The 568,845-nt window shown below is 41.9% G+C and overlaps 4 protein-coding genes, 3 long non-coding RNA genes and 5 pseudogenes across 17 annotated transcripts, besides 35 other annotated features; 6 read left to right on the top strand and 6 right to left on the bottom strand.

Annotated features, from left to right (window-relative positions):
* Window positions 5,201-7,438, top strand: NHLRC1 (NHL repeat containing E3 ubiquitin protein ligase 1). Its single transcript, NM_198586.3, has one exon. The coding sequence runs from the start codon at window positions 5,272-5,274 to the stop codon at window positions 6,457-6,459; it is 1,188 nt and encodes a 395-aa protein (NP_940988.2). The 5' UTR covers window positions 5,201-5,271; the 3' UTR covers window positions 6,460-7,438.
* Window positions 38,023-38,740: an enhancer, noted in NCBI's record as "H3K27ac hESC enhancer chr6:18089369-18090086 (GRCh37/hg19 assembly coordinates)". NCBI's record gives its function as "activates a minimal SCP1, AML or CMV promoter by ChIP-STARR-seq in naive H9 embryonic stem cells {active_cell/tissue: H9 hESC(naive)}" and the evidence as "EXISTENCE:reporter gene assay evidence [ECO:0000049][PMID:30033119]".
* Window positions 104,665-105,618: an enhancer, noted in NCBI's record as "OCT4-NANOG-H3K27ac hESC enhancer chr6:18022491-18023444 (GRCh37/hg19 assembly coordinates)". NCBI's record gives its function as "activates a minimal SCP1, AML or CMV promoter by ChIP-STARR-seq in primed H9 embryonic stem cells {active_cell/tissue: H9 hESC(primed)}" and the evidence as "EXISTENCE:reporter gene assay evidence [ECO:0000049][PMID:30033119]".
* Window positions 134,293-134,342: an enhancer, noted in NCBI's record as "active region_24116". NCBI's record gives its function as "activates an Ori minimal core promoter by ATAC-STARR-seq in GM12878 lymphoblastoid cells {active_cell/tissue: GM12878}" and the evidence as "EXISTENCE:reporter gene assay evidence [ECO:0000049][PMID:35858748]".
* Window positions 139,668-140,167: a silencer, noted in NCBI's record as "silent region_16968". NCBI's record gives its function as "represses an Ori minimal core promoter by ATAC-STARR-seq in GM12878 lymphoblastoid cells {active_cell/tissue: GM12878}" and the evidence as "EXISTENCE:reporter gene assay evidence [ECO:0000049][PMID:35858748]".
* KIF13A (kinesin family member 13A) lies at window positions 140,243-368,752 on the top strand. 5 transcript variants are annotated; one of them, NM_022113.6, is made up of 39 exons: window positions 140,243-140,469; window positions 140,734-140,824; window positions 229,698-229,710; window positions 254,441-254,501; window positions 271,756-271,848; window positions 272,261-272,441; window positions 275,836-275,923; window positions 277,421-277,555; window positions 278,389-278,501; window positions 290,295-290,406; window positions 290,788-291,000; window positions 293,807-293,917; window positions 296,643-296,777; window positions 299,508-299,638; window positions 301,754-301,840; window positions 301,944-302,110; window positions 310,645-310,858; window positions 318,948-319,110; window positions 322,263-322,403; window positions 323,368-323,517; window positions 327,765-327,926; window positions 328,439-328,612; window positions 331,058-331,209; window positions 333,174-333,306; window positions 333,483-333,629; window positions 337,968-338,006; window positions 340,003-340,102; window positions 342,237-342,363; window positions 344,177-344,232; window positions 346,577-346,701; window positions 346,972-347,148; window positions 348,194-348,286; window positions 348,779-348,931; window positions 350,524-350,601; window positions 352,816-352,863; window positions 354,295-354,400; window positions 355,819-355,970; window positions 356,660-356,764; window positions 362,932-364,185. In NM_022113.6, exons 1-39 carry the CDS (start codon window positions 140,415-140,417, stop codon window positions 363,766-363,768), a joined length of 5,418 nt encoding a protein of 1,805 aa, NP_071396.4. In that variant the 5' UTR covers window positions 140,243-140,414; the 3' UTR covers window positions 363,769-364,185. The 5 variants fall into 5 exon arrangements, with proteins under 5 accessions (NP_071396.4, NP_001099038.1, NP_001099036.1 ...); NM_001105568.4 differs by lacking the exons at window positions 337,968-338,006; window positions 356,660-356,764 and adding an exon at window positions 367,001-368,752 and having other exon boundaries at window positions 362,932-363,723; NM_001105566.3 differs by lacking the exon at window positions 356,660-356,764.
* Window positions 140,538-140,657: a silencer, noted in NCBI's record as "silent region_16967". NCBI's record gives its function as "represses an Ori minimal core promoter by ATAC-STARR-seq in GM12878 lymphoblastoid cells {active_cell/tissue: GM12878}" and the evidence as "EXISTENCE:reporter gene assay evidence [ECO:0000049][PMID:35858748]".
* Window positions 150,918-151,478: an enhancer, noted in NCBI's record as "H3K27ac-H3K4me1 hESC enhancer chr6:17976631-17977191 (GRCh37/hg19 assembly coordinates)". NCBI's record gives its function as "activates a minimal SCP1, AML or CMV promoter by ChIP-STARR-seq in naive H9 embryonic stem cells {active_cell/tissue: H9 hESC(naive)}" and the evidence as "EXISTENCE:reporter gene assay evidence [ECO:0000049][PMID:30033119]".
* Window positions 173,936-174,309, bottom strand: RPS12P12 (ribosomal protein S12 pseudogene 12; annotated as a pseudogene).
* Window positions 187,441-187,940: an enhancer, noted in NCBI's record as "H3K4me1 hESC enhancer chr6:17940169-17940668 (GRCh37/hg19 assembly coordinates)". NCBI's record gives its function as "activates a minimal SCP1, AML or CMV promoter by ChIP-STARR-seq in primed H9 embryonic stem cells {active_cell/tissue: H9 hESC(primed)}" and the evidence as "EXISTENCE:reporter gene assay evidence [ECO:0000049][PMID:30033119]".
* Window positions 193,523-193,707: a silencer, noted in NCBI's record as "fragment chr6:17934402-17934586 (GRCh37/hg19 assembly coordinates)". NCBI's record gives its function as "represses an EF-1alpha promoter that drives an FKBP-Casp9 reporter gene in an ReSE screen in K562 erythroleukemia cells {active_cell/tissue: K562}" and the evidence as "EXISTENCE:reporter gene assay evidence [ECO:0000049][PMID:32094911]".
* Window positions 242,966-243,260: a silencer, noted in NCBI's record as "tiled region #4275; HepG2 Repressive non-DNase unmatched - State 7:EnhWF". NCBI's record gives its function as "represses a minimal TATA promoter and a strong SV40 promoter by Sharpr-MPRA in HepG2 cells {active_cell/tissue: HepG2}" and the evidence as "EXISTENCE:reporter gene assay evidence [ECO:0000049][PMID:27701403]".
* LOC105374953 (uncharacterized) lies at window positions 274,339-277,444 on the bottom strand. Its single transcript, XR_001744007.2, has 3 exons — window positions 277,357-277,444; window positions 276,814-276,903; window positions 274,339-274,847 (listed from the first exon to the last, which is right to left on the bottom strand). It is a non-coding gene; the product is annotated as an uncharacterized LOC105374953 (long non-coding RNA).
* Window positions 312,206-312,500: an enhancer, noted in NCBI's record as "tiled region #4440; K562 Activating DNase matched - State 5:Enh". NCBI's record gives its function as "activates a minimal TATA promoter and a strong SV40 promoter by Sharpr-MPRA in K562 cells {active_cell/tissue: K562}" and the evidence as "EXISTENCE:reporter gene assay evidence [ECO:0000049][PMID:27701403]".
* Window positions 371,274-371,476: a silencer, noted in NCBI's record as "fragment chr6:17756633-17756835 (GRCh37/hg19 assembly coordinates)". NCBI's record gives its function as "represses an EF-1alpha promoter that drives an FKBP-Casp9 reporter gene in an ReSE screen in HepG2 liver carcinoma cells {active_cell/tissue: HepG2}" and the evidence as "EXISTENCE:reporter gene assay evidence [ECO:0000049][PMID:32094911]".
* Window positions 381,826-382,326: an enhancer, noted in NCBI's record as "H3K27ac hESC enhancer chr6:17745783-17746283 (GRCh37/hg19 assembly coordinates)". NCBI's record gives its function as "activates a minimal SCP1, AML or CMV promoter by ChIP-STARR-seq in primed H9 embryonic stem cells {active_cell/tissue: H9 hESC(primed)}" and the evidence as "EXISTENCE:reporter gene assay evidence [ECO:0000049][PMID:30033119]".
* Window positions 383,674-383,874: a silencer, noted in NCBI's record as "peak5708 fragment used in MPRA reporter construct". NCBI's record gives its function as "represses an SCP1 promoter by STARR-seq MPRAs in K562 erythroleukemia cells {active_cell/tissue: K562}" and the evidence as "EXISTENCE:reporter gene assay evidence [ECO:0000049][PMID:32103011]".
* Window positions 384,896-385,127: a silencer, noted in NCBI's record as "fragment chr6:17742982-17743213 (GRCh37/hg19 assembly coordinates)". NCBI's record gives its function as "represses an EF-1alpha promoter that drives an FKBP-Casp9 reporter gene in an ReSE screen in K562 erythroleukemia cells {active_cell/tissue: K562}" and the evidence as "EXISTENCE:reporter gene assay evidence [ECO:0000049][PMID:32094911]".
* Window positions 385,745-386,304: an enhancer, noted in NCBI's record as "H3K27ac-H3K4me1 hESC enhancer chr6:17741805-17742364 (GRCh37/hg19 assembly coordinates)". NCBI's record gives its function as "activates a minimal SCP1, AML or CMV promoter by ChIP-STARR-seq in primed H9 embryonic stem cells {active_cell/tissue: H9 hESC(primed)}" and the evidence as "EXISTENCE:reporter gene assay evidence [ECO:0000049][PMID:30033119]".
* On the top strand, window positions 396,956-397,039 carry LOC124901554 (uncharacterized; annotated as a pseudogene).
* Window positions 402,406-402,700: an enhancer, noted in NCBI's record as "tiled region #4388; HepG2 Activating DNase unmatched - State 4:PromP". NCBI's record gives its function as "activates a minimal TATA promoter and a strong SV40 promoter by Sharpr-MPRA in HepG2 cells {active_cell/tissue: HepG2}" and the evidence as "EXISTENCE:reporter gene assay evidence [ECO:0000049][PMID:27701403]".
* Window positions 402,406-402,700: a silencer, noted in NCBI's record as "tiled region #4388; K562 Repressive DNase matched - State 5:Enh". NCBI's record gives its function as "represses a minimal TATA promoter and a strong SV40 promoter by Sharpr-MPRA in K562 cells {active_cell/tissue: K562}" and the evidence as "EXISTENCE:reporter gene assay evidence [ECO:0000049][PMID:27701403]".
* Window positions 402,406-403,042: a biological region, named in NCBI's record as "Sharpr-MPRA regulatory region 4388".
* Window positions 402,541-403,042: an enhancer, noted in NCBI's record as "H3K4me1 hESC enhancer chr6:17725067-17725568 (GRCh37/hg19 assembly coordinates)". NCBI's record gives its function as "activates a minimal SCP1, AML or CMV promoter by ChIP-STARR-seq in naive H9 embryonic stem cells {active_cell/tissue: H9 hESC(naive)}" and the evidence as "EXISTENCE:reporter gene assay evidence [ECO:0000049][PMID:30033119]".
* Window positions 405,975-406,092, top strand: RNA5SP204 (RNA, 5S ribosomal pseudogene 204; annotated as a pseudogene).
* Window positions 416,851-421,748, bottom strand: NUP153-AS1 (NUP153 antisense RNA 1). 2 transcript variants are annotated; one of them, NR_134618.1, is made up of 3 exons: window positions 420,750-420,835; window positions 420,252-420,484; window positions 416,851-417,089 (listed from the first exon to the last, which is right to left on the bottom strand). It is a non-coding gene; the product is annotated as an NUP153 antisense RNA 1 (long non-coding RNA). The 2 variants fall into 2 exon arrangements; NR_134616.1 differs by lacking the exons at window positions 416,851-417,089; window positions 420,252-420,484 and having other exon boundaries at window positions 420,534-421,748.
* Window positions 420,762-421,031: an enhancer, noted in NCBI's record as "active region_24115". NCBI's record gives its function as "activates an Ori minimal core promoter by ATAC-STARR-seq in GM12878 lymphoblastoid cells {active_cell/tissue: GM12878}" and the evidence as "EXISTENCE:reporter gene assay evidence [ECO:0000049][PMID:35858748]".
* Window positions 420,762-421,631: a biological region, named in NCBI's record as "NANOG-H3K27ac-H3K4me1 hESC enhancer GRCh37_chr6:17706574-17707268".
* Window positions 420,841-421,535: an enhancer, noted in NCBI's record as "NANOG-H3K27ac-H3K4me1 hESC enhancer chr6:17706574-17707268 (GRCh37/hg19 assembly coordinates)". NCBI's record gives its function as "activates a minimal SCP1, AML or CMV promoter by ChIP-STARR-seq in primed H9 embryonic stem cells {active_cell/tissue: H9 hESC(primed)}" and the evidence as "EXISTENCE:reporter gene assay evidence [ECO:0000049][PMID:30033119]".
* NUP153 (nucleoporin 153) lies at window positions 420,953-512,841 on the top strand. Of its 3 annotated transcripts, NM_001278209.2 has the most exons (23): window positions 420,953-421,601; window positions 439,260-439,482; window positions 452,108-452,356; window positions 452,510-452,649; window positions 452,845-452,973; window positions 458,332-458,448; window positions 458,541-458,585; window positions 458,850-458,903; window positions 462,493-462,639; window positions 465,808-465,860; window positions 466,099-466,225; window positions 475,952-476,044; window positions 478,578-478,715; window positions 479,973-480,071; window positions 481,724-481,811; window positions 487,814-487,939; window positions 490,108-490,725; window positions 495,034-495,228; window positions 498,339-499,223; window positions 501,714-502,070; window positions 503,045-503,317; window positions 511,183-511,351; window positions 511,697-512,841. In NM_001278209.2, the coding sequence occupies exons 1-23, from the start codon at window positions 421,491-421,493 to the stop codon at window positions 511,779-511,781; spliced, it is 4,521 nt and encodes a 1,506-aa protein (NP_001265138.1). In that variant the 5' UTR covers window positions 420,953-421,490; the 3' UTR covers window positions 511,782-512,841. The 3 variants fall into 3 exon arrangements, with proteins under 3 accessions (NP_001265138.1, NP_005115.2, NP_001265139.1); NM_005124.4 differs by lacking the exon at window positions 475,952-476,044; NM_001278210.2 differs by lacking the exons at window positions 475,952-476,044; window positions 487,814-487,939.
* Window positions 421,122-421,631: a silencer, noted in NCBI's record as "silent region_16966". NCBI's record gives its function as "represses an Ori minimal core promoter by ATAC-STARR-seq in GM12878 lymphoblastoid cells {active_cell/tissue: GM12878}" and the evidence as "EXISTENCE:reporter gene assay evidence [ECO:0000049][PMID:35858748]".
* Window positions 422,963-423,122: a silencer, noted in NCBI's record as "silent region_16965". NCBI's record gives its function as "represses an Ori minimal core promoter by ATAC-STARR-seq in GM12878 lymphoblastoid cells {active_cell/tissue: GM12878}" and the evidence as "EXISTENCE:reporter gene assay evidence [ECO:0000049][PMID:35858748]".
* Window positions 423,639-423,808: a silencer, noted in NCBI's record as "fragment chr6:17704301-17704470 (GRCh37/hg19 assembly coordinates)". NCBI's record gives its function as "represses an EF-1alpha promoter that drives an FKBP-Casp9 reporter gene in an ReSE screen in K562 erythroleukemia cells {active_cell/tissue: K562}" and the evidence as "EXISTENCE:reporter gene assay evidence [ECO:0000049][PMID:32094911]".
* Window positions 426,003-426,122: an enhancer, noted in NCBI's record as "active region_24114". NCBI's record gives its function as "activates an Ori minimal core promoter by ATAC-STARR-seq in GM12878 lymphoblastoid cells {active_cell/tissue: GM12878}" and the evidence as "EXISTENCE:reporter gene assay evidence [ECO:0000049][PMID:35858748]".
* Window positions 441,903-442,402: an enhancer, noted in NCBI's record as "H3K4me1 hESC enhancer chr6:17685707-17686206 (GRCh37/hg19 assembly coordinates)". NCBI's record gives its function as "activates a minimal SCP1, AML or CMV promoter by ChIP-STARR-seq in primed H9 embryonic stem cells {active_cell/tissue: H9 hESC(primed)}" and the evidence as "EXISTENCE:reporter gene assay evidence [ECO:0000049][PMID:30033119]".
* Window positions 462,446-462,740: a silencer, noted in NCBI's record as "tiled region #5716; HepG2 Repressive non-DNase unmatched - State 15:Elon". NCBI's record gives its function as "represses a minimal TATA promoter and a strong SV40 promoter by Sharpr-MPRA in HepG2 cells {active_cell/tissue: HepG2}" and the evidence as "EXISTENCE:reporter gene assay evidence [ECO:0000049][PMID:27701403]".
* Window positions 488,934-489,134: a silencer, noted in NCBI's record as "peak5706 fragment used in MPRA reporter construct". NCBI's record gives its function as "represses an SCP1 promoter by STARR-seq MPRAs in K562 erythroleukemia cells {active_cell/tissue: K562}" and the evidence as "EXISTENCE:reporter gene assay evidence [ECO:0000049][PMID:32103011]".
* Window positions 494,294-494,494: a silencer, noted in NCBI's record as "peak5705 fragment used in MPRA reporter construct". NCBI's record gives its function as "represses an SCP1 promoter by STARR-seq MPRAs in K562 erythroleukemia cells {active_cell/tissue: K562}" and the evidence as "EXISTENCE:reporter gene assay evidence [ECO:0000049][PMID:32103011]".
* RNU6-190P (RNA, U6 small nuclear 190, pseudogene) lies at window positions 508,244-508,345 on the bottom strand (annotated as a pseudogene).
* Window positions 515,694-515,894: a silencer, noted in NCBI's record as "peak5703 fragment used in MPRA reporter construct". NCBI's record gives its function as "represses an SCP1 promoter by STARR-seq MPRAs in K562 erythroleukemia cells {active_cell/tissue: K562}" and the evidence as "EXISTENCE:reporter gene assay evidence [ECO:0000049][PMID:32103011]".
* On the bottom strand, window positions 516,163-527,576 carry FAM8A1 (family with sequence similarity 8 member A1). The gene is made up of 5 exons (NM_016255.3): window positions 526,757-527,576; window positions 525,168-525,288; window positions 522,849-522,972; window positions 521,865-522,004; window positions 516,163-519,683 (listed from the first exon to the last, which is right to left on the bottom strand). The coding sequence occupies exons 1-5, from the start codon at window positions 527,466-527,468 to the stop codon at window positions 519,539-519,541; spliced, it is 1,242 nt and encodes a 413-aa protein (NP_057339.1). The 5' UTR covers window positions 527,469-527,576; the 3' UTR covers window positions 516,163-519,538.
* Window positions 517,054-517,254: a silencer, noted in NCBI's record as "peak5701 fragment used in MPRA reporter construct". NCBI's record gives its function as "represses an SCP1 promoter by STARR-seq MPRAs in K562 erythroleukemia cells {active_cell/tissue: K562}" and the evidence as "EXISTENCE:reporter gene assay evidence [ECO:0000049][PMID:32103011]".
* Window positions 525,170-525,670: an enhancer, noted in NCBI's record as "H3K4me1 hESC enhancer chr6:17602439-17602939 (GRCh37/hg19 assembly coordinates)". NCBI's record gives its function as "activates a minimal SCP1, AML or CMV promoter by ChIP-STARR-seq in naive H9 embryonic stem cells {active_cell/tissue: H9 hESC(naive)}" and the evidence as "EXISTENCE:reporter gene assay evidence [ECO:0000049][PMID:30033119]".
* Window positions 525,671-526,171: an enhancer, noted in NCBI's record as "H3K4me1 hESC enhancer chr6:17601938-17602438 (GRCh37/hg19 assembly coordinates)". NCBI's record gives its function as "activates a minimal SCP1, AML or CMV promoter by ChIP-STARR-seq in naive H9 embryonic stem cells {active_cell/tissue: H9 hESC(naive)}" and the evidence as "EXISTENCE:reporter gene assay evidence [ECO:0000049][PMID:30033119]".
* Window positions 527,238-527,717: a silencer, noted in NCBI's record as "silent region_16964". NCBI's record gives its function as "represses an Ori minimal core promoter by ATAC-STARR-seq in GM12878 lymphoblastoid cells {active_cell/tissue: GM12878}" and the evidence as "EXISTENCE:reporter gene assay evidence [ECO:0000049][PMID:35858748]".
* LOC102724591 (uncharacterized) lies at window positions 528,902-542,087 on the top strand. 4 transcript variants are annotated; one of them, XR_007059482.1, is made up of 6 exons: window positions 528,902-529,125; window positions 535,828-535,945; window positions 536,620-536,687; window positions 537,923-538,074; window positions 539,828-540,202; window positions 541,991-542,087. It is a non-coding gene; the product is annotated as an uncharacterized LOC102724591 (long non-coding RNA). The 4 variants fall into 4 exon arrangements; XR_007059483.1 differs by lacking the exon at window positions 535,828-535,945 and adding an exon at window positions 531,902-532,007; XR_007059484.1 differs by lacking the exon at window positions 535,828-535,945 and having other exon boundaries at window positions 536,653-536,687.
* Window positions 545,573-545,844, bottom strand: SUMO2P13 (SUMO2 pseudogene 13; annotated as a pseudogene).

The following is a 568,845-nucleotide window of genomic DNA, read 5'->3' as shown; positions in this document are numbered from 1 at the left end:
TTATTTTAATACAAGGGAGCAATTTCAATGTGTGTTTGTGTATACATGTATATGTTTATGTCGCACCTACTCCTTATTTTTTTTTTTTATTTTGAGACAGGGTCTCACTCTGTCGCCCAGGCTGGAGTACGGTGGTGTGATTATAGCTCACTGCGGCCTCAATTTCCTAGGCTTAAGCAATCCTTCTGCCTCAGCCTCCTGAGTAGACAGGACTGCAGGTGTGTGCCACCACACCCAGCTAATTTTTTTTTTTATTTTTAGTAGAGACAAGGTCTCACTATGTTGCCCAGCACGATCTCAAACTCCTGGCCTCAAGTGATCCCCCCACCTCAGCCTCCCAAAGAGCTGCTCAGCCTACACCTACTCTTTCTGAAAGGTGTTTCAGAGAAAGATTTCTACTGAGTGCTTTTTAAAAAATCAGTTATTGGCCGGGCACAGTGGCTCATGCCTGTAACCCCAGCACTCTGGGAGGCCGAGGTGGGCGGATCACCTGAGGTCGGGCATTCGAGACCAGCCTGGCCAACACGGTGAAACCCTGTCTTTACTAAAAATACAAAAAATTAGCCGGGCATGGTTGGCACATGTCTGTAATCCCAGCTACTCGGGAGGCTGAGTCAGGAGAATTGCTTGAACCCAGGAGGTGGAGGTTGTGGTGAGCCGAGATCAAGCCATTGCACTCCAGCCTGGGCAACGAGCAAAACTGTCTCAAAACAAAAACAACAACAACAAAATTAAAATTAAAAATTATCATCTTTAATCCCTACAGCTCTGACTTTCCAATCACTTCTTATGTGATGTGCTTTTTGCCTTATAAAACATTATATGACAAATTCACCAGTGGCTGGTGGGAATTGGACAGAATTCTATTTATGTGCCTTAAGCATAGTCATTCCGATTTGCAGAAAATAGTCATGTCCCAGATTTATTACTTATGTGTAGCTGTAATTTGTGAGCTGAAAATATGCTTGAAAATCTGTGATTCCTGAACAGTGGGTATTAATAGAAATTTATTTCACTATTGGTGTTAACTTTCGACAACAGGAGGATAATCGAGGCAGATATTTAGAAATGAAATATATCATAAAATATTAAGTTATTTATATTTAAATATGACAAATAATCCTTTATGCATTGAAAATTTGGGAAGTCTAAAAAGAAAAAGAAAAGCAATCAAGTCCTATCACTGGAGATAATTACTGCTATGATGGTGATGTATTTTCTTCTCATCTTTTTTGTCTGCTCATACATGTGAATGTTTTCACAAGGTTGTTGTGATCACATTACGATACAGTATTGTATCTCCACTATCTTTCTTTCTATTTCATTCACCCTTCCTGGAGTTGAGGCAGGAGAATAGGGTCTTGAGGCAGGGAACCTAAGGCTGATTCATGCTGACTTCCTAGAACTAAATTGAAAGGAAAACCTCAACTTTCCATGCCTAAGTAACAAAAGGACCAGAGGCTACTCCCTTTGTAACCTCCACCACCCCACCGCCCCTAGCCTTTTCTGCGTGGCAGAAACATCTGCAACCAATCAAACGTTTGCATAGGAGTGTAACTTTTGTAACTTCACTTCGGCCTCTCATTGGTTGCAGCAAGCAAAAGCAACCAATCAGACTGATTGCGGGCCACTACTTTATTTGCATGGGATGAATACCAAGTGGCCAGTGGGAAACCTCTAGGCAGTATTTGGACCCCAGAAGATTCTGTAACCAGGGCCCTTGAGCCACTGCTCAGCCAGGTCCCACCCTGTGGAGCACTTTCATTTTCAATAAATCTCTGCTTTTGTTACTTCATTCTTTCTCTGCTTTGCTGTGCATTTTGTCCAATTCTTTGTTCAAAAAGCCAAGAACCTGGACAACTTGTAGTCAAACCTTCTACTGGTAACAGTGTCACTAAATATTTTTCAAAAGCAAGATTTTTAAATAGCTGTATAATGTTGTAATGTGGCAGTACAATTATTATTTAGTCTTTCTCCTGCTATTAGAGTCAGCATTCATTCAGCAATTTAAGTACTATTGGGTGTGCTAGCAGATAAAGGTTTATTGATTATTGAAGATAATCCTTTTCTCAGGCATCACAGGTTGTAGGGGTAGGGACTGAACATTGAACTTCATATGGTATGGCTGTCTTAGGGGTACAGGCAGGGAGCTGTCAGCTTATAACTGGTCATTTAAACCACGAGGAAGTGAAGATGGCATTGCTCAGGGAAACAGGTAGGAAGCTAAGAGAAAAAGACTGAAGGTGGCACCCTGAGGAACACTCAATTGCATTGAACTTGAGATGCACTCAAATCTCTAGATCCCCATTTCCAAACATACATCTCCACTCATTTTTGTATGGACTTACTCAAAAAATTCAAAAACAGCCATTCTTCCTCTTGCCACCACATCCCTCACCCCTGAGATGCCAAGAACATGGAGCTTAAAAATTAGAGTGGTGGTCAGAGACGCCCCTGGGAGGAGGGCAAGGCTGGAAGCAAAGCCCATTCTGTGTGGCTTGTTCATCTTCCTTTCCCTTACATCATTGTCAGGTAGTCTGAGTTGTAATTGGATCATTAAACTTGTTCTGGGATTCCTTCTAAACTGCATGTGTCTGGCACATTTGCCCCACCTGCACAACCAGGAGCCCACCTGTCTAAGCACTGACTCCCCCTAACTCATGCTCCCCCTGTGCTCTCTTCTCTGCTGGAACCATCCTGAGCTGGGTCCCCACTCTCCTTCCACTATAGTATGGTACTTTTTCATAGGGCAGCCATTGACCACTTTGGAAACTAGACGTTCTGCTCTTCAAGCCCTTTGCCCCCACAACTCTCAGGGCTTGTTCTAGGTGGAAGCAGGAAAAGATGGGCATGCTAGTCCAGGACCCTCTATAGAAGGAATATCGGAGGGAAGCACAGGGTAAATCCATGGAGGCCCAGCCATGGAGGAGGAAATGATAGTCATAGGAAATGCCAAATGTCAGAGTGAGATTCAAGACATATTTGTTATTAATCAATTATGCAATGGTGTGATTGCATAAATAATGTGATTTTAGTTGGTTGTTTATTTGGGATGGAAATGTAGTCAGAAATTATTAAGTTGGTTATTGTGTCCCAGTACGCAATCTTTGAGTCAAATGACATTTGATTAGAAAATGTTCTTTCTTGTCTTACATTAAAGCTCTTTCCAGGGGCCTCAACAGGGGATAAAATATTGTGTTTTCTCAGAAATCTAGCAAATCAGAAGGTGAATGTTCATGATTATGATCTCTAAAGGAAAAGAAATTCTCTAATACAAGGTTTTGTTAAGCACAATGTTCACATAAGACATTTGAGGGAGAACCCCTTAAAAATAAGAGTTTAGGGCCAGGCACGGTGGCTCATGCCTGTAATCCTAGCACTTTGGGAGGCTGACGCGAAAGGTCAGAAGTTTGAGACCAGCCTGGCCAACATGGTGAAACCTCATCTCTACTAAAAATACAAAACTTAGCCAGGCATGGTCACGGGTGCCTGTAATCCCAGCTACTCAGGAGGCTGAGGTGGGAGAACCGCCTGAACCCAGGAGGTGGAGGCTGCAGTGAGCCGAGATCGCGCCACTGCACTCCAGCCTGGTGACAGAGCAAGACTCTGTCTCAAAAAGAAAAAAAAAAAAAAGAAAGAAAAAGAAAAATGAGAGATTATAATACCACAATGGATTCTTCACACAGATTATGCTATCCCTTGTTTGAAGATTTTCCAACATATGGCAAATTCTCTTTGTTTTTGGTCTTAACTGAGATTGGAAAAACTGAACTTAGTGTCATTTGAGGGAATTATTATAATGCAGTGTTTCTCAAACTTGGCTGTACATTATAATCACCTGGGGAGCTTTTATAAATCCCAGCTGTCCAGACCACACCATGGGCCAATTAAACTTTTCGGGTGCGACCCAGGTGTTTACCATGTGCAAAGAAGTTTGAAAATGACTAAAATAGGTAACTCTGAAGTCAAACTGCCTGGCTTCAAATTCCAGGCCAGCCACTTCCTAGCCATGTGACCCTGGGCAAGATATTTGATTTCTATGAATTCTATCAGAAAAAAAGACAATAAAAATAACATATTTTTGTAGGATTGCTATGAGGTTTAAACAAGATAATCTATGTAAATTATTTATTAATTTGCTGCAAAAGTAATCACGGTTTTGCCATTAAAAGTGATGGCAAACACTGCGAATCCTTTTCACCAACCTAACACAATGGGGCAGGCATATGTGAATTCCATAGGCTGGGCACAGTGGCTCACACCAGCACTTTGGGAGGCCAAGGGGTGGGGAGGAATGTGAACAATTTTCACAAGTTCAAGACCAGCCTAGGCAACATAGTGAGACCTCCTCTCTACAAAAAAATTAAAAAATTAGCCTAGTGTGATGGTGCATGCCTGTAGTCCCAGCTACTGAAGTGGGAGGATTGCTTGAGCCTGGGAGATGGAGGCTGCAGTGAGCTGTGATCGTGCCCCTGCACTCCAGCCTGGGTGACAGAGTGAGACTTTGTCTTAAAAAACAAAAAAATGAAGTTCTATGGTAATTATTATTAACTAACAGCTTTCTTATTTCATATTAATTACTCTGCAAGACACTTCCAGCATGGTTGCCCCATCTGACACTCATTCACCTCGTTGATTTTTTTTTGTTGTTGTTGTTGTTCTATAACATTCATTCATGCACAAATTCATTTTACAAGTATGTATTCATCTAACATTGACTTAACTATGAGTATGACAGAAGACACAAAAGAAATGTACACATCTGCCTCACCTCCCTTGGAGTTTATCTTCTCTAGTGTGTTCGTGTTTTCCGGTTCAGATCATAAGCATCATGAGCTAAGGGACCATGTTTTATGCCCGGACAGCCGTAGCACCCGGCGCTGCGGATTGGAGACACTGCTAGGCACCCGGGCTGGAAGATTGGGTTCTAGTTCTTGTTTTGCCGCTTACAGGCTGGGTGACAGGGAGCAATCCTGTTGTCCTCAATAGGTGTGTTTCCTCATCTGAAAGTGTACACAATCCATCCATGACTGCTGTGACGATTACAGGTCTACACAACGCGCATGTGGATTTGTCTTGCAAACGTCCACCATCAGGCCCTCAGGAAACAGTGCCGCGCGTGCCCACCAAGGGGCAGCAGATCGCAGTGCAGAGGCCCGCGGCGCTCGACGTCAGGGCGCACGTCCCACCCCGTGACCATGACTGTGACCGTGACCGAGAGCGTCGCTGGGGCACGGCCAGGCGGCGCGGCGGGAGTGCACAGGACGCGCCATGGCGGCCGAAGCCTCGGAGAGCGGGCCAGCGCTGCATGAGCTCATGCGCGAGGCGGAGATCAGCCTGCTCGAGTGCAAGGTGTGCTTTGAGAAGTTTGGCCACCGGCAGCAGCGGCGCCCGCGCAACCTGTCCTGCGGCCACGTGGTCTGCCTGGCCTGCGTGGCCGCCCTGGCGCACCCGCGCACTCTGGCCCTCGAGTGCCCATTCTGCAGGCGAGCTTGCCGGGGCTGCGACACCAGCGACTGCCTGCCGGTGCTGCACCTCATAGAGCTCCTGGGCTCAGCGCTTCGCCAGTCCCCGGCCGCCCATCGCGCCGCCCCCAGCGCCCCCGGAGCCCTCACCTGCCACCACACCTTCGGCGGCTGGGGGACCCTGGTCAACCCCACCGGACTGGCGCTTTGTCCCAAGACGGGGCGTGTCGTGGTGGTGCACGACGGCAGGAGGCGTGTCAAGATTTTTGACTCAGGGGGAGGATGCGCGCATCAGTTTGGAGAGAAGGGGGACGCTGCCCAAGACATTAGGTACCCTGTGGATGTCACCATCACCAACGACTGCCATGTGGTTGTCACTGACGCCGGCGATCGCTCCATCAAAGTGTTTGATTTTTTTGGCCAGATCAAGCTTGTCATTGGAGGCCAATTCTCCTTACCTTGGGGTGTGGAGACCACCCCTCAGAATGGGATTGTGGTAACTGATGCGGAGGCAGGGTCCCTGCACCTCCTGGACGTCGACTTCGCGGAAGGGGTCCTTCGGAGAACTGAAAGGTTGCAAGCTCATCTGTGCAATCCCCGAGGGGTGGCAGTGTCTTGGCTCACCGGGGCCATTGCGGTCCTGGAGCACCCCCTGGCCCTGGGGACTGGGGTTTGCAGCACCAGGGTGAAAGTGTTTAGCTCAAGTATGCAGCTTGTCGGCCAAGTGGATACCTTTGGGCTGAGCCTCTACTTTCCCTCCAAAATAACTGCCTCCGCTGTGACCTTTGATCACCAGGGAAATGTGATTGTTGCAGATACATCTGGTCCAGCTATCCTTTGCTTAGGAAAACCTGAGGAGTTTCCAGTACCGAAGCCCATGGTCACTCATGGTCTTTCGCATCCTGTGGCTCTTACCTTCACCAAGGAGAATTCTCTTCTTGTGCTGGACACAGCATCTCATTCTATAAAAGTCTATAAAGTTGACTGGGGGTGATGGGCTGGGGTGGGTCCCTGGAATCAGAAGCACTAGTGCTGCCATTAATGAATTGTTTAACCCTGGATAAGTCACTTAAACTCATCTATCCAGGCAGGGATAATTAAAACCATCTGGCAGACTTACAAAGCTTGGGACAGTTATTGGAGATTAATCTACCATTTATTGAATGCATACTCTGTGCAAGGAAATTTGCAAATATTAGCTTATTTAATCTGTACTATCCAGTGAGGTAATTTCTTCCCCCCCAAGATAGAGTCAAGCTCTGTCACCCAGGCTGGAGTGCAGAAGCATGATCACAGCTCACTACAGTTTCAACGTCCCCCGCTCAGGTGGTCCTTCCACCTCAGCCTCCCAAGTAGCTGGGACCACAAGTGTGCATTACCACACTCAGCTAATTTTTGTATTTTGGCAGAGATGGGGTTTCACCATGTTGCCCAGGCTGGTCTCAAACTCCTGAGTTCAAGCAATCCACCTTCCTCGGCCTCCCAAAGTACTAGGAGTACAGGCATAGCCACTTGCTCAGCCATAATTTTTATTATTAATCTCATTGTACAAGTGAGAAAACTGAGACCCAGAGAGCTTAAGTGACTTCCTCGAGGTCATAGTTACTTACTGCCTTAGTCCCAATTTGAATTCAATTCTGATTCCAAATAAGTTGCGCTTAAATAAGACAACAGATGTGGGAAAAATATGTGAATGTGTAGTGTTGCTATGTGTACTGTCTTTACAAGTAGCTAATTATTTTAGCACAAAGATGTGCAAAGAAAGGAGACTTTATGGAGAGTTCAGGAGAAAAAGGATTTTGTGGTGGCCATCACTTTCATTCAATTTGCGACTGCTCTGATGGCACATTAGATGAAGTTACTGTTGATCCTGAGTTACGTGAATAAGAAAAACAATTGAACTGCTTATTAAAAAAGTAAACATGTCTTTTAACGCCTATATCTTCTCCACTATACAAACTCAGAAAATACCACTTGGTTGTTTGAGAAAGGCCTATATTTGTGTAAGTTCTAAACTATTGCAGAACACACTACATACTAGCGTCAAAGGGCTGATGACGCTCCTGTTACATGTTTATGGGGTTTTTTCGTTTGTTTGTTTGCTTTTAGACATGGTCTTGCTCTGTTGCCCAGGCTGGAGTGCAGTGGATTGATCACTGCTCACTGCAGCCTCGACTCCCTGGGCTCAAGCGATCCTCCTGCGTCAGCATCCTGAGTAGCTGGGACTACAGGTGTGTCACCATGCCCAGCTAATTTTTAAATTTTTCGTAGGGATGGGATCTTGTTTTTGTTGCCCAAACTGGTTTCAAGCTCCTGGGCTCAAGAGAGCCTCCTGCCTTGGCCTCCCAAAGCATTGGGACTATAGGTATGAGCCACTGTGCCTCGCCCACGTAAAGTAAAAGCGAGAGCCTAACTCCCATGCCAGTCCACAAAAACCCATTTTCTTGTCAATGCTCTCATCATATAGCACTAATAGTAAGATTTGGGGCACCCTAGACCACGATTTATAAATGCATTTTAAAAAGAAGTTCTATGGACAAACCTCTTCTCCCCACATGCACACACTCCACCCTTAAAGTCACCCCTAGGCTGGTAACTTCACGGGTATTCTGAAAACATAACAAGAAACGTTGTTGCAGGTGGAGATACGAATTCAGACTTATTTGGTCATTTGTGAGTACAGCAACTGAGGATAGATCTTAGACCATTTTCCTTAGGAACAATGACATTTTAATGATTTTAGAATTAGTAGAGCCAATTCAAAAGATTTTTCTCTTTGGAATTATTAATGGCATCATCTCTGACTATAAAGCTGGACATGTGTCCTTTACAGACAGCAGTCATGATAGAGGTGTGGAATATGCAACACAGGGAGGTATGTGAGCAAGGTAGTATTGCTGGTCATCGTGTGGATTACCCAACGTCAAGAATCAGGTGCGCATCTGTGAGATGATGAGGGAGTGTATCAGACCTGTGATAACAAGCCACCTTAGTAACTGCTATCTTTCCGTGGTAGATTATCAGGCTTGGGACTGGGGTGGGGCTGGATACACAACATAAAAAGAACTGTATAAAGCAGCTCTTCCCAGGAATGTCATAAGACAGGAGCAGAGTTTCCTTGAGGAAGACATGAAGCTTGCTGTTCTTGATTCTCAAGCACACATGCGCTGAGGGAATAGTTTCAATGACCTGTAAGGCAGATGCAAAATTCATCTTCCGGACTGTGTTCTTTTTTTTTTTTTTTTTTTTTTTTTTTTTGAGACCGAGTCTGGCTCTGTTGCTCAGGTTGCAGTACAATGGTGTGATCTCAGCTCACTGCAACCTCCACCTCCCGGGTTCAAGCTATTCTCCTGCTTCAGCCTCCGCATTAGCTGGGATTACAGGCGCCCACCACCACGCCCAGCTAATTTTTGTATTTTTAGTAGAGACGAAGTTTCACCATGTTGGCCAGACTGGTCTCGAACTCCTGACCTCAAGTGATCCACCTACATCGGCCTCCCAAAGTATTGGGATTACAGACATGAGCCACTGTGCCCAGACAGACTGTTCTTTAAAGCAAGCTGGTTAAAAGGCTTGAGATATGTCATGCTGAACTCCAGGTTATTAAAGAAATTGGAGAATTCTGAGACAGGCAGGAAAAAATAACCCCAGCAGAAAGTAAAAGCTTCCAAGTTGATGAAGAAGGGTTGGAATGACTCTCAGAGGTTGAAACAAAAGAACCTGCCCAGGAGTAAAGGGAGAAGGAGAAGGAAATAGGCTCTTCCAGAATATCCCCCATGCCCTGCCTGGTGAGTCCATAAAAGCAAACACAGACACTTTGGCTCCTGTGTCAGCAGTTCTCACGTCACCCTCCATCTGTTCCAATTTTGCCCAATTCCCGATCCTTGGACTGTCTCCTGCTTTTGACCTTGTTCTGCCTTCTGGACTTGCCGCCTGGACTTGGCTTTCTCAATCTCTTTCCTTGGCATTTTGTAAAAAACTTGGTTCACACTCATAAATCTCCCCTCTACCAAATCTAGCTCTGGACCCCAGGACCCAAACCATCACCATTTTGCTAGTGCTTTATGCAGAAGATATCTTCCCTGGCCCCCGACTAAGTGGGGTGCAGACCCCACCTGAAGTGAATTATGAACCTTCTGAGGAAGAAGCATTAACCTGTGCACCTCAGAAAAATGAGGAAGAACCACTGATGATAGCAAATTTAATAATCCTTACACCTGCCTTATTAAGAAGAAATATATACTGGCGTTAGTGTTCCACTATAGAGATATGCTATGGTGGTGTATCATGGCTAGTCAGGAGATGAACTGTTTTCTTGGAGAATGTGTAGCAAATATGATAGGGTGGCCAGAGACTCACCACAACTACTGTACTGAATAACCATGGTGTCTTCTGTGCCCACAGCCACTTCTAAGAAAAACTGTCCCATCATAAGCCAGCCGTCAGCAGCCAGGTTTTCTATTACATGATCCCCTCGGACCATAGCTACTTAGATAGGGGTGCACACCTAACAGAAGGACACTCAATCAACCAATGATGCTCCACCAGATGTATTAATTAGACCAGGAAACTGGCTTCCTTTCAAGGAGCACAGAGATCCAATTACATTCTGGTCCTTGATTTTTTTTTTTTTTTTTAGATGGAGTTTTGCTCTTGTTGCCCAGGCTGGAGTACAATGGCGTGATCTCGGCTCACTGCAACCTCCGCCTCCCAGGTTCAAGTGATTCTCCTGCCTTAGCCTCTGAGTAGCTGGGATTACAGGGCATGTACCACCACGCCTGGCTAATTTTGTATTTTTAGTAGAGACAAGTTTTCTCCATGTTGATCAGGCTGGTCTTGAACTCCCGATCTCAGGTGATCTGCCCGCCTCGGCCCCCCAAAATGATGGGATTACAACCATGAGCCACCGCGCCCAGCCATCCTTGATATTTTGAATTGAGAAATACGGAGCATGTTAAGCTGATGGCAGCCTGGGGAATGCCAGAAATATGCTCAGTTACAGGGTTGCAGAGAGTCCTTGTGGGCAAGCCACATCACGAATGACAAGCTATGAGGCAAAGGGAACACAAAACTCACGGGAATCCAGGTAAGAATGAGAGGAAGAAATGCATCCAGAAAAGCAGTGGCTTGGAGCCATGTTACCTCCAGGGCACCAGCATGATGATCCCTACTGCAAGATCCCTGGAGCTGCCCTGACTCCACTTTGCCTCTCTGCAAGGCCCAGCTGCCTATGGTTTCTATTCTTGGAGTCCTAACAACTCTCTCCTATCCCATGAGAATTCTTATACTAAATGTTCCACTGCTTCAGCTAACCTGCACAAATCTCTGTGGTTTTTTTTGTTTCTTTTTTTGCAACAGAAAGTTTGGTCAGGCATGGTGGCTCACACCTGTAATCCCAGCACTCTGGGAGGCTGAGGTGGGTGGATCACCTGAGGTCAGGAGTTCGAGACCAGCCTGACCTACATGGTGAAACCCCGTCTCTACTAAAAATAAAAAAAATTAGCATGGTAGCAGGCACCTGTAATCTCAGCTACTCGGGAGGCTGAGGCAGGAGAATCGCTTGAACCTGGGAGGTGAAGTTTGCAGTGAGCCGAGATGGCGCCACTGCACTCCAGCCTGGGTGACACAGCGAGACTCCATCTCAAAAAAAAAGAGTCGTAATATTTTGATGATTGGTTTGGAGAAAATTGGTCTTAAATATACGGATTTTGATGCCATGAGTAGGAAACAAATTCTGTGGGGAGGAACACTCTCCCATTAACTCATCAATCCCTAATACCGGTAGGGTATGAGACCAAAGAACAAGTAGAGGCTTACATACCACAGGTCTAAATATTTAAGACTTATAAATCAAGCCAACAAACTTAAATAAAATACATTTGATCCTCCTACCTTGACAAAGGTAAATGTAAATATTAAAAATATACCCTTTTTTTTGGCCAAGATTGGTGGTACACGCCTGTAATCCCAGCACTTTGGGAAGCCGAGGCAGGAGGATTGCTTGAGCTCAGGAGTTCCAGACCAGCCTGGGCAACATGGTGAAATCCCATCTCTATTTAAATATTTATAAAAAATTATATATAGATAGATATTTTTTAAGAGGCAAGGTTTCACTCTGTCACCCAGGCTGGAGTGCATGGTGTGATCATAACTCACTGCAGCCTCGACCCCTGGGCTCAAGCCATCCTCCCTCCTCAGCCTCCCAGTAGCTAGGGCTGTAAGTACATACCACCACACTGGGCAAATTTTTAATTTTTTTTTATGGAGTCTCACTATGTTTCCCAGGCTGGTCTCAAACTCCTGGGCTCAAGTGGTCCTCCATCCTTGGCCTCCCAAAATAAGCTACCATGCTCACCCTACAAATATACTTTCATTATGATCTGGAAGGCCAGGTTTCAGTTTAGAATAGTTGAATGGAATTTTTGCTCGATTTTGGGATGCGACATTTTAAGAAAGATCATGACGACCTGGAGCATGTTTAAAAGATATGAAGAAGAATCAAAAGCAAAAGCATCGGGGTTTTTTGTTTTTGTTTTTGTTTTGCTTTGTTTTTGTCAGCTTCTAGCTATCTAGAATGTAAACTCCATGAAAGATGTTTGTGTTGTTCCTAAGTGTATCCCTAGTGTCTAGAGCGGTGTTTGACACATTGTAGGCGTTCAAAAATATTTGCTGAATTAACGTGTTTTTCCCAAGGAATTTTTCTAGACTATGTATTTCTTTCATTGATAAAAGGGAAGTGGTATAGGTAGCTGGGTAGCTTGGAGAAGCTGGTCTAGAATTAAAGTGGTTTGTGGTGGGTTTGTGGAGTGACTCAAAGAGTTACAAAGGATTATGGTGACTTTGTGGTAGTCTGGGTTGAAATTGCATGAAAAACTTCATGTTCTCAACCACCACATTTTCCATTTTCACCTAAGTACATGGGACTTTGCGGTATTAAGGTTGCCTGGTCTTCATGAGTCACATCCTTTGTCAAATGATGAAGAGTGGAGAAAACACTGATCTGCAAGCTCTCCAATATCAGGTGATATCAGTGATGCCAACTCCATCTGGAGGGAAGAGAATGAACTAAAAGTGTTCCTGGATCACTCACCTGATGGTGTGCTTGGAGTGTTGTCAAACTCATCTTTGGGTTAAATCTGGTCAATAATGGGTGCATAAAGAAGCTTCTGCCTTTCCCAGGAGCCATCTATACAGCATGCACAGCCCAACCACAGACATTTGTTCACTAATAGGCTGCAAATTATAATATACAGTATACCCATTATGGAAATTAAAAAGCAGTTCATATTTTTTCTGCAAAAATAATGATATTATTTATAGGAGCTTAATTTCCTGACAAAGGACTTTGGTCAAATCAATCACTGGCTTCACTAACAATGTCATAAAAGTACCTACACTGCAAATCTGAAATTACTTATAAAATGATCAGATAAAATTGTGTGTCAAGCCGTAGAGTTTTAGGACTGAAAAGAAACTTAGACATATTTTTATTATGATGCCCTCAAATGACAACCGAAGCCTACGTATGTAAAAAGACTAGTCTAGGTCACACAGGTAGTTAAGAGCAGAACCAGGACTAGAAAAATGGACCTTTCCATATTCCAAATTAACCTCTCTAGTGGGAAAAGATCTAAAAGCCAGAGGCTTGGAATAAACACACATACACACACACAGACACACACACACACACACACACACACGCTGACGCTTGATATTTTACTTGCCCCCCACATCCCAACTAGTCCCCCCTACTACCCTTCCCAGCCTCTTATGACCATCTTTCTGTTCTCTATCTTCATGAGTTCAATTTTTAAAGTTTTTAGCTCCCACAGGTACGTGAGAATATGCAATGTTTGACTTTTGTGCCTAGCTTATTTCAGTTAACATAGTGATCTCCAGTTCCATCCATGTTATTGCAAATGACAGGATCTCATTCTTTTTTATGGCTGAATGGTACTCCATTGTGAATATGTACCACATTGTCTTTATCCATTCATCTGTAGACAGACACTTAGGTTCCTTCCAAATTTTAGCTATTATGTATAGTGCTGCAATAGACACGAGAGTGCAGATATCTCTTTGATATACTGATTTCCGTTTTGGGGTGTATATACCTAGGAGTGGGATTGCTGGATGGTATGGTAGCTCTATTTTTAGTTTTCTTATTTATTATTATTTTTTGAGATGGAGTCTGGCTCTGTTGCCCAGGCTGGAATGCCGTGGTGCGATCTCAGCTTATCGCAACCTCTGCCTCCCAGGTTCAAGCAATTCTTCTACCTCAGCCTCCCTAGTATCTGGGATTACAGGCATGCACCAGCGTGCCTGGCTAATTTTTGTATTTTTAGTAGAGATGGGGTTTCACCATATTGATCAGGCTGGTCTCAAACTCCTGACCTCGTGATCTGCCTGCCTCAGCCTCCCAAAGTGTTGGAATTACAGGCGTGAGCCACTGCACCCGGGCCCTTTCTTTAGTTTTCTAAGGAAGCTCCAAACTGTTCTCCATAGCAGTTGCACTAATTTACCTTCCCACCAACACTGCATGAGGGTTCCTTTTTCTCTACATCCTCTCCAGCCGTTTTAACTGGGGCGAGATGATCTCTTATTGTAGTTTTGATTTGCATTTCTCTGATGATCAATGATATTGAGCACCTTTTCACATACCTGTTTGCCATTTGTATATCTTCTTTTGAGAAATCAGATCTTCTGCCTATTTTCAGATCTTTTGCCCATTTTTAGATCAGATTATTAGATTGTTTTTCCTGTGGAGTTGTTTGAGCTCCTTATATATTCTGGTTGTTAATCCTTTGTCAGATGAGAAGTTTGCAAATATTTTCCTTCATTCTGTGGGTCGTCTCTTCACTTCGTTGATTGTTTCCTTTGCTGGGCAAAAGCTTTCTAACTTGATGTGATCCCATTTGTCCATTTTTGCTTTGGTTGCTGGTGCCTGTGGGGTATTACTCAAGAAGTCTTTGCCCAGTCCAACAACCTGGAGAGTTTTCTCAATGTTTTCTTATAGCAGCTTCCTAGTTTGAAGTCTTAGATTTAAGTCTTTAATCCATTTTGATTTGATTTTTGTATATGGTGAGAGATAGGGGTCTAGTTTCATTCTTCTGCATATGGATATCCAGTTTTCCTGGCATCATTTATTGAAGAGACTGTTCTTTCCCCAATGTATGTTCTTGGAACCTTTGTTGGAAATGAGTTCACTGTAGGTGTATGTATTTATTTTTGGGTTCTCTATTACGTTCCACTGGTCTGTGGATCTGTTTTTATGCCAGTACCATGCTGTTTTGGTTACTATAGCTCTGTAGTATAAATTGAAGTCAGGTAATGTGATTCCTCCAGTTTTGTTCTTTTTGGCTGGGATACTTTTGGCTATTCTGAGTCTTTTGTGGTTCCATATATACATCTTAGTGTTTCTTTTCCAGATGGCATCCAGGTTTGTATGCATGCGGGCCCAAGAGAACACTAGTATTTCCAAGTTAACCAATAAGACCATAATCATGAGGCCAGAGTTTTTACTTATTGCATAAATAGGGCCTAATCAGTCCAACATCCTAAGGCTCAGCCCCTACAGGGGTCAGATAACTTCATTCATGGCCATCAAATGTATTCCAGCAGTGCCTGTCCTTGTAATAGAAAGAGGCCTTTGGTTACAAGGAGTGTGGTTAAAGAATTTAAACATAATTAACATTTTTGTAATACTCATACATTGTTTCACAAAGCCGTTAATTTATTTGATCCTCACATTTCTTGAAGTAGACAGGGCAGGTTTTATTAAGCTGACTTTACAGGAGAAGAAGCTGAGATCCACAGGGATGGAGTGACTTGCCCAAGGTTACCCAACAAATGCCTGGTGCTTTAGGTTGGAGGAGGGCAGCTATTTTTAAAAATCTCTCCCAAGTAAATCTATTTTACAGCCAGGGTTCGGTAGCACTGCTCTAGAGAATAAACAAATATGTCAACTATCCCTTCGCGGGATTTATAGTTATCATTTGTATCAATCCCTAGGTAATGTTCTTTGGGAAGAAATATTGACATCCTTCTTATTTCAGAACTTCAACTCATAAAGTAGGCTGAATCCTGTCAATATCTGAGTGTCACAGGATCCACACAATGGTCCCTACTTAGAGGTACTGTGGAGAGATAACTATTTACATGACAAGAGCAAGGGTCTCAGGGGAAGACTTGGCGATGGGGGTCAGGTTCTGCTATTTCCCTTAAACCAAACGTCTTTGTTGTTTTTTTTTTAATGAAATATTCTTATTTTCATAAATCTGTGAATGTAATTCTTTGGCTCTCTGGCACACAGTGCTCTGCAGCTCTCTGATCTGATGCCAGTGTTGTGTAGGGCTTAACCCACAAGGTGAGGAGGAACTTTAAGAGCCATGTGCCCACCAGGCATAGAGGCTCACGCCTGTAATCCTAGCACTTTGGGAGGCCAAGGCAGGCAGATTGCTTGAGCTCAGAAGTTTGAGACCAACCTGGCCAACATGGTGAAACCTTGTCTCTACTAAAAATACAAAAATTAGAGGAGCGTGGTGGCAGACACCTGTAATCCCAGCTACTCTGGAGGCTGAGGCAGGAGAATTGCTTGAACCTGGGAGACAGAAGTTGCAGTGAGCTGAGATCGCGCCACTGTACTCCAGCCTGGGCAACAGAGTGAGACTCCGTCTCAAAAAAAAAAAAAAAAAAAAGCCATGTGCTAAATGGCAGAAGCCTAGCCTGTAAGAGGACATTCTTTCCAAACACTGTAACCCCAGAGTTTTCTTCCATTTTTCTCTCTTATGTGCCTTTGACTTGGGAGTCATTTCTTTGGAATTTTCCTCCTGAATTATCCCCCTGAAGAGAAGTAACACCTGCTCTTTGTGGAATTGGAAAATGCAGATAAGCATGCAGACATTTAATCACTTTTAATTAGACAAAACTGTTACCATTTTTGAAGTGAGTTCTCTCATCACTATGAAATTCGTATTCCTGAAAATCATTTCACATATACAGATTTTGTAAAACAGAGCATGTATCACATAAACCGCAAACTTTTCTGCCAAAAAGTAAATTTTAGTGGCATTTAATTGAAGTTCAATTTTGGAAATTCCAAAACATGGGATACGGAACTCTCTCTCTCTCGAGAGAGAGAGAGAGAGAGATTGATTTACCAAATATTCCATTTGCCTTCCACAGTTCCTAGCTCCTTGCAGTTTAACTGCAAGGGGCGATGTGATCAGCTCTTGCTGTGAACTCAATTTTTGTGAAGTGATGAGAAGAAGAAGAAAGTGATGAAGATACAAATAAAATTTGAGGTTAAGCAGAAGTCTCAAGTTTCATAAGGAAAGTGTCATAATCTACAGAGAGAAAATTCTGTATATAAGTTTTATACAAGTAAAATTTACATGGACTTTACTTAACTCCTAGTATTTTTTTTTTTTTTTTTTTGAGATGGAGTTTTGCTCTTGTCACCCAGGCTGGGTACAATGGCGTGATCTCGGCTCACTGCAACCTCTGCCTCCTGGGTTCAAGCAATTCTCCTGCCTCAGCCTCCAGAGTAGCTGGGATTATAGGCATGCACCACCATGCCTGGCTAATTTTTGTATTTTTAGTAGAGATGGAGTTTCACCATGTTGGCGAGGCTGGTCTCAAACTCCTGACCTCCGGTGATCTGCCCACCTCGGCCTCCCAAAGTGCTGGGATTATAGGTGTGGGCCACCACACCTGGCCAAGAAAAATTACTTTCTTTATCACTTTTAATGCTTTTTGTCTTGAATTTAACTTTGATATTAATATAACAGCTTTCAGTCTTTTCAATCATATCAAAGTTTACATGATAACCAGGAAAATTCAATTTAGTGTATGTACTCAAGATATTTTTTTCACCATTCATGGGGGTCATTTGTTATTGCTGCTGGACAAAGGGTGGAGAGCTCTATAAATATGTGAACTCAAACATTAGCAGCAGAGCTGTGAGCTGCATGGGGCCCTGTGTGACTGCATGGTGACTTGTGCAGTAGGATCAAAGCAGCCTCCTGCTCCAATTTCCTCCCATCAGCCATTTATGCCCTCTACCCAGCTTGCTTTCTGATGAGCAAGGTGTTCCAAAATAAACCTCAGCAGAATGACTTTTCTTCCTAGATATACAACTGTGTGTAGTCTATTTCTGTTTTCAAACCACTGAATGATATGCCTGGAGTGACTGTGAAATTAGTGATACAGGAGGCCAATTCCATCACATTTTGGAGTGAATTTCCTCAAGGCCATACCAGTTCTCCCTGGTGGACACTAAAATATAAATTGTAAAATTATTACTTCCTCTATTCTAATGAATAAATAAATGCTTTACATGTACTCGTTAAATTTGCTAGAACTATCTGCACAACAGATGAGACAGATGAGGATATCCAAATGCATTTCTTTAATTATCTATGTTTATCAATTTACATTTTTTGAAGCGGAGGGTAATAATCTTCTTCAGGTTTTGGCATTAGGGTTATATGCTGGCTTTACAAAATAAGTTAGGAAGTTCTCCCTCCTTTATTTTCTGATAGAATTTGTGTATCATTAATATAACTTCTTAAACATTTGATAGAATTCACTAGTGAAATGTTGTGGCCAAGACTTTTCTTGGTTAAAAGGTTTCTAATTTTTTTTATTTTATTTTTTTGAGAAAGGGTCTCACTCTGTCACGCAACTGGAGTGCAGTGGTGTGATCTCAGCTCTCTGCAACCTCCAACTCCCAGGCTAAAGCAATCCTCCCACCTCAACCCCTCGAGTAGCTTGGACTCCAGGCACGTGCCACCATGCCTGGTGAATGTTTTGTATTTTTTGTAGAGACGGGGTTTTGCCGTATTGCCCAGGCTGGTCTCAAACTCCTGGGCTCAGGTGCTCAAGTGATCCTCCTGCCTCAGTCACCCAAGGTGCTGGGATTTACAGGTGTGCACCACTGCACCCAGCCACAGTTTTTTAATTATTAATTTAATTTCTTATATATATGGCAATTCGGATTTTTTGCTTCATGTCGTGTCAGTTTTGCAGCTAGTATTTTTCAAGGAATTTGTCCATTTAATTTGTTGACAATTACATTAAAATATGCCCCATTGTATCCTTTAAATGTCTATAGGCTCTATAGTGGTAACTATTTGCTCATTCTCGATGTTGGTAATACATATTTTCTCTCTTTCTGTTTTTGTTTTGTTTTGTTTTGTTTTTAGATGGCGTCTCGCTCTGTCCCCCAGGCTAGAGTGCAGTGACACAATCTCAGCTCACTGCAACCTCCACCTCCCGGATTCAGGCAATTCTCCTGCCTCAGCCTCCCAAGTAGCTGGGATTACAGGCGCCCGCCACCATGCCCAGCTAATGTTTTGTTTTAGTAGAAAGGATTTCACCATGTTGTCCGGGCTGGTTTTGAACTCTTGGCCTGAAGTAATCCACCCGCCATGGCCTCCCAAAGTGCTGAGATTACAGGTGTGAGCCACCGTGCCCAGCCATCCCTCTTTATTTTCCTTGATCTGACTAGCTAGGGGTTTACTGATATTCCTCACAATTTCAAAGAACCAGCTTTTGGCCTTACTGTGTTTCTCGATTATTTGTCTGCCTTTCTATTTCGTTGATTCCTGTTCTTCTTCTTATGTTTTTGTTTTTTGTTGGTTTTTTTTCTATTTACTTTGGATTAATTGTAGTTTTTCTAGCTTTTTAAGGTAGAAATGTAGGATATTGATTTTAGACCTTTATTCTTTTCTAATATAAGCACTAAAAGCTAGGAATTTCCCTCAGTGCAGATTTAGCAACATCCCAGATATTTTGATATGTGTATTTTTATTACCATTTGGTTCAAACATTTTTTAGTTTCTTTTTTCATTTCTTCATTGACTCATGAATTATTTCAAAATATGGTATTTAATTTCTAAACATTCGGCATTTTTCTATTTATTTTAGTTTATTTTTTTGAGACACAGTTTTGCTCTTGTTGCCCAGGCTGGAGTGCAATGTCACAACCTCAGCTCACTGCAACCTCCACCTCACAGGTTCAAGCAATTCTCCTGCCTTAGCCTCCAGAGTAGCTGGGATTACAGGCACCCACCACCATGCCCAGGTAATTTTTTGTATTTTTAGTAGAGACGAGGTTTCACCATGTTGGCCAGGTTAGTCTCAAACTCCTGACCTCAGGTGATCCACCCACCTCGGCCTCCCAAAGTGCTGGGATTACAGATGTGAGCCACTACGTCCGGCCACATTTGGTATTTTTCTAGATTTCATATTTATTTTATGGTCTGGCAGATGGTCTATTTTGGTCAACTTAATATGTGCACTTGAAAGAATGTATATTATGTAGGAAATAGTGTTCTATAAATAGTAATTTAGGCCAATGTGGTTAATAGTATTGTTCATTTCACCTGTGTCTTTACTAATTCTTTTGTCTAGCTGTTCTATCATTTGCTAAGAAGAGATGTTAAAATCTGTAGTAATGATTATGGAATGTCTGTTACTCCCTTTAAATTCTGTCAATTTTTGCCATATATATTTTGAAGCTCTATTTTTAGGCACATACACAATTATGTGCACAATTGCAATTATGATTGCAATGGCTTCCTGATAAATTGATATTTTATATCATGTTTATGTTTATTTTTATTTAAAAATTGAGACAGGGTCTTGCTCTGTCTCCCAGGCTAAAGTGCAGTGGTATGTTCATGGCTCACTGCAGCCATGACCTCCTGGGCTCAAGTGATCCTCCCACTTCAACCTCCTGAATAGCTGGGATTGCAGACACGCACCACCATACCTGGCTAATTTTTAAATTTTTTTTGTAGAAATGAGGACTTGCTGTGTTTCCCAGGCTTATCTCAAACTCCTGGATTCAAATGATCCATCTGCCTCTGCCTCCCAAAGTGGTGGGATTACAGGCCTGAGGCAGCAGGTCCAGCCAACTCTTTTATGAACTATCCCCCTTTATCTCTGATGATATTCTTTGCCGTGAAGTTTATTATCTGATATTAATATGGCCACTCTCCTTGCATGGTAGATGTATATTTTTCATCAATTTACTTTCAATCTGTCTATGTCTTTATTTTTAAATTGCATTTCTTGTAGAAAGCATACAATGGGGTTATGCTTCTTAAAAGCCCATTCTGACAGTCTCTGTCTTTTAATTGTATTATTTCATCCATTAATATTTAATGTAATTCTTGATAGGGTTGGATTTCAAGTTACCATTTTATTATTTGTTTTCTGTTTATCCCCTCTACTTTTTTCCTCTGTTCTTTCTTCTCTGTCTTCTTGTGGATTAGTTGGATATATTTCAGAATTCTGTTTTAATTCATCTATAGCATTTTTAGTCATATTTTTCTGCATTATTTTCAGTGGTTGGTCTAGAAAATTTAATATATATTCTTAAACAGTCTACTTGGAATATTACCAATTCATGTTTTTTGTTTTTGTTTTGTTTTGTTTTTTGTTGTTTTTTTTTGAGATGGAATTTCACTCTTGTTGCCCAGGATGGAGTGCAATAGCGTGATCTCAGCTAACCACAACTTCTGCCTCCTGGGTTCAAATGATTCTCCTGCCTCAGCCTCCCAAGCAGCTGGGATTACAGGCATGCGCCACCACACCCGGCTAATTTTGTATTTTTAGTAGAGAAGGGGTTTCTCCATGTTGGTCAGGTTGGTCTTGAACTCCTGACCTCAGGTGATCCACTCACCTCAGCTGCCCAAAGTGCTGGGATTACAGGCATGAGCCACCGCGTCTGGCACCACTTCATGTTAAATGCAAAAAACTTGTAATCATACAGGTCTTTTTATGCCCAATTTTTACACTTTGACACCTGTTTTACATATAAACCTTCCAAGACAATGTTACAATTTTTACTTTAAAGACTCATATGTGTGTAGTTCTTCTCAATTAGAGGAAAAGAGTCTTTTATATTTATTCAGACATTCATCATTTCTGGGGCTTTTCATTCATTCCTGAAGACCTGAGTTTCCAACTGGTATCATTTTCCTTCAGCCTGAAGAATTTTCTTAAACATTTTTTCTAGTGTAAATCTGTTAATAACAAATCCTTTTGATTTTCTTTTATTTGGAAATGTCCTTATTTTGCCTTCTTCCTTGAAAAAAAATTTGTGGACATAGAATTCTGGCAATCCATTTTATCTTTGAGCACTTTGAAGATGTTCCACTACCTTCTAGCCTCCATTGTGTCTAATAAGCAGTTATTGCAATTTGAATAATTGTTTTCCTTCTTGTAATGTGTCTTCATCTTGCCTGTTTTCAGAATTTTTTCTTGATGTTTAAATTTTAGCAGTTTTACTATGATGTGTTTGATGTGGTTTTCCTTATATTTATCCTGTTTGAGATTTCACTGATTTCCTCTAAACTGTAAATTTATGTCTTTCATGAAATATGGGAAGTTTTGGGCCATTGTTTCTTCAAATATGTTTTCTGCCCCATTCTCTCTCACTTTTTCTTCTGGGTCTCTAACCATACATACATTAGATCTTTTGATATTATCCCACAGGTCCTTGATTCTGTTCTCTCTCTTTTTTTTTAATCTATTTTCTCTCTCTTGTTCCAAGTGGATAGTCTCATTTATCCATCCTCAAGTTCATCGACTTTTACTTTGTTGTCTCCTGTCTGCTGATAAGCCTGTGCAGTTAATTTCTATCTTTGATGTTATAATTTTATTTTTAGAATTTTTATTTTGTTCTTATTTCTATTTTGCTACTTAAATTTCCATCTGTGCATTCATTATAAGCATATTTTCTTTTATGTCATAGCATAGTTAAAATAACTGCTTTAAATTTCTTGTTTGATAATTCCAACATCTGGATTACTCAGGGTTGATCTCAGCTGATAATCTTGTCTCTTGAGAATGGATCACATTTTTCTGTTTTTTTCATATTTTGATAGATTTTGAATTATATTCTGGATACTGCGAATGCTGTGTTGTAGAGAATCTTAATTATGATATATTACTTCTAAGATTGTCAAACTTTTTGTTTGTCTGTTTGTTGTAACAGACAATTAACCTGATTGGACTCAAACTACAAATTATGTTTTTTAATCATTGGCTTAAGTTTCCGTTCAATTCTTTTCTACTTAGGTAGGTTGCTTACATTTTGCCTGGTAAACACATGGTTTAGGGACCAACCAGAGATTTGGGCAGGGTTTATGTATGCACAAAATTTGGGGCATACTCTCTGACTCTTTCCTCTTCAGAACCTCTCTTTCACTTTCTGGCAGTTCTCTGATTAACAGACCAAATGACTAAAGGTTTTCCATTGAAGTTTTAGCCACACTGCATGACACAGACTGGGACAAGTCCCAAAGGTAGAAGCCATGAAAATGGGAAAACTTTTTTGATTTCACTCGGATGTTTGTCCCCACCAAATTTCATGTTGAAACGTAATCCCCCATGTTGGAGGTGGGGCTTAGTGAGGGGTGTTGGATCATAGGGGCAGATTCCCTCATGAATAGCTTAGCACCATTCTCACAGTAATGAGTGAGATTTCACTCTGAGTTCATGCAAGATCTGGTTATTTAAAATTTAAAAGTGTGGCGCCTCCTCCCTCTCCTTCCTGCTCCTGCTCTTCTCGTGCAATGCACTTGCTCCTTCTTCACCTTCCACCATGGTTGGAAGCTTCCTGAGGTTCTCAGCAGAAGCTGAGCAGATGCCAGAGCCATGCTTCCATGCTTCCTGTAGAGCCTGCAGAACTGTGAGCTGATTAAATCTCCTTTCTTTATAAATAACCCAGAAGTTCTGTTGTTGTTGTTGTTTAGACTCCAGCCCTGTTGCCCAGGCTGGAGTGCAGTGGCGTGATCTCAGCTCACTGCAACCTCCACCTCCCAGGTTCAAGTGATTCTCATGCCTCAGCCTCCTGAGTAGCTGGGATTATGGGTGCCCACCATAATGCCCAGCTAATTTTTGTATTTTTAGTAGAGATGGGGTTTCACCATCTTGGCCAGGCTGGTCTTGAAGTCCTGCCCTCAAGTGATCCACCCACCTTCACCTCCCAAATTGGTGGGATTACAGGGATGAACCACACCACCTCATCACAGAGGTATTTTTCTTTCTTTTCTTTTCTTTCTTTTTTTTTTTTTTTAAGACAGATTCTCGCTCTGTCACCCGAGCTGGAGTGCAGTGGCGCGATCTTGGCTCACTGCAACCTCTGCCGCCCAGGTTCAAGTGAATTCTCCAGCCTCAGCCTCCCAAGTAGCTGGGATTACAGTTACCTGCTACTGTGCCTGGCTAATTTTTTTGTAGTTTTTAGTAGAGACGGGGTTTCACCATCTTGGCCAGGCTGGTCTTGAACTCCTGACCTCATGATCCACCCGCCTTGGCCTCCCAAAGTTCTGGGATTACAGGTGTGAGCCACCGCGCCTGGCCAAAGTATTTCTTTATAGCAATGCAGAGACGAACTAACACATTCACCCAGTGCCATTTTTTATTTTTCCCAAGGATCAAATCCTCTCTAAAATCTGCTTGCCTTTGGTTGCTCTCCAATATCTTGTTACTCTCTAGGAAATTGTGTGTGTGTGTGTGTGTTTCTGTAGTTGTTTTCTGTAGGCAGATCAGCCAGTTGGAGCTTCTTCAACCATACTGGAAAGGAAGTTTATCCATTTAAAATTTTTTTAATGTATTTATTTATTTTTTGGCAAGCATTTATTCAGTAAATCTGTCCTATGTGCTCACTGTATGTTAAGCAATGTGCTAGGCAGTGGGATATAAGGATGTCCTCAAGGGACTAATGGCCTGGCATGGGGATGAGCAAGATAACCAGAAGATGGTACAGAATGGGGAGTGCTATGTAAAGACATGCTCAAGTCACTGTGAAGGGGGAGAGATAACCCCAAAATGGCTACTGCAGAAAAGGCACATATTGGAACAGGCGTATATGCAACTCTAGAATTTCAGACTGATTAATGTCATAAATTCTAGATGATTCATCTAAAATGAAGTACAAATTCTAGAAGTAAATAATTGTATTTAAGCATGCATAATTTCTTTGTGTTACCAATACCAAGATCTTTTTTTTCTGTAGCTGTAGCCAGTCAGGGTTCTGGGGTTATATAAAGAAGACAAGATGACAGCTGTGTTTCAGGGCATCTGAGGATAGGACATGTTGGCATTAAGCTAAACACCACAGTAGTAAATCTATTAATATCTGCCTAGGTCAAGAGTGCCCATTTTGAACAAACTTATGTATGTTACGATAAAATATTTCCCATAGTGTTTTGTAACTTCCTCTCATGTTTAGTCCTTTCTCATTATGACAACTAAAGATTTTATGAGAGGAGGAGTCAAACTGACATTAGAAATATTTCCCTAGTTCAGAGATGTTTAACACTGAAGATTTCCTTCTGCCTTCTCCTTCTGTGCTCTTGGCATCTTGTGATGCTTGGCACCTGCCAACAAGCACTGAGGGATCAGTACTAGACACTTTGGCGCTGAGAGTATCGCCTGAGTCCTCCCCTTGTCCACCTGCAGTAAATCAGGTGGCATAGCTCCTACACACTTACCGAGGGACCAAGTGGACGCAAAATATTCAAGCTAAAGATACCACAAGCTTTCACTTGGTCGCTCTGCTTAATAGATTGGGAACTGCATGTTAAAAGAGGTCAGAGCAGTGAGTAATTTTGAAGAACAGCGTAGGAGAAATATGCAGCCTCAGAAAAGTTTTGACTCCAGGCTGGGTGCCGTGGCTCACACCTGTAATCCCAGCACTTTGGGAGGCTGAGGCGGGTGGATCACCTGAGGTCAGAAGTTTGAGACCAGCCTGGCCAACATGGTGAAACCCCATCTCTCCTAAAAATACAAAAATTAGCCAGGCATGTTGGCGTGTGCCCATAGTCCCAGCTACTCTGGAGGCTGAGGCAGGAGAATTCCTTGAACTCAAAAGGCAGAAGTTGCAGGGAGCTGAGATCATGCCACTGCACTCCAGCCTGGGTGACAGAGCAAGAATTTGTCTCAAAAATAAACAAATGAACAACAAAAACAAACAAACAAAAAAACAGAAAAGTTTTGACTCCAGGCATCTATCGCTTGGTCAGGAAATTCTAGAATAGCTGCTCCAGTTCTAATGGAAACCACACTCAGGTTGATTTGATGGGCTATTTCTCAATTGAATTAAGTATTTTCTGCTAGGGCGTGTGTTAAATTTTCTGTAAGATCCTATCTTTGTTGTGAAACTTGCCAAATAATTTATGAATACTATTTAGCACCATCTCTTCATGCAATCACCATCAATAAAAGGCTTCCCGTCAGCATATGACCTTCACTTGTGTCCCATACTCTCTCTTCCAGCCAAGTTAACGCATTACCATCTTCCTCATGGGGAGAATGGCTACCACCTGCAGCTTTCCTGCTGGCACACTCTGAAGCTGGCTTCTGCCCCAGCAGGAGAAGTATAAGAGGCCTCTTATACAGGTTTTCCTGCCTGATGTCTGGGGTTGGCCATCCAGTGCACAGGTCTCCTTACTGCCTAACATCTAGGCTAGATTGACAGCCTTGACCTTGTTCTTACTTTCAGCTCCTCTTCTGAATGTACATACTACATCTCGGTCTCAGCTTTGCCCTAGCTTTGCTGCTTTGGGCTTCCTTCCCTGTATCCAGATACAGCTGTAATCCATTGTGTCCCTTTCTATCACATCTAATGCTACTAAAGACCACGGAATTTATTATTATTATTATTTTTGAGACCAGGTCTCCCTCTGTCACCCAGGCTGGAGAGCAGTAGCACCATCTCCTCTCACTGCAACCTCTGCCTCCTGGGCTCAAACAATCCTCCCACCTCAGCCTCCCAAATAGCTGGAGCTACAGGTGCATGCCACCACGCCCAGCTAATTTTTGTATTTTTTGTAGAGATGAGGTTTCACCATTTTGCCCAGGCTGCTCTTAAACTCCTGGGCTCAAGCAATCCACCCACCTCATCCTCCCAGTGTTGGGATTACAGGCATGACTCACTGCACCCAGCCAGACCATGGAATTTATAAAGTTGAATTTTCCTGAACCATTAAAGGGAAAGATGCAGGAAATAAGAGAATGGCAAGTGGAAATGGTACCAAGAATTATTGGCTTCTTGTTTCATGCAGTGATTCTATGTTGGATACTCTCCTTTGGTTCTTACATATACTTACTGAAATGGTTTGGCTCTGTGTCCCCACCCAAATCTCATCTTGTAGCTCCCATAATTCCCACATGTTGTGGGAGGGACCCAGTGGGAGATGATTAAATCATGGGGTCAGATCTTTCCCGTGCTGTTCTCCTGATAGTGAATGGGTCTCACAAGATCTGATGGTTTTAAAAACGGGAGTTTCTCTGCACAAGTTCTCTCTTTGCCTGCTGCCATCCACCTAAGACGTAACTTGCTCCTCCTTGCCTTCTGCCATGATTGTGAGGCCTCCGCAGCCACATGGAATTGAGTCCAATTGAACCTCTTTTTTTTTTTTTTTTTTTTGTAGATTGCCCAGTCTCGGGTATGTCTTTATCAGTAGCATGAAAACGGACTAATACACTTACCTAACTCTCAAAACAGCCTACTAAATTGTTGCTATTGGCATTTTTCAGATGAGGAAACTGAGGCACAGAGAGATTAATTTGCCCAAGATCACTTGTACGGAAAGTAAACACACCATTTAGACTCTCTGAGCCTTAGTTCTTTGTCTATAGCATGGAAATGTAATAGTACCTGCTGTCTAGAGTTGTGGTGAGGCCTATGTAAGTTCATACATGTGCATTAGGACAGTGCCTGGCATGTTGTGAGTGCTCAGTAATTCTTAGCAATTAATATCTTGCTTCAAGTATTTGGAGTAAAGTGCTCTTTTTTTTCAAGCGTGGCAGTTAAGGACCATGAAGCCTAGAGCTGCAGAAAGCGCTCTTTGTTACCATGTACAGTGAGCCTGCCTGACAATGAGGCCCATTGAAAAGAAAGCAGAGCTGAGAGATTGAGGAAGACAACATCCATGTAACATTATTTGGGCCCTCAAATCTTTCTGTTCTCAAAGCTAGATGCAACCCCAAATGAGCCAATATAAATTCTCTGTTTTTAAACAAGCTTCAGTTGGGTACCTATGACCTTTGTCTAGAAGAACCTTAAGAGAGTCCCGGGCAGACACTTCTAGAAAACAATATGCATTTCCAGAATTTGCCTTAGCCTTGTGTCAAGGCAGCTAATGAAGCTGGTTTTCAATTGTGCTCAGAGTTCCACAATAGAAGAAAGTAATTTGGTTCCCTTGAGTGTTGAATGGGAAGTCAAGCTACTTATAAGTTGTTGGAACTTTTTTTTTTTTCTTGACTAGTGGGAGGAGGGCTGCATGGTACCAACTGAAAGGATTTTTTGGATTATTAGAGCTCTTTTGACACATAGGTTTTACAGTTTGGCAGGCTCATAAGATCCCGAGGTCTAACTTGCCCACTTTACAAATGAGTAAATTGCAGCCTGGAAAGATTAAGTAACTTGGACAAGCTGATTAGTCTACGTAGGAGAATAACCAGGTTCTAAACCTTGCTGTCATTTGAATTCTCTCTGATTTTGGATTTTCAGCAATATAAGCTGCACATAGGTTTTTTTGGACATAGACATGCAGAATTAGAGTCAGCAAGCTTATATCAGCTCACCCGACTCCTAACCTAGCTTGGTGTTTCTCTCATTGTATCATGCTTCTTCCTATCATTAAACACTTTTCCTGTGGCCACAATGTTTACTTAATACAGTAGTCTCCACCCCCCTATCCACAGTTTCACCTCCACAGTTTCAGTTACCTGTGGTCAACCACAGTCTGAAAATGGATAAGTAGAGTACAATAAGATATTTGAGAAAGAGAGGGATCACATTTGCATAACTTTTATTGCAGCGTGTGTTGTTATTTTATTATTGTTGTTCTTAGCCTATTACTGTGCCTAATTTATAAATTAAACTTTATCATAGGTATGTATGTATAGGAAAAAAAATAGTGTATATATGCTTTGGTACTATCTGCAGTGTCAGGCATCCACGGGGGGTCTTGGCACTTACCGTCGTGGATAAGGAGAGACTACACAGTACACAGCAAGTAACAAATGCGTAGTGTAGAACTCTAGCCCTACAGAATGTTTCTAGAATGCGGTAATGCAGAAAAAGAAGTTCTGTATTTAAATAAATTAATGAGTTAATTACTGGTGGTATGTGCCTGTATTCCCAGCTACTTGGGAGGCTGAGACGGGAGGACTGCTTGAGCCCAGGAGTTTGAGGTTACTGTGAGCTATGATAGCACCACTGCACTCCAGCCTGGGTGATAGAGCAAAACCCAATCTCAAAATAAATAAATAAATAAATACATAAATAAATAAAATGTATGAGTTGGTTGGGCATGGTGGCTCACATCTGTAATCGCAGCACCTTGAGAGGCTGAGGTGGGCAGATCACTTGAGGCCCGGAGTTCGAGACCAGCCTGGCCAACATGGTGACACCCCGTCTCTACAAAAAAAAATATAAAAATTAGCCAAGTGTGGTGGCAGGCGCCTGTATTCCCAGCTACTCAGGAGGCTGAGGCAGGAGAATCACTTGAACCCGGGAGGCGGAGGTTGCAGTGAGCCAAGACTGCGCCACTACACTCCAGCCTGGGTGACAGAGCAAGACTCCATCTTGGAAAAAAAAAGTGTGGCTTAAATTGGTTTCTTTACTGCAGTATTTCTCAGAGCCTTTAATAAGCTGTTTTGCATTATAAATGGGGCAGGGTGGGGTTAGACATAGGATACAGTGTTTTCAAACTCATCTTACCACAGATCTAGTGTTCTGGGAAATGCAGCATTAGAGGCATGAATCTTCACATTGTTTTCCAGGGTTGAACAATCATCTTATCCCTTGATTCAGTTCTACCCTCTTCTTTGGTGTTCTTTCTGGATATCCTTTTAATTTTTATGTTATTTATTTATTTTAATTTTAATTTTTTAATTTTAATTTTTTTGAAACAGGGTCTGACTCTGTCACCCAGGCTGGAGTGCAGTGGCACAATCCCAGCTCACCGCAACTGCTGCCTCCTGGGCTCAAGCCATCCTCCCACCTCAGCTTCCGGAGTAGCCAGGACTACAGGCATGAGCCACCACGCCTGGCTAATTTTTGTATTTTTTGTAGAGATGGCGTTTCGCCATGTTGCCCAGGCTGGTCTCAAACTCCTGGGGTCAAGCGATCTGCCCACCTTGGCCTCCCAAAGTGCTGGGATTACAGGCGTGAGCCATTGCGCCTGGCCCAGTTCTCCATTTTAAATTATCACCTTCAATTTTCATACTCCCTCCTGTTTCTCCAAGTTTCTGTATTTGGTTGCTTCTCTGGCTGTGGTTCCTTTTCTCAGTCTCTTTGTGTGTGGCCTTTACTTGCAGGGTGAAGCGTTCTGATGAGACAATGTCTCTGGCGAGTTCTGTCTAATGAAGAATGATCAGCTTGAACACTCTCCGAAGGGCAAGATCAGCCCTGACTTATAATAATTATATCTCAATACTCTCACACCCCAAGGTGGGCTTGTGGGAGGGAGCCGTACATAAAGATGCTTTCAACAGATTGCCCAGAAGTGCCAAGAAAGCCACTGTCCCCCTTGTTGAGTCCTACTCATCTTCCCAGGCCCAAGCCCAGTGGCAGAACATCTCCACGAAGTTCCCAAACATCGGAAGCCCCTCTCCTGACTTCCAGCATCTCACAAGAAAGTCAGCTCCAGCTTAGCACTTAGCCTCTTCTCCCCTGACAAGCTGACAAGCTGACCGTCTGTCTAGGACGACATTTGTGTTTTGACTAAAAGAATCAGCCTCCCTGATTAACATTTGCCACAGTCGTCACCAAGTATGGTGCTGTCTTTTATTGTCCTAAAAAGTATTCTGTGCCTTCTACATTACGCTTGTGTCCTTAAAATTCTAGCAGAAATTTTTAGTATAGTTTGCACACTGGGTAGAATTTATCTTCATTGATAGTTTCCACACTCAACATTCCCTATTTGTTTTATTTATTTATTTATTTATTTATTTATTTATTTATTTATTTATTTTGAGACGGAGTCTTGCTCTGTCACCCAGGCTGGAGTGCAGCGGCGCAGTCTCGGCTCACTGCAACCTCCACCTCCCAGGTTCAAGCGATTCTCCTGCCTCAGCCTCCCAAGTAGCTGGGATTGCAGGAGTGCACCACCATGCCGGGCTAATATTTTCGTATTTTTAGTAGAGATGGGGTTTCACCACGTTGGCCAGGCTAGTCTCAAACTCCTGACCTCAAGTGATCTGCCCGCCTCAGCCTCCCAAAGTACTGGGATTACAGGCGTGAGCCACCACGCTCAGCCCCTCAAAAGTCCTTTATTTTCAAGGGTCTTCACAGACCGAATGACAGCCTTGCGGGCATCACTGTGGTGCCTCCATGCAAACAACACAGCGTTGGAACCAACATTAGTGCTGATCCAATTAAATGAATGCCATAGGCTTTTTCTCTTGCTTGCACTTTTTTTCCCCAACATTTTCACATTCATTCTAAAACTGAGATGCATTTTATGTAAGTCTCTATTTTAAGGAGTTTCAGGAAGACTAATGCAGGCCTTTGGCTTCATGATAGAGACTACACAGCCAAACAAGCAATTTCAAAGGCTAGGTGTAAGTTATTGACAGGTGGAGATCTGAATAAACTTATAAATACTTATCAGCATTCACTTCAAATTTTAGTACTCTGTACAAGAATAGATTAGAAAATAGCTTCTGAAAGGTCGACAGAAAGTGTGCTTTCAGTATCTTCCACTTCAATGGCTTTCCTAGACACATACATGCCCTTTTCACTACTTTATATTGAACCAAAACTTTATTGTCACACAGTGCGGTTAGCTAAGCAGCTGATTGGTTGTTTTTTTTTGTTTGTTTTGTTTTTTAACATTTTGGTGTATCTTGGGATTTGTCAGTCCTGAATGTACGCTCTAATTAACACATCAACAGAGAACTGTGGCCAGCCAACAGAATATCTCATGTGCTTCCTCACTTGGCCTTACTTTTGGGACTCACTAAATGGTGAATTCACTACCTACTCAGAAGCCACCCTCACAGGTATAATTGAAGGAAACTGTAGTAGATGTGAGGCCTGATCTGATAACACCTAGGTCTCTTCCAGGGAAGAAGAGGCTAGAGAAGATTACTCTTGCTATAAACCTGAGAATCATGTAACATGATAAGTACTACCTGGCTGGCCATTAGTTTAAATAAGTTACTTGCTTGGGCTCACATATCACACCAAGGTGTTAAATTTAATCTCTAAAGACTTACGTGGTTTGGACTCAGAATGTTCTCGTTGAACACACTTCTTTCCCTTGTCATGTTGCATCCAAGCCCTGTAACTGACCCAGATTTAAGGACTTGGCCAGCCTGGACCACCAGGTAAGCTGTAGAAGAGACAGCATTTAAGTTGAGAATGCTTCCAGCTCTACATTTAAGTTTGGGATATCTCCAGTTCAGATCTGTCGGCTGATTATACAGCCCGTCCAACTTTCCTGGTTTCCTGTCTCACCTGCTTCTAAGTGAAGCCTAAAAACCTTGGACAGTAGAGCTTCAGACTTTCAACATGAGGATTCAGGGGTTAAGTCTATTTAAGACAATGCCTTGGTTCCTTTTTTCTATCATAACAGATAAGAATAGTCCTGTACCTTCCTGAAATCCCTAGTACATAGTAAGTGTACAATTGAGATACTTTCAGCAGAAAACCCAACTCAAAACAGCTTAAATAGGCCATTTATTTTATTTTATTTTATTTTTTAAGAGACAGAGTCTCACTCTGTCACCAGGCTGGAGTGCAGTTGCATGATCATGGCTCATTGCAGACTCAACTCCCTGAGCTCAGGTGATTATCACACCTCAGTCTCCTGAGTAGCTGGGACTGTGGGTGTGCGCCACCATGCCTGGCTAATTTTCAAAAAAAAAAGCTGTAGAGATGGAGTCTCCCTGTGTTGCCCAGGCTGGTCTCTAACTCCTGGGCTCAAGAGATCCACCCACCTCAGCCTCCCAAAGTGCTAGGATTACAGGCATGAGCCACTGTGCCTGGACTATGGCAGCACATTTGAATATCTGGGGCTTAGCTGGAAATTTCTAAAAACACCAATGCCCAGGAATACCTCTGGACATTCTAATTTCATTGGTCTGGGAAGGAGGCCTGAACCTGGGTTTTTTTGTTTCTTTTTTTTTTTTGTCCCCAAGACGGAGTCTCACTGTTGCCCAGGCTGAAGTACAGTGGTGTGATCTCAGCTCACTGAAACCTCTGCCTCCTGGGTTCAAGTGATTCTCCTGCCTCAGCCTCCTGAGTAGCTGGGATTACAGGTGTCTCCCACCATGCCTGGCTAAATTTTTTTTTTTTTTTTTGTAGATGGGGTTTCACCATGTTGGCCAGGCTGGTCTCAAACCCCTGATCTCAAGTGGATTCACTTGCCTCGGCCTTCCAAAGAGCTGGGATTACAGGCATGAACCACTGCACCTGGCCCTAACCTGGGTATTTTTTAAAGCTTCCCTTGGTGACTCTAATGTGCAGCCAGGATTGAGAACCACTGACTTAGACTAATCAGGAATTACCCCTGAATCATGTCAAGGAGAGATAAAATTCAACCCCAGTCAGGAAGATGAGAGGAAATGTCTATTGGATATGCAACCCACAGATGATCAAAAAATACTTCTTTAATTTCTCCAAAGAAGATACACAAATGCCAAACAAGCACATGAAAAGATGCTCAAAATCTCTAATCATTAGAGAAATGCAAATCAAAACCACCATGAAGTGCCACCTCACACTCATTAGGATGGCTACTATCAAAACAGAAAATACCAAGTGTTGGCAAGAACGTGGGGTGATTGGAACGCTTGTGCTCTGCTGATAGGAACGCATAATGGTGCCACTGCTATGGAAAACAGTATAATTGTTTCTCAAAAAAATTTTTTTAAATTACCATATGATTCAGCTATTCCACTTCTAGGAATACACTTCAAATAATTGACAGCACGGTCTCAAAGAGATATCTGTACATCCATGTTCATAGCTGCATTATTCACAATAGCCCAGAAAGCAACTTAAGTGTCCTTTGATGAATGAATGAATAAGTAAAATGTGTGGTACAATGGGGTATTTTTTAGCTTCAAGGGGAAGGAAATTCTGACACATGCTATAACAGGGATGAATATTGAAAACATTATGCTAAGTGAAATAAGCCAGTCACAAAAAGACAAATAAATACTGTATGATTCCACTTACAAGAGACACACAAAGCCATCAAATTCATAGAGAAAGTAGAATGGTGGTTCCAGAAGCTGGGGGAAGAGAGGACTGGGAAGTTATTGTTTAATAGGTATGGAGTTTCAGTGTTGCAGATGAAAGAGTTCTCTGGCTGGATTGTGATAATGATGATAGTAGTGCAACAAAATGAATGTACTTCATGGCACTGAACTATACACTTAAAAATGGTTTAGGTGGGCTGGGTACAGTGTTTCATGCCTGTAATCCCAACACTTTGGAAGACCGAGGCGGGTGGATCACCAGGTCAGGAGTTTGACCAGCCTGTAAGACCAGGCTGTAAGACCAGCCTGCCCAAGATGGTGAAACCCTGTCTCTACTAAAAATTCAAAAAATTAGCTGGGCATGGTGGCAGTTGCCTGTAATCCCAGCTACTCAAGAGGCTGAGGCAGAGAATTGCTTGAACCCAGGAGGCGGAGGTTGCAGTGAGCCAAGATCGCGCCACTGCCCTCCAGCCTGGGAGACAGAGCAAGATTCCATCTCAAAAAAAAAAAAGATTAAGGTGGTACATTTTGCTATGTAGATTTTACTATGATTTTAAAGATAATGTTTGTTGAACAGATGCAGAGCTGAGAATCTGCTCCACTTGCCTTCTATACTAGTGGCTAGCTGGCATCAGGGCAAAAATGGGGAAGCTGCACGGGGCAGGAGCACTCTGAAAACAGCAGATTGTATTCTTTAGAGAGCAATAATTATGAATTCCAATGATAATTAAGAGGGACGAGGGTGGAAAATAAGAATTGGGAGGGAAGGCTGGGCATGGTGGCTCATGCCTGTAATTCCAGCACTTTGGGAGGCCGAGGCAAGTGGATCACCTGAGGTCAAGTGTTAGAGACCAGCCTGGCCAACATGGTGAAACCCCATCTCTACTAAAAATACAAAAATTAGCCAGGCGTGGTGGTGTGCACCTGTAATCCCCTACTCGGGAGGCTGAGACAGGAGAATCGCTTGAACCCGGGAGGTGGAGATTACATCGCACCACTGCGCTCCAGCCTGGATGACAGAGCAAGACTCCATTTCAAAAAAAAAAAAGAATTAGGAGGGACATTCCAGAAATAGCCCACGCCTAGTTGGTTACCACCTTTTTGAGAGCCCCTCCCAGGTGTTCTTTAGCAAAATGCCCTGCTGAGAGTCGGGAAAGGTGAGACAGCATGAGGTCCCATCCACTGCAGGCCTCAGTGCGGCTTTTGCAAGAGTCAGGTTGGCCAGATGTCTACTCGCCTCTCAATTTCCCATTCTAATTAAAGCCACTGGGACTGGGCAATTTAAAACTACTGATAATAGCAACATCACTTATATGTGGCTTAGGGAAACGTATTAAGATTGATGCTAAATTTGAATGGTTCTGACATAGAGGATATCTACGGTTCTTAAAGTAAGATAATAAAGCTGTACTTGCAAGTGCTGACTTACTATAAGCTGGAAGCTTTCCAGCCCCATCAGTCCCCCATTCTGCAGCCCCACTTCCAATATAGGCCATCTCCTCCATTCCTCCATTTCTCCATTTCTCCCTGTACTTCACTTCCCAGGGGGTATGGTGCTCTGAAGGCCAGTGAAAAATGCCAACATTCCCCATCCTCCACCACCATCTCTACCACCATCTCCACCACCATCTCTACCACCATCTCTACTTTCTCAGTTTACTGAGTTTTTTTCTCACCACGTCCCAGACACACTATACGATCAAATCTTCTAACTTAAAAAGGGCTTTTCCTTGGGCTATCACTAATGAAAGGAAAATAGTGTTCATACCAACCTGAAGAAAGACTTTGAAATTTTAAAGTCATGTTTCCAGAAATGTGGACAACAGCTCACTTGACTCAGAATTACCTGGAACAGGGTTGAGGGCAGTGGCTGTCACCTATAATCCCAGTACTTTGGCAGGCTGAGGCAGGTGGATCACTTGAGGTCAGGAGTTCGAGATCAGCCTGGCCAACATGGTGAAACCCTGTCTGTACTAAAAATACAAAAATTAGCCAAGTGTGGTGGCACTCACCTGTAGTCCCAGCTACTCGAGAGGCTGAGGCAGGAGGATTGCTTGAGCCTGGGATGCAGAGGTTGCAGTGAGCCAAGATCACGCCATTGCACTCCAGCCTGGGTGACACAGTGAGACTCCACCTCAAAAAAAAAAAAAAAAAAGAATTACCTGGGACAGTAAAAAGGAAACCCCCTGGGCTATACCCAGACCCACTGCACCAGAATCTCTGGGAACAGGGTCAGGTAGCTGCACTTTAACAAGGATCCTAGGTGATTCTTAAACTGATGAGGCTTGAGAACTAGTCTTTAGAGGAAGGTCGCCAGAGGTGAACTGCAAGTGAATGCCCTTGAGCTAAAAAAGTATGGAAGTAAATGAGGGAAGTAAATGAGCCAAGTGGCTGTCTCATACAGTATTATCTTCAGGCCTTGTATTCATTTATGCCCATTGTACCAAGTGATCTATAATGAAAACCATTTCTTCATAACAGGCCCAGAGACTCTCAGGGCACCTACTTCTTGCATCATTCAAACTATTAGCAAATAACAACACCTTCTCGAGGGGTGTGACAACTGACAAAAGAGCAACACACCTTCAAATAAGGAAGAACTAGCCTAGTCCAGGGGTGTGGTCTGATTTTCAATGTTCCCTTTCAGATGACACTTGGGCTCTGACCAGCTGTTATTTTCATCCACCAGGAAGAGTTCTACTTTCTGAGCTCTTTGTGCAGCCAATTCTTCCTTTACATCCTTCACCTAGGAGAGGCTCAGGTGGTCAAGGTTCTTGGAAAAGGAGATCCTTTATTCTACCAGGCAGTGAACCAGTCATTCTGCAAGGGTTAGTAAGCTGTAACTATGTGCAAGGGTTCAAGATGGATAAGGCATCACAAGAAGCTTACAAACCAGTGAGGGAAGCAGATCACTAGACAGCCCGTTCCAATAGTGATAGATACATGCACGACACTTCTGGGGTGAACTATGGAGTAATGCGTAACCGTAGTAATCCAACCCAGGACTGGATAGTGGGAGAGGGCAGGGAAGGCTTCCTCAAGGAAATTCTCAGAGGCTTAAAAGGGTGAATAGGAGTGAACAGATGAAGGATCTGGCAGAGGAGACAGTGTGAGCAATGGCAAGGAGGGAGGAAATCACATAACGTTCAGACCAAAAGAAAAAAGCTGCGTCTACCACAGAGAGCCCATTGACCACTTCCATTTGGCCAAATCAGCAGGCTATTTTTCAGCAGTTTTTTCTAAATAAATTATTTCCCCAAATGTCTTTTGGCTGTCACTGTTTGTACTTTTTCTGACCAGTGTATGAATTCTAAAATTAGTTAGAAGCTTAAGGAAGGCCCAATAGAAATTAGACTGGAGTCCTAAGAAATCAGGCTGTGGGAAGATGATTATAATAAGGCTTTTAAGTAACATCTCAGACATTGAAATGATCTCTACAAGCAAGTAGTACAACCTAGTGCTGAAAGACAAGAAAGAAGGAAATCAGTCAGGCAGGCAGTTAGGGTGGGTCCTCGGTTGAATTCTTTCAAAGAAAAGAACAGCCTGAAAAATCAAGCTGCAGGCACAGATAAGAGAACTTGCCCTGGGGGAGAGGGGTGGGGGCAGGGCTTGCCTAAGACATGCCCACAGTCTCTAAGATAAGAAAGTCTACACAGGTGACTTGCCTAGACATGCCCACCCTGCAAAATTCTGTCCCCTGACACATATGCAGTAAGGGGAACAAAACAATATGGAGTAACTCAAGCTAAGGGCCCATGTGTACATTAGGAGGACTGGCTGGAGCTACCAGAAATTCATGCCTTATGCAAATGAGACACCCAGCCCTCATCAGTTTCTTATAAAAGCTTTAACATTCAACTGTAAAAACACCAACCCTCTTTCAGGTCCCCTCTCCATGGCAGAGAGTTTTCTTCTTTTGCTCATTAAACTCATGCTCCAACTTCACCCTTGGTGTCTGCGCTCCTTAATTTTCTTGGTCGTGGTGTATCCGGAATTTATTCCTTGCAGTGGGTTCTTGGTCTCACCAGCTTCAAGAATGAAGCCGTGGACCTTCGCAGAGAGTGTTACAGCTCTTAAAGATGGTGTGTCCAGAGTTTCTTCCTTCCAGTGGGTTGGTGGTCTCGCTGACTTCAAGAATGAAGCCGTGGACCTTCGCGGCAAGTGTTAACAGCTCTTAAAGGTAGTGCAGACCCAAAGAGTGAGCAGCAGCAAGATTTATTGTGAAGAGCAGAAAAACAAAGCTTCCACAGCATAGAAGGGTACCCGAGTAGGTTGCCGTGGCTGGCTGGAGTGGCCAGCTTTTAGTCCCTTATTTGGTCCCACCCATGTCCTGCTTATTGGTCCATTTTACAGAGTGCTGATTGGTCCATTTTACAGAGTGCAGACTGGTCCATTTTACAGAGTGCTGATTGGTGCGTTTACAATCCTTTAGCTACACACAGAGCACTGACTGGTGTGTTTTTACAGAGTGCTGATTGGTGCGTTTACAATCCTTTAGCTAGACACAGAGCACTGATTGGTGTGTTTTTACAGAGTGCTGATTGGTGCATTTACAATCCTTTAGCTAGACAGAAAAGTTCTCCAAGTCCCCACTCGACCCAGGAAATCTAGCTGGCTTCACCTCTCAGTGGGACAAAGAACTTTGGGTATACCTCAGACAATGAGAGTCTGATACACTGTGATGCTCTGGTGAGACTGGAACAGTGCATATGAGAATAGGCAGCTGGATCTAGACATCCACTCAGTGTGTGCCTTCTCGTGAGTTATTTAAGTCTCCTAAGCCTCACTTTCCTTGTCTGTAGTGTGGAAGCATTAATACCTATTTTTAATTACTGAGAGAATGCTTGTGGCAGATGACTGGCACATATTAATCACTCAATAAATAGTAATTATTATTTTTATAACTACCCACACTCATTTTCATTAAACATACATTACATAACAAAGGTCGAGTGTGAATAAAATGGGATTCATTTATCACAACAATTGATTTACTGCATAGAACAAACACTGGAATCCCAGAGTCAGAAGGGTGAACAGCCATGAGGACCACAGGGCAGGGCACCAAAATCACCTGCTACAGCCACCACTGCAGGGTACACAGAGAGATCTAAAAACTGGTATTAGTCCACCCCCCGGGTACAAAAGAGTTATGGTAGAAGAGGCTGGGGGAAGTGACATACCTTGGAGAAATTTTCAATGTATAGTAAATTTCCAATACCCTCTCCAGAGGAGAAGGCAAAGAGGGTTTTCTTCTTTATCTGAAGCTGAGTAGAATTGGCAGTCAAGAGGAGCACTCAAATAACTCGACAACCTTCCCTGGAGTTAGAGATCACGGGGAATGGTTTCAGAAATACACCTGAGAACACTAAAGGCTGTAGTCACTGATGCTGACAGAAGCAGGAGGAGGGCATTGCACGGGGAGTGAAGTGCACTTCCAACCACTCCAGAGCATTCCTAGGAACAAACTAAAGTGTCCTGTAGCAAAACAAGCTGCAGGAAATGAACAATTATTATAGAAGCATGACCAATATACCTTAGCATGCTGAGGCTCTGATAAGTCCTGCAGGAAAGACAACTGTTTAGTTTTATTTAACAGCATTTTTCAAACTTAATTTTTTTTTTCTTTTAAAGAGACAAGGTCTAACTATGTTGCCCAGGCTGGTCTTGAACTCCTTAGCTCAACTGATCCTCCCATGTTGCCTTCCTAAAGTGCTAGGATTACAGGCATGAACCATCACTCCCAGCCCACATTGTTCAAACTTTTAAACCATGGAACCCTGTTTTCCTTGGTAATGCCTATTCATAATCTGTGGGTGTCATGCTTTGTGGAAACACTTTTGAAAACACTGATGTGGGCTTTAGACTTAAAAGGCTCTGGACAACCTGGAAAGAGGCCCAGCTCACCTGAAAACTGGAATCCTTCTCATTACTCAAGGAGATAAACTATTGTTCCCACTGTTCTCTGGTGGGCCTGAACCTTGGGGTCAGTATCATTTCTAGTCAAGGGAAACATTTCCAAAGCTCTTCACTGGGAAAACCCTTATCTTTAGTGATCGCTATCCTCTGTGGCTAGAGGCGGGTTCCTGGCAGGAGGACCTCTCCCTTTCTTCTTTCCATAAATGCTTACAATCATTTCATTGAATGAGCTGGACTTAGCTGGGCTTATAAGCATAAAATAACTTTATTTTTTTTCTTCCATGGCCTCTTCAAATCACTCCATGGTCTAATTCTTCCTTGCCCCAGGATAGGATCATGAGCACATTCCATGGCTTTTCCAGTCATCCCTGGAAAATAAATGAAAAGCCCCTTGTTTGGGTATTAACAAATAAAGTCTGTTTCATAATCATATAATTCCAATCCAGTCCAGGATAAAAATCAGAACTCCAATTAACTCCAAATCTTTATCCAATTAAGATTTCTTCCCTTCTCCACTTTGGACCTGGCCACACTGGCAGGCAGAATTGAGAGTATCATCAGTTTCTTTTCTCTTTTCCCAATCCTCTTGCTTCCCACTTTATAGCTGCTGTTTGTAACCCCTGCAGGGTTGGGTCCTGGGAAGAGGGGATTCAGGGAAAGGGCACAGCTTGACTCAGCTGGATGGCTGGGGTCCTGCTGCTTGTACCCTCCGGATGGCAGATGCCTGCTCTCTTGGTGAGCTTTCTCAGGCTTTCCAGAGAGTTGCCCACTTACTCTTTGATGGAGAAATTATGCCTTTCCTGATTTCTCTTGACCCCTTGGCTTCCTGTGTCCACCCGTCTGCCTGGGCGGCACTGTCCCTCGAGGCAGGTGTCTTGGGAAAAGTCATGTTTAAGCAAATTCCAGGCCAGCTGCCTTCATATCCAGGTCCTAGTAAAATGCAGTGGAAATGCAACGGGCCTTTGAGGCATTCTGTCTTCACTGCGAGGCAGAAGCAGTCCCAGCCACCTCTCACTTGGCAAGAGTGGGACACCAGTCCCCACAAGTGGTTCTCTAGAAACTTCCTTTGAAGTGCATCCTTTTCCCACCTGTGGGAGTGGGATACCCAGCACACTGAAAATTCTCACAAAGATCCTCCCTCTACTACTGATTATCAAAATTCCATCTTGAAAAAGTAGGTGTCTGTGATAGGCTAATGTAGGCATGACTGGTTTCTGATTCTCTCTCACTCTCTCTCTCTTTCTTTCTTTTTTCATTTTGAGATAGGGTCTCGCTCTTTCACTCAGGCTGGAGTGCAGTGGTGTGATATTGGCTCACTGCAGCCTCAACCTCCTAGACTCAGGTAATCCTCCTGCCTCAGTCTCCCATGTAGCTGGGACCACAGGCGCATGCCACCACACTCAGCTAATTTTTGTTTATTTTTTGTAGAGACAGGGTCTCACCATGTTTTCCAGGCTGGTCTCGAACTCCTGGGCTCAAGGGATCCACCCACTTTGGGCTCTCAAAGGGTTGGGATTACAGGTGTGAACCACTGCGCCCAGCCAATTTTTTTTAATAAAAAAATTTTTTTGATGCTAGGTCTTGCTCTGTTGCTTTGTCTGCTGGAGTGCAGTGGTATGATCTTGGCTCACTGCAGCCTCAACCCCCTGACCCTTGCCTCCAACACTGGGCTTAAGTCATTCTCCTACCTCAGCCTCCCAAGTAGCTGGAACCACAGCACGCACCATCATGCCTAGTTAATTGTTTTATTATTTGTAAAGATGGTGTTTCACTATGTTGCCCAGGCTGGACTTGAACTCCTGAGCTCATGCTATCCTCCCACCTCAGCCTCTTAAAGTGCTGGTATTACAGCCATGAGTCACCATACCGGTCTTTTTTTTTTTCCTCTTAACGTGCCCTGCATGGCTAGACCAGCATCTGCCTGTATCATCTGAGAGATACTTGGTACTACTGCATTGTTCTCAGCTTTAGGGAGCTTGCTTGAAATCAAGCCATAGAGAATTTCATTTTAATATCCTGTTATTTACAGCTTTCTTTCTCTGAAAGTTTTGATCTGAAGTTGGAAAGCTGGCAATATTGCTGCAGTTGGATATAGGCATAACAATTTGGCAATATGCCAGATACGATATAGACAACAGCATCCCTAATTTTAATGGAAGTTCCTAAAGTTATAATCTCAGAGATCTCATATTTCTCAATTTAAAATGTCTTTAAGGCTGGCACAGTGGCTCAAACCTATAATCCCAGCACTTTGGGAGGCCGAGGCGGGTGGATCACCTGCGGTCTGGAGTTCAAGACCAACCTGGGCAACATGGTGAAACCCTGTTTCTAATAAAAAAAAGAAAATTAGCCCGGCATGGTGGTGCACACCTATGGTCCCATCTACTCGGGAGGCTGAGGCAAGTGAATCACGTGAACCCGGGAGGCAGAGGTTGCAGTGAGCCAAGATCTTGCCATTGCACTCCATCCTGGGTGACAAGAGTGAAACTCTGTCTCCTAAAAAATAAAAAGTAAAATGTCTTTAATTTTCTCCCTTTTCATTTGATTGTCCTGAACTACTTGATATTAGTAAACCTTTGTTGTTGTTAGTGATGATAACATTTCTTTTTAAACATGTATCTTTACATATTGATGTATGAAACGTAAACAGGGCTTTAGTATGAGTTATCTATTGCTGTATAAAATATTACCCCAAAACCTAGTGGCTTAAAACAACAAACGTGTATTACTTCATAATTTCTGTGGATTAGGAATTCAGGAGCAGCTTAGTTGAGTGCCTCTGGCTTAAGATCTCTCATGAGGTTGCAGTTAAGCTATCAGATCATCATGGGGTCTCATCTGAAGTCTCAACTGGAGCGGGGATGGGATGGTGGTAGTGAGGATGGCTGCTTCCAGGCTCCCTCGTGTGTTTATTAGCTGACCAGAATCTCCCACCAGATGGGCCTCTCCATACAGAGACCTCACAACATGGCACCCAGCTTCCTTCAGGATTAGAAATCTGAGAGAGGTCAAGAGAGAGTGTGGCAAAGAAGGAAGCCATAGTCTTTTTATAACATAATCGCACAGTGACATCCTATCACTTCTGCTGTATTTTATTCCTTAGAGGTGAGTCAATAAGCCCAGCCCACACACAAGAGGAGGGAATTATACCAGGATATGAACGAGGAGGTGGAGGGCATTGGGGGGCATCTTAGAGGCTTCTTACCACAACTTCATAACGGTTAGTTAATAAGATTGGAAGAAACGAATATTATTGTTTCAGAATCTTCCAGTCTTATCTACTTATCTTATCTACTACTGACTTTAGAGAAAAATTCCAACTAGTCCAAGATTACATATAATCTTCCAAGTTGAAAACTCACATAGCACTACTTTATTAAAGAATAAGCCAGGCCTGGTGGCTCACGCCTGTAATCCCTGCACTTTGGGAGGCTGAGGCAGGTGGATCACCTGAGGTCAGGAGTTCGAGACCAGCCTTGCCAACATGGTAAAACCCTATCTCTACTAACAATACAAAAATTAGCCAGGTGTGGTGGCAGGCATCTGTAATCCCAGATACTTAGGAGACTGAGGCATGAGAATCGCTTGAAACCAGGAGACAGAGGTTTCAGTGAGCCAAGATTGTGCCACTGCACTCCAGCCTAGGGGACAGAGAGAGACCCTGACTCCAAAAAAAAAAAAAAAAAAAGAATAAAATATGGCAACTGTATTCTACGTAAACCCAGGTGAGCTGAGCAAACTATAATTACAATTATGAGCTCCTTCAAAAGCTTTAGTAATATAGGATACACAATTTGTCAAACTTCAATGAAAATATCTTTATGACTATGACCTATTGCCATCTGTCAAAAAAAAAAAAATTCAGCAAAGCCAGGTGCAGTGGCTCACACCTGTAATCCCAGCACTTTGGGAGGCCGAGGCAGGCAGATCACCTGAGGTCAGGAGTTCTAGACTAGCCTGGCCAACATGGAGAAATCCTGTTTCTACTAAAAATACAAAAATTAGCAGGGCGTGGTGGTGCATGCCTGTAATCCAAACTACTAGGGAGACTGAGGCGGGAGAATTGCTTGAACCCAGACAGAAGTTGCAGTGATCTGAGATCATGCCACTGCACTCCAGCCTGGGTGACAGAGCAAGACCCCATCTCAAAAAAAAAAAAAAAAAAAAATCAGCAAAATACTTGCCTATAAGATGAACTGAGAATTTTGGTACCTTATATATCTTATTATTCCATATTTTATTATAAACCAACACTATAGATTATCTCCTTTTGTTAAATAATTGTATACTAGTCTTTCTTAAGCTATGTACAGGCAGTATTTATGTATTATTTGTATCCTACCTATTTTCAAACAGAATTTGTGGGCATTAGAATTTGGCAAATTTAGGCTTTATAGTACTTCTTCATATTTTATATCATTTCGTTCTTCAAAATGATTCTAAATTTATTTTTCTCCCCTGATCTTTATAAGTCTATGATATACTTGGGATAGGTGGCTACTTTTTTTTTTTTTTTTTTTTTTGAGACAGGGTCTCACTCTGTCACTCAGGCTGGAGTGCAGTGGCACAATCTTGGTTCACTGGACTCTCCGCCTCCCAGGCTTAAGCAATCCTCCCATTTCAGCCTCTTGAGTAGCTGGGTCCACAGGTGCACATTACCCCCATCTGGCTAAATTTTTTTTGTATTTTTGGTGGAGATGGGGTTCGCCACATTAACCAGGCTGGTCTTGAACTCCTGCACTCAAGTGATCTGCCCGCCTCAGCATTCCAAAGTGCTGCGGTTATAGATGTGAGCCACTGCACCCAGCCTTATTTCTACTTTAGAAGACAACAGGTTTGGAGTTTCCCAAAATCATAAAACCTATAAAAACAAAATCAAAACATAAACCCAACTCTCGTGCATTTCCCAGTATGCCTGAGCTCCATTCATTCTAAGCATTTGAGCGTGTTCATTACAGAGCCACCCACCAGCTAGAGACACACTATTTGTCTCTGTTTAAACCATCCCCTACAACAAAATCAGTTTACCACATAAAATAAATGCTTATCAGAAACAATCCTCTATGAACCTGTTTAAACAAGCTTTTGGTTTCTTTCTTTTTAAAAAAAAGCAAGGAGAGGCAAATTTCCCCTAATATTAAAAAACACCACTTGGCTTTTTTCCTGAAACCAGACAGCTTCTGTGTAAACACTCTCCTTCTTTGAAACCAGAAGGCTCCCACGTGGAAATTATTTCAATAGTTCCTGACAAAAATGCTCCTAGGCCTCTAAGAAAGTAACACATGCCTGGAGAAAAAGAAGGAAAAAGGCCAGGCATGGTGGCTCACGCCTGTAATCCCAGCACTTTGGGAGGCTGGGGCAGGCGGATCACTTGAGGTCAGGAGTTCGAGACCAGCCTGGCTAACATGGTGAAACCCTGTCTCTACTAAAAATACAAAAAACTTTAGCTGGTGTGGTGGTCCACATCTGTAGTCCCAGCTACTCAGGAGGCTGAGGCACAAGAGTCGCTTGAACCCGGGAGGTGGAGGCTGCAGTGAGCCAAGATCACGCCAGTGCAATCCAGCCTGGGCAACACGGCGAGACTCTATCTCCAAAACAAAAAAAAAAGGAAAAATTAAAAGGCATTAAAATGCCTACATCCATGGAATAAGTATTCATTTTAAGAAGGAAAGGAATCCAAATAGTTTCACTGTGACTTGAAAAGCAATGAAGTTTAAAAATTGAAAAGACTGGTAGGGCATGGTGTCTCACGCCTGTAATCCCAGCACTTTGGGAGGCCAAGGCGGGTGGATCACCTGAGGTCAGTAGTGAGTTTGAGACCAGCCTGGCCAACATGTCGAAACCCTGTCTCTACTAAAAATACAAAAATTAGCCAGGCATGGTGGCGGGTGCCTGTAATCCCAGCTACTGGGGAGGCTGAGGCAGGAGAATCACTTGAACCTGGGAGGCGGAGGTTGCAGTGAGCCGAGATCGTGCCACTGCACTCCAGCCTGGGAGACAGAACGAGACTCCCGTCTCAAAGAAAAAATTGAAAAGACTAAGGAACTTAACAGCATGATTCAAAAATATTCAGGGAATTTCATTCCATTGGCATTTTTTGAGCTATATGATTTGTGAGACACCACGTTAAGAGCCAAAGGAAATACAAGTATGAGAAAGTCCATTTCTATCACCAAGTAAATTATTTCATGGTGGGAAATACCGCAAGGTAGATATTTTCATATGCCCCATTTTACAAGTGACAAAACTGAGGTTCAAAGAGATCCAGTTACTTGCTCAAGACTGGAAAAAGTGATATTCACCCAAATTCTGTGACTTTGAGCAAGTTACTGAACCTCTTTGGGCCTCAGAATTTGACTAATCAGTAAAAAAGGGAGGGACATTCCAGAAACAGTGACCAGCCTGAGCAAAAAACAGATGGCAAAGTCAGTGCCATGTAAATAAAAGATATGGGCTATGGGGCAATGTAATAGGAAATAGTTTTGGAAGGGTGTTTTGTGGGGTCATATCTTGGAAGATTTTGATTACCTGGCTGACGATCTGATTTGAAATATGAAAATAGGAACCCATTAAATACTTTTGGCAAGGAGGTGGCCTGCTGGGATTGCGGCATTCTGAAATTTATCATAATTCCAGCATCTCTAGAGACTCGGTGGATAGGCGCCAGCATTAAAATGTTTGCCATTCCATGGCTCGTCTTGTCTGTGATGATTCTGCTCTATTCTGGGCTGAAAGACTGGCGTAACATGATGAAGAAGGAGGTATTCTGGACCATGTAAAGGACAGCGGATTGCTAAGGTCAACATTTAATGAGTCAGAAAGTCAATAAGAGATGAGTTTGGAATAGTAGGGTCTGGAGATGACGGAAGAGCTGGAATGAATGTTAAACTCAAAAGTGTCAACTCCCATAGGCAGTGGGCACCCATGGAGAGTTTAAGTAAGGTAACGACAAGATAATCAAGTTATAAGTAGAGAAATCAGATGTGCTCCTTTTAAACTAGATTTTGTTTGTGTCTGCCTACAAGCCACCTCATCATTCACCATTTGTCATTCAAAAAGCAAAGATCATCCCACTCGTTGTGAGTGCCCTTTGTATTACAGATGCTGATTTTTAAAATATCTTTTTATTAGAATCTATATTGGTTTTCTATTGCCGCATAATAGATTACCGTAAATTTATCAGCTGAAAGTAACATTCATTCATTCATTCATTCATTCATTCATTATCTCATGGTTCTGTAGGTCCAAAGTCCAAGTACAACATGCTTGAGTTGAGCTGAGCTGCATTCTGGTCTGGAGACTTGACTAAGGAAGAATCCACTTCTAAAGTCATGCAGGTTGCTGGCAGAATTCAGTTCCTTGTGGTGGAAGGACTGAGGTCCCTGTCTTGGTGGCTGTTAATTAGGGTTGCTGTCAGCTCCTAGAGGCTGTTTGCAGGTCCTTATCCTGTGGAGACAGCCATCTTCAGAGCCAGCAGTGTAGAAACTCCCTGGCATCACATTCCTGTCCTGCTTCAAATGTCTTCCTTAGGACAAGGCTCATCTCTTATACGGGCTCACCTGATTAGGTCGGGCTCACCCAGGTTGTCTCCTTTCTTTCTTTCTTTCTTTCTTTTTTTTTTTTTTTCTTACTCTGTCGCCCAGGCTGAAGTGCAGTGGTGTGATTTCAGCTCACAGCAACCTCCACCTCTCGGGTTCAAGTGATTCTCCTGTCTCAGCCTTCTGAATAGCTGGGATTACAGGTGCATGCCACAACGCCCGGCTAATTTTTGTATTTTTAGTGGAGATGCGATTTCACCATGTTGGCCAGGCTTGTCTCCAATTCCTGACCTCATGATCCACCCACCTCGGCCTCCCAAAGTGCTAGGATTACAGGCGTGAGCCACCATGCCTGGCCCAGGGAGTCTCCTTTCTTAGAGCCAGCTGTGCGGTGGAACATCGCCTCATCACAGAAGTGATTATTGCTTCATATGCAAAGTCTTAGGGATTATGCAGGGCAGGTACACCAAGGGACAGGAATCTTAGGGATCACCTTAGAATTCTGCCTCCCACAGATTCTAAGTCTCTTGTGGGCTGGAAATATACAGAGGATGCTTTAGAACCCAGGACAGTGCTTTGCCCGTACAGACAATTCAACAAATACTATTGAGATAAAGAAGTACATCACTATCATTCCATTTAAAACAGACTTTCCCTCTGCCTCTCAGTTTCCCCTGACCTTCTTTATCTTCTTAGCACATATCACAACCTGACATTTTATATATATATATCTGTGTGTGTGTACATGTGTGTGTGTTTATATTTACTGTTCATTGCCTGTCCTCCCACCACTCGAATGAAAGCCTCCTTAGGCCAGGCATGGTGGCTCACGCCTGTAATCCCAGCACTCTGGGAGGCAGAGGTGGGCGGATCACCTGAGATCAGGAGTTCGAGACCAGCCTGGCCAACATGGTGAAACACAGTCTCTACTAAAAATACAAAAATTTGCTGGATGTGGTGGTGCATGCCTGTAATCCCAGCTACTCAGGAGGCTGAGGCATGAGAATCGCTTGAACCTGGGAGGCAGAGGTTGCAGTGAGCCAAGACTGTGCCATTGCACTCCAGCCTGGGCGACAGAGTGAGACTCCATCTCAAAAAAAAAAAAAAAGAAGACCTCCTTCAGGTATGAATCTTTTCTAGCCTATTCACTCACCACTTTGTCCCCAGTGCTTAAAACACTACTTGGCACATTTTAGATACGCAATAATAAATATTTAGTAAATGAATGGATGGCTGAATGTTCTCAACTTGTCCAGGCATTAAAGAAGATGGCGTCCCAGGGCTACAGAGTTATGTGGGGAAATATTCCAAATTTAAATTCAAGGATACATTTGAATTGCATTTCAACTGAATGAATGCATTTGTAATACACAAACATTCACTGATACATTATGTGTCCAGCATGGTGCTAAGTATTTTATCTCATGCAATCAACTGAACAGCTGGAGAAAAAGTTAAGACTAAATTTATGTCCCTCCTCTATTCAAAGCCTCCAATGGCTTACATCTCCCTCTGGAAAATAGTGAAGGTCATCATAATGGTTTCTACGTCCCTATGCCTCATCTCCCACTTCTCTCTTCCTCTACCCTCCAGCCTCCCTGGCCCTCTGTGGTTATCACGCCAGCCCTGCTCCCAGCTCAGGGCCTTTGCCCTTTCAGTTCCTTCTACCCAGCCTGCTCATTACCCCAGATGCTGGCATGACTTGCTCCATCATCTCTTTCCATTGGTTCCTCACTTTGCACCTTCTAAGTGAAGCCTTCCATGACCGTTGTGTTTAAAATCACAGCCATTGCTCATCCTCCCTCACTCAGAACTTCCCATCCTCCTTCCTGTTTCTGTTTTCTCCATAACACTCCTCACCATATATCACTTATATCTCATTTATATATTTTCTTCATTGTGTGTCTTCTCCCACTAGGATGAAAGAAGACTGGGGATTTTTGTGTTTTGTTCACTGCTAGAACACAAAAATCTAGGTATTCCAGCACCTAGAACAGTGCCTGGCACAAAGTAGGCCCTCAGTAAATATTTACTGTGTCTTACAGAGCTAACAACAATACAACAATAACTCAAATACATTTGGGCTCAGTATTTTCCCCATGAATTTCAAGCCAAATTTCCAGGCTCTCTGTCCCTCACCACAGCTGAAAATATGACCCCATTTCCCACCCTTTAAACAGTATAAAAAACCCCAGGAGAAGAGGTTTTTGGTGTATTCTAAGAAACCTGGTGTTCTTATTCTTTTGTATAGGAAAATGCCCAGTAACTTCTAGTAACATCTGAGCCTTGAATTGCCTTTGTAGAGGGCAGAAAGAAGTAGGTTAAAGTAACTGAGCTTTTTATCTGAGCTAATGAAAGCACTTTGAGTCACTGTTAGCCATGGGTTGGCCCTCCTTAAAAGAATGGTTGAGAAAAAATACAAATAAGTTGTCTTGGGAATTCAAAGGGACTGTCAAAAAAAGGCTACCAGGGGAAGGTGGAGTGTAGAAAACTGTAGTTATTACAGGGCCTGGGCGATCCTTCAGAAGGTTTAGGTTTGGATGTGGAGCTGTGTTCCAATCGCAATATTGGAAATTTGTGATTGGCTCCCATCCTCCACCAGCCTCATTTTATTCACCTTGCAATAATGCAACCTCGCATTTCACACAACTTTTTGATCCTCTCTCACAATATGCCTTTATTCTTTTTTTTTTTTTTTTTTTCAGACAGGATCCCACTCTGTCTCCCAGGCTGGATCTCGGCTCACTGCAACCTCCCCCGCCTGGGTTCAAGCGATTCTCCCACCTCAACCTCCCGAGTAGCTGGGATTACAGGTGCATGCCACCATGACTTGCTAATTTTTGTATTTTTAGTAGAGACAGGGTTTAATCATTTGGCCAGGCTGATCTCCAACTCCTGGCCTCAAGTGATCCACCCGCCTCGGCCTCCTAGAGTCCTGGGATTACAGGCGTGAGCCACCACGCCGGGCCACAATATGCCTTAATTCTAATAAGCTAACAACACATAGCAGATTCTAATGGATTCTGAAGAGTAGCTGAACAATGTCTCTAATTTTTTATTTTCAACAAAGTGAAAAAACCCCATAACAGTTCCTCAGTTCTACTAAGTCTCTCTCTGCAATAGATTTGTCCAAGAGAAGCTCAGCACACACTCACAAGCCTTATCTATTTGCAGGAATACTCACAGATATTGGCGTTTTCTCCAGAATGGGAGCTGATTATAATCCTGAAAGACACAATCCTGAAAGCCATCATCCCAAATGTTGAAATCCTGTAAGATCAAAATTCTGAAAATATAATTCTGGAAAAAATAATTTTAAAATTATTTTTTAAAGTTTTATTTACTGGCTGGTGCTGTGGCACAGACCTGTAATCCCAGCATTTTGGGAGGCCAAGGCGGGCAGATCATTTGAAGCCAGGAGTTTGAGACCAGCCTGGCCAACATGGTGAAACCCCGCCTCTACTAAAAATGCAAAAATTAGCCAGGTGTGCTGGCGCATGCCTGTGATCTTACCTACTTGGGAGGCTGAGGTACGAGAATGGCTTGAGCCCGGGAAGCAGAGCTTGCAGTGAGCCGAGGTCGTGCCACTGCACTCCAGCCTGGGTGACAGAGCGAATCTCTGTCTCAAAAAAAAAAAAAAAAAAAAAAAAAAAAAGAATGGTTCAGCACCATCTCCTTGGTAGTAAGTGAGTTCTTACTCAGTTCATGTGAGAAAATCTTGGACCTTCTCCACCCTTGCTCCCTCTCTCACCGTGTGATACACCAGCTCCCCTTTTGCCCTCTGCCATGATTGTAAACTCCCTGTGGCCCTCAATGGAAGCATATACTGTTACAACGCCTCCTGTACTGCCTGCAGAACTATGAGCCAATTAGACCTCCTTTCTTTATAAATTACCCAGCCTCAGATATTCATTTGTAGCAACACAAAATGGTCTAACACAATGTTCACATTCATTTTCTGTTTGGTGCTGCTCTTTTTAAAAATTCTTCTTATTCCATATACACTGATATGAGCATTCTCTATGAAATTTTGTCACTTCTGTGCCATGCTTCTTTGTTGTTTTGAGTACACAGAGATCCATTCTGCATGCACTCATATACAGACCACAAATTTGGTGGAAACAATCCTGTTGATCAAACAGCAACGCCATCTTATCCTAAGTGTTGCATAAGAGTCTTCTTACCCTACCATGCACATAATTATTTTCAAACTAGTCTGTAACTTCACTGGCTTTTTCAGGCAAATGTGGCTTTAATTAACTAGAAGCTCCTGGAATGTCATCAACTGGAAGGAATGCCAATGTGGGCAAATTACGAATTTTTAAACTGAAGTTTTCATCATTGCCGTATCTTGCGGCCAATCCATTCATCTGAACTTCCCACTAATGCATTGGGCTGAATGGAAAAAACAAATTGTATTGGTAACACATTGAAATTCATTTTTAGAAGACTTGATTGCCCCAAATTCCAAATCTGTCATTATGGTTTGGGGATTCCATTGAAATCTATTTTCTTCTACATAAAGACAATAACAAGGCAATAGTTCCACCTAACATGATGCAACTAGCCTGTGATTGTGCTTTTCAGGATTTTATATGTTAGGGATCTTAGGCTTTAGTGATTTTGATCTTTTTGAGATTTCAACTTTTGAGATTATGGCATTAGGATTGTGTTTTGGGGGATTATGACCTAAACCCCTCCAGAACTAAGCCAATCAGAGTCTGCTCTGGCTAGCCTGGCTCATGGCATCTTCTGACCTAAAGGTGAACCAAGATTTTGTCATTTGTTAACTAGTTGATGATCTAAAAGGTGAGGTTACTTGGACAGGCCAGGATCTAGACAAACAAAAATATATGAGTGTTTTGTGTTCTGGGTAAGAGAGAGAAAAAAGGAATGAAAAGGAGATGGTGTGTTGTTTGTAACTGCATTTTACGTAAATGTAAGGACCTGCTTATCTGATGGGTTGATAGGGTTTGACTGTGTCCCCACCCAAATCTCATCTTGTTGTGTGTAACTGCATTTTATATAAATGTAAGGACCTGCTTATCTGATGGGTTGATGTGGTTTGTCTGTGTCCCCACCCAAATCTCATCTTGAACTGTAGCTCCCATAATCCCCACGTGTCATGGGAGGGACCCAGTGGGAGGTAATTGAATCATGAGTGCCATTTCCCCCATGCTATTCTCGTGATAGTGAGTAAGTACTCACGAGATCTGATGGTTTTATAGGGGGCTTCCCCCTTCCCTTGGTACTCATTTTTCTCCTTCCTGCTGCCATGTGAAGAAGGGCATGTGTGCTTCCCCTCTCGCCATGATTATAAGTTTCCTGAGGCCTCCCCAGCCATGCTGAACTGTGAGTCAATTAAACCTCTTTCCTTTATAAATTAGCCAGTCTCAGGTATGTCTTTATTAGCAGCATGAGAAAGGATTAATACACAAGTATAGAAAAAGCAAAGCTATAAAGACAGAGAACATATCAGAAGTTGCCTGGGGTTGGGGAGGTGAGAATAGATATTGACCACAGATAGACACAAGGGAAACCTGATGCAAGTGCTCTAAAACTAGATTGTGTGGAAGGTTGCACAACAGTATGAATTTACTAAAAGTCATCAACCGTTACATTTAAAGAGATGGATTTTAATAATTCCACTTACATTAGCATCAGAAAGAATAAAATAGTTAGGAATAAATTTAACCAAGGATGTACAAGACTTGTACCTGAAAACTACAAAACATTACTAAATGAAATGAAAGAACACCTAAATAAATGGAAAGACATGTATGTTCACGGATTAGAAGGCTTGATATTGTTAAGATGTCAATATTCAAATCTGAGACTCCATGCAGTCCTCATCAAAATGCCAATGATCTTTTTATGGACATCGAAAAACCAAAAACCAATGCTCAAATTCATATGGAAGTGTAAGGGGCCCCAAACAGCCAAAACAATGTCGAAAAAGAACACACAGGGCCAGGCACGGTGGCTCATGCCTGTAATCCCAGCACTTTGGGAGGCCAAGGTGGGGGGATCACGAGGTCAGGAGATCGAGGCCGTCCTGGCTAACATGGTGAAACCCCGTCTCTACTAAAAATACAAAAAATTAGCCAGGCACGGTGGAGGGCACCTGTAGTCCCAGCTACTCAAGAGGCTGAGGCAGGAGAATGGCGTGAACCCAGGAGGCGGAGCCTGCAGTGAGCCACGATCACGCCACTGCACTCCAGCCTGGGCGACAGACGGAGACTCTGTCTCAAAAAATAAAAAAGAACACGCAGTTGGAGGACTCATACTTGCTGATTTCAAAAGTCACTACAAAGATACAGTATTCAGAGCAGTGTGGTATTGGTAGAATAAAAGGCATGTATACCGGTGGAATAAATTTGAGACTCCAGAAAGAATTCCATAAATTGATGGCCAATTAATTTTTCACGAAGATGCCAGGACCATTCAATGGGGGAAAGAATCTTCCTCTCAAAAACTAGTACTGAGATAACTGGATATCCATAAGCCAAGGAATGGAGTTAAGATTCCTACTTCACACCATACACAAAAATTAACTCAAATGGATGAACAACCTAAATATAAGAGCTAAAAATATTAAATTTTTAGAATAAGACATAAGAGTAAATCTTCGTAATCTCAGGTTTATGCAATGGATCAGCAAAGATTTTTTTTTTTTTTTTGAGACAAGATCTCTCTTTGTTGCCCAGGCTGGAGCACAGTGGCATGATCACAGCTCTCTGCAGCCTCTACCACTCAGGCTCAGGCGATCCTCCTGCTTCAGCCTCCTGAGTAGCTGGAACCACAGGTGCATGCCCCCTCACTAGCTAATTTTTTTGTATTTTTTGTAGAGACAAGGTTTCACCATTCTGCCCAGGCTGGTCTTGAACGCCTGGGCTTAAATAATCTGCCCACCTCAGCCCCTGAAAGTGCTGGGATTACAGGCATGAGCCACTGCACTGGGCCAGCAGTGGATTTTTAGATATGGCGACATCTCTAGGAAAAACTAGATAAATTAGACTTCATCAAAATTTAAAACTTTAAAGGACATTATTGGAAACTTGAAAAGAAAACATAGAATAGAAGAAATTATTTGCTAATCATATATCTGGTGTCTAGGATCCAGACTATATAAAGAATTCTTACAACTCAACAACAAAAAACCACTCAATTAGAAAATTGGGCAAAGAACTTGACTAGACATTTTCCCAAAGATAAATAAGTGGCTAACAAGCATGTGAAAAGATGCTTAATAAAACTAGCCATTAAGGGAAATGTGAATCAAAACAGTGAGATACCACTTCACACCTACTAGATGGCTATAAAACAAAACAAAAACAGAAAATAACAAGTGCTGGTGAGGATGCATAGAAATTGGGACGCTTATACATTGTTGATGAAAATGCTAAGTGGTGCAGCTGCCGTGGAAAACAGTTTGGTGGTTCCTCAAAAAGCTAAACATAGTACTACTATATGCCCTAGCAATTTCACTTTTAGGTGTATATCCAAAAGAATTGAAAACAGGGACTCAAACAGATACTCATCTGCCAATATTCATTGCAGCATTATTCACAAGAGCCAAAAAGTATAAACAACTCAAATCAACAGATCTGTTGATCTGTCCATCAACAGATGAATGGATAAACAAAATGTGGTATATACATCCAAAGGAATATTATTCAGCCATGAAAAATGAAGTTCTGATACATGCTACAATACAGATGAACTTTTAAAACATTAGGGCAAGTGAAATAAGCCAGACACAGAAGGACAAATAGTGTATGATTCCACTTTATATGAAATATCCAGACTAGGCAAATGTGTAGAGATAGAAAATAGATGAGAGCTCACCAGCAGCTGGGAGAAGTGGAGAATAGAGAGTTTAAAGTTTAAAGGTTACAGTGTTTCTGTTTGGGGTGATAAAAAGTTTTGTAAATTGATGGTGTTGTTGGTTGCACAACATTGTGAACGTAATTAATGCTTCAGAACTATACGCTTAAACATGGATAAGATGAAAAATTTTATGTTATAGTATATACTCTGCCACACACACATATGAACACAAACAGATCACCCTAGTGAAGTTAGAAGATTCTGATTTCAATAAATAAAATAAAACCACATTCTGTGTACAAAGACTATCTCTATTTTTTATCACTCAAGCAAACCCAATCCTGTTCAGTAAGGAATTTTACATACAGTAGGCTCCCATATTGACTAATGCTTAAGAAAATGGGTGACAGGAAAAACAAATATCTATTCTGAGTGGGATAGCCCAAAACTCGAAGGATCTTATCAGTATTTTCCTGGTTGTGTTAATGAAGAGCAATCTCCCAAGCAATAAAATGTGTTTTGAGAGAGGCGATTCCTCTCTATTGAAACAGTTGCTGGTCTGGTACTCTGCCAAACCCCCAGAAATTATGAAGACGGAAGACATTGGAATTTTCCATGGATATGAAAGACGAAAATTATAAACAAAGGGCACTAATTAAAACATTTTTCCTACTCATTGAAGCAAAATATGCCTAAGAAACTGACAATAATATTAAAATGTCAGCCAACAAATGACAGAATTACCAAATCTCTGCTAGAGTTTATTTTTTACTCGCATGCCAACCCAACCTTTTTAAAGTCTGCATTGGCCACCTTGGCTGTAGAGGACTGTTCCTGTGCTGGTGATGGGATCCAGTGTCAGGCTCAAAGGCACAGATCTGAGGCTTGCCTTGTGTCTGCCACACTTGAAGTACCACTGACTTGAGGGTCATCTGCCCCACTGAGAGGAACCACTGATAGGAAGTGTCTTTTTTGTTTCTGTCACTTACAGTTTTCTGTGTTATAATAATCCCTATTACAAATTGCCAAGGGATTAGGGATTACCTCCAAAAAACTGGAGATTTATTTCATATTTGAAACATGTTTTTTCCATGTTTTGTCTATTCATTATTACTTTTGTAATTGGATTTATAGAAGCAGACTGGGGTGGGAAGAGATGAGTCACTGGTCATTTGGCACACCAATGCTTTACCTGGTTATACTCCTAGATTAACCTGGCATCCGAAAAGCAGATGCCAAGACAGAATTCGATGAGTGTTATAGGCTGAATTATGTTGCCAGAATGTTCATATGTTGAAGTCCTAATGCCCAGTACCTCAGGATGTGACTGTATTTACGAATGTGCATGGAGTTAGGATCTTTAAAGATGTAATTAAGTTAAAATGAGATCATTAGAGCAGACCCTAATCCAATAAGATTGATGTCTTTATAAGAAGAGGATATTATGGGGCTGGGCACGGTGGCTCAACCCGTAATCCCAGCACTTTGGGAGGCCGAGGCGGGCTGATCATGAGGTCAGGAGTTCGAGACCAGTCTAATCAACATGGTGAAACCCCATCTCTACTAAAAAAAAAAAAAAAAAAAAAAATACAAAAATTAGCCGGGCATGGAGGCACGCGCCTGTAATCCCAGCTACTCAGGAGGCTGAAGCAGGAGAATCGTTTGAACCTGGGAGGCAGGGGTTGCAATGAGCCAAGATCACACCATTGCACTCCAGCCTGGGTGACAGAGCAAGACTCCATCTCAAAAAAAAAAAAGACACAGACACACAGAAGGAAGATGGTGTGAAGACACAGGGAAAATGGCCATTTTATTAAATCTCTTTTGCATTGCTATTAAGGAATACCCGAGACTGGGTGACTTATAAAGAAAAGAGGTTTGTCCCTTTCCCATTTAGAAAAAAAAAGTGCAGCTGGCTGCCAGTGCTCATTTAATTTTTACATAAACATGCTCTTTGGGGCTGAAGCAAATCTGACTGATTTTCAATGTGAAAATAAAATTTAAACACTGTTCTTGTGGTTATTTCTAAACAGAACTAACATCTGAATCATCAGAATTGTCTATTTCAGAAAAATCATATTCATCAAGTGAATCTTCGGCCAAAAACTGTTCGGGAACGATGTTAACATCACATGTAGGAATGCTACGTTTTCTAGGATTTGACATTTTCAGCGACCGAGAATTACTATGTTTTGTAAATGAAAATACCACTACTAAAAACAGAATGCTATATAGAGAATGATGTCTTTTGTTTCCAAAGTTGATATACTAAGTGATGTGGAAATAATAAAAGCGAGATATTTCACGGTAAAGTTATCTCAGGGTAAACACTGCAGCCGCAAGTGTTGCCAGCAAGTATTCTCTGGGCAAATGGGAAAAAGGTGAATTGACTCACAGTTCTGCAGGCTGTACAAGCATGGCACCAGCATCTGCTTGGATTCTGGTGGGGCCTCAGGAAGCTTTCAATCAGGGCAGAAGATCGAAGGGAGCTCAGGCATGTCACATGGCCAGAATGGAAGCCAGAGAAATGGGGAGGTGCCAGTGTCTTTTAAACTACCAGATCTTGCATGAACTAACACTCATTACTGAGAGGAGGACACCAAGCCATTCACAAGGCAGCCACCCCCATGACCCAAACACCTCCCACTAGGTCCACCTCCAATGTTGGGGGTCGCATTTCAACATGAGATTTGGAGGGGACAAACATCCAAACCATCTACAAGTCAAGGAGAGAGATCGCCAAAGGAACCCACTCTGCCAACACGTTGATCGTGGACTTCTACCCAGTAATAAATTGGCTTAATTTTTGTTAAGCCACCCAGTCTGTGGTACTTTATCGGCAGCCAGAGCAGACTAATAAAACGAGCAAGAGTTTATGAGGGAAGTTCCTGTGAGGGAAAAAAGGGAGAGGAAATAAGAGAAAGTAGAGTCTCAGACTGCAATGAGGTGTGACATCTGTGGAGTGAGAAAAGACAGGAAGGTGGGGAAGAGCTGAGCTCAGGCTCAGCTCCAACTGTCTGGAGAATCCAAGTTCTTCAGCATCTGGCCTAGCACCCCTGCAAGCTCAGTCATTGGTTGGGAGCAGCTCAGGGGATGTGTTCCAGGCATGAACACTGCAACACACCCGAGGGCTGGGGGCTGTCAGTCACCTGCCCTCCCCACAACCTGTTCTCCTGAAGCGAGACCTGGGTAGCATACCTCCATGCTGCCTCGCTGGGTGACAGATTGCAGGCCTGTCCCTGCCCTTCCCCTTCCCAAATACCCTCCTCTTCCTTGCCTTCCCTTAGCACTTCCGTAGGAGCTCATGACAAATAGCAGAAAACCAGAGGTGAGTGGAGGTTATAGGCTAAACAATGGGAGAAATGCCAATCTATTGGAAAATGAGGCAGGGAAAATTCCAATTTACTCTAGTTTCAAAGAGTCTTTGGGAGGCTGAGGCAGGAGGATCACTTGAGCCCAGGAGCTCAAGACCAGCCTGAGCAACATAGTGAGATTCCAACTCCACCAAAAATACAAAAATTAGCCAGGCATGGTGATGTGCCTATAGTCCCAGCTACTCAGCAGGCTGGGGAAGGAGGATCGCTTGAGCCTAGAAGTTCAATGTTGCAGTGAGCTATGATTGCACCACTGCACTCCAGCCTGGATGACCGAGTAAGACCCTATCTCAAAAAAAAAAAAAAAAAAAAAAAAAAGTCAAAACCACAATTCAGTTCAGGCCAGGTGCAGTGGCTCATGCCTGTAATCCCAGAATTTTGGGAGGCCAAGGTGAGTGGATCACCTGAGGTCAGGAGTTTGAGACCAGCCTGACCAACAAAGTGAAACCCTGTCTCTACTAAAAACACAAAAATCAGCTGGGTGTGGTGGTGCATGCCTGTAATCCCAGCTACTCGGGAGGCTGAGGCAGGAGAATTGCTTGAACCCAGGAGGCAGAGGTTGCAGTGAGCTGAGATCATGCCACTGCACTCCAGCCTGGGTACAAGACTCTGTCTCAAAAAAAAAAAAAAATAGATCAGCTACGTCACAATCACTTGGGACACCTAATAAATATAGGCTGTCCTGTGGTGGGACTGGAGCTGAGAAAGTTGAATTTGTGCATGAGTGTGTGTGTGTACATGAATGTGTAAATGCACAGCCAGTCTGAAGATCACACTGCCCATAGTTTCTCACCATGACCCATATTTGCAACACAAATGGTTGAGGATTATAGTTTGTCACTGTGAGAAGGAACAAAAAATTAATTGGCTTCATGAGCTCCTCCTTGTATCAACTGAAGGCCCTGCATGCTCTTTGAGGGACAGCTGAAATTCGGAACAAAGAGGCTCCCTCAAAGAGTGGAAATGAAAGGAGTAATATATGGTTCTTCTCAATCACATTGCCATGTGGAGACTCGGTGCTCTAGGAATTTTTATTATTAGCAACAGAAGGATCCACATGCCCACCTCTGTCACTTCCCACCCACTCCACATACACTGCTTCTTTGTTGGCAGAATATTACTCTAAGTGTGTTTTTACCCTTAGAATACAGCTCTAATTTCTGTTATTTTTCAGTTTTCATAACAATTTTTGAGCATATTGCTCATTCCAGTTTGAATAAACAGAAATTTGGGCTTAGATGTTATTTCATGTCAATCAGAGCCTTAAAAGAAGCTTAGCTCGGCCAGGTGGGGTGGCTCACGTCTGTAAGCCCAGCACTTTGGGAGGCCGAGGTGGGCGGATCACTTAAGGTCAGGAGTTCGAGACCAGCCTGGCCAACGTGGTAAAACCCCGTCTCCACTAAAAATACAAAATCAGCCAGACTCGGTGCTGTGCGCCTGTAATCCCAGCTACTCAGGAGGCTGAAGCACAAGACTCGATTGAACCCAGGAGGCGGAGGTTGCAGTGAGCTCAGCCGAGATTGTGCCACTGCACCCCTGCCTGGGTGACAGAGCGAGATTCCGTCTCAAAAAAAAAAAAAAAAAAAAAAAAAAAGCTTAGCTCTTATGTTAATATCTTTTCTGTTTTATTTTTCTTTATGATATCATTGTGTTCTCTACTATAAATTTCAGTTAATGTATTCTTTTTTTTTTTTTTTTTTTTTTTTTTTTTTTTTTTTTTTTTTTGAGACGGAGTGTCTCACTGTATCGCCCAGGCTGGAGTGCAGTGGCGCGATCTCAGCTCACTGCAAACTCCGCCTCCCGGGTTCACGCCATTCTCCTGCCTCAGCCTCCTGAGTAGCTGGGACTACAGGCGCCCGCCACCGCGCCCAGCTAATTTTTTGTATTTTTAGTAGAGACGGGGTTTCACCGTGTTAGCCAGGATGGTCTCAATCTCCTGACCTTGTGATCCGCCCGCCTCAGCCTCCCAAAGTGCTGGGATTACAGGCGTGAGCCACTGCGCCCGGCCAATGTATTCTTGAGATTATTAGAGAAGTGCAGATACACTACGTGTGCTCTCACACCACAAAAATCAACACTGAAGATGTCTGTGACCAAATGTGTGGGGATTTTTTCCCCACTAACAGGAAGCAATCAGTTCTGCCGCAGACACTAGCTGGGTGTTCTCCAATTCAATTCTGACGCTATCCACCTGGAGATAGTGTCAGATCCCACAGACTGAGGGCTCAGTCCCACAAGATCGCCTTTCCTTTAGACGCCAGTTGCAAGCCCAAGCCTGTTGAACTTCTGACCAATCCACTTCAAGTTGGGTGACCACCACTTTATGCGCGATTAATTTGCTAAAAGTGGCTCACAAAACTCAGGGAAACACTTAGGTTTACTGATTTATTTTAAAGGCTATTTTAAAAGATACAAATAAATAGCCAGATGAAGAGATACATAGGGTGAGGTCTGAAAGGGTCCTGACTGCAGGAGCCTCAGTTCCCGTGGAGAGGGATGCGCCACCCTCCCGGCAGGCGGATGAATTCTTGTTCATTTTCTTGCAAGCCTCCAGAACTTCAGCTGTGCAAAAGTTTCCCATACCTTATCCTCTTGGGCCTTTTATGGAGATTTTATTGGATAGGTATGATTGACAACCAAGGAGAACTGTGATTGGACAAAAAGAGTATGATCTAATGCTTATAGATTGAGTGGGGAAACCCGGTAAGGCCGAGATTCTTCCTGGCCTGTCTATGCAGCGTTCCTTCTTCCCGAGTATGGGACAGGACCCCTTCGGACTGGGGGTCTTACAACCTAAAATCAGACAAGGAAGGCAGTTCAGAGAATTTCAAGTCAGAAGATTAGAATATATTTTTAGTTTCTGTAGCCTGCATGGAGGAGAAAAAGAAGATAAAAGGGGGGCAGGAGGTCAGAGAGTGAGATTCTGTTTTCTAAGGCCTAAAATGCCCCAATATTATAACAAAAGATTGTCTCACCTTTATTGCTCTGGAGCCATTCGGAAGCTGCTTCAGGAATCAAGGACAAAAGATATGTTAAGGAACAATATGTTAAGGAACAATATGTTAAGGAAAGATATGCTTACTATTTTAGTCACTTAGGAAATTAACAAGGGCTATGGGAGTTATGAGCCAGGAATTGTGGACAAAAACCAACATACATATAATATCATACCACCCCAGTAATAATTTTCTCCCCTTTCCACTAGTTAAGTTATATTAACTAAAATATTATTAAGTAAAGTAGAAACAACCTCAATGTCCATCAACAGATTAGTGAATAAACAAAATGTGACATATTCATAAAATAGAATGTTATTTGGCATAAAAAGGAATGAAGCACTGGCCCGGTGCAGTGGCTCACACCTGTAATCTCAGCACTTTGGGAGGCCGAGGCAGGTGGATCACCTGAAGTCAGGAGTTCAAGACCAGCCTGACCAACACAGTGAAACCCTGCCTCTACTAAAAATACAAAAATTATCCAGGCCTGGTGGCACGTGCCTGTAATCCCAGCTACTCAGGAGGCTGAGGCACAAGAATCTCTTGAACCCAGGAAGTGAAGGCTGCAGTGAGCCAAGATCGCACCACTGCACTCCAGCCTGAGTGACACAGTGAGACTGTTTTGTGTTTGTTTTATGAAACAAACAAAAGAATAAAGTACTGACACAGGCTAAAACATGAATGAGCCTTGAAAATATTGTTGTGCTAAGTGAAAGAAGCCAGACACAGAAGGCCACCTACCGTGTGATTCTGTTTATACAAAATGTCCAGAACAGGCAAATCCATAGAGACACAAAGTAGTTTAGCACAGTGGTCCCCAACCTTTTTGGCACCAGGGACCGGTTTTGTGGAAGACAATTTTTCCATGGACCCGTTGGGAGGTAGCGGGGAGCGGTGAGGGGATGGTTTCAGGATGAAACTGTTTTACTTTAGATCATCAGGCATCAGATTTTCATAAGGAGCACGCAACCTAGATGCCTGCATGCACAGTTCACAATAGGGTTCCGGCTCCTATGAGAATCTAATGCCTCCACTGATCTGACAGGAGGCGGAGCTCAGGCGGTAATGCTCGCTGACCCACCACTCACCTCCTGCTGTGTGGCCCAGTTCCTAACAGGCCACCAACTGGTACTGGTCCACGGCCCCAGGGTTGGGGACCCCTGGTTTAGCAGTGGTTCCCAAGGGCTGGGTGGGGGAGGGGAATGGGGAGTGACTGATAATGGGAGTGGAATTTCTTTTTGGTTTTTTTTTTTTGAGACAGAGTCTCACTCTGTTGCCCAGGCTGGAGTGCAGTGGTGTGATCTTGTCTCACTGCAGTCTCGAACTCCCAGGCTCAAGTGATCCTCCCACTTCAGCTTCTGATATGGTTTGGCTGTGTCCCCACCCAAATCTCAGCTTGAATTGTATCTCCCAGAATTCCCACGTGTTGTGGGAGGGACCCAGGGAGAGGTAATTGAATCATGGGGGCCAGTCTTTCCTGTGCTATTCTCATGATAGTGAATAAGTCTCATGAGATCTGATGGGTTTATCAGGAGTTTCTGCTTTTGCTTCTTCCTCATTTTCTCTTGCCACCGCCATGTGAGAAGTGCCTTCGCCCCCTGCCATGATTCTGAGACCTCCCAAGCCATGTGAAACTGTAAGTCCAATTAAACTTCTTTTTCTTCCCAGTCTCAGGTATGTTTTTATCAGCAGCATGAAAAGAGACTATTACAGCCTCCCAAGAGGCTGGGACTACAGAAGCCCACTACCACACCAGGCTATTTTTTTGGTATTTTTTTGTAGAGTCAGGATTTCATGATATTGCCCAGGCTGGTCTTGAATTCCTGGGTTCAAGCGATCCTCCTGCCTCAGCATCCCAAAGGGCTGAGATTATAGGCATGAGCCACTAGGCCTGGTGTGGATGGGATTTCTTTTTGTGGTGATGAAAATGTTTTGGAATTAGATAGTGTTGATAGTTGCATAAACACCAAATTTAAAAGGGTGAATTTTATGTTACATGAAGTATATCTCAAAAAGAAAATTAGAAATACATAAAATAATGGAGGCAAACATGCCACAGTCTTTAAAAGATTTGCATCATCTGCAAACACACACACATGCAAACACACACACACACACACACACACATCCCACAAATGTCTGTATCTCTCACAACAGCCATCTTTATTTAAACTTGCTCAATTTCATTTGGATAGGACTGAAAGAATTATATAATTAAAATTGGATGACTTTGTTAAAAACAAGCTAACTTTACTAATAAAATGGAAGATGTATAGGCCAATCTATAGAGACAGAAGGTAGATTAGTGGTTGCCTGGGGCTGGGGCTTGGACCAAGGACTGAGTGTAAATGGGCATGAAGTTTCTTTTTGACAAGATGGAAATGTTCTAAAGTTGGATTATGGTGACAGTTGTACAACTCTGTACATTTACTAAAAATTACTGAATTGTACACAATATTACTGTATGCAAATTATACTTCAATATGTAAATTATACTGTTAAAACAAAATGCAAAGTAAATTAATAAAGGTCTACAGGCCGCACGTGGTGGCTCATGCCTGTAATCCCAGCACTTTAGGAGGCCAAGGGGTGGGGGGGGGGGTGCGGATCACCTGAGGTCGGGAGTTCAAGACCAGCCTGACCAACATGGAGAAACCCCGTCTCTACTAAAAATACAAAATTAGCTGGGCATGGTGGCACATGCCTGTAATCCCAGCTACTTGGGAAGCTGAGTAGGAGAATTGCTTGAACCTGGGAGGTTGAGGTTGCGGTGAGCCGAGATTGTGCCACTGCACTCCAGCCTGGGCAACATGAGCAAAACTCCGTCTCAAAAAATAAAAATAAAAAAATAAAAAACATAAAGGCCTATGAGTTAGTCCTGGAAACAAAAGCATTGCACATACACAGGAGAAACACTGAAAGGAACTATACCAAAATTTTCCTGATGCTGTTTTTGCATGGTGGAAAATATGTTTATTTGTTATTTTCTTCTTTTTTTTTTGGTTTTTCTAAGTTATCTATAGTGAGCAAATATTTATAAGGTATGTTATCATTAAAATGTCTTTATATTTCATGTATTTAGGCAAAAACTAAAACCTACATGTTTTTATTTAAATAGTGAACAAAAATGATTGTTATTTAACTCTAGAGCAATCTGTATACCTGATTTCTTTTGGGAGATGTTATTAGCTGAAGGACTGTCAAAATGGAGTTAAACTCACTCAATTACATGCAAACATAGCAAACTTACACTCTGGCTATAACAGAGTACCTTGGATCCCTAATACCATCACAATAGGAATAAATATCAAAGCTGTATAAAAATGCAAAACAATAATATCAACATGCAAAACAACAAAAACAGCTTCTTTAAGGCATCGGAAATCAACAAAATCAGCCAGGACTTAAGGAGCCAAGATCCTGGATAGGTGACACCAACATAAATTATTACTTTGCCCACTTAAAGCATGTGCTAATTCCTAAACTGCAAAGTAGGGCAAGAGACTGAAAAAGCAAGCAGAAAGCAGCTGCTGAAAGACTATAAAGGTAAACAAAGGTTTTGGCAGTCTCATAATACTGGGAGAAAAACTGGAGCTCAAGGCCTGCCAAAGATGAGAAGCCGTGATAAATACTGTAGCTTTCCATTGAGAATCTTAAAGGACTAAGCCCTAGAGCAAGGTTTCTTAATCTTGGTACTATTAACATTTTGGACTAGATAATTCTTTTTTATTGGGGGGCTCTCCTACATATTGTAGGATGTTTAACAGCATATCTGGCCTCTACCACTTCCAACTTGTGTCAGACATCAGAAGCACACAGCCCCAGTTTGTGGCAATCAAAAATGTCCCCAGATATTGCCAAATGTTCCCTGGAGATTAAAATCACCCTCGGTTTAGAACTATTGTGCTAAGACTAAGGGACTCCAGAAATAAGCCCTCTCAAAGCTTGAAATTTAGCTTTTACTCATCTCAATCTCTGATTTGACGAACTTGCTTGGCTCTTACTAACTGCATGCTAAAAAAAAAAAAATGAAATTAATCTTCTCTGAAGGAAGATAATATCATCTAGATCTCTTATAACTTTTCCACAGTGTCTGGAATTCAATCAGTATTTAGTAGATATGTTAGAAAGGAGTAATAAATGACCAAAAACTGAGAGAAAAAATAGACAATAGAGACTCACAGGTGACCAGATATTGGAGTTACCAGAACAAAACTTTAAAGTAACCATGATTAGTGTGTTCGAGAAATCAGTTAGAAAATGGAGAATTTCATCAGAAGAATGGGATTTATATAAAAAAGAATCAAGTGGAAATTATAAAACTAAAAAAAAAAAAAAGTTAAATTAAGCAGATAAGCACAGTCCCAAAAGAGAAGAATTGAGCCAGGTGTGGTGGCTCACACCTGTAATCCCAGCACTTTCGGAGGCTGAGGCAGGCAGGTCACTTGATCCCAGGAGTTCAAGACCAGCCTGGGCAACATGGCAAAACCCCGTCTCAACAACAACAACAACAACAACAATTTAGCTGATTGTGGTGGCATGTGCCTGTAGTCCCAGCTACTTAGGAAGCTGAGGTAGGAGGATTGTTTGAACCTAGAGATCGAGGCTGCAGTGAACCATGAACATGCTACTTCATCCCAGCCTGGGCAACAGAGTGAGACTCTGTCTCAAAAAAATAAAAGAAAGAGGCCAGGCGTGGTGGCTCACGCCTGTAATCTCAGCACTTTGGGAGGCCGAGGCGGGCGGATCACGAGGTCAGGAGATCGAGACCATCTTGGCTAACATGGTGAAACCCCGTCTCTACTAAAAATACAAAAAAAAAAAAATTAGCCGGGCATGGTGGCGGGCGCCTGTAGTCCCAGCTACTCGGGAGGCTGAGGCAGGAGAATGGCGTGAACCTGGGAGGCGGAGCTTAGAGCGAGCCGAGACCGTGCCAGGCAACAGAGCAAGACTCCATCTCCAAAATAAATGAATAAATAATGAGAGGAATCATGAACCAGAAGATACATCAGCATAAAATATTCAAATTTAAGCATAACAAGAAAAAGTATGAATGGAAAACACAGAAAAGAGCATAAGAGATACATGAAATTTGTAGACTAATGTGTATTTAATCAGAGGTCCAAAAGGAGAAGAAAAAGAGATTAGCCACAAACCATATTTAAAGTAATAATAACTGAGAATTTAAATAAACTGATTAAAGGCATCAAAAAGCTCCATACACCCCACACTCTGAACTCCTATATGTCAGAAATTATATAAAATGTAAATCGACTAAATACTTCAATTAAAGAACAAAGATTGGCTGGGCGTGGTGGCTCATGCCTGTAATCCCAGCACTTTGGGAGGCCAAGGGGGCGGATCACGAGGTTAGGAGTTCAAGAACAGCCTGACCACCGTGGCAAAACCCCGTCTCTACTAAAAATACAAAAATTAGCCAGGCATGGTGGTGCACATCTGTAATCCCAGCTACTCAGGAGGCTGAGGCACAAGAATCAATTGAACCCGGTAGGCGGAGGTTGCAGTCAGCTGAGATCGGACCACTGCACTCCACTCTGGGCGACAGAGTGAGACTCCATCTCAAAATAATAATAATAATAATAATAAAATAAAGAACAAAGATTTCAGGTCGGGCACAGTGGCTCACGCTTGTAATCCCAGCATTTTGGGAGGCCGAGGCTGGTGGATCACTTGAGGTCAGGAGTTTTAGACCAGCTTGGCCAACATGGTGAAACTCCATCTCTACTAAAAATACAAAGAATTAGCTGGGCGTCATGGTGCACCCCTGTAATCCTAGCTACTTGGGAGGCTGAAGCACGAGAATTGCTTGAACCTGGGAGGTGGAGGTTGCAGTGAGTCGAGATAGCACCACTGCACTCCAGCCTGGATGACAGAGTGAGACTCCATCAAAAAAAAAAAAAAAAAAAAAAAAGGAACAAAGATTGAAGTCTGGAATAAAAGAAAACAACAAGTATATGCTGCTCAAAAAAAGATGGATTTTAATTATAAAGACATAGAAAGACTGAAATAAAGTGATGAAAAAAAGATATGTATACATTAACCAAAATACACTAACCCAAGTAAATCTAGGGTAGTTCTACTAATATCAGATAAAGCAGACTTTACAGGAAGATTTATTTGTCAAGCTCTAGAGGGGCATTACATGCATCAAAGGACAGCCAACAGAGTGAAAAGACAAACTACAGAATGGGAGAAAACATTTGCAAATCATATATCTAATAAGGAGTTAATAACCAGAATATATAAAGAACTCCCACAACTCAACAATTTTTTAAAATGCCAGTTAAAAAATGGGCAAAGGACTTGAATAGACATTTTTCCAAAGATGATATACAAATAGCCAACAAGCATATGAAAAGAGGCTTAACATAATAAATCATTAGAGAAATGCAAATCAAACCACATTGAGATATAACCTCACACCATTAGGGTGGCTACTTTAAATTTATTTTTAATTTAAAAAAATTTTTTAATAGAGACAGAGGTCTCACTATGTTGCCCAGGTGGGTCTTGAGCTCTTGGGCTCCAGCAATCCTCCTGCCTCAGCCTCCCAAAGTGCTGGGATTACAGGAGTGAGCACCACAGCCTGCCAGGATGGCTACTTTTTTAAGAAAGCCGAACAAATAGAAAATAACAAATGTTGGCCAGGCACAGTGGCTCACGCCTGTGATGCCAGCACTTTGGGAGGCCGAGGCAGACGATCGCGAGGTCAGGAAATCAAGACCATCCTGGCTAACATGGTGAAACCCCGTCTCTACTAAAAATACAAACAAATTAGCCAGGCATGGTGGCGGGCGCCTATAGTCCCTGCTACTCAGGAGGCTGAGGCAGGAGAATGGCATGAACCCGGGAGGCGGAGCTTGCAGCGAGCGGAGATCACGCTACTGCACTCCAGCCTGGGCGACAGAGCGAGACTCCGTCTCAAAAGAAAAAAAAAGAAAATAACAAATGTTGGCAAGCATGAAGAGCAATTGGAACACTTGTGCACTGTTGATGGGATTGTAAAATGGTGCAGTGACTATGAAAAACAATTGGTGGCTCCTCCAAAAGTTAAAAATGTAATTCCCGCAAGATTCAGCGATTCCATTTCTGGGTATATTCCAAAAGAATTAAAGCAGAATCTCAAAGATGAGTAAATAAACAAAATGTGGTACATACTTCAATGAAATGTTATTCAGCCTTAAAACGGAAGGAGATCCTGTCACATGCTACAACATAGATAAATCTTGAGGACACCATCCCCTTAGCGTCCCTACAACCTAACAGAGATACTTGATCAGTGTTTGATGTTGATGGAAAGAGGATGAGCAAGAGGAGGAAGGAAAGGAGGCAGGCAGAAAGGGAGGAAGAAAGAGGCACACATAACTTGATTGGGACCAGATTATGAAATTTGCACCTGAAATGCAGGGCATGGTGTGGGGGATGAATAGGAAGCAGGAATCGCTCCCTGCTGCAATAAGAATTAAAGCCAAACTCTCTACAATAAAGGATGGCTCTGCACTGGCTCCTGCCCTCTTCTCTGGCGTCACTTTCTCCCACTGTCCTGCACCCACACTGGCTTTCTGCCCCTCTGTATTTCTTCACCTTCTCAGAGAGGCTTTTCCTAACCTCGAATTTTAAAGTAAGTCATTTGGTCTCAATAGTCTGTTTTACAGTCTCCTTAGCATTCTTCACTCTCTGAAATTCTTTTTTTTTTTTTTTTCTTTCTGAGACAGGATCTCACTCTGTCACCCAGGCTGGAGTGCAGTGGTACGATCATGGCTCACTGCAGCCTTGACCTGTCGGGTTCAACGTGATCCTCCCACCTCAGCCTCTCAAGTAGCCAGATAGCTGGAACCACAGACGCATGCCACCATGCCTAGATAATTTGTTTGTTTTGTTTGCTTGTTTGTTTGTTTTAAATAGAAACAGGGTTTCAACATTTTGCCCAGGCTGGTCTCCAACTCCTGAGCTCAAAGCGATCCTCCTGGCCCCAACCCTAAAGTGCTGGGTTTACAGGCATGAGCCACCATGCCCAGCCTGAAATTATTTCTATTTGTGTGTGTTTACTGTAAGTTTCTCCTATAGAATGAAGGTTCCAAGAGAACTGAGCTTTGCCTTGCCTCACCACTACTTCCCCAGCATCCAGAACAGGATCTACAATGCTTGATGCACAGAAGAGGCTGGATAACTATTTGCTGTGAGGGATGTGCTCTTCCATACTCCACTTTAAAGATGAGAAAACAAGGCTCACAAAGGAAAAGTAACTTAGCTGAATCCATATAGCTTGGTGGAGCTGAGATTCCATCCCAGATCTATTTAGTTCCAGAGCCTGAACTTCTTAACCACATCACTAAAACTGTACTGCACCAGTTAATGTTGACAAATAAGTTGGCATGTGTGTGATGGAGGAAGGCTCCTGGGTACAGCTGTATCATTAGGGTCTCCCTTTGGTAACGCACCGGAGGAGACCTCTAACTTCAATGGTGCGAGTGGATCTCCATGGAAACAGGTAGACTGAGTCACATAGGTTTATTTAAAATGGTGCTTCTCAAACTTGAACTAGCTTCAGAATCACTGGAGAATTTGTCAGAAATACAGATTGTGAGGCTGGGCTCAGTGGCTCACGCCTGTACTCCCAGCATTTTGGGAGGCCAAGGCAGGTGGATCACTTGAGGTCAGGAGTTCGAGACCAGCCTGGCCAACATGATGAAACCCCCCTCTCTACTAAAAATACAAAAATTAGCTGGGCATGGTGGCGCACACCTGTAATCCCAGCTACTTGGGAGGCTGAGGCAGAAGAATTGCTTGAACCTGTGAGGCGGAGGTTGCAGTGAGCCAAGACTGCACCATAGCTCTCCAGCTTGGGTGACAGAGCAAGATGCTGTCTCAAAAACAAAACAAAACAACAACAACAACAAAAACAAAAACACAGATTGTGGTTGTTCTTCCCTACCCCAGCCCCAACCACCTTGAGACCTCCCTCCCAGTTTTGGATACAGTAGGCCTAGGTTGGGATTCAAGAATTTGCATTTCTAACCCCAAATCACACTTGAGGGAAAATAAAATACTTAATTAGAATGGATGAGTGGATAACTTTTTAAAAGTGGCTTAATTGGGGATTGATAGTTAAGTGTTAAAGCAAGTGTGTTAAATGTAAATAGTAGAATCAAAAGGACAGGAGTGTGGAGATTCACTGTAAAATCTTCCAACTTGCCTATGTTTGAAATTTTTTACAAGAAAATGCGGCAGGAACAGCAGGAGGGGGATGGGGGGACTTAATAAAAGATTAAGAACCATAATGGAATATAGGCAGCAAATTAGCAGGGACTGTGTTACTACAGAATTAAAGCAACCTGCAAAGTAATGTTAAAATTAATTACATGTATAGACTAATAAGCTGTTTACACGTCACCATCATCTAAAGACTTAATTGAGTGCTTATCTAACATGACCTTTGCTTCAGTTTGTGACAGGAAATGATTAAACAGTGTGCCAACAGAAAAACATCAATCAATTGCTGTTAGTACAGGTTAAATCCTGTGCAGTGAAGACAGAGCAGAGCTTGTATTGCAAAATGTGCTCACTTTTTTTTCCAAGCCCGGGATGAGCACTCACAGAAAAAATACTTTGATAACAATCAGAAATTATTCAATAATCTTATACTGCAAATGCTTTCTATAGCCGTTCATTCATTCATTCAATTAATTGGACAACTATTTATTAAAAGTCTACTATGTGCCAGCACTGCAGGAGACTGAAGATTCTTTTTTCTTTTTCTTTTCTTTTTTTTTTTTTTTGAGACAGAGTGTCACTTTGTCACCCAGGCTGGAGTGCAATGGTACGATCTCGGCTCACTGCAACCTCCGCCTTCCAGTGACCAGTTCAAGCGATGGTCCTGCCTCAGCCTCCCAAATAGCTGGGATTACAGGCGCCTGCCACCGCATCCAGCTAATTTTTGTATTTTTAGTAGAGATGGGGTTTCACCATGTTGACCAGGCTGGTCTTGAACTCCTGACCTGAGATGATCCATCCGCCTCGGTCTCCCATAGTGCTGGGATTATAGGCTTGAGCCACCTTGCCTGGCCAAGATTTTTTTTTAATCGATGAGTAATGTAAAAGAACACCAGCCCTCATGGAGCTTACATTCCACTGAAGAGACAAAGATCAAATAAATAAAATACAAGCCACCTGGTGTAAATGCAATGGAGAAAAATGAAGATGGGAAACAGGGTAGGGAGTGCTGGATGGGAAATGGGACTGGGTTGTAGTTCTAAATAGGATGTTTAGGAAAGGGTGTTTCCAGAAGGTAACTTTTGAGTAAGACCTGAGGAAGGTAGAGGAGTGAGTCATGTAGAAATCTGAGAGAGGAACCCTTCAGGGAGAGAAATCAGCCTGTGTAAAGGCCAGAAAGTGAGAATACACCCAGGGAATCCAGCAAACAGCAAAGAAGCCGCAGAAGTTGGAGGGGATGGAGCAAGGGGACAGTGGTAGGAGCCAAGAACGGAGAAGTAGAGGTGACAGTTGGGGGGAAACTATGTCATCCTTTGAAGCCCTTGTATAAGTCACTGTGACCGCTGGAGGATTAGTGACATGATTTGCCTGACATCAAATATTTGTTATTACCAGTGCCGTGAAGATGCTGAATGAATATGGTGCTAACTCTGCCTGCAGGGAGCTGACCTGTTCCTAAGAGATATATTCACAAACACTTAGAACACAGTGATGAATTGCAAAATATAAACCCAGTGAAGGGGAGCTGTTTACCTCTGAGGTGATCAGGGAAGGCTTCCCAGGACATGTGGACGGACGCAGAGGAGTGGATGAGATTTTGGCTGGAAAAAAAAAATCATGGAGATGAGAGTGCAGAAGGGTACAGGGACTATAGAAGCTAGAGCTTGTAAGAGGTGGTGGAAGGTAAGACTCAGAGGCTGGGTCATTGAGGCCACCTCCAAGAAGCCCTTGAATGTTGTAAGGAGTTTGGACCTTACAGGAATGGGAAACCACCAGAATCTTTGAACATAGAAATTCATCATTAACTATAAGGTTAATCTGGGCAGTGAGGTTTCATTTAGGTTTTTCTTTTCCTCTTTGTTCTTTTTTTTTTCAATTTTTAAAATAATTTTTAAATTTTAAATGGTGATAAAAATAACATGCAATTTACAATGTCAATCATTTTTAATTAAGTTTCAGTAGCTTCTGTGGTGTTAAGTATTATTACATTGTGGTACAACAGGTCTCCAGAACTTTTTCATCTTGCAGAAATGAAACTGTGCCCATTGAACAGAAATTGCCCATTTTCTCCTCCCCCAAGTCCCTGGCAACCATCATTCTACTTTCTGTCTCTATGTATTTGAATGCTCTAGGTACCTCCTATAAGTGGATCCATACAATATTTGTCATTTGTGACTAGCTTATTTCACTGAGAATAATGTCCTCAAGGTTTATTTATTTATTTATTTATTTATTTACTTTTTGAAACCGAGTCTCACTCTGTTGCCCAGGCTGGAGTTCAGTGGCGCGATCTCGGCTCACTGCAACCTCTGTCTCCCAGGTTCAAGTGATTCTGCCTCCTCAGCCTCCTGAGTAGCTGGGATTACAGATGTGTAGCACCATGCCTGACTAATTTTTATATTTTTAGTAGAGACGGGGTTTCACCATGTTGACCAGGCTGGTCTTGAGCTCCTGACCTCAGGTGATCCACCTGCCTCGGCCTCCCAAAGTGCTGGGATTATAGGCGTGAGCCACTGCACCTGGCCTTGATGTCCTTCCTTTTTAAGGCTGAATAATATTCCACTGGATGTATAGACCACATTTTGTTTATCCGTCCATCCACAAATGCATACTTGAATTGCTTCCATCTTCTGGCTATTGTGAATAATGCTGCGATGAACATGGGTATGCAAATGCTTCTTTGAGATCTTGCTTCCCATTCTTTTGGATGCCCAGAAGTGGAATTGCTAGATCATATGGTAATTCTGGTTTTAATTTTTTGAGAAGCCACTATACTATTTCCATAGCAGCTGCACCAGTTTACATTCACAGCAACAGTGCACAGAGTTCCAATTTCTCCACATGCTTACTGACTCTTGTTATTTTCTGTGTTTTTGATAGTAGACACCTACAGTGGGTGTGAGATTTCCTTTGTTGGTGGTGGCTTTTTGTTTTGTTTTGTTTTTTGAGTTAGGGTCTTGCTTTGTCACCCAGACTGGAGGGCTGTGTTGTGATCACAGCTCACTGCACCCTCGAACTCCTGGGCTCAGGCCATCCTCCCACCTCATGCTCCCAAAGTGCTAGGAACATAGATGTGAGCCACCATGGCTGGCCTCTGTTGTTTTTAATTGAAGTAGTTAGTACCCTCCAATTCCCTTCACCCCTTCTCATTGTCACCATCCTGATCTCCACACCAAGCGGACTTGCACTAACCGCTCCTATTTCTAGTTTTCTAGAATCAGCCATAACACATAGGCGTCCAAGCTGGAGAAACTTGGATTATCTGAGGCCCTTCCTTCCCAACATGTCACTGCACTTTCTTTTACTTAACATTTCATAGCATAAAGTTTGCTTCTTTGCTAGGTTCTGTGAACATAATGTGTATTTTAACCAGATTTAACAGAAAAAATTTCAAAATCCAGGAGAGAAAGGCATTTTATTTGCAGTTCCCTTAAAAGTGAAAGTGGAGCTCAGTGCCCTCTGGGCAGGATGATTGCAGCCTGAACAACAGGTTGTTTTTGGCCTCTAACGATCCAGACTTAAAGTGCATCCCATTTTTATTGTTTGACTGTTAAGATGTGTGACTCTAGTTGATTAGATAAGGAATTCTAAGCAAGGCAGTGCAAGGGTGGAGGAGGAAGATGATAACATTAAAGGCTTTTCTCTTTCAGTTCCTCATCTCAGAAGGTCTCCATCATCCTCTGAATTTCCGTCATAAAGATCCACTTAAAAACCATGTCCTTGGCAAGTGTTGATTCTTGTTTTAAAGTTTTCTGTTTTGAGTAAAAAGTCTTTAATTTTTTTCATCTGCCTTAAAAAAAACTGCGGTAAAAGTGCCCTGGGCCAAATTCTGCCCTTAGTTACTATTTCTAGAATCTTCTGATCCGTAGTCAGACGCGTTATCCATTGCGCCACTGGCCCTCGGTTCTTAGTTACTATTTCTATGGCATTTGTATTGTACACATAAGCAAAGTCTGAGGTTGATTCTGGCACGAACTTTTAACAATAACAACTTCCATCTGTATGTCATTTGATATTGTGAAAGTGATTACCTGTACAGTTGCTCATTTGATCCACACATACACAAAAACTGTGCAATACATAAGCCAGAAATATTTTACAGGTGAAGTAACTGAAACTCAAGGGAGGTTAAGTGGCTGACGGAGGGCCACACAAGCACAAGTGGGTCTCAAGCCCAGATTTCCTGATTCTTAAACCTATGCCAAGGAGGGTGTGGTTTTGGCGATTATGAAATTACCAATACATACACAAAGATTATTATATTCTTCTCATAACACATGTGGTGCTTCCAAGATATATGAAAAGTGGGAAAGAAAACATAATTAAGTGACATAAACCAAATTTGTGAAATACAGGACACGGGTAAGTACTTTGCAAGAACTATTGGGAAGGAATACAATAAATTGCAAACTACTAGAGGGCAGTGGCTGAGGTTAATTTGTCTTTGTATTTTAGATCATCCTCAAGTGCACATCTTGCACTTAGTTGAGTACTGACTGAATGAAGGAATCAGTGAACACAGCTACCTGGAGTCCTAGAGGAACAGGCTTTGATGTGGCTGGGAGAACTTTCAAGTTCTCCCAAGAATAAAAGCCCCAACTGGTTAACCGGAGCCTGATTGTGCACAGCCAGAGAGCAGGAAGAGAGGAAGAAAGGGATAAAGAGATGGCCTTGGCTGGGCTTGGTGGCTCACGCCTGTAATCCCAGTACTTCGGGAGGCTGAGGCGGGCAGATCACGAGGTCAGGAGATCAAGACCATCTTGGCTAACACGGTGAAACCCCGTCTCCACTAAAAATACAAAAAATTAGCCGGGCATGGTGGCGGGCGCCTGTAGTCCCAGCTGCTCGGGAGGCTGAGGCAGGAGAATGGCGTGAACCCGGGAGGCGGAGCTTGCAGTGAGCCAAGATCGTGCCACTGCACTCCAGCCTGGGCAACAGAGCGAGACTCCATCTCAAAAAAAAAGAGATGGCCTTGATTTGCAGTGACTCTCATTTCATCTCCCATGAGAATCATTTGGTTGATAACATATGCAACATGGGGCAGAAAACTTGTGCCGAGAACTTCCAATATTTCTAATCTATTATCATTTTTGATGCACACAGTGATGTTAATGACCTGCCAATTGATCTGAATAGCTTGTGGTCATCTGAGGTGGTGCCTGGCCCATAGCAGATGCTCAGGAAATGTTATTGACAGAACGAATGAATGTGAGGAGTTAACAAGGAGCAGACAATAATTTTCTAGGCAAGGAGGTGGCTGGCCCTGCAGAAGGAGCTGTCTTATATACTCTTTTCCCTAACTGTCATTGAAAAGTGGGACCTTTGGTGTGGAGGAATGGCACTCCTTCACTCTCCGCTTCGGACTTAGGAAAAAAATCACAGATTACAAGACAAGCCCCCTGGCAAGAGTTCTATAGGGGATTGTTTGCTGATCTCATCACAAGTAACAGCCACTGGCAATTCTGGAGTTCACTTTTCCAAATATTTACAGAGGTTTATGATGATCCATATCACAACTCAGTTTCTGATTAGGTAAGCCGTAAACTTCTAAATGAATTCATAATTTAAATGGTTAAGGAAAACTTTTAAAGGTCTTAGGTAGGCCGGGCGTGGTGGCTCATGCCTGTAATCCCAGCACTTGGGGAGGCCAGGGCGGGCAGATCACTTGAGGCCAGGAGTTTGAGACCAGCCTGGCCAACATGGCAAAACCCTGTCTCTACTAAAACTGCAAAAATTAGCCATGCATGGTGGCGTGTGCCTGTCGTGCCAGCTATTCGGGTGGCTGAGGCAGGAGAGTCACTTGAGCCTGGGAGGCAGAGGTTGCAGTGAGCCGAGATCTCATGACTGCATTCCAGCCTGGGTGACAGAGCAAGACTCCGTCTCAACAACAACGACAAAAAAAAAAAAAGAAAGAAAGAAAGAAAAAAAAAGAAAAGAAGAAGAAGAAGAAAAGTCAGGTAAAATAAGAATAGAATATATTTTAAATTCTTTCATATAATGAAACATCACACCTAAATTTATTGGTTTCCTAAGGAGGTATTTTAGTATTTCCAATTTTGTTTAAAGTAAGGCTAACCTATATCTTGTAAGTGGTAATTAAGTCTGTTCATTGATGGTGCTGTTGAGTTCAACTATGTCCTTACTGATGCTTACTGATTTTCTGCTGTCAGGATCTTTTTTTTTTTTTGACAGAGTTTTGCTCTTGTTGCCCAGGCTGGAGTGCAACAAGTTGTCTCCACTCACTGCAACCTCCGCCTCCTGGGTTCAAGCGATTCTCCTGCCTCAGCCTCCCGAGTAGCTGGGATTACAGGCATGCGCCACCACCCCGGCTAATTTTGTATTTTTAGTAGAGACGGGGTTTCTCCGTGTTGGTCAGGCTGGTCTTGAACTCCCGACCTCAGGTGATCCACCCGCCTCGGCCTCCCAAAGTGCTGGGATTACAGGCGTGAGCCACTGCACCCGGCCGCTGTCAGGATCTATTAATTACTAATAGAGCTGTGTTGAAGTCTTCAAGGATAATAGTGAATTAATCTGTTTCTCTTTGCAGTTCTATCAGTTTTTGCCTCACATATTTTGATACTCTATTCTTCGGCATATACACATTAAGGACTGTTATGCCTCTTAAATAAGTGACCTCCTTTTTATTGTGTAGTGCCCCTCTTTATCCATAATTTTCCTTTTTCTGAAATTAATATAGTTGCTCCAGCATTCTTTTGGACAGTGTTAGCATGGTATGTCTTTCATCTCTTTACTTTTAACCTCTGTCTTCATACTTATTTGTTTTTTAAAATTTTGGGGGGGATTGGGGTCTCACTGTGTCACCCTGGCTGGAGTGTATTGGTGGGATTGTAGCTCACTGTAACCCTGGAACTCCAGAGCTCAAACCATCCTCCCACCATAGCTTCCCAAGTAGCTGGGACTGCAGGCATGCGTCACCACACCCTGCAAAGTTTTAAAAATTTTTATTAGAAACAGGGGTCTCACTATCTTGGCCAGGCTGGTCTTGAACTCCTGGGCTCAAGCAATCCTCCCACCTCAGACTCTTAAAGTGTTTGGGTTACAGGTGTAACCTGGCCTCTGTCTTTATACTTCTTCACTTTTTAAGGATAATCCCACTGGATATAGAATTCTAGGTTAGTGGGGTCTTTCAACTCTTTAAATATTTCAGTCCATGTAATCCCAGCACTTGAGGAGGCCAAGGCAAAAGGACCACTTGAGCCCAGGAGTTTGAGACCAGCCTGGGCAACATACTGAGACCCTGTCTCTACTATTAAAAAAGGAAAGGAAACAAAACAAATATTTCAGTCTGCTTTCTTCTTGCTGGTGTGGTTGTTTTTATTTATTTGTTTGTTTGTTTGTTTTAGATGGAATCTTTCTATGTTGCCCAGTCTTGTCTGGAACTCCTGGGCTCAAGTGATCCTCCCACCTCAGCCTCCCACATAACTGAGATTACAGGCACACACACTGCTCCCAGCTCATGGCTTCTTCTTTTTTTTTTTTTTTTTTTTAAGACAACATCTCACTCTGTTGCCCAGGCTGGAGTGCAGTGGTGTGATCTCAGCTCACTGCAAACTTCGCCTCCTAGGTTCAAGCAATTCTGTCTCAGCCTCCTGAGTAGCTGGGACTACAGGCACACGCCACCATGCCTGGCTAATTTTTGTATTTTTAGTAGAGATAGGGTTTCACCATATTGGTCAGGCTGGTCTCAAACTTCTGACCTTAGGAGATCCTGCCTCGGCCTCCCAAAGTGCTGGGATTACAGGAATGAGCCACCTCGCCCAGCTCTAACATGGTTTCTTATAAGCTTCTCTGAGCTCCCTGGATCTGTGGTTTGGTGTCTGTCATTAATTTTGCAAAAAAATCAGCCATTATTATTTCTTACTTTAATTATTTCTCTGCCTCTTTCTCTATTCTTCTTCTGGTATCCCAATTATATATATTTGCAACTTTTGTAATTTTCCCATAGTTATTGCATACACTATTCTGTTTTTTTGGGTTTTTTTAAATCCTTTTTTCTCTTTTCATTTCAGTATAGGAAGTTTTTACTGACATATCTTCAAGTTCACTGATCCTTTTCTTCGTCATTTCCAGTCCACAGATGAGCCCATTAAGAGGTTTTAAAATTTCTGTTAGTGCTTTCACTTTCTAGCATTGCCTTTTGTTTTTTTTCTTAGAACTTTCATTTTTCTGTTCACATTAACCATCTATTCTTGCATGTTTTCTACTTTTTAAAATTAGACTTGTTAACATATTAATTTTAGCTGTTTTAAATGCCTTATCTCATTATTCCAAAATCTGTGTCATATCTGAGTCCGATTCTGATGCTTAGTTTGTCTCTTCAGACTGTGTTTTGTTTTTAGTATGTCTTGCCCTTTTTTGCTAAAAGTGGGAATTTGATGTTTTGAACAATAATTGTAGTAAATAGGCCTCAGTTGAGGTTTTATGCTAATCTGGCTGAGAACTGGGCTGTGTTTAGCGTTTTATGTGCCTGTAGGTGCCAGAGACTTCAGTTTCCTTTGGTGTCCTTGTATTTTTTTTCACCCTGTTTGCTTTGGATTTCCCTAAGAACTCTTTCTTAAATAGAGTCCGTGTCTTGAAGCTCTTTTAGTTACAATCTACTGTTATTATGCTGGAACCTAGTTGGTTTGATGGTAAGGTGTGGGGAAGAGAAAGTGCTCAATAACCTTATCATTAAATCTCAGTCTTTTAGTGGGCCTGGATCCCTGGGACATGACCTTGAGAAGTGTTTCTTATCCTGTTTTTCCCTCCATTTAGGGGAAATATTAATAGAAGGCAAAAGGAGACTGGAATTGACTAACTGCCCTTCCCTCAGGTAGATAACACTCTGGTAAAGTTGTTAGTCTTGGAGAGCAGGCCTTTGTTATGGGAAACACTCTGGGTGAAATCCAAAACAGTTACTTCCCTTGCCCACCCCTGCCAGAAATATGTGGGGGCTTTTCTCAGATCTTCATCTGAGAACCAAGTGGGATTCCTGGAGGTAAAACCCACAAAGTATGGGGCACCTCTAAACTGGGCCTCCAGGAGTTACTCTAGCAATTTGTCAGAATTGCCATTGAAGTGCTCCTATCAATGTGTGGCTCCAGTGGCTTCTGCTTCAGGTAAGCTGACCTCAGTTATTATTCTCTATATTCACCTGTCTCTCCAGATTTCAGGGTGGGGGTTTGCTCTATGACTTTATTTCTCCAGTAGGTCTTTAAAAAGTCATTAATTTTCCATTTGTTCAGCTTTTTTCTTGTTATAAGGGTAAAAGTGATGACTTCCAAGCACTTCTAAATGTCAGAGCTGAAACCAGACCTATCCTTTATTTTGAGAGACCCAATCATTCTTCCTCTCTTCTAGCTGAGTGCTGAGAAAATTAAGACAATAAGTTATCAAGGAAGGTGGTAGATGTTGGAATTCAAACGCATTATTCTTACTTCCCAACTCTTAATGCTATAAACTGTGTGCTAATCAGTTACATTCCTCCTTCGCTTTGACTGGATTATGATAGAAGAAAATATTACCAGGAAAAGAGACTGGGAACAAGCTTGTCTACTCTGCCAAGGGTTTCATTTAAGCATGAACAAACAAGTTCATGGGCACAAATCAAGGGCTTCAAAGTCTACAGGAAGGAGAGGTAGCTTCCTTGTTGAAAGAGAACCATTCATGAAATATATGATATATAAAGAGAGACAAGGGAGGCAGAGTCACTTGGCTAGATCTCAAGATCTGACTAAGCCCACTTCAAATGATGTAGTTCCACTGCTTACAGACAGAAAAGCTCAGCATTCAGCAATTGTCCCAGTGCCCAAGTCAGCCCTGAGCCTAGGGACGCAAGGGTTTGAAGGAGGAACAATGGGAAAGGAGGCTGGAGGGTTTTATCCTTGGTACCTTCACACTTCTTCGTTATTCAGGCTGCCTTTCTTCCATCATGATGGCACTACCTCGTCTGTCTCCCCAAAATATTCATTCCCCAGTTTTACACATCTAGCTCTCAGCTCATGGTCAGCCACCGAAGCCTCGACGCTCATGTTCACAACACCAACATTTTTCAGCACATGCAAAGGCACACTCTTTCTAAAGAGTATTAAATTTTGACAAAGCATGCCTTAGAACAAAGAAGCTTCTAAGGTAATAACCTAGGAGACAGGCAGTGTAATTTTCAGGCAAAGGATTCGACCTGTACCACTCACACCATGTCACCTAAAGAGATGCCAGTACACCCTTTTTATAACATGTATCAATGATTTTCCTTTCACTCCTTTTACTAGGGATGAGGGACATGATCAATAGTAACGTCCTTAAAAGAGAAAAGCAATTTGGGGAACACAGGTAAAGTGCCAAAAGGCTATATGCCTCTATAACAGAAAGCACTGAAATACAGTTCATTGGGCACCATATATCTCTTTGAAAGGACTGTCAAACACAATTATTCAGAGCATAACATTTGGCACTTTTAAAATGTTAAGAGAAATTTCTCCGTCGGGTGCAGTGGCACACACCTGTAATCCCATGACTTTGGGAGGCAAAGGCGGGTGGATCACCTGAGGTCAGGAGTTGGAGACCAGCCTGGCCAACATGGCGAAACCCTGTCTCCACTAAAAATACAAAAATTAGCCGGGCGTGGTGGTGGGTACCTGTAATCCCACCTCCTTGGGAGGCTGAGGCAAAAGAATACCTTGAACCTGGGAGGTGGAGGTTGCAGTGAGCCAAGATCATGCCACCAATGCACTCCACCCTGGGCCACAGAGCAAAACTCTGTCTCAAAAAAAAAAAAAAAGAAATTTCTCACAGAAAGGAGAAACTTGTGATAGAATCACTTAAAAGCCAACTTAGAATAACTTCCTGGTTTTCACCTTTTTTTGGTATTTCATTTTTCACAGCTAAATTCTTATAAATTTGGGGCAAAAATATTAGAATCCAGTTTGCTTTTCTGTTCTGTGACTTTATTTTCACCCACCTCCCAAATGACTTTGAAGTGGGACTTCTGAATGTCAATCCTAGACAAAAGCTAATGTTGTAAAGGAAAAAGTAAATCTTTATTTTTAGCTAGAGAAAGAATTCCAAAAATTTTTCACCATTAGTGAGGAAGAACATTGAGATACTTGCCATCCATACACATAGAAGCCCAAACCTGTAATGGTGCATTTAATCCTAGGCAGTTCCTTTCTAGAAAGATAGCTCAAAAATATAGGAAAATTCAAAGAGGAGTGAAAATCTAGTAAGATTCAGAGATAGTGTTAAAGAGAAATATTAAAAGATATTTTAGATACCAGATACTTATTTTTAGTTAGTTAATTAGTTGGTTGTTATAATGGCATTGGGGTTACATTTTTAAATGCTTGTAAATTCTGAGATATATGTAGATGTATATAGGAGTTAAATTATATAATACTAGGAATTTGCTTTAAAACACTTCATTAAGAAAGGGAAGGAAGGGAGGGGGGAAGGGAGGGAGGGAGGGAGGAAGGAAGGAAGGAAGGAAGGAAGGAAAAAAGGAAGGGAAGAAGGGAGGGAGGGAGGGAAGGAGGGAGTGAGGGAGGGAGACAGAAGTAAAGCAAATGTGGCAAAATAGTGAATTTGAATCTAGGTGATGATGTATTCATTTCCTGAGGCTGCTGTAACAAATTACCTCAAATTGGGGGGCTTACAACAACAGAAACTTATTGTCTCACAGTTCTGGAAGCCAGAGGTCTGAAATCAAAACAGGGTCTTGCTCCCTCTGAAGGCTCTAAGGGAGAATCCTTCCTGCCTCTTCCAGCTTCTGGTGGCCTCAAGGGTTCTTGGCCATGGGCTCGGGCTCATAACTCCAATCCATTTCTCGTGATCACATGGCCTTCTCTTCTGTGTCTGTGTCTTCTCTGCTTCTGTCTCTTATAAGAATGCTTATCATTGAATTTAGAGCCCACTAGATAATTCAGGATGATCTCATTGTCAGATCTTTAATTATATCTGCAAAGACCTTCATTCCAAATAAAGTCACATTCATAAATTTTCAGCATCAGGACATGGGCATAACATTTTCAACCCACTACTGGACGTATGATATTATTATACTATTCTATTTTCTCTCTTTTTTAAGTAGTATTGAGTACTTTTTAAGATTTTATACTAAAAAAGTTTTTTACATTTTCGCTAAGCATTGAATTAGCAGAATTCAAAGAATTTTGTATTGTATTTTGCTAAGCATTGAATATGGCAGAATTCAAAGCAGAGAACTTTATAGCTGAGGCAGAAAGTACTGGGAATGTTCAGGGAACAGAGACATGTGAACTGATAAGGAATAATAGGGAGAAGCAACTTCCTTCCTTGTTGTCAACCAAACAGACACAGATACTGTACATAAAATAGTGCAAAGGAAGCATAGAATTCTTTCCAGGCTAACCTGATTCCATTTCCACTAGCATTCCCATCAACCTTTGCCTTTCTCTTTTCTAAAGGAACTGACGATGCTGGAGAGGAGGGATACGAGAGCCTCAGGCCTTTTTGTAAAACAACATTTTAGCTTCCAAATTAGGTCATGTCTATCCTGGGCCACACTGATTCAGGCTGCTTGTCCTCACATTAATGGTAATGTGATTGTTCCTATGTCAGGGCTGGCAGGGCTAAAAGCATGTCAGGTATGTTATCCACATATCTTCCACTTTGCTTTTTAGCACCTTCATCACCTCTAGGAAGATAACTTTCCCAGATACTAAAGTCAAGAAGCCACTCGAGCGCACTTCCTTAATTCACTTCCAAAAACGAAACGTTTTTTACTCTAGGCCCAGGACACACTCACAGCACAGAGAGCATGCAATGGGCCACGTGGTGCATGTAAGGGAGAAGGACCTTTCAATGGGAGGAACGAGGAGAAGGATGAGACTTCTTTTTTGCTTATGTTCTCTCTTCCATGTGGCTGGAAAAGTAGGAATGGCCTGGGGGATAAAAGTAAGGCTAGGGTATAGATGCTAATGTGAAAAGGGACGGCCTGGAGTTGCGCAAGTCACAACCTACACAGCTATATGTGGTGGCCCAGCTGGCCCCCACCTTATCACAGTAAGGAATACCAGATGAGGATTTAAGGTCATAGCAATATTAAAGAATGTTCATTTTGGCTGGGAGCGGTGGCTCCCACCTGTAGTCCCAACACTTGGGGAGGCCGAGGCAGGCAGATCACTTGAGGTCAGGAGTTCGAGACCAGCCTGGCGAACATGGTGAAAACCCCCTCTCTACTAAAAATAAAAAAAATTAGCCAGGCGCGGTGACAGACACCTGTAGTCCCAGCTACTCGGGAGGCTGAGGCAGAAGAATAGCTTGAACCTGGGAGGCAGAGGTTGCAGTGAGCCTAGACCACGCCATTGCACTCCAGCCTGGGCAACAGAGCAAGACTCCGTCTCAAAAAAAAAAAAAAAAAAGAAGAAGAAGAATGCTCATTTAATTTCTTGCCATGCTAGCTACCCCTCAGAAAAGTGTCAGTTTCCTCAGGCTAACCAACTAACATTGCCAGGCGTGGTGGCTCATGCTTATAATCCCAGAACTTTGAGAGGCCGAGTCAGGTGGATCATCTGAGGTCAGGAGTTCGAGACCAGCCTGACCAACAAGGCGAAACCCCGTCTCTACTAAAAATACAAAAAATTAGCTGGGTGTGGTGGCAGGCTCCTGTAGTCCCAGCTACTCAGGAGGCTGAGACAGGAGAATTGCTTGAACCCAGGAGACGGAGGTTGCAGTGAGCCAAGATCGAGTCATTACACTCCAGCCTGGGTGACATAGTAAGATTCCATCTCAAAAAAAAAAAAAAAGAAAGAAAGAAACTAACACTGAAGCAAATAGAAGCTTTTTGGCCATTTCCAGTGTGAGATTCCCACAGCATGACTCACCCTGCCACGGAGCTCTGGAGGGGAGCACTGGTAAAGCAGCTAAAGCCTTGACTGCTGCAGTCAGCATGGCCTCCAGGAACAACAGTGCTCTGCTGAGCAGGCTCCATGGGCCCTGCCCACTGACATCCACTTGTCAAAGTGGTGGGGTTAGGCAGCATGTTTTCCACCAGCCTCTTATGGATGTGGGACCGGATGGAGCCTCTGACCTAGGCAGGTATGAGCTGACTGTGACTTCTAGCCTGAACATGGCCAGACAGCTTCTTTCTGCCAGCAGCTTGAATGGAAAAGTAACAAGAAAAGGGGTCACTTAGCAGGAGAAAGAACAGAAAACAAAAGGATGCAGACACTGATGTCCAAGTGTTACAGGATCTCTGGGGTGTCAATTTTTCTGGTGGGAAACCTCTGCGGCCGAAGCACCTTTGCCCGAGTTCTCACCCTGCATCTAGGAAGAATGAGGTACACAGACAAGCGCAGGGTGGAGAAGAAGAGTTTTATTTAGTGTTAGAACAGCTCAGAGGAGTGGGTGGCTCAGGGCAGCGGAGGGGGTCCTTCCTGGGGCTGCTGAGGGTGCAGGCTGCAGAGACACCTGGCTCCCGCATCTAGGAGGGTGGCTGCAGCCACACCCTCACCCAGAAAGGCAGATCCTGCCTGCTGCCAGCCCTCCCCCAAGAGCACAGGGAGGCTCAGATGAATCCACAGCTACAGTTTGGGTTCCTGTAGCCCCACCCAGGAGAGTGGGGTTCCTGCCTGCTCTGTAGAGCAGGAGGCCTGGGTCTGCAGCTGCATTGGGCGGCTATAGCAGCACCCGGGGAGCTCCTGTCCCAACTCAGAAGGGGTGGGGCTCTCACCAGCTCCATGGAGTGTGCTGCCATCACAACTAGGTTTGTGTCCAGGATGGCCAAGCCAAGGAAAAGAAGGAGCAGAAACTATGAATATGCAGAAGAAACTCCCCTTGGGGAGAGGAGAGGATATAAGAAGAGAAGCAGGGGACCTAGCGTGTCCTAAGAGACCACAGGGAAAATGACAAAGGAAGAGAAGTGCTCTCTTTGTTGCAGGACTGGAGAGGCAGAGGTGGAGTGTCATTCAAAAAGCCATGTTAAATATCCTAACACAAACTTCTACTGGAAAATTTTAAAGTAATACAAAGTGCCAAATGTGAAGTTTCATGAATCTTGGCTGGCAGCAAACCACTGAGGATGATATGACCCTGGAAATCTATGTCAGAATCTCAGCTGGGTGAGGATGGAGCATGTGTGAAGTTGAAGTGCAGTTTTATCTAAGAGGGCAAAGGTTTAAAAAGATTGAGAAACTGGCCAGGCACGGTGGCTCACGCCTGTAATCTCAACACTTTGGGAGGCTGAGGCAGGTGGATCACCTGAGGTCAGGAGTTCAAGACCAGCCTGGCCAACATGGTGAAACTCCATCGCTACTAAAAATACAAAAAATTAGCCAGACGTGGTGGCACGTGCCTGTAATCCCAGCTACTTGGGAGGCTGAGGCAGGAATCACTTGAACCAGGAAGCGGAGGTTGCAGTGAGCTGAGATTGCGCCATTGCACTCCAGCCTGGGCAACAAGAGCGAAACTCCATCTCAAAAAAAAAAAAAAAAAAAAAAAAAAAAGATTGAGAAACTCTTCCCTTATACTTTCCTCACTTTTTCAATTCTCTGAATTCTCACTCTAATTTCCCTCTTGAAGATGCCCTTCTTTGATACCTGGGGAGCAGAGTAGAGCCTCTATAAGAGCTCTTTCTTCTATTTTAATGACATTGGTTTGCCTAAGAATGAAATATTAGTCCAAAAGTGAATGTGGACATTAATAATAGAGGCCAGTTATACCAAGCCAAGAAAAGCACTTAAAAAAAAAAACCAGCATTCAGAGGGAACAAATAATTTTAGCTGTCAAATCCAAAAATTGTGTATCTAACCCACTGAACTGTGGAATTTATTTTCTTACATAGCAAAAGATTCCTCAACTTAGTCAACAATCAGGCTACAAATTTCCGCATATCCATCTTTTTTTTTAAAGCAAAAAGTGTACATCAGTGTATTTAAAAAAATTTTTTTTATCTTCTGTAAATGTTATATTCTTAAATGTAAATTCTTAATGTAATGCACATCTTCAGGCCTATTAGAGAGAACACAAGGAACAAATTGCTCAGTGAAAAGCACATGAACTTCCATATTAGAAAGGAGTCCCAACTCTGACATCCCCCTCCTTTCTAGCTGTTTGATTTGGGAAGAAATTGGTTTAACGGTTTAACAACTGTCTTTTGGGTTTTTTTTTTGGTGGGAGGGACAGAGTCTAGCTCTGTAGCCCAGGCTGGAGGGCAGTGGTGCGATCTCAGCTCACTGTAACCTCTGCCTCCCAGGTTCAAACAATTCTTCTCCTCAGCCTGCTGAGTAGCTGGGACTACAGGTATACGCCACCACACCTGGCTAAGTTTTGTTGTTGTTGTTGTTGTGTTTTTGGGTTTTTTTTTTTTTTTTTTTGAGACAGAGTCTCACTCTGTCGCCCAGGCTGGAGTGCAGTGGTGCGATCTTGGCTCACTGCAAGCTCAGCCTCTTGGGTTCATGCCATTCTCCTACCTCAGCTTCTCAATAGCTGGGACTACAGGCGCCTGCCACCACGCCTGGCTAATTTTTTTGTATTTTTTTAGTAGAGATGGGGTTTCACTGTGTTAGCCAAGATGGTCTTGATCTCCTGACCTCATGATCTGCCTGCCTCGGCCTCCCAAAGTGCTGGGATTACAGGTGTGAGCCACTGCGCCCAGCCCATTTTTTGTATTTTAGTAGAAATGGAGTTTCACCATGTTGCCCAGGCTGGTGTCGAACTCCTGAGCTCAGGCAATCCACCCGCCTTAGCCTCCCAAAGTGCTAGGATTACAGGCATGAGCCACCGCACCTGGCTAACAAGTTTTTAATCTTCGATTTCTTGATCTATTGAATGTTTAGAGTATGACTTATTCATAGGGCTTTGGAGAAACAAAAATGAACTTTTTCAAAGGGTGAATATCACTCTCCATTTAGTTGTCCAAGTTAGAAACTTATGAATCATTCCTAATACCTCCTAGTCTCTCACTCTCCACGTGTAATCCAAAAGTAATCCAGTAGGTTCACCCTTCAAAATATATCTCAATTATTCCCCCTTGTCTCCATCACCACCACTGTTATTAGTCTTAGACGTCATGGTTTTTCACATTCACTGCTGCTCCCATCTCCAGACTGGTGTCTCCACTTGCTTTTCCCTCGGTCCCCAGTCTACCCCATATAGCAGCTCGTTTTTTAAAAGCATAAATCATACCATTCTTCTGCTTAATTCTGATGATGTCCCACTATAGATAGATAGATAATTTTTTTTTTCTTTGAGACAGAGTCTCACTCTCTCCCTCAGGCTGGAGTGCAGTGGTGTGATCTCAGCTCACTGCAACCTCTGCCTCTCAGGTTCAAGCGATTCTCATGCCTCAGCCTCCCAAATAGCTGGGATTACAGGCGCGTGCCACTACACCTGGCTAATTTGTGTATTTTCAGTAGAGATGGGGTTTCACCATGTTGGCCAGGCTGGTCTCAAACTCCTGACCTCAGGTGATCTGCCTGCCTCGGCCTCCCACCACTATAATTTTTAAATGACATCTTCACTGAGATATAATTCACATACCATAAAACTCGCCCTCTTACAGTATACAAATTAAAATACACAATGTGGTTTTAGTGTTTTCACAATGTTCAATCATAACCACTATCTAATTCCAGAACACTTTCATCACCCCAGAAAGAAACCCAATACTCATAAGTAGTTACTACTATTCCCACCCCTTCCAGCCCCTAACAAACACTAATCGATTTTCTCTCTCTATGGATTTGTCTGTTCTGGACATTTCATATAAATGGAATATTATAATACATGACTTTTGAGGTCTGGCTTCTTTCACTTAACATAATGCTTTCAAGATTGATCTGTGTGTCAGCATGTATTAGTACTTCATTTATTTTAATTGCCAAGTAATATTCCATTGTGTGGATATACCATATTTTGTTTATTCACTCATGAACATTTGGTTATTTTCACTTTTTGACTATTACAAATAATGCTATGAACATTCATGTGCACATTTTTGTGAGGACATGTATTTTCAATTATCTTGGGTATATTCATAAGAATAAAAATGCTGAGTCATATGGTAACTTTATGCTTAACTGTTTAAGCAACTGCCAAATAATTTTCCAAAGTAGCTGTACTATTTACAATCCCCCTAGCACTGAATGAGGGCTCCAATTTCTTCACATCCTCACAAACACTTGTTACCTGTCTTTTTGATTATAATAATTCATGCAGTAGTTTCTCACTGGGGTTTTGATTTGCATTTCCCTAATGACTAATGATGTTGAGCATTTTTTCATTGCTTATTAGTCATTTGTATATTTCTTTTTTTTCTCTCTCTTGAGACAGAGTCTCGCTCTGTCGCCCAGGCTAAAGTGCAATGGCATGATCTCAGGTCACTGCAGCCTCTGCCTCCTGGGTTCAAGCAATTCTCCTGCCTCAGCCTCCCAAGTAGCTGGGATTAGAGGTGTGCACCACTATGCCTGGCTAATTTTTTGTATTTTTAGTAGAGACAGGGTTTCACCATGTTGGCCAGGCTGGTCTCAAACCCCTTACCTCAAGTGATCCACTGCTTCGGCCTCCCAAAGTGCTGGGATTACAGGCGTGAGCCCCGTGCCCAACCTACATATTTATTTGAAGAAAATTCTATTCAAATATTTTGCTCATTTAAGAAACTGGGCTGGGCATAGTGGCTTACACCTGTAAACTCATCACTATGGGAGTCTGAGGCTGGATGATGGCTTGAGGCAAGGAGTTCAAGATCAGCTTGGGCAACATAGTGAGACCCTGTCTCTACAAAAAAAAAAAAAAAATTGCTGGGCATGATGGCATGTACCTGTAGCCCTAGCTATTCAAGAGGCTGAAACAGGAGGATCACTTGAGCCCAGGAGTTCAAGGTTACAGTGAACTATGATTGCATCACTGCACTCCAGCCTGGGCAACAGTGAGACCCTGTCTCAAAAATAAAAAGGGTTGTCTTTTTATTAAGTTGTAAGAGTTCTTTATATATTAGATATAATTTACTTAACACATATATTGTAAGCAAATATTTTCTTCCACTGTGTATCTTTTCACTTTCTTAACGATGGAGGTAGTTTTTACTTTTTCTTGCTTAATTTTTCTATGACCTTCAGCACAATGTTAAATGAAGTGGTAACAGTTTTAGCCATGTGTGGTGGTACACACCTGTAATCCCAGCTACTCAGGAGGCTGAGGTGGAAGGATTGCTTGAGTAGCAATTTGAGGCTGCAGTAAGCCATGATTGTGCCACTGCAGTTCATTCTGGGTGACAGAGCAAGACTCTGTCTCTAATTTTTAAAAGGTGGTTAAGAGTGAACGTCCCTGTCTTGTTCTTAATCTTAGAGGAAAAGCATTCAGTCTGTCATCATTAAGTCTGATGTTAGCTGTGGATTTTTTTTTTAATAGCTAAGCTTTATTATGTTGAGGAAATTCTCTTCTGCTTCTAGTTTGTTGAGAAATTTTATCTTAAAAGGGTGGTGAATTTTGTCAGTGCTTTTTCTGTTACCTATTAATGTGACCACATGGTTTTTGTCCTTTATCCTATTAATATGTTACATTAAATCAACTGAGTTTCGTATGTTAAATCAACCTTACATGTCTGGCACAAATTCCACTTGGTTATAGTGTGTAACTTTTTTAATCCATCATGGTATTCAGTTTGCTAGTGTTTTGTTGAGGATTTTTGCAACTATAATTGATAAGGGATATTGATCTGTAGTTTTCTAGTCATGCCATTGTCTAGTTTCGGTATCAGGGTAATACTGGTCTCATAGAATCATTTGGGAACTATTCCCTCGACTGTTTTTTGGAAGAGTTTGTGAAGGATCAATGTTAATGCCTCTTTAAATGTTTGGTAGAATTCACTAGTAAAGCCATTTGGGCCTAATGTTTTCTTCATGGGAAGTGTTTTTCTTGTTTTTATTACTAATTCCAATCTCTTTACCTGTTAAAGATCTGTTCAGTTTTTCCATGTCTTCTTGATTCCATTTTGGTAGCTTGTGTCTTTCTAGGAATCTGTCCATTTCACCTAGGTTATCTAATTTGTTGACATACAATTGCTAATAGTATTCCCTTATAATCCTTTCTACTTCTGTAAGTTTGGTAGTGATATCCCCTCTCGTTTCTGATTGTAGAATTTGATTCTTCTTTTATTCTTGGTCAGTCTAGCTAATTGTCAATTTTGTTGATCTTTTTCCCACTGCATTTTGAATAGAACCCAAACTCCTCATCTTAGCCTGTTAGGTCCCATGTGAAGAACCCTTTCTACACTCCAAACTCCACTCGCCCTCTCTCACCCGTCAGTCTGCTGCAGCCACACTGGTCTTTTATCAGCTCCTGAATGCACCAGTCCCTTTGCCAGCTCAAGGCTATCACAAGTACTGGTTTCCTCTGCTGGGAAGGCCTCTTCCCCTAGGTTTTGTCCGACTGGCTCTTTCCCACCCTGCGGAGCTCAAGTGTAGTAAGCTGCCTTTCTAACTTGGAGTGTGTACATATTACCTTCCTTATCTTACCTTCCATATATATACCTGCCAATAGCCTAATTTGTAGCATTTGCCAATTTCCATGGTGTAAATACTGCCACCACCATGGCTGATTTCAAGCTGCCAATTTGTGTCACTGAGCACAAAGTAAGGAAAAGAGTCTATTACTTTCCTTATATACTCATCTTATATTTTCTTTACTACTGTATATCCAGCATTTAATTTTTTTTAAAGGTGGTAAGAGAGAACGTCCTTGTCTTGTTCTTAATCTTAGAGGGAAACCATTCAGTCTTTCATCATTAAGTCTGAGGTTAGCTGTGGGTTTTTTTTTAATAGATAGGCTTTATTAGGTTGAGGAAATTCTCTTCTGCTTCTAGTTTGTTGAGAGTTTTTATCTTAAAAGGATGGTGAATTTAACATAATGCCTGGCTCATGATAGTAGTTCAATAGTTTTAAAAGTGAGAGTTTGAAAGCAGCCAGGCCAACATGGTGAAACGCCATCTCTACTAAAAAAAAAAAATACAAAAATTTAGCCGGGCATGGTGGCACACACCTGTAATTCCAGCTACTCAGGAGGCTGAAGCAGGAGAATCGCTTGAACCCAGCAGGTGGAGGTTGCAGTGAGCTGAGATCACGCCACTGCACTCCAGCCTGGGCAACAGAGTGAGTACCCTGTCTCAAAAAAATAAATAAAAATAAATAAATTTAAAGGTGGAAAAAAATTAGAACTACAAAATTTACAAAATACTATAGCAATATAACGTGATTGTTATTAATTGCACAATATTACTTACAAGTTTGATTATTAGACATCAGGACCTGTCACTATTTCCAAAACATGGGCTATCTTTATTTAATGTGGGTGAAATGATAACACTAGATAGATGCCCTTAGGCAAAAGTGGGTTTTGTCTAACACATAACATTTTTATTTGACTATTGTTTAATTTTTAAATATCTTGGAGGATGTTCACATTTCAAAGGAATCATTTCTTATAAAGTACTTAGCCTTGACATAGTGCTTTGTACACAAAGTCCGCTCATGAAATAAGTAAACGTTTATTTGTTCATTCACATATTACTTGAGATTTATCGAGTACCTGGTATGTACTCGACATTCACTAAGGCCTTAGGATTCAGAGTCAACTACAAAAGCTCTTAAGAGACGACAGAACGTACCAGTGTTCTCCACGGAGAGTGGTGAGGACAGGGACAGCGTCTGTGGGTGGTGGCAGGGGAGGAGCAGCAGGACAGATGGGATGACAATGGTATAAACCAGGAGTCACAAACAAATGCCCCAGGAACCACGTGGGCTTGGTGTGGGACATGGTAAGTGGCAGAGTCTGTGGCTGGGGGAAACAGCACGTTTTTTTTTTTTGTTTTGTTTTTGTTTTTTGAAACAGTTTCACTCCCGTTGCCCAGCCTGGAGAACAATGGCACAGTCTCGGCTCACTGCAATCTCCTCCTCCCGGGTTCAAGCAGTTCTCCTGCCTCAGCCTCCCTAGTAGCTGAGATTACAGGCGCCGGCCACCATGCCTGGCTAATTTTTGTATTTTTAGTAGAGACAGGGTTTCACCATGTGGGCCAGGCTAGTCTCGAACTCCTGACCTCAGGTGACCCACCCACCTCGGCCTCCCAAAATGCTGGGATTACAGGCATGAGCCACTGCACCTGACCTGGAAACAGCACATTCTATTTGAAAACATTTATATCTAAATTTAAAACAAAAATAATGTGGCAGTCAGACAAAATACTTCTTCAGGCGGGATACAGCTCACTGGCCAACAGTATTGGCCTAAGCAAAGCAAATAGCAGAGAGAAAGTAGAAGAACCCAAACCACTGCTGCTTTGCGGGAGCTGGCTAGTTCCAGCTCCAGAGAGCGGGGTTTGTACTTTGTGCTCAATGACGTCATGTTGCAGCTGGCAATGAGCCATGGTGGTGGCAGCATTTACACCAGGGAAATCAGCAAATTCTTCACATCAAGCTATTGGTAGTCAATGCTGAACGCATTATTTAAATGTTAAAACAAAAAAAAAAAAACAGAGATCTGCTCCTATTTGAAGAAAGAAAAATCTTTTCACTTAGGTTTCAGAAACTTCTCACTTCTTCCTTTAAAAATATTGTAAGCAATTTTTACTTGTACTCAGGATTAATACATAGTTAAATGTATGTTGTCTTACCAAAAATAAGTAAATAACTAAGCAAACAAATAAAATGAGTTCAAGAGAAGGCTTGTATTTTTATTTCTTCATGTATATTTTTAGATGATAAACTCATCTGAGAATATGGTTGTGAAAATGATAGGAACTAAGGAGTTATCTTAATTACAGGGAATCAACTGTCATTTTCATCATTTAGTATTGATTACTATTTACAGTCTATGAGAAATTCCTTTCATTAAAATCAAATCCCCCAAATAAAGAATAAGGAATAAGTTCACATTATAGTACTACTTACAGGTCCTAATTTAATATAGTTTTTCTAATTCCACTTCCCATTTGAAGAATGTGTAATTTATTATTTAATTTTTTTTTTTTTTTTTTTTTTGAGACAAGGTCTGGCTCTATACCCCAGGCTGGAGTGCAGTGGTGCAATCTTTTTTTTTTTTTTTTTTTTTTTTGAGATGGAGTTTCGCTCTTGTTGCCCAGGCTGGAGTGCAATGGGGCGATCTTGGCTCACCACAACCTCCGCCTCCCGGGTTCAAGTGATTCTCCTACCTCAGCCTCCTGAGTAGCTGGGATTACAGGCATCAGTGGTGCAATCTCCACCTCCCAGGCTCAAGCAATCCTCCTCCTACCTCAGTCTCCTGGGTATCTGGGACTACAGGTGTGCACCACCATGCCCGGCTAATTTTTGTATTTTTTGTAGAAACAGGGTTTTGCCATGTTGCCCAGGTTGGTCTCTAATTCGTGAGCTCAAGCAATTCGCCCCCCTTGACCTCCCAAAATGCTGGGCTTACAGGTGTGGGCCACTGCACCTGCCCATTATTATGTAATTTATAAAAATACTTTTAGAACTGGGAATAACCTTGGAGATTATTGTGTCCAGGGCAAGCATATAGATTTCAACTCTTCCAATCATTGGTGGTGGCTGCCTGGAGTCCTGTCCCAGCTCGGCAAGGAAAAAGACCATGTTCAACATCAACATCTGCCTTTGATATAGGAGAAGGTGACACCATGAATCTAGTCCTAATCTAGTCCAGTTTATTTATTTTACAGGTTAGAAACTGAAGTCGTAATAGGTTAAGAGACTTGTCAAAAGTCATACAATTAAGTCAATGGCATAGCCAGGATTGTAAATTCAGCAGAAGTTGTTACTGAATAAAATTTCTCCCTTTCACCTTCAGGGCCCAATTGTCCCCAAATACCTCCCAAATACATTTCCTCCACCCCAATTCCATTAATCCTGTCTATTATCAGGAGTCCCTTATTTTTTCTACCTGTCCCTAATATCTCTCAATATTTCCACATACAATCCATCCTCCTTGGCCCAGAACACTTCCAGAGAAGAATTTTAAGCACAAATATTATAATGTCACTGTAATGCTTACACACTTCCATGATCCCAGCACCTTGTAACACTGTGCTTCCACGCCTTTGCTTATTCCCTGTGGTTCCCCTCTGCCTAGCAAACCCTACTCTTCCTTTAGACCAGTGAAAACATCTCTTCTGTGAAGCTTTCCTTAGTTCTTCCCTACTCCCTCAACAATCCATTTATAAAAGCAGGAACGATGCTATCCTCATCTCAGTCTGTCTTCTGTCTTGTACTGCCTCCAGAGTTCTGCAGAGGAGAATGTCCATTCACATTTATTAATAATAAGTCAGTCTGGAACTACATGCACCTCCACATCAGGATGCCAGGGCACTATGCCACTAGGCAGAGATTCAAGATGTTAGTTTTTAGTTTTTGCTGCTCCACTCCCCCCAACTTTTTTTTTTTTTTTTAAGATAGGGCCTGACTGTTGCCAGGCTGGAGTACAGTGGCACAATCACAGCTCACTGCAGCCTCAAACTCCCCGGTCCAAGTGATCCTCCCACCTTAGCCTCCCAAGTAGTTGGGACTACAGGCATGTGCCACCATGTCTGCCTGGCTATTTTTTTCTTTTTGTAGATACAGGGTCTCACTTTGTTGCCCACGCTGGTCTCAAACTCCAGGGCTCAAGTGATCTGCTGCCTCAGCCTCCTGAGCAGCTGGGACTACAGGCATGCACCACCACACCTGGCTAAGAAGTTTTTAATGTCATGAGAAAGTGTTATAAGGGGGAAAAGCAAAATAAAATATATATGTGTGATAATATTTTATCCACATAAATATACACTGAAATAAGACTGGGGGAGTGTTAATTGATGACTGGATTATCAGCAATTGTTTTCAGACTTTCAATTTTTACGTTATGATTATTTATTCATTTATCACTACTTTATTGAAGTATAATTTATGTATTGAAGTATAATTTATAGTAAAATGCATATATCTTAAAATGAATTTTGACATTAAAAAATGTTTGTATATATACACCTCTATATAATCATCTTCTACATAAAGATACAGCATTTTCATTACCCCCAAAACTCCCTTTCTGCCTCCAGTTAATACTCACCCACCTGCATTCTGACTTTTAAAGCAATAGTTTTTTGTTCTTAAATTTTATATAAATGGGATCATACAGTATATATTTTTAATGGTATCTGACTTCTTTCATTCAAACTAATGTTTTTGAACACCTTCCATGCTGTTGCCTGTATCAATTTGTTCCTTTTCTCTGCTGAGTAGTATTTCATTGTATTATTATACCACAATTTGTTTATCCACTTTCCTATTGATGGACACTTTGGTTGTTTCCACCTTGGGGCTATTATGAATAAGGCTGCTAAAAACATTCACAAACAAATCTTTTTATGCACATATACACTTATTTATGGGTATATATGCAGAAGTGGAATTGCTGAGTCATTCAGGTAGATATACATTTAACTTTGTTAGAAATTGCCAAACTGGCCAGGCATGGCGGCTCACGCCTGTAATCCCAGCACTTTAGGAGGCTGAGGAGGGCAGATCACCTAAGGTCAGGAGTTTGAGACCAGTCTGGCTAACAAGGTGAAACCCTGTCTCTACTAAAAATACAAAAATCAGCCAGGTGTGGTGGCAGATGCCTGTAATCCCAGCTACTAAGGAGGCTGAGGCAGGAGAATCACTTGATTCCAGTCAGGAGGCAGAGGTTACAATGAGCCGAGATCATACCACTGCACTCCAGCCTGGGCAACAAGAACAAAACTCCATCTCACAAAAAAAAAAAAAAAAAAAAAAAGAAATTGCCAAACCACTTGCCATAGCGGTTCACCATTGTATGCTCCCACCAGCAATGTATGAGTGTTCCAGCTCCTCCACATCCTAACTATCACGTAATTGCCAGTCCTTTTAATTTTATTGATTCTGCCTTGTCTGTAGTAGTATCTCATTGTGGTTTGAATTTCCATTTCTCTGATGAATAATTATGTTGAGGACCTTTTCATAGACTTTATAGCCTTTCAGTTATCTTCTCTTGCAACATGCCAATTCAAATCTTTTGCTCATTTTTAAGGAGACTTGCTTGTCTTTTTATTATTGGTGTATAGGAGTTTTTAAAATAGATGTCTTTATATCCTTTCTGGTTATAAAAGTCCTTTGTCAAACGTCTATATTCTTTTTAGATAACAATATCTAAATATAATTAGAGAAAACAAAATATTTTCTCTAAGTTTATACCTTTTCACTTTTTTTTTGAGATGGAGTTTCACTCTTGTTGCCCAGGCTGGAGTGCAATGGCACGATCTGCCGCAACCTCTGCATCCCGGGTTCAAGCGATTCTCCTGCCTCAGCCTCCCGAGTAGCTGGGATTACAGGCATGCACCACCACAGCTGGCTAATTTTTGTATTTTCAGTAGAGATGGGGTTTCTCCATGTTAGACTGGTCTCGAACTCCCGACCTCAGGCGATCCACCCGCCTCAGCCTCCCAAAGTGCTGGGATTACAGGTGTGAGCCACTGCGCCCAGGCTCCTTTTCACTTTCTTAATGGTGTCTTTTGATGGGCAGAGGTTTTTAATTTTAGTGAAGTTTAATTTTCAATTTTTTCTCCTATGCCTTTTGTGACTTGTCTTAGAAATGTTTTCCTACCCTGGCCGGGCCCGGTAGCTCACGCCTGTAATCTCAGCACTTTGGGAGGCTGATGCGGGCTGATCAGCTGAGGTCAGGGGTTCAAGACCAGCCTGGCCAACATGGTAAAACCCTGTCTCTACTAAAAATACAAAAAAAAAACTTAGCCGGGTATGGTGGCGGGAGTCTGTAATCCCAGCTACTTGGGAGCCTGAGGCAGGAGAATCACTTAAACCCGGGAGGCGGAGGTTGCAGTGAGCTGATACCACGCCGTTACACTCCAGCTTGAGCAACAGGAGTGGAACTCCATCTCAAAAAAAAAAAAAAAAAAAAAATGTTTTCCTACCCTAAAGTCATAAAAATATTTTTCTATGATTTCTCCCAGAAGGTTTGCAGGTTTAGCTTCATATTTAGATGTATGATCATTGCTGTTCTTTAATCATAAGGGGGAAAGGGACTTAATCTCAAGCAAATAAGTATAAATGGCAGGCTGCTATTGAGGCCATCCATTATTTAGGTTGGGAAAGTTGAAGTTTTGGCATAAACACCGTATCGTGTCACCTTGGTGGAAGAACAAGTATAACTGTTGTCCTGGCTCAGCAGAACATTCTGATCCCAACTCTGGCTCCATAGATAAGCTGTACCTGGGCTTTCTTACAGTTAAAGGGTTGGGAGAAGATTTAAGGGATTTGGGAGGAGATTGGGAATACACAGAATTATAGAGAAGCCCTGAACATCAAATGACCGCCTATGCAGGATTCAGATTCACATTCGTTCTCGGCTGCTTCTACAGTTAGTGAAGACTCCAGTGAAAGCTGGGGCCCTGATACCCTCCAACATGGACACCTTCAGAGCTAGGAGTCATGGGGGAGAGGGAAGGTGGGGTAAGCCAAGAATTATATTGTTAGTTGTAATGAGCTAGCATTAAATAGATGTTAGTCATGTCTCCAATGTGGATGTTGAGAAAGATGACCAGAATTTGGAGTCCCAAATTCCTAAATCCTCTCCAGTTGCTGATGAAGCTACTGTCACCCCATGTGAGTTTGCCAAGGAAGGTATATGCACAGTAGACAAGGCCAGGTGCAAGGACACTTTATGACAACAAGGACTTTTGGTCCTGATCTCAGTATTGTCTTCTAGTGAGCTAGACTGAACTTTGTGTGTTTCACGGTCTTATCTTGCTGCCATGGCCTAAGGCTCACACTTAAAAGCAGGGGAGCAATTTCTTTGGCCTTCTCCCACAGGCCAGAAGTGACCAATATCTGGCACATGCATAGCCACTCCTACTTCTGTGGCTATAGTGAATACTGTGGTATGCTACCCAGATCTCTCTTTTAGGACCTAGGCATTCATTCCCCCCAGCTACCAGGAGTGTTGGCCACCGATGGCTCGTAATTGCATCCTTCTCCAGGAATGGCCTTGGTCAAAGGAAGCTGCCTTGCCCAAGCACACAGACCTCCATGGTCAACGTTGGAGAGAGTGATGGCAAGGGGTCAGTACTAAAGCCTGGAACTTTTGACACATTTAGGACAACTCAGCTCCAGAGATCCCCATGAGGTTGGCTAAGGCCTTTGTTGCAACTACAATGTGTCATCTTTCTTCCCTCCTTTCCTTACAAGCTTTATTTATTTTTAAGATGGAGTCTTGCTCTGTCACCCAGCTGGAGTACAGTGGTGCAATCGCAGCTCACTGCAACCTCCATCTCCCAGGTTTCAGCGATTCTCCTGCCTCAGCCTCCTGAGTAGCTGGGATTACAGGCATGCGTCACCAAGCCCAACTAATTTTTGTGTTTTTAGTAGAGACGGGGTTTCACTATGTTGGCCAGACTGGTCTCAAACTCCTGACCTCAGGTGATCCGCCCACCTTGGCCTCCCAAAGTGCGGGAATTACAGGCATGAGCCACCTTATAAGTTTTGTTCTCAAGTTTACTCCCTAATAAACATCCTGCAAACAATTCTCTGAGTCTTAGAATCTGTTTCTGTGAAAACTATCTAAAACAGTGGCCATGTCACAATACATTACCAATTAATCATATTACTTGCTTTATCATGCTGAGCCTGGAAAAATATTAAGGTTCCTTCTGAAAACAGCCTTTAAGTAACTATAAAAAAAAAAACCAGGTGGAGTGATAAACAAGTTGAAACCCATTTATCATCCCTGCTTCAAGCCCATATTTTATTATCAGTCCTCTAAATCTTAGTATTCTTGTGGCAAGAAGAGACAAGGAGAGACATGTCTGAGGAAAAGTACACGGAGGAAAGAAGAGAGATACTTGAATCCAAGTTCTCAAGCAAAGCCAGTCCAAACTGTTTACCCTAACTATCTAAAGAGTCTCCCAGATGGGAGACAGCCCCGGACTGTGAGTTATATAGGGAAAACCAATATAAAAAAGTCAACTTAAGAAAAGGACCTGCCGGGTGCAGTGGCTCACGCCTGTAATCCCAGCATTTTGGGAGGCTGAGATGGGCGGATCACGAGGTCAGACTGAGACCATCCTGGACAATACGGTGAAACCCCGTCTCTACTAAAAATACAAAAAAATTAGCCGGGAGTAGTAGCAGGTGCCTGTAGTCCCAGCTACTCGGGAGGCTGAGGCAGGAAAATGGTGTGAACCCAGGAGGCGGAGCTTGCAGTGAGCCGAGATCGCGTTACTGCACTCCAGCCTGGGCGACAGAGTGAGACTCTGTCTCCAAAAAAAAAAAAGGAAAAGAAAAGGAGCTGCCACTTACCCTCAACAGCCTATCTGTCATGCCAAATTTCCACTCCCTCACACCAGAGTCACAGGACATCCTGGACCATGACCATTCATACCAGTACCCTCCAACTCTCCCTGGAAACCAACAAGGACTGGAAATTGGGTGATGTGTGGTCTATTCTAAACGCTTCCACAAAAAGCTGCCCATCTTGGGGTAAGAGACACTAGGCACTAATTTGATCATTTATAAAATAAATTTGTAAGATTTCTAAGACTCATTCTTGGTCTACTATATAATTCTGTGCATAGGAACCATGCTGAATGTAGGAAAATTTGCTGTTGGTGGTAGTGGCATTGTTCTAATATTAGAGTTGGCTTCTGCCTCGCTCTGTGGCCTACGCAGATGCAGAGCAAAACATAACAGATTGGAAGATGAGGGGGGAAATGGAGGCAAGATGGTGACACTATTGTGGCCAAGTGACAAGTGCAAGGATGGTGAACAGGGCAGGCAAGTCTTCCCACAGTTGTTTTTTTGTTTGAAACAGGGTCTTGCTCTGTCACCCAGGCTGGACTATAGTGGCATGATGTTGGCTCACTATAACCTCCACCTCCTGGGCTCAAACGATCTTCCCACCTCAGCCTTCCAGGTAGCTGGGACTACAGACACAAGCCAGCACATCTGTTTTTTTTTTTTGTTTTTTTGTTTTTTGGTAGAGACGGGTTTTGCCATGTTGCCTAGGCTGGTCTCACTTGAGCTCAAGCAATCTGCCTGCCTTGGCCTCCCAAAGTGCTGGGATTACAGGCGTAAGCCACCATGCCCAGGCTTCTTCTCAGTTTTTCTGTGTCAGACATTTCTGGCTCTTGGTTAGACAATAGGAACCCAAATACCTGCCTCATTGTAAGTCCTTGGTCAAATCCTTCATTATCTCTGATCATTGTTTCTGAATCTATAAAATGGGACGTATTATCAGAATGCTTTGGTTGACATCAAAAACACGACAGAAAATAACGTATACAGCCACCTCAGGTTCATATCTATTTTAACTACTCCAGTGCAAAACAATCCTCTCTCCAGGAGAGACTCTTAGTAGTGCAAATGAACTCAGATGTTGCTATGGTTTGGATATGGTTTAGCCCTGCGAAGTCCCATGTTGTGATTTGATCCCCAGTGTTGGGGTTGGGGCCTGGTAGGTGGTGTTCTGGTCATGGGGTGGATCCCTCGTGAATGGCTTAGCACCATCCCCTTGGTGATGAGTGACTTCTTGCTCTTAATTCACTCAAGAGTTTAAAAGAGCATGGTGGCCGGGTGCGGTGGCTCACGCCTGTAATCCCAGCACTTTGGGAGGCCGAGGTGGGTGGATCATGAGGTCAGGAGATCGAGACCATCCTGGCTAACACGGTGAAACCGTCTCTACTAAAAATATAAAAAATTAGCCGGGCATGGTGGTGGGCACCTGTAGTCCCAGCTACTCGGGAGGCTGAGGCAGGAGAATTGCGTGAACCCGGGAGGAGGAACTTGCAGTGAGCCAAGATCGTGCCACTGCACTCCAGCCTGGGTGACAGAGTGAGACTATCTCAAAATAAATACAAATAAAAGATCATGGCATCTCTCTTGCTCCCTCTCTCACCATGTGACACGCTGGCTCTCCTTCTCTTCTGTCATAACTAAAAGCTTCCTAGGGCCTCACCAGAACCCAAGGAGATGCAAGTGTCATGCTTATACAGCCTATGGAACCATGAGCCAAACAAACTTTTCTTATAGATTACCAGGCCTCATGTATTCCTTTATAGAAACACAAATGGACTAAGATGCATGTCCATTCCTGAGACAATCAGTGTGGCTGGTGGGCATCCATCCACATTTATAGTCAGACAGGAGGGGACACCACTATTGATGTCCCCACTGGCACTACAGAGTAGAATGGCTTTCAAGAAAGGATGCTAGCGAATAAAAACATATGTATCTGCCAGGTGCAGTGGCTCACGCCTGTAACCCCAACACTTTGGGAGGCTGAGGTGGGCGGATCACAAGGTCAGGAGTTCGAGACCAGCGTGGCCAACATACTGAAACCCCATCTCCACTAATGATACAAAAAATTAGCCGGGCGTGGTGGCAGGCACCTGTAATCCCAGCTACAGAGGCAGAAGAATAGCTTGAACCCAGGAGGCAGAGGTTGCACTAAGCTGAGATCGCATCATTGCACACCAGCCAGGGCAACAGTGTGACTCAGTCTCAAAAAAAAAAAAAAAAAAAAAACATATGTACCATATAATCTATTTCCTCTACCTTTGAAACCTCACTGTATCTGCTGTCTATTGCTGCCTAACAAATTATCAGTGATTTAATGACTTAAATGAAGACTAACTGATCTCAGTTTGTGTCAGGAGTGTAGGTACAGGTTGAGTCCTCTACTCAGGGTGTCACTAGGCTGAAATATGGTGTGGCTGGGGCTGTGATTTCATCTGAAGCTCATGGTCCTCTTGCCATGGTCATTCAGGTTGTGAGCAGAATTCAGTTCCCTGGAGTTATAGAGATGAAGTCCCCACTTTCTTACTGGCTACTAGCCAGGGACCACTCTCAGTTCCAAGAACCACTCTCATGTTAACCATGAGCCCCTTCCATAGCAGTTCACAACACGGCTGTTTCTTTCTTCCAGGCCAGGCCCGTTGGAAGGTCTCTGTGATGCTTCACCATCTTGTAAAAGGTCCAGCTAATTAGGGCAGGCTCACCCAGAACAATCTCCCTTTCGATTAACTGAAAGTCAAGTATTCTGTAGCCCAATTACGGCAGTGATATCCCATCATAGTCACGAATCCTACCCACACTCCAGTGGAGGGAATTATATAAAGCATGTTCACCAGTGGGTGGGAATCTTGAGTGTCTTTTTAAAATTCTGACTTCCACAACCACTGATGGAAGTAACCGAAAAGAGGCGGCAAATCCTCAGAAGAGACAACAGTGGATGAGAGGTGTCAACATATCTGTATGCCTGCCAAAAATGAGTGCTGAGAACCACAGACAATCTCAGGGTGTAAAGAAGCAAGGTATTGCTGAAGGCAGGGCTGTAAAAGGGCTCAAAATTGGCATAATCATTGAAAATCTATTTAAAAGGCAATGAGACCCTCCCCGGGTCCCCTTGCTCACCCCTGGAAGGTAGGCAAGTCGTCTTCTCCTCACTGTCCCCAGAAATTTATTCTCTAAAGAAATCTGGCCAGGGGCAGTGGCTCACACCTGTAATCCCAGAACTTTGGGAGGCTGAGGCAGGCAGATCACGAGGTCAGGAGATCGAGACCATCCTGGTTAATATGGTGAAACCCCGTCTCTACTAAAAATACAAAAAATTAGCTGGGCGTGGTGGCATGTGCCTGTAGTCCCAGCTACTTGGGAGGCTGAGACAGAATTGCTTGAACCCGGGAGGTAGAGGTTGCAGTAAGCTGAGATCACGCCACTGCACTCTAGCCTAGGCAACAGAGCGAGACTGTCTCAAAAAAAAAAAAAAAATCTGACCAGAACTTCTCTAGGTAAGAACATTGGTACATTCCAAGGGAGATACTGTTAAGTGAATATCTACACGCAGCATCGTGAGACCCTGCATAAATCTCTTTCCTTGTCTTTCTGCCAGAAAGTTGGCAGTCAGGCTCCTATTCTTTAGGAAGAAAATTGGAGAGATCTTCTCTATAGAAAATAATCCCAGAAAATAAAATTTCTACAAGCTGACATTTGTGTGTCATTCTGGTGTGAAAACCCTTGGCACATGATCACCCTGTTCTGAGGGCCACAGGTTGAAAAGCAGCACACACACACACCCCACCACTTCCAATCAGCCCTTCACCGCTCTACCTGCCATCAAGTGAAAATGATGTAGTCAAGACTGGCCTTGAGCGGTCATAAAAGCAGCTATAATTTGCATGACTTCCACACCACCTACTCCTGCTGCATGGCTGCCTTTCCTCAACCGATACCTATGGCCTCCAGCGTTCCTAATAGGTAATGGACTGGGGAAAAATAATTCAAGTATAGTTTTATTTTCTCTGGGTTATTTTGTTTGTTCCCTTCCCCACTCTCTTCTATGACCACTCCTGAGTGGTACCCAAAATGTTGCAGCTATTCAGCTGGTGCCAGCAAATCAGCATATTGTATAAAGGAATTTGCAAACCATACTTGAATTATTTTTCCTCAATCCTTAGGAGGCCGAGGAGGGCGGATCACTTGAAGTCAGGAGTTCAAAACCAGCCTGGCTACGTGGTGAAACCATCTCTACTGAAAACACAAAAATTAGCCAGGCTTGATGGGGTGCACCTGTAGTCCCAGCTATTCTGAGGGAAGAGGATCGCTTGAGCCCAGAAGGTGGAGGCTTCAGTGAACTGAGACTGCGCCACTGCACTTCAGACTGGCTAACAGCACGAGACCCTGTCTCAAAAAATAAAGCTGTTATTTTCCTTCCTTTTGCCTTTTGAATTCTGCTCACCATAAAATTAAGCCAAATACTTTTTTGAGGGGGCAGCAAAAACTTGTCAGATTTACGAAATTCATTAACAGCAGCATTCTCAAAGGAAAGGTTTGGAGGCCTGCCATACCTTAGGCTTGATCAAAGCAGATGAAAACCTCAGCCCAGTAATGTTCTTAAATTCATAGCTCAATTGGATTATACATAAAGGTGTCATTCTTCGGAAAGGCTATTTTTCAAACCCTCTAATGAAAAAGCTAGGGAATATTGCTATCAATTCATCCTTTCCTCTTCAAGCAAAGAGCATTCCTCTGCTTTAAACAGATGGGGCTCTGTGTGACAAACAGCAGTGTTCCAGGGAGCAGCGATGGCACTGACATCTTGTACCCAGTGTTTATAAGCTGGGTTGTCCCTCTGTTTTCATTTCCTTTGACTAGACTAGAGCAGTGTTTAAGATTCAGACAATGGAACGGCAGGGTGAGTCCCAGTCATCCTCACATTCCAGCCATTCTTTATGATAATGAGCAGGGTGAGCGCCTTCGAGGAAGGATTCCAGAGAAGGTAGGAGGAGCGGAGGAGGAAAGAACAGCAAAACCTTTCTAGCCCAGCAATGTCTTCGTGCTCACTGTATTACTAGCTCAGGCACTGAAGCTGCAGTTAATTGCTATTCCCAGGGGATTCAGCTGGTTTTTTTGTTTTGTTTTGTTTTTTTGTTTTTTTTCCCTCCATTTACAGAGGCAGCTATAACAAAGACCATGTGAGTGCATGCGCACACACACACCACTGTTCCTGTGTTCCCAACTGATTGCTGACCGGCTTTCGTGAAGCCCTCACCTTCCCCATCATTATCACAAAAAATACCAGTTATCACCGAATGAAAATCATCTGTCTCTTAAGGAACAGACAGGGTGTTTGCTGTTCTAATGACTTCACCTGCACTGTATGGAGCTTGGAATATGATTAATGTTGCATCAGTGTCCCCTTTGGCAAGCTCTTGCAGACAAGGGCAAACTGCCACAGCTGTCTTCCAAAGATGGTCTCTACTAGATGACAGTAAGTGGGAAAAAGCAAATTCATTTTAGAGCAAAGGGAAAAGTTTACACTTCTAAACCTGCAATTTGTTCCTATGATGTTGAAAACTCTTCGTAGGTATTGTGGGTGGATTCGAAACCAATCACATTTGCATATTTCTGCATGTAAACATCTTTGAGTGCGTTTTTCCTTTCTGCCTGACACCTTATACAAAAAAATGCCACTTAATAATGACTATTTTCCAGATCCTTATTAAATGTACATGATCTTCAAGCACTCAGTCCTCAACAAACGTTTATTAAACTCCTATCACTTGTCAGCCAGGTTCTGAATGCTGGGCTTGGGGGACTCTTGCCCTCACGGAGCTTCCAGTCTGGTTACTTACCACGCCCAATTAGTACGGGATCCAAATTGCATGAGGTCTGGAGTTTATACACTCGGGGTGCTCATTAAGAAACTTAAGTTTACTGTGCCAAGTATTACTTAGCGTACAGAATTTGCAAAAAGCTATAAAAAAGGCACATCTAAATGAAGGACCTGAGGCTTAAGCTTCAAATGTTTCACAGTAATTCCTTTGATAGCAACGTAGGTAAGATTTTATCTCAGTTCTACAATTAAACACTGGGGCTGGGTGTGGTACCTTACGCCTGTAATCCCAGCACGTTGGGAGATGGAGACAGGTGGATTACTTGAGACCAGGTGTTTGACACCAGCCTGGGCAACACGGCAAAACCTCATCTCTACAAAAAATACAAAAAAAGTTAGCCAGCCAGGGTGGTGCACACCTGTAGTCCCAGTTACTCAGGAGGCTGGGATGCTAGGCTTATGAGTTCAGTAGGCGAAGATTGCAGTGAGTCATAATTATGCTATTCTACTCCAGCCTAGGCAAGAATAAGGGCCTGTCTCAAAAAGAAAAACTGATGTTGCCAAACGTGTGGTAGCACACACTTGCAGTCTCAGCCATTCAGGAAACTGAGAAATGACAGTGCGCTAACAACCCTCAGCCCTCTCACTCACTCACGGGGCCTTCTAGGCCTCGGCACCCACCCTGGCCCTCCTTGAGTCGCTTTTCAGCTCGCTGCTGCACGGTGGGAGCTCTTCTGGAATAACTGAGGCCCAAGCCGACTCCCTCAGCTTGCAGGCACGTATGGAGAGGCGCAGGCAAGAATCAGGCCTGCAGCAGCCCTTGCAAACCAGCTCGAGTTCCGGGTGTGCAGGCCTGGGCTCTGCCACCCCGCACTCCCGGAGAGTTAACAAACACTGCTGGCCCTCAACAGAAAATTTACACTCACACCAGTAGCTACAAAGGACGCAGAGTTCCCCAACGGCCACAATCAGGTTTTTGGTCTGACTTACAAAAATGAAACTGCAGACCCTCACAGTGAGCATTACAGTTGTAGAAAGTAGTGTCTCTGAAGTTTTTTCTTTCTGGCGGGTTTACTATCTTGCTGGCTCAGGAGAGAAATTACAGACCTTAGCAGTGAATATTACAGCTCTCAAACCAACACATCAGCACTTACTTATTTCTCTTGGCGGATTCACACTTTTATCACTAACTAAAAACATTAAAGCTACAGATCTTCGTGGCATTACAATCCATAAAACCACAGCAAACAAAACTCAAACATCCAAAGCACTTAATCCTACACATACCAAGATACTAAACGTTTTCATTATTTACTACTACTAGTTCTAGCAGCCTGCTTTTATTCTCTTACCTGGCCCCACCCACATCCTGCTGATTGGTCCATTTTACAGAGCGCCAATTGGTCTGTTTTACAGAGAGCTGATTGGTCCGTTTTGACAGGGTGCTGATTGGTGTGTTTACAATTCCTGAGCTAGACACAAAAGTTTTCCACATCCCCACTAGATTAGCTAGATACAGAGTGTCCATTGGTGTATTTACAAACCCTGAGCTAGACACAGGGTGCTGATTGGTGTGTTTACAAACCTTGCGCTAGACACAGAATGCTGATTGGTGTATTTACAATCCCTTAGCTAGACATAAAGGTTTTTTCTAAGCCCCCACTAGACTCAGTGAGCCCAGCTAGTCTCACCTAGTGGATCTCTTATCAGGGCTGCAGGTGGAGCTGCCTGTCAACCCCGCGCCGGACGCCTACACTTCTCAGTGTTTGGGCGTTTGATGGGACTGGGCGCCGTGAAGCATAGGGGCGGCGCCCGTCGGAGAAGCTTAGGCCGCGCAGGAGCCCACCGCCAGGGGTGGACTATATGGCGGGCTGCAGGTCCCGAGCACTGTCCTGCGGCGAGGCAGCTAACGCTTGGCAAAAAATCGAGCGCAGCACTAGTGGGCCAGCACTGCTGGGGGACCCGGCGCACACTCCGCAGCTGTTGGTCCGGGTGCTAAGCCCCTCTGCCCGGGGCCGGCAGAGCCGGCCAGGCCGCTCCAACTGCGGGGCCTGCCAAACCCACGCGGAACTCTAGTTGGCCCGCAAGCGCCGCGCGCAGCCCTGGTTCCCGCCCATGCGTCCCCCTCTACACCTCCTTTGAAGCCAAGGGAGCCGGCTCCCGCCTCGGCCAGCCCAGAGAAGGGCTTCTCCAGCGCTACCAGAATGGCGCTGAGGCAGAGGAGGCACGGAGAGCAAGGGCTGAGAAAGCTGCCAGCACGCTGTCACCGCTCAGCAGTGCCGGCCCGCCGGCGCTGCCTCGAATTTTGGCCGGGCCTCAACCGCCTCCCTGCGGGGCAGGGCTCGGGACCTGCAGCCTGCCATGTCCGAGCCTCCCCCCCGCCGCCGTGGGCTCCTGCGCCTTCGATCCTCCCCGACAATCGCCGCCCTCTGCTCCATAGCGCCCGGTCCTATCGACCGCCCAAGGGCTGAGGAGTGTGGGCACACTGCGCGGGACTGCCGGGCAGCTGCACCTGCGGCCCCGGTGCGGGATCCAGTAGTTGAAGCCAGCTGGGGTCCTGAGGCTGGTGGGGAGTTGGAGAATCTTTGTCTAGCTAAGGGATTGTAAATACACTAATTAGCATTCTGTATCTAGCTCAATGTTTGTAAACACACCAATCAGCACTCTGTATCTAGCTCAAGGTTTGTAAACACACCAATCGGCACCCTGTGTCTAGCTCAAGGTTTGTAAATGCACCAATCAGTGCTCTGTGGGGACTTGGAGAATTTTTGTGTCTAGCTCAGAGATTGTAAACACACTAATCAGCACCCTGTCAAAACGGGCTAATCAGCGCTCTGTAAAACAGACCAATCAGCTCTCTATAAAGTGGACCAATCAGCAGAATGTGGGTGGGGCCAGATAAGAGAATAAAAGCAGGCTGCCCAAACTAGCTGTGGTAACTTGTCGAGGTTTGTTCTCCCTTGTGGGTGTTTTTTAAATTTTTTTTTTTTTTTTGGTTCTTTATAGTAAGTCTTGCTGCTGTTCATTGTTTGGGTCAGCCTTGTGTGTATGGGTTGTAATACTCGCCGTGAAGGTCTGCATTTTCACTCCTGAGCTGGTGAAACTGGGAACCCACTAATAGAAAACAATTCTGAACACGTGATGAACATCAGAAAAAAATAAAGGAACGCCCAGACATACTGCTTTTAGTGAACCGTAACACTCACTGTGAGGGTCTGTGGCTTCATTCTTTAAGTCAGACCAAGAACCCACCAATTCTGGATGTAGAAGGATCTACTGGATTCCAGGAGTGCAAATCTAGTTTGAGCAATACAGCAAGGTTGTGTGTCTGAAATAAACGAATAAATAAATGGGTGTTTAAAAACCTGATGTTTTCTTAGCAAATGGCTGATTAGCGGCCAATAAGACTGAAGTAAGCATTCTTTTGTTTGTCAAACCAAAGAAGTGTAAATGATGACCAGAGGGCGTCCAGTTGGAAATAGCTTTTTCTCTAACCAGGAGACAGCTCAGATAATGTTGAAAAACAGCAGGCTGCTCAGATCTCTGTTTCCATCTAAACCAGGTGACAATTTGCCCCTCGAAGCATTTACTATAATTTTAGGCCTTGTTTTTCTTGGGGTTTAAGGTCATTGCAATTTGTATATTTCTGAGTTTCACTGTAGTTAGGTCGGGTTTAAAATTCCTATTTTGCTTTTTTTTTTTGGTGACTCACCAGCCAAATAAGGAGAGTGCATGGAGCAGGTTACCATTTCCCAAACTGTTCTGCATAGCATTAGTTCTAAAGGATGTGCACCACTGTTACACAAAGATATATGTGGACATACTGCATAGGAAATGTTGGATGAATGAAAGTTTAAACTTTCAGGCTTGGCGCCAAGGCTTACACCTGTAATCCCAACACTCTTGAGAGGCCCAGGCAGGCAGATCGCCTGAGGTCAGGAGTTCGAGACCAGCCTGGCTAACATGGTGAAACTGTCTCTACATAAAATACAAAAATTAGCCAGGCACGGTGGCAGGGGCCTCTAATCCCAACTACTAGGAAGGCTGAGGCATGAGAATTGCTTGAACCAGGGAGGCGGAAGGTGCAATGAGCAAAGATCATGCCACTGCACTCAAGCTTGGGTGACAGAGAATCTGTCTCAAAAAACAAAAGAAAAAAAAAACCAAAAAACTTTCTTGGCTGGGTGCAGCGGCTCATGCCTGTAATCCCAGCACTTTGGGAGGCCAAGGCGGGTGGATCACCTGAGGTCAGGAGCTGAAGATCAGCCTGACCAATATGATGAAATCCTGTCTCTACCAAAAATACAGAAATTAGCTGGGTGTGGTGGTGGGCGCCTGTAATTCCAGCCACTCAGGAGGCTGAGACAGGAGAATTGCTTGAACCTGGGAGGCGGAGGTTGTAGTGAGCCGAGATCCTGCCATTGCTCTCCAGCCTGGGCAACAAGAGCAAAACTCCGTCTCAAAAAAAAAACCAAAACTTTACTACTGGTCTGTTACAGGACACAATTTGCTAATGTGCATTGTTGCTCTTCAAGAGGAAAATATGGTATGCAGCTTTTCCCAAACGCATTCTATTTATTTAAAAATTATTTATGGAGGCGGGGTGCCATGGCTCACACCTGCAATCCCAGCACTTTGGGAGGCTGAGATGGGAGGATCGTTTGAAGCCAGGAGTTTGAGACCAGCCTGTGCAACATAGGGAGGCTAGGGGTTTAAGACCACCCTGGCAAACATGGTGAAATTCCGTCGCTACTAAAACTACACAAAATTAGCCAGATGTGGTGGCACACGTCTGTAATCCCAGCTACTTGGGAGGCTGAGGCAGGAGAATTGCTTGAACCTGGGAGGCAGAAGTTGCAGTGAGCCGAGATCGTGCCATTACACTCCAGTCTGGACAAGAGCGAAACTCCGTCTCAATAAATAAATAAATAAATAAATAAAGGTAGAGCTGCACATTATTTCAGCTGACATACCAAACTCAGATGGTCTATGAACGGATAGGAGCCTTTGAGCCAAGCCTAATAAAAGTTAGTGAGGTAGATTCAGCCTCTCCCTAAAAAAATTATAGAGATTGTACAATTTTCTCCTCCCTAAATTCTTGTTCAGATCAACTCCACCCATATGTTGCTCACATACATCCTCCTCTGTTCAGTGAAAGAAGCAGAAATATTTAATGATGAGAGATGAAATGTCTATAGCTGACACATAAGGATCCAAATACTCAGTGTTAATCACAGCTGTTAAGTAAAGCATTTAAAAATTCTTTTTTACACAGACACCTAATCAACAATGAAATGGACATGACTGTTCTAGCCCCAAAGACATTCAGAGGAAAGACTCACCTGAAGAAGTCATCTCAGAGACATTCCAAAACTTTTATACATCGTACACGCCACGACGTGAAAGAATTTGGTCAGACTGGAAGTCAACAGCTCTCTTGAGAAGCATCACGTGCTTGAAAGCTAATAACATTATCCAGAAACTCTGAGAAAGGGTTAATAACTGAGCTTTGACACTCAGATAACACTGGTTTCTCCAGAATATCAGAAGCCCTAAGATGCAGAGAGGAAGAATGTTTACCCTTAAATCATAGCTTTGGAAACACTGAACTTCTTGAGTAAAGGCAGGAAGGGTGCATATTTAACTAAATTCAAGGGTGTGTCTGCTCATCATTCAGCAGGGTGATGCATTAATCCTGCTTCACCTACAAACAAAAGTGTGATCTCAGCCTCCAGGAACAGTTCTGTTCTTTGGGTACACCCTCTATGAAACTCAGATTGAAATTACCTCTTTGTGTTATTCATCAGGCACCAATTGTTCTTAAGATGAATATTCCATTCATTCCTGGTATGTGACCACTGAAGTCTCAGAGTCCTAACTTACTGCCATACAGATGTAATGATCTGTGACTGCATCTCTATGGGTAAGAGGCAGGGTACTATACTGAATTGAGCAAAAGAGCTATTCCTAACACACAGTTGGAAAGTAAAGCAAAGATCCAACATACAACTGCTTGTGATGGGTGTGTAGGAAACTACCAAACAATACATTTAATGGCTGTAAGAATGGGAAGCTCGCATTAATTCAGCTCCTCCAAGAATCAGATGTCAAATCAGGGTTATGTGCAGGAACTTTATTAGGGGAAGTGCCTGTGTGAGAAAAAATGGGAGAAAGCTGGGTAAGACTGGGAGAAACATCAAACCACCATGCAAACCGGACCCTAAGTGAAGGAGGAGAGGAAGCTGGGCAGAAGTGTCCTCAACTACTCTGCAGTCAAAAGAAGGCTCAACAAGGCCACTAGGTAGTCCTGAAGCCCAAGGCAGCTATGACAGGCATTCCCTGTCTTCCAGACCTGCCTTAACATCCCTGCTGTCCTCAGTCACGGGCTGGGAGTAGCAACTTTTGAGAGGCCTCACCTCAGCACAAACACTTCAGTAAATTTTAGAGCACAGCCTGCTCCTCGGTCAATTACATGCCCCAAAGTTGGCGGTCCACAAGGCATAGTCCTGGAGCTCTCTCAAAGCTGCCTACAAATCAAAATGCCTCTAGTATCGAGAAGAGGGTGGTTTGAGGTTAGGATATCAATTAAATGTATGTAGGTTGTTGATTGAAACAAAACAAAACCAGAACCATGCTTTGGGAGAAGGTAAGAAGGTGAACAGAGAAATGGTAGGATCTGTTTGTTACCCTAACCATAAGCGCAGTTCACCAACATACTAATTTGACCCATAAAAACAATCAAAACTGACACTCGGGGGGCTAGGTGCTGTGGCTCATGCCTGCAATCCCAGCACTTTGGGAGGCAAAGGTGGGTGGATCACCCGAGGTCTGGAGTTTGAGACCAGCCTGGCCAAAATGGCAAAACCCCATCTCTACTAAAAAAAATACAAAAATTAGCCAGCACGGTGGTACGTGCCTGTAATCACAGCTACTTGGGAGGCTGAGGCACGAGAATCTTTTGAACCCAGGAGGTGGAGGTGGCAGTGAGCCGAGATTGCGCCACTGCACTTCAGCCTGGGCAACTGAGTGAGACTCCATCTCAAAAAATAAAACAAAAAACAAAACAAAGCAAAAAAACCTGACACTCAACACTATTTCACTCTGAAATCAAGATTCATTGACCAATACTGACAATAGTTATGGTTTGGAGATCAGCCTCAACATATGAAGAAGACTGGATTTTAGCAGATGTGGGATTTTTAAATATTTCCCCCAGAGAACAATTCATCCATTGCATATATTGCTCTGAATGGAGTTTGAATAGATTTGTGCCAGAGTCTTGGATATATGCCTTTTTTTTTTTTTTAATAATACCAGACTAATAAAATACAGGCCAAAGTATCTGGCTGAGGCAGATTAGGAGAATCACCTAAAACCTAGAGAAAAAGACCCAAGTCCAAATGGAAATTTACTACCTGATAAAGGTGGCATTCCTAATTAGTAGGAAAAAGACTGTTTAATAAATTGTGTTGGGACAATTGGTAGCCATCTAGAAAACAATGTTGGATTCTTACCTCATATACTAGAATAAATTCAGAAAGGATTAAGGGTTTAAATGTTAAAATAAAATAAAAGTGCTAATGGGAGAATTTCAAAATCCTTTCTGCATGGTAACGGACTTTCAAAATGTTAAACACACTTTGGGAGGCGAAGATGGGCAGATCATTTGAGCTCAGGAGTTTGAGACCAGTCTGGGCAACATGGCAAAACCCCGTCTCTAACAAAAAATACAAAAATTAGCCAGGCATGGTGATGGTGCACGCCAGTAATCTCAGCAACTTGACTGAGGCGGGAGGATGGATTGAGCCTGAGAGTTCAATGGAGTGAACCATGATTGCACCACTCAACGCCAGCCTGGGCAATAGAATGAGACACTGTCGTTCACTTTGGCATTGTTTGTAATAGTAAAATATTGTTAACAATCTAAATGTACATTCAATAAGGAACTAATTAAATAAATCCTAAAATATTATGCAGCCTGGCTGGGCATGGTGGCTCACACCTGTAATCCCAGCACTTGGGGAGGCCAAGACCAGTGGATTGTTTAAGCCCAGGAATTTGAGACCACCCTGGGCAGCATAGTGAGACCCCCATCTCTACTAAAAATACAAAAAATTAGCCAGGTGTGGTAGCACACTCCTGTAGTACCAGCTACTCTGGAGGCTGAGGTAGGAGAATCCGCTGAGCCTGGAAAGTCGAGGCTGCAGTGATCACGCCATTGTACTCCAGCATGGGTGACGGGAGTGAGACCTTGTCTAAAAAAACAAAAACTTACGCAGCTGTAAACAAAGAATAAAGAAGCTCTTCATGTACTAATACAAAACAATCTTTAAGGTTGAATGCAGTGGCTCACGCCTGTAATCCGAAGGCTATGAGTGGACAAGACAGGAGGATCCCTTAAGGTCAGAAGTTTGAGACCAGTCTGGGCAACATAGCATGATCCCATCTTTACAAAAAATTTAAGAATTAGCCAGTTGTGGTGGCATACACCTGTAGTCCTAGCTACTTATGAAGCTGAGGCAGAAGGATTGCTTGAGCCCAGGAGTTTGAGGCTGCAGTGAGCTATGATCGTGCCACTGCACTCCTGCCTGGGTGACAGAACAAGACTCTGTCTCTTTAAAAACAAACAAACAAACAAAAACTTTAAGATATCTTATTAAGTGACGAAGCAAGGTGAAGAACAGTACAAGTAATATGCTAAAATTTAGGTTAAAATAGTGTAAAGGGGGATATAAAGGTACAAATTTGTTTATATATGTAGAGAATATCTCTCAAAGGGAACATAAGAAACGCAGTATTTCTTGTCCACATTTTTCATTGAATATCACTTCTTCCTTTTGAATTTTGAATCATGTGAATTCAAAAAATAAAAATCTAAAAAGAGTTGACGAGTCTTTCTGACTTGGTGCATGCTACTGCTAACCTGAATAAGAAAAAAGTGGATAGTGCCCACCTAGGGAATATTTACTCAACATAAATTATCTTGGGTTGGCTTCCCAGCTACTGACACAGACACTCTTCCCTCACAAAGTCTAAATATTTAAAATTTATAAATAAAGAAAACTGTCAGCTATGTTGTATCTATCATCCTTGACAAACATACCTTCATAGTGATTTGCAATGCTCATTTATTTTTTACTTATTATTATTATTTTTGAGACAGAGTCTTGCTCTGCCACCCAGGCTGGAGTGCAATGGTGTGATCTTGGCTCACTGCAACCTGCACCTCCCAGGTTCAAGCAATTCTCCTGCTTCAGTCTCCTGAGTAGCTGGGATTACAGGCATCTGCCACCATGCCCAGCTAATTTGTGTATTTTTAGTAGAAACAGAGTTTCGCCATGTTGGCCTGGCTGGTCTCGAACTCCTGACCTCAGGTGATCCACCCGCCTCGGCCTCCCAAAGTGCTGGGATTACAGGCGTCAGCCACCGCGCCCAGCTTTATTTTATTTTTTTAAAGACAGGGTCTTGTTCCGTTGCCCAGGCAGGACTCCAATGGCATGATCATAGTTCACCACAGCCTCAAACTCTTGGACTAAAGCAGCCCCGCAACCTCAGCCTCCAGAGTAGTTGGGACCACAGGTGTGCACAACCACGTCTGTTAATTAAAAAAAAGTATTTTAGGTCGGGCGCGGTGGTTTATGCCTATAATCTCAGCACTTCGGAAGGCCGATGCGGGCAGGTCACCTGAGGTCAGGAGTTGGAGACCAGCCTGGCAAATATGGTGAAACCCCGGCTCTACTAAAAGTACAAAAATTAGCCGGGTGTGGTGTCATGCACCTGTAATCTAGCTACTGGGGAGGCTGAGGCAGGAGAATCGCTTGAACCCAGGAGGTGGAGGTTGCAGTGAGCTGAGATTGCGCCACTGCACCCCGGCCTGGGTGACAGAGTGAAACTCCATCTCAAAAATAAATACATAAATAAAATTTTTAAAGTAGAGAAGGTCAGTGGGGAGTGGGGGGAGCTGGGGAGGTCTGTTTCCCAGTCTAATCTCAAACTCCTGGCCTCAAGCATTCCTCCCACCTCAGCCTTCCAAAGTGCTGGAATTACAGGCTTTTTATTTTTACTTTTTGGAGACAGTCTTGCTCTGTCATTCAGGCTAGAGTGCAATGGCGCAACCTCGGCTCACTGCAACCTCCGCCTCCCGGGTTCAAGCGATTCTCCCACCTTAGCCTCCCGAGTAGCTGGGACAACAGGCATGTGGCACCACCCCCGGTTAATTTTTGTATTTTTGGTAGAGACGGGTTTTCGCCATATTGGCTAGGCTGGTCTCAAACTCCTGGCCTCAGGTGATCTACCCGCCTCCACCTCCCAAAGTGCTGTGATTACAGCCATGAGCAACTGCTTCCTGGCCAGGAGTTTTAATTTTAAAAGTAAACATAAATTAGCTGCACGTGGTGGTAGGATTGAGAGGAGACAGCATGCTGGCAACCCTCACAGCTCTCGCTCGTTCTGGGCGCCTCCTCAGCCTTAGCACCCACTCTGGCCGCGTTTGAGGAGCTTTTCAGCCCGCCGCTGCACTGTGGGAGCCCCTTTCTGGACTGGTCAAAGCTGGAGCCAGCTCCCTCAGCTTGCAGGGAAGTGTGGAGGGAGAGGCGCGGTCGGGAACCGGGACTGCGCGCCGCGCTAGCCAGCCCAAGTTCTGGGTGGCCGTGAGCTCAGCGAGCCCCGCACTCGGAGCGGCCGGCCGACTCGCAAGGTCCGGGCAGTGAGGAACTTAGCACCTGGGCCAGCAGCTGCTGTGCTCAATTTCTCGCCGCGCCTTAGCTACCTCCCCGCGGGGTAGGGCTCAGGACCTGCAGCCTGTCATGCCTTGAACCTCCCCCAACTCTGTGGGCTCCTGTGCCGCCGGAGCCTCCCCAACGGGCGCCGCTCTCTTCTCCACAGCACCCAGTCCCATCAACCACTTAAGGGCTGAGAAGTGCGGATACAGAGCACGAGACTAGCAAGCAGCTCTACCTGTGGCCGCCATACCGGATCCATTCGGTGAAGCTAACTAGGCTTCTAAGTCTGGTGGGGACTTGGAGAATCTTTATGTCTAGCTAAGGGATTGTAAATACACCAATCGGCACGCTATCTAGGTCAAGGTTTGTAAACACACCAATCAGCACCCTGTGTCTAGCTCAGGGTTTGTGAATGCACCAATCGACACTCTGTATTTAGCTACTCTGATGGGGACTTGGAGAACTTTTATATCTAGCTAAGGGATTGTAAATACACCAATCGGCACTCTGTATCTAGCTCAAGGTTTGTAAACACACCAATCAGCACCCTGTGTCTAGCTCAGGGTTTGTGAATGCACCAATGGACACTGTGTCTAGCTAATCTAGTGGAGACATGGAGAACTTTTGTGTCTAGCTCAGGGATTGTAAATGCACCAATCAGCATCCTGTCAAATCGGACCAATCAGCTCTCTGTAAAATGGGCCAATTGGCTCTCTGTAAATGGACCAATCAGTGCGATGTGGGTGGGGCCAGATAAGAGAATAAATGCAGGCTGCCCAAGCTAGTACTGGTAACTTGTTAAAAATTTGTTTTCATAGTATAGGTGCATTGTTGTTTTACCTTTGATTTATTGTGCTGTGTTTGTGAGTTATAAGACTTGCCGAAAAGGTCTGCTGTTTCAGTTTTTCAGCCAGTAAGACCACGAACTTGGTGGAAATAACACAGAACTTCAGTCACGCTGCTTTAAGAGTTAATGACATTCACTGTGAAGGTTTGCAGTCTCACTTCTGAGCCAATAAGATCACGAACCCACCAGCAGAAAGCGTCGACTCACAGCACATCAGAAAAGAGCAGACTCTGGATTTGCTGTTTTTAAGAACTAATACTTAACTAGGAAAGTCTGGTTTTTTTTTTTTTTTTTTTTTTTTTTTTTTTTTGAGAGGGAGTCTTGCTTTGTCGCCCAGGCCAGACTGCGGATTGCAGTGGCGCAATCTCGGCTCACTGCAAGCTCCGCTTCCCAGGTTCACGCCATTCTCCTGCCTCAGCCTCCCGAGTAGCTGGGACTACAAGCGCCCGCCACCGCGCCCGCCTAATTTTTTGTATTTTTAGTAGAGGCAGGGTTTCACCTTGTTAGCCAGGATGGTCTCGATCTCCTGACTTCATGATCCACCCGCCTCGGCCTCCCAAAGTGCTCGGATTACAGGCGTGAGCCACCGCGCCCGGCCCATTCTTGAAGTTAGTGTGAAGCAAGAACCTACTCAATATTGGACGCAGTAGGTATCTACAGTCCAAGATACTTGCGAGCCTGAGGTCGTGGGGGGATTGCTTGAACCTAAGAATTTACCAAAGGATTACTTTAGCTCAGGAGTTAAGTGTTCTAATAAGTTTACACCACTGCGTTCAAATCTGGGTGCCTATAAGATCCTATCTCAAGAAAAGGAAACCAGAAAGATCAGTCCAGATTCTGGAGGTAGTGTTGAGCCTGTTTCGGAATTTGAGTATCGAGTATTTAAACAGTCATGCAGAGGGCTGTGGAGTTTTTAATGTGTCAAGGTGGCTAGGACTGATTTCCCAGAACTCCTTTTCTAAATCTTCCTGTGAGAGATTTGGCAGCAGAAAGGAAGCAGTAGCTGTTTTTTCATTTGTTTTTTGAGAGTGGCTCTGACACCGGGTTGGAGTGCAGTGGTGTGATCTCGACTCACTGCAATCTCTGCCTCCTGGGTTCAGGGGATTCTCCTGCCTCAGGCTCTTGAGTAAGTGGGATTACTGGTATGCGCCACCGAGCCTGGCTAATTTTGTATTTTTAGTAGAAATGGGGTTTCTCCATGTTAGGCTGGTCTTGAACTCCCAACCTGAGATGGTTTTCCCACCTCGGCCTCCGAAAGTGGTGGGATTACAGGTGTGAGCCACTACGCCCGGTGATAGCAGTTTTTAAAGTCACATGTATGGTTGCTAGTCTGCGGGCTGTCATGGCCAGGAGGCAGCAGCCTGCAACTGCTCCCCTTTCAGCTTCTTTGCCTCCTAGGCCAGGTGTGTGTTTAGCTCTGGGCAAGAGGCCCTGACTTCCGCAGGATACCCACACCAGTAAGGTCAGAGTTAAGAAAAATGGACATGGATTTTAGTTTCTCATGGGGCTCCAACTCATGCCAGTGGGTCCCAGCCGGCTCTTGCTCCCCAACACTACACATCCATCTTTCCCAGCTCTTCACTCCCTGGGCGTCAAGTTCTAGCATCACACACAAAGACAAGTCTTACAGAGCCTGCTTAATCACTTCCACAACTGTGGGAGGTCAAATCCCTGCAAAAAATCTGTGTCTGTCTCTTTCACACACAGACACACACACAGGCATATACAGAGTATAGCAAAAATCTCCCCTGGCTTTAACTGTCCCTGAGGTTCCCTGTCTACCCACCTTTGTAAAACGTCCCCAAACTTTCCTCAAGTTATCCTGACTTTAGGGGATCCTTGGTTTCATCTTTGAGATCCCCTGACTGATTAGAAAATTAGAGCAAAACCCACTCTATTCTATTCAGAATCCTCACCGTCTTCCAATGATCAAGTCTTTATGTCTGGTCTCTTCTATCCTTAGAGTGAGTTCTGGCCCAGGAGGCTCTTGAGCTTCACTTTCAAATACATGTTTTTAAGACTGGTTCTAATAGACCGTCAGAAAACATTTTAGATGTGCCTGTACTCCAATGGTGGCCAGAGTAATGCTGTGACTAAACTCAAATCTGCACTATAGTTAAATCTATGCAAAGTGCCTGCTGTTGAAGTCGGTCATGAGAAAGCATTCTTCTGTTAGCATCCTCAGAGACAACATGACCTGAGACACATCGAAACCCAAATAGTAACACACAGCTCTGTATGGGATCCTGTCATTACTATGACAGCCACAAATGAAGCAATCTCGATCCTGATTTGTAGGAATCATGCAATTCCTACAATTTATAGGAATTATTCCTTCATATAAATAATTTGTAAATTTAACTCATTTTTTAATCAACTAGTATTCAGATTATAGTTCATTTAAATGGATAAGATCAATTTTTATTACAATTTTTAAAAAACTAAAACTTTTTCAAAATCTAAAAGTACATTTTGAGATTAAGTGCATTTTAAATCTAAAAGTACATTTTGAGATTAAGAATAAATGTAAGTAAAACATTTTGTGTTTTAACTTGATTTCTTTATCATGCTCATGCTCATGTTAAATACCAACATTGTGTCTGATTATGAATTATTGTCAACATTCATTGAAAAAATTTGCTTTTCACTAGGCTTACAAACAATCTACTTCAGCTTCATTGAGTATTATTTTCACTTGCAACATGCATCTGTTTCTTTTGTGAGAAATTACTTATTGGTATACAGCATTAGAGTTTCTCTTCAAAAAATTTTAAATTTGTCCAGACTGGAGTGTAGTGGTATGATCACGCTCACTGCAGCCTCAACCTCCTGGGCTCAAGCAATCCTCCAACTTCAGCCTCCTGAGTAGCTGGAAATATAGGCATGCACCACCACACCTGGCTAATGTTTTAATTTTTTTGTAGAGACAAGGTGTCTCTGTGTTGCCCAGGATGGTCTCAAACTCCTGGGCTTGAGCACTCCCCCCGGCTTTGGCCTCCCAAAGTGCTGGGATTACAGGTGTGAGCCACCATGCCCAGCCTTAAAATTTGTATTTGTACTTATTTTTATTTTATTTTATTTTTTGAGACAGAGTCTTGCTCTGTCACCCAGGCTGGAGTGCCCTGGCACGATCTCGGCTCACTGCAAGCTCTGCTTCCCGGGTTCACGCCATTCCCCTGCTTCAGCCTCCCAGGTAGCTGGGACTACAGGCGCCCGCCACTAGCCTGGCTAATTTTTTGTATTTTTAGTAGAGATGGGTTTTCACCATGTTAACCAGGATGGTCTCGATCTCCTGACCTCGTGATCCACCTGCCTCAGCCTCCTAAAGTGCTGGGATTACAGGCGTGAGCCACCGCGCCAAGCCTATTTTTATTTTTTTAGAACTATATGATAAAATATTTTTAAACATTTATAAATCAAAACAATATTATAGGGCCGGGTGTGGTGGCTCGCGTCTGTAATCCCAGCACTTTGGGAGGCCGAGGCAGGCGGATCACTTGAGGTCAAGAGTTTGAGACCAGCCTGGCCAACATGGTGAAACCCTGTCTCTACTAAAAATGCAAAAAATTAGCCAGGCATGGTGCTGCATGCCTGTAATCCCAGCTATTCCGGAGGCTGAGGCAGGAGAATCACTTGATCCCGGGAGGCGGAGGTTGCAGTGAGCCGAGGTCATGCCACTGCACTCCAGTCTGGGCAGCAGAGGAAAACTCTGTCTCAAAAAAAAAAAAAAGAAAAAATTATAATAAACTCCAAAATAACAATCACTTACATTAATAATTGACATTTAGCTGCTTTTACATAATTACATAATTTTACAACATTATGTAAAATGCTTTTACATAATTACAGGGCGCCTGTAATTCCAGCTAACTGGGAGGCTGAGGCAGTACAATCACTTGAACCCGGGAGGCAGAGGTTGCAGTGAGCTGAGATCGTGCCACTGCACTCCAGCCTGGGTGACAGAGTGAAACTGTGTCTCAATCTGTCAAACTGTGTCATAATCTTTTTTTTTTTTTTTTTTTTTTGAAACAGAGTTTCACTCTTTCGCCCAGGTTGGAGTGAAGTGGCTCGATCTCCGCTCACTGCAACCTCCACCCCCCGGGTTCAGGTGATTCTCCTGCCTCAGCCTCCTGAGCAGCTGGGATTGCAGGCGCCACCACCACGCCTGGCTAATTTTTGTACTTTTAGTAGAGACAGGGTTTCACCATGTTGGCCAGCCTGGTCTCAAACTCCTGACCTCAGGTGATCCGCCTGCCTCGGTAAGCCACCATGCCCAGCAAGTTTTTATTAAAAGCTCTTCCAGGGCCAGGCATGGTGGCCCATGCCTGTAATCCCAGTACTTTGGGAGGCCCAGGCAGGAGGATCCCTTGAGCTCAGAAGTTCGAGACCAGCCCAGGCAAGATAGTGAGACCTTGTCTCTATTAAAAATATATATATATTTAAATATTAAAATAACATCTTTAAAAAGCTCTTACAGGAAAATTTGCTGTCATTGCACGGACTGTGGAGGATAAACACACACACACACACACACACACACACACACACACACACACACACAGCTAAGGCTTTTTTTTTTTTTTTTTTTGAGACGGAGTCTTGCTCTGTCGCCCAGGCTGGAGTGCAGTGGTGCGATCTCGGCTCACTGCAACCTCCGCCTCCCGGGTTCACACCATTCTCCTGCCTAGCTAAGGCTTTTTTAAGGTCACTTAAGTGGCTGAACTTTTTTTTAGGTTTTTTTGAGAAAGCATTCACGTAACAACCAAGGTTCTCAATAGCCTTATAAGCGCTGCCTTACAATCTATTTTTGGAAACACATCTGTTTGCTGCCATTACAGAACATTCCTCCCTTTACAAAAATGTAGGATTTCCTTGTTCAAAACGGAACAGTCATTTTTAGAGGCATATTTCTTCCACTCGTCTCAGAATTTTGCCAAGGTCTTCAAGAAATGCTTTTTAAAATTATAAAGTGATACCTGCAGTGCTACCTGGAAAGCAGAGCCAGTGAGCAGGGAAATTAACTGTCCATCAGCAAGCGCTTCATGTGGAAACTGGAACTCCTCCTAGCTCACATGAAGGCGCTTTCCCTGGAGAAAGATTTTGCAGGTTATTGTTTTCCTTTCATCTTGAAGACTTTCTGGAAGACAACTATACTCCGTGCAGGCAAAGATCTGCAGAAGTGTTTAATGAGGGCCTAGGAGGTTAGGAATCATAGTTCAAAAGAGCGGACTCACATCCTGAACCTTGAATCATGAATTTTGAATCCTGAATCCTGAAGCAAAGAAGGCCTTTTCATTTTCAGGAATTAATGCATTAATTAGTCACAGCTGCCTTAAATTCCAAACAAGATTAGTTTGTTATTTTCCCTAGTTATCTGTCCTCATATTAACATGACTAAAAGAAAAACATTTTTTTTTCACCCAGGCGCAGTGGCTCACACTGCTCCCAACACTTTGGGAGGCTGAGGTGGGGGGGATCACTTAAGGTCAGGAGTTTGAGACCAGCCTGGCCAACATGGCAAAACCCCATCTCTAATTCAACTACAAAAATTAGCTGGGCATGGTGGTGGGCGCCTGTAATTCCAGCTAACTGGGAGGCTGAGGCAGGACAATCACTTGAACCCGGGAGGCAGAGGTTGCAGTGAGCTGAGATTGTGCCACTGCACTCCAGCGTGGGTGACAGAGTGAAACTGTGTCTCAAAAAAGAAAAAGAAAAGAAGACCATTTTTTAAAAACCCAAATGTATCAGTATTCCTTTACTGACAAGAGCATTGCCCCGCCCGCACATCCCCAGTGAGGCTGGAGGGAGCCAGGAGTCGGGGGTGAGCAGGGTGCACTGATATCTTCAATGGCATGGAGCAAAGACACACTAGAGTATGACAGATTGGGAATTAAAGGAAGAACCCACTGGGTCCTTTCTCCACCAGGTTCCACAAGAGAATTAAGCCCTGATGCCCCATGGCATCCACTGTTCTAATGAATTAACTTCTCTACTGTGCATTCAGAGTGGTGCTCATTATGTACCAACCTTAGAAAAAATGAAAAGATTCACTCACATCATTTTCAGTGTTCTGGAATTTAGAAAAGGAGCCTGAGCTGCGCAAGTCTTCAGAGCATCACGTTGGAAGCGGTGGGTAGAAAGCCTGGCAGAGACTCAGAAGCAAAATGTTGAGAGCTGATGTTGAGTCAGATTGCTTCAGTTCTCTAGGTCTGCAACCTCTTGGGAAAGGAGTCTTTAAAAAAAACACCTCGACATCCATGAGCCCATTGCCCACAACCCCTCCATCTCGGTCACCCTGACCTCTGGCTCTGAGCCCTATTCTGACCAAATCAAGCCCAGCTATTTTTTTTTTTTTTTTTTTTTTTTTTTGTAGAGACGAGGTTTCGGTGTGTTGCCCAAGCTGGTCTCAAACTCCTGAGCTCAAGCCATCTGCCCACTGAAGCCTCCCAAAGTGTGGGGATTACAGGCCTGAGCCACCTTCCCCGGCCACCATGATGAATATTTGGGGGTGGATGGGGAGGGAGGGGAGTGAGAGGGGATAGAACCAACTTTTTCTGTGTTTTTTTTTGTTTTTGTTTTTGTTTGTTTTTTTTGAGATGGAGTCTCACTCTGTAGTGGCACGATATTGGCTCACTGCAACCTCCACCTCACAGGTTCAAGCCATTCTCCTGCCTCAGCCTCCTGAGTAGCTAGGACTATAGGTGTGTGTCACCACACCCTGCTAATTTTTATATTTTTATTTTTTTTATTCTATTTTTTTGAGACGGAGTTTCGCTCTCGTCACCTAGGTTGGAGTGCAGTGGCACGATCTCGGCTCACTGCAACCCCCACCTCCCGGGTTCAAGCAATTCTTCTGCCTCAGCCTCCCAAGCAGCTGGGATTAGAGGTGCCCACCACCACACCCAGCTAATTTTTGTATTTTTAGTAGAGACGGGGTCTCACCGTGTTGGCCAGGCTGGCCTCAAACTCCAGACCTCAGGTGATCCACCCTCCTTGGCCTCCCAAAGTGCTGGGATTATAGGCGTGAGCCACTGGGCCCAGCCTCTATTTTTAATAGAGACGGGGTTTCACCATGTTAGCCAGGCTGGGCTCAAACTGGTGACCTCAGGTGATCCGCCCACCTGGGCCTCCCAAAGTGCTGGGATTATAGGTGTGAGCCACTGGGCCCAGCCTCTATTTTTAGTAGGGACGGGGTTTCACCGTGTTAGCCAGGCTGTTCTCAAACTGGTGACCTCAGTGGATGCACCCACCTGGGCCTCCCAAAGTGCTGGGATTACAGGCATAAGTCACTGCGCCTGGCCTGTATTTTGTATTGTATGTTTTCTTCAATGTGGAACCAATCAGTATCTTGTCAATATAGTCAGCTGATTGACTGACAAAAAAAGAAAGTAAAAGAAAAAAGAAAAAAACTTGTGACCATGGCAGGGAGCTGGTGAAGCCTGTTTGGATACTCTCCTTCAAAGCAGCCATCTTGGGAGGCAACTCACATAGCAGTGATGGCATCTCCGCACTGGGTAGTGGGGGCTCTTCTTTCAGATCACCTTCACCGCCCTGAGAGCAGGGCAGTCTGGTTTGTTTTCACGCACACCTTGATTTTGGACCAACCCATATTTCCCAGCTGATTCACTCATGTTACTGCCAGACTTAACTGCAAATGACTTTAAATTACTTATGCAGGCCAGGCCTGGTGGCTTATGCCTATAATTCCAGCACTTTGGGAGGCTGAGGCAGGTGGATCACTTGAGGCCAGGAGTTCGAGACCAGCCTGGTCAACATGGTGAAACCTTGTCTCTACTAACAGTACAAAAATTAGCCAGGCATGGTGGTGCACCCTGTAATCCCAGCTGAGGCTGAGGCAGGAGAACCTCTTGAACCTGGGAAGCGGAGGTTGCAGTGAGCCAAGATCGAACCACTGCACTCCAGCCTGGGTGACAGAGTGACAAAGCGAGACTCTCACTCAAAAAAAAAAAAAAAAAAATCACTTATGCTATGAAGCCAGTCTTTCTTGATTTGTTACTGACCAACTATGTGACCTTAGTGATGTCTTAGATTTATCTGTCTAAGGCAACACGATTGGATTAAATAATCTCTAAGTTTCCCTCCAGCTTGAAAATACCAGGATTAGGTGATGGATGAAGACCTGCCAGTGCTGAGAATGCTTACCAGAATGTGTCACAGGCTCTGAAGGAAAAAAAATTGGGAACATCACAGTAATCCGTGCATATACTTTGCTGCTGAGTATTTTGATAAGAACAGAGACCCAATTATTCAATTAATTCATTCCGTGAAACTTCCATTGAGATGGTACTAGGTGTCAAGTTCTGTGCCATGGATTGGAGATATTCAGATGAGCAGAGGAAGTTTCCTACCATCTTCAACAACAGTAATAATAAAATGAGTACTTTTTACTTGGTTCCTTCCATGTGCCTGCCACTTTACACACTTGAATTCTTTTTCTCCCAGCTTTACTGAGGTATAATTCACAAATTAAAATTCAAGGTGTATCGTACACATTGTGTAATGATTACCATAAACAGATTAATTAACACATCCATTACCACACATAATTACCATTGTGTGTGAGTGTATGTGTGTGTGGTGAGTACACTTTAAGATCTGCTCTCTTAGAAAATTTCAGGTAAACACTACAGCATTATTAACCACAGCAACCATGCTATTCATCGGACCCTCAGAACTTATTCATCTTTATAAATGGAGTTTGTACCCTTTGACCGAATATGGAAACCTAAATGTCCATCGATGGATGAATGGATCCATCTATTTCCTCTATCCCCAGACCCTTAGCAACCACCATTTGACTCTGCTTTTATTAGTTTAACTTTTTAATTTTTTAATTTTTATTTATGTATTTTTTGAGACAGGGTCTGGCTCTGTTGCCCAGGATGGAGTGCAGTGACTTAATCATGGCTCACTGAAAGCTCCACCTCCTGGGCTCAAGTCATCCTCCCACCTCAGCCTCCCAAGTAGCTAGGACTACAGGCACATGCCACCACACCCGGCTAGTTTTTGTATTTTTTTTCTATTTTTGGGGGTTTCACCCTGTTGCCCAGGCTAGTCTCGAACTTCTGAGCTCAAGTGATCCACTCACCTTGGCCTCCCAAATTGCTGAGATTATAGGCATAAGCTACCATGCCTGACAGAGTTCAACTTTTTTAGATTCCACATATAAGACAATATTTCTTTCTGTGTCTAGCTTATTTCACTTAGCACATAACGTCCTCCAGGTTCATCCATGTTGTCACAAATGGCAGGATTTTCTTCTTTGTTATGGCTGAATGTGATTCAACTGTGTGTGTGTGTGTGTGTGTGTGTGTGTGTGTGTGTATCTATTCAGCCATCAATGGACACTTACATTTCCACATTTTGGTTACTGTGAACAACGCCGTAATGAACATGGGAGTGCAGATATCTCTTCAACATACTGATTTTATTTTATTTTATTTTATTTTATTTTATTTTATTTTAATTTTTTTGAGACAGAGTCTAGCTCTGTCACCCAGGCTGGAATGCAGTGGTGCGATCTCGGCTCACTCTCACTGCAGCCTCTGCCTCCTGGGTTCAAGCGATTCTCATGCCTCAGCCTCCAGAATAGCTGGGATTATAGGTGTGCGCCACCACACCCGGCTAATGTTTGTATTTTTTGTAGAGACAGGGTTTCGCCATGTTGCCCAGGCTGGTCTCAAACTCCTGGCCTCAAGTGATCTGCCCAAAGTGACCTCCCAAAGTGCTGGGATTACAGGGAGGAGACACTGTGCCTGACCAACATACTGATTTTATTTTCTTTGGATATATACCCAAAAGTGAGATTGCTGGATCATATGGTAGTTCCACTGTTAATTTTCTGAGAAGCCTTCCTACTACTGTTTTCCATAATGGCTATGCCAATCTACCTTCCCACCAACAGTATACAAGGGTTTCCTTTTCTTTACATCCTCACCAACACTTATATCTTTTCTTTTTGATAACAACTGTCCTAACAAGTGTGAGGTGATATGTCACTGTGGCTGTGATTTGCATTTCCCTGATGATTAGTAATGTTGAACACCTTTTCATTTTCATACACCTAGTCCTCTGTATGTCTTTTTTGGGAAAGTGTCTATTCATATTCAGGTCCTTTGCCCTCGCCTTTTTTTTTTAGATGGGGTCTCTGTCACACAGCAAGCTGGAGCACAGTAGTGTGATCATTAACTCACTGCAGCCTCAAATTCCTGGGCTTAAGGGATCCTCCTGCCTCAGCCCTCCCAAGTAGCTGGGACTACAAGTGCATATCACCGTGCCTGGCTAATCTTTGTCCATTTTTAATCAGGTTATTTTGTTCTATGCTATTGAATTGTGTCATTGGCTAATTCCTTAAGAAACAGTCCAATGGGGGAACAAACAAACTAATGGATTAAAACACACTGTGATAATGAAAGCTAACATTAATGCTTACTGTGTGAAGGCACAATGCTAGTCACTCTACATGGTGTGATGGTGATCATTAATTTTATGTGTCAACTTGACTGTGTCATGAGGTGCCAAATATTTGGTTAAACATGATTTCTGAGTGTGTCTGTGAGCGTGTGTTTGGATGAGATTAGCATTTGGTAGACTGAGTAACACAGATGGACCTCACCAAAGTGTGTGGGCACTACCCAATCTGTTCAGGGTCTCAATAGAACAAAAAAAGGCAGAGGAAGGCTGAATCCACTCTCTGCCTGGCTGCTTGAGCTGAGACATCAGTCTTCTCCTGCCCTCGGACTGGGACTCACGTCATTAGTGCTACTGGTTCTCAGAACTTCAGACTTGGTCTGTAATTAAACCACCAGCTTTCCAGGTTCTCCAGCTTGCAGATGGCAGATAGTGGCATTTCTCAGCCTCCATATTTGTGTGAACCAATTCCTTATAATAAATCTCTTTATATCCTATTGTTTTTGTTTCTCGGGAAAATGCTGACTAGGAGATTATCTCATTTCATAAATGAGATAATAGTAATAAAACTGCAAAGGAGTCGTATTATTAGTGACATTTTGTGGATGAGGAATCTGAGGTATAGAGAACGTGTGTAACTTGCCCAGTGTCGTGCACAGAGCAGGTACGTAAGGTTAAAAGTGGTTGCTCCAGACCAGGCACGGTGGCTCATGCCTGTAATCTCAACCCTTAGGGAGGACTGCTTGAAGCTAGAACTTAAGAGACCCTCCTGGGCAACATAGCAAGAGTTCATTTCTTTTTTTTTTTTTTTTTTTTTTTTGAGACGGAGTCTCGCTCTGTCGCCCAGGCTGGAGTGCAGTGGCAGGATCTCGGCTCACTGCAAGCTCCGCTTCCCGGGTTCACGCCATTCTCCTGCCTCAGCCTCCCGAGTAGCTGGGACTACAGGCGCCCGCCACTACGCCCGGCTAATTTTTTGTATTTTTAGTAGAGACGGGGTTTCACCGTTTTAGCCGGGATGGTCTTGATCTCCTGACCTCGTGATCCGCCCGCCTCGGCCTCCCAAAGTGCTGGGATTACAGGCGTGAGCCACCGCGCCCGGCCTGCAAGAGTTCAGTTCTAAAATAAATAAATAAAGTTAAATAAACTTTTTTAAAAAGTGCTTGCTCCGGAGGGCTAGGACAGGAGGGAGAAAAGGATGGGCAGTGGCTGATAATTTTACAAATCTTTCTACACTATTTGATATTTGAACTGTGTGAGGGTGTTATGGTATATGTTATTCACAAGTCTAGAAGCAGACAAGAGTCCCTGAAGAAGGAAGAGACAGGGCAGCAGGGTGTCCAAAGTGGCCTGGGAACAGCATCAAAGACAGGCTTTTCCAGCCCAAGACTTTCCCTGGGGTCATTTGTCCTTTCCTTCCATTTCATTCAGGTGCTGCAACCTTCTACGGTCTGGGGACAGGACATTTTGTTTATGACTCATAGGTGACAAGATAGTTCAAAAGAATCTCCATTCCTTGCCCCCATGTTTTCCACATCATGCCTTTATGTGTCATTGACTGTGCTTACTCTACACAGTCTCAGAGTTGTGTAAACCAGTTTGGTGGGAAGTGGCAATTCCCATCCTGAGAGAGACTTCACATTGGAGAGGACATTTGAGCTGGATCCAAAAAGTTCACAGGGTAGTTTGCCAAGCAGGGAAAGAGAATGCCTTAATCAGGAATCACTGGGTTGCAAGAAATGGAGATGAATTCAAACTAGCCAAAGAGAAAAGAAGGCAGGAAAAGAAGACAGTAACTTGAATTCCCAACTTTCCAGACCCAGGCTACAGCCCTGCAGCAACCAACACTGACAAAGTGTTCTGAAGGTGTGGAACAGCAGCCTAGTCTTTGCCTTCTCCACACTGGACCCACAAGCTCCTGCTTCCTCTTTTGGCCACTTCCTATGGTTGATTAGACATGGTTCTCCTCTGGAGGGAAACAGAAGGTAGGATCATAGGAGCAGGAGTCTGAATGATCTCATGCTTGGAGGTCGTGTGGAGATGCAGTCCGTATCTATTTTTTTGCCAAATGAAAGAAAATATCCTTTCTGAATGAACCACAGCAGCGGAGAAAGTGTGGTGGGTCTGAGGAAGTTAACTATCAACTCCCACCACACACAGGACCTGAAAATACCAAATTCCCTCCTTCTTTTCTCAGTGTCCCACCACCCGTGACTCTCTCCCTCCTCTCCCTCCTCCACTCTGCTGATCACTGTCTCTCCCCTGTATGCTCATCCCATGTGCTCAGTTGACCCAGCATTTTCTTCAGTCTGTCAACACTTTTTTTTTTTTTTTTGAGACAGAGTCTTGCTCTGTCACCCAGGTTGGAGTGTGATGGCTTGAGCTCAGCTCACTGCAACCTCTGCCCTCTGGGTTCAAGCAATTCTCTTGCCTCAGCCTCCGAGTAGCTGGGATTACTAGAGCCCACCACCATGCCTGGCTAATTATTTGTATTTTTAGTAGAGACGGGGTTTCACCATGTTGGCCAGGCTGGTCTCGAACACCTGACCTCAGGTGATCCATCCACCTCTGCCTCCCAAAGTGCTGGGATTGCAGGTGTGAGCCACTGCACCTGGCCAGACTGTCAAAACTTTTGATTCTTCTGTTTCTTCCCTCTTTATCAGGAACCCCTCCTGCACCCCCAACAAGTTCTGACTTTAATGGAACCTGTGTTCACTTAGAAGACAAGACAATGATAGCTAACCTCTGCTTGGTTGGCTATCATTGGGACATGGAACAAGGACATAAGCAAAGGGGTCTGAGGTGGTAATTTTTCATTATGTGTACAGAGAAAGACAACAAAACTCGTGTAGAGAGAGAGAAGAAGAAGAAATTAAACACAGAGAATGGGATGAAAGACCACAGAGCTGAAAAAAAAAGAAGGTAGTAACTTAAATTCCCAACTTTCTAGACCCTGGCTACAGCCCTTCATGAGATGTGGTAACTTCTCAAGGATGTGTTCTTCCAATGTACTTCTCTTTTCGCTTCAGCTAGTTTGAGTTCGTCTGTGTCTTCCAACTCAGTGATACGTGATTAAGGCATTCTCTTTCTCTGCTTGGCAAACTACCCGCTGAACCTTTAAGATCCAGCTCGAATGACCTCTCCAATGTGAAGTCTCCCTCAAGATGGGAATTGTCACTTCCCACCAACCTGGTTCACACAACTGCCAGAGTGTGTCCCACTTTAGATTGCATCTGGCTGTCCTCCCTTGCCTGGAAACCCCTTGAGGGCGGAGAAAGTGCTGTTTCTGAATTCCCAGCAACTCTCACAGTACCTCAGATGCTGCCACTCAGTACACATTTGATAAATGAATGGATTCACTGGCAGATGGATACAAGGAGCTTTTCTACTTTCTACCCATGTTGTCTGTAGAATAAAAGCTAAAGTTGACTTGGTCCCCTGCACTCCTTAGGAGCAGCTGAGTTCTTACAATTTCCAATCTGAAGTCTTCACATATGGATAAATCCCTCAGGAAAGGCCTATGTTTCGTTTTGGCCTTCTTCTTTCTTCTCACTTTGTTTTAGTTTTGGCTAGTTCCAAATGATTCCAAGGTTATACAACAGCCAGGGACAATCCCTCTCTCATCACAATGTGGGCTGGAGCCTAGTCAAGCTATTCCTAAATGCCAGTCCAGGCATGGGCTACTTCAGAATCAGGCCAGCCCAGACCTCCTAAACCTCTGCCTGAGGGAAGATTCTGGAATCTGTGCTTTAGCTGGTTCCAAAGGATGGTCAGCCAGGTGTGGGATCCTGGGGAGGTTATCGTGCTTATGAGGCTGGCTTATGGGTCTGTGCATTGTTAGAGACCACAGACCCTATTCTGATCAGTTGCTTGTCTTGCTCAGAAGAGGGCAAGGGAAGAGGGCTCTGCCAACCTGGGGCACAGATGGATATCTCCATCAAGAGATGTGTCCTGAACCTTCTCTTCCTCACTATTGTCCCTGCTGTTCCCCCGCTTCTGACCCTCCTCACTGCTAGCTTGGACAGTCCATTCCCAAATAATTTTCAGTGTCTGATTTCTCTGGGTTCAACTCTTTTGTATCCAATACTTGATTAGATTCCTAAAGCACAGCATTTCATTGTTTTCCTGCCCACGTGCTTAGTTCCTGCTAGTCTCTGCTCTTCCACAGCTATTCATATTGAAATTCTATTGCCTGTAATCCCAGCACTTTGGGAGGCCAACGCTGGCAGATCACTTGAGGTTGGGAGTTCGAGAATAGCCTGGCCAACATGGTGAAACCCTGTCTCTACTAAAAATACAAAAATTAGCCAGGCGTGGTGGTGTGCGCCTGTAGTCCCAGCTACTTGGGAGGCTGAGGCAGAAGAATCGCTTGAACTCGGGAGGTGGAGGTTGCAGTGACACAAGATCACACCACTACACTCCAGCCTCGGTGACAGAGTGAGACTCCATCTAAAAAAAAAAAGAAAAAAAAGAAAAAAATTCTATCCTTTCCTCTATAACAAGTGCTACAACGGTAAGAATAACAACTACCACTTGTTGAATGTCTGTTACCTATGTGCCAGCCACCACACCAGGCATTCTACATACATTATCTCATTTAACCCTCACAAGAACCCTGTAAAATGGGCATTATTATACCCACCTGACATACAAGAGACCCAAGGCTTGCATGTCCAAGGTAAACACAGAAAGTAACTAACAGAGGCTGAGCTGAGTGCCATGGCTCATGTCTGTAATCCCAGCACTTTGGAAGGGTGAGGTGGGTGGATGACTTGAGTTCAGGAGTTCAAGACCAGCCAACATGGCAAAACTCTGTCTCTACAAAAAAATACAAAAATTAGCTGTGTGTACTGGCATGCACCTGTAGTCTCAGGTACTCGGGAGGCTGAAGTGGGAGGATCACTTGAGCCTGGGAGGTCGAGGTTGCGGTGAGCTGAGATTGTGCCACGGTATTCCAGCCTAGGCAACAGAGTAAGACCCTTCAAAAAAAAAAAGAGTTACAGAGGCTGGAAAACAAACCACAGTGGGTCTGACATCAAAGTCTGCTTTTCCTACTCTGCTACTCTGAGCCCAATTTCCTTTACCCCTTACTTTTTTTTTTTTTTTTTTGGAGACGGAGTCTTGCTCTGTCACCCAGGCTTGAATGCAGCGGTATGATCTCAGCTCACTGAAACCTCTGCCTCCTGGGTTCAAGCAATTCTCCTGCCTCAGCCTCCTGAGTAGCTGAGACTACAGGTGTGTACCACCACGCCCAGCTAATTTTTGTATTTTTAGTAGAGACAGAGTTTCACCATGTTGGCCAGGCTGGTCTTGAACTCCTGACCTCAGGTGATCCACCCGCCTCAAACTCCCAACGTGCTGGGATTATAGGCATGAGCCACTGTGTGTGGCCTACCCCTTACTTCTGTCAAAAGGATTATCATCTTTTCTATCTCCCATAAATTTTGTAACTCTTTTGTGGAGACTACATATTGCATTGAACTGTAAAGCATAATATTTAGTGTTGTTTATATTGCTTATATTTTTTGTGCCAGAAAAATAGAGACGAGTCAAGGCAAATCCATTATCACCCTTAGAAAAACCACTCACGTGCACATTCCAATTATGTAGGTCGGCAGCTTTATTTCGGAAAACACATCTGAAGCAGTCACAGTGTGGAAGTGAGAGCTGTGGTTTTTGAAGACCTGCATTTAAATCCCAAGGCCATCACTTCCCAGGTATGTGACCTTGGGCAAGCTGCTTAAATTGTCTCTTTACTTTTTACCGGTTAGTTATAATGAAGGATGACAATAATAGTTTGTGCCTCATAGGGTTATTGAGAGGATTAAATAATGAAACTATGCTTGGTAAGTAGTCAGTGTTTAATAAATGTTATCTACTGTTAACTGTTGTGAAATATAAATGTTCTTGTAATAAATGGTTTGGAGTCCCTCCCTGGGGGAGAATTCTTTTTCCCTTTTCCATTGATGCTTGGCTTGACCGTGTGACTTCCTTTGTCCAATGAAAATTGAGAAGGGATGGGTACCATTCCTTTCTTTTTCTTTTTTCTTTTTCTCTTTTTTTTGAGACAGAGTCCTGCTCTGTTGTCCAAGCTGGAATGCAGTGGCATGGGCTTGGCTTGCTGCAACACCCACCTCCTGGGTTCAAGCGATTGTCCTGCCTCAGCCTCCCAAATACTGGGATTACAGGCGCTGCCACCACGCTTGGCTAATTTTTTGTATTTTTAGTAGAGACGAGGTTTCTCCATGTTAGCCAGGTTGGTCTAAACTCCTGACCTCGTGATCTGTCCGCCTCGGCCTCCCAAAGTGCTGGGATTACAGGCGTGAGCCACCGTGCCCAGCCAATGTGTACCATTTCTGAGCAAAACTTGAGGAGCTATTGTGTGGTCTGCCACCTTCTCCTTTCCTTCTGTTACAAAACCAGCGTTGACTCAGCTAGGGGCTGTTTCGTCAGCCTAGGACTCAGAAAGAAAATGATAGAAGCAAAACCACAAGCAGGCTGTGATGGACAAGTCATGCGTGTAGGGCATAAAGCTTTTTGTAAGCCACTGAGATTCAAGCGTTGTTGGTCACCATGTCATAACTTAGCCTAGGCTGACTCATGGTTGTTAAACTAGTTTATAGAAAGCCTCTTATTTAAAAGTATTTGACTGTTCTATGATTATTCTTTGATTCTCTGCAGACTTAAGACATTAGCAATTTTTAGATCAGCCTGGCAGCCTGATCTGCTACTTCTGACTGAAATAACTTTGGAACTTAGTCTTACATCTGAAATGGGATGATTCCAGAGTCCTTGGGATGTTTGTTATCTATCAGTTGTCTGCCAGTTCCTCAGAACCCATGGTGTTTCCAGTTTCTAAAGTAAAGCTATGCTAACAAGCTCTTCCTGACAAAGGAGCATAGACCAGGGCCCTCTTAGTGACTAGTACGCATGGCTGTATTCGTTGGCATATGGTGATCTGTGGGCATTGTAAGGCTGGCTGATGGCTGGGCCAGAGTGTTCTGTCAAGCAAGCCTCACCGGTCTTTCCATACCTCAGCCCCAGTCCAGGGCCTCTAGCCAGGCTGGGCCAGCTCTCTGATGGGCCTTTACCTGTATGCAGTGGGCCCACACTCTGAGCTTCTTCTCCTCGCTGACTCCAGAATGGGATACTGTCCAGCATCCCAAACTCTCCTGTTGTCATGATAGAAAAGTCCTTGCATCCCTCCTGAGTAGCTGGGACTACAGGCACACACCACCAGATTGTTGTTGTTTTAAGACACTAAATTTTGGTGGGATTTACTACAACAGTAACCAGAACAGCATGTTCTAGGGGAATGGAAGTCTTCAGAAGGACATGAAAGCCAGCCTCAAGTATCTGAGGGGCTTCAGGTATAGCAGGAGTTAGATTTGGAGGCTGGGCATGGTGGCTCATGCCTGTAATCCCAGCGCTTTGGGAGGCTGAGGCAGGTAGATCACTTGAGGTCAGGAGTCTGAGACCAGCGTGGCCAACATGGCGAAACCCCTTCTCTACTAAAAATACAAAAAATTAACCATGTGTGGTGGTGTGTGCCTGTAATCCCAGCTACTCGGGAGGCTGAGGCAGGAGAATCACTTGAACCTGGGAGGCGGAGGTTGCAGTGAGCCGAGGTTGCGCCACTGCACTCCAGCCTGGGTGATACAGCCAAGACCCCATCTCAAAAAAAAAAAAAAAAAAAAAAAAAAAGGGAGTTAGATTTGGCATGGGAAGCAGGAGAAGGCAGCACTTCTGTCACTAGGTGGAATGCCCAGGGATGCAAATCTGATTCTTCATGGAGGCCTTTCCTAGGCGAAGAACTTGAGGAGTCCCCTGACTGAGTTCAGCTTCTCTTCCAATTTGAGAACTCTGTCAGCGGAATCCAAGCACGGAATGGGTGGCCGTTTTGGGGGCTGTTGTAAAAAGGTCCACAGGACTCCCAAAGGCCCTTCAAACGCTAAAAAGACATAATTCCTAATGATGTAAGGCTAAACTGTTTTGAAAAAGAAATGTTTAGTAAACTTTTATTTATTTATTTATTTATTTATTTTTGAGACAGAGTCTTACTCTGTCACCCAGGCTGGAGTACAGTGGCATGATCTTGACTCACTGCAACCTCTTTTCTCCCCGGTTCAAACAATTCTTATGCCTCAGCTTCCCAAGTAGCTGGGATTACAGGCATGTGCCACCATGCCCAGATAATTTTTTTGTATTTTTAGTAGAGACAGAGATTCACTGGGTTGGCCAGGCTGGTCTTGAACTCCTGGACTCAAGTGATCCGCCCACCTCAGTCTCCCAAAATGCTGGGATTATAGGTATGAGCCACCATGCCCAGACTAGTAAACTCTTCATAGAAGAGGTGAGGACTAATCTGGTCTTTAAAGTTGGAAAGGGTCAGGAAAGCAGAAAGAAGAGTCACTCTGCAAAGAACCAATGGGAACTGTTTTTCTAACCTGTAACACCAAATGAATCATGCCCCTCTCACCTTAAGACCTATTCTTCTTCTCAACTATTCGTGGTGTTATGGGCCATCATCCTCCCAATCCCTTTCTCAGTCACTTGCAATCCTTTGCCTCCCTCAATCTTCACATCCCATTGGTTGCTAAATTGTTCCACTTTTCTCGCAGTAAGTTCTGCGTCTGTTCCTTCTGCTCCATTTGTGCTATCATTGGCTTTGTTCATGCTATCATCACCTCTGGATGATGATATCATCACCTCATCTGGATGACTACAATAGTCCTCTGGATGGATACAGTGTTGCCAAATTAATTACCCTGAATCAATGCTCTGAATATGTCAATCCCTGGCTCCAAATCCAAATGCTTCATTCAGTTCCTATTGCCTTTACAATAAACATGAAATTTCTTAGGCACTCAAGGCTTTCATGATCTGGCAGAGAATGAGGGAGAAGGAGAAAATGAGACAGAGAAGGGATTGATTAAATTTTGTATATCCTCCCTTCCTTTCTTCCTTCCTTCCTTTTCTTTCATCCTTCCTCTCTTTCTTTATTTTTTTGAGACTGAGTCTCACCCTGTTGCCCAGGCTGGAGTGCAGTGGTACAATCATGGCTCACTGCAGCCTTGACCTAGGCTTTCTAGCAATCCCCCCTGCTTCAGCCTCCCAAGTAGCTGGGATCACAGGCACACGCCATCACGCCTGGCTAATTTTTTATTTTTTGTAGAGACAGAGTCTCCCTATGTTGCCCAGGCTGGTCTCAAACTCCTGGGCTCAAGTGATCCTCCCACCTTTGCCTCCCAAAGTGCTGAGATTTCAGGCATAAGCCACTGCGCCTGGCCTCTGTATTAGTTTCTTAAGACTACTGTAACAAATGACCATGAAATGGGTGGCATAAGACAACAGAAATTTAGTGTCTCAGAGTTCTGGTGGCTAGAAGTCCCAAATCAAGGTGTCAGCAGAGCCGTGTTTCCTCCGGAGGCTTCCTTTCCTCCTCCTAGCTTCTGGTGGCTCCTGGCAAACCTCGGTGTTCCTTGGCTTGTGGCTGCATCACTCCAATCTCTGCCTCTGTCTTCACATGGTCTTCCTCCCTGTGTATCCAAATCCCCCTCTCCTTTCTCTAATAAAGACACTAGTCAGGCCAGGTGCGGTGGCTCACACCTGTAATCCCAACACTTTGGGAGGCCGAGGTGGGCAGATCACCTGAGGTCAGAAGTTCGAGAGCAGCCTGGGCAACACAGCAAAACCCCATCTCTACTAAAAATACAAACATTAGCTGGGCATGACGGCACATGCCTGTAGTCCCAGCTACTTGGGAGGCTGAGGCAGGAGAATCGCTTGAACCTGGAAGTGGAGGTTGCAGTAAGTTGAGATCGTGCCACTGCACTCCAGCCTGGGCAACAGAGCGAGACTCTGTCTCAAAAAAAAAAAAAAAAAAAAAGACACTAGTCATTAGATTTAGGGACCATCCTAACCCAGTATGGCCTCATCCTAATTTTATTTCTGCCAAGACCCTGTTTCCAAATAAGGTCACATTCACAGGTACTGGAGGTTATGGCTTGTACATACCTTTTTGGGAGTTACAAATTCAACCCTCTACAATTCCCACTGATAGAAACTACCAGAGCAATGGCTTAGCATAGGGATGGTATCTTGCTTGTGAAAAGGTCCTGGATAAAGAATTTCAGGAATGGTGGGAGGTAATATTAAACAGAGAGGTTTTTTGTTTGTTTGCTTGTTTTTGAGGTGGAGTTTGGCTCTTGTTGCCCAGGCTGTAGTGCAACGGTGCGATCTTGGCTCACCGCAACCTCCGCCTCCCAGGTTCAAGCGATTCTCCTGCCTCAGCCTCCCAAGTAGCTGGGATTACAGGCATGTGCCATCACGCCTGGCTAATTTTGTATTTTTAGTGGAGACGGGGTTTCTCCATGTTGGTCAGGCTGGTCTCGGACTCCCGACCTCAGGTGATCTGCCAGCCTCGGCCTCCCAAAGTGCTGGGATTACAGGCGTGAGCCACCGTGCCCAGCCTGAGAGTTTTTTGAACAATAGAATACCATGCACGATTAAAGGATAAAATTTTAATTTTGTGAAAAATCAGTCTGGAAGCTGGATTTAGGAGTGATTAGAGGAGGCAAAGCTAGGAGGGTTAACAGGATGTCTCAGCAGCCCAAAAGTGAAGAGGTAAGCACAGACCTAGATTCTTAGCCTCAGAGGGCTGGAAATTTCACCTCTTTCTGAGCAGCAGCTGAGAGCCTGTAGCCTAAAGCCTACAACAGTGTTTGTAACATAGTAGGGCGCTCAGAACACATTTGTTGAACAAGTGAATGGACAGGTAAAGTGAGATTGCAGCAGCAGGAATGGAGAGGAGGAAAGATGCAACAGGCCCTTCAGAGGTAGACTGAGATAGCTGGCTCTACAATAAGGTGGGGCTGAAGTATTTGTCCTTCAGTGTACACAGGGGACTGGTTCCAGGAACATCCAAAACCATGCATACTCAAGTCCCACAGTCAGCTCTGCAGAACCCACAAATAGGAAAAGTTGGATCTCTCAGTTTTGAACCTGCCAAATACTGTCTTTTCTTTTTTCTCCCTTTTTTTTTTTGAGACAGGGTCTTGCTTTGTTGCCTAGGCTGGAGTGCAGTGGTGCGAACATGGCTCACTGCAGCCTCAACCTTCCAGGCTCAAGTGATCCTCCCACCTCAGCCTCTCCAGTAACTAAGACTACAGGCACCTGCCACCATGCCCGGCTATTTTTTAAATTTTTATGTTTGGCAAGATGGGGTTTCTTTACATTGCCCAGGCTGGTCTCGAACTCCTGGCCTCAAGTGATCCTCCCGCCTCGGCCTCCCAAAGTGTTGGGATTACAGGCGTAAGGCACTGTGCCAGAGCACGAATACTGTATTTTCAATCAGATTTTGGTTGAAAAAAAGCCACGTGTAAGTGGACTCGTGCAGTTCAAACCCGTGTTGTTCGAGGGTCAAGCGTAGCATCACCTCGGTTGGAGGCGGACGGACCCCTCTCCTAGCACCTGCCGTACACTGTCTAGCATAATAAGTCTCCACGCCCTCTCTTCCACCTTAGCGTGTGCCTCTGCATCATGCTATTCATGTTTCTGTGTGTCCTCAACAGCACCCTGCACACAGTAAAACCTCAATGCATCTTCCAATAAGTGGATTTCTAGATTTAAGCAAAATCGAAAGATTCCTGGATCTAAACTCTGGATTTTTGACTTCTGTACGCTTCAAAATGCCTGGCACTCGGTGAGCGCCCCTTAAGCACTTGTTGAACCAAACAGAATAAATCGGATTCGCCCAGTTCCGCCCTGGCAGCGAGGTCTGCATTTGGCAGGATGACAGAATCCATTGCTATTAAATTCTTATGTAAGAGTTAATGGCCCTCCCAGCCCACTTGACATCCCTCCCGAGACAAGAGAGGCCGGGAAAGGAAGGGAGAGCACTATTTACAAACATACACTGTTTCGGTGGTGGATTCACAGATTCATTTCTAGTCTCGGTTCACCACAGAGATCTTAAAATACCGCTGCAGGCTCCGTGTGGGACAGAGGGGGCGGCGTGCCGGGACTCGGAGGGGAAGGCCTGCGCACCCAGCGCGGCGAGCCGTGGTCCTTGCTGCCGTCCCGGGGCTCCGGGTGGCAGCGGCCCCAGAAGGCGGCTCGAGCTCACGGCGGTGTCCGGGGGGGGGCCCCGCGGGCGCCGGTGCAGGCTTGGCCTGGGAGGTCCCCTGGGGAAACAATGCGTCCCGCCCCGGACTCCAGCCTCCCCTAAGCGCCGCGCTGCTCGCCGCTCCTCTCACTGCCGTCCCGCCGCTCCAGGGGGCGCCGCGCGTGGCCGTGTCCGGCCTCTCCCGAGCCCCGGCGGGTGACGGGCGCGGAACATGGCGGCGCGGGGCCCCGGGCAGCCGCGAGGGGCCGCGGCGCTGCGGTCTCGGCTGGGGCGGCGCGGCTAGAGCTGCGCCTGGGCCCGCCGGCGAGGCCTCCTCCCCGCCCGCCGCCGCCGCCGCCGCCGCCGCGCCCCGCCCCGCGCGCCCGCCCCTCCCCGGGCCGCGGCCGTGCCCCGCGTCGCGCTCCCCCGGGATGGCCCGCGCGCCTCGGCGCTGCCTCTCGGAGCTCACGGCGGAGCGGCGGCGGCCGCGCTCGAGGGGCGCGCGGCTGCAGCGGCGGCGGCGCCGCGCGTGAGGGGCCGCCTAAGGCCGAGCGGGCGCGGCGAGCGGCCGGGCGAGCGCAGCCAACATGTCGGATACCAAGGTAAAAGTTGCCGTCCGGGTCCGGCCCATGAACCGACGAGGTGAGGAGCTTTCCGCTCTTTTTTATTTCTGCTCGGGCTGAGGGCGGGGGCAACTTTAGAAACTGCGGGGCCGGGACGGCGAGAGCGCGGCCGGGGCCGGGGGGCCGGGGCGGAGGCGGCGTCCGCGCTGGCCGTGGTGCCCGGGGCGCCGTCTCCAGGCTCGGCCGCCTCCAGGGACGGAGCCCCGCTCGGCGCGGCTGGCGGGCGGGCGGGCTGGAGGCGCGGATGCTGGACTTTGCAACGTCCCTTTCTCTCTGCTTTCAGAACTGGAACTGAACACCAAGTGCGTGGTGGAGATGGAAGGGAATCAAACGGTCCTGCACCCTCCTCCTTCTAACACCAAACAGGGAGAAAGGTAAAGCGGGTTCCGAGAGGGCGGCTGGGAGGATCCAGCCTCGCGGGGTCCCGCAAGTTTGAGCCAGGAAAATGGGAGTGCTCTTTCCTATTGTTAGGAGGACGGCTTCAAGTTTGTCGCCGGCTCCTGTTTGAAGCTGTTGCAAGTCCAAGTTCCTCTCCTCCCTCGCCCCCCTTCTCCTCCATCTAGAGCGGCGGCAGGCAGGGCACCCTGGCCACAGCACCAGTCAGCTGAGCCCGGGCGGGCTGCGAGGCACCCGGGAGGGAGAGGGCCGGATGGGACCCCATAGGTGATTCGTCCAGCGGCCACATTTTACAGACAGGAAAACTGAGGCCCGAGGCGGGCAGGTGACCAGCCCACGACCTTATTGTTCGTGGAACCCAGTGTCCGTGATTCTTTTCATCACTGCAGGGTTTGTTTCCTTTGGCAGAATTGTTTAGGGACAGTGTGTCTAAAATGGGAGGAAAAAATAAAGCAAAAGTCTTGTACGATGTAGACTCAGGCTGGACTAGTTAGTATCTATTTTAGTTGTTGTTGCTGAGTTGAGATAATGCCTCAATGTAATGCGCGAATTTTGATTTTCAAAGAAACAAAAGTAGGGCCCTGAACTGTATAGACACTGAGGGATGTTTAAAAAGGGGCTGTATTTACTAGATGGCAACATATTTGCATTTGAAAAGTGGTAACTGTTGGATCCTTATTAATTCCGTTCTGTTCCATGCAACAGTATGGGTTAACGCCCCAAAATAATTTGAATATTTGGCATTTTTCTAGTAAGCCTCTGAGAAGAAATCGGTTGGAATTCATTCAATATAATAATGCAGTAGCTTGTAAATATATATATGTGAAAAAACGGGAGAGTTTACAATATTAATTTTCATTGGAAATGAATATGAGTTTGTGTTTCCACGAATCACCTGTTGATCGATGGAATACAATTTAGTGAATTTCCTTCTTCAGAGATTTTCACTGAAGAGAGACTCTGAAGCAGGGTTTGTGACATTATTGCTTAGAGAAGCAATGCCTCCATTCTATAATGTGTGGTGTTCAAGCTCAGTTTTGCCAAATTTGGGGAAAGAAATCATGAGGCGATAAGATTGGGGATTCTTTGCTTTTCGTGTTGAGCATAGCAGTTTTTATCCAGTTTGCAAACATTCTGCTACCTTTAGCAGATTCTGGTGGTGATATTAAATAGCTAAGCTATATGTAAAATGTTGTGTTTAACACTGAATGTAGTGTTTATTGTACATTGTACTGAATGTTGTCTAGTAATGGATGTATTTTTAGATGCATTTATAGCAGTGTAGATAGTATAGCATATTTCATGGTGATAGTAAGTAAACTCATTGAGTACATTAAATATTTACAGATTAAATTAGATGCCCATATCACCAACGAATGTCCCCTCCCCCCACCCCCCCGCAAACTGCATATTGTTTCGGGAAAAAATTCTGTTGGGTCAGATTCTTGAAAGCAGTCTGGGGGAACAGGTAGAATACTTTTTAGCTCCTGTTGTGTAGCCGTTACTTGTTTTCCTTGCTGGCTTGGCACCTGCTCCTTGTCACTCTTAACCATAAGCAGTGCGACTGTTAGCTACTGTTTAATGACATGAAGTGTTGTCATTTGTGAAGAGAAACAGATTTGATTTTGTGGGATTTGGTACAATCTATAACTGTGGACAGTTGGTTCCAAATGCTAAGTAATCAGTTGATCATTTTTCGGGCTGAACCACGTTAGTTACTAATCAGGATCTTTTAGGTAAAGATTTGAAGGGTGATTTTGGGATCTATTCATCTGCTTACTTACGATAGTCCCTTATCTGGAGTTATAAAAATAGCATTGAAATATGGGTACTCTCGTGTTTTGTCCTTCTGACGGATCTAATTCTTTGAATAGCAGATGAGCTTTCTGTGGGATTCTGTCTTGAGTACCGGTCATTTCATTTACAGACAAACTGAGTAGTCAACAAAACAGTGCTCCTTGTACATTAGGATTACTGTCTTTGCACAGATGAAGACACCAAATGCATTTTTATTTTCATTATGCAGCTTGGTTTCATATTTCTCCACAGACTTTTCCCTTAAAGTAACAGTGCATTTAAAAATAGAAACAATTCCTCCCTTGGGCTCTGGGTTGATTAATTGCAGCAGTGCTTCATGCTATGTTTGCAATTCATTTCTGTCATTGGTTTTTAGATAGTGCTCAGGGCAGGGCAAAGGTGAAGAGTAGAATACTGAGAATGTTATTATTTTTCATATCTGCAAGTCCAAGGTTTGAAGTGTAAGAGGTCTTTAAATGCATATTGGCAAACCTGTGTCAAATTGAGAATTACTGTTTTTCTGAAAGTTGCAAGAAATTACCAATGAATTAGCCATGGATAGAAATTGAAGGTTAGTGGGTGAAAGTTTTCAGTCTTACCAGTAAAAACAAGTGAGAATGCATTGACGTCCAGGGAAAAAAAAAAAAAACAGATGGGGTCAGCTTTCATTGTTTCCCCATTTTACAAAACCAAAGCCAAGACTGTGTAGCTAGGACTAAAAGATCAGAGGATCTCTGAGGTTAAAGATGTTTGTTTTGTTGCTGAAATTCTAGTATTGTAATACATTGCATAGGTCCAGGTTAGTAGTTGATATGTATACTGATCACCATTCTGAAACATTAAGACACATGGATTTGTTTCTTAAAATACCATTGCATTGCTCTCCAGGAGACATTTATGAAGTTCAGATCATTTCAGTACCATGCTCAGCATAGGGGATTCAAAGATACTTGTGGATCCAGTACCTACACCAGAGTCACTCACCTTGGAGAGAAGGAGGAGAGAGAGGAAAAAGTAGTTAAAATACAACGTGGTAAATTACGCTGGTGTATACTTTTGCCATTTCATGAACCACATAATTTCAAAATTCTCTGTTTCCTCTTTCTCTCCCTGGAGGCTGTGAACTGCTTGAAGGCAGGTAGGTACCTTATCCTACTTCTCTTTGTACCTCATGCTCCTGCATACTGGCACTTAGCAAGGGCTTAGCAAATGTGATGGGAGCATTGAGGAGGGGCTGTGGATGCTACCCAAGGTCCTGTCAACTTGCCAAGACAGGTGGTGTTTGTGTGGTCTTATGGATGCTGAGAGCATAGGTTCACTTTTGCAAGACGAGGAGAGAGTCCTTTGCCAATGAAAGTGAAAGCATACCTGCAACACATTGCTTCTGGGTGCTTGTATGTGTGTGAGGTGAGGGGGTGGAGTACCATTCAGAAGCAAGGTAGTTCTGGGCTGGGTGAGGTAGCTCACACCTGTAATCCCAGCACTTTGGGAGGCTAGGGTGGGCGGATCTCTTGAGGCCAGGAGTTTGAGACCACCCTGGCCAACACGATGAAACCCTGTCTCTCCTAAAAATATAAAAATTAGCCGAGTGGTACATACCTATAATCCCAGTTGCCTAGGAGCCTAAGGCAGGAGAATCGCCTGAGCCTTGGCGATGGAGGTTGCCGTGAGCTGAGATCGTGCTACTGCACTCTCGCCTGGGCAACGGAGTGAGACTGCATCTCAAAAAAAAAAAAAAAAGCAGCAGCAGCAAGACAGTTTTGGGGGTGGGGTGGGTGTGGGTGAAGGGATGGAGTGGGGTGAAGGGAGCAATGGAATGAGAATCCCTAACTTGCTAAAAAGGGTGACATACACAGTGAAATGTCTTCCTCTTCACCCCTGCTGTCATCCCTACTTTGCCCATCTCTTCACCTCTCGGAAAATGGGTAGCCACTGTCATTTAGTTCTCATGCCTTTTTTTCCAGATATATATGTGCATTTTTAATACAACTATATACACAAATAAGTATTTATATATTTTTTAAGAAATATCTTTGGTAGCTTTCTTTTTTTTTTTTTTTTTGAGATGGAGTCTCGCACTGTCACCTGGGCTGGAGTGCAGTGGCGTGATCTCGGCTCACTGCAACCTCCGCCTCCTGGGTTCAAGCGATTCTCCTGCCTCAGCCTCCCGAGTAGCTGGGATTACAGGCGGCCACCACCACGCCCAGCTAATTTTTTTGTGTATTTTTAGTAGAGACGGGGTTTCACTATGTTGGCCAGGCTGGTCTCAAACTCCTGACCTTGTAATCCGCCTGCCTCGGCCTCCCAAAGTGCTGGGATTACAGGCGTGAGCCACCACGCCTGGCCCCCTTTGGTATCTTTCAATATCAGCATATTAAGACTTACTCATTCTTTTTTACATTCAGTGTGAATGGTAGTGGTGGTTTTTAAAATATAGGTGGTTGGCTTACGGGTCTGATCCCCGTGACTTTTAGGAAGTGATGCTGTGCTGTGAAAAGAATATAGTGGAACTTGCTTTCTACAGAAGTTTTTGTTCTTAATTATTTTATGTAAGTGAATTGTAAGGTAAGACTCCAAAATAAAGTGCATATCTAACCTACTGTGTAAAAATAAAATGTTGGGCTAAATATGGGCTCTCGGTAGAAGAGCATGAAAGTTTTTAGCTTCCTGTTCATTTTTTCCATATGGCAGGATGAACAATACACCTTGCAAATCGTGTGAGGGAGGGTCAGTTGAAGAAAGCTTCCTCTTACTAAACTTTGTATGTATTTTTTAGTTTATTCACCAGCGGTATCCCTGTCTGAACATCTGAAATCTAAAATGCTCCAAATCCTGGGGGCCAGACACAGTGGCTCACATCTGTAATCCCAGCACTTTGGGAGGCCAAGGCAGGCAGATCACCTGAGGTCAGGAGTTCGAGACCAGCCTGGCCAACATGGTGAAACCCTGTCTCCACTAAAAAAATACAAAAGTTAGCCGAGTGTGGTGGTGCACACCTATAATCCCAGCTACTTAGGAGGCAGAGGCAGGAGAATCACTTGAACCCAGGAGGCCGAGGTTGCGGTGAGCTGAGATCGAGCCATTGCACTCTAGCCTGAGCAACAAGAGTGAAACTCTGTCTCAAAAAAAAAAAAGAATGCTCAGTTGGTAAGTATATAATGCATATATTCCAAATTCAAGAAAAATTCAAAATCCAAAACACTTCTGGTCCCAAGCATTTTAGATAAGGGCTATTCAGTCTGTAAATATTGCAAGTTTTTATTTCTAAGCTGGCTTCCTCCGCCATTCTGAAGGCTTCTAGGATGGTTCCTTGGCTCCTGTGTCTCTGTAGACCAGAAATTTAAATATTAGTGAAAGTCATACATAATTAGAAAGATAAGTCACCTAAGAAGCAGTAATACTCCACATTATAAAATCACCTGTGGGACTTTGAATTCTCTTTTCTGTGTTGTTATTCTTCTCTCTGCCCATATTACAGAGTTAATTGTAAGAAAGCAAAGAATAAGGCCGGACACAGTGACTCAGTGACTCACACCTGTAATCCCAGCACTTTGGGAGCCTGAGGCAGGCAGATCACGAGGTCAGGAGATCGATATCATCCTGGCCAACATTGTGAAACCCCATATCTACTAAAATACAAAAAATTAGCCTGGCGTGGTGGTGTGTGACTATAGTCCCAGCTACTCGGGAGGCTGAGGCAGGGGAATGCTTGAACCCGGGAGGCGTAGGTGGCAGTGAGCCGAGATCATGTCACTGCACTCCAGCCTGGCGACAGAGCGAGACTCTGTCTCAAAAAAAAAAAAAAAAAGAAAAAAGAAAAACAAAACTAAAAGTAATTATAATGCATTGTAGTTTAGAGTGGTTATATTATTTTGTTGACAGTCAACAGTTAAAAATACATTTTACATTATGAACCTGTTTATGTGGATATGTATATTTCAAAGGTTATGAAAAAATACTCTTAACTGTATGCAATGTCTTTTATTTTCTATCCCCTTCTGTTAGAATTCATTAAAAAAATAATGGCTATGTCTTACCGAATTATTTCTCAACCCACTAATGAGTCATAAACTTATATTTTGAAAAACATAGGTTTAGTTAGTAAGAGCTTGGGCTCTGGGTTTTTGTTTTTTTCTTAACCTGTATACACAGTTTAAATTGTGAAGTGGTCATATAATTTATAAAGGCTGTGTTTAAAAAAAAAAAAAAAGTCCCCCTCTTCATTTCTTTCCCCAGAGGCAACCACTTTTAGTGGTTTTAATTCATTCTTTTGGAATTTCCCACCGTATTTCTGAATAACATGCTGGTAATGCTTGGTTTTTATTTGCTCTCTTTGTTCTCTTTCTCTGCTTTATTCTCACCTCACCCCCAAATTCTTCCCACCTGCTCCCTATTTTCCCAATATAGTAATTTTGGTTGGATCAATATTTAGTGTTGACATTATTTATATGACTCTACCGAACATTGTTGACATTGAGCTATGAATTGTTCAATGAATTCTTGTCATACAAAACTTTTTGTTTTGCCTGGCGTTAATGATTGTTGCTTTTTTCCCTCATTTTTCTTTATTTTGCTTTTTTTTCTGTGTACTTAATTACTTTAGCATCCAAACTCTCTGCCACTTCCCGAAATCTTTTTTCAAGACTTTCAAACATATCAGGTGCTCTCTAGAGTTCCTCTTCTTAGAGACATTTCTCCTTGGCCCTTCTTACGTGTTCTGTTGTGATCTGGTAGCCCTCTTGGCTTGGAGCGGTTGCCTCCCAGGGGTTTCCCACACCATCATTCAGGGGATTCCCTTGACCTGTCTTCTGTGTGGAATCTCCTATTTTTCTATTTTCCTTCCCTTCTTCTTGGTTTCCTGCCTCCATTTTGTAGAGCACATCCTTCAGTAGTTTCCTAAGAAAGCATGATTGGAAGGTGAAGTTTTTTGAAACTATGAAAAGTATCTTAATTCTACCTACTCACCTTATTGATAGTGTGGCTGTGTATCATATTCTACTTTAAAGACATTATTCCACTGTCTTTTATCTTTCAGTGCTTCTGTTGAGAAGTTATTTGGGTTTCTAATCCTTTGGACGTGACCTAGTTTATTCCCCTCTGGAATCTGTTAGAAGTTTTTTCCCTATTTTTGTTAAATCACAACAGTGGGCCTTTTTGACCTGGAAACTCCTGTCTTTCAGTTCTGAAAAAAAAATTATTGAATTAGTTCATTAATAAGACCTTTCTCTTTGTTCTCTGTTTTTTTCTGGAACACCTCTTAGGACATGGGGTTTCCTGAACTGGTCTTCTGATGGTTTTATTTTTTCTTTTTACTTTTCACTTCTTGTCTTTTTGTCCTACCTTTTGACAGATTTCCTCCACTACATCTTACAAGCCTTATGTTTAATCCTTATGTTTAATTTTTTGTTTCTGCTATCACATTTTTAATTTTCAAGAACTCTTTTTTTAGTCTCTCTTTTTTTTTTTTCAAACCATCTTATTCTTGTTTCTTGGTTGTGGTATCTTCTCTGAGGACATTAATGATAATTTTCTCCATATAGTCTGCTTTTTGTTTTCTCCCTAAAGCACATTGTTTTGTTTGTTTGTTTTGGTATATTTTATGTTAAGGACATCTCTCAGATATAACTGTATCTCACCTAAACTCTGAGGTTTCTCCAGGGCAAGGACTATACATGATTTATCTTTGTGTTCTCAGTGCTTAGATTCAAGAATGCCCCACACACCAAAAGCATTTTGTAAATTCTCTTTGCAGTTACTATTATTATTAAAAGCTTTTGTCAAATCCCTTTTCTATTGAACTTCCAACAATAAAAGCAATAATTTTCTTTTTCTTAAGAACATCGATGAATGCTAGAATTGAAGGTAGTAGCTACTGTAGACAACTCAGTTACCCACATTCATAAGGATAGTTTGTTAATACAAAAAGCTGGAAATTTTTTTTTTAGATGGAGTCTCGTTCTGTCGCCTAGGCTGGAGTGCAGTGGCACAATCTGGACTCACTGCAACCTCTGCCTCCCAGGTTCAATCGATTCTTGTGCCTCAGCCTTCCAAGTAGCTGGGACTACAGGTGTGCACCACCACGCCTGGCTAATTTTTGTATTTTTAGTAGGCATGGGGTTTCGCTGCATTGGTCAGGCTGTTCTCAAACTTCCGGCCTCAAGTGGCCTCCAGGTGCACCCTCCTTGGCCTCCCAAAGTGCTGGGATTACAGGCGTGAGCCACCATACCCAGCTGGAAAATTTTTTAAAATCATACTTTTTGCATCACTGTTAAAGTTATTTGGTGTAACATTTAAAAAGGTGTATGCCATATTATTATATCTTTTGTATCACATATTTTCAGAATAGTACCAAAATAGCTAGTTTATCATCCCTCTACTTAACTCAGCTTCCGGTGGTGAAATCCAGCTAGAAATAGTGGAAAACTTGAATTGTCTTCCATTTTCAATAAAATTGCACATGCCATATACTCATATTTTTAAGAAAATTTACAGGAACAAGTTTCCCTCAAATAGTAAACATTCTGCAGATATCAGTTTATTGGACTAATCCAACTAAAGTTACCCTTTCTCAAATCTTCCCTGGAAGAAGAGCAGAGAAGATGTTTATATGTTTAAAATTTAAAGAAATTTTCTGAATATTACCTGCAAAGGAAACAGAATAGCAGAGAAATAAACAAGACATTCCGAAACACTTGGTGAGATTACTTTGTACCTTGGCATATAAGAAATTCAGTTTATTAATGTCAGAGCTATCAACAAAGGATGTAATGGAAATGCTAAAATTTAGATGAAAACAGGTATTAAAACAAGAGTTGATTTATGTGAGATCCAGGAGTTATCTTTTCAAAAAAGACCACTCTACAAAATATTTCTGGATATTTAGACATGCAAATGTTAAGAAGAAATTCCTCCTTGGAAATTAGTTTATTTGGTGTTTTACCACTCAACAACTAGGTGAAAACTAAATAAAAACAAAATAAAGTTTTCACATCTCTTTGTAAAATTTTATTTGTGAAAAATGTATAATTCTTGTATTCGATTGTAGACCTAAGATTAAAAAGGAAAAGTAGAGAGGAGAATCCTCCTAGACTCACAGGACTAGAAAGACCTGATATTTCACCAGTCCAAGCCCCCTCATTTGATTGAATCCAGTGTTAATTTCATGTTACTGTGAGATTAACAATTCGGTGAGTCATTGATCAAGTAGGACTATTTTATCAAATTATGCTTGCAGTGTACTTTTCATGTCAAAGCGCAATCGTATCTTTTTTAAAAGTTGCATTGTTAGACACTCTAAAATGTTTTTGCACAGGTAACTTTGTAAGAAACGTGACAGAAACAAAAAAGAATCATTGTCCTACCAAGCTTAACAAATCAGTTATTCTGGGAGGGAAAGCATTAGGAAATATACCTAATGTAAATGACGAGTTAATGGGTGCAGCACACCAACATGGCACATGTATACAATATGTAACAAATCTGCACGTTGTGCACATGTATCCTAGAACTTAAAGTATAATTTAAAAAAATTAAAAACAAATAAAAACAAATCAGTTATTCTTATTTTTCCTCTACCTTTATTTTGTCCTTGCCCATGTAATACAAATATTTGCTGTTGCAATTGTGTTTTGCTTTTCTCCCACTTACATTTCGTTATGCTACAAATAGTCATAGTCATAGTTTTCACATTTATAATTTTAAAAATTGAATAGTCTCTTGAATTTTTAATCATTTCTATATTTTTGGGCCTTACAGTTGTTTCTCTTAGAGATTACAAATAAGAGCATCTTCATGAAACATTTTAGTGCCCTTGGCTTACTAGTTGAAAGGCATTTCTTCTCATGATTGCCAGCACAAAAATACATCTTTGCAATTGTATGACAACGTGAACTATTCTCTTACATTATAGTGAAGATAAAAGTTGATAATTTCCATATTTAAGTATGAGAGACGACATGGTAAAAATGATTTTGTATGGGCAGTAGTAACAAGATGGGTGGTATTCAAACTTGAATGTGCATCAGAATCACCTGGAGGGCCCCACCCTGACATGTTCTGATTTGGTAGGTCTAGGGTGGAGCCTGGGAATGTGCATTTCTTTTTTTTTTTTTTTTTTTTTTGTTGTTGTTTTTTGAGACGGAGTCTCGCTCTGTTTCCCAGGCTGGAGTGCAGTGGCGCAGTCTCGGCTCACTGCAAGCTCTGCTTCCCGGGTTCACGCCATTCTCCTGCCTCAGCCTCCCGAGTAGCTGGTACTACAGGCGCCCGCCACCACACCCAGCTAATTTTTTTATATTTTTAGTAGAGACAGGGTTTCACCATGTTAGCCAAGATGGTCTCGATCTCCTGACCTCGTGATCCACCCACCTTGGCCTCCCAAAGTGCTGGGATTACAGGTGAGCCACCACACCCAGCCTCTTTTTTTTTTTTTTTTTTGAGATGGAGTCTTGCTCTGTTGCCCAGGATAGAGTGCGGTGGCGTGATTTTGAGAGGTGACAGCGTGCTGGCAGTCCTCAGAGCCCTCGCTCGCTCTCGGCGCCTCCTCTGCCTGAGCTCCCACTTTGGCGGCACTTGAGAAGCCCTTCAGCCCACCGCTGCACTGTGGGATCCCCTTTCTGGGCTAGCCGAGGCCAGAGCCGGCTCCCTCAGCTTGCAGGGAGGTGTGGAGGGAGAGGCGCGAGCGGGAACCGGGGCTGCGCGCCGCGCTTGCGGGCCAGCTGGAGTTCTGGGTGGGCGTGGGCTTGGCGGGCCCCGCATTCGGAGCAGCCAGCCGGCCTTGCCGGCCCCGGGCAATGAAGGGCTTAGCACCCGGGCCAGCGGCTGCGGAGGGTGTACTGGGTCCCCCAGCAGTGCCGGCCCACCGGCGCTGCGCTCGATTTCTCGCCGGGCCTTAGCTGCCTTACAGCGGGGCAGGGCTCGCGACCTGCAGCCCGCCATGCCTGAGCCTCCCACCCGCTCCGTGGGCTCCTGTGCAGCCCGAGCCTCCCTGACGAGCGCCGGCCCCTTCTCCACCGCGCCCAGTCCCATCGACCACCCAAGGGCTGAGGAGTGCCGGCGTGAGAGTGGCAGGTAGCTCCACCTGCAGCCCCGGTGCGGGATCCACTGGGTGAAGCCAGCTGGGCTCCTGAGTCTAGTGAGGATGTGGAGAAGCTTTATGTCTAGCTCAGGGACTGTAAATACACCAATCGGCATTCTGTATCTAGCTCAAGGTTTGTAAACATACCAATCAGCACCCTGTGTCTAGCTCAGGGTTTGTGAATGCACCAATCGACACTGTATCTAGCTACTCTGGTGGGGCCTTGGAGAACCTTTATGTCTAGCTCAAGGATTGTAAATACACCAATCGGCACTCTGTATCTAGCCCAAGGTTTGTAAACACCAATTAGCACCCTATGTCTAGCTCAGGGTTCGTGAATGCACCAATTGACACTCTGTATCTAGCTACTCTGGTGGGGCCTTGGAGAACGTTTGTGTGGACTCTGTATCTAGCTAATCTAATGAGGACGTGGAGAACCTTTGTGTCTAGCTCAGGGATTGTAAACGCACCAATCAGCGCCCTGTCAAAACAGACCTCTGGGCTCTACCAATCAGCAGGATGCGGGTGGGGCCAGATAAGAGAATAAAAGCAGGCTGCCCGAACTAGCGGCAGTAACTTGTTCGCGTTTTGTTCTGTACTGGAAGCTTTTTTTTCTTTTGGTCTTTGCAATGAATTATGTTGCTGCTCCCTTTTTGGGCCTACATTGTCTTTATAAGCTGTAACGCTCACCGCTGAAGGTCTGTAGCTTCACTTTTGTAAGCTAGCGAGATCACGAACCCACCAAAAGGAAAAAACTCCAGACGCGCCAACTTAAGATTTGTAATATTCATTGTGAGGGTCCGCAGCTTCATTCTTGAAGTTAGTGAGACCAAGAACCTACTAATTCGGAACACAGTCTCAGCTCATTGCAACCTTCACCTCCCAGATTCAAACAATTCTCCTGCCTGAGCCTTCCGAGTAGCTGGGATTACAGAAACCTGCCACCCCGCCTGCTAGTTTTTTTTTATTTTTTTATTTTTAGTAGAGATAGGGTTTCACTATGTTGGCCAGGCTGGCCTTAAACTGCTGACCTCAAATGATCTGCCCTCCTCTTTCTCTCAAAGTTCTGGGATTACAGGTGTGAACCACTGCGCCCAGCTGGGAATGTGCATTTCTAACAAGTTCCCAGGTGATGGCTGATGCTGGTAGCTTGGGACCAAGCTTTGAGAACTAGTCTAGACCAGCACTGTCCAATAGAACTTCCTGAGATGATGGAAATATGCTATATCTTCACTGTCCAATGTGGTAGCCAGTAGCCCTATGTGATCATTGAATACTTGACATGTGGTTATGATCAAGGAATTTAACTTTTATTTTCATTGATTTAAACAGCTATATGTGGCCAGTGCATTAAGCAACATGGATGTGGACTTTGGTTCTCAACCTTAGCTGCACCACAGAATTTCCTGGGATGCTTTAAAAATAGATGGTTGGGTCCCAGACCCAGAGATTCTCACTTAATTGGGCTGTAGTGCACCTTGGACACTAGGATTTTTTTTAAAAAAGCTTCCCAGGTGTCCCAGTTACTATTGTTGCTTAACTACTCTAAAACTTAGTGGTCTAAAAAAAACTCCATTTTACTAATACCCATGAATTCTGTAGGTTAGGAATCTGAACAGGGCAAAGTACATATGACGTGTCTTTGCTCCACAGTGTCTGGGGGTATAGCCATCCAAAGGTTTGACCAGGTTGAATGCCCAAGACTTAACGCACATGGTTGGCTGTTGATTCTCATGTGTGGCCAAGGTTGAAAACCGTCGGTCTAGTATAGTAAACGAGGTTCCCGCCGGGCGCAGTGGCTCAAGCCTGTAATCCTAGCACTTTGGGAGGCCGAGGTGGGCAGATCATGAGGTCAGGAGTTCCAGACCAGCCTGGCCAACATGGTGACACCCCATCTCTACTAAAAATACAAAAAAGCCGGGCATGTTGGCGTGTGCCTGTAATCCCAGCTACTCAGGAGGCTGAGGTAGGAGAATCGCTTGAACCCGGGAGGTGGAGGTTGCAGTGAGCTGAGATCACGCCATTGCACTCCAGCTTGGGTGACAGAGCAAGACTCCGTCTCAAAAAAATAAAAATAAAAAACCAGGTTCCTAACATAAGGACTCTCTAAACAGATGTATTTAATTAAAGTGCATCTTGCTATTTGTTTTTACTTGAATTACATTAGAGGGGAAAGAATTACCTAACTTATCTAAATGCAAAGTACTTGCCTATCCTTCACCTGATACCAACTTGTTAGAAGGCACAGGTTCTTTCTAAGCTTTCTGGTTTGAGAGTTGTGGGCTCCAGTTCCCTGTTTCCAGTCCTGTAATGATGTGACAATTCTAGCAAAGCCATGGGGACCACATCCATGCAGAGGCTCCGATCTGGGCTATGGAGCAGCAGCATGGCACAGTGAACTGTGAGACGTCTGGGTGCCATCTGATTCTGCCACTGACTTGGTCTGCTTCTTTGAGATAGCTGTTGATCCTTTTGCAGCTAGGTTTCTTCATCTGTAAAATTGAGGGCTGGACTAGATAGTCTGTAAGGGTTTTTTTTTTCTTTAAGTTGTAATGTTCAGATTTATCCCAACGGTACTTTGAGAGTTGAGTTAAATAGAGTAAGTAGGTAACATTTATAGGAGCTGAAATACATTGCATTTTAATTTACTTCTTGGCCAGGGTGTTAGGTGAACTGAAGAGGACAGGGTCACCATTCTTGGGAGGTTTGGTTTGCACGCAGTAGCTGATACGAGAATGGAAGGTGTCAAATGAAATAAAGCAGCAGCATGAAGTCGTTATCAGCTAGCTGAGAATCCTGGATTCCTTACAGACATTCTACATACCTCCTTTGCCTGTGTCTGCAGAACATTATAACAAAATCATCTGATTTGAATCTTTTAATTAGTAGTCATCTTATATAGTTGTGTTCTTTGTGGGATCCAGTGATTTTTAAGCTGTTCTTAAAGGTATACAGCTGTTTTATGCAACAAGTGTATATATGTGTGGGAGTGGAGAAATGACATTTATTGTTGGTTTAGAACTTCCTTGGGCATCGTGTTTTGTTTCTGAGGATTCTGCTGCAACCCTACCAAACTCCAGTTCATCTCCAATATTTCCTATCTTCCACTGTGGGATGAACTCAGGTTAGTGTGTCTGTGTCTCTGGTTTATGCCCTCTTCCCCTTTCTTTCAAAAGCAAAGTGGTTATTGATTCCATGGGGCTCTTCAGGGTCTGGTCTGTGGGCTTGATGAACTGGCTGCTGTTAGAAGAGGCTTGAGGGAAACCTCTGTTTGTAGTTCCCTTAGGGGAAAAAGTTTGGAGCCTTGTTTTTTTTTTTTTTTTTTTTTCTCACTCTCTCTCAAAGACAAGGAACAGGAAGGAAGCCTTTGAGGAAAGGGAAGCTTTGCTCTTTACTGTTGGCCCTTTGTATTGTCTTGGGGAGACACTCCCTAGACTGCACACCCACCACAAATGACCATAAATATTTCTGTATCTCAAGCTGGAGCCTCAGGAAAACCAGAAAGCGCAAAACGACGAACTGCATAGGCATCTGTTGCGAGTGTTGAAAAGATCTGTCCCGGATTTTGGAAGGGCCACATTCAATAAATCCACATGTAGTTTGTTGAACAGATTAACAAGCCTTTAAACATACTTACATTCTGTTCTAGGGTTTAATAAAACAAGTCCTCAGAATTGATGCCTTTGGCGCCCACCTATTTTCCCAGCTAAAGAGAGAATGTGTAAAGATTTATAGCTGAGCTTGCAGTTGTAATTGGACCTTTGTAAGGTTTTTAAATGAAATACTGTTTTTGGTTTTGTTTTGCCTTTTTGCTCTCTACTTCTATTCATACAGTTAATTAAAGTTTAGTATTCACTATGCAAATTGTAACAGGGAATGGTTACATTATGACATTGAGAAAGATCCTTAAAATTACTTGTTTCAAGGATAATGTTTTGAATAAAGAGGAAGGAGGATAGTAGTGGGGAAGGTTTATCAAGATAACGGTGTTAAATTTGAGCAGCCTTATCCACTTTTAAGCATCTCCTTTTGAATCTAGACTTACAAAGAGTTACAGTACAAATAGGTAACATTAGCATGGTAATATCGCTTTAAGTTTTTTGAAGCCTTGAAGTATTGTTGGCTTTGATGGAATAGTATTCTTCTTTCTAGGATTACAGCCTAGTCTACATTTTTATGATGAATTATGCATTGGAAATAGTGTTCAAAAATTGCTGGTCTACTGTAATCCTAGGGACATTTTTTTTAAGCTCTCTAGCTAGATTATTATTTAACTAGTTTTGGTTTTTTTCCCTCCAAGAGTGACTGTTAGCTGCCCTTGCTCATTGGTTCTCAGACTTAAGGATTTTTAAAAAACAGTAGAAATAAAAATTTGGATAAACAGAGAGTTCCCAGCCTCTTTTAAATATGCCGAGTAATCACACTAAAACAAGAGCAAGCCGGACGTGGTGACTCACTCCTGTAATCCCAATTCTTTGGGAGGCAGAGGTGGGAGGATCGCTTGGGCCCAGGAGCTTGAGACCAGCCTGGGCAACATGACAAAACCCCATCTCTACAAAAAATAGAAAAATTAGCTGGGTGTGGTAGTAGTGCTCACTTGTAGTCCCAGCTACTTGCAGGGCTGAAATGGGAGGATCACTTGAATGCAGAAGGTCTAGGCTGCAGTGAGCCATGATTACACCACTGCACTCCAGCCTGGGCGACAGAGTGAGACCCTGTGTCAAAAAAAAAGGAAAAAAACAAACCGCTACTAAATTTTAATATTTTATTATAAAATAGAGGTCAGCTTAACACCAGAATAGGAGAAAGGACATAATCTCAGAATTTAAAACTTGGATACATTTAATTTTGTGAAGTGATCACATTAATTATCTCTTTTCCTGGAAATTGATGGAAATACCACCATAGCTATGTGAACTCTGAACTGTGAAGTACAGTTAGGTGTCCCTGGTGTGTGCGATGTCTAATAGTACATCAGCTATTGGAGTTCTGAGGATCTTGGGTCCTTCAGGCCAGATCATACTAAGAATCATTAAAGGATATTTTCCCTTAAAAATTGACCAGTCTCTGTTATTTGTATGTAGACTGAATTTTTTGAGTGGTAGCCTACATCTTTGTTTTTGTATTTTGATGTATTGAAATAACCTCACCAATCTTTTTAAAAGCCGAAATAAAATTGAAATTTGTAAAAGTGTTGTAAATTACTTTGTCTCTGAGCTGCAGCTTTTCCCTTGGAAATCTCTTATTTGCTTTTTGCACTGTTTTGATAGATACCTGTTGAGTATAAATAAGTAGTTTTGTAAAGCACTATCAAGTGTTGTAGCCAAGAGTGTGCTCTTTGGAGACAAACTGCTCAGGTGAATGGATATAAGGCTTTTAAGTGGTTATAACCTATGTCTGTTCAGTACTCCTATCTGAGCCTATCACTAACATCCCTAGAAAGAATTCAGTAAGAGGATTAGGGAAAAGGAGGTGCATGTCATTAACACTCATGGCCAGGCCTATCCAGGACGCAGATATTTAAGTCAAATATTGCATTAAGATTAATAAAGAAGGGGGTTAGGGGAGAAAAGAAAAGGAAAGAGAAAAGAAAACTACCTGGTAATTGAAGCAGGCAAATTGCTGGAAGCATGTAAGCGATCTGAAATCTAGTTACTTTCACACTGCCATTGGATCTCCTCTCTCAGCATCCTGATATATATATATAATTTTTGTATTTTTAGTAGAGACAGGGTTTCACCATGTTGACCAGGCTAGTCTCAAACTCCTGGCCTCAAGTGATCCCCACCGCCTTGGCCTACCAAAATTTTGGGATTACAGGCATGAGTCACCATGCCCGGCCTGCTTTTATGTATTTCTATACACAAAAACTTAAATTGAATAAATGGATCAAAAACTGTTCTAAGAAAGCATGCATGAATCCCTTATTTAAGAAAACACGGCCGGGCGCGGTGGCTCACGCCTGTAATCCCAGCACTTTGGGAGGCTGAGGCGGGCGGATCACGAGGTCAGGAGATCGAGACCATCCCAGCTAACACGGTGAAACCCTGTCTCTACTAAAAATACAAAAAATTAGCCGGGCGTGGTGGCGGGCGCCTGTAATCCCAGCTACTTGCGGGGCTGAGGCAGGATAATGGCGTGAACCCGGGAGGCAGAGCTTTCAGTGAGCCGAGATCGCGCCACTGCACTCCGGCCTGGGTGAAAGAGCGAGACTCCGTCTCAAAAAAAAAAAAAGAAAACACAAGTAAATACACAGGCATTTAGGTTTGTATGGTATATTTTAAAACTTTTTAAAAGAAAATAATAAATTCAAAGGAAACTAGAATGCTTCTGTTAAATATCCTAAATATATTTTCCAAATTTTAGTGGGTCAGTAAATGAATGCCAAAAACCAAAAGATTTCCCAAGTAAACAGTTCTGGGGTAAAATATATTCATGTAAGGGATGCCAGAGAACCAGATATGCAAGTAAAAATATTTCTCTATTCTGAATTTTAACAGAGAAGCCCTCAAGTTCATCCTCTCCAGGATGGTAAACCCTGGAACAAGAGTCCCCAGCATAAGTATGGGGATAATAAAGTCAGTTGCCTCAGGAAGAAAAATAAAAGTATAGAAACCTAATATTATTGAACACAGTGTGTCACTAGCTTCAGCCAGTCATTTCCTCAGAAATCATTTACGACTAAGTAGTATTGGCAGTCTATGAATCCCCTATGCTAACTAAAGCCTAGTAACTTTATATCCAATTAATATAAATATAATTAAGTAGTACAACAAACATTTAGTGAGTATATACTATGTCTAAGATGGCAAAGGGCCAGCCCCCAATAACTAGAGTACAAAGCAGAAGATATCACGATTGGAGGTAGAGCCTCCAGCCGTGTGGTCAAAACTTATTGCTCTGAATAAAGACAGTGACCAGTTCAATGTCCGTGAAGAATCTGTACAAATGGCTTATCATACCCTCTAGACTGCAAACTCCTTGAGAGCAGAGCCCCTTGTCTTATTTGTCTTTTGTTTCTTCCCTCTTCCTTTCTCGAAGCAGCTGGCACATGCCTTGTACATAGTAAGTGCCTTGGATGTTTCATTTCCTGTACTGCCAGAGCTATACACCCAGAGGTGGTGTGTGGTCCCAGACTGGATGAGTGGACCCTACACCAACCTGATGTAGATGTTTTATAGTTGAATATAATGAAAGATATGGATATAGACTTTTATTATAAGAGCTGTGCCTAGGTAGATGAGTCTGTGGGTAGAAAGTCCTCAGGTTGTGTCTGTCACATCACTGGTGGTTCTAGTGCTTCTAGTCTGGGCCCTCTGAGACCTCTAATTTCTGCATTAAATTGTTACATAATGATAGCCTTTGTGCTGTCATGTGGCTTTTGGGGGTAATGGCAGTACAAATGTAGCTCTGGACCCTTACAGCTTTGGCTGCTACTGCCTTTGGCTGACAGGCAGAGGCTGTAGCTGCTTAGGACTACATGAGATAAGTAATGGTTGGTCCAGCCAGGAGGTCACCAGTCTTTGACAAAGTTCACATTTTTAATGTTCACTGCACAACCTATGGAGCAGCATTAGCTGCAGATTCTATGCAGGTAACTAGTGGAAGAGAATTCTATCCTAGGCAAAGTTGTGAGGTCGGGATGTTTCATTTCCTGTACTGCCAGAGCTATACACCCAGAGGTGGTGTGTGGTCCCAGACTGGATGAATGGACCCTACACCAACCTGATGTAGTTGGGCATTCTTGTGAGTCAGCATGAGAAGCTGTTCCTCCTGTTGTCATAGGGAGAGAGGACTGGAGTGAAAGAATTGAGAGAAAGGAGAGGTACTGGTAGATTGCCAGGGCCTCTTCCTCCAGCTCCACCTGGAGTCCATTGCCTGTGAATCTGGGACAGCCCTGTGAGTGGCAGGGCTGCTGGCCTGCTTACTCTTCTTTCTCCTGGTGAGTAAGCGGGGATCTCTGGGTTCTTCTCGTTCTCTGGTTCCTAATTGGCCATTGGGTTGATGCTGCAGCTTCTGCTTACTCTTGTGGCAGTTTTCAACATTTTTTTGTTCCCCACTGCAGCACACATGTCAAATAATATGCCTACGTTTGTCAGTCCCCCAGGGGTTCTCAGCATTGTGGGCAATTCTCAGTATGCCGTCCAAGAATGTACATTGGAATGGAAGTCATGTGAAAATGGCAGTCTACAGGGGATAGCTTTGAACCTGTTTTTATTTATATTTTTAAATAAGCCATTTGCAGGCTTTATTAAGCATTTATTAAGACCTTCACAGACTTTATTAAGTAAGCTTTTACAGACTTACTTAATGAGCACCTTATTAACAAGTTACTTGTGATGCATCTCACAGTGATTGTCAAACATCAGCGGGTCCTAGTCCCATGGTTGAGCCTTCTTGGTTCAGAAATCAGAGCAGGAAGGCAGATGGCTCAGTGGCTGGGCAGTTGGGAGCAGGAGGAAACCTAACACTGCAGGTCTTTCCTTTGGAGAGTAAAAGATGGGGAGCAGCTTATACAAAGTTGTTGCTGATAGCAGTCTGTGTGTGGGGGCATCATGACTATGGAAATGGATAACCAGGCATCTCTGCTCCTGACACGTGCAGTCTTCCAGAAAGACTTCGGATAGTTTTCTCTGCCCTAGAGAAGTTTAGTTTTCCATCCTTGAGTGATTGAGCATAAGATGAGTTCTCTCTTTCTTTATTCATAAGAACTTTGTTTTTAATATAGCTTTTTTCTAATTATAAATGTGATGCCCATTCACTGTTGAACACTTTGAAAATATAAGATATTAGAGGTAAAATACAGTTTACTCATTCTTTTAACATTGTGATGCATTTTCCTTTTTCTGTGCTTGGTAGTTTATACCACTGAGTGAATAACTACTGAGTTTTTAAGATTATGAAAACACAGCAATTGCATATTGCCTTGAGGCGGTAGCACTATCTAAAAATTTACAGCACTAGGTTCAGCTGAATGTTTAGTCCAAGACAAAGTTCTGCCTTGTTGAAATTTTCTGTTTTGCTTTATCTTTAACATTTTCCTTCACCAAAGTTTTTATCTCCTCGGATTACTTTTCCCCTGAGAAAGTGCATAATACCAAAAGGGAATAGAGTGTCTACTAAATCAAGTTAGGTACTGCTGGAATATTTGGTATTTTCTTTCCCTAATTAAGGAAGCAGTATTAGGAGCATTACCTCTGGAGTCCAGGTTCCCTCAGCCTGGACCTGCACTTCCCAGCTGGGTGATTTTGGGCACGCTGCTTAACCTCACTGTGCTTTAATTTCCAACTTCATGTAAAATAAATAATACGCTTTGAGTATTTACAGCAAATACTCAAAAAATGTTAGATATTTTTCTTAGTGTGTGTTATTATTGTTCGTGCAATAATAAGAATCATAAGACAGAAGGATGAAGCTGAAGTAGTGAGACACATAATGATGTTAACAATAAAAACAATTTTTGATACATTTCTCAAAACTATCTGATGGGAAGGATGTGGTCAAGTGAATCCATACCGATCCATGTTGAAACCATCAAGCACTGTGTTGTGTTGGGATTAGATCTAGGAGACACTCTATATTTATTCACCCCTCCTTTCTTGTTAGTGCTCAGATTGTCATACTTGACCATTAAAAGTCTTCTAAATCATGGGTTTTTTTTTTTTTTCAGAACTTTTGAAAGAATCCTGCTCACTGTCAAAAAAAAAAAAAAAAAAAATTCAGAGTCTTGAATATTAACTGTTTCAAGATATTAAGTCCCTTTAGAGGAAAAGGACATTAGAGACAAATTCTAATGGGTATACTAGGGTATTCTCATGGGTACTAAGGTTGCTATGTTAGGCCACTTTAGAGATGGAAATAAAAATAAAATAAAAAATAGCACACATAAAAAATAACGCATACATACACATAATTTTTATGAGTTGACTTTGACAATTTTCATTTTAGCCTTACTTTTGGTTTGTTTTGAGACAGAATCTCACTCTGTCACCCAGGCTGGAGTGCAGTGACACAATCTTCGCTCACTGCAACCTTTGCCTCCCGGGTTCAAGCAATTCTCATGCCTCAACCTCCTCACTAGCTGGAATTATAGGCACACGCCATCACATCCAGCTAATTTTTGTATTTTTAGTAGAGATGGGGTTTTGCCATATTGGCCAGGCTGGTCTCAAACTCCTGACCTCAAGTGAACTCCTAACCTCAAGTGATCCGCCTGCCTCAGCCACCCAAAGTGCTGGGATTACAGGCGTGAACCACCACGCCCGGCCCCATTTTAGCCTTACTTTTATCCAACCACCTACTTATTTGAGAAATAAATAAAGATTGTACGTCTTTTTAATTTTACAAGCAAATAATTTGATGAGTTTGTGGTTATTCCTTAATCTAAAATTATGACTAAAGATAATGTGTTATCTATCACCAAAAAGACAAACATAAATTAACAAGGTCAAGATCAACCCTGTTAATAAAGCCACTGGATAAGTAATGAGATTTAACATCACACATATCTTTATTGCTATGCTCTGAAAACATCTCACTAATGAAGCACAGTTAAATTGCTTTGTTTTGAGTCACTTGTAATAATTTATTTTCCTTCCTGCTGCTAAAAAGAGAATGGAACTTTTGACTCAGTAAAAGCTATGTGAAATCTTGTAAGGATTGGAGAACCATTTCTGCATGTGAACTCTGAGTTTCTCTCAATAATTATTGAAATACTGGTTATTAAAATGGTCTGTAGGAGATTTGAATCATATACAACAAAAGCCTTATTCATCTCTACCTATGATATTTCATATTTGAATACTATTCTTAGTAAAGTTCTAGATGGTTTGTATGGCTAGATGGTTGTATGGAAACAACACTTATTTATCACCTAAGTAAATTTGCAGACAGAACATAGCTAAAGATTAAATATGATTAGGATATCTAAACATGATACTAAGAACAATTAGAGAAAATTAATCCAGACTTCTTGGAAAGCTTGTAACCTTTTCATTTGGGACACATGTGTTTCCTTTGATTTTTAAAATCCTGGCCCGGTGCAGTGGCTCATGCCTTAATCTCAGCGCTATGGGGAGGCCAAGGTGGGCAGATCACTTGAGGCCAGGAGTTTGAGACTAGCCTGGCCAACATGGTGAAACCCCATCTCTACTAAAAATATTATTTAAAAAAATTAGCTGGGTGTGGTGGCAGGCGCTTGTAATCCAGCTACTCGGGAGGCTGAGGCGGGAGAATCGCTTGAACCAGGGAGTCAGAGGTTGCATTGGGCCGAGATCACACCACTACACTCCAGCCTGGCGACAGAGCGAGACTCAGTCTCAAAAAAACAAAACAACAAGAAAACCACAAAACTTTCAGAATTCTAAAAACATTGACCTGGGTTATCTGGGATAAAATCAAAACAACTGTGAAGCTCTACTGACCTAAGCCCATGAAAAATTTGCCAGACTAGTATCATTTTTGTCCAATTGTCTATGTTATTTCAAAAAAAAATTCTTTAAACTTCTGTCTTTCTCTTCGAGAAAGCAGCATTGGTGCATGCTTATTTTGATAGGATTCCACCTACACTTTCTTCCTCACCGACATTTTCTACTGTTTTTATAAAGTAGATAACACTGACTTTTCTACTGATTTTTATAAATTTGATTTACTTATATTTTATCCAATGATTGGGTTTAGTACTTATTTTAATTTTTGCTTTCTAAATATATATATATATTTGAGGGCAATAGAGAATAAAGTACAATTACTTGATGTCAACCTTTGAGAACCACAGACAAGATTTATTACAACATCCTTTTAGGCCAGTGAATGATCACAGCTTGTAAAAAGTAGAAACTTGGGCTTTTCTGATTATCAGTTATATTTTTCAAGGGTGTTTGTTTTATAAGAATTAGGGCGATGGCTACGATATGAGCTGCTGTAAGAGAAGGAAGAGAGTTGATGGAGCTGATTTACTCTAAACTGAATAATTAGTTCTTGGCTAATATACTTTAAAATTAACCTTATTGAGAGGTGTGGGTGTGTGTGGGTGTGGGTGTTCAGAGACAGGGTCTCACTCTGTCACCCAGACTGGAGTGCAGTGGCATCATCATAGCTCACTGTAACCACGAACCTCCTGGAATCAAGCTATCCTCCTGCCTGAGACTTCCAAAGTGCTGGAATTACAAGCATGACCCATTGTGCCTAGCTGAGGTGTAAATTTATCTACGATAAAATGCACCCATTTTAAGGGTACACTTTCTTGAGTTTTTACAGTTGCATATGCCTGATTAACCACTATCACCATTAAGATATAGAACATATTGGCCAGGCATGGTGGCTCACGCCCGTAATCCCAACACTTTGGGAGGCTGAGGTGGGCGGATCACAAGGTCAGGAGTATGAAACCAGCTTGGCCAACATGGTGGAACCCTGTCTCTACTAAAAATGCAAAAATTAGCAGGGCGTGGTGGCGCGTGCCTGTAATCCCAGCTACTTGGGAGCCTGAGGCAGGGGAATCGTTGGAACCCAGGAGGCGGAGGTTGCAGTAAGCTGCGATCACGCGCAGCACTCCAGCCTAGGCGACACAGCAAGACTCTGTCTCAAAAAAAGAAAGATATAGAACAAATCTATCCTACAAATCTCAAATCTCTTGGGGCCCTTTTGTGGTCATCGGTAATATATTTCTTCATATTGTAAGACCTTATCTATCCATGTTACTTCACATGATGCTCTTCTATTTTTATTTATTTATTTTTTTTGAGTTGGAGTTTTGCTCTTGTTGCCCAGGCTAGAGTGCAACGGCACGATCTTAGCTCACTGCAGCCTCTCCCTCCCAGGTTCAAGTGATTCTCCTGCGTCAGCCTCCCGAGTAGCTGGGACTACAGGCGCCCGCCACCATGCCCAGCTAATTTTTGTATTTTTAGTAGAGACGGAGCTTCGCCATGTTGGCCAGGCTGGTCTTGAACTCCCCACCTCAGGTGATCCGCCCACCTCGGCCTCCCAAAGTGCTGGGATTACAGGCATGAGCCACCGCACCCAGCCTTTCACATGACACTCTTACTCCCTCACCTCACTTCCATTGGTCACAACATTTAAAGGGAAGCAAAATTATTTGATGACTAGACCTGCTGGTTATGTAATTATAATCATATAGGATAAACAATTATCTTTATGCACTTTGAGTTTACAGTGTAGTGGGGGAGGGGACAGACAGATCTGAGTCTAACGGGCTGAATCAGATGCATCTGAGTAAGAAACTTTGGGGCTGGCTGATAACATCAGTTTGATTCTATTCATTGCATTGTCATTAATAAGCCAGAACTAATTGGAGAAATAAAATTTGAGTCAAGCATGAGGAAGATTCCAATTAAATGGAAAGGTGTAGATTGGCTGTGTTACACCTCCAATGTATGGAAGCTCAGAGGAAAGGGAGAGAGAGAGAGAGGACCACAGGAATTTGTCTGGCCAGAGTAGATATAACAGAAGTACTCTGTGGTTGAGCTGCCTCCGGGTGCCTGTGGATGTTGTCCAGACTCAGCCTTACTTGCACACAGCCCCCACACCAGCATCAGCTGTTCCTGAGGGCAGGGCCGGTACAGATGGTTGTGTCCTGCCCCACCCTCTTTCAAGTGGAGCCTCTCTGGCTGCTGCCTCTTCCTGGCTGTGCTCATCTCTGTGGTCCGTGTCATCTGTTCCCTCCGTTGCTACTTGCCTGCACAAATTTTCTCCTCGCTCTGCTTTTTTAACGGTCTCCCTTATGACTTATTGCTTCTTCTCCTCAGCCTTTGCAGCAAAAGCTTGACCTTTTATGGACATTTCAAGCCTGTTCTTCAATTTATTACCATGTTTTTTTTTTCTTTGTTTTTTGAGACGGAGTCTTTCTCTGTCATCTAGACTGGAGTGCACTGGCGCAATCTCAGCTCGCTGCAACCTCCACCTCCTGGGTTCAAGTAGTTCTCTTGCCTCAGCCTCCCAAGTAGCTGGGATTACAGGCACGCCCCACCACGCCCAGCTAATTTTTGTATTTTTAGTAGAGATGGGGTTTCACCATGTTGGCCAGGTTGTTCACGTGATCCACGCGCCTTGGCCTCCTAAAGTGCTGGGACTACAGGCATGAACCACCACACCCAGCCTATTACCATATTTTCAGTGCACCTAAAATACCATCAATTATAAGACACATTGGTATGTAGGTGCCACACAAAAGAAAAACCATTGCCCGTTGAACTATTAAACCTTGATTGTCAAATGTATCCCAATTCTGAAATTTTAAGATGTGGAAAATAGACAATGTTGCCAACCAAACACTAAGCACCCTAGAATACAGAGGAACACAGGGCTTAGGTGAGAATAAGAGAAGAATTTGAAACTAGAGGTAAGACGCCTGGTGTGCGCTGCAGTCTATGTCGTTGCTGGAGGTGGACATCTTACTTGGCTGGAGGATCCTAGAAGCCCATGCAAACAGGAAAATAACTGTTATACAATTGTATATAAGAAGAAAACAAGCTAGTTGCTCAAAAAGAACATAGCTATTCTATTTACTAAGCCCTGGGTGAAGGATCTTTCTGTCCTTTTAGTGTTATTTAGAGAACAATATCTTCAATAACATCTCTACTATAAATACAGTCACTGGGCTGTTTTGTTTAATGTCAAATTTATGGTAGTCAGTTGGTAAAATATTAAAAGTTCAATTTGACTCTACATGGTCCAACCTAATTCGGGGAGAATATAAAGGGCTTACAATATGCTTGGTGCTTGTTGGGCCAATTTTGGGGTGGTTTTAGGTCCCTTTCATGCTGGGACATGATTTATTGCCTATCTTAATAACTTATTTATTATCCCACATCAGTTGCTACCTTCCACCTTTGGAATCCCAGCTCCTTTCCAGGTCCCCTTACCAGCCCACACTAGTGAAGTCCACCTCCTTGCCAAGTCCAGATCTCATTAAGCTGCACATCCCAGTTTCCACTTCCGTATTTTCTCCAGTTTGAAGTGCTCTTTTAGCCTCCTCTCTGCAAACTCACATTCATTGGTTCCTTTTGGATGTTTCAGCATACGTCTTCCTTTAAGAATCTTTCTCTGACCCTTGGCTTAACATTAAGCCCCTGTAATATTATGTAGATAATTTTAACCATATTTTTATGTACTTGTTAATCTGCTGTTTAATACTTTTTTGAACTGAAAGATGCTACGCTTCTTGAAAGGAGGCTTAGTTTCTCCTACTGTGGATCTTGAAAGGGGTCTAGTGCAGTGTTCGGTACTCAATTCGTGCTCAAAAACAATGAAAGAATGAATGATACGTTATACTGTGAATTCACTCCTTGATGACGAAGTCAGTAGGGGCTTCTTCCCAGCTCATTTCACTTTTACTTTGCTGTTTCTCCTGCACTACTATATGATAGACACCACAATTCTTTACATTCCTTTATTCTGCTGGGAATATACCTCTGAGGAATGACATATAAAAATATTTCTGAAACATTTAAAACCCATGGTCCCTTTGGATCAACTTAAAAATCTCACCTCCTCCTGAGAGATGATGCTCTCGATATATCCCCTGGGTAAAGGAAGGAGCTGCCCTGTACCCCAACCCCAACTATAACTGATATAAGAGGATCCCTCTTTGGGTAATAGTATTGAAGGTTATTACCCCAAAATGGTCACTGATTTGTTAGCCAGGCTGATCACATTCATAAATGCATAGTTAATACATAGAAAGAGATACCTATTTGTGGGGAGAGTTTGCTTAGCAAAAACATCTTGGTTTTAAAGTTTAGCAGTGTTATTTTTAGTTATAATTCATTTGTTAAGTTTAGTCAACAAACATTGGTGCCCAGAGGCTGGTCCATTAGTGTTTCCAGTTAAGGCAAAATCCAAAATTATTTTTTATACTCGCTCTCTTTTTGCTACTCTCAAAGAATGTTTACTTTTTTTTAGTTACTAAAGAGTGATTTTCCCTTTGACTCATAACCTTTTTTTATGATTTTACCTTGTTGGCAGATTTTTAACTCCTAAAATTTCCCCATGGGTTGAGGAATCACAAATGCCATTCAAAATGAATGCATGATAAACCTTTTTCTAGCCACCATTTGGGGAGGACATGTTAATTGGTGAGAACTGAGAGTTTTGTTTTTTGTTGTTGTTTTTTTTTTTTTGAGGTGGAGTTTTGCTCTTATTGCCCAGGCTTGAGTGGAATGGCGCGATCTCGGCTCACCACAACCTCCGCCTCCCGGGTTCAAGCGATTCTCCTGCCTCAGCTCCCAAGTAGCTGGTATTACAGGCATGCGCCACCACACCAGGCTAATTTTGTATTTTTAGGAAAGACGAGGTTTCTCCATGTTGGTCAGTCTGGTCTCGAACTCCTGACTTCAGGTGATCCGCCGGCCTCGGCCTCCCAAAGTGCTGGGATTACGGGCGTGAGCCACTGCGCCCAGCCGAACTGATAGCTTTTAATTGAATAAGGAAAGCTACCATTAGATGTCCCTGACTTTCATGTTTATTTTGGGTTAATGTGGAGGTTTAGGAAATATAATTGAAAATAATCAATTCTGCCTGAAGAGGAGTACTCTCTACTTGTTGATACAGAAGGTGTTGAGATCATTTTATTTTAGAGTTGTTTACACTGACTGCCTGTTTCTATCCAGTTTATTTTTCTAAGAATACATTCTTTCCTCTGCTGCTTTCCAACCCTTGACTCTTATGTGTTCCTACAGAGAAACATCTGGTGTTCCGAGAACTTTATTTTTGGTGGCAATGGAATATTTTATAAAACTCTTTTTTTGCATTGCATCTCCCAAACATAATGTAGTGTAAGTAATAAAGAGTAATTTGCAAATGTATTTAAAATGCATTGCTTTGTATGGGCATGGCTATTTTTCATGCAGTCTCTATAACATAGATGAGGCTGTCTCTAGAAGCTCTTATGAAGCTTCAGGCATGATGTCAGTTTTGCTTGTCATTGTATACCTAGCACGGAGTAAACATTGAATGAATGATAAGATGTATGTAGCTCCTTAAACAGTGACCTATATATGACTTACAGTAATTTTTTTATTTAGAGATAAATGACACAGCCTGGGCAAGATAGTGAGACCCCATCTCTACAAAATATAAATTTTAAAAAAAATTAGCCTGGCATGGTGATTACTTGGGAGGCTACTTGGGAGCTACGTGGGAGGCTGAGGCGGGAGGATTGCTTGAGCCTGGAAGATAGAGGTGGCAGTGAGCTATGATTGCACTACTGCACTCTAGCCTGGGCACAGAGTGAGACCCTGTCTCAAAAAAAAAAAAAAAAAAAAAAAGAAAAAGAAAAAGACACACAAATGTTAGCATTGTCAACATGGTTTTATAATTGGATTTTTATGTATTGAATAAGTAGTAGATGAAAATCAGTTTTGCATTCGGATGAATACAACACCTTGACAATGGATTAGATGGAATAAATGGAATTAAAGTATAAGAATAAATCATATAATTGAAATATCACATTGTATATTCAAGGTGAAGATGAAGAAATGGAATAAAACTGTCAAATTTGAAACATGAGGATAGTTGATAAAAGAAGTAAACTGCTGTTCAAATACATATTGTCTTTGCGTGTCACAATTCAAATAACAGCTGTACTACATCTATAGAGAATACTTTTTACTATATATAGCTTCTAAACGAATGTTATAAGCCACAGACTGTGTATTTGCCTATTTATAGATATTTTACTTAGCAATTTCAGTTACTCAGAAGTTTGATGTATCTAACTAGATATAGTCAGATGTGTGCTGTCCAGAACACCATATGCAAACATAAGTATTCTTAAAAAGCAATTGGGAGGAACATTACTGCTGAGAGGAATGGACAGCCAGAGAATATTTTTTAGGGAAGAATTTTTGCAAACCCCTTCAGTATCTTTTGAGGAATTTAGGTTGATTTGATGATCATCTAGCGATAGTAGATGAAATTAATGCCACCAAAGACAAATTGCAATTGATTAGAATGGCTGGTGAGTAAAACCCTCCTTGTGCCTGAGGTATAATTGTGAGTGGCAGCTTAGCAGCTTGTAAAGGCGGGTGTCTATTATATGAGAAGCTTTTTATTTCTGTGTCAGTTTATCAGACTGAAGCTGCTTCAAAAGCAGGGTTTGGTGAGAGCTTTTAGAGACATTTCACCATTGAAAATGTTTTCTGTGACTGTTTCCTAGAGGAAGGCTGGTCTAAACCTCAGGCTGTTCTTTTAAAGTGTTTTGAAAAAGTATGTGAAGTCATTGTCATGTTAAGCTTTATGACAATGTGAAGAGGAAAAACACCAAACAACTCTGTCTGGCCATGAGACACATCATGTCTTTAAATATTGTGATAAGCCTGTGTTTTGCAGAAAACTCAAATTGTGTTTTCCCTCTGCTCTCACACCACAACAAGCAACACAGAAGACTTCTGTGGCCAAATGTCTTGGGGTTTTCCCCCACCAACAAGCAGTGAACACCAGCTGGGTGTCCTCTGATTCAGTTCTGACAGTGTCTACTCAGAGATAGTGTCAGATCCCACGGGTTGAGGGCTCAGTCCCACAAGACTGCCCCCCTGTTTTAAACATCAGTCACAAGTCTGGGCTTCTGGAACTTCTGACCTACCAGCTTCAAGTTGGGGTTTCCAGGACCCCTTCTTTGGGTTTGATTAATTTGCTGGAGAGGCTCACAGAACTCAGGGGAGCACTTATATTTACCAGTTGATTATGAAGGTTATCTTAGAGGATACAAATAAACAGCCAGATGAAGAGATACATAGGGCGAGGTCTGCAAGGGTCCCTATCCCTAGCACAGGAGCTTGTGTCCCTGTGGAGATGGGGTACACCACCCTCCCAGCATGTGAACGAGTTCTTTTTCACTGTCCTGTCTGCTGCCTCCATGTGCTCAGTGATCTGGAAGCTCTCCAAACTTTGTGCTTGAGGGTTTTTATGGAGGTCTTGTTATATAGACATGATTGAATATGGATGGCATAAAAAAGTGGGACCTGGTGCGATGGCTCACACTTGTAATCCCTGCACTTTGAGAGGCCAAGGCGGGCAGATCACTTGAGGTCAGGAGTTCGAGACCAGCCTGGCCAACATGGTGAAACCCTGTCTCTACTAAAAACACAGGAAATTAGCCAGGCATGGTGGTGGGTACCTGCAATCCCAGCTACTTGGGAGGCTGAGGCAGGAGAATCACTTGAACCTGGGAAGCAAGGTTGCAGTGAGCCAAGATTGTACCACTGCACTCCAGCCTAGGCTACAGAGTGAGACTCCGTCTAAAAAAAAAAATGTGATTGAACAGAAAGGTTGTGATCTCATACTAGTAGACTGAGTGGGGAAACTCAGCAAGGCCTGTCTGTGTTAGTTCCTTCTTGGCCTCTCTATGCAGCATTTCTTCCTCCAGAGTATAGAGCAGGACCCTCTCTGGAATGAGGATTTTTTTTTGACCCACAGCCAGATTAGAGGACAGGAGAAGGTCGGCGAGAGAGAATCTATTCCCTGAGGCCTCCTCCTGAGACCTAAAGCACCCCAACATTATAGCAAAGGACTGTAACAAGGGGTATGGGAGTTATGAGCCAGGAACCATGGACAAAAACCAATATATGTCTATCACCATAATATCACAGCCTAACACCACCTTTGCTGCTTAGGCATAACTTGCCTCCCTACCTAGATAGTAAATCTCTTGCATATTGGGTTTGTTTCCATCTTGGTTGCTTTTGCAGTGCTAGGCACAAAGTAGATGATGGACAAGACTGCTAATCAGGGAGGACCACAAACAGGTGGCACTTGGCTGCATGGTTGATGGTCTTTGAAAAAGTGTGCACATGCTGGATTTTTCTGGACCTTCTTTGTAATGGACCTATTGTTGAGTCTAATAACAGAGCAGTAGTTAAAGGCACAGACTCTGGAGCCAGATTGAAAGTAAATCCTAGCCTTTTCACTTATTACTGTGTGATCCTGGATGAGTTACCTGTCCTCTCCATGCCTCAACTTCCTCATTTGTAAATGAGGATGATAATACCTGCATCTTACGGATGTAAGGTTAAATGAGCTACCACTTGATGAGTCCTTAGAACGGAGCCTGGCACTGTGAACCTAAGTCCGTTGCTTTGCTTGCTGTTCACACTCAAAATGCTTGACTGTAGATTTAAAGCAATGTTAATAGACTTTTTAAAAATTGTGCTTAAGATCTGGAAAATATGGCAGTCTTTTCAGGAAAACCTGTATACAAGAATAACAGTCACTATTAGTGTCATCATCTTTAAATATAAAAGACAGTGGTTGATGGGATGCATAAATTTGCATGTATTTAGGCAAAAATGTAGATGTGTGAACACAAATTGGCATGAATTACCTGTAGAGGTTAATGCATGGAAACAAACTACACTGAATTGGTGCAGCCTTATCCTGAGACTCTGAAAGGAGTCACAGAAAATAGGAAATTGCCATCTTATAGACTTAGCATACAGTTTCTTTGCTTTAGTAAACCATGACTTTGTCTTCAATATTATCTCATCCAAACAACCAAATCATTAAGATTAGTTGCACTGCTGTTCTTAAATAAGACAAATTTAAACCCAGAAATGGCTACTTTTTGTATTACATCCAATATAGTGAATGCACATTGTCTTATGGGCACAAGAAAATCACTTCTTCAAATATATTTGTGGAAATTATAGGGAAGATTTTACTTATTGTATAGGTAATTTGTTTGGTCAGATATCCAAATTGGTGTGAAGTGGCAAAAGTCTACATGAAGCTTTGCCCTATCAGTTACTCAAGGGAGCACTTCACAAATGAAAGAAGGCAGAGTGGGTGTTGAATTGGTAGAATAGAGTTTGTTATTGTTATTGTTATATTTAAATCAAAACAGGTAGAAACCCAGGTTCTTGGTTCTAGTCCTGGCTTCGCTACTAATAGAAGGATCTGGAGTAACTTTAACACCTGTGGAAACTAGTGTCCGTTTGTACATCAAGGAGATTAGACCAGATCAATTCTCATATTCAGTGATTCTGAATGTAAAGACATGTATAGTAATACTTGTAGGCCAGGTGCCGTGGCTCACATCTGTAATCTCAGCACTTTGGGAGGTGGCGGCAGGAGGATCGCTTGAGCCCATGAATTCAAGACCAACCTGGGCACCAGCATTTTTTGTAGAGAGATATTCCATCTCTACAAAAAAAGTTTTTTTAAATGAGCCTGGTGTGGTGGCACACACCTGTAATGCCAGTGCTTTAGGAGGCCAAGGTGGAAGGGTTACTTGAGGCCAGGAGTTTGAGACCAGCTTGGACAACATAGCAAGACCCCGTCTCTTAAAAAAATTTTTTTTCTTAATTAGCCAGGTGTGATGCTGTGTGCCTGTGGTCCCAGCTACTCAGGAGGCTAAGGAGGGAGGATCCCTTGAGCCTATGAGTTTGAGGCTACAGTGAGCTATGGTCGCAACACTGCACTCCAGCCTGGTCAAGAAGAGTGAGATCCTGTCTCTAACAACAATATAAACAATAACAAAAAATCCTTGTAAAAATGCATGTAATAGACAATTTAGTTTTGGGTTGTGAAAATGTCTTATAAAGGAAGATATAATATTGAAAAGAATGTAAAATCAGGTTATTAATATGAAAACTAAGAAAAATTTTTCCAGAGAAGCCTAATATTATATTTTAAATTATGCTGTGTATTATACTTAAAATGTAACACTGGTAGCTTATTTAGTCAGCTGTTATTTATTGAGCAGCTAGTCTAAGGGATGAGGGGATTTGTGAAAACCTTCAATCACCTACTCCCTAAAAGGGGGAAGATGTGGTCCTTGAGCTATATGAGTTTATTAGATGTTAGAAAAATGCTGATCTGATTTTTTTTTTTTTTTTTTTTGAGATGGAGTCTCGCTCTGTTGCCCAGGCTGGAGTGCAGTGGTGCCACCTTGGCTCATTGCAAGCAAGCCCGCCTCCCAGGTTCACGCCATTCTCCTGCCTCAGCCTTCGGAGTAGCTGGGACTACAGGTGCCCGCCACCACACCTGGCTAATTTTTTTGGTATTTTTAGCAGGGACAGGGTTTCACCGTGATAGCCAGGATGGTCTCCATCTCCTGACCTCGTGATCTGCCTGCCTCGGCCTCCCAAAGTGCTGGGATTACAGGTGTGAGCCACCGCACCCAACCGATCGGATTGTTTTAAATCTGTTTCGAAGAAAAAAAAATTTTTTTTGAGGAATGTGAGCAAAATTTTTTATTTGTTCATTTCTTGCATTTGAAGTACTCTTCAGTGACATCCTTGACCTGAGATTCTTTGCCATAGTCCTACAGCACAACTGCACAATTGCAACCAGCCACTTTACAGAGTTTTTCCTTTGTCAGTTTTACAGAAGCCTACCTATTCCCCTAGTCTCCTGTCGTCATCAGCCTTAATTAGGTTGATTTGGTATTCAGCGCAAAGGGCCTGCACCAACTTGATATACACAGGCTCATCGTAGTTGGGTGCAAACACACAAAGATGGGCTCGGTGCTTGTCTAAAGTTGCCAGCTTTGTGAATTCCACGTGCTAGGCCATCCTCATGTAAAGCAGTATTAACATCCATGACACCAGCAGCAGCAGTGCCTTCTTCGGCCATGCCGGTGGTTTACTGGTGATAGGGAATCTTCAGCGCACCCAAGCCTCTGCCTCTGAACTTGGTGGAGGCAGAGAAAGAACCCAAGGAATTTCTGTAATTTCCATTACATGACATCTGGGGCTTTAAAGATTTTTTTTTTCCCCTGCTTTTCTTCCTGGTTAAGAGAGGAGAAATAATAAAAAATCTCCTTTCTTCCCTTTTACTGTCTAAGAGTAATCATTCCTAAAAGTTTGGAGTGTATTCTTTGAGAAAGAGAGAATATGGGTGTGTGTTCAGGTACCCGTGTATATGTATGTATGCATATGTTTTGCATAAATAATATCATCTATATGAACTGTTCTCTAACCTGCTTTTTTAACTTAACAGAATAATGCCTTCCTTTCCATGTTAATAGATGGGTGTCTACCTCGTTCTTTTTAATTGCTATATTATATTATATGGATGAATGATAATTTCTTTGCTTAATCCCCTAATGATGGACATTTAGAGTGTTTCCAATTTTTCACTGTAAACAGTGCTCCAGAAAGCATCATTAATATATTCCTGTTATACCCCTGTTAACCATCTCTCCCCTCCGGTCCTCTCTTCTTCTCCTCTTCCTCTCTTCCCCTCTTCGCTTCGCTTCTCTTTTTTTTTTTTTGGAGACAGTCTTGCTCTGTCGCCCAGGCTGGAGTGCAGTGGCGCTATCTCGGCTCACTGCAAGCTCTGCCTCCCGGGTTCGCGCCACTCTCCTGCCTCAGCCTCCTGAGTAGCTGGGGCTACAGGCGCCCACCACCACACCTGGCTAATTTTTTGTATTTTTAGTAGAGACAGTGTTTCACCGTGTTAGCCAGGATGGTCTCAATCTCCTGACCTCGTGATCTGCCTGCCTCAGCCTCCCAAAGTGCTGGGATTACAGGCATGAGCCACCACGCCCGGCTTTTCTTTTCTTACAGAGTCTCTCCCTGTCACCCAGACTGGAGTGCAGTGAGTGGTGTGGTCATAGCTCACTGTAGCCTCAAACTCCTGGGCTCAAGGGATCCTCCGACCTCAGCCTCCTGAGTAGCTAAGACCACAGATGCGAGCACACTACTAAGCCTTGCTAATTTTTAAATTTTTTGTAGAGGCAGAATCTTGCCATGTTGCCCAGCCTGGTCTCAAACTCCTGGCCTCAAGCGATCCCCCAACCCCAGCCACCCGCAGTGTTGGGTTTACAGGCATGAGCCACCACACCTGGCCAATTATTTTCTTAATATAAATTATATTTTCTTTTTTTTTTTTTTTTTGAGACGGAGTCTCGCTCTGTCACCCAGGCTGGAGTGCAGTGGCGCTATCTCGGCTCATGGCAAGCTCTGCCTTCCGGGTTCATGCCATCTTCCTGCCTCAGCCTCCCGAGTAGCTGGGACTACAGAAGCCTGCCACCATACCTGGCTAATTTTTTTGTATTTTTAGTAGAGACGGGGTTTCACCATGTTAACCAGCATGGTCTCCATCTCCTGACCTCATGATCTGCCCACCTCGGCCTCCCAAAGTGCTGAGATTACAGGCGTGAGCCACCACGCCCGGCAAACTATAGTTTCTTAATATAAATTAGGAAAAGACTATGAGCATTTAAATTGTAAATATAAATTGCCAAATTGCTTCTACAAAAATTGTAAATAAAGGTATTTTTTGGAAGGCTACAAAAAATTCTTTTAAGAAAAAAGATTTTTGTAATGAGTCACCAAATGTCCATCAACTGATGAAGAATATGTGATATATTCATACAGTGGAATTTATAAAATGGATTAAAGTGGTGACATGCCATATATAACATTGATGAACTTTTTGTAAACATAACATTAAGTGAAATAAGCAGTCATAAGGAACCATGTATTGTATGATTCCATTGATGTGAAATGTCCAGAGCAGACATATTCGTGGAGACAGAAAGTAGATTAATGGTTGCCTAGGCTTGGGGGAATTGGGGGAAATGGAGAGTGACTGCCGATGGATATGGCATTTTTTGAGGGGGGTATTGAGAATGTTCTGCAGTTGTGGTGATAGCCACATAACTCTGTGAATATGCTAAAAATCACTGAATTGGACACTTTTAGTGGGTAAATTGTATGGTATATAAATTATATCTTAAAGCTGTTTTTTTTTTTTTTTTAAATTGAGGCTGGTCACAGTGGCTCACATCTCTAATTCCAGCACTTTGGGAGGCCAAGGCAAGAGGATCACTTGAGCCGAGGATTTCAAGACCAGCCTTTGCAACATGGCAAAACCCCATCTCTACAAAAAATTTGTTTAAAATTAGCTGGACGTGGTGGCGCATACCTGTGGTCCCAGCTACTCAGGAGACTGAGGCAGGAGGCTCCAGTGAGCTGTTTGAGCCACTGCACGCCAGCCTGGGTGACAGAGCCAGACCCTGTCTTCAAAAAAATAAAAAATTAAAGTGGCGTGAGGTGAATTGCATCAGACCCCACATATGAATAAATGGATGGTTGGCAAAGTGTTATATATAATAAGTACAATTCCTTAGGTGTCCTTAGGTGTACTACTAAAGTGGGTTTGTGATAGCCCATATATTTAGTCATTTATGTTCAATAGTGTTATATTCATTTGAGAAATTATTTTAAGAAATTTAAAATTAAGAAAGTTTTAAAAGTCCTTTAGTAATTAGAGATTTCTCTGGGTGGGTGGATACGGTTGTTTCTAATTATCCCACACATTTAATCATTTATGTTCAATAGTGTTGTATTTTTTGAGAAATTATTTTAAGAAATGCAAAATTAAGAAAGATTTAAAAGTCCTTTAGTAATTAGAGATTTTTCTAGTTGGGTGGATAAGGGTTATTTCTAAGTATCTTTTGAGTATTTTTTGTCATATATTTCGTTTTTTAGGCATGATTAAAAGTGTATTTGAGGACTCTTAGACACATAAAGTTGAATTCCTCAGATTGAGAGATAGTTATTGCTTTTTAATTTTGTTAAGATGCTCAGCTGTTGGATAAATAATGCTTTTGTTAAAATCCTGTGGGGCATTCATCCAACAAATGGGGTATAAGAAAGGAATGTGTGTTTGTGTACATGTTCTTCTATCTGTTGGTCCTAAAGAGTGTAAGAAGGTAAATTTGACCAGTGAAATTCATAATTACAGAGTTTTATTTGGTAATCCATTAATAAATCATTTTCTGAAAGCACATGTCTGTGAGTCATTATATTTTTAATCTTCTTTTCCTCTAACCAAATATATAAGGTTTGTGCTTAGATTTGTTTAAATCCCTTCTGGTTTGTTTGAACTGAATCAGCTTGTTCTCAGCTCTTCTTTTACTTATATATGAGGAAGCAGAGATTTGTAATTTTGTATTTATGGAGATCAACAGGAAAAATCAGATACTCACACTCTGAGACTCTGCCAGATGTAATTTACATTTGAACAAGGATTTACAAAATAACATGGATTAAGTTAAACAATTAGAGCAGTATGCCACAGACTATATATCCTAGGAAAACTATTTGGGTCAGTAGTTTTTGTTTTCAACAGACCCTTGCATTGTGAGTGCCCAGTAAATTGGTTGTAATTAATAATTGTCCCAGTACAAGTCTTTGTTTAGGAATAAGGGAGCTAGCTAAAGTAAGTTTGTGACTGCATTTTGTAGGAAATATGTTAGTTAATCAGTGTGTTTTATGAATGTGAAAATCATTATAATTATTACTTTTAAAACCACCAATAGTGCATTTGTTATCTCTTAACTCTGTTTAGAAGACCTCTTAGTTTGTCATTCTTTAGGCTTAAAAACTCGAGTTGGCACTTGTTTTTTTATTACTGTATATGCAGTATAATGACTGTGTAGTGCAGGACATTTAAACTGAAGGCAGTGAACCCCCTGACATTAAAAGTAAAAGTGTGTGTATGCATATACAATTTCTAAGAGTGAGACTTCATGTCTTTGATCAAAATTTCAAAGGCTTCTGAAACTCTAGAAAATTAAGAACTGGTGACAGGTGTATTTTGTGATGTTGTTTAGAAGTATGTTTTTCTTTTCCTTTCCTGTCTCCTCTTTACCCCTTAAGAGACCTGCACTAACAACTAAATACATTTAGAGACCCTGTATGCAGTTAAGGTCTCCAGACAGTCACAGTTGTTTATATTAAAGTGCTGAAATATATCAGCAGCTACTTACTATTTCTCTAATCACTCAGTAGCCAGAATTAAAATGTTGATGGTGTCTTTAATTCATAGCAGGAGGGCTTTTGTGGTTACTGTAATAAATATTAAACAGAGCCTTCTCCAAAGCCATTGGTCACATGCTTTGTCCCACTAGTAATTAACTTATCATTGAGCTATGGTACACTCTGGCGACTTTTTCCTAAAAGATTTATTTTGACAAACCAGGGCACGATAAATTTTTCTATGAAAAGTGCCTTTTTGACCCAGAGGAGACTAATGCAAATTTGTAATGAGCTATGATGTATAGTGGTCGGCGAGTTTTAGCATCTCCTTTGAGATGGTGTACATTCCCCTCTCATCTGATCTTATTTTTCTTTAGATCATGTTGTATATTGTACATTTGACATGTGTATTCATATTGAATATAATGTAAGAAAGGCAAAAGACTGTTTATTGTTAGTCGAAAAGTATTTATTAGAGTGTAGATTTTGCTTTCAAAGGGCTTATGCTCACTCGCTATTGCATAACCTGTTTATACTATCAGTATAAAAAAGGAAAAAAGATGTTTGGGCCAGGCGAGGTGGCTCATGCTTGTAATCTTAGCACTTTGAGGGGCCGAAACGGGTGGATCATTTGAGGTCAGGAGTTTGAGACCAGCCCAGCCCAGCCAACATGGTGAAACCCCATCTCTACAAAAAATACAAAAATTAGCCGGGCATGGTGGTGGGTGCCTGTAATTCCAGTTACTCGGGAGGCTGATGCAGAGAATCGCTTGAACCTGGAGGCAGAGGTCCCAGTGAGCCGAGATCACGCTGCTGCAGTCCAGCCTGGACGACAGAGTGAGACTTGTCTCAAAAAAAAAAAAAAAAAAAAAAAAGTAAATGGATGTTATGTGGTACTGTGTCAAATTTGGGAGCCAAAATGTTTCTCTTCCCTGTTCATGTAGCATAACTTATTTTGCTTTAGAAAAGCTACAGTGTTAAGAGAGTGAGTTAACTTCTGTCATTTTTTCTGAAGTTGGGAGTAATTTGACTCTGTATTTTATTTTCCAAAGAAAACTGTGCTCTTTTAAAACAGAAATTTGTTCATCTACAGAGTCTTCTCCCAAAGTGCCACCACTTTTGGTGCCATGTAAAACCACTCGACTACTCAGTGACAATTAACTTTAGCCTAGGACACTTTGGTAATGAATCTCTTCAAGTCAAGTCTGTTCTGATCCTTCAGTCTGGCTATTTCAGCATCTTTTAGTCTGAGACCAGTCAAGGGAGAGCAAGTAACTCGGTTATGTGATTTATTAAAATAAAAACAAAATAGAATAGAAAAAAGTAGGATAGAGGCATTAAAAGTATATTCTCAGTATTAAATGATGTTTCCTGTGCTGAGTTTCTAGTCTCTCCTTGGACAACACAATTTTAATTTTGAAAAAATAAGTTGCAAGAATAGCAGACTTACACATTTTAAAGCTTTGCTGCATTTGCCTTATCAAATATTTGTGGAAAAAATATAATTTATTTTTTGAACTCTTTGAGAGTAGGTGAAATACATCATACAGCCCTTTAGCCCTTAATACTTGGTGTGCTTTCTTTTTTTTTTTGAGCAGAGTTTTGCTCTTGTCACACAGGCTGGAGCGCAATGGCGCAATCTCGGCTCACTGCAACCTCCACTTCTTAGGTTCAAGTGATTCTCCTGCCTCAGCCTCTTGAGTAGCTGGGATTACAGGCACCCGCCACCATGCCTGGCTAATTTTTTTTTGTATTTTTAGTAGAGATAGGGTTTCACCGTGTTGCCCAGGCTGGTCGGCTGGTCTCAAACTCCTGACCTCAGGTGATCCACCCACCTCGGCCTCCCAAAGTGCTGGGATTACAGGCGTGAGCTACCACGCCCAGCTCTTGGTGTATTTTCTAAGACTATTACCAAATTCAGGAAATTTAACAGGCAACGAAGTTTTGAACTTTTGAAGTTAAGAAGGAAGCTGAAAGGAAAAGTAGCTAGCCTTAATTATTAGGTATTATCAAATTTTGCTAAAATAAGTTTATTCTCCTTATGTTGATCTTTTAAAAATAGAAGTATTTAAATTTGCTTTATTTAAAAAATTCATTGCATGTATAATAAAGAAGTATATAACTTATATATTTGGTTTCAACAGTTAAGAAAAAAATGTAAGTACCTTGTATCACCACCCAACTTGTACTTTTTTGTCTCTTATATCACTTATTCCCATTTCCACTCCTTCCCATTGTACCTGTGAAAGGAAATGACTATCCTGAATTTTATATTTATTTTCCTTAGTTTTCTTTATAATTTAACAACTTTAATATTATATTTGCCTGGTTTTAATATTTTTGTAAATGGAATGCTACTTTTTGAACTTTTCGTCACACTTTATTTGCTCATCTGTTTTTAAAATAGCTTTATTGAGGTATAATTTACATATAATAAAAATTCACCCATTTTAAGTGTACAGTTTCGATGAGCTTTGATAAATGTATATACAGTTGTGCAACCGCCTGCACAGTCAACTTTGTTCTTGAGATTCATTTGTCCGTGTTGATGCACGTAGCTGAATTCACTTTTGCTGTTGCATGGTATTCCATTGTATGAATATACTACAGTTCATCCTTTCATTGTTGATGGACATTTGGGTAGTTTCCAGTTTGGGGCTTTTATGAACAGTGCTGCTATGAACATTTGGATTGCTGGATCATAGCATATGTGCATGTTAAACTTTACTATGTGCATGTAAAATTGATTTCCTAAGTAGTTAATATCACTAGTAGTATAAGATAATGACAGTACTTAATATTATCAGAGTTTAAAATTTTTACTGATGCAGAGCATGTGAAATGATATTTTATTGTGGTTTTAATTTGCATTTCCTGCATAAAAGTGCAACGGAACATCTTTTCATATATTTTATCGGCCATTCATTTGTTTTCTTTTGAAAAGCACCTGCTCTCTTTTTACTCATTTTCTCTTTTTTGTTTTTTTTTTGGCCTTTTAAAATTGATTCCTTGGTGTTACTTATATATTGTGTATATTAATCTTTTGTTATATGCAAAATCTTTTTCCAGTTTGTGGATTCTGTTTTTGCTTGGTTTTATTTATTTTCTGATTATTAGAAGTTCTGATTTTTAAAATAGCGAAGTTTACCCTTTACTTTTAAGATGGATGCTTTATCAGCTAAATGTGGTGGCTCATACCTGTAATCCCAGCACTTTGGAAGGCTGAGGTGGGAGGATCGCTTTGAGCCCAGGGGTTCAAGATCAGCCTTGGCAACAAAGCAAGACTTCATCCCTATTTTTTTTAAAGGGTTAATGCTGTATGTGTCATGTTTTTAAAAGTTCTTCTCTAAGCGCATACAAATACTCTCTTATACCTTCTAAAAGTCTTAAGCTTTACAATTCACATTTAAATCCTTGAAATTTATTTTTTTAAACAGTATGAAGTAGAGATTAATTTCGCCCCATCAAGATAACCTATTATCCTGGCACTATTTATTGAATAGTCCAGCCTGATCTTTGATACTGGTTCTATCAGACTAGGTTTCCAGATAACTGAGGATCATTTTCAGGGCCGTCTCTTCTGTTTCGGTGTTCTGTTTGTCTGTCTCTGAGGCAGTGCCACACTGCAGTACTGATAACTGTAGGACCAGTTTCTTCATTGTGTTCTGCTATAGGGGTGGCTTGGTCATTCTTATAGATGCCATTAAAAACTATTTTGGGATTGCACTGGACACATAGTTCAATGTGAAAAGAATTGGCATCTTTACAGTGTTGGATTTTCTAATTTGAAAACATGGTATATCTGTTTATTTAGTTCTTCTTTAGCAATAAAAATTTTACATAAAAACATCTTTAAGGTTTTTGCATCTTTTTTGTTAGATTTGTATCTGGGTACTTAAAATTTTTTTTTCTATCACAAGTGGTATTTTAATTTTTTTAATTGAAGTATAATATGATGCATGCATTTTTTTCTGTATGTATGCTGAATTTTCAAGTTAAACTCCGGACCTAGATCAAAAAATAACATTAGCAGCTCCCTAGAAACAATCCTCTTGTTTCTTTCCTGTTACTAACATCCCCAAGGGCTGCCACTGTCCTGACTTTTAAAATCATGAGTCAGTTTAGCCTATTTTGGCACCTTACATAAATGGAATCATACAGTATGTGCTCTTCTGTATCTAGCTTCTTTCGTTCAGTGTTATTTTTGTGATCATCTAGTTGTAGTTCCAGATTGTTCATTCTTATTGCTGTATGGTATTCAATTGCATAAATATACCAAAAGTAGTCACTTTTAACATTTTTAAAATACTTTTAATTTTTTAAATAGAGACAGGATCTTGCCGTGTTGCCCAGACTGGTCTCAAACTGCTGAGCTCAGATGATCCTTCCACCTTGGCCTCCCAAAGTGCTGGAATTACAGATGTGAACCACTGTGCCCAACCTAGAAGTGGTCATTTTAAGTTGCATTCTCTGTTTTCTTGTAGCTTAGAAATGCTGTCGACTTTAGTATATACTTACAGGCAGTAACTTTGTTAAATTCTCATTAATTCTGATATCTTTTTTTGTCTTGGCTTTTCTTTATAGATAGTAATTTTGTTTGCTAATGATAGTTTTTTTTCCCCATTGGTGTTTATATCTTTCATTTCTTTTGATCAAGAAGAGAAGCAAGCATAGAATAATCAGACGCAAAGATAATGGGTTATATATTTTATAAATAAATAGAAATATTTTCTTTAGATTTTGGAAGTGAAATTGAGCTGGAATTTCTACGTGTTTTTTGTTTCTGTTTTGTTTTATGCCCTGGGCTTCTGCTGCCTCTCAGTGCCTGTGTGGTTTAGACAGGGGGAGTTAATTTGGGGAGGAGTGGGACAAGAGGGGCCAGCTACTTTGTCTTTGGCCTCCTGTTCATGTGTGTGCAATTGGAGTTGAATCTTTTTCTGGAGGTCTTGATAAGCTGTCACAATTGGTTAATCTTTTCTTGGTTTATTAGTGCAGCTAGATAACCCAGGGTCAGGGAATGGTAACTTGTGTTCTAGCATATATGCTTGTTATTTAATGGAGTGTAAATGGATTTGGGGCATACTGAACTCAGGAGGGCACTCAGAAATGTGTTCCACTGTCCTGAGTTTTCATCTATAAGAACTTGAGTGTGTATGGATCAATTAACTGGAACTCCTCAGAAAACAGGGTGAAGTTTTGAAAGAAAGTTCAAGTTACATAAAGCATTGAATCACAAATTACTTTGTGATTTCTCAGAGGATGTCAGCGGTAAAGGCGGTAAGGCTCACATGTCAGATCTCCATGGGGAATTTTTATACCTACAAATTAAAGCCAAATTGATTACCCTGTATAGATAATAACGTAGAGTTGGAGATGCCACATAAAGAGAAAAATCTTCAGCAAGTGTGTAATTATTAGAAAACCATATACTTCTAGCTCATGATTCTTTTCTGCTTTGTGTTGGGTAGATGCAGAAAAGTTATAAGCATCAACTTAATGTGGTTGAGGCTTTCTGAACTGATCTCCATTTAACCAGTTCACTGCATTAACTGGTGTTCTCAACTCCTTCTATGACATAAGTCAACTGATGCTCATGCTGGGTGGGTTCGTTGACCATGGACATCCCAGTTGCATGCCACGCACTTCCACGCCTCCCCGTTGAGTTGTAAATTACCAAAACCAGTAGTATTTGGCTTTATAGAGTTTAGTTATTATGTAAATTGATATTATATGAACAGAAAAAATGTGCTTTCTGTGGAAGACAGAATCAGTGAAAGTGAATTCTCAAAATGTGCTTCCCAGATCAGCAGCATCAGAGTCCTCTTGAAACCTGTTAAAAATGCACATTCTCAGCCTCCACTCTAGACCTGTTATATCAGAAACTTGGCTGGGTGCGGTGGTTCACACCTGTAATCCCAGCACTTTGGGAGGCCGAGGCAGGTGGATCACCTGAGGTCAGGAGTTCGAGACCAGGCTGGCCAACATGGTGAAACCCTGTCTCTACTAAAAATACAAAAAAAAAAAAAAAAAAATCTGTGTTTTACCAAACTTTCCAGGTGATTCTGAAGCTTACTAACATTGGAGAATCACTTTCTAAAAAATACTGCCATCGAATTAAACACAGGAGAGAGAGGGATTATAAAAATAGAAGAGGTTTCTATACTCAGATTGTTTTTCAGTGACCAGTTCTTTATTCTCCTTAAAGAAACAGACATTGAAAATTCATAATGCATCATGGTGTAGTTTACATAGAAAAACAACCAGAACTCCATTCAGCAGACCATTCTCAAGGAAATGTACTTTGTGTCAGTCTAAAGATTGCAGAATGAACGAACTTTTAAATACTTTAAGTTAATGTAAAAACGTTTAAAGGTATAAGTACCCATTTTTATGATTCTCTGCTTTAATCTACTCTTTTTTTTGTTTTTTGTTTTTGTTTTTGTTTTTGTTTTTTGAGACAGAGTCTCACTCTGTCGGCCAGCCTGGAGTGTAGTGGCACAATCTTGGCTCACTGCAACCTCCATCTCCCAGGCTCAAGCAGTTCTCCTTCCTCAGCCTCCCGAGTAGCTGGGATTACAGGCGTGTTGACACCACGCCCAGCTAATTTTTGTATTTTTAGTAGAGATGGGGTTTCACCATGTTGGCCAGGCTGGTCTCGAACTCCTGACCTCAGGGTATCTACCTGCCTTGGCCTCGTAAAGTGCTGAGATTACAGGCGTGAGCCACTGCGCCCGGCCTAATCTACTCTTTAAACTCATTGTCCAGCTAGCCAAGCCTGTTTATAAGAGAGGAGGACTTTGACTATATTTGATAAATATAATAGCCAAGGCTGATAGGCACCCAGATATGCTGGAAGAGCTGTCAGCCAGTGTCTGTTATGAAATGTATTTCTGTTATGAAATGTATCTCATTTAATACTTGCTGCAACTTTATGAGGTAGGTACCCATTTTGCAGATGGGAGGGAGTGAAATTTGGAAATTATACAGCTAATTCAATGACAACACCAGAATTTAAACCTAGGCAGGCTTCAGATTGTTCTGGTGTGGCAAAGTCTAAATTTCAATGAACAGAAATATATATATATATATATATATATTTGTTGTTGTTGTTCTTGTTGTGTTTTGTTTCTTCAAGACAGGTCTCACTGTGTCACCCAGGTTGGAGTGCAGTGGCATGATCATGGTTCACTGCAATCTGGACTTCCTGGGCTCAAGTAATCCTCCTACCTCAGCCTCCCGAGTAGCTGGGACTATAGGTGTATGCCACCACGCCTGGCTAATTTTTGTGTTTTTTTATAGAGATGAGGTTTTGCCATGTTGTCCAGGCTGGTCTTGAACTCTTGGCGCTGAAGCAGTTTCCACCTCAGCCTCCCAAAATGCTTGGATTAGAGGTGTGAGCCACCACACCCAGCAGAAATATATATGTTGATATAGAATATTTTGCATTGGGTATTCAGAGAACAAGTTAATTTGACAGCTGTGGTGAGGCCTTCTAACACTCACCGTAAACTTTCCTATGTCCCAAAGTATCTCTAATAATAACGTTAATAATTAATAGTATATACAACCCATCCTTTTCTGAAGGAAAGTTCAGAACTTTCTTTAGAACATCTACTGTGAATTGGGAACCAAAAAAAAAAAAAGCAAATGTATTGGTATTGCTAGGGTTACCATAGCATAGTACCACAGACTGGGTGCCTTCAACATGGGTACCCATGTTGAAGGTTGAATATTTTCTCACTACCCTGGAGGCTGGAAGTCCGAGATCAAGGTGTGGGCAGGTTTGGTTTCCTCTGAGACTTCTCTCCTTGGCTTGTAGATGACTGTCTTCTCCCTGCGTCTTCTCATTGTCTTCCTTCTCTGTGTGTCTCTGTCCGGATTTCCTTGCTTATAAAGACACCAGTCATAATGCATTAGGTCCCATTGTAATGACATCATTTTAACTTTAACCTTTTTCAAGCTCCTATCTCCAGATGTCGCATTCTGAGGTACTGAGGGTTAAGGCTTCAATATGGAAATTTAGGGTGTGGGGACATGATTCCATTCATAACAATAGCTAAGATGCTTTTAGATATTTAGAGCTTCTCCCAAAGGTTGAGATCTTTGATTTTGATTTGAGATTTGAAAAACCTTGACTTTACTCTTTGATATAATTAGGGCAGAGTTCATAGCACCAGGCTATTTTAAATCCAGGTGACAGCAGCTTCTTAGTGGGTTTTAGGAGGGTAATATATTTGGGTAGCAGAATGGATTCTACCCTTCAAATACCAGTTAAAGCTTCTTTGATGATTTAGAATTACATATGTTGGGCCAGGTGCAATGGCTCACGCCTGTAATCCCAGCACTTTGGGAGGCCCAGGCAGGCGGATCACCTGAGGTCAGGAGTTCGAGACCAGCCTGATCAACATGGAGAAACCCTGTCTCTACTAAAAATACAAAATTAGCCAGGCATGATGGTGCATGCCTGTAATCCCAGCTACTTGGGAGGCTGAGGCAAGAGAATCACTTGAACCCAGGAGGCAGAGGTTGTGGTGAGCCGAGATTGCGCCATTGCACTCCAGCCTGGGCAACAGAGCCAAATTCTGTCTCAAAAAAAAAAAAAAAAAAAAAAAAAATAAATTTACATGTGTTAAGTCCTAACTAATTAAAAAGTTTGTCATAAAAAATTCTAACTACAGGAATTCTTGTTATGGGGGAAAATGTGTAACACTTGAAATGCAAATAATCTTCTTTTATATCAAGCTAATTATGCAGCCATTAGTTCAAGCCCTGCCTTCTGCTGTCTTTTATATATAGCTCTCCTGTGAGGTCTCTTCCTGAAAACTCTTCACTGGTCTGGTAAGGGGAACAGGGAATTCTCTCTTAACTCTGCTGCTGCCTCTTGAAAGAAGGAAACAATGACTGGAAAGATAAAATATGCTCTATCTGTGGTTGATTTTTGACCCCTAATTAGGTTTCATCTGTAGGTTCACTAACAGCGTTTTCCTACCATATGTAAAATTAAACAGTAATGCTTTCTCCATAACTTAATTTGCATGCTCGAATCCCTTGTGGATCAGCAGCATTAGCACACCCTGGGAGCTCATTAGAAATGCAGAAGCTCAGGACCCACCACGGATTTACAGAATCGAAGAATCTGCGCTTAATAGTGTTCCTGAAGCATCCGTATACATATTGAAGTTTAAGAAGCATTGTGCTGATGTACCTTCAAAACAGTGTTCCAAAAGAAGAAGAGGAAGAGGAGGAAAAAGGAGGAGGAGGAGGAGGAAAGGAAAGAAGGAAGGAAGGAAGGAAGGAACTTCCATATAGAGTAAATTCCCGATGTTGCCATGGCATTTGTAAATTGTCATGGTGGGTGAGACTATCTTTTTTTTTTTTTTTTTTAATTTATGAGACGGAGTCTCGCTCTGTCTCCCAGGCTGGAGTGTGTAGTGGCGCGATCTCGGCTCACTGCAAGCTCCGCCTCCCAGGTTCACGCCATTCTCCTGCCTCAGCCTCCCGAGTAGCTGGCACTATAGGCGCCCGCCACCACGCCCAGCTAATTTTTTGTATTTTTAGTAGAGACGGGGTTTCACCGTGGTCTCAATCTCCTGACCTAGTCATCCACCCGCCTCCGCCTCCCAAAGTGCTGGGATTAGAAGCGTGAGCCACTACGCCCGGCCAGGTGAGACTATCTTTTAACCTGCTAATGAATTATAATTAGCATATAATGAGCAGTGAAGATGACCAGGGGTCACTTTCCTTGCCATCTTGGTTTTGGTAGGTTTTAGCCGCTTCTTTACCTCATGCTGTTTTATCAACAAGGTATGTGTGATCTGTACCTTGTGCAGACCGCCTACCTCATCCTGTGACTTAGAATGCCTAACCTCCTGGGAATACAGACCAGTAGGTCTCAGCCTTATTTTACCCAGCCCTTGCTACATTCAAGAAGGAATCACTCTGGTTCTAATGCCTCCGACAGAATGGTCAGATTCTCAGACTCTAAAGCAAAGAAGACTATGTTCAGTGACAGCAAGACTGTTGAAGAAAAATAAACTCGAATGGCCTTGAGGAGCTATTATCAATAAAAACAGTATAACTTATAATTATCTGTTGTGTTACAATGAAGTATATCATCACTGCTGTACTGAATATTGGATTTCAGATGTAGCACTGAAACATCTGTTACTGAAATATGCACCAGAATGTCTTATGTATTCCTTGCAGGCATTGTTGTTTATAGAGGTCTTCTGTTGTTTTAGTGTTGTTAATATGTAGCAGATGCACAAGGAAAGGGGGAGGAAAGAGGAAAGGGCGGAAAGCGCCCTAAAGTGCCTTAGAGTTTTTCTGAGATTTAAATTTGTTTCTGTTTATACTTTTACTCAATTGGAGAAAATAATGGAGGTCTTGAAGGAATTTGTGCCAATTTGCTTACATAACTATTGCATATGTATCAGAGTTCAGTGACTCATCTCTTTACCATCATGGGGTTTTTGACATGCAAGGCTAGAAAATTTCATGAGATTGGTTGGCTAAATTGAACTGGTTTTGTAGAATGAATACATAAAAATTAGTGCATTCCTTATATAACAACACAACTTTTTCGTTGCTGGGTAAAAAAAAAAAAAAAAAAATTCACTCTAAGGCAGTGAAATTTTAAAGACTTTCAGTTCCAAGTTGATGATTTAAGGAAATCCTCCATGTACAGGAAGAAAATGGAGGAAAGAGATTTGTAAGTACCATGTTGAATCCATTATAGTTCAGAAAACGAAATACTAGATTCTGACATTTCAGTGAGATTTAGTTGTCAAATTTCTGGAAGGATATTTAAAAGTTCATGCTTCTTTATTCTTTATAAGAAGTTTGTTTTAGATCAAGTCATAAGCATATGTTTCCAGGCTGCCGCAATATAATAAGCCCAATTCTTCGTTAGGTGAGAAATTAGACTGGGCAACTGGAGAGGGTAGATGGTGTCCCCGTCTTTCAGGACCGTTCTATCTTCATGAAGCCCTTCATGATTTCTTCTGCCAGGAGCAATGTCTCCACCCTCCAACCTCCAGGAATGTTTCATACCTTTCTTATTACATTGGTCGTGTTTTGTGTGTGCTTGTTTCATTACCATTCTTTTTTCCTTCCTTCATTTGGTAGGTCTTTGTTGTCTTTGTTGAGCACTTATGTGTCAGACACTATGCTTTCTAATTGGGTTGTAATAAATCATGCATTAAATGTAGCAATTGCCACATTTAATAGCAGTCTAAAGGCCTGGCGTGGTGGCTCATGCCTGTAATCCCAGCACTTTGGGAGGCCTAGGTGAGAAGATCACTTGAGGCCAGGAGTTCAAGACCAGCCTTGGCAACATAGTGAGTCCCCATCTCTACAAAAAAAATTTTAAAATTATGTAATTAGGGCGGGGCACGGTGGCTTATGCCTGTAATCCCAGCACTTTGAGAGGCCGAGGCAGGTGGATTACCTGAGGTCAGGAGTTTGAGACTAACCTGGCCAAATGGTGAAACTTCATCTCTACTAAAAATACAAAACTCAACCGGGCGTGGTGTTGCACGCCTGTGGCCCCAGCTACTTGAGAGGCTGAGGCAGGAGAATTGCTTGAGCCTGGGAGGTGGAGGTTGCGGTGGCCGAAATTGTGCCACTGTACTCCAGCCTGGTCGACAGAGCGAGACTCCGTCTCAAAAAAACAAAAAAAAAAAAACAAAAAAGGAAAGAAATTAGCTGGGCATGGTGGCTTGCACCTGTGGTCCCAGTCTAGGTTCTTGTACATTCTTATATTGGACAATAATAGTTGGATGAATAGTGATGCTTGAGATGCAGATTCCCATCTATAAAACTATAATTTCACTTAGCAAAGACCTCAAATAAATCACTTCAATGCTGTATTTTAAAAGTACCTTTGCTTCCCATTACTACATGAAGAGACTTCTGTAACTTTTTCCAGACGACACAATTAGATTTACTGTGTCTTCAGGACTGTGGAGGAAGTTATTGCAAGTTTTACTCAGACAGTTACAAAAATAAACATATGTAAGGTCGAAGGACTAAAACAATTGGAGATCACTGCCGAGATCAATGCAACCTCAGGAGTTTAATCTATATTGAGGGTGTGCTTTCTCTTGAATTTAGGACCAACTAGCAATAACAAATATTGGAGTTACCAGAGACTTCCAATGGTCTGTTGGTTGCTGTTCTCCACTTGAAAGGGTTGGTTGGTTACTCCCGACTCCAGACTTCCTTTCCATTTATGTATGTATGTGTATATATGTATAGACAGGGTCTCACTATGTCGCCCAGGCTAGAGTGCAGTGACTGCGGTTGAGCTCACTGCAGCCTCAACTTCCCCAGGCTCAGGTGATCCTTCCACATCAGTCTGCAAGTAGCTGAGACTACAGGCACACACCACCACACCAAGCAAATTTTTGTATTTTTTGTGGAGACAGGATTTTGCCAACTTGCCCAGGCTAGTCTGGACCTTCTGGGCTCAAGGGATCTGCCCACCTTGGCCTCCCAAAGTGCTGGGATTATAGGTGTGAGCCACCATGCCCAATCTCCTTTTCCTTTGCCCTAACAAACATTCTGGTTGTTGCTACTCATTTTTTTTTCAAAGGAATGCAAACACACTTAAATGTAACACATAAATCTGCTTTATAGAAATTTCATCATTCATTACATTTTTTTGAATGTTTGTATTATTCGTTAATATTACTTGTGAATACAGTTAGTTGCATTACTGACTTTTATGATGTTTGTTAACTTGTCTGAACCTCATCTATGACCTAGGGCAATAATAGCCACATTATAGGATTACTGTGATTAAATGAAACAATATGTGTAAAATGCTTGGCACCAGCCTGGCACATAATACCTGCAAACTCTCTCTGCCTCCATTTTCTTCTTAAACATTTGCTTGGGACTGTGAAACATACAGTGGGGCACTTGCACATGTGTGTGTGTGAGAGAGATAGAGGGGGAGTGAGAGAGACAGAAAGAGAGATCTTATTAAAATTAGTGGCAATGGGCCAGGTGCAATGGCTCATCCCTGTAATCCCAGCACTTTGGGAGGCCAAGGTGGGCAGATCACCAGCCTGGCCACCATGGTGAAACCCCATCTCTACTAAAAATACAAAAAAAATTAGCCAGGTGTGGTGGCACATATGTGCAATCCCAGCTACTCGGGAGGCTGAGGTGGGATCACTTGAATCCGGGAGGCGGAGGTTGCAGTGAGCCAAGATCCCACCATTGCACTCCCAGTTTGGGTGGAAGAGTAAGACACCGTCTCAAAAAATAAAAATAAAGTTAGGGGCAATGAAGAGAGGCTCAGCCCTCTCCCTGGATGAATTGTTCTGATAATGTCAAATTAACCTGGACTTTGACATAAGTAATATGAAGTTACTTTTAATCATTCATATGTGTTTGAGTTGGTCAGTGTGGGCTTTTTTCTCATTAGCAGAAATGTCTGTCTTTTCGTTAAGAAAAAAAACCTCTGTGCACAGTCAGCATAAGATGAAAGGAGCTATAGTTTAAAGAGAGGAAATATGGCTTTAAGATCTCTTCAAAGCCAATCAAACCATCAGATTTTATCTTAACTCAAGAATCTGGTTGGAAATGAATAATTTTATCTTTTTAAGAGCTTCATTTGTACTAATCAATGTAGTGTACATCAACTTTTGAGTTTTGAAAGTAACTAGCTTTTTGTTATATACTTGTAAAAATTGAAGTGGATAAACATTTTTGTTCACAAGGGTACAGTTTTATGAGACTGTCAAGGGTAGTTCCTCCTTTTCAGTTACGGAGAGAGAGCTACATTTTATGAGAGAATTTAAATTCCCCCTCCTTTTTATGGGAAATTGGTGCTTAGAGGTTCGTGGATCTGTTGGGGCAGTGGTTTTCAACACTGGCTACATGTTAGAGTCACTTGGTTGCTTGTAGAAAAATAGTTTGCACAGCCCCAGCCCCAGAACTGAGCTTCTGATCACTTGGCACAGACAAGAGAGCGCAGGATGTGTCGTTTTTCTCTGAACTGAGCCACTCCAACAGGTGGGGGCCAGGTAGGGACCATAGTGAGGACCCAGCTGCCTGCTGAGCTGAGCCAGGTCTCTGTGGTGCTGAATTTTCCTCTCTGATCCCATGGGGGCTCAGCAGAAATAGCTCAGGGCTTGAGCCTTAAACTGCCTATCCTTAGTAGGAATTATTCTTTGCCAAGGACAGTGTTTCTTCCAAGTCTGATTGTGACATTTATTCAGGACAGCTATAGAAAGCACAGATAAGAAAAAAATATTTCCAATCCCACTCATGAGAGAGAGAACCATTTTGGCCTTTTAGTATTCCTCCCCCTCCCCAGGTAAATGGTGAAAATAACACAACTAGCCAAAAATAAGCTTTTGTTATTAAATATTTATTTTGGGCCAACAAGTGAAGTTGCTGTTGCCCTTAGCGTGGTGGGAAGCCTGGAGCACAGGTGTAAAGGAACTTGCTTCAGGTATTGCAGTAATAAATCAATACAGGATCTGCCTCACTGCAAGGTAAAGGGACCCTTGTGAAACTGATATGTTTGGTTATTACTAGTGAAAATTGAGTCACATTTTACATTAGATGGTGGCCATATTTATGACAAACAGCACAAGAGTATTATTTTTAAGTGTCTTTTTTTTTTTTTTGGAGACAGGGTATTGCTTGGTTGCCCAGGCTGGAGTCAGTGGTGCAGTCATGGCTCACCACAGCCTCTACCTCCTGGGCTCAAGCGATCCTCCCACCTCGGCCTCCCAAGTAGGTGAGACCACAGGGATGTGCCACCATGCCCTGCTAATTTTTAATATTTTTGTAGAGACAGGGTTTCCCTATGTTGCCCAGGCTGGTCTCGAATTTCTGGGCTCAAGTGATCCTCTCTGCCTCTGTCTCCCAGAGTTTTGGGATTACAGGCATGACCCACGGTGCCTGGCCTTCGGCGTCTTTTTATTATGATATTATTGGGGATTCTGTATTTATGATTTTAGAATACTACCTGCTGGAATATTTCATTTGGCTTTTTAGCTTTGGGAGCATGTAGCATAGGGAGAGTTGAAAGTTCCTAATTAGGAATGGGATGGTGTTCAGCCGCTCTCGTCTGCACTTAAGCAACTGGTGTAGGTTTCTTTTCTTGCCTACCTGCAAGTGCACGCTACAAGCCGGGCCCTCTGCTCTGACCTCACACAGGTCACTTAAGAATTTGAAGAAGGCCAATGTCCTGTGGCCATTAGACAGTAGTGTGAGAGATGGAAAGAGGTGCCTTTTGTAATTACGAAGAAACTGTGTCCTGGTTTTTATGAAAATGCTTGTCTTTTTATTCTTTTCAACTTAAATGTTTACTTTTTCGCATTCTTCAAAAAAAAATAAAAGTTGACCCTAACGACACAATTTAGATTGAATTGAGTTATAAAAGGCAGCTTTCTTTATCTGTGAGAGAAAATATAACTTGAAATCCTATGTTTCCATAGTTACATTGCATTGTAATAAGATAAAAGCAGGACTAAGGGATATGTTTGAAAGGCGCTCCAGGAGCTGGCTGAGATAAATGTGATTATTAAGCCACTGTGCCAGGCTTTGGTGGGGAGCTAGGCAGGCAGGTCGAACTAGTTGAAATTTCCCATTAGAAGAAAGGCATTTCTAATGCTTTGTGTTGAAGGTAAAAGTGAACCACAGAAACACACTATTGCTTCTGCATTGGAAGTTTATATTTCACTCATACTTAGAATCAGAACTTGTTAAAGTAGTTGCTTTTGGAACTGTACATAATATTTTTCCCGTGTCAGGAAATCAATAAACTTAAAAAAAAATCTAAATTGTTGGTTTGATCATTCTGATTTCTACTCCTTCTTATGTCCCATTTAGTTAATTATTTTCTTTATTCAAAGAATACTGGAAGGCCAAAACATTGTGGCCCACACCTATAATCCCAGCACTTTGGGAGGCCAAGGCAGAAGGATCACTTGAGTCCAGGAGTTTGAGACCAGCCTGGGCAACATAGTGAGACCTTGTCTCTACAAAAAAAAAAAAAAAAAAAATGAGCTGGGTGTGGTGGTGCGTGCCAGCTACTTGGGAGGCTGAGGCAGGAGTATCACTTGAGCTCAGGAGGTTGAGGCTACAGGGAGCTCAGGAGGTTTCTAACAAAGAAAGATGCAGTTGGTATGCACTCTTTCTTGGTTAAGAGGAGAGATTGCCAACCAGTACATCTTTTATAGGTGCTGTAAAATCATGTTATACCTGCACTTTCTTGGGTTTCCTTTGTTCCCATCACTTGACAACTCTTAAATTCATGTTCTCCAGCCATTCTTTTCATTATTAATAGAAGAGAAACTGGGCCCAGGAAGGTTCAAGGATATGGCCGAGGTCACAGAGCCTTTCTCTTCTTTTAAAGAAACAATGATACACTTTAGATATTCTTATCTTACTGTGAATTAATTTTTTTTTCTAATTAAGCTTTTTGGGTGACCTTGAGCAAATGAAAAGCTTGACTTTTTCCTCTGCTTTACCGTATTGTGATTTCCTTGGGGTTGGCAGAGATTTGGAAAGGGATGTATTCCAGAACTGGAAAAATAATTTGGCCAAATTAAGCAAAATCTCCATGGGATGTTGGTGCCACTTACCCCAGTTTTTTTTTTTTTTCTTTCCATTCTCACAGACTTCCTCCTCGCTTCAACCCTCTCTCTGCTATCTGAGTCAAGGCCTCTGGCCTGCATACAAGCTGTAGGAGCTTGCATAGCGTTTCTGGAATCTGTACAGTAGTGCTGTGCTGTGGTGGGGTGGGGAGAAGGCAAATACAAGGGTGTTGAGGTGACAGTTCCGGTGTGTCAGATTGGTGGGTCAGAGAACTGTTTGCTCAGTGCCAGAATGTTGGAAAACAAAAGCAAGTTTCTAAGTAACCCCAAAATAGATTCACAGGCAGGATCAAGAAGCTAATGCAGATGTTCCTTATTTTTTAGAAAGAAGATCTAAAAGCCTTATGCAACTATGCAGAATTTCTAAAATGGATTTCATAAGGTCGCAACGTTACTAAATGACTTGTTTATTCAGCCAGCAATGCTTTAGTCTGGCTGACTCTTGGTGTTTAATTGCATTAGTTCTATGAAGCATTTTGTGATGTTGTTCACCGATGTACAAGGCATTCGGGCATACAATACAGTATTTATGCAATATTTAGGTGATTTTCAAAATATAAGCCTGGTGCCAAATATGGATGTAAAATTTTAAACAGTATGTCTACCATAACCCCATTTGGGAGGGGAAAAGTTATGTGTGTGTATCTGTGTGTGTGTCTAGCATGTGTCGGTGGTTCTCAAACTTTGACATACATCGGAGTCACCTGGAGGGCTTATTAAAACACAGATTGCTGTGTCTTCCCCTAGAGTTTCTTATTCAGTAGGTCTGCAGTGGGGCTCAAGCATTTGCTTTTCCAGTGAGTTTCCAGGTGATGCTGATGCTGTTAGTCTGGGGACCACAGTTTGGGAACCATTGTGGGGAACAGAAGCATAGAAACAAATCTAGAAGGAAAATTTACCATTATTGTTTAACAATAGTTATCTTATGTCTGGATAATGGGATTACTGGGGCTCTTTATTTTTCTTTTATACTTTCTGCATTTTTTTCCCATTATCATTAGAAGAAATCGCATTTAAAAGTTTTTCTGAGGCTCTAATACCTACGCTGTCATGAACACACAGTTGTTACTGTCTTCTATTGTCCAGTCTTACAATGTTGTCATTTATGACCACAGAGCTTCATGGAACCAGGTGAGGTGGTGCATGCCTGAAGTCCCACTTACCAGGGAGGCTGAAGTAGGAAGATCACTTGAGTCCAGGAGTTTGAGACCAGCCTAGGCAACATAGCAGGATCCTATTTCTAAGAAAAAGTTTAAAAATAAATAAGAACAAAGCATCAAGAATGCAATATTTTGTGTCCCTGGTTTTTATTTTGCCTTCCCAACATGTGAGTTTTTAGGGTACCTTTATCACTTCTTATTTTACTACATGGTGCTAAACACATGGTAAGTGTTCAATAGGTACTCAATAGCCCCATTAGTTAGAATTGATTCTTTTATGCCACATCACTTCTCTTAAGACTCCATGGAATACTATTTCATGAGTGCAAATTGTGTTTGATATCCATTTGAAAGAGGAAGATCTCATCAAAATCTGAAAGAACAGTAAAGAATTTGTATAAGGTAGCAAAATAAGACAAAGCTAAAGTGATAATCCAGCTCTCGTGACCTTAGAATAAACTGGTCAACCAAGAACAAAACTCTAGCACTAGAAATAGCACTTTATTATGTGAAAGCTCTCACAGTTTGGCCTTTAACATTTTAGGAATAATAAGTGTGTAACATCACACATAAAAAACAAAGCCTTAAGAATGTGGTGTTTTCCCATGAAAGAACAGCAAGGATATTATGCATATATGTGTGTTTCATTGATATTTTAGGAAGGCCCTTTGTTAATCAAAAATGAACCTGCCGGATGTTGATTAGTGGAGAAAACACTTAGAATACAGAGAACAATTTTTAAGCCTGAGTCTACCAAATTCTAGGCAAGTTCCTTAACCCCTTGTGTAAACCGTATTCTGTAAATGGGAACATTGGTCTGTAAACAGTTTGGATTTTCACAATGATCAAGTGAACTCATGCTTGAGAAAGCCTGTTAGAAGCGTGTTAAAATCCTCTGAACTCCAGGGTAGTGGTAGTGAGATCACCACTGTCCCTTTTCTTTTCCCAGCCCTGTGGTCTATTGTGGAAACTTACTTAACTCCCTGGATTTTCTGTCCCAGGGAAGGTTATGGCAAAGTGTGGCAAATCCAGGTTCTTCTAGTCTACCTTCCATCCTGCCCAGCTAATTTGGCAGTACCACTCAGCCTTTGTATGAACTCTGAGGTCAGGCAACTTTAGCAAATGCAAGATAGCTTCTGAATGCTGTTTTTCCTGATAACGTAAGTTCCTTTCCTATTACCCTGTTTCCAGGAAATTAAAATAATTACTGTCTCTGTGGAAATGCATGAATCCGTTATTTTAAAAAATGATTTATCACCTGAGGAATTTGTTACTTCTTGTTCAGTGCCTGTATTAGGAAGCTAAGGAATTAGGCATTTGTGAGCTCTCCCTTATACATTCTCATGGTGCTTCACAATGCCCGCTAAGCTGGTACTTCTTTCATCTCCTTCCTAAGTAAATACTCCCAAATGGTTTAATGTATATTGATGAAAGTTTCAAAATAAATTGTGCTTCTTTTTTTTCCAGGAAAGGGGTAATGTTGTTCTCCTTTCTAGTTTCCGTAGCACTTGGCCAAGTTTTGTCACCTGTTAAGTCCTTTTATCCTTCAGAGAGCAAAAGGATAATACACTTCACAAATGATATCTTTTTAAGCATTGCAGGCAGACTGTAGCCCCATTTTTAGTCCTGTTTGTTTGACTTAAGGTTCAGTGAGTCTTGTGTAACAGTTGCCCTTCTTGTCAGCTGTCTTTCAACTGTGCCGTTGACTGTTGTCTGGTTGTGGGATTAGTGCCATCATGAAGACTGGCTAATGTGTTTGCATGTAGTGCCTCATTCCTGCTACAGGAGGAGGTCAGAAAGGTAAAACCAGGCCAGGTGTGGTGGCTCACGCCTATAACCCCAACACTTTGGGAGGCTGAGGCAGGAGAATCACTTGAGGTCGGGTTTGAGATCAGCCTGGGCAACATAGTGAGACCCTGTCTTCCCTCCCACCAAAAATAGTTGAGAGTGCGGCCGGGCGCGGTGGCTCACGCCTGTAATCCCAGCACTTTGGGAGGCCAAGGCGGGCAGATCATGAGGTCAGGAGGTCGAGACCATGCTGGCTAACACGGTGAAACCCCGTCTCTACTAAAAATACAAAAAATTAGCCGGGCATGGTGGCGGGCGCCTGTAGTCCCAGCTACTTGGGAGGCTGAGGCAGGAGAATGCCGTGAACCCGGGAGGCAGAGCTTGCAGTGAGCCAAGATCGTGCCACTGCACTCCAGCCTGGCCAACAGAGCGAGACTCTGTCTCAAAAAAAAAAAAAATAGTCGAGAGTGCTGCACACACCTCTAGTCCTAGCTGTTTGGGAGACTGAAGCTAGAGCATTGTTTGAGCCCAGAAATTCAAAGCTGCAATGAGCTATGATGGCGCCACTGCATTCTAGCCTTGCCTTGGTGACAGAGTGAGACCCTGCCCTCCCCATGCGCCCCCCACCTTGTCTCTCTCTCTCTGTCTCTCTCACACACACACATAGGTAAAGCCAGGTGATAAGAATTTCGTTTTTAGCCTAAAATATGCTTTACAAAGCAGGTAGTGATTTAACAAATTGTGAGAATCCTGTACCTTTTTCTCAAAGAGCTCCTTTGTTTTTTTTTTTTTTTTTTTTTTTTGAGAAATTCTTTTCTTTTGAGTTATTGCTGTGGCATGAGCTCATTCTGGAATGCTCACATGATCAAATTGTTTGTAATCTTGTGTTTAGCTTTTAGGTTATTTATAGTGTCTATGATCTTACATTAAATTCTTTCCATTATATAATGGAAATATACATTTCCATTATGTACCAGTCTTTCTTTCTAAGTTCAGGTTTAAATGATTCATGTGACCAAAGGTATTCTGAAGTTGAAGTTTAGGACTTTATGTGACCTCTATTATGTGTTTTCTGTGAACATCTTTTTAACCATCATAATTTTTTGCATGGTTATATTCTGATGACATTTAACACATGTGACCTTACTTGAAGCAGGGAAATACAGTTTCTTACTTTGTGGTGTTCTAATGGTAAACTATCTTGGACAGCATGATACAGAGCAGCAAAGAGAAGGTATTTATAGTGAGGCATTTGACTGCTTTGTAGTCTCCTTGTAGCATAATAGATACAGCAGAATAAAGTGAACTCCGGATTTCCTTTTCCCTCAATCCCTTTGCAGCACTTTGGTCCATGAAGTAGAACCCATTGTGGCTCCTCTGCCCTTTGGTGGTGGCCTCTGATGTGGCTAGCACCTGGTATTCCCAGGTTCTGTAGCTGTCTGGATCCACTGACACCACCACCTTAGGGCTCTGAGAGTGTCTAGATTCTCTCATGTTACTGATTCCAACTGGTGTGGAAAGGTTTCCTTGAACTTCATCTGAGACAGGTTTGGAGTACTTTGAACATTTTAGAAAATAAACCCCAAAAATATGTTCACACAAAACACCTACGCTATAGAGAAGCATGCACATGAGGGGTAGTCATTTTGGTTCATGAAACTGTACTGTGCAAAGTCTGATGAAGATGGGATGAGTTGGCCCAGGTGACTAGCTTCACAGACTTCAGTTTATTTTTCCATACTTAAACCAGCCTGGGAAGTAGATACCTAAATTTCTGCAGGAGGTCTTCAGCTTTCATATATTGCATTTTCTCGCAGCCTGTGTGATTTTGCACAGTATACAGGACAGAAAGATTCTAGACTGCCTTTCTCTTGCTGAAGCCTGTCTTTCACATATCAGCTGGCTGATGACTGTGAGTGGTCAGGGTGTTGTTGCTGTCTGCTGGTGCCAGCCTCTGGAGTGTAGGGGGTGCTGCTCTGGTGCTGCACGGGCTCACGCCAAGAGGCCTGCCAGGTGGAAGTTGCTTGTTTATTCCAAGAGTCTTCTTGCCTGGACCAGCCTCCCATATCCTCACCATCCCATTGCCTCTGAGAGAAATCTCACTCTTTTTCTCTGTCTCAGTACCTAGCAATTATGGAGGTGGGAAATTAATTGTACTCTGATTCATATTTTTATTGTGGCAAAATATACTTAAAATTGATCATTTTAGCCGTTTAAAAGTGTACAATTCAGTGGTATCAAATACATTCACAGTGTTATGCAGCCATCACCACTATTCATTTTCAGAACTTCTTCATCATCCCAAACAGAAAGTCTATACCCATTAAATAACTCCTTATTTTCTGTCCCCCACCCCCAACCAAGCCCCTGGGAACTGCTCTTCTACTTTCTGTCTCTATGAATTTAACTACTCTGGGTACCTCATGTAAGTAGAATCATACAGTGTTTATCCTTTTGTGTCTGTCTTATTTCACTTAGCATAATGTTCATCCATGTTGTAGCATGTATCAGACTTCCCTTCCTATTTATGGCTGAATAATATTCCATTGTAGTATATACCCCATTTTGTTTATTAATTTGTCCACTGATGGACACTTGGGTTGTTTCCACCTTTTGACTGTTGTCAGTAATCCTGCTATGAATACTGGTATGCAAATATCTGTTCAAGTTCCTGCATTCACTTTTTATCTGTTTAAGTTCCTGCATTCACTTTTTTTTTTTTTTGAGACAGAGTCTTGCTCTGTTGCCCAGTCTGGAGGGCATGGTGTGATCTCAGCTCACTGCAACCCCTGTCTCCTGGGTTCAAGCAATTCTTGCATCTCAGCCCCCTGAGTAGCGGGGACTGCAGTCACATGCACCACCACACCTGGCTAATTTTTGTATTTTTAGTAGAGATGAGGTTTCACCATGTTGGCGCAGCTGGTCTCGAACTCCTGATCTGAAGTGATCTGCCTGCCTCGACCTCCCAAAGTGCCGAGATTACAGGTATGAGCCACCGCGCCCAGTCCCTGCTTTCTCTTCTTTTGGGTATATTCCCAGAAGTGGAATTGTTGGATTCTGATTACATTTTAAGGAACTACTTTCAGATAGTAGCTACAAGTTGTTTATCATCTGAATATATCCTAATATACTTAAACATTCTCCACTTATTACACTCTGAGATTATAAGTAATTTTTACGTCAAAGAAAATTTCAGTCTCCTTCTTATTAGTCCGATGCTTTTCCAGTGAGTATATAATTGGGGATGCCTTCTAGCCGAGAAGCAGCTGGTGAAACTTTGTTCTAAATATCAGAAAAACCTCCTACATGTGTTTTAAAGAAACGTACCAGGGGCCAGGCATGGTGGCTCACACCTGTAATACCAGCACTTTGGGAGGCCGAGGCAGGCAGATCACTTGAGGCTGGAGTTCAAGACCAGCCTGGCCAACATGGCAAAACACCATCTCTACTAAAAATACAAAAATTAGCCGGGTGTGGTGGTGCGTGCCTGTTATCCCAGCTACTCGGGAGACTGAGGCACGAGAATCACTTGAACCCAGGAGACAGAAGGTTGCAGTGAGCCAAGATTGTGCCACTGCATTCCAGTCTGGGTGACAGAGTGAGACTCTGCCTCAAAAAAATAAAGAAATGCACCAGGAGACAGATAAATTTAGGAATTCGTGGAAGTTTACAAGAACTGAATGTTGGTCACTCTATATATTAATACAAGATAAGCAATGCATTTCTTTTCAGAATTAGTAGGACCGTGGACATGATGACTACTTTAATTATATGTCTGGTTCTGACATCTTCATTATAAGATGAGCATTTTACATAAGAGCATCATAGATACAGCTGCCTCTTCTGGTGCTGTGGGCACAGCAGATTCTCTTTAAGAGTTGGGTTAGGGGCAGGTTAGTAGTAACTGACATATTTAGTAATTGTAGCTATTTATACTGCTAACTAAATTTTCCTTCTGATTTGCTGCTCTCCTAGCCAAGTATCCTCTTCATTAATAACTAATTTCCAGAGCTAACTGACATTTTAGTGTCCTTACTCCTGAAAAACCCTTCCAACAGATAACACTGTTTGCCTTCGTCATTACTCTGGTAGCCCCCCAATTCTCACAGAATAACTGCTGCTAATTAGACATGTTCTTTATTAAGTGTTGAGGTGATAAACTTTGTTTAAATGCAGTGCACATACACTGAAGCACATACTGTTGATTATCAGCTCCTGCCCACGGACTGTTGTTTGTGTTCTCTCCCAGTAAAGTGTCCAGGAAATCTTTTGCTTTCTCTTGTGAGTTGTCTGCTAGATTTGTGCCTTCAAAGTGATGATGGAGAAACCATGTGTGTTTACTCCACACAAGACAGTGAATAATCTCACACAGGTCCCTAGCTTGAAGTGTCATCTTTATTTTGACCTCATATTGCCTTTCTCATTTAGATGTCTAATAAGCATCTCAAAGTTAGCATGTTTGAAACCAAATTCCTCATTTCCTCCACCAAATCAGCTCTTCCCACAGCCTCTCATTTCAGTCAAAGGCAACCCTATTCTTCCTCCCGCTCAAGCGAAAAACTTTGTTCTCAATGATTCCTCTCTCACCTGCACACCTCAGATCAACTCATCAGCAAATCTCTTTGCTCTAACTTCAGAATACATCCCAAAGAAGACTATTTCCTAACATCTTCGTCTCCAGGCATGCGCTTGCCTCAGTGTTTCTGCACTTGTCTGTCCCTCCGCTTGGATATTATTCTCCCAGATAATCTGATGGATACACTGGAAGCATTTGTTGATATATTTTTTTCTCTTTTGGGGGAGCGTGTTTAGAGGAAGAAGGGAATTTAATTTGATTCAGACATGAAGCTTGTATATAAAGATACTAAATTTTCTTAGGACTATATCCATCTGTCTCCTGTCTTTTTAGATATTGCCCATCATATGGTGTGGGGAAATCAGTTAACCTAAGCGTTGTAGCAATTTGTTGCTGTCACTTCTGAATCAGCTAAGTTTTCATTTCATACCCAGCTATGATCACTAATAAAAGAAAATATTGTGCATGGAATGTAAAAATAATTATCTCAGTATGTTTCCATCTACATCTGGAAGACTTTGCTTCTTAGCAGCCTTCTTTTAACTTTCGTTTTTCTCTGTCTTGCCCCTTCTCATCCACTTCTCGGCTTATCATGCCGTCCTTCCTATAACTCTTTGTCCTTGTTCTGTTGCATTTGTAAGGAAGAATTGGGCAAAAAAAGAATATTTAGTGCAATATAAATGTAAGCTTTAAGAGGTGCTTCCCCCAGTAGAAGTTTTGTTTTTTGCTTATAGACATTTCATTTTTCCTGCGAGTCCTATTAGTTGAGTGACTAAAAAATCTGCAGTTTACTTATAGAAGCACTTTTATTGATTAATTCAAAGAGAAGCTTTTACATCAGAAAAAAAGGGACATCAAACACACTAATACATTGAACTTTTAAGTAACAACATTGAGAGTATCATTGGGCCCATAGCAATTTAACTTATTTCAAGTCCACGACTAGAGATTGTTCAGAAAAATCCCTAAAATGTCTATTGTCACCAGCTCTAACTAGTATTGTAATTAGTGTCAGGAAAATATTGCAGATCAAGTATGGGTCCTGCTGGAATCTGTGTAAGTGGCTTTTTTGAGCACGTGAACAAATGGTTTCTGAAATACATGCTTAGAAATATCATCTCTGCTCAGATATCTCACAGTTTTAACATATATTTATTCAGTGATCCTGATAATTTTTTTAAAGTTTTAAAAATAATTTTAAAATTCTAGAGTCTTGTACATATGTATTTTTAACCTGTGAACATGTTATATGAGAGTCATATCTTAAAGTAAAAGATTTTTTAGCTCTTCCATGTGTCGGATATTGAAGTGGGTGCTGAAGATACAACAGGATTGAGGACTGGGCCTGACCTGAGAGGGCTGATCATGTAAATACTGGTTATTATTCTCCTGGGCTGCTAAGCTAGTTGAATCTTAGGGAAAGGTTTTTAAGAGTTGTGCCCTCACTGACATCTGAGATAAGAAATGAAGATGTCTAGTATATTCTTAGCTCAGACACTGGTGAAAAGGTGATTGAAGACTTAGAGGAAATTGAGAAAGGGCTAAAAAGCTTTTATGTGATTCTTGGCATGCAGCTCGTGAAAGATTTTGGTCTGCTCCCTTTTTACTGGCCCTTCTCATTTATCTTAAGTGTCATTTGAAAATGTATGTTTCTTAATGCAGTAATTGTGAAGAGGGTCACCCCAATAACCATATATTATCTTTCCGCAAACATGAAGAAAACTAAGCTACCAACCACCAAAAAAAAAAAACCAAACCCAGGGATTCATGCCTGGCAGCCTCCAGGTCTTTGGAACAGGGAAGATGTAATGGAATTTCCTGTTTTAATTGTGAAGACTTACTGAATTCCGGGGGCATTCTTGACCTTCCCGTAGTTGATTAATCTCTCCTAATTGAAGTCTCCTGACTCATCTACTTTATTTTTAAATTTTTATATTTGGAGAGAATCACTGCTTACTTTTTATTTTTATTTTATTGTTATTTATTTATTTATTTATTTATTTATTTATTTAGGGACAGTGTTTCAATCCCATCGCCTAGGCTGGGGTACAGTGGCACAATCTTGGCTCACTGCAGTCTCCACTTCTGTGGCTCAAGCGATTCTCCTGCCTCAGCCTCCTGAGTAACTGGGAATACAGGCACCTGCGACCATGCCTGGCTAATTTTTGTAATTTTTTTGTAGAGACAGGGTTTCGCCATGTTGCCCAGGCTGGTCTTGAACTTCTGAGCTCAAGTGATCCACCTGCCTCAGCCTCCCAAAGTGCTGTGATTAGAGGCGTGAACCACCATGCCTGGCCTTGCTTACTTCTTAAAATTGTGGAATATATATGAAGGTGATAAAACATACGTAAAACATATGTGCAGGCTGGGTGTGGTGGCTCACACCTGTAATCCCAGCACTTTGGGAGGCTGAGGCAAGAGGATCGCTTGAGCCCAGGAGTTTGAGACCAGCCTAGGCAATGTAGTGAGACCCCATCTCTATTTTTTTTTAATTAAAAAAAGAAGAAATATGTACAATTAAAGAATAATAATAGAAATGAATATCCACATACCCTCTATCTAGCTGAAAACACAGATAACCCATGTTTTAGAAGAGTGGACCCAAAGGAGTGTCCTTCTAAATAACCTCACTTTCCTGATTTTTATGGTTATCATTTCTTTCTTTTTTTTTTTTTTTTAAGTTTTTCATTTAACTATTTATCCCCAAGCAATATATTTTTAGTTTTGCCCTTTTTGGTGAATTAATGTAATAGAATCATGTTGAATATATTATTCACGGGCTTGCTTTCTTCTTTCAACATTATTTTTTTCAGATTCATCCACATTGATGTGTGAAACTGTGGTTAATGTCCTTCCACTGCTGTAAACTGTTGCATTGTATGGAGTACCATGGTTTATTTTTCCATCCTCCAGGTTTGTTTCTTCACTGGTGTTTGGAAAACAACATGGACTCCAAACTCCTCAAGTCACCTTGCCACAGATCCCTTGAGTTGGGGGTTGGGAATTTCCAAATTGTTGGCTTTCCTTAGTGGAAATACTAGATGTTCTCATTTCTGGAGACCTTCTAGAGAATGGACTGTGATGGACTTTTGCAGGGGCTGTTAGCTGTTGACCTGAGTCTCCTGGGTCTGGAGTTAAAGCCCTGTGTCTGCAGGATCTTGTCGATGAGCCCTCCCCTGGGGTCACTCCTTCTAGTGACTTGAAATAAGTTAAATTGGACTTGAAGTGAGTTAAATTGTTGTGGGCCCAAAAATGCTTCCAGTGTTGTTAATTAAAAGTTCAATGTATTGTGTTTGATGCCCCTTTTTACCTGATTTAAAAGCTTAAGTTTCTCTTTGGATTAATCAATAAAAGTACTTCTATAAGTAAACTCTGCAGATTTTTTAGTCACTCAACTAATAGGACTTGCAGGAAAAGTGAAATGTCTATAAGCAAAAAACAAAACTTCTACTGGGGGAAGCTTTGGAGCTTTAGGTAGATTGGGGCCAGCCAAGAGCCCAAGTGGTTTAACCAGAAGCAGGCTAGTCTTCAGAGCACAGGACGACACCAAGAGTTTTTGTTCTTCCCACTCTTGGCTTTCCAAGGGCATTCTCCTCCCTTCCTCTCTCCCCACCTTGATTCTCATCAGTTATTGGCAGATGTTCTGTTCTATTGTGTCCTCACTGAGGGAGTCAGTGAAGGGGCACACCCATTGTCTCATTTTAAAATACCCCAATGGAAATGATCAAAGTGCGAATAAAAAGCTCAGCTGTTTGCATTTATTTTCAAATGTAGAAAAACTTTCTGGAAAGATTGTACTAAGGGGTTACTGGCATCATTGTTATGGTCCTCTGACATTTTTAAAAGTAGGTCTCTGAGTATGTTTTTCCTCCTTCATAAAGTGAAGACTGTGAGTCTATTTTTCTGTATTAGCTGGTTATTGTTACTTGAGATTTGTCAGCTTTCCTTGAAGTGTGTTCCCTTGAACTGGATGCTAATGTTTGCCATGCAGGGAAGAATGTCTCTGCAGTAAAATAAAGTTAAATCAGTTTATTTACTGCACAACTTCTCAGTGCACTTGATATGCTACCATGCTTTGGGAATTTTTAAGTTGGGGGCTTATAGAGGCAGGCATTAAAAAACATGTTTGATTATGGGACCCCCTACTCTGAACTACACTAACATTAGTGTGTCTTGCTGCAGTAATCCTTCTCTGAATATCTTTGGGAAAGGTGTCATTTATGTATTTTTCATTGTTTCCATTGGTTCCATTTGCCTAGTAGGCCTCAGGATTGCAGTGGAATTTTTCCAGTACCTTAAGATAGCATTTATCTTGGAGGATATGACCCTTTAAGGGCAAACTTATTTGCAGTTCACTTTCAATTTACAATGTTTATTCTAAGCAATGCATATTACTTTTTTTTTTTTTTTTTTGAGACATAGTCCTGCCCTATCACCCAGGCTGGAGTGCAGTGGTGCAATCTCGGCTCACTGAAGCCTCTTCCTCCCTGGTTCCAGAGATTCTCCTGCCTCAGCCTCCTGGGTAGCTGGGATTACAGGTGCACGCCCCCAGGCCCAGCTAATTTTTGTATTTTTAGTAGAGACAGGGTTTCACCATGATGGCCAGGCTGGTCTCGAACTCCGGACCTCAGGTAATCCACCCACCTCGGCCTCCCAAAGTGCTGGGATTACAGGCGTGAGCCACCGCACCCAGCCGCATATTACTTTTACATGAAAGTAGAGTGAATAGGTAGTTTTGTAAATTGATGAAAAGAATAAGGTCTCAGCTTTGAAAGGATATTCATTGTCCTTGGAATGGTATTCCAGAAAAGTAGGAAGCTAACCAAAAGGCCCAGACCAAAATTTTCTTTTTAATGTCTCAAGCAGAGAAAGATTTTGTGTATAGAAACACTAATGAAAATGATTGTTCTCCTTGATGATTGTAAAAGAAAAAAGTGTTCTTCCTATCCTCTCTCCTTCCCACCTTTCATTTTTGGTAAGTGGGGGAGAAGTGAAGGTGAAGATGCTAGGAATGCTAATTTACCTTGTATTTTTTTTTTAGACATGTTTCATGACAGGTTTGAGGCCTGCTGATTTGGGCATACCCAGTTGCACCTTTTCATTTCGTGCCTCATTGGAGTATGTTTTCTTCTGTTGGTCACTCCTGTTTTCTTGACCTGGACCATGTAATAGAGACTGGGACGAAAACTACATGTAATTACACCCTTTTGGTCAAAACACTAAAACAGAAACCAAGCAAGCTTAATCCTAAATCATTGAAATTGTCTAGAATCTTTATCTAAAATAAATCCTAATCCAACAAAAAATTTTCTTCTAACTCAACCTGCTGCTTATGTCTTCCCTTCCATGAGTATTTTAATAGAAGTTAATTTTTCAGATCACTGGAGCTTATTCCTTCAAACACTGGTCCTGCACTGTTTTGCTGTATTTCTTCACTGTCGTAGCAGAGCCAGAGGCTGCTGGATGTCATCATGAGCATCCATTATTTTCCACATGGTGAAAGGGGCTTGGGTTGCCCTCAGCTTTCACCTCTTGTCACAGTATTGGGCTGCCAGGAGACACCGTTCGGCTGCCACCCTGTCTCACAGCCCTGCTTGTTAGCTGTCGTATCTGCTGTGTGTGCTGGAAAACTAGATAATAGAACAGGTCAAATCAGGGTAGGTAAAGCAGCCACTGAGTGCATTAGGAGTGGAGACATGGCTGACCCCTTGGGGCTGTAGAACATCTATTTTTGATACTCACAGCTTTCTTACTCTGGATATATAGGAGGGTTGAAGTCTCTGAGAAAAGGAGTGATTACTATTCTCAGCACCATGTGAAACTTAGATGAGCCCTTTGGAAATTTATAATCTGCTAGTTTGTTTCCCTAAGTTGAATATGAATCCATGTTGGATCAGACATTAATATAACTTTTGAAATTCTCTCAATGGTCTTATTTTAGCAGCATTAAGTACATAGTACTTTACCTGTGCAAGACTGGCCATGTATTGGTAATTGTTGAAGAGGGATACTTTCTACTGTTTTGTGATGTGCTGTGATGTTTTGTGATGTTATGTGATGCTGTTCACATTCCATTCGTATGTGTTTGCAATTTTCACTATTAAAGCATTTGTAAAAACACAGCACTATATGTATGTTTACTTGGTCTTCAATCCAAAGAGTGGAGTTATTCAGGGAAACATCACCATTTTCTCAAATGTTACAAGTGATCCGTTGATGTGAGCCAAGGACTGCATCTGTCCATTCATTTAAGAGATACTTACTGAGTGACTATTTCGTGCCTGACAACCCTGTAGGCACTGGGAATGTATCAGAGAACAAGATAGACAAAGCCTCTCTTTCCGTGGATCTTATAACTGTCAGATCCAGGGGAGACCTGTGGATAATAAGCAAATAAATAATGAAATGGTTTAACATGGCGAAAGGTGCTGAGAAGGAAACAAAGCACAGTGATAGGAGACTGAGTGACAGGGCCAAGCAGGATGCAGGTGGGATGGAGGTGGTGCAGGCAGCCTCAACATTAATGTAGGGAGTACGGGGAACACTCCTCTGAGGAGCAAGCCCTGGAGAGGGCTTTCCAGGCAGAGGGAGCTTCTTGTGCAGATGCCTGGGGATGGGAGTGCTTTCAATTCCAAGTGATACTTCTCTTACCTGTAGGAAGGCAGCCCCAAGAAAACACAAGGTCCATTTAGATAACTCGACACACATACCTGCTGAGACCCAGAAGTGGGAATTAGCTTCCCCACTTGATACCTGCCACTTTAAGAGCTACTGAGTAATCCAGTAAATAAACCAGCAACACATTCCTGTGAAAAGGACTCCAAATTAGTAGTTAACAGACATAAAATAATCATTTTTCTGTAGTAGTAAAATAAATGTAACTGTTATTTATGTAAAAATAGGCTGCCGTTTAAGTACAACTTGTCATAAATGGCAGTGTGGGACATTTACATTCTTTTGGTCTACAGTTCTGAGACTATTTTTTATGCATGTATGTATTTATTCAGTAAACATTTATCCTCTGCTGCACGTCAAGCACTATGCCAGACCCGATAGGAGAGAACCCAGGGTGAGTGTGACCCGGCCTCTGCTTGGAACGAGATGGGTGTCTCTAGCCAGGCCAGGTGCTTACCATGTGCCTGGTGTGGGGTCCATGACACCAAGCAGGGCAGACCTAGGCATCCTGTTGGTGCAGCTCTGTAAAGGGGACAAGACAGACAACAAACCATGACTCCGAGAAAGTGCAACAGGTGCCACGAGGAAACAGAATTCCAGGACAGGAAGGTCAGGGAATGCCTCTCTGGACCAAGGGGGAGAAAGAACCAGCAGGGGAGGGTATTCCTGGCAGAGGGGGCAGTAGCTTGAAGCCTCCAAAGTGGAAGTGTTATGAATTCTTGGAGGGTGGAAAGGAAATGGGAGCTGGGAAAGGTGGGCAGCATTTACCATATCCTACAGACGACAATCTGGAACTTGGTATTTGTTTATCCCAAGTGCATTAAGGCATTGTTGCAGGATTTTAAGCCAGGTAAATGATAGGAAATTTATTTGAAAAAGATAATTCTGGTTGCAAAGTTAGCTACGTTGTTAAGGGGATATATTAAAGGCCCTGAACTAGGTTTTAATCCTAGTTTTGCCTTTTACTTAGTCTTGTGAGCAGTTTACTCATCTGAGAAATGGAGCTAATGAGTCCACCTCAATAGTGGTAAGGATTGATGAATAAGATAAGGTGTCAAGAACCATGTGTAAGGCCAGGTGCAGTGGCTCACGCCTGTGATCCCAACACTTGGGGAGGCTGAGTCAGGTGGATAACTTGAGGCCAGGGGTTTGAAACCAGCCTGGGCAACATAGCGAAACCCCGTCTCTACTAAAAATACAAAAGTTAGCTGGGCGTGGTGGCGGGCACCTGTAATCCCAGCTTCTCGGGAGGTTGAGGCACAAGAATCGCTTGAACCCAGGAGGCAGAGGTTGCAGTGAGCTGAGGTCGTGCCACTGTACTCCAGCCTGGGCAACAGAGCGAGACTCTGTCTCAAAAAAAAAAAAAAAAAAAAAAAGAATCGTGTAAAATGTAGAATATGCTCAATAATGTTAGTTCCCCCTCCGTTTTCCTCCTTCCCGTAGAGTAGAATATGTGAGTAAAGTGTTCTGGCATCATGGAAATGCAGCACAGTCTCTAGTGATCTTGGGGACAGCAACACCAAGCCCAGTGGCAGCTCCATGAAGGTTATGGGCACAGTGTCTAGTGGGGAATTTTTTTTTTTTTTTTGTAAAGTTGACCTGGTCCATTCAAGTATTGCAATAGTAATGGTGGCTTTATTTATAGCTTGTTGTATTGAGATTATGAGTTTCGAATATTTAACAGATTCTTCCCTTCTTCATGCCTTTTGGAAGAGAGAACTAAGTTGCTAATGCAGTACTACACTACTGTTACTTCACCAATAATACTCAGGGTTATATTAATAGGAGAATCTGCAAAGTTTAATGCCACTTGTTCATACCTGGGGCTCTCCTCTAAACTAAATAAATTTCTTAACCTGTCCATTCATTTGTATTTTCCTGTTGTTGTGAATCTCTAAATATCTTGCACAAATAATGAGTTTCCTATACAATTTGAGGAGACTGTGTTATTCTGAAGAATTCCATCATCATAATGGTGTTCATTGGGTCTATGTTGTGAGTTTGTCTAATGGAAAAAAGATTTGTTTCTTTTTAACTGCATAAATAGTAGATTCAAATAAAATGCTGTTAAGTGGAATGCAGGTAATAAAAACCGATTCAGACATGGCAGCTAGCCTGATGGGGTTTGTAGCATAACAGGAAGAGAAACTTGCAACCTTATTTTAGCCATCCTTAGATTGGTCTCAGGTTTGCCTCATAGTGAATTCTGCTCTGGGAAGGTAACAGGCGTTATAGGAAAGTCATATACACAGTGAGGTTTCACATGAGGGCAAGCTCCTTATTACCTACCCATTTATTTATTCTGTAATGTGGTTGGATGTAATTTAAAATGGGTCCTTGGATCCCCCCTTGACTGCTTTTAGGTTTATGTAGGTCTAGAATCAAAATCCTTGTATTCCTAGTTTGCTGTCCACAATGAAGATTTTTAATGTCATATTTCCTAACCTAGAGAATAATACTGCCATGAACGCTTGCCACTAGTGTGACTTTTGTCACAGACATGTCATTGGCAGAGACTCATTTGTAGCTCCCAGGTCTGTATTGGGAATCAGGATGAGAAACGCCATCCTGCCCAGTTAGCATGCCTCCTAAAATCTCATTTGTAATAGACATGGGATTCATTTGAACTGTAATTTATTTTATTTTATTTTATTTTTATTTTTATTTTTTTTTTTGAGACTGGCTCTCTGTCACCCAGGCTTGAGTGCAGTGGTGCCATCTTGGCTTACTGCAATGATCCTACCACCTCAGCCTCTTGGGTAGCTGGGACTATAGGCTCTTGCTACCACACCCAGCTAATTTTTGTCTTTTTAGTAGAGACGGTGTTTTGTCATGTTGCCCAGGCTGGTCTCAAGCTCCTGGACTCAAGTGATCCACCTGCCTTAGCCTCCCAAAGTGCTGCGATTACAGGCGTGAGCCACTGTGCCTGGCCTGAACTGTAATTTTCCTGTCCTGGTGATTCAACTCGATGTGACATTGAAACTACATGGTTCTGCAGTGATGTCCTACAGAATCAGTAGGCTGCTGAGTCAGGGGGTCTCTTGCTCCCAGAGTCCTCAAGGTGGCAGGTCCTGCACGCTGTCAAACTGCAAGCATCTGGCATCAGCAATGACAGCTGCTTCTATGGAAGATGGAGAAAAGAAGTTTGTAGGTAAAATAAATGGCTGAAAATGAGGGGCCTTGCATCGCGTGTGTTACTCTGCTGCTTTTAAAAGCTTTATAATATGTTAATTCACTTAACCCCACACCAGCTCTATTTGACAGGTGAGGTAACTGAGGCACTGAGAGCTTAAGCACCAGGTCCAAGGTCCCTACAAAGTGGTGGAGGCAAGAATGGAACCTGGGCAGTCTGGCTTCTGCATCCCTGCTCCTGGACTGACTCTCATAAAAGGCCGTTTGTGTGTCTCAACTGTAACCTAAGGGATTATTCAGCTAATAACCCTGAAGCTATTACATGGAGCATGAAGTTTGGTTCTGACTCCCTAATGTAGAAAAGTCAAATATATTATCTCTTATGCTACCATAGATAAATGCTCTCAAGGTACAAGCTCTCACATAAATGGAAAACCAATCTTGGAAATAAAACCAAAACCAGGTAGTTAAATGTATGAGTCCATCAGAAGGTGTATTAATTGAAGTCAAGTCTTTAATAGTGGCAGATAGGCCAGTGTGTATTTCATCCTGAGAATGACCTCACAGGGATGCTTAATTCTTGATGCTTCATGCTGCATTTTGGGAAAGCCTCACTGTGTGATACTTTTGAAGACATGACAAGAGAATTGCACAAGAGCCATGTTTTCTCTGCTTAATTTTGTTTTGGTTAACGCAGGGTGAGTTTCTTACTAGGCTCGCCCAAACTGGGAATTGCAGCCATGGCAATTAGCAGCAGGAGCTCTGTGAGGTGGCCTGGAGAACACCCTACAGAGACCCTGCTCCACAGAGACCCTGCCACACACTTTACCTGATGCCTGTGACCCGTGACTAGAGTCGTCTCTGTGTTGTTTTTCAGAAGGACATTTGAAAAAAGGGCTGAGGATCCGTTATTGGTGGATAGTGATTTCATAAAATAATGTCATGTATCTTATAAAACTTCCCATTTGCATGTGTATGATTTTAATTTTGCAAATGCCCATATAGACCATGTAAACATTATTGTGTTAAATTAATAGTTATTGTGGATGTACTCATATTCATCTCAAGTTTTGTATTTTATTGTAATTTTTTTTAATTATATTAACTGGTTGATTGCATAGAAATGAAAATCTATTCTGAATTAATTCTACTCAGCTTCTGGGCAGCATATTTTAAAGACTTTCAGAAGAGAGAGCATCACTTTTTTAGTGAAAAACAAGGGTCACTATAAATAATGTAGTTTAAAAGCAATAAAAATTTAAAATGTTTCACTTATTCTGGCATTTAGTAATGGGTACTTGAGATTTGCCTTCTAACCTGAACATTCTTTAGACTAAGAAATGGCCTTGGATTATGTGCTTCTCGAAACATCTGTGATAAAGGACCATTTCTTTTTCCTTTTGAATTCCATCAGGGACTGATACTTTTGTAAGTGTTGAGGGGAGGGAGGTATCGTGGCATGTGACCTCTAAAGGAAGGTGAGATTGTGGCCCATACCTTGGAAGACATTGTTATCTCTCCTCTGGGATCCAGCAACAGTTGACAAACAGGCTGGCACTGAGCCTCAGCTTGTGCTTTGATGAGCTCAGGGCTGGGTGGTGTTTCCAGATTCCATCCAGGTAATAACCACTTCCCTGAAAGTTGGTTTCCTCAGCCCGCCTTTCTGTCCCATTTTGCGTCTCCATCAATCCCGGTCCCTGTGGATTTTCCTTCAGTTTCAGGAGATTGTCGATGAATGACTTAGTCAATCCCCCCTCGGTGGATTGACACCAGATCCTTTCTTCCCTGATGTTACTGACAAACACCCTGCAACTTCCAGGGCTCAGCTGAGTTCACCATCCCCTCCTTATGCATCCTTTGAGTTGAGAACATGAATGAAGGAAACACAGACAGCTGTTTGTCCTCACCTGCCTCTCAATATAACATTTCTCCTAAATCTTGTGTCTCCTGCTGGAATAGCAGGGGTGGAACTTTTTAATAATGGTGAAGTTCTTCCATTTTGCACTTTTTGGAACAGGCTCCAGCTCCATGTGGCTAAATTGCTGTAAGAGCAAGGAATGTTTGAAGTACCCATGCAAGATTATTTTAAGCATAAGAAGTTGATTCATTGAAAAGAAAAATACTCAACTAATTATTGAGTGCCCACTGTGTATAAAATGTTAGTATCCACGAATTCTGAAAATTCTGTGAGTTTCCCAAACCCATAGAATGTTTCAGAATCCGTCCTGGGAACAGCTACATTCCAGCTCCCTGCTCCTCCCGTAATCCCGTCCTGCCTGCCCTTTGCTATTCTGAGTTCAGAGTATTCTCTTAGTAAAAGGGACCAGTCTCAGTTTATTCAGAAGCTACAAGATGCTTAAAATATATAAATATATATATATATGTTTATGTATTTGGCTGAGCACTGTTTCACACCTGTAACCCCAGCACTTTGGGAGCCCAAGGCAGGAGGATCACTTGAACCCAGGAGTTCAAGACCAGCCTGAGCAATATAGTGAGACCCTATCTCGTATAAAAAATAAAAATAATTAGAAAAATAAAAAGATTAGATATAAGGAAGTCTGAAGTTTCAGAAGAGTTCTGAAAAGGAGAAATTATAGAAATATGTTCTCAACAAATTCTCCTTTTACCATCAGTGTCTGTTTGGAGTTTCTCTGTTCAGAGGCCAGTACCTGGACAGGGAGGATACCATGAGAAACAAGTAACCTTTTCTCAGTGCTTCCAAATCATTACTGGGAGGATGTGTTTATTTTCATGTGATCCCTTCTTCCAGCCATCAATAGACTTACTGTAAGATAGTTTTAAAAACAAACATGAAGTCAGAGATGGAAAAAAGAGACTTGAAGATGCATGATAAAACTCAACAAGGGTGGCATGTCCCAAATAAAGAAATGGGAAATGGGGGTTCTGTTGGTTTATTCAGTAGAATTTAATAAGCATTGTCTATATGCTAATAAGTGCTTAGGGTGAGAACAGTTGGAAGCCAGGGAAGTCCAGGCTCCAAGTGCAGGGAGCTTGAAGTATAGGTGTCTGATTCAAACCTGCGTCCTACGGAAGGTCAGGCAGGCTGATGCTGTTATCAAGATCACTCCCAGTTTGGGTGATAGAACTGAACCTGGGTTTCTTTCCCAGAAGGGGAAATTTTGGTTTCTGAATGTTCTTCTGTCACTCTATCAAGTGATGGTACCTCAGTTGCAAAAGAAAGCTTGTATTTTTTTTTTAACTTCTAATTTTTCTGGGTATGTCGTAGGTATATATATTTATAGGGTACATGAGATGTTTTGATGTAGGCATGCAATGCGTAATAATCACATCATGGAGAATGGGGTATCCATCCCCTCAAGCATTTATCCTTTATATTACAAACAATCCAATTATACTCTTTTAGTTATTTTTAAATGTACAGTTAAATTATTATTGATGGCCGGTGCCTCATGCCTGTAATCCCAGCACTTTGGGAGCCCAAGACGGGGTAATCGCCTGAGCTCAGGAGTTCAAGACCACCTGCGCAACATGGTGAAACCCCGTCTCTACTAAAATACAAAAAATTAGCTGGGCATGGTGGTGCATTCCTGTAGTCCCAGCTACTTGGGATGCTGACTCACGAGAATCGCTTGAACCCGGGAGGTGGAGGTTGCAGTGAGTCAAGATCGCATTACTGTACTCCAGCTTGGGCTACATAGTGAGAATCTGTCTCAAAAAAAAAAAAAATTATTATTGACTATAGTCACCTTGCTGTGCTATGAAATAGTAGGTCTTATTAATTCTTTTTTTTTTTTTTTAACCCATTAACCACCCCCCGCCACAACCCCCGGCCCATAACCCTTCCCAGCTTCTGGTAACCATCCTTCTACACTCTGAGTCTATGAGTTTAATTGTTTTGATTTTTAGATCCCACAAATAAGTGAGAACATGTGATGTTTGTAAAGAAAGCTTGTATTTTAGATTTTAAACTCAACCTGAGTGACATTAAATTTCTTTTATTTTAAAAAAGTGTTTTTATCCAACAAAGTTTTTATTAGAAGTGTATTTATAGTTACTCTTGTCATAGTGGAGAGGAACCTGATATCAGGAGAGGTTGGTAACTCACTGATAGGTTGACTGAGTCCTCTAACAAGAATTGTTTGAATACAAATTATTTGCAAGGCATTTGATGCACACCCGAAGGGCTGCGGTCAGTGGTGGAGGGTCACTACTCTGGGTTTCACCCCTCAGTCAGTGGAGATGGTTTGGCCTATGTGTCAAAACTTGAGTCTTGCTGAGTGCCAGATAATGTGCACAGGGCAGAAAGAAAAATACTAATTCAAAACATTAGAATTTCATTGTATTATATTTATAAACTGTTATACCTCTAAAAGAGTTTTTGGGATCATCAGAGTTTTAAAATAATGAAATTAACTTATAAAACTTGAATTTAGGCTGGGCGCGGTGGCTCATGCCTGTAATCCCAGCACTTTGGGAGGCTGAGGCGGGCGGATCATGAGGTCGGGAGATCGAGACCATCCTGGCTAACACGGAGAAACCCCGTCTCTACTAAAAATACAAAAACATTAGCTGGGCATGGTGGCAGGTGCCTGTAGTCCCAGCTACTCAGGAGGCTGAGGCAGGAGAATGGCATGAACCCAGGAGGCGGAGCTTGCAGTGAGCTGAGATCACACCACTGCACTCCAGCCTGGGCAACAGAGCGAGACTCCGTCTCAAAACAACAACAACGACAACCAAAAAAAACCTTGAATTTATTAGAAACCCTGTGGTGAGAATTTTAAGACTTTGCTGTTACTGACTTTATTTCAGAAGTTTATTGCTTCTGTTATAAAGTTGGCACATCTTTATTGCAGACAACATTTTTGACAAAAACTAACAGTTAATTTAAAAAATTTTTTGACAAAAACTAACAGTTAATTTTAAAAAAAATTGTCTTACTATTCATTTCATTGGACTTCAGTAGTCAAACTATTAAACTATAAATGCTTGATTCTGGCCTGTAGGATACCTCTTACATTGGTAATAATATCCTACTTTTTGGTACTCAAAAATTCAAGCTGTTTTGGGAAAGGAAACTGAAAGCTGTTTGGTCCCTTGGTTTCTGTTTCTAATTTTGGAAATACACATATAGACCATGTGTTTGCTTCACCTTTTATTGCCAGCTTTTCAGGTCATGAGACGGTACTTCTAGGTTCTCTATCTTTTCAGGTAATGAGACAGTACTTCTATGTTCTCTAGCTAGCGATATGGGTAATACCCACTACTTATCAAATTGAGAAAGTAAATGCACATTTTAAAATGTTGGATCTATTTTTAAATACGGACTATTGTTAAATTTTAGACTGTTATTCCTATGTCCATTTTGTCAGTTACCTTGGCCTCAGTTTCACTGTCATGGAGCTGTATTGTACCTTACATGTAGGTATGGCTGTATGTGAGACCAGATGTCAGGTGTGGTTGTCCTGAAGTGTTTGTAGCATACTGCTCTTGGCTCTTTTCTGAAGAAATTAATATCATAGTTTAGTTCTTATAAATGTGTCCAACTTTATACATATTTATATAATTCTTTCCAGAGTTTTTTTTCCCCACTCTCTCTCTCTTTTTTTGTTTTGAGACGGAGTCTCACTCTGTCGCCAGGCTAGAGTGCAGTCGTGCAATCTCGGCTTACTGCAACCTCTGCCTCCCAGGTTCTCCTGCCTCAGCCTCCCAAGTAGCTGGAACTACAGGCACGCACCACCACACCTGGCTAATTTTTGTGTTTTTAGTAGAGATGGGGTTCACCATGTTGGCCAGACTGGTCTTGAACTCCTGACCATAAGTGATCTGCCTGCCTTGGCCTCCCAACGTGCCGGGATTACAGGCATGAGCCACCATACCTGGTCCCCCATTCTCCATTCTTTCCCTTCCTCTATCATACATATTTTCTTTAAAACCTTTTTTTTTTCCTTTTTTTTTTTTCTGAGACAGAGTCTCACTCTGTTGCCCAGGCTGGAGTGCAGTGGCGTGATCTTGGCTCACTGCAACCTCCGCCTCCTGGGTTCAGCGATTCTCCTGCCTCAACCTCCCAAGTAGCTGGATCTACAGGCACGCGCCACCACACCCGGCTAATTTTTGTATTTTAAGTAGAGACAGGGTTTCGCCATGTTGGCCAGGCTGGTCTCAAACTCCTGACCTCAGTTGATCCACCCGCCTCGGCCTCCCAAGGTGCTGGGATTACAGGCATAAGCCACAGCACCCAGCCAAAAACCTTTCTTTTCTTCAGGGAAAGAACCCTGTTTTATAAGTTCTGTCATTCTTCAGCTCCCCAGTACCCTTTTCCCAGATGAAATTTAGTTTCAGCAATGTTGACATTTTGCGTGTATAATTGAGGAGGACTATTTGTTGTAACAACAGCAATGGCATCTAACATTTATTGAGCAATAACTCTGCATGCTAATGATGTACAGCATTACCCACGCCACCTCATGCCATCCTTCAACAGTGCTAAAGGAGTGCTCTTCTATTCCCGCTTTAGAGGCTGAGACTCAGCGGTTGAGTAAACTTGTCCAAGGTCAACATGGCTAGATCAAGGCAGAGCTAGGATTGTTTGACCCCCAATCCTGAACTCCTCACCACTGTGCTTCATTATATCTTGTAGAATTAAGCCAAATACAGTTATGCCAGAAGGAAGTAGTTCAAATATACCAAAGTAGTCCAAAAAATCAAACCACAAGTCTGTCTGCTTCAGTACAAAATTAGTTGTTTTTCTTTTTGAGTTTTATTGAAAATGAAAATAGATTAACTGGTAATTTTTTAAAAAGAAACAGGGTTTTTTTTTTTTAAGAAGGCATATCAGGATTAGCATTTTTTAAAATTACAAGTGTATTTTGAGTTCATTTTAATTTTATTTCTTTAAGACAGTCTCGCTCTGTCGCCTAGGCTCGAGTGCGGTGGCATGACCATGGCTCACTGCAGCCTCAATCTCCCGGGCTCAAGCGATCCTCCCACCTCAGCCTCCTGAATAGCTGGGACTATAGGCACGCACCATCACACCTGGCTGATTTTTAAAAACAATTTTAGTAGAGACAAGGTCTTACTCTGTTGCTCAGGCTGGTCTTGAACTCCTGGGCTCAAGCAGTCCTCCCATTGTGACCTCCCAGAGTGCTGGTATTATAGTCATGAGCCACCATGCCCAGCCTCAATTAATTTTTAAATCTGTCAACAATATAATAAGTATCAATTGAAAGGAAGCCATTTTTTTCTTCATTCATTCCATCAGGTCTGCTTCAAGGTCTGTGACTGAAGTCCCATGTGGAAAGTCCCTTCACACTGTGGGGCAGTCGTTCAATCTTTGTAGACATGGTGGAGTGGCTAGGTGGAGGGGGCACACACTCAACAAGTCTTACAGATTTTTCCTTCAAGTTGTCTTTGTGTTCTGTCTTTCTGTCCTACTTTTTGTCTTGTCCTTGCAGTAGTGTCTTAACTTACACACGGTGAGGGCTGCAGTTGGTGCCAGGCAGAGGCTCACCAGTGCGTGTCTCACTGCTGACTCTAGATGGTGTGGCCTCTTACATTCACGCTTGAGTCTCACCCTCCTAAAACAGATCTGGCCATGTCATTCCCATTGCGCAAACCATCTGTGGCAATTTCTTCTGAGAAAAGGCTGAGTCATCATGGCAGTCAATGCTGTCTGCATTTTGGTTCTTGTCTATTCTTCCAGCTGTATGGCTCTCAATTACATTCTGTCTACCTGCTATTCCCTGAACATATCCTGTGCACTCTAGCTTTGTTCCAGCTGTCCTTCTGCCTAGGATTTGCTCCCAACACATCTGCATCTACATTTTTGTGGCTTTATTTATACCCCTCTTCAGTGGCCCTCAGTTTCCTACTACCTCAGCAGGAAGTAGTCGTTTGCAGCCTTCTAACTCCACGTTGTCATACCAGTTCCTTTTTTTTTTTTTTCCATAAATGCCTTTCCTTCTTGGAGGTTCACTCTGTGTAGGCTTCTCCTGCACATTCATGAAGGACACAGAAGGGCTAATTCATGCTATTAACCACATGGATAACCCTTGTAAGCATGAATGATCCACATCATTGAACATCCACATGGATTGCTATCCAATCAATACCTAGCCTAAGCTGAAAGAGCTCTCACCAAATTCTTTGATGCCAGAGAGGCAATACTCAATAGCAGTTAAGTGTACAGTGTGCTCCAGCCAGAGACTGCCTGGGTTTGAATCATGGTACTGATGCCAGTTAACTATGATCTTGTGAAAGTCATGCAATCTGTATACCTTGTTCCTCAGTATTTTTTATTTGAAAAATGATAATAATGAGAGTTTTTATGTATAGGGTCATTAAATATGTTAAGTGAGTTAAAGCAGATAGTAACAGAAACCTATCTGGCACATAATTAGAACTCAGTAAGTGTTAGCTATTAATTAAAGTAATGATCATCCATTTCAATTCACAGACATATACTATATGACCAGGTTAGAATTTACAACCCTGAAATGTGCTACCTCTGAAATGTTAGGTTTCACTTGTTGACTGTAGCATCTTATCTCACCCAGCACCTCTGCATCTTTATTCTTGAATTGTATCCAGACCATGAGTGTCTTACCTCTGCCGTTTTCTCCCAGTCTGTCATCCTCCTGACTTTACTTCCTTCTCTACCCAATTCTTGCCCTACCAGGTATTCTCATGGAACCGTAGCTTCCCCTCACCAACTGCAAGAATAGTGTTCTTGAAAAGTACCACAGCAGCCAGGCATAGTAGCTAATGCGTGTAATCTCAGCCTCACTTTGAGAGGCTGAGGCAAGAGGATTGCTTGAGCCCAGAAGTTCGAGACCAGCCTGGACAATATGCCAAGACCCTGTCTTGACAAAAAAATACAAAAATTAGCTGGGTGTGGTAGTGCACACCTGTAGTCCCAGCTACTTGGGAGGCTGAGATGGGAGGATCTCTTGAGCCCAGGAGGTTGAGGCTACAATGAGCTGTCATCACATCATTGCACTCCAGCCTAGGCAGCAGAGTGAGATCTCCTCCAAAAAAAAAAAAAAGAAGAAAGAAAGAGAAAAAGGGAAAGGGAAGGGGGAAGGGGAAAGGGAAAGGGGGAAGAAAGGAAGGCAGGGAGGGAGGGAGGGAAGGAAAAGAAAAAGCAAAGCACCATAGGCAGTGAGATCAAAGTCTTAGAGGAAATAAGGGGTTAGGAGAAAAACAATTAGAAAATGACATTAAGCATATACTTAAACTTAGTAGATTCTGAATGATCTACCCAGTATTCTTCCAAAACAAACTTGGTGGCATGTCTCTTGAATGAATCAGCTTCTTCACATGTTCAGAAAATTTTACTGTAGTGATTGTAGGTTTGATCATCTGATGACTCTCTTTTTTAAAATTTTCAAACCAGGCTTTATCTTGGAACTTAAAGTTTTTGAAATTTGCATTCTTCTTGTGATAGGTTTCAAAGGTCTTCCAGATGCTTATGTAACCCCTTCTACTTTTTATAATTCATAGAAGCATTTGTTGTATGTTTTCAATGTAGGTAATGTTAGATTATTGATAGAAAAGTATATAAACTTATCTCCAAACTACAGTTCATAAATCCTGATTGAAAATGGTACCTACTGTCCTGCAAAACCTCATCCCTATACCATCATCCCAGGTCTCACTTTCTCTGCTAACTGTAGTCTAACTGCTGAGCTTGGCAACAGAACAATCCCATGAGTCTGTGGCCCTCAAATGAGCTGTGTTCTCTGGTGATTTTTGCACAGATGATTCCCCCTATTGGGATAACATTTCTTTGGCTTGTCAGCTTGGTGAATTCCTATTAAGTCCTCCTAAATTCTGCTCCAGGCGTTTCTCCTCCAACAAAATTCCCTCTTTGCCCAGTGAATCCCCCGCTTTTTTGGAGAGCTGCTGTGCACTTTATATTGTTTTGTGATATATGTATAAAAAATCAGTTTCTTGTTTGAAAGACAAAAAGACTAATTTATTTTTGTATCCCAACAAAGTGGCAGACAGTGCATGTGAAATGTTTGTTGACTGAACATAGCTCTTCATTCCTGTCTCTGTTGTCACACTTATCACCATCCACTTAATATTAATTATTCATGTATGTATCTGTCTCTCTTGCATGGTTTTAAGCTTCCGGATGTCAGAGACCATGCCTAATTCCTCTAAATATTCCCTCAAAGCACTCCTAATATGCATTGTGGGAGTTAGTACTCAATAAATACTTGCTGATTAGGAGAATACTTAGAACAGGGGTGTCTGATCTTTTGACTTCCCTGGGCCACATTGGAAGAAGAAGAATTGTCTTGAGCCACACACAAAATACACTAATACTAATGATAGCTAATAAGCTTAAAAAAATTTTTTTTAAAAATCACAAAAGAATCTCATAATGTTTTAAGAAAGTTTGCAAATTTGTGTTGGGCTGCATTGAAAGCCGTCCTGGGCCCCATGAGGCCCGTAGGCCACGGGTTGGGCAAGTTTGACTTAGAAGATTTCGATGACCTGTTTAGTTCTCCAAGTTGGAATTGACAGTCAGAGGCTTCATAATAAGGAATATGTCCTTAGGCTAATTTCCAGGAGGCAAATGCTATTTAACTGTATATCTTTCAGATCTAGGTTGCAGCCATTTCCAACAATTAATAAAGTATTTTAATACATGAAAGAGAAATTTCTGGTTCAGAAGATACTTCTCTGATCACACACGTCGTAGGGCATTGTACATCAGGGCCTTTGGCCACCAAACTTCTAAGTAGCTAATTATAGTCAATATGCTGTAAACAGTGGTCAGAGGACTCCTTGACCCAGATATCTTTCAGAGTGAAGTGTGGGGAAGGAACTTCAGCTGTTTAGGATTTTTATTGCTGTTGTTGCAACAGGCTATTTATCCTCCTTTATTTTAGTCCTCCTTATTGAACTTTCCAGGTCTGTACTACCTACTAAATTAAGTACAGACTTCTCCTTTCAAGACCTGTCCAAGTATAGGTCCAATTTATCTTTACTGTTTTCTTTTTCTTTTCTTTTTTATTTTTAAGTCACAGTCTCACTCTGTCACCCAGGCTGGAGTGCAGTGGTGCAATCTCGGCTCACTGCAACCTCCGCTTCCCAGGTTCAAGTGATTCTCCTGCCTCAGCCTCCTGAGTAGCTGGGATTACAGGCATGTGCCACAACACCCGGCTAATTTTTGTATTTTTAGCAGAGATGGGGTTTCACCATCTTGGCCAGGCTGGTCTTGAACTCCTGACCTCAAGTGATCCACCCACCTCAGCCTTCCAAAGTGCTGGGATTACAGGCATGAGCCACCTCACCTGGCCTCTTTTTCTTTATTTTTATTATTTTTTTTGAGACAGAGTCTCACTCTGTCACCCAAGTCAGAGTGCGGTGGCACGATCATGGCTCACTATAACCTCCACCTTCTGGGCTCACGGGATCCTTCTGCCTCAGGCTCCAATGTAGCTGGGATTACAAGCATGTGCCACCACACCCAACTACTTTTTTTTTTTATTTTTAGTAAAGATGGGGTCTTACTGTGTTGCCTAGGGTGGTCTTGAACTCCTGGACTCAAGTGATCCTCCCACCTCAAGTGATCCTAACCACCTCCCAAATTACTGGGGTTACAGGCATGAGCCACGCCGCCTGGCAACTGTACTGTTTTCTAGTGTTCCCCCGCTCCCCCCATTTACTCTATAATCTCATCAAACTGAACCCTTGCTAAGACACCTAGAATATTTTCATTTAAGTACTTTTGCTAACAAAATCACCTCTATTAGAAATGGCCCACATCCCTGCCTGTCAGTCTTCCCTGTCTTTGAAGACCCTTTCCAGATCCTCTCTCTTCTTGACCACCACATCCCCATCCCTGTGCCTGCATTCAGCTTTGATCGCTCTGTTCTGTGAGTTCTTGTGCCATTTTGTTTGTACCTCTTAAAGCACTTACATAAATATATATTTCAAAAGTCACGTAAAACTTATTTTTCTCTGATAATTGTGTATATTTTTAATAGCAACCTTTTTTTGTTCATCCTAAATTCTAGCCATACTATGTCAATACCTGAGATTATTGAGCTGCTAGATTTGTTGCAATATGGAAATCCCATTGCATCCTTTAAAATACCTTTTTGTTTGTTTATCAAAATCATTGATACATTTCCCCCAAAATATGTTCCTCCAAGAAAATTCTGTTATCAAATAAGTTTGGGGAATGCTGCTGTTGAAATGTTGCATTGAATATGCAAGGAGAGTAACAACATATATTAGCATGTCAAAGTCTCTGAAAAGTACTGCCATAAAGAAACCCATATTTAACTGTGTTCAGCAGCATTTCTCAATTTAGTTGATGTCAGAAGCTTTTTAAGGGCTTGACCTTTGTTAACATCCCGTTCAATTTCTATGCTTGTGAAATGCTGGTCTAGAGAAATGATTATTTTTAAGTAAGTTATCAGAAATATTCTGCATTTTCTGACAGTCTCTGAAGTCTTCACTGCTGTTAAATGCAGGCAGTCTTGCCCCAAAATTGTAGGATTGTGGTGGTGATTTAAGTAAATCCTCACAACTGGATTATGTTTAACTCACTAATGTAAAAAAATTATTTCTGAGTTCTTATTCTGTACTCAGCCCTACATGAATAGATGGGATTGGGGACAGGGATTATATACCACGTGACCTGGCCTCTGTTTTCAAGGGGTTTACATCTTAAAGATATATGAGACTCAAATGCAGACAGTTACTGAAGGCATCAGAACTTTATGTGTGCCAATAAGTGCTAAGCTGTTTTGTCGACCCTAGGAGTCTTGGGATAGTAGAAGTAGTGAAGGCCAAGATAGTCTTCAAGGCTGGTGAGGAATTGAGAGAGCTGAGCCTTGAACTGTGTCTTCAAGAGTGGGCAGGTATGATCCGGCAGAGTGGAAAGACAAAGTGGGGTAAAGGCATGTAAATTGCATGAGTTGTGTGGTAAAAACTCATGGTGTGGGTGACCTGGAAGAGATCAAACTGCTTGTCCTGGAAGAGAAGAAGAGCTTTTGTGTTTTACAAAAATAGAACTACTATCAATGTGGAAAATAAGAACTGTCTCTCCTTATTTTCTCTCCAAATCCTGGAACCTAGAATGTCTTCTAAAATGTCAAATTGTATTTAGTTTATTTATTTGGAATATACAAAAATACTAATACTTGAATACTTAGAGAAGTCCACATGATTAAAAGCAAGGATGTTTTGGAGAATGAAGGGGAGGATGGGCATTGGAGAGTGGTCAGAAATAAACACACCTTTAGGCAAGTGTTAGTGAAATGCTGTTTTCTAAGGAGTCAGCAATCAAACCTATGTGTCGGGGTCACTTAGGTCTGTTTCAAGGGATGTTCTTTTTTGGTTCACTAGATATTTACTGAACAAAATCATTGCCTCTTTCTGTAATGAAGCCACACAGGTATCTCAACAGTAGTCTGTACTTGACTAAGAGTCATGGCTTTGACTGATACAATCAACAAAAGGCCATTTATTTATTTTTGAGATTGAGTCTTGCTCTGTCACCCAGGCAGGAGTGCAGTGGCGTGATCTCAGCTAACTGCAACCTCTGCCTCCTGAGTTCAAGCAATTCTCATGCCTCAGCCTTCCTAGTAGCTGAGATTATAGGCTCATGCCACCATGCCCAGCCCATAATTTTTAAAATATGTGTTTAGTATGGTTTATGTTGAATCTGATAGATGTTTATATTATTCATTCTCATTTCATTTGTTTTCCATATTGTTAAAAGATGAATTTGGCACATTAAAATTTTAAATAATTTATTTGTGCAGATAGTGATTCATGATTTGGGCAGCTCCAAAATGGAAGGGGTTTGGGACTCCACTGAAGGGGCATGAAGGGAAAGCTTTTGTAGGGTGAACTCAGAAGGCAAGCAAATAAATTATTTGATTGGTTAAAGTTTGAGTAGTTATTTTATTTGTACTGTCCCAGTGGAAAATTCTTGATTATATAACTAATGCTCAGTTGGCTGCTGGTGATTGGCAGTGATTGGCTGAGTTTAAGTTTTGTTTTGTTTATGTAGAAACCCAGGACCTTGAAGCAATCTCAGCCTGTTAAGTTTATTTTAGTAGTTTATATATATGAAAGCGATGAAGATTAAGATAATATTTCATAAGTATATGAATTTTTTTATTTTTACATTGTAATATCACATTTTTTCCCTAAAGGATAGCATACTATATTTGATTATAGTGTCAGTATTACTGATACTGGAAACATTTTTCTTCACAACTACCAAAGAAGGACATATAGCCTCTAGAGTTTGGGGCAGTAACCTTGAGTCTGAGTTAGGATGAGTGAGCAGCCCATCACCTCATGCAGGATAATTTTCTTCCCTGCACTCAAAAGTGTAGAATTATGCATGTGATTGGACCTTTTTTTTTTTTTTTTTTTTTTTGAGACAGAGTCTTGCTCTGTCGCCCAGGATGGATGGAGTGCAGTGGCACGATCTTGGCTCACTGCAAGCTCCGCCTCCTGGGTTCACGCCATTCTCCTGCCTCAGCCTCCCAAGTAGCTGGGACTACAGGCACCCGCCACCACGCCCGGCTAATTTTTTGTATTTTTAGTAGAGGCGGGGTTTCACCGTGTTAACCAGGATGGTCTCGATCCCCTGAACTTGTGATCCGCCTGCCTCAGCCTCCCAAAGTGCTGGGATTACAGGTGTGAGCCACTGTGCCTGGCCCCTGGACTGAGCTCTCAGTTTTGTTCGAGTCCCTTAGAAACCTTAAGAAAGGTGTATCAATGAATGAATTACAGGGTGTATCAATGAATGAAGTACAGGTTGTATCAGTGAATGAAGTAGAGGATGTATCAATGAATGAAGTACAGTGATGATGCACTACAGGGTTTACTTTTCCTTCTGTAGCAAGGGTCCTTGTTCTAAAATGAATGATGAGTAAGTTTGGGTAGCAGCAGATGAGCTTTGTGGCTTCCCTTTTTTCTTTTCTTCGCAGTCTCAATTTGTTCTTAACAAGCATTTATTCAGAAACACAAAAGAAGGTAGCAGAATTATATTGGTATTCCCATGTTATGGGCTATCTTCTAAGTGAGAAAGACTTTTAAAGTGCTTAAAATGCTGAAATAGGATTGGTTTTCTAAGAAGAATGAAGAAAACCTTCTTGGAATGTCAATGAAGAAAGGATAATTTTGTTATTGACAGCTAAGAAGGTGAACGTACTACTGACTACAAACCAGCACTGGTTCATTGCTGCTGGTGGTGGTTATTATTGTGCTGTGGCTGTGGCATAAAGGGCACATAAGAGAACTCCAGAGAGCTCACTGGGATTCCCCTAGTCTGTCCCAGCCCCGTTGGGTTACTGGGTTCATCATAACATAAATGGGAAACCTATATTTAATTACCTTTGGTCTGTGCTGTTTCATATAATGGCCTTATTGTAACCCAAGTGACTTTTCTTTCCTCTTTTAAATAAAGCAGTGATTTTCATGGCTTTTAAAGAATAAAGCAAGCAAAATGAGAAGGTTTAGTCAAAAATATGGTTCATAAAGTTTTATTATTGTTCTACCTTCTTAGAACTGAGGCCTTCCTGAATTGTCTTCCACTTAAGGAAATTTTCATGGCAGAAATCTCAAGTTTTTTGTACAGAATGGAAATCCATGACTTCCTTAGAATTAAAAACACTTGTGCATTTTTATTTATAACCTCTATAAATGTTTATCTTGTTTTAAAGGGTAGACATACAAATATGTTGAGACTTGCTTGATGGCAGCCAGAGATACCAGTTATTCTAGTTCCCCTCTAAAACCTGAAGACAAAAATCACATTCCCATTGTGTCTGTCTGAGGGAATGACATAAGGCAATAAGGGCTCATTCCCTTTCAACTAATTCGTGGAATTTCAAGAAAATGGTGTTTCAACTTCATCATTATAGGAATGGGATGATTTTTCTTCCCTGCACTCGAAAGCGTAGAATTATGCATGTGATTGGACATTTTTTTTCCCTGCTACTGAGCTCTCAGTTTTGTTCGAGTCCCTCAGAGCTCTGTAAGGAGTGTCGCACCCAGTGATGGAGAAAAAGCATCCTGCTGTTTTGCCTATACCTTTCCGTGCCCTCTGCCCTGGAAAATCTACTTTCTTAGCCCCATGATTCTATTTCCTATGAAGAATGATTAAAGCCATGGGGTAAATGCCCCCATTTCTTTTTCACAGTAATTTTATAGTTTATGAATTGAGGATATCAGAGGTTGATCAAGAGTAACTATCAGGAAGGCCAAGAACTGTCATAAGATTGCATAACTTAGAAATCATAATTGAGCTCCTTAATTTTATACATGAAGAAAATATTTACAAAGCAAGTCAAACTGACATTTTATTGCCTTGAAAACTGTTTCCTAGCCAAATGCAGTGGTTCACACCTGTAATCCCAGCACTTTGGGAGGCTGAGGTGGGGGGATTGCTTGAGGTCAGGAGTTTGAGACCAGCCTGGGGCAACATAGTGTCTCTTAAGAAAGTAAAAAATTACCCAGGTGTGGTGGCACACACCTATAGTCCTAGTTATGTGGGAGGCTGAGGTAGGAGGATCAGTTGAGCCCAGGAGTTCAAGGTTGCACTGAGCCATGATCACATCACTGCACTCCATCCTGAACAACCAAGTGAGACCCCATCTCTGGAGAAAAAAAGAAAGAAAACTATTTCCTTTTCAGAGTTTTTTCCAGGTGCAATTTCAGTCATTTCTGAGTTATTAACGTGTAAAACAAACGTTTTAACAAGTGCGTGTGTGGCTGATGGTGGGGAAAAAATGGAAACTTGCTTTTAAATGTCTATTCAGTGTTAAAAAATATGAGTTATTTAAAACCATGGTTTTTAAATGAGAAAAACTCCCACATATATTATGTTAGAGTATATGTATTTATCAAAGGAAAATATGCATATATTTTAACAAAAATTTAAGAAAAATTTAAATATAAAAATTGATTTAAAAATATTTAATCACATGCAGTAAGGATTGTGGCATCTTTCTTTATCTTGATGCTCTTCCTTTGGCATTTCTTAAAAGTCATTAAAAATATCTGAATGATTGAATTCATTCTGTGCAACCAAGAGAGAAATTCATTATGCCCATACCATGTTTTTGAGCAAATATTGAGTTTATCACTTCATTCAGTAATGTGTTTGAATTTGGCTTCTGATCTTCATGAAGAAGAATATCTTTCAGATCATGTTATCAAGGTGCTGAATTTACCTTATTTTTTTCTCTTTCATTGTTTCCCTCTGATGTGGCTGCTGTGTTGACAACCCTCTGTATCCCTGCTGCTGAATTTTTTTTTTCCCATCATTAAGGAAACCTCCCAAGGTAAGCACTAATATGAAATTTGGCATGTATACTGGCTTAGTGTGCAAAAATCCAGGATTTATCACTGTAACCCATGTAGAACATCTGTCTCATTGAGAACTGAAAACAGCATCCTAATTTAAAACTCACATCATGAACAATTAATATCAGTGTTAACATAAAGTTAGAGTGTCACTCTACATTGACAGAGCACTTTCACATATTATTTCATTCTCAGAATGAATGCTGTAATCTTCAAAGCAAACCTGTCAGGTTATTGTTTCTATTTTCTTGATGATGAAATGAGACTCAGAGAGATGAAATAGCATGTCCTAACTCACAGATTGAGTGAATGGAAGAGCTGGGACTGCACAGTATCAACAGCCTAGAATGTGGAGGAACAACTATGGTAAGATCATAGGATGGCAGTTGGTAACTGTGATTACTGATTGGACAAACGATCTTTTCCTGTGCCCCAATAAGATTAGTTGTTATCATTGGAAAAGTTCTTCACACTTTTAAATAGAGATTCAACATTCTACCAACTTTATATGCCTCATTGGAGTTCCTAGCCCATCACAATGGCCACTAGTTAGTTTTTTCCCCACCTGCTCTGGCCAACCTTTGATGGCATTTTTACCAGTGAGAAGGCCAGAAGTTAGAGAATAGTTAGAGGAGGGAAGTGGGGGAATATGAGAAGTAAGGAATCTGAATGACCAGCCCCTGAATAACTGAAGATTGATTTTGTTACCAGTGAGCATTTTGCTGAGTATCAGAGGGACACTTAGCACCAAAAGGAGTGAGAAATTTGACCAGCCCCTGGCCAGTGATACTGATTATAGCTGTGGTTCTTGAGATAGGATTAGAACAGGCTTTACCTACACAAATTATATGGTCAGAATCTAAGACAAGTTGGGTGACGGCATGGAATCCAGAAAAGACAAAGCTTACTTTCCCCTGGGGTTATGAAGAACAATCCATCTTAGCTCTTGGATTATGGAAACCCATTAAAATGCTGCTGTATACCTTGTACTTATTGAAGACATTGTCCTTGGCAATAAGAGTTTCAGCTTTAGCAAGGAAGGCATGCATTGAACAAATGATATAAGATCTGTTAAGAAAGAGGAAATATATAATATATTAGAAAAGTATTGGCAGTGGCATTCTGGACAAATCTAGGGAATCAGGAGATTCTCCCCGAGCAATTGTCGACGTAGATATAATCCCTAAAACTGGTCTCTACTGGAATGTATAAGTGCCGTTTATCTAGCTTTTACATCCCTTGCTGTTGGTTCCCCAAAGTTTCAGAAGAGTCAGTCTTGTAGTACAAAGTATTCCCCCACAGAAAAATACCAGTGAAATACTGCGCAACTCCACATATGCCTGCTTAGTGAAGGAAAAGCACTGAAATGAAAAAGAGACACAAAAACATTTTTAAAAACCACTATTGCTTTGTACACAGGAATGTTCTTGTCACTTTCTAGTGAGTATATATAGCCTAGTGGTTCCCAGCCTTATTTTTGCTGGATATCCTATTGATCGTTCCTAAGAAGTGTCATGAAATTTTCAAAATAAAATTAACGCTGAATCACAATGTTAAACAATGTGTATATGCATGCCATAAGGCACATCTGGAAAGCATAAAGATCATCTTGAACTCAAATAAATGACACAATAGAATCAAATAAAGATGGACACAAAGTAGATATAGGCCTTTCCTCATAGAAACTATGTAAATGTTGAAAGAAAGTGGAAAAGGGAAAGGTGCTTTTAATGATGATTATGTAAGAATAAAATTTTATTTAAAACGATGAGATTTGGGCATAAGCAATCAAAAGCATCAGAGAAGCCTGGTTGTTTCGATTTAACAAATAATTATTCTGGGCAGGGGACAGGTGCTGCATGAGTCAGACAGAGCTCTAGCATTCTAATGGGGGTGGGGGGAGGGGAATACAGTTGACCCCTGAACAGCACAGGTTTGAACTGCCCAGGTCCACTTATATGCAAATTTTTTTCAACCAAACGCAGTTAGAAAATACAGTATTCGGGGGACATAAAACCCATGTATACAGAGGGCCAACTTTTCCTATAGATGGGTTCCAGGGGACCAACAGAGTAGGACTGGAGTCTGTGTGGATTTTGGTATACATGGGGGTTCTAGAACCAATTCCCCACATATACCAAAGGATGATTGGTATGTGCACAATATAAAATTGATTATATTAAAGACCACAAGAGGCAAAATATTTGTGAAATTCATAGAATGAAAGTTCCTGTTCAGACTTCTGCTGTCAGAAATGACAAACTAGGTAATTAGCATTGCCTTTTCCACTGAGGACAACTAGGACTGGACAAAATATTAAAAACTTGTGCTTGAAGGCACTGGAGATAAGCCAAGTTAGTGAGGAATTACTAGACCAAGATCCAGAAAGAGGTAAAAATTTAGAGAGATGAACCTAGCATTTAGATATATGCCATTCAGGAAGGAGCGGCTTAAAGACAGAGCAAATGCATATTGCTGACTGCTTTGTGGGGCTGAGGAGGACAAAGTACTGGAGTTCAAGTCCTTCCAGAGGTGGAGTCCTTGCTAATCTCCTTATACTTTGGGTTGGTAAAGTGGATTGAGATGCAGCCAGGGGTAGGGTATGAAGGTGAAACAGAGGTAAACCAGCCATCACATGGATTGTTGTGTGGTTCCAAGCCATTTGTATGATCCAGGAAATCTCAAGCACAAAAATTGGAACAAAGTGATACCAGAATGCAGGTGCCCATAGGCACCTGGCAGAAGTAAATGAAATCCTAAGTCTTTAGTGATTCCACAAACTGTTTTAAAAATACAATGTCCAATACACCATCAAAGTTAAGGAGGTACATGACAAGATGTGACATGAACAAGAGCCAACAGAAATAATAAAAATTAGAAATAGACCCATAGATGCTTCAGATGACCAAATTATTAGACAGGAACTTCAAAATGAATATATTTGTTATCTTCAAAGACATAAAACATAAGATTGAAAAATGTTGGAGAGAACTAGAAGCTATAGAAAGTGGCATAACTGATTTGGAAAATAACCCAATAGAAATAAATCCTCAATCTGAAAAACCCAAAACCGAAATTAAGAATTTAGTGCAAGGGTTTAGCAGCAGATAGATCCAGCTGTTTTTAATCCTTTCTTAGGAAGATCCAAATGCCTAGCTGGTCCAGTTGAGTTAATGATAACTCAGCCATGGTTGAGTTACCATTATTCTTACCCAACTGTTAATGCAGGAAAGGTCTCACATCCTTTCTATCAATCCCTGGGATTGTACTCTCTGAGTACTATTATTAGTAACAGCTGTCTTTAATAGAGAGGGAGTTGGGATAGGGATGAATAAGTAAAGCATAGGGGAAACTGTACTGTGTGATACTGTAATGGCAGATATATGACATTATGCATTTGTCAAAATTCATAGAACCATACGGCTCAAAGAATGGATCCTAATATAAACCGTGAAGTTTAGTTATGAATAATGTATCAATATTGGTTCATCAGTTATAACAAATGTACCACACTAATAAAGATGTTAATAATTGGGGAAACAATTCTTAACAGTAGGGAGTGGGGACAAGCGAGACTATATAGGAACTCTGTACTATCTGCCGAAGTTTTTTGTAAGCCTAAAACTTCTGTAAAAAAAAAAGTCATGATTATGAAAAAATCACTATAATTCTTATTAACAGAATGAAAAAGAAAAACTATGTGATCATATCAGTAAGATGCAGAAAAAGGCCAGGTGCAGTGACTCACGCCTGTGATCCCCGGCCTTGGGAAGCCAAGGTGGGAGGATTGTTTGAGACTAGCTTGAGCAATATAGCAAGACCTTGTCTCTACTAAAAATAAAAAAAGTTAGCAGGGCATGATGGCGTATGCCTGTAGTCCTAGCTACTCAGGAGGCTGAGGTGGGATGATCACTTGAGCACGGTAAGTTTAGGCTGTAGTAAGCTTGATCATGCAACTGCACTCCAGCCTGGGCGACAGAACCCTGTCTCAAAAAAAAAAAAAAATGGGGTGAGACGCAGTGGCTCACACCTGTAATCCCAGCACTTTGGGAAGCCAAGGTGGGAGGATCACGAGGTCAGGAGATCAAGACCAGCCTGGCTAACACAGTGAAACCCTGTCTTTACTGAAAATACAAAAATTAGCCGGGTGTGGTGGCACACGCCTGTAGTCCCAGTTACTTGGGAGGCTGAGACAGGAGAATCACTTGAACCCGGGAAGCAGAGGTTGCAGTGAGCCGAGATTGCGCCACTGCACTCCAGCCTGGGCGACAGAGCAAGACTCTGTCTCAGAAAAAAAAAAAAAAAAAAAAAAAGATGCAGGAAAAAAAGCATTTGACAGAATTCAATGTTTATTTATGAATTTATGATACAAACTTGCAGCAGCCTAACAGTAGACAGAAACCTCAATATGATAAAAGGCCCATGAGAAATCTACATCTGACATCCTATGTAATAGTAAAAGACTGAATACTTTCTGCCTAAAATGGGGAATAAGGCGAGGATATTGATCTAACCACTTATATTGTGCATTGACAGGAGGTCCTAGGCAGTGCAGTTAAGCAAGAAAAGAAGTAAAGGAAATTCAAGATGGAAAGGAAGTAGCAAAAGTATATTTACAATAAGGTACAATAAGGTTGTATACTTGGAAAACCTTAAGAAATCTGCAAACAAGCTCCTGCAAGGTGGCAGAAAAAAGGTCAAAATATATTTCTTTATACTATCAATAAACAATTCAAAAATAAAATTTTTAACCATCAAAACATCAAAAACATTAAATACTTGGGATATATTGAGTGAAAAACAGGCAGAGCTTCTAAAACCCACATTTGGTTATTTGATTGTAGACAGATGTGCTAAGACATAGAACTAGGAAAGTGTCAGCTGTGCTCAGGTAAGGGCAAGGCATAGAGTTGGACTAAAGGTACATGAAGAGGAATCCTGGGTGACTGAACTGTATTTACCCACAGCACTCTTGACACCAAATGTATGGTGTTTTCCCCAGCACCAGTAAATTCTCCAATTCTCCAAAATCAACTGAGTGCCCTACTATCTAGTTCAATTCTGGCATGTTACCTGGAGTTAGCACAGACCTACAGGTTAGGGGCTCAGTCCCATAAGGCTGCCTCCACTTTAGATGCCATTCGCAAGTCCCAGGTTGCCACCTATACTTCTGACCTACCGGCTATAAATCAAGAGTTCCCGTGTCCCCCTCCTCAGGTTCCATAATTTGCTAGAATGGCTCACAGAACTCAGGAACGCCCTTTACATAATATTGCCAGCTTTGATAAAGGATAAAACTCAGGAAGAGTCAGATGGCAGCAATGCATAGGGCAAGGCAGCATGAAGCCTCTCTGCCCTTTCTGTGTGTACTGCCCTTCCAGTACCTTCTTGTGTTCAGCAACCCAGATGCTCTCCCATCCTTGTAGTTTAGGGATGTTTATGGAGGCTCCATCACATAGGCATAATTGATTGAATCCATTGAACTCAGTCTCTAGTGTCTCTCCCCTCCCAGAAGTCAAGAATTGGGCTAAATGTTCCAACCCTCTAATCCTGCCTTGGTCTTTCTGGTAAGCAGCCCTATCTTGAAGCCACCTGGGGACCCCAGCCACCAGTCATCTCATTAGCATACAAAAGACACTCTTATCACTGCACAGTGATGTATCACCCAGCTGTGGCAGGCCTTGATGTCAGGGTTGGACCTTGATACCTTCAGTGTCTCTATTGCCTGTTTTGAACAAAGCTTGATCAGTAGGGAGGCTAGTGGTAGTATTCAGTAAAATACATCAGAAAAAAAGGAAATAAGGGTTTGCACAGGAGCAGTGCCCATTAGAGCAGGAAAGAGGAAGGGAAGAATTACGAAAACATTACAGAAATAAAGTAACCAGGACTTTGATGCTAACAGCATATAGGAGAAGACAGTATATCAAGAGTCAGAGATGTCTCGGATTTGAAACTGAGTGAATGAAAAATCAAATCAACATAAACTAAAGAAGGAAGAGCTAGTTTGGTTCAGTGGGAAGTTGATTACGTTCTAGAGTGGGCTGAGTTGGAAGTGATGGCAGCCATCTGATAGGATGCTTAGCAGGTGATACGAATTTGCCGACTCTGCCTTACAAAGATCAGGTAAATTATTGGGGTGAAGAGAGTAGGAAGTGGAGGAAGAGGTATCTCTTGTCAAGGAAAACAGGATTAAGTGGAATAGAAGACATGAGAGAATAGAGGATAGCACCTTGGGACTCACTCTGCTTTGGAGAATGAAAAGAGGAGGAAGAACCAATGAAAATTAAGAAAAGCCATGGATTCATGAATGGTGCTGTTGGTGGTGGTGGAGTTGAGAATTCATACACTTGTTCTCCCCAAATTGGGTGTCTTTCTTTTTTTAAGAGACAGGGTCTCACCGAGGCTGGAGTACAGTGGCACAATCATAGCTCACTGCATCGTCAAACTCCAGCCTCAAACTCCTGGGCTCAAGCAATCCTCCTGCCTCAGCCTCCCAAGTAGCTGAGACGAGAGACATGAGCCACCACACTTGGCTAATTTTTTAATTCTTTGTAAAGATGAGGTCTCACTCTGTTGCTCAGGCTGGTCTCAAACTCCTGGCTTCAAGCTATCCTCCTTCCTCAGCCTCCCCAGTTGGGTTTCTTTTGTTCCTAACTCTTAAAAATTATTTTTTCTAAGTGTTGTGTTAGGGCAAGGAGAAGATGAAGATATTCTTCCAGCTGAGTTTTAAAAGTTAGATTTAAATTTTTTTATGTAGCATGTGTAATGTAACATGTCAGAATACAAGGGAAATGTACATAAGTTTCTGTCTTTATAAATTGCTTTGTACCATATCTTTGGGTTTTTCTCTTTGATAAATGTTACATTTTGTAAATTTGCACTCTTGAGTGGAGAAACATTTATTTCAGCATAAGCCTCATGCATACCTTTTAGTACTTTTACCAGTTGTGTATTATGATGTAGTATTTATGGAAGTGTGTTTTGTTTCTTTTAAACAGAAAAGCAAGCTTTTGGGCAAACATGAGACATCTGCTTCTTACCTCTCTGTAGTTTACAGGGGGAAAAAAGAGGCTTTGTCTCATAATTTGTAGGATTGGAGTGTCTTTCCTTCTCAGTGTGACTGTAGTTTTGAGTCTGAGGTTTTTGTCTGAGAAGTATCGCAGATAGGTGTAAATTAGGGAAATTCGACTGGGTGTGGTAGCTCATGCCTGTAATCACAGCACTTTGGGAGGCTGAGGCAGGAGGATTGCTTGAGGCCAGGAGTTTGAGACCAGCCTGGGCAACATAAGGAGACCTTGTCTTTAACAATAACAATAGTAATAATAACATTATTATTATTATTATTATTATTATTAGCTGGGCATAGTAACATGTCCCTGTAGTCCCAGCTGCCTGGGAAGCTGAGGTGGGAAGATCGCTTGAGCCCAGGAGTCTGTGGCTTCACTGAGGTATGATTGTGCCACTGCACTCTAGCCTGGGTGACAGCAAGACCTTGTCTCTTTGAAAAAAAAAAAAGAAGAAGGAGAAGGGGGAAAGTGCTTGTTAGTTTAGCCACCTTCTGATTAACTTTGGATTTTGGCAGGAGGTGGTGCAGAGGAAGACGACACTTGTGTGGAGAATCACTACCTAATTATGCCATTATGTATGCTCTATTGATAGGTACAGGGAAGTGTCCTCAGTCAAAGCAGCTCTGCCTGCAGAAGCCCAGTTTCTGCATCCCCAGGTGGCCTCAGAATATCTGGCATGTTCCAAGACCCCTCACTTGTCATGGTTTTGTCTTATCTGGGTCAAGTTTCTTTCCTTCCTGAGGAGCCACATTGAAACACACACAGGAATAAAAAAAGAATTCTTCCTCCTTTTTTTCATTTTCTTCTTCTGTCCCTCAAGATTTATTCAGAACCTTCTATGTCCCAAGTTAGCAGTACATAGCTAGAAGAGATTTTTTTTTTTTTTTTTTGAGACGAAGTTTCACTCTTGTTGCCCAGGCTGGAATGCCATGGTGCGATCTCGGCTCACTGCAACCTCCACCTCCCAAGTTCAAGCAATTCTCCTGCCTCAGCCTCCTGAGTAGCTGGGATTACTGGCATGTGTCACCACGCCTGGCTAATTTTGTGTTTTTAGTAAAGACAGGGTTTTTCCCTGTCTTTCCTGTCAACAGGTTTTCCCTGTCAACAGGTTTCTCCGTGTTGGTCAGGCTGGTCTCAAACTCTCGACCTCGGGTGATCTGCCTGCCTCGGCCTCCCAAAGTGCTAGAGTGAGCCACAATGCCTGGCGCTAAGAGAGATTTTTAAACTTAGATGATTTAAATCTTTTTATTCAAGACCAAGGAGACTGATGCTTAATTGGCTAAACCGTCCAGGGGGAGAGCTTGGCTCCAGTCTAGGCCTCCTGATTGCCAGTCAGGTACAGTCCAGGATGATCTCAGCATCTGTGGATTTTGGTGTCCTCAGGGGCTCCTGGAACCAGTCTCCAAGGATACAGAGGGACAAGTGTATTTTCTTTGACATCATATGATTGTAAATGAGTTTTTCTATGTATTGGATTTTATGTGCCAAGATATAAGGAAAGAGTAAGAAGAAAGAATCTGAGGGAAAACATATAAATAACTGAAAAATCACTTTGTGTAGGATCATATTCTTTTTTACTCAGTTTGCTCATTTTAAACTCACAATTGTTTTGTTTAGTATCTTATAATTTCATGTACGGTTTATTTGAGTGTTAGAGCTTGTGAATTAAATTCACTTTCGGTGTTTTTTGTTTTATTTATGAGTTAGGTTACTGAACTTCAAGGTGTTTGATCTCACTTCTATGTTTATAAGTTTTTGGCAAAATTGTAAGCTGAAGAAATTGACTACATTATAACAAAACAAAACTGTTACTTTTTGAAACTGAGTCATTTGAAGAAGCACACAGATACATACCAAAAACCTGCCTTTATGAAAATTGCTCAGAAAAAGTAAGGGGGAAACCTTATTAGGTACAGCTTATGCCATCTGAAATGCAACTTTATTTAGTCTAGCTTCACAATCTGTGACTGCCTTCATTTTCTGTTGCCTCTACTGTTTTGCTACTAAGCATTTGGCCTCAATGAGGTGAGTTCTAGACCTGTACTATTCAGTACAGTAGCCATTTAGCCACAAGTGGTTTATGAACATATGATATGTGACTGGTGTTGCTCGAGATTAAGTACAAAATATATGCTAGATTTAGAAGACTTGGTACAAGAAAGAAAAAGAATATAAGATTTTTTATATATTTGGTTAAATATATTATTATTTTTATATTAAATTATTTCATCTCTTTTTACTTTTTTGTTTTTTTGAGATAGGGTCTCACTCTGTCACCCAGGCTGGAGTGCAGTGGCACAGTCTCGGCTCACTGCAACCTCCACCTCCTAGGTTCAAGCAATTCTCTCACCTCAGCCTTCCAAGTAGGTGGGACTACAGGCCTGTGCCACCACGCCCAGCTAATTTTTGTATTTTTTGGTAGAGACAGGGTTTCACCATGTTGGCCAAGCTGGTCTCGAACTCCCGGCCTCAAGTGATCTGCCCGCTTTGGCCTCCCAAAGTGCTGGGATTACAGGCATAAGCCACCATGGTTGGCCTCTTTTACTTTTCAGTGTGTCTACAAAAACATTTTAAATTATTTATATGGCTAGCATTATATTTCTATGGGACAGCTCTGTTTCAGATCAAACCCATGGCTTAGTACTGAACACCAGTATACTTCCTAAGGCTTTTGCTTGTTTCATTACCCAGTCAAATGCAGCAGACCTACCTTGATCTTTTACATTTTTACTTTTATATCTGGGTCCAGGAGTGTTGCAGCTGCATGAACTCAATGACAGCATAACCTTCTCACTATACGTTTTTCCTAGGAATTGTTTCCTAGGCTCAAGAGTGACTAAACTAGTAGTTTTTGTTTTCTAGAATTCATAACATGATAAGGAAGATTAGATATACTATAATCTAAGTAGTGGAAAATAGATTATGGTAACATCATCATTCACTACTTCAGTACTTTGTGTCTTGTGTCTTCTGAGGAAGAAGGCTTCATAGCTAAACATGGAACTTCAGGAGGCCTGCAAGTATGGATAGGGTGTCAAAGTGCAGAAATTTAGGATAAGAATCAAGATGCAGGGGCTGGGCCCAGTGGCTCACACCTGTAATCCTAGCACTTTGGGAGGCTGAGGCAGACGGATCACCTGAGGTCAGGAGTTCGAGACCAGCCTGGCCAATATGGCAAAACCCCATCTCTACTAAAAATACAAAAAAAAAAAAAAAAATTAGCTGGACATGGTGGTGGGTGCCTGTAATCCCAGCTACTCGGGAGGCTGAGGCAGGAGAATTGCTTGAACCTGGGAGGCAGAGGTTGCAGTGAGCCGAGATCCTGCCACTGCACTGTAGCCTGGGCAACAAGAGCGAGACTCTGACTCAAAAAAAGAATCAAGATGTATGTAAAGGAAGACAAACAAGAAAGTAATTGACGTATTAGGAAATAAGTTGCACACTCTGGTTAAAGTGTAGAGTACATGAAAGGAAGATCGTGTTTTAAAAAACTGGGAGAATGTAGTTTATAGAGCATTGGGAGTCTGGACTTAATCTGGTAGGCTATGAAGATCATTTAGGATCTTTATATAGAAAAGCTACATGATCAGAACTGTGCTTGCAAGAAATTCATACGGCTGCAAGATAGAAGATAATTGATAAGTATAGAATGTAGGGTGGATAATAATCTAGGTTCATTTTAAAGGAACTGCCTTGTGTGTGAACCTGCTTATGCTCCGTGATGCAACAGTAACAACCTTAAATGTTCAATGGCTAGAAACAACGAAAATATATTTCCCTGATGTTACATGTCAGCCGAGGTTCCCTGTGGCTGTATACCATATGACTTCAATCTGGGCTCCAGATTGAAGGAACAACCCCTATCTGGGACTTGCTAATACTGTGACAGAGGGGAACAAAGAAAGAGAACTGTGCAGTGGCTTCTTAAAGCTGTTGCCCAGACTGGCATATGTCACTTTGTTCATACTTAATTGGCCAAAGCAAGTCACACAGCTAAGCCTGATGTCAGTATGGTGAGGAATTGTATTCCTTCCTACTACAGGCACTGCATGTCATGTGGCAATAGGCAGGGATGTGTAATTCCCTTACCAGGAGGGCCAGGAATCATTTGGAACAGTAATGCAATATACCACACTTTGTCATTATAAATCATCCTTCTAAAAATTTCCCAAGACTTTTTTTTTTTTCCTCTTTTTAACAACGACAACAAAACAATCCTCAGAAACATAGGGTGGTGGTGGTGGTTGTTAGTAGTTGTGGTTGTTGTTGTTGTTTTGAGATGGAGTTTCGCCCTTGTTGCCCAGGCTGGAGTGCAATGGCATGATCTTAACTCACTGCAACCTCCACCTCCCGGGTTCAAGTGAAGTGCTGTGTGTTTCTATCTTGAAATTCCTACAGGTTCTACTCTCCCCTTTCCTTCTGCCCGACTTTGTTCAGAACCAAATGTTCTCACTGGAACTCTGTGCCTTTAGATGTCTACAGTACCACTGACGGAGTACCAGGTCACATGGAGTATAGGCCCCAGGAAGAAAAGATATCCATCTCCCTTGTCTCTTGGTGTTGATCCATCTCCCTGTCTAGAATAGTGAAAGCCTTCTGGACCAGGGAGTCTCTTGGCTCCCACTTGGCCCGAGTCAGCCGCAGCAGTGTGAACTCTTCATCAGTCCTTTGCAGCGTAACTTAACTGGGAGTAAATGTTTGCAACCCCTGGACTGCCTCAGGTCCTTTAGCTTTGGTGACCTGGGGCCATGGAGTCAGCCTAGCATTCTCCTCTCTGTGGCTCTATGTACCTGGCATGGTGCAGTGAGGCAGAGGGGACTGGAGAGATAGGCACAAGAAATGAGGTCTTGGTCCAGAAGTTCTGAGCCAGACCCAGAGATTGCTCATGGTGGGTGATATTAGCATGACTCAGATTTAATCTAGGTTTTATTTTTCTTCTCATTTTTATGAGTAACAATAATCATTTATCAGAGATAGCAGATAGGATCTGATAGCAGATGCTTAGACATTTGCAACTTATCTTTTGGACTGTTTTTATTGAAGAAGAAGTATTCTGTGTTTGAAAATATCCACATCACCTTTGAATGTGCTGTTGAAGAAGTTATTTGGGTGGCTAGGTTTTTTGAGAAGTGATCAGGATATGAAAGAACTGGAAATACCACAGATTGTGCATTTGTGACACTCCGACCCCCACTCCTCAGCCACCAGTGAAGCGGATTTTGAAAATGAATGATAGAGGATTAAATATGAAATGAGTAGAGTATTTGAAAGAGTTAGAACTGAATTAGTGCTTCATTGCTTATGCACCACTAGTTTATGTGTGCAGTGTTAAATGGAAGCTCTGTGCTGTTATAATATTGGTCTGGGTTTTGGGAGGATGATTTCCTGTTTTCAGATTTATTCATTAAATGAATGAAAGCATGAATTAGCTCTTTGTAGAGATACCTTCTCCTTGCATCCATAGAAATTTGAACTGCAATGCAGAGTAGTATTTTCCAAGGATAGTTGTTTTCTAGAACAGACCGTGCATTCCCTGAGATCAGGGACAATGCCTTGTAGATGTGCAGCAAATGCTGTTGGCTTTGAATCTTTAAGAGGCTTTCACATCTTCACAATCAGTCCATGCCGACTGTAATGCAAGACATTATTTGGTATGTATCTATAGGCATATGTAAAGGAAATGATTAATTACATTGCCAAAAGACAGCTGTTACTTGACATATGTTTAAATGGGAAGGTAGATCTGTCAATAAAACTCACCAGTAATAAGGGTGATGACTCTAGCATTCCTTAGGAGATGTGTTCAGATACATGCTGGAGTTCCTCCTGGCAGAGCTGCTTTTAGAAAAGCAGTAGTGAAGGCAGTTCTGTGATCACACAGGCTCTTGGTGCTGGGGTTTCCTTTCAGTTTCAGTCCAGTTCCTCTGAGATGAATGAAGTTTAACTCTTCCTTTTTTTCTTTTATGAATCTTCACAACTTTGATATCAGGAGAAAGATGAAAAAGAGAAAAGCATTGAAACTTGGCATTAAAAGAAAAATTTGAACATGAAGTGAAATCTAGAACTTTACTTGGTATGACTCAGTGCTCATAACATGGTGTGGTGAAATGTGAACACATTTGAAGTGTCGCTTTCATATTAATTGTAGTCTTTCAAATTGACAAAGTTGAAAACCACAAAACAGGACATTGGCAAGCTAATGTTCCTAAAACTGGAGAAATGGGGCTTTTCAGAGAGCTCTGGGGCTCAGTTTTCAAAGTAGATAGTGGCAGAACAGGCTGTTAATGGCAGCTGGGTCTGCAGATGTGAACAGCGGATTAATTGTACAAAGAGAGGAAGAAGGCAGTGTAGAGGAGAGGACACACTCCTTCATACAAAGCAAAGCAAGTCCACATAGAGCAGACTTTTTTCCCCAAGGGAAGCCCTTTTGATTTTAGATTTGGGCGCTAGGAAGTAGTGTGTTTTGCATTGATATTTTTGACACAGAACCAAACAGTCTGTAGCAACTCCCACACACATGGCCTTTTTTGCCTTTTCACTTCTCTTTCTATTTAATTCAGCAAATACTGAGTACCCATCTACACTATCCTGTACCTAGAGAGAATAAAGATGAGTTAGCACAGTCCCTGGCTCAGAAAACCTTCCAGCTTGGTGAGAATATAAAGTATTTAGGTTGGTGCCTGGTACATAACAAACGCTCTACAGCAGTAGCTATGCTATTAATGGGGGAGCGAAGTCCATCAGTACATAATGATAATATTGATAACAGTAGCTGCCATAGACTGAATTTCACTGTGTGCCAAGCATTATCTTAGTAGGTATTCCATTTATGTTACCACAATCCCAAATTAATGTAAAATGTGCAGTTACTTAGGTAGATGAGTGTGTGTTAGAGAGGGAGAGCTGTTGGCTAAGACAGCCCAGAGGAGGCAATAATTATAGGGAGGAAGTTGAGAAAACATTGGAGGAGGTGACATTTGAGCAGGTCTTGAGTAGTGTGAGTTGTACTTCACTGGGCAGGGAGGCAAGGTGAGGAAAGGCAGAGAATTACAGGAAGGAGAAATTCCCTCATAGTTCTACATTCCTTTCTCTTTTTTTGTTATTATTATGATTTCCTTCTCTTTTTTTGTTAATATTATTATTTCCTTTTAGCAATGGGATCTCACTAGGTTGTCCAGGCTGGAGTGCAGTGGCTATTCACAGGTGTGATCATAGCTCATTGCAGCCTCAAACTCCCAGGCTCAAGTGATCCTCCCACCTCAGCCTCACAAGCAGCTGGGACTGCAGGTGCATACCATTGCACCTGGCTCTCCCCTTCCTTCTTCTTTTCCCTAGACATCTCACTGTGTTCAATATACCCAAAGGATTTCTTGATCATTGGTGGAATCTCTCAGAGCTGAGAAGTTGGCTGACCATTGACGTAATATACAGATGAATAGGGTCATTTCTTATGTCTTTTTGGGAAAGCAGTGGGAATCCAGTAAACACAAAAATAATGCCTGTAGGGTGACACCAGTCTGTTACTGTGGCAGTTGAAGTAAAAATGGAGGCTTTGGCAAAGTATCGTTGGGGTGCTGCTATCCTGGCTGTGCCACTGAAGGATTTACACTGACTGATCTGTGCTATTTTAAGCAGATGTCACATGTGAAAACAGATTTACATGATTGATTAAGAGGTAGTTAGTTCACCAGGAAGTTGCCTTATTTTTTTTTATTATTTTTATTTTATTTTTTAGAGACAGTCTTGCTCTGTGACCCAGGCTGGAGTGCAGTGACATGATCACAGCTCACTGCAGGCTTAAACTTCTGGGCTCAAGCAGTCCTCTTGCTTCAGCCTCCTGAGTATCTGGGACTATAGGCACATGCCCCTGCAGCTGGCTAATGTTATTTTTTGTAGAGACTATGTTGCCCAGGCTGGTCTTGAACTCTTGGCTTCAAGTGATCCTTCAGTCTCAGCCTCTCAAAACACTGGGATTATAGGCATGAGCCACCATACCCAGCAAAAGTTGCTTTAAAATGTAAATTCGCCGAGTATTTTTGGTAATGAAAAGATTAGGGAAACCAAGGCTTTATCCTCTAAGAATTAATATTGTAGCAGAACAAAGGGAATTGTATATAAATAGATGTATACATATATATACACACATACAGAATCTGATTAGACAGATATGGAAATTCAGGATAATGAGAAATAGTATCCTTAAAAGTTTTATAAGCAGGCCGGGTGCCGTGCCGCACGCCTTTAATCCCAGCACTTTGGGAGGCCAAGGTAGGCAAATCACTTGAGGTCAGAAGTTCAAGACCAGCATGGCCAGCATGGTGAAACTCCATCTCTACTAAAAATACAAAAATTAGCCAGGCGTGGTAGTGGGCAGCTGTAGTCCCAGCTACTCAGGAGGCTGAGGCAAGGGAATCGCTCGAACCTGGGAGGCAGAGGTTGTGCTGAGCTGAGATCATGCCACTACGCTCCAGCCTGGGCGACAGAGCAAGACTCCATCAAAAAAAAAAAAAAATTTATAAAGGAGTGACATTTGAGATGACATTAAAAGGAAACAAATTAAAAGGGGGTAGGTTTTGGCTCACTTTGCAAAAATCTGATGTATATGTCCAGAAATATTTCTTTACATAAAATTAAATTATCTTGACATAATAAATATTAATCACTTTGTGTCTGAGGAGGGTTTCTGAGAGGTATTAAAATGATTTTAGGGAAAAAAATTACTTTTCTTAGAAAAAGAATACTTGTTTTGTGTTTTGCCTTTTTAACTAGACTGTAAGCAAGAGGATACAAACATGCCTAGTACATACTTGAGTTCCCTGTAGCCCCTAAAATTGAAAAAGGTAACAAGTGGGTGTTAGTTTATTGCTTTCCAGATTGACCATTTTGCAGTTGGAGAACATATTAGTGAAAGCACACAACTCGAAAGGACAAATGAAAGGATACAGAGATAATGCAGTTGAAAGCACCTTCACATCTCGTTTTTATGGATCAGAAAAATGGTTACAGATTACATATCTTAAAACACAGATGCCTTCTGGTTCTGCAGGGAACATAGAAGATCTTACTTCTTTTTTTATTTTTTTGAGACAGAGTCTTGCTCTGTTGCCCAGGCTGGAGTGCAGTGGCACAATCTCAGCTCACTGCAACCTCAGTCTCCCGGGTTCAAGCATTTCTCATGCCTCAGCCTCCCGAGTAGCTGGAATAACAGGCACATGCCACCATACCCAGCTAATTTTTGTATTTTCAGTAGAGACAAGGTTTCACCATGTTGGCCAGGAGGGTCTCAAACTCCTGATCTCAAGTAATCCGCCTGCCTCCACCTCCCAAAGTGCTAGGGTTACAGCCGTGAGCCCTGTGCCTGGCCATTGCTGCTGCTTTTTTTTGAGACACAGTCTAGCTCTGTCGCCAGGCTGGAGTGCAGTGGCGCAATCGCAGCTCACTGCAACCTCCGCTTCCTGAGTTCAAGTGATTCTCCTGCCTCAGCCTTCCGAGTAGCTGGGATTACAGGCGTGCACTGCCGCACCCAGCTAATTTTTGTATATTTAGTAGAGACAGGGTTTCACCATATGTTGGCCAGGATGGTCTCGATCTCCTGACCTCATAAGCCACTGTGCCTGGCCTTTTTTTTTTTTTTTAACTGTAAATTGACTTTTGCTGAAATGCCATCAGAGATGACTTTTAAGTAAAAGTGGAGTTTAACTGTACTACATCCTATTCGTAAGTCATGGAACTTCATTACCTCAGATTATATATATCTCTCAACACATTTGCCTTATTAAAAACAGCTTTAGTAACTTTATTAGATGTTCAGTGGTTCACAAAAATGCAAAGCTAACATTTTTAAGAGCCTGATAAAGGTGGAGCAGATGTACCACAAGCTGCAGGGAATTAAATCCTGGTATGAGTTTTATAAGTTGCAAACTAAGAGGAAGGAGTGGGATTCTGAGAAGGTGGAGTCAAATTTTGTTGAAAACAGTGAAGGCAATAGCTTTCAGATTTCAAAAACGACTACAAAACATCTATGCTTTTGGCTGTTTTTTCCGTTGAAAAGCTATGAATGCCTTTGCAAAAAAAATGTTCTCACAATGTTGGCTCTTATTGATAAAATGTAAAATTTATACTTGGTTGGCATTTTGTTGTTTTACTCAGCTGTATGCATTAAGAAGTCTGCTGGGCCAGGTACAGTGGCTCAGCACTTTGGGAGGTCGAGGTGGGAGAATTGCTTGGGGTCAGGAGTTCGATACTAACTTGGGCAATGTTGCAAGACCCCATCTTTGCAACAACAGCAAAATTAGACAAGTATGGTGGCATGTGCCTGTAGTCCTAGCTACTCGGGAGGCTGCTTGAGCCCAGGAGTTTGAGGTTACAGTGAACTGTGATTGCCTCAAGCCCCACTGCAGTCTCTGGCCTGGACAACAGAGCAAGACCTTTTTTTTTTTTTTTTTTTTTTTGAGACAGAGTCTCGCCCTGTCACCTGGGCTGGAGTGCAATGGTGCGATCTTGGCTCACTGCAACCTCCGCCTCCTGGGTTCAAATGATTCTCCTATCTCAGCCTCCCAAGTAGCTGGGATTACAGGTGCGTGCCTCCACGCTTGGCTAATTTTTTGTATCTTTAGTAGAGATGGGGTTTCACCATGTTGGTCAGGCTGCTCTTGAACTCCTGACCTCAGGTGATCCGCCCGCCTTGGCCTCCCAAAGTGCTGGGATTACAGCTGTGAGCCACTGAGCCTGGCCCAATTAGAAGTCTTAAATAACATTTTTCTAGTATAATATGGTGGGTTTGCAAAAAATAAGACTTTATTTTTCTTCAGTCATCGGTTTCTGGCCAGCCATGGTGGTTCATAACTGTAATCCCAGCACTTTGGGAAGCCAAAGCAGGAAGATCACTTGAGGCTAGGAGAATTCGAGACTAGCTTGGGCAACACAGCGAGCCCCCATCTCTACAAAAAATAACAATTAGCTGGGCATGGTGGCATGCGCCTGTAGTCCCAGCTACTCTTGGGAGGATCGCTTGAGCTGGGAGGTTGAGGCTGCAGTGAGCTATGACCATGCCACTGCATTCCAGCCTAGGTGACAGAGCAAGACCCTCTCTCTAAAATAAAGTTTTTAAAAAATTAGAAAAAAACAAAGTAGTCAGTTTCCAAGGAATAAGTCTTGAGAAATTGGTTTTCTCCCTTTTGAAATGTCAATGTATTTTGTATGGGAAAATCAAAACTACTGTAAAGACCTAAGAAAAGCATGTCTCCTTTTGTAACAAACCTTGTGTTATTCATATAATTACATTTTGGCATGAAAGGAAGGGTAATAGTTTGTAAATAGTTTATGGAACTAACAAGAGATTGCAAGGGAAATGTCAAGGACATGACAAAGGAATTAATTTAAACATCTTTAAAACTGCATTAGTAACGGCCATAATTTTTCTAGTGACAGTCAAACAAATAAATGTTCTAATTTCTGTGCAGACTACAAATTGTGCATGATATGCCCTTGCTTGTTTATCCACCTGAACCATGGAATAATGATGCTGAAGGGGACCCCAGTGCTCATCTAGTGACCGAATCCTTATTTGACCATTGCAGGAATCAAGTTCCCCCAAACCATGCATGTGAAAGTAATGAAACATCTAAAAATATATCCTGCAGCTTGAACCTCTGCTTACTCATAATAGTTCTTACATCCACTCCATGCTCTTGTCTGTGTTCCAACTCCTTCCCCTGGTAATATGTTTATTAATTGAAAAAATATTACATACAGTGCCTGCCCTGTATGAAATACTGAAACAGGCACTATGGGGTGCATGGAACATAGTTCCTGCTGCCATGGAGCTCACCATTTAGATTTGGAAGTAAGACCCACACAGAAGAACCAAGGCATAAAACAGGACCGTATGTAAATCAGTGTCAAGGGAGCTACAAACTGCTGTAAAATTTCATAGGAGGGAAAGGGGATTGGGAGATCACTTCCAGCTGAGAAAAGAATACAACAAAAATTTTTCTATTCACTTGCTTTGAGTTTTAGGGAAATCATGTAGATTTCTGGACTTCAGCTTTCTTCCTAGTAAATGTTTAATAAAATAACAACCTATACTCCAAGACTGGTTTGAGGTATCACCATTCTAAAATGCCTGTGATCAGAGATTTTGAAATTCAAGACATAATGCAGTTCAAAGGGTGCTGCTCTTTGGCAAGCAAAGAACAGTTGTATCTATCAGTATTGTTAGGACTCTTTTCATCTGCAGGGTTTTAATATTTGTCTGAATTCTAGGGGGCAAATGCTTAAAATGAAAATGGTCTCGTGCCCTTTTATTGGCAAAAACAACTTTAAATGATTAACTCTTTGATTGTTAGAAGTTTTCACAGACTTTGGAATAATTCTTACTGACAGGTAGACCCTCAAAATTTGGGGTAGATCTCTTTTATTTTAAGTAGCATTACTATGAATGTAAATGTCTAGCTTTCTAACTTTATTTGAAGAATAGCAAATTGTTAAATTAAGTTTGACCTGGATGCAGTGGCTCATGCCTGTAATACCACACTTTGGGAAGCCAAGACAGGAGGATCGCTTGATCCCAGAAGTTAAGACCAGCCTTGGCAACACAACATGACCCTGTCTCTATAAAGAAAACAAAAATGAAAAAAAAAAAAAAAGTTAGAGGTAGGCATGAAAAATTAACATGTAGAAAATAAATTATTATTCCACTACATATAGCAATAACTGAAGAAGTGAATAAATGATTATTCCACTATATATAACAATAACTGTGTTCAAAACACAGTCCTTGAACACACAGGCACTCTCTGCCCCAGTGCCTTTGCACCTGCTATTCCATCTGGCTGTCATGCTTTTCCACAGGCTTTCATAGGACCTGCTCCAGTTTTTTCCAGTGCCCCCTTGCTGTTACATTTTTGTGTCACTGATTACCTCCTGGCGTCATATGTGTTTATTGGTTGCTTGCATATTGCTTCTCTCCCTTCACCTCACTGGGAGCTTCATAAGGGACATGAATAATATAAGTATTACTACAGATAATGCAAGTAATAGGATACTCATGAGCTCCACGAGTCTTTGCATGTTTTTTGACTGCTATAATTCTAGCGCTTAGCACACAATAGGTACTCAATAAATATTTGTGAATGGATAAGTGAATTAATGAATTAGATGGCTACTACTAGGCCTGATTTGTAGTCATGCTCAGTAAATACTGACTGCAAATTTTTTTAGTGCAGAAACCAGAAGTTATTGAAAGCAGCACAGAATGAGGTTGAAAACCAAAGGTTCTTGGTGGGAGGATTTTTTTTTTCTTAATATTTAGGATGACGCATGTCACTGAAATTCACCATGGATCAAGCTTGGGCACAGTGCCCGGGATATAAGAAGGAGAGCGGTAAAGATACTTCAAAAAAAACAAAAAGAAAAGAAAAGAAAGGAAAATAGCCTCTATTGGCTGTTTAAAGTAAGGAGAGTTGACTTAGGTCAAAAGAAAAGGGAAATGTCCTGGAAATAAAAGTTAAGTATTATAAGATGCCATTAAAGGGAGTTTGTGGAATCTCCTTTTCTGGAGATGTTTAAAAACAAGATAGATCATCATCTCTTAGAAGTGTTGAAGTTCAGTCCTACCCAGAGGCAGGAAGATTAACTGGATTACGCCTGTGTGGTCGGTCTCTAGAGTCATTGGAAGAGCCCTTGAATGCAGTAAATATTCCACATTCTCTTGGCTGAAACTATTGTTTCATAACTGTTCATTTGAAACTTGGTTATTATAAAACCAGAGTGAATGTTTGTTTAAGTAACAAAATTGAATTTGGATCTCGGGTTGATGATGTAAGTTGAGTACATCATATATACCTAAATCAGTTTTAAAAACATTAAAATAAAGTATATATAGTGCTGAAACTATTCAGAACATAACTTAGTCTTTTTTTTTTTTTTTTTTTGGCAAGAGAGAGAGAACATTGCGTATAACTTACTAGTCTTTTATAATGTAAAAAAATGCCTGTTTCCCTGCGAGATCTTAATGCCATTAAGTACATCAATAAGTAATTATAAAGTGACTACTATAAACATTGCAGGCTTCAAAGATGAATTCGATATGGATCCTGCTTTCAGGGAACTTAGTCTACAAGTGGAGATGAAACATATATACAGGCCGGGCACAGTGGCTCATGCCTGTAATCCCAGCACTTTGGGAAGCCAAGGTGGGAGGATTGCTTGAACCCAAGAGTTTGATACCAGTCTGGGCAACATGGCGAAGTCCCATCTCTACAAAAAACACAAAAATTAGTTGGGCATGGTGGCATGTGCCTGTAGTCCCAGCTACTCAGGAGGCTGAGGAGGTAGGATCAATTGAGCTGATTGAGGCTGCAGTGAGCCATGATAGTGCCAGTGCACTCCAGTCTGGGCAACAGAGGGAGACCCTGTCTCTGAATGAATGAATGAATGAATGAATGAATGAATGCTGTCTCACACACACAGATCATATACATGATAAATGAAAAATAAAATAATTGAGATAGGAGCCATAAAAAAGGACTAAACAGTGTTGTAAGGTTTCAGAGAAAGAAAAGATGATTCCTTTGGATTTAACCAAGAATGCTTCTGGGAGGAAAAATGTATCGAACTGGGCCTTAAGGGGTATGACGTATTTTGAAGGGTGGAAATGAAGGAGAGAACAAGGACAGAGATGAAATTATACTTAGTAATTCTGAGGTAAGGACAAGTTCCACTGGAGCATGAGGAATTTGGGGTTAATAGGCTGGGAGGGCCTATTGTGGCTAGTCTCAAATGCCAGGCCAAAGAGCATGGGTTCTGTATGCTCAGTGCTTAAGATCTCTTGGAAGTGATTAAGCATTAAAGGATCCTGCCCATGGGAGGTTTGTAATTTGCTGTTTGGACTGCAAGAGATAAAGGGCAATAGCAGTGAGCCCAGGAAGGTAGCTGCTGAGTCACCTGGGCTGCATTTGCTAAGGGATATGCTGAGAAGTAGTAGTTCCAAGGCATGTTAATAAGTGTTAGTCCAAAAAGGGTCTCCTCACCAAAATGAATTGGGGAAATAAAATGTTAAACAATCAAATAGGCTTCTTTCCTGGACTTCATTTCTGAAAAGTCTCTGGAAGACTTTTTAGAGCCTTTAATATTGAGAATTTCATTGAGAATCTCAAATAGGATAAAACGTGCACCACTTCCAACATGATTTGGTCTTTTTTCATGGAGTAGCTCATGAAACTCTGGTTCCTTAGAACACACTTTGGGGAACATTGCTCTACACATTTGATAATAACAGCTGGAACACAAGTGGTGGTAATGGGCATGAAAAACAGCAGTTAGGGCCAGGCATGGTGGCTCACGCCTGTAATCTCAGCACTTTGGGAGGCTGAGGCAGGCAGATCATTTGAGGTCAGGAGTTTGAGTCCACCCTGGCCAACATGGTGAGACCTCGTCTCTACTAAAAATACAAAAATTAGCTGGGCATAGTGGTGCGTGCCTGTAGTCCCAGCTACTTGGGAGGCTGAGGCAGGAGAATTGCTTGAACCCAGGAGGCAGAGGCTGCAGTGAGCTGAGATCATGCCACTGCACTGCAGCCTGGGTGACAGAGTGAGACTCTGTCTCAAAAAAAAAAAAAAAAGGAAAAGAAAAAACAGCAGTTTGATGGGAGTCCTTACAGGGGAAGCACCAAGAAGCACCAGCCATTCCCGGTATATAGTAGGCATTCAGTAGCTATACAGAAAGTTAATTCATGTAAAAGTGAATTAATGATTTCATACCAGTAGATGTTGGTGTGGATGCGGTCAACAGGGAACACTTTTACATTGCTAGTGGAAATGTAAACTAGTACAACCACTATGGAAAACAGTGTGGAGATTCCTTAAAGAACTAAAAGTAGAACTACCATCTGATCCAACAATCCCACTCCTGGGTATCTATCCAGAGGAAAATAAGTCATTATACGAAAAAGATACTTGCACATGCATGTTTATAGTGGCACAGTTCACAATCGCAAAATCGTGGAACCAACCCAAATGTCCATCAGTCAACAAGTGGATAAAGGAACCATGCTGTGTGTGTGTGTGTGTGTGTGCGTGCGTGTGCGTGTGTGTGTGTGTGGTGGAATACTACTTAGCCATAAAAAGGAATGAATTAACGGCATTTGCAGCGACCTGCATGAGATTGGAGACTATTGTTCTAAATGAAGTAATTCAGGAATGGAAAACCAAACGTTGTATGTCCTCACTGATATGTGGGAGCTAAGCTATGAGGACAGAAAGGCATAAGAATGATACAGGGGAGTTTGGGGATTTGAGGGGAAGAGTGGGAGAGGGGCGAGGGATAAAAGACTACAAATATGATGCAGTGTACACTGCTCAGGTGATGGGTGCACCAAAATCTCACAAATCACCACTAAAGAACTAACTCATGTAACCAAATACCACCTGTACCCCAATAACTTATAGAAAAATAAAAAAAGATAAAACATGAAATTAGCCAGGCATGGTGGCGAGCACCTGTAGTCCCAGCTACCCAGGAGGCTGAAGGCAGGAGAATTACTTGAGCCCGGGAGGCAGAGGTTGCGGTGAGCCGAGATCGCACCACTGCACTCCAGCCTGGGCAACAAAGCGAGACTCCAACTCAAAAAAAATTAAAATTTAAAAAATATGAAGAGATACTTTTACATGTAAAAGACATGCCAAATACTAAACATGTAAAATTGCTAAACATGTAAAGTTGCTTCACATCTTTACTTTTCGAGGAATTGTATATTAAAAATACAGTAAGAACCCCCCCCACCACCACCAAAAAACAAAAACAAAAACAAAAACATGCTTTGCTGGAGATTGCCTGCAGAGACAGAAGGGGAAAGGAGTGCAGGATGGGAATATGGAGAGTTTTGAACTTCAGTATGCTACAGATGATATCATGGAAAGCTAGGAGAAGGAACTGCTTTATATGAAAGTTGAGTATTGAGAAGCTGAGGGAGATCGACCTGGAAGGTTCCATGGTTGCTGAAACCATGGACTTGCGAGAGAAGATATTGTTTTTGTTTTTTGTGTTTTCTCATCAGATGTATTGTGGAAAAAAATATCTCGTTAAAATGTCTGGTTATTTGAATTCTAGATAAATAGTAATTTTCATATACAACTTATTCTAATACAGAAAGCTAACCATATATTTAGTCTAAAAGAAATATCATAGGGCCAGGCGCGATGGCTCACACCTATAATCCCAGTACATTTTGGGAGGCAGAAGAGAGAGGATTACTTGAGGCCAGGAGTTCGAGACCAGCCTGAGCAATAGGGCAAGACCTCCTGTCTGCAACAATTTTTTTTTTAATTGCTCGATATGGTGGCATGCACTGGTGGTCCTAGCTACTCAGGAGGCTGAAGCAGGAGGATCCCTTGAGCCCAGGAGTTTGAGGCTTCAGTGAGCTGTGATAGTTCAACTGCACTCCAGCCTGGATGACCCTGTCCCCCAAAAAAGAGGAAAATAAGAAATTTTATGGTTAACAAAAGCACCAAACCTATAGTGATTTTTTTCAGTCAGACAGTAGTGGCCATCCTTCTCATCTTCACCTGTGATTTATTTTAGTCTGATTTACTCATAAGAAGTTAATTAATCTTTAAGTTTAATATTTTGTTCTTTCATTCAGGTATTTGCCTTTGATTATTGCTTTTGGTCCATGGATGAATCTAACACTACAAAATACGCTGGTAAGTTTTCTCCCTCTACACCTGACAGTTGGGCTTCTGGCCTCTTCTTCCATTGAGTTTATTTTCTTTAATTCCTCTGGAGTTTTACTTTCCCTGTGTAATTCACACCTGTTCTTTCCAATTATACCACATGAGTTTTGAAGTCAATAAGATTTGGTTTCAGAATCTGGGTCTGCCACTTACTTGTAAAATCCTTGAACAGATTTTTATTAAGCTTCAAATTGTTCACCTGACCTCCTTGTGGTATTTTATCCTCATTCCATCCAACACAAATGACTGCTGTTTTATAATTTATGACCATAGGCTTTCCTAGGAGTCAGTCACAATTGCTTTAGTTCCAGAGGGAAGCATTTGGTTTGGTGGAGGAAGTTTTTGGTTCTTTTGCTTCTGATTATGCCCCCTTTTTCTTAGATATTTCATCTTTTTAAAAATTTATTTTTCGTCCGGGCATGGTGGCTCACATCTGTAATCCCAGCACTTTGGGAGGCCGAGGTGGGCGGATCACTTGAGGTCAGGAGTTCAAGACCAGCTTGAATAACATAGCAAAACCCCGTCTCTACTAAACATACAAAACTTATTCAGGTGTGGTGGTGGGCGCCTGTAATCCCAGCTACTTGGGAGGCTGAGGCGGGAGAATGCCTTGAGCCCAGGAGGCAGAGGTTGCAGTGAGCCGAGGTCCCACCACAGCCTAGGTGACCGAGTGAGACTCTGTCTCAAAAAAATAAAAAAAAATTATTTTTCTAACTGGCAAATGAAAGTTGCATATATTTATCATGTACAGTGTGATGTTTTGAAATATGTATATATTATGGAATGGCTAAATTGAGCTAATTAACACATGCTTTACCTCATGAACTTATCCTTTTTTGTGGTAAGAACACTTAAAGTCTACTCAGTTAGCAATTTTCAGGAATACAGTACGTTGTTATTAACTATAGTCACCGTGTTGTACAATAGAGCTCGTGAACTATTTCTTCCTACTGAGTGTTTTCTCCTTATTTCTACTTATAAGAGCATCAGCTGAATGACATTCTCAGTTAGTTAAAAACAAAAAAATGAAGGGAGGATATTGGCCTTAAAAGATTTGGAGGTAAAAGCACATGACTAGTTTAAAGAAAATTAATGTTTTGTTTATTGATAGGTTTTTCCTTGCCATATAAAGCAAACTTGAGAAATTGTTTGATAACATAATTTTTTCAAGAGTTAACAATCTTGGACTAGGAGAATTCCTTCAGTTGCTCACACTGGGTAAATTAGCCTTTCCAAATATCATTCCTACAACTTGAGCAATATATTTTATTAAAGTGAGTAAGTAGTTCATAATGTTGGTTGTAATTAATTTGTCTTTTTATCAGTCCTTTGGGACTTTATGTAATAAGTTCTTCAGAGTCTGGAACAGTCTTGACTTGTTAGCACTCTGTATTTTTGTGCCGGGTGTGTACTTTTAGATTTAAATCAACAACAAAAGTAAAACATTTCCTACAGATGCAGAGACAAATGGGGATAAATGCTATGGTTATACAAACCCGTCATTAACCGTGTTCAATTTATGTTACTCAAGATGCAGCCATATATATCTTCCTGAACTGGAGCTCTTCTCATGCACTTCTCAGATACTTTCCAGGACTCCTCATCACATGCTAGAAAAAATCTATACTCTTTGGACTACATTTGAGGTCCTTTATTATATAACCCCATTCTACCTTCTCCACTGTCTCTTCTGGGACTCCTCTCACCACTCATTCAGTGCCTCAGCCCAGTGTCTGTTGTTGGTTCCTCTCATATAACTCAGGAAGCCAGAAAGTCTCACAATAATTTTTTAAGTATTCATGACTCCCCCCCCAACCCACTGTGTGTGTGCAGCCCATGAAGCCCTTGAGAAATCCAAAAATAAGTTAGAAAGCAAAAGAAATGCATACCAAATAACATTTTGAGATAATATTTAAACTCTAAATTTTATAGATTTTAAGTGTTACATAAAATCCAAGGAGAGATAAAATCTGGAAAGGCACCAGATTTTAAAGAGAAAGAGAAAAGGCACCAGATTTTAAAGAGAGAAAATCTGGAAAGGCACCAATTGTCTGGGAAGGCACCAGAGAGCAGATGGAACATAGAGGAGATAAGTATTTGAGACAACACATACATTAAATCGCCTGATTCAGCCATTCCACAAGGGATACATATATCAGAACATCATGTTGTATACCATAAATATATATGATTATTACTTGTCAACATATGAGTTGTTTAGAGTTTAGTCAAAGGGAAGCCTAGAAGGCATCCAGACAAGAGGAAGTGACATGTGTCAAGGAGAGCACATGGATTTTGACGTGAGACCTGTGTTTGAATTTCAGGACCTCTGCCTTGGTTCTCTTGGACAATTTACTTAATTTCTCTGAGCTACAATTTGTTTTCTATGGAAGAAAGTAAAAATGGCAATACCTATGCTATGTGGTTGCTGTAAGGGTTAAATAGGTCACTTTATGTGCTGATTAATGGAAGGTTCCCGTAAATGATATTTTCATTTGACTTTTCCGTAAAGGAAGATACAGAGCCATGGTGGTAATGCTGGTCTGAGCAGAAGGTATATCTTGGCGGGGGGGAACCCAGCTGCAAAGTTAAGATTAAAAAAGAAAGAAAGAAAAATAAGAAGATGCATCTTGTTGGGGATGCGATGGGAGACCTATTTGTACATGTTGAATGAGGCCAGATAATAGGAAATTCTAAGAACTTCAGACTAATATGGTGAAAAATAGGGGCTATTGGAGTGAGGTGGTTAAAATAATGCTTAAGGAAGATTGTTTTTCTCTTTCTTTTCCATATCTTCTGGAATCACATCCTCCATTATTGCCCACAGAGAACACTCTAGCCTTCTGCAATATATCACTCATGTGCCTGGATGTGCAACAAACTTTTTTTTTTTCAAACCAGAAATGACTTCATTACATACAGATGATAAAATTTAGTTGTGAAACTCAAGATTTCTGTAGCTCTTCATTACAGATAGTTCAGATATATTTTAAAAGATCAAAATGATTTTTAAACATACTGATAGCCTAAAATTTAGTAAATTTTAGGTTGCATGATCACATTGAGTACCATGTCCCAGTTAGCCCTGAAATTGGCTTCTGCCAGCTCATAGAGCACTGTCTACTTAAAAAATTTGGGAGGATATTTTCTTATTCTTCAGATATTCCCATTATCATACAAATACTATGATGCTCCTTCTCCTTAGCAAAAGGTAAAATTCATGCTTACTATTCTCTCAAGTTTACATCTATTGTAAATAATCTGCCTAGTAAATACGTTACGTGTAGATTAGTTGATGGTTTCCATACTAATTTTTCTCTTCATTAAAAAATAACAATTCCTTCTTAATTGGGAATAAAAACATTAAGATAGAAGCATTCATTATCTGGTGGAAAACAGGGGAAGTGGAGAAGGGGAAGCACATATTTCCTGAAACCGACCTATTTGTCAGGCTCGATGAATAATGGCATCATTGATACTGATCAGGACTCTCAAAGCCGCTCTCAAAACTGGGGGGTAGCAGGGAGAGAGACAGAGAAAGATAAGTGCATGGATTGAGAAAGCAAAGAGAAGCAAGGGCTCTTAAGTTTTGTGTGGTGTGTCAAAATGTTAAATTCTCAATCATGTCTTGCTATTTATTAAAAGCTATAGGAAGAGCCTCCACGCTCCCACTTTCTGATTTAGAAACACGTAATTCTCTAGTGGGGGTATAATGGCATTGTAGTGGGTTGGTTGGAGCAGTTGAAGAATATGGGCTCTTAAGTCAGACTTGGTTCAAATCCTGGCTCTAACACCTTCTATCTGTGTAAGGCCGGGTGAGTTACTGAATCTCACGATCCTTCTGTTTCCTCATATGGTAAATAAGGATACTAATAGTTCTGATCTCATAGGGTTGATCTGAGGGCTAAATAATGTATTCATTTAAAGTGCTTAATCCAGTAAGTACCTGGCGACTTAGGGAGGAGGAAGCACTGCCTTAATGTTTATCGTTGTCTTTATTATTGTCTCATTGTGACAGGAGTCAGCACTTTGGAAAGAAAATGCAATGTACTGAGATTTATGACAACTGGTTTTGCCACAAACTGCTAGACCTTGGGCAGGATAATTTCTGTGGGTCTCTGTTCTTCATCTGTGAAAGGAGGAGATACAGCCTGGAATGATCTCAGATCCCCTCCAGCTCTCTGATAAAACATGAATCAGCCATTTTATGTTGGCCACACAGCTGTTCCAGTGGACTTTTCAGAGGCAAATTAAAGGCTTATTTGTTAAGCCATTCACATTGCATTGAATCATGCTTTGAGGTATTTTACATTTTATTTATTTGTGTTTTTTTTTTTTTTTTTTTTTTTTTTTTTTTGAGAGGGAGTCTCCCTCTGTCGCCCAGAGTGCAGTGGCACGATCTCGGCTCACTGCAACCTCCGCCTCCTTGGGTTCAAGCGATTCTCCTGCCTCAGCCTCCTGAGTAGCTGGGATTACAGACATATGCCACCACACCTGGCTAATTTTTGTATTTTTTAGTAGAGACAGGGTTTCACCATGTTGGCCAGGCTGGCCTTGAACTCCTGACCTCAAGTGATCAGCATCCCAAAGTGCTGAGATTACAGGCATGAGCGACTGTGCCCAGCCAGGAATTATTTTACATTTGAAATATATTATCTCTTCCTCCTATTAGCTTTTGGCTAGGTAGTTGTAATAATGTTTGTCTGGCAGATAATTCTGAAGCAAAAATTTTTTTTTTGCTTCAAAAAGAATTTTGAAGCAAAAACCCTGTGTAAGGGCTAATGAAAAAAAAAAACAGAAATAACCTGCAGAATTAGATACCTGGAGCATGGCATTTCTACATAAACTCATATGTTCTCCCGAACTTCATATATACATGCAGATGTACACAGATCCACATTTAAGATTATAAGTTAGTATATTATAGTCAATACTGATAAACTTGAAAGCAGTCTTTGTAAATGTTTAAGTCACTGCTGATTGCAATTAAAGCATTCTTGACAATGAATCAATACATTTTTTAACATTTCTAAAATGTGCCATGTTAGTAGATAACAGTGACTTCCAGTAACTTTGGTTTTTATTTTCTTCCCAGCTCTACAGAAATCTTCATATCAAAAATAAAAAAAAAGCAGTCTGGTAGTGGCATATCTGGGGTCAGTGTGGATGTGAACATTCCCTGGCCTGAGAGATTCTAAACTGTTGACTCAGAAATTATATAACAGTTCTTGCCATATGGCATGTTGCTCAAATGTGCTGAAGCCATGTGTCTTCGAGCATTGTTAATGCCCTGCAACTCAGGAGAAAGGTTGTACATCTGCCTCTTATTCTGCTAGCATTGCTTTATACTGTGAGGGGACAGAAGAGCACCTCCAATCTGTGGACTAATGCAGTGGGAAGAGCAGCCATGTTTGATTCTGTTCCCATCATGGGGGATTTTATGTGCTCAGAGCTAGAAATGATTTCTGCTTCATATTGCTTAACTAAATATTAACTTAACTAACCAGAATCGTAATGAGACAAAACATTTGTGCAGCAAAATTTACATTCTAAAAGCCAACAGTAGCCAAAATAGAACCAATTTCTTAGCTGAGTTCTACAATATTAATTTGTTCTAGCATATTGTATTGGTTCATTATTTTACTATTCAGGTGGTCTGTTTGAATGAAGTCTTTTTTCTAGTAGTTAAAAGCACAGGCTCTGGAGTCACACTTCTTGTGCTCAAATTCTGCCTCTGCCACTTCCCAACTGTGTGGCTGTAGGCAATAATAACAGCACCTCCTTATTATAAATCTTGTGGGTTGAAATGAGATTATGTATATGAAGCACTCAGCAAGTGCCTTGCACAGAGGAAACACTCAATAATTGTTAGCTATTGGGTTTAAACCATAAAAGTTTTCCCTATAGTTATGAGCAATGCTAGTAGTTGCTACTTGAACAGTTTGTTAAAGTAGGGATTCATTATAAATGATGCATGCCATTTTAAAAAACATTTATGAAAAAATATGCCAAATCCTCCCAGATTTTTGTTTTTCTTTTATGGTCTTTTATAAATTATCTCACTCATACTCAATTTGTCATTTCTTTTGGTGACTCACCTTTATCAAGTTGTTCCTAAGCATTCTATTTAGAGTTTTCTTAGAATCAGCAGCCCTCTTTTTTGCATTTGTTAATTAAATTATGTAATTACAGAGAAGTACAACTGACATAGAACAGTTTAGGAGCAAATACAACTGACCCTTTGTACAAGCATAACTCAGCTGGTGAGAGTCCAGAGAGTAGCCTCCCAGCTGGGGTGATTTAGCATGCAGGGGGCATTTCATAGATGGAAGAGAGAATGTTGGGTAATCCAGAGAATTGGATAAGAAGGTCAGTTAAGAAAAATTTTTCTTGTAAAGGATGTTAAAAAATAAATGAGCTTTGCTAATCGTGTTAAATTTTTTTAAGTGTATATATATGTGTGTGTGTAAATATATATATATATATATATATATATATATATATATATATATATATATGCGCTGCTTTTTTGTTCTCCCCTTTACTCACCTATTTTTTATCCTATCAAATCCCATTTTCTTCAATACCTCCCTTTCTTTGTCCACATTTGTTCCTTAGGGTGTTTGTTGGACCCAGAAACATCATTTAACTTGTGTTTAGAGGGGTGAATAACAATAGCAATAGATAGTACAACCCTGAGCATTGAATCCCAAGCACTGTGCCGATCCCTCTACATGCACTAGGTGATAAGATTGTCAAAGCACCCAGTCAGGTAGAAACTATTACTGCCCCCATTTTACAGATAAGAAAACTGAGGTTTAGCGAAGCCCTGCTCCCTATGAGAGCACTGAAAGCATTGGTAAATGTGGATGTTAGTTAATGACATGTATGCTGGTGAAAATTTTATGGATTCTACTCCAGCCTATGGTGCTCCTCTCCTCTCTCATCCTGAAGAGTCATTCAATATGACTCCTAAGGAAGTCATATTGAAGTGCTCTGGCTTAGAACCTAGCCAGGAATACTACTAAAGTTACCCTCACTCCTGTCAGAAGTTCTCTAGGATCCTTATATTTGGTTTGGGCTTTGTTTTAACCTCGCCTCAAATACTATAAATATTGTGCAGCCCACAATCCAGAAGAGATGTTGAGTTGGGTCTGCTTCTTTGTCAGAGAGAGGGGGTGTAAAACACCATCAAATAAGATAGAAATGAAGGTTTACTTTGTCAGCAGTTATTTTATGGGAAACACCCTCCTGTATGACTCCAACACACATTCTCTGTAAGACATTCTTCACAGGTGAGTGGCTTTATATTCTTTCTTCATTCTCGAGACCAGTGCCCAGGGCAGTGGTTGCATGACCTCCTCCTTGGTGAATCAGCCACTGTGTCCAGCAACAAAAAAAGACCATGCTCATGGCCAGCCCCAGTGCTGTTGCTGTGGTGGAAACATCCATCTGGATGAGTCAGCCGTGCCATGCTGCAAGCCAGACTTCCAGACTAACACTGATAGCTTTTGAATGCTACAGTGGAAAATGTGTCCGTGGTCTATTACCCTCATGGCCTGGTTTCTTGGGATCTTCTTACCAGGCACCTCAATGGTAGACTTTTCTGTAGTTGATTAAAACTTAAATCTAGCAATACCAAGTCAAGCCTTACAGCTTCAGTTTCTTTATCTGAACTCTGTAGTTTTTGGTCATTTAACTTAAACCAGGTTTGAAATCACTACATATGAGAATTTTTGAAAGCTGCACTTCCATACACCAAAGATTTTTGAGAAAGGAATTTATTTAAACCTCATCCAAGCTGGGCATTCTTCACCCCTTCAGGTATGTGAGAAGAACCTGTCTGGTCTTGCGCTGTCCAGGTGCTCTGATTTGGAGCTGGGCCACCTGCCAAGTCCAGACTCATCAAAATCGCTGTGCCTGTCAGCCCTGTTTAGAAGTGAAAAAACACCCTCACAAATGAGTAGGCCCAGGAATTCCAAGTCATAAATAGTGAGCCCAGCCTTTATTTTTTTTTTTTCCTCTCTCTCTCTACTCTGATTCCAAAGAGAAGAGATAGGGAAAGGAAGGAAAACTGGGGGCTCAGTTTAAACTGATGAAATTATTGATCGTGTTCAAATATTGGATGCTTTTCTATGTAGTTACTTTAGAAAAACAAGAAATACTCTGTGCATATGCCAGGTCTGATCTGTGCATCACCATGCTTAGTGTTTTATTCAGCCATGGGCCATAGGTGTCTGCCTTGTTTAATGCAGATTTTAAACAAGATAGGGCGTATATCCTCCCATTTCATTCTCTCACTTTCTAGAACACAGCCCACTGTGACTCTTTTATCCTGTGCCTCTTCAGTCATCAGATGTTGGGTGTAGGAATGATAGCTGCATTTTTCCTTCCATCCCTGGTTTCTTTCTTGCTATAGAAAGAGATTTGCCTTGGTTACCCATCTCCCAGTACACACACATGGTGGCTTTGAGCCTATTGCTGCTGTTCTAAGTAGGGACAGATTATGCACAAGTGTGGACACCCAAGGGTGTTAGCTTTTCAAAGATCTCTGTCAGGCTGGGTACAATGACTATAATTCCAGCACTTTGTGAGGCCAAGGTGGGAGGCTCACTTGAGGCTAGGAGCTCAAGATCAGCTCAGACAACATAGCAAGATCTTATCTCTACTAAAAAATAAAAATAAAAAATTAGCCATAAGTGGTGGCACACACCTGTAGTCCTAGCTACTCAGGAGGCTGAAACAGGAGGATTCCTTGAACCTCGAGGAGTTAGAGGCTGTAGTGAGCTATAATCACACCACTGCACTCTAGCCTGGTGGAAGAGCAAGACCCTATCTCTTTCAAAAAAGAAAAAGATTCATATCGTATGTGACTCAGGGTTGGGTGACTCAGGTCTGTGACTTTGCTTGTAGAAATTCCATACAGGAGCTCTCTCTGTTGTTCTGACATTGTGTTATGGGTTACTTTGGGCATGCCTGTGTTTTAAGACTTGTTCACATGATTATAGAAGGTCTAATCATAAACCCCAGAGGAAATTGGCATTGTGGTCATGGTTATTAACAAGTGAGGTCAGGCTTGCCCTGTGAATTTGCTGCACCAGGCATGTGGAGCTAACATCTGCAGAGTGGCCACCGCCTTTTTGGCATCGGTTCTGCTGAAAAGTCACAGGCCTCTTGGATTTGACAATGTTATGGCTCTGCTCGGATTGTCTGGGATAGAAACAAATACTCATAGATCCTCCTGCTTCCCACGGGACTTAACGAACCTTCGTTTATGGGCTGGTATGCTTTCCCCTAGACAAATAGCACCTCATTCTATTTGAGTGTAAACTAGTCGGAAAACGTTTAGGGTGGAGATATTGCGTCTTTTATGGGATCCACCCATGCACTGTTTGAATTCCCTGATTCCCACCACTCAGCGTAAACAGCTCCTTTTTTCATGAACTGAGGTTCAAAAAGCAGTTGGCAAGTCGTCTTTTCCTATGCTGAGAAAAGGGACTGTTGTGTTTAAAAAATAGAAGTGAACAAAGCAAAAACAAAACAAAACAAAAAAAACAAAAATCCTTCGGTCTTTTGGATAAACTAGGGTCTCTTCAAGAGACCATATGAGGGTTCTTGATATTTCATATTTTCTATTGCAGAATGAAGTGTAGCCATCATCTGTGTTTCACTGACAGCTGATTGCAAGAGAGGACAGAGACTGTATCAACAGTCATAGTGCCTTTTTAGGCTTTGGTTGACAATTTGGCCTTTTTTATCGTTCTTTTTCCTATACCAGTGGTGCCCTGAAGGTCACCAAACCGAAGAATTGGTTAAGTATAACTCCGGCCACGAGTTCACACAGCTGAAAAGGCACCAGAAGGGCAGAATAAGGGGAACTCTAGAACCTGTCCCACTCACAGTTTTGCTGATATAGTTTTTTATATTGGGTTTTTTTTTTCCCTGTACCCTTCTCAGTGTTAAAAAAAAAAAAAGAAAGTATTTTTCTTATAATAGACAATATGGATTAGCATACCCTGGCCCCAGTAATGATACTGTTCCTTCATCTCATCATGTCCATGCACACACAAACACACACCCCACCCTTTCTGTCCTCCACCCCCTTAAATGTGAGAGTCACCACCATCATATTTGGTCGGTAATATTTTTTAAATGGGACCTCTGTGGGAGCTAGAAAAATAGCGATAATTGGTTCCTTTCAGAAATCTTTCTAAGAACAAGTATCTTTTCTTTTTAATGTTTTGTTTTAAGAGATGGGGTCTTGCTCTGTCGTTCAGGCTGGAGTGCAGTGGCACGATCGTGGCTCACTCTAGCCTCAACCTCCTAGGCTCAAACAATCCTCCACCACCATGCCTGGCTAATTTTGTTTTTTTGTTTGTTTGTTTGTTTGTTTGTTTTTGAGACGCAGTCTCGCTCTGTCGCCTGAGCTGGAGTGCAGTGGCGCGATTTCGGCTCACTGCGACATCCACCTCCCGGGTTCACGCCATTCTCCTGCCTCAGCCTCCCGAGTAGCTGGGACTACAGGCACCCGCCACCATGCCCAGCTAATTTTTTATATTTTTAGTAGAGATGGGATTTCACCATGTTAGCCAGGTTGGTCTCAATCTCCTGACCTCGTGATTCACCCACCTTGGCCTCCCAAAGTGCTGGGATTACAGGTATGAACCACCATGCCCGGCTCATACCTGGCTAATTTTTTATTTTTTGTAGAGATAGGGGTCTCACTATTTTGCCTGGGCTGGTCTTGAGCTCCTGCCCTCAAGAGATCCTCCCACCTCAGCCTCCCAAACTGTTGGGATTGCAGGCATGAGCCACCACACCTGACCTTTTTCCTTTTATCTTTGAAATTGGATTATGCCACAAAATTGTTGCAAAAATGAAGGAGCCATCTGAAGGAAAAATAACTAGATAATTTTTCTTTGCAGTAAAATGAATTATAGTTGATTAAAGACTTAAGAGATGATAATAATAGATAATAACTAAAATATATTCTAGATTTATACTGGCCACGCACTATGGTAAGTACTTTACCTATATTGGTTTATTAAACCATCCCAGTAGCCCACTTAGGTAGCAACTATTAGTCTTATTTTACCGATAAACTGGGAACCTTCCCAGTGTCACATAGCTGGTAAGAAGTAAAACTCAGGTTTGAAAGTCAAATTGTAAAAACAGTGGTGGTGCACATCTATAATCCCAGTTGTTTGGGAGGCTGATGCAGGAGGATTACCTGAGCCCAGTCATTTGAAGCTGCCATAAGCTGTGATCCCGCCACCACACTCCAGCCTGGACACAAAGCGAGATCCTGTCTCCAAAATAACTAAAATAAATAATAACAAAAATAAAACTAGAAGAAAATATGGGTGAGTTCTATATAATTTGGGGGTGAAAAAGGATTTGTGAGGCATAGCACATATCATAGGCAGAAATCATGAAGGAAAAGAGAAAAGATTTGAATATGAAAGACCAGGAGCTTTCGTATGACCAAGAATAAGGTAAGACCGATAGGCAGATGACAGACTGGGAAAAAATATTTATAACATATAAGATAGACCAGTGGTTAATATCCTCAATATGTAATGAGGATTTTAAAATTAATGAGAAGAAAAGCAATGGCTAGCGCAAGGACTTAAATAGTCAACTTACTAAAGTGTTAATACAAATGAACAATAAATAGAAGAAAAATTATCCAAACAAGAGGCTTTTCTTTCCTACTGACTCAGTCAGAACTAAGAAGAATGATCACAGGGATTGTTGTTGAGAGTGTTGTAAGTAGAGACCAATGCATTTTTAGAGAACTTGGAGATTTGATTTTTTGAAGTTTTGCCTAGTAAAGTCAATAGGAAACTGCACAGAGGTAAACATGTAAGAATAAACATTGCAGAAAAATAAAAGGAAATAATCTAAATATCCATAGTAGGGAACTGATTGCATCCATTATTCATACAATGGAAAGCTGAGCTCCTGTTAAAAATGCTAATGTTGATGTATATTTGTAGAGATGGGAAAATGTTCATTATTTCTTGTCTTAAAACAGAATGCATTGTCTTTGAGACACAAAGCCATAGTAATAAAATGTATTCCAGTCTCTCTAGACTCCAATCTTGTGTAAATTTGTAAAAATACATGGAGAATGAAAAATTTTTTCAGAAACGTAGTATAATCATTTTCAATTTTTTATGTTGTTTTTCTCAGATTTTTTCTTTTCCAATTATGAATAAAACTTTACTAAATATGATAAATTTGAATTCTATTTTATCTGCCAAAAATAACTGTAACTAAAAGAAGTTGACTATATTTGAAATCACATGTATATATTTAGTGGAAATCAGAGAGACTAGTTTTTATTTTTTTGTCACATATATTTTGTTGTAATGTCCAGGAGGATACGGTGGGTATTAGTAAAAAAGTGATTTGTAATTTTTATCAAAATTACCTAATTAGTACCTACATAGTGTGTTGACGCATTTATTCATACCCCATTGGCTTATTTAACAAAGGCCTACTGTAGTCTTATGGGATTCATTAGAATTTCAAAAACAGTCATACTTTGACCAAAGTGTAAACTAATACAATTAAACATTTATTTTTAAGTTCAAAGAATAATTTTTTTTTTTTTTTGAGACAGAGTCTCACTCTGTCACCCAGGCTGGAGTACAACAGTCTTCTGATAACTTATTGTCACTGATGAGGGAAGAGGCTCCCAATTAAAAATACATTTTTCTGAAAACAGCAGTATCAACACAGGAATAATTCAGTGAATACAGATGCCTATTGTGTGCCAGGCATTCTACTAAGATGCAGCAATTACTGTTTTCACAATCTGGCAGTAAAGGTGAACATGAAAAAAAAATTGTGCCAGCCAGGCACAGTGGCTCACACGTAATCCCAGCACTTTGGGAGGCCAAGGCAGGCAGATCACCTAGGGTCAGGAGTTCGAGACCAGCCTGGCCAACATGGTGAAACCCTGTCTCTACTAAAAATACAAAAAGTAGCTGGACTTGGTGGTGGGCCCCTATAATCCCAGCTACTTAGGAGGCTGAGGCAGGAGAATCGCTTGAACCCAGATGGCAGAGGTTGCAGTGAGCTGAGATTGTACCACTGCACTCCAGCCTGGGCGACAGAACAAGACTCCATCTCAGAAGGAAAGAAAAAAAAATTGTGCAGTGTAATGAGTTCTGACAGTCTGTAAAAATTATCCTGGAGACCAGAGGTGAGAGCAACTGATTGCCAGTGTCATGCAGCATGAATTACTGATGATGAATGGAATCAGCCTTGACAGTAGGGAGTCACTATAAGCTGACCCAAACCCTGCCATTCACTGATAATGAGATCTTGGGCAAGTGACTTAACCATTTCAAGCCCCAGTCAGCTTATCAGTCATAATTCATACCTACTCTACCTGGGTATTGTGAGGATTCAATAATATAGAACATGTAATCCCAGCACTTTGGGAGGCCAAGGCGGGTGGATCACGAGGTCAGGAGTTCGAGACCAGCCTGGCCAATATGGTGAAACCTCGTCTCTACTAAAGATAGAAAAAATTGGCCGGGCTTGGTGTTGCATACCTGTAATCCCAGCTACTCAGGAGGCGGAGGCAGGAGAATCACTTGAACACGAGAGGTGGAGGTTGCAGTGAGCCGAGATCGCACCATTGCACTCCACCCTGGGTGACAGGGCAAGACTCGTCTCAAAAAAAAAAAAAAAATATATATATATATATATAAAATACATTGCCAGCAGGACAGTTGATAAAAATTATCTTTGCTTTTCCTTAGTAGCATAAATAATAAAAGAATACAAGTTTAATAGGTTAAATCATGTCCTGTTTAGTATTTGCAACAATTTGGTCATACACTAAACTAAAATTTACTCTTGTTTTTTTGGTTTTTTTTTTTACATTTTTTGTAGAAACAGAGTCTCACTTTGTTGGCCAGGCTGGTCTTGAACTCCTCTCCTCAAGCCACCCTCCCACCTCGGCCTCCCAGAGTGCTGAGATTACAGGTGTGAGCCACCATGCTTGGCCTACTCTTGTATTTTTATATGCTGGGGAGTTCTTTGATCATTTCATTTATTTTTCTTGCAATTTTAGTATACACATCCTGGTGGTTTGTTTCATTTACATCATAAACCTACTTCATACAACTATATAGCAGTCATCCTTGTTTTTCCAACTAACAATCTTTAGTTTAAAAGGCCATTCCTACCAAGGAAAAAGACACATTGTGATTTACTCTTGAAAGAACCTAGGAAAATAATTCCTCCTAATTCCAGCGTATTCAGCATCAGGAGCAGAAACCAGAAGTACCACATTTTACTACCTGATACAGGAATAGATATACTAGGTATTAACTTTAGGCTCTCAGAAGCCATAATAAAATCTCTTTGACCACAGTACTTCTCTGCAATTGAGTCCTTTCATCAACTCAAGCTGTTGGGCTTTTTTTCAAGTTACTAAATATGAATTGAAATCATGAATTATGGTCAGGATGCTTGACTTAGCCAACTCTTGAAGTCTCTTGTCCCCACCCTCACCCCACTCCCTTCCTGGGGGCTGGTTAACCAGTGTGGAAGATCAAACAGGATTGCTCCAATCAGCTGCTTGTGCCAAGAATGTATTGCTTTTAGAATGCCTTCAAATGGCACTTAGGTCTGGCTGAGGACCACAAGCAATCCTAATAAGCCTGGGCACAGGCTGGATTTAATTCTGGGTCTTCTCTGATATAGGCCTTGGCTCCAGATTTAAGGCCTACCTTTTAGCAAGGGGCTTGGGAACATACGTGGAATAAGGAAGGTCCTTTGAGAAAACATATGAGAAATAAATATTAATGTGTATGAAAGATCATGCACCAGAGTGGTCAGGTATTTTCTTCGTGAGCACAAGACTATCATACTTGACTATAACATAAAAGCAATTTGTGAAGCAGATAATAATTTTGATTATACCTTATTCTTCTCTGAATATACACGTATTTGCATACAGATCTTAAGGTACTCTTCACAACAGACCTGGGTGTTTAGAAAAGTTTCTTCTGATTACACCCATTTTAAAAAATCCACATATTCCACCAACTTGTTTGGTGGAAGTTACCAAACATCTATGCTAGATGGTAGAAGTTAGCAATAGAGAAATAAAGTTACATAAATTTGGTATATTTTTTCCAATCCATTTTTTACACTTTAGCATTTGTAGATCTCTCTCTCTCACACACACACACACACATGCGTGCATGCACACACACACACACACACACACACACACACATAACTATTTGACATAAGGTTTTACATTATATGCACAGTTCTGAACATGGCTTTTTTTTCACTTAATGTTTTTTAATTTGAGCATTATTTACACATAGATGTGGGTGTTGGGGGTTTATTGTTTTTAAAAATGTTATGTAGTATATTCCATCATATAAAACAGTCACACTTTACTTACTTTCATACTTACGGGCATTTAACTTGATTCCCATTTGCAGTATTATGAATAACACTGCCATGAACATCCTTCACAGGGTCCTTTTTGGGAATGTGTTTCTAGAGTAGATGCTTCACAGTGGGTCAGGCAGTGTAGGCATATTCCCTTTTATAGATGCTGTCAAGTTTTCCTTCAGAATGTCTGTATGCGTTTATTCTCCCACCATATGCAGCTTATGAAAATACCTATTTCCTCAATGCAGCAATATTTGATGTTGTCAGAATTTTATTTTTTGCCAGCCTAATGGTTGCAAATTGTATGGTCTGTTTTTACACTGTTGTAAAGAACTACATGAGGCAGGCTAATTTGTAAAGAAAGGAGGTTTAATTGACTCACAGTTCCGCATGACTGGGGAGGCCTCGGGAAACTTAGAATCATGGTGGAAGGTGAAGGGGAAGGAAGGCACGTCTTACATGGCAGCGAGAGAGAGAGAAAAGAACTCAAAGGAAGCCACACACTTTTAAACCATCAGATCTTGTAAGAACTCACTATCATGAGAACAGCATAGGGGAAACTGCCCCCATGATCCAATCGTCTCCCAACAGGTCCCTCCCTTGACACGTGGGGATTACAATTCAAGATGAGATTTGGGTGGGGACACAGAACTAAACCATATCACAAATACTATCTCGTTTTGTGTTGAAACACTTTTAAGAGTCTCATCCTGCAGTCATCATATATCATAGTATAATAAGAGACTCCTAAAATCAGATCTAAATTTCCATAAAAGAAAAACATAAAACCAAAAGCTCATGTTGTGTTACATTATTTTCAAATGTAAAAGGAACTATCATGTAAGATAAAAATGTTAAATTGACTCATTCTTTCAACATTTATTAAGCATTTTGTACTAGGCTCTAGGATTATGAAGATAAGCAGGTTATAGTTTTGGGCATCAGGGAGCTCTCATGCCAGTGGAGGAAACAGGTACTTAAACTAGTAGTTTCTGCAAATGCTGTAATAGTGAATGTTCTAAGGACTATAAGAAGACAGGAAGGAGAACATAAGTCTAATTGTCTTAGTGATACAGAATGAATATTAGAAAATCACCAAATTCAAAGGGTAGCAAATGCTGTCCTTTTATGTGTTTAAAACAGATTGTCACTCCTTTACTCTTCAGCCCCGCTCTGCCATAGTATAGTACATGACACAATGCCCCCAAGAGCTGCAGTGTGATACAGAGATTCACAAAAGAGAACTTGTCCCCCACTCCCGCTGTGGGGACACAGGTGACGGGTGCCTGTGAATCTACAAACAGCAGCTGAAGTTGTCAATCCATCCTCAGCAACTAACGGTTTTTAGCACTTGGCATGTACAAAACACCAAGCTAGGTGCTGAGGGAGATACCAAGGTGTGTATAACATGGTCTTGTTCAGTGGCAGTTCAGAATCTAGCTGGGGAGATAAGGCAATTCATGTTTAATGACATTGTAGATATTAGTCATAAGAAAAAACAACCAAATTTGAATGCTGCTTCCATATGGCCCACTCACAATGGAAAGAAAACTTTAATATCTAGAGAAGTGTCTTAGAGGGAAACAGTGTATCCAGGTACTGAGCTGTAGTTTAGAAGTGTGGATGAAATTGCATATATCAAGCTCTTAATACACAGCCCTGTACTTAGTGGGCACTCGGTACTACACTTTTAACATTTTTTTGAATTGACATAATATTGTTACTAACACAAATATGTCAAGAAAAATTATTCTTTTTATTAGTTTTTAATATTTGTCTTGTTTTTTAGGTCAAGAAGTGGTTTTCAAGTGCCTTGGGGAAGGAATTCTTGAAAAAGCCTTTCAGGGGTATAATGCGTGTATTTTTGCATATGGACAGACAGGTAAGAAGTTGCTTTTATAGACCAGATGTGGGGGATCATGCCTATAATCCCAGGACTTGGTGAGGCTGGGGTGGGAGGATCTCCTGAGCCCAGGAGTTTGAGACCAGCCTGGGCAACATAGTAAGACCCGTCTTTATAAAAACTAAAAACATTAGCCCAGCGTGGTGGCACACCTGTAGTCCCAGCTTCTTGGGAGACTGAGGTGGGAGGATGGCTTGAGCCCAGGAGTTTGAGACTGTAGTGAGCCATGATCACACCACTGCACTCCAGCCTGAGCAACAGGGTTTGAGGCTAAGTTGGCCACTCTTCTGCTATGTTACCATGGCCAGTATATGGGGAAACCTTGTATGGTTGAAGCATTGCATTTTGCTCCCTCCTCTACCTGTTCTTCTTTTTCCTTGCTGTTCTCCAGGTTCGGGAAAATCCTTTTCCATGATGGGCCATGCTGAGCAGCTGGGCCTTATTCCAAGGCTCTGCTGTGCTTTATTTAAAAGGATCTCTTTGGAGCAAAATGAGTCACAGACCTTTAAAGTTGAAGTGTCCTATATGGAAATTTATAATGAGAAAGTTCGGGATCTTTTAGACCCCAAAGGGTAAGTTAGTGGTCAAGATTAAGTGTGTTAATAGGGGGAGATAATTTTAAATGATTCTAAAGTTAAAATTGGAAGTGAATATACGTATTTAAGCTCTTGGTGACTACACTGGTTTTCATTCATTTACAGAAAAATCATCAGCTTCTCAAAGCCTTTTGGTATACCCAGTGTTTATCCTACATTAATGTATAAAGTTGCCTATGTATGCCCTTTGAAAAGATGTTTTTACTATTGGTATTTTTTTTTGCCACCATGAACTATTCACAAAAATTGAGTTAGGAATAACACATTAGTTCTTCCATTTACATTGGAAAGTGGCACTAATGTGTTAAGGGTAAAAGGGTTGAAGGATTGAAACATCCCAGCCAAGGCAAGCAATGCCCTTCCCTGGCTGTGCATTGGAATCATGTGGGGAACGTTTTAAGCATCCACTTGCCTGATGTCCACCCATAGAGACTGTATTCAGTAGACCCAGGGTGAAACCCAGGGATCTATATTTTTTTTAACTAGGTGATTTAAAAATATATTTATCTGATTCATAGAGGAAGGGGGGCCATTTACTTTTTCTCAATTAAAAAATTTGGGGCCGGGTACAGTGACTCATACCTGTAATCCCAGCACTTTGGGAGGCCAAGGTGAGCAGATCATCTGAGGTCAGGAGTTCGAGACCAGCCTGACCAACATGACAAAACCCCATCTCTACTAAAAATACAAAAATTACCCAGGTGTGGCGATGGGCATCTGTAATCCCAGCTTCTTGAGAGGCTGCAGGAGAATCACTTGAACCCAGGAGGCAGAGGTTGCAGTGAGTTGAGATCACGCCACTGCACTCCAGCCTGGGGAACAGAGGGAGACTCCAGCTCAAAAAAAAAAAAAAAAAAAAAAAAAAATTATACTGATTTAAAACTAGTATCTATTTATGGAAAATTTGAAAAATAGGTAAGGTGTAAGAAGAAATAAAAATGACCTATAATCTCACCATTCAAAAATAATCACTAAGGCCAGGTGTAGTGGCTCATGCCTGTAATTCCAACATTTTGGGAGGCCAAGGTGGGTGGATCACTTGAGGTCAGGAGTTCGAGACCAGCCTGGTCAACATGGTGAAACACCGTCTCTACTAAAATAGAAAAATTAGCTGGGCGTGGTGCTGGGCACCTGTAATCCCAGCTACTCAGGTGGCTGAGGCAGGAGAATTGCTTGAACCCAGGAGACAGAGGTTGCAGTGAGCCAAGATCATGCCACCACATTCCAGCCTGGGCAGTAGAGTGAGACTGCATCTCAATAATAATAACCACTGTTACACTTTGGTGCATTTTGACCAAAATTATGAGTGACAAGGAAGTGACCCAATCAAAGAAAATGTTTATATTTACTCTTAAGAAGCTGTTAACTATTTAATGCATACAAAATAACATTTATAACACCTGTAAGGCATAAAGAGTAATAAAAACAACTGCCTACCTACATTGGCTTAATAAATGGAACATGACTTAGTCAAAAGTACTCTAGCTAAAATTAAATAAATAAATAAATAAATAAATGGAACATGACCAATAATTGTGAAGCTCACTATACGTTCCCCTTGGATCCATTTTCTACCCCTCCCCAAGGTAACTACTATTGTGAATTTTGTGTTTAGCATTCTCTTCCTCTTCTTTAGCATTTACAAATAATTTTGCATAATTTTTAACTTTGTATGACATCATAATATATGTGTTCTTTGGTGATTTGTTCCCCCCACCGTGATTCATTTATTCTTATATATGAAGTGCTAATACATTTTTACTGTTGTCTTAGCATTTCATTGCATGGTTACATCAATAATTCATCACTTTCTCTGTCTTTTGTGTGGTTCCTGCTTTTATCAATAGAGTGCTGCTCTGAAAGCATTGTTATACAGGTTTCCTGCTGTATAGGTAGGTGCAGGAGTTTCTAGGTAACACATCTAGGGGTGGAATTGTAAGTCACAAAATACTGAATCTCCAATTTTATTTAATTGCGCAAACTGTTATCCAAAGTGGTTGTACCAATTTCCACCCCCACCAGCAGTGTACAAGAATTTCAGATACTGGACACCATCACAGGCACTTGGTATAATGCTAGGTTTGCTTTTTCTTGCTGCTGAATAGCATTATAGAATCTCTGGCAAGCAGAGTAAGCTGTGTACTGGATCGTGTGCATCTAAGTAGCTCACTGTCACATTGAATTCTTCGTCTTTAAAATAAAGGTGGTAAAGCCTACTTTGTAGGGATGTTATGAAATGAAACGGCATAACTGAAAAGTGCTTCAGGGAACAATGCCAGGACTTTGGGATGCATTCAGTGATGCTTCTTAGCTCCTTTTTCCCATATATTGGTGATGCTAAGCAATGACTCTTAATTTGAAAGATGATTAATATGTGATGCCCTGAAAAAGATGGTGTGCACAATATGGTCAGTATATACATAGCTTTGCTTTTAATCTCCATTGTCTTTTGATAAACTGTTGAAATGGGTTCCAAACCAGGTTTATCATTTAAAAATTCAAAAGAGCTTTAAAATTTTCATTAGCAGAACCAATTCTAAATATAGTACAAACGTCAGTAATTATAAACAAACTCTGTACTATAATCTCACTTTCTGTATAAAATAGTGTAAGCATAGAAGTAGCATAAACCAATGCAGACTTGAAGTAGAGTTTAAATGTTTTAATACTGTCTACTAGTAATTCAAAAATTTTGACTGGGCGGTGGTGGCTCACATCTGCAATCCCAGCATTTTGGGAGGCTGAGGCTGGAGGATTGCTTGAGCCTAGAAATTCAGGACCAGCTTGGGCAGAATAGTGAAGCCACATCTCTACAAAAAATATAAAAACTAGCCAGGCATAGTGGCATGGGCCTGTAGTCCCAGCTGCGTGGGTGACTGAGGTAGGAGAATCACCTGGGCGGGAGGTTGAGGCTATAGTAAGCCGGGGTCATGCTACTGCACTCTAGCCTGGGCGACAGAGTGAGACCCTGTCTCAAAAAATAAATACCATTTTAAGACATTATCTGCTGAGAATATGCTTATTTATGAAATAGCCGAAAGGTTGATTTGATCTGGCATGTTTTTTGGTTCCCTTTTTCCCCCAATCCTCCCCAAAGTATAACTGACAGCCTAACCCAGGAAGGTTTGTGACTAGAGATAGAATGTTTAAAATAGTAACATACTTTAAATAGAAATCAGAGCATAAAACACATTTCTCATGTTAAACATTGTTTTGCTAATCCAAATAAAGTAGCTTTTAGATTTGTTGGGGGGAGGAGTCATTTAAAAATTCTTTTGAAATTGTTATCTTAGTTACTGTGTACTTAAAGAGAAAGAAAAGCTTCCAGCTTTGGTGTGATTCATTTATTCCTTTTTCCTCCCTCCCGCAGGAGTAGACAGTCTCTTAAAGTTCGAGAACATAAAGTTTTGGGACCATATGTAGATGGTTTATCTCAACTAGCTGTCACTAGTTTTGAGGTAAGTCATTTTTTTTAAAATGTGATTAAAAGCTGACTATAAATCAAAGTATGTAAGTGATACTGAGTATATTTTATGTGGATGCTTTATAGCAGAATGATACTACTCAGGGCCTCAGAAACCCAGTATCAGCACACCGCAAACAGAGAGGAAAAGGGCTTTTAATCACACTCTTCAAGCTGCTTTGTTGTGAAGGTTTTACAGTATGGCCGGGAGGCCCAGTGTTTTCAGGTTGCTGCATATTTTCACTAATACTACTCTGTTAAAACTGTTCTCCCAATGATGCCAGTGACATCCTTCTAGACATGTGGTATTCTAAACAGTATTTGGCAGTTAGTACAGCCCTTTCTTTTTGGCAGGGTCTCCTGCCTTGGTTTCTGTCACTTCTGGCTCTCCTGTTTTTCTGAATCACTCCTCTTGCCATTGACCGGCCTGTTTTACTTTATTTACTCTTTGACTTATATGCCTTGTTAAGATCTGACTCAAGATTCTGCTTCTATTTCTATAGTGATTGCTTTGGAAATCTCATAACACAAACTGCTATCTCTGTTGCTAAAGGATGTGAATGAATGAGTGAATGCACAGAGAAACAAGCAAATCCCTGCACTTACTTTGTGCTGTTTGTGGGATGTGGCTGGCCCATTATCACCCCAGACTTAGTATGGCTAAAACTAATCTGTGCAGTGATTCTCTCCAGCCATTTAAATCAAGGTATATATAGAATTGCTCTAATCGGAAATAGAGCACAGTGATCATTTTAAAAAGGTTTCGATTCTGAAATGAATGGATACTTTTTTGGTCTAAAGGTGCTAACTCAGCTCCTTCACTGAGGTCCCTGGTTCTTAGCTCAGTGTGGTTGAGGTAAGTGTTGATGTTATCCTGTCACTTACTAGTAGGAGCCAGGGTGCTCTATTTGCATCCCAGCTCTACCTCTTACTGGATTTGGGGAAAGTTGCTTGACCTCCACGAACTTCAGCATCCTTGTATGTAAAAGCAAGAAAATAAAGTTCATTTAGCAAATATTTCATAAGATCCCATAGGCTCTAGGCATTCTAGGAGCAAGTGTACAAAGTGGAATAAGGAAAAAACCCTGCCATCAGGGAGCCACAGTATTGGAGGAGGGAGGCAGACAGGCAGGCATCAGCGGGTTGGTAAGCACAGGAGAGTAAGAGTTAAATCAAGTCACTGCTATTATTGATTATCGGAGTGCTCAATAAATATTAGCTATCCCAGGAACCCAAAAAGGAGAAAATAGGGACTCAACTGAGAAAGAAGACAATTGGGAAATGGAAAGAATTAGGGAAACATTTCATACATTACAAAGTCTTGAGTGAGGTGGAAGCTCAAACCATGCTCAATGGAGGAGCGGCAGGGAGGTTTCTATGGAAGGGTGGTGACAAAGGCATCAGAGGAATCATAATTAATACATATACCTGGTGTGCAGGACTACATTCTTGTGTTTTTGCTTATGGTCTTTTCCTTATGCTTTGCCCCTAGGATATTGAGTCATTGATGTCTGAGGGAAATAAGTCTCGAACGGTAGCTGCTACCAACATGAACGAAGAAAGCAGCCGCTCCCATGCTGTGTTCAACATCATAATCACACAGACACTTTATGACCTGCAGTCTGGGGTAAGGGATTAGGCAGAACCTTTTTGGAGTGGGGGTGGAAGAACTGAAAGTGTCCATATAGGTAAAGTCTTTCATGGTTGGGTTCAGTGGCTGAGAATTGTATGTTGGCTCTTCTGCTTACTAGGTGAGCTACTTTGCTTATCATTTAATTTGTTAGGTCTTTCTTTATATTTGACTTTTTAAAAAATTGGATTTTGGCCTGGTGCAGTGGCTCCTGCCTGTAATTCCAGCATTTTGGGAGTCTGAGGCGGGAGGATTGCTTGAGGGCAGAAGTTCATGACCATCTTGTACAATATAGCAACACCCAGACTCTACAAAAACAAAAAAGAAAAATAATTGTATTTCTTGTGCAAAGTCCCTAACAAGTGTGATGACATCACCATACAGCTTTTAATATATATCCTTTCATGCTGAAATTCCCATGGAAACATGTCAGCTTCATAGCCATTGAGGGATATTAAAGAGGACACCACAACCTTTAGCCTAAACCTTTTTTCAAAGGAAGAAGGATTTGACTTGAATGTGCAGAAATCCTCATGTCCTCATATCTCCTCATAGGCATTTTAAATCTCCAGCTTTCTGACTGTATTCCAGAAAGCTGGGTGTACTTGCTACCCAGCTGCAAAACAAAATGCTACATTTCTACGCCTATTTAAATGTTAACTATGAAATTAATTGCTGGTTCAAATAACTCTTCTGACCGTTTAAAAACTTAAGAAATTTGCCATATGAGAGTGGGATGGATTGCTCAATTATAGTGCTAACATATATGTAGATATCCATGTGGTTTTTATTGATAAGTTTTTCTTCTCTCTCTCGTTTCCTATAACTAGAATTCCGGGGAGAAAGTCAGTAAGGTCAGCTTGGTAGACCTGGCGGGTAGCGAAAGAGTATCTAAAACAGGAGCTGCAGGAGAGCGACTGAAAGAAGGCAGCAACATTAACAAGTAAGGTGGCTGGTCCCAGAACAGCCTGGGTGATTTCCTTCTGGAGGGGATTTGTTGCATTATGAGGGTCAGATGGTTCTGATGTACAGGTTGTTTAAAGTCTGTATAGCTTTAGTAAACTGGGCTGAAGAAAAACAACAACAACCTGTGTCTGTTAAGATGTATGAGGTTTTTGGCCAGGCACGGTGGCTCATGCCTGTAATCCCAGTACTTTGGGAAGCCAAGGCGGGCAGATCACCTGAGGTCAGGAGTTTGAGACCAGCCTGGCCAACATGGCAAAACCCCATCTCTACTAAAAAGGCACGGTCACGCACACCGGTAACCCCAGCTACTTGGGAGACTAATGCAGGAGAATCGCTTGAATTTGGGAGGTGGAGGTTGCAGTGAATCAAGATTGCACCACTACACTCCAGCTTGGGCAACAGAGTGAGACTATCTCAAAGGAAAAAAAAGGATGTATAAGGATTTTGTTTAGGTACGGTGGCTCACAACTATAATTCCAGCATTTTGGAAGGCCAAGGTGAGTGGATCACTTGAGGCAAGGAGTTCAAGACTAGCCTGGGCAACGTGACAAAACCCCTTCTCTACCTGGTCTCTACCCCGTTTGTACCCATCTCTACCCCCTCTCTACTAAAACACAAAAATTAGCTGGGCATGGTGGCACACGTCTGTAATCCCAGCTACTCAGGAGGCCAAGGGGTGAGAATTACTTGAATCTGGGAGGTAAAGCTTGCAGTGAGCCGAGATTGCTCCCCTGTACTCCAGCCTAGGCAACAGAGCGAGACTCTGTCTCAAAAAAAAAAAAAAAAAAAAAAAAAGATGTACGAGTTTTAATTAAATAAAACTGCATGGTGCAGCTTGCTCAAAAATGGCACAAATACCATATTCTGACATATGTGGAAGCTAAAAAAGTTGATCTCATGGAAGTAGAAAGTAGAATAGTGGTTACTAGGGGCTGGAAAGGGGAGGCCAGGGGGAATAACGAGAGGTTGGTTAATGGATACAAAATTACAGCTAAATTGGAGGAATAAGTTCTAGTTTTCTGTAGCACTGTAGGGTGACTGTAATTGACAGTATGTTGTATATTTTCAAATAGCTAGGAAAGTGGATTTTCAGTGTTCCCAACACAAAAAAATGATAAGTGTTTGAGGTGATGGATATGCTAATTACCCTAAATTGATCATTATACATTGTATACATGTATCAAAATATCACACTTTACCCCATAAATATGCACAATTGTGTGTCAACTAAAAATAAAAGCAAGCCAGGCACGGTGGCTCACGCCTGTAATCCTAGCACTTTGGGAGGCTGAGGTGGGTGGATCACCTGAGGTCAGGAATTTGAGACCAGCCTGGATAATATGATGAAACCCTTCTGTACTAAAAATGCAAAAAATTAGCCAGGCATGGTGGCAGGCGCCTGTAATCCCAGCTACTCGGGAGGCTGAGGCAGAAGAATCTCTTGAACCCGGGAGACAGAGGTTGCGGTGAGCCGAGATCGCGCCACTGTACTCCAGCCTGGGCAACAAGAGTGAAACTCCATCTCAAAAAAATAATAATAATAATAGTACCTACTTCACCGATTTGTTAGGGATAAAATGACCATAATGTGCTTAGAAAAATGCCTAGCACTTAGTATGCAGTGAATAAAAATTAACTGTTATAGCTGTTGTTTTTTATAATCAGGATAACCATTATCATGATTCCAAGTTCAACAGAAAGTAGTTTAGTGTGTACTTGTAATCTTTTTCTGTTGAGCTGTAATAACTTAGGGTTTCGTTTAGGACAGAATGTGACAAGAGGAAATGTATTCAGGAACATGTTTGCACAGCTTGCATTTAAGATGATGTTAACACATTATTATTTTCATATACAAAAGTTTAAAAATTAGAAGTAAAATAGTGGCCCCTCTATCAGATGGACACAGCCGTACTCACAGGGAAAGACCACTACTATAGGAAGTTAATCATCCAGTCATTCTGTCTCCTGCTCTGATAACAAAGGATTTTGCTGTATTTCCTGACAAGGCATTGCAAGATTCCAGACTGGCACTGCAGCCCTGCATGCCAAAATGAGTTCAGAAACCAGGATGGGGAGGCAGAAATGGGAGTGTGAAGGAGCAGGTTTCAAAGAAAAGATTGCCACGCCTCGTGGAGATTCATTTGCAAGTGCTGGGCCATGCCTGCCGGTGGGGCTTGTGGGATCACACTAGAAAGTCTGTAGACTTGTTGGAATTTAGAGTGTGTGTGTGTGTATGACTGGCGTAGATGTGGAATGACCACTAACTTTATTGAGCTCTTGCTAATGCCAGGCACTATTCTGAATGCTCCATATGCAATGTCACATCAGCATCAAGGCATGGGTCCGTTATCCCCATTTTACAGATGAGAAAACCAAGACAGAGCAAGTTTAATGATGTCTCCCAGGTCACCAAGTTCTAAGTGTGGATTTTGGAAATGGTTGCCGTCAATTGGTCTCCGAGCCCAGGCTCAGCCACTGTGGCTACACTTGTGGGGATGGCTGTGCATTCTGTTTGCCAGGCAGCATCTAGATGATACTTTTGTCCCAGAGTAAATGTAAATAGTGCCCCCTTAATTTTGGATGTGAGTTTATGTAGTGTCCCTTACTGGATTACCCCAAGGCTTGGTGATTACGTGATTTAGATCATTTAGTAACTGGCTCTTTTTTCATAATGACTGGTTGAATTGAATGGAATTCTCTCAACATCTTACCTCTTTTCTTCCTTCCCTTTTTTTTTTTTTTTTTTTTTAAAGAAATGGGGTCTCGCTATGTTGACCAGACTGCTCTTAAACTCTTGGCCTCAAGCAATTTTCCCATCTTGGCCTCCCAAAGTGCTAGGGTTATAGGTGTGAGCCACTGCTTCTGGCCTCGTCTTATTTACATACTGTCTCTTTCACAAATGGATGTGTGTATTCCTTACTAGTTTATGAGATATGATCTTCCTTTTTAAGAGTTCTTTATACTTTTCAGAGCATTTTCATACACTCTGAGAGTCTCATAACATGTATTTTTATCTCTTTTTAAAGATGAGGAAAGGACTGATGCTTAGAGACGTTGAATAACATAAATAAAATCCCAGCAAACATTTAGTATGCCTTGGCCGGGTGCAGTGGCTCACCCCTGTAGTCCCAGCATTTTGGGAGGCTGAGGCAGGTGGCTCGCTTGAAGTCAGGAGTTTAAGACCAAGCTAACCAACATGGTGAAACCCTGTCTTTACTAAAAATACAAAAATCAGCCCGGCATGGTAGTGGGCGCCTGTAATCCCAGCTACTCAGGAGGCTGTCTCAGAAAAAAAAAAAAAAAAAAAAAAAAGGTTGAGTTCCAAAACTAAAGAAATCTCTGACATGTTCTTAAGCTTTCTCTCGTCCTCCCACTTAACGTTTCTTTGGATGGAGCATTAATAATCCTCTTAAGCAGGCCTGTCAGGGACTTCACACAAACGTCAGTGTCTGCTTAATGGGCTGTGGATTTAGGAACTTCATGTCTCCTGAAGCTCTTAAGACCTTTAAGCACATGTTACTCCTTTCATTAAAGAATTAAGACACTGCGTGGCCTACTGCCAGGGAGTGTTCAGAGCTTAGGAGGTATAGGTCATCTGTGGACCATCTTCACAGGGGAATACATTTGAAAAGCCAATCTGCTGCTCCACCTGTCTAGTGAAGGTGGAATGAGGAAGCCTTTTCCTTGTAATTGCAGTCTGGCTGCTTCAGCTTTGCTGAGAACACATTTGGATCATAGAGCACTCTCTAATACCCCCAGACACTGAAAATGGTTCCATTTTATTCAGTAATGGCTAGTCACTAAATGCAAACAATGTTTATCTAATGGGTATCGTTCCCAGTCTCATTCCTATTTCAATTCCTGTGGTTAATAAGCTAACATCTTATCAATAAGCTAACATCTCCAAAAGTGGGTTCTATTGAACACTTGTTCTATAGAAATTCATATATGTTACTTCTGGGATTGTATCAGTATAATTTGTTATAATAGAGTAACTTGTAAGCATGGTATTTCTAGTATTTCATGTGACTTGGTGATATGGTATGGCTGTGTCCCACCAAAATCTCATCTTGAATTGTAGCTTCCATAATTACCACGTGTTGTGGGAGGGACTCAATGGAAGTTAATTGAATCATGGGAGCGGTTTCCCTCATGCTGTTCTCATGGTCGTGAATAAGTCTCACGAGATCCGATGGTTTTATAAGGGGAAATCCCTTTTCCTTGGTTCCCATTCTCTCTCTTGCCTGCCACCGATGTGCCTTTTGCCTTCTGTCATGATTGTGAGGCCTCCCCAGCCACGTGGAACTGTGAGTCCATTAAACCTCTTTTTCTTTAAAAATTACCCAGTCTTGGGTGTGTCTTTATCAGCAGCATGAAAATGGACTAATACACTCAGTCTTCCTTTTTTTCTTCTTGAGTACTTTCCATGATTCTGGTTCATTTAGAGTCCCACTCTAAAGAGGTATTTCCTGAATAACAAAACATGAATTTGTATTGAGGGAGAAAAATAAAATGGCTTACTTCTGTCCATTACTCAAGGGTGGGTGTCCTTCTTAATTTATGACTTGTACATTACGGAGTCCATACATGTGAATTAAAAACCTGGATAGACATCTTTGCATTTAATGTGAGAGACCCATCAAGGACAGCAAAACTCTGCTCCTTGGGACACAGTAGCCACATCGTTGGAAGAATTTGATAGGGTTACCCAAGGTTTCCTAAAGCATTTTTGTCTAACATTAGTTCCTCAAATGGCTTTGAGAAGAAACAAATCCTTGGACAAGTTATTTTGAGAAAGAATAATTATAAAACCTTTCTTTGGAGATTCACAGTGCTAAAAGCTCGGAGACGTCCTGCAGTAATAAATCCTGTAAAACTTTGGCTTGTTGTTCCCTAAACTTACTTGATGACAGAATTCTAGGTTCAACATATGTTAAGATCCCTAGAACAATAAAGTATACAGTAACATTTTAAAGTATACACTAACATTTTCAGAAATGTCAGTATGTACTCTATTGTTCTACCACAACGGTTGATGAACATTGAGTTTAATGATTGGCATTAACCACTGGAAAACAATTTGAAAGGAAATGAGGCTGATACTGTAGCTATTACCATTTTCTTTGCTCTCCTGTCATGTGATGGTACTGTCCTTTACTCATAATTTGCCATCCATATTCTTTTCCATTTCTGCTTTACTGTTAAGAGTGAGGACTTATTGGGGAGAACACTAAACTCAAATCCACTTATTTCATCAATCTTTCAACTAATTATTTCTTTTCTTTCTTTCTTTCTTTTTTTTTTTTTTTGAGATGGAGTCTCACTCTGTCACCCAGGCTGGAGTACAGTGGCACGATCTCGGCTCACTGCGACCTCCATCTCCTGGGTTCAAGTGATTCTCCTGCCTCAGCCTCCCGAGTAGCTGGGATTATAGGCGTGCGCCACCACGCTCAGTTAATTTTTGTATTTTTAGTAGTGGAAGGGTTTCACCATGTTGGCCAGGCTGGTCTCAAACTCCTGACCTCAGGTGATGTGCCCCCCTCGGCCTCCAAAAGTGGTGGATTACAGGCGTGAGCCACTGTGCCCAGCCTCAACTAATTATTTCAAAGCCAGGGATTGCATTCTGCTCTAAGCAACAGAAACCAGCTACACTGACAATGACGTGAGTTAATTTTTCTCATTTAACAGGAAGTCCAGAGGCTGGTACAGCACCTCAGAAATGCACACAGCTCTACTAACTTTAATGTGTGTTCATGTCATCTTCATGATCTCAGGATAGCTCTATCATTCCAAACATCGTATCCATATCTGTGGTACAAACTGGAAGAAGGAAAAAGGAGGAAGGGCAAAAAACCACAGGCTTCTGTCAGCTGAATTTGTACCTTCTTTTATCAGAAGAACAACAGTTTTCTTGGAAGCCCCACCCAGTAATGTTTACCTACATCTCCTTGGCCAGAACTGTGTTTAATGGCTACCCGAAGCTGCAGAGAGGACTTTGGAAAATAGAGTTTTTAGCCCAGCACATTGCTTCCAGGAAAACCAGTGTTCTGTTAGCAAGTAGCACTCGATGTATCCCAAAACCATCATTGAATTAGTCCTTTTTAAACAGAGGTCCATGTTTTGGTCTTCACTGAATCTAGATTCAGATTAACGCTGCAGATATTTACTGAGTGCTTTCAGTCATAAACCAAGCACAGTAATTGCATGGAGGAATGTGTATGGCAAATTACACCGTCTGCCTTCAAGGTAATCACAATCTAAATAGAAAAGCAGAGAAATAGCTACACAAATAACTCCAATAAAGTTTAATAAGTATTATATATATGATCTTAGAACTGATTATTGGACTAATAAGTAAAATAATATTTGAAATCCATCCTATGCAATACAGATAATATGTACATCATATCCACTCCTAAGGAAAGAAATCTAATGGTCAGAGTTTCAGGGGAAACGGTGCAGGTTAGGTGAAGGTGCAGAAAAGAAAAAAAAAAAAGTTGGATTATAACTCGGTTTTTTCTCACTGATTATATTTATTGGAGTGGCTTTTATTTTGCTTTTGACCCTCCCAACTTTCTTTTACTTTTTTTATCCTTAGTTCTTCATTATGATTGATAGATTTTTTTAAAAAAAATTCTATCTTAAAACATGACTGTCCTTTTATAAATGTCATCTCCTAGCTTAAGACTTACTTCCTCTCCAGTTAGGCCCTCCCACCCCTGCCTAAGAACTTATGGTGAGAGATTTAAAGATTAAGAGCCTCCTTACTATATCCAACTTTAGGAGCTGTGCTTTAGTAGAATCAGAAAGATTCCTGGAATAACTTATTTTGCCACTAACATTGGCAAACAGCTGTTCCCTTGTTCTGGATTCCTGTGAGGCCAACAGGCTGCCCGCTGGCCTCCAGCTTGAGAAGACAGTATTAGCAGGATCAATACTTAGTGGTTTTTTTATATTTTTAAGTTCCCTGGGAATAAAATAATTCATAAAAATATGTAAGCCTGGCCAGGCTCAGTGGCTCATGCCTGTAATCCCAACACTTTGGGAGGCTGAGGTGGGAGGATCACTTGAGCCCAGGTGTTCGAGACCAACCTGGGCAACATAGCCAGACCCCATCTCTACAAAAAAATTTAAAAATTAGCCAGGTGTAGTGGTGCACACCTGTGGTCTCAGCTACTTGAGGGGGCTGAGGTGAGAGGATCACTTGATCCTGGGAGATCAAGGCTGCAGTGAGCCAGGATTGTACCACTGCTCTCCAGCCTGGGCGACAGAGCAAGACCCTATCTCAAAGAAAAAAAATAATATATGTATAAGTGTATACACACACACACACACACACACACACACACACACGTATGTGTATATACACATACATACATGTACTTACATGTATGTGTGTGTGTGTATGTAGACACACAAACACACAGACATATAAGCCTGTGATTCGCCTTTCAGACGTTGAACTTTCTAACAGGTTTTGGGATTCCAGAAGCCCCTGCATCATTGCTTCTGAGTGGAACATAGACAAAAAGGATAGCATGGGCTCCTCATCCCTGGGTGACCTGATTGTCTCTCACTTGCCATTGAGTCCCACTCACCCTGCAGTTATTTTCATTCTGTTCCAAGGGGATGGTAATAGATTTAGATAGAGTTCTTGTTTTGAATGTGTGGATACTATTAGATAAAAGGGGCGGCTTCTACTAATGATACACTTCTGTAACTGGATGAGTTACAGAGCAAAATATACATGGGAATTGGAGTTATATAACACTTCCATACAGCTCCACCCCTCTGCTGCTGCTGCTTACATGCTATACTGATGTAGGGGAGAAAAAATATTTTTCGTCTGTTTGCCCTGTAAATTAGACTGGCCAAAGACAGATTAACAAGAGAAAAGCAACTAGCATTTTATTAGCATATGCATCTTGCTTATGCATGGGAGCACCCAGAGATTAATAACCCAAAGTGGTAGGTATAACTTGGGCATACGACTGGGCATGGTGGCTCACACCTGAAATCCCAGCACTTTGGGAGGCCAAGGCAGGAGGATCCCTTGAGTCCAGTAGTTCAAGACCAGCCTGGGCAACAAAGTGAGGCCCCTTCTCTACAAAACATTAGCTGAGTGTGGTGGCATGCACCTGTAGTTCCAGCTACTCAGGAGAATGAGATAAGAGGATCGCTTGAGCCTGGGAGGTTGAGGCTGCAGCGAGCCATGATTGTGCCAGTGCCTGGGCAACAAAGTGAGACCCTGTCTTTGGAAAAAAAAAAAAAAAAGGAAAAGGGGTTTTGGGCTTCTGGATGCGGGAGGCAGGTTATGGGAAGGTGACCAGGAAAAGTATGGTGAATAAGAGTTGTCTAGAGAAGTTTGTGACACAGAAGTTTCTCCACCTTTAAGAGTTGTTAACAGTACTTCCCTTCTTGGTGCTAGAGAGGGAGACACCTCTACAAATGGAAATGTCCTTTACAAAAGGAAAATTGATGCCATGTTTTTAGAGCTTTTCCTGAGTCTGCTGGTTCTCAGTGGCCTCTAGCTTAAAATAATCCATATTCTGGCATCCTTCAGTCAGCTTGCAGACAAGACATATGATGGACATTGATGACACTGTATCTTTCCTTTTTTCTCTCAAAGCGCTATTTGGATTTTATGTTTCTACATTTAGGAGTACTAGAAACTTTCTGTGTTTCCCCCTTACACTGTCAAAGTAGAAATTATAAGTAGTTGCCACAAAGTAGAGGAAAGTCTTCTCTCGGTGATGGATAAATCCATGTCATCTCCAAAATGTATTTTCATGTGAAAGGTCACTGTCAACCATAAAGTTACTAATATTGACTTTTAAGTCACTGAACTCTTTAGAGCTTGTGTGAATTAAAATAATATGTGCCACACATAGATAGTAAAATATCTGGGATAGTTCAAAGAATTGTTTCCAATCAAAAATATCAATAGTTGCAAAATGTGAAAAAAATGCCCTGTATTCTATATTAAAGCAGAAATGTGTTTTTACCTTTTATTGAACTCCTACTTGCCTCTATTATCACATACAGTATTTTTTTCATAAAATTGTTACCTTTGGAGGAGTGATTGGACATATTTAATTTTTTTGAACAGCTGTATTAAGTAACTCACATACAATATAATTCACCATTGTAAAGTGTTCAATTCAGTAGCATTAATATATTCAGAGTTGTACCGCCATCACTACAGTCTCATTTTAAAACATTTTCATCATACCCAAAAGAAACCTTGTATCCAAATCATTCCCTATTACCCCCACCCACAGCCCTAGTCAACCACTGCCTCCATCTCTATAGATTTGCCTATTCTAGATATTTCATATAAATGGAATCATACAGTATATGGCTGTGTTCGATTGCTATTGCTACTGTAACAGATTACCACAAACTGAGTAGCTTAAAACAACAGAAATTTATTTCTCACAATTCTGCAGGCGAGAAATCTGAAATCAAGGGGTCAGCAGGGTTTGTTCCCTCTTAGCAGGTCAGAGGGAGAATCTGTTCCATGCCTCTCCCCTTGTTTCTGTAGGGCCATCAATCCTCGGCGTTCCCTGTCTTGTAGATGCATCACTCCAGTCTCTGCCTGCATCTTCACGTGGCCGTCTCCCCTGGGTGTCTTTATATGACCTTCTTATAAGGACATCACTCATTAGATTAGGGCCCTCCCTAATCCAGTATGATCTCATCTTAACTGATTACATCTGCAAGGACCCTTTTTCCAAATAGGGTCACATTCTGAGGGTCTGGCGGACATGAATACTGTTCAACCCAGGACAATGGCCTTTTGTGTTTGGCTTCTTTCACGTAAAATAATTTGCCAGGGTTCATCCGTGTTGTAGTTGTTGTGATACATGTATCTGAACTTATTCCCTTTTATGGCCAAATGATATTCCACTGTGTGTATATACCAGATTTTATTCATCACTTCATCATTTGATGGGCATGTGGTCGTTTCCACATTTTGACTTTTGTGGATAAAGCTGCTTTGAATATTCATGTACAAGTTTCTGTGTAGACTTATGTTTTCACTTCTCTTGGGTTAGATTTGTTTCACCTTTAAATCTGTCAAGTATGATGTACATTTTTGTGGATAAATGTATGGGGTACAAGTGCAATTTTGTTACAGGCACAGATTGTGCAGTGGTCAAGTCGGGGCTTTTAAGGTATCCGTCACCTGAATAACATACATTGTACTCATTAAGTATTAATTAAGCTTCTTGGCTGGGCGCAGTGGCTCACGCCTATAATCCCAGCACTTTGGGATGCCAGGATGGGTGGATCACCTGAGATCAGGAGTTCAAGACCAGCCTGGGCAACATTGTGAAACTCCATCTCTACTAAAAATACAAAAATCAGCCAGATGTGGTGGCGGGCGCCTGTAATCCCAGCTACTCAGGAGGCTGAGGCAGGAGAATCTCTTGAACCTGGGAGGTGGAGGTTGCATTGAGCCAAAATCATATCATGCCACTGAACTCCAGCCTGGGTGACAGAGCGAGATTCCATCTCAAAAAACAAACAAACAAAAAAATAAGCTCGTCATCCTCTCCCCTTCCACTCCCTCACCCTTCCAAGTCTCCATTGTCCATTCCAGTCTCTATGTCCATGAGTACACGTTATTTAGCTTCCACTTATGAGTAAGGACATGCAATATTTGTTTTTCTGTGTCTGACTTGTTTCTTTTATATATTTTTATTTTAATTTTTTTGACTTGTTTCACTTAAGATGATGTACATATTTATGCCACTCTGTGGTAATGGCTGTTATTAAAATTCTAACAGCCATTCTGATCAAATGAATTCTGGTTCATTTTCTGAATCTTGAGTTTATATTATATTTCGGGGACTTTTCAGTGACTCGTCTTTGGGGAATTATGTTTTGTGGGAAATAGGCTGCTTTCCTTTCAGCTTATTTGATGGAAATCTATTGTTAACATTACAAAGAAAGCTGTCTAGTCTTTCACTTGCTAGTTTGTGTCCTTCTTTGTTATTTGTAGTAGCATTTAACTTTTTTTTTTTTTTGAGATGGAGTCTTGCTCTGTCGCCCAGGCTGGAGTACAGTGGCGCGATCTTGGCTCACTGCAGCCTCCGCCTCCCGGGTTCAAGCAATTTTCCTGCCTCAGCCTCCCGAGTAGCTGGGACTATAGGCACACGCCGCCACGCCTGGCAATTTTTGTATTTTTAGTAGAGATGGGGTTTCACCATGTTGGCCAGGATGGTCTTGATCTCCTGACCCCTGACCTCATGATCCACCTGCCTCAGCCTCCCAAAGTGCTGGGATTACAGGTGTGAGCCACCACTCCCAGCTGCATTTAACTTTTTAAACCATTTACAAAGCACTTTCTTTTTATGATATTTTGGTTTTTTGGGGTTTCTTTGTTTTTGTTTTTTTGAAAGAGTCTCACTCTGTCGCCCAGGCTGCAGTGCAGTGGCACAGTCTCGGCTCACTGCAACCTCTAACTCCCGGGTTCCAGAGATTCTCCTGCTTCAGCCTCCCAAGTAGCTGGGATTACAGGCACCTGCCACCACGCCCAGCTAATTTTTTGTATTTTTAGTAGAGACAGAGTTTCACCATGTTGGCCAGGGTGGTCTCAAACCCCTGGCCTCAAGTGATTCATCCACCTTGGCCTCCCAAAGTGCTGGGATTACGGGCGTGAGCCACCAACGTGTATTAACTGTGGAGCTTTATTGTTCTGCATATTTTATACTTAAACCAAATAAACATTCCATAAAACTAATTTTTCATTTTTTCTTGACAGATCGCTTACAACCTTGGGGTTGGTTATATCATCACTGGCTGACCAGGCAGCTGGCAAGGGTAAAAGCAAATTTGTGCCTTATCGAGATTCAGTCCTCACTTGGCTGCTTAAGGTAATCCATTGCTCTAGTGTTCTTTTCCAACTAAAAATTGGCTATTCCAGATGTGACAGAGTAAAGGTGTGTACAAAGCTAACCAAATACCTAAAGAACTCTCCTGATGACAGTTATTCTAATTCCTAGGAACACAGAATGAAAACTATTTTCTACTCCTTTTTATTCCATTTGAATGCTGTTTGACAGGCCTTATTCATTGCTTGAATATAGAGAGGACACATTTCATCTTGTCATGACGTTATTTGTGAAATGCAAGTCCATTTCCACATAATGTTTCCTTCATAGAGAATAATGTCATACCTAACACATTTAGTGCTTTTATCATATGTGTTGTCCATGGAATGGGCTTCCTAAGATGCTGTTTGAAATACTTGGCAGGACAACTTGGGGGGCAACAGCCAAACCTCTATGATAGCCACAATCAGCCCAGCCGCAGACAACTATGAAGAGACCCTCTCCACATTAAGATATGCAGACCGAGCCAAAAGGATTGTGAACCATGCTGTTGTGAATGAGGACCCCAACGCAAAAGTGATCCGAGAACTGCGGGAGGAAGTCGAGAAACTGAGAGAGCAGCTCTCTCAGGCAGAGGTAAAAGCAGCCTGGTACTCCCTGCTGGTAAAGTTCCCTGGCTTGCGGGATTTGACTGGCAAGGGTGTGCTCATTTGCAATTGTAGGTCATCTGATATGGTTTCGATTTATGTCTCTACCCAAATCTCATGTTGAATTGTAATCACCAGTGTTGGAGGAGTGGCCTGGTAGGAGGTGATTGGATCATGGGGGCGAACTTCCCCCTTGCTGTTCTCGTGATAGTGAGTTCTCATACAGCCTGTGGAACCATGAGCCAATTAAACCCCCTTTTCTTTATAAATTACCCAATCTCAGGTATTTCTTTATAGCAATGTGAGAACTGACTAATACATCATCTCAATGTGGTTCAGCACTTCAGTGTTTATTGGCATCTGCCAAATGCTAAGCATTGTGAGGACCAACATGAGTAATACCATACTCTGTCCTAGGAACTTATAGTCATGGAAACAAACAAATAAGAGATAATTCCTGCTACTACCTGATCATTTGCTTCCCTAAATCAGTTGGCCTTTGAACTTTCAGTGGGAAAGTATGTTGTTTATATTAACATTATAAACTATTATTTCCACAGGGCCTTGCAATTTTCAGAGAATTTAGTTAGGTGTTATCTCCTTGTTAAGCTGTGGAAACGGCGTGATCAAAGATAATTAAACATTAGGAATAATTCAGAAATCTTTTTCTTTTCCATTTATATCAGGCCCTGACAAGAAACAAAATCTTTTTGCATTGTTATCTTCTTTCTTTGGCTTTACTGAAACTTTAATAATGATATACTCTTCTAAATAGGTGTTGCTTTTTGCAAATTATTGGGTGAGGCACTGTCTTATTTGAAATATTTAAGAGGACAGCTTTGGAGGCCAAGTGCCTTAGTTTAAGTCACAGGGTTCCACATGCCAGGACTTGGGAGTGTATCTGACACTTCTAAGTTCACATTCCTTCACCACTCTCTTCTGACCCCACTGTAGTTGGGAGAGTACTAAGTTGTAAGAAAAAAAGAAAGAAAGAAAAACACAGTTAATGGCCATTATTTATGGAGCATTTACATGCCAGGCACTATGTTAATACTTCTATCCATCAGCATATTTTATCAAAAAGTAATCAATAGAAGACTGAAAAAACAAAAAGGTGAAGCCAAGAGTCTGAATACTCTATTAATTGGTGATCTTGGCATTACATTGTAATTGTTTGTTTATATATCTTTCTCTTCTTCCAGGCTGTGGCTCTTAAAGTACAAGATGCTGTGTTTTATTGATTTTTTTATCCCCAACCCCTAGCCTAACATTGATACTAGAAAGCACTTACCACAATACCTTGCACATAGTAAGTTCTCAATAAATGTTGCTGATTTTTATTATAATTTATAATCATTCAGTGCATAAAGTATAATTTTCAGATAGATTGTAAGAAGGGTAGCAAAACACCAGAAAAATAAAAATGCTGATAAACCTTGAAAATAGTCATGATGCTAGGAGGAAAGTATAATGGTTCTGCAATGTGTTTATAGGTGGATTATCTACTTATTTGCATTTTTACTGTGACCACATAATCTGGGCGAGATGGCTCAAGCAATACCTGGCTGAAGGAAACAGAAGAAGAGCCAGCCACATAGGTCCACCTAGAATTTTCTTTTTCTGTTTCTTTTTTTTTTTTTTTTTTTTTTTTTTTTTTTTTTTTTTTTTTTTGGCGGGGGCGGGTGGACAGAGTCTCTCTGTTGCCCGGGCTGGAGTGCAGTGGCACCATCTTGGCTCACTGCAACCTCTGTCTCCTGGGTTCAAGTGATTCTTTTGCCTCAGCCTCCCAAGTAGCTAGGATTACAGACAGGCATGCGCCATTATACCCAGTGAATTTTTTTTGTATTTTTAGTAGAGACAGGGTTTCGCCATGTTAGCCAGGCTGGTCTCAAGTGATTCACCCACCTCAGCCTCCCAAACTGTTGGGGTTACAGGCAGGAGCCATTGGCCTGGCCTATAATTTTCATATATGTCCCACTGTACTCAGCACTAAATGCCACTGTCAGGCTCTGTTAATACCATGAGCCTCAGGCATACTCAGCTAGCTTCCAGATCATCACATCCCAGCTTCTTGTCCAAGCTCTGCCATCTTTCTTGTTCATAGAGTTTTAACTTTGTAGAGGCTCATGTTACTTTAAGGTGTCAAAGCATATTATTGACAAGTAAAGGCCTCTCCCCTCAAAATTTTGTTAAGCTGCAAGTATCTGTATTGAAACCTCTTAGTTACTCTCCCTGAACAAACTAGAAGGGAAACCACTGCCTTTTTAGCCAGCTGTGCTGCTTCTGGGTGAATGATAATGATAAATAACAAAATGCATGACCATCAGTGGAGAAAGGTAGTCTAAAGGCCCAGATTCAAAATTTAAAATACATGAGAAGTCTTTACCTTTTCTAGCAGATTAATTTAACTGGAATTCATTTATTGATGATGAGTGTTAACCTCCGTCTTATTGAAAAAGAAGTCTGCTTAAGTAACCTTTTGTCCTGCTTATCTATTTCAAAGTTGAACGTTAGCATCTTTTAGGGCTTTAAATGTGAAATTTAAGTATAATGGATAAAATGACTAATGATTTGTTTCATTTTCATTCAGGACACTGGTATTTCTTTTTCAGGGAACAGCCATGTTCTCTTACATTCGTTTGATTAATAAAGGTTAAAAACCCACCCTAACAGCATATAACTTAATTTTTTCCAACAGACTATTGATAACTGCTTAAGAGGGACAGTAACTGATTGTCTTGTATATGATGGTGGAAAAATTTTGAACATCAGATATCTCTGATTTCATTTTAAAGGCCATGAAGGCCCCTGAACTGAAGGAGAAGCTCGAAGAGTCTGAAAAGCTGATAAAAGAACTAACAGTGACTTGGGAAGAGAAGCTGAGAAAAACAGAAGAGATAGCACAGGTAGCTTGATAATTTAGCCCTAAAATATTGGGATTCTTTTTCACTTATTGTCTTTTCTGTGTAGTTTGCTGTCATCTTCAGAAAGTCTTTTTTTTTTTTTTTTTTGAGACGGAGTCTCACTCTGTCGCCCAGGCTGGGGTGCAGTGGCGTGATCTCGACTCACTGCAACCTCCACCTCCCGGGCTCAAGCAGTTCGCATGCCGTAGCCTCCCGAGTAGCTGGGATTACAGGTGCCTACTACCATGCCTGGCTAATTTTTATATTTTTAGTAGAGATGGGGTTTCACCATGTTGGCCAGGCTGGTCTCAAACTCCTGACCTCAGGTGATCTGCCAGCCGCAGCCTCCCAAAGTGCTGGGATTACAGGCATGAGCCACTGCACCCAGCCTCAGAAAGTCTTTTAAGGGCCCTTTTCTGCTGAACCAGAGATTGCAAAGATCACTTTTTTTTTTTTTTTTTTTTTTGAAGACAAGGTCTCCCTCTGTCACCCAGGCTGGAGTACAGCAGCTCAATCACAGCTCTCTTGCAGCCTCAACATCCTGGGCTCAAGTGATTCTCCTCCCTCAGTCCCCCCAAGTAGCTGGGACCACAGGCATGTGCTACCATGCCCAGCTAATTTTATCTATTTTGTGTAGAGCTGTGGTCTTATTTTGTTGCCCGGGCTGGTCTCAAACTCTGAGCTCAAGTGATTCTTCTGCCTCAGCTTCCCAGAGTGCTGGGGTTACAGGCATGAGCCACTGTGCCTCGCCCAGCAAAGATCACTTTTAGACATTGACGTCAGGTCTTTTTATCAATGTACAGTTTGGCCTGTATATTTGCTAGACGTGTTAGATAGCACTAAATTTGAACAAGCATGGTTACAGAAAATGTCATTCATATTTCCTGCTCTTCACATTTAAACGAAAGTCTGCCTTGTGATTTTTTTTTTTTTTTTTTTTTTTTTTTTTGCAGACAGAGTCTCTCTCTGTCGCCCAGGCTGGAGTGCAGTGGCGCAATCTCGGCTCACTGCAACCTCCGCCTCCTGGGTACAAGCGATTCTTCTGCCTCAGCCTCCCGAGCAGCTGGGACTAGAGGCTTGCGCCACCACTCCTGGCTAATTATTTTTGTACTTTAGTAGAGATGGGGTTTCACCGTGTTGCCCCAGCTGATCTCAAACTCCTGAGCTCAGGCAATCCACCCACCTTAGCCTCCCAAAGTGCTAGGATTACAAGTGTGAGCCACTGTGCCCAGCCTTGTTTTGTGATTTTTAGATCACCTGGCAAAGCATGAGGCTACCTGATTTTTATTTTATTTTATTTTATTTTTATTTATTTAATTTTTTATTGAGATGGAGTCTTGCTTTGTCACCCAGGCTGGAATGCAGTGGCGCAATCTTGGCTCACTGCAACCTCCGCCTCCCCAGTTCAAGCTATTCTCCTGCCTCAGCCTCCCAAATAGCTAGGACTATAGGTGTGTGCCACCACAACTGGCCAATTTTTGTATCTTTTGGTAGAGTCAGGGATTCACCATGTTGGCCAGGCTGGTCTCAAACTCCTGACCTCAGGTGATCCACCCGCCTTAGCCTCCCAAGAGGCTACCTAATTGACAGAGAATTTGTAACGTATAGCATATCATAATTTTTCAATGTATTTGATTCTTTGGGCTTGTTAGGAAATGCTGTATGTTTATATTTTAACTTTTACTTAAGTTAAAATATAAAGGAAGGACTAATTCTCGGGGTTATGTGCATTATGAATTTCTCTACATTATATATTTCACGAACATTTTTAATCTCATTGATCATTTGGAAATATTGGACCATCCCAATCACGTAGCTTAACAGCAGTCACTGGAACCCAGTCCAGCCTTCTGCTGATGTGTTTCTTATAGATATCGTTCACACCCACACATACCCCTACACCTCACTCACTGTCCCGCTTAACATTGCTTTATGTTTCTCCATAGTACTTAACACCATTGGAAATTCTATGTACCATATTGACTTAACTGTTTTCTTATGGCCTGTCTCCTCCCACCAGAATATAACTTTTCATGAAAGACGGGACTTCATTGGGTTCAGTGCTGTATTCCCAGCCCGAGATCAATACCTACTACATTGTAGACTCTAATAAATATATCTTGAATGAATGAATGAATGAGTGAATACAAGGCCTTCCGCAGTAGAGACCCAACCTTCTCTTCCAGCCTTAACTCTCACTGCTTTCTGATATTTGCCAGGGGTTCTTGGCCCCTGAAATCATCTAGTATGTCCAGAACCTTTCTTTAGTGTGCTTCCGTATGCCATGCCCCAAGAACACCCTATCTTTATATTTCTGTTGAAATTATTCTTATGCTTCAAGAACTATCTCAAATATATCCTCTTTCTGCAGCCTTTCTTGGTCTCTTAACCCATCATGATGTCTCTCCTGGGAAGCCCCTGGCATTTTGTACCCTTCAATAGCACAACACTCTCCTCTTTTGTGCTCTAGTTATGTGGTCTTGTTCCCTCTACTAGATTCTAAGCTCCTTAAGAGCCAAAATGGTGTCTGGTTCATCCTTGGTGCCCCTATCACGCCTGCCACAAGATGTCATGCACTGTAGACTCTCTGTTAATGTGGTTGAGCAGAGTAGCATGTGTAATCCCATTGGCATTGTCCCCAGAAACAGTGACTTACTCTTTCCGTGGATACATCTTGTGAATAGAACAACAAACAGAGTTTCCTTCTTTTGTCTGTTTTTGTGCACAGGAAAGACAACGACAACTTGAAAGCATGGGGATTTCCCTGGAGATGTCCGGTATCAAGGTGGGGGATGACAAATGCTACTTAGTCAATCTGAATGCAGACCCTGCTCTTAACGAACTTCTGGTTTATTATTTAAAGGTAGGAGAACATATAAATACATATGCAATCAAGATTCATTCCTATACAGTTCGTAGTTGAATCTGGGTGCCTGTCTCTGTGATGTTGCTTTTTGTATCCAGCTTAGCCCTCAGTAAAACTAAGATGGATAGTGCCCTCCGATCACCACTGAGAAGGAAAAACAGCTATTTTGTATCATCTGGGGCTGTGCAGTTGGGGCTGATCTCCTGTGAGTCCAGGCTTCAGAGTGGCATAAGTGGGCAACAGTAGGTGTCGAGGTGATGCCTAGCTTTATGAGAAGGCTCTAGGTGTGAGATGGTGAGGATTCTGGGAATATCTGTGTTCTTCCACAAAGCTCCTGAGAAGCTCTGGAGGTTCTTAGTTATGCTTCTGAGTAATTCCAAGGAGATCTCAAGATCAACACAAGCCTAAAGGAGACCCTCGTCCTAGATTAAATAGACAACAATGTTCTTCTAGGTCTATCCCTTGTAAACCCACATCCTCAGGAAATAACTTTTGGTCCCATAATCACCCTTCAGGTGTAGAGGTGGGATGGGGCCGCCCTGTTGCCACTGTGGTCGCAGGACATGCCACGTTGGATAGCTTACTGTAGCATTTCTCAAATTTTCTGACTTCAGAACCCATTTACACTCTTAAAAAAAGTATCAAGGACTCCAAAGAACTTTCATGTGTCTGGGTTATATCCGTGTTTACTGTATTGGACCCTAAGACTGAGAACATTTTAAACTACAAACATAAACGTACAACCCTTAGCCCTCAGGGCTATAACATCATTACATGTCTCATAGACTCTGGAAAATTCCACCAATACACACACACATGATAAAATGAGAGAGCAAAGGCAAACAACATGTTCATGTTTCTATTGAAGTAGTTTTGACTTCATAGGCCTCCTGAAAGGTTCTCAGAGACCCCGGGGGTTCTCAGATCACACTTTTAGAACTGCTTGCTTACTCTGCAAAGTGAGAAATAAGATATCTGATTGACATTGATTTAGGACACTGTGACTGACATAAGGCATTCAGCCAACCATCAGGGCATTTTTAATCTCACACATACACACACTTTCTGAGTTACAGAAACGAACTTTCAAGGATTGGGGACCTGGGGCCTTGAAGGCAGCTTACATATGCTGTCCACACACCTGAATCTCTAAATGCGAAGGTATTGCCTGCTTGAGAACAGTGAGACACCTTGTTAAGGATTCTGATCTGCCTAGTAAATACATAAAATGCAATGGAGAATAAGCCAAAATTGAAGCAAGGAGCCTCACCTTCTACTTTTCCTAGAGGTGTAAATTTGGTACAAATAGCCCCTGAGTTATTGAGAGTCCCCCAACAAACTTAAGATCTGTTCATTTAGGCAATGAGTAGGGGTAAGGAATTGTCTCTGAAATCCTGATTTTGAAAGACCAATCCTTATACTTTCTCTGTCAAATAGGGAGGTATTATTATAGTTATTAAACTATTTTAAGAGCAATAGAAAAAAATGGGATAAGCAGTGGCTGAATCACCAATAGTCACAGTCCTCGTATGTCTGAGGTTCAGGTACTTAAAATCACATGAGGCCAGGTGCAGTGTGTTTACTGTATTGGACGCTATCAGTGTCAATCAGATGTCCTATTTCTCACTTTGCAGTGTAAGCAAGCAGTTCTAAAAGTGTGATCTGGGGTCTCTGAGAACCTTTCATGAGGCCTGTGAGGTCAAAACTACTTTAATATAAACACGAACATGTTGTTTGGCTCTGCTCTCTCATTTTATCACGCATGTATTGGTGGAGTTTTCCGGAGTCTATGAGACATGTAATGATATTATAGCCCTGAGGGCTAAGGGTTGTATGTTTATGTTTGTAGTTTAAAATGTTCTCAGTCTCACGCCAGTAATCCCAGAACTTTGGGAGACCAAGGCGGGCGGATCACTTGAGGCCAGGAGTTCAAGACCAGGCTGGCGAACATGGTGAAACCCCCATCTGTACTAAAAATAAAAATTAGCCAGACGTGGTGGCGCATACCTGTAATCCCAACTACTCAGGAGGCTGAGGCAAGAGAATGGCTTGAACCCAGGAGGCAGAGGTTGCAATGAGCTGAGATTGCACCACTGCACTCCAGCCTGGGTGACAGAGTGAGACACCATGTCAAAAAAAAAAAAATCACACGTTTGTACATGGTATGACCCACAGGCATTAATACTGTATGTAATATCAGTATTAGAAATTCAAAATTTTTAGCATTTTCAAAGTTGAATATTTTAAAATATTACTGTCAATGAAACTGCTTTTTAATGGTTCTTAAATTTATGTAACTGTTTTCAAAACACTTTCACTGTTAACTCAGATGATCCTAAAAGAAATCTAAATAGGTGAAATAGATAATATTATTCTGGTTTTGCCAACAAAGAAACTGAGGCTCAGAGAGTGAAATGGCTTCCCCGTGGTCAAGTCACAATTGAAACTCAAAGTATTCTACTGTCAAGTCCAATTTCCTGTGTTAAAAACAATAACTAATCATTGTTGATTGGGGATTTTTTTTGGTAGTGTTTAAACATTTTTTTTTAATTTGGTGTATTAAGGGTAAGCGTTTTACTTTTAATGCTTAAGATATTTAACATCTCTGGCAGGATTCGTTTAATATTTTTGTGCATATGCTGCTGCGTTATTCAAATTGATTGTGATACATTTTTGCTGAGTTACTCATAAATGTGGGTTTTTCTTTCCTTAATAATCTTTTACTAGGATCACACCAGGGTGGGTGCAGATACCTCTCAAGATATCCAGCTTTTTGGCATAGGAATTCAGCCTCAGCACTGTGAGATTGACATTGCATCTGATGGAGACGTCACTCTCACTCCAAAAGAAAATGCAAGGTAAGAAAAGTAAATGGTGACTTCACGTGTCTTGTGTGCCTTATTTTCAGAAGGAGAAGGCTGCCTCTTTCTGTTTGCTTTCAGCTATATTAAAGTTAAGGATACATGGGGGTCCTCAGGGGGCCCTTGCTTTCTGATTGTAGAGAGTGATTACTGTGAAGGAGTGACTATTTTTGTATGCGAGTTCTAGTTCCACTTAATCCATAACTCTGAGCTTTAGAACCCTGTAAAGATCAGGAGTCCAATTATGAGAGTAAGTGAAAAGAGTAACTTATTGGAAAATGAAAACTCAAAGTGACATTTCTTTTCTTTCTTCAAACTTTACCTGACAGTCCTTTGGCAAATTAACCTTCAATTAACTATTTAGTTATCTTGTCCACCTCCAGTGTTTTGTTTTGTTTTTAAATACCAGAAAATTGGCTAGGCGGGGTGGCTCACACCTGTAATCCCAGCACTTTAGGAGGCTGAGGCAGGAGTATTGCTTGAGCCCAGGAGTTCAAGACTAACCTGGGCAGTATAGTGAGACACCGTTGCTACAGAAAATAAATAAGAAAATTAGCCGGGCATGGTGTTCAATTCCTCTAGTCCCAGCTACTTACAAGGCTGAGGTGGGAGGATCACTGAAGCTCAAGAGGTCGAGGCTACAGTGAGCCATGGTCATAGCACTGCACTGTAGCCTAGCCTAGGTTACAGAGCGAGACCCTGTCTCAAAAAAAAAAAAAAATGTAGAGAGAATAATATAATGAAACCCCATGGACCCATCCTCCAGTTTTAAAAATGAGCATCTCATAGACAGTTTTGTTATTTATATGCCTTCCATATCTCCTCCTCCTTCCTAAAGCAGGCCAGGAACAGTGGCTCACACCTGTAATCCCAGCACTTTGGGAGGCCAAGGGGGGCATATTGCCTGAGTCCAGGAGTTCAAGACCAGCCTGAGCAACATGGCGAAACCCCCTACTCTACAAAAAAATACGAAAAATGAGCTGGTATAGTGGTGCACACCTGTAGTCTCTGCTACTCGGGAGGCTGAGGTGGGAGGATCACTTGAGCCCACGAGGTTGAGGCTGTAGTGAGTCGTAGTTGCTCCATTGCACTCCAGCCTGGACAACCAGAGTAAGACCATGTCTCAAAAAGAAAAAAAATTATTTTATTTATTTATTTTTTTTTTAATTTATTTTGAGACAGAGTCTCACTCTGTTGCCCGGGCTGGAGTACAGTGGCAAGATCTCGGCTCACTGCAACCTCTGCCTTCCAGGTTCAAGCAAACCTCCTGCCTCGCCTCCCAAGTAGCTGGGATTACAGGCGCCCACCACCATGCCCAGAAAAAAAAATTATTTTAAAGTAGATTCCAGATTTTATAACATTGTATCTATAAATATCTCACTATGTCTCTCTAAAAGATGAAGATTCTTAAATATAGTTTCAATATCATCATACCTAAAATAATTAATAATAATTCGTTACTAATCTTCATATAGCCAGTCAGTGTTCAGATTTCCCCAGTTGTCTCATCAGTTTTCTTTTTCAGTTGTTTCTTGAAATTAGGATCCAGATAAGATCCTACCATTGTTTTATAGTATTCCTCTTAGATCTCTTTTAACAAATGGGTTTCCTCTTCCTCTCTTCTGTGTGTGTGTGTGTCTGTTTATCCCTGTCTCTCTCTGCCTCTCTCTCTTCTTCCTTGCATTTTATTTGTTGAAGTCACCTCATTGTTGATCCTAGAGGTTCCCACAGTCAGGATTTTGCTCACTGCATCCCATGGCATCATTTCACATCCTCCATTGTTCTCTGTATTTCCTAAATTGGCATTTAAATGTGGAAGCTTGATCAGGTTCAGCTCAAATTTTGACAAGAATAGCCATGGGTGGTGCTTTCTGTCTCCATCAGGAGTGCATCATGTTAGGTTGTCATTCTCTGAGGGGTGTTGGCAGCCCTTGGTCCTCATGGCTTAGATTGTGTGTTTTCATAGTGGTTACACATTCTGCTCTTCCTTCTTTAAGCGTTAGTTGGAATGCATTTATTAAGAGAAAGCTCCCCTAGTTATCTCTTTGGCTACCAGGACAAGGTCTTGTGCTCCTTCCCATTTACCTGGTATTTTCCCTCGTGTTCTCCCAGGTCCTGTGTGAACGGCACCCTTGTGTGCAGTACCACCCAGCTGTGGCATGGTGACCGAATCCTATGGGGAAATAATCACTTTTTTAGGTAACATCTTTGTGTTCTGTAATATATTTTCGTATACATTTTTTCTGTTATCTATTTAAGTGTAAAACAAGTTGATTTTCTCTAATGGTGAAAAACCCCACAGAATAAACTTACCTAAGAGGAAACGTCGAGATTGGTTGAAAGACTTTGAAAAAGAAACGGGCCCGCCAGAGCATGACCTGGATGCAGCCAGTGAGGCTTCCTCTGAACCAGACTATAACTATGAATTTGCACAGATGGAAGTTATCATGAAAACCCTGAATAGTAATGGTAAGACCCTCACTCTGTGTTCCAGCGCCTTGGGCATTTCCTCACCTCACACCATTCAGTGAGGGATAAGCATGCATCAGGTGTCATTCCGCATTCCACATTTTAAACACATAAAACTGCTCATTTCTTTAAAAGGCCATCAGTGAATAACTAATGACAAGATGTGGGGGAGATGGTCTTCTCCCTCAGTTACAATGAGGATATGGATGGTCCCGTTTTTGAGACCTCTTATTCCCAAGCGAATTGTGGTGACATTTCCACGGGCCTAGAGTACTGAATGATTTTGACAAAATTCCTTACCAAATTTCTCATCATCGAGCCTGTCATATCTGAATCCTTGAGAATGTGAAAATCCCCAACAGAATATAAATTCAGGAATTTCAAATATAATCTATGGAAAGATAAAAGTCACAGCATTTTAGTATAAACTCAATTGGAAATTTTACCCCAAAGATATTTATTTAATAAGCCCAGATCACTTTTACAAAAATGATAGTGAAAATGAAATGCTTTATAGCCTCTTTATTTGACTTATACCAAGTTTCACATCTAAAAGTCCGTGTTCCTTTACCTTTTCTTTCTTATTCTGTGCCTATACACACCTGCCTGCATTAAATAAAATAGACACCAAATTCTTTCCTTTTTTGCTGTTTTATAAATCTGCCCTTTCTTTTCCCATCTCCCAGTGTCTTAATTGCTAGATTTGATGACTGGGACTTAGAAGCCAGAAGCAATGTTCACCTGTTACCAACCACAAGATGACATTTCTGGGACTAGAATGATTTTATGAGGATAAAACTGAGGCTGTTTAGGGGTACCTGAGAAAGGTAGTTTGTAGGCTCAGTCCAACCTCTCCTTCTCATTCATCTGATCTTGGGGCACCTGAGGTTCCCTAACTTGAACCAGGGTGGACCTCCAGGGCCCTGAGGGCCCTAAGACAGGCAGCCTCTACCTGACAGGGGGCTTGAAGAGCATTTTGGTGTTTTGTTTTTTTTTTTTTTTTTTTTGAGACGGAGTCTCTCTCTGTCGCCCAGGCTGGAGTGCAGTGGCACGATCTCGGTTCACTGCAAGCTCCACCTCCCAGGTTCACGCCGTTCTCCTGCCTCAGCCTCCCAAGTAGCTGGGACCACAGGCGCCCGTGACCACACCTGGCTAATTTTTTTGTATTTTTAGTAGAGACGGGGTTTCACCGTGTTAAGGCAGGCTGGTCTCAATCTCCCGACCTCGTGATCCGCCTGTCTTGGCCTCCCAAAGTGCTGGGATTACAGGCATGAGCCACCACGCCCAGCCGAGCATTTTGTTTTTCACAGTTGAGCTCTTCCCTTAAACATTGGCTTTCTCACTTTACTCTTTGAGCCTATCTGGGAAGAATTTGAGCATAGAGAATTGTGGCATATGTGCTGCCAAGGCAAGCACATGGTGAGAGAATTATCAGATCTCTGGCATATCAAATTGGGGATTCTGTTGCAGGATTAAAGCTTTTGGCCTTTTCATTGATTTCTGTTTATGAAGTTTTTGCCTAGGGGGCCTCTTTTTTTAATTATAAAAATGAAATGTAGGGCCAGGTGTGGTGGCTCATGCCTGTAAATCGCAGCACTTTGGGAGGCCCAGGTGGGCAGATCACCTGAGGTCAGGAGTTTGAGACTAGCCTGACCAACATGGCAAAACCCCATATCTCCAAAAAATACAAAAGTTAGCCAGGCATGGTGGCACATGGCTGTAATCCTAGCTACTCGGAAGGCTGAGGCAGGAGAATTGCTTGAACCCAGGAGGCAGAGGTTGAGCCAAGATCGCATCACTGCACTCCAGCCTGGGCGACAGAATGAGACTCCTTATCAAAAAAAAAAAAAGAAATTTAAATTAAACGCCAGGCATGGTGGCTCACATCTGTAATCCCAGCACTTTGGGAGGCCGAGACGGGAAGATAGCTTGAGGCCAGGATTTGGAGACCAGCCTGGGCAACATAGTGAAACTCCATCTCTACTAAAAATACAGAAATTAGCCAGGCATGGTGGTTTGCACCTGTAATCCCAGCACTTTGGGAGGCTGAGGCAGGAAGATTACTTGAGGCCGGGAGTTCGAGACCAGCCTGGCTAACGTGGTGAAACCCTGTCTCTACTAAAAATACAAAAATTAGCCAGGTGTGGTGGTGAATGCCTGAAATCCTAGTTACTTGGGAGGCCGGAGCACGAGAATCACTTGAACCTGAGAGGCGGAGGTTGCAGTGAGCCAAGATCACACGACTACACTCCAGCCTGAGCAACAGAGCGAGAGTCTGTTTCAAAAAAAGAAAGGAAAGAAAGGAAGGAAGGAAAAAGAGAGGGAGGAAGGCAGGGAGGGGGAAGTGGGGGGCGGGGAGAGAGAGAGAGAGAGAAAGACAGCCAGCCAGCCAGACTGTGAAAAACAAGTGTAATGTATTTATATAAAGAGTATAGGGGCCAGGCACGGTGGCTAATGCCTGTAATCCCAGCACTTTGGGAGGATGAGGCAGGTGGCTCACCTGCAAGACCAGCCTGGCCAACATGGTGAAACCCCGTCTTTACTAAAAATTAAAAAATAAAAATTTAGCCAGGCATGGTGGCAGGTGCCTGTAATCCCAGCTACCCAGGAAGCTGAGGCAGGAGAATCGCTTGAACCCGGGAGGTGGAGGTTGCAGTGATCCGAGATGGTGCCATTGCACTCCAGCCTGGGCAATAAGAGTGAAACTCTGTCTCCAAAAAAAAAAAAAAAGTATAGAACCATGAAGAAAAAAGTAGGAAAAAACAACTTTATGAGAAAGTTTGGCAATTTCTGTCTTTAAACAGTAAGAGTAGAGTGTTAAGATTAGCCACTGGGGCTTTTGGCCCTGCAGTGCAGGGTGGACCATAGCTAGGAGTCAAGATTCATTCCACTCTGTTACTTCCCCACCAATTGGGAGGAATCCCAGAGACATTTCGAAGTGACGTTCAGACATCAGAATCACATTAATGGGTTATTTAACAACCTAACTGAGCAACAAGTCTGCTGTGAGTGATCTTTTGGAAGCCTGAGTGGATATAGGGTGTTCAGGAGGATGTAGACTCCAAACTCCAGGTGGAGGAACTCCCATTGGAGACAGCTCATTGCTTCAGCGGACGTTACAGAATCTAGACATCTCTAGTCGCTAACTCTGCAGAGTTTACAGGTGGTATCAGTTTAATCATTTAGCCCTCCGAGATCACAGGTTCCTTATTTGAATCAATTACTACCTTCTTATATATAAATTAACTCCTTCAATAATCAATGAGTATTCAGTAAGCATTTGTTAATTCCTCTGATCCTCTCAGCCAAACCAATTGGAGTCATCAGTGGCCTGGTGCACAGTGTTAACATGAATTATTCTTTTGTATCCCAGATCAGGCCTTGCTCTCCAGTGTTGATTTTGTCCATATTGAAGTCATATTTATGGCTGGGTGCAGTGGCTCATGCTTGTAATCCCAGCACTTTGGGAGGCTGAGGTGGACGGATCACTTGAGGTCAGGAGTTCGAGACCACCCTAGCCAACATGGTGAATCCCAGTCTGTCTTAAAAATACAAAAATTTAGCCAGGTGTAGTGATGCGTGCCTGTAGTCTCAGCTATTCAGGAGGCTGAGACAGGAGCACCACCTGAACCTGGGAGGTGGAGGCCGCAGTTAGAGCTGAGATCGCACCATTGCACTTCAACCTGGGTGACAGAGCAAGACTTCATCACAAAAAAAAAAAAAAGAAGTTATGTTTCCCCCTACCCCATCCTTTACCCAGTTCCAGTGGAGCTTCCCTTTGGGGCATACACACAGTCTCTGATGCAAGTGCTGATGTGCCGGTGGCTGGACGGTGTTCACTGTGATTCCCCTCTACTGCTAGGTGGCTTCCCGATAATAAGCCTGTCTGCCTGGTGGTCATCCCCTTGGTGGTCTTATTTGAAGATCCTCTTTCCTCTCATGTGGTTTCAGACGAAGCTCCTCCACAAACACTGGGATAAAGGTTTTTAACTGATTGGCATTGGCATGAGGGAGCTTGGCTGGTTTTTAGCAGTGCTGCTGATTGATGCTCATGCTCCATGCTTTGGCAAAAATCTAACTAACATGATTGGGAAGAAGCTGGAGTTTTCTGGCTGATGAAGGTGTTCTGTATTCTTCATTGAGGAATGTTCCTTTTCAATTATGAACACCCCACCCCCAACACACACACACACACACACACACACACACACACACCATGTCCCAATTCCATTTGCCTCCCAGATTTTGGTTAAACTCTAACAGCAGCTATTCTGTATGTGTGCAACAGCACTGAAAAGTATTATTGGTATTATTACTGCTGTTATCGATGGCTTTGTTGCTGTTGACAGCAGAGCAGTTCAGGTCAGTAGTACTTCCAGATATATATTCACCTACAGTATCCCAGTAATAGGTAAGATTAATGTATTTTTTTAGTTTCTAGAGTAAATACTGATCTAAAATCCAATTCATTTGAATTAAAAGTAAAAAGAAACCTAGTATTTGTGGACAATAATGCCTTCTTCCCAGGGGTTTGAAATAGGAATCAGACAAAATAAGAATCATCTCTTTTTTCAATGTCAATGGCAGCTCTAAAGAAAGTGCAACTTTGCCAAGCGCAATGGCTCTCTCCTGTAATCCCAGCACTTTGGGAAGCCAAAGTGGGAGGATTGCTTGAGGCCAGGAGTTCGAGACCAGCCTGGGCAACATAGTGAGCCTTCATCTCTACAAAACATTTTAAAAATAAAGAACAATTAAGGGGCTGACAAAGGGTCATGCGTAGTGCCAGTTTGTTCCATCTGGGATCAAATAGTTCTTTTTTTCTCCAAAGATCTGTTTCCCCTCAATTCAGTTTTTTAGACATTTTGGTGTTAATTAATTCTAATTCTCTTTCTTATATGAATACCCTGCTACCAGCACCACTACCACCGCCATTTTTTCTTTTCCATTCTTGGGATGATGGGTCGGTTTGAGCTCATTGCATAGTTACCTACTAAGTAAAGAAGAAACTAATGAGGACGAGAAAGTGCTATGCCCAAAGTAAACGTGGTCCTTTCTTTTTTCCTAAAATACTTACTTCTTTGAGATCTTGGCTTTGGGCACCTGGCTCACTATTTAAAACAGTTCATTCAAGAGAAGGAAAATGATAGGAAAAATAAACCTGTGGACAATCTCTTGATATTTGGTTGGTATTTTGAGAAAGGGCTGAATAATCTTTGGCTTCCGTCCTGGGCCACATCATAGAGTCAGATCGACTTGCTGATTTGGATGGTCTGTTTGAAAATATGCTGTGTGTGGGGTAAAGACTTGAAACTGGTTAATTGATTTGAAAAGAAAATGTCATCAAAGTTGTCCGTGAGAAAGGTGTTTGCAGACTAATGTTAGGGATCAGAGGCGAAACAAAACCCCAGCCCCTAGACCTCCACCGTAGCTGTGTGTGGTGAGGGCGGATCTGGGAGTTCGGGAATGGGGCTTACAAGACTCTACTGTGGGAGTCTCAGAGGAAGGACGGATTGAGTTGCTCTGTCTTCTGTATTTGCACTTCAATTTGTGGCCACTCATCATGCCTAGTGAGTAGTGGTAGTGCTGTGTCATGACAGCTGCTGGTGCAGTTTCAAATAGCCTCACTCACGTGGCCTGTGTCAGCATGGAACCTTGGGGTGAGATCCCCTCTGCCCCAGTCATTTGGGATCATGTGTGTTTCTGCACTACTGACTAACAATGGAAATGTGGATTATATATCTTATTCAGTATCTCGTAGCAAAAACCCTATAATGCAGTTTTATAAAACGGTGTGTTTTCCAGCTTCTCTGGAAAAGATTTATAAACACTGTTAGGACAGTTGGGCTCCATCTAAATATAAATGGATGGCAAGTACTGTAGCACCCTGTCCTTTCTTTTTTAAACCCAGAGCCTATATACTGTTTGAGAAATATGTGTATATATTTTTTTAATTCTGAAAGAACTTTTCTTCTCTAGAGCTTACATTTAAAATGTCTTCAGATGCCCTCAAAAAAATTTTACCATATTTCTCATATTTTTTTAGAAGTTATAGGAGTTTGTCAGAAGTTCTGATGCTTAGGAATACATAGGTTGTTATTATATAGATAATATTTTACCCACCCAGGATCTATGTTTGCATAAGATTTTTTGTTTGTTTTTTGGTTTGGGTTTTTTCCCCCAGTTTATATTCTTTTCTTTCTTTTTTTGAGATGGAGTCTCACTCTGTTGCCCAGGCTGGAGTGCAGTGGCACGATCTCAGCTCACTACAACCTCCGCCTCTGGGTTCAAGCAATTCTCCTGCCTCAGCCTCCCAAGTAGCTGGGACTACAGGCACATGCCACCACGCCTGACTAGTTTTTGTGTTTTTAGTAGAGATAGGGTCTCATCACGTTGGCCAGGCAGATCTTGAACTCCTGACCTCAAGTGATCGCCCACCTCAGCTTCCCGAAATGCTGGGATTACAGGCGTGAGCCACCACGCCTGGCCCCCAGTTTATTTTCCATCAGCTTTTTAAGTGATATATTTTAGGTCATGAGGTCAGGAGATCGAGACCATCCTGGCTAACACGGTGAAACCCCATCTCTACTAAAAATACAAAAAATTAGCCTGGCGTGGTGGTGGGCACCTGTAGTCCCAGCTACTGGGGAGGCCGAGGCAGGAGAATGGCTTGAACCTGGGAGGTGGAGCTTGCAGTGAGCCGAGATCGCGCCACTGCACTCCAGCCCGGGCAACAGAGCGAAACTCCGTCTCAAAAAAAAAAAAAAAAAAAGTGATATATTTTAGGAACTCATGTCAGGACTCTACAAAGAAAACTATTTTGCTTCTTTGAAAACATGCTGAATTTTAGAATTTTATATCAATAAAACAGTATCTTTTTCAAAAGTATCACTCTTTCACAGAATACTAATTGTAAGCAAAACATTGGGGGTAAGAGTACCACATCAGTTTATTACCAAGTGAATGTCCTACCCCAGCCAATTAGTTAGTTATCTGAGTTAAAAACCTGACCCTGTCACTTTGTAGCTACGTGTTGTAGATCAGCTGTTTAGCCTTTTTGAGCCCCCGTTTCCTCATTTTTAAAATCGGGATGATATCCACACTTAGGCTTGTTGCAAAGCTTTCATGAAGTGATGCATGCAAAGCAGATAGAACCTCTACTTGCGATGTAGCCAGGAGCTAGTAGAGTTATTGTTGCCATTGTGGTTGTCATTTTTATTAAAACAACTCATCTATACTGAGCTTTTCTTGTGATTTTAAAAAAATTGATTCTTTTTGTTTTGAATTATTTAACTTTATTTTTTGAAGCTAACATGCTATCTTTTTCTCTTAATGCTAATATAGAAAATTATTACAATTTACATGTGTATTTTACAAGTTGTTAGGGTATCTTGGAAAAACCAGTCAATAGCAATCATCAGGTAATATAAAAATTCCTCCTGAGTCACTTTAATTTTCAGCTTCTTTTCTGGAAATTAAACTGAGTGCCAATGTGTGGGAATACAGCATAAATGGCACTGAATAGCAGGCAAATGTGTGAATGTACAAGGAGAAAATCATGTCCCAGGCTGGTCTGAGAATGCATCTCTCAGTCCAATATAGTTCTGGGAAATATTAACTGTGATGATGATTTTCTTGTTCTACTATTGAGATTGTCTAACATTCTCCTTCCCTACACTGTCCTCACTTAGTGATGTCAGTAACTTTCTCCTTTTGTACATGTGACCCAGAGCCTTGATCTTTCTCCACAGTATCCAGCTTATTGGTCATTACCAAGTTGATATCCTGCCCAGCCCATTAGGATTTACCTATACCACAACCATCATGGTAGCTCATTGGAGCAAGATCTGTTAGTACATCTATACCTTTTCACCCATGTGCATGGTGGTGAGCTCTGTGCCTGTACACGTGAGATGTTAGAAACAGGTTTTTATTATTTTTGCAAGTGAATTGTCCTTTTAGATACTAGTCTGAGAAATTGCCAGACCATATCCTTAAGCAATATTTTCAAACATGTGCTGTGATCTGTAAGTTTCCTCCCACTTAGAGAAATTCAATAGTAATAGGATTTGTGGTGAAAGTCATAAATCTTTGTCGTATACCAAAACTGATATTAAATGGACATAGAAATGAATTACCATAAAGAAAGATCAAATCTTATGTGCTTCTGTGTTTGGAATTGTCCTAGATTTCGTGAAGTTTTTCTTCCCAGTGGATAAGATCACATTCCTCTCTCTTCCCCCATCTGCTGGTAGTAGGTTAATGATTTATCTAAACGTTAGGATGAGCTCATCAAATTGAAGAAAGTAACGTAGAGGATGTGGAGAATGTATACTTATAAAGGGCATTTATCTGCAATGTCTGTAACAAGGAATTTGAGAGGATTTCCCTGATGTGGCCCCTCAGGCCTCTCACAAAAAGCGTATTGACTGGCTAGATTCCTTGCTAGAGGAAGCCTCCCACAGGCTGCAGTGCCTGGCATGAATGCTTGTTTTAGCCGCCACTAAGACACCTTGCCTTGTCTCTTGGCTCACTAGACCCAGTTCAAAATGTGGTTCAGGTCCTGGAGAAACAATACCTAGAAGAAAAGAGAAGTGCCCTAGAGGAGCAGCGGCTCATGTATGAGCGGGAACTGGAGCAACTCCGCCAGCAGCTCTCCCCCGACAGGCAGCCACAGAGTAGCGGCCCTGACCGCCTGGCCTACAGCAGCCAGACAGCGCAGCAGAAGGTGACCCAGTGGGCAGAAGAGAGGTAAGAACTGCAGCGGGGGCAGCCCAGAGTCAAGGCCCCAAGGCCGTGGGTCTTTGAGGGAGGGGTTTTTGAGACATGTCAGGGACAAACCTAGCAACAAGAGAACTCTTAATCCCATACGTGATATTGCCAATTAGCTTTTCCTTTCACAAATATTGTCCACCCTAAGTATGTTTACTATAATGTTAGCTGTTAAAGACCCCTCCTACCCCCAAACCATTTACCCTTCAATAAAAATGGTGCCAAGTTGCAAGGGTTAGACAGGTATGTATTGAAATTTAGAAAGTTTGAATAATTTCTTTAACACAAAAGCATTTTTTTCTTATTTCTCATACTTTTGAATCTATTTAAATACAACTTCAGTGCTGATTAATCTACTAAATGTGAAAGTTTAAGATTTATAGCTGGGTGCAGTGGCTCACACCTGTAATCCTAGCACTTGGGGAGGCTGAGGCGGGAGGATCACTTAAGCCCAGGAGTTTGAATCCAGCCCAGGCAACATAGTGAGACCTTGTCTCTACAAAAAGTAAAAATTACCCAGGCGTGGTGGTGCATGCCTATAAGGTCACTGGGAGGATCGCTTGAGCCCAGGAGTTTAAGACCAGCCTGAGCAACATAACGAGACCTTGTCTCTACAAAAAATAAAAAATTAGCCAGGCATGGTAGCTGGTGCCTATAATCCCAGCTACTTGGGAGGCTTAGGAGGGAGGGTCACTTGAGCCCCAGAGATCAAGGCTTTAGTGAGCTGCGATCATGCCACCACACTCCAGCCTGGGTGACAGGAAGAACCTGACCTGACTCAGGCCAGGTGCGGTGGCTCAGGCCTGTAATCCCAGCACTTTGGGAGGCCAAGGCAGCGGATCGCCTGAGGTCAGGAGTTCCAGACCAGCCTGGCCAACATGGTGAAACCCTGTCTCTACTAAAAATACAGAAAAAAAAGAAAAAATAGCAGCGCATGGTGGCAGGCGCCTGTAATCCCAGCTACTTGGGAGGCTGAGGCAGGAGAATCGCTTGAACCCAGGAGGCAATGGTTACAGTAAGCCAAGATCGCGCCATTGCACTCCAGCCTGGGTGACAAGAGGGAGACTTTGTCTCAAAAAAAAAAAAAAAAAGAACCTGACTAAAAGAAAAGATTTATGACTTTAAAATACTTATATCAGAACTCTCAAAGGAGAAAGTGGTAGAGTGTGGGTGGCAAGCCACCCAGGTGCCAAGGCAAGAGACCAAGGGCACAAGCTGTTCCAGTATAATAAAGCTAATATATAGAATAAGAATAGTTATACTAGAAATAGATTATAGATATGATTATATATGAATATCATTAATCATTAGTTTGTAGCATTACTCTTTATTCCAATATTATAATAATCTTTGTTCTACAGTTATCACCTGGGAAAAACCAGCCATACAGAGATAGGAGCTGAAGGGACACAGTGAGAAGTGACCAGAAGACAAGTGTAAGCCCTCTGTTACTCCCAAACAGGGCCACTAGAGGGCTCCCTGGTCTAGTGGTAAGGCCAGTGCCTGAGAAGGCGCCCATTACCTAGCGGGCCTTGGTCTAGCAGTAGCGTCAGTGCCTGGGGAAGGCACTAGTTACTTAGCAGACTGGGAAAGGGAGTCTCCCTTTTCCCGGGGGAGTTAGAGAAGACTCTGCTCCACCACCTCTTGTGGAAGGCCTGACATGAGTCAGGCCCGCCCGCAGCCATCCAGAGGCCTGTCTCCCTGTGATGCTGTGCTTCAGTGGTCACTCTCCTGGTCTGCTTTCATGTTCCACCCTGTACGCCTGGCTCTGCCTTCTCGATAGCAGTAACAGGATTAGCGAAAGTACTTAAAGTCTTTGAAATACATAGAAGAAATAATGGTGTAAGCTGTCCTCTCTCTGTCTCCGCCTTGGCTGCCAAACAGGGAAGGGACCCTTGTCCAGTGGACACATGACTTGCGTGACCTTCCTGTCATTGGTGATGGCTCACACTCTTTCCCCTGCCCCCTTTTCTTGTATCCAATAAATAACAGTGCAGCCAGGCATTCGGGGCCACTACCGGTCTCTGCGTCTAGGTGGTAGTGGTCCCCCGGGCCCAGCTGTCTTTTCTTCTATCTCTTTGTCTTGTGTCTTTATTTCTATGATCTCTCATCTCCACACACGAGGAGAAAAATCCACAGACCCAGTGGGGCTGGACCCTACAGTGGAGGAAATGGTAATAATAATAATCACCACTACCATAATAAGGACAATAGGCTATTGAAGACTTCAGTTGTGTTCTTGCCATAGTCCAGTCTTTTATTTAACATCCCAGCAGCAGTATGCCATAGGAACTATTATCCCTGTCTTATAGGTCAGGCAATCAGTTTAAATATCCTGCCTTAATCAACCATCTAGGAAGTGAAAAAAACAGAGTTTGAACCCAGTTTTCTCTGCAGTCTCCTAATAACACCTGTGTTATAATAATTAATAGTACTAATAAAAGCAACACCTGGCTGGGCGCGGTGGCTCACGCCTGTAATCCCAGCACTTTGGGAGGCCGAGGCGGGTGGATCATGAGGTCAGGAGTTCAAGACCAGCCTGGCCAAGATGGTGAAACCCCGTCTGTACTAAAAATACAAAAATAAGTCAGGTGCGGTCGTGGGCACCTATAATCCCAGCTACTCGGGAGGTTGAGGCAGAAGAATTGCTTGAACCCGGGAGGCAGAGGTTGCAGTGATCTGAGATCACGCCACTGCACTCTAGCCTGGGTGACAGAGCAAGACTGTCTCAAAAAAAAAAAAAAAAAAAGCCGGGCACTGTAGCTCATGCCTGTAATCCCAGCACTTTGGGAGGCCAAGGCGGGCAGATCACGAGGTCAGGAGATCAAGACCATCCTGGCTAACAAGGTGAAACCCCATCTCTACTAAAAATACAAAAATTAGCCGGGCGTGGTGGCGGGCGCCTGTAGTCCCAGCTACTCGGGGGACTGAGGCAGGAGAATGGCGTGAACCTGGGAGGCGGAGCTTGCAGTGAGCTGAGATCATGCCACTGCACTCCAGCCTGGGCAACAGAGCAAGACTCCATCTCAAAAAAAAAAAAAAAAAAAAAAGCAGCACCTTACATCTATAGACCATTTATACCATGTACCAGGTACTAATTGCTGTTCCTGTATTCCTCTAATCCTCACAACTGCTACTGCCTTTACACATAAGGAAACTCAGGCTGAGAGGTTAAATGATTTACCCAGATGGTCAGTTAGCTGGTAAATTGGGCGATGGGATCAGAGCCGTGGCATTCTGACTGTAGAGCTCTTCCTGTAACTCACACACACACTGCAGCTCTCACTAGCAATGAGATGCAGAACACAGGCCACACCCGGGGAAGGTGACTCCCAAGAGGAGAAAAGGGAACCCTGCCCTGCAGCGCAAGGCTCGCAACAGTCACGCACTTGTTAATGTTAAATGAAGAGAAGAGAGTCAATTATATTTTCCCCAGGAGCTACCTGCTCATCTGTCTGGATACTGAAATAGGAAGATTTATCATACTTATATTACTCTTTTTTCTGAGATGGAGTTTCACTCTTCTTGCCCAGGCTAGAGTGCAAGGCTGGAGTGCAATGGCATGATATCCGCTCACTGCAACCTCCATCTCCCAGGTTCAAGCGATTCTCCTACCTCTGCCTCCCAAGTAGCTGGGATTACAAGTGCCCACCACAATACCTGGCTAATTTTTGTATTTTTAGTAGAGATGAGGTTTCACCATGTTGGCCAGGCTGGTCTCGAACCCCTGACCTCAGGTGATCCGCCCGCCTCAGCCTCCCAAAGTGTTGGGATTATAAGCGTGAGCCACTGCACCAGATGTTATGTTACTTTTTATACTTTATTGTACCTGGAAGAAACAGACAAAAGTTATCAGATGGTCCTTTTTCTGAAGAGCTGCCTTTTACACATTTACTATGAGCTGGTGGCTTCACGCCAAGCAACAGCTAGCTGTTGAGGATAACTGATATAATTGTACCCATTGATATCCTTTCTATTTACTAAACAATATAAAAGATAAAAGCAAAAGTGTCTTCAAAAGAAGACATACATGTGGCCAACAAAGCATATTAAGAAGTGTTCATTATCACCAATGACTAGGGAAATGCAAATCAAAACCACAATGAGATACCATCTCACACCAGTCAGAATGGCTATTATTAAAAAGTCAAAAAATAACAGATTCTGGCAAAGTTGCGAAGAAAAGGGAACCCTTATACACTGTTGGTGAGAGTGTAAATTAATTCAATCATTGTGGAAAGCAATGCGGCAATTTTTTAAAGAGCTAAAAACAGAACTATCATTTCACCCAGCCATCTCACTATTGGGTATGTACCCAAAGAAATATAAGTTGTTCTACCATAAAGACACATGCACATGTATATTCATTGCAGTGCTATTCACAATAGGAAAGACATGGAATCAACCTAAATGTCCAACGATAGACTGGATAAAGAAAACGTGGTACATGTACACCATGGAATACTATGCAGCCATGAAAAACAACAAGATCGTGTCCTTTGCAGGAACATGGATGGAACTGGCGGCCATCATTCTTAGAAAACGAATGCAGGAACAGAACACCAGATACCGCGTGTTCTCACTAATAAGTGAGAGCTAAATCATGGGAACCGATGGACAGAAAGGGGAACAACAGACACTGGGGCCTGTGGGAGGAGGAGGGAGAGGCTCAGGAAAAAAAAACAAAAACCTGCCAAGTACTATGCTTACTACCCGGGTAATGAAATAATCCATACATCAAACCCCTTAGTCATGAGTTGACCTGTATAACAAACCTGTGCATGTACCCCTGAACCTAAAATAAGTCAAAATATTTAAATTTTAAAAAACAAAAGTATCTGATAAAGAAGGTGGTTTGCTTTTAACCATAGTGTTTTTCAGTTAAATAGTTAAAAATATTTTTTTGATTTCCCTTAATTCCAGATTGATTTTCTTTGGGGCTTAAATTCTTAAAAGAAAGGAAAAGTGTAGAAGTCGGGTACAGTGGCACATGCCTATAGTCTCAGCTACTCCAGAGGCTGAGGCAGGAGGATCACCTGCGCCCAGGAGTTTCAAGCTGTAGTGCACTGTGATCATGCCTCTGAATAGCCACTGCACTGCAGCCTGGGCAACACAGGGAGACCCTATCTCCAAGAAAAAGAGAGAGAGAGAAGGAAAGAAAGAAAAAGGGAGGGAGAGAAGGAAGGAAGGAAGGAAGAAAAAAAAAGATGAGATATTTTGGGAATGTCATTCAAAGACAAGAATAGTTGCATTATTGATTTTGTCAGGTTTCACTGGATAAAAGTAAGATGTCATTAATTGTATGTGGTTATATAAGAAGCTGGAACTCTTACCTAAGTAAATTGTTGATGGGTTGTGAAATAATGAAGGACTCTTACCTACATGAATGTTGATGGGTTGAGAATCAAGTAAATTTAAACGCTGGTGAGAATTACAAAGAAAGCCACAGATGTCGTTTATTCTCTTTGTACACTTAGAATGTAGTATGAAACAAGATATAAATTTGTGGAAAAATTAAGTCATAGAAAATTAAAGAACAGTTTCATTCAACAATAGGAAACGTTAGGATTATATATTAATAGTTATTTGTTTGTTTTCTATTTCCTACCCTGGAAAATGAGTTGCAAGGGACAGGGAATCCTTTGAAGTATCCCTAGTGCCTAGAATGATGTGGTCACCTGGTAGGTATTTAGTAAATATTGTATGCATTGATTGTGTGAATGTATTGAAGTGAAAAGCATGTAATCGCTAAGTGGACAGACTGCACAGTAAGCTTGTTGGTTGTTCAGTGGAAGATGAGACTTAATGAAGCTGAGTCTTCTACAGAGGTTTTCAGGGAGAAGGATTGATTTCAAGTGCATTTGAGAGGTAGAGTTTGACCAGCAGAGAGAAAGTAAGAAGGACATTTTGGGTGGGCAGATTGGCATGAACAGATGAGAAGCAATGGAAGAGAATTAAGATGTATTTGGGAGACTGCAAAAGAACTGTTTCGTGTAGTCTAGAACAGGGGTCCCCAATCCCCAGACCACAAACTGGTACGGGTCCGTGGCCTGTTAGGAACCAGGCTGCACAGCAGGAGGTGAATAGTGGGCCAGCAAGCGAAGCTTCATCTGTGTCTACAGCTGCTCCCCATCACTTGCATTACTGCCTGAGCTCCACCTCCTGTCAGATCAGCAGTGGCATTAGATTCTCACAGGAGCACAAACCCTATTATGAACTGTACATGCGAGAGATCTAGGTTGCATGTTCCTTATAAGAGTCTGAAGCCTGATGATCTATCACTGTCTACCAACACCCCCAGATGGAACTGTCTAATTGTAGGAAAACAAGCTCAGGGCTCCCACTGATTCTACATTATGGTGAGCTGTATCATTATTTCATTGTCTATTACAATATAATAATAGAAATAAAGTGCACAATAAATGTAATGCACTTGAGTCATCCCAAAACTCTCCCTTTCCCCAACCTCGGTCCATGGAAAAGTTGTCTTCCATGTAACTAGTCCCTGGTGCCAAAAAGGTTGGGGACCACTGGTGTAGAAGGTGATTTATGGAAGAGTAGGGAAAATTAAGTTCAAAAACCATTAGGCAGGGGTTGTGGGAGGGTACAGATTTGGAGTTTGGGATTTATTTTATGGGAGAAGAGGAGCCCTGCAAGGCCTTGAGCCGAGGAACGGCCTGAGGAAGGCAGGGCTTGATAAGGACTGTCTTGCAGTGGAGCAAGAAGAGCCTGGGTACTGTGAGATTATTGAGAAGGGTGTAAGGGCCCTGAGCCAGGGATATGATAAAACACAGAGAGACTTAGGAGATGCTTCAAAGGAAGAATCAATAGGCTTATTTTTTGGACATTGTAGAAAAGAGAAGAGACTGAGCCGACTGAACAAATCTAAGCGTGGGTGACTGGAAAAATGGTATCACCTTTTTTGTTTTTTTTTAATAGAGATGAGGTCTTGCTATGTTGCCCAGGCTGGTCTTGAACTCCTGGCCTCAAGTGATCCTCCCACCTCGGCTTCCCAAAGTGTTGGGATTATAGCCATGAGCCACTGCCCCCAGCTGGTAATATGGTTTTAAGAAACTGTTTTGTTTACCTTAGCATCCGCACAGCATGCGTCTTCTGTCATTTCTAAGGTGACGAGTGAGGAGTAGAGATTTAGGTGCTTTGAGTTCATTATTTTTCTATGATGTAAGCATTTCCTGCGGCGTATAAATGGTGGAAAAGAGAAGTTATATATGACACAGAGCAATTGCTAGATGGAGTGACTTTAGAACCCAGATTCAAATGTGAAATCCAGAAGCACTCTTTTCTTTATTCAGTGGGTCTTTTTTGAATATCCTACGATGGGTCATGCACTTGGCCAGGAGCTAGGGTAGTGCAAGCAAAAAAAGACATGGTCCCTGCCTTGGGGCAACCTAACAGCCTAGTAGGAGACAGATATTAAACAAATAATTATACGAGTAAAAATGAAAAGTTCTAACTATGGCAAATGCTATGGAGGCTAAAGGCATGGGGCTGAGAGAACATATAAGAGGGTTTTGACCAATCTGGGATATTAGAGAAGCTTTTTATCAGCAAGTAATGTTGTACAGAGAGTTGAAACGAAGAATTCCTGCTACTGCAGAACTACCTTACCATTGCATGCCTTTTGCCAACTGCAGAAGTCATGAAAAATAATTTCTTCTCCTAACTCCAGGTTTCTCTCATCTGCCAACCCCTCCCTGCCCCACCACCCTCCCTCAGCACACACAAGTCGTAATCATCGTTTGTTTTTCCCAAAGATTCCTGTACTGGTTTTTTGCATCCTCCTATCACAATCTGATCGTTTTCACGTGTTACATAATTTAAAACGTGGTTTTCAGTTAAGTTGCTCAACAATTTGCTTCCCATCAGTAGTTCTCAACAGATAGCCCATCTGTGGGCAGGAGGGAAGGATGAGAGGTAGTCTGGTAAAATAGTTTGAAAAATACTGCCCGAGAGGAGTTTTCTCCCATTTTCTAATAAGATGCTCACTTAGAAACGGGATTGCAGTTTTCCTTTAGATTTTCTCGTTCCCTTTTCTATGACACTGCAGGGATGAACTCTTCCGACAAAGCCTGGCAAAACTGCGAGAGCAGCTGGTTAAAGCTAATACCTTGGTGAGGGAAGCAAACTTCCTGGCTGAGGAAATGAGCAAACTCACCGATTACCAAGTGACTCTTCAGATCCCTGCTGCAAACCTCAGTGCCAATAGGAAGGTAAGAATGTCCTTCAAGTGAGAGGGCAAGATGCACAATAGTAAATATTGTAAAATAGGATCTAAAACTGAAACCCCAGAAACATGCCTGAGGAGATCCTGATATCAGCCAGAGATGTTTATTTTTTTCAAGACATTCTTTATATACCTCATTGGATAAGAATGCTATTTAAATGATGTTCTTAGATATGTAATAAGCAGAATACACAAAATTTTAGTGGCTGAAGGACTTCCTAATTTATATGCCTTCTTTAAAACAATAAAACTGGAAACATGTATTTTGCCTGCTTTTTTTTGCATGTAAATGCCCCTTTCTGAAATGGGGGAATACATGTAGGCTGTAGTACCTGAGGGTTTTGTTTGTTTGTTTGTTTGTTTGTTTTTAGACTGAGTCTTGCTCTGTCACCCAGGCTGGAGTGCAATGGCATGATCTCAGCTCACTGCAATCTCCGCCTCCTGGGTTCAAGCAATTCTCCTACCTCAACCTCCCGAGTAGCTGGGATTACAGGCGCGCACTAGCACACCCGGCCAATTTTTGTGTTTTTAGTAGAGACAGGGTTTTGCCATATTGGCCAGGCTAGTCTTGAACTCCTGGGTTCAGATGTTCTGCACGCTCAGTCTCCCAGAGTGCTAGGATTACAGGCGTGAGCCACTGTGCCCAGCCTGCTATGGTACCTTTTTAAGAGTGAATTCTACAAGAAAGGAAGACTTTTCATGATACCTGACTTCAAATACACGGCTCTCTTTGCAAGCGTCTGGGAGTTTCCTGTCATTTCACCTTGAAGAATTTTTCCTGTAGGGAGAAACTTTGAAGAAAATTGTTTTTCATTTTTGTTGCTGTTGTTGTTTATCAGGGGAACCCGCCCACAATATTTCATTGTAGGTTCTTTCTATTTTCCATAAGTGTCAGCCAGCTGAGAAATAAAGAGAAAGAGTACAAAGAGAGGAATTTTACAGCTGGGCCGCCGGGGGTGACATCACATATCGGTAGGACCATGATGTCCACCTGAGCCTCAAAACCAGCAAGTTTTTATTGAGGGTTTCAAAAGGGGAGGAGGTGTAAGAACAGGGAGTAGGTACAAAGATCACATGCTTCAAAGGACAAAAAGCAGAACTACTAATACCAGTCTAGCAAAGATCACATGCTTCTGAGGGAACAGGACAGAGGCAAAAGGAGAACCACTGATAAGGGTCTATGTTCAGTGGTGCACATATTGTCTTGATAAACATCTTAAATAACAGAAAACAGGGTTCGAGAGCAGAGAACCGGTCTGACCACAAACTTACCAGGGTGGAGTTTTTCCCCACCCTAGTAAGCTTGAGGGTACTGCAGGAGACCAGGGCGTATCTCAGTGCTTATCTCAACCAGGTAAGACATTCCCAGAGCGGCCGTTTATAGACCTCCCCCCACAATGCATTCCTTTCCCAGGGTATTAATATTAATATTTCTTGCTAGGACAAGAATTTAGCAATATATCTCCTACTTGCATGTCTGTTTATAGGCTCTCTGCAAGAAGAAAAATATGGCTCTTTTTGTCCAACCCTGCAGGCAGTCAGACCTTATGGTTGTCTTCCCTTGTTCCCTAAAAATCACTGTTATTCTGTTATTTTTCAAGGTGCACTGATTTCATATTGTTCAAACACACATTTTATAATCAATTTGTATAGTTAACACAGTTATCACAGTGGTCCTGAGATGACGTACATCTTCAGCTTACAAAGATAATAGGATTAAGAGATAAAAGTAAAGACAGGCATAAGAAATTATAAAAGTATTATTTGGGAACTGATAAACGTCCATGAAATCTTCACAATTCATCTTCCTCTGCTACGGTTCCAGCCGGTCCCTCCGTTTGGGGTCCCTGACTTCCTGCAACAGTTGTTGTTTTTTGAGACAGAGTTTCGCTCTTTGCCCAGGCTGGAGTGCAATGACATGATCTTGGCTCACTACAACCTCCGCCTCCCGGGTTCAAGTGATTCTCTTGCCTCAGCCTCCCAAGTGGCTGGGATTACAGGCATGCGCCACCACACCAAGCTAATTTTGTATTTTTAGTAGAGGCAGGGTTTCACCATGTTAGTGAGGCTGGTCTCGAACTCCTGACCTCAGGTGATCCACCCACCTTGGCCTCCCAAAGTGCTGGGATTACAGGCATGAGCCACCGTGCCCAGCCAGAAAATTGTTTTTCTATGACTCAGAAAAAAAGAAAAACTAAATTTAAAAAAAGTAAGAAAATTGTTTTTCATCCATTCACTTTTTCTTCCAGCAAGCAAGCTAGAAAATGAGTCAGGGAGTATCTTATCAGTCTTACTGGGTTTTAGTCTTTTGACCTAGTAGTTCCCCTTTGGGAAATTTATTCTAAGCCCATAGTCATAGAAGTGTCCATAGAGATTTATACACAAGGATGCTTATAGTGGACTTTATAATAGCAAAACCTTGAAACAGACATGATGTCAAACAATAGAATAATTACTCAAATGTATAGTACATCCAAATGCTAAGGACACTGCTGTGTTGCCATTAAAAAATCATGGTTATGGCTGGGCCTGGTGGCTCACGCCTGTAATCCTAGCACTTTGGCAGGCCAAGGTGGGCAGATCGCTTGAGTACAGGAGTTCGAGACCAGCCCGGGCAACATAACAAAACCCCATCTATACAAAAAAATACAAAAAATAAAATAAAAAATAGTCAGTCATGGTGTCATGTGCCTATAGTCCCAGCTACTTGGGAGGCTGAGGTGGGAGGATTCCTGGAGCCCAGGAGGTCAAGGCTGCAGTGCACTAAGATCATACCACTTCACTGCAGCTTGGATGATAGAGCAAGATCCTATCTCAAAAAAAAAAAAAAATCGTGCTTATGAAGAATATTTAACAATACAAGAAAAATGATCACAATATCAAAACTGGAGAGAGGATTGGGGTATGAAGTTATACTTTTGTTTGGTCTTGATCGTGATAAAAATTAAAAAGTGTGCATGAGTGTACATAGAAGGTAGAAAATAAACCAGACTATCCTCGTAGGTGGTAGAATTTTATCTTCTTTTGTATGCATTTATGTGTTTTGCAAACTTACTGTGTTACTGTTGTATATATATTGCTTTAGCAATCGAAAAAGGAGTTATAACAGGGTTTGTTTTGTTTTTCTTCCTTATGCAGAGAGGTGCAATAGTGAGTGAACCAGCTATCCAAGTGAGGAGGAAAGGAAAGAGCACCCAAGTGTGGACCATTGAGAAGCTGGAGAATAAATTAATTGACATGAGAGACCTTTACCAAGAATGGAAGGAAAAAGTTCCTGAGGTAAAAGAGACAAAATGTAATGGAGATTTTGTTATGTTAAAAACAGAGAATATAAGCGATTTAGCAACACACACACACACACACACACACACACACACACACACGGAGATGTGCTCATGATACGTTAGATATTATATTAGGAAAATAAAGTACAAGTGATTTTGAAAGAAGCGCTAAGTTGGATCAGTAATACAACACATGATCCCCACACAGTTGGGAACTAAATGAAGAAAACATATAGTAGATTCTTATTTGGCTTCATGTTTACTACATTTCAAGTGAAAAGAAGTAGAATGAAGTAAATTTATGCCATTTTATCGGTGCTGTGAAAAATCAGCTTGACTGGAGCCAGTGTGGATTTCGCATTCATTAATGTGTGTTCACGCACCCCTAGCTGTGATCGTGGCCAGGTAGATTACTAAGAGTAATTTAAGCTTGCATAATCCATTTTTTGGACATTAGCAGTGGAAAAGAAGACTTGGCAAAGGAGATGAGGCAAAACAAAGGGGATGAAATGAAAAAGCTGCAAGTGAGGTAGATAAGGAAGACAAGGCAGGAACTGAAGAGGAATCTTCTGCACAGGCATTAGTTAGCTCCCCAGCAAACAGGCCCCTCCCATGGGCTAATTCTTTTTTTTTTTTTTTTTTTTTTTTTTTTTTTTTTAATGGAGACAGAGTCTCGCTCTGTCACTCAGGCTGGAGTGGTGTAATCTCAGCTCACTGAAACCTCTGTCTCCTGGGTTCAAGCGATTCTCGTGCCCCAGCCTCCTGAGTAGGTGGGACCACAGGCGTGCGCCACCACGCCCAGCTAATTTAGTTTTTATTTATGTGACATTATAATTTTACTTGCTGTTTAAATGGATAGATTCTTTAAATTTTTTTTCAAATGCTAGTTTTAAATAATATTATTTAAATTGATGTTATGTTTCTTATTCGTCCACTCACTGGCCCCTCCTACTTCTCAGGCAAAGAGACTCTACGGAAAACGAGGTGACCCTTTCTATGAAGCCCAAGAAAATCACAACCTCATCGGGGTGGCGAATGTATTCTTGGAATGCCTCTTCTGTGATGTGAAACTTCAGTATGCAGTCCCTATCATCAGCCAGCAGGGGGAGGTAAGCACAGGCCAGCCTTGGAGAACGATGGTGGTTCAAGTTTTTTGTTTTGTTTTATTTTGTTTTTCATTCTATTTAAGCTATGTTCTTGAGGTGGATCAAGAAACTAAGGCAAATAGTCAAGGTCTGCATTCTTTTTTCTCTACTAATAATCGATATTAGAAGCTTTGAGGATTAAGTCATGGTTTTGTTTGTTTGTTTGTTTGTTTGAGACGGAGTCTCACTCTGTCGCCCAGGCTGGAGTGCAGTGGCGCGATCTCGGCTCACTGCAAGCTCCGCCTTCCGGGTTCACGCCATTCTCTTGCCTCAGCCTCCCGAGTAGCTGGGACTACAGGCGCCCACCACCATATCGGGCTAATTTTTTGTATTTTTAGTGGAGACGGGGTTTCACCGTGTTAGCCAGGATGGTCTTGATCTCCTGACCTTGTGATCCGCCCGCCTCGGCTTCCCAAAGTGCTGGGATTACAGGCGTGAGCCACGGTGCCTGGCCCAAGTCATGGTCTTAAAAGATTATTATAACATTTAATATTTGGAGGTCACAAGTTTTTTCTTTGTTTTAATCAAATGGGAAATATTTTGGAAACCATATTCAGCTCTGTGCCCCATATCGCTCTCTCTTTTTAAAGGTAATCTCATACCTTTGCGATATACTCTAGTTCCTTCCTGGCCCCTAAATGGTCTTTGTAAGATACAACTCAGGAGGATTATTTTGCAGTCCAAAGTACTCAAAACAAAACAGGCTTCAATGACTCATTGTTACCCTCCTTTTAAACTCTGGTATTTCAGCTATTTAGATATAGTGGCCTAGGTAGGCATAAGATATTTCAGAAAATGTACGTTGAACTACCAGGTTATTTCTTGTGATTCTTAGAGCAGGTGAAGAATAAGATGCCATTCTGCCCAAAGTGAAGCTGCGATATAGACCCGGGTTCCCAGTTGTGGGGTGTAAGTGCACAGCCCACCCTCCACTATGGAAACACCCCATGGACATTCTGCTCCAGAGGACCAGTGCCTAACAGAGCTTTTTCCCATGGGAAAAATGGGCACAGTTAGGAGTCTGAAACCAGCCTGGTCAACACTATGAGACCCCATGTCTAAAAAAGAAATTTAAAAATTGACCAGGCATGGGCAGAGTGCAGTGGCTCACGCCTGTAATCCCTGCACTTTGGGAGGCAGAGGCAGGTGGATCACAAGGTCAGGAGTTCAAGACCAGCCTGGCCAATATGGTGAAACCCCGTCTCTACTAAAAATACAAAAAAATTAGCCAGGCTTAGTGGCGGGCACCTGTAGTCCCAGCTACTCGGGAGGCTGAGGCAGGAGAATCGCTTGAACCCGGGAGGTGGAGGTTGCAGTGAGCCAAGATCACACCACTACATTCCAACCTGGGTGACAGAGCAAGATTCTGTCTCAAAACAAAACAAAAAAAAACAAAAAAAACACAAAAAAATTAACCAGGCATGGTGATGAGCACCTATAGTCCCACCAGCTACTCAGGAGGCTGAGGTGGGAGGATCACCAAAGCCCAGGTAGGTCTAAGCAGCAGTGAGCCATGATCATACCAATGCACCCCAGCCTGGACAACAGAGCAAGACCCTGTCTCAAAAAGAAAAAGCACAGTTAACATGGCAGAGTGATTCAGTGGCTGAGTCCCTAGTTCAGGACTTCTTAATTTGGAGTCTGTGGTATGCTTTGAGTATTCCATGAATCCCCCTGAAATTATATTAAAATGAATTAGATTATCGAAAAGCATTAAAAAGAAAAAAAAAAGCTTGGCCGGGTGTGGTGGCTCACGCCTGTAATCCCAGCACTTTGGGAGGCCGAGGCAGGCAGATCACCTGAGGTCCGGTGTTCGAGACCAGCCTGACCAACATGGAGAAACCCCATCTCTACTAAAAATACAAAATTAGCCGGCGTGGTGGCGCATGCCTGTAATCCCAGCTACTCCGGAGGCTGAGGCAGGAGAATGGCTTGAACCCGGGAGGCGGAGGTTGCTGTGAGCCGAGATCGCGCCATTGCACTCCAGCCTGGGCAACAAGAGCGAAACTCCGTCTCAAAAAAAAAAAAAAAGCTTAAGAACAACTATCTTCTGATTTCTTTTATTTCCTTTCTTCCCCCATCTTACTACTTCCTCCATATTTGTCTTACTTCTCAGATATCATCGAGTAATTTCTTGTAGGTCCTTGGTGCCAGTACCAATTGCTGTGTGGAAATTGGATCTGATCTACCTTTAAAAATAACCTTCCCTGTTTAGGATGATAGCAGTACTACCAGAACATGTGTCACCTTGTACACATGTGTAATGACAGCCACAGTCATTACAACCTGAAACTATGTTATGAAATATAATTAAGACAAAGCACTCCAAGAATGCAAATTTTAGAATAATCCTTTTCCTCTAATTTGATTCTGTGCAGCCAGCTTTAAGAAAAACACGGTTAAACTGGCTCCTATCCAGAGAGCCACCATGATAGAAAATTTAAAACCTTTTAATGAAAAAGTTTTAAAGTAACATTCCTCATATCTGTGTGGCTTTCAATATGCTGTTCCTCCTGGATTAGATCTAATGGCACTGCTTTATGGAGCCCTCCTTCATCCTGCTCCCAGCCCCAGTCTGAGTTACACACCCATTCTCTACTCTCAAGAGAATAAAAGCTGCGCGAGCCCGGGAACCTTGTCAATTTGGTTTGCTATTGGATGCTCATAGCACAGTTCCTGGCACAGTTAGTTCTTGGTAAATATGTGTTAGTGGATAAGTTTATCCCATAACAACTCGCACATATATCTATTATAGCAACTATTCTATGCTGTTATTAGTGAGTTTTGTTGCTGTTGTTGTTGTTGTTTTTGTTGTTGTTGTTTGAGACCGAGTCTCACTCTGTTGCCCAGGTTAGAGCACAGTGGTGCGATCTCGGCTCACTGCAACCTCCGCCTCGCGGGTTCAAGCAGTCCTGCCACAGCCTCCCGAGTAGCTGGGACTACAGGTATGACCCACCATGCCTGGCTAATTTTTTTTTTAATTATTTGTATTTTTAGTAGAGACAGGGTTTCATCATGTTGGCCAGGCTGCTCTTGAACTCCTAACCTCAGGTGATCCACCCGCCTCGGCCTCCCAAAGTGCTGTGATTATAGGCTTGAGCCACCACGCCTGGCCTGTTAGTGAGTTACTTCTCTGTCTTGCCTCCCTTTACTGTGAGTTGCCTGATGGCAGAACCTGTGTTTTTATTTTGGTATTTCATGAGCTAGCTGTTTGGTCAAATGAATAAGTGAATGAAGCATTTCATATTCACTCACATGAATAGGTGAGTGAATATATTTTAAAAAACATGGATAGCCAGGCATGTTGGCTCACACCTATAATCCCAGCACTTTGGGAGGCCGAGGCAGGCAGATCACAAGGTCAGGAGTTCGAGACCAGCCTGGCCAAGATGGTGAAAGCCCGTCTTTACTAAAAATACAAAAATTGGCCGGACACGGTGGCTTATGATTGTAATCCCAGCACTTTGGGAGGCCGAGGCGGGTGGATCATGAGGTCAGGAGTCCGAGACCAGCCTGGCCAACACAGTGAAACCCCGTCTCTACTAAAAATACAAAAATTAGCTAGGCATGGTGGCAGGCACCTGTAATCCCAGCTACTTGGGAAGCTGAGGCAGAAGAACCGCTTGAACCCAGGAGGTGGAGGTTGCAGTGAGCCGAGATCACGCCACTGCACTCCAGCCTGGGCAACAGAGCTAGACATTGTCTCAAAAAAAAAAAAAAATTAGCTGGGCGTGGTAGCACGCACCTGTAATCCCAACTACTCAGAAGGCTGAGGCAGGAGAATCGCTTGAACTCAGGAGGCAGAGGTTATAGCAAGCTGAGATCATGCCACTGCACTCCAGCCTGGATGACAGAGCAAGACTCCATCTTGGAAAAACAAAACAAAACATGGATACTAGATGACTCCAAGTAAAATGTGAGAGCTACCTTTAAGCTATTCCTGGGCTGTCCTTTGGAAGGATACATTTGAGGATGACTCCAGAAGGCAAGTTGCAGGGAGGCAAATTTGGCTCACACTAAGGCAGGATGATCACAGGGGCAAGTGGTGGAATGGACTGCTCTGGTAGTAGCAGGGCTCCCGTTGCCGAAGACGACCAAGCAGCAGCTGCAGAGCCCCTCTCCAGGTTCACTGTAGAAGGCACGTCTGTCTTGGGTCGAGGTTGCCCACAGGATGTCTGTTCACTCTAAGGTGCTCTGGTTCCTTGACCCAGGTTGCAGGGCGTCTCCACGTGGAAGTGATGCGTGTTACAGGAGCTGTTCCAGAGCGTGTGGTGGAGGATGACTCTTCGGAGAATTCCAGTGAAAGTGGGAGCCTTGAAGTCGTAGACAGCAGCGGGGAAATCATTCACCGAGTCAAAAAGCTGACATGTCGGGTGAGAGGACAGTGATGGGAGGCTCATATAAATGACCTTTTTCATGCAAAACCATTTTACAAAAAATCTTATGAGAGTTTTTCATCCAGGGTAGTAAAAGTTGGATTTTGTAACAGCAGATACAGTGGTGGACAGTACTTTGTTTTCAGAAATATAGCACACTTTCTTATGACAGTTGCATCAAATTTCAAAAGTGTTTATGTATTTGACATGCAAGAAGTGTATGTTGCTTAGTGAATTATGTTTTTCTATTAAAGGTTGCATCTCAGTCATTAGGAAGCTTTTGCAGGAATGTGTGTATTTGTTGCCAAGTTTATATACTATAGTTACAGAACTGTGGTACAGATTTCATTATCGATACAACCCTTAGTGTCACGGTGTCAGATATAATATTTTCACATGTCAAATGGATGACCAATTTGTTTCATCGCTTACTCTTAAATTTGAGGTAGCTGAAATGAAAGAATGTTTAGTGTTCATTGGAGTTTTATTTGTATTGTTTATCTCTTCAGGTAAAAATTAAAGAAGCAACGGGGCTGCCCTTAAACCTCTCAAATTTTGTCTTCTGTCAATACACATTCTGGGACCAGTGTGAGTCTACGGTGGCTGCCCCGGTGGTGGACCCCGAGGTGCCTTCACCACAGTCCAAGGATGCCCAGTACACAGTGACCTTCTCCCACTGTAAGGTACAAATGCCATTACCAAATGAGCTGTGTAGGAAGCAGCAGAAATTGGTGCAGTTCAACAATCAGTTGTCCCCACAAGCATTTGTTTTAAGTATAATATGTTTATTAGATGTTTTAACCTCAAAAATGTACCTCATTACAAATGCAAATAGTTTAGAAATATTTAAAATAAAATCTAAAAGATCTCTACCAACAGTCTTGTTCCCCAAAGATATAAACCACCAGTGACAGGTTGCTACATATTTCATTAAACTACTTTCTATGCTCTGCATCTTTTATATGTGTGTCATAACATATGTACATACACCCTTTTACATCATGCACACATAAGTTCTTTAAAAATGCTATGCAAAAGTGGGATCATATTATACATATTTCAGAATTTGCGCATCTTAACATGTAAGTTGCTATACATCTGATTCTTATGAATATAGCATTACATTCTAATGTATCATATGAGTGATATGTTTCATATAGAGTTTCTCATAAGTCATATGAGAAAATATAAAAAAAGGAAAGGTGAATTTGTGGTGAATGTGGTTGGATCTCCTTTGAGACATCATATACTCTTCCTGGCTTTCACAAGGACTGCTGACAAGTCATTTCTAAAAGACCAGCTCCATCCTCTCTATAGTTTTGTTTTTCCTTAGACTTCCCTTCATAGATACACAAGATCCCTTCTTTTGCAAATCATGCTTATTCTTTCTGGTTCTACACTTAGAAAACGAATCCATATCACCACCTATAAAATTTCACATAGGTAAGGGCTGTCAAGTTTTTCTTTTTCTGAAAACAAATAGCATACATTTATCTGTATTCAACAAGTCTGTTCCTCAAAATCTTTATTAATCATTTTTTATTGTTGTTCTCTGAATATTATTTTAAATATTCCCCATCTTTCTTTGAATCCACAAAGCTGCTTGTTTAGAAAGATGAAATCTGAATTTTAACTGTGTCCTGGTTAACAGCTGTTTTAATAAATGCTAGTCCCAGAGCTTCTGGGTTCTTATGATCTTGGAGTTTTTTGGATCTCTTGTGATCTTGGAGTTTTTTCATCTTGGAGTTTTTTCATCGCTAAAATGTATAGATTGTCATGAAGTTTCTTTTTCTTCTTAAATTCTGGGTCTATCTTCAAATAAAATAGACTAAAAAGCAGATACTATATGGTTAAATAAATATAGCACAACTGTTTCTGCAAATTAGAGTCACAAGCAATGTCTTCACCTGAGATTCCACCTAAAGACTAATGGAAAGAAAATTAGCTTGGCTCGTTGCCTACTTCGTTTTTCTGGGTGATTTGCCACCCATCTCAGTCAGTTCAGTATTCATTTCCTCACAATCATCTGTTTGGGTTTGTTTTTATTTTTAAAGACGATGTCTCACTCTGTTGCCCAGGCTGGAATGCAGTGGCACAATCACGGCTCACTGCAGCCTCGAACTCCTGGGTTCAAGTAATCCTCCTGCCTCAGCCTCCTGAGTAGCTGGGACTACAGGTGTGCACCACCACACCCGGCTAGTTTTTACTTTGTAGAGACAGGATCTCATTTTGTTGCCCAAGCTGGTCACTATCTCCTGGTCACTTTGTCCAGCTATCCTCCTGCCTTGGCCTCCCGAAGTGCTGGCATTACAGACGTGAGTCACCTTGCCCTGTCTGTTTGTGTTTTGGAAAGAGGAAATAGGGTAGGAAAGCTTAAGAGCAAGAGCATAAAGTCATGAAGATAACCATATAAAATTTAATTCTGTTATTATTCTCCTAAGCCATGGCAAGGAACAGTTCATTGAGTTAGTCTATGCCAGCTGAAAATCAGAGTGGTCCTGTGGAACTGAGAATGAACCAAGTGTAAGACGATGTAGATTCAGCTTTGCAACTAACAAACCGTATGACTTTGGACAATTTGCTTTCTTCATTTTCTTTATTGATATAAGAAACGGGTTGAGGCCGGGCATGGTGGCTCACACCTGTAATCCCAGCACTGTGGGAGGCCGAGGCAGGTGGATCACGAGGTCAGGAGATCGAGACCATCGTAGCTAACACGGTGAAACCCCGTCTCTACTAAAAATACAAAAAAATAGCCGGGCGTGGTGGCGAGTGCCTGTAGTCCCAGCTACTCGGGAGGCTGAGGCAGGAGAATGGCGTGAACCTGAGAGGTGGAGCTTGTAGTGAGCGGAGATCGCACCACTGCACTCCAGCCTGGGCGACAGAGCAAGACTCTGTCTCAAGAAAAAAAAAAAGAAAGAAACGGGTTGAGTTAAATTACCTCCCAATTTTCTTTCCAGATCTAACATTCTGTGGTTCTTTATGGTTTTCTATAAAACAGAAGAGACGGATTTAAGGTCACGATCAGGCTAATATACTCTAAAATAAATATAACAGTTGAAAGGTCAAAAGGAAATTTCACAGACTCCTTTAAGCATAATTCTTTTGCTTTCCCCCACTTATCCCAGGACTATGTGGTGAATGTAACAGAAGAATTTCTGGAGTTCATTTCAGATGGAGCACTGGCCATTGAAGTATGGGGCCACCGGTGTGCTGGAAATGGCAGCTCCATCTGGGAGGTCGATTCTCTTCATGCTAAGACAAGAACACTGCATGACAGGTTTGTACTTGGCTGTGAGCTTTAGGTACAAGGTTAAGACTAGGACTTGAGCAGAGTCTCTGAACCTACTCTGGCCTAGGAGGCTGCTTATAAAAAAATAAAATCATTTAAAAAAAAAAAAAAAAGAATGGCCAGGTGCGGTGGCTCATGCCTGTAATCCAGCACTTTGGGAGGCCAAGGCAGACGGATCATGAGGTCAGGAGTTCGAGACCAGCCTGACCAACATGGTGAAACCACATCTCTACTAAATACAAAAATTACCCAGGTGTGGTGGCACGCACCTGTAATCCCAGCTACTCAGGAGGCTGAGGCAGGATTTATTTATTTTTTTTTTATTTATAAAAAAATAAATTATTTATAAATAAATAAAACCCGGGAGCTGGAGGTTTCAGTGAGCCAAGATCGTGCCACTGCACTCCAGCCTGGGCAACAGAGTGAGACTCCGTCTCCAAAAAAAAAGAAAAAAAAGGAAAGAAAAAAAAAAAAAGAATACAGGCTTTGAATTCTGGGACTGCTGCCGTTATTTTGGACAAGTTATTTAACTTCTCTGAGCCTATTTCCTCGTTTGTAAAATGAGAATGATGAAAGAAATTACCAACCACCAAAGAAATTCAATGGGGAATGATATGTCCTATCAACAAATGAGACTGAAACAACTACATCTCTATGTGGAGAAAAATCACCCTTGTTCTTTACTTCACACCATATACAAAAATTAATTTGAGATGAATCATACATAACCTTAAATACAACAACTTAAACTATAATGCCTACAGAAGAACACAGGATTTTGAGATAGTCACATATTCTCAGGCCACAGAAAGTGCTAACCATGGAAGAAAAAATTGTTTAAGTTGGACTTAATCAAAATTAAAAGCATGTGCTCATCAAAAGACCACTATGAAAATGAATACACAAGCTGCAATCTGGGGGAGGACTGGCAGTTTCTTATCAAGTTGATCATTTGCCTCTTTTATGACCCAAGAATCCCACTCATAGGTATTTACCCAGGATAAATGAAAATGCAAGTCCACAAATAGAATTGTACACAATGTTCTTTTTTTTTTTTTTTGAGATGGAGTCTTGCTCTGTCTCCCAGGCTGGAGTGTGCAGTGGTGCGATCTTAGCTCACTGCAACCTCCACCTCCTGGGTTCAAGTGATTCTCCTGCCTCAGCCTCCTGAGTAGCTGGGCTTACAGGCGTGTGCTGCCATGCCCGGATAATTTTTTTTTTTTTTTTTGTATTTTTGGTAGAGACAGGGTTTCACCATGTTGGCCAGGCTGGTCTCGAACTCCTGACCTCAGGTGATCCACCCGCCTTGGCCTTCCAAAGTGCTGGAATTACAAGCTCGAGCCACCACACCCAGCCTATACGATGTTCATGGCAGTGTTATTCATGGTATCCCCAAATTGCAAATAACCCAAATATCCTTCAGTGAGTGAATGGGGATAAATTGGTATTATTCACAAATAAAGTATTACTCTGCATTAAAAAAGAAAAAAACTGTTTATATCCATATGGATGAATCTCAGAAACATTATGCTGAATGAAAGAAGCCAGACACAAGAATACATAATGTGTGATTCCATTTATTTGGAGTTCTAGAACAGGCAAAACTAATCTCTGAGAGTTACACAGTTGCTACGGGAATGTGGGGATTGAATGGGAATGCATATGAGCAAACTTTCTGAGGTGATAGGGCAGGTTACACTCATATGTGCATTTCTCAAAACTCATCGAGCTCTATACTCAAGATGTGGACATTTCAGTCTACCTCAGTAAAATAAATAAAAAGAAACAATATGACAGGTTGGTTTTGAGAGTTAAATAAGGAAGTAACTTATACAAGATAAATGGCACAGTGCCTAGCACATAGTAAGTGCTCAGTGAATGGTGGCTTATTACTATTACTAACAGTATCCCTGGACGATGACGCTCTTGCTTGTTGGAATGTGTTTCTGCAGGTGGAATGAAGTAACGCGAAGAATAGAAATGTGGATCTCCATATTAGAATTGAATGAGTTAGGAGAGTATGCTGCAGTGGAACTTCATCAGGCAAAAGATGTCAACACAGGAGGCATCTTTCAACTTAGACAGGTACTGAGTTTGTTTTGGGTTTTTTTTTAATGTTTTCTCTCTGTTCCACTCTTACACATTGTTTCTGGGGATTTTCTAACTATTTGTATCTTTATTCTCTAATCCTTTTCCCCTTCTTTATCCCGTTCCTTTTCATTATCATTCCTGGCACCCATACTCCTCCCCACCCTCTTCAGGGTCATTCCCGTAGAGTACAAGTCACGGTGAAACCTGTGCAGCATTCAGGGACACTGCCACTTATGGTTGAAGCCATCCTGTCAGTATCCATCGGCTGTGTAACTGCCAGGTCCACCAAACTCCAAAGAGGGCTGGACAGTTACCAGGTAAGACAAGCAGACTTAAAATAGTATTTAACAAAGCTTGGTTAATGCAGGTCCCAGGGGGACCTCTTTGCCAATATAACAGAACTCTTTGCCTTAACCGTAGATCTTCCCCCAGTTCACATTTCCATCCATTGCCTTTTTTCTAGCTTTAAAATCTGTTTGCTTAGTGTCAGTTAATAATAATTTTATTTATAAACACACGCATCCTAATGCTATAGTAGTCATTAACTTTAGGCAGATTTTATTTTATATCTGGCCCAAAATATGTTGTATCTTTGGCATTACTGCCTGACCTGATCCACTTTTTGGGTTTTTTTGTGTGTGTTTTTTTTTTAAAAGATAGGGTTTTGCTTTGTTGCCAGGTTGGAGTACAGTGGTGTGATCATGGCTCACTGCAGCCTTGACCTCCTGGGCTCAAACAGTCCTCCCACCTTAGCTTCTGAAGTAGCTGGGACTACAAGCACACATCACCACGCCCAGCTGATTCTTTTATTTTTTGTAGAGAAGGGCATGTCATTCTGTTGCCCACACTGGTCTCAAATTCCTGGACTCAAGTGATCCTCCTGCCTCAGCCTCCCAAAGTGTAGGGATTACAGGCATGAGCCACCGCACCTGGCCACTTTTATTTATAGTGTAAAATTATTTTCATACACTGTCATAATAAACCAGTTCTTTGAAAGCTTTACTTCTTTTTTTGTTAAAATTTGTCCTTATGATCATTTTTGCTCATTAAATCTTCATTTTCTAAACATTCTCATTTTAAAAATAAAAAGATGAAAACCTCTAAGAATTGATCTAAGAATTGATCGTATTATCAGTCAGAACTATTCAGTACTCCATGAAAAGAATCTCTAAAATTAGGAACTTGGCCAGGCGCGGTTGCTCATGCCTGTAATCCCAGCACTTTGGGAGGCTGAGGTGGGAGGATCACTTGAGCCCAGGAGTTCGAGACCAGCCTGACCAACATGGCAAAACGCCGTCTCTACTAAAAATACAGAAAATTAGCCAGGTGTCGTGGTGCATGACTGTCATCTCAGCTATTCAGGAGGCTGAGGCATGACAGTCATTTGAACCCAGGAGGCAGAGGCTGCAAGTGAGCCAAGATCATACCACTGCACTCCAGCCTGGGTGACAGAGGAAGGCTGTCTCAAAAAAAATAAAATTAGGATCTTGTCCCCCAGTAGCCTAAAAAAAAATGTGTGTGCTTCATTGAGTCCCCAGTTTACTACCAGATATGAATTAGGAACTGGGAAGAATCACTGTTAAATCTGCCTCCCTCACCGTCATATGTGATCGGGAGCACTCTCCCTATCGTGCCGAGGAGAAAACATTTCTCTATGGAGTCTGAGTGTAAGCCCAGCCAATCTTGAGGATGTTTTCTCTTCTATCTTAGTTTCCTTTTGGCTTCCTGGCTTTCAGGCAAAGTCTCTTCTGAAAGCTGAAAGTCAGTGCACAGACTATTGAACTTCAAGGCAGTAATAGCTTTGTCAGATGCTGCCTGCCTTCTTCAAGCCCAAAATTCCCTCTAGCTCGGAACATCTGTCCACACTTCATTCAGAGTATGAGTGTAGGTGCAAGGACAGGGCTGCTGTGGTTTGGTAGGCTTCTCCACCAGACTTTTCCTTGTGTGTGTGCAGCCCGTGGAGCAGGAAATGGGATTGTAGGTATTCTCATAGCAGTTCAGTCCTTCACTTAGCCATCAACTTCTACGTGGCTGCACGGTCGAAAGAGAACACTAGACTGGGAGTCAGGAAACCTGGGTTCTTAAGTCTAGTTGAGCTTTACTAAATGGTTATCTTGGCTGGAAAATTTAAACTTTGAGTTCCCCTTTTCTCCAAACTGATGAAGTAGACTTAATAATCCTCTGAGGTCCCTGTCCACAATAAAATTTTGTGGCTTAATAAATCTCTGGTGTTCAATAAAAACATCGGCTGTGTGCTCCAAACTGTGACCTGCAGTATAAGTATATGGGTCATCAACTAACTAAATGTTCTCATTTGAGGAACATTCCAAGGATCAACTATTTGCTGCTTTTTTTTTTTTTTTTTTTTTGAGTCTCACTCTGTCCCCTAGGCTGGAGTGCAATGGTGCAATCTTGGCTCACTGTAACCTCTGCCTCCTGGGTTCGAGCGATTCTCCTGCCTCAGTCTCCAGAGTAGCTGGGATTACGGGCACCTGCCAACGCACCTGTCTAATTTTTGTATTTTTAGTAGAGATAGGGGTTTCATCATGTTGGCCAGGCTGGCCTTGAACTCCTGACCTCATGATCCACCCACCTCGACCTCCCAAAGTGCTGGGATTACAGGCGTGAGCCACTGCGCTCAGTACTTTTTTTTTTTTTTTTTTTGAGACAGAGTCTCTCTCTCTGTCACCCAGGCTGGAGTGTGGTGGCACAATCTCGGCTCACTGCATCTTCCATCTCCCTGGTTCAAGTGATTCTCTTGCCTCAGCCTCCCGAGTAGCTGGGATTACAGGCCCGCACCACCACACCCAGCTAATTTTTGTATTTTTAGTAGAGACGGGTTTCACCATGTTGGCCAGGCTGGTCTTGCATTCCTCACCTCAAATGATCCGCCTGCCTGGTCCTCCCAAAGTACTGGGATTACACGTGTGAGCCACCACACCCAGCAACTGTTCACATTTTTTAAAAAACAGCTCTACCTCTGAGTTAAAACTGATTTTTGTCAAATTGTAAACTTTAAAATATTAGCCTTTCCCCAGTGCTATGTGCTCTTTAAGAGCATAGTGCTTAAAATTTGGACTGTAACTATTTTAAAGGCTTTTTTTTTCTTTGCTGCCATGTTCCAGGTCACGTCTGTTAAGTGTTTTTGTTGTTGTCACAGTGTTTTAGAATTATTCTGATGCAAAAAAAAAAAAAAGAATTATTCTCATGCAGTAGCTGAAACCAATGCAGAATATGCTGGTTTTGCAACAATTTCATGTCATGAATGCTTAGGCCAATTTTCAGTTAATAGAACTACCTCCATAGTTTAAAAAGTTATGATAAATTAGAGCCATTTGTTCTTTTACATTAATAGGAAGCATTAGTTCAAGATAAATTACTTCAGGATTAGGATTACATTTAATAAGTTAGTCATATAACTGATAATGGTGGTTACCAAACTAAAAAAAAAAAAAAAGCAGTTCATTTTGAAGTATATATGAAAATAATTTTGACTATATTCTTAAAGCACTTTTTAGTCATAAATCTAAATTAAGGGATTCTAGGTTCTCGTTTATAAGGAAAATTTTTTTCTACCAAGACCCTTTTGTTTTCAACGTGATTACTTTGTTTTGCCAAATGTTTTTGCAAAAATTGTTACTTTGTTTATTTATTTTACAATGTTGCCCTGTGTTTGGGACAGTTATGATTCTTTCAAGTGATTGTTATGGTCAATAGAGAGTACTGACCAATCCTTATATTCCAAATAGTATGCTATTGCTTTTATTTCAACAGTGTAGTACAGACCCTTGTATGTATATAGCCTGAGGTTGCCCCAGCTTTCCCCTGGGATGATTGCATCAGGGAAGACAGCTGAGGTTGGAGACCTCAGACATGGCTTACAGTTCTGACCTGCCATTATCTGTGTGGTCCTAAGGTTAAATCATTTCATCCTTTAAGGCTTAAAGGATGTTTGCCTCATTGCTCAAACTGAGATTGGGCAAGAGAATGTTCCCTGTAGTTTTGCCACTCTGTCTTCCTAAGCCTATCTCAAATCTCAGTCAAATAGTCTACCCCAAAATACATATCAGCTGTCTGTATGACAGTGGTATAAGGCCTGGCCCAATTATGTTGGTTCCTATCTCCAGCTAAGAGATTTCTTATTTTTATTTTATGTTTTTGGAGACAAGGTCTTGCTCTGTTGCCCAGGCTGAGGTGGAGTGGTGTAATCAGAGCTCACTGCAGCCTCCATCTCCTCCGCTCAAGTGATCCTCCCACTTTAGTCTCCCAAGTAGCTGGGAATACAGTTGCACACTACCAAATCCAGCTAATTTTTTAAAATTTTTTGTACAGATGGGGTCTTGCTATTGTTGCCCAGGCGGGTCTCAAACTTCTAGCTTCAAGAGATCCTCCTGCCTCAGCCTCCCAAAGTGTTGGGATTACGGGCATGAGCCCAGCCAAGTTTTTATGTTTCAATGACTCTTTATGTGAAAAATTCTTTATAGACAAGTGAATTAAATCCATTTTACCTTTTTTGAGATTCAATTTAGTGTTTTATTTTGCTTATGTTAGGTAAGCTGTCCATTTTAATGTGTGTTAAGCTTAAATAATTATTTTCCCTGTATGTGGTTTGAAAAACAAAATGCTTGTCCTTTGTGTTTATTTTTTCCTACCAGAGAGATGATGAGGATGGTGATGATATGGATAGTTATCAGGTATTGCTACTGCTGTCAATCCTGTGGCATGGGGCACAGCTACTGCTAATTGCCAGCATTCGCAAAGCAGAGGCCAGGGAGGAGGAAGGAGGGCCCTAGAGCGAGAATATGCAGTTTTTCACTTGCTTTTGATTTGCTTTATATGTATTCAAACACAATATTATTTCTATAGATGCCTTGTCAGTTCAAAATTTATAACTAAATATTGCCTTTTTGCTATGCCATCTCGATTTACTGGCTTATTGCTAAGCAAGACCATTATCACTGTATTAAAATGGATGATCTGGAGACTGATTTGAGTAATAATAAAACTCCTGTCTCCTGCAAATTAATTAACTAATTAATTAATTTAAAAAATGGATGATCTTAAAATATTGCAGTTATCCATCCATAATCTTTTAGATAGACTCTTATCTTTCCCATGCTAAAGTGCATTCTGCTCCTTACATCCAAGAGCTAATATTGTTGTAATATGCCATTTTACTTTACAAGACTTTTGCTGAATAGGAAAATTGGAGACATTTTATGCGCATAATTGTGTTTTGTTTAGCCAGCTTTCTTTTCTCATTTGGGTCACACTTAGTTCTCCATAACCTATAGAATTTAAATCTCAGCTTTTTCTGGTTGGGAATCTAGAAAAAATATATAGATGTGCAAATTGAGATTGTACCTAGTCAGCACTGACTGGCCTGATATCATGGAGTGTGGGGTTACGTACAAATAGTCAAAGCAGCAAACCAAGATGAAGCTTTCTGGGTTCGGTTCCCAGTCTTTGTACGGATTCTCCATACACATCTTCAAAGGATGTTTTCCCAGTGTGCCTTCCTACATGTAAAATGTGGGTACAGTGGCTGGGCGTGGTGGCTCACGCCTGTAATCCCAGCACTTTGGGAGGCCGAGGCAGGTGGATCACAAGGTCAGGAGTTCAAGACCAGCCTGGCCAACATGGTGAAACTCCGTCTCTACTAAAAATACAAAAATTAGCTGGGCGTGGTGGCGCGCGCCTATAATCCCAGCTACTCGGGAGGCTGAGGCAGGAGAATCGCTTAAACCTAGGAGGCAGAGGTTGCAGTGAGCCGAGATTGTGCCACTGCACTCCAGCCTGGGCGACAAGAGCGAAACTCTGTTTCGGGGAAAAAAAAATGTGGGTACACTGTTGGTAAAGTTTCAGAGGTCCAAGGGCTCTATTCTTGATGTAACGTCTTAAGTCTTAAACTAGAATTAGGCAAGTCAAAGAGCATTTTTAATAGAATTGATGGATTTTCTTTCCCTACTCATAATTCCACGAAGAAAAACCTTTAAGGGAAATATCAGTATCCCCTTGAATCTCAGCAATGCCATTGACTAACGTCCTGCGGCTGTTTGTGCGCTTCCTGGCACATTTTTCACAGTGCAGTCCAATGGCTGCCTAGGGGATTTCTTAAAGCATGGCTGACTGCATGTTGGAGTTTGCATGGGAGATTTTTGCTTAGCCTCGTGGTGGTTGGAAGTAAAATGTTTGTGGCAAGTTTGAAAAGTTCTCTGCTGACCTACTCTTTGCATTTCAGAAAATCTATGTTATCAGACCACTGAACTATGGAGCTATGAAAATGCCTGTCATTTTCCATTCCATTTGTTGTTACTTGGTTTGGGCTCTGTTCATGCTGTCCTTCTGTTTGGGATCACAAATCCTGCAATGAATAGCTACGATTTAAATATACATACACTCATTGTAAAAAAAATCTGACAGCTGGTATAGTTTGAGCTTGTCTTGCTTTTAAGTATAATTATCCTTCTGGAGATCCAGGGGCTCTGATTTCTGGGTAACAGCATCCTTGATCAACATGCAGTGTTACTGAGGCCTCTCTGCTTTCTTGCATATTAATCACACAGCAATGTTCAACAGCTTTTCCTAATGAAAAATTTCCTAGTTGATTTAAACATCTTTTAAAAAAAGAAAGAAAGAAATCGTTGTCTGTGCAGTCTACAGGAAAATATTTTCCCTCCCTGATGTTAGGAAGAAGACTTAAACTGCGTAAGGGAGAGGTGGTCAGATGCACTCATTAAACGACGAGAATACCTGGATGAACAGATAAAAAAAGTCAGCAATAAAACAGGTATGTGAGATCAAACTCTTTTATGGGGAGTAGCTTTTTCACTTTTACACAATGGCAGTAGGTCGTTTTCTTCCCCTAACTGGACAGTAGTATCTTATTTTTGTTGTTGTTGTTGTTGTTGTTTTAAGACAGGGTCTCACTCTGTCACCCAAGCTGGAGTGCAGTGGCAGGATCATATCTCACTGCAGCCTCTAACTCCTGGCCTCAAGAGATCCTCCTGCCTCAGCCTCCTGAGTAGCTGAGACCACAGGCACAAGCTACCACTCCTGGCTCATTTTTAAATGTTTTGTAGATGGGGTCTCACTTTGTTGCCCAGGCTGGTCTCAAACTCCCGGACTCAAGTGATCCTCCCACTTCAGCCTCCCAAACTGCTGGAATTGCAGGTGTTAGCCACTGCGCCCAGCCTGTTTAGTTTTGTGAACTTGTAACAATTATAGACATCAGTCAATCATATTATACATTGTTGGTTTAAGAGGCCTCCAAATTTGAAAGTAGTAAGTTTTCATAAAACTCAGAATTATCTCATAAAACTGTGACATTAAATGTCAAATTCAAATTTCGTTTTGATGAACACAAATGTGATCAATACCAGTATGTCAATACAAGGTACTTTAGGCACCAGGACCTAGGACATACAGCAGCTGAAGGGTCACTTCTGAAACCAAACCGCTTAGCAGGTCAGCACCTATCCACTGTTGGGCCATTGCCATGCACTCCGCTGGTTCAGGGTGGCCCCTACAACTCTATTCACTGCCACTCAGCTCCAAGGGTGCAGTTTGCTTATGCTAGCAGTGGCCACTTGGATTCTAGAGTAGAAATATGCACTTAAAATCCTTAGTCTGTCATCCAGACATCATGGTCCACTCACGGTGGTTGGTTCTGCAGCAAAGAACATACACATCATGCATGTTAATCCATTTCATGTAGAAGCTAGCAGAAAGTCTCCCTCAGGAAAACACCTTGGCTCAACATGTGATGTCGCCTTGTGTGTGTGCTCAGGCTGCTAATGAAAACTCACTTAGACTGTACCCAGGGAGCCCCAGAGTTGAATTATGAATAAGAGGATTTCAAAGTATATCAGATAAAATCCCTTTCATGATAAGCCTCGAGGAAAATAAAGGTGATTTTACAGAGTAAGATATATGGTGGGTTTTTTATTTTTTTATTTTTATTTTTGAGATGGAGTCTCCCTCTGTCGCCCAGGCTGGAGTGCAGTGGCATGATCTTGGCCCACTGCAACCTCCTCCTCCCAGGTTCAAGCAATTCTCCTGCCTCAGTCTCCTGAGTAGCTGGGACTACAAGGCGCCCACCACCACGCCTGGCTAATTTTTGTATTTTTAGTGGAGACAGGGTTTTACCATATTGGTCAGGCTGGTTTTGAACTCCTGACCTCAGGAGATCTGCCCACCTCGGCCTCCAAAAGTGCTGGGGTTACAGCCGTGAGCCACCGTGCCCGGCCTATGGTGTTTTTTAATCCTGTCTTTGTAACATCATGTATAGTTCTATAAAGCAGTGTCACATCCGTATTTCATTTGATCCTTCCAGCAAGTACATGAAGTAGATACGACTTCTTTTATCCCTGTTTGACAGGTTAAGGAGACTCATCTGTTGGATAACTTCCCCAAATTACAGAACCAGTAAAATAACCTCAGTCTCATAATTGCTGTTCCAATGCTCTTTCTGCTATTTCTGGCTTGCAGTTCCTTAAATTGGTGTTGAAGCCCCTCTTAGCTCCCTATGCATGCTCTTGCTTGAACTTCAAAGACTCAAATCCATTTTAGGGACATAGTGGATGGTTAAACCACTTATAGATAGCACTGAGTGAAATCTGTTTATTGTTTTTGTTTGCTTGTTTTTTGAGACAGGGTCTCTTGTCTGTTGCCCAGGCTTTAGTACAGTAATGTGATGATAGCTCACTGTAGCCTTGAACTCCCAGGCTCAAGTGATCTTCCCACCTCAGCTGCCTGAGTATCTGGGACTACAGGCATGCGTACCACCACCCTGCCCAACTATTTTTTTTTTTTTGGTAGAGATGGGGTCTCACTATGTTGCCCAGGCTGAAATCTATTCCTTGTAAACTGAGAAGTCATACTTTCTCTCTTGTTGGCATTGATCTCCTCATTTTTTTCTGCAGAGAAAACAGAGGACGATGTGGAGCGGGAAGCCCAGCTTGTGGAGCAGTGGGTAGGGCTGACTGAGGAAAGGAATGCTGTGCTGGTGCCAGCCCCAGGCAGTGGGATTCCTGGGGCACCTGCCGACTGGTAAGGCTGCCCTCCCTTCTGTGCAGACCTGGGGAGATGGTACAGGTCGCCTGTGGCAAGAGCCATGCAAGAGACTTTCCAGGATTGTCACAGAAAATGCCAACCAGCTGAACTACTTAGGGAATGTCCACTCATCTCTAATGCTTCCATCCCTTTTTTTCCTTCCCCACCGAAGCCAACTTTCTCCCACAGGAAGCGAGAGAGCATTGATTACCTGGCCAGGAATCACATACCACTCCTCTGTTCCTCTGCATAAGCAACTTGGACATTGTTCCCTGATGCCCAGAAACTCTTTTATCTTGGCTGGAAAGTATTTGAATAGGACAGAAAATATATTAGTGGAGCTATTTTTTTGGTAGTATTGTGAGAATTAGAGATAATGTATATAAAATACCTTATATATGATAATACTATCTTGTATATTGTAATGTGTATAAAACACCTTTCATACCCATTCATTAAATCCTAGCTGCTGCTGCTTATTCTCATTCTCATTTTTATTATAACATATCCAGGGCATTTAAGAGAAATCAGATTCCTTTTGAACACAGAATGTACATGCCCAGATAGTCTTTTTTGAACTGGCATAGAAACATTAGTGATAATACCTGCATCTCTAATGATAAAGGGAAAAGTAATCAGTTTCGTGGTCTGTTTTCTGAAACTAGAGACTCTGAATCTGCAGGCACATAATTCATAACCTGATGTTTCTCCCTGCAGTTCCTGCTGTTGTGCTGGAATCCTGTAGGTCTCTTGCGGTAATTCTGCCAGCCACTTCTTACAGACAGCCTACTCACCCCAATCTTGTTCTGGCCCTCAAAGCCCTCTCTAGACAGTTTGTCTCCTTACTTCAGTCTCTCTCGTGTAAAGTGTTTTCAAACTTCAGATCATCTTGAGTGTTTGTAACATGTAGGCCTGGGTGTCATCCCTAGTTATGTTGATTCAGAAGAGAAAGGAAGGACCCACGACTCTTCTTTTTTTATTTTTTTAAATAAGAATTTGCATTTCTAAAGGGACTCTTCACTTTAAGAGGCCTCTGAGGCGGTTCTGATGCAGCTGGGCAAGTTGGGTTTTTTTGTTTGTTTTTTGTTTTTTTGAGACAGGGTCTCATTCTGTTTCCCAGGCTGGAGTACCAGTGGCACGATCTTGGTGCACTGCAACCTCGATCTCCCAGGTTCAAGCCATCCTCCCACCTCCCAAGTAGCTGGGACCACAGGCCTGTGCCACCACACCCAGCTAGTGTTTTTTTGTTTTTTTTTATAAGACAAGATCTCCCTGTGTTGCCCAGGCTGGTCTTGAACTCCAGTCCTCAAACCATCTTCCTGCCTTTGCCTCCCAAAGTGCTGGGATTACAGGCATGAGCCACCATGCCCATCCCTGGGCCAGTTTTTGATAAAACACTGCTTGGTCTCTTCTGTACACAACCCTCCCTCCTTTCACACATCTTTCATTCTGTCCTTTGAGCTTTGAGCTTTTGTTTACTTCCTCTAGGCTCTGATCCTGTCCCGTTACCACCCTAACAACATCCCCCCTTCCCTTTACCTCTCATGGGAATTATTTTTAGAAAGGCTTAAAATCATCTTTGTTTCAATTAATTACATGTAACTCATATAACTGGAAGTTCTTTTATGTAAGTCATATAATTCCCATGATTTATGTCTACAGGGAAGTCAAGAAATATGAAAGTATTTCATTAGTGGAAACTGCATCTCCACCATGGTTCTCTTTGCTTCCACAGCTCTGTGGTGTTTTATCAGCTAACAAGATGTAAAATACATATTTTGTTATGATTAAATGTTGTTATTAAATTTAGGATCCCACCTCCTGGAATGGAAACCCACATACCAGTTCTCTTCCTCGATTTGAATGGTAAGTAGACACTTAAAGTCACAGGGATTATTGTATTTAACTAAGGTTTGTAATCTATCCAGATTCACATTATTTTGATCCTTAAATCACTCTTCTAATCATTCATGTGCCAAATTGGGTGACATTTTTGTTCTCATTAAACGTATATAAGCATGATATGTGGATAATCAAAAAAAGAGCACATAGGGTGATTGAGAACTGCATGCACGAGCATTAGCACAGTTGCTCTGAAACAGTGGACATAGAAATTACCCTGGAAAGTAATCACCCCTAGAGATTCTGAGTCTTTAGGCTTGGCAAGGGCCTATGAATCTGCATCTCTGACTAGTGCCCTTAACTCTCCTCAAATAGTTTTGATGGCAGAAGTGATCACACTATAACCCTGCCTTAGGGGTTGTCCTTCATATTGCAATTAGATGGAACCTGGGCAAGTCTAGAACAATGGTTTCCAATGTGCTTTAGCAGAACAATCCTTTTCTAAACGAAATATTAACTGGAACCCCATGTGTAGAAAACAACGGCAGAGTTGCTGAGTTTGCAGTGGGCAGGATCCTGGTAGATCCTTTGGCAGGGCCCTAGGGCTCCTCAAAACACAGCCTGAAAACCTCTGTTCTAGAAGGAAGCCCAAAATAATGGATGGAAGACACAGGGAGGGTGGCTTTGGCTCTTCATGTGAAGAATTTCTTTTTTAAAGCCTAGATGTTGAATGTATGCCTCATAAGATAGTGAGTTCCCTGTCATAGGAGGTATATAAACAAAGACTAGTTGGCCATTTACAGAGATTTGTGAGGGGCGAACCCCATATTGGATAGGATGTTGGAAGAAGATAATCTTCATATTTCTCCCAAGTGCTCAGAACTTTGATTCTAAATTGATTTCATTGCTAAAATCTCTAATTTATAGTAAGTTATTAAGTAGGACAACAAACCTAACAGTTTACAGGAGGAATTGACCTCAGAAAGCAGCAAAATTCTAAGATTTGTTTTGTTTTGTTTTGTTTTGTTTTGTTTTGAGACAGAGTCTCACTCTGTCACCCAGGCTGGAGTACAGTGGCATGATCTCAGCTCACTGCAACCTCCGCCTCCCGGGTTCAAGCAGTTTTCTACCTCAGCCTCCCAAGTAGCTGGGATTACAGGCACCCACGACCATGCCTGGCCAATTTTTGTATTTTTAATAGAGACGGGGTTTCACCATCTTGGCCAGGCTTGTCTTGCACTCCTGACCTCGTGATCCACCCAGCTCGGCCTCCCAAAGTTCTGGGATTACAGGCGTGAGCCACTGCGCTCAGCCTCCGAGGTGTGTTTAATGAATATATTTGTACCTAGGACAACAAAGAATATATTCATTCCATCTTATAGGAGACTCACAAGGCAACTTTTTGGCTCCTGTTGTATTTTTAAAGAATAAAAGCAGCCGGGTATGTTGGCTCATGCCTGTAATCCCAGCACTTTGGGAGGCTGAGGCGGGTGGATCATGAGGTCAAGAGATTGAGACCATCCTGGCCAACGCGGTGAAACCCCGTCTGTACTAAAAATACAAAAATTACCTGGGCATGGTGGTGCACACCTGTAGTCCCAGCTGCTCGGGAGGTTGAGGCAGGAAAACCGCTTGAACTTGGGAGGCAGAGGTTGCAGTGAGCCAAGATCACACCACTGCACTCCAGCCTGGGCTACAGAGCGGGACTCCATCTCAATAAAAACAAAAAAAGAATAAAAGCTGTGGGGCACGATGAGCTTATGCCTGTAATCCCAGGGCTTTTGGAGGACCATGCAGGAGGACTGCTTGAGTTCAGGAGTTGGAGACCAGCCTGGGCAACAAAGATGGACTCCATCCCTACAAAAAATTTTACAAATTAGCCAGGCATAGTGGTGTGTACCTGTAGTACTAGCTACTCAGGAGGCTGAGGTGGGAGGATCTCTTGAGCCCAGAAGTTCAAGGCTGCAGTGAGCTATGATCAGGCCGTGCACTCAAGCATCAGCAACAGAGCAAGACCTTGTCTCAAAAAAAAAAAAAAAAAAAAAACCCAAGTACAGTGGCTCACCCCTGTAATCCCAGCACATTGGGAAGTCAAGGCAGGAAGATTCATTGAGCCTAGGAGTTCAAGACCAGACTGGACAACATAGTAAGACCTCATCTCTATTAAACATAATGATTTTTTAAAAAAGAAAAAAAGCTGTTGTGAGTCTTGGAGTCTCTATTTCAACTGCAGAATAAGGAATGAAAGAAAAAAGAAAAATGTGTTATGTGTAAACTTCAACTGTAAAAAGCATATATTTAAATTTTTGGTGTTTGCTTAAAAACTGACTTTCCCCTACTGTTTTTTCTGTGCTCCTGATGTGGTTAGCGGATGACCTCAGTGCCAATGAGCAGCTTGTTGGCCCCCATGCATCCGGCGTGAACTCCATCCTGCCCAAGGAGCATGGCAGCCAGTTTTTCTACCTGCCCATCATAAAGCACAGTGATGATGAGGTAATTAACCCCCAAGTTTCTCTTAAAAGGCTTCAGATTAGCACACAAGGCTTGTGGGCCTGCTCACTAAACTGCTATGGTTTGCTTTGGGGAAAAAGACCGGGGACTTTAAAAAATAGAACATTTGTGTTGCTGTTTAAAAAAGGTGAGGAAAGAAATCTATTTGATTACAGTGAGTTGAATTTATTTTCTTTCTCTTGTATGTCCTGTAAAACTGCTACATCTGACTTTTGTCTTGTTTCCATCTCCTCATCATTCCCCAACTCCTAGGTTTCAGCCACAGCCTCTTGGGATTCCTCGGTGCATGATTCTGTTCACTTGAATAGGGTCACACCACAGAATGAAAGGATTTACCTAATTGTGAAAACCACAGTTCAACTCAGCCACCCTGCTGCTATGGAGTTAGTATTACGAAAACGAATTGCAGCCAATATTTACAACAAACAGGTAATAACGGGGCCTGATTGTGCCATTCTGGCTCTGAGCTCAAAAGATTTTTCCCTCTCTCTATCACAAAGCAGTGTTTTTTGGTGCTGTGATGTGCAAAACATGACCATCCTGGCCAAGTTATAGTCTGATTCTCATTTATCCAAGGTAGTGGGCATTAGGATAGCAGAGGTCAATGTCATCCAGTAAGGGCAGTTTCACCTTGACTGATTGGAGAGGTGTAATCCTACCAGGCAGTGGAGCTGTGATATTTCACTGTTTGAAAAGTAGAAAAACTGAGGCTGAGAGATTAAGTGCCAGGTCCAAGCAAGTGAGTGACAAAACCAGGACAAAAGGCAGACTCCAAACAAATCCCTATCCTACTGCTTTGACGGATCCCATCTCAGAGGTGCTGTCAGTGAAACTGATCCTCTCCAGTGTTGTTCTAGCCATCTCAGGAAAGACTGATTAAGCCCTGGAGAGATCACAGGAAGGCAGCAGATGGGAGAGAGAAGCAACCACAGAAATCCTGAACATGCTGCAGATTCTGTAGTCAAATTCCCAACTAACAGCTGGACGTTAGTATCCCTTGGGGTTGGAGACAGGGATTCTTAGCTTCAGTTTTTTCTGTTATGCTGAGTATTCTGCATTTCAAAAACATAGTAACTTGTAATGCTTCTACAATTTGTAAAATACAAAATAACTGGCTGGGCGCGGTGGCTCACGCCTGTAGTCCCAGCACTTTGAGAGGCCAAGGCGGGCGGATCACGAGGTCAGGAGATCGAGACCATCCTGGCTAACACGGTGAAACCCCGTCTCTACTAAAAATACAAAAAAAAAAAGTTAGCCAGGTGAGGTGGCAGGCGCCTGTAGTCCCAGCTACTCGGGAGGCTGAGGCAAGAGAATGGTGTGAACCCCAGGGGGCGGAGCCTGCAGTGAGCCGAGATCGCGCCACTGCCCTCCAGCCTGGGCGACAGCGAGACTCCATCTCAAAAAAAAAAAAAAAAATACAAAATAACTTACATTTGTCACATAGCTTAATACAGCTTTTTTTTTTTTCTACTAGAGTTTCACGCAGAGTTTGAAGAGGAGAATATCCCTGAAAAATATATTTTATTCCTGTGGTGTAACCTATGAAATAGTATCCAATATACCAAAGGTAAAATATATGCTACTTTAGGCCGGGCGCAGTGGCTCATGCCTGTAATCCCAGCACTTTGAGAGGCCGAGGCGGGTGGATCACCTGAGGTCGGGAGTTCGAGACCAGCCTGACCAACATGGAGAAACCCTATCTCTACTAAACATACAAAATTAGCTGGGCATGGTGGCGCATGCCTGTAATCCCAGCTACTCAGGAAGGCTGAGGCAGGAGAATCGCTTGAACCTGGGAGGCAGAGGTTGCAGTGAGCCGAGATCGCGCCATTGCACTCCAGCCTGGGCAACAAGAGCGAAACTCTGTCTCAAAAAAAAAAAAAAAAAAAAAAAAAAAAAAATATATATATATATATATATATGCTACTTTAAAAAATATCAGTATCTAAATAATGGAGAATGTGTTCATTCTCCAGACTTCTAAAACGTTTTCTCACCACACTTTGGATGAAAACGTTGTTCACATCAAAGTATTGTCACTTCCTTCCTGTCCTCGTAGGCAACTGAGGAGATAGAGGACCGGGAAACGCTGGCTCTCCTGGCAGCAAGGAGTGAAAACGAAGGCACATCAGATGGGGAGACGTACATTGAGAAGTACACTCGAGGCGTGCTGCAGGTGGAAAACATTCTGAGTCTTGAACGGCTCCGGCAGGCAAGTAACTGAATATCTGGACCGAGGATGAAAGCACCAGCCTTCACCCCCAATGGACAGATATGAATTTACTTACCAAACACCTCACTAAATCTATCAGAGAAGGAGCACTTGAGCCATCTCTATTGAAAGGACTCTGGCAAAATAGTAACCAAAATAAAAATAATGACTAACTTTTATTGAATAACCCCTACTTGCCAAGCACTGAGCCTGAGTAATTTAGGTATATTATTTCATTTAATCTTCAAGATAACCCCCTGAGGTAAGTACTGTTGAAATCCCCATTTTCAAATGAGAAAATTGAGGCTGATAGAAGTTAGCTAACTCACCCATGGTTACACAGCTAGGAAGTGGTACAAAGTCGGATGTAAAGCCAAGTAGCTTGACTCCAAAGCACATATGCTTAAACACAGACTTACTATCTCCCTAATTTTTAGACCTGAGTTAACTTTTGAGGTGACAACAGGTCATTCAAGTGAAAATAATCCACTAAGTAATGCAACTATAAGATAAGATATGTCATTTCATAGGAGCAATAGTTGACATTATTGGGGGAGGTGTTGATTAATAGGAGGAATGTAATTGGCATCTGTCAGAAAAATCTTCCCTTAGTGGAAATCCCACCTGAATTGCTGCATGAGTAAAATACAAACAGCATCACACTTCATTGTCATTTTGCAAATGAGATACATAGTTAGAAGTACCTCTTCTACATTTTCTCTGTCCACCTGTATAAAAATTTCACAACATAAATGTCTTCCATTCTGCTGTTTTCCTGGTTTTATTTATTTATTTGTTTATTTATTTTTGAGACAGAGTCTTGCTCTGTCGCTCAGGCTGGAGTGCAGTGGCACAATCTCAGCTCACTGCAACCTCTGCCTCCTGGGTTCAAGCAATTGTAGTGCCTCAGCCTCCCAGATAGCTGGAACCACAGGCACCCACCACCATGCCCAGCTAATTTTTGTATTTTTTAGTAGAAACAGGGTTTTACCATGTTGGCCAGCTGGTCTCGAACTCCTGTCTGTGATCCACCTGCCTCAGCCTCCCAGAGTGCTGGGATTATAGACATGAACCACCACACCCTGCAGTTTTATTTATCTTAAAAAAAATATTTTTGATAAATTGCTAAACAAATAATAATAAGTGGGTAAAATAATATTTCAGTTTTATAAATGTGTATGTATGTAGAACTGATGCAGTCTATATTTAAATCTATAAATAAACATATGTTACTTTTATAATTAGAATAAAAAATAAAGTAATGGCCGGGTGCGGTGGCTCACGCCTGTAATCCTAACACTTTGGGAGGCCGACGTGGGCAGATTGCCTGAGCTCAGGAGTTCAAGACCAACCTGGGCAACATGGTGAAACCCCGTCTCTACTAAAATACAAAAAAAAATTAGCCGAGTGTGGTGGCGTGCACCTGTAGTCCCAGCTACTCAGGAGACTGAGGCAGAATTGCTTGAACCCAGGAGGCAGAGGTTGCAGTGAGCAGAGATCGCATCACTACACTCCAGCCTGGGCAACAGAGTGAGACTCTGTCTCTGGGGAAAAAAAAAAAAAGTGTTATTTTCAAATTATTATGTTTACAGGCCGTCACAGTCAAAGAAGCACTTTCCACCAAAGCCCGGCACATTCGGAGGAGCCTCAGTACACCAAATGTTCATAATGTAAGTGCATCCTGCCAAGGATCTGCTCCTATGTGACATGTCGCAGCCTCTGGGGTGGGGGAAGGTGGGATTCACACAGTGGCAGTAGAGCTTATGGAACTGGTGTGGGCATCCCAAAGTGTAGCCTGCTTCTCTGTACCAGGGACACACACCAGGCAGCACAGTTGTCTAAGACTGAGCCATTTGTTCAATCTTATGAATTCCTGTTCAGCAAGTTATCTCCTTGAAAGAAGTTCCTTAAGATATAAATTGAGTTTAGTTGGTTACAGATGGTGGAGTCAGCTATGAATACTTGCACCCGAGTCCCTGGACGCTGGCTGCTCCAGGGTCAGTTTTTGTGCCCATTCTAGCTGCCCTGGTGGCTCTGAGTCTGCCACCATCAGTGTGATAAGGAGTCAGCCACTGCATGTAGGCACTCTTGGAGTCCCTAGTTGTTCCTTTGACCATTTTCGTTATTTTTCTCAACCAGTTAATCTAGAAAATCCAATTGACAGAAACTGATCCTAGCAGGGGGGACACTGTCACAGAGGGATAGGACAGATTAGTGCATGGAGCACTTCTAAGCAGCCACTTCCCAGAAGCAGCTGAGTAGAAGTAAGGTCTTTCCAAGGAAAAACACAGGCTTATTTGCCTTCCTGTTCTCTAGAATTGCCAGAAAATTATTTAAAACATGGTGGCCACTTACAAAAATTGTCCTACAGTGGGCTACAGAGCAAATCCCAGTAATTATTATCACACAGATTACTTCTTCTGACCACAATGCATTTATTAGAAATAGATAAGAGAGACTCATATAGTTGTAAATTGAAAAACGCTTTTCATGAACTCATTTCTCAAAGAAGAAATTATGATGGAAATTAGGATGTATTTAGAACTAAATGAGAATAAAAATGATACATAGATCAGTGTTTGTGCAATGCAGCTAAAGTGGTACCTAGAAATTATTAGCCCTAAATTCCCTATAATTCTGTATAAAGCAGAATACTAGACAGTAGAAAAAATGAGAGAGTGAGGGCTACTATTAGGAAATATATAGCTCTTATATTAAAAAGTAGAGTAAAAAAGAATTAGGTAAACATCTAGCTTAAAAAGTAAAGAAGATCGGGCACGGTGGCTCACGCTTATAATCCCAGCACTTTGGGAGGCTGAGGTGGGCAGATCACCTGAGGTTGGGAGTTCAAGACCAGCCTGACCAACATGGAGAAACCCGGTCTCTACTAAAAATACAAAATTAGCTGGGCATCGTGGCAGGTGCCTGTAATCCCAGCTACTCGGGTGGCTGAGGCAGGAGAATCGCTTGAACCCAGGAGGAGATTGCGGTGCGCCGAGATTGCGCCATTGCACTCCAGCCTGGGCAACAAGAGTGAAACTCTGTCTCAAAAAAAAAGTGAAGAAAAACTGCTTATGAAGTAATCTAAAAAAAAAAATATTTTTTTCAACCTCAATCTGATCAAGTAAAGTCTTTTGGAAGCCAAGGCGAGAGGATTGCTTGAGGCCAGGAATTTGAGACCAGCCTGGGCAACATAGCGAGACCTCATAACTTGATGTTATGCCAACAAATGTAAAAGCTTAAATAAAATGGAAATGTCCTGTAAAAACTGAATCAAGAAGAAATAGAAAACCTGAATACAGCTATCACCAAAAAGAAGGACTATACTAAAATAATGACTATTACTATGCTCGTTGATGAGAATTCACAGTATCAAAAAATTGGCATGTCCTTAAGCTAATCATTCTCAACAGAATTTTTTGTAAGATTTGATAAGCTGATTCTAAAACCTGTATGGAAAAGCAGTCAAAATATACTCCTGTACAACCCAGAGATTACATCCCTTAGATATATACTCTAGAGATTCTCATAAATATACAGGTTGTATTTAGAATTAAATGATACTAAAAATAGTACACATATCAATACTTGACTAGACTATTGAATAAGACCATATATAGTAAGATACCACTTATGTGAAGCATAAAATATGCAAAATAATGTTAACTATTGGTTATGAGTATATACACATACAATTATATAAAACTTATATGGGAATGATAAACCCCAAATTGAGAGTAGTCACTACTCCTGGAGAGGGAAGAAAGAGGAGGAGAAGAATGAAGACTGCAGGCTTCAACTGTGACATTCTGTTTCTTTATATAAAAAAAACCCCTTATATTAAATATATAAACCACATTGCTAAAACCATTCTTCTCTTATAGGTCTCTTCCAGCCGACCGGACCTTTCTGGCTTTGATGAAGATGACAAGGTATGCACCTATGGGCATGGCTAGGTTTTTAGTAGAATCTTAGTCTGGAAAGTTGTGGGATCTTGGTGTTTTTAAAATCTCTGGGCCTCACCTGGTTGATCCTGTCAGTTTAAAAAAAAAGAAAAAGAAAAATCTCTGGGCTTCCCATCTTAATTGTAAGCAAATAACTCTCTCCACAACTCCATTTCCAGGTTCAAATACTTGATGTGATATTGCTTTGCACTTCTTTTTTTTTTTTTTTGAGACAGAGTTTCACTCTTGTTACCCAGGCTGGAGTGCAGTGGCATGATTTTGGCTCACTGCAACCTCCACCTCCCAGGTTCAAGCGATTCTCCTGCCTCAGCCTCCCGAGTAGCTGGGATTATAGTCATTTGCCACCACACCTGGCTAATTTTGTATTTTTAGTAGAGATGGAGTTTCGCCATGTTGGCCAGGATGGTCTCGAACTTCTGACCTCAGGTGATCGATCCGCCTCGGCCTCCCAAAGTGTTTGGATTACAGGCATGAGCCACCATGCCCAGACAATTGCTATGCACTTTCAGTATTACATTGTTACTTACCATGATAGGTTCCATACCAGGACAGTACCACACATAATTGAATAGATATCTGTGTGTTTATGGGTTTAACTCTAAATGATTGGAGAAGGTGTTACATCCACCATAGCATAATCAAAATTATTTCAATGGGTAAAAGAGGGGATTTAAAATTAAGGACAGATTGCAACATGATCTTATTCAACAAATATTTCTTGAATACATATTATATATGAGTTACTATGCTAGAGACTAGATGATCCAAAAGGTATAAGCACAGATTTATGTCCTTAAGAAGTTTAAAATTTAGTCTTCAGAGGCAATCAACTCCTGATAAGTTGACATAAGATTAAGTAAGCTCGTATGATATGCCAGCGTTTTCTCTGTTTTGTATACCAATACTTTATGCCTCTTTGAAACTTTTAAATCTCAAATATAGGTAGAGTAACCACACTGCCAAATTTGCCTTGGACAGTCTCAGCTGTGCCTTCTACCCAGGCAGAATTACTAATGGAACAGTTGTCCTTTGAGAGTGTTTCAGTTTGGTCATTAAATTATCAAGTCACTCTGGGTATATGCCACATTGCTCAAAGTAGCTACCTCTGGGGAGGAAGGAAGATGAATGGGACCAAAAGATCACACTACATTTGTAATAATTTTATTAAACTTGAGCAAATATAATAAAATATTAACATGTATTCACTCCGGGTATACCTTGGATATGACAGTATTTTTTACGATATTCAGCCCTTTCTGTATATTTGAAATAAATCATAATAAAAATAAAGAAGAGCATATGCTGCCATTAAAAAAAAACAGAAGAAACTCCAACCTGGGCTTTATTTCTTATTTTGGAGTGATTCAATTACAGTTAACCCATATTTTTACCTTGTAGGGTTGGCCAGAGAACCAGTTGGACATGTCTGACTATAGCTCCAGTTACCAAGATGTAGCATGTTATGGAACTTTACCCAGGGATTCTCCTCGAAGGAATAAAGAAGGTAGTGGTGAGATTATTTTGCAGTGATATTTCTTTGTAATTACTTAGAAAAAGTATGAAAAAATGTCTTTCATTAATGGCATATAATAAGATATGAAGCTGATATTCTAGTTAACTAGATGATACAAAACTGTTATTGAATGTAACATATAACATTCACTTATTTGATTTATTTTTGTTTTGTATCCAACATATCACCCAAATAATCATAGACTTTTTGTGTATTACTTTAGAACTTCTGAATCATTTTTTGTCATCATTTCCTGACTTTCAAGTCCAGTTTTGAGACACATACAAATCCTATTATTTTCTACCAGAATATCCAGCTCTGTCATATTTGTGTACTCAAAGGAATTTTTAAAAGAACATGACTTTGATTCATAAAGCAGTTTTCAAAAACGATACCCAAAATGAGTTTGATTCATGGTGACATTATTACCTAAATTATACAGTCTACCAGTGCCTTAATGGGAACAGTATTCTTTGGCCATATATATCGGTTCTGTTACCTTATACCTTATATTAGTAGGTAAAATATAAGGTATATTCGCCATTATACTAACAAATTGGAAAGGGAGGAAAGAGGCCAAAAAGGTAAGAAATGATACAAGCAAGGAAGAAGAATTGTCCTCCCTTAGTCATATATAGCAGGGTGGCCTGAGGGGGAAAAAAAGAGGCTCGCAAGAAAATTTACACAGTATTAATTCATTGAATATTTATTGAGCCTCTACTTTCTGTCTTATAACTATGGAAATAAGATACACAGAAAATGAGATGTTAAATGATAAGGTGCCAAAATGAACATGCAGATAATAAGGGCTGTGAGAATTCAGAGGAATGGAAAATCAGCGTGAGCTGAAATTGGTCTGGTTAGTGGTGCTTAAGCTGGATCTTGAAAAGAGTGTAGAAATTTGCTATCTCACTTTGTTCACACAGACTAGCACTGTAGTAACTCTTTGTGACATCACAGATTTATGTCTATTCTTGCCTACATCTGTTCCATGGTTTTTTGGGGGTTTTTTTGTTTGTTGTTTGTTGTTTGTGGGGTTTTTTTGTTTTGTTTTTAGACAGGGTCTCCCTCTCTCTCTCTTGCCCGGGCTGGAGTGCAGTGGCACCATTATAACTCACTGCAGCCTCAACCCCTGGGGCTCAAGCGATCTTCTCGCCTCAGCCTCCTGAGTAGCAAGTACAACAAGTAGACACCACCATGCCTGGCTATCTGTTTATTTTTTTTTTCACAGACTGGTGTCCCTATGTTGCACAGGGTGGGCATACATCTGTTTTAATGCTTAGCCAAATATTAGCCTATGAATTTCATTGTTCTCCCAGATATTCCCATGGCTGGGTCATTGTCTCAGTTCCTATGTTTTGCTTAAAGTGTTCAGCATCTGTAACCTCATAACTTCTCATCTTCCCTAGGTTGTACATCAGAGACTCCTCATGCCTTAACCGTCAGCCCTTTTAAAGCATTCTCTCCTCAGCCACCAAAGTTTTTCAAGCCCCTAATGCCTGTAAAAGAGGAGCATAAGAAAAGGATAGCCCTGGAAGCAAGGCCTCTTCTAAGCCAGGAGGTAAATGCTTGACTTGTCTGTACTATGCAGAATAGAGCAGAGTTGTGTCACCTGTGAAGCAGCAGTGTGCATTAACAAGCTGAGTGCTGCATGTGGACATGCACGGTCATCACTCCATGGTTCCCGTTCTCGAATTCCTCTTTCTCAAGCATGCAGAGTCATGGTAGAATCTCTTGTTTGTTGTTGCTGCTGTGGTTTTATTTCTTTGTGTTTATGGCTTTTCAAAGTATTTTTTTATGTTTCAAGTGAGAAAGATGTTTTCTAGGTGTTTTGAAAAGATTAAAGGCCTTTTTTAAAATTATTTTTCTTTTTTGTCTTTTTGGGGATTTCTGATTTTGTTTTTTATAGAGATAGGGTCTTGCTGTGTTGCCCAGGCTGGTCTGAAACTCCTGGCCTCAAGTGATTCTTTTGCCCCAGCCTCCCAAGGCACTGGGATTGCAGGCATGAGCCGTTGTACCTGGTCAAAAGGCTGTTTTTTAAATAAGACTAATTATGCTTTTTGCCACAGAATCTGTTTATTCCTGTCATATCTCTCCAGTAGTTTAACTCTGGCCTGCAGAATTGGCTGCTGCATTACTCACATGTAATAAGAGTGTTAGCATTGCTTTTCTAACTTGCATGTACTTAATATGTATTTTGGCCGTTGTCGTCTTTGTGTGTGATGCATCTGTGTGTCTTAACCTTTGCAGAGCATGCCTCCACCTCAGGCACATAACCCTGGCTGCATTGTACCCTCAGGAAGCAATGGCAGCAGCATGCCAGTAGAACACAATAGCAAACGTGAGAAGAAGATTGTAAGTTCCGGAACCATTTCTGTCATATTGCCTGGTGGTGGGTTTAAGGCCCTTTCACAGACAATCATCCAAATGCTAGAAGAAATTAAGACATGTATTGGGTCTTTGTCTTAAAGAAAATAAAAATGTGACCATTGGTAATGATATTTTGCATGGATGTGGCCATGACCTACAATTTTATCTTATTTATTTATTTATTTTTTGCTTAAGTTTGCTTAGAAAAAGGGAGAAAGGCACTTTTATTGCTTCTGGCCTTTATAAAAAGTGTAACAAAGAGATCTTTTTAATACCAAAATCTTTCTAATGTGCCTATACATATTGCCTAGATTCTGAAGTTAATCTACCTAGAGGAAGTGCACTTACTTGGAGTAAGTAATCATGCATTTAATGCATTTAGCTGTGGATATGTTTGGAAGCTTTTTTATGTTGCCTGATGCTATTGCCAAGATAATTCTGTAGTTAGAGCTGCACTACAATCTATCATAATCACCCTTCATCGTCTCACTGTCTAGGGTAGCCTTTGTTAATTAGCTGGCAAAATATATTCCAATACCTTGGTGCCAGCCTTGCATTCAGGATGGCTTATATATATTTTGCCACAGGTAGGCTGAAACTCTACCCACAAAACCTCATTCCTTAGCACTTGGTTTTAAAATTATTAATTTGAGATACAGTTTTAAAAACACTGCATACCAGGCACCTTAGGTTATAAATTATACCTCAATTTACAAAAAAAAAAAAAAAAAAAAAAATCCTGTTTATTCTCAAGCCTGGAAAGAATTCTCTAAATTTTTGTCTCAGCTTTCACTCTCCTGTGGCTTCCTAGGCTTTGAAAAAGTAAAACCAGCTCAGGGAGACAGGAGACTGCTTGATGTTTATGTTGCATCTCATCGTCTCTATTGGGAAGAGTGTAGGGAGTCTCATTTTCCAGCGACACCATGTCAGACCCATTCCCAATTCCCTCATTAGTGTGGGATCCTTTAACAGTTCCTAACGCACACTGTGTGAGAACTAACTAACTGCAGCTTAATCCAGATATGCAGTTGGCCACCCACCTGCGTGCTTGGGGTGCGGGTGGGTCTTCAGAAACAACCTTCTCATTCCTAATGTGAAGAAAGAAGAAAAGCACCATTTTCCCTCTATTTCTTCATCCCTCTTCCCCTCCTCTGCCTTTGGTTTCTCCTTGTCCCTCTATCCCAAAGCCCTGTCCTAGTTCCTGATGGAGAAGAATCCGCACATTAATAGCTGCTCCTTCATCTCTCCAAATCTTACTGAGCTGTTCTCTCACTTACCTGACCACCCTCTGCTCAATTAATAAGGGCTGCAGTGTGGGCTAAAAAGGCCAAATGACTAGTTTTTTCCCCTGCCAATTCTCTGGCTCTGTGTCTGATTGGATCTGTTTATTGGCATGACACTTATCACTGTGGTGCACAGCCACTCAATTTAAACCTATTGCAACGATACATTTTGGTACAACACCATCAAGACACTGCTGGATGACCCTTCTGGGGTGTTCAGCAGATAGTTTCACAGTTCACAGAGCTAGGCTCGTGTTTTCTTCACTTTCTCTTTAATATTTTAAAATAAAACCCATCTCGGGGCTTTCAGCTAGCAGAGAGAAGGATGGAACCAGATTCTCTTGACCCAGGAAGTCTCAAGCAGCAGTTAGACTCTGTGACTGAATGCACCATGGAGTACAGTAAGAAGGACTTGATGGTGTTATTGTTCTTGCTGGAGTCTTACTTGAAAAAGCTGTCTCTACTCTCCATAGGAAACTGGCTTGCTGAGCACTCTGCACCTAAGAGGCAATTGGGCTCTTTAATTCATTCCAGACAGCAGTTTTTCAAGGTGTTTTGGTAGAGATTAAGTGCATTATTTGTTTGACCTGAGGTTCTTGTTTCTCTTTGGGAAACTTTAATTTTGTTTTTTCTCTTATAAATGGGTACAGACTGTTTTCTTCCTTTGTGACTAATTCACGTTCTTTTCTCTTCCACTCTTGAACAATCAGAGTGACTCAGTTCAGATGATCAAGAGAGTTTGAAATCATTCTTGAGAAGAACAGCATCAAGACATTGTTCCTGTTAATGTTTAACCCACCTAATTACCATAGTAACTTCTGTAATTTCACATAAAATATAGTAAACATGGCTATGCTTGATTCTTTAAGCAATATTTTGTTGTTTGATCAATTTGGGAAGACATACAGATGTACTTCATGTCTCATGACTAAGACAGAAGCAACAATATGCCTTTGGAGTCTGTCTTTTTAAGTCATAAAGCATAGAGAATAGCAGAAAGAAAGTCAGTGATTTTTCCCAGTATCCACACGACCTTTCCGTTAGGTCTTGCATAGACAGCATGTGGTTTATTCCTCTGGTTTACAGAAGAAGAAGCAAAGGGTTAGAATTGTTGAGCAACTTGCTCAAGGTCTCACAGTTAATGATAGCATAAGACCAAAGAGCCCCATTCCTCAGCATAATTAAGGGGACTCCAGTGACTCCAGGTGCTTTCAAATATAGTGCAATTCCAGTATGCCCTGCAGCTGCTCTTCAGATAAAGGGCTCACTCCTCAGTACCATGGACAGAAGTACTGGAGCCCTTGGCTGGTGCAGTTCTGCAAACAGAGATCTCTGGTGAACAGCACGACATGATTATAATAGGAGTGGAAATTGCATTAATGAAGGAAACTCCTTACAAAGAGTCACTGCTTTAATGTGGATTTCAGTCCCTTTTTAAAATCAAGGTGTTTTCTGTATAGGTAAATATCAGCTGCATAAGTTAAATTTGCAAAACTCAGATGAAGACTGTAGCTATAGAGAAGCTTGAGAACTTGACTCCATGTGCCACTTCAGATAGGGTTTTAATTATCTTTTTCCTTAAGACATTGTAGGAAGGTGCTTAGTTTATTCTTCTTTAAGCTATGATGAGAAATGAGATTTCTGGTATAAAAAATCTAAACCAAACTCCCTCAAAAATATGAGTTTAAGCCAATTAAATCCTCCCTTAATTGGCAATAACTCAATAAACATTCAATCTCCTTTTAAGTATTGGAAAATGTTTAATCTCTACTAAGTTTTCCTTTTTCTGGAATAAGCTGTCCCTACTGTTTTAGTCTTTCCCTCTGGGCTTTTGGGTTATTTTCCCCACTGTGAACTGCTCCCTATTTGAACTTAATCTCTTGGGGCTTTGTAGATTCTTAGTTTTATTAATGTCATTCTAATCCTTGAGGAATAATTTATTATCTTTGATAAATTTACAACTATTTCTACTCAGTGAATTCATGATTACATATTTCATTCAGCAAAATTGTATTTTAGGATAACAGGCCTTTCCTTGGTCTCGAGAAGAAATAACTTCAAGCATATAAAGGACTCCAAATTACTAATTCTCATTTTTAAATTTGATTTTCCTTGAAGTAAATAACTTTTCAGTACTTAATTATAGTAAATAGTAATTTAGTAATTAATTGCATCAGGTATGCTTGGACTTGGAGAATTGTGTTTGCCAACTTAAATCAAAAGGAAATAGAAGAGATACAAACACTTGAAATTTAATTTTGTGCCGGGCATGGTGGCTCACACCTGTAATCCCAGCACTTTAGAAGCCCGAGACGGGCAGATCGCCTGAGGTCAGGAGTTCGAGACCAGCCTGGCCAACATGGTGAAATCCTGTCTCTACTAAAAATACAAAAATTAGCCGGGCATGGTGGCGGACACCTGTAATCCCAGCTACTTGGGAGGCTGAAGCAGGAGAATCACTTGAACTCGGGAGGCAGAGGTTGCAGTGATCCAAGATCGCGCCATTGCACTCCAGCCTGGACGACAAGAGTGAGACTTCGTCTCAAAAAAAAAAAAAAAATTAATTTTGAGTCTAAACATGACAAGTAGAGAATCTAGAAAATATAGGCAAAGGCTACTGGTTCAGACAATTCTGTTCAATCTTTGTTCCTTCTCCAACATTCTGCCCAACCCTGGGAAAGAATGCTCCACCCCACTTTTTTGATAATGCTACTTAATTTAGAATGCAGATAAAGATGAGAAGAGATTAGTGTTGCCAAAAATTTTGTTTTGCCAATTTCAGGAACTTTATCACTGATATTTGATATTCACCTTTGATTAACAGCTAAAGAATTAGGATCACCAATTCCTTTACACATTTATTTTCAGTCACATTTTTACAACTAAGTTATAAAAACTAAATTATTTTAAAAGCTGAGAAGCATTTAAGAGAGTATTAAACTTTTTTTGAGGTATATAGAATCTTGAGATGCAAAAGAAAATATTACTATTAATCTAAACAGATGAAATTTATGTTCATTTGTGAACAAGTATTTGCCATGCCTTGAAGATAAATCCCCCCTCCCCACCTCGATTAAAAAGCAAATTTATGTTATGGGCCAGGTACAGTGATTCACACTTGTAATCCCAGCTACTCAGGAGGCAGAGATTGGAGGATTGCTTGAGCCCAGGAGTTTGAGGCTGCAGTGAGCTACAGTTGCATCACTGCACACCAACCTGAGTGACAGAGCAGGACCCCTGTCTGTAAAAAAATAAATAAATAAAAATAAATAAATCCTAGCCGGGCACGGTGTCTCATGCCTGTAATCGCAGCACTTTGGGAGGCTGAGACGGGCAGATCACCTGAGGTCGGCAGTTTGAGACAAGCCTGACCAACATGGAGAAACCCTGTCTCTATAAAAATACAAAATTAGCCTGGCATGCTGGCGCATGCCTGTAATCCCAGCTACTCGGGAGGCTGACGCAGGAGAATTGCTTGAACCTGGGAGATGGAGGTTGCGGTGAGCCGAGATCACACCATTGCACTCCAGCCTGGGCAACAAGAGTGAAACTCCATCTCAAAATAAATAAATAAATAAATAAATAAATAAATAAATCTTAAAAATAAAATAAGTAAATTAATAAAATGCAAACTTAATGAGTAAGGCTGATGCTTCGGTTCCAGGTCTTTACATGCACCTAGTAGTTCTAATTGTACAGATGCTTTAAACCAGATGACCAATGAAAGAAAGCTAACTGTTTTTGAGGTGTCTAAGTTTACCTGTGAATGAAATTCTTATCCATCCATGCAGCATCCAGGATTGTTCTAAGAGCAAGGACGCAAAGTTGTAATTCTCTGAGGGAGGGACCATGCCTTCTTGTGCTCACCATTGCTATTTCCAAGTCCTTAGGACAATGGCTGCCATGTAGTGGATGTTCAGTGTGTATTTGTTGAATGAAAGACATATTTTAAAAGGAATATTTGCGATTTCATTAGGTGCTTCTGAGATTAATTAGAAATGGCTAGAGAGTTTATCACTTATTTTATTTGGACTTAAAATACCCACATTTTTTCTACCAAATATAAAAGAATCATTCATTTGGAGAGAGACTGGGGAGTTGGTGACACCCACTTTTGCATGTATTTACCAATTTTTGTGAACAGGGGCTTGAAAACTGTTTTACAAAGGAGATTTTCATTTAAATTTCACTATGCCTTCTTCACCTTCTAGCCAAACCCTCTACTCATACTTCTCAAAAATCCTAGAAGACCGTAATTGTCAGATTGTTAGTATTTTATAGCCTTACGATATGTAGCATAATATAAGAATGAGTGTTGAAATTGTGTTTTTTGCCCTTTTGCAGTTGGGTTCTTTGTTTTACTCTCTTCTCCCCCATAAAATAGCTGAGAAACTTTTTAAAAATTACCTTAACTGCCTGCACTTTGCTTCCCAAGGTGAAGATTCTAAAGACAAAAGGAGTGGCTCTTCTCTGCTTCTGCCTGTTTCTCTGCTCATTTAATGAGAAAAGAGAAAACATCACAACTAAAAGCTAATTTTGAATAACTAACAAAATGTCCACTGCACTTCAGTTCCATTCTTTCTCTTAAACCAGGGAAGGAATGATTTCTAATTAGCACTGAGTGAGCCTAAAAGAACTAAATCCCCTTCATATTAGATGATAAGGGGTTTATATTCACAGGTCTCTGAGAATACTGATACACCTATATCTACAATAGGTGACAAGATCTGGCCAAATTTGGAAAGACAAAAAGAAAACACTGAACACCATGTGAATGTGAATGCCTTTAACAGCCAAGTATTTAAAACTTGTCTCAACAGTACAGTTGCTACAAGGAGCTAATGACTGACTTTTGCTTCACTTCTATAGGACTCTGAGGAGGAAGAAAATGAGCTGGAAGCTATTAACAGGAAGCTAATAAGTTCACAGCCTTATGTACCTGTGGAGTTTGCTGACTTCAGTGTTTACAATGCCAGCTTGGAGAACAGGGAATGGTTTTCCTCTAAAGTAGATCTGTCAAACTCACGGGTCTTGGAGAAAGAAGTGTCCCGTAGCCCTACCACCAGCAGTATTACCAGTGGCTACTTTTCCCACAGTGCCTCCAATGCCACCCTGTCTGACATGGTGGTCCCTTCTAGTGACAGCTCAGACCAGCTGGCCATTCAGACGAAGGATGCAGACTCCACCGAGCACTCCACACCATCGCTTGTGCATGATTTCAGGCCGTCCTCAAACAAAGAGTTGACAGAAGTCGAAAAAGGCTTGGTAAAGGACAAGATAATTGTGGTGCCACTCAAGGAAAACAGTGCCTTAGCCAAAGGGAGCCCATCATCCCAGAGCATCCCTGAGAAAAACTCCAAATCACTGTGCAGGACTGGCTCATGTTCAGAACTAGATGCCTGCCCCAGCAAAATTAGCCAGCCAGCCAGGGGATTCTGCCCCAGGGAGGTGACGGTAGAACACACCACCAACATCCTTGAAGACCATTCTTTCACAGAATTTATGGGAGTGTCAGAGGGAAAAGATTTTGATGGTTTGACAGATTCTTCTGCTGGAGAGCTTTCCAGTAGGAGGAGTCTACCAAATAAAACAGGCGGCAAGACTGTCTCCGATGGGCTCCACCACCCCAGCCAGCTGCATTCCAAGTTAGAGAATGACCAGGTAATAATTCCAGAGGCAGCCTTTTGGGTTCTGTGCTGTCAATGAGTATGTCTAACTGTATGTCAACCCCAGAGGCCCTTCACCGCAACAACTTGGTAGGAAAGATTCATCCAGTTGTTTGTGACAGCAAAGATGAGCCCACAGAGAAGCAGGCTCACTTCCTGCACAGCTGTCTCTGTCGGAGAGCAAGTCTGTTTTGGGAACTAGAACGCAATTGTGAAATTATAAGACCAGTGGATTTTTTTACCTGGCACATGGGTTGGTGTTGAATGAAGTGTTCAGATGGATAAGGATCAATCTCATATTCATTCCCTGGGATGTTTAGTTACCAGTTTTCCCAAAGTGTTCTGGTAGCATCTACCATATTTCATCAAATCTGTGATTCCTTTGATTATTATATGAACCATTATTTTATGTATCATTAAGAAAAAATACTGCCAATTAAACTCTGTCATATCAACAGTTGTAAGACACCCCAATTTCAGAGATGGTAAAGTGTGGAGAGAAAAACATATATATCATAGAATTGGAAATAGACAGTCGTTTGGTGCCCGTAGGTGAAAAAGTGCTTTGGGGCGGTATAGGCAAATTCCAGCAGCAGTTGAAGTTTGGACTTTGGAAGTAACTCAGTTTATAATACTGGTTAATTTTCTTTTTTCTTTTTTTTTTTTTTTTTTTTGAGATGGAGTGTGGCTCTCACTCTGTCACCCAGGCTGCAGTGCAGTGACACGATCTTGGCTCATTGCAGCCTCCACCTCCCTGGCTCACGTGATCCTCCTGCCTCAGCCTCCCGTGTAGCTGGGACTACAGGCACGTGCCAGCACATCTGGCTAATTTTTTTATATTTTCACCATGTTGGCCAGGCTGGTCTCAAACTTCTGACCTCAGGTGATCCATCCCCCTTGGCCTCCCAAAGTGTTGGGATTATAGGCATGAGCCACTGTGCCTGACTAATATTGGTTAATTTTCATACGGGAACAAAATGAGTTTTTGCCACTATTACTAAGGAAAATCACAAATTACATAAATAAGAGATGTTCTGCTTCTGAGCATTCTGCTCTGAAGTACCACCATTTATTCCCATTCACATTCATTTGTTTGGTCCCCCAACTTGCTGTAAAAGGCATGGGAGAGTCATGGCTTAGCAAAATAAAGAACTGACAGAGCTAGAAAGAGGCTTGGTAAAAGTAAAATAATCATGCTGCTACTCTATCCCTTTGTTTTGCGAGCAAGTTACTCCATTGATGTGGCTTTTGCCCCTGCTTTTCATAACAGCCCTTAAAATTTCAATGTATGGTCATTTATACAGCATACTCATTACTGAACTGCCAAAACCTAAACAGTCATCTCTGACAAGAAAAAGACTTCCTTCCCCGACATAAGAATAATGATAGAGTCACTCACCACCATTCTTGCAAGCAATACATGCATTTGTTTAGGTCTTCAACTTTCTTTACCTGGATTAAAGCAGAAGCTACACAGCTGGTATACATCAGCTTTTCAACCCTTGTTCGTCAAGAAGGCCAGTGTCAAAGACTCTTTAATTCTTTACTGTAAGATTAGGTTTGCTTCTCAAACCTAAAGGTGCTACAAACTCTAGGGGCAAGGAGGGTGTGGCAGGCCTCTTAAAAATTCATATTCATGGCCGAGTATGGTGGCTCATGCCTGTAATCCCAGCATTTTGGAAGGCCGAGGCAGGTGGATTGCCAGATGTCAGGAGTTCGAGACCAGCCTGGCTAAATGGTGAAACCCCATCTCTACTAAAAATACAAAAATTAGCCGGATATGGTGGCACATGCTTGTAGTCCCAGCTACTCGGGAGGCTGAGGCAGGAGAATCACCTGAACCCAGGAGGCGGAGGTTGCAGTGAGCCAAGATCGCACCACTGCACTCCAGCCTGGGCAACAGAGCAAGACTCCGTCTCAAAAAAAAAAAAAAAAATTCAAATTCACCTGGGCTTAGTGGCTTGCACCTGTAGTTCCAGCTATTCTGGAGGCTGAGGCGGGAAGATCACTTGAGCCCAAGAGCTCAAGACCAGTCTGGACAACAGAGCAAGATCCTATCTCTGTTTAAATAATTTTAAAAATTAAAATTTTTAAAAAATTCAAATTCCCAGGAGTCACTGCCATCCAGCCCTAAGATTTTGCTTTATACAGTGTGCAGCAGGGGAAATAAGGTATTCACAAACCCTTCCTTCCTCCCCATCCCCTCGCATCCCCATAGAGTAATAGGAGACAGGTTATCTGAGGGCCATACTGTGGGAAGCACTGCCCATAGAAGAGGGAAGAGGAGCAACAACCCCCTTCTTTTTTCATTGCCTAGATTATTTAGAACCCAACAGGAAAAGGTAAGGATTGGAAAGTTTCCAGAATAGTACGTTCCTCCCAAAGATCATGGTTTAAAGTGAAATTTACAAACATGTTATATCAAGATGATGGGATTATGGAGATTTTTCTCCTTTAAAGAGTTTTTAGCGGAGCGCAGTGGCTCACACCTGTAATCCCAACACTTTGGGAGGCTGAGGCGGGCGGATCACCTGAGGTCACAAGTTTGAGACCAGCCTGACCAACATGGAGAAACCCTGTCTCTACTGAAAACACAAAATTAGCCGGCAGTGGTGGCACATGACTATAATCCCAGCTACTCGGGAGGCTGAGGCAGGAGAATCGCTGGAACCCGGGAGGTGAAAGTTGCAGTGAGCTGAGATTGTGCCATTGCATTCCAGCCTGGGCAACAGGAGCTAAACTCTTGTCTCAAAAAAAAAAAATTTTGGCGGCCAGGCATAGTGGCTCACGCCCGTAGTCCTAGCACTTTGGGGAGACCAGAGCAGGAAGATCGCATGAACCCAGGAGTTTGACACCATCGTGGGCAACATAACGAGACTCTGTCTCTACAAAAATTTAAATGTTTTTTTATTTAATGTATCTGCTACATTGGTTTTAATAAGTTGTTTTGACAGTTTAAAATTTTTTCTGAGAACCATAAGTTTGACTTTGTTCAAACCCCTGAAATGACTTAGACTGCACATCCAGAAGTCACTTTTTTTCCTTAATTTTTACTTTGGTTGTTGCTGTCATTACTTTTCCTTGAAACATCACCTCAGGGCTTTTACAATGTGGATTCCAGCACTGGATTCCATAATAAAACCAATCCTGTGGGTCCCTTCAGGAAGAGCCCCTTTCTTGTGATGGGTGTGGACTGGGCTGAGAGTAGGTGCTGTGGGTGGGGTGGGGAGGTGGGGATGAGAAGCATGAACTCACCAGCCTCTGCATTCCAGGGAGGCACAACCTCACGGTGAGAGCAGCAAGCACCCCTCCTCAGGCCACAGCTTGGCGTCTTTGTTCGCCTGGTCACCTTGGGCAAGCACCAGCCCCATCTCTAAAACATGCTGCCGCCTGGCTGGACCTCAGACCAGAAGCTGGAGAATCCACACCGTGCACTTCCTGGGCCACCTCCTTTCCCCTCCCCAGTGGGAGAAGCGGCACTTTGTCACTTGGGTGAATCAACAGCCTCTGCTTTTTCCAGAAAGCAAGAGAACTGAAAATCCTGGATTAACTAAGTGACAGTATTTTTTTTTGCACTTACTACACACCTCCACTGTATAGAAACCTCTACAGATTCCAACAGACTTTATTCTTGTACAATTTTAATCAGTTCTTACTGTAGAATCTGGAGTCAATGCTCTAATCTGTTTTTTATAAATAATATATATTATGTATATGAAATGTGTATCTATAGTATGTCTGGAGACAGACAAGGCTGCACACTAAAATGCAGATAAAGGTGATTTGTAGAAAATCATAAGGTACTGGACTTCGTTACAAAGCAACTTGGGCGATCTCTTATACATGAGCAGATGAAAAATATTTTATTGCCTAAGAATGAGCTTGCAAATCCCTCTTTGCAGAAAAGGTTATAGAATGCTGTTCTTTATAACCAAAGAACTTACATAAGACAACATTTTTGCTGTCCACTCTTTTGTGTGAACATGTATGTTTGACTGCAAGTTTGGTGCCATAATTCCCTTGGCTACCAAGCCACGTGCTGCCATTCTCTGTCCTTTGTTTCATAAGCACACTGAGAAATCTCACAGCTATATTCTTTGGTCTTCCACCTGCCCCTCCACCTGCTGACTTGACATTGTATTATAACTGTTGACAATGACTGGGGTCCTGACTCCACAGTTGCCTGGACCGTGGCTCAGCCCAGCTGGGCAGGTGGAATGAAGAGAGCCGTATTACTGTAAGAAAACACAAGGACAGCCAGGAGTAGTGGTGGGGTGGGTGGGGTGGGAGGTGTTGATTTTTGTGTGTTTCTGTGTGTGTGGTTTTGTTTTGGATTGGTAGGTTTCACTGTGGCGTGGTTTTGCTGTTGTTATTTTGCTTGATTCTGGAAAATGCTGAGGAGATGGACTGAGCTATGAAGTTCAATGGTTCACCCTTTACCATGTTTGCAGGAGATGATCGAATACAGATGACCCTGCTGTCGTGTCTTCATTTGTAAAATTCTCCTACAAATGGAGACATTGAAGGATTATGTGTATGGAAATTTTTACAAAATTCCTTTCTGTACCTATTCTGTAGATGCCTGTATAATCGGTCTGGATGTACAGCTATAAATGTGTTGTGAGAGCAAGAGAGAGAGAATGGGTAGAGCCTGCTGTACCTTTTTTCTTTTAAATTCTTCGAGTTGGTAAATGAGTAAGATATTGGAAACCTTAATGAAAAGCTGCTGTTCATGATTTGTGTGTATAGTGAGCTGACTGTAGTATTTTACTATTGTCTGTTAAAAAAAGAAAAACTGTAATTTATATCCCCTTTGAACTTTATTGTGTTTAATTGGTACACATTTCTGTGTGTGTGTGTGTGTATGTGTTTTAGAATACAAACTGTGTAATTCAGATTTTAAAACACTAATCATTTGTCTTTAATAACCCTGCCTTTAGTTTCAAATCTAACTTACCATATTTCTATGTGTGCATGTCTCTGCAGTGTTAAAAATAATAATATCAGCATTTATTAGGGGTCAACTGTGTATTAGGCACTGTTCTAAACATTTGATATTCATTATCTCATTTAATCCTCACAGCAACAGACCCATAGGTACTGTGGTCATTAAGTGTTTGACAAGTAGAAAACTGAGGCAGAGAAGTTACTGATGGAGCTGTAGCAAAGCCAGGATGCAGGCCACACTTCGCTTGTCAGTCTCTGTGTTCAGCCTGGTGACATGTCATGGACAGACAGGCCTTTTGAAAACTAGGCACCTTCAGAGGACAGAAGGGTGTGGTGAGTGTCACAAGTTCCAGACAGACCAATCCCATCGTGGTGGAGGGGGGCTATCTGGAGCAGGTAGGACATGGTGTGTTATACCTGTTCACGATGCTTAAATCTTTACAGCAAGCAGCAGTACCCTGCCACCTGTGAAATAGTGGCTAAAAGTAGCTTATTATAAAAATCTTATTTAAAAACAATTATTACAGCATCTTTTCAGAAAAATCTCAGCTGTTCACAATACCCTTTCTGAAGTTACAAAGAATTAGATCTAGCCTGTTCTGGACAGAAGGGTGCCCTGTATAGAGTTCCATGGGAAAGGAGAGAAGGGACCCAAAAAAATCCCAAAACTTATTTGAATTTTAGAGAATGGGTTTGGGAAGTGGAAAGCAGCTATTTAATATTTAAATAAAAGATGACAACTAAACGTATAGTTCAAGAGAAAATGAACAAATCATCATTCCTCTTGCTAGTATGAGACCAGTGGTATTCAGGTCAGTGACATTGTCATCTGTCATTATGACTAAGAACAAACTGGGTTTAGTTCATATTTTATTGGAGAGTTAGAGGCATGTGTTTAACAGTTATTTCCAAGATACAGTAGTGCCAGTGTCAGCACATTTGTTGATAGTTTTTGGACACACATTTTATCATAACAAAAATATAACCTTGTGTTTCTATGGCACCGACTTATGGGGAGAATAGCTGTTTATAAAAATACCTTTGGGGCTACGGCTCGAACTGCGTCCGCTAGCACAGGAGTGGGAGTCATGGGGACCAGCTGCAGCATTCTCATTGTGTCCTCCTGGGGAGAGGAAAGGGTCATTTGGAGCTGCCAGTTTCCCTTCCTGGGGGCCTTTGGGGGTTTGGTGAGAACTGGAAAGAATTTGCTCAAAGGGAAACCAGAAAAGAAGCAGCTCCTGGCTGGGCGACGTGGCTCACGCCTGTAATCCCAGCACTTTGGGAGGCCGAGGTGGGCGGATCACGAGGTCAGGAGATCGAGACCATCCTGGCTAACACGGTGAAACCGCGTCTCTACTAAAAATACAAAAAAATTAGCCGGGCTTGATGGCGGCGCCTGTAGTCCCAGCTACTCGGGAGGCTGAGGCAGGAGAATCGCGTGAACCCAGGAGGTGGAGCTTGCAGTGAGCCGAGATCACGCCACTGCACTCCAGTCTGGGCGACAGAGCAAGACTCCATCTCAAAAAAAAAAAAAAAAAAAAAAAAAGCAGCTCCTTACCTAAAAAGTTCATTTTGCCTCGGTTGTGAGTTCTTTCATTAAGAATAGATAAATTCTGGCCGGGCGCAGTGACTCACGTCTGTAATCCCAGCGCTTTGGGAGGCCAAGGCAGGTGGATCACCTGAGGTCAGGAGTTCGGGACCAGCCTGGCCAACATGGTGAAATCCCATCTCTGCTAAAAATACAAAACTTACCCGGGCATGGTGGTGCACGCCTATAGTCCCAGCTGCTCAGGAGGCTGAGGCAGGAGAATCATTCAAACCCGGGAGGTGGAGGTTGCAGTGAGCCGAGATCACGCCACTGCACTCCAGCCTGGGCAACAGAGTGAGACTCTATCTCAAAAAAAAAAAAAAAAAAAAAAAAAAAATATATATATATATATATAATTTCCATTATGCCACATGATTCAAAACCAAAGAATGTAGAGCCTGAAAAAAACCAACAGTTGGGAGTAGCTTCCTTGGGAATAATGCCGTCTGCTAGACCAGCTTTTCTAGGCACTACGTTCCTTTTTTTTTTTTTTTTTTTTTTTTTTTGGAGACAAAGTCTTACTCTCGTGTAGGCTGGAGTGCAGCAGCGCAATCTCAGCCTCACTGCAACTTCTGCCCCCAGGGTTCAAGCAATTCTCCTGCCTCAGCCTCCCTAGTAGCTGGGATTACAGGTGCCCGCCACCACACCCAGCTAATTTTTGTATTTTCAGTAGAGACAGGGTTTCACCATGTTGGCCAGGCTGGTCTCGATCTCCTGACCTCAGGTGATCCACCCACCTTGGCCTCCCAAAGTGCTGGGATTACAGGCATGAGCCACCACGCCTGGCCGACACTACGTTCTTTAAGGAACAAGGCTACGATCCATTTAAAGAAGATTTGTAACATCTAATAGGATACAAAGGAAATCATCGCTAGGTGACCATGAAGATTCTTTTTTTTTTTTTTGAGGCGGAGTCTCACTCTGTCGCCCAGGCTGGAGTGCAGTGGCCGGTCTCGGCTCACTGCAAGCTCTGCCTCCCGGGTTCAAGCCATTCTCCTGCCTCAGCCTCCTGAGTAGCTGGGACTACAGGCGCCCACCACCATGCCCAGCTAATTTTTGTATTTTTTAGTAGAGACAAGGTTTCACCGTGTCAGCCAGGATGGTCTCGATCTCCTGACCTTGTGATCTGCCCGCCTTGGCCTCCCAAAGTGCTGGGATTACAGGCGTGAGCCACTGCGCCCGGCCTGAAGATTCTTTGATTTTTTTTTAAAAAAGGCAAAAATAAGGTCTGGTTAGAGAATGAAAAATATCTACATCTCAGAACAACTCTATTTAATCTAAAAAGCTCCCTACAATTGCCAGCCTATTTGCAGTCTCTTAATATGCCCACTACCCTTTCAGCCAGTACATGAGAAAATATTTTTGGTCCCACAGGATATAGAAGATAAGATTTTTTTAATTTTTTTTTGGAATCTGTCACTGAATTATATTTCAGATGCAGACACTGTGGTATTTCCGTGTTTGTGATATTTACTGTGCAGTTTGTCGTTAACAACTTGCATGGAGTAGGGCGCCATAGAATTTGCCTTAGTGTTTCAGTTCAAATAGAGATCCTAATTCAAATGTCATAACTCAAATTCAAACACAGTATGCTTGTTGTAGAATTTATCAGGTTTGCTGATGATTCCTTTTTTATTAAAATTTTTGCGGGGATAATATATTGTAACAGTCTTTGCAGCTACAGAGAACAGGACAGGCCATCAGGGTATATTTCCCAAGTATCTGACCGAAAACCTAAGCAAGAGAAGTGAGACAAACCATCTAATCTGTATCCTCCCACTAACAGGCTGCGTCATTTTGGATTTCCGAGGTCCGTGTCCTTCTAAATAAAATGAGGAGATGAGACAAGAGCAGCGGTTCTCAAAGTGTAGTTGGAGAGGGGGCGGTCCTCAGACTTTCAATGATAGCCAAGGTCAAAGCTCTTTTTATAATACTAATACATCATTTGTCTTTTTCACTCTATTTCTTTCATGAGTATGGACAGGAGTTTTCCAGAGGCTACCTCACGTGTGATATTTTAACAGACTAAATGCACAGCAGCTTTGGGAATCCAGCTTTCATCTATTAAGTCAGACATTAGATTTACAAAAATGTAAAATAATGCCACTCTTCTCACTAAAAAAAATAAAAAATAAAAAGCCTGTAGGGTTAAGTAAGGACAAGATACTATCTTCTACTAAATTATGCTGCCCCAGCCAATAATTATTTTTTAAATTACAATATTTTAAAAGCTTTAGAATAATGTTGAAAAAAAGACAGCTAATTACATGATTATGCCTTATTTTAAAAGTAACGCTTTCTGGTCATGTAATTAAAAAGTATTGAAAGAAAATGTAATTGAGGCTGGGCTCAGTGGCTCATGCCTATAATCCCAGCATTTTGGGAGGCCCAGGCAGGCAAATCACCTGAGGTCAGGAGTTCGAGACCAGCCTGACCAACATAGTGAAACCCCATCTCTACTAAAGATACAACAATTAGCTGGGCATGGTGACACAGCCCTGTAATCCCAACTATTCAGGAGGCTGAGGCAGGAGAATTGCTTGAACCCAGGAGGCAGAGGTTGCAGTGAGCTGAGATTGCGCCATTGCACTCCAGCCTGGGTGACAGAGTGAGACTACGTCTCAAAAAATAAACAATAAAAGTATAAAAAATTAGCTGGGCATGGTCGTGGGCGCCTGTAATCCCAGCTGCTCGGGAGGCTGAGGCAGGAGAATCACTTGAACCCAGGAGCTGGAGGTTGCAGTGAGCTGAGACCACACCATTGCACTCCAGCCTGGGTGACGAAGCAAGACTTCATCTCAAAAAAAAAAAAAAAAAAAAATGTAATTGAGTAAGAGTTCTTGCTCTCCTTTTCTTCTCCAAGGGCTAAAAAGAAAAAGTATGCGTGTTTGTGTGTATGCATAAAATAAAAAAAAATATGTAAAGATGTCAGCCAGAGTTACAGTTATCAGTTACCTGAAGGCTCAACTGAGACTGGGAGAATCCACTTTTAGAGTGGATCTACTTCCTCGCTCTGTAGACCCCCTCCATAGTGCTTGAATGTCCCCACAATGTGGCAGTTGGCATCCCCAGAGCAAGTGGTCCAAGACAGCAAACAGAAGCCACAGTGCCTCTTTTATGACCTGGTCTCAAGTCACACTTCACTTCCACCATAATCCGTTCATCAGCAGTGAGGTACTAAGTCCAGCCCCCACTGAAAGGGAGGGGAACTAGGCTCTTCATTTTGTGAAGAAGACTGTCAAAGGATTTGTAGACATATTTTAAAACCACCATAACTATTACGAAGTTATATACCTGAAGCCATGGGGCAAAGCAAAGCTAACTGAAACCTCTGAGTGAATTGGGAATCCAACTCCTTTATTCATAAAGAGCAGAGTCAAAAGGAAAGGCACATCCCATGGAAGACAAAGGAGATATTAATAAAGAAAAAAGTCAAAATACTAGGATTATCTGAATGTGTGACTTATAGTCAGTAATCAAACTGTACTGATATTCCTGGTGGAGGCAAATGCACTCCGTTGCTCAGGCTGAAGTGCAGTGGTGTGATCAGTCTCACTGCAGCCTCAGCCTCCTGGGTTCAAGTGATCCTCCTGCCTCAGCCTCTTTAGCAGCTAGAACCACAGGCGCAGGCCACCACAACCAGCTAATTTTCTCATTTTTTGTAAAGACGTAGTCTTGCCATCTCAGGACCTCTTGAGCTCTCAGGAGTCTCTGACGTTGAATTCCTGAGCTCAAAGAGATCCTCCCGCCCTGGCTTCCCAAAATGCTAGGATTACAGGCATGAGCCACCACATCTGGCCTGCCTCTATTTTTTGTTGGATTTTTCTCATTTGATTCTCTGCGGATCTGCTTCATTAGAGACACAAGCATACCAATATATTTTATGGCTTTGGTCAAAATAGGAAATTCAGACACATCTTTACTTATTAAGGCACAAGATATTAACAATTAGATTTAGGAATAAAACTGTCAACAAAAGGAGTTTATGAAGATAGGCTTTTTTGCTGAAGATACTGAAAGATCGGATTGTTTATTATTAAGATGTGTTACACATCCAAATGTTTCAGAATAAGCAAGGGTTCAAGGCTCTTGAAGCTTGTAAAATGAAATTTTAAATCTAAAGCTGGCTAACTGGAAAAAGAAACGTAAAGGGATTTACGAAGCTTAAAAGTTTTCTGTAAAAAATAAATTTAAAAAATTTAATGAAACTTAGAAGTTTTCTCTTAAAAAATAAAAAGGATTTAAAAGAGAAGAGTTTGAAAAGGAAAACAAGCTAACAAAAAATAAAATGTAAAAATACACGAATTATCAAAAACTGGTATAGATATGTAGAAAAGGATTCCTGATCAGTTTCTTCCTGTTTAGGCTCTTGCAGGTAAATATTCAATATAAACTCAGCCTCAGAGCTTCTTTTCCCCTCTTGAAGTCTGTCCCCTGAGCCCCATGCTTCTAAGGATGGGTCTGGAAGGTTCCTTTTGTTATCCTGTTGGCCAGGGTAGCACCTGTAGTCTGTCGTCTTCTGCTAGTTTCTGCTGACCCTGGTTGAGGAGAAGTTTTCTCATAGAATTTTTGGTCATAGACTTCTGTCCTGGCCTCACTCACCACTGATGTCAATAATGGTCTGTCCTCCAGGAAACTTTCTGCAGGACAATTGCCTGGCAAACTCTGCTTATAGCTTTTCCCACTTGCCTTGCACTGGTACTTATGAGGCTCAGCTGCCCTTGCCCCTGGCTCCAGCTCTGGGCTGTCCAGCACACAGCCCCTGCCATGGCACCCCTGTACCGTGCCTATGCTGTCGTGAACCTGGACAGTCACAGTGACTCTTAATTTTCAGCTTTCTTGGCCAGGCACGGTGGCTCGTGCCTGTTACCCCAGCATTTGGGAGGCCGAGGTAGGTGGATCACCTGAGGTCAGGAGTTCAAGACCAGCCTGGCCAACATGATGGAACCCCGTCTCCACTAAAAATACAAAAAAAATTAGCCAGGTGTGATGGTAGGCACCTGTAATTCCAGCTACTCGGGAGGCTGAGGCAGGAGAATGACTTGAACCCGGGAGGCGGAGGTTGCAGTGAGCCAAGATCGCGCTATTGTACTCCAGCCTGAGTGACAAGACCAAGACTCCATCTCAAAAAAATTTCACCTTTCTTCTTGCATTACTCATGGGTCTTTCAGGAACTCATCCATGCCTCAAAGAGGACCAACTGAATGTTTTCTGGAGCCTATCTATTCCTTCCATTCTGTCAAAACAAGACTGGAAGGGTGCCAATAGGAAGAAGCAAAGCACCAGCCTATGCTGTCTCAATTTCTCTCTCAAACTATCTGAGCCTCAAAAAGTGTTGCTCATATCTAACTCCTCACCTCAGCCCAAGGTGTAGAGCACTGGGTCTCCTCTTATGGACTAAGATACATCCTTACCCCAGTCTCAACCTCCTGATTCTCTCTGCCCCATTTTTCTCTTCCCCCTCCCTAATTTCTCCTTTCTCCTTCCTTTCTTGTCTCAGAGGAACTACCCTTAGGTCACAGAGCCATACTCTCTACACTCTGGCTTATAACAAAATACTGACTTCCAAGCTTTTTTTTTTTTTTTTTCTTTTCTTTTCTTTTTGTCGTAATAGAGATAAGGCCTCGCTATGTTCCTCAGGCTAGTCTTGAACTCCTGGGCTCAAGCAGTATTCCTGCCACAACCTCATAAAGTGCTGGGATCACAGGTGTCACGATGCCCAGCCCTGATTTTTTTTTTTTTTTTCTAAGAGATGGAGTCTCAAGCCAGGCACAGTGACTTACGCCTGTAATCCCAGCACTTTGGAGGCGGAGGTGGGTGGATCACTTGAGGTCAGGAGTTTGAGACCAGCCTGGCCAACATAATGAAACCCTATCTCTACTAAAAACACAAAAATTAGCCAGGTGGGGTGGCCCACGCCTGTAATCCCAGCTACTCGGGAGGCTGAGGTGAGAAAATCACTTGAACCCGGGAGGCAGAGGTTGCTGTGAGCCAAGATGGTACCACTGCACTCCAGCCTGGGCAGCAGAGTAAGATTCTGTCTCAAAAAAATATATAAAAAATATTTCCACTGCATTGCTATTTATTAAATGTAAGGGATTTAATATGCATTGCTCACATAATCATTCCAACAGCCCTGTGAGGTAGACACTGTCATTAACCCCATTTTACAGATGCGGAAATTGTGTCTCAAAGGGGTTAAGGATCTGTCAGGATTACAGAGTATCACTTAATATGAGCTTACAAAAAAACAACAACAAGGCCGGGCACCGTGGTTCACGCCTGTAATCCCAGCACTTTGGGAGCACGAGGTCAGGAGATCGAGACCATCCTGGCTAACACGGTGAAACCCCATCTCTACTAAAAAATACAAAAAATTAGCCAGGCATGGTGGTGGGCGCCTGTAGTCCCAGCTACTTGGGAGGCTGAGGCGAGAGAATGGCATGAACCCGGAAGGCAGAGCTTGCAGTGAGCCGAGATCGTGCCACTGCACTCCAGCCTGGGTGACAGAGCAAGACTCCATCTCAAAAAACAACAACAACAGAAGATCACAAAGGGCCAGGCACGGTGGCTCACACCTGTAATCCCAGCACTTTGGGAAGCCGAGATCAGGAGTTCATAACCAGCCTGGCCAACATGGTGAAACCCCATCTCTACGAAAAATACAAAAATTAGCTGGGTGTGGTGGCACACGCCTGTAATCCCAGCTACTCAGGAGGCTGAGGCAGGAGAATCGCTTAAACCCAGGAGGTGGAGGTTGCAGTAAGCCTAGATCGTGCCACTGCACTCCAGCCTGGGCAACAGAGTGAGACTGTCAAAAAAAAAAAAAAAAAAAAAAAAAAAGATCACAAAGACCAGAAAGGGAAGGAGCTAGGCTTCAAATCCAGGAAAACTGTCTGCATAAGAATCTGTCAGTCTCAGCCGGGCGCGGTGGCTCATGCCTGTAATCCCAGCACTTTGGGAGGCCGAGGTGGGTGGATCATTGAGGTCAGGAGTTCAAGACAAGCCTGGCTAACATTTTGAAACCCCATCTCTACTAAAGATAGAAAACTTAGGCGGGGCGTGTAGCTCACACCTGTAATCCCAGCACTTTGGGAGGCCAAGGCGGGCGGATCATGAAGTTAGGAGATTGAGACCATCCTGGCCAACGTGGTGAAACCCCATCTCTACTAAAAATACAAAAAAATTAGCTGGGCTTGGTGGCACAAGCCTGTAGTCCCAGCTACTCGGGAGGCTAAGGCAGGAGAAGCACTTGAACCCGGGAGTTGAAGGTTGCAGTGAGCTGACATTGCGTCACTGCACTCCAGCCTGGCAACAGAGTGAGACTCTGCCTCAAAATAAATAAATAAATAAATAAGCCGGGCGCGGTGGCTCACGCCTGTAATCCCAGCACTTTGGAAGGCCGAGGCGGGGGATCACGAGGTCAGGAGATCGAGACCATCCTGGCTAACACGGTGAAATCCCGTCTCCAGTAAAAATACAAAAAATTAGCTGGGCGTGGTTGTGGGCACCTGTAGTCCCAGGTACTTGGGAGGCTGAAGCAGGAGAATGGCGTGAACCCGGGAGGCAGAGCTTGTAGTGAGCTGAGATTGCGCCACTGCCCTCCAGCCTGGGCGACAGAGCGAGACTCCGTCTCAAAAAAAAAAAAATACAAAAATACAAAAATTAGCCAGGCGTGGTGATGGGCGCCTGTAGTCCCAGCTTCTCGGGAGGCAGAAGCAGAAGAATCGCTTGAACCCAGGAGGCGGAGATTGCAGTGAGCCAGGATCACGCCACTGCACTCCAGCCTGGGTGACAGAGCGAGACTCTGTCTCAAAAAAAAAAAAAAAAGTCAGTCTCAAAATCTTGTTCAGAAGAACTGCATAGAACTGTACAGTGGCTGCCACAGTTATACTTGACTTAGTTTTGAATTTTCAGCAGAAAAGGAAAAACTGCAGGAGTGGCATTCCTCCTTTCTGGGCAGCTCTGATACTTTGCTGTTTGTTTCCCCCTTATCTGGTGATCTCCAGCCTTTAAGGTGATAAAATGTAGCTCTTGACTAAAGATTGGGGCATCCCTGACACAGATTCAGTATATAGACAGGAAAGATCATTCTTTTTTTTTGAGACACAGCTTCACTCTGTTGCCCAGGCTGGAGTGCAGTGGCACGATCTTGGCTCACTACAACCTCCACCTCTTGTGTTCAAGCGATTCTCATGCCGCAGCCTCCCAAGTAGCTGGGATTACAGACGTGTGTCACCATGCCAGGCTAATTTTTTGTATTTTTAGTAGACACAGGGTTTCACCATTTGGGCCAGGTTAGTCTTCAACTCCTGGGCTCAAGTGATCCACCCGCCTCGGCCTCCCAAAGCGCTGGGATTACAGGCGTGAGCCACTGCGCCCAGCCAGGTGAGATCATTCTTTAAAACACACACAAACTTGAGAAAATAAGCTTATTCTAAAATGTAGTAAAGGCCGGGTGCGGTGGCTCATGCCTGTAATCCCAGCACTTTGGGAGACCAAGGCGGGCGAATCACCTGAGGTCAGGAGTTTGAGACCAGCCTGGCCAACATGGTGAAACCGTCTCTACTAAAAATACAAAAATTAGCCAGGCATGGTGGTACGTGCCTGTAATCCCAGCTACTCGGGAGGCTGACGCAGGAGAATGGCTTGAACCCAGGAGGCGGAGGTTGCAGTGAGCTGAGATTGCACCATTGCACTCCAGCCTGAACAAGAGCAAGGCTCCGTCTAAAGAAAAAAAAATAGCCGGGCGTGGCGGCTCACGCCTGTAATCCCAGCACTGTGGGCGGATCACAAGGTCAGGAGATCAAGACCATCCTGACTAACACAGTGAAACCCCGTCTCTACTAAAAATACAAAACAAATTAGCCAGGCGTGGTGGCGGGCGCCTGTAGTCCCAGCTACTCAGGAGGCTGACGCAGGAGAATGGCGTGAACCCGGGAGGCGGAGCTTGCAGTGAGCCGAGATTGCGCCACCGCACTCCAGCCTGGGCAACAGAGCAAGACTCCGTCTCAAAAAAAAAAAAAAAAAAGTAAAAATATAATATGAAAGGGAGCATCACTCCTCACTCATAAAGCATGAGGTGTGCCGCACAGTGACTTCCTTCTAAAAAGTATGGAAAAGGGAAAATGTAACTTTGTAGTAGAGAAACTTGACAAACACGACTTCAGGTGATCAAAGTCAACATCAACAGTGATAAGTCATGTAGACAGTATGTACCATTGACACCATGTGATACAAATGGCACTTCACCAATGTGATTTTCCTCCCCAAACCCATAACCCCAGTCTAATTATGAGAAAAACATCAGGCTTACAATACACCTTAGGAAACTCCTCAAACATGTCAGACATCAAAATCAAGTAAAGTCTGAGATACCATCACAGCCAGGAGGAGCCTAAGAAGACAGGACAATTAAATGTAGTGTGACAGCCTACATGGGATCCTGGAACAGAAAAAGGGAATTAGGTAAAAACTAAGAAATTGGCCGGGCGCAGTGGCTCATGCCTGTAATCCTAGCACTTTGGGAGGCCGAAGCAGGTGGATCACAAGGTCAGGAGTTCAAGACCAGACTGGCCAAGATGGTAAAACCCCATCTCTACCAGAAATACAAAAATTAGCCAGGCGTGGTGGTGGGTGCCTGGAATCCCAGCTACTCAGGAGGCTGAGGCAGAGAATTGCTTTAACCCTGGAGGCAGAGGTTGCAGTGAGCCAAGGTCACACCACTGCACCCCAGCCTAGGCGACAGAGCTAGACTCCGTCTCAAAAAAAAAAAAAAAAACCTAAGAAATTAACTGTGAAGTTTAGTCGTGTGTGTGTGTGTGTGTGTGTGTGTGTGTGTGTTAAATGAGTTAAAACCATGTGGGGTTTTTTTGTGTTTGTTTGTTTTTTGAGACGAAGTCTCGCTGAGGTGGGAGGATCACTTGAGCCCAGGAGGCTCAGGCTGCAGTGAGCTGTAGTGAGATTGTGCTACTGCACTCCAGCCTGAGTGAGAGAGCAAGACCCTGTCTCAAACATACATAATTTTAGAAATAAAAATTTAAAAAAAAAAGCTTTCACAGTAACCTAGAAGATATGGGTTTGAATTGGCTTGATGAAGGCAGAATGGAAGTGACATATTAGAGATATGTTTTATAGTGACTGCTGAAATATGGGGGATGAATACTAGCTTAGGGTGTTGGGACTAATGGCATTAGCTGATATTAGGAATGCAGGAGAAAGAACATCTTTGAATGGCAAGATAATTGATGTTTTGGACAAGTGCTCAGTAAAGGTAAGTAGCTTTTCTCTCAGAGATACTTTCTACCCCTATATTGTTTCAATTCACCTGTTCTTTGACTTCTTCCTCCTTCTTCCTTACTATGCAGGAAAAACAAACCAGACACAGCTTTTTTTTTTTTTTTTGAGGCAAAGTCTCGCTCTGTCACCCAGGCTGGAGTGCAGTGGCATGATCTTGGCTCACTGTAACCCCCACCTCCTGTGTTCAAACGATTCTCCTCCCTCAGCCTCCCGAGTAGCTGGGACTACAGGCGCGCACCGCCACACCCGACTAATTTTTGTATTTTTAGTAGAGACAGGATTTCATCATATTGGCCAGGCTGGTCTCGAACTCCTGACCTCATGATCCACCTGCCTTGGCCTCCTAAAGTGCTGGGATTACAGGCCTGAGCCAACTTGCCCAGTCCTGGCACAGCTTAATTATATGTTATGATTCATTTTCATCAATAGCCAACTTTATTATCAGTTTCGAAACCTAATCTCCCTGCCTCTAACCTCTCACTTTTCCCATTCTGCATATATGTCTACTATGTAGAATGTCTTTTACATGCATTATCTCATCTTACAAATTGGAACAATTTGTAAGATAAACATTTTCATATCCATTTTATAAATGAAGAAAAGAAGTTTGAGAAAATTGCTCAAAGTCAGACAGTAGGTGAGTGGCAGCACCAGGCCATGAGTCTATCTGACTTCAAAGGCAAGCTCTAGGCAGGGCGGGGTGGCTCACACTTTTAATCCCAGCACTTTGGGAGGCCAAGGCAGGCAGATCACTTGAGATCAGGAGTTCAAGACCAACCTGGCCAACATGGTGAAATCTCATTTCTACTAAAACTACAAAAAAATTAGCTGGGCATGGTGGCAGATGCCTATAATGCAAGCCACTCAGGAGGCTGAGGCAGGAGAATCGTTTGAACCCGAGAGGCGGAGGTTGCAGTGAGCTGACATTGTGCCACTGCACTCCAGCCTGGGTGACAGAGCGAGACTCTGCCTCAAAAAAAAAAAAAAGGCAAGCTCTAGTTCCATTAAAACCATCTTAAGTCCAGCTTGATTTGACTCCAAGCTACCTTTTTGGGCCTGCTTACTGATCATACCCTCTCTCCAGACTCACTGTACTACTTTAAGATCTTTTTTATTATTATTTTTTTTTTAGACAGGGTCCCACTCTCTTGCCCAGGCTGGAGTACAGTGGCATGATCGTGGCTCACTGCAATCTTGACCTTCTGGGCTTAAGTAATCCTGCCACCTCAGCCTACCAAGTAGCTGAGACCATAGGCCCATGCCACCATGCCCAGCTAATTTTTGTATTTTTTGTAGAGACAGAGTTTCATCATGTTGCCCAGGCTGGTCTTGAACTCCTAGGCTCAAGTGATCCACCCACTTCTACCTCCCAAAGTGCTGGGATTACAGACGTGAATTACCACACCCAGCCTTTAATATCTTTAATGGGCTCATGCCTGTAATCCTAATGAGAGGTGACAGCGTGCTGGCAGTCCTCACAGCCCTCACTCGCTCTCGGCGCCTCCTCTGCCTGGACTCCCACTTTGGCGGCACTTGAGCCCTTTAGCCCACCGCTGCACTGTGGGAGCCCCTTTCTGGGCTGGCCGAGGGTGGAGCCGGCTCCCTCAGCTTGCAGGGAGGTGTGGAGGGAGAGGCGCGAGCGGGAACCGGGACTGCGTGCGGCGCTTGCGGACCAGCTGGAGTTCCGGGTGGGCGCGGGCTTGGCGGGCCCCGCACTCGGAGCAGCCGGCCAGCTCTGCCGGCCCGGGGGAATGAGTGACTTAGCACCCGGACCAGCGGCTACGGAGGGTGTACTGGATCCCCCAGCAGTGCCAGCCCACCGGCGCTGCGCTCGATTTCTCGCCGGGCCTTAACTGCCTTCTCACAGGGCAGAGCTCGGGACCTGCAGCCCGCCATGCCTGAGCCTCCCACCCGCTCCATGAGCTGCTATGGGGCCGAGCCTCCCCTACGAGTGCCACCCCCTGCTCCACGGCGCCCAGTCCATTCGACCACCCAAAGGCTGAGGAGTGCGAGCGCAGGGCGCGGGACTGGCAAGCAGCTCCACCTGCAGCTCCGGTGCGGGATCCACTGGGTGAAGCCAGCTGGGATCCTGAGTCTTGTGGGGACGTGGAGAACCTTTATGTCTAGCTCAGGGATTGTAAATACACCAATGGGCACTTTGTATCTAGCTCAAGGTTTGTAAACACACCAATCAGCACCCTGTGTCTAGCTCGAGGTTTGTGAATCCACCAATCGACACTCTGTATCTAGCTGCTCTGGTGGGGCCTTGGAGAACCTTCATGTCTAGCTCAGGGATTGTAAATACACCAATCGGCACTCTGTATCTAGCCCAAGGTTTGTAAACACACCAATCAGCACCCTGTGTCTAGCTCAGGGTTTGTGAGTGCACCAATCAACACTCTGTATCTAGCTACTCTGGTGGGGTCTTGGAGAACCTTTGTGTCCACACTCTGTATCTAGCTAATCTGGTGGGGACCTAGAGAACCTTTGTGTCTAGCTCAGGGATTGTAAACGCACCAATCAGCGCCCTGTCAAAACAGACCACTCGGCTCTACCAATCAGCAGGATGTGAGTGGGGCCAGATAAGAGAATAAAAGCAGGCTGCCCGAGCCAGCAGTGGCGAGCCGCTTGGGTCTTTTTCCACACTGTGGAAGCTTTGTTCTTTTGCTCTCTGCGATAAATGTTGCTGTTGCTCACCCTTTGGATCCATACTGCTTTTTATGAGCTGTAACAGTCACCATGAAGGTCTGCAGCCTCACTGCTGAAGACAGAAAGACCACAAGCCCACCGAGAATGAACGAATAACTTCAGACATGCTACCTTAAGAGCTGTAACACTCACCGTGAAGGTCTGCAGTTTCACTCCTGAGCCAGCGAGACCACGAACCCACCAGAAGGAAGGAACTCCAAACACATCCAAACATCAGAAGGAACAAACTCCAGACATGCCACTTTAGAGAGCTGTAACAATCACTGCAGGGTGTTCTCAGCTTCATTCTTGAAGGCAGTGAGACCAATGAACCCACCAATTCCAGACACACTAACACTTTGCAAGACTGAGCTGGAAAGGATCACTTGAGCCTAGGAGGTCAAGGCTACAGTGAGCTATGATCACAGCACTGCACTCCAGCTCCAGCTGGGGTGACAGAACAAGACCATATCTCTTCAAAAAAAAAAAAAAAAATCCAAACTATGCTTATATAGATCACAAAAACTCACGCTTTTCCAGCAGTTTGAATCCTCTCCGTCCTAAGCCAAGATCCTCTTCATCCTTCAAGGCCTAGCTAAAAAGCCAACTACTCAAAATAGCTTTCCCTCTTCATTTTTCTTCAGTATTTGGATTTCCTCTCAAAAGTTTTTTTATTTTCCGTTGCAGTTGTTTTCATGTTTAGCTTAACCAATTAAACTCAGTTCCTTTTCCATACTTCACTAACCTTTCTTTGCCCCAAATTAAGTACAGGGTTTTTGCATATGAAAAATTCTTAAGATGTATGTCAAATTTTAATGTTTTCAAGTTTAAAGATAGCTGGTGTGGGTTTAACTTAGTTTATGCTACCAGTTTGCTCATTTTAATTAAAGAGTGAATTAGTTAATAGAAGGAAGATCCCAAAAATGCAACGATACAATGTCTTCTCATCAGTCAATTAATGAAAGCATAAAATCAAGATAGAAATGAATATGTGCACTCTCAAATTAGGCATCGTTCCCAAACAGTTGTAATCACTTGATAGGCAATTTTTTCTCTCTGTGCCATAGATCAGTGACCCCAAGGAAAGTTGCCTAATCCAGGGGATGTATAAGATCATAAGATCATTCACTGGGATTTGGAAAGAAAATATTAGGTTTTCTCACTCTGTTTTGCCTCAATGATTTGTTTATATCCTTTACATGTACCATAATTATAATTATAGTAGCTTTACAGCGTATTTTAAAAGTTGTTAAGGTAAGTCTCCCCCTTTTTTTTTTTTTTTGAGACAGCGTTTCACTCTGTCACCCAGGCTGGCACAAGGCTTACTGCATCCTCGACCTCCTAGGCTCAAGCAATCCTCCCACCTCAGCCTCCCAGGTAGCTGGGACTACAGGTGCATACCACCACACCAAGCTAATTTTTGTATTTTTGTAGAGAAAGTTTCTCACTATGTTACCCAGGCTCATCTCAAACTCCTGGGCTCAGGTGATCCTCCTGCCTCGGCCTCCCAAAGTGCTGGGATTACAAGCTCAAGCCCACCACACCTGGCCTTCACTATTCTTTTTTTAAAATGTCTTAACAATTTTCATAATCACTTTTTTTTTTTTTTTTTTTTTTTTGAGATGAGCATCTTCCTATGTTGCCCAGGATGGACTCAAACTCCTGGCCTGAAGCAATCCTCCAGTCTCAGCCTCCTGAATAGCTGGGACTATAGGTGTGTACCAACCTGCCCAGCTTCATATGGTCACATTTTAAAATTAAATTTAAAATCATTTGTGGCCAGGTGCGGTGGCTCACGCCTGTAATTCCAGCACTTTGGGAGACCGAGGTGGGTGGATCACCTGAGGTCGAGAGTTCAAGACCAGTCTGACCAACATGGTGAAACCCTATCTCTACTAAAAATACAAAAAATTATCTGGGCCTGGTGGTGGTTGCCTGTAATCCCAGCTACTCGGAAGGCTGAGGCAGGAGAATTGCTTGAACCCAGGAGGTGGACAGTGCAGTGAGCTATTACTCCAGCCTGGGCAACAAGAGCGAAATTCTGACTCAAAAAAATAAATAAATAAATAAATAAATAAATAAAAATCATTTGGTGTAGAACGTAGTGAGGGGAATATTGTCTCTGCTCAGAAACATGTTTTAATGAGCTAGTTGAGATGGAAAGATGAAGCTCACCAGGGTTCACTGGGGCAAGCCAGTTTTTAGACATTATAAGATGACCACATGGAAAGTGACATTAGCAGATGGCCCCTAGTGCTTGTTCCTCCTACAAAGATAGCCAGAACAACAAATAAACAATGACTTTTTTTTTTTGAGACAGAGTCTTGCTCTGTTGCCCAGACTGGAGTGCAGTGGCGCGATCTTGGTTCACTGCAACCTCTGCCTCCTGGGTTCATGATGGGGTTTCACCATGTTGGCCAGGCTGGTCTCGAACTCCTGACCTCAGGTGATCCGCCTGCCTCGGCCTCAAAGTGCTGGGATTACAGGAGTGAGCCGCCGCACCTGGCCAACAACGACATTTTAATGAAAATAACTGAGAGACTGCTGGAGTGCACCACAGGAGTAACAGAATCCCAGGATGACCACATAGAGAATGGAAGGAAATGCCAGGACTCCACTATTCTGTCCCCTAATTGGGATCAGCTGAGAACCAGCTTCTCCCTTCAGCAAAGAGGTAAACAAGGGGATCCTAGCAACTCCCATCAACTTTAGACACCTACAAACCTCACCACTGTCCTCTGCAGTCCTCATAGGCACTAAGCCCAGCTGAGGAAGCTGCCTGGAGTCCACACAGCTGTGCTGCCCCAAAAGAAGGAGCCAGCACTGGCCACTCCCCCGCCCTGATCCACATGCTGCTGAATTGGAACTATGGCTGGGGTGTGACTTGCTCTGTGGGCAAGTGGTTACAGATCCCCATTCATCCCTGAAGCTAAATTGCCTTTGAACCTCCCAGCCTGGTGTCCCAACATCCCCAAGCTGAAATGCGAGCAGCAGTTACACCCTTCTCCATGGGGCCAGGCAGAGGTGAAGCGACGCCACCTACCCCTCCCGTTTCCTCCTCAGGCCAGAGCTAAAGCAGTTTCCTGTTTCTGGCCAGGCGCGGTGGCTCACGCCTGCAATCCCAGCACTTTGGGAAGCCGAGGCAGGTGGATCGCCTTACCTCAGGAGTTTGAGACCACCCTGGGCAACATGGTGAAATCCCATCTCTACTAAAATACAAAAAATTAGCCGGGCGTGGTGGCACGCACCTGTAATCCCAGCAACTCGGGAGGCTGAGGCACGAGAATCGCTTGAACCCAGGAGGCAGAGGTTGCAGGGAGCCGAGATTGTGCCACTGCACTCCAGCTTGGGCTACAGAGTGAGACTCAGTCTCAAAATAAAATAAAATAAAAATAAAGCAGTATCCTGTTTCACAGGAAAACAGTATCTTGGCTGCTCAGAGCAGTCATGTCTCCTCAGTGCCTAAGTTCATGCAGCAGCTGGCATCCCGGGTAATGAATGGTGTATTGGCCACCCAGAACGATCATGCACCCCAATACCTAAGCTGAAGCAATTGTCTGCATTCCAAGGAAATAGTACCTAGGCTGCCCAGAACAGTCATGCTCCCAGGCCTAAGCTGAACTGGCACATTGCCCCACCAAGGAATCGGTGTCCTGGCCAATCTCAGCAGCTGTGCATCTCTAGGCTGAGATGAGGTAGGACCCTGCATCCCAGGGAAACAGAACAGTGGCTGAGCTGAGACACCCTACCCTACAAGCCAAACAACTCCAGCACTCTGCTTCCCTGGGGCTGGAATATCCCCCTAGAGCCTGAGCTGCTGAGACACCCTCTCCCTGGAGAATAAAATCATTGCTATGCTGTTTCCTGCCCCAACCCACGTCCCAGATGACAGCTGTGCTCCATTATTCTGGGGTACTTGCTACCACTGCACCTGCTCTCACAGAGGCTGGGATACTGCCAAGCCCCACCACCCCAGGGTCTAGAGTCACCACTACACAGTGGCTCATCCCCTGGGACCTCAGTTCCCACTGAGCTCTATTGGCTCAGGTTCCTGAATCGCAGCTATACCCTGATCCCCAGACCCAAACCTCTAGAGCACCCCTTCATTGCCAGAGTCAGGTTAGTGCTCTGCCTTGTCCCCCATCCCCACTAGAGTTAGAATCACAGTTATAAAATGCAGTCCTTGGGGCCCAAGCCCCTAGTGGGGTGCCTCAGGGTTGCAGATCCTAGCTCTGGGTAACCTACATCTAAACTTCCCACAGAGAGCAAAGCTGCATCCCAAGACCCGAATGCCATAATAGGCTTGAGAGACCCTGAGACTAGGACCCTCACCCCACAGCCACTCCAAGCACCTGAACATGGAACTCACAGGATATTAACAACCTACACTGCTGCCACCACTGCCACAAACAGCCTAGGCCACCAAGGTGCCCGTGTTTTTTTATTGGTGACATTCAATGCAGCTGAAGAAGCTGCACAGACTATACCACTGCACGTATCTGGAAACAGAGTCACTACATCTTCCCAACTGGCACACTAAACTCAACTAGAGGTGAAAGTCTTTTACTGCAAAATCCACTCCAGAAAGTTTGGAAGAGGCAGCCAGGCATGATGGCTCACACCTGTAATCCCGGCACTTTGGGAGTCCGAGGCAGGCAGATCACTTGAGGCAGGGAGTTCAAGGCCAGCCTAGCCAACATGGCGAAACCTGTTTCTACTAAAAAATACCAAAAAATAATTAGCCAGCCGCAGTGGTGAGCACCTGTAATCCCAGCTACTCGGGAGGCTGAGGCAGGAGAATCCCAGCTACTCAGGAGGCTGAAGCAGGAGAATGGCTTGAACCCAGGAGGCAGAAGTTGCAGTGAGCTGAGATCACGCCATTGCACTCCAGCCTGGGTGACAGAAAGACTCTGTCTCAAAAAAAAAAAAAAAAAAAAATTTAGCCGGGTGTGGTGGCACATGCCTGCAGTGCCAGCTACTCGAGAAGCTGAGGCACAACAGTCACTCGAAACTGGGAGGCTGGGCAACAGAGTGAGATTTTGTCTCAAAAAAAAAAAAAAAAGTTTGGAAGAGGCAATTGTCTTACCGGGTGCATAGACATCAACACAGACGCACAAGAAACATGATAAAGCAAGGAAATATGACACCACCAAAGGAACATAATAACTGTATAGTAACAGACCCCAGTAAAAAGGAAATCAAAAAATTGCTGGAAAAAGAGTTGAAAATAATGATCTGAAGGAAACTCAGTGAGATACAAAACATACAGCTAGATAATTTAACAAAATCAGAAAAACAATTCACAATATGGCTGAGAAATTCAACAAAAATAGAAATAATTTTAAAAGAACCAAACATTTAAAACACACAATTCTGAGTTTATTTGCTTGCCTGCCAGACAAACGAACACACAACATAGACAAAATTTATTAAATAGTTAACTGGAAGGTCAGAGTGGAAGATCAAGGGGCTCTATCCATTAGAAAGGGGGCTTCAAGGCGGTTATACTAATGATTGAAAACTCCCTTTGCAAATAAAACAGAATGAGTCCATAAGTCTAAACATGATTGGCTAAATCCAGTCCATTGGTCAGAAAGTAGTCTGTAGTTTGGTCCAATAATATTTTGTACATACCAGATTACTCAAAATTCTAATTGTAGGATGTTAGTTTGCTGAAAGTTTATGGTTGTTTAATGACTTTACCTGGTTGAAAACAGTTTTTGATGAAACCCAGCACTCAATTTTGACCTCTCCTAGGTATATGTAGCTGTAAGTGGAAATTGTTCCTTTTATAGGTATGATAATGTGATTTATGCCATGTGGAATTTGTGTATATGTGTGTGGGACACACCTGATTTAGCTTGGAGAAGGGTATATATTGGTAAGGGAAAATGAATGACATTACAAATATAGCACTCTCAACAAGTAAAATTTATCAAATGCTAAAGACAAGAACTGGGCTTTAGAGTAGGGAAGACATTGTTTTGCCTTGTAATTTAGCCACCAGTTACCTGGACATATTCATGTAAATCTGTTTTTTCATATAAAGCAGGGACAATATCAGTCTTACCAGTTAATGGGCAGATTAAATAAGATAATGTATATAAACCAACTCCTTCAGTGGCCTAACTCTCTTTATGGAATGAGCATCAAATAGCTGATTGTTTTCCTCTGCTGCAAACCGCTGCCCACATGTACCCCATATATGAGTGCCTCCACTGTCCCTCCATACCCTTCTGAACTCTTTGCCTCTTTCTAAGAATGTTCCCTCCACATTTGCACCACTCCCACTTTTCATGTGTATTCCTTTTTATTTCTCCTTTCTCCCCTCAATATTTAACATACGATTTGCAGGTCCAAAAGTAGCCTTTATTCATATTCTTCATAATAAATTAGATTCCATTATAACTTTTTTTTTTTAAAAAAAGAACCAAACAAATCCTGCAGCTGAAGAATTCAAAAAGGTTCTCATTGAGGCACATTATAGTTGAATTGTCAAAAGTCAAAGAAAAAGAGAATCCTAAAAACAGCAAGAGAAAACTGTCAAGTCACATATAAGGGGATTCCTATTAGACTAACATCAGATTTTTCCACTGAAACCTTACAGGCCATGAGAGAATGGGATGATATATTCAAAGTGCTGAACAAAAAATCTGCCAGTCAAGAATACGACACCTAGTATTTGAGAAATGAGGGAGAAATAAAGTCTTTCCCAGGCAAGCAAAAACTGAGGAAATGTATCACCAATGGAGCAGCCTTACAAGAAATGCTCAAGGGATTGCAACATCTGAAAGTGAAAAGATGATAATCACTGTCATGAAAACACACAAGTATAAAACTCACTGCTAGGCAGATACACAAAAAAGAAAGCAAAGAATCAAACCTTATTACTACAGAGAACAACCAAATCACAATGATACACAATAAGAAAGGAAGAAAGGAACAATGGATATACGAAAACAATCAGAAAACAATTAACAAAATGACAGAAGTAAGTCCTAACCTATCAATAATAACCTTGAATCCTTGAATGTAAATGGATTGAACTCCTTCTTAAAAGATAAAGCCTGAGGGTCTGAGTGCAGAGGTGTTTACAACTTACTGAACATAACCAGTTACAGATTTCTTTGTTCCTTCTCCACTCCCACTGTTTCACTTGACTAGCCTTAAAAAATACATGTGAATGTTTCGAAAAGATACGAACTGACTGAATAGATTTTTAAAACCCATGACCCAAGCTGGGAGCGGTGGCTCTCACCTGTAATCCTAGCATTTTGGGAGGCCAAGGCAGGTGGACCACTTGAGGTCAGGAGTCTGAGACCAGCCTAGCCAACATGGTAAAACCCTGTCTCTACCAAAAATACAAAAAAATTAGCCGAGTGTGGTGGTAGGTGCCTGTAGTCCCAGCTACTCAGGAGGCTGAGGCAGGAGAATAGCTTGAACCTGGGAGGTGAAGGTTGCAGTGAGCCAAGATGGCACCACTGGGAGACAGAGCAAGACTCTGTCAAAAAACAAAAAAACCCATGACCCAATTACATGCTGCCTGTAAGAAGCTCACTTCACTGTAAAAACACATATTAAACAGAAAGTGAATGGGTGGAAAGGATATTTCATGCATTCTTGGCACGTTGGCTCATGCCTATAATCCCAGCACTTTGGGAGGCTGAAGTGGGAGGATCACCTGAGCCCAGGAGTTTGAGACCAGCCTGGGCAATAGAGCAAGACCCTGTCTCAACGAAAAATTTAAACATTAACTGGACATGATGGTGCACACCTGTAGTCCCAGTTACTTGGGAGGCTGAGGCAGGAGGATCATTTAAGCCCAGAAGTTCAGAGATGCAGTAAGTCATGATCACACCACAGCACTCCAGCCTGGGTGACAGAGCGAGACCCCATCTCACAAAATAAATAATTAAAAAGATATTCCATGCAAACAAAAACAAAAAGTGACTGGGAGTAGCTGTACTTACATGAAATAAAACAGACTTTAATTCAAAAACGATAAAAAAAGACAAAGAAAGTGATTATATAATGATAAAAGGATCAATTTAGCAAGAGGATATAACAATTATAAATACATGCTTTAGCTCTCCCTCTCCCCTCTCCCCTCTCCCTCTCCCCGCTCTCCCTCTCCCCACGGTCTCCCTCTCCCTCTCTTTCCACGGTCTCCCACTGACGCCGAGCCGAAGCTGGACTGTACTGCTGCCATCTCGGCTCACTGCAGCCTCCCTGCCTGATTCTCCTGCCTCAGCCTGCCGAGTGCCTGCGATTGCAGGCGTGCGCCACCACGCCTGACTGGTTTTCGTATTTTTTTGGTGGAGACGGGGTTTCGCTGTGTTGGCTGGGCTGGTCTCCAGCTCCGAACTGCGAGTGATCCGCCAGCCTCGGCCTCCCGAGGTGCCGGGTTTGCAGACGGAGTCTGGTTCACTAAGTGCTCAATGGTGCCCAGGCTGGAGTGCAGTGACGTGATCTCGGCTCGCTACAACCTCCACCTCCCAGCCGCCTGCCTTGGCCTCCCAAAGTGCCAAGATTGCAGCCTCTGCCCGGCCGCCACCCCGTCTGGGAAGTGAGGAGCGTCTCTGCCTGGCCGCCCATCGTCTGGGACGTGAGGAGCCCCTCTGCCTGGCTACCCAGTCTGGAAAGTGAGGAGCGTCTCTGCCCGGCCGCCATCCCATCTAGGAAGTGAGGAGCGCCTCTTCCTGGCCGCCATCCCATCTAGGAAGTGAGGAGCGTCTCTGCCCGGCTGCCCATCATCTAAGATGTGGGGAGCGCCTCTGCCCCGCCACCCCGTCTGGGATGTGAGGAGCGCCTCTACCCGGCCGCGACCCCGTCTGGGAGGTGAGGAGCGTCTCTGCCCAGCCACCCCGTCTGAGAAGTCAGGAGACCCTCCGCCTGGCAACCGCCCCATATGAGAAGTGAGGAGCCCCTCCACCCGGCAGCCACCCCATCTGGGAAGTGAGGAGCGTCTCTGCCAGGCAGCCACCCCATCCGGGAGGGAGGTGGGGGTCAGCCCCCGCCAGGCCAGCCACCCCGTCCAGGAGGGAGGTGGGGGGGTCAGCCCCCCGCCCGGCCAGCCGCACCATCCGGGAGGGAGGTGGGGGGGTCAGCCCCCCACCCAGCCGCCCCGGCCGCCCCTACTGGGAAGTGAGGATCCCCTCTGCCCGGCCAGCCGCCCCGTCCGGGAGGGAGGTGGGGGGGGTCAGCCCCCCGCCCGGCCAGCCGCCCCGTCCGGGAGGTGAGGGGCGCCTCTGCCCGGCCGCCCCTACTGGGAAGTGAGGAGCCCCTCTGCCCGGCCAGCCGCCCCATCCGGGAGGAAGGTGGGGGGGTCAGCCCCCCGCCCGGCGAGCCGCCCGGTCCGGAGGTGAGGGGCGCCTCTGCCCGGCTGCCCCTACTGGGAAGTGATGAGCCCCTCTGCCCAGCCACCACCCCGTCTGGGAGGTGTACCCAACAGCTCATTGAGAACGGGCCATGATGACAATGGCGGTTTTGTGGAATAGAAAGGGGGGAAAGACGGGGAAAGGATTGAGAAATCGGATGGTTGCCATGTCTGTGTAGAAAGAGGTAGACACGGGAGACTTTTCATTTTGTTCTGTACTAAGAAAAATTCTTCTGCCTCGTGATCCTGTTGATCGGTGACCCTACCCCCAACCCTGTGCTCTCTGAAACATGTGCTGTGTCCACTCAGGGTTAAATGGATTAAGGGTGGTGCAAGATGTGCTTTGTTAAACAGATGCTTGAAGGCAGCATGCTCGTTAACAGTCATCACCACTCCCTAATCTCAAGTACCCAGGGACACAAACACTGTGGAAGGCCACAGGGTCCTCTGCATAGGAAAACCAGAGACCTTTGTTCACTTGTTTATCTGCTGACCCTCCCTCCACTATTGTCCTATGACCCTGCCAAATCCCCCTCTGTGAGAAACACCCAAGAATGATCAATTAAAAAAAAAAATTATAAATACATATGCACCCAACACTGGAGTATGAAGATACATAAACCAAGTACTAGAGCTAAAGAGAGATAGGCGGCTGGGTGCGGTGGCTCATGCTTGTAATCCCAGCACTTTGTGAGGCCAAGTCGGGCGTATCACCTGAGGTTGAGAGTTCGAGACCAGCCTGACCAACATGGAGAAACCCCGTCTCTACTAGAAATACAAAATTAGCTGGGCGTGGTGGCGCATGCCTGTAATTCTAGCTACTCGAGAGGCTGAGGCATAAGAATCACTTGAACCTCGGAGGCAGAGGTTGTGGTGAGCTGAGATCATGCCATTGCACTCCAGCCTGGGCAACAAGAGTGAAACTCCATCTCAAAAAAAAAAAAAGAGAAGTAGGCTGACTCCAATACAAGTAGTTGGGGATCTCAATGTCCCACTCTCGGCATTGGACACATCATCTAGACAGAAAATAAAAAAAGAAAAACTGGGCCAGGCATGGTGGCTCACGCCTGTAATCCCAGCACCTTGGGAGGCTGAGGCAGGAGGATCACGAGGTCAGGAGATCGAGACCATCCTGGCTAACACGGTGAAACCCTGTCTCTACTAAAAATACAAAAAAAAAAAAAAAAGAAAAACTGGACTTCTAACCAAATGGACCTAACAGCTATTTACACAACATTTCCTCTAAGAGCTGCAGAATACACATTATTTTTGTCTTTTACCTAGTTCTTAGTAAGTGTGCAATATTTTCATCAGCACATGGAACATATTCCAGCACAGACCACGTTAGGCCACAAGTCTCTACAAACTTAAAAGAATTGAAATCATATCAAATACCTTTTCTGCCAATAATGGAATAAAGCTAGAAATCAATAATGAACTTTTGAAATTGTACAAATACAAGGAAGTTAAGTAACATGTTTCTGGTCAGGTGCGGTGGCTCACACCTGTAATCCCAGGACTTTGGGAAGCCAAGGTGGGTGGATTATCTGAGGTCAGGAGGTCAAGACGAGCCTGGCCAACATGGTGAAACCCCATCTCTACTAAAAAAATACAAAAATTAGCTGGGCGTGGTGGCAGGTGCCTATAATCCCAGCAAGGAAGGCTCCCAGCGAGGGAGGCTGAGACAGGAGAATTGCTTGAACCTGGGAGGCAGAGGTTGCAGTGAGCCAAAATCACTCCATTGCACTCTAGCCTGGGCAACAAGAGTGAAACTCCATCTCAAAAAATAAAATAATCTAATGATGCATCTCAAGGAACTAGAAAAGCAAGAACATTCACAGAGAAAGCCCTGCTGAAAATGAGTTCATGATTTAAAAAATTACAAATCAACAAAGTAAACAGAAGAATCAGCAAAGACAAAAACAGCAAAATTAGATTACTAAGATTTAAGATACACAACTCTTAGATAGGCACTATCAAATAACTATCTTTTAAATAATTAGACATTTTAAAAGACTTGAAAAGGAAATAAAATAATATAAAAAAGAAGAGGAATATTGGGAAAAGACCCAAGAATCTGAAGAAATGAAAGCTACATTTATGCAAATTAAAAACTCAATGAATCCGGGCATGGTGGCTCCTGCCTGTAATCCCAGCACTTTGGAAGGCCAAAGTTGGAGGATCACTAGAGCCCAGGAGTTTGAGACCAGCCTGGGCAACATGGGAAGACTCCATCTCTACAAATAATTTAAAAATTAGCTGGGCATAATGGTAAGTGTCTGTGATTGGGAGGCTGAGGCAGGAGGATTGCCTGAGCCCAGGAGGTTGAAGCTGCAGTGAGCTATGATTACACCTGCACTCCAACCTGGGCAACAGAACCAGACTCTGTCTCAAACAAACGCACTCTCAATAAATGTGTTAACAGCAGAGAAGACATTGAGGAAGAAAGACGGGTAAAGGTGGAAGAGATTTTTTTAAAAAGTATTGCACAGAGAGATGAAGAAAAGAGATAAATATGGAAGAGCAACAGAGATGAAGGACAGAATGAGAAGACCAATTATAAATCAATATGAGTATCAAAGGAAAACAAGCATGCAAGAATGGGGAAGGCAAAGGGAGAAGATTCAATTGCTGAACATTTTTCAGAACTGATGAAGGACATGAGTTCTCAGATTCAGGAGGTACAATAAGTCTCTTGACACATACATTCAAAAGTCTATAATTAGACATGTTACATGAAACTGCAGAACACCAAAGATAAATAAAATATCTTAAAAGCATTCAGATAAAATAGATATTAGTTACAAATTAATGACAATTGCTAGGCATGGTGGCTAAATGCCTATGTAATCCCAGCACTTTGGGAGGGTGAGGTGGGCAGACCAGTTGAGGTCAGGAGTTCGAGACCAGCCTGGCCAAAATGGTGAAAACCCATCTGTACTAAAAAATAATAATAATAAGGGCTGGGCGTGGTGGCTCACGCCTGTAATCCCAGCACTTTGGGAGGCCGAGGCGGGCAGATCACAAGGTCAGGAGATCGAGACCATCCTGGCTAACATGGTGAAACCCCGTCTCTACTAAAAGTACAAAAAATTAGCCGGCCATGGTGGCGGGTGCCTGTAGTCCAAGCTACTCGGGAGGCTGAGGCAGGAGAATAGCGTGAATCCAGGAGGCGGAGCTTGTAGTGAGCAGAGATCATGACACTGCACTCCAGCCTGGGCAACAGAGCAAGACTCCGTCTCAAAATAATAATAATAATTATTATTATTATTATTAATAATAAATAGGCCAGGCACGGTGGCTCACACTTGTAATCCCAGCACTTTGGGAGGCCAAGGCGGGCAGATCACGAGGTCAGGTGATCAAGACCACGGTGAAACCCTGTCTCTACTAAAAATACAAAAAATTAGCCCGGCGTGGCAGGCGCCTGTCGTCCCAGCTACTTGGAGAGGCTGAGGCAGGAGAACGGTGTGAACATGGGAGGTGGATCTTGCAGTGAGCTGAGATTGCGCCACTGCACTCCAGCCTGGGTGACAGAGTGAGACTCCGTCTCAAAAAAAATAAAAATAAAAAATTAATAAAGAAATGAGGCCAGACACAGTGGCTCATGCCTGTAATCCCAGCATGTTGGGAGGTCGAGTTGGGTGGATCACCTGAGGCCAGGAGTTCGAGACCAGCCTGGCCAATATGGTGAACCCCATCTCTACTAAAAATACAAAAATTAGCCAGGCATGGTGGTGTGCACCTGTAACCCCAGCTACTTGGAAGACTGAGGCAGAAGAATCACTTGAACCTGGGAGGCAGAAGTTGCAGTGAGCCAAGATCGTGCCACTGCGCTCCAGCCTGGGTGACAGAGCAAAACTCCATCTCAAAAAAAAAAAAAAAAAAAGACACAAATGAAAAAGAATTGACAATCGGATTGACAGCAGACTTTTCAAACATACCAATAGAAATCAAAAGATAAAGGAACAGCTTCAAAATTCTGAGAGAAAATGCCAACCTATACTTCAGTTTCTACTAGTCGACAATTCATGAAAAGGTCAAATAATAGTTTAGGCAAAGACTGAAGGAATTTATCATTTATAGGTGATCCTATTAAAATAACTATTTAAGGGACCAGGTGCAGTGGCTTATGCTTGTAATCCCAGCACTTTGGGAAGCTGAGCTTGGAGGATCACTTGAGGCCAGGAGTTTGAGGCTGCAGCGAGCTGTGATTGTGCCATCACACTCCAGCCTGGGCAATAAGGTGAGACTCTCTAAAAAATAAATAAATACAAATAAATAAATGAAAGAACTATTTAATGAAGCACTTTAAGAAGGAGGAAATTAATCACTTCTTGGCCTTTTGGCTAGGATCAAGTGTAGTATCTGTTCTGATCAGTTTAATGTCTGGAAGGAAAAGAAAGAAATCCAGAAGGAAGGAAGAAGAATCAAGAAAGAGTAGTGAGCAAAGGAATTGGTCAATATGTGGGTATCAATATGTGGGTAAATCAAAACAAGCATCAACAAAATAACAAAACAAAACGTGATAGTGTGAAAACAAAGAACTAAAATATGGTCAATGGTAAGAGGAGTCATTGGCGTGAAAAGCATTCTTAAGCTCTTGTATTGTACAGAAGTCTCCCTTTATCCGTGGGAGATATGTTCCAAGCCCCCCAGAGGATGCCTGAAACCACAAATAGTATTAAATCCTATATACACAGTATGTCAGCCAATCTGAGAGAGACAGCTACTAAGTGACTAACAGGCAGTGCATGAGGGAGGGGAAGTAGGTGTGGGAAGTTGCAGTGTTCTAGGTGTGCAGATCCCATTCCACGTTCAATTAGAAGGTGTTCACTTATTTTTGTACATTTATTCACTGTACTAAGCAGATACTCTGAACCAGACCCCACGGGTTCAATGCTCTGGAAAATAAACCTCTGGACTCCTATGAAGATGAGGAGAGAGGTACATACCTACTAATCCCCAGTTCTCCTCTCCCACCCTGGCTGCCTAAGGTAGGAGAGAAGAACTGGGAATCAGTAGGTGTGTACCCAGACTCCGAACCCATCTCCTTGTTTTCAGCCATGGGCCTCTCTCCAGCTTCCCATTGTACCAAGAACCTCGAGGTTCTCTTTACATCTCAAATACCTTCTCCTGGTCTTTAGTCTGTAATGTTCTCTGCCCTGCTAAATGAGGTTCTCTTTTCTATTTGCTTTCCCTCTCCCAAAAAAATTTCGTCAGCCAGGCACTGTGACTCATGTCTGTAATACCAGCACTTTGGGAGGCTGAGAATGGGCAGATTACAAGTTCAAGAGATCAAGATCAGCCTGGCTAACATGGTGAAAACTCTACTAAAAATACAAAAAACTAGCTCAATGTGGTGGCGTGCACGCCTGTAAGTCTTAGCTACTCGGAAGGCTAAGGCAAGAGAATCACTTAGAACCTGATGTGTCCCTAATTTGTTGTTTCTTGATCTCACTGACTTGAAAAATGAAGCTGCGGATGATGACTATTAAACTACTACTAAAGATGACATATTTACAGTTTTACCCTTCTGGTAGGTTCACGGCCTTGCTGACTCAACAATGAAACGACAAACCTTTGCATTCAATGATGTAACTCACAAAGGGAGCAGCAACAAGTTTTAACGTAAAGAACAAAAAAACACAAAGCCCTCATAACACAGAAAGCAACCCAACCAGATTACCACTGCTGACTCCGGCAGCCTGCTTTTATTCCTTTATCTGGCCCCACCCGCATCCTGCTGATTGGTCCATTTTACAGAGAACTGATTGGTCTGTTTTACAGATAGTTGATTGGTCCATTTTGACAGGGTGCTGATTGGTGTGTTTACAATCCCTGAGCTAGACACAAACGTTCTCCAAGTCCCCACAGCGCACTGATTGGTGCATTTACAAACCTTGAGCTAGATACAGAGTGCTGATTGGTGCATTTACAAACCCTGAGATAGACACAGAGTGCTGATTGGTGTATTTGCAATCCCTTAGCTAGACATAAAGGTTTTCCATTTCCAAGTCTCCACTAAACTCAGGACCTCAACTGGCTTCACCAAGTGGATCTCATACTGGAGCTACAGGTGGACTTGCTTGCCAGTCTCCCGCAGTGCGCCGGCACTTCTCAGCCCTTGGGCAGTCCACGGGACCAGGCGCCGCGCAGCAGGGGGCGGCGCTTGTCGGGGAGGCTCGGGCCGCGCAGGAGCCGGCGGTGGTGGCGGCGGGGGTAGGCTGGGGCATGGCAGGCTGCAGGTCTGGAGGTCTGCCCCGCCGGTAGGCAGCTGAGGCCCGGGGAGAATTCAAGCGCAGCCCCGGTGGACCGGCACTGCTTGGGGACCTGGCACACCTTCCGCAGCTGCTAAGCCTCTTACTGCCCAGGGCCTGTGGCGTGGGGCGACCGCTCCGAGTGCGGAGCCCGCCGAGCCCACGCCCACCCGGAACTCGCGCTGGCCCCCGAGCGCCGCGCACAGCCCCAGTTCCCCGCGGCGCCTCTCCCTCCACACCTCCTTGCAAGCAGAGGGAGCTAACTCTGGCCTTGGCCAGCCCAGAGGGGGGGCCCCATAGTGCAGTGGCAAGCTGAAGGAGCTCCTCAAGCGTGGCCAGAGTGGGCGCCGAGGCCGAGGAGGCGCCAAGAGTGAGGGCTGCCAGCAGGCTGTCACTTCTCACTGGGAGGCTGAGGTTGTAAAGAGCCGAGATCGTGCTACTGCACTCCAGCCTGGGCGACAGAGTGAGACTCCGTATCACCAAAAAAAAAAAAAAAAAAAAAAAAAGGCCGGGCGCGCTGGCTCACGCCTGTAATCCCAGCACTTTGGGAGGCCAAGGCGGGCGGATCACGAGGTCTGGAGATTGAGACCATCCCGGCTAACACAGTGAAACCCCGTTTCTACTAAAAATACAAAAATTAGCCGGGCGTGGTGGCGGGCGCCTGTAGTCCCAGCTACTCAGGAAGCTGAGGCAGGAGAATCGCTTGAACCCGGGAGGCAGAGCTTGCAGTGAGCCGAGATGGCACCACTGCACTCTAGCCTGGGCGACAGAGCAAGACTCTGTCTCAAAAAAAAACAAAAACAAAACAAAACAAATTGTCCGCTGTTGTCATCTTTTCCTTCCTTTTTACCTATTGGTTTAATACCTTTATTTACTTGCTATCACATACATGGTTTTGGAGGGGAAAGGATACAAAAGTGTGTGATTAATATGCCATGTTTCATCAGAGGCCGGTAACCCAACTCTATGCCACACCTCCCACTCAAACCCTAGGAACACTTGAAAGCCCACTGCAAATAATTTGAAGCATTGTCATATGGAAGAGGATTTGAATCCTATGTGACTTCAAGTGCATAGATCAATGAATGAAAGCTCTGGTGGGAAAAACTAAAATTAACTTTCACAGCATAAATTTGGAAACAATCAGAGCGGTTCCAGAAGGTCAGAGATCATAGGAACTCTAGTAACCTTTTCTTCTCACTTATTTTGTTCAAGTAATCCCCTTCAGCTATTTTTGGGCCTAGGTAAAAATGCGAGTGTTAATTGACTAACTTTTTTTTACATAGGACTGTCAGTGTCTCCTGGTCAATTAAGCTCAGGATCAAAGGCCAGTATAAAGGCTCTCCCTTGAAGTACATGTAAAATTTGAGCAGAGCTAATTGGAATTAAGTGGGCATTTAGATATCCAGTTTATCTTGCTTAGGGGCATGGGAGGCAGTATATTTAATGACTTTTGGGTAAGAAAGAACTCGATTCAAAACCCAGCTCTAGTCCCGGGCACGATGGCTCACGCCTGTAATCCCAGCACTTTGGGAGGCCGAGGCGGGCGGATCACAAAGTCAGGAGGAGATTGAGACCATCCTGGCCAACACGGTGAAACCCCGTTTCTACTAAAAATACAAAAAAAAAAAAAATTAGCCGGGCCTGGTAGCGGGCGCCTGTAGTCCCAGCTACTCACGAGGCTGAGGCAGGAGAATGGCGTGAACCCGGGAGGCAGAGCTTGCAGTGAGCTGAGATCGGGCCCCTGCACTCCAGCCTGGGCAACAGAGTGCGACTCCATCTCAAAAAGAAACCCTACCTCTAATACTTGACACCTAGGTGAACTTGGGCAAGTTAATCTTTTTAACAAATGTATTTTAATTTTTAAATTTTTATTTTTTGTAGAGATGAGATGGTCTCACTATCTTGCCCAGGCCGGTCTTGAACTCCTGGCCTCACACAACGCTCCCACCTTCACCTCCCAAAGTGCTGGGATTACAAGCGTGAGCCACTGCACCTGGCCTATTTAACCTTTCTAAGCCCTAATTTCCTTATCTGTAAAATGGGAGGAAAAAAATGAAAACAAAAAAAGAAGAAAAATGGGAGCAATAGTACATACTATTTTATAGGATGATTGTGAAAATTGAATGAGATGCTACATATAAGGTGTCTGATATTGAACCTGGTGTATTACAAAATTTCAGTGTCTGTCAGTTCCCTTTTGTCCTTTCTGCATCTGTGTCATCCTAGTGCTGTCAATGAAAGAGAAATAGGAGAAGTACTTTATTAATATTATTATTTTTTGAGATGGAGCACTCTGTCGCCCAGGCTGGAGTGCAATGGTGCGATCTCGGCTCACTACAACTTCTGCCTCCCGGGTTCAAGTGATTCTTCTTTCTCAGCCTCCTGAGTAGCTGGGACTACAGGTGCACGCCACCACCCTCAGCTAATTTTTATATTTTTAGTAGAGGCGGGGTTTCATCCTGTTGGCCAGGCTGGTCTCTAACTCCTGACCTCGTTCCACCCACCTTAGCCTCCCAAAGTGCTGAGATTATAGGCATGAGCCACCGCGCCCGGCCAGAGATGTACTTTAATAAACAATATTGAGTTTTTTAAAAACTACTCGATGAAAATAATGTAATACCACCCCCAAAATAGTATAAAACACACTGGAATTTGAGTCAGGAGATGTCCATTCTGTCACTTAGTCACAAAATTGTGACTTTGAGTATTTAACCTAAGCTCTCTGAGCCTCGGTTGCCTTTTTTCTTTTTTTTTTTGAGACGGAGTCTCGCTCTGTCGCCCAGAGTGGAGTGCAGTGGCGCGATCTCAGCTCACTGCAAGCTCCACCTCCCGGGTTCACGCCATTCTCCTGCCTCAGCCTCCCGAGTAGCTGGGACTACAGGTGCCCGCCACTACACCCGGCTAATTTTTTGTATTTTTAGTAGAGACGGGGTTTCACCGTGTTAGCCAGGATGGTCTCGATCTCCTGACCTCGTGATCTGCCCGCCTCGGCCTCCCAAAGTGCTGGGATTACAGGCGTGAGCCACCGCGCCCGGCCTTTTTTTTTTTTTTTTTTTTTTGGTCATACGGAGTCTCACTCTGTCAGCCAGGCTAGAGTGCAGTGGCGCAATGTCGGCTCACTGCAGCCTCCACCTCCCAGGTTCAAGCAATTCTCCTGCCTCAGCCTCCCGAGTAGCTGGGATTACAGGTTCCCACCACCACATCCCACTAATTTTTGTATTTAGTAGAGAAGGGGTTTCACCGTGTTGGCCAGGCTGGTCTCAAAACTCCTGACATCAGGTGATCTACCCACCTCAGCCTCCCAAAGTACCGGGATTACAGGCATGAGCCACCGCCACCTGCCTTTGCGCCGCCTGCCCAACCCTCAGTTGCCTTTAATGAAACAGGAGTAACTCGATGAAAATTTATTAAGTGAATGAATGAATAATAAAATAAAAAAATAAAAAAAAGATTCCCACCTGGACAAAGCGTCACAAAGAACAAGTTCTTTTGTCTAAAGTAGAAATACCTAAAACAATGCAAATAGTATGAGAAATCAGCTTTTTAGCCAAGGGAGCACTTGCTGATAAAGTCTGCCTAAGGTTCAAGTCCATCCAGGCCAAGTCCCCAGAGCACGCCCCCAGGGCTCAGCCAGGAGCAGCAAGCAGCCTAATGCAAGCTGTTCCCATGGCGCCCTCCCTCCTGCCGACTCCCACTCAGACACAGCTGCTACCAGCCAGGACTGCTCTCCACCCGTCAGGAAGCACAGATCTGCATTTCCGGAGCTATAAGGCCCAAGTCCAATGGGCGCTCAGAGGGGAAGCAGAAGGAATAATTCACCCATTACTTGTGGGACTGGCCTAAGAGAACATTATAGTTCCTTTCAACCTGTGAAGTCTGTGATTTCTTTGGTCTCTAACTCCAACTCTGTACCAACCTTTTAGGAAACAAAGGACATTCTGTGCAGGAAAACTTGTTTTCTTTATTTACAGCATCTAGCAGAGTCCTCTGCAGACAGTTGGCATCTGTTATAATATTTTCAGCTTGGAAGAGATACCGCTGCTTAATCAACTTTAAAGGAAAAGATGTACTTCTCGATAATTTGAGCCTGGAACGAGATATTCAGTTCTTAAAATAAAAGAGGTAATTACTGGAACCTGCTTAGGCTACAGTTCATTTCTCTGCCTCCTGCTCAGCCTGCCCCTCTTCTTTGTTCGTAATTTGCTTTGATTATTATTATTTTTTTTTAATTAAAGGTGAGGTCTCACTGTGTTGCCCAGGCTGGTCTTGAACTCCTGCGCCCAAGTGATCCTCTCACGTCAGCCTCCCAAAGTGCTAGGATTTCTAGTGTGATCATCATGCCCAGCTGTAATATTCTTTGCTTTGTTATTTCACATGGAGTAGTATTTTAGTATGCTGATGTCATCATAACAATGCATGACTTTTTGTTGAGTCAAGAAATATTGCTGACTTATAAATATCAACAACCATTCCAGCAGGTGAGTCTTCCCAATCATTGCTCATGAATGACTTTCAGTGAATGCATCTTTAGTCTCTAGGACGTAACCCTTAAGGGCACCAGTTTAGCTCAGCACTCCTACCTCATTTTGGAATAAAATAGGTTGAAGATATTGGCAGCCAAACATGGCCTACCTAGCCATATTCACTTAAAAGAGAGTGAACTCTTCTCTCCAAATAAATTAGGCTGGGGTTTAACAATAAACACATCCATGCGAGCAATCTAAAAAAAACTTACTATGTAATTTATCTACTTTGGGGATATATAAATAGATTAGTCTGTTTCCTCTGTAAGTATCCCCAAACCTTGAAAAACTGGGAGGTTTATATATGCTGATGATTCTCCATAAGAATCAAACAGCATTTAGGTCTCTTGGAAGTTTTTGGTTTTTTCTGAAGCTCAATGGCAAGAATTTAAAAACAAACAAACAAACAAACAAACAAACAAAAAACCCTTTTTTTTAAAGAGACGATGCATCAGTATGTTGCCCAGGCCGGAGTACAGTGACTATTATAGGAGTGATCACAGCGCACTACAGCCTCAAATTCCTGGGCTCAAGGAATCCTCCTGCCTTAGTCTCTCAAGTAGCTGGGATTACAGGTGCCCGCCACCACTTCTGGCTGCTGCAAAATATTTTTGCATCTGACACAGGTTGAAGATACGCTCTTCAGATGGGCTTGTTTGGTGGATTAGATTATGATTTTCAACTTGGAGCATGAACAGGATGATAAAAATGAGCTAAAAGGCCAGGCGCGGTGGCTCACGTCTGTAATCCCAGCACGCTGGGAGGCCGAGGCAGGCGGATCACCTGACGTTGGGAGTTTGCGACCAGCCTGACCAGCCCGACCAACATAGAGAAACCCCCTCTCTACTAAAAATACAAAATTAGCCGGGCGTGGTGGCGCATGCCTGTAATCCCAGCTACTCAGGAGGCTGAGGCAGGAGAATCACTTGAACCCAGGAGGTGGTAGTGAGCCGAGACCGCACCATTGCACTCCAGCCTGGGCAACAAGAGCGAAACTCTGTCTCAATAAATAAATAAATAAATAAGGCTAAAAAATGGGTAAGAGTAAACAAGACACATGAACATCCTCTTGCCCTCCACCTTATCTTCCCTTTGAGAAATGGATACAGAACTCCACACCAGATTTTGGTTATATGGAAGGGACTCTAACTGGATGTTACCACTACTGGGGTAAGAAAGAAACAGAAAAAAAGACAGAAGATGTGGGAAAGAAAGTGACTTTCAGGGAGTTTTAGCCAAAACCAAGTCGGAGGACCAGTGCAACTGAGTACATAAGCAAAATACTGGGAGTTTGTTAAAAGACAGATTTGTAAGTTCAACTCTAGAGAATCTGTAGGTCTAGAGTGTAGCCTGAGAACCTATGCTTTAAGTATTTCTCATCTAGGCCAAGTGCAGCAGCTCACACCTGTAATCCTAATACTTTGAGAGGCTGAGGTGGATGGATTACTTGAAGCCAGGAGTTTGAGACCAGCCTTGGCAACACAGTGAAACCTTGTCTCTACTAAAAATTAAAAAAAAAAAAAAGCTGGGTGTGGTGGCACACACCTGTAGTCCCAGCTACTCAGGAGGCTGAGGCAGGAGGATCACTTGAGCCCAAGAGGTCAAGGCTGCAGAGAGCTGTGATGGCACTGCTGTATTCCAGCCTGGGCAATAGAGCAAGACCCTGTCTCGAATCAATCAATCAATCAATCAATTATTCCTATCTAATGCAGATGCCAGACTGGTGGACTACTATGGAAAGGTAGAAGTTAATCAAATCAGGACCTAATTTTTAGTTCTGGCCTTGAAAAGAAGGCCTGAGACGGCCAGACGTGGTGGCTCACGCCTGTAATCCCAGCACTTTGGGAGGCCAAGGCAGGCAGATCACCTGAGGTCAGGAGTTCAAGACCAGCCTGGCCAACATGGTGAAACCCATCTCTACTAAAAATACAAAAATTAGCTGGGTGTGGTGGCACATGCCTGTAATCCCAGCTACTCGGGAGGCTAAGGCGGGAGGATCCTTTGAACCTGGGAGATGGAGGTTGCAGTGAGCCAAGATCACGCCAGTGCTCTCCAGCCTGGGTGACAGAGCAAGATTCTGTAAAAAAAAAAAAAAAAAAAAAGCCCCAGGATGTGTAAAGCTGGTTAGGGTACATTCCTCTTTAGTGCTCCTTATCTTCTTTCCCCCTGCTTGCAAGCAGCTAAATTCTTTTGTGTTCATTGCCTTGGGGGAAGAAGCAGCCAGGGTGAAAAGGAAATAAATGTCCAGTAATTTCCAAAAACTTAAGCTCTTTAGAGAAATAGATACACAGGAAAAATGTTTGAGAGCTGGACAGTGGGGATGCTTAGGAAGGTGGGCCTCCCTCCAGTCATCCTTAGGAAAAAAATTGCCTAGGCAGAGAGAAAAATGTACAGAAGGGAAGAGGAAACCCAGAGGACACAGGTGCCCTTGTTTCCTCTAGAGGGACTGTGTGCCTTTCCCTGGAAGAAGAGCCCTGGAGAGATAGTTTGTAGGATTAAATGGCAGAACAGACCCTGCTTCACTCCCCAAGAACTCCAGTGGAGCAGTAAGAACCTAGAGAGGTACAGGGCACACCACCCTGAATGTGCCTGATCTCATCTGATCTTGGAGGCTAAGCAGGGCTGGGCCTGGTAAGTGCTTGGATGGGAGATCTCCTGGGAATACCGGGTGCTGTAGACTTAAAAAAAAAAAATCCGGAGAGAGTTGGCTACACTGTGCAAGAAGGGTTTGAAGGCTTAGCATGGAACAGAAACAATAGGATGATGCTTGCGCCTGAGTAGAATAGGGAAGAATAGAAAGCACCTGGATTGAAGGGGCCACATGGACAGGAATGAGAGGGGCTCGGTAGTAATTTTCACAGAGGACAGCAAAGAACGGAAGCTCCCCCCGCCCCCCAGCCCCCGCCCCACCCACCACACACATACATAGCACTATGTGAGCTCTGGGAACAATTCTAGGAAAAGGGACAGGGACAGTGAACCCTGACTTGACTGAGGTTATATTCTGCCACCTCTTAAAAACAATGGGGGGTTGTAGGCCAGGTGCCGTGGCTCATGCCTGTAATCCCAACACTTTGGGAGGCTGGGGCAGGTGGATCACGAGGTCAGGAGACCGAGACCATCCTGGCTAACATGGTGAAGCCCCGTCTCTATAAAAATACAAAAAATTAGCCAGGCATGGTGATGGGTGCCTGTAATCCCAGCTACTGGGGAGGCTGAGGCAGGAGAATCGTTTGAACCTGGCAGGTGGAGATCACGCCACTGCACTCTAGCCTGGGCGACAGAGTGAGACTCTGTCTCAAAAATAATAATAATAATAATAATGGGGTTTTGAAACAGAAATTTTGTTGAGTTAAAGAATATCAATTCCAGCCTAGGCAACATGGCAAAACCCCGTCTCTACAAAAATGCAAAATTAGCTGGGTGTGGTGGTGTCTGTAGTCCCAGCTACTTGGGAGGCTGAGGTGGGAGGACTGACTGAGCCTGGAAGGTGGGGTTCCAGTGAGCTGAGATTGCACCATTGTGCTCCAGCCTGGGAGACCCTGTCTCCAGGGAAAAAAAAAAAAAGAATATCAATTTACATTTACAGCATACCACATAAGTTGTGGACATAAGATTTATGTTTGCTGCACTGGAAACTAATACAATGAATAAGAGTGACATCCCTTGACAAACCATTTAACAGCTTGGTGGGGTCAGGGTGGAAGAAGAGACGTGCTTGTGGTTCAGAGTTTCTTACAATTCCAGTAACTCCAAGCTAAAGAGCATGTGTAGACTGCAAGTCACTCCAGTGCACACAACTACTTGCTAATTCTAATTTAAGGCCAGGCACGGTGGCTCACGCCTATAATCCCAGCACTTTGGGAGGCCGAGACGGGCGGATCACGAGGTCATGAGATCGAGACCGCCCTGGCTAACATGGTGAAACCGTGTCTCTACTAAAAATACAAAAAATTAGCCGGGTGTGGTGACAGGCGCCTGTAGTCCCAGCTACTCGGGAGGCTGAGGCAGGAGAATGGTGTGAACCCGGGAGACAGAGCTTGCAGTGAGCCAGTATTGTGCCACTGCACTCCAGCCTGGGCAGCAGTGCGAGACTCTGTCAAAAAAAAAAAAAAATTAGCCGGGTGTCGTGGTGCACACCTGTGATACCAGCTACTAGGGAGGCTGAGGCAGAAGAATCGCTTGAAACCAGAAAGCAGAGGTTGCAGTGAGCCGAGATCACACTACTGCACTCCAGCCTGGGTGACAGATGAGACTCCGTCTCTTAAAAAAAAAAAAAAAAAAAAAAAAAATATATATATATATATATATATATATAATTTAAGCCATTTTGAAATAGGGCAAAGAAGTAGCATTGCCAGGTTTAGCAAATTAATTGCTTCATGCCATATTTGCAATATTGAGGACATATACAAAAAGTTATTCATTGTTCATCTGAAATTCAAACTTAATGGAGTGTTTTGAATGTTATCTGGCAGCTATACAAAGAAAGGAGTTCACAAGTGTCTGGGGCCCAAGAGCACATCACCCAGTACACTGATCTGGTTAGCAGAGTCCCTACTCTGCTCCTGAAATCCTGCCAAGGCGCTAACGGAAAAGCAGCTACACATACCTAGGTGAGAAGAGTCAGGGATTCCAGTTAGCTCGGCAGCTTCCATAAATATCTCAGGCTCCACCCTCTCCACCTGCCCATTGCCTGTGGGAAGCTCTAGAGTGTCACCTGGCTAATGGAAGAACTAGAGTTTTTAAAAATCAGTCAGACCTGTGTTCAAAGCCCATTTCTGTCAACTATTTGGTATGACCTTGAGCATACTTAATAACCCTTCTCTTTTATTCCCTAAAAGAGTCCTCATAAGGATAAAAAAAAATGCATGGAAGGCACCCAGCAAGGTGCACAGCATAGTGTGGGCACTCAATAAATAAATACATAAATAAATAAATAAATAAATAAATAAATAAATAAATAGTGCTATCATTTCCTGCACTTAGTTACTAACAGTGGAGGCTTTAAATCCTATTCCTTGGCCTCCTCTTCATCTCTGCAAGATCCTACCTAGATATTGCAATTATTTGAGGACACAGTTTGTTCCCTTGCAACCTTAGGTCTATGTATTTTTGTCTCCAGTGCACATTTTACAGTACCTTCTGTCACCTGGCCTTTTGTACAGAAGAATGTATTTCATCTAAAGAAAGGAGGCCAGGTGCAGTGAGCTCATACCTGTAGTGCCAGTACTTTGGGAGGCTGAGGCAGGAGGATCACTTGAGCCCAGGAGTTAGAGACCAGCCTGGTCATGTACCAAGACCCCATCTCTACAAAAAATAAAATTAGCTGGGCGTGGTGGTGTGTGCTTGTGGTCCCAGCTACTTAGGAGGCTGAGGTGGGAAGATCCCTTAAGCCCAGGAGTTCAAGGCTGCAGCGAGCTCTGATTGTACCACTGCACTCCAGCCTGGGCAACAGAGCGAGACCCTGTCTTTAAAAAAATAAATAGGCAGGGTGCAGTGGCTCATGCCTGTAATCCCAGCACTTTGGGAGGCCGAGGCAGGTGGAGCACTTGAGACAGGAGCTCGAGAACAGCCTGGCCAACATGACGAAAACCCATCTCTACTAAAAATACAAAAATTGGCCGGGTGCAATGGTGCACGCCCATGGTCCCAGCTACTTGGGAAGCTGAGGCAGGAGAATCGCTTGAAACTGGGCAGTGGAGGTTGCAGTGAGCCAAGACTGCACCACTGCACTCCAGCCTGGATGACAGAGCAAGACACTATCTCAATAAATAAATAAATAGCATTCTCTGCTAAAGAATCACTAAATTGTACTCACGTTCTTTAAATTGAAAGTCCTGACTCCAAGCCCACCAAGTTGAGGAGGGGAAACCATGACAGCTAATCTGAAGCTTTTAATCTGCAAATCATTTAAAATCCTAAGCAACAAATATTTCCAAAAGGAAATTTATCTGCATATGTATTTACTCAAAATACTTATAAGTACGAACACTTCTGGTGGGGCACAGTGGCTCATGCCTGTAATCCCAGCATTTTGGGAGCCCAAGGCGGGCGGATCACCTGAGGTCAGGTGTTGGAGACCATCCTGGCAACATGGTGAAACCCCATCTCTACTAAAAGTACAAAAATTAGCCGAGCATGGTGGTGGACACCTGTAATCCCAGCTACTCAGGAGGCTGAGGCAGGAGAATCGCTTGAACCCGGGAGGTGGAGGTTGCAGTGAGCTGAGATCGTACCATTGCACTCCAGCCTGGGTGACAAGAGCGAGACTCCATCTCAAAAAAAAAAAAAAAAAGAGTATGACCACTTCCACTTGTCCCTAAATGGCAGGACACATCCCATTATCATGTTACCATCTGCAGAATACATGGTCTTCTATAGCTGTTGAATGCTATTCCCGAAAGTCTGTCATTCTGTATGTATGTATTTATTAGAGACAGGATCTCACTCTGTCACCCAGGCAGGAGTACAGTGGCATGATCATAGCTCACTGCAGCCTCAAACTCCTGGGTTCAAGTGATTCTCCCTCCTCAGCCTCCTGAGTAGCTAGTATGACAGGTGCATGCCAACACACCCGGCTATTTAAAAACTGTTTTTGGAGAGATGGGGGTCTTGCACCATTGCCCAGTCTAATCTAAAACTCCTGGCCTCATGTAATCTTCCCACCTCAGCCTTCTAAAGTGCCTGTTTTTTTGTGGTTTTTTTTTTTTTTTTTTTTTTTTTTTTGAGACAGAGTCTCACTCTGTCGCCAGGCTGGAGTGCAGTGGTGTGATCTTAGCTCATGGCAACCTCCGCCTCTCAGGTTCGAGCGATTCTCCTGCCTCAGCCTCCCAAGTAGCTGGGACTACAGGCACGTGCCACCATGCCCAGCTAATTTTTGTATTTTTAGTAGAGATGGGGTTTCACCATGTTGGCCAGGATGGTCTTGATCTCTTGACCTCGTGATCCACCCGCCTCAGCCTCCCAAAGTTCTGGGATTACAGGCGTGAGCCACCGCGTCCGGCCGAAGGTCTGTTTTTAAAGTGCACTTCCTTCTCCCTTCAGGTCACATTCCTATTTTGGCATAATCCCCCAGAGAAAGCACCATCTTGATCTGAGTCCATAAAAGTGATTTTTCTGAGGCCAGGCGCGGTGGCTCACGCCTGTAATCCCAGCACTTTGGGAGGCCAATGAGGGTGGATCACTAGGTCAGGAGATCGAGACCATCCTGGCTAACACGGTGAAACCCTGTCTCTACTAAAAATACAAAAAATTAGCCGGGCATGGTGGCGGGCACCTGTAGTTCCAACTACTCGGGAGGCTGAGGCAGGAGAATGGCGTGAACCCGGAAGGCGGAGTTTGCAGTGAGCTGAGATCGCGCCACTGCACTCTAGCCTGGGCGACAGAGCGAGACTCCGTCTCAAAAAAAAAAAAAAAGTGATTTTTCTGTTTACCTCTGATACTGCAAATAGTACATGGTCTCAGGTAAATTGTGTTTAAAAGCAAAAGGGAGATTTCAAGTGTTCTAGCAATAAAAGATTGTTTTAACAAGTTTCATTTTAAAGTATTTTTTTTCAAACACAGAAAACATTTGCATAACATAAAAGTTGTTGAGGGAAATAAGGAATTGTGAAACCTCCTATAAATGTCCATTCATCCTTTCAATAAATATTCATTCAATTTGTGCCTGGCTTTATGGATACAAAATGTGAGGAAAACATGAAGTGACAATGACGAGGGTCTTTTCTTTTCCATGTATTATTTATTAGTCCTTCATTATTTATGACGCCAGTAAGTGACACTCTGGGTTTCGGTAACACCATTTCTGCAAGGTATCACTCATCCTTTGTTCGTTTTTTTACAGCTTTTGAATTTAGGTCAACAAGGAGCCAATCTGGACCCAAAAGACTGCCTTATAGAGGGAAAATACACCAAGGGTGAGTTCAGGTTGGCCGTGAACCTGGCAGAATTTTTGATGGTATTTTCAGACATGTCTAGCAGTGACTATTTGCCAGAATTTAAAATTTGCCCTCCCTGCTTGCTCGTCTCAGCCTCCTTCTCTTTTGTCTGACATCACTCCTTAAACATTTCCTCTTTTCTTTTTCTATATTCCTTCCATATATAGGAAGTTTTCAGTGGAAAATTGCTGGAGAAATTGAAACAAGTGATCTGACCTGTTTTGTTTGGATCTCATGTAAAACTAACCACTGCACTTTTCTTGTTCTTTTCATTAACTTGAAATTAGGATATCCCAATTCCTACTAAAAAATATAAAAATTAGCCGGGTTTGGTGGCAGGTGCCTGTAGTCCCAGCTACTTGGGAGGCTGAGGCAGGAGAATCACTTGAACTATGGAGGCGGAGGTTGCAGTGAGCGGAGATCTCACCACTGCACTCTAGCCCGGGCAACAGAGCAAGACACGATCTCAAAAAAAAATAATAATAATAATAAAGAAGAAAGAAAGAAAGAAAGAAATTAAGGCAGAAAGCTTCTCAGAACTGTCGCGTTTTTTCCCCTCCATCTCAGTTTTGGATTTTCTTTTTTTTTTTGAGACAGAGTTTTGCTCTTTTTGCCCAGGTTGGAGTGCAATTGGTGCGATCTCAGCTTACCACAACCTCCGCCTCCTGGGTTCAAGGAATTCTCCTGCCTCAACCTCCCGAGTAGCTGTGATTACAGGCATATGCCACCACACCCGGCTAATTTGGTATTTTTAGCAGAGACGAGGTTTCTCCATGTTGGTCTGGCTGGTCTCGAACTCCCGACCTCAGTTTTGGATACTTTTCAAAGGACCGTGTTCTAAAGTTAGTGGTGTAGGCAAAAAGTCAGTTCCTCTTTGTTTGTAAACCAAAACCAAACCTTGAGAGGAGACTCTGCTGGTACAGGAGGAGGCATAGTTGTAAAGGCTGGGACCTTATGATGAGGAGTCAAAGAGGCAGAGCTATAGTGGACAAGAGCGAAGAGAGAAAAATGGCATTTCCTTCCCAATTGTCTACTACTCCTGGTGCCCCTTTGTGGATTTGCCTCCTCACTGCACAGCAGCAGACCACTACTTTGCAGAGTAACTGCTGGCCAACATGGATATCCAGTATGAGAGAGACAAGTGATTAAACTCAAGCATCAGCAAGGATGAAGCTAAAATCAATCCTGGGTCTCAGCACTTCGGCTGGAAGGGATGGGCCTAAAAGCGGGTGCTTCTTGTAGGAAGTGCTTATGAGTCACTGCTGACTCATTGAAGGGGCAAGATTTTATGACCAAACAAGTGAAAAAGAAAATGTAACTGTTACTAATTGAAAGCATTTAAGTTATGGCTTGGGTTTAACTGTGGCTAGTTGATGCTCTTTGTTGCTTGGTTGTGGCCTTCTTGGAGGCCTATGGTCTGCTTTGATGCTTTTATTCTACACATTGTATGGGTACATAGTGGAAGCTACACCTTCATGGGGAGAGGGGGAGAGTTTTCTGTAGTTGGGGGTGGTTGTTTAAGTAGGTTTTGCTCAACGTCTGCAAAGTTGCCTTCAATTTGTTTGGTGATACTGCCTTTTTAATACTAAATGTAGAATGATATAACCTCACTCATCTTTGCTTTGGAGAATATTTGAAGAGTTCTTTTTATTGGGTTTTTTTTTTTTTTTTTTTTTTTGGTTTTAAAGAAGCCTACTTTTGGTAGCTCATGATATCCTACTGTCATTATAATGGATCCAAACAAGGTAAGCTACATTGAGGCCACTGGCCATGGATTATAGATATTGGCTTAAAATCATCTTAACTAACCATTATGCTTGTGTAATTGCTCTGTTAAATCAACTCTGCTACCTGTGATGATACAGAATAAGGATGTGCTAAATCCAGATTTTCATTTCAGCTAGTAGCCTAGCTTCCTTTGGAAATAGAAGCTAATGAAAATAACAATTAAAAAATGGTTCATCTCATTTCTGCTCACTTTGTGGTAAAAGTGAAAGTTACTGAATGGTAAAAGGAAAAAAAAAATCTACATGATCAATAAGCTGCTGGCTCATCAATTCTTACTTAAATTGTTGGTTGTTGTAGATGAGCAAGGAACAGAAATTCCTAAGCCTGCTCTTTACAGGAACTTCAGTGACCTCATTATCTGCCCTTGATGTTTAACTGTTCACATGAGCAAACATGCTTCTATTTGGCCTACACAAGGGGTGATGTATGTAAGTTTTTAAATATGATTTTTCACCTTTTGTATTGCACAGCTTTTTAGGCCTTCTCTATTGCAGGAGTTAAGAACAATAGGCATGTTGTGATGACTTCTTCTGGAAACTTTTAGACTAACATATCCATTATTGTTATCAAATTGAACTTTTCCAGAAGTAATGTTTGGAGAAAATACTATGTCCAATTATTGTCTTAGCTTCATAGCAGCTATTTAAGAGGTCAAGCTATGGCCGGGCACGGTGGCTCACGCCTGTAATCCCAGCACTCTGGGAGGCCAAGGCAGGCGGATCACGAGGTCAGGAGATCGAGACCATCCTGGCTAACACAGTGAAACCCCGTCTCTACTAAAAAAAAAAAAATACAAAAAATTAGCCAGCCATAGTGGCGGGCACCTGTAGTCCCAGCTACTCGGGAGGCTGAGGCAGAAGAATGGCGTGAACCCGGGAGGCGGAGCTTGCAGTGAGCCGAGATCGTGCCACTGCACTCCAGCACTCCAGCCTGGACGACAGAGGCAGACTCCGTCTGAAAAAAAAAAAAAAAAAAAGAGGTCAAGCTACTAGAGGTAGGTAATCTAATTGTTTTTATGATTTGTCAAGTAGAAAGCTGCTACCATTCCTGCCTTTACAGTTTAGAAAAATTACAGTTTATTCCAAGTTGCCTGAATTCTCATCTAGCATTCCAGATATATTAGATGCCAATCCAAGCCTAAGAATATTCCCTCCTAGAGTGCCCGCTTGCTTTTCTACCTTAAAAATGATTTTGTGACTACAACGGAATGAGAAAAGTCATCGCAATTCTAAGAAAGTAGCCTGATATTTCTTTTAGGAATTTATCTCTGCTCATAGCTTCTTGGATTAGGGTTTACTTTACATCCATTTTTTTTTTTCATGAATTAGTTCTAAAATAAAATTTTTCTTTTTCTTTTGCAACCAACCAAACAACCAGCAGTGACTAAAAGAAAATTTGTATAAGAAAAGGATACATGGGAATTAGCAAGGGGTTCTTGAAATATCTATGCTTAAGTATATTTCATAACTAATGCTCAGTTTTAGACCCTTAACATTTCAGATGTTAATAACTTCTGCTAGATTACCTTTTTCCTTTGGAAAAAAAAAGTTAATGAAAGAATAATTAAAAAATGGTTCATTCCATTTCTGCTCACTTTGTGGTAAAGGAGAAAGGTACAGAATGATAAAGAAGAGGAAAAAAAACTACATGTTGTATAAGCTGTTGGTTCATCAATTCTTAAATTGTTGATTGTTGTAGATTAGTAAGGAACAGAAGTTCCTAAGCCTGCTCTTTACGGGAACTTCAGGTACCTCATTGTCTTGCCTTCAAAGTTAATCTAACTTCAGATTAATAACTTCTGGTGGCATGGTTTTGAAACAATGCTCCTAGAATGTAATACAGTTCACCTGGTGATCTTGTTAAAATGTAGATTCTGATTGTGTTGGCTTGGGATGGGCAGAGCTGCTTTATTCTAACAAGCTCCCGGGGGCTGCAGCTGGTGCTTGCTGGTCAGAGTAGCAGCAAGAGGCCAAAAGTCACTGTTTGTTTAAACTGGGTAGTTCATGCTTGTCTGATGGTGGTGGGGTGATATGTATGTGAGGGTTGTTTGCATGTTAACTGGTTTGCATGCTTTTGAAAAGGAATGCCTTAATAAGTTAGGGTCTGATAAACTTGAGCATTCTCTACAAATGCTTTTAAAAAATAAAGAAGCTTAGTATTAGCAAACTAAGGTTTGCAAAGGTTATAGTTTTACAGACTGCAACCTTAATAAGTCCAGTTTCGTAATGTAACTGATGAATTATGTTAATAAATAAAACTAAACCAATTGATTTCTTTTTTTTCTTTTTTCTTTTTTTTTGAGATGGAGTCTCGCTCTGTCGCCCAGGCTGGAGTGCAGTGGCATGATCTCCGCTCACTGAAAGCTCCGCCTCCCAGGTTCATGCCATTCTCCTGCCTCAGCCTCCCGAGTAGCTGGGATTACAGGCGCCCACCACCGCGCCCGGCTAATTTTTTTTTTTTGTATTTTTAGTAGAGACGGTGGTTTCACCATGTTAGCCAGGATGGTCTTGATCTCCTGACCTCGTGATCCGCCTGCCTTGGCCTCCCAAAGTGCTGAGATTACAGGCATGAGCCACCGTGCCCGCCCCTGATTTCTTGTATGAGATAGATTCAACAGCATGTGTTTAGAATTTACGTGTAGGTTTTTTTTTTTTTTTTTGAGACAGAGTCTGGCTCAGTTGCCCAGGCTGCAGTACCGTAGCATGATCTCGGCTCACTGCAACCTCTGCCTCCCAAGTTCAAGCGATTCTTCTGTCTCAGCCTCCCAAGTAGCTGGGATTACAGGCATGTGCCACCACACTCGGCTAATTTTTTAATTTTTTTAGTAGAGACGGGGTTTTGCCACGTTGGCCAGGCTGGTCTCAAACTCCTGACCTCGGGTGATCCGCACATCTTGGCCTCCCAAACTGCTGGATTACTGGTGTGAGCCACTGTGCCTGGCTTGAGTGTAGCATTTTTAAGGTGAATTATCAGTGTTAAGTGCTAATGATTAATAGATTATAAAATAGTAAACTTTAGTATAACTCAATAAAATGGTAAAGTGTAGCATAATATGTAGACAGAGATTGTTTTACAGTTTTGTATACTGACATACTAAATGCCAAGACTAGAAACCAACACATAAATATCTCAATAAATATTTGTGTTTTAATGAATTAATCTCAGTTAATTCATTAACTGTCTTAAATGTTAGGATGGGATTGCCTTCCTAAATTTGGTTATTATTTCATCCAATAAAACTGAGTTTCCATTCAAGATTGAATTTAAAATATGCCTTAAACTATAATGTAATGTACATAAACACATATATACCAAAGTCTAGTATACATTGATACATGTAGTCAGGAAGAGGAAATATATGGCATGTTGGAATCAAGTGATATATGTAGTTAATCAAAATTTGCTCATATTAGTTAATTTAGTCTTAAATATTACTTTATTCCCAATAGAGAGAGAACACAGTAAGTTAATGAGAATACAATGATTTACATCCTTAAATATCTTTCCGTTGTGTGGCCCTTCTTTCCCTAAAATACAAGCAAACAGGCAATAAATAAATAAATAAATAATAAATAAACCCAATAGCTTCATTTTCTTTATTTTTTTCTTTAGAGATGGGGTCTCACTCTGTTACCTAGGCTGGACTGCAGTGGTGAGATCATAGCTCGCTGCAGCCTTAGACTCCTGGGCTCAAGTGATCCTCCTGCCTCAGCCTCCCTAGTAGCTGGGACTACAGGTGCACACCACTAAGCTCAACTAATTTTTTCATTTCTTTGTAGAGAAGGGGTCTCGTTATGTTGCCCAGGCTGGTTTCAATCTCCTGGCCTCAAGTGATCCTCCTGCCTTGGCTTCCCAAAGTGCTGAGATTATGGGTGTGAGCCACATGCCTGACCAGGAATACACTTTAAAATAATAAAGTATGGTAGCAACAGGAAATGGCAAGGAGTGCCTGTTAAAAAAAAAAAAAAGGTATAGTAAATACATAAACCAGAAACAGCCACTTATCATTATGAAGTATTCTGTACTGTACATAATTGTACATACTCCACTTTTACACAAATGGCAACACAGTAGGTTTGTTTATACCAGCATCACCACAAACACGTGAGTAATGTGTTGCAATAAGACCTTAGGACAAAGACAGTATCACCAGGCAATACGAATTTTTCAGCTCTTTATGGGACCACCATTGTATATTGGGCCCATTGTTGATTGAAACATTGTTATGCTGTGCATGAGTGTGATAATTTGTTTTAATAGACATCACAGCAGATACCTCATTTTGTTTTGGTAAGGTGGAATAACTACATAAAATTTCGTAACTTCTTGTACTTGTCATCTTTAAACATTCTTTTGGCCAGAATTGTATTAGTACCTTCTGAAGAATGTATGATGGCTCTTTTTCAATCTAGGTTGGGTTTAGACTAAATTGTATTTCACTTTTAATTAGTGGATACTCCTTATCTATTAGAGATGGGTCAGCAGCCTATTTGCTAATTTATAATTGGCAGCTGGTTACATATATATATATACATATATATATATATTTGTTGTTTTAATTTTTTAATTTTTTTGATATGGAGTCTCACTCTGTGGCCCAGGCTGGAGTGCAGTGGCATGATCTCAGTTCACTGCAACCTCCACCTCCATGGTTCAAGCGATTCTCCTGCCTCAGCTTCCCGAGTGGCTGGGACTACAGGTGAGCACCACCACGCCCAGCTAATTTTTTTTTTTTTTTTTTTAAGTGGAGACAGGTTTCACCATGTTGGCCAGGCTGGTCTCGAACTCCTGACCTCCAGTGATCCACCCGCCTTGGCCTCCCAGAGTGCTGGGATTACAGGTGTGAGCCACTGTGCTCGGCCACTTTCTACTATATTATATGGGGAACAAAATAAAGAAGTTTCTTGGCAGAGGAGGACTATTGTAGCAACAAGCTTTTCATGAATTGCAGTGTCTCCCAATATGCCATTTATTTGGCTGAAAAAACTAGGTCCAGGTTGAATGCAGATTTCCTCCTGTCTCTTTATTCCTTCTCTGCTCTCAAGCCTGGCACGGCTTCCAATGACTCAATCACATGAATGTGAGATTAATGCATTATAGTTCCCTCAAATACTATTTTACTTCCAAGAAATAAAATAATTGTGGAAATGGGTAAAAAGTTGAGAGCATGGGTAAAAGGAATGTGGATTTTCCCATATCTCCTCAAGTTCTACCAATCTTCTATTTCTGAAGCATTGTCTACATTTGGCCCAATTCTTTCGCGTCTCTCTTCCTTTCAAAGGTTGGCTGTGAAGGGTGTCCAGCACATCAAAGAATAGCCTCCAAGAAAGGGGTGAGCTTTGATTCCAGTCAGTCCTCTGTTCTGTGGTGGAAACTCTGGGTCTCATAGAGTGAAGAGGGCAGATGGGATGTGGCTATGGTTTAATCTCCTCTACGTATAACCCAATTAAAGATTCAGGTACAGATCTTCCCTATGAGTTAGCTTATCGTGAATTACTTTACTTGGCTGTCAAATATCTAGCTATGGATTTGTGGAAGAATAGGATTTCTGCATAGGAGGAAGATAGCACCTGAGGGAAACAACTGTCTTTAAGAAAGATGAAGTGCTTCAGGAGGAAGAGGGGGCATACCTGGAGAATTTAGTGGGAAGTTAGTGGTGGGAGGAGGCATGAAGCTAGGATGAGACAGCGGAAAATAGATTAATTTTGTTTATCATATTTGGCAACTTGTCTTGATCTTGATGGTTATGGTCAGAGGTGCCACTGAAAGCCATTGATGTGTACACCTATGCTTGGTATAGCATAGTTTCTTTAGGCGCTGAAAGGTACAAGTTCAAAGGTACTAGAAGACTGGCTTTACAATTTCACTTGTATGATTTAAACAATGAACCTGAATTGTGCAGTTTGATTGTGGAGATAGTATAAATGTCTTGGAACTAATTATTTATATCTGATTGATGGTTGATATTGGATGCTTTCTATCTAAGCAGTTACTATGAACTAGATATACATTAATCCTTTCACCAGACCACTACCCTGTGAGGTCAATATTCGCTCTATTTGCTGATGAAAAAAACGAAGCTTAGAAACAGGATCAGTGGGCTGGGCGCGGTGGCTCACGCCTGTAATCCCAGCACTTTGGGAGGCCGTGGGCAGATCACCTGAGATTGAGAGTTCGAGACCAGCCTGACCAACATGGAGAAACCCCATCTCTAGTAAAAATACAAAATTAGCCGGCCGTCGTGGCACATGCCTGTAATCCCAGCTACTCGGGAGGCTGAGGCAGGAGAATCGCTTGAACCCAGGAGGTGGAGGTTGCTGAGATTGCGCCATTGCACTCCAGCCTGGGCAAAACAAGAGGAAAAAACTTCGTCTCAAAAAAAAAAAAAAAAGAAAGAAACAGGATCAGTAACTTCCCCAAGGCTACACAGCTAGTAAGTGGGAGATTTATAGTAAATAGGCTGGGCGTGGCGGCTCACACGGGTAATCCCAGCACTTTGGGAGGCCAAGGCGGGTGGATCACTTGAGGTCAGGAGTTCAAGGCCAGCCTGGCCAACATGGCGAAACCCCATCTCTACTAAAAATACACAAATCAGCTGGGCGTGGTGGTGCACGCCTGTAGTCCCAGCTACTTAGGAAGCCGAGGCAGGAGAATAGCTTGAACCTGGGAGGCAAAGGGTGCAGTGAGCCAAGATCGCGCCACTGCACTCCAGCCTGGGCGACAGGGCAAGACTCTGTCTCTCAGAAAAAAAGAAAGAAAGAAAGAAAGAAAAAAAAAGATTTATAGTAAGTCTAAGATTTTTCACAACATATTTTTCCTCCCTAATCATTTGGCTATTTGTCTTTAGCTCTTACAGAAAAGTTGGGTTATAGTCCTGGCTTTGATTACCCATCTCAGTGTCATTGATTGTGCCACCTAAATTTCTCTGGACATCTTGTCTGGTTGGTTGAATGAGAGGGTTGGACTATGTGATCACCAGGACCTTTCTAATCGTCAACTCCTAGAATATACATTTTGTGGATTCAGTCTTTGAGTCTAGCTCACTTACTCAGTTTCCTAAATATTTGGAGCAAATATAGTATACTTTTATTGTTAAGGATATATCACTTACCCCTAATGTTAGCTGACTGCATGGGTTATAATTGTAATCATTCATCGCATTTTTCGTCTATTAGCAAATATACATGCTCTCCATAGATGATCACGTCTGCTCCTCACAACAGCTTTATAAGGTGGATTTTAAAGCTCCCATTTTATGGAGGAGGAAGCTAAGGCTCAGACGGTTTTGATTCATCCAAGGTCAAATAGGTTGGGTGGCAGAACCAGAATTCCAGCCCCGTGTGTCTGCAACAAAACCTTTATATGTTTAAAGAAACATTAATGAAGCCGTATATATTTTCTAATTCTAAGGATCATGGACTTTATTTTTCAACCACAGATTTTTTTTTCCTCCTTCTTAAATCATTAGCTCTTGTCTTTGATTTTACTGTCTGCTTACTTCCTGCCTACTTAACCAACCGACAGGGAGAAGGAGAATGGGAAGAGGTTACTGTTTTTATGTTAAGTGTCTTTTCAAAGTCTAATTTACAGCCAAGAACAGCAAAAGTACCCCTTGGCTTTGTGCCTCTGCGGCGCCCCGGAGATCTCCTTCCCCGTCCCTCTTCCTTTCCGAGAAGCCGCGTTCCGTTGTTGAACTACGTTTCCCAGCGTGCCGCGCGGCCGAGAGCGTGGACTCGACCAGCCCTTCCTCTTTGCCTATCAGCTCGTCGCAGCATGATGATGCAAATGCGTCGGGCGCCGATGAGTGACGACATTCTGGCTCGCGACCGCGGCAGCCGCCTTAGCAGGGGTAATAGGCGCAACGGCGGCGGAGGCTGCAGGGACGACGACGACGACGGCGGCGGGGCGGGCGCTGTGCGCACAGGGGAGGGGTAGGCGGGCGTCGCCAGCGGCTTCAACTGCGGCAGCTACGGCTAGGGCGACGGAAGAACTCCCACCAGTCGGCGGTCGAGTTAGGCCTCAGCACCGCGGGGAACTGTTCGTGCTGTCCTCTGCGGGAGATCTCCATAGAGACCGTGACACACACAGAGGCGGGGGTCCGCAGAGGCGGCCGGACCGGAGCCTCCTCGGCCTCTGCGGCCGCCACCCCCTTCCCCGCTGCCAGCACTCACCCTCTCTCCGCTCCTGCTCGCAACCTCGCGGTTCCTGGGGTGCTTGTGCCCACTGTGTGGACAGCGCGGGCGGACTTTTGGGCCGGGGCCGGGCGGCGGGGGAGGCTCTCTAAGGCCTCCGCCTCTGCCTCTCCCGCCCCCTTACCCGCCCCGGAGCGGGAAGCGGCGGAGGCTCCGCCATGGCCTCGGGAGCCGGAGGAGTCGGAGGGGGCGGTGGCGGCAAGATCCGGACGCGGCGTTGCCACCAGGGGCCAATTAAGCCTTACCAGCAGGGGCGACAACAGCATCAGGTATGGGACCCCGACGCCGCGGTGGCCTGGCGGGTGGGGAAACTCGGCTGGAGGGGACGGGCGGTTCGAGGCCCCGGCGCCCCACGTGGAGCAGACAGGAGGGCCTGAGGAAAGGCCCGAGTGAGGCTCCGGGGGAGCTCAGGCCGTTGGGGGTGGCGACGGGAAGTGGGCTGAGACAGGCCCAGCCTTGCGGCGCACACGTGTGGTTTGGGCCGCCTTTCCCCCAACTCTCTGGGTCAGGGGCTTTCCCAGGCAGGCTCTGGGCGGGAAAAGAAATTGTAGGCCCATGATGCGCGCGTTTCTTTATTTTTTGGCGGGGATTTGGAATTTGAGGGTATTACTCATGTTCTCTCGAGGGAGAAAGGAAAAGATGTGGTTGATGGCCCTTATACTTGCTGTTTTCTGGTGTCCCTTCTTTAGTGTGTTTGAGGAGGGGGGGCTGCCCCTTGGAATCTTAACTCTGGGGCAGACGGGGAGTTGTGGGGGGCGCTGTTACATGGAAAGTGGAATAACTTAGTCTCAGCCTATGAGTTAATTCTCGGTTTCCCCTGCCTGTGGCCCTCCTCGTCTTGAGAGCATTGGCTTAGATTTTATTAACCAGGTTATAGTTAACCGTGGCACTGGGGCATTTTGAAAGTCCCTCTCCACCCTTACGTCTTTTCTCTGCTGCGCGACTCCCCTCCCCCCCCCCAACACCGCCACCCCCGCCTTTATTTTGGAGGCTGGAATTGGCCATTCTCCACAGTTGACCGGGACTCCAGCTCTGATCTCATACACAAAATATTTTAATATTATGAGGCGTATTCTAGAAGTATAGTTACTTTTGACACTCCAGGAATGTTGGTGGTCTTATAGTTTAGCCACTGTATGAACTCCTGGATGTTTAAAATTATAAAAAAGGATTATCCTAATTGTAAATGAGATAGTTGATTCTGAGAAAATTCCATTTTTAAAATATTGATTGTTAGAAGTATTGAATAGGAAAATGTTAACTTATTTTAATAAAGCCACTTATCAGTGATACTGAGGTGGGAAGTGTGTGTCTTAAATTTGTTGAAAAACAAAAGTGTAGCAAAAGGATCTGATAACTTGTTGCCTACTGTTAAAGGTAGACTTCCTAGATTACTTTATTCTGGATGCTAATAAAGATTACACACTTTCACATGGTTGATGTTGTTAAATTGTGTCATTATCAACAGATTTTTAAAAGTAAAGATTTGGGTCGGGCGCGTTGGCTCACGCCTGTAATCCCAGCACTTTGGGAGGCCGAGGCGGGTGGATCACCGAGGTCAGGAGATCCAGACCATCCAGAGACGGTGAAACCCCGTCCCTACTAACAAATACAAAAAATTAGCCGGGCGTGGTGGCAGGCGCCTGTAGTCCCAGCTACTTGGGAGGCTGAGGCAGGAGAATGGCTTGAACCCGGGAGGCGGAGCTTGCCGTGAGCAGAGATCTTGCCCCTGCACTCCAGCCTGGGCGACAGAGCGAGACTCTTGTCTCGAAGAAAAAAAAAAAAAGTAAAGATTTGAGGAATTTTTTTTTTTTTGTCTTCTAGTTTTCTTAAATGTTTTTTATTTTGAGGGAAATGTTTGAGTAGTAAAAATTGTGGTTCAGGTATTTTCAGTCGTTCTCTACTGATGGTTAGGTTTGGCACTGTTACTACTCCCACCAGTTTTCCCCCAGATATGTACATAAAGTGCTTAGTTTTCAAATTTGTGAAGAAAAGGGGTATTTGCGAGCAGATTTAAGATTAGAATTCAGGTCACAAGCCTGGCCATTTAACCTAATCCGTCTGTAGAATGGAAGTTACACATGCATGCTTTCTTTTCTCCTATGAATGCCTTTGAGTGCTTAGATTTTCTTGTATGACATGTAGAAAAATGACTTGTTTTAAATATAGGTCATTGGATGGTCTGAATAGAGGTTAGAAGGGAATTAATATTTTCCAGATGTCTGAAGTTATCACAGCTTTTTTTTTTTTTTTTGAGACGGAGTCTCGCTCTGTCACCCAGGCTGGAGTGCAGTGGCGCGATCTTGGCTCACTGCAAGCTCCGCCTCCCGGGTTAATGCCATTCTCCTGCCTCAGCCTCCAGAGTAGCTGGAACTACAGGCGCCCGCCACCACGCCCAGCTAATTTTTTGTATTTTTAGTAGAGACGGGGTTTCACCATGTTAGCCAGGACGATCTCGATCTCCTGACCTCGTGATCTCCCCGCTTCGGCCTCCCGAAGTGCTGGGATTACAGGCGTGAGCCACCGCGCCCGGCCCCTGATCACAGCTTAAATGTACTTAGATAAAATAAAAATCTAATTTTGGGGAGATGATGTCTTAACAGCATAACACCTATGATCCAAGGTGTCTTAGAGTTGATACGACTTCAGGCTGTGTAGTTTTGTTTTAAATCTTGATAATTTATCATTGCCCCTTATCTAAAATACTTTTGCTTCTTGTCCTATTTAATTAAAAAAGAAAACATATTTTAGCTTTTGAATTGGGAAGTAAAGGTATTTAGGGGTTTCTTGATCAACACTGTAGGTGCTATTTAATATTGGCAGAAACTACCACTACCCAAGGAAAGTATTCAGGTATATTCAAAAGAATACTCTCCTTTTTTTTTTTTTTAATCTTAAAAATAAGGACTTTCTTTAGTCCTTATTGAGGCTTTGGTGGACATAGGGTCTACCCACTTGCTGTTTATTATCCTAGGCTGTCAACTGGATGTTTTGCAGAAGCTGCTGAGTCATCATGAAGCAAGCTTCATGACATGGCATGTTTTATACTAATGTTATTTGATTAAGTGTCCAAGGGTTTCTGGGCAAAAATTAAGCTTTTGGTAGTATAGCAGAAAGTTGGAGTAAGAAACAATGAGAGGTCTGGCGCTGTTAGTTAATGGATGTTTGCCAGTGCCTGTCAGGGCAACTTGGCTAGTACAGTCACCCAGTACCTATGACTTCTGCATGTGTTCATTTGACTTGTAATTTCCTGTTTTGACTTCTGGGTTTAGCTCTCCTGGGAAATGCTGTAAGTTTACTACTTTCCTTCTTTAACTTATTTTTTTTTTAATTTTTTTTTTTTTTTTTGAGATGGAGTCTCGTTCTGTGGCCCAGGCTGGAGTGCAGTGGCTCGATCTTGGCTCACTGCAACCTTTGCCTCCTGGGTTCATTCCATTCTCTTGCCTCAGCCTCCCAAGTAGTTGGGATTACAGGCATGCGCCACCACGCCCGGCTAATTTTTGTATTTTTAGAGACGGGATTTCGCCATGTTGGTCAGGCTGGTCTCAAACTCCTGACCTCAGGTGATCCACCCGCCACAGCCTCCCAAAAGTGCTGGTATTACAGGCGTGAGCCACCGCGCCCGGCCCAAATTCTGATCTTTAAAATGTCATCTTGCATGAAGTTGTGCAGACAAATTCATTGTCTTGCTCAAATAACTGAAGAGTTATAAGGGTAATAACTCTTAAGAATTGTAGAAGCAAATATGAAGAACAGCCCTGAATAATGCAAGCTGATCATTCTTACTTGCCTTCTCCCCTACCCCTTTACCTTTTTGCCTAGATGCATTTAGGAAATGGTGTCATTTTTCTTTTCTCCTTTCTTTTTTTGAGACGGAGTTTTGCATCTGTTGCCCAGGCTGGAGTGCAATGGTGCAATCTCGGCTCAGTGCAACCTCTGCCTCCTGGGTTCAAGCTATTCTCCTGCCTCAGCCTCCCGAGTAGCTGGCATTACAGGCATGCGCCACCACAAACGGCTGATTTTTTTTGTTTTGTTTTTGAGACAGAGTCTCGCTCTGTCACCCAGGCTGGAGTGCAGTGGCACGATCTCTGCTCACTGCAAGCTCTGCCTCCCGGGTTCACGCCATTCTTCTGCCTCAGCCTCCCGAGTAGCTGGGACTACAGGTGCCTTGCCACCACGTCCGGCTAATTTTTTGTATTTTTAGCAGAGACGGGGTTTCACCGTGTTAGCCAGGATGTTCTCGATCTCCTGACCTTGTGATCCACCCGCCTCGGCCTCCCAAAGTGCTGGTATTACAGGCATGAGCTACCTCGCCCGGCCAGAAATGGTGTCATTTTTCTAGTTGAGAGTGAATAGGTAACTGAAGAGAATGTGGTTAGTTCCTGTCTTCCTTTTCCATTTCCTTTTTGTTCAGATTGTCAGGCACAGAAAGTCAGCTCTTTGGAGAGGTCAGGCTGCTTGCTTTTCTTAGTAACCACTACAAAAAACTTGAGTCCATGGGCAAACCAGAACCTACTGCCACCTCCTGGTGAGAGGAAACCACTTATTTTTGCCCTTTTTGTCCCGGGATGGGGGTGGGGTGGGGTGGTGTGGGTAGTATGCTTCAGACATTTATCTTCTGGTTTAGAGCTAAGGGACTCCGCCTTTAATCCTCCTAGATATAGTTTGTCTTACAAGTCAGTTCCTGCATTTAGCTTTTTTCCCCCCCCCCCCGAGACAGAGTCTTGCTCTGTTGCCCAGGCTGGAGTGCAGTGGCACAATCTTGGCTCACTGCAACTTCTGCCTCCCGAGTTCAAGCAGCTCTCCTGCCTCAGCTCTTGAGTAGCTGGGATTACAGGCGCAGGCCACCACGCCTAGCTAATTTTTGTATTTTTTTTTTTTTTTTGAGATGGAGTCTTGTTCTGTCACCCAGGCTGGAGTGCAATGGTGCGACCTCGGCTCACTGCAACCTCCGCCTCCTGGGTTCAAGCAGTTCTCTGCCTCAGCCTCCCGAGTAGCTGGGACTACAGGCACGTGCCACCACGCCCAGCTAATTTTTGTATTTTTAGTAGAGACAGGGTTTCACCATCTTGGCCAAGCTGTTCTTGAACTCCTGACTTCCTGATCCACCTGCCTTGACCTCCCAAAGTGCTGGGATTATGGGTGTGAGCTACCACACTCGGCCTAATTTTTGTATTTTTAATAGAGACTGGGTTTCACCAAGTTGGCCAGGCTGGTCTCGAACTCCTCACTGCGTGGTCTGGCCTCCTCGGCCTCTCAAAGTGCTGGGATTATAAGCGTGAGCCACTGCACCTGGCGCATTTAGCTTTTTTTTTTTTTTTAGACAGAGTTTCGCTCTTGTTGCCCAGGCTGGAGTGCAACGGCACCATCTTGGCTCACTGCAACCTCCACCTCCTGGGTTCAAGCAACTCTCCTGCTTCAGCCTCCCAAGTAGCTGGAATTACAGGCATGCGCCACCACTCCCAGCTAATTTTGTATTTTTAGTAGAGATGGGGTTTCTCCATGTTGATCAGGCTGGTCTCGAACTCCCGACCTCAAGTGATCCATCCACCTGCCTTGGCCTCCCGCGAAGTGCTGGGATTACAGGCATGAGCCACTGCTTAGCTATTTTTAAAAAGGGGAAGGAAACCTCTTTATCAGTAGCTTAGATCAGGGGTCAGTAAACTTTTTCTGAAAGGGACACAGATAGTGAATTTTTAGGCTTTGCTGTGGTAAATTGTCCTTTGTTTTGTTTTTAAAAGTCCTTTAGCAAATGTAAAAACCATTCTTAGCTTGTATGAAAAAAGACCAAGGTCTGAATTTGGCCCAGCCCACAGGTCATTGTTTGCTATACCATGGTTTATATGATAGTATTGTTTTTATTTGTTTTGGTAGCTTCTTTGTGATACTCTGTCCCAAATAAGTATGTCCTGCCTGGTATCTGATAGCTGGAGTGTTCTCAGATTTGAAAAGGAGGGATATTTAGAGGTCGAATATTTAAATCATTCCAGAAGTCACCAAGTTTTTAACTTTTATTTTATCCTTATTTGCTTTATCCTAGATGCTTAATATAATCAGTGGGAATAGAAATGGAAACATTGATAGGATTGGATAGTTGATAGGATAGTTGTTAGGAAAACATTGTAGTGTAATGGAGTCAGCCTGAGTTTGGATCCCTGTTCTGCCTGGACTTGGACAAGTTAATTTACTCATCTGTAAAGTGAAAATTGTTGTGGAGGTTAAATGGGACAAGTGAAGATTTTAGAACAGGACCTGGCATATGTATATAGGTAAGGAGTTATTAAAAATTGAGTCCTTATTATATATATGCAATTGAAATTTGAAATTAAATAGAACTGTTTGATTTAGGATCTTTTTTTTTGTGGGAGACCACAGTTTTATTATTACTCAAATTAGTCTCCTGATTTAGGGTCTTCATATTGTCTCTGAATTTTCCTGCTTCTTATCAGAAGTTTTGTTTCCTTTAGGTGACTAAATTCAATACTTGCATGTATTAAATTGTTTAATGCAAAGTAGGTGTTTTGTTTGTGATGAGAGGTTTTGTGTGGTATTATATTAATTTACTTAATTTTTCTAATAAGTGACAAAAAAGTCCACTTGCTGTATCCATTTTCTGGGAAGTCCCTGACAAGGCAGATATCTTAGTTTGAAGTAAAATAAAAATTGTAGTCTGATGTCACTAATTAAAACTGTTTACTTTTCTTTTTTTTTGAGACAGAATCTAGCTCTGTCACCCAGGCTGGAGTGCCATGCTGTGATCTTGGCTCACTGCAGTCTCTGCCTCCCAGGCTCAAGGGATTCTCCTGCTTCAGCCTCCTGAGTAACTGGGGTTACAGGTGTGTGCCACCACGCCTGGCTATTTTTGTATTTTTAGTAGACACGGGGTTTCACCATGTTGGTGTGGTGGTCTCAAACTTCTGACCTCAAGTGATCTGCCCTCCTCGGCTTCCCAAAGTGCTGGGATTACAGGCGTGAGCCACCTTGCCCAGCCAAAACCATTTTCATTAGGCACAGAGTATTGCAAAGATTGTAATTATCTTGTATTTTCTTTTTTTTTTTTTTTTGAGACGAGTCTCGCCCTGTCACCCAGGCTGAAGTGCAATGGTGCGATTTCGGCTCACTGCAACCTCCGCCTGCCAGGTTCAAGCAATTCTCCTGCCTCAGCCTCTGGAGTAGCACGCACCATTATTCCTGGCTAAGTTTTTATATCTTTAGTAGGGACGGGGTTTCACCATGTTGGCCAGGCTGGTCTTGAAGTCCTGACCTTGTGATCTGCCTGCCTCAGATTCCCAAAGTGTTGGGATTACAGGCTTGAGCCACCACGCCCAGCTAGCTTGTATTTAAAAAAAAAAAAAATTATTTGTAGCTATTTAGCTTATCTTCATGGTTGTAATATATTTTTAAAAGATTCTTCTGTGTTGGGAAGTTTGGTTTCAAGTCTTGCTGACACATACCATTTACTGTCAGAAACAGGATGATAGGATGCCTTTTCTATCTATAGATATTTCAGTTTGCTTGATTTTGCATATCTTTTTCTTAGTGTGATTTAAGAAACAAACTCTTACTCCCAATTTTCAAACATGTTACCTGAGAAAAAGTGTGATAGTATCTTGTAGGTAACTTTTAGTGAGTTTAACTACTGTGAGCTTTTATTGAGTTTTCTTTTTTTTTTTTTAAGACAGTGTCACTCTGTTGCCCAGGCTGGAGTGCAATGGCACGATCTTGGCTCACTGCAACCTCCGCCCCGCTCTGGGATTCAAGTGATTCTCCTGCTTCAGGCTCCCAGCTCTTTTTTTTTTTTTTTTTTTGAGACAGAGTCTTGCTCTGTCGCCCAAGCTGGAGTGTAGTGGCGCGATCTCGGCTCACTGCAAGCTCTGCCTCCCGGGTTCACGCCATTCTCCTGCCTCAGCCTCCCAAGTAGCTGGGACTACAGGTGCCCACCACCACGCCCCGCTAATTTTTTGTATTCTTAGTAGAGATGGGGTTTCACCATGTTAGCCGGGATGGTCTCAATCTCCTGACCTTGTGATCCGCCCACCTCGGCCTCCCAAAGTGCTGGGGTTACAGGCGTGAGCCACCACGCCCGGCTGCTCCCAGCTAATTTTTGTATTTTTTCGGTAGAGACAGGGTTTCGCCATATTCCCCAGGCTGGTCTCCAACTCCTGGACTGAAGCAGAACCCCTGCCTTGGCCTCCAAAGCACTGAGATTACAGGCGTGAGCCACGGTGCTTGGACCTGAATCTAGTTTCAATAATCTGAATTTAACATCCAAATCTAAGACATTATTGGTTGTATTTTATAAGCCTATGCCATTCAGCAGCGAAGTTTACCCTATCCAATCAGTCCAAGTCCTCTAGCCATTTAAAGTACTTTTCTAGCTGAAGAATTAAAAACCTGCTCCCTGGGAGAATAAGATTCCAGAACCTTAAAACTGATGATGGACTGCATTTGATATTTATAGTTAAAGATCCAGTGAAACTATTTGAGAAAGGAGATTTTATAATCTGAACACTGCTAAGGATAATGTGAAGAAAAGGGAGTTGAACAGAACTGAAGTCAAGAAAACTAGTAGGAAGAAAAGAGCTTTGTATAGAAGGAAGGAAGGATATATAGGAATGACAAGGAGTTGGCCATACTGAAAAGATGCCTCTGGTTATTCCTGTGAAAAGGTTTATAAGAAAAGAATGTCGTTAATTACAAGTGAGTTCTGAGTTAGTGTTATAGAATAGCCTTCCCCCACCCCAGCTGTTTCTGAGTTAGTGTTATAGAATAGCCTTCCCCCACCCCAGCTGTTTCTGAGTTAGTGTTATAGAGTAGCCTGCCCCCACCCCAGCTGCCTTTCATTAATCCTTTTTTTTGAGATGGAGTCTCGCTCAGTCGCCCAGGCTGGAGTGCAGTGATGTGATCTCGGCTCACTGCAACCTCTGCCTCCTGGGTTCAAGCAATTCTCCCTCCCTCAGCCTCTCAAGTAGCTGGGATTACAGGTGCCTGCCACCACGCCTGGCTAATTTTTGCATTTTTTAATGGAGACAGGGTTTCGCCATGTTGGCCAGGCTTGTCTTGAACTCCTGACCTCAGGTGACCTGTCTGCCTCAGCCTCCCAAAGTGCTGGGATTACAGGCATGAGCCACTGCGCCCAGCTCATTAATCCTTCAACTCAGGTTAAATATAATTTGAAAAGCTAATGTATTCACAATACCTTATACGTTGAATGTTCCTGATATGTATGTAGTATTGAATTCTAATCCCCAGATTGAATTTTTAATTAGTCTAAATCTCAGTGGCATTTTTGACATGTTTTGCCAAATGAAGAACCCTTCTTTCTTGGAGAGAGAATACCCAGTGGATTTAGCCAGTTCACATTCTAAAATTCACTCCTTTAATCCTTGAACTTAAATTTATTATTTATGATTATGAAGTGTGGACTTTGCTTTAGGGCCACAGAGTATTTTTTAAGATTAATTTTTTTTTTTTTGAGACGGAGTCTTGCTCTGTAGCCCAGGCTGGAGTGCAGTGGTGTGATCTGGGCTCACTGCAACCTCCGTCTCCCAGGTTCAAGTGATTCTCCTGCCTCAGCCTCCTGGGTAGCTGGGATTACAGGCGGACACCACCTGCCAGCTAATTTTTGTAGTTTTAGTAGAAATGGTATTTCACCATGTTGGTCAGGCTGGTCTCAAACTCCTGACCTCAAGTGATCTGCCCACCTCGGCCTCCCAATGTGCTGGGATTACAGACGTAAGCTACTGCACCTGGCTGTTTTTTAAGATTTTATTTATTTGTTTTATTTTTTTGAGATGGAGTCTTGCTCTGTGGCCCAGGTTGGAGTGCAGTGGCGCCATCTTGGCTCACTGCAAGCTCCGCCTGCCGGGTTCACGCCATTCTCCTGCCTCAGCCTCCCGAGGAGCTGGGACTACAGGCATCCACCACCACACCCAGCTAATTTTTTATATTTTTAATAGAGACGGGGTTTCACCGTGTTAGCCAGGATGGTCTCGATCTCCTGACCTTGTGATCCACCCGCCTCGGCCTCTCAAAGTACTGGGATTACAGGCGTGAGCCACCGTGCCTGGCCTTGTTTTTAAATCTTAAAGCACTTTTCAGGTCCATACAGAAAGCTTATTTCCCTCATGCCTGCTTATTTCCTGTAAAGACCTGAAGAACTCTTCTCTCAAGAACTCCTCAAAACATAGGTGGGTTACATTGGGCCTTCCTTGGTAGTAAGGTCAAAGGAACCTTTTCTTCCATAAGAAAACCGTTTTTCCTCTTGTCAGACTCTTTTTACTCTTATTTGTTAGTGGCTGAAGTCTTTAGTACTTCAAAACTCTTTTAAAAAACTGCCAGTCAAGGAGGTACCTCTCCAGATCTGTTTGGTAGGCAGGGTCCCTTAACTTTTTTGGGGTTGGTTGGTTTGTTTGTTTTGAGACAGTTTCACTCTTGTCACCCAGGCTGGAGTGCAATGGCACGATCAACTGGAACATCAACTTCATTTTATTTTCAAAAAATTGTTCCAGTATTTTCTTTTTCTGTTTTTTTTTTTGAGACGGAGTCTCACTCTGTCACCCAGGCTGGAGTGCAGTGGTGCAATCTCAGCTCACTGCAAGCTCCGCCTTCCGGGTTCACGCCATTCTCCTGCCTCAGCCTCCTGAGAAGCTGGGACTACAGGTGCCCGCCACCATGTCCAGCTAATTTTTTGTATTTTTAGTAGAGACAGGGTTTCACCGTGTTAGCCAGGATGGTCTCGATCTCCTGACCTCATGATCCGCCCACCTTGGCCTCCTAAAGTGTTGGGATTACAGGCGTGAGCCACCGTGCCCAGCCCCCTGTTAACTCTTGATAGTCTCCTTTCCAATACTGTGCATATTTCTTTTCCGTAGTAGTTTTTTAAAAATTTCTAATGTCTTATAGTTGGCTGTGCATCATAAACACATATTCTGTGTAAGTCTTTAACGGTGGAAATCAACTCGAAGGTCGGCTTTTATGTTAACTTCTCATTGATTTTTCAGAGTTGATATTAAAAATATGTTTATAAATATGTGTTTGGTAGACAATAAGATACTAATTAAAATGGTGGTCTTTTAGGTAAAATTCTATTGTAGTTAAGCTTATAATCATGGTTATGTATACCAAGGCCTTAATTAGAATAACAGGTCACTGAGTTTTTGATGGTTTCAGTATAGTGGTTCTCAAACATTAATTTGCAGAAGAATCAAATTCAAGAGCTTATTAAAATAAATTTGCCTTTCTAATGAGCTCATAGGCTACACCAATGCTGCTGATCTGAGAACTACACTTTGAGAACCACTGTTTTAGTCCTTTTATAAGTGACTAGATATATAAACTACAGAACTAAAGATTACACAGATTGTCACACATGGGTATGCACACAATTTAAAGGGAATTTTGTGAGATTTAAAGCTATTTTAAGTTTTACTAGATTTAGCATTTATTGATAAGGTTACCAGAAGCTTTGAATTGCATGATCCAAGGACACGCCTGTATTTGGGTCTTAGCACCTTTTTGTTCGTTCAGTCCATAGTACTTCCCACTCTCTCTTTTTTTTTTTCCTTGAGACAGAGTCTCGCTTTGTTGCTCAGGCTGGAGTGCAGTGGCGTGAACTCTGCTCACTGCAACCTCTGCGTCCTGGGTTCAAGCGATTCTCCTACCTCAGCCTTCCAAGTAGCTGGGTCTACAGGTGCCCACCACCATGCCCGGCTACTTTTTTTTTATTTTTAGTAGAGACGGGGTTTCACTATGTTGGCCAGGCTGGTCTTGAACTTCTGACCTCGTGATTCTCCCTCTTCAGCCTCCCAAAGCGCTGGGCTTATAGGAGTAAGCCACCGTGGCCCCAGCCCCATCCTTTATTTCTTTTTCTTTTCTTTTCTTTTTTGTGAGACGGAGTCTTGCTCTGTCACCCAGGCTGGAGTGCAATGGCGCGATCTTGGCTCACTGCAACCTCCGCCTCCCAGGTTCAAGCGATTCTTCCCCCTCAGCCTCCTGAGTAGCTAGGATTACAGGCATCACCATCATGCCCAGCTGAATTTTGTATTTCTGTAGAGACAGGGTTTCACCATGTTGGCCAGGCTGGTCTTGAACTCTTGACCTCAGGTAATCCGCCCGCGTCGGCCTCCGGAAGTGCTGGGATTACAGGCGTGAGCCACCGGGCCCAGCTCCTATCCTTTATTTCTTTATCCCAACCTTCATCTCTGTAAAACAGTACATAAATGGACCAGAAAAGGGTCTTTATCCTGGTGAATATTTTAGAATCTATACTAACTCATGGAGGTAAAGGCAAACATTACTATTCTTCATTCAATCAATACTTGCTGATCACATACCACATGTCAAGCATTAAATACAGAGGATACAGCAGTGAACAAGTTCCTGCCTTCTTGGAGCTTATGTTCTAAGTTAGGAAGACAAGGAAACAAGTAAACATAATATGTAACGCATAAACATATAATATGGTGATTCAGTGCTATCAATAAAGTAGGTGGAATGGGATACCCAATTTTGAAAAAAATATAGAAAAAAAGTTTTAATAAAAAATAAAGCTGGGAAGCAAAATGAGATGGGTGTCCTATTATATAAGCAAAGACCTGAAAAAGTAAAGAGGCCATGCAAATTTCTACTAGAGAAGTATTAGGCCAGGCGCGGTGGTGGTGCACTTTGGGAGTGCTGGGATTACAGGCTGGAGTGCAGTGGCACGATCTCAGCTCACTGCAACCTCTGCCTCCTGGGTTCAAGCGTTTTTTCTGCCTCAGCCTTCCTAGTAGCTGGGATTACAGGAGTGTGCCACCACACCCAGCTAATTTTTGTATTTTTAGTAGTGCTGGGGTTTCACCACGTTGGCCAGGCTGGTCTCAGCTCCTGACTTCAAGTGATCTGCCCGCCTCGGCCTCCCAAAGTGCTGGGATTACAGGCGTGAGCCACTGTTCCCGGCCTCAAAGGAAGTATCTTTAAGAAGGGTCTACTTAGAGATATGCTGGTGGTTAATGGAATAAATACAAGATAGCAAGATACCCAGAGACCAATAGCAGAACGCTACTACCTTCTCTAGGACTGGAAGAATACAGGGAAGAAATGCTGTAACTGGAGTGGAGGGGTGCTGGAGTGGTAGTTTTGGAGATGGAGCAAGATTTAAGCAGGGAGGAGCACAAAAAAAGACCTCTCTTTACTCCCATTCTCTAATATCTAGTGTTTAATATCTCTCATGGGGCAGTCTTACCAGAAACCAGTTGGTAGTGCAGTCCATAGAAACAGCCTATCAAAAATGGGCTGAGAAAAGGGCAAGTGGATACCAGCACAGCATCAAATCTGTGATTTTATAAGTGTGTGTGTGTGTGTGTGTGTGTGTGTGTGTGTAGGAAAAAGCTAAATTTTAAGAAAAGTGAGTAAAGAAAAACTTTAAATCCAAGTGAGTGGATTCAGAGAAAAACAGTATAGGTGAAAATCATGGCTAAAGTTTGGGAAACACTAGGAAAATAATTTTATGAACTGTATGTATTTAGCACAGTCTAAAATGGTCTGTAAGATTTGTTTACCTGATTCACTTTAGAATATTTTCATTATAATCTTAAATATTGTCTGACTAGTGCTCCACATGTATATTTTTTCTAGATAACTGAAGATTAAGCCTTTCAAGAATGCACAATTTTATTCATCTGTTTTGGAGGGGCTTCTCTAAAATGTATCTTAATTTCCTGAAATGTATCTGATTTCCAATATTAGAATCACTTCAGAGGGCTTGATAAAACAGGTGGGACCTACCTCTGGAGATTATCCTACTAAGGGCTGGAGAAGGACCTGGGATGATGCTGATAATACTGCTAAAAAGGGATCACACTTTGAGGACCACTCAATTATATTAAGCTTAATTTAACTTTTTCTTAATGACTTAGGGTCATTTAACCTACAAAGGTATATTAGGGTATTGAAACACAAGGATGTTTGTTCCTTCATACTGGTTCCAGGTCCATTTTATTATTTTCCTTCCTTCTTCCCATCCTCCCTCCTTTCTTTTTGTCTTTTTGTTTTTAGAAACAGGGTCTCTGTCACCCAGGCAGGAGCGCAGTGGTACAATCATAGCTGACTGCAACCTTGAATTCCTAGGCTCAAGTGATTCTCCTGTCTCAGCCTCCCAAGTAGCTAAGACTACAGGCCTGTGCCACAGTTCTAGCTAATATAGCCTGCATTCCTTTTTACTCCTCATGCTGTCATTCACTGTGCCACTAGTAATGTCTCTGTCTCACTGTTCCTCTATTAAGCTCTTCTGGGCTGAGACTAGTTAAGTTGGTTAAATTTTAGTATAGAAAATCGGTCTGTAATCTAAGTTCATGTATTTTAGTGAGTGAGCTTTATTATATCCACTTTGACCAGTTATGTTTTCCAGTTGTTTTTGAAGATACCTAATGTTGCCACATGAGGGATCTATGAGTGAGGGTGGAGCCAATTTAAAGTTGTTCTATACTTGCCTTCCAGATGGATAGGGATCACAGGAATCTCTGATACGTTTAGTAGCTAAACACCTTACTTGAAGTCCCCCAAAAAATTTTTAAATCTACATTAAATTCTAGAATTGCTATAGCTGGATGTGGTAGTCGGCCTGTAGTCCTGGCTACTTGGAAGGCTGAGATGAGAGCCCAGGAGTTTGAGGCTGCAGTGGGCCATGATCACGTGCCATTGCACTCTACCTGGTATGACACAGGTCTCTGGAAAAAAAAAAATTCTTGCTATAGTGCTTTAGCTAGCCTGTCACCTATATCAAGTATGTCTTTGTTTTTAAGTCTTTTTTTGTTTTTCTGAGCTGGAGTCTCGCTGTGTCACCCAGGCTGGAGTGCAATGGCCCGTCTGCCTCCCACGTTCAAGCGATTCTCCTGCCTCAGCCTCTCTAGTAACTGGGATTACAGGCATGCACCATCATGCCTGGCTAATTTTTGTATTTTTAGTAGATACGGGGTTTTGCCATGTTGGCCAGGCTGGTCTCCAGCTCCTGGCCTCAAGTGATCCACCAGACTCGGCCTCCCAAAGTGCTGAGATTACAGGCATGAGCCACCACGCCCAGCCTTAAGTCTGTCTTAAACTGTATTATAGCTTTTAAACACTTTCAAGTCTTGAAGTATGGAAATGGGATAAGTAACTAGTATTAGGTGTGTTTTTACAAATATTAAATATTGGATATAGGTATATAGGCTTTCTTTCCATAGTAACTAATACTGTGTAATATTAGCAAAGAAAAAGGGAACAGTGAATTGGTGTTGTTCAGTAGTTAGTGTTCTAGAACTTGGCTTCATGTGTTTGATAGAGAGCTTACTTGTAGATCTATTGAAAATTTGCACAATACATGGAAGAATAATTACATGCTTCCCAGTTGCTACCTATACCTTTCCTTTTTTTTTCTTGAGACGGAGTCTCGCTTTTGCTCTGTTGCCCAGGCTGGAGTGCAATGGCGTGATCTTAGCTCACTGCAACCTCCATCTGCCAGTTCCAAGCAATTTTCCTGCCTCAGCCTCCTGAGTAGCTGGGATTACAGATGCACACCACCACACCCGGCTAATTTTTTTTTGTATTTTTAGGAGAGGCGGGGTTTCATCATATTGGTCAGGCTGGTCTTGAACTCCTGATCTCATGATCCACCCACCTCGGCCTCCCAAAGTGCTGGGATTACAGGCGTGAGCCACCACGCCCGGCTACCTTTTCACATAGTAAGGAAATTACTATTCAAGTGCCTGTATCAGAAATGTCTTCCATTTTTTTTGTTGGCAGGATATTTTAAGGCCTCTGTCTTGAGTTTCCCTTCTAGGTAGATTTATATATTCTGCCTTGATTTTATTGTTTTCTGTACCTACTGAGTCATTTTTTTCCTTTCTTTGACTCTTTCTTTGAAATCCTACTAAATCTGCTTCGTGAAATAAATTGTTGCCTAAAATCGGTTACCTTACCCCAGTTTATTGCCAGCTTTTTTCCTTGTTAGTAAAAAAGTTTTCAGTATGTTTCTGTTATACCTTGTAAATTGATACATGCCTTCACATTATTTCATTTGATTTTCATTATAATTACTATAAATAATAGGAGGCAGTGTTATTTTACCTAGAGTAAATCAAAGTACAGGGAGGTCCTCCAATTTTACCCTAGGTCCTGGCAATCCCAAAGCCCATACTTTTTTTTTTGAGACGGAGTCTCGCTCTGTCGCCCAGGAGATCTTGGCTCACTGCAAGCTTTCTCAAGCAATTATTTTACTGCACATTCGGCTCACTGCAAGCTACGCCACCCGGGTTCACGCCATTCTCCTGCCTCAGCCTCCCGAGTAGCTGGGACTACATGCGCCCGCCACCACGCCTGGCTAATTTTTTGTATTTTTAGTAGAGACGCGGTTTCACTGTGTTAGCCAGGATGGTCTCAATCTCCTGACCTCGTGATCCACTTACCTCAGCCTCCCAAAGTGCTGAGATTACAGGCATGAGCCCAAAGCCCATACTTTTACTCTGTCTTAGATATACTGTGGTAGTTGTGTTTCTACTTTGGGCAAGTTATTTAACTTCATTGTTTGTCTTATCCATAAGGTGGGGATATTAGTTCATAAAGTTATGGTGAGGATTAAACTAAATAATATGTATAAATTGCTTAGAATAGTGTCTAGCACATAGCCAAACTACAATAAAAATAATAGTGAAAGCTATTATACCACATTACTTTCCCTTTCTTCTTTGAAAAGTTACCATAATAGCTGGGCACGGTGGCTCATGCTTGTAATCCCAGCACTTTGGGAGGCAGAGGTGGGCGGATCACCTGAGGTCGGGAGTTTGAGGCCAGCCTGACCAACATGGAGAAACCCCGTCTCTACTAAAAATACAAAATTAGCTGGGTGTGGTGTAATCCCAGCTAATTGGGAGGCTGAGGCAGGAGAATCCATTGAACCCAGGAGGCGGAGGTTGTGGTGAGCCGAGATCGCACCGTTGCACTCCAGCCTGGGCAACAAGAGTGAAACTCCGTCTCAAAAAAAAAAAAAAGAAGTTACCGTAATAAAATTAATCACTGAGATTTTCAGCCAACATTTGCTGTAGTGAAATGTCAACATCAGAAAAGATTTTAGATTGTTTCTTGAGTTTATTTTTGTTGGATTGTTTTTTTTTGTTTGTTTATTTGTTTTGTTTTGTTTTTTGAGATGGAGTTTTGCCCTTGTTGCCCGGGCTAGAGTGCCATGGTGCAGTCTGGGCTCCCTGTAACCTCTGTCTCCTGGATATAAGTGATTCTCCTGCCTCAGCCTCCTGAGTAGCTGGGATTATAGGCATGCGCCACCATGCCCTGCTAATTTTTTGTATTTTTAGTAGAGATGGGGTTTCTCCATGTTGGTCAGGCTGGTCTTGAACTCCCGACCTCAGGTGATCTGCCCACCTCAGTCCCCCAAAGTGCTAGGATTACAGGCATGAACCACCTCGCTTGGCCAGATTGTTTTAGTTCCTGTATTTTTTTTTTTTAACTCTTGTATTTCTAGTTGTCTGAATTTTTATTTATCTTAAAGCATGTGCAGTAAAATAATTGCTTGAGAAAGCTATTGAAAGTATTGTTTATGTTTTAACATACTGGGAAAAAATGGATGCCTTTTCTCTGAGATTAAAACATGTATTACATATTAATAAATCTAAAATCGACATTGAGTATTTGATGGCCTTTTGGGGTTTTTTTAAGGATTAGAATAATGCAGCCATTTGGGACAATTATTGCCTTATGTATGCATATAGAAGAAAGAAAGAATTTCACATCTGTAGAATTTGTAAAAACCATTATGTTAGCAGTAACTGTAGTAACTGAATTTTGGCAAACTTGTTGGACACCATTGTGTTTTGCTTGGCCTGGCTTTCAGTGAGTAGGTACTTATTTTAAAAAGATAAATTTCTAAAACTGTCATAATATGTTTTTTCTCTCAACAGGGCATTCTTAGCAGGGTTACAGAATCTGTTAAGAATATTGTGCCAGGGTGGCTACAAAGATACTTCAACAAGAATGAAGATGTATGCAGCTGTTCAACAGACACAAGCGAGGTTCCACGCTGGCCAGAAAATAAAGAGGACCATCTGGTATATGCCGATGAGGAGAGCTCTAATATTACTGATGGGAGAATCACACCTGAGCCAGCAGTCAGTAATACAGAAGGTAAGTAAAATGTGAATATTTTGTCATGAATGATAGGTTTTCATGCCCTAATTTTGAAGACACTACCTAGTTATGGTAAATCTAATCAGGCGGTACATAAACCATATGGGAAGAGGATGATAATCAGGTTCAAATTGGATGTCTTTTTTATTTATCAGTGTTTTATTTATTAAGGAAGGTTGATAAACTATATCAGTTAAGACTGCAAGCTCTGATGTTGGATTTTGGGTTTTAATTTTCTTTTCTTTTTCTTTTTTTCTTTCTTTTTTTTGTTTTTTGAGACGGAGTCTCGCTCTGTGGCCCAGGCTGGAGTGCAGGGTGTGATCTCTGCTCACTGCAAGCTCCGCCTCCCGAATTCATGCCATTCTCCTGCCTCAGCCTCCCAAGTAGCTGGGACTACAGGCGCCTGCCACCACACCTAGCTAATTTTTTTTTTGGTATTTTTTATAGAGACGGGGTTTCACCGTGTTAGCCAGGATGGTCTCGATCTCCTGACCTCATGATCCATCCGCCTCAGCCTTCCAAAGTGCTGAGATTACAGGCGTGAGCCACCGTGCCCAGCCAAGCCTATCCTTTAAAGCACGTGTTTTAAATTTCGATGAAGCCCAATTTATCTCTCAGTGTATGTTTCTTTCAGTATATACATTTTTTCTTTCACTACATGTTTTGAAATACATAATTACAAAACTTTTTGTAGCCCTATGTTAAAGTCTCAAATAAATAATTGATTTGGTTGTATGCCCTGTTAATTTTGGTGTACTTAGTAACATCTCCCTGCCTGATTTGTCCATAGTAAAAAATAGCGATAATGAAATGGCCCTGAAAGAATGGTTTTTATTTTAGAGAAATGGCAAACCTAATTTTTCTTAGTAATGTTCAACTAGATGTATTCTTTGAATGTTCACTTACTTTTATTAGAGTAACTTAAGTTTTAATGTCTGTACTTTTCAAGATTGCTTTTAAATATATAACCAGCAGCCATCTTGAGGTTTTATCTGGTAGATCTCTAAGCTGACTGCCTCTGTGTTATTTTCTTTTCTGGCCAGTGAAAGGGACTCTGGCTTTTCTTTTTCTGTTTTCCCCCCTCTGTTTCCTGGTTATGAGATTTGTTTCCTTTTGGTTAGAGAGTTCTAGTATATCCACAGCGACTGTCTTCTAAGATAGCTGTAGAAATGATCTTTTCTATCCTAATGAGCATATTTGAAAGGATTAACTAACTTCAAGAATTTAGGTGTGAAAGACATGGAGAGTTTCTTATTCTCTGTACAGTTTATGTATATTTGTATTTTCATGAAAATAGCAGGATGAATTTATGCCAAGGTCAACTCAAACTGATTTTATTCATTATATTATTAAATGTATAAGGAGGATTTTCTGTTACATGTCCTTATTCTTTAAGCTTTTTTGTATAACTTCTGAACTTTATTATGGAAAATTTTTAAACCTAGAGAAATAAAGAGGATAGTACAATGACACCCCCCACTCCCCGCCCCCCTCCCCCGCCGCCCGCCCCCGGCTGCCCATTACTGAGCTTCAACAATAATCAAGTCACGGTTGATCTTGTTTATACTCTATTCGCACGCCTATTTCCCTACCTTCCTACCCCCAACTCACCTGATGTACTTAGAAGCAAGTTGTGGGCAGCATTTTGATATCTACTTCAAAAACTTAAAAAATTTTTTTTTTCTATAGTACTGTTTTTTTTTCTTAACTTTTAAAACTTTGTTAATCCCAGAACTTTGGGAGGCCGAGGTGGGTGGATCATGAGGTCAGGAGATTGAGACCATCCTGGCTAACATGGTGAAACCCCGTCTCTACTAAAAATACAAAAAATTAGCCAGGCATGGTGGCACATGCCTGTAGTCCCAGCTACTCCGGAGGCTGAGGCAGGAGAATGGCATGAACCCGGGAGGCGGAGCTTGCAGTGAGCCGAGATCGCACCACTGCACTCCAGCCTGGGCGACAGCGAGACTCCGTCTCAAAAAAAAAAAAGAAATAAAAAAAAGGTTTGTTAACAATTAAGACATGCGCACATTAACCTAGCCCTACATAAAGTCAGTATCAGCTATATCATGGCTTTCTACCCCCACATCTTGTCGCACTGGATACTCTTCAGGGGCATTAACATCCATGGAGCTATCATCTCCTATGATAACAATGCCTTCTTCTGGAATACTTCCAGAAGGACTTACCTAAGGCTGTTTACAGTTGGCTTTTTCTTTCTTTCTTTCTTTCTTTCTTTTTTTTAAAGACAAGATCTCATTCTGTTACCCAGGCTGGAGTGCAGTGGCACCATCATGGCTCACTGCAACCTCAACCTTCCAGGCTCAAGCGATCCTCCCACCTCAGCCTCCCAAGTAGTTGGGACTATAGGCGTGTGCTACCACGCCCAGCAAATTTTTTTTAATTTTTTTGTGGAGACGAGGTCAAACTCTGTTGCTTAGGCTGGGCTTCAACTGGCCTCAAGTGAGCCTCCTGCCTTGGCCTCCCAAAGTGCTGAGATTACAGGTGTGAGCCACCACCTGTGAGTCAATTTTTTTTTTTTAATGTAAGTGGAAGGAGTATACTCTAGTGATAAAAGGTATAGTAAGTACATAAAACAGTTACATAGTCATTTATTATCATTACCAAGTATAGTATTCTATAGAGTACATAAATGTATTTGCTCTAGTTTTACATGACTGGTAACACTGAGTTTATTTACATTAGCATGACTGCAGACTCCTGAGTAATGCATTGCACTAAGGCCTTAGGATGGCTATGATGTCACTAGGGAATACAGATTTTTCAGCTTCTTCATAATCTTATGGGACAACTGTTTATATAACAGTTTTTTTTTTTTTTTTTGAGACGGAGTCTTGCTCTGTTGCCCAGGCTGGAGTGCAGTGGCTCGATCTCGGCTCATTGCAAGCTCCGCCTCCTGGGTTCACACCATTCTCCTGCCTCAGCCTCCCAAGTAGCTGGGACTGCAGGTGCCCGCCACCAGGCCCAGCTATTTTTTTTTGTATTTTTAGTAAAGACGGGGTTTCTCCGTGTTAGCCAGGATGGTTTTGATCTCCTGACCTCATGATCCACCTTCCTCAGCCTCCCAAAGTGTTGGGATTACAGGCGTGAGCCACCGCTCCCAACTAGTTGACTGTTCTTATGTGGCACATGACTATATATCTGCTGTTGAAGTAGTGTCAGATTCTGGAAAGCTAACATATGGCAGTCCTAAATAAATTTAGTTGTTTACTAAATATTAATTTTATAAATACATATTTTATTGCACTTTGCACATACTGCATTTTTTACAAATTGAGTTTGTGGCAATCCCATGTCAAGAAAGTTGATCAGTGCCATTTTTCCACCAGCACACGCTAACATGTCTGTCACTTTGGTAATTCTTGCAGTATTTCAAACTTTTAAATTATGTATCTATCATGGTGATCAGTGCTCTTTGGTATTACTATTGTAATTGTTTTGGGGTGCCACGAGCCACACCCATATAAGATGATGAACTTAATCAGTAAATGTTGTGTGTGTTCCAGCTGCTCCACCAACTGGCTATTCCCCTCTTTTCTCCCTCTTTCTGGGCCTCCCTATTCTCTGACAGTATTGAAATTAGGCTAATTAGTAACCTTACAGTGGCCTCTAAGTGTTCAAGTGGAAATCAGAGTTCCCCGTCTTTTATCCAAAAGCTGTAAGTATGTAAGTTTAGTGAGGAAGGCATGTGGACAGCTGAGACAGGCCTGAAGCTAGGCCTCTTGCACCAGTTAGCCAACTTGTGAATGCAAAGGAAAAGTTATTGATGGAAATTAAAAGTGCTGCTCTAGTAAACACACAAAGGATAATATGAAAGCAAAGCAGCCAGTTGCTGATGTGTAGAAAGTTTGAGTTGGTTTAGATAGAAGATCAAACTAGCTACAAAATTCCCTTAAGCCAAAGTGTAATCCAGAGCAAGCCCTAACTCCCTTCAGTTCTGTGAAGTCTGAGGGAGATGATAAAGCTGCAGGAGAAAAGCTGGAAGCCAGCAGAGATTTATTCATGAGGTTTAGGGAAAGAATCTGTCTCTGTAACATAAAAGGGCAAGGTGAAGCAACAAGTGCTGATGTAGGAGCTGCAATAAGTTATCCAGAAGATTTAGCTAAGAGCACTGACGAAGGTGGTTTATTAGTCCATTTTGCATTCTATAAAGGAATACTTGAGACTGGGTAATTTATAAAGAAAAGAGGCTTATTTGGCTCATGGTTCTGCAAACTGTGTGGGCATGGCACCAGCATCTGCTTGGCTTTTAGTGTGGTCTCAAGGTTTTACTCATGGCAGAAGGCAGAGTGGGAGCAGGCATATCAGTCACATGGAGGGAGAAGGGAGCAAGAGTAAGGAGGTCCCAGACTATTTTAACAACCAAATATCATGTGAACCCACTACCTTGGGTAGGGTACCAAGCCATTCATGAGGAATCTGCCCCCATGACCCAAAGACTTCCCATGACCCCACTTCCAACATTGAGGATCAAATTTCAGCATAGGATTTGGAGGGACAAACATCTAAACTATCAGATGACTACACTAAACAACATATTTTCAGATGAAACATGGCCCGCCGTTGGAAGAAGATACCATCTAGGATTTTGATAGCCAGAGAAGAGACATCAATGCCTGGCATCAAAGGATAGGCTAACTCTCTTATTAGGGGTTAATGCAACTGGTGACTGTAAGTTGAAGCCAATGCTTATTTACCATATCAAAGATCCTAGGGCTCCTAAGAATTATGCTAAATCTACTCTGCCTGTGCTGTGTAATTGAAACAACAAAACCTGGATGACAACACATCTATTTACAGCATGGTTTACTGAACATTTTAAGCCAGTTGTTGAGACCTCTTGCTTGGGGACAAAAAGATTCTTTGCAAAACAACACTGCTCATTAACAATGCATTTGGTCACCCAAGAGCTCTAATGAGATGTGCATAGAGATTAATGTTGTTCTGATGCTTGATAATACAATGTCCATTCTGCAGCCCATGGATCAAGGAGGCATTTTGACTTTCCAGTCTCATTATTTAAGAAATACCTTTCATATGGCTATAGCTATCATAGTCATTCCTCAGATAGATCTGGGTAAAGTAAATTGTAAACCTTTTGGAAAAGGTTCACCATTCTAGATGACATTAAGAACATTTGTTGAGTTTCAAGTCAAGGCTAATTTGGGGGAGAAAAACCATTTGTGATTTACAGGAGGAGGTCCAAATATTGACATGAATAGGAGTTTAGAGAAAGTTGATTCCAGCCCCCATGGATAACTTTGAGGGGTTCAGGACTTCAGTGGAGGAAGGAACTACAAATGTGGTGGAAATAGAAAGAAAACTAAAATTAGAAGTGGAGTATGAAGATGTGACTGAATTACTGCAATATCTTATGCTCAAACTCGAATGGATAAGGAGTTGCTTCTTGTGGATGCGCAAAGAAAGTGTTTTTTTTTTTTTTTTTCTTCTTTTTTGAGACAGTCTTGCTCTGTCACCCACTCTGGAGTGCAGTGGCACAATCTCAGCCCACTGCAACTTCAGCCTCCTGCGATAAAGCAATTCTCCTGCCTCGGTCTCCCGAGTAGCTGGGACTACAGGCATGTGCCACCACACCCAGCTAATTTTTTGTATTTTTAGTAGAGATGGGGTTTCACCGTGTTGGCAAGGATGGTCTCGAGCTCCTGACCTAGTGATCTGCACCCCTCAGCCTCCCGAAGTGCTGGGCTTACAGGTGTGAGCCACCACACCTGGCAAAAGTGGTTTCGTGAGATGGAATCTACTCTTGGTGAAGATACTGTGCACATTTTTAAGATTACAGAATAATTTAGAATATTACATAAACTTAGTTGATAAAGCAGCAGCGAAATTTGAGAGGATTGACTCCCATTTTGAAAATTCTGCAGTTAGAATGCTATCAAAAACATTGCATGCCACAGAGAAATCTTTCGTTAAAGGAATAGTCAGTCGATGAGGCAAACTTCATTGTTGTCTTATTTTAAGAAATTGCTACAACCAACCCAGCCTTCACTACTCATCACCCTGATCAGTCAGTAGCCATCAACATTGAGGCAAAGACCTGTTAACACCACCTAAAAGATTATGACTTTCTAAAGGCTCAGCAGATTGTTATTTGTTAGCAATTTTTTTTTAAGTAGGTATGTTGTTTTTATTGTCATAATGCTGTTGCACACTTAATAGGCTATAGTGTAGTGTAAACATAACTTTTGTATGCACTGGGAAACCAAAAACGTGTGTGACTCACTTTACATTCTCCTCCTCACTCTCCCAGGTAGCTGGGACTACAAGAGCGTGCTGCCATGCCTAGCTATGTTTTAAAAATTTTTAGTAGACGTGAGGCCTCACTGTGTTGCCCAGGCTGGTCTTGAACTCCTGGCCTTAAGTGATCCTCCTGCCTCAGCCTCCTAAAAGTGCTGGGATTATAGGGATGAGCCACCACACCTGGCCTGTGTTGGATTTCTTTTTCCTCTTTGGTTTCTGTATATACTAGGTTTAGTTGATGTCTGCCAAGAGTTAGAAAATTATCCTATCACTTTTCTCCTATAGGAGAAACTGATGCAGGGATGAGAGAATGGGATAAGTAAAAAGCATGTTCATAGTGTAATATACTACAGTAATATTGGAATACTTGATACCCTGGGAAACATTTCAACCTATGTGTATGTAAATCCTGATTGCAGATAAATTGAAATATTTATTATGTGTAAATGCTAATTGGTTTAAATACCTATACCAGCAGATTTCTAAACCCCAGACAGTATCTCTGGTTTTTTATTTTTGTTTTGTTTTGAGACAGGTTCTTGGCTCTGTCGCCCAGGCTGGAGTACAGTGGCATGATCTCAGCTCACTGCAACCTCCATCTGGGTTCACGCCACTCTCCTGTCTCAGCCTCCCAAGTAGCTGGGACTACAGGCGCCCGCCACCACACCCGGCTAATTTTTTGTATTTTTAGTAGACACGGGGTTTCACCTGTTAGCCAGGATGGTCTCGATCTCCTGACCTCGTGATCCGCCCACCTCGGCCTCCCAAAGTGCTAGGATTACAGGCATGAGCCGCCTTCTGGTAACCATCATTCTATTCTCTGTCTCCATGAGTTGCCCACTGGTATTCGTCATTCTATTCTGTTTCCATGAGTTCTTTTGAGTCCGTTTTTTTTTTTTAAAGCTGTCACATTTGAGAACATGTGATAGTTGTCTTTTTGTGCCTGGTGTATTTCACTTAATGTGATGTTCTGCAGTTCCATCTATATTGTTGCAAATGACAAGATTTAATTCTTTTTTTTTAATGGCTGAATAATACTCCATTGTGTATATGTAGCACAGTTTCTTTGTCCATTCATTTGTGGATGGATACTTAGGTCAATTCCGTATCTTGGCTATTGTGAATAGTGCTGCGAGTGCAGATTATCTCTTTGATATACTAGTTTCCTTTAACTTGGATATATACCCAGCAGTGGGATTGTTGGATCATATTGTGGTTCTACTTTTAGTTTTTGTGAGAAACCTCAATGATGTTCTCCATGATGGCTGTACTAATTGATAATTCCCACCAACAACAGTGTACAAGGATTCTCCTTTCTCTACATCCTCACCAGCATCCATTATTGCCTTTTTGATAAAAGCCATTTTCACTGGGGGTTGGAGTACTTTTTATGTTCTGGATATTAATCCCTTATCACATATATAATTTGTGGATATTTTCTCCCATCCTGTAGGTTGACCTTTTACTCTGTTGATTACATTCTTTGATGCATAAAAGTTTTTACATTTCATGTAGTCCTGTTTGTCTGTTTTTGCTTCCATGGCCTGTGCTTTTAGTGTTGTATCTGATAAATCATTGTCAAATCTCATGTCCTGAAATTCTGTTTTCTTCTATAAGTTTTATAGTTTTGGGTGTTATACTTTGGTCTTTAATCCATTTAGAGTTAATTTTTGTATATGGTTCAAGATAAGGGTTCATTCTTTTTCATGTGGATATCCAGTTTTCCAAAACCATTTAATGAAGAGACTGTCCTTTTCCCATTGAGTGGTCTTGAAATCCTTGTTGAAGATCGTTTGATCATATATGGTAGTTTATTTCTGGGCCCTGTGTTCACGTCCATGGTCTGTATTGCCTGTCTTTATTACAGTATTACAGACCACAGGCTCTTTGGTTTCCCATGTAATGGAAATTAACACGGACCCAAGCAGATTTCCCAGACAGGACTTTTATTTCAGGGCTTGTGCTTGAGCGCAAGGGAAACAGTGGAGGTGAGGCTCAAGGATCCTCTTCCTGGCTTCCCGGAAAAAGCCAGTAGGAATTTTTTTTATTAGGCAAAGCGCAGGAATTGACATGGGGTAAGGTATGCAGGCTGGGCTGGGCAAAGCACCTGCAGGGTAGGGTACGCAAGGCAGCATATCTGGTTGCGATGATTACCTTGAGTAGTGGTCTGGCCGGTGGCAACAATGCTGTAAATCAGTTATTTCGCATTCCTTCCTGAGGTGGACTCTCTGCAACCTTGGTTTGATTTTGGATCTCCTAAGAGCAATTCCTGGAATTCTTTAAAAGGTATGGTTACCTATTATGAGAGCACCGAAGAATGGCTGTTTTCTTTTTGTGACTAAAGCCTCAGGGTTAGCATGTGTAACATCAGCGAGGTAGTCTTGTGGATTTTGTGAAGAGAAGAAAAAAATACATATGTGAAGGAGAAACTACCTCCCACCTCCTGTTCTCTCTCACCAGTGCCACATTGTTTTCATTACTGTACTTCTGTATTAAGTTTTAAAATCAGAAAGCTTGAGACCTCCAACTTTTTTGTTGTTTTTAAAGATTATTTTGGCATTTTGAGGTTCCTTGAGATTCCATATGAATTTTAGGATGGGTTTTCTATTTCTGCAAAAATGTCTTTGGGATTTACATAGAGGTTATATTGAATCTGTAGATTGCTTAGAATAGTATTGACATCCCAACAATATTTAGTCTTGTAGTCCATGTACGTGGGATATTTTTCCATTTCTGTTTTCTTTCTTTCGGTACTGTTTTGTAGTTTCCATGTGCACATCTTTTACCTTGGTTCATTCCTAAATATTTTATTCTTTTTGATGCTATTATAAATGAAATTGTTTTCTTACTTTTCAGATTGTTCATTATTAGTGCCTAGAAACACATTTTTTTGTGTTGATTTTTGTATCCTGGTACTTGGCTAAATTTGCTCTAACAGCTTTTGGCTGAATCTTCACTGTTATTTACATGTAAGATTATATCATCTGCAAACATGTTTTTTTACTTTATTATGTTGTAGTTTCGTTCTAGTCTTAGTTTGTTGAGTGTTTTTATCTGCAGCTGGCTTTTTTTGTTATAGTACTTTGGAACTAAATAATCCAGAATTGTTTTGTATTGCTTAAGCTGTAAAATATTTGTTAAGACTTATTTTTTTTTTTTTTTTAAATGAGATAGTCTTGCTTTGTTGGTCAGGCTGGAGTGCAGTGGTGCCATCATAGCTCATTGCAGCCTTGAACTCCTGGGCTCAAGTGATCCTCCCACCTCAGCCTCCTTGAGTAGCTGGGACTACAGCTGTGTGCAACCACACCCAGCTGACTTTTTAAATTTTTAGTAGAGATGAAGTCTCAGTATGTTGCCCAGGCTGGTCTCGAACTCCTGGGCTCAAGTAATCCTCCTGCCTTGGCCTCCTAAAGTGTTGGGACTACAGGCGTGAGCCACTGTGTCCAGCCAAGACAATTTTTTAGGAAGATAGCACATAGAAGAACACTACAGAATGGCAAATACAGTCTAGCAGCACATCACAAAATACTTACTGAGGAGAGCATTAATCAAGGAATGCAAGTAATCATTCAGCGTTTAATATAGTTTACCATGTTACTAGGTAAAATGATCTTATTTTTGCTTTTTAGTAAATAGACATTTGCTAAAATTTAAAATTCACTCTTTATTTCTATTTGGAGTTTAGAAACTGTTACTTCCTTAACATGTCAGTTTTTCAAACCAAAGGCCAGAATCTTTTTTTTTTTTTTTTTTTTTTTGAGACAGAGGGTTCTGTCAACCAGGCTGGAATTCAGTGGCAAGATCTTAGCTCACTGCAACCTCTGCCTCCCAGGTTCAAGCAATTCTCGTGCTTCAGCCTCCCAGGTAGCTGGAATTACAGGCGTGTGCCACCATGCCCGGGTAATTTTTGTGTTTTTAGTAGGGATGGGATTTTGCCGTGTTGGCCAGTCTGGTCTTGAACTCCTGACCTCAAGTCATCTGCCCGCCTTGGCCTCCCAAAGTGCTGGGATTACAGGTGTGAACCACTGTGCCCAGCCCAGAATCATATTTAATGGTGAAACATTAGAAGCAATCTTATTAAAGTTGGGAATAAGGTAGAAGTCCATCACCACCACTTCTAGATATTAAGAATGTAATTAGTTATGGGGATGTGGTAATGTGTTAGAATAAGAAAACTCTAGCAATTGACACAAAGTTAATATTGAAAAATACCTAACGACTCTCTTATTTAAGCAGTAGTCAGAAAACACGAAAGAAGAAAGGATCCCATTTGTAATATCAAACAATTGGGAGGTGGAGGCTGCAGTGAGCGAAGATTGCGCCACTGCACTCTAGCCTGGGCGACAGAGTGAGACTGTCTCAAAAAAAAAAAAAAAAAGGAAAAAAAAAATTATGTACTTTAACAAGTGTGTGACACTCTAAAAGAAGAAATTCTCTTAAGTTCCACTGAGGGACATAAAGGAGATCTGAACCAAAGGAAAGGTGGGTAGGAAAGCAGTGTTGGGAATGCTATCAGTTCTTCTTAAAAATCTTAAATTCAGTGTGATCCTAGTCAAAATAATTTTAAGGGCTCTTTTAGGAACTTTGAACATATTCCAGATAGCTGCTTTAAAGTCTTGTAATGCTAAATGTTTTAAGGTCTTTGTCTGCTACCTTTGGTTAAAGTTTCTAACACCTACTCTCCCCCACCCCCTACCCCCGTGCATGGATCACAGTTTTCTTTTTTCTATACATTGAGTTTTTACTATATTGGCATTTTGAATGATAATGTGTAGAGACTCTTGGTTCTGTCATCTTCCTCTGAAGAGTGTTGGTTCTTGTTTTTAGCAGGCAGTTCAGTTAATGATAATTTTGAACTTCTGTAGATGTAGTTTTGTGCTGTATTAATGTATATTTGTGGGGACAAGTCCAGGGTGTTTCCTAAGCCTCCCAATGTGGTGGGCCTTAGCCTCCAAGCTCTGTCTCCCCTGTGGCTTTTTAGGAGAGATCTGTAGTAGGTCTTATTTTAGTTATATACTTATTCCTTATTTTTAAGGGCGAACCTTTTGGTACATCAGCTGAATGCCATTAGTAATGAGATCTTTAAATTCTGGCAGCCCTAAAACTTGAGAGTCCTCAGCATTGTTTTTTTCCCCTAGCACGGTACACTGTCTAGTATCTCTGTTTTCTCAACTCCATAGCAGCTGCTGCGTAAGGCTTAGGTGGTCTTGATATAGGTATGTGCAGCCTCTCTGCTCACTGGACACTCCCTTGTGGATTTCTGGGAGACCCTCTCTGCACAGTTCCCTACTCTGCAGTGTCCTAAATTCTGATTTCTTCCCGCTCTGTTTTACTTGACTCTAGGTCTCTGTTCAAGGTCTGAAAATGTTCCTAGACAGAGAGCTGGGTAATCGTAGGGCTCACCTTGTGAGTTTTTTTTTGTGCTGTTTTCCACTGTCTGAAAGCAGTAGCTTCATATTTTTTCTCCAGTCTTATAATTGTTTACAGTAGAAGGACTGGTCTGGTCCCACTTATTCCGTTCTAACTGGAAGCCTCTTTTTGGGAACTTTAGAAACAATTCTAAAGTTTTTGAAAATGCCTCTGAAGACAAATTCTGAAAAATGATTTATTTTAATAATTTAATATTTTAATAACGGGAAGGTGGGGTGGAGTAACTTCAACACGCATTAAATTCTAAAGCATAATATTTAAAACATTTGGTACTCGTGCAGAAGTATAAAGATACATCATTAGAGGAAGAGAGGAATAAAGACTCTGGGAATTTAGTATGGTTTAGTATGTGGTAACAGTGGCTTCTCAATCATTGAGGAAAGGATGGCTTATTTAAGAGATTACCTTAGGTTATAAACAGGTTAACCATTTGGAAAACAGTGAAGCCGAATCCTTTCTTTACTCCTGCATCATAACTAATTTCAGATGGGAGTCAAGATTAGACATATTGAAATAAAAGCAACAGTATCAAAATACGGGTAAAACTTATTTTTTATGGTCTCAGAATGATAGGACTATAAGGCAGAAGTTACTTTCTGTATTACAAAATACACCATCAAAAAAGTGAATGGGTTTAATCAACTGGCAAAAAATAGTTGTATTTCAACTGTTGTATCGTATCACATCACTCTTACTGGTTTAAAAAAATTAGCTCTTATTTAAATTAATTTTAGTTAGTTGAAACTTTGTTTTGCCTAGGAGTATGTTATATTGGGCTTATTATGGGATGCCCCAGTGATTTGAATTGAAGCTATTATATACTGTAATGTGTTTTCTTAAAGTAAAAACCATTTGTGGTAGTGTATCGCTCTAAGTTGTATATTCATAATATTAATGCTTTTCTTTTAAGAACCTTCAACAACTAGTACTGCTTCAAATTATCCAGATGTGTTAACAAGGCCTTCTCTTCATCGGAGCCATCTGAATTTTTCCATGTTGGAATCCCCTGCATTACACTGTCAGCCATCTACATCCTCGGCATTCCCAATTGGCAGTTCGGGATTTTCCCTTGTAAAGGAAATTAAAGATTCTACCTCTCAGCATGATGATGATAACATCTCAACTACCAGTGGTTTTTCTTCAAGAGCTTCTGATAAAGGTATTCTTGACATGTGGTAGTACATAATTTGGGTAGTAACATTAAATTTTATGGGTTTTTTTTCTGACTTGGTTGTAATTTTTATTTTCTATTTATAAAAATCTAGGCTCTTGTATTGGTGTTATTACTATGGATTATGTAATTTTGTTTCAGATATAACTGTTTCAAAGAACACTTCATTGCCACCTCTGTGGTCCCCAGAAGCTGAACGTTCTCACTCACTCTCACAGCACACTGCCACCAGCTCAAAAAAACCAGCATTCAACTTGTCTGCCTTTGGAACACTTTCCCCTGTGAGTACTAACTGGGTTGGATTTAATCACATTAGTTTTGAGTGTTTATTGCTTATAATTTTTTTTTTTTTTTCTGAGACAAGAGTCTTTTGCTGTTGCCCAGGCTTGAGTGTGTAGCAGCATGATCTTAACTCACTGCAACCTCCACCTCCTGGGTTCATATGGCTTATAATTTATCATTCTGTTTCTGTGCAGTCACTTGGGAATTCTTCAATCCTTAAAACCAGTCAGCTTGGAGATTCTCCTTTTTATCCTGGAAAAACAACATACGGTGGGGCAGCAGCTGCTGTAAGACAGTCTAAACTACGAAATACACCTTATCAGGTAGGTTCCAATAGAAGGGTTGATGATCTTTTTTTTTCTTTTTTTTTACACTTTAACTGGATAATAAATTACTTTGTGCTCAAAAAAATAGTTTTGATTTATTTTTTATTTTTCTTTTATTTATATTTTTTCGAGATGGAGTCTTGGCTCTGTCGCCCAGGCTGGAGTGCGGTGGCACAATCTCGGACCACACTGCAACCTCCGTCTCCTGGTTTCAAGCGATTCTCCTGCCTTAGCCTCCCAAGTAGCTGGGAGTACAGGCACATGCCACCACGCCCAGCTAATTTTTTGTATTTTTAGTAGAGACGGGTTTCACTGTGTTGGCCAGGATGGTCTTGATGATCTCTTGACCTCGTGATGCGCCCACCCCGGCCTCCCAAAGTGTTAGGATTACAGGCGTGAGCCACTGCACCCGGCCAGTAGTTTTGATTTAATATTGTTCTTTGGGAAAACAACAGCTATGGGTTATATTTTTTTCATTTAGGGTATATAAACATTATTTTAGACCTAAGTGAGTGTTTTATGTATTAGATATGTGCGTGTATCTCAAGAAATGTGATTCTTTTTTTTAAATGACGTATAAATTACACATACTACAATTTTTCATTGTTTTAGAGTATTTGAGCTTTAACAAAACATATTATTATGTATATAACCACTTCTACAATCAAATATTGATCAGACATTTTCATCACCCCAAAACGTTACCTTATGTATCTCTTGAGTCAACCCTTCTCCTACAACCCTCTGGCAACCACGGATCTGTTTTCTTTCTCTGTAGTTTTGGCCTTTCCAGAATGTCATATACGTTTAGTCATATGTAACCTTTTGAGTCTGGCTTATTCTACTTAGCATAATGCATTTGAGATCCATTTGTTTTTGCATCTTTTAATAGTTCCTTTTTATTGCTGAGTAGTATGGTTAGTACAGTTGGTTTATTATTCACCAGTGAAAAGACACTGAGTTGTTTCCAGTTTCTGGCAATTATGAATGAAGCTGCTATGAATGTTTTTTGTGAGCATTCATTTTCATCTCAGGTAAATACAAATACCTAGGAGTTGAATTGATGGGTCATATGGTAAGTATACAGTAAACTTTATAATAAACTGCCAAACTGTTTTCCAGAGTGGCTGGTACCAGGTTTCATTCTGACTGGTAATATAAGAGTTGCTGTTCATCCTTGTCAGCACTTGGTGGTGTCAGGTTTTTTGTTTGTTTTTGCTATTCTAGTAGGCATGTAGTGGTAACCCCAACTTCTGATTTTGATTTGTACTTCCGTAATGACTAATGATGTTGCATGTCTTTTCATGTGTTTATTTGGTGCTTATTTGCTATCAGCCTATCTTTTGGTGAAATATCTTCTTTGGTGAAGTGTCTGTTCAAATCTTCCACCCATTTAAAAATTGGGTTATTTTCTTATTAATAAATTTTGAGAGAGTTCATTTTTCAGGGTACAAATACTTTGTTATATGTTTTGCGAATATTTTCTCCCATTCTCTGGTGTATCTTAACAGTGTCTTTTGAAGAGCAGAAGTTGTTATTTTTTTTTTCTCTGAGACAGGTCTTGTGCTGTCGCCCAAGCTTGAGTGCAGTGGCGCACCCTCCACCTCCTGGGTTCAAGCAATTCTCTGCGTCAGCCTCCTGAGTAGCTGGGATTACAGGTGCCTGCCACCACACCTGGCTGATTTTTGTATTTTTAGTAGAGACGGAGTTTCTCACCATCTTAGCCAGGCTGGTCTCGAACTCTTGACCTTGTGATTCACCCGCGTTGGCCTCCCAAAGTGCTGGGATTACAGGCGTGAGCCACCGCGCCCAGCCAGAAGTTTTACTTTTGATGACATCTTTTGTGTGTGTGTGTGCGTGTGTGTGTATTCTTAATGGTTTCATGCTTTTGGTGTCGTATCTGAGATATTTTTACTATTATAATCCCATGTCACAAAGATTTTGTCTTATGTTTTCTTCTACAAGTTTTATAGTTTTAGGTTTTAATTTATGCCTATGATTCATTTTGAGTAGATTTTTGTGTGTGGTATGAGGTATTGGTCAAGGTTCATTTTATTTTCTAAATTAAAAAGTTTTTTTAAAAAATGAAAGGTAGGAGTCTTACTACGTTGCTCAGGCTGATCCTGAACTGCTGGGCTCAAGCAATCCTCCTGCCTCAGCCTCCCAAAGTTCTGAGATTACAGGTGTGCCTGGCCAAGGTTTTTTGTTTTTTGTTTTTTGTTTTTTTAACATATGGGTGTGCAATTGTTCTAGTGTTATTTGTTAAAAAGACTGTTCTTTGTTCATTGAATAGCTTTTGCACCGTCTTTGTTCTGTGTTTTTGTTTGAGACAGGGCCTTGCTCTGTCACACAGGTTGGAGTGCAGTGGCACGATCATGGCTCACTGCAACCAGAACCTCCTGGGCTCAAGTGATCCTCCCACTTTAGCCTCCTGAGTAGCTGGGACCACAGGCGTGTGCCACCATTCCCAGCTAAATTTTTTTTTTGGTAGTGACAGGGTCTCACTAAGTTGCCTAGGCTGGTGTTGTACTCCTGGGCTCAAGCGATCCTCCTGTGTTGGCTTCCCAAAGTGTTCGGATTACAAGCATGAACCACCAGGCCTGGCCTGCACCTTTGTTGAAATCCAGTTCACATGGCTTTATTTCTGGACTTTTGACCATCCCTCCCCCGACCCACCCATTGATCTGTGTGTCTTTCCTTTTGCCAACTGCACTGTCTTGATTGCCATAGGCTTCCCGGTAGGTCTTAAAATTAGGTGATGTGAGTAGTCCAATTTTGTTCTTTTTCAAGCTTGTTTTGGCTTTTTTAGGTCCTTTGCTTTTCTATAAAAATCTAAAATTGGCTTGTTTCTACAGTCTGCTAGGATTTTGATTGGAATTGCTTTTTTTATTTTTTAGATGGGATCTTGCTCTGTTGCCCAAGCTGAAGTGCTGTGGCATGATCTTGGTTCACTGCAACCTCCACCTCCCAGGTTCACACAATTTTCCTGCCTCAGCCTCCCAAGTAGCTGGGACTACAGGCACACACCACCATGCCCCACTAATTTTTGTATTTTTAGTAGAGACAGGGTTTTACCATGTTGGCCAGGCTGGTCTCGAACTCCTGACCTCAGGTGATCCGCCCACCTTGGCCTCCCAAAAGTGCTGGTATTATAGGTATGAGCCAGCATGCCCAGCCATGATTGAGATTGCATTTGAGTCTAAAGACCAATTTGGGGAGAATAGGCATCTTAACAAAATTGAGTCTTCCAAACCATGAACATGGTATATCTTCCCATTTAGGTGGTTTATAAATTTTTTTCATCAGTGTTTTGTAGTGTTCAGCATACAGATCTCGAACATATTTTGTTAGACTTATTTGTTAGACTTTTGTTATTTGGTATTAGTCAAGAATATGTAGCCTGAATAACTTTTATCTTTTCAGTGAATTGAGTTCATAATTTAAAATACGTTCCAGCAAAGAAGCTTCAGGCTCAGATAGCTTCCCTGGTGAATCCTACCAAACATTTAAGAAAGAAATAATACCAATTCTACACAAACTCTTATGTATAGTAGGAGAGTAGGGAACACTTCCCAGTACCTTTTATGAGGCCAACATTATTACCCCGAGACCAAAATCAGACAAAGACATTAGAAGACAGCAACAGACTATTATTTCTCATGAATTATAGACACAAACCTCAACAAAAATATTTGTAAATGGAATCCAACAAATTTAAAAAGGAAACTGCATCATGATCAAGTGGGGTTTATCCTGGGAAGGCAAGGTTGACTCAACATATGAAAATTAATGGGATTAGACCAGGTGTGGTGGCTCATGCCTGTAATCCCAGCACTTTGGAAGGCCTTAGATCACCTGAGGTCAGGAGTTCGAGACCAGCCTGGCCAACATGGTGAAACCCTATCTCTACTAAAAATACAAAAATTAGCCGGTTGCAGTTGGACGTGCCTGTAATCCCAGCTACTCGGGAGGCTGAGGCAGGAGAATCATTTGAACCTGGGAGGCGGAGGTTGCAGTGAGCCGAGATTGTGCCACCGCACTCCAGCCTGGGCAACAGACTGAGACTCTGTCTAAAAAAAAATAAAAAATAAAAAATTAATGGGATTTACCATGTAAACAATCTAAAGAGTACTATATGAACATCTCTATAGATACATAAAATATTTTTTAAAAATCCAACATTTAGTCATGATAAAAATTTTTGAACAAACCTAGGTATAGTTGAGATCCTTCTACCTGATAAAGTGCATTTACAAAAAAATCATCTGGCAACATACTTAATGGTATGAGGAAGCAAGCAAGGATGTCTGCTATCACTGCTACTGTTTAACATCATACTGCAGGTGCTAGCCAGTGCAGTAGGCACAGAAATCAATGCATGCAGATTGGAAAGGGTATTATTCCTGTAATATTTTTACTGTACACAGATAACATGCTTATCTACGTAGAAAAATCCAAAGAAAATACAAAAAAAGCCACCACAACTAATAAGCGAGTTTAACAGGGTCACAGGATACAAGGTCAATATACAAAAGTCTGTTGTATTTATATACATATATTGGCAGCAGTGACTATGAAATGCCTATATTTGAAGATTTTTGTCTTGTTTTTAGATGTTGTACTTGCTTTCCTGTTTATTCTCCCATATATAATTAACAGTAATTATGAGACTTATTTCTGAGTGTTGGTGGAGGACAGTATTCTGTTATTACCGAAGGGGTTAACAGAATGGTGTAAGTATGTAGAGAGCTTTTTCTAAAGCTTAAGCTAGCGTGTAGTACTTTTTTTTTTTTTTTTTTTTTTTTTGAGAAAGAGTCTCGCTCTGTTGCCCAGGCTGGAGTAGAGTGGTGCAGTCTCGGCTCACCACAACCTCCGCCTCCTGGGTTCAAAGCAGTTCTCCTGCCTCAGCCTCTCGAGTAGCTGGGACTGCAGGCACACACTGCCACGCCTGGCTAATTTTTTGTATTTTAATACAGATGGGGTTTCACCATGTTGCCCAGGCTGGTCTTGAACTCCTGAGCTCAGGCAGTCCGCCCTCCTCACACCTCCCAAAGTGCTGGGATTACAGACATGAGCCACCATGCCCGGCCCATACTTTCTTTAAAATGGTGCATGCTGTCTTATCATTCTTTTGTTATTGTAAAGGTAATTTCTCAATCAGAGAATTGGATTTCCAGTAAAGGCATAAAGAAAAAAATTGAACTTTTAATGATACCACCCAAAGATAAATTGCTGTTAATGCATTAAATCCTGTTTTACTTTGGACATCCATTCTATCTTGTAAATATTTTCACTGCATGAAATATGTGCCTTAGATTTTATGTTGCAACAAATAATATAGGGTTTACTTTACAGGCACCAGTTAGAAGACAAATGAAAGCTAAGCAACTCAGTGCACAATCTTACGGTGTGACCAGTTCAACAGCTCGGCGAATATTGCAGTCTTTAGAGAAGATGTCAAGCCCTTTAGCGGTAAATTTTTAAAATCACGATTAATACAGGAGTGTAACAAAACTTGATATTATTGAAAAATCTTAATTTTGTTATTTTTTCAACTTTAACAGGATGCAAAAAGAATTCCATCCATTGTTTCTTCTCCTCTGAATTCTGTAAGTTGAGATTTAAACCTTTTTACAAAATATTGTTCATACAAAAATTAGCCGGGTGTGGTGGTGCACACCTGTAGTCCCAGCTACTTGGGAGGCTGAGGCAGGAGAATCACTTGAACTTGGGAGGCAGAGGTTGCAGTGAGTCAAGATCGCGCCACTGCACTCCAGCCTGGGCGACAGAGTGAGACTCCATCTCAAAAAAAAAAAAAAAGGTATTTTTCATAACTCCCCATCTATTCTAATAGTGTTTTTTTTTTTTTTCAGCCTCTTGATAGGAGTGGGATAGATATCACAGATTTTCAGGCCAAAAGAGAAAAGGTAAAACTTCTTTAGCATTTAGTTATTTAAACTGTCTACAATTTTGTTGTGTTTAAAGTTCACAAGTATACAAATTGGATTTAGTTTAGACATTAGGGAACATGTTTGAAAAATAATATTCTTTTTTTTTTTGAGTCTCAGTCTCGCTCTGTCATCCAGACTGGTGTGCAGTGGTGCCATCTTGACTCACTGCGACCTATGGCTCCCAGGTTCAAGCGATTCTCGTGCCCCAGCCTCCCTAGTAACTGAGATTACAGGCACGTGCCATCATGCCCTGCTCATTTTTGTATTTTTAGTAGAGATAGGGTTTCACCGTTTTGGCTAGACTGGTCTCAAACTCCTGAGCTCAGGTGATCTGCCTGCCGTGGCCTCCCAAAGTGCCGGGACTAAGGTGTGAGCCACTGTGCCTGACCCTGAAAAATAGTATTCTTCTACTTGGACATTTTACTCTCTTCTGCAGTCCTCAGGACAATATTGTATATGTAGTAGATACTCATCCAATTTTTTTTTGGGCTATTCAGCATTTCCATCTTGAGGATCTTGACAGACTTTATGGCTTACTGTTACCTTTTGATAAATAAAAATAGGAGTGATCGGCCAGGTGCGGTGGCTTACGCCTGTAATCCTAGCACTTTGGGAGGCCCAGGCCAGTGGATCACTTGAGGTCAGGAGTTCAAAACCAGCCTGGACAACATGGTGAAACCCTGTCTCTACTAAAAATACAAAAAAAAATTAGCCAGGTGTGGCGGTGCGCACCTGTAATCTCAGCTACTCCGGAGGCTGAGGCAGGAGAATCACTTGAACCCGGGAGGCGGAGGGTGCAGTGAGCCGAGGCCGCGCCACTGCACTCCAGCCTGGGAGACAAAGTGAGACTCTATCTCAAAAAAAAAAAAAAAAAAAAAAAAGTTCAGTAAACTAAAGTCCTCATTGCACATCATCATCTTTGTATACTTTCCTCATTAACCAAAATTTTGTGAAATCTATTGTGTGTAGTAGAATTTCAATTAGGCAGATCTCTCATCAGCCAAACAAAATACTGTTTCAAGATAGTGGAACTGATAAAGTTGATCATTATATCTTGCTGCCCTTTTAATATATCCTATTTGCTTAAAATTAACTTTGGCGGTTACTGTGGGAAAAAAATACAATGTTTGATAGTTTGGGTTAAAGAGGTATCTTTTGTTAGTTTATTTATAGCTGGTTAAGCATCCTTCAGGGAAAGCAGACTGTTGGATTTTTCTTTTTTTTCTTTTCTTTTTGAGGCAGCGTCTCGCTCTGTCACCCAGGCTGGAGTGTGCAGTGGCACAGTCGCAGCTCACTGCAACCTCCACCTCCAGGGCTCAAGCAATTCTCCTGCCTCAGCCTCGCAGGTAGCTGGGACTACAGGCGCCTATCACCATGCCTGGCCGATTTTTTGTATTTTTAGTAGAGATGGGGTTTCACCGTATTAGCCAGGGTAGCCTTGATCTCTTGACCTCGTGATCCGCCCGCCTCGGCCTCCCAAAGTGCTGGGATTACAGGCGTGAGCCACCGTGCCTGGCTTGGATTTTTCTTTTGAAAACATTTCTTGGAATACCAAGTTCCTCAAAAGTAATTATTTAAATTATAATTTTATGAATTAATTGCAATGACTAAGATATTGATAAATTATTATCTGTAATGAAATTCTGATGCAAAGAAAGCTAATATTGAACTTTTTATTGGAAGAGTGTTGCTTCTCAATTTTTGGAATTACCTAGACATTTGGAATTAGGCAAGAAGGAATCTATTAGTAGTTTCTATGATGGGCTTAATTTAAGCTACTAGCTTTTCTCAACCCCTCATTTATATCAGGTTATTTTATAATAAGAGGTGAAATTTTAAAATTATGTCATAATGTAAGTTCTTATCAATAACAGTTTTACTAATGGTTGAGTATCGTATCCATAAAAGTTTATTAATGGGTGCTAAGAAATAAAAAGCCAGAATACAGTATCATAGCCCATGTTTCACAGATGTTATCAGAACAGTCTACAAAATAGACTCTCTTATTGAGTTGTATGTAAGGTCACATTTGCGAAGAGGTTTTAGGGAAGAGTTAGTAACCATACAGAGGCTTTGCCCTGGAAACCAATGTTGTTCACAGCTGCTGCTGAATGAAAGGACCTTATTCATAGGATTACAGTCTTTGGACAGAGTTAGAAGCTTCTGGCTTTATAGTGGTTTTATACCAACAGGATTTTTACTATGTTTCAGTTTAGCAAAGGACTGTTAACAAAACAGTTGGTGTACTTACATAATAAATTGAGTTCATTTTACAGTTTGGAAGTCTTAACAGTGATTTACCATTTAGACTTACATTGTAAGATTTTTGGTTTGGTTTGGTATTTAAATAACAATGGGGGAAATAACTTGGAGAGGGATTCGGTCACATTTTTGGGAGTTAAAATATTTTCATAGCTAGTTTTTTTGTTTGTTTTGGGAGACTGACTCTTGCTCTGTCTCCCAGGCTGGAGTGCGGTGGCACAATCTCGGCCCATTGAAAGCTCTGCCTCCGGGTTCAAACGATTCTCCTGCCTCAGCCTCCTGAATAGCCGGGATTACAGGCGCATGCCACCACGCCTGGCTAATTTTTACATTTTTAGTAGAGACGTTTTCACCATGTTGGCCAGGCTGGTCTCAAACTCCTGACCTCAAATGATCCACCTGCTTCGGCCTCCCACATTGCTGGGATTACAGGTGTGAGCCACCACGCCTGGCCCATAGCTAGTTTTAAAATATCTTATTTGCAGCTCAAAAAATATGGACAGTAATTCAGGGAAAATGTGACAAAAGTACATTTTAGTTCATGCATTTAAAATTCACTCTGGGCCAGGTGCAGTGGCTCATGCCTGTAATCCCAGCACTCTTTGAGAGGCTGAGGCAGAAGGATTGCTTGAGCCCAGAAGTTTGAGATCAGCCTGGGCAACACAGCAAGACCTAGTCTCCATTTAAAAAAAAAAAAAAAAGCCAGGTGAGTTGCCTCATGTCTGTAATCTCAGCACTTTGGGAGGTTGAGGCAGGCAGATTGCTTGAGCCCAGGAGTTTGAGACCAGCCTGAGCAACATGGCGAGACCCTGTCTCTACAAAAAAAAACCAAAAAAATTAGCCGGGTGTGGTGGCGCACGCCTGTGTACACAGGAGGCTGTGGTGGGAGGATCACCCAGGTCTCACCTACAGTGAGCTGTGGTCTGGGTGACAGAGCAGGAGTCCGTCTCTTAAAAAAAAAAAACAAAAAACTGTAAAAGGTTTGATCTGTAGTGCTGTTTTGAATATAGTTCCATTTTGTATGCATGCATGTGTGTGAAAAGTCATTAAGTCTGGAATGAAATATAGAGTATCCGTGAAGCCATTTTAGAATTATATGTGTGTATATTTATGTGCATAGGTATATGAATACATACCTTAGGTTCCATTATTATCAGTTTTTCCTCTTATTTGTTTGTATCTACTGTATATTTCTCTGGGAAATACTCATGGTCTTTAGGTCATGTTAGCTATTGTCAAAATTTAGATATGAATCATTGATTTATATGAAAATAAATGTTTTTGATTTCTCTTTACCTGTAAGGTGGATTCTCAATATCCTCCTGTTCAGAGACTTATGACCCCAAAGCCAGTTTCCATAGCAACAAATCGAAGTGTTTATTTTAAACCATCTCTGACTCCTTCTGGTGAATTCAGGAAGACTAATCAAAGAATAGATAACAAGTGCAGTGTGAGTATATGTATATTTCTACCAGTCTTTGAATATTGATTAGAATAAGTAAGACTAAATAATGTAAAATATAACTACCATTGTATTCTAGCAACTGTATAACACATAAAGGTTGTGAATTAGTGATGATTATGAATTGGTATGCTTTTAAAATAGCTGTCACCTTGATCAAATTTTTTTTTTTTTGAGACGGAGTCTCACTCTGTCTCCAGGGGTGGAGTGCAATGGCATGGTCTCAGCTCACTGCAACCTCTGCCTCCCGGGTTCAAGTGATTCTCCTGCTTCAGCCCCCCGAGTAGCTGGGACTACAGGCATGTGCCACCTCACCCAGCTAATTTTTGTATTTTTAGTAGAGACAGGGTTTCACTATGTTGGCCAGGCTGGTCTCGAACTCCTGACCTCAAGTGACCCACCTGCCTTGGCCTCCCAAAGTGCTGGGATTACAGATGTGAGCCACCGCGCCTGGCCACTACCTTGGTCAGATCTTAAGTTAGTGTTGACTAGTAAACTCTAGCATGTACCCATTGTTTAGGTTACATAATTTTGCCGGATTTGCTTTATCTGTTTCTTTCATGTGGTGGTGTTGAACTATCTGCAAGTAAATTTCAGACATTATCTTTTGAACCCTAAGTACTTTGATATGCATCTCCTAAGTACTTTGTCCTATATTATCCCATCTAAGAAAATTAATTCTAATTCCTTAAAATTATCTAATATCCAGTCCATATTGAAACGTTTTTCATAATTGCTTTTTTGAACCAGGACTCGAGCAAGGTTCAGATACTGCTTTTGGTTTTGTTTTTCCAGACCTCAAACCCTCACCCTGGCCACATTGGTTTCTGTTTCTTGAGATAATTCACATATCATACAATTCTCCTATTTAAAGTTTTCAATTCAGTGGTTTTAGCATGTTTGGAAAACACTTTATAAATAAAGTGGTGTCTGTGAGTTGTTCAACTGTTAAGCCATCATAATGGTAAATTTTAGAACATTTGTATTACCATCTCTCCCACCCTTTGAAAATCTCATACCCATACCCGTCAGTAGCCACTTAGCATAGTGTTTTCAAGGTTCATTCACGTCGTAGTATGTATCAGTACTTCATTTTTTCCCTTTTTATGGCTGAATAATATTTCATTGTAAGGAATACTAGATTTTGTAGATATTTCATTGTATGGATATACTAGATTTTGTTTTATCCATTAATCACTTGAAGGACATTGGGGTTGGTTTTACTTTTTGGCTGTAATGAATAATGCTCCTGTCAACATTTATGTATAAGTGTTTTTTTGTGTGTTTGTGTGTGTGGACATGTTTTTATTTCTCTTGGGTTTATACCTAGAAATAGAATTGCTGGATCATAGGTTTTTGAAGAGACCAGGCCAGTTGTCTTATAAAATGTCCCATAATCTGGGTTTGTCTGGTTTTTTGTGTCATTTAACTTGTATTTATTTTGTTTACTTAACACCTTATTGTTTATGCCTTTAGTTATATTTTATCTCATTTCTAACAACTCAATTTATTGAAAACCTTGAAACTTAGAAAGATTAGTACAGTGATTTGCCATGTATTTCTTTATGTTGATTCACCAGTCATTAACATTTTGTCATATTTGCTTTATCTCCCTCCATACTTTTAAGTTAACATTAAAATTTTGAAAAATATTTTGAACATAGTGTGATCATGGTGGCTCATGCCTATAATCCCAGTGCTTTGAGAGGCTCAGGCAGAAGGATCACTTGAGTCCAGGAATTCAAGACTAGCCCAGGCACCATAGCAAGACCTTATCTCTAGAAGAAATAAAAAAATTAGCCAGATGTGGTGGTGCGTGTCTGTAATCCTAGCAAGGCAGGAGGTTGCGGTAGGAGGATCACGTGAGAGCCCAGGAGTTCGAGGCTAAAGTGAACTGTGATAGCACCACTGCACTCTGGCTTGGGTGAGAGAGTAAGACCCTGACTCAAAATATATATATATATATGTGTGTGTGTGTGTGTGTGTGTGTGTGTATTTTTTTCTTTTTAGCATAATATTGGACTTCTACAGATTTGCAAGAAAAATTTCATGAACTTCACATTTTACTACATTTGCTCTATCTTTTTCTCTGTGTTCTTATTAACAAGGAGTTCCCTTACATAATGCATAGCAGTGGTCAAACCCAGAAACTTAACATTGGCACAACACTGTAATCTACAGATTCTATTTACATGTTGTCACTTGGCCTAAAAGAAGAAATTCTAACATCATGTCTTGCATTTAGTTGTCATGTCTCTTCATCTCCTTTAGTCTAGAACAGTTCCTTTTGTTTTTTGTTCTTGTTGTTTTGTGTTTCACAATATTGATAATTTTGAAGTATAGAAGCCAGTTATTTTGTAGAATGTTCTGCAGTTTTATGATTGTCTGATGTTTCCTCATGATTAGATTTCAGTTACCTACTTTTGGCAGTGAAGACCGTTGAGGGAGTGTGCTGAGCTGTTCTCACTGTTCAGAAGGCACAGGCTACCAGTTTGTCCCATTCCTGGCAGTGTGGTTATTACATAAAGTGGTGTCTGTGAGGATTCTCTACTATAAAATTACTATTTTACCTTTCGTAATGAATAAGTATTTTGTGGGAAGGAAACTTCCCAATTATATTCTTTTCAGCCACTAGTGTTAGCATTATTGATGATTCTTGCCTGTATCTTTTTGAGCACTTAATTGGTTTTTGATATTATAAGATAATTCAGGCTCATCACATGCATTTCCTGCCCCAGCCCTGTAATCAGCCATTTTTCCAAGAAGTCTTGATTCCTTTCAGTGGAAGTATTAATTCTTTAAGTTGTAGGGAGCTATTTCGAAAGGAATAGCTTTGTATATTTGGTTGCACAATTAACAGGACAAAAAGAGGGATAAGTAAAGTAATTTTGTGGTTAGGTTAGTGAGTGTATTGTCTGTATACTACCATTTTATTAAAATAATGATTGTGCTCACTGACATTTTTCATATATATAATCTCACTGTAACTCTTGGTTACCATTCAGAAGGCAGGGTGTAATTTCAAATTTCAGGATTCATTAACTAAAAAGCCATCAAATTCCTGATTCTAAATATTAAAATTAATAGGAAGCAAGGTGGTACTAAGAAAATTACAACAAATAAGCAAACGTAAATATGTGTGTATTTCCCCTGCAGACTGGATATGAAAAAAATATGACACCCGGACAAAATAGAGAACAACGAGAAAGGTACTGTCATTTCTTATACAGCTATACTTCTTTATATTTAACTTGTAAGGTCTGTATTTAATTTACATGTACCTTTTTGAAGATTAAAATCAAAGAACAGAAACTTTATATAAAGAAATCTAAGATTTTAGAATCACGTTCAGCTGTATATTTTTTTTTTACTTGTTAGCAGTTCTAGTTAACAAGTTATGGACCACAATAATATATCAGTTGTTTTAATTTTCTTTTTATTTGCCAGTGGCTTTTCATATCCAAATTTCAGTTTGCCTGCAGCCAATGGTTTATCTTCTGGAGTAGGTGGTGGAGGTGGCAAGATGAGACGAGAAAGAACACGCTTTGTTGCTTCTAAACCTCTGGAGGAGGAGGTAGGGTTGTATACTCATATACTCTTGAGGTTTATTTAAAAAGCATTGGTGTGGTGGTGGTAAGGGGAGACCTGTAGGGGTGGGGTTCGAAGAGACCCAGAGCAAAATTAATCTGCTATTGAATCAGTTCTTTCAAAATGCATGCTGAAAACCTAATCTAGTACCTTAAATTTCATGGGTATCATAGAACAAAACAAAACTACCCATACTTTTTCAAATAAGGGAATTGCAATTGAAATTATTTGACCCTTGGTATTACTGTATAGTTTTGTCTGTTTGTAAAACATACGTAAATAAGTTCATAAATAGGATTAATACTATACGTATTCTTCTTTTTTTAAGATACAGTCTTGCTCTGTCGCTCAGGCTGGAGTGCAGTGGCGCAGTCTCGGCTCAGTGCAACCTCTGCCTCCTGGGTTCAAGCAATTCCTGTGCCTCAGCCACGCAAGTAGCTGGGACTATAGGCATTTGCCACCACACCTGGATAATTTTTGTATTTTTAGTAGAGATGGGGTTTCACCATGTTGGCCAGGCTGGGTCGAACTCCTGATGTCAAGTGATCCACCTGCCTCGGCCTTGCAAAGTGCTGGGATTACAGGCGAGAGCCACCGTGCCCTGCCTGTCTTCTTCTTGCTTGCCTGTTTCTCCTTTTTTGATGTTGTATTGTGAAAGGTAACTGTAAGTTTTTTAATTTCACTGCTTATATATTTATCCAGTTTGAAGATTTACCGTAATCCATTCTGCCATCAGGATACATTTTGGTAGATTTCTAATACACATTAAAGTGAATATGCACTTTTCTGTCTGCACACGTGCAGTATTTTCTCTAGAGTATTTATCTAGGAATGGAATTGTTGGATTATAGGGGATGATCCACATCTTCTGCTGTATTAGATGTTGCCATGTTTTCTCTTCAAGATAGTTTTGCAGTTCAACATTTCCACCATATGACAATAGATAGATCTTGGGGCATCCTTTTGTGTGTTTTTTGGACATTTGAGTTTTCTCTTGATCCATTTTTTTCCTATGGGGTTATTTCCTGTAGGGATATATATATAATTTCTTATATGTATATTAAGAAATATGTATGTATATGTATATATAATTTATTATTAGAAAGAGTTCTCTATATATTCTGACCATAAATGTTTGGAAAAGATAGGGACAGATTTAAGATTGGTTACATTAACCTTTCTGTCTATATATTGCTCTTTTTTTCTAACTACTTTAAGTTGAATGCAAGTCTCATTTTAGTTGTATTATAAATGCATTTCAGCTTAGCTTAACCATTTGAGTTTTGATACATAGTCCTTGTATTTGTCATTTGTTTCTAATTAAAATTTCACCAGTGACTCCCTCATTGACCAATGAGTTTTAGGAGTATATTTTTAGCTTTTTAAACATGCTTTTCCTATTTATATTGACAGAAACAAAATCATGTTTTGGTTGAAGTTGTTGGATGTCTTAGATTTCTTCATGCCTATTGGTATTTTGCTCTGCAGGTTTGGAGTGTGATGCCTTGCTTCCTTTTAACTATGCTTTTCCTAGCTAGCAGTACTATAGCTCACCAGAATTATGACCTCCTTGGCAGTTTTCACTTTCTGCCATATAAATTGACTTGTAATGAGCTTTGGGATTATGTTAGTAGACTTGGCTCTATTGCTGGTCTGGAGGCTCTGTCTTTCCTTTAGTCTCTGTTTCTCACTCTACTAGAGTGTTGTGAAGGGAGGGAATCTATTACTGTATATCATTATCTGAAAAGGAAATACCTTGAATGCCATTGATCATACAAACAGTATATAAATTTTATAGGTTTTGTAGCAAACCAATTTTCTTTTGTCATTAAAGCTCTTTATTAATTATATTTAAGAAACGGGTTGGCGGCTGGGCACGGTGGCTCATGCCTGTAATCCCAGCACTTTGGGAGGCCAAGGCGGGCGGATCACGAGGTCAAGAGATCGAGACCATCCTGGCCAACATGATGAAACCCCGTCTTTACTAAAAATACAAAAATTAGCTGGGTGTGATAGCGTATGTGTGTAGTCCCAGCTACTCGGGAGGCTGAGGCAGGAGAATCACTTGAACCCTGGAGGTGGAGGTTGCAGTGAGCCAAGATTGCACCAGTGTACTCCAGCCTGGCAACAGAGCGAGACTTTGTCTCAAAAACAAAACAAAACAAAAACAAAAGAAATGGGCTGTCTTACCTTGTGTAAATAAGGAATTTATTAGGTTGGTACAAAAGTAATTGGGGTTTTGGACCATGAATTTTAAATCATTATTTAACTAGGCTCAAACACATCTTTATTGAACAAAACAGGAACCACTACAATCAACACATTTTTGCCAACGAGAAATAAATTTGCTTATTCTTATAGCACAAAAATCTGTGCTTTGGGATTCGACAAGCTCTTGGAAAGCATTTTCTGCATCCCGCTGTTGCGGAAGTGTTTTCCCTGCAAAAAGTTTTCGAGATGCTTGAAGAAGTGATAGTCAGTTGGCGAGAGGTCAGGTGAATATGGCAGATGAGGCAAAACTTTGTAGCCCAATTCCTTCAACTTTTGAAGCGTTGGTTGTGCAGTGTGCCATTGGGTGTTGTTGTAGAGAAGTAGGCCCTTTCGGTTGACCAATGCCAGCTGCAGACATTGCAGTTTTTGGTGCATCTCATTGATTTGCTGAGCAGACTTCTCAGATGTAGTGGTTTCGCTGGGATTCTGAAAGCTGTAGTGGATTAGACCGGCGGCAGACCACCAGACAGTGACCATGGCCTTTTTTTGTGTGCAAGTTTGGCTTTGGAAAGTGCTTTGAAGCTACTTCTTGGTTAACCACTGAGCTGGTCGTAACCGGTTATCGTATAAAATCCACTTTTTGTCCCATGTCTCAATCTGAGAAATGGTTTGTTGTTGCATAGAATAGGAGAAGACGACACTTCAAAACAATTTTTTAAATTTTCACTCAGCTTGTGAGACACCCACTTATTGAGCTTTTTCACCTTTCCAATTTTCTTCAAATGGTGAATGACCATAGAATGGCTAACGTTGAGTTCTTTGGCAACTTCTTGTGTAGTTTAAAAGGATCAGCTTTGATGATTGCTCTCAATTGGTCCTTGTCAACTTCCAGTGACTGGTTATTGTCAACTTCCAGTGGCTGGCCATTATGCTTCTCATCTTCAAGGCTCTCGTCTCCTTTGCAAACTTTGTTTTTTGTTGTTATTGTGTGCTTCTTTGGGTGTTTTGTTTTGTTTTGTTTTGTTTTCTGTTTTGAGACAGTCTTGCTCTGTGGCCCAGGCTGGAGGGCAGTAGCATGATCTCAGCTCACTGCAGCCTCTGCCTCTTGGGTTCAAGCTATTTTTGTGCCTCAGCCTCCCGAGTAACTGTGATTACAGGCATGTGCCACAGGCCCAGCTAATTTTTTGTATTTTTAGCGAGACAGGGTTTCACCATCTTGACCAGGCTGGTCTTGAACTCCTGACAAATGATCTGCCTGCCTCAGCCTCCCAGAGTGCTGGGATTATAGGCGTGAGCCATCACGCCCAGCCTCCTTTGCAAAACTTCTTTAACCACCACTGCACTGTATGTTCATTAGCAGTTCTGGGCCAAATGTGTTGTTGATGTTGGCAAGTTGTCTTTGCTGCTTTACAACCCATTTTGAACTCGAATAAGAAAATCGCTCGAACTTGTCTTTTGTCTAACATCATTTCCACAGTCTAAAATAATATAAAATAAATAGCAAGTAGTAAGTCATCAGCTAAAAAACATAAAGCAAGAAATTTGCATTAAAATGATGTATAATGTAACCACATTTAAGAATGTATTCCAATTATCAAGTGGCAAATTGTTATAATGCAAAACTGCAATTACGTTTGCACCAACCTAATATCTGATTCATATACCATGAGCTTATTTTTTTTGACAAGTTTTTACATTTCCTGGTAAAATCTGTAGCATGTTTTGTGAAGTTTATCTCTGTATGAGGAAAATACAGGTTAGCTTTATTTGCCAGATGATGCATTGTATAGATACTGCTCATTTCCCTTACTGCCTGATGAGCACAGAAGCCAATACCATGGCACCAGGTTTTGTTTTGTTTTTTTTGAGACAGGGTCTCACTCTATTTGTTGCCCAGGCTGGAGTGCACGATCTTGGCTCATGGCACCCTCCACCTCCTGAGTTCAAGTGATTCTCATGTCTCAGCCTCCCAAGTAGCTGGGATTACAGGCATGCACCACCAAGGCTAGCTATTTTTTTTTTTTTTATTTTTTTATTTTTTTATTTTAGTAGAGACGGGGTTTTGCCATGTTGTCCAGGCTGGTCTCGAACTCCTGGCCTTAAGTGATCCCCACCCGCCTTGCTTCCCAAAGTGCTGGGATTACAGGTGTGAGTCACTGTGCCTAGCCAGAAAATAATTTTTAGTATACCGGACAAATAAGAGCAAAATATTATTAATATTAATAAACTGTTCAGTACAGCAAAGTCACACCAAACATGTATCTGCAAGACAGCCAAAACTAAGCTATAAATAATCAACCTGAGCTTCAGCCGAAGATCTCAGAACTTTTATTTTTAAAAACTGAAGCTGAAGGTGAAGCCATGCTCCAAAGAATTAAAGAAATCAGTGGCTAACAGGTATTCTTGAACTTACAAGATGGCAGATAAGAAACAGCTTGCTAAAGCCCTCTCCACTTGCAAGATAACAAAACTGACTGAAATTGGCTGGAACTAATATGACCAACTAGAGTCTGTGCAGACTGAGCTTGCTGACATCACAGCCCAAATTTCCACATTTCATTCCAGCTACTCCAGAATTTGCACATGTGGCCCATAAAGAGGCATGAAGAGACAACTGTGCACGTCGAAGGACTTTTCAGACTTCCTCTTTCCTTCCCCAGAATCTACCCCCTAAACCTTTCCTAATAAACATACTACCTTAAGGCCAATTTGCGGGGAGACAGATTTGAGCTGGACTCCTGTCTTCCTTGTTGGTTATCTAAGTAAAGCTTTCCTTTCTTCAAAAACCTGGTGCCCCCTAAGTTTGGAGGTTTGCTTGAGCCCAGGAGTTTGAGATTAGCCTGAGCAACATGGCAAAACCCCACGTGTACAAAAAAATAACAAAAATTAACCAGGCATGGTGGTTAGCGCCTGTGGTCCCAGCTACCAGGGAGGCTGAAGTGGGAGGATCACCCCAGCTGGGGAGACTCTGTCTTTAAAAAAATAACAAATAAAAAAAACTCCTCTTCACTCATGTTTGTATCACCTCCTCCCCTCTTTGGGCCTCTTCTCTTCATTCTGGCCAACTGCCAATTTTGTGTCACAGGATTCTTCACCCAGTCCTTCCCATCACTGGCTCTGTTCCACCCTGAAGTTATAATGTCCACATTTCTGAGGAAAGAGGTACTAATGTGATGTTGGCCCCACACTTTCTGCCCACCTTGTGGTTTGTTTGTTTATTTATTTGTCAGAGTCTTGCTCTGTCTCCCAGGGTGGAGTGCAGTGGCGCAATCTTGGCTCACTGCAACCTCCACCTCCTGAGTTCAAGCAATTCTCCTGCCTCAGCCTCCTGAGTAGCTGGGATTACAAGCGTACGCCACCATGCCCAGCTAAATTTTGTATTGTTAGTAGAGATGGGGTTTCACCATGTTGGCCAGGCTGGTCTCAAACTCCTGACCTCAAGAGATCCACCCACCTTGGCCTCCCAAAGGGCTGGGATTGCAGGGTTGAACCACTGCGCCCAGCCCTACCTTGTGTTTTATATCTGTATAGAATAGGTTTGGATACACAATTATATAGTTGTTTTGAATGCAGTGCTGCTTGTTTGCATCAGAAGTCAGATATGTTGAGACCACAAATTGTTTCTTTCTTCAGTTATAATTAGTGGGAATTTTTGGTAAAAAATTAAAAGATTGGCTGGTCACGGTGGCTCACACCTGTAATCCCAGTACTTTGGGAAGGCTGAGGCCGGCAGATCACCTGAGGTCAGGAGCTCGAGACCAGCCTGGCCAACATGGTGAAACCCCGTCTCTACTAAAAACACAAAAATTAGCCGGGTGTGATGGCGGGCACATGTAATCCCAGCTACTCGGGAAGCTGAGGCAGAAGAATCGCTTGAACCTGGGAGGGGGAGGTTGCAGTGAGCTGAGATCGTACCACTGCACTCCTGCCTGGGTGACAGATTGAGACTTTGTCTTAAAAAAAAAAAAAGTAATAATAAGATTAAAGTTATTTTTGTGGGGGCGGCATTTTCATGGGCCTTTGGAAGAGTGACATGGAAGAGATTTAGTTTTAATGAAATGTAAACACATTATGCTAACTGATTTCAGATAGTGTTGCTATTTAGCAGGAATGGATGTATTCTGATCCATTAAATTCAGGTTAATAGAACTCTATATGTAAAATTACCCATTTGGAATGATCTTTTACCTTTCACCTTATCCTGGATTCTAAAATGTGCAAGGATTGTAGTCATTAAATATATTGGCCTTTTGCTTTTACTGTCCTACCAATCAATCCATGAGTTTTTTTGTGTGTGTTGTTAAAAAGCTCATTGATACAAAACATGTAGCAGTATACAAAACATGTAGCAGTATATAAGAAGACTTGAGTTTGGAGAGACTTAATTGCTTGCTCTTGTCTTGTATAATCCTGCCACTTACTAGCTGGGTGACCTTGGTCAAATTAACCTCTTGTGTACCTCCTCAGTTTTTTTATCTGTAAAATGGAAATAAGAATAAATATTGTGTTCATGTCTGTAAGATTTCTGCCACTTAATAGCTGTATGGTATTATGCCATATATCTCCCTGCCTTACTTTCTTCATATGTAACAATAGTATCTACCTCATATGAGATAACCCATGTAAGGATATTACAAAGGTATTAGATAGTGAATTGTGAAATGTGTGTTCTACTTGAGATGTCTCTAAGCATCAAGTTAGCAGAATTCTTGGCTTTTTTTTCCTCTTAGATTAGTGGGACCCACTTATGATCTACTAAGTCAAAATTTGGGGGAGTAGAAATCAAATGATAGAATTGGTTCAAGGTCAGCTGGGCGCGGTGGTTCATGCCTGTAATCGCAGCACTTTCGGAGGCCGAGGTGGGCGGATCACGAGGTCAGGAATTCGAGACCAGCCTGGCCAACATGGTGAAACCCTGTCTGTACTAAAAATACAAAAATTAGCTGGGCGTAGTGGCAGGTGCCTGTAGTCCCAGATACTTGGGAGGCTGAGGCAGGAGAATCGGTTGAAACCAGAAGGCAGAGGTTGCAGTGAGCCAAGATCGCACCACTGCAGTCCGGCCCGGGCAACAAGATCGAAACTCCGTCTCAAAAAAAAAAAAAATTGGTTCAAGGTCAGTAATATAAGGAACCAGTGTGGACAAGTGTGTGCCTTAAGGAGTTGGCATGAGAGAGTAGATTATATAGTTGATGTTTTTAGGGTTCTACGCTGGAGGTTGGACAGAGAAGAGAAGCTTCCCTACAAAAATAGCCAGATGCATCTTTTGTTTGTTCCTCCTCCCTCAGTTGATTATGACAAATTTCAAACATGAAATGTTGAAAGAACTGTGCAGCGTATACACACAGTAGCAGTTAGATTCCAACATTTTGTGTTACATTTGCTTTATCAAAAAAGAAAAATTTACCTGTCCATCTTTTTTTATTTTTTGGTGCATTTTAAAGATAGTTGAAGACATTAGTACACTTCACCCCCAAATACGTCAGCATACATAGCGTGAAGTAGAGTTAAATATTTGTTGTTCTTTTTATAACATAGCAAAATTGACATATAGTGAAATGTTAAATTCTTAGGTGTGCCATTTAATAAATTTGACAAATGCTTACATCTGTGTAATGCAAGCCCTATCAAGAGATTGAATATTTCTATCATCCTAGAAATTTCAGTTGTCCTCCTTCTCAGTCAGTTGCCGTCACCTCCTACCCCAGAGGCAATCACTGTTCTCATTTTTTCCACCATGTACTGGTTTCACTTGTTCTGCAACTTCATATAGTTACTCACTATGTATCCTTTTGTCCCTGGCTATTGTGAGTAAAGCTACTAGGAACATTCTTGTTCAGGTCTTTTCGTAAATAAATTTATTTCTCTGGGGTAAATACCTGGAAGAAGAGGTGCTAAGTTGTATGTTTAACTTTCTAAGGAGCCATCATACTGTTTTCTAAAGTGTGCCATTTTATATCCCTCTTAGCAGTGTATGAACATTTTATTTAGTTTGTATCCTTACCAATAGTTGATAGTCATCTTTTAAATTTTAGTCATTCTGGTTTGTGTGTGGTGGTATCTCATTGTAATTTTAATTTGCATTTCCTTGATGACTAATAGTATTGTGTTCTTTTTTATGTGCTCATTGGCCATTTGTGTATCTTTTTTTGTGAGGTGTCTGTTCAGTTCTTTTTTTGAGATGGAGCCTCGCTCTGTCGCCCAGGCTGGAGTGCAGTAGCACGATCTTGGCTCACTGCAGCCTCCACCTCCCAAGTTCAAGCAACTCTCCCGTGTCAGCCTCCCAAGTGGCTGGGATTACAGGCGGACACTGCCATGCCCGGCTAATTTTTTATATTTCATTAGAGACAGGGTTTCACCATGTTGCCCAGGCTGGTCTCAAACTCCTGAGCTAAGGCAGTCCACCCGCCTCGGCCTACCAAATGCTAGGCTGGAGTACAATGGCGTGGTCTCAGCTCACTGCAACCTCCGCCTCGTGGGTTCAAGTGATTCTCCTACCTCAGTCTCCCTAGTAGCTGGGATTACAGGTGTGCGCCACCACGCCCAGCTAATTTTTTTTTTTGTATTTTTAGTAGAGATGGGTTTCACCATGTTGGTCAGGCTGGTCTCGAACTCCTGACCTTAGGTGATCCACCTGCCTTGGCCTCCCAGAGTGCTGGGATTACAGGCCATGAGCCACCGCACCCAGCCAGCTGTCTTCTTACTGAGTTTTAGGAGGTCTTTATAAATTTTGGACCTAGGTACTTTGTCAGATACATTTCTTAACAAATATTTTTTTCCCAGTGTTGCTTGCCTACTCATTTTCTTAATGATATCTTTTGATTGGCAGATGTTCTAAATTTTATGAAGACTGGATTTTTTTTTCTAATATTTTTATTCTTCTTTGTGTCCTAAGAAAATTTTGCCTATCCCCGGGCTACAAAGATAGTTTCCTGTGCTTGCTTCTAGAAGCATTGTAATTTTGCTTTTATAGTTTTTCTAATTTCTTTTGATTTTTGTATTTGACCCATGGATTATTTAGAAATGTATTGAATTTCCTAATATTTGGGGGGGAGGGTATTGATTTCTAATATAATTTCATTGTGATTAGAAAAAGATTGAGATTATGACTTCAGTGTTTTGAAATGTATTGAGACTTGTTTTATAGTTCACTGTATGGTCTGCTTGATAATTCTTAAAGAAAATATATTCTGTAGTTGTTGGGTATAGTGATCTGTAGAAGTAAGCTGATAGTATTAGATCTTTGTTCTTATTCATTTTTCATGGGGAGGGAGGGTATGGTTAGCCTGTTAAATTATTGAGAGATGGGGGTTAAAATTGCCAACTTTTATTTGGTGAATTTGTCTTATCCCCTTGGTTATTTATTTATTTATTTATTTTTGAGATGAGATGTCACTCTGTCACCCAGGCTGGAGTGCAGTGGCGTGGCCACCTGAGCCTCCCAAGTAGCTGGGACCACAGGCATGTGCCATCATACCTCGCCAATTTTTAAAATTATTTGTAGAGACAAGGTCTCACCGTATTGCCCAAGCTGATCTCGAGCTCCTGCGCTCAAGCGATCATCCCATCTTGGCCTCTCAAAGTGCTGAGATTACAGGTATGTGCTACCATGCCTAACCTCAATTTTTGTTTCATGGATTTTGAGGCCCTCATGAGAGCATACACTTTACATTTATTCTATGGCTCCATAGTGATTTGTCCTTTTAATATTATTAAGTGTCCTTTTAAAAAAAACTTTTGGAAATATTTTTTGTCTTGAAATCTACTTTGGTATTAATACAGCCACTCTTACTGGAATAAGCCTTCTTATGCTTAGTAGTTTCAGGGCATATCTTTTTCCATTCATATACTTTGAGCCTGTCCATGTTTATATTTAAAGTAGGTCTCAGGTAAACAACATATAACTGAGTTTTGCCTTTCTGTCCATTTTCTGTGTTTTAATTGGAACACCAAATCCATTTATAGTTAATATAATTTTTGATATGGTTGGAATGAGGGCTATCATTCATCCACTGTTTTCTGTTGTTCCTTTTGAAAGCTGCCATTTGGGGGTTAAGGGAATATTTATTATTTAATTATTTAATATTTATTATTATAATTCTGTTTTTATTGGTTTTGTTTTTGTTTTTTGAGATGGGTTCTTGCTGTCACCCAGGATGGAGTGCAGTGGCACAGTCATGGCCCACTACAGCCTCGAACTCCTGGACTCAGGCCATTCTCCCACCTCAGCCTCCCAGGTACTGGGACTACAGGCATGCCACTGCACCTGGCTAGTTTTTTGTTTGTTTAGTTTTTATAGAGACGGGGTCTTGCTGTGTTGCCCAGACTGGTCTCGAACTCTTGGCCTCAAGCTGTCCTGCCTTGGCCTCCCAAAGTGCTAGGATTACAAGTCATTTTAATTTATTTGTTAGATTTTTAACTCTCCCTCTTTTGCACTATTTAGTGGTTTCTCTTGGGATTTCTGTGTCTTCCATAATGTTTTTCAGATTACTTTATGTTACTTTCATACCACATCCTGTAAAAATAACAAGATTGCAGCTGTGTAGTTAGATTTACTACCTGTCTTCCCTGGCATTTATGCTGTACTTACTTGTATTACATCTGGAGAGGCTGTAAATTCAATGTGTACTTTTTGCTTTATATAGTTAAATATATTTTAAGGAAATTAAGAGAAAAAAGTTTTTGTTTGCTCACATATTCCTCATGTCTTTCTGAAATCTGAATTTTCATTTGGTAACATTTCCTTTCAGCATGAAGAACTTGTAGAGCAGGTTTTATAGAAGTAGATTCTTTGTTTTATCTGGAAGTGCCTTTATTTTGCTTTGGGCTTTTGGATCAATTTTATTGAGCTGTGATTTATTTGCAATAAACTGCATCCATTTGAAGTATTCAAATTATTTTAGCTGGCAATGGACTTCTCTGAACTCATTCTGTCTCCCCTGTGGTAGGCAGCAGCTGAAACTTTTTAGTTTTCTTTGGCAGCTTGGAGTCTGCCTTACAGCTGTGTAGTTTACAGGTCCACCAGAGATTCGGGTGGCTTATATGTAGACTTTGAGGTTCCCTTTCTGTGGCTCTTCATTTCTGCATCTCACCTCCTTTTCTGGCTGATTGTTCAGTTAACACGTTTGCTGTTTTCTCTCAGAACTTCAGGTATTCAGTGGCAGCAACTCATGAAGAGAACAGGAAGCTTACTCAGTGCCCTTCCCATTTTCCAAGTGTCCTCTCCCATCCAGTTTCTTCTTGCTTTTGGTTGCTCTTGTGCCTTCAGATGATTGTTTCTTTATACTTTTTTCCAGAGTTTATCATATATCTAAACGTTTATCAGGTAGAAGCTACTCTGCGTTTAGCACAAGTGGAACTCATTTTGTTTGTTCTTTATCTAGGGATCATTGGAGACTTAGGGTGCTCTTTGTTCAGTTGGGTTAAAAATCAAAGTGGCTCTCCAGACTCCTCAGTACTGACAGTTACTAAATGCTTGTTTCACATGCCAAGACCATATAATGCTCCCCCTCACCCCCTTATCTGCAAGGGATATGTTCCAAGAATCCCAGGTCATACCTGAAACTGCAGATAATATTGAACCCTGTATATACTGTGTTTTTTCTTATACATACATATCTATGATGAAATTTAATTTATAAGTAGGCACAGTCAGAGATTAACAACAACAATAAAATAGAACAATTATAACACTATAATGTAATAAAGGTTATATGAATGTAGTCTCTTTCTCTCTCAAAATATCTTATTGTATATAATATCTTTGGATCATGGTTGACCATGGGTCAGGGAAACTGGAAATTGAAACCATGGATAAGGTAGGCTACTATATATAACTTTATGTTTCATATTAGTACAACTGTAGTATATCGTAAGAATTACTATCTTTTTTCCCTCAGTTTTACCAATTAGGAAATTGGTACAGAAGGCAGTTAGGTTCCCCAAGTCAAATGGCTGGTTGGTGGCACAGCTGGGATTAAAAATCATGTTCAGTTTTTCTGATTGAAGAACCCATAATGTTAACACTACATGGTACCATCTTCTTCCTGTATACTTTCATGCTGAAAATAAGTAGAGATAAAAGAATGATGTGAAAGATGAAATATATCATGCAACATGTTATGTTTTAGGAAATGGAAGTTCCAGTATTACCGAAAATCTCTCTACCGATCACCAGTTCTTCACTGCCTACCTTTAATTTTAGTTCCCCTGAGATCACAACTTCCTCTCCATCACCCATCAATTCGTCTCAAGCATTAACAAACAAGGTACAAAACCATTATATAAATACAGGTGACATTTGTTCTTTCTTAATTCTTTATTTAAAAAAAACCCTATATTATAAACAGTGTTTAATTTTCATTATGGAAATTAATAACATAGTAAACAGAGAAATGGAAATGCTGTTTTGCTTTTTTAAAAAAATGTACAAATATCTTGGATACATTATAATGGAGTGTTCCTCAACTCTTATGCAATACCATAGAGAAGGATATTCTTGTAAATTTGTTTCCAAATAATGTTTCCAGTAAGATGCTTTTTGGGTAGGAGTGCACTCAATGTTTCATGTTTTTACTTCTCAGCTAGGCGTAACATCTTTTAATGTGCTCCTGAATTTTTTTTTTTTTGAGATGGTGTCTCGCTGTATTGCCGAGGCTAGAGAGCAGTGGTGCAATCACAGCTCATTGCAGCTTCCATCTCCTGGGCTCAAGTGATCCTCCCACCTCAGCCTCCTGAGTAGCTGGGACTACAGGTGTACACCACCACACCCAGCTAATTAAAAAAATTTTTTTTTAAATATTTATTTATTTTTTCAGCTTGAGTCTCGCCCTGTCACCCAGGCTGGAGTGCAGTGGCACGATCTTGGCTCACTGCAACCTCCACCTCCCGGGTTCAAGTGGTTATCCTGCCTCAGCCTCCTGAGTAGCTGGGATTACAGGTGCGCACCACCATGCCCGGCTAATTTTTGTATTTTTAGTAGAGACAGGGTTTCACCATGTTGGTTAGGCTGATCTTGAACTCCTGACTTCAGGTGATCCGCCTGCCTTGGCCTCCCAAAGTGCTAGGATTACAAGCGTGAGCCCCCACTCCTGGCCAAAAAATATTTTTATGGGTGAGGTCTTGCTGTGTTACCCAGGCTGGTCTTGAAATCTTGCGTTCAAGCAATTCCCTCTGTCATGGCTTCCCAAAGTGCTGGGATCACAGGTGTGAGGCACTGTACCTGGCCTGCTCCTGAAATTTTAATACTTGCTTTCTTGCTTTCACTTCTTCTGAACATATTCTTATAGATGTTACTTTACTTTTTTATACAAATATCCACCTCTAAGATTGTGTGTACTCCTTAGAGGAAGCCACATTTTATAACACAGTTCTGTGTTTTTCAGAATTTAAAGTGAGATTTTTAAATTTAAAAGGAAAAAATACTTAGTGTCTTTGGAATAATCAGTTTGCTTAATGTCTTTTTTGTCACTTTATTTTTCTAAAAAGCTCTTTTTGTATCATTTCTTAATAATTTGGAAAACCAGGTACAAATGACCTCTCCGAGCAGCACTGGCAGTCCCATGTTTAAATTTTCATCTCCAATCGTAAAATCTACTGAGGCAAATGTACTACCTCCATCATCTGTAAGTAACAAGCAAGGAATAGTATATATTTACTGATTTCAAAGCCATGTTATATTTTTATCAAATCTAAGATGCCACTGGTGGTGAGAAACACTGTTATTTTTCTTCCAACTTAAAAAATACTCTGTGTAAAAAACTTTTGAACAATCATGTATTCTTCACTACATAATGTACATATGTATGCATATTCATTTTCTTCTGTACCATTTGAAAGTTAAAATGCAAACAACTGGATTTCCTTAATTCTTCTCCATGTGTCCCTTAAGAAAAAAGACATTCCTTTGCATCCCCACAATACAGCTATCATACCCAAGAAATTTGACATGATATAATAACGACATGGTCCATATTCAGATTTCCCCATTATCCCCAGACTGTCCTTTAATTGCTGTTTTATTTCTGTTGGTCCTAGAGCCAATTAAAGACTAGGACCTAATCAACTACATGATATTGCATTTAGTTAAAACATGTGTCTTGATTTACCTTTAATCTAGAAAAGTTCTGGGCATTTTTTTCTTTCATGATTGAAAAGTGAATGTTTGGGGTAAGAATAACACGTAGTTTAATATTCAAATTGCCCCAGATTTGGCATGTTTATATTATTTTAATATGTCATTTTCTAGTTTTGACTGTGTCCTTGTCTTCTGACACAAGTAGATGTTACAGATCAAATGTAATTTCCTTGCCACATGCTGAAATCCATCAGTTGCCCCAGAAGTGTCATACTTTTTATTAGAAAATGGCATTTGAGGCCGGGCACGGTGGCTCATGCCTGTAATCCCAGCACTTTGGGAGGCCGAGGCAGGTGGATCACTTGAGGTCAAGAGTTCGAGACCAGCCTGACCAACATAGTGGAACCTCGTCTCTACTAAAAAAAAAAAAAAAAAAGAAAATACAGAATTAGCCAGGCATGGTGGTGCACGCCTATAATCCCAACTACTCAGGAGGCTGAGACAGGAGAATTGTTTGAACCTGGGAGGTAGAGGTTGCAGTGAGCCGAGATTGTGCCGTTGCACTCCAGCTCAGGCAACAAGAGTGAAACTCCACCTCAAAACAAAAAAAAAAGGAAAGAAAATGGCATTCAGAAATTGGAACTGGGCATTAGGAACACACCATCATTATTTTATATACTGTTTTGAAAGAAAAAGTGCCTGAGAAATTTAAAATGCTGCCTGTTAAACTGTGACATTGCCATTCAATATAAGAATCTCACTTTTAGAGATAGTGAAATATTATAAACTATATCTTAAAATAGGTGAAAGTATGTTTTTGACTTGGGATAAAAATAACCTCTATATTTGGGCCAGGCGCGGTGGCTCACGCCTGTAATCCCAGCACTTTGGGAGGCCGAGGCGGGCGGATCACAAGGTCAGTAGATCGAGACCATCCTGGCTAACACAGTGAAACCCCATCTCTACTAAAATACAAAAAATTAGCCGGGTGTGGTGGCGAGTTCCTGTAGTCCCAGCTGCTCGGGAGGCCGAGGCAGGAGAATGGCGTGAACCCGGGAGGCGGAGGTTGCAGTGAGCCAGGATTGCGCCACTGCACTCCAGCCTGGGCGACAGAGTAAGACTCCGTCTCGGGGGAATAAAAAAGCTCTATATTTGATACTTATTGAAAACGAAGTATAAGGATATTCTTTCTCTTTACAGATTGGATTTACATTTAGTGTGCCTGTTGCAAAAACAGCAGAACTTTCTGGTTCTAGTAGTACTTTAGAACCAATTATAAGTAGTTCAGGTAAGTAAAAATTTCTTACATTTTAACATACAAACAATTGCATACAGTAGATTAGTATTTCAGCTTCTTTCACCTTTGGTAATTCTTATAAATGCCTTCATTTGGATGAAATTAGCTCTGAAAAGCAAGCAGGCACTATTATTTAACCTTTTTGACGGTGCTTTTTATTAATTATCTTTAGAGATACTTAGCTCCTTAAATGGAAGTGTCAGTTTGGTTTTGAGAGAGATAGGCATGGTAGCAAATTTATCCACTATCTTTGTTTAGTCAAAACAAGGTGACAAGTTAGTTATAAAGCAAGTCTCATTATAAGAAATTTATAGGTTGTCTACATTATAGTTGTAGTAGATTTTATTTCTAGTTTTTACCTTTCAGTTCACAAGCATTTTTATGTATAAAGGTTATGCAGGCCCATGTAGATTGTGATACATAATTTCTGAACCGAAGAAATCAGCATCATTGAAGGAAGGAGGCCATGGGTCATTCCTGTAAACCCAGCAGTTTGGGAGGCTGTGGTGGGAGGATTGCTTGAGGCCAGAAGCTCAAGACGATCCTAGGCAGCACAGTGAGACTCATCCCTACCGAAAAAAAAAAAAAAAGAAAAAGAAATAACCAGGTGGTGGTGTGAGCCTGTAGTCCCAGCTACCTGGGATGCTGAAGTGGGAGGATTGCTTGAGCCCAGGAATTCAAGGCTACAGTGAGCTATGATTGCACTACCACACTACAGCTGGCTGACAGAGCAAGACCCTATCTCAAAAAAAAAGAAAGAAATGAATGAATAATCAGAGAATTAAAACATAGAATTCTTTTTTTTTTTTTTTTTTGAGACAGAGTCTCGCTCTGTTGCCCAGGCTGGAGTGCAATGGCACGGTCTTGGCTCACTGCAACCTCTGCCTCCCGAATTCAAACGATTTCTCCTGCCAGTAGCTTGGATTACAGGTGCCTGCCACCCTGCTGGCTACTTTTTTTTTCTTTTAATTGTGAGACGGAGCCTTGTTGTGTCCCCCAGGTTGGAGTACAGTGGCGTAATCTTGGCTCACTGCAACCTCCGCCTCCCAGGTTCATGCCATTCTCCTCCTCAACCTCCCGAGTAGCTGGCACCACAGGCGCCTGCCACCACGCCTGGCTAATTTTTTTGTATTTTTAATAGAGACAGGGTTTCAACATGTTAGCTCGGATGGTCTCGATCTCCTAACCTCGTGATCTGCCTGCCTCGGCCTCCCAAAGTGCTGGGATTACAGGCGTGAACCACCGCGCCCTGCCCCTGGCTAATTTTTTGTATTTTTAGTAGAGAGGTGTTTCACCACGTTTGGCCAGGCTGGTCAGGAACTCCTGTCCTCAGGTGATCTGCCCACCTTGGCCTCCCAAAGTATTGGGATTACAGACGTGAGCCACTGTGCCTGGCCGAATTTGTTTTTTTATAATGGTGGTTTTCTTTTAAGTGTTTGGGAAAATCAGAAACACCTGAGCTGAGTTACTCAGGTCAAGAATTTTGAGCAAGGGCATTTTACCCAAGAAATATAAACACAAAGCTCAAGGGCACAGGAACAAGAGAAAAAGCATGACACGCTTTAGAATTGCAAACAATTTGTCATGAGGTTGGAGAGGTAGCTTTAAATCCTAAAAGTTCTGGAATGCTATGCTAATGAATTGGATTTTATTCTGACTGCATTAGGGAGATGTTGAATGATTTTTACTTGGGGGTGAGATGGATGTGAGTATAGTGATAGCAGTGTGGTGAGTGCTAGTGTGGGTTGGAGTGGCATGTTAGAGGCAGAAACATGAGTTGGGAGATATTACCTTATCGAAAAGCGTTTCTTCAATGATCTTCTGAGTTTGGGAATTTTTAAAAACTAGATCCTCAAAAGATAGATTAAAAAATAAAAAGAGTCAGGACATAGAAGCTAAAGAAATATCTTTGGCTTTGAATGGTCTTGAAGATAAGAGGCCAGATTATGGAAGTGGCCCAAACTAAGAATTTGACTGGTATGTTTGCAACCTTATCTTTTTTTTTTAATTGGCTAACACAGCCTTACGTAATAGAAATTAATAAGGAATTTCCATTGTGTTTCCTGTCACAAAAGTTTTTTTTCTTTAATGTTAACTATTAATTCAAGAGGATTAAATTTCTTCAAATTACCAATTTCATGACTTATTATGAGGAAAGGCATTAAAATGTTTCCCACTATTTGCTAATGCTTTACTAATGATAACTGAATAATTAACAATTTGTTACAACAACTTTGTTTCATTATATCTCAGGAAGTTACCCAGATTTTTAAGGAGTCGATTATGAGTGGCCTATTTAGAGTTGTGTGTTCTCACTTTGACACCGTTGGTTCTCACCACTTCTATCATTTAAAAAAGCTAATTGAAAATGTGGAAGTCATGATTACTTTGTGACAGGAGCTAAGTTTTCCATTGTCTCCTTTTCCCCTCTTTTTGAGCATACTTTAGGGAATCCTAACATTTTACCGTAAATTACTAAAAGCAATTTAACTTTCATTATAAAGGAAGATAGAACGTGATTAAATTATAAGTTTGTTTTGGCATAGTTGTACGAGTGGTGGTTATTTTTGGTGGGGATGGTTGGGGGTGGGTGTTGCACATTCTGTCACCCAGGCTGGAGTGCAGTTGCACAATCTCAGCTCACCGCAACCTCCGTCTCCTGGGTTCAGGCGATTCTTGTGCCTCAGCCTCCCGAGTAGCTGTGATTACAGGCACCTGCCACCATGCCTGGCTAATTTTTGTATTTTTAGTAGAGAAGGGGTTTCGTCATGTTGCCAGGCTGGTCTTGAACTCCTGACCTCAGGTGATCTGGCCGCCTAGGCGTCTCAGAGTGCTGGGATTACAGGTGTGAGCCACCGCGTCCAGCCTATATTTTTGTTATTGTGATGAAGTTGACATGATACAGCCATTTTAAAGGGAATAATTCAGTGGCCTTTAGTACCTTGACAGCGTTGTGCAGCCACCACTTTTTATCTAGTTCCAAAACATTTATCACCCTCACCAGGAAACCCCTGTCCATTAAAAAGTTGCTCCCCATTCTGCCTTCCCCCTAGCTAACTGTCAACTTGTGTTCTGTCTCTATGGATTGACTTATTCTGAATATGTCATGTAAGTAGAATCATACAATGTGGCTTCGTACAGCTGAGTTCTTTCACTTAGCACAGTGGTTTCAAGGTTCTTATGTCTCAATACTTCATTCCTTTTATGGCTGAATAATATTCCATTGTATTGATGTGCCACAGTTTATTTTTGTTCATCCATTAATGGACATTTGGGCTGTTTCCACCATTTGGCTATTGTGAATAGTGCTGCTGTGAACATATGTGTATGTGTATTTGTTTGAGTACTGGTTTCAATGCTTTTTCATATGTGCCTAGGAATGGAATTGATGGGTCAGATGGTAGTTCTGTATTAAACTTTTTGAAGAATCACTAAACTGTTTTCCACAGTAGTTGAACCATGTCACATTACCATTAGCAGTATACAACTTCACCAACACTTAGTATTTTCTCTTTTTTGACTATAGCAATCCTAGTGGATGTAAAGTAATACTTTGTTGTAGTTTTGATTTGCATTTCCCTAATGCAAATGATGTTGCATTTTTTTCAGGTGCTTATTGTCCATTTAAATATCTTAGGGAGGAATGCCTTTCACGTCCTTTACCCATTGAACAGTTTGTCTTTTTGTTACTGAGTTATAAGAGTTCTTAGTCTGGACACTAGACCCTTACCAGATACGTGATTTGCAGATATTTTTTCCCATTTATAGATTGTCTTTTCACTTTCTTGATAATTTCCTTGAATGGACAGAGGTATTTAATTTTGATGAAGTCCATTTTTTTCTTCTGTTGCTGTGCTTTTCGTGTCATATCTAAGAATACATTGCCAAATCCATGGTCTTGAAGCTATACTCCCTAGGTTTTCTTCTAAGAGTTTTATGGTGTTTATGTCATATTTAGGATATTGATCCATTTTGAATTTTTGTTTATTGTGTGAGGTAGGGAAAGGTTTTTTTCAAAAGTACTTTACCTACTACTTTTTAAATTGGCAAACACTTAAAAAGAAAAACTTGGTTATTAGTATATTTCATTATGGAAAACTTGATTCTCAGAAGTAGAATTGTAGACTGAATCCCCATATACTATTTAGCCAGCTTCAACTTTTACCATTTTGACCCATCTTGTTTCTTTTTCTTTCTTCTTTTTTTCTGAGACAGTCTCGCTCTGTCTCCCAACCTGGAGTGCAGTTGTGCAAGCTCGTTTCACTGCAAGCTCCACCTCTCAGGTTCACTCCATTTTGCCTCAGCCTCCTGAGCAGCTGGGACTACAGGCGCCTGCCACCACGCCCGGCTAATTTGTTTTGTATTTTTAGTAGAAACGGGGTTTCACCATGTTAGCCTGGGTGGTCTCGATCTCCTGACCTCGTGATCTGCCTGCCTCAGCCTCCCAGAATGCTGGGATTACAGGCGTGAGCCACCGCTGCCTGGCCTTTTTGTTTGTTTGTTTGTTTGTTTTGTTTTGTTTTTGAGACGGAGTCTCGCTCTGTCACCAGGCTGGAGTACAGTGGCACGATCTTGGCTCACTGCAACCTCCGCCTCCCAGGTTCAAGCAATTCTCCTGCCTCAGCCTCCTGAGTAGCTGAGACTACAGGTGTGTACCACCACACCCAGCTACTTTTTGTATTTTTAGTGGAGATGGGGTTTCACTATGTTGGCCGGGATGGTCTCCATCTCTTGACCTCGTGATCTGCCCGCCTTGGCCTCCCAAAGTCCTTGGGATTACAGGCACGGGCCCCCGTGCCTGGCCGCATCTTGTTTCTTATTGTTTCTTTTGTTCCATCCCTCCTCTCCCCATCCCACACAGAAACTTACATGTCAGGTCACTCTTCAACAATCCCAAACATCTTAGTTTTATCTGTAAATAGAAATCGCCCCTTAAAAATATAACGATAAAACCATTATCACACTGAAAATGTAGATCTCTAAATACAAGGATGCAAGTTTAGAAAGCATAAAAAGTAAAAGCAGTAAGTCACTCATCTTACTGCTAGCAGCTACCATTACTCTTTAGATGTAAACATTCTAGACTTTTCAACCTGCTTTTACCCATAACTACACTTTTAAGAATGATTTTTGTGGGCCAGGCATGATGACTCATGCCAGTAATGCCAGTGCTTTGGGAGGCCGATGTGGGAGGATCACCTGAGGCCAGGAGTTTAAGACCAGTCTGGCCAGCCATAGTGAGACCCCATGTCTACAAAAAAGTAAAAAAAAAAATGAGCTAGATGTGGTGGCATGCGCCTGTGTTCCTGGCTACTTGAGAGGCTAAGGTGGGAGGATTGCTTAAGCCCAGGAGTTTGAGGATGCATTAAGCTATGATTGCACCACTGTACTCCGGCCTTGCTGACAACAAGACACTCACTCTCTGTTTTGAAAAAGAATGATTTCTGTGGCTGCATAAGTATTTCATCATGTCACTGTTATGTAATTTATGTAACCATATACCCTTATTTAATATTTTACCATATAGGTTTTCAATATTATAACTGAAGGATATTTTCAATTATATTAATAGTGTGAATTTCTAAAAATGAAATAATTGCTCAGTTGAAAATTACTTTTTTTGATTAGTTTTGTAAATTGTTGTGTAATCAGATATTTCATGCAGTGGATGGGCTTGCCCTAGTTGCCATATCCTCTCCAGTTTTTTAGTTTGATTGTTTTGATTATCAGTCAGTTAATTGGACGATAATTATAGTTTATATTTTTTTGCCTTTTTATTGGTGGGGGAAGTTATATAGTATGGGAATAGTGTTTTTATCTCCTTGTAATGGCAAATTATCCCTGTAAAGTCATTTGTTTATTGAATTAAAGTGACTTTTTTCATGAACTTTTAGAAATTAATCCAAAAGATGGTTTTGAAAGATTTTTAAAAATGCATTTGAGAGTCCAGTGTTTTATTTGGCATAATGTTATTAAATTTAAAAAAATTACAGCTCATCATGTCACTACAGTGAACAGTACAAATTGTAAGAAGACACCACCTGAAGATTGTGAGGGTCCTTTTAGACCTGCAGAAATCCTGAAAGAAGGAAGTGTTCTAGATATTCTGAAAAGCCCTGGTAAGATAATTAAAAGATAAGCCTTTTGATTACAAACTCATGATCTCAATTTAATGTCATTTTGTATTATACTTTAGGCTTTTAAAAATTTCTGACTAGTTTGGTAGGAGATTTACTTTTGAATAGAGATGTAGTTAGGTGTAATTCTTTTGCTGGAAATATCTTACAAGCCAAAGGACTCTATACTAAAATGAAATTTCTAATAGGCAAGTGTAGGAGGAGGAAATGGATTCTCCATTAATAGAGGTAGGTCAGTGAGGAATAAGAGTAAGTAAACCTGATGATACACATAGACATGTCTTTCTCTTATGAGAGCACTGAACTGCCTTCTTGAATTATTCCCCAGTTTGGTAAATATGGAACAAGGCCAAGTGGAAAGCATCTGCTGAATTGTAACATATACATAGGGAGCAGTACTCACTTGAATTGAAGCAAGATTTGAAAGCTAGTAGGTAATAATTAGAAAGGGGATAAATAGTTCTCAGATAAGAATAATTTTTTGTTTGAAAACAGGATGTTCATAATTCCATTTATGATACATAGTATAAGAATGTAAAACTTGCCAGGCGCGGTGGCTCACCCTTGTAATCCCAGCACTTTGGGAGGCCAAGACGGGCAGATCACTTGAGGCCAGGAGTTGAAGACCAGCCTGGCCAACATGGCGAAACCCCATCTCTATTAAAAAGAGAAAAAATTAGCTGGGCGTCCTGGCATGCACCTGTAGTTCCAGCTACTCGGGAGGCTGAGGCAGGAGAATTGCTTGAACCTGGGAGGTGGAGGTTGCAGTGAACCGAGATCGAACCACTGCACTCCAGCCTGGGCGACAGAGCAAGACTCTGTCTTTAAAAAAAAAAGAAAGGAAAAGAAAAAAAGAATAAAAGAATGTAAAACTGTGAGATAATCTAATAGCTCAGAAAGAATTTAAACGTACCCACCAGATGTGTCCATGTGTAATAAGATAGGTTTTCTTAAAAAATAAGGTTGGCTTTTACAACAGGATTTAGGAGGATTCAATTTTTCTGGTCCAGCTCTCTCATTTTATAGATAAGTATACTGCCTACAGGAGTCCAGTAGCTTGGACAGTTCCATGCAGTTATGGTAGAACTCCAGAGTGCTTGTGCTGGAATTAACCAAGTAGTAGGCAAGCCTCAAATGTGTATAGTCTGTCTTGTGTATCTGGGGTTACACTTTGCATTCATGATGCCAACCTCCCCCTGCTCCCTTTTTACTTCTTAAATAGGAAATGTTTGGGGAGAATCTTCATTTGACTGAAATTAGGAAAATCTGAAAAAGTAGAAGAAAAAGAAATCTGTAATGCCTTGAGATGGTTACTGTTAATATCTTGCCAATCTTAGTGATTTAAATTAATCATAAGCAAAATAACACGTTGCCCACTGGGAATAACTCAAGCATGTGGTATTTTGTCCTTAAGCTAAAAATAGCTCTAGGCTGGATTATTTTGTGGAACTAGAAAACCTCTAATAACCTTCTACATCTTCTCTCCTTTTAATTTCTTTTTCTTTGGCGGGTAAGGCTGGAGAAACAGATCACAGATGGTGGTGTTGTGTGTAAGACAAAAGTTAACTGGTCCTAAGTAAACAATTACAAAAGTCATTCTCATGAGTAAAATACAGCTTGAGTGAATGAACTCAATGACAGCAGTTTTGGTAACAGAAGGACTTGCTCAGCTGATTTTACTGAAGGTAGAGAATACCACAGCAGTAGGTTATGACTGGACAAAATTCAAAGATGACATTGAAGCCATTTGGTGTAGCCAATGGAACACTTAAAAGAAGAAATGGATGAAGGAGAAAGAGGACTGCGAGTATTGTGTGTTTGTAGAGAGACAGAATATAGCAAAATGTGGATGGCAATAATACATATCAGTAAATTAGTACCATTGAAAGCATCAAACTAGAAATTCCTTGAAGGAGAAGGTGATATCCTGTAAACAAAACATCTTTTGTAGAATTTTAAATGGTTTAAGTGTAACTTATTAGGTAATTGATAAATATGATTACTTAAGTGAAAAACAATTCTTAAGTAGTTCATCTTGGATTGTAGTAAGTGTGCAGTGAGGTAAACGTCTTCTCAGTAATAATAATCAAATTAATGCTTTGATTTATAAAGCTTCTCTAACGTTGCACTCTCTCCTTCGTTCATTGTAGGTTTCGCATCGCCGAAGATAGATTCTGTTGCTGCTCAGCCCACCGCAACAAGCCCAGTAGTTTATACAAGACCAGCAATAAGTAGCTTTTCTTCTAGTGGAATTGGGTTTGGGGAGAGTTTAAAAGCTGGGTCATCATGGCAGTGTGATACATGTCTACTCCAGAACAAAGTTACAGACAACAAATGCATAGCCTGTCAAGCAGCAAAATTGTCACCCAGAGATACTGCTAAACAGACTGGAATTGAAACACCAAATAAAAGTGGCAAAACAACTCTTTCTGCATCAGGGACAGGCTTTGGAGACAAATTTAAACCAGTGATAGGCACTTGGGATTGTGATACCTGTTTAGTGCAAAATAAACCTGAAGCAATAAAATGTGTAGCCTGTGAAACACCGAAACCTGGAACTTGTGTGAAGCGAGCCCTTACATTGACAGTGGTTTCGGAAAGTGCTGAGACTATGACTGCTTCATCTTCCAGCTGCACTGTAACCACTGGTACCTTAGGATTTGGAGATAAATTCAAAAGGCCCATTGGATCTTGGGAGTGTTCAGTATGCTGTGTTTCTAATAATGCAGAAGACAATAAGTGTGTGTCCTGTATGTCTGAGAAACCAGGTATGTTTTTGGCTTTATGGAGTAATTTTGCTTATTACTTCTGTTGAACAGTTTAATTTATTCTAAGAATCCTTGTTTTAGATGTTTCAGGATGAGCATTTCTCATACATATTAATTTTTCTAAACTATCTTGAGGTAAAAATGTCTTGTTTGCAGCTAGATCTTTATGTTCAGTTAGGATAGGTTATGTGTTAACTAGTCTGGTATATATGACGACCTCCTCTTTTTGTACAGTTTTATCAGAAATTTCTTGTTCAAAGTTGACTAATACAGATTCTGAAAGATCTTAGAATGGGGTAATATTTCTCAAACCTTTGTACAGAGTAAAATATTACTTCTCCAAATAGAAATCAGGATAGCTAGTGGTCATTTACAGGGAAGGTTTCTTTAGGGGGTAGACTATAGTCGTTAATGAAAAGGCTGTAGCTGTTGCAATGATTGTAAATTACCAAATCACTAATTCTAATCTAGGCAGCCAGAAACATGGAGTTAGTTTTGAGTTTTTTCTGTTTCTCTGTTCAAAGTTGGAAGAATTAGTGAAGATTCATATTGAATCTTTAACTCATCCAGAAGTGGATGATGGTTTTGTAATATTATATAATTATATGGTACAGATGTATGATAACATGGATATCCTGGGAATTACACTGTTTTCAATGCATTATTCATGAATATGCAGTTTTGTGTCTGTAATGTACAGCTCTGAGTTACTAACCTAGACCTTTTGCCTGAGCCCTCATGCCATATTTCTGATTCCTACTGGATATTTCCCTATGAGTAAGATTTTAGAATCTTCATTCCTTTTTTTTTTTTTTTTTGAGACAGAGTCTCACTGTGTCACCCAGGCTGGAGTGCAGTGGCACAATCTTGGCTCACTGAGACCTCCATCTCCCAGATGCATGCAATTCTTGTGCCTCAGCCTCTCAAGTAGCTGGAATTACAGGTGCATGCCACCACACCCAACTAATTTTTTGTATTTTTAGTAGAGACAGGGTTTCGCCATGTTGGCCAGGCTGGTCTTGGACTCCTGACATCAAGTGATCTATCCGCCTTGGCCTTCCAAAGTGCTGGGATTACAGGCGTGAGCCACCATGCCCGGCCTAGAATCTTCATTATGAAATATTTTTGTCTTCCCATCTGGTTCCCCTGCTCACCTACAAAAAGAAAGCCCTTGATGTATGCAGGAAAGCAAAATTAATTTTAAGTTGAAGGGGAATAACAAAACTTTGAGTCAGGAAGTAATTTGTTACACATGAACAAAGGAAGCTCACATATGTATTAAAGAACTTGGATGTCCTCCTTTCAATGATGAACCATCATTTTCAGCAGAGGAGTGATACAGTCAAGTTTGTATTTTTGATGAGTCACTGGCTTTTTAGATAATGGATTTGAAAACAAAAAAATTTGGAGACCGGAAGATAGATTAGGAAGTGGTATCAATCATATAGGCAATAGGCCAGACACTGTGGCTCACGCCTGTAATCCCAGCACTGGGAGAAGCCAAGGCGGGTATATTGCTTGAACCCAGTTTAAGACCAGCCCGAGCAGCATGGTGAAGCACTGTCTCTACAAAAAACACAAAAATTAGCCTGGCTTGGTGGCACCCGCCTATAGTCCCAGCTACTTAGGAGGCCAAAGTGGGAGGATTGCTTGAGCTCGGGAGGTAGAGGTTGCAGTTACCTGAGATCATGCTACTGCGCTTCAGCCTGGGTGACAGAGTGAGACCCTGTCTCAAATAATGATAGGCCGGGTGCGGTGGCTTACACCTGTAATCCCAGCACTTTGGGAGGCCGAGGCGAGTGGATCACCAGGTCAGGAGATTGAGACCATCCTGGCTAACACAGTGAACCCCTGTCTCTACTAACAATACAAAAAATTAGCCGGGTGTGGTGGCGGGTGCCTGTAGTCCCAGCTACTCGGGAGGCTGAGGCAGGAGAATGGTGTGAATCTGGGAGGTGGAGCTTGCAGTGAGCCGAGATCATGCCACTGCACTCCAGCCTGGGCGACAGAGCGAGACTCCGTCTCAAAAAAAAAAAAAAAAAAAAAAAGATAAGCCAAGCTGTGCAACCTGTGGGCTGCATGTGGCTTAGGATGGCTATGAATGAGGCTCAACACAGATTTGTGAATTTTCTAAAACATTATGAGATTCTTTTGCGATTTATTTTTTTTTTTTATTTTTTAATTTGTTTTAAAGCTCATCAGCTGTTGCTAGTGTTAGTATATTTTACTTGTGGTCCAAGACAATTCTTTTTGTCCAGTGTGGACTAGGGAAGCCAAAAGATTGGACCACCCCCGCCTCCCCTGCTGATACAGGCAATAGATAATGTACTGATCGAACTGAATAAGGAATGGAGGACATAAAATTAAAGACGTTGATTTCAAGCTGCTGAAGTCAACATTCAGATGTATGTAATGTGACCAGGCATGGTGGCTCACGTCTGTAATCCCAGCACTTCGTGAGGCTGAGGCAGGCAGATCACCTGAGGTCAGGAGTTTGAGACCAGCCTGGCCAACATGGCAAAGCCCTGTCTCTACTAAAAATACAAAAATTAGCTGGGCGTGGTCGTGGATGCCCGTAATCCCAGCTACTTGGGAGGCAGAGGCAGGAGAATAGCTTGAACCTGGGAGGTGGAGGTTGCTGTGAGCTGAGATTGTGCCACTCTACTCCACCCTGGGCAACAGAGTGAGACTCTGTCTCAAAAAAAAAAAAATGTATGTAAGGCCTTTGGATACACCCTTTGGGTGGAGATACGGATTTGGGGTCATTAATCCATAGTTTTGATATTTGAAGTCATGAGAGTAGAGTTGAGTGTGTTCACTCAAGATGGCCTGAAATGAAAGTCCGCTAACTTACAGGGAGTGGCAGGAATAAAGCTTTTGAACAGTTAATCTTTTAAAAAGGTGCAACCAGAAAGGAAAAACAAAAACTACATGGCACTGGTTGCTTCAGAGGAAGATGGATTTCAAAGGAACAGGATCAGAGGTCTCAATAAAAAAGCTGTTACTCAAGCAAGAGATGGGTTAGTGGTGGGAGTAATGGGGGGGGTTCATGAACCAGAATAGCAGTAGAAGAGTCAGAAATTGATTGAAATAGATTTGAGAAAAATGTAGAGGAGGAGGAGTATCCAGCCAAGCTAACCAAGTAAGACAGTGGAGTCACCAACTAAGAGACTACAGTGACAAGCTCAGAAGTGTAGATTGCAGGTGTAGATTAGGAAACTGTTTTTTGGGGATTTAAAAACCACTGGAGTAAATGAGAGTTTGTGAGGACAGTGGGCCAAGATGGAACCCCAGGGAGCAATTTGGTTGGCAAGATGGAAGAGAACATACCTATAAAATGTAGAGATCAGTTAGGTAACTATGGAAGAGGTGGCGACAGTTGTAGGCCATCTAGAGAAGTAGGAATACCAGAATGAATGGCTTCACTGTCAGCACTATATTTTGGGCCTTACCAAGCCGTTCTTCCTGTGCCACCTCTCCCACAAACATGCTAGTTTTGCTTAAGATTTGTCACCTCTGTGTATCCTTTTCCTGCCTCTTAGTCATTTCTTCCTTCTTTGCACACTTGTTTTAGGTTGTCACTTGGTGATGGTGCCACTGTGCTTTTATTTTCCCCCTTTAAGACCATGAGCATCTTACAAGTTAAGCAACATTTTATTCATCTTTAATGTCCCCAGAACCCAAGTATATTATGATGCTTAATAAATGTCTGTTAAATGGCTAGCATGTAACAAATGTCAGGAATGTAGTAGGTGTCAAGTTAGATTGTGAAGTGGATGTGAAGTAGATGCACTTCTGTGCAAAAGCTATCATTCAGAGGCAGAGATCTATGCTTTCAAATCTTGAAATTCATATGGTCTGTGGCTGTGTATTTTATATGTTAGGATATTGCCTACAATTTACATCTTATGTCTTAGAATGCTTGCTGCTTTGAAGAAATTTGAAAAAGATTCTTAAGAAAAATTTAGTCTTTGAGCCCCTAATTTGCGAGCATGATTTTTTTTCTTAAACCACAGCAGTTCAAACATGTGGTTAAGGGGGAGCTCACCAGTGAGCAAGGTGATTATGAGCTGCTCATTTATAAGGTTAAAAGAAATCATTTATAAGGTTAAAAGAGAGGTCTATTCTTTTTTTTAAACAATGTAAATATGAACAGTTGTCTATTTCTGGCACATTCTGTGTTTTAATAGGAAATATTATTAGAAACTGAACACTTAAACTTAGCAGTGCCATTAAGATACTGACATACTGTAAATTAAAATTTTCATGAAATCTCCCCCCACTCCCCGTTTTTTTTTTTTTTTTTAGGAAGTTCAGTACCTGCTTCAAGTAGCAGCACTGTACCTGTCTCTCTGCCTTCTGGAGGCTCTCTAGGATTGGAAAAGTTCAAGAAACCCGAGGGAAGCTGGGACTGTGAATTGTGCCTAGTGCAGAATAAGGCAGACTCTACCAAATGTTTGGCATGTGAAAGTGCAAAGCCAGGCACAAAATCTGGGTTTAAAGGTAAGGCCAAAAAAATAAAAATAAAGGTGATGGTAAAGCGCCTTTTTGTAAGGCCATTTAAAAATGAAGTATTTGAGAACAGCTTCAGTGTTCACTCATTCTCTCTTGAAAATTAATATAAAATGAGATTATCCTGAGATGTTTTAGTTATATCTGTTTCTGAATATTGTAAGGTCATATTAGTTGCTTGTCAACAGTGAGGTATCTTTTCTCCAGGTGGGAAAAAAAATTTCTTGTGTCATTGAGCCTCAGAGAGTTTTTGTTTTTTGTTTTTAACTGCTAGCCCCCTAGGTGAACTGTTCTTTGTTTTTTTGTTTGTTTGTTTTTTTGTTTGTTTGTTTGTTTGTTTTTGAGACAGTTTTGTTCTTTTGCCCAGGCTGGAGTACGGGGGCGCGATCTCTGCTCACTGCAATCTCCGCCTCCCAGGTTCAAGCAATTCCCTGCCTCAGCCTCCCAAGTAGCTGGGATTACAGGTGTGAGCCACCGCGCCCAGATGAACTTACTGACTTTTATTTGACTGGGAATACACCTCTAAATTAAAAGCGATACAGGCTGTGGCTTTGGTTTCCCAAAGTAGGTCCCAGGAAAAGAACTCTTAATATTTTACTATATAAGTACAAAGGAAGACTCCCTCAAAGTAATTAATCCTAAACTAACTGGAGGCCAGATTTTTGTGTTTTTTTTGAGATGGTGTCTTGCTCTGTCGCCCAGGCCGGAGTGCAGTGGCCGATCTCTGCTCACTGCAAGCTCCGCCTCCTGGGTTCATGCCATTCTCCTGCTTCAGCCTCCCGAGTAGCTGGGACTACAGGAACCTGCCACCACGCCTAGCTAATTTTTTGTGTTTTTAGTAGAGACGGGGGTTTCACCATGTTAGCCAGGATGGTCTCAATCTCCTGACTTCGTGATCCACCCGCCTCGGCCTCCCAAAGTGCTGGGATTACAGGCGTGAGCCAACACGCCTGGTCTGGAGGCCAGATTTTTCAAGTCTTCTGTAAAAGAGTAAGCCCGCAAGGAGAAAATGTGTGAGGATTAATGTCTTGAAACAACTCAGACAGATATTTCATCTTCTTACTTATAAGTTGTAGCTAAATAAAGTGTACTCAGTGGACAGAGTGTAGACCCCTAGAACGGTGAGAGGATGGGATGGGGGGTAGATGATGAGAAATTAATTAATGGGCACAATGTACATTATTTGGGTGATGAATATACTAAAAGCCCAAACTTCACTGCCAGGCAACATATCCATGTAACAAAATTGCACTGGTAATCCTTAAATTTATACAAATTAAACAAAAATAATAGCAAGCTTTATCTACTTTGTAATTAGCTTTCAAACTCTTGATTGCAAACCAAAAGTCAGGAATAAACCTTTTATATTGTGAGCCATCACCTGCACAGCGTATATGTCTATATGATTGAAATCTGTTTTGCAAAATAATACTTGCCTCTGGTAGGTGTAAGGTTCCCTGGTATTTTCTGTTTTATTTTATTTTAAAAGAGAAGTGCTGGTTGCAGCCTGCTAAATTAATTGATGATTAATGGTATACAACTAGCAGTTTGAAAAACACTGCATTTAAGTGTTTTAGAAGTTTGTGCTTTCTGGTTCATTTTATCTCTTTCTGTAGCTGTTAATTCATGCTCCCCTTTTTATACTGTTCTCTACCTGTAGTGTGGTAATCACCATACTTTTAAGTATCTTAGTACTTCTTAATGATCCTTGTTTTGAGCCAGTAGGTCAAGTACTTCATTTCTGATTTCCTTAGCTGCAGAAAAGCATTATGAAACCAAGACTTTGATCTTGTCAGTATAATGCTTGCTCTCTTCTCTTTTCTCTTCTCTCCTCTCTCTTCTCTCCTGTCTTCTCTCTTCTCTCCTCTCCCCTCTCCCCTCTCCCCTCCCTTCTCCCCTCCCCTCTCCCCTCTTGTCTCCCCTCCCCTCTCGTCTCCCGTCTCCTCTGCTCTCCTCTGTTTTCTTTTCTTTATTTATTTTGAAGTGGAGTCTCACTGTTGACCGGGCTGGAGTGCTGTGGCGCAATCTTGGCTCACTGCAACTTCTACCTCCCGGGCTCAAGCAATTCTCCTGCCTCAGCCTCTCAAGCAGCTGAGACTACAGGCACAGACCACCATGCCTGGCTGATTTTTTTTGTATTTTTAGTAGAGATGGGGTTTCGCCATGTTGGCCAGGCTGGTCTTGAACTCCTGACCTCGGGTGATCTGCCCGCCTTGGCCTCCCAAAGTGCTGGGATTCCAAGCGTGAGCTACCACGCCCAGTCTGATGTTTAACTTTATAAACATTGCTTCAACTCTGTAATTCTTCTGTTTTTCTGTTGCCTTCCTTTTTTAAATGCTTGAGTGAATAACACATTTATTCACAAGATTTAAAAATCAAGAAATTGTGACAAGGTTCAATCTCTTCTCTCCATTGTCTCTTTTTCCACCTTCCCTCCCACTTCCAAATGTAACTGTGGTTAGTTTCTTGTAAATCTTTCAAAGTTTCTTTATGCCCATCCAAGGCAAACATACATACCCCTATATATTCTTACTTCCTTTTACCTTGTTAGAAAAGTCTGTATACCGCACTCCCTTTCTGCCCCTTTGATTTTATCAGGGATTATCTTGGACACATCTTTGTTCTTCCTTCTTCGTTTATAGCTGCCTGGATTGCATATGGCATTTTGCATGTCTATGAGTTTATCTTTAAAACAAACTCCAGCTATAGAATTGCAAGGTCAAAGGGTATATGCATTTGTAATTTTCGGTAACTATTGACAGATTGCTCTCTATGAGTTTTGTGTTCATTTATACACCCACCTGCAATGTGTAGCCTGTTACTTCCAGTCTCATCACTAGTACAAACTTTATCAAACTTTATCGCAGCCAGTCTGATAAATGAAAAGTGGCTTGTCAGGATAGTTGTGAGGATTGAGATATCATTCTCATACCGACTAAATATAGGTCACCTTGGATTATGTTTACAGCTGCTGGTAATACTCTTCAAAGTAGGCCCTTTCAAAGTTACTCCTATGTTTCTTTGGCTTTCACAGTGTTTACATTTTGTTTGAGAGGATCAGTACATTGAGTGTCTATGTGGTGTCTTTTATATTTTTGTAGGCTTTGACACATCTTCCTCATCTTCGAACTCAGCAGCCTCCTCATCCTTCAAATTTGGTGTCTCATCATCCTCTTCTGGGCCTTCTCAGACTTTAACAAGCACTGGAAATTTTAAATTTGGAGATCAGGGAGGATTCAAAATAGGTGTGTCATCCGATTCTGGGTCTATAAACCCCATGAGTGAAGGCTTTAAATTTTCTAAACCAATAGGAGATTTTAAATTTGGAGTTTCATCTGAATCTAAGCCCGAAGAAGTTAAAAAAGATAGTAAGAATGATAATTTTAAGTTTGGACTTTCTTCTGGTTTAAGCAACCCAGTTTCTTTAACTCCATTTCAATTTGGGGTATCTAATCTTGGACAGGAAGAAAAGAAAGAGGAACTGCCCAAATCTTCCTCTGCAGGTTTTAGCTTTGGTACAGGTGTTATTAACTCCACCCCTGCTCCTGCTAACACCATAGTGACCTCTGAGAACAAGAGCAGCTTCAACCTTGGAACCATAGAAACCAAGAGTGCTTCAGTGGCTCCTTTCACATGTAAGACATCAGAAGCTAAAAAAGAAGAAATGCCTGCCACCAAAGGAGGATTCTCTTTTGGCAACGTGGAGCCTGCCTCTCTGCCATCTGCCTCAGTGTTTGTTTTGGGAAGGACAGAAGAGAAACAGCAAGAGCCTGTCACTTCTACTTCCCTAGTTTTTGGGAAGAAAGCTGACAATGAAGAGCCAAAGTGTCAACCAGTGTTTTCCTTTGGGAATTCAGAGCAAACCAAAGATGAGAATTCTTCAAAGTCCACATTTAGTTTTAGTATGACAAAACCATCTGAGAAGGAATCTGAACAGCCAGCAAAAGCCACTTTTGCCTTTGGAGCTCAAACTAGTACTACAGCTGGTAAGTATTAACTTTTTATTATTATTATTATTATTTTTTTTTTTACAAGTTGTCGTTTTACAAGTTGCCTTGACAGATGCAGCAAGTCAATTAATGGTTTACACTGAACATAGTTGAGAAATACAGAACTCTTTGGGAAGGAACCTAGGATTTTCAGTTTGAACTGCTCTTTAAAACCCTCATGATTCTGGTGAAGTCATCTGTGGATCTAATTTTGAGAAATACAGCAGTAATGCAAAGCTCAATATAGTGCATATTTATGTGTGTCTTTCTCTTCTGTTTGGGCTTTTATAATCAGAATTGGTATCTACTACCTGGAAAATAAGGATTCTTAGCTTATGAAGTATTTTCTACCATAATCTATGGGAAGGCCTTTATTTACAAATAGTTACAGATAACCAGTCCTCATCAAACATTAAGAAACATAGACAACAAATATAATTAATCCTGAGAAAACAAGAGATTTTGAAAGCTGAAGTCCTGGGGAAAAAAATGACATAGCACCTTAAAGGTTAAAAGCATGATTGTTGGTGGATCCTATTAAAGTCATTCTGTGAGCTGAATAGCAGGAAGAACTTCATAGCTGATAATCAGATTAGTGAACTAGAATTTCCCCAAACTTAGTGCACCAGTACAAAGAGTGATCCAAGTTAGATCCACAAGTTCCTTTGGGATAGGAGTGGCCTAGAAGATAAGAAGTTTTGGGGAAATATCAAAGAAGTGACAGAAGAAAATTTTCTAGATCTAAAGAAAGACATTGGTCTTAAAAATGGAAATTACCTATTGGCAAAGATCACTGAAATTTAGGACACCAAAGCTAAAACCCCAAATGCTTTCAGAGAGAAAAGCTATTTGCCACAAATAGGCAGGTATCAGATTAGCATCATCTTCTAATTTGTAACATCACATGCTAAAAACAACAGTGCCCTTAAAGTGAAAATGTTCTTGAACCTAGAATTCTGTTACTAGCCAAATGTGTTTAAATATAAAGACAATCCGGGTGCCGTAGCTCACACCTATAATCCCAACTAGTCGGGAGGCTGAAGCACAAGAATCTCTTGAACCTGGGAGGCGGAGGTGGCAGTGAGCAGAGATTGGCCCAGTGCACTCCAGCTTGGGCAACAGAACAAGGCTCTGTCTCAAGAAAACCCAACAACAACAAAAAAACACCAACACAAAGGCAAAATACAGATGTTTTTAGATGTGCAAAAAATGCAAAAGTTGAATATCCATGAATACTTTTGAATAATAAATTGGAAACACTCAAAATTAACCTTTAAAAAGTATGGAATTCAACAAATAGCTATGAGCAGTTTTTTGTCTGTTATATATTTACTTAGAAATATAAAGACAAAATCAAAACTAAAATTACATATTATTTGGAAAGCAACAAAAACATGATAGGGTCTAATCAGATTTGATGATGAAAACACCAGGCTATGGTAGACACTCTTAACCATTCTTCCATTAGCCAGGTTGAAAGTAAGCCAACATGTTCCATTTTCTGTAAGTCATACTAATGCCCATAGTGTACTGTGACCAGCCCTGGATAGTGTGCGGTATTGGAACTGAGAGATTATTGGAATAGTTTAGAAAAAAATCTTCAATAAGGTGGCTGGATTCAGAATCACCATATAAAAATCAAAAGTTTTTCTTCAAATCAGCATGTCTCATTTGTTTTTCCTAACATTTCTAACTTGTATTTTATAAAAGCAGCAGAACTTGTAACATGCCAAATAACTAAAAGAACACAAAAGGCATACTTGTTGCTGGGTGAAGGTATTCCCTTCCTCCTCCCATAATTTTAGTTCTTAGGGGAATTTTTGTAGAGCTTGACAAGCTAAACTTATTCTAAAATTCACATGGAAAGGAAACCACACAAGAAATTTTGGGAAGAAGGGCAGGCACACAGGCAGCTTTGTCCTACTAATATCAGTCCATGGTATAAAGTTATAATAATTAAAACAGTCTAGTGATAACAGTAGAGGAAACAAGTATATGCATTTTAGGAAATGTAGTGTGTGATAAAGACAGCATTGCAAATTAGTGCACAAAGGCTGTACTAGTTGATGCTGTGGAGAAACTTGGCTATCCATTTAGATAAATTGAAGTTATGATTTTGCCACATACTGTAATATAAATTGCAAAATAAAACATATAAAAGTACAGCTGTCTTCCACTATCTAAGCTTGCTATTCAACTACAGTATCCAGTTAGATTTGGATTCGAGGTGTATTTTTATTAACCTGAATGCCAAAGGCCTTCCTATGAAAGGCCTAAAATCCATAAGCTATAAAAGAAGATGAATGTATTTGACTTTGTCAAAATCTAATATAAACAGATGTCCATTTGATGAAGTAATCTATATAAAAAATCTATTTTCTAGCGAATTCTAGGGTAGGAAAATTCTAGCAATTGTAGGGTAGGAAAAAGTACTTTCTGAGACTATTCTTAAGGATTTATGTTTGTTTCTTAATTTCTGTCTTACAGATCAAGGTGCAGCAAAGCCAGTTTTTAGTTTCTTGAACAACAGTTCCTCTAGTTCAAGTACACCAGCCACTTCTGCTGGTGGTGGCATATTTGGTAGTTCCACCTCTTCCTCCAATCCACCTGTGGCTACCTTTGTGTTTGGACAGTCCAGCAATCCTGTGAGCAGCTCTGCCTTTGGTAACACTGCTGAATCCAGCACCTCTCAGTCTTTGCTATTTTCTCAAGATAGCAAACTAGCAACCACATCCAGCACAGGTACAGCTGTCACCCCATTTGTCTTTGGTCCAGGAGCCAGCAGTAATAATACTACCACCTCTGGTTTCGGCTTTGGAGCCACAACCACATCTAGCTCTGCAGGTACATTTACAAAAGAAAAAATGCATTGTAATTGGATGGACTTTACTTATTAGTGTGTCAGTTCTTAGCGAATATCATATAGCAGGTTATCACAAAATGGTGGGAATGCCTTTTGGTCATCTATACCAGGGTTGTTTTAATTATTCACTGTATGGAATAATGTACACTCTCTGTGTTCAACTTTAACATATTTACCTCTTGGGAGCAATTTTTCTAATTGTGGTAAGAGTGTAATACTTAATTTTTCTAAGCTTTGTTTTTTGTTTTTGTTTTCTTTCGAGACGGAGTCTTGCTCTGTCACCCAGGCTGGAGTGCAGTGGTGCAATCTCAGCTCACTGCAACCTGCCTCTCCCGAGTTCAAGCAATTCTCCTGCCTCAGCCTCCTGAGTAGCTGGGATTACAGGTGCCCGCCACCACACCCACCTAATTTTTGTATTTTTAGTAGAGATGGGGTTTTACCATGTTGGCCAGGCTCGAATTCCTGACCTCATGATTTGCCCGCCTCGGCCTTTCAAAGTGCTGAGATTACAGGTGTGAGCCACTGTGCCTGGCCCCAAGCTTTGTTTTTAAAATGTTAGGTTGTCAGTAACCAGACACTGGAAGTTGTTTTATTAAACATCAGTCTTTATTATGCAATGTATATATGCACATCATGAGGCAATTTCTGCACACATTAAATTTCTGGTGGGAGATTATTCTGAGATATGTTCCTTTACCAGAAATTGTCGGCTGTAAAGGTGTGGAGTAGTTGTTAATTGCAGTTTTTGTTTATATGAATTTAGTATGTTTCACTAAATAATGGTAGAGAGCGTTGTATTCTCAATCATTATTTAAAACTTGTCTTGATGGAATTTGGTTAGCAAGGTAAGAGTCTGAAACGAAGCTTGACATTTGCTTGTGGGTTTACAGAAATTTCTTGAGGATAATCTGACATTAGCCACCATGGTGACTTAAGTGTTTCTTTGGGCCTCCAGGATCCTCCTTTGTATTTGGAACTGGACCCTCAGCACCATCTGCCAGTCCAGCATTTGGTGCTAACCAGACCCCAACATTTGGACAAAGTCAAGGTGCCAGCCAGCCCAATCCCCCAGGCTTTGGATCTATATCATCTTCCACAGCATTATTTCCCACTGGTTCTCAGCCTGCACCACCTACTTTTGGGACAGTGTCAAGCAGTAGCCAGCCCCCTGTGTTTGGACAGCAACCTAGTCAGTCTGCATTTGGCTCTGGAACAACTCCTAATTCTAGTAAGTGTGCTGTGATGCTGTTAGTATCTGTATGGGTTTTGTGTGTCTTAAAATATTTTCCTTTGAGCTTGGAAACCATTCATATGTCTAATTTTAAAATTATCTCTTGTACTTGGCAGAATAGAGAGGTAATATGGTTGGATTTATATATAAACAACATTCGCAGGTTTCACAGACTTGTAACTTTTTTAAGGTAGTAATGTATTTTAAAGTGTTAATTTTTACTCTGACTTAAGTATGGGATTCATTCACTCTCATTTCTTCTCAACTTTGAATTTTTGGGCTTGCAAGGCTAGCTTTGAAGTGCATTTTCTGATCCTGTTTATGATTGGATTTGCGTTAGGAAGTTACCCCCAGGTCCAGTGCTCTCTCCTGGGGCAGTCCCGCTGAGTTGTCTCATGACACTTTCTATTTACTGATGATACCAGCCTTTCCATTTGAACTGCATATTTAAATATGACTAATCAAATTGTATTATAATCCTATATTTTCTTAAAATTGTTGTTGATTTTTTTCTAATTGTGAAATATAATATTATGTAGAAAGGGGTGTAAAATATAAGTGAACAGTGTAATATTGAAGCAAATGCTGTATAACAACCACCTGGAAGCCCCTCATGTATCTCTTTTTGAAAACACTCCTCTCTTTCTCCACTCTAATGATGACCACCGCCTTGTCTTTTATGGTAATCACTGTTCTTTGGGTTTTATTACTGCATTTATTGGCTAATAGATGCATCCCTAGAAAATGTAGTTTTGCCTGCTTTTATATAAATGGAATATTACTGCATGCAGTCTTTTGATTTGTGATTGTTTTGCTCTAAGGCTTGTAAGGGTCATCCATGTTTTGCATATAGTTTGTTTATTGTCATTGCCATAGAGTAAATCATTGTATGAATATACTGCAGTTTATTTACTGTTGACATATGTTTCAGTTGTTTTTAACTACTAGGAAATGCTACTCTGTACATTCTTGTATATGTACCTTGGTGCACATATGTATGTTTTTCTAGAGTATATACAGTGGCATGGGATTGCTGAATTAAAAGGTTTGTATATCTTATACTAGAAGATAATAAAAACTTTTCCTGATGGATTCTGCCAATTCATATCCTACCACCATTGTATGAGTTCTTATATGTGGGTTCTATTTGATTTCTCATGTGTGTAAATTGTTTTAAAAGGTTTTTTTTTTTTTTTTTTTGGCCATTTTTCAGTTTGGCTTTTGCGTGTAAGTTTGTAGAGGTTCTTTATGTATTCTGGATATTGGTACTTTGTCAGCTAATGTACATACCAAAATTTCTCCTGTTTTCTGATATACATTAACCATTTTGATCAGGATTTTTTCCTCTAATATGAAATTGGAAAGTTTCTATTTCTTTCACACAGGTAACATTTTCCTCTGTTGTCATCGTCTTTTTTTTTTTTTTTTGAGACAGAATCTCACTGTGTCGCCCATGCTGGAGTGCAGTGGCTTGATCTCCGCTCACTGCAACCTCCGCTTCCCGGGTTCAAGTGATTCTTCTGCCTCAGCCTCCCAAGTAGCTGGGACTACAGGCACGTGCCACCACACCTGGCTGATTTTTTATATTTTTAGTAGAGATGGGGTTTCACCGTGTTAGCCAGGGTGGTCTTGATCTCCTGACCTCATGATCCACCCACCTCGGCCTCCCACAGTGCTGGGATTACAGGTGTGAGCCACCACGCCCAGCCTTTATCTGCTTAATATAGAGACACTGTAAGGTTAGATCAGGATTCTGATTATGGAAATGCTGATTATTGCTGAGCCATATGGTATACTATAACTTTCTATCCTATACAAAATTTGTTTCTCTGACATTATTGACTTCCTCTCTTTATTTTTTTTTTATGTAAAGAGCAATCAATTTTATAAACTAAATACAAAGAAAAAGTCAATTTTAGGAGATCTTTCTTCCAGTTAAAGAATTGAGAAAAGGCTACAGAGGCCCTAAAAATTAGAGTCACACTGTTGTTGAAACTTGGGGAAAGACAGCATTTTAGGGTTGAGGTTCTCAGTTCTATAACAAGGTAGACCTGGATAGTAAAGATGTTAGAAAATCCTTTTTTAAATTTTTTGAGACAGGGTCTCACCTTGCCGCACAAACTGGAGTACAGTGGTGGAATCTCGGCTCACTACTGCCTCAACCTGCTGGGCTCAAGCCATCCTCCTGCCTGAGCCTGCCAAGAAACTGGGACTACAGGCAGACACCACCACTACACCCATCTGTTTCATTTTTGGAGGGGGGCGTGGTTTGTAGAGACAGGGTTTTGCCATGTTATCCAGGCTGGTCTCTAACTCCCGAGCTCAAGCAGTCCACCCACCTCAGCCTCCTAAAGTGCTAGGATTACAGGCGTGAGCTACTGTGCCCAGCCAAGATGTTAGAAAACTCTTGACTCTGGGTAGCAGCATAACTGTCCAAAAAAACACAAAACAAAACAAAAGAAAAGCCATGCTACAAAGTCTAGTGAAGGTCATTCCCACAGAAAACACAAAGCATTAATTTTTGTCATACATAGAAATATAGTTTTAGTAATAATCCAAAAGCATTTTTGATAAAAATGAAAAACTTTAAAAAAATATTTTAAAGTTTTTCATTTTTAAAAACTGATGTGTTATTTTGTTACATACATACAATGTGTAATAAATTAGGGCATTTAGGATATCCATCACCTTGAACATTCATCATTTCTTTGTGTTGGGAACATTTCAGAACTTCTAGCTATTTTGAAATGTACAATAAATTATTGTTAACTCTACTGTGCTCTCAAATACTAGAATTTATTCCTTCTATCTAGCTATATGTTTGTATTCGTTAACCACCTTCCCTTCCTACCACCACCCCAACGAAGCCTCTGAACCATCATTTGTTCTCTACCTTTATGAGATCAACTTGTTTTTTAGCTCCTACACATGAGTGAGAACATTGAATATGTGTCTTTGTGCCTGGCTTATTTCACCTAACATAATGTCCTTCAGTGCCATAGATGTTGTAGTAAATGACAAGATGTTATTTTCTTTTAATGACCAAATAGTATTTTATTGTATATTAAACCACATTTTCTGTATCCATCTGTTGATGGACACTTAGATTGATTCCGTATCTTGGCTGTTGTGAATAGTGCTGCACTAAACATCAGGTACAGGTGTCTCTTTGATATACTGATTTCCTCTCCTTTGGATAAATAGCCAGTAGTGGGATTGCTGGATCATAAGGTGATTCTATTTTTAGATTTTTTGAGAAACTTCCTTACTGTTTTCCATAACGGTTATACTAATTTACATTCACTCCAACAGTGTGTAAGTTTCCATTTCCTTGCCAGCAGTTGTTAATTTTTGTCCTTTTGCTAATAGCCATTCTAAGAGGTGAAATGCTACCTCATTGTGGTTTTGATTTGCATTTCCCTTATGATAGTGATGTTGAGCATTTTTTCAGGTCTATTGGCCATTTGTGTGTTGTGTTTTAAGAAATGTCTGTTCAGATCCTTTGCCCGCTTTTCAGTGGGATTATTTGGTTGTTTTTGTTTTGCTGTTGAGTTCTTTGAGCTCATTGTGTATTCTGGATATTAGTCCCCTGTTGGATGAATAGTTAGCAAACTTTTTTTCCCTTTCAACAAATTTTTCACTCCTGATTGCTTCTTTTGCTGTGCAGAAGCTTTTCAGTTTAATATAGTCCCTCTTGTCTATTTTTGTTTTTGTTGCCTGTGCTTTTGATGTCTTAGCCATAAAATCTTTGCCTAGGCCAGGGGGGTCCTATCTTTTGGCTTCCAGGGGCTACTTTGGAAGAATTATTGTCTTCGGCCAAACACAAGATACATTAACACTAACAATAGCTGATGAACTGAAAAAGAAAATTGCCAAGAAAAAAAATCTCCACGTTTTAAGAAAGTTTATGAATTTGTGTTGGACGGCATTCAGAGCCATCCTGGGCTACATGTGGCCTCTCGGTTGGACAAGCTTGGCTTAGACCAATGTCCTGGAGCATTTCTCACTATGTTTTCTTCTAGGGGTTTTGTGGTCTCATGTCTTACACTTAAGTCTAATCCATTTTGAGTTGATTTTTGTATAGGGTGAGAAGTAGGGGTCTAGTTTCATACTGCATATGGATCTCCAGTTTTCCAAGCACCATTTACTGAAGAGAGTATCCTTTTCCCAATGCGTGTTCTTGTCATCATTGTCGAAAATCAGTTGGCTGTAAATACGTGGATTTGTTTCTGAATTCTCTATTCTATTCCATTGGTCTATGTGTCTTTTTATACCAGTCTCATATAGCTATATATGGTAAGTATAGCTTTGTGTAGTATATTTTGAAGTCAGATAGTATGATACCTCAGCTTTTTTCTTTTTGCTCAGGATTGCTTTAGCTATTTGGACTCCTGTGGTTCCATATGAATTTTAGGATTTGTTCCTCCCTCCCTTCCTTTTTTTTTTTTTTTTTTTTTTTTTTGATGGTGTCTTGCTCTGTTGCCCAGGCTGGAGTATAATGGTGCAATCTTGGCTCACTGCAGCCTCTGCCTCCCAGGTTCCAGCAATTCTCCTGCCTCAGCTTCCTGGGTAGCTGGGATTACAGGCGCGTGCCACCACACTTGGCTAATTTTTGTATTTTTAGTAGAGACGGGGTTTTGCCATGTTGGCCACGCTGGTCTCGAACTCCTGACCTCAGGTGATCTGCCCGCCTCGGCCTCCCAAACTGCTAGGATTATAGGTGTGAGCCACAGCGCCTGGCCGGATATGTTTCTATTTCTATGGAGAATGTCATTGGTATTTTTGGTAGGGATTGCATTGAATCCATAGATTGCTTTGAGTAGTATGGCCATTTTAACAATAATAGTTCTTCTGATCCATGAATATAGGATGTCTTTACATTTGTTTGTGTTCTCTTTAATTTCTTTCATCAGTTTTTAGTTTAAAAATATAGAACACTTCACAAATTTGGGTGTCATCCTTGTGCAGGGGGCCATGCTAATCTTCTTTGTTCAAGTTTTGGGTATGTGCTGCTGAAGTAAGCACTGAAAGAACTTTTCTCACAGGGTCTTTTAACCTGTTCCTCCTACCAGGCTTTCTTGGCTTGCTGTTTAACTGTGCTCTTGGGAAACCTCTTTTTACCATTCTTTTGGAGATTCCTTTTAGCTTCGTAGAGGAACCCGTTTCCTGGGTGTCATGTCTTTCCTGTTACTCCCCTATTTTCTGATACAGCACATCTTCCAGTGATTCTTGAGGGTTCAGGGATGGAAAACATTGAGGCCATACATCTCTGCAGGGATCTTTATTCTCTCCCCATGTTTGGTAAGATTTTGATTGAATATAGATGTAGATTGGAAATCATTTTTATAATTTTGAAAGCATTTCTCCATTGTAGACTTTTCTGGCTTCCAGAGTTGCCTGAAGTCTTGATCTTTGCTCTTTGGCCTGTTTCTTCTTTCTGGAATTGTTAGACTCTCCTCTTTTGCCTCCATTGTTCTGATACATCAGGATGTGTCTTGATGTGGGTTTGTTTTTATCGTTTGTGTAGGGAGTGCAGCATGCTCTTTTGTGAACTTCCATTTTGGGGAATTTTCCTGAATTATTTATTTGAAGATTTTGTCCCCTAATCCTTCCTTTCCTTCTTACCTTTTGTCTTTGTGTCATACTTTCTCAGATTTATCTTTCATTACCATTCTGTTGAGATTTTAACTTCTGCTGGGCGCAGTGGCTCACGCCTGTAATCCCAGCACTTTGGGAGGCCAAGGCGGGCAGATCACGAGGTCAGGATATCGAGACCATCCTGGCTAACACGGTGAAACCCCATCTCTACTAAGAAATACAAAAAATTAGCCAGGCGTGGTGGCGGGCGCCTGTAGTCCCAGCTACTCAGGAGACTGAGGCAGGAGAATGGCGTGAACTCGGGAGGTGGAGCTTGCAGTGAGCTGAGACCGTGCCACTGCACTCCAGCCTGGGCAACAGAGCCAGACTCCATCTTTAAAAAAAAAAAAAAAAAAAAGAGAGATTTTAACTTCCACTATTTCTTTAATTTCTAAGTATTCTTTTTTATTTTCTGGATGTTTCCTTTTTATGCCCCTCTGGGTTCCCCCCCACCCAACTCTCCAGTGGATGAAGTATTCATTAAAGATATGGAGTTCAGATTTTTCTCCTTAAAATTTTGTTTCTTTGCTGAGTCAGTTTTCCCAAAATTGCTTTTATTATTTTTGTCTCAGTGTTTCTTATTAAATACTGTCCTCAAATGCCTGGTACTCCTTGGCTACCTGTAGTTGTTATGAGTGTAGGACACGTAAATACCACTTAAATCCTTTCTACATTGATAGGGCTTACAGATCTTGAATTTCATTGTAGATTTATCTGGTTTATCTAGCATTATTTTACTTGGGAAAGTTTGGATGTTAGTATCCTTCATTCTTTTCACTTAGTCTGTCAGATACCCCAAAGAAGATGCATCCAGTCTCCTGCATGGAGGGTATCAGAGAACTTCATTTGCCAGTGTTCTGGGAGCTAAGATTGGGAAGATGGCTGGAGCGCTCGGTATTTTGTGAATATCGAGCTACACTTAATTCCTGTTTTCAAAATGATATTCTTGCCCTTAACTGTATGTGGTGTCTCCCAGTCCAGACACTTCTACAAAGACTAAAACACTAAACTTCTGTTCTGGTGCGGTGGAAGAGGAGAATTACCATCTTTTTTTTCTTTTTTTTTCTTTTCCTTCTGAGATAGGGTCTCACTCTGTTTCCCAGGCTGGAAGGCAGTGGCAGAGTCAGGGCACACTGCGTCCTCGACCTCCTAGGCTCAGAAGATCTTCCCACCTCAGCCTCCTGAGTAGCTGGGATTACAGGTGCACGCCACTACGCCTGGCTAATTTTGAAAAATTTTTTATAGAGATAGGATCTCGCCATGTTGCCTAGGTTGTTCTCAAACTCCTGGGCTCAAGCAGTCCACCTGCCTTGGCCTCCCAAAGTGCTAGGATTATACGCATGAGTCACTGCACCCACTGATAATTACCATCTTTGTGTTGGTGTTGGGAGGGATTGATTCTGGGTATCTGCTTCTAAACATACTCTGCCATCCTTTTTTTTTTTTTTTTTTTTTAATTCCCACTACATCCTCACTTCCATAGGTATCTGGAACCTAAACATTTTGGGTATGTTTGGTGTAAATGCAATTGCTTCTGTTCTTTCCCTACTGCTCGTTTAGTATCAACTCTAGTCAGCCTTCCAGCTTCTAAACCTATATCTTTGTAAAAATCCCTTGTTGTTTTAATGCACTTTTCAAAGAAGATAGAGCTAAGTGTATTTGTTGATTTCACTGTCTTTAACCATAAGTCCAGGGTGCCCTTTTCCCCTTGGTCATAGGTAAGTTGTGTGATTTGTTGGAGGTGTCAAGTATGTACTATGTGTCAGTGGAGAAAATAGTTTTCTTTAGATTAAAAGACCAGAATATTTTAATTCTTTGCATGTTTTTATATGTAAAGGTCAGAGTCTTTAATTTAAAAACCTATCATGTTGCGGCCGGGTGCAGTGGCTTACGCCTGTAATCCAGCACTTTGGGAGGCCGAGGTGGACAGATCACAAGGTCAGGAGATCGAGACCATCCTGGCCAACATGGTGAAACCACGTCTCTACTAAAATACAAAAAATTAGCCAGGCATGGTGGCACGCACCTATATAGTCCCAGCTACTGGGGAGGCTGAGGCAGGGGAATCACTTGAACCCAGGAGGCAAGGGTTGCAGTGAGCCAAGATTGTGCCACTGTACTCCAGCCTGGGCAAGAGAGCGAGACTCCGTCTCAAAAAACAAACAAACAAACAAAAAAACCTATCATTTTGCCCTAATGAAGTATTTCTGCTTTAACTATTGCAGGTTCGGCTTTCCAGTTTGGCAGCAGCACTACAAATTTCAACTTCACAAACAACAGTCCATCAGGAGTGTTCACATTTGGTGCAAATTCTAGCACACCTGCAGCCTCAGCCCAGCCTTCAGGCTCGGGGGGCTTTCCATTTAACCAGTCTCCAGCAGCATTTACAGTGGGGTAAGAGAATTTTTTATTGAAATGGAGAAGTTACATTGGTAAGGGTATGTGCATGTATATGTTTTGTTTTTAAAAGTCATCAAGATTCCGTATGGTTTGGGTAAAATTAAATATGTTCTCCAACATAAATTTACCATACTATAATTCTGGAGGATTATATTACAGTTTGAGAAAAAAATAACAGTAGCGTGTGTGTTAGGTGTAGCAGAAAATGTATATACCAATGTGAGTCTACTCCCCCCCCACCCGACCCCCCTTACCCTTGTGCTGCTCATGGTAAATGTTAGCATTTGGAAATTTTGCTCAGAGCATCATGTCACATTATGAAGTTTTTATTTTTCACAGGTCAAATGGGAAAAATGTGTTCTCTTCTTCTGGAACTTCATTCTCTGGTCGCAAGATAAAGACTGCTGTTAGACGCAGGAAATAAAGGTCACATTGGTGTTGTACTCAATTTTAACAACAGCTGGTGCCCTGCTTTCAGATACTGGATTGTACTTTGTGCTGGGGTTATCTGAAGTCAGATCTGCCTAAGGACTTCTTTAATTTTGGAATTTTCCTCCTTTCTCTTTCGTTACAGAAGCCCCACCCTGCCTCACCCACCCTTTTTTAAATAAATAAATAGCTAGACTGGTGACTGATTCTTCAGCAAAAATATTTTATGATCCAGCAGATTATTCACTGATTTGACATAGTCTGGCTGTACCCAGGAATGGAGCCTGCACGGTGAATGGCTTTGTATAGAACCTCTTTGTCTACACCATTATGTGCGCTGATAAGCGTTCATGGAACGCGTTGAAATTGTAATTATATCTGAGGAATTCTGTATAGATTAGAATTCTGTATAGATTAGAGAGTGTTGAAACGGATGATTTCTATGCTGAGTTTGTGCTGGTGTATGTGTGAAGTGAGTGAGTTGGGTGTATTGTGCGCTAAACTTTTCTGATAGAGGAAGCCTGATTAAAGAATGGTCCGTGCTAAGGACTTGTTAGATCTAGTTCACTCTCCATTTAATAATTATATGCTATTTCTATATTTTCATTCTCCTATCACCTGTCTTGCCTTTTTCATTATTTTATTATGAAACTTGTGTAAATACAATTTTGTTTCTGTACTTTTTGGCATAACATAAATCTGTGAACTTGAAATTTGAATTTTGTGTTAGAGATTTTTTTGTTGTTTGTTTAGTCTTGTCTCAGATTTTATTATGTAAATCCCATTATTCAAAGTTGCCTAAATCCATTTGGAAATCTTTAAAAAAAAAATTGGGGATTCTTAAAGTTGAATTTATTGGCTTTTCTGATCCAGTTTTGTTTGGACCAAAAACCAGTATTGTACAAAGTATTAAGCATATATTTTTATATTTACTAAAATGGACTGTGGTGACTTTGGATAATAAGGAAAAGTTTAATATTAAAGCCATGTTTATTACAGTATAATTAACATGTTAAACCATGGGATAAATGCCATCAATAAAAAATTATGACATACTTTTTGTTCTAGTTTTACCTCATAATGAAGGCACACAGTATTATTGGGGGGACTTTGTAAAATAAAGATTAACAGTGTCTCATTAGAAGAATACATTGACATGATTTAGACAACTCCTAAGAGAAAGGGAAAGTATCTGAAAGTATCTGAATGCACAACATATAGAAGGTACCCTACTTCTTGCCTGGTGCTAGGAATCATGCCTAATTTGCATATCGACTTAGGTACCTTTTTTAAAAGTTGAAAATACACACATTCATTTCTCTTTGTGCTTCTATCTTCCTTGGTAAGTTACTGGATAGTGTTTATTAAAGTTCTTGGAAATACATACACAAAAACTACAGTTGTCTCTTGGTGTGTGCAGGAGATTGTTCCCAGAACTGCACTCCCCCCCCCCCCCAGTTCTCCCGCCCCCAAACCACAATCCACAAATTTCAGCAGTGGACCCTGCAGAACCTGAGTATACCAAAAGCCAGCCCTCCGAATGTGCAGGTTTTATATCCCACGAATACTGTGTTTTTGATCTGTTTTTGGTTGAGTTAAAAAAAAAAAAAAAACCCGTGATAAGTGGGCCCACGGTTCAAACCCGGGTTGTTCAAGGGTCAGCTGCACTTTCTTTTGTATTATTTTACTGCATTCTTTTTTTTTTTTTTAAACTGGATTCCCATGGTCCATAAAAGAGCTCTTGGAACAATATTTGGTAATTTTATTTTTCAGTTGGAAATGTACAGTTATTTAAATTGTGCTCAGTTTTAATTTACTGAACTTCTGGTTGGTTGGAGTTTATGTTTTTCCAAGACGGAGTCTTGCTCTGTCGCCCAGGCTGGAGTGCAGTGGTGCGGTCTCAGCTCACTGCAACCTCTGCCTCCTGGGTTCAAGCAATTCTCCTGCCTCAGCCTCCTAAGTAGCTGTGATTACAGGCGCCCGCCACCATGCCCGGCTAATTTTTTGTGTGTATTTTTAGTAGAGACACGGTTTCACCATGTTGGCCAGGCTGGTCTGGAACTCTTGACCTTGTGATCCACCCGCCTCAGCCTCCCAAAGTGCTGGGATTACAGGCGTGAGCCACCGCGCCTGGCCTGGTTGCAGTTTAAATTTAGAACTCAAGGTATTTTTCTTACTTGAGATATTTTAGTCCATCATCAAATGCTGGTTGGGGGTAGAAATTTTGCTTTATTAGCAGTATACATTTGACACCTGTTGAGGGGGCAAAATGTGATGAATACTGGAAGAGGTAACTGGGAATTTGTGTCTTACTGCTGAGAAGTTAATTCTTACTTTGAAGGTTCTTAGCCATTCTCTAGGCCCCTATCGCTGAAGTGTTCTGCTTTTCTCTAAAAATTGCAAGAAATGATGTTTACTTTTATTTAGTACTGTTTAAAACTCACTAAAACCATACTTAATCTGTTTGTTAAAAATGGAATCTTTAGCCCCCAACCTGATTAGTCTATAGAACTGCACTCAGAACTTGGGGCTTTTTTCAGTCTGACTACTTTATTTCTTGGGAACCTCCGCCTTTTGGGTTCAAGCGATTCTCCTGCCTCAGCCTCCTGAGTAGCTGGGACTACAGGTGTGCTCCACCACACCTGGCCAGTTTTTGTATTTTTAGTAGACAGAGGGTTTCGCCATGTTGGCCAGGCTGGTCTCGACCTCCTGACCTCGTGATCCGCCTGCCTTGGCCTCCCAAAATGCTGGGATTACAGGCGTGAGCCACATGCCCAACCTTGCTTTGGGTTGTATACTGCATACACAAGTGAAAATTGAGGATATTTATGGATGGCAGGGAAACAAATGTTGGAAAGAAAGTAATAAAAGCCCATACTTCTTATGCTGGGCCAATGAGTAATGAAGATAGATTGCCAGGGTCTCCCTCTGTCACCCAGGCTGGAATGCAGTGGTGCTGTCATAGCTCACTGCAGCCTTCAACTCCTAAGCTCAAGCCATCTTCCTGCCTCAGCCTTCAGAGTAGCTGGGGACTACAGGTATGTGCCACCATGCTAAGATTTTTATTTTTTATAGAGACAGGGTCTTGGTATGATCCTCTTGCCTTCTAACATGCTGCAATTACAGGTGTAAGCTACCAAACCCAGCCAGGAATTGTTTTTAATGAAAAAGAATCTCTAAGGGAGGAAAGTCATGTTCAGAAAGTTTAATTGAATAATTAAGTAGGTGTTTTTATAATTTGGTCGATTGACGAGAGGACTGGTGGCTCTCACTGAATGTACCGTTAGTAGTAGTTGGCAGGGTATGTCAAATATATGTTCTAGGACCCCCATCACCAGAAACTGGGACTGGATAGGTTCCAAAAGTCTGCATCATCAAATAAGCACCTGGCAGACTGATGCACTGAGGTTTGGGGGTGTCACTTTAAGCAAAGTGCTAGGTGGTTTTGAGTAATTACGATTCCGGGCATTGAGAAAAAGGTACGGTTCAGACCACTGAAAAATGTCTTTAAGCTGCCTATTAATACTTGTTACAAATTCTCCTCTGAAATTACTTGTTTATCTAATTATTATTTTATTACTTGAAATTAGTTATTGAACTAATTTTAACAACATATAACCAGGCCATATGCTGGTTAAGCCTGGAAAGAACTTTTCAATTGGAAAGTATTATTTTACTTTGGAAAAGTAAAATACAATGGAAATTTTATAGTGGTTATTTTAGCCGGTGCATTTAATGGAAACTGACAAAAATTTGGTCTAGTAAAATTGAGAAAATGGAGGTAGTAGGTCTAGCTACACGCATCAGCTGTATGACCATGTCGGTCAGAGACTTCCTTTTGTAATATAGGGCACCTTTGTAAACTTGTCTCAAAAATCTACTGTAGTTCTAAAACAAGTTTGTGGCTAGGCTCATAACAGCAGCACATTGTCTACAGGACTTGGACCATCTTTTAGCTACAGTCTAGTTTATCCTTTATTATCTTTGCCCCTGTTGAGTGAGGAACCCGTTGTTTTGCTTCCTGCCTTCTCTCTGGACCTGTTCATAAAAGTTGTTAGAATGGGAAAGGCTTTTAAGGTCAGAACTGGGTTTAAATTGCCCAGATGAGACTTGTGTGGTGGTTGTGATGGTTAACAACTCTTGAAGGACTGGATTAGTTTAATAGTAAGCTTAATTCATGTACAGGTAACTTCTGAGTGTGCCTGCTAAAAGAATATATCCTTAAAGATGGGCGATTCTTTTTTCATAGATCTCTATTTCTGAAAGCATTCTAGTTTACTGCTAAACCCACTGGAAAACCTGTATTTGGAGGCAAGGTCTCCCTAAGCAGATTCTAGAGCAAACTGTCTCAAAGAAATAGACAAAATACAGATGCATTGATGACTAAGTATTTATTGAGACAAATAATACAAATTGGTGGCATACAAATTATTAAAAATAGAATGCTGAATTTTATTTATAGGTGGGCCATCAGATACTGTTTACAGGTTAAGCCTTACTATAATGAACTGCAAAGAAGTATGTATACTGTTTGAAATGAGGAACTTTATCCAGGCAAACATGGGATGTCAAGAGTGGCCTGTGGTACTGGAGACAAGGAATATCAAGTAATTGACATGTTACTTGTCTGTCAGATTTTAAGAATACTGTTATTTAGGCATATTCAAAGAAACAACTGCCTGTTTTAATAGGGATAAGTATATAACGAAAACATTTAATATCCATACCCCCCTCAAAAAGCCCTTTATTCCCAAGTAGCAACTAGTGTAAATTAATTTTCAATTCCTTTCTACCCTTCCTTTGCTAGAAATACTTATGCATAACTAAAACACTCAAGTCACTGAAGGGAACAAATCCTTTTACTGTCACTTGAATCTAAAAACACTCATTTTGTAATTTGGGCGAAGTAGCTCTCAAATATAATGCATTTTTTTCTATCCTATATATATACTTGGGTAAAATCGGAAGGTGAGTGCTTAGGCAGAAATAAGTAACTATTAAACCAGTGGGAGCAAAGTTCAGTTGGGCAATACTCTTTATGATACTGACAAGTGAAGGCTTATTAGTTCCAAAAGTGCTGGCTTTATTTCTGTAGTCACAGAGTAGTCTAAAGGTAAGGCTTACCCAGCTCTTGGCTCCCAAGTTAATGTTATTTATTCAGTATGCCAGATTTTTCTCAAGGTGCATTAGCTACTCAGGATAATTTTACTGGTGGGAACTGAGATTTTCTAGACGCCTAAATTAACTGCCAATTCTGGTTTATCTTAGGGACATGCTCATTGAAACAGTATTCTCACTCAGCTTGAATACTAAATTTTGTTCCCTTATTGTTAAAGTGATGAATATGTTTGTACAATGAAGACAACTTTCTTTTGGCTTTTTAGGCTACAGCTTCAGCATGAGAATTATACTTTGACACAGAAAATCAGGTCTATAAGTGAAATATAATAAAGTGTTCTGGAAAGCAGGAGACTACCTTACAACCCCAAGAGAAAAATATGTGGCACTAAGGTCTGGTTCCTTCTTCCCTCGTTGTTTTGTCATTTTTTTCCAAACTTTGGGAATCAAAATCTCGGTGCAAATACTGAATTCATAAATTGAAACAGACTCTTGGGTTCTATTATGAAGGCAAATAATACTTCTATGTATTTTGTAGGGTTATACAGTATAATACCTCGAATCCATGGTTGGATCTGACTGAACCTACATAGATACTAATCTGAATAACTCATATATAGAAAATGTGCAATATTCTAAGTACAAAAAATTAAACTGGACTAGTTTGCTTTTGTTTTATAGTATAAATGAAAATAATCTCGATGGCAAACTATTCAATTATCTGAGCAGAAATTATGAATGAAAGATGTATTCCAGACCTATATGATTGAGGGACATTTCAACTTGAATTCCCCAGCGGCAAAAGTGGTGTATAAACTAATGCTAGTGTATACACTACTAAAGTGCCAAGTTACGTAACATCTCCTAATTTTAAAAATGAAAGATTTTTCTTTTTTTCACTGTGAAGGGCAGTAACACAATCTTCCCCATGGGTGCAACTGAATGATTTATTTAGTACATTGATGTACTTAATTATTAGTGTTTCTGGGAAGCTGGATTTGACATAAACTTATTTTGAAAAACACGGTTTATGAAATTTTGTACTAAAATTATTAATAGACATTAAGTTTCTATAATCAAATGTGAATATCTGTTGTCACAGTTTTAAACGTCAAAGAAAAACCTTTGAAAATTAATATAGTGATAATAGATATGTGCTGTGTTTGCTGTTAAATTTAAGACCAAGAACACCACCTAGATTGATCCCTTAAGTAATCAAATTTTGAACTGTGCAATGCAGTTTAGTGTGTCTTTGGAAAACAATGTCAGAGCTGGAGAAAATACCTAAGAATCAAAACTTAAACCATAAATAGTACAGGTATATCTCAGCACAGCTAACTGGGACATCTAGGAAAAGCACACACACATAATAAAACCCCACAATTTTGCTTCAACAGAAGAATAAAGCAAAATGGCAACATACACAGTATCACTTTGCGTAACATTTCCCCCCAAACTTTAGCAGACCCAAAATGAGCTTAAAGACCCTAGAATGATGTCTGGGAATGCTAGTCTCTCTTGCTTTAGAGAGAATAGTCCATAATGGGAAAATTGCTAATATTTCGCAAGCTATTAATTAATAGTACTTAGAGTTAATCATGAAATATTAAGATTTTTTTAACTCCTTGATGTTTCAACAGTCATAGAACTATATAAAATATAAGGAAAGTAGTATGTGAATATGCTGTATATAAATAGAATTTACACTGAGAACACTGAGAAGCACTAATACTTTCTTCATGCTGCACACATACTGGGAATACTTTTACAGTAAATATGCAACTGTTTGATGGAGGTGATTTCTCCCCACATTTATAGTTTGATTCAGGGCACTGAAAACACTTGCACATAAATTATAAGTTCAATTTACAGTGAAAACTTACTCCCCCACCATTAACAGTAATCACTAACTTACCTTTTAAAAAAAAAAACCAATTAACATAGCAATATGACTTGATACTTTTTCATCATCATGAGAAACTTGCCCCTAAATACATGTTCAAGCATTAAGAATAGTTGTAAAGTTACATCATTACGAGAGGGAACTGCAGTATGGATTTGAAAACTTCAGGTAAGGGAACTGCTAGGCCTGCCTCACTTGTCCCTTTCTCTTGTAGCCAACTCACCACCTCCTGGGATGGGAGACAGTGGATTATCCAATTTGTGTTCTCATTCCCTCCTCTAAACACCAAAGACAATTTCCCCAGGAAGTGTAAACTAAAAGATGAGTTACATAGGTGTTTACAAAACACAACTGGACATTTTCCATTATTTTGGGATAAACCAAAATAAATTTTAAAGTTTCATTTGGAGATTTCAAAGCTGAAAATGCTTTCAGCAAATTCTTAGATCTTAAGAAAGTACCTTAGATCTTAAGAAAGTATATATTGTCCATTGTTTATAAAATCATTTGCCTTTTTGATCTAAAAATTTTAATACTTGAATTTAACAGGTTTTTCTTCTGGACAAGTTCTTTGGCATTCAAGTATAATCAATACTTTCAGAGTAGTCACCTGCATCACACTGGAGTGACTGCTTTAATTTCTAAATCATCAATTAGTGTAACCCAGGGATACTGATGGCCTTGATACATAATTTAGTCTTAGTGTGTGGAAATCAGGGTTTTGGGGGGCATCATCTGACCCCATTTCTTTTTACCACAATGGTTCCTGCTACAATGTCATAAGCTGTTCGATTATGCTGAAAAAACAGCAGTGTGATGAAAGCAGGGAAAAAAGAAGCAATTGAAAAATTCTTGATCAAAGCTCGGATAGTGGACCTAAAAAGTTAAAACAAAAATATCAGGTAAGTTACACATCAAACCACATATAGATTAATGGTATCCCATCAAGTTCAAAATAGACATTTAAAACACAATTGTACTTCTCTACAGAAGTCTACAGGGAAAAAGACATTCAAGGTATAGTTGAGAGAATTTTTACCTTTGATATATTTTCAAGTAGCACTGTATCATGATCAAACCACCTGGGCTATTTCTAATAAGACTTCAACAACATAAAAAGCAGTAATAAACATGTCTCAGAATATTGAATTAATGGTTTACAGAGCTTTCTAGTATTTTCTCAGAAGAAATGAACATTAATTCTGAGTACTTTCTGAGTATGCTTACTGTAGTCCCATTTGTCTACCTTATAGAAAAAACATGCATTTTAAAGTACTGTGTGTTCTTTAATCAGCATTTTCCTTTGTGGGATCCAGTGATTAAGCAAAGCTTTTAAAAGCTTTCAACAATCACTCAGGATGGAGAATTATCCTACTTATGTTAGATTTCTGCCTTTTAGTGCACTGAAGGGCTGCAGAAAAGTACAGTGGCTAGGAGTGTGGGTTCTGAATCCAGACTAGTTAAATTCAGATCCATCGTCTACCAATTACTAGTTGTATTCCACATCTGCAAAAAGGGAACAATAGTATCTATCTTATGATACTATAGATAGTATATAGATACTACCTATAGTATATAGATACTACCTATAGTATATAGATAGAGACTACCTATAGTATCTTATGATACTATAGATATAGATCAATAGTCTCTATCTTATGAGGTTGTTAGCATTAAATTAATACATATGCAGTGTTATTAACAGTGCAGGTATATAAAAAGTACTCAATAAACATTAGCCATTACTGACTCTTATTAAAAGAAGTAGGTAGGTTTATAACTACCAGTTTTGTTTTGTTTTTTTTTTTTTTTGAGATGGAGTCTTGCTCTGTCGCCCAGGTTGGAGTGCAGTGGTGCAATCTCAGCTCACTGCAAGCTCTGCCTCCCGGGTTCATGCCATTCTCCTGCCTCAGCCTCCTGAGTAGCTGGGACTACAGGGCCCGCCACCACGCCCGGCTAATTTTTTGTATTTTTAGTAGAGACGGGGTTTCACCATGTTAGCCAGGATGGTCTCGATCTCCTGACCTCGTGATCTGCCCACCTCAGCCTCACAAAGTGCTGGGATTACAGGCGTGAGCCACTGTGCCCGGCTATAACTACCAAATTTTAAGAAAAATTTGAAGATGGCAAAACCAAGGTTTCTAGAATCACTTGTTTATATTTCTTGATGTAACAATCCAGCTCTGAATCATTCTGGCAAAAATTGCAGCCAATACCTTGTTTGGCTCAACTGACTACCAGCCACTGACCTCCACAGTTTCCATTATCACTGGTTGTACCTTCCCCCAGCGCTAGATGCCAACAGCTAACCTTGAATACTGGCAGTATTACAAGCTCTCACCTAACAGCAGGAGAAGGATGCACGAATGCATAGCTGTCAAAACTCTGCTGCCTATTCAAGATGGAATAATGACAGGCATGGCCAAATGGAGACTCAAGGCAGACTAGTACCTGACCTAACATCCACAGGTCCAAAGAATAATAAAGCTGATTGTGGAGCACTAATACACCATCAACACCCAAATCATCCTCTCGTATTGTGACTTATAATTCATAAAATGATCATCTTGAGGCAGGGCATGGTGGCTCACGTCTGTAATCCCAACACTTTGAGAGGCGGAGGCGGGTGGATCATGAGGTCAGGAGATCAAGACCATCCTGGTTAACACGGTGAAACCCCGTCCCTACTAAAAATACAAAAAATTAGCCGGGCGTGGTGGCGGGCACCTGTAGTCCCACCTACTCGGGAGGCTGAGGCAGGAGAATGGCGTGAACCTGGGAGGCGGAGCCTGCAGTGAGCCGAGACTGTGCCACTGCACTCCAGCCTGGGCAACAGAGTGAGACTCCGTCTCACAAAAAAAAAAAAAAAAAAATCATCTTGAAAATGTGTACTGTAAAAGAGGTCTACAATCATGTAACACAACTGAAATAAATATTCAAACTTTGTTTTAACTTAATAAATATAAGCCTATCTACTATGAAGAAAAAAACCCCAATATTCTAAAACACATTATTTTCATTAAGTATGTAGTAGATTAAGCTAAGAAAAGGACTTACGTTGTAATGCTAACATTTGAGGAAGGAATCACTAAAACCCGACTTGGTGCAATAAGCACTGATGTATCACATGTCACAACTCGAAGCCCCAGCAGGAACTTCCCTGGGGTAGCTCCACCTGCTCCCCAAATGCAAATTATCTAAGGAAAGAAGGATGATTTAAAAATTACTGGCTCAACTATACCAATTTTAAAGATAAACTTTTCCCACCATATTATTTCATGTTTTAAATTTTTCAAGTTGAAAGAATTGCATAGAATACTCAAAAGTTAACCATTTAACTTTATGCATTTCTGTAGGTCTCTAACATGTCCAATACCACAAGATGTCTGTCTCCTGTAATATTTCTCTATGACTACTATACTTTCTAGTAAGCTGCTTCTGCAGAAAACTACATTGCAATTTACAAGTATATTTTTGGACCACAATCTATAAGTGAAATTTTATTTGAGTTTCTAAGACTGAAAAATATTACAAAGAAATTGTAAAATGTCTCTCTTCCAAAAGTTTTTACTTAATGATTAGTTAAAATTTGGGAAAAAAAACAGAAAAGTAGACATGTGGAAAAGACATGAATAATTATAAATTTCGATTACTTTTTCGTCTTGGGCTGATAATCTAAAATTAGATTGTTGGCTAGGTGCAGTGGCTCATGCCTGTAATCCCAGCACTTTGGGAGGCCAAGGTGGGCAGATCACTGAGGCCAGGAGTTTGAGACCAGCCTGGCCTACATGGCAAAACCCTGTCTCTACTAAAAATACAAAAATTAGCCAGGTGTGGTGGTATGCACCTGTAGTCCCACCTACTCAGGAGGCTGAGACAGGAGAATCACTTGAACTCAGGAGGCAGAGGTTGCAGTGAGCCAAGATCACACCACTGCACTCCAGCCTGGGTGACAGAGCGAGACTCTGTCTCAAAAAAATAAATGTAAAAACATAAAATTAGATTGTTAAATATTAATTCTTGCTGAAGTCAGTAGCTTACCTCATAGAAACAAACTAATAATCTGTATATAAGTGCCACAACCATCATTTTCTGCAAGTCTTCCATTGATGTGTCTTCATCTATTTCTTCTATTATATAATGCATAGCAAACTTAGAGATATCCCTACACAAAATAATAGTTTGGGGTTATAAATAATTAGTTACCAGAACAGTAGCACTGACTTTTTTTTCATTAGTGCAAGTCATACATTTTAATTGAAATTCTAAACTAATCTTTAGATTCCCAACCATCTAGTATCATAAAGCATTCATTAGTTTATTCAACAAATAAGCAGCATTATCATGAGCAGACACTGTACTAGCACGGGGGAAATAAGGGTGAATGAATTTACACGGTCCCTGCTTTCGTGGAGGGTCTAACCTAGCAAAGAAAACAGAACAATAAATAAATAGCAATAATAAAGTGGGATGAGTGCTGTGATGGGGAACCTAGGATACTATGGAAACATACACCAGATACACTTAACCTTGTGAAGGTTTCCCAGAAAAGACAGTTAGATGAGGCTCTGAAGGATGAAGAGAAGTTAGCCAGACTAAGAAGAGGAAATAACGTTCCAGAAAGAGGGAACAGCAGGAGAGAATGTCTTGGAGAAAGAGAGAATATGATAGAAGCTGTAAGCAGTTTGGTGTGGCTCATATACTAAATGTGAGAGGTGGCAGTGATTAAGAAATAAAGGCAGGGTGTGGTGGTATGCACCTGCAGTCCCACCTACTTGGGAGGTTGAGACAGCCTCCTGAGTATAAACCACATGATGAAATTCAGACTTTATCCTGCTGGTAAAGAGAAACCATTGAAGGGGCTGAGCATGGTGGCTCACGCATGTAATCCCAGCACTTTGGGAGGCTGAGGTGGGAGGATCGCCTGAGCCTAGGATTTTGAAAGCAACCTGGGCAACACAGACCCCATCTCTAAAAAAACAATAAACATTTTAAAAAGAGAAACCATTGAAGGGTTTTAAGGTAGGAAAGGAACAGAACCAGGATTTATGATCACTTTGGTTTTATATCAGAGACTGGATTGAGATAAAACAGGAGACTGAGTTACCACTAGAAGGCTTCTGCTATAATCCAAGCAAGAGACGACAGTAATCGGAGTAGGGAGAAGCAATGATGATAAAAAATGGGCCAGGTGTGGTGGCTCATGCTTGTAATCTCAGCACTTTGGGAAGCTAAGGCAGGAGGATCATTTGAGCCCAGGAGTTTGAGACCAGCCTGGGCAACATAGGGAGACCCCATCTCTACAAAAAACAATTTTTTTTTTTAATTAGCTAGGCATGGTGGAGCATGCCTGTGGTCCCAGCTCCTTGTGAGGCTGAGGTGGGAGTGTCACTTGGGCACAGGAGATCAAGGCTGCAGTGAGCCATAATTGTACTACTGCACTCCAGCCTGGGTGACAGAGCAAGACTCTGTCTCAAAAAAAGAAAAATGATCTGGCAGTGAGGAGGTCTGGGGTTGAAAGCTATTCAGAAAATTGAACATAAAGGAGTTGGTATTTCACTGGATGTGGAGTGGAGTGAGAGGGAGGGACAGGGAGGAATCACAGTAACAGGTTTCTGGCAAGGACCCTGAAATTTGACTGCACAGGCTTGTATCTTGACTCTGTCACTTACTACCTTTGTAACATTTTAGGTTCTGTGCTCAACTTTTCATAAACCCAAATTTCAAACTCTATAAAATGGTGGTATTAATCTCTACACCTCATCTTGGTATTAAGATTAAATAAGAATCCACATAAAGAAGTGAGCAAGCTCAATACATGGCATATAGAAAGTACTCAGGAAGTGGTAACTGCTATTATGATTATTGTTAATCTGGAAGGATTACTCAAATAAACGTCTCACTTTGAAGTTCACTTGGGACTTGCCCCACAGTATGTGCAATCCCATTTGGAAATGCCATCTAGTTGATTATTAATTCACCTACCAAAAGCTCTTTATACCTTTGTCTTTAGAGACTCCACAAGATAGCAAGAGGGAACAGGATAGTGAGAGGTAAATTAGTTCCTGGCCTAAAAGAATAGGTGAATAAAATCAAAGCAGGTTTGGAGGCTCTTTTTACCTATTTTTGATAGGTGAGATTCCCACACATCTTATAGAATTCAGTAAGCTATTTTTTTTCCTTTCTAGTTATTTCTTAAAATCAACAAGAAAACAATAAATCTAACAAAGCTCTTATAAAGAAATCATGACACTGACAAGCCCATTATCCATATAGTCACGTGTAGACAAACAGAATGTAATAAAACAAGATCATTAAACAGTAGAAATTAAAACCCTTCTGCAAATGTCCTCAACTTACTTTATCCCACTGAGGTGCATAATGCTTAAGACAATGGTTGCTTTTATAAAGAAGAGAATAAAGAAATCCACCATCTCTGCCATAAATCTGTGGGCCAAGGATGGAATAACATATTCTCTGCCTGTAAATTAAAAAAAAAAAAAAGTTAGGAAAAACGAATCATTTCACATAAGCCTTGGAACACAAGCCATGTAATGAATTGCTAAAGAAAGTCAAGGTACAACTTAATAAAAAATATTTATAACCGTGCAGCAACTATTGATATTGATTCCACCAAGAATCCATGTTACTAAAATAGAGTAACAGAGAATCCACTATTTACTGAGCTTAAAGTTTGCTTTCATCACCTTAACGTTTAAAAATTGATTTCACACGGCCAGGTGCAGTGACTCACGTCTGTAATCCCAGCACTTTAGGAGGCCGAGGCGGGCAGATTGCTTGAGGCCAGGAGTTCGAGACCAGTCTGGCCCTGGCCAACATGGCGAAACCCCGTCTCAACAAAAAATACAAAAATTAGCCGGGCGTGGTGGCGCATGCCTTTAGTCCCAGCTACTAGGGAAGCTGAGGTGGCAGGACGGCTTGAACCTGGGAGGCGGAGGCTGCAGGGAGCCAAGATCGCCACTGCACTATCCAGGCTGGGCGATAGAAGCAGACCTTGTCCCCACCCTCCCCACTTTCCCCCTAGAAAACTGATTTCACAGATAAATTTGATTAGGGTACCCACTACATTTCACTAGGAATTCTAATGAGGAGAATCCAGGTGATCACATCTAAGTCACACAAAATTAAACATTTTTTAGTACAAATCAAGGTTAAATATTGGCAATTAGTATAAAGTAAATCCCTGTAATCCCCCCCCACCCGTTTTTTAGTTTGTTTTGCTTTCTTTAAAATAAACCCAGTGAGTATCAATCTGTCATCCTAAATTCTGACTGGGATCAGAGGCATCAACTAGTTCTTGTCCCATCTATCTGTGGCTAACTAAAATAAACTAAAAGTCTAATAGTTTAAATAGTAAACTAAGAAGTGTAACTAATTCAAAATATTCTAGTTCACACACAGAAGCAAAAACAATTACACAATATACAAGATATTGATCAAATGAAGTGAAGCTTTGACCCAATCAAAACTTCCTAACTCCACTTGTATCCATGTCGATCTCCTTTTATATCCGTTCAGTTCCACTGTCCTAAGTAGCCAATGTCTGAATAATTTTCAGCATTACCAGTCGAGCCCCTCCAAAAGTGGGTTTGCCATTTGCGAATTTAGCTTTGGCCCTCACTGCAGAGCGTGAAAACCAAAGGAAGAGGATGGTTTGAAGAGCAATTTCTTTTCACGAATAAACAACTAGTCCCATGAGTAAGGGAGTCAATTTGGAGTGCCAGGTCTAAAGGAAGAAGAAACTGTATTGCCTCCTTGTACATTTTGGGAATTTAGGGCCTGGACAAACGATAGCTAGTGAACTGAACGGGCAGGATAGTCAATCAGAGTAGAAGCAGCAGTTACAGGTCTAAAAAGCGTGCCAGCTCTACCCCACAGGCCCCCGAAAACCCTTCTACTCCGCCCAGCCTCCACCTCGCGCTTCTCACCTGCCTGTCGCCCGGTCTCGCTCGGGCTTCGCGAAGGGGCTGCGGATCCTACCCTCGTCACTGGAGTGGCCCGGACCGACGCCTGCACGTGAGGAGCCCGGGGTCCCAGGCCCGCGACTGGAGCAGGGGTGCTGATGCCGGCAGCTGTCCGCGGGTCAGGCCCCGCGGCCCCGGGGCTCAGGAAGTAGAAGGGGTTGTAATAGCCCAGCTGCGGGGGCGGCGGCGCCGCGGCCTGGGGGACTGCAGCGCCGCCCGAAGGGAAGCTCTGCGGGGAGGGCTGGGGGCTGCAGTAGGCTGGGAAGGCGGCCAGGCCGCTGTGCCAGGTGAGGTAGCCGCAGTAGGACTGCCACAGCCACTCGTGCACTTGCCGGGAGTACTCGCGGGCGCTCAGCCGAGCTGGTCTCTCTCGTGGCGCCGCGGCTTCGGGCGCCTCGCAGCCCGCCTGCTCCTGCAGCTCTGCACCGGAGCCGGAGGCCGCCTCCCCGCGCTTCCTGAGCTCGCGCGGCGGCTCCAATTTGTCGGCTGCGGCGGCAGCCGCGAGGCCCGGGGCTGTGGGCCGGCCCGGGGCCTGGGGTTCGGCCTGGGGGTCGTCGCGGGGGCATGGGACGGCGGTGGTAGGAGGGCCTCTCAGGGAAGGGACGGGCTCGTGGTCCCCTCCGCCATCGTCCTGCCCGGGAGGGTGGCCTCGGGCTTCCTCGGGCCCCTCGGCCATCGTCGCCTCAGCAGCACCCTCTGGGATACCTGTCACTGCTCCGTTTCCCTCCCCCAATGGCCCCTCCCCAACAGCCCCGTCACCACCGCAGCAACCGCAGGCGTCAACAATCCCCCGCCGGAAGCGGAAGCCCCGCCCCTCAGGAGCAACGCCCGCCGCCAGGCGGAGCTGGGAAGGGAGGGCGGGGAGGTGCGTCTGCAGTCCCGGGTTCGGGCCCTAGTAGTCGGTGGCTGGTCGGTGACTGGGACCAGACCGTCGCCTCCTCCCTTTTACAGCTTTAAGTCTGTGACCCGAGGCCTCTCTGTATATTCCCGTGGGGTTGGGCCTAGTTGTCCTGGGAGAAACTAGATGGATGAGGAGTATTTCCGAGACAGGTCCCAGGGCCAGCGCAGCCTTTTCTGTTGCAGAACCGCGACTGTTGTTTTGGGATCCAGGCCGGAGGGTTTGTTGCTTGTGTTCATTCCAGTTAACCATTAGTACTCGAGAAGGTGGTACAGAACGCATCTATCCCCTTAGAAGAAAAGAAATTAAAAGCCAAACTAAACTGGGATATATATTAATATAGGAAACTACCACTGAGACATAGGAAAGTGTATTAAAATATAACTAGTGAGGTGCTATGTATAATTCAGAGGAAGGGGAAATTATGCATGGGCCAGACTACTAACAAAAGGCTCCAAAGCCTGGGATACGCTGAGGGCCTTTCCATAACAGAAAATGAAAAGGAACCTAAATTTGAGACTAGATTTGAGGAAAGGCACAGTTGCGCTGGAGTAGAAAGCGTCTGTCTACCGCAGTGGAAAGTAAGTTTTCGTAAATGCAGACTAGCTCCAGGGTGAGGACAGAATCTAGCTTTTAAATCAGTATAATCTCTCTTCTTTTACATTTGAAAATCTCTGCAGCGATATGTTATTGTATCCCCAGCACCATACAAAGGACATACAAGGGCCAAATACTGTGGGAATATTTATTAATGATATTAATGATGATGCTGTCCGGGCCAAAGGAAAACTTCCGCTTCACCTTCTGAAGTTTCGCTGAAAGTCACTGACAGGAGGCAGTTAATAGGAGAAAAGACATAGACATTGATTTGACCATCGTTTTATGTGACACGGGAGCCTTCAGAATGAAGACCCAAAGATAACAAGGGAAATCGTGTATTTGTATGCTTAGGTTCAACAAAGCATGGACAGCCGTATAAAAAAATGACTGGACAAGGCCGGGCGCGGTGGCTCACGCCTGTAATCTCAGCACTTTGGGAGGCTGAGGCGGGCGGATCACAAGGTCAGGAGATCGAGACCATCCTGGCTAACACAGTGAAACCCCGTCTCTACTAAAAATACTAAAAATTAGCCAGGCGTGGTGGCGGGCGCCTGTAGTCCCAGCTACTCAGGAGGCTGAGGCAGGAGAATGGCGTGAACCCGGGAGGCGGAGCTTGCAGTGAGCCGAGATTGCGTCACCGCACTCCAGCCTGGGCGACAGAGCGAGACTCCGTCTCAAAAAAAATGACTGGACAAAAAACACTCTGATGCAAACAGGCAAGAAACCCAGCAAGGCCTATCTGGATTCTCCTTGGCCTGTCTGCAGCATTCATTCCTTCTGGGTATGGAACAGGACCCTCTGGAATGGGGGCTGTGGCCTACAACAGTTAAACAAGGTAGGTCAGATAATTTTTCTTTTCCTTCTTTTTTTTTTTTTGACAGAGTTTTGCTCTTGTCGCCCAGGCTGGAGTGCGATGGTGCGATCTCGGCTCACTGCAACCTCCCCCTCCCAGGTTCAAGTGATTCTCCTGTCTTAGCCTCCCGAAGTAGCTGGGATTACAAGCGCCCGCCATCACGCCCAGCTAATTTTTTTTGTATTTTTAGTTGAGACGGGGTTTCACCATGTTGGCCAGGCTGGTCTTGAACTCCTGACCTCAGGTGATCCACCCGCCTCGGCCTCCCAAAGTGCTGGGATTACAGGCGTGAGCCACTGCGCTCTGCCAGATAATTTCTCTATGTCCAATATTTGCACAGAAAGGGGTGCAGGGAGGTTAGAGTAATATTTTTAGGTTTGTGGCTGGCTTTGGGAAAGGGTGGGGTTTTGGTTTCTATGCCCTGCTTTGGGAAAGACGGATTCCAGTTTCTATGACTAGCCTTGTGGGTGGGGGTGGGGGGAAGAATGGGATTGAGACAGGAGGGTTGGAGAAGGTGGGAAAAATCTTTTGCTTCTGAGGTCTTCATTTTGGGGTATGGTTTTCTGAGTTCCAACAATGCCCAGGGTCATTCTTTTTTTTTTTCTTTCTTTGTTTTTTTAAAGACAGGGTCTCACTCTGTCACCTAGGCTGGAGTGCAGCAGTGTAGGCACTCCTCACTGTAGCTTTGACCTCCCAGGTTCAAACTATCCTCCCACCTCAGCCCGAGTGACTGGGACTACAGGCACGTGCCACTGCCCCCGGCTCATTTTTTTCATTTTTTGTAGAGATGGGGGTCTCACTGTGTTGCCCAGGCTGGTCCCAAACTCCTGAGCTCAAGCAGTCCACCCGCCTTGTCCTCCCAAAGTACTGAGATTACAGGTGTGAGCCACCACGCCCAGCCCCAGAGTCATTGTTGGCTTTATTCTGGGAGATATAAAAAGCCATAATTTTTTTCCTTAAAAAGCTAATGATCTAGGTTCAAGGGACAGACTGTCAAGAAAACTGAAAACTTATTCAAGAATTCAAAATAAGGGAAAGATTATGGTAGCCTATAGCTAGAAAAGTTTACCCTTACAGATTTCATTTTAAAATCAACTATGAGAAAATTTTAATGTTTAAACAAGCATTCCAAGTTGGGGTGAGGGAAGAAAGAGAAACAGAAACAAAGAAATAAATGTGGCTTGGAATGAGTGAAATATGATTATTGGAGACATGGACTTTGTTTTGAATACCACTGTTTCTGTAACACCTGGCACAGTGTCACTGTAAAGATATAAAATGATATGAAACATGAAACAGCAAAACAAGCCAGAAGAAAAACTCAGGAATGAAGTAACAGAACTTGGGAAAGAGTTAGAAATAAAAGAAAAACTGATTTCAGAAAAGAGGACTAAAATACAAGGAATAAAAGAATAAGAAAATACAATAGTGTCTGAAAAGAACTACAATTTGAAAATGAGTTTTTTAATCAAAAATAAATGTAAACAGAAATAATTTGAGAGAAATGATAAATATTGAAAATAGGCAAAGAAGATCCAACATATAGATTAGAAGTTCTTGATAAAGAAAACCCAAGACAGGTAACAGAACTAATTATAACACATTATAATTCAAAAAAATTTTTTTCTGAAATACATATATATATGTGTCCTAACATTACACACACACACACACACACACACACACACACACACACTCTCAGAGTCATGAATCACTTAACAACAGGGATATGTTCTAAGAAATGCATCATTAGGCGACTTTGTCCTTATGGGAACACCATAGACTGTACTACTTACACATACCTATATGGTACAGCCTACTATATACCTAGGCTATATGGTATAGCCTATTGCTCCCAGGCTACAAACCTGTACAGCATATTAATGTACTGATTACTGCAGGCAGTTGTAACACAGTGGTATTTGTACATCTAAATATATCAAAACATAGAGAATACAGTAAAAATACAGTATAAAGGGTTAAAAATGATACACCTGTGTAGGGCACTTACCATAAATGGGGCCTGCAGGACTGGAAGTTGCCGTGGGTGAGTCAGTGGTGAGTGAATGTGAAGGCCTTGGACATCACTGCACACTACTGAAGACTTGATACAAAACTGTACACTTAGGCTACACTAAATTTATTTAAAATTTTTTTTCTTCCATAATAAATTACCTTTAGTTTATTGCAACATTTTACCTTATAAAGTTTTTGATTTTTTAAAAACTTTTCAACTCTTTTGTAATAACACTTGGCTTAAAACGCAAACACATTGTACAACTGTACAAAAATATTCTTTGTATCCTTATTCTATAAGCTTTTTATTTTTAAAGTTTTTGATAATTATTATTTTTTTTTACTTTTTAAGCTTTTTTTGTTACAAATGAAGACACAAACACACATTAGCCTAGGACTACACAGGGTCAGGATCATCAAAATGTCACTAAGTGATTGCGACACTGTACTCCAGCCTAGGTGACAGAGCAAGACCCTGTCTCAAAATAAAATGAAATAAAGATGTCATTAGGCAATAGGAATTTTTCAGCTCTGTTATAATCTTGTGGGATCACAGTGGTATATGACATTCATTGTTGACCAAAATGTCGTTATGCAGCACATGACTATATACATATATCTATATGTATATAGATATATAGATATATAGTATGAAATGCCAAGTCCCACTAAAAGAAACAAGGGGTTCTAGGTTTAGGGCAGGAAATGTATGGAATGAGCACGAAATATCTTATTATACTAGAGAGCAGAGAAATGATTAAAGACTTCTGGAGTCATGTCCAAAGGACCCAGCCAACTAGAAGAGGCTCCTATTGGCCATGGATAGGACAATTTGAGTTTCAATAAAGGTAATAATTAGAATGGACTGAAACCCATCGTATATGTTTAAATATATAAATTCATAGTAACGTGTAGTTTTACCAAAGGGATTAAACCTGAGTGTGCTCAAGCTTCTTGATCCAACTGCCAGTTTACAGAAATAGAGGACAAAGGAGCATATTGAAATATGCCATGAGTGTGCAATCTGCAAAATCCAGACCATGGGGAACCCTGCAAAGTAAACAACTGGGTTATTCAATATATATATTATAAGTGGGGGGGGGGGAAGAAATAGAACCTATAGCTTAAAGGAGGCATAAAAGACATTAAATTAATGAGCAAGACTATAATGTCTAGGGATATACTTAAATGCAAAAAGAAGTGGTTATTTAAAAAGTCAGGGTAGTGATGGGGGTGAAAGGAGTTTGTGATTGGGATGGAGCACATGGACAGGCTTCTGGTGTGGCTGACAAAGTTCGATTTTCTTGGTTTAGGAAGTGATTACAAGGATGTCCACCTTATAATAAACCATAAAGCTGTTGAAGAAACTGACAAAAATGAGGAGTTTTCTACTCATATACCCTCACTCTAAACTCCAAAAGATAGATATAGATATATATAGATATATATAGATATATACTTCATAAGAAGGAAATGCAACTGAGAAGCATGGAGTGAGATGCAAAAATAAATGACTTTATGAAAATTAGACCCTGCAAGACTAATTCCTGAGTTAAACAAGTTTGAGAAAAATAGTCTGTAAAAGCACGACGAATTGACCGCATGTACTTATCTCCCTTCCAAAACACTCATTGAAATAAAACAAAGGAATAAAGTTACAAACCTACAAGGTAGATGTATTTTTGCAAGGTAGAAGGTCCTTGAGTGAAGGAGAGGTTCAAAACTTGGAGGTATATGGTACTTTGGAAATTGGAAGTAAAGCACAGTGCTTAAACGAAGCAGATTAAACAAAAGTCTGTATGCTGAATAGTGGCTCCTCATCCTCCAATTTTTCTCCAGCCCTGCTCTTGGAATAACTCCTAAGCAGATACTGGAGTATTCTTTCAAGAGACTCAATGGTCCCAGAAAATAACCTTTTTTTATGGTGCTATTTGGAGTCCAGAAATAAAAAGTTTGTTTTGCCAGTTTATCACTCTACCCTGGAACTTACCAGCAACTGGCAGATAAAAAAATAACAGAGTAGGCTGGGCACAGTGGCTCATGCCTGTAATCCCAGCACTTTGGGAGGCCGAGGTGGGCAGATCACAGGGTCAGGAGTTTGCGAGCAGCCTGGCCAATATGGTGAAACTCGGACTCTACTAAAAATACAACAATTAGCTGGGTGTGGTGGCATGTGCGTGTAGTCCCAGCTACTCAGGAGGCTGAGGCAGGAGAATCGCCTGAACCCAGGAGGCAGAGGTTGCAGTGAGCTGAGATCACACCACTGCACTCCAGCCTGGGTGACAGAGCGAGACTCCATCTCAAAACAAACAAAAACAGAGTATCAGTAAGAAAAGAAGTCTTAACAACAAAAATAAAATCTATAAATTATGATATGTTTGATCTTTTGAGAATAATATTGAGCATTTCACAAATTTTAAAAAATAGTTGGATAGATATGCAGAGATTTAAAAATATTTAAATATTTAAAAAAAGAAAAGCAATCACTAACACCAGGAAAAGCAAAAACAAAACCAAAAAACCCCAAAACAACAACCCAAATAAGGAAAGAAAACAGTCATAAATTCCTTGGCTCATCATTGAATAATATTTACAGTCAAAGCAACAGCAATACTACTATTTTTTTTTTTTTTTGAGATGGAGTCTTGCACGGTCACCAGACACGTAAAAGTAAGGCTGGCATCAGGTATGGCTGAATAGAGAGGGTTCAAATAGTGTCATCAGGATCTGGTTTCTGTCTTAGCAATGCAGACTCTCCTGTTAGGATCAAAAGATGGCTTCAGCCTTTACATTCTTTTTATTTGTTTGTTTATTTATTTATTTTTTTGAGATGAAGTCTCGCTCTGTCACCCAGGCTGCAGTGCAGTGGTGCAATCTTGGCTCACTGCAACCTCGGCCTCCCGGGTTCAAGCAATTCTCCTGCCTCAGCCTCCCGAGTAGCTGGGATTACAGGCGCCTGCCACCCTGCCCATCAGCCTTTACATTCTCTTTATATTTTTAGTCTTGAGAAGAAATGAGCTTTCCTTCTGGGTGAAAAGCTGTGGGCTAATAAATGAAGCCCAAGTCCATTAAGGGACAGGAGAGCCAAGGAAAGAAAACAGGACCAAGTGAGAAGAGAGAAGAGAACAGAAGAGAAGAGAAGGAGGAAGGGGGAGGGGGAGTAAGAAAGAAAGAGGGAGGGAGGGAAGGAAGGGAGAGAGAAAGAAAGAGGGAGAAGGGAGGGAGGGAGGGAAAAAAGAGAAGAAAGAAAAGGAAAGAAAAAGAAAAGGAAGAAAAGAAAGAAAAAGGAAGAAAAGAAAGAAAGAAAAGAAAAAAAGACAAACATCTAAAATGTAGCAGAAAAGTTAAGCAAAATGGAGGTGGAGAAAAGCCCACAGAACTGAAGAGGAACTTACTGACTTGGGGAGAACAGGTCTATGAAGTGGTGGAAGCCAAGTTGATCTATTGCAGTGATTTTCAACCTACATCTGGAAACTTTTTAGAAGTGCAGATTCTTAGGTCCCACATCTCACCTTCTGAATCAGAAACTTTGGACCTGGGGCTCACCACTCTGTGTTTTAACAAGACCTCCATGTGATTCTGATGAACACTAAAGTTGGAGAACCATTGATCTAGGCCAGTGGGCTTTCTTCGTTGGCAGTGTAAATTGGTAGAATCTCTATGTAGGGCAATTTAATAGTATCAGTCATAATTAGAAATGTGGGCCAGGTGTGGTGGCTCACACCTGTAATCCTAGCACTTTGGGAAGCCGAGGCAGGAGGATTACTTGAGTCAAAGAGTTCAAGACCAGCCTGGGTAACACAGTGAAACCCTGTCTCTATAAAAAATTTAAAAACTAGCCAAGCGTGGTGGTGGATGCCTGTAGTCCCAGCTACTCTAGAGGCTGCAGTGGGAGGATCTCTTGAACCTGAGACGCTGAGGCTCCACTGAGCTGTGACCACACCACTGCAGCATTATTTGATTGTGAACTTAATATAACTAGCAAGCTGGTAAAACCTGTAGTGGCATATCTATACCGCAGACTGCTGCATACCACCTACAACCCCACCGGTCTCCCTGCCTCCCATCTTCTTCAGTCTTGACCTGCTCCAATTCATTTCCTGCACTGTTACAGCGAGATCCTCTACATTCAGATAATCAGTTAAGAGATTTTTCCTGAGTCCTGCCCTTTGCTTCTCCAAGTGGTTGATACTGGAAAAGATGACCCTCTTCCAAGCGGATCAGGTCTTTGTGCAGAAGCATGCATTTACTAGTCTCAGTAACAGAGCTACATTAGAAAACTTCTGTAATTGTTATTCAATGTTTGGGATTTCAGATCCAAGCTAGAACATTTTACTGCAAACACATTGGATACTTTTAGCTAATATAGGAAGCAAAATTGCAGAAAGTTGGCTTGGTCTTTATTGAATCCTTACTTGCTCTGGCCTCTGAGGTTTGAGAGCAGAGTGAGAGGGGGACAGGGACCATTTGGGTGTGTAGTTGAACAGCTTTTGTTTTTTACTGCCCAACATCCTTTCCACCTTCCAGGAACAGCATCTTGCTTATGCTTAGGAAAACTACCCCTCTCTCATTCTTTTGATTCTTGCACAGATGGAACCGTCAAACCCGATTCCACCTGCCTGCTCCCTCCTCCTTGGATATAGGCCAATCAGATTTTTGTCTCTATAGAATCTGAATCTCGAATGATGACTGCAAGTGGTTGAAGATCCATCATTACTCTTTCTTCAGAGTATCCCTGGTTCCTGATCATTTCAAGGCCCAATTTTTTACCTTTCCCTTTGATTATGTGAGTGAACCAATATCTTATGGTATTTTTTTCCTTATTATCCAGAGTCAGATTCTTTGGATTGTAACCAAAGAATTGTAACTATAACAGGATCATAATCACAAGAGGGTGTACCAGCTGAACCATATGAAATAGACTTCTCTCTTCCTATTTAGCATCTCTTTGGAGAACAGTGCCACCCCGCATTCTTAATCTATGTGGTTCAGATGAAACTGACTCCACCCTTATGGTCCTGGAAGTAGGCACAAGAGAGAATTGCATCCCCCTAGCCACAGGTTCAGGGATAAGAATATGATGTGATTGGGCTACATAGAGACATCTCTGGGATTCTGTAGCAACTGAAAAGAGATACTTTCTGTTCACTGGACTGCTAGGTACATGTAAGGATGGGATGGGCCTATAGCTGCTGGTGGCTATTTTTGCTGCCACATGAATTAACCTTACGGGAAACTGAAACCAACACACAGAAAAGTGGAACCAAGAGATGGAGAAACAAAGGAAGTTCCCTTATGACATATTTCTGTCCTGGATCCAACTATGCCTGAAACCATATTGAATTTTAATCTTGAAATATAGAGTTGCTTAAGCTTTTTCCTTTGTTTCTGTTACAGTCAAAAGAATCCAAACAGAGTAGGATTCTAAAATTCTTTACATTATTTCCCTTTCCTTGTCAGTGAACTAAAGGGCTCCCAAAATCTCTCCTGCAGCATTTTCCTTGAGAAGGAGGAAGGTTTGCATCTCTGTAAGTATAGGTTGAGTATCCTTTATCTAAAATGCTTGGGACTAGAAGTGTTACGGATTTCAATTTTTTTTTTTTTTTTTTGGATCCTGGAATATTTGCATATATGTAACGAGATATCTTGGGGATGGAACTCAAGTCTAAACATGAAATTCATTTATTTTTATTTATATATATATTTTTTGAGATGGAGTCTCGCTCTTGTCATCCAGGCTGGAGTGCAATGGCACCATCTTGGCTCTCTGCAACCTCCACCTCCTGGGTTCAAGCGATTCTCCTGCCTCAGCCTCCCGAGTAGCTGGGACTGCAGGCATGCGCCATCACACCCAGCTAATTTTTGTATTTTTATTAGAGACGGGGTTTCACCATGTTGGCCAGGCTAATCTCGAACTCCTGACCTCAGGTGACCCGCCCACCTCAGCCTCCCAACGTTCTGGGATTACAGCCGTGAGCCACCATGCCCGACTCATTTATGTTTTATATAACCTTATTAACATAGCCTGAAGACAATTTTATGTAATATTTTGCATAATGTTGTGCCTGAAAGAAAGCTTGAGTACATTGATCCATCAGAAAGCATAAGTGTCACTATGTTAGCCACCCATGTGGACAGTCTGTAGTTGTTTGGCATCACCATCATTCCTGACTGAATTTATGTGCTACTGATGAGCAATCATTTTTTTATACTTAATTCAAACATAAGTGTGTAATAGTAAAAAATATGACATGCTGTTAATGAAAAAACGGGAAAAATTTTAGTGAAAAAAATAATGAGTAAAGGTTAAGTAAGCAGCACAGTAGCACCATCAGAATACCTGAATAGCTGGAAACAACAACAAACGATGGTAGGCTTTTAGTATCCACTACAATGCTGTTTTGATTAAAAGGTTATTGCATGGCTAGGCGTGGTGGCTCATGCCTGTAATCCCAGCACTTTGGGAGGCCGAGGTGGGTGGATCACCTGAGGTCAGGAGTTTGAGACCAGCTTGAGCAACATAGCGAGGCCCTGTCTCTACAAAATATTTAAAAAATTAGCCGGGCATGGTGGCCACACATGTAGTCTCAGCTACTCTGGAGGCTAAGGTGGGAGGATCTCTTGGGCCCAGGAGTTCGAGGCTGTAGTGAGCCGTGATAGTGCTGCTGCATTCCAGCCTGGGTGACAGAGCAAAAACTTGTCTCAAAAAAAAAAAAGGCTACTGCACACTGTACCCTGTATTTTTGTATTTTTTTTTTTTTAGGTGAGAAGAAACATCAGAAGCAGTTGAAAGACCAGGATGTGGGTCCTCTGGGGCTGAGGAGGCATTCTGAATCAACTGTGTGTTCTACACCTGTGTTTTAACTGTGACCTGTCACATGAGGACAAGTGTGGAATTTCCCACTTTTGTGCCATGTCAGTGCTAAAAAAGTTTTGGATTTTGGAGCATTTTTAATTTCAGATTTTTCAGACTAGGAATGCTCAACCTGTATTTCCTCTCAACAAACTTCCTTGGAGCTGAGTCATAAAATATTCAAGTGCTACCATCTGGCGTCGCTCTTGAAGGCATTCCTCATCATTGATTACAAGGCTGTGCCTGTGTCATAGACCAGTGATGCTCATGCTTTTCCCTTGGAGGAGGAGCTATTTGCCACCTGGGCATTCTGCTCAGCCACACCGTAGGAGTCTGCTCTCATTCCCCTGTAGTCTGTCTGCAGTCATTTCAGGAATGCTCTGCACCAGTGGTTCTTGATTCTGACTGCACACTAGAATCTTGGAGGAGTCTCTAAAAAACACCCATGTCTAGGCCCACCCCTAAAGATTCTGATTTAACTGGCTTTTTTTAGGACCCCACCATCCATATTTTCTAAATACCCTCCAGGCAATTCTACTGTGCAAGCAGAGTGGAGAGTCACTGGCATACACTGTGGCTCGAGATAGCCCCAGCTGGTTCTAAACAGAGTGACTCTGTTTTCCCTGAGTTTCCTCGGCTGAGTGTGTAGACTTTCTCTACCCACTCTAGTCACAAATTCACTTCTGTACTCATTTACTAAGCATTTTAAGTGCTGGATACTATGACAGGTATTGGGAATGCAAAGATGAGTGAAACACCATTTTGGTTGTTGAGAGTATGACAGACTAGATGGGAGAGACTGCCAGGTAAACAGGTACGGGGGTCAAGTGTGAACCCAAAGGAGGGAGTGGTCAGTTCTACCTTTGAGAGACAGAGGTGACAACTGGGAAAGGCTTTAGAGAGGAGGTGGCTTTGAGTTGAGCTTAAAAGTATTATAAGAACATGGGCCGGGCACGGTGGCTCACGCCTGTAATCCCAGCACTTTGGGAGGCCGAGGCAGGCGGATCACGAGGTCAGGAGATCGAGACCATCCTGGCTAACACGGTGAAACCCCGTCTCTACTAAAAATACAAAAAAATTAGCCGAGCATGGTGGCAGGTGCCTGTAGTCCCAGCTACTCGGGAGGCTGAGGCAGGAGAATGGCATGAACCCGGGAGGCGGAGCTTGCAGTGAGCCGAGATCGCGCCGCTGCACTCCAGCCTGGGTAACAGAGTGAGACTCCGTCTCAACAACAACAACAAAAAAGAACATGGTAGATGGCTAGGTGTGGTGGCTCACACCTGTAATTCCAGAGCTTTGGGAGGCTGAGGCAGGAAGATTGCTTGAGCCCAGGAGCTAGAGACTAGTCAGGGCAACATAGCATGACCCCATCTCTATGAAAATTTTTTAACAAATTAGCTAGTGGAGTGGTACACAGCTGTAGTCCTAGCTACTTGAGAAGCAGAGGCAGGTGGATTGCTTGAACCCAGGAGTCTGAAGTTACAGTGAGCTATGGTCACACCACTACACTCCGGCCTGGGTGACAGAGCAAGACCCCATCTCTAATTTAAAAAAAAAAAAGAGAGACAGAGAGAACATCGGAGGGAAGCCGATTTCAGGGGAAGGGCAACATGGGCAAAGTTCACGGAAATAGCCAAGCTGATACTTACGGTGTGAGGTAGATCTGAATAGAGACAAATCTGGAAAAGTAGGGAGGGGTTGGTTTATATAGGGCTTTGGTCCCATGTGAGGGAGTTTGCACTTTATCCTGTAGACAGCAGAAGTTATAAAGGGCTTTAACGAGGGAGATAAATCTGGTCATATTTGTTTTTTCAGAAATCTCTCTCTGGGAACAGTGTGGAAGATGGATTGAAATGGTGTAAAATTGAAGATGTGGACTCCGGTTGGGAGACTACACCCTAGATAAGATGAAGAGAACTTGAAGCAAGACAATAGCAATGGGAATATAAAGGAGAGGAGACATTTGAGTGAAATTAAGGAAGCACAATCTGCAGACTGTTTTCTTTTTTTTAAGAGTCAGGGTCTCCCTATTTTGCCCAGGCTGGTCTCAAAGTCCTAGGCTCAAGCGACCCACCCACCTCAGCCTTCCAAAATGCTGGAATTACAGGGGTGAACTGCCTCACCATGCCTCAGTCTGCAGAATTTGATGACTGAATGTATTTGGAGAGAGTCTGTGGCTTGGATGACTGGGTGAGTGGATTGTGATGCCGTTCATGGAAATGAAGAAGGCAGAGGAAGGGAGAGCAAGAGGGTGGAAGTGGGGCAGTGGGGTGCTGGTGGGCCATCCAAGGGACACCAGCTGTTGAATATGTTGCATCTGTAAAGATACAGATTGATCATTCAGAAATAAAGAAGAGAAAAAAAGCAAAAGCAAAAAAAGTTTTAAAATAAAAAAGAATACAGATTGAGAGAGTCATAGGCATACAGATGGCCCTTGAAATGACAAGTAGATGGAAAACAATGAAACAAGAAAAGAAAGCCAAGAACAGAGAAAAAAAAACAGAGATGGAGAAGGAATAGTTAGTGAGGTCGGTAGGAAAGTAGGATTGAGTGGGAAGAGAGACTTTCCATAAGAAAGGAGTCATGTTAGGGTTTTCCAGAGAACCAGAACCAATACAGTGTGTGTGTGTGTGTGTGTGTGTGTATATGGGTGTGCGTGTATGTATATGTGTATATATATGGGTGTGCGTGTGTATGTGTGTATATATATGGGTGTGCGTGTGTATGTATATGTGTGTATATATGGGTGTGCGAGTGTATGTATATGTGTATATATGGGTGTGCGTATGTATATGTGTATATATATGGGTGTGCGAGTGTGTATATGTATATATATGGGTGTGCATGTGTATGTATATGTGTATATATATGGGTGTGCGTGTGTATGTATATACGTATATATATGGGTGTGCGTGTGTATGTGTGTGTATATGAGTGTGCGTGTGTGTGTATATATGGGTGTGCGTGTGTATGTATATGTGTATATATGGGTGTGCGTGTGTATGTATATGTGTATATATATGGGTGTGCGTGTATGTATATGTGTATATATAGGTGTGCGTATGTGTATATATATGGGTGTGCGTGTATGTGTATATATATGGGTGTGCGTGTATGTGTATATATATGGGTGTGCGTGTGTATGTGTATATATGGGTGTGTATGTATATGTGTATATATATGGGTGTGCGTATGTGTATATATATGGGTGTGCGTGTGTATGTATATGTGTATATATATGGGTGTGCATATGTATATGTGTAAATATATGGGTGTGCGTATGTATATATATATATATGGGTGTGCATGTGTATGTATATGTGTATATATATGGGTGTGATTCCCAGTCCAAGGTCAGAAGACCAATGTACCAGCTCAAGCAGGCAAGCAGGAAACAAAAAATGGAAGAATTCCTCCTTCCTCCACTTCTTGTTCTGTTCAGGCTCCCAACAGATTGGATGATGCCCACACACATTGAGGCGGCCAACCTGCTTTACTGAATTCACCAATTCAAATGCTAACCTCATCTGGAAACACCCTCGCAGACACACTCAGACACAACGTTTAATCTGGGTGCCCCTTGGCCAGTCATGTTGACACATAGAATTAACCATCACAGGAGTTACATCTGGTGTGAAAACCACAAAGAAATCAGGAAGGATGAAAACTGTGGTGGACATTTTCTCTTTTGACCACACTACCTCTTTTTTCCCCCCTTCTTTTGGAGAGAGAGAATTTCCACTTAACTCTTCCCCCAATGTGTGCACCTGTGCTAAGACTCTCAGGGCATTCTGCACTGCTCACTCCAAGCCACCAGGTGGGTATGTGGCCCGAGCTCAGCAGATTGGACTGACTTATGAGGACTTGGAAACTTGAGCCAAGTGATCCAAGGATGGAATAAATGTAGTGCCAGCAGAGGGCCCTTATCTGATAAGAGTGTTGATTAACTCTTGCTACCTATGCTTCCTTTAATTTCAGGAGCTGTGATTGGTTGATTGATTTTGAGGCGGAGTTTCACTCTTGTTGCCCAGGCTGAAGTGCAGTGGCACAACCTCTGCTCACTGCAACCGCTGCCTTCCAGTTTCAAGCGATTCTCCTGCCTCAGCCTCCCAAGTAGCTGGGATTACAGGCGCCTGCCACAACGTCTGGGTAATTTTTGTATTTTTAGTAGAGATGGGTTTCACCATGTTGGCCAGGATGGTCTCGAACTCCTGACCTCGTGATCTGCCCGCCTTGGCCTCACAAAGTGCTGGGATTACAGGCGTGAGCCACCATGCCTGGCCTATTATTTTATTTTTTGAGATGGGGTCTCGCTCTGCTTCCCAGGTTGGAGTGCAGTGGCATGATCATGGCTCACTGCAACTTTGACCTCCCCAGGCTCCGGTGATCCTCCCACCTCAGCCTCTCAAGTGTCTGGGATTACAGGTAAGTGCCACTATGCCTGGCTATATTTTTGTGTGTTTTTTTTGTAGAGACGGAGTTTCTCCATTTTGGCCAGTTTGGTGTCGACCTCCCGGGCTTAAGCGATCCACCCACCTCAGCCTCCCAAAGTGTTGGGATTACAGGCGTGAGCCACTGTATCCAGCTTGTGATATACTTTTAATAAATTTCTCTTAAACTTAAATTAGCAAGTGCTTGTTTATCATCCTTCCAATTAGAGAACCTGGATTCGGCCATTAGGAAGTCAAGGGTGGCATTCATTGGGAAGTTTCATGGGGTGAGAGGTGAAAGGCTGGCTGATGGGGGAATGGAAGTGAGAAGTAGAAATAATTGCATTCTAATCTTTAAGGAGTTGTTTTTTGGGGGAAGAGAAGCTGTTAAAGAAGTAGCGAACTATTTTTAACCACGCTTGAACCCATCGTTTGATAGGGTGACTGAAAAGAGAGTTCCTGAAACTTGGGCAGCCATAAATCTATTGTTTTGTTATGAATTTCTCTAATTTTTAGTGAGATAAACTTACTTTTAGTTTATCAACATATTTCAACTATTCTTACTAGTCATATATGGCAACCCTGCCCCAAGATGTCACATTGGTCTCTAAAGTGTTTCCTTCAGAGTAAGGTTCATCTGATTTGATACACTGATAGGAAGCAAGTTGTAAAAAATAAAGCCACTACGGAAGGCTTCTTTTGTAAATAAGATACCCAAGCACCAAATCAATGATTACACTGAAAAATAACTTGATTTTGGTACTAACTTTTGGAAATACACATAAAATAGGCTTTCTCTTCTCCAGCCTAACGTGGATTGAATTGCTATACTGTGTAATGATTTTCTGCCCCCTAATGGTTGTTCAAAAGCATTAAGAAATTTGTCATCTGCTTGAAAACATTTTCTATTATAAGAAAATATTTTCTTTATAGCACATTTTTAATTTTATTTTAGGAATTCGAAATGACTTAGAAATGTGTCATCATTCACAAGAGGCCCGTGTTACTCTTAAAAATAGGCCGATCTCATAAAACAACTGCGAACCTCATTATATAATGTGAACAGACAGGATTTTAGGCAACCAGTAGGTGGAGGAATTTCCAAAGCTAAGAACACCACAGGCTCCAAAACCCAACTTCAGAGCTGAGGGCCTTAAAGTAATCTGTTCAGCCTTCTCCGCTTTATACTAATAGAAGACTGTGGAGCAGCTCTGAGATATATGCTCATAGAAGTACATCGCCCATGATATTCTGGCAAAAGGAAAGACTATTTTAGATTAGGATTGGATTTTACTTGTGAAATATGAGATTGGGGCCAAGAGAAAGCATTGCTTTGGGTAGGGATAGCATGAGATTAAAAAACTGAAAATAAGTCGAGTGTGTGAAGAAAATGACTGTGACATACGAGAGGAAGGAAGCCAACAAGAGAGTGCCGTGGGTAGATGCTAGAAAGGGTGACATCATGCAGAAAGGTCAGGGAGGGAGGCTGAGTTTGGCTTTGGTCCAGTCAGCAATAGAAGGCTATTATGAAAGACAAACGTAAATATTTGTAAAATATAGTGTTGGTACAAACAAATATAAAAAAACATTGAGTTGCTTCTGCTGCTCCTTCCTTTTTTAGACCTGGAAACAATGAATCCAGAGGGAACAGCCACAGACGCTCCTGAGCACGTCAGTTTAGGCCTTCTGTGCCTAACGCAATTTCTTCCCTTAGAATTTGACCCTTGCCTGTGTCACCCAGCACTCATCCCATACCTCCTCCTGACCTCCCTGCAAGGTGGAGCCCACCAACCTGATCGCTGATCTTACCCTCCTCGTTAAGACTTACTCTATTACATCATCTTATCATTGACATGAAGTGGAGACCCAATGCCTGGCCAGTCTGAAGCTGTACACACGTAGGACATTAACTGAAACCTCAACTAAACCTCATCAAATTCCCACTTACTCTGGCTCCCCTTTCTCTATTTTTTAATTAAAAATTTTTGTATTATTCCTATTCTATTTTCCTGCAAACAGAGGCCCCCCTTCTTCTTGCACTCAAAAAATTCCACAATTCTCCTGGTTTCTTCATTTTCCCTCTTTTCACAGGCCTATATACTCTTCCATGTTTAATATCCTGGCTCATTTTATTCTTACTAACCATGAGAACTTATCTTTTTTATTCAATAGACTGTCCTCACTCTTGATCAATTTTATGCACTTAAATAGGCCATGTCATGTTTTTGCACATCAGACTGGAAAAATGACTAAGAGAGGTGGTATCCAGAGTTGACGAGGTTTGGAGAAAAACAGGTTCAGTCATTTGTGGAAGTATAGGCTTAGACATTTTTCGAAGGATAATTAGGCAGCATCCACCCAAATTCAGAATATCTGAGCCTTGTGAATCCTTAATCCTTTTAGAAATCTACCTTACAGAAATATGAGCACTAGAATAGAGCAATACAAGTCAAGCGTATTTCCTGTAGGATTATCTACAAAAGCAAAACAAAGAAAATAAATGAGACAGCCATCAAAAATTCAAAAATTAGAAACCAGAATGATAATACTTTTTTTCATTTAAAACAAGGAGTTTAAACAAGATGCTTAACTTGAAGGGAAAACTAGGATTCTTTGTTTTAGAGTAATTTATCCCTAAAGACAGATTGCCCTACACGTAACAGCTACGTACAAAAAAGTATAAAATTGTCCTTGGTTTTACAATGGTAAATGAAAAACATTAAAATTCTCCAACTGAACAAGGTATGCAAGGATTTTTTTTATTTTTTTGTTAAAATAGTGAGAGCAAAATAACTTACTGGAATATAAACGTAAGAGCCGACTGAGCATGCCACTAATGGAGAAAATGGGGTATTTCCACAGCCTCAGTGTTTTTCCCCATCCCGTCACCACTTGATGTCAATCGAAACATACCATTGGCTGCTTGGTTAAAAAAAAAAAGGAATATGCTTGTGCACATACACCAGTTACGTTATGTACAATAAAGAAATGGGGAAGGGGGAAATGAAAGAATAGAGAAAGCTATATTATAGTACTCACGATGTGGTGGAACCAAATCGGTTTTCTAATTGCGAATGTAATCTTGGTCTTTAAAGTTAACAGTTCTGGAGTGAAGAACCAGGTTCTCTCTTCAGGAAACACCTCCTGTCTGCTGTTGGAGCATATCGATTGTATCTTCATCCTCCAACTGTGTAGGTGTTATCTATTTCATTGATGGGTTGCCCATCAAATCAGAATCTGACCTGCCTCATTGACAATCCCTGTCATTCACAATAGGCTTTAATTAGTTTACTAAGTGGTGCATACCTCTTAAAGTGCACCCCAGAACCGCCCCGCCCCCTTCAAATTAATATGATCATTGTTCTCAGGCTCGACTCCTTCCTAGGGCTTTTCGTAGGCCATGGGAAACGCCAGAGTCTCCTCAGCTGCCCCTTCATAAAACAGGTATCAAGTCTGCACCGGATTGTGTCTGACATTTGTGAGTTCTCGGTCTCACCGACTTCAAGAATGAAGCCACACACCCTAGCAGTATTACAGTTCTTAAGGGCAGCATGTCTAGAGTTTGTTCTTTCTGATGTTCTGATATGTTTGGAGTTTTTTCCTTCTGGTGGGTTCAGTGGTCTCACTGGCTCAGGAGTGAAGCTGCATGTTTTTGCGGTGAGCTTTACAGCTCCTAAGGCGGCCTGTCTGGAGTTATCTGTTCCTCCCGGTGGGTTCGTGGTCTAGGATGGCTTCAGAAGTAAAACTACAGATCTTCGCAATGACTGTTACAGTTCACAAAGGCAGTGTGGACCCAAACAATAAACAATAACAAGATTTATAGCAAAAAGCAAAAGAACACAAGCTTCCATAGTATAGAACCAGCCCCTAGCCCGTTACCACTGCTGGCTCGGGCAGCCTGCTTTTAGTCTCTTATCTGGCCTCGCCCACATCCTGCTGATTGGTCCATTTTACAGAGAGCCGATTGGTCTGTTTTACAGACAGCTGATTGGTCCGTTTTGACAGGGTGCTGATTGGTGCATTTACAATCCTTGAGCTAGACACAAAAGTTCTACAGGTCCCCACTAGATTAGCTAGATACAGAGTGTGGACTGGTGTATTTACAAACCCTGAGCTAGATACAAACTGCCGATTGGTGCATTCACAATCCCTTAGCTAGACATAAAGATTCTCCAAGTCCCCCCCAGATTAACTAGATACAGAGTGCCCATTGGTGCATTCACAAACCCTGAGCTAGACACAGAGTGCTGATTGGTGTGTTTACAAACCTTGAGCTAGATACAGAGTGCTGATTGCTGTATTTACAATCCCTTAGCTAGACATAAAGATTCTCCAAGTCCCCACCAGACTCAGGAGCCCAGCTGGCTTCACCCAGTGGATCCTGCACCGGGGGCGCAAGTGGAGTTCCCTGCCTGTCCGGAGCCGTGCGCCCGCACTCCTCAGCCCTTGGGCGGTCTATGGGACTGGGCGCCGTGGAGCAGGGGGCGGCGATCGTCAGGGAGGCAGCTAAAGCCCCGCGAGAAATCGAGCACAGCAGCTGCTGGCCCAGGTGCTAAGCCCCTCACTGCCCAGGCCGGCGGGGCCGGCCAGTAGCTGCGACGGGCGGGGCCCGCCGAGCCCACGCCTATCTGGAACTCGCGCTGGCCCGCAAGCGCCGCGCGCAGCCCGGCTTCCCAGCCGCGCCTCTCCCTCCACGCTTCTCCCTCCACACCTCTCCGCAAACCGAGGGAGCCGGCTTCGGTCTTGGCCAGCCCAGAAAAGGGCTCCCACAGTGCAGCGGCGGGCTGAAGGGGCTCCTGAAGCGCCGCGAGAGCGGGCGCCAAGGCCGAGGAGGCGGCGCCTAGAGAGAGCGAGGGCTGCGAGGCTGCCAGCACGCTGCCACCTCTCAGAATGAGCATACAAGCAGCACCAAGAGCGGCAGAGAAAGCAATAGTACAATTTCTCAATAAATCTAAAAGCTAATTCTTTGAAAAAAAATATATATATATATACACATACAGGCTGGGCACGGTGGCTCACGCCTGTAATCCCAGCCCTTTGGGAGGCGGGAGGCGGGCGGATCACGAGGTCAGGAGATCGAGACCATCCTGGCTAACCCGGTGAAACCCCGTCTCTACTAAAAATACAAAAAATTAGCCCGGCGTAGTGGCGGGCGCCTGTAGTCCCAGCTAGTCTGGAGGCTGAGGCAGGCGAATGGCGTGAATTCACCCCGGAGGCGGAGCTTGCAGTGAGCTGAGATCGCGCCACTGCACTCTAGTCTGGGCGACAGAGCCAGACTAAGTCTAAAAAAAAAAACAAAAAAAAAACACAAATATATATATATACACACATACACATATATATACACACATATATATAGCGTGTGAAAGTCTAGTAATGTTAATTAAGAAAAAAATTATAACTATAGACATTAAGAATGAGAAATTGTATTGAAAATACTGAAACAGCGGGCGCGGTGGCTCATGCCTGTAATCCCAGCACTTTGAGAGGCCGAGGCGGGCGGATCACGAGGTCAGGAGATGGAGACCACGTTGAAACCCCGTCTCTAATAAAAATACAGAAAATTAGCCCGACGCGGTGGCGGGCGCCTGTAGTCCCAGCTACTCCGGAGGCTGAGGCAGGAGAATGGCGTGAACCCGGGAGGCGGAGCTTGCAGTGAGCTGAGATCGCACCACTGCACTCCAGCCTGGGTGACAGAGTGAGACTCCGTCTCAAAAAAAAAAAGAAAGAAAAAGAAAATACTGAAACAATTTTTTCAAAATAAAATGAAGTTGACGTTCAAGTTCATTCCAACAAATTTGAAAACCCAGAGAAAATAGGTTATTTCCTAGGAAAATGATAAATTGCCAAAATTGACTTAAAGACAAAAACCTAAAGACATTTATAACCACTAAAAAAATTAAAAAATCAAAATACTTGTCAAAAACAATTAACTTTTTATTTTTTCAGTTATTTTTAAATTATAATTTTATAGTTTTATTATTTGAGTTTTGAGACAACGCCTATATAATATTTGTATTTTGGAATTTGAGACATTAATTTTGAACTATTGCATGATGAATTTTTAAATATGTTCCATAAGATATTGGAAAAATGGGCTGGGTGTGGTGGCACACGCCTGTAATCCCAGCACTGGGAGGCCCAGGTGGGTGGATCACCTGACATCAGGAGTTCGAGAGCAGCCTGGCCAACATGGTGAAGCCCCATGTCTACTAAAAATACAAAAAATTAGGCAGGTGTAGTGGCAGATGCCTGTAATCCATGCTAATTGGGAGGCTGAGGCAGGAGAATCGCTTGAACCCAGCCTGGACAATAGAGCAAGACCCTGTCTCAACAAAGAGAAAAAAAAGATATTGGAAAAATGGTTTATATAATACTTGGAACTTTCTAGCTAATCTTTAAAAACCAGAATATTCCTTGTTTGTCTACCTATCATCTATTTATAATTATAAAAGTAATCCAAGCTTATTATAACAAATTTAAACCACAAAAAAAGACAATTGTGTTTGCACCTCAAAGGATTACCACTCACTGTTAAGTCAGTACATATCTTTCCACATTCTTCACTGCTTTTTCAAACATAAAAAATAAACTTTGAATGTTTTAATTCTTTAATGTTTGCTTTATTATAATTAATTTATTTTTCCTATATTCCTTGATTATGTTTCATTTCCTTTCCCTAAGTTTTTGGCTGGAATGCTTATCATTCTATAATCCTTTGTCACTAAGTTATTATTGTAATACCCACCTCTCTTCTTTGAATCAAAAATTATTTAAAAGAGTAAACTTTTTCAATGCCTGCATAACTTTGGTTAATTTTTTCTTCTGTTAGCTCTATTGTCTTGCACTCAGAGACTGGCCCATGTAATATTTACTTTTCAGACTCCAAGATTTTCACTTTATCAAATACAGGATTAAGTCCATAAGACAATGGAAAAACAACTATATTCTGTTTTTAGAGTTCCAATAATCTTTCAAATCAATCTTAATTATATAATTCTGATTTCTTGTATTGTAGTCCATTTTTTTCTGCCTAGTCAGTCTGTCAAAGACAGAAATATATATGATAACACACTACTTATATATTTTTAAAAATCCATCTTTTTGCATTTTTAATGGTTAATATACTTAATATATTAACAACTAATATATTTTCATGAAAAACAATTCAACACTGGCAGGTAGCATTCTAAGATGGTCTCTAAAATTCCTGGTGGCTAGTATACATTCCACGTAATAATCCCCTCTTCTTGAGTGTGAGAGAAATCTGGGAATGTGGGTGGCTATGAGTCCCATGATTAAGTTATGTTATATGGAAAAGTTGAAGGGATTTTGCAGATATAACTAAGGTTCTGAATCAATCAATTTTAAGTTGATCAAATGATAGATTATCCTGAGTGGGCCTGACCAAATCAAGTGAGACCTTTAAAAGAGAGTTGGAAGGTCAGAAATAGAAGGGGTTAGAGAGATTTGAAGTGAGAGAGAGCCCCATGCTGGCCTTGCGGAAGCAAACAGCCATGTTGAGAACTGCCTATGGGAGGGGCCGTGTAGCAAGGGCTTGCACACGGCTTCCAGGAGCTAAGAGTGATCCCAGCCAATATCCAGCAAGAAAGCAGACACCCCAGTCCTACAGTCTCAAGGAACTGAATTTTACTAATGTAGGATACAGTAAATTCCTCTTCTAAGTTTAGCCTGTTAACTTCCTTTAAAATTCAAGAGGAAGAAAAATTGTTAAGTACAATGAATTCTGAGTTCCTCTTCAAAAAACCAATATGTCAGTATGTTCAGCTTCCCTGTCCTTTGTCCTCCATTTTAAAGTTTAACGTCCTCATTCTTTACCCTCCTAGCCTCTATCACCTGTTCTGTCTTTAGGGATCCTTAGTCACATGCTCTGTCCTCAGCCATCCTTAGTCACCTGTGCTGTCCTTAGGCATCCTTAGTCACCTGTTCTGTAACCATGCCTCCCACCGAAACTACTCACCCCACCACTCTGGGTGGTACCCTTGCTCTCTTTAAAATAGCCAGTCAGCATTAGCTTAGACTGTGTGGTCCAACCCTAGCCAATAGGGGAGAGAGGCAGCAGTAGGGGCTAGCTGCATGCTTTAGGAATAAGACTCCCTTCCCCTCCCTTGTCTGGTGTGCTCTCGCCATTGCTGTATCCATGAGATGCACCCTTCTATAGAAGTAAATTGCCTTGCTGAGAAAACTTGCCTGAGTGCTATTTTCACTTGGTGGCACCAAGCATTTACTTCCAACACTAGTAACTTGAATGAGCTTGGAAGAGGATCCTAAACCCTAGATGAGTAGATGAGAACACACCTTAGCTGGCATCTTGATTTAATTTCAATTTTGTGAGATCCTAATAGTAACCAATACTTTTATAAGCACGCAACTACACTGGGCCCAGACTTCTGACCTATGGAAACTATGAGATAATAAATGAGTAATGTTTCAAGCTGCTAAGTTTGTAGTATTGTGTTATGCAGCAAGAGAACACAAATACAAACATATAAAGACTTCTGAGAGTTATATTTTTGGTGTTAATTAGATCTTTCATGATTATAAAATAACCTCTATTGTTCTGTTTAATATATTTGCTTTACATATTTTAATATTTTTGTTATTATACATATTACTAATATTGTGATTTCTGTTTTATTGGTGTTTGCTTTCATTTATTATCCCTTTGTCATCCTTTTAGTTCTAAAGTTGTGAGATACTTCTAGAAATAGTGTCTATATACATATATATATTTGTTTAATTGAATTTTTTGTATTTTCATGATATAATTTGTCACATTTTATTTATTGGTATCTCTTTTGATCTTAATTTTTCGTCTCGTGCTGTTATTTCTGTATCTTATTCTTTGTTCAGTTATTTTCTGTACTTTGGTATATAACTATATTTTTGTTTGTTTTCTCTTTTTCAGTGACTTTAGAAAGTATGCATTTAAACCTTGTTTTTAGGAATAAAAAAATTTACATTTTTCTAAAGGATTCTTCTACTTGTGTATTTTTTTCAAGGCAGGGACTAGGGCTCTTGTCCCCTTGTACCCTTAGTATCAATCACATAGAAATGTTTAAAAAATGTTTGATTGGCCGAGCATGGTGGCTCATGCCTGTAATCCCAGCACTTTGAGAGGCCAACGCAGGTGGATGGCTTGAGGCCAGGAGTTCAAAACCAGCCTGGGCAACATGGTAAAACCCTGTCTCTACAAAAAATACAAAAATTAGCCAGGTGTGGTCCCAGCTTCTTGGGAGGCTGAGGCAGGAGGATCACTTGAGCCTGGGAGGTGGAGGTTGCAGTGAGCTGAGATTGCACCATTGCACTCCAGCCTGGGTGACACAGCAAGACTGTCTGAAAATAAATAAATAAATAAATAAATAAATAAATAAATAAATAAATACAAAACATTTGGTTTGCTGAATTGAAATCACTAGGTTCTAAGCAATTGTGCTGGTAAGTAGCTTTTACCATTTTTTTTCAAATAAGCATTTAAAAATATTATTTGATTTTTCTCTTTGGGTTATATCATGTTCATGTTGGTTTTAAACCATATTCTTCATATACACTCTCTTGAAACAGACACCTGTAATCTGAAACAAAAAATAAAAATAACTTGATGGACTAGAATGTAATTACCTTCTTCTGATTTTTTTTCTTTACTTTTTTTTTTTTGAGAAGGAGTCTTGCTCTGTTGCCCAGGCTGGAGCAAAGTGGTGCAATCTCAGTTTACTGCAGCCTCCACCTCCTGGGTTCAGGGGATTCTCCTGACTCAGCCTCCCGTGTAGCTGGGATTACAGGTGCATGCCACCATGCCTGGCTTACGTTTGTTATTTTTAGTAGAGACGGGGTTTCAGCATGTTGGTCAGGCTGGTCTCGAACTCCTGACCTCAAATGATCCATCCAAGTTTACCTCCCAAACTGCTGGGATTACAGGCGTGAGCCACCGTGCCTGGCACTTTTTTTTTTTTTTTTTTTTTTAGAGATAGGATTCAGTCTGTTGCCCAGGCTGGAATGAAGTGACTCAATCATAGCTTATTGCAGCAACCTCTTGGCTTTAAATGATCCGCCTGCCTTGGTCTCCCAAAGTGCTGGGATTATAGGTATGAGCCACCGTGCCTGGCGACAATCTGTTTTTCTGATACATACTCACCTTACTTAATAATATATTGTGCACATTTTTCCAAGTTCTTGGAAGGAAGGTATTTCTGGTAATGGAACCAATAAATCAGAGGGTGCATGATACATAAATCCAAATTTGTAATCACTTAAGTACATTGTAAGTTTATTTCTCATGTAAGTGCCCACGACGAGTACAGGTCAGTGAATGGCTCTATTCCATACTGTGATTCAGAGACTGAGGCTCTTTCTAACTTGTTATTCTTGCATAACCAGAGTATACTGTCATCTGCATGATTTAGGCTGGTTGCCATGCCTAGGATCTGGCTAGTAGAAGGGAAAGGGAACATGGAGAAAATATACTGTCTAAAAAGACTAAGTCCTGAAGTGAGATTTACCACATTACTTTATACTCACATTCCTTCAGGGGGGATATAGTCACATGGCCATCCAACTGCAAGAGAGGCTGGGAAATGATAAGAAGGGGAGACTAGATTTTGGTACACAGTTTTGTTATATATTTGTTTAATTTCATATGTGAAAAAAATTTTAACACATTAATCTCATTGTAAAAGAATTGTCTTTGAAGGTATCACAGGCACTTGTCAAATGGGCACACCTCTAGTTAGTGGCAGATCCAGAATGGAAACAGATCTTTTGACACTGATGGCAAAGCTTTTTCTATTTTTTTTTTTTTTTTTTTTTTTTGAGACAAAGTCTCACTTTGTTGCTCAGGCTGGAGTGCAGTGGTGTGATCTCAGCTCACTTCAACCTCCCCCTCCCAGGTTCAAGCGAGTCTCCCGCCTCAGCCTCCCCAGTAGCTGGGATTACAGACGTGCGCCACCATGCCCAGCTAATTTTTGTATGTTTAGTAGAGACGGGGTTTCACCATGTTGGCCAGGCTGGTCTTGAGCTCCTGACCTCGTGATCTGTCCACCTCGTCCTCCCAAAGTGCTGGGATTACAGGCGTGAGCCACTGCACCCAGCCGGCAAAGCTGTTTCTAATGAATGATACGGACAGGAGGTTGGGAAATACTAAGCAGAAAAGGGCAGTGTCGCGGACAAAGCCCCATCCTCAAACCTGGACCTGCAGCCCAAAGCGAAAACATGCATTCCTGTTTTCCAGCTGGAAATGTTGCCTTTTCCAAAACCACCCTGGCCCACCCTATCCCCCATCCTGTACCCATAAAAAGCCAGGCTCCACTGGCAGAGAGGCAGAGAAGGAGAGAAGGAACAGCCAGACATTGGAGACAAGAGAAGCAGCAGCTGGACATCAGAGAGAAGCAGCTTGACTTCACAGGGATGGCTTAATGATAAGACCTTGGAGAAGAGTTTGGCCAGGGATGGCCAAACTCCAGGGGAAGACCACCTTCCCACTCCATTCCCTTTCTAGCTCCCCATCCAGCTGAGAGCCACTTCTACCGCTCAATAAAATCCTCCACATTCACCACCCTTCAATTCATTCATGTGACCTTATTCTTCCTGGATGATGGACAAGGACCCGGGTGTGGGTACAAGAGGCTGTCACACTGACCCTCCACTGAGCTGTGTAACACTTAAGCCAACCATGGATGGCAAAGCTAAGAGAGTGCACTCTAACACATGCCCTCTGGGGCCTTGGGGTTGGCAGGCAACCCCTAGATGCTGCCATGGGCTCTCACGGAGTTCTGCTCCTGCTGGTTGCCCAGAAGCACTTGTCCTGGCCCCTGTACCCACTCGCCTGCATGCTCCCACTTCTGTAAGGGGTTGAGAGCTATAGTCTGAGTCCCACGAAGGGGTCAAGGGAATTATCCTGTTTCATTAATGCAAGGCTTACTTTACTTTTTTAAAGTTAATGAAGTATGAGCTTTTTTTTTTCACTGAAGATAAACACTATTAGAAATATCTCTGTCTGGTGAGAGGTTGAAGCTTTTTTGAGAGAGACTTCTATAAACTATAGAGTATGGGGTTAATTTAATTTGAGAAAATGGTTGTCTAGTCAGTTGGTAGAAGCAGCCTGTAGACCATATTGCTGGCATAATTATTTTAGATGCTAACAAATGAGAGAACATTTTGATAACTCCATGAAAATCTCTCAGATTTTAGTTGTTAACGATGGGACATCATTCCCTGAATTCCACATTCACTAAATAGGCTTCCATTAAAATATTCCTTTTTTATTCTCCAGATACTTGTATATCAGCTTTGAGCATGTAGGGTAAGTGTTGACTACTTATTTGGTGAATTTGTACAGGTAATTTGGATAACTTAGGTTTTCAAATACTATTTTTCAGTAGGCATGTATAGTTGCTTTTTGCTTCACTTTACCAGATAAATACCAAAATCTCCGTTTCAATTTGCCATTGTAGTCAGAGCTAAAGAAACAACTCATAATGGTGGTGGAAATTCCTGGTTATTTCAGCCAGCTTTTCTCTTTATCCCAGAACATAAAGAATACAAATAACTTACAACTCCTTTAAAAATCATATTGCTATAAATTTATATCCTATTACTGAAGATAACATGTCATACATAGTTCTTGTAGAATATTTCTCCAGACCTCTATACATCTTTTAGTAATGCTACAGGACAACGTCTTCAAATATATGTAAAAGATCATAAATTTTATCATGCTTGATTGCAGAAGGTAATCACTCTCCTGGAACAGAGAGTCTGCATCCTTCTAACTCTGATATGTTCTCTACAGCTTTTAAATTGAAGAGGAATGCCTGCAGCAGGGGCTATCACACTATCAGCTGCATGCAGGGCGGGCTGCTGGAGGGCATGTGTCATTAGCATCACCCTGTGAGGGGATGCATACTATTCATTATGTGTGGACACTATTATGCCCCACAGGGACAATAAGCAGGAAAGATCAGTCTTCCGAAACCTCATTCTCCCAAAACAAATCTACAGAACTACTATATTCATGGGAAGACTTCCTATTGTAGGTTTATTGACTTTTGAGTGAAAGAAATGAGGTCACAGAGTTATTATTAAAAATAACAAAAAAGTTTTCAAATGCATACCTCTGATCAGTTGCTTGGATGAATTATTGAACTCAGGAAAGTACTAACTGATTTTCAGTGAGAAAACCTTTGTAATATTGGTGAATGCAATTTAAAACCTGGCATTATAGTTTATTAAGTGGTGCATTTACTTCATCTGAATCTTCAGGTTATTATGAGGGTATCATTCTGTTGATGAAAAAAGTCAAACTGTAAAATATTTAAGAGATTTATTCTGAGCCAAATATGAGTGACCATGGCCCATGACACAGCCCTTAGGTGGTTCTGAGAACATGTGCCCAACGTGGTTGGGGCACAGCTTGGTTTAACATATTTTAGGGAGACAAGAGACAGCAATCAAATACTTTAAAGATATACATTGGTTCTGTGCAGAAAGGTGGGACAATTCGAAGTGGGGAAGGTTGGAGGTCAAGGTCTTAGGTAGATTTTAAAATTTTCTGATCGGCAATTGGCTGAAAGAGTTATTGTCAGTAGAAAGGAATGTCTGGGTTACATTAAGAGGTTATGGAGACCAAAATTTAATGGTGCAGATGAAACCTCCAGATAGCAGGCTTCAATAGACTGTAAATGTTTCCTTTTTCTTTCTTTTTTATTTTTATTTTTGAGATGGAGTCTTGCTCTATTGTCAGGCTGGAGGGCAGTGGCGCCATCTCGGCTCACTGCAACCTCTGCCTCCTGGATTCAAGCCATTCTTCTGCCTCAACCTCCCAAGTAGCTGGAACTACAGGTGCGTGCCACCACGCCCGGCTAATTTTTGTATTTTTATTAGAGATGGGGTTTCACCATGTTGGCTGATAGTCTTGATCTCTTGACTTAGTGATCTGCCCGCCTCGGCCTCCCAAAGTGTTGGGATTATGGGCGTGAGCCACCGAGCCAGGCCGACCGTTAATGTTTCTTGTCAGACTTAAGGTCTGTGTTGATGTTAATGCTGGAGGGTCGAAGGGGGAATGTCCAAACCCCACTTCCCATCCTAGCTTGAACCAGTCTTTCAGGTGAAATTTTAGAGTGCCCTGGTGGAGGAGGAAGTCCATTCAGATGGTTGGGGGACCTCAGAATTTTATTTTTGGCTTACATTCTGGCCTTATAATTTTATTTTTGGTTTATAGTTCTTTGACTATTGACAGTCCTAAAAAAACAAGGAAATACAGTAGACTTAGGACTCAAATATTCAAAGTTGCAGTTTTAGGCAAAAATTATCTTTAAATATAAAATAATACATTGCCGGCTGGGTGCAGTGGCTCACGCCTGTAATCCCAGCACTTTGGGAGGCCGAGGTGGGCAGATCACGAGGTCAGGAGTTTGAGACCAGCCTGGCCAATATGGTGAGACCGCATCTCTAATAAAAATACAAAAATTAGCCAGGCGTGGTGGTGTGCGCCTGTAGCTCCAGCTACTCGGAAGGCTGAGGCAGGATAATTGCTTGAACCTGGGAGGCAGAGGTTGCAGTGAACCGAGATTGCACCACTGCACTCCAGCCTGGGCAACAGAGTGAGACTCTGTCTCAAAAAATAATAATACCTTGTATTGGAGGGAAACTGAAAAAAAATTCTCTAACAGGCAAACATTGCCCTTTGTTAGTTGTATACTCTGTGCCAAGTTACTAAGCAAACAGTAGGGGAACAAAAACCATTTGGAGAAATTTGAGCTGGCTTACTCTTCACTTGTAGCACAGATACAAGCTGCATCATGTACAGAAACATTGAAATGGTTAAATATGCAAAATAAATCTGTGACAGATTATAAAATCAGCTTGTCTTAGTTGAAGCAATTAAAGCCCTTGAAATTGCATCTGTATCTGAAGTGGTGCTGAAAGTGCCAATGGTTTAAAATAATTCTTTTGAAATGAACATTTTTAATGAAATTCACTTTTGGACTATTAAGTTTATGCAATAATTCCTAAGTATTTGGTATAGAAGACAAGGGAAGGCTCCAGATCCATAGATCTGTGAAAGGAAAATATTTTGGGCCACCAAAATCACGAAGCTAAAGGAAAAAGTCAAGCTGGGAACTGCTCAGGGCAAACCTGCCTCCCATTCTATTCAGTCACCCCTCTGCTCACTGAGATAAATGCATATCTGATTGCCTCGTTTGGAGACGCTAATCAGAAACTCAAAAGAATGCAACCTGCAGTGGCTTACGCCTGTAATCCCAGCACTTTGGGAGGCTGAGGTGGGTGGATCACCTGAGGTCAGGAGTTTGAGACCAGCCTGGCCAACATGGTGAAACCCTGTCTCTACTAAAAATACAAAAATTAGCCAGGCATGGTGGTAGCCTCTAATCCCAGCTACTCAGGAAGGCTGAGGCACAAGAATCACTTGAATCTGGGAGACGGAGCTTGCAGTGAGCCGAGATGGAGCCACTGCACTCCAGCCTGAGCGACAAGAGCAAGACTCCATCTAAAAAAAAAAAAAAAAAAAAAGAATGCAACCATTTGTCTCTTATCTACCTATCACCTGGAAGCCCCCTCCCTGCTATGAGGCTTTGAGTTGTCCCGCCTTTCCAGACTAAACCAGTATTCATCTTACATATATTGATTGATGTCTCATGTCTCTCTAAAATGTTAAAAACCAAACTGTGGTCTGACCACCTTGGCCACATGTTGTCAGGACCTCCTGAGACTATGTCACAGGCATGCGTCCTCAACCTTGGCAAAATAAACTATCTAAATGAACTGAGACTTGTCTTGTCTCAGATTTTTGGGATTCACATTTGGTAACCATGAAGAGATTCTGAGTAGAAGTGCTCCTGACCTTTGACAAATCTATTGGTGCTTGGTACCAGCCTGAGCTATCTTTATGGCTCAAACCAATAGGACAATTTGCTGATGCCTGGAAGCACCTCCTCTAGAGAATCCCTGATCTCCCAAAATTGGATCGAGAGCTAAAGTTTATTTTGCTATAAAATTCCTTTTCTTTTCTTTTCTTTTGAGACGGAGTCTTGCACTGTTGCCCAGGCTGGATTCCAGTGGCGTGATCTCAGCTCACTGCAACCTCTGCCTCCTGGGTTCAAGCAATTCTCCTGCCTCAGTCTCCCAAGTAGCTGGGATTACAGGCGTGAACCACCACACCTGGCTGATTTTTGTATTTTTATTAGAGACTTTTCACCATGTTGGCCAGGCTGGTCTCAAACTCCTGACTTCAGATGATCCACCCACCTTGGCTTCCCAAAGTGCTGGGATTACAGGTGTGAGCCACTGCACCTGGCCATAAAATTCCTTTTTTTTTGGAGTTTTACTTGTTTCCACCACAAAGAAGGCAAGTTTGTCCTGCTTCCGTGATGATGGAAGGCAGTTAACTCCTTTATGGAGTTTGAGCTTGCTTTCAACAGGGAAGATGAGGGTTTTTTTTCCTGCTTCTAGGGTGGTAGAGAGCAGTCTACAGCCTGAGAACCATCCCTAGGTAAGTAACTGCATTGGGCTTTGTCTCAGTTAAAGTTAAAATTAACAATCAGCTGGTCTTAATTTCTCCTTACGATTAGAGTGCTCAGTAATGATGTAAGTTGTGCGATCATTTGTTTTGCTTACCTGTTTTTTGTTGTTGTTTTGGTCTTTTTCCCATTGGGTTTGATCAACTCTATCCGACTTGATCAAATCTGAAGGAAGTTCCTCCTAATTTTGGGGAACAAGGCCTCTGAAGTGGCTAAATTCCACCACCCCACCACACACACAAAAAAGGTGGTGTGGTTGGGGGAAGAAAATGACTAGCAGAAGGAAAAAAAAAAGAGGAAAGATTTTTGATTTTGACTAATAAGGAGCTTTATTTACAAGTCCACTTTTTTTTTGCTAGCCAGGCCAAACTAAAAGAGCAGTGGCTGTACTTCTGAAATAGCAGCAATTTGTCCTAGCTGAAATATGGTAATGAGATTTTAAAAAGATTTTTTCTAAAGGAACTCAATGGTTAAAAGTCAGCTTAATTAAAAACTAACATCCAAGATGTGTGTGTGTGTGTGTGTGTGTGTGTGTGCATATGTGTGTGTTTGTATTTAAAAGGCTTTCATGTTTTTGTTTTTGTTTTTCTCCTAAGACCTTGTGTTTTTTTTGAGCAAAAGTTTTTTCTTCTCAGTTGGCTGAATTCTGGTTTCTTCATTTACTTATGCTGTCTCTCCTTTTTCTTGCACCGTCTGCTGCATGGGGGACCTAAAATAGTTTATAACAGCCTCAGGTTCCTTAAAGAAAATGGAGAAGGCGCCGCCAGACTCCCTTTGGGGGAGAAACCTGTTTTTCCTTATGGAACCCCAAGAATGTAAACTGATAAGTTCGTCTCAGTTTTTTTGTTTTTGTTTTTGTTTTTTTTTTTGAGACCGAGTCTCACTCTGTCACCCAGGCTGGAGTGCAGTGGCTCACTGCAACCTCTGCCTCCCGCGTTCAAGTGATTCCCCTGCCTCAACCTCATCAGTAGCTGGGACTACCAGTGTGTGCCAGCACGCCTGGCTAATTTTTTGTATTTTAGTAGAGATGGGGTTTCACCACGTTGGTCAAGATGGTCTTGATCTCCTGACCTCGTGATCTGCCCACCTCAGGATCCCAAAATGCTGGGATTACAGGTGTGAGCCACCACGCCCGGCCAAGTTCGTCTCAGTTCTTAAGCTCCTTACTTTTATATTGTGTTACCTGTTTTTTTTGTTGGTTTTTTTTTGGTTTTTTGACTAAAATAGTTATTGCAACAGAGGTTACTCTTGGATTTTAAGAAAGTGTGTGGTTTAGACACTTAGAAATGTCTTTGCTTAAAAAAGTTTTTTTTTTAAGTCACTGTAAAAGCATCACATGGTCTAACCTCAATAATTCTTCCTTTTTGTAGACCCAGGATTCAGTGTGGGCTCTGCCCAGAGCTCAGAGATCCACTTAAAAGATAGGTAGTCCCTATCTAAATAAAATTGGTCTCCTTATACAATCCTATGATAGATTTCTGCAACTTTATGTTTGATTTGATCAAATAAATGATTAGATTTTTAATCTCCCTCTAGCATCACCAGACTTTTTCTCTCTGTACCTTATGAGGTAAATTTTGCCATTTGATTTGCACCTGAGTTGTTTCCTTTAATATGAAAATTTAAGGCTATTTAGCTGACAACTGCCTAGAGTTGTGAAACAGGTTATCAAGAATCTGAAAGTCTAAGATAGGAAAAAAAAAAGGTTTTCATAAATCTGTAAGATGTACTTCTATTGGCATGCCTAATACATCTATGTATTTATGTGTTGTGTACACAATGTTTCACAACTGAAAATATATAAAAGAGCTCTAGTTAATTGGCTTAAGAAAATAAAAGCACTTGAATCAAATAGTTTATCACACAAAAAAAGACTAGTCAAATGCTTTTTCAAGTTTACATAACTTAAATAAAATCTTTAATAAATAAGCTAGCTTGAAAATTATAGGTAATTTTAGAAATGTCTTAAGAATTGCCAGCATACATTTTTGTTTGCATTTGTTAATCAAGCAATTTCATACTTATCCCTGCCAAATACTGTAAGGTGTCAAAATTTGGCACAGGGGTTACAAAACTGTAAATCCAGCCCAAGACAGAATGATCTTTGCTTGTGTAATATTTAATAAATAAGATATTGACACAGGTTTAATAAAAATAGCAACATCTTGAATTTAGTCAGACTACCATAACTTCTAATCTTGTGGCTTTAGGCAGTCTAGTCCACAGGCATTAAGGTTGGTTTTGAGAAAGGACTGTCATCATCTTTGTTCCAAAGCTAAACTATAAACTAAGTTCCTCCCAAAGTTAGTTCAGCCTACACCCAGGAATGAACAAGGACAGCTTGGAGGTTAGAAGCAAGATGGAGTCAGTTAGGACAAATCTTTTTCACTGTCGCAGTTATAATTTTGCAAAGTTATGGTGGTTCTATAACTTTAAATAATGAAATTACAGTTTTTATACATAATCTAGGTAAATGATTAAAATAAAATAATTAGGTAAATGTAATAGGATAAATACTTGCAGAAAAACTCATCATACTTTAGAATTTAAAGTTATATTAAATTAAATAAGAGATATTTCATTATTTGGTTATTTTTCAATAAAAATATATTTGTAAGAAAACATTTTTTTTTTGAGAAGGAGTCTTGCTCTGTCATCAGGCTGGAGTGCACTGGCATGATCTTAGCACACTGCAACCTCCACTGCCTGGGTTCAAGTGATTCTCCTGCTTCAGCCTCCTGAGTAGCTGGGACTACAGGCATGCACCACCACACCCAGCTAATTTTTATAATTTTAGTAGAGACCGGCTTTCACCATGTTGGCAGGGATGGTCTTAATCTCTTGACCTAGTGATCCACCTGCCTCGTCCTCCCAAAGTACTGGGATTACAGGTGTGAGCCACTGCGCCTGGCCAGAAAACATTCTTTCTTAACAAAAGTGTTTCTTTTTAAAAAGGTGAACAATTTTTGTCTAATTCAAAGCTTATTTAAAGGTCATGTATAAAACAAGGTAAAAAGAACCAGGAAATAAAAGAGATGTAACAAAAGTTATAAATATAAAGATTTTTTTTTTTTTTGGTAAGAAAGTTTAAAGAGTAATAATTTCATATGAGAAAGAATTTTGTGTGGTAAATTTAGCCCTAGAGTAAAATGACTGGTTGTTTAAGAAAGAGACATGTTCAGGACAAACCAGAAAGCCCAAGCATGTCATGAATGTTCTGTGAAAGTCACAGTAAGAAGATGTATTTAAAAAAAACACCAGGCCCAGCACAGTGGCTCATGCCTGTAATCCCAGCACTCTAGGAAGCCAAGGTGGGCGGAGGTCAAACACCTGAGGTCAGGAGTTTGAGACCAGCCTGGCCAACATGGCAACCATCTCTACTAAAAATATACAAATTAGCCAGGCGTGGTAACACGTGCCTTAATCTCAGCTACTTGGGAGGCTGAGGCAGGAGAATCACTTGAACCCAGGAAGCAGAGGTTGCAGTGAGCTGAGATTGTGCCATTACACTCTAGCCTGGGAGACAAGAGCAAGACTCTGTCTCAAAATAAAAAGAAAAAAAGAAAACAAAAACACCAAAAACTTTCATATGATCAAGTTGTCTATGATTAAGGGGAAACTATAATGGTCTTTCTAGGGATTGGGTTTGATGTTAAAAAAAACACTTCTACATGTATAATTGGTTAGAACAATGAAGTTTTCTTAAGGGGTTGATTTATGCAATAAATTATTATTATTATTATCTTTTTTTTTTTTTTTGAGACAGAGTCTCGCTCCGTCACCCAGGCTGGAGTGCAGTGGTGTGATCTCGGCTCACTGCAAGCTCCGCCTCCTGGGTTGCCATTCTCCTGCCTCAGCCTCCTGAGTAGCTGGGACTACAGGCACCCGCCACCATAACCAGGTAATTTTTTGTATTTTTAGTAGACAGGGTTTCACTGTGTTAGCCAGGATGGTCTCAATCTCCTGACCTCATGATCCACCCGCCTTGGCCTCCCAAAGTGCTGGGATTACAGGTGTGAGTCACTGTGCCTGACCTTATGCAATAAATTATAAGAGATTTTAATTTTTAAAATTTTAACCCAAAGTTCAACTTTTATTGCATGTCACCAGTTTGGGTGTTCTCTTCACTTTTAAAAGCCACGAAATAGTAACACTCTCCTTCAACTCATTTTCGGCTCATATGAGTCTTTTTTTTTCCCCCTTGAGTTCTGTTCTGTTTGTTTTGGCCTGATGGTAACAATGTTTTCTTAAAGATCTAAAGGAAACGTTTTCTTCCAGCATTATATTCTGTGCACTGTAGAAGGTCTTTTCTTTTGTCTTTTGGTAACTGGCCTAACAGATTTTATGTTTTATTGAAATAATTCTTATGCCACTATTATTAAGTTTGGTTTGCTTAGGAAAAACAGAGATTTAAACACTTTTTTTTTAAATTAAGGTAATTAAGGTTGTTACCTCCTTGTGTCTCCTGTATGTGCTTTTAAAGTCTTTGTGACATTGAGTCACAGGGCTTTGACTCCTGGGTCTAAAAAGAACAGCAAATCCTGCTAAATCTTAAACACTGATGGCAATTAAAGCCTTGTCTTTAGGCCCAGTAGAAGATGCCAATCAAAATAAACTGCATTCTTGAGACACAGGGCCAGAAATTAAAGCTATTCAACTCTTCAAGGCCCAGGGCATATTGCAGAAGAGGTGGTCATAAGAGATTGTAAGGGCCAATTTTGAGACATAAAATAAGTTCAGTTTCTCTATAGATTAATAATTAATGTGAAAGGCACACTGATGTAAGACCAGCATATGGGCCCCTGTGTCAGATTAACAAAGTTTTCTTGGCATTAACTTACTCCTTAATAAGGATTATAAAGGGTATAAAGGTTTATGGAAGTTATATGTTATGATCAGATCAGATGAAACTTTTATAGATTGTTTATAAAATTTTGGACAACAAATTTAATTGGCTTCATGCTGTATTTATGAGGGCTTATTGTTTGAAAAATTAAGTCTCCTCTGTCAAAGAATGAAAGTTTTTGCCTTGTTTTGAAGTCCTTGAGTTATCACTTTGATTAAATGAATGACTTATTTTACAATGACCTGTGATCCTATTTTGTAATATCAAATTTTTTTTTTTTTGAGACGGAATCTTGCTCTGTTGCCCAGGCTGGAGTGCAGTGGCATGATCTCGGCTCACTGCAACCTCCACCTCCTGGGTTCAAGCGATTCTCCTGCCTCAGCCTCCCGAGTACCTGGGACTACAGGCGCATGTCACCACACCTGGCTAATTTTTTGTATTTTTAGTAGAGACAGAGTTTTACCATGTTAGCCAGGATGGTCTCAATCTCCTGACCTTGTGATCTGCCCTCCTTGGCCTCCCAAAATGCTGGGATTACAGGCATGAGCTACCGTGCCCAACCTATATAAAATGTTTTAAACCTTTGGTATTTGACAAACTTCCAAAATCAAATTATAAATTATGTCTTTTACTGACCTAATTAATCCTTTAAGATATTCTTAATAGGTTCCCTAAAGTCTAAAAAATGACATATTTGGTTTATTTGGTACAAAAATTATACAGGAAGCATTGCCAAATATAAAATGGTGTTTGGTTTTCTTTGGGCTGTATTTGTATAACTATGTTATTGGTATGTGTTCCAAAATAATGGGAAACTCCTAAAATTCTGACATGACTTAATGTATGTTATCAGTAATTGTTAAGTTAAATTATTGTGTGCCACAGAGGTAACAAATTTCCTTGTAAATTGTGACTTTGACTATGGCTGCCTTAACACTTTTTGTCATCCACAGAAAATTGTTTTGTTTTGGTCCTCTCTAGAAGGTGGTTTTATAATCAGCTATAAGACTCGAACAGGTGTTCTTGAATGCAGGTTTCTGATAACTTTGAAGATTGTAACATCAGGAGAGAAGAACAACTTTCAGGACTCATGGAAAGCTGAAATGTTCATAAATATCAAGCAGAACAGAATTGACTGCATAGATAAACTAATAGAAGTCTGCAGTAATCTTTTTAACTTTTTACTTAAAACATTGCTGAACCTTTTTTTGTTTGTTTTTCAGAGTCGAGAAAACTTTCCTTTAAGCTATTTACAGCTTTTAACAATTGAGTAAAGTATACTTCCATGAACAAAATTTGGAGCATATTTGTTTCTCTCTACCTGATTTCTACAGAATTTGGCAACTATTTGTGAGTATTCTTAACTTATGACAATACAGTTATTTGCGTAAGTGCAGTAAGAATCTGTTTTCATTTGTAATAGGACACAATTGGAGAAACTGGTTATTTTACCAAGGCTTTGTCTGGAATGGTGTGCTTTCCTTTAAGAAATCAAACTTGACTTATGGAGCCAATAAAAGCCCCTTGAAAAACAGGCCTCATTTCTTTGTCTACACAGTCCCTGTACAGGGTTCCTGACCTGTGCTAAGTAAAGAATGCCACTTTCTGACAGGCCCAGGAGCCCCAAGTTTATACTGGAACCTCAGGTGGAGAGGAATTCACCCAACTCATAAGTATTTGATGATACAAATCCATGGCTGGGCTTGGCTTTAAAAAAGTCTTATCTGGGATTCCTTCTATGGAACAACATTCCATCAAGGCCAATTTAAAAGTCTATGTAAAAAATAATCATTCTTGCTGTGCTGTATACAAATAATTAGGCCAAGTATAATAAAGCAAACCAGTCCTACCATGGTTTGTCTTTAGTAAAAATGAGAAACAGGAGAGAGAAAAATTATGTTTTAAAAACTATAATATACTTTTGTTAGATTCTAGTCTTGCCTAATGTTTTTCAATTTTTATTATTTTCTACAATTTGGACAGAATTCTAATTTTTCTTGGCTACAAGTCTTCAAAATAATGTTTTCAATTTTTTTCTTTTTTTTCCCCCAATTTTTCTAATTTGAAGTCACTGAAAACTAAGCTGTGCTTTCGTAAAGCCCTGCAAACTAAAGCTAGACAACTTAAATCTCGGAAGAAAATAACTGTAACCTATTTACATACATAAGCCACTTTCATACCTGCTTACTGCGGTATGGACTTCAGAGTAATGTGGCCTATATCGATTTTCCAGGATTGCTCTGGTTGTTGTTTTCTTCCTTCCTCCCCCTATTTTATCTTCATAGGACATGAGACTTCATAATCTTCAAAAACGAGCTTTCTTAATAACTCAAGAACTGCCTATCTAGGAATAAACCATCCTAGCCATGATAAATCAGATGAAACCAGAGACTAGAGACTCATTTTCTTCTAAAATGCTTTATCCAAAAGATTTTAAAAAAGAAAATGGGGGAAATGTGACAGGAAAATATCTTGGGCCCCCCAAATCACTAAGCTAAAGGGAAAAGTCAAAGCTGGGAACTGCTTAGGGCAAAATTGCCTCCCACTCTATTCAAAGTCACCCCTCTGCTCACTGAGATAAATGCATATCTGATTGCCTCCTTTGGAGATGCTAATCAAAAACTCAGAAGAATGTAACCATTTGTCTCTACAAATGCATAGGTAGATATGCATCTACCTATGACGTGGAAGCCCCCTCTTTGCTTTTCCAGACCAAACCAATGTTCATCTTACATATGTTGACTGACGTCTCATGTCTCCCTAAAATGTATAACACCAAACTGGTCTGACTGCCTTGGGCACATGTTGTCAGGACCTCCTGAGGCTGTGTCATGGGTGCGTGTCATCAACCTTGGCAAAATAAACTTTCTAAATTAACTGAGACCTGTCTCAGTATTTTGGGGTTCACATATCCAACTGCTTACTCTCCATCTCCAATTAAATGTCACAGAGACAACGTGCATCAAACGTGTTCAAGACTGAACCATGGTTTCTCTAAGATCTGATTCTCTTTCATGTTTTTTTGGGTTTTTTTGCTTTTTTTTTTTGAGACGGAGTTTTTCTCTTGTCGCCCAGGCTGGAGTGCAATGGCATGATCTCAGCTCACGGCAACCTCCGCCTCCCAGGTTCAAGCAATTCTCCTGCCTCAGCCTCCTGAGTAGCTGGGATTACAGGCACCTACCAGCATGCCCGGCTAATTTTTGTATTGTTAGTAGAGATGGGGTTTCACCACGTTGACCAGGCTGGTCTCGAACTCCTGACCTCAGGTGATCCACCTGCCTCGGCCTCCCAAAGTGCTGGGATTACAGGTGTGAGACACCGCACCTGGCCATTTTTTTTTTTTTTTTTTGAGATAGAGTCTTACTCTGTCACCCAGGCTGGAGTGCAGTGGCACGATCTCGGCTCACTGCAACTTCCACCTCCTGGGTTCAAGCAATTCTCCTGCCTCAGCGTCCCCAGTAGCTGGGATTACAGGTGTGTGTCACCAAGCCTGGCTAATTTTTTCATTTTTAGTAGAGATGGGGTTTCACCATGTTGGCCAGACTGGTCTCAAACCCCTGACCTCATGATCTGCCCACCTTGGCCTCCCAAAGTGTTGGGATTACAGGCGTGAGCCACTGTGCCTGGCCTCTTTCATATTTTTTATTACAGCAAATGGCTGGTTTTTAATCTATGATAAATGTGAGGGGGCCATTGACTGAAACTGGAAAGGCAGATAAGGAATAGATAGATATGTGTGGGAGATGTGCATTAATTTTAGCCATGTTGCATGAGTTTGGGACAGGAAGGTAGAAATACTCTGTGGACACTTGGGAGTGAAGGCTCTGGGGAGGTGGATTTGGGCTGGGAATGTGGATTTGGGAGTCATCTACATAGAGGTATTGAAATTAGGTATTTGAGCATTTGAGAGGGAAACAAAAAAGGTAGGAGGGAAGGGAGCCAGAGAAGCACATCGTAAATCACAACATCAGAGAGAGTTTAATAAGATGAAGGCAGTGTCGAGAATCTCAACTGATGAAGGATGAGATGAAGCCACTGGATTGATGACCTCTGAGACTGAGGCATATGTTGAGACTAGAAGCTAAACTACAGTAGTTATACAAAGGTGTGCGTTGTGTTCTAGCCCAGGGTCTCAGCTTTCTCATCTTTAAAATGAAGGGATCCCCTAGATAAACCCATCTAGAGTCTAAGAAGTTGCAGCAGACATTTTCAATGAAGGAGAGAATAAGTGAATCAAACTATACCTATTTCTTGCCAGTTCTATATGTAGGGAGGAGTGGTTGGAATTGAAGCCGTACTTCAAGATGGCTTGCTGTGAGAGGTCGACTATCAGTAATAGATTATCTAAGGGGAGAGTATTATCAAAAAATGAATTTTCAACACAACAAAGGCCTCTTTTGAATTGTCACTTTTATCCTGTAATGCTACAAAGTAACGAGATATAGGAGACCCTTGGCACTTAATTTTCTGACACTGATTTTTTTTTTTTTTTTTTTTGAGATGGAGTCTCACTCTGTTGCCCAGGCTGGCGTGCAGTGACGCAATCTCGGCTCACTGTAAGCTCCGCCTCCCGGGTTCATGCGATTCTCCTGCCTCAGCCTCTGGAGTAGCTGGCACTACAGGCGCCTGCCACCATGCCTGGCCAACTTTTTGTATTTTTAGCAGAGACGGGGTTTCACCGTGTTAGTATGGATGGTCTCGATCTCCTGACCTCGTGATCCACCTGCCTCAGCCTCCCAAAGTGCTGGGATTACAGGCATGAGCCACTGCACCCAGGCTTTTTTTTTTTTTTGAGGCAAAGTCTTGCTCTGTCACCCAGGCTGGAGTGCAGTGGCGCAATCGTGGCTCACTGCAACCTCCACCTCCTGGGTTAAAGCGATTCTCCTGCCTCAGACTCCCAAGTAGCTGGGGTTACAGGCATGTGCCACCACACCTGGCTAATTTTTGTATTTTTTTTTTAGTAGAGACGGGGTTTCACCATGTTAGCCATGCTGGTCTTGA

The sequence above is a fragment of the Homo sapiens genome, chromosome 6, assembly GCF_000001405.40.
Source record: "Homo sapiens chromosome 6, GRCh38.p14 Primary Assembly".
Lineage (NCBI taxonomy): Eukaryota > Metazoa > Chordata > Mammalia > Primates > Hominidae > Homo > Homo sapiens.
This window is presented reverse-complemented; position numbering and strand designations above follow the sequence as displayed.

What these genes read in the sequence shown, in the direction of transcription:
- KIF13A (NM_022113.6), top strand. Translation starts at nt 140,415, where the DNA reads ATGTCGGATACCAAGGTAAAAGTTGCCGTCCGGGTCCGGCCCATGAAC. An exon ending in GATCTTTTAGACCCCAAAGG is followed by an intron (nt 272,442 to 275,835) that starts GTAAGTTAGTGG and finishes TCCCTCCCGCAG; the next exon opens with GAGTAGACAGTCTCTTAAAG. An exon ending in GGAAATAATCACTTTTTTAG is followed by an intron (nt 301,841 to 301,943) that starts GTAACATCTTTG and finishes AAAACCCCACAG; the next exon opens with AATAAACTTACCTAAGAGGA.
- FAM8A1 (NM_016255.3), bottom strand. Translation starts at nt 527,468, where the DNA reads ATGGCCGAGGGGCCCGAGGAAGCCCGAGGCCACCCTCCCGGGCAGGAC. An exon ending in CGAGACCGGGCGACAGGCAG is followed by an intron (nt 525,289 to 526,756) that starts GTGAGAAGCGCG and finishes TTTAATTTACAG; the next exon opens with GCAGAGAATATGTTATTCCA. An exon ending in ATGCACCTCAGTGGGATAAA is followed by an intron (nt 522,973 to 525,167) that starts GTAAGTTGAGGA and finishes TATTTTGTGTAG; the next exon opens with GGATATCTCTAAGTTTGCTA.
- NUP153 (NM_001278209.2), top strand. Translation starts at nt 421,491, where the DNA reads ATGGCCTCGGGAGCCGGAGGAGTCGGAGGGGGCGGTGGCGGCAAGATC. An exon ending in TTTCTTCTCCTCTGAATTCT is followed by an intron (nt 458,586 to 458,849) that starts GTAAGTTGAGAT and finishes TTTTTTTTTCAG; the next exon opens with CCTCTTGATAGGAGTGGGAT. An exon ending in CACAAAATCTGGGTTTAAAG is followed by an intron (nt 495,229 to 498,338) that starts GTAAGGCCAAAA and finishes ATATTTTTGTAG; the next exon opens with GCTTTGACACATCTTCCTCA.
- NHLRC1 (NM_198586.3), top strand. Translation starts at nt 5,272, where the DNA reads ATGGCGGCCGAAGCCTCGGAGAGCGGGCCAGCGCTGCATGAGCTCATG.